The 408,317-nt window shown below is 42.9% G+C and overlaps 7 protein-coding genes across 22 annotated transcripts; 4 read left to right on the top strand and 3 right to left on the bottom strand.

Moving 5' to 3' along the window:
- The first annotated feature begins 22,921 nt into the window (after positions 1 to 22,921).
- Positions 22,922 to 23,343, top strand: LOC101842058 (cytochrome c, somatic-like). The gene is made up of 2 exons (XM_005068527.3): positions 22,922 to 23,090; positions 23,198 to 23,343. The coding sequence occupies exons 1-2, from the start codon at positions 22,922 to 22,924 to the stop codon at positions 23,341 to 23,343; spliced, it is 315 nt and encodes a 104-aa protein (XP_005068584.1).
- Positions 23,344 to 57,969: 34,626 nt separating this feature from the next.
- Positions 57,970 to 333,065, top strand: Frmd5 (FERM domain containing 5). Of its 8 annotated transcripts, none has more exons than XM_021226284.2 (15): positions 57,972 to 58,272; positions 286,598 to 286,702; positions 291,666 to 291,708; positions 292,168 to 292,246; positions 301,334 to 301,431; positions 303,495 to 303,618; positions 307,698 to 307,785; positions 315,892 to 315,980; positions 320,992 to 321,055; positions 321,464 to 321,555; positions 323,129 to 323,203; positions 324,426 to 324,494; positions 325,247 to 325,353; positions 329,703 to 330,046; positions 330,226 to 333,065. In XM_021226284.2, exons 1-15 carry the CDS (start codon positions 58,171 to 58,173, stop codon positions 330,271 to 330,273), a joined length of 1,527 nt encoding a protein of 508 aa, XP_021081943.1. In that variant the 5' UTR covers positions 57,972 to 58,170; the 3' UTR covers positions 330,274 to 333,065. The 8 variants fall into 8 exon arrangements, with proteins under 8 accessions (XP_005068582.1, XP_021081943.1, XP_040602096.1 ...); XM_040746162.1 differs by adding an exon at positions 145,943 to 146,229 and having other exon boundaries at positions 58,177 to 58,272; positions 329,703 to 333,065; XM_021226283.2 differs by lacking the exon at positions 57,972 to 58,272 and adding an exon at positions 145,943 to 146,229 and having other exon boundaries at positions 320,992 to 321,040.
- Positions 333,066 to 334,414: 1,349 nt separating this feature from the next.
- On the bottom strand, positions 334,415 to 375,255 carry Wdr76 (WD repeat domain 76). 7 transcript variants are annotated; one of them, XM_040746160.1, is made up of 13 exons: positions 375,176 to 375,255; positions 366,035 to 366,412; positions 360,602 to 360,694; positions 358,562 to 358,617; positions 357,608 to 357,734; positions 356,050 to 356,151; positions 355,911 to 355,954; positions 353,104 to 353,257; positions 350,561 to 350,716; positions 347,139 to 347,356; positions 345,152 to 345,304; positions 342,671 to 342,724; positions 334,415 to 336,161 (listed from the first exon to the last, which is right to left on the bottom strand). In XM_040746160.1, exons 2-13 carry the CDS (start codon positions 366,179 to 366,181, stop codon positions 335,897 to 335,899), a joined length of 1,569 nt encoding a protein of 522 aa, XP_040602094.1. In that variant the 5' UTR covers positions 366,182 to 366,412; positions 375,176 to 375,255; the 3' UTR covers positions 334,415 to 335,896. The 7 variants fall into 7 exon arrangements, with proteins under 7 accessions (XP_040602094.1, XP_012967860.1, XP_021081937.1 ...); XM_013112406.3 differs by having other exon boundaries at positions 375,102 to 375,204; XM_021226278.2 differs by having other exon boundaries at positions 366,035 to 366,302; positions 375,176 to 375,190.
- Positions 375,256 to 375,275: 20 nt separating this feature from the next.
- On the top strand, positions 375,276 to 391,130 carry Mfap1 (microfibril associated protein 1). Its single transcript, XM_005068524.4, has 9 exons — positions 375,276 to 375,489; positions 376,808 to 377,027; positions 381,253 to 381,382; positions 381,732 to 381,919; positions 384,417 to 384,525; positions 384,616 to 384,776; positions 386,908 to 387,067; positions 390,325 to 390,414; positions 390,501 to 391,130. Exons 1-9 carry the CDS (start codon positions 375,411 to 375,413, stop codon positions 390,681 to 390,683), a joined length of 1,320 nt encoding a protein of 439 aa, XP_005068581.1. The 5' UTR covers positions 375,276 to 375,410; the 3' UTR covers positions 390,684 to 391,130.
- A 3,302-nt stretch (positions 391,131 to 394,432) lies between these two features.
- Positions 394,433 to 395,943, bottom strand: Hypk (huntingtin interacting protein K). Of its 2 annotated transcripts, XM_005068523.4 has the most exons (4): positions 395,459 to 395,873; positions 395,054 to 395,109; positions 394,727 to 394,778; positions 394,433 to 394,590 (listed from the first exon to the last, which is right to left on the bottom strand). In XM_005068523.4, the coding sequence occupies exons 1-4, from the start codon at positions 395,642 to 395,644 to the stop codon at positions 394,495 to 394,497; spliced, it is 390 nt and encodes a 129-aa protein (XP_005068580.1). In that variant the 5' UTR covers positions 395,645 to 395,873; the 3' UTR covers positions 394,433 to 394,494. The 2 variants fall into 2 exon arrangements, with proteins under 2 accessions (XP_005068580.1, XP_005068579.1); XM_005068522.4 differs by lacking the exons at positions 394,433 to 394,590; positions 395,054 to 395,109 and having other exon boundaries at positions 394,719 to 394,778; positions 395,459 to 395,943.
- A 26-nt stretch (positions 395,944 to 395,969) lies between these two features.
- On the top strand, positions 395,970 to 402,502 carry Serinc4 (serine incorporator 4). The gene is given in 13 exon segments (XM_013112380.3): positions 395,970 to 396,404; positions 396,735 to 396,887; positions 397,039 to 397,217; positions 397,548 to 397,627; positions 397,873 to 397,966; positions 399,046 to 399,257; positions 399,462 to 399,557; positions 399,643 to 399,769; positions 400,117 to 400,189; positions 400,603 to 400,651; positions 400,760 to 400,910; positions 401,216 to 401,333; positions 401,336 to 402,502. Coding segments are annotated over 13 exon segments (1,509 nt in total). The 5' UTR covers positions 395,970 to 396,302; the 3' UTR covers positions 401,411 to 402,502.
- Serf2 (small EDRK-rich factor 2) lies at positions 402,480 to 404,126 on the bottom strand. Of its 2 annotated transcripts, none has more exons than XM_005068521.4 (3): positions 403,991 to 404,126; positions 403,344 to 403,452; positions 402,480 to 402,706 (listed from the first exon to the last, which is right to left on the bottom strand). In XM_005068521.4, the coding sequence occupies exons 1-3, from the start codon at positions 403,995 to 403,997 to the stop codon at positions 402,643 to 402,645; spliced, it is 180 nt and encodes a 59-aa protein (XP_005068578.1). In that variant the 5' UTR covers positions 403,998 to 404,126; the 3' UTR covers positions 402,480 to 402,642. The 2 variants fall into 2 exon arrangements, with proteins under 2 accessions (XP_005068578.1, XP_040602091.1); XM_040746157.1 differs by lacking the exon at positions 403,991 to 404,126 and adding an exon at positions 403,761 to 403,779.
- Between the last annotated feature and the right edge of the window lie 4,191 nt (positions 404,127 to 408,317).

Genomic DNA, 408,317 nt, shown 5'->3' with positions numbered 1-408,317 from the left:
CTGCCCCTGGCGACTAAACTAACCAATCCCTGAGCAGGAAAACTAACCAATCCCTAAGCAGAACTCCTCCCCGTCCCCCCCAATACTCTGACCCTAAGAAGGCCTATGTAAGCCCCTCTGCCTGCTCAGTTTGGGCTGTTCTTTCCCACCCTGGTAAGGCAGCTACTCTCCTGGACTCCTCCTTCCCAAACAAATCTCTTTCTCAAAGGAGTCTTGGGTGAAGATCTTCATTCCCTGGTGCATAATAGAAGAACCTTGCTGAGACATACCTTTGGGGAGGAGGCTAAGCAAGTCTGAACAGAAGAACATTGCTGAGATGTTCCCTTAGGAAGGCTGAGCAAGGCTGAGCAGAAAAAGTAACAACTTTTCTGATGGGGCAAGTCCTTCTGTATATATGTTTGTCTGATTGGCATAAATAGGTGGGACTAGGAGTCTAGGAGGATTCTGGGAAATGTAGTGAAGACATGTGTTGCCATGTGATCTCATGGGAGGAAAGAACAAGTCAGTGGGGCGTCCTCAAAAAGATAAGTACTTATGCCGGGCGGTGGTGGCACACGCCTTTAATCCCAGCACTCGGGAGGCAGAGGCAGGCGGATCTCTGTGAGTTAGAGGCCGGGCTGGACCGATAGCATCCAAAACAATACAGAGAAACCCTGTCTTGTAAAAACAAAAAACAAAACAAAACAAAAAAGATAAGTACTTATAAAAATATATATTAATAATTATGAGTTAATAATTAAGTCAGAGCTGGCTGATTAGAAATCATGACAAACAGCCAACAGCTTCATAATTAGTGTCTCATGTGTTATTTGGGGGACTAAAGCAGTGACAGGACCCAGGCTGGAATCCCGTTACAACTTTTCCCTGGAACTGGAGGAGATCGCTACATTTCTGTATGGGCTTCCCCTTTAGCAAACACCCTGGGCTGAGGAAGAAGTGGATAGCTCTGCTAGAATTATCTCTTAGGGGGAACTGTAGGAGGAAAACAATGCCGCCATTAACCATGTGACTTACTAGAGGCGCATACAGATGAGGTAATAAAAGAGCAGTTTACCACACCGCTAACCACACCCACATTAGGCATGACTAAAGACGTATATGGACGGACGTAAAGACGTATACGGACGTGGGCATGGCTAGGGGCGATACGGGGGGAAGGTATAAAAGACTGAACAACGGAAGTCTTGGTCTCTTTTTCCAGCTTTCGGCTTCCAGTTTGGCGGCGGAAAACTACTCGGCTCATCTGGGTTACTTGTTTGGTATCTTGTGAGTAATTTCTACAATAAATACTTAGTTTTACTTTTAGTAAGTGTGCCGTTTATCGTTACAGCATCAGGGAACAGAGCAGAGCTCAACTGTACAGCTCTCTAGGAAAGGAGCAATATTGCTGTATCCTGTGGGGAGACCATTCCCCACCACACCTCAGTTTCAGGTAGTCTGGCTTCCTGACAAGTCAGGACACCTTTCCCTCCAGGGCTGAGCTGATCTAGCTTCACAGAAAACTCTAGTCAAGATTTAACAGTTATCCTGATTTTCTCCAGGTTCCCCCAAAGATACCAGCACCCCCACAGAACAGAAGTAGTCTAGAGAATGACCCATATTCCCAAGAGTTGGGGTATGTGTGTGTTTTGGTTATTCAGTGGATTATGAATGTTTGTCATTGTCTGTGAGGGGTTGTTGGTTACAAGTTGTTATTGATCATAGAAAAAAAAACCCCTAAACGAAAGAGTTAAATTCAAAGATCTCTTTCTAAAGGAAAAAGGGGGATATTATATAAAAATGATAGGAATAAAGGGTAGACTATTGAATCTAATTTAATTTAAAAAAACAACTATTAATCTCAAAATATTTTACATTGGTAAGGATTTTGGTTTATATGTACAAATTTAAAGTTAATTTTGTTATAGTGTATATATGTTTCTATTCTTGTTTAAGATATTTTTGTAAGCCAGGCAGTGGTGGCACACACCTTTAATCCCAGTATTTGGGAGGCAGAGGCAGAGTCCAGCCTGGTCTAAAAAGCTACACAGAAAAACCCTGTCTCCAAAAACAAAAACAAAAGATATTTTTGTATGTTGATACAAATTTAAGGTTATTTTTGTTAAATGGTGTACACATTTAATCCCAACATTTGGGAGGCAGAGGCAGGCAGATCTGTGAGTTCGAGGCCAGCCTGATCTACACAGTGAGTTCTGGGACAGGCTCCAAAGTTACACACAGAAACCCTGTCTCAAAAAAAAAGAAAAGACAAAGAAAAGGAAAAAAGAAAGGAAGGAAGGAAGAAAGTAAAAATAAAAATAATGGTCTCTGTTCCTTAACGTTTGCTTCTATTCCTTTACAGTTTTAAAAAACCAGACTTAGGTTCTTGGCAACCAATGAAAAGACAGCCATGCCTCTGCACAGGCGGCTGCAATGTATTTTTTCTGGACTTGGCAGAAAACCCAAGGTTTCTGCCCTATTTTTTGTTCTCTGCACTGCAGTTCATCTAATCTTCTCCTGGTGGCTTTCTCTGTGAGACATTGTTCTGTAGAGTGACCCAATTAAACATGCTCCCGTTTAATGCAATGAGACTTTACATGGACTTAATTCCAAACAATTAGCCTATAAGTGTCCAAACTACTTTGATTTACCCTCTTTATTCCCTCTTAGCATGCTTGCTACAAAAGCTAACCTGACCTCACATTAAATCCTCCCCCATTAACTTTCAGGTGGCAGAAACAGCTGTGAGCAGAGCTGTGCATGTGTCACACTGTGCCTCATAAGCAGAGCCTCACTTACCCATTGTCTGAGCTTTAAGTAGAAGCTAAAGGCTTTTATTTAACCTACATAGTATTCCACTAAATCTGTGAGTTTCAGCATGCAGCTTTCAACCATGAGATCCCCTGATATACAGCAGGTAGACACGATGATGGATTGAGTCCATTTCATTGTTTCTGTTCAGGTGCTTCATTTTGATTTGTCACATCCCATCTCAAGGCAGAGCATCAACCAGAGATTAGGAAGAAGGCTCTTGTACCCGTGTGATAACAGTGTCTTTGCAATAGTCATCCTTATTCACATTATGTTGGAACACACATTCTTCTTCCTTTTGTTATCTGGACCCCACCGGGAGTTATTTAACATCTGTGTTAACAATTAGTGGTATTTTAGCCGGGCGTTGGTGGCGCACGCCTTTAATCCCAGCACTCGGGAGGCAGAGGCAGGCGGATCTCTGTGAGTTCGAGGCTGGGCTAGACCGATAGTCTCCAAAACAATACAGAGAAGCCCTGTCTTGAAAAAACAAAAAAAAACAAAAAAAAAACAAAAACAAAAAAAACAACTAGTGGTATTTTAAAGTAGTCCTTTCCGTATACACAGCCAAATAAGTTGGGTCCAACTATATATGACTAGATGCCTCAGTATACTGTTTCTTTCCTGTAGACTACATTCCTTTTGCATTATCTAAATCCTTTCACTCACATTTAAATGCCTCTCCTAGATTCATTTTCCATGTGGGACACTCCACATTTTTAGCCAGAACAGAGCTATAATTTGCATACTTATCCTGGTTATACACTATGAGCGTCTTAAAGACAAACTTTGTTCTTCTTATCTTTCCATCATTTAGCACTGTAGCTGGCAGTTTATTATGTTTCACACAGATGATGTACCCCTTTTGGATGCTAATTACTCATCCTTGATCTTCCTACCACATAGGAAAATCCTGTCGAGATTAATTTTTTCTGTGTGTGTGTGGTTTTTTTTAAATAGAAACAATTCTATAGCTTCTGAAAATAATAAATACTCGACTAAAGAATCACTGCTGGCCCAGTCCCAACTGGTTTATCTACAACACAACTCTTGCACCTAAGACTCAGGGATCATTGCAGAAGAGAGGCCAGAAAGATTGTAAGAGCCAGAGGATCAGGAAGTAGTCCACTGTGAGCTTGGGTCTCTTAGGGATGTCTGAAGCTACACCCATAAAGTCTTCCCATTGTGACTATCTAAACACGAGTCGAGCAAGACACCACCAACAGGCAAGCGAATGTGATGGGGGAAGTTCAGAAGGCCTCAACTCTACACATAGAACTGCAGGCAATCAAGGAATTCTGAGAGCAGGAGAAATAATAGTCTTCCTCAGGGGAGAGCCTCCTGATTGGATATCCAATAGCAAACAGTCAGCCATAAAAACATATATAGACAAGTAACATTACATAGACAGAGCAGGCAGTATTTAGTTATATGTATGTATGTGAGCATGTAACAACAATTAATGATAAAAGAGGCCATGAATTTGAAAGACAGCAAGGAGAGATATGTAGGGAGGAAAGGAAAGGGGGAAATGGTGTAATCATGTATAAGTTTAAAAAGTAGCAATAAAAAATAGCAATAAAATAAAAAAAAACTTTGGTGACTTTTCTCTCAGCCTTCTAGTTCTAGTTCACACCTACTCTTGGGTGTGCTTTTCTTTTCTTAACAAATGTCTCTATTTCTAATTCTAAAAAACCAACCCAACTAAGGGGATAATTCCATTGCAAGCATGCAGACCTGAATTCAATACCTAGAACCCATGTTAAATGCTGGGAGTAGGGGTGCATGTCTGTAATCCTAGCATGGGAGGCAGAGAAAGACAGGAGGTTCCCTGTGGTTCACTGGTCAGCCAGGCTAGCCTAATTGGTGAGTTCAGGACAGTAAGAGGTCAATGCCCTTCCAGTGGATGACACCTAAGGTTGCCTCTGTCCTCTAAATGCATATGCACACACATGTACCTGCATATACATATACACATACATGCCCATTAAAAAAAAGATTTATTATAGTGTTCTGCCTGCATGTACACTGTATGCCAGAAGAGGGCACCATCTCTCACTGCAGATGGTTGTGAGTCACCATGTGGTTGCTGGGACTCAAGACCTCTGGAAGAGCAGCCAGTGCTCTTAACTGCTAAGCCATCTCTCCAGCCCCAGCATACACATCCATTTAAAAAACTGGATAATGTGAAAGGGAAAACAACAACTGAAAATCACAATACACTCACAGTATAAAATACACATAACCTCTGCTTACATTTTGGTATAGATCTTTCCAAACTTTTTTTCCTACCTACTCTCCTGCAAATGAATACGTTCATATGCATACCATAACATTGTTTTATGAATACTAAAAATACTATGCCTATTTTTCTAACTTTTCCATTTAATCTCTTATTGGTAACATCTATGTCAACAAATTTAAGCACTACATAGATCACATTTTTGGTTAGTGGATTAAAGAATATGCTATATTTAAACAACCCCTTACAGATAGACACTAAGTCTTTTTAGATACTTTTTTTGGAGGTAATGACGGTACTAGGTAACCTAGACCCTTCTGCCTGCTAGGCAAGTACTTGACCTCTGAGCTATATCCTCAGCCCATTAGATAGATTTTTATGGCATCAGGAAATAAAAACAACTCTCAAAATGCTTTAAAAATGAAAAAAAGATGGTATTTGGTGGGATATGCTTTAATTTTTGCATCTGAGAGACAAAGGCAGGAAGAACTCTGAGTTCAAGGCCAGCCTGGTCTACATAGAAAGCTCCAGTCCAGTTAGAGCTACTTAGTGAGACCCTGTCTCATAAGAAAACAAAACAAAACTAAACTAAAAAACCATGAAAATCCATTCAGATTGACTCAAGGAAAAGGAGCATATATTATACAAATGGCTATAGGATGACACTTGATGCAGGAATCTATCTATCATGATCAAAGTTCCACAAACAGTTTCTTCTTTCCTCTTTCTCCATATTACTCTAATCCCCTTCCCCCTCCAAGTTCTTGCCTCTTTTTAGCTTTTGCTAGCTTACTCCAGGCTATTTAATATTCTTTCTGCTTGTCTCTTACTCTTGGTTAGTAGAAGTTTACATCTATATTCACACCCAGAGGGTGATCTTGTGCATACTGCTTGAGATCCCTGGCCTACATTCAAGAACCCAGACTCATTTTTTTGTGTCTGGACTTTTGCTCAAGAGTAATAAGAGACCACAGCAGATCTTAAGAAGGGGATAGTATAATCAGACTTACACTTTCAGAATATTTTTTTCTGGATATGTGTGATTACATCTAAAGTATTAGGAGACTGCTGCAATTCAGATTAAAATGAAAGAGTTGAAGAAAAAGTTTCTATCTCAGACAACTGGATCCATGCTGGGCTACTCACCACAACACAGAACCTCGGAGAGTTCAGCAATTGCAACGAACTTTGTCATTTCTCCTTTTTTAAATAGGGTTCTCTTTGTAGCTACCTCTTTCTTGGCTTGGAGAGGGCGATATAAATGTCTGACTATTCTCTGCCAATTTCAGTGATGGCTCCACGTCCAGCAAGGAACCAAAGGCTCGTATCTCCATTTCTAGAACACAGCTGTTGGAATATCTTTCTGTTATCTCTCTTACTACAAAACACAAGAGAGGAGATGAACAACAACAACAACAACAACAACAACAAAACCACCCATCAGGAATCTGAAAAATATCCAAATGTACAAGATCTGTAGTGAAAACCTATGATTGGAACCACAAACCAGGAGAGCATTTTATCTGGTGCACCATTCGATTAGTCAATAGTTGCCTCTCCACTGGACATCACTACCCATTCCCCTCTCTGTCCACGGAACTGTGTGCCACATCCAGCTCAGGGGATCTGTGCCACCCCGTGTGTTTTCTTGGGCACCTTGGCAGTGTTGGAGGGCTCTGGGAATTAGGAAGTCTTCAGAAATGGGATTCGGGCTGAGTCCTCTATCTTGGGACAGAGAACCCAGATATTTATCTGTCCTAAGCCTGCTTTTGCCAGCAGAGAACACAGTCTGAAAAGAGAAACAAACTTCGGGCCTTGATTCCTGGACCCAGGGCCTCTCAGCTCATATGTAATGAAGGACATGCCAACCCCTGTCCTGCACACACGGGGTAGATGGGACTTTCTCTGGCAATGGCTGTCTAGGATGAGAACATTGCCGTGTGGCCCTAAGGTGAGCAGAGCAGGTAGCATGTCCATAGTACTTGGTTGCAAAAATTTGCACTACATCCACTTTAGTTACTTGATGAGCTGGCTGCGGCTGGTGTGGCCCACGTGCCCTTTTCTGTTTCTTTTGTGCGAGTGCTCCCTGCCATGCCCAGGTGGCTCACCCAAGTGGTTGAAATATAGGTTTGTACCAGGTATGTACCCAAGCCTGGTTCCCACTGCTGTTCTGGGAATCAGCCTTCAAGGTCACCTGTGTCTCTTGGCCCAACCTGGTTGACAGGGCTGCATGTTTCCATCTTGTTTGCCTCTTTTATTTAATGCCAAACTGTTAGCCAATGACACCTTCCTCCTTCTGTTGCACCACAGCATTCTATTGTGCACTGTGGGCCAGCTCCCTTGTTCCACTTCTCATTTCTCAGCTGAATAAAGTACTCTTGGTCTTAATTCTCCTCAGCATCTTTAGTAGCAACTTCTATCATTACAAGAGCTAGCTCCCAGGGAGGGCAAATTTTGGGCCCAGTCCTAGTTTTATTTCTCCAAGTTGGGCAGCTAAAATTTGCAACTTCTTCAGCAATAGGATCTTCCCATTTAGTTCTTGAATGCAATCAGCAATGGTGGCAATAGGCTAACAGCTCCTCCTCCTGGAACTCTCAATTAGCCACGCATGGCTTCAGGGAGCAACTTTTTTTGTTTTTTGTTTTTGTTAATCTACACATTTACGGCACAGGCTATTGCAAACATTCCCCCCTTTATCCTGTGGGTACCACTTGTACCTTACCTGACCACAAAGCTCCCCAAATTCCACACCAATACCTGGCCTTTGCATCCTTTGAACTAACTCCCCATGCTTGCTCCTTCAGGCGCACACACATGTGCTTTGCACTATCTGTGTAGAGCATAACTGTTATACAGAAGATGGGTAGAACAATGATGCAGAGTCCTGAGCCGCCATCTCATAAAGAATACTGGGACTGGAGAGAAAACCTTGGCAAAGCACTTTGAAAGTCTGTTGTGTCAGATGATCACAGAAGTTCACAACGAAGTCAAATATAATCAAGGTCTATCACTGTAGGAGGAAGCCTGTACGTCACCATTAACCATGTGACTTACTAGAGGCGTATACAGATGAGGTAATAAAAGAGTGGTTTACCACACCGCTAACCACACCCACTTTAGGCATGACTAAAGATGTATACGGACGGATGTAAAGACATATACGTACGTAGGCGGTGAACTACGTCACTAGCCAGGCCCACTTTTGGGCATAGCTAGGGGGCGTTACGGGGGAAGGCATAAAAGACCGAAGAACGGAAGTCTTGGTCTCTTTTCCGGATTTCGGCTTCCAGTTCGGCAGCGGAAAACTACTTGGCTCATCTGAGTTACTTGTTTGGTATCTTGTGAGTAATTTCTACAATAAATACTTACTTTTACTCTCAGTAAGTGTGCCGTTTATCGTTACAGCGTCATTTGGAGCGTCATACCACCAACCAGGAAGATTCTATCCGTTAGCATCAACTGCTTCCTCCACAGATTAATGCTGGGTACAGCAACATGAGAGGAAGCATTAATACAGAGCTTCATAAACCTCAGTCACTCTCTGAGTCATTCCACGTCCCTACCAGAGCTCTTCCATGGAGTTTCCCTCATTTTCCCACCCATGATGAACTCGGTGGTGGGGCTGGCCCATGCTGCTCAGTCCTGCCCAGGTCCAAAGAGAAATAATTCTCGCTCTCCCCCACTCTGTCCTGCAGCTCAGGTATGTTCCCTGGGTCAGGGAAGCTCTAGGTTGGCACTTTGGCAGCAGCTGCAGATGTTGTCTCTCCATTCACCATACCTGGCTGCTTGAGGCAGCTCTGACTGGGCAGTTTCCACATTCTTTCACAGGAGAGGAAGTGTCCTGCTTGGTCACTTCTGGGACAGGCTTCATCTCCTGCACCTGTATTACTTTAGCATTGATGCTTTGTGCGAACTTCCAGATGTTCATTAGCACAAGGCTTTGCTTTCTTTAAATTTTTTTCCTGAGGAACTCAGACTTGATGCAAATCATGTCACATTTGCTTTTAGTAATCCAGATAGGCCTTTGCCTCTAATCTCTAGGTTGAGGTCCCACTCTAAGGGCACTGTTCTTTAGACATGCTGGTCTAAATCACTTAGAGCCCCAAAGACCTTCTGACTCCATAAAGATTGCCCCACTAAAGGCCAGCAAAGCCGCAGAATCCCAATGACAAGGGCTTTTGCGGTTCTTGCTGAATCCTTCTGTCTCTAGTGAAACCACTCCCTCAGACTCCTTCATTGCTTCCTTCAGATCTAGTTCCCTCAATAGTGCCTGTCCCTCCTCTATTGTCCACCAGCCCCTGATATTCATGGGACTTCTACTAATGAAGACCAAGGGTCTCTAATGACTCCAGTGAGCCTCTCCATCCAGGACTGCTACCCCTCATAGAGCGTCAGGCCGTGTAGCTTGCGTCTCAAGGGTGGATGTGTAGTTATATTGCTTGCTCGGTTTCTCTGCCTTTGTAGTGCTCAGACTGGTCCCATCTGCTCCCATATTCCACAGCCTCACAAGCCAGGCTATGGGAGATTCTTCCATTGCTTGTTTAAAGCTTTCCCCTAAATCCAGCAATTGCAGTGCAGAATATTCTTCGATTACCATGGTCTCTCACACTGCACCTTTGATAGATCATGGATTTTCCCTTTCTCTGTGTCAAGGGTCAGACTCATAGGGTATTTTTTGTTGCTTAAAGGATACTCCCTTCCTCATCCACCCTGGACTCTTTCCACAGGTTCCAGGTTTTGGGGTCCCAGAAGGGCTCTTTATTACTGGCCTAATCTGGGACCTCTTTCCCCTTTGGCTCCATAGCCACATTTCTCCTCTTTTGTCTAATTAACTTCTAAGTCAAAGGCCAATAGAGAAGCCTCACTTCATAACCCTTTCTTGCTACAATTCCTCACCCATATCTAAAATCTCCCTCCAGGATGCCACCCTAGACTTGGATAGATAGATCTCTTATTACCTGTAGCAGTGTCCTGGACAACTCTGCAGCTTTTTGGTGATACCTCTGTCCCTGATGTGCTACTCCTAAGGCTTGTAAAGACTTGCTAGACTTTTGGCTATTCTCAAAGTATCTATACTCCCAGGGTAGACCCTCCCCATCAAGCATGCATGTCACTCCATACCACCTAGAAGAAGACTGCCATCTTGAGATTTCTCCTACATAGAGCCAATGTTCAGGTGGCCTCACTACCTTCTGCACTATCCAAGTCCCTGCTATCACCCCCACACGCTATAGATAACAAGCTGCCATGTCTTCAAATACCCTTGCCTCACGCAGCTGCCCTTCAGACATTTGTATTCCCATATCAGAGACAACACTGTTGCTCTTCCCAAACTCGTCCTTGGCTTTGTTGTGTCCTACTGACTATGACAAGTGATGTTAAAAGTCCCTCTCTGGGGAAGATGTTTCTTTTGAGACAGGGTGTCACTGTGTGTCCCTGGCCAGCCTGGAACTTACTGTGTAGGCCAGGCTTGTCATAAACTAACATTGATCCACCTGTCTCTGCCTCCTGAGTGCTGGGATTAAAAGTTTGCACCATCATACCTGGTTATCTGATCAGTTTTATGAAAACAAGGTAGCTAATTTCCATAAATTCACTTGTATAACGATAATAAAAACATCCACTTTATGGGAAATAAACTTTTGTAAATAGGCTAAGCATAGAAGAGAAATTAGATGATAATCTCCCTCCTGCCCTTCTTCTTCTTCCTGTTTCCTTCCTTCCTTCCTTCCTTCCTTCCTTCCTCCCTTCCTGTGTGGATGGTCCAACATGCTCTCCTATGCTTTTCTTAGGTATCTGAGGCAGGGCAGGTCTGAGACACCATCAGTTTTGCAGAGTCTGGTGTGGTGCTGCTCTTCAGAATGTTTGGGAGGCAGACACAAAGGGGTCGCACGCAAGTTTAAGGTTACTTGGTGAGTTCCAGGAAAACCGAGAAGACAGAGCAAGGGCTGGGGAGATGGGCCAGTCAATGAAGTTCAGATTTCCAGTACCCACGGAAGCTGCTGGTGCACATCTGTCAGCCCCGTGCTGGAGAGGCGGAGAGGCAGGTCTCCAGAGCTTCTGGACACTCAGCCTAGCTGAATTGCTAAGCTCCAGGCAGTGGGAAGCCCCGGCTCCAAAAGTAAGATTGAGAAGTGATCAAGCAAGACTCCTGATGTCAACCCCTTTATAAACACGCGCACACACACACGCGCGCGCGCACACACACACACACACACACACACACACACACACACACACACACACACACACACACACAAGCTTTGAGCCTGCGAACCTCCTGTTCGGCCTTCTGAGTGATTGAGACTACAGGTGTGGAGTACCACATCTGTCTTAGGAACATATATTTTGAAACTTACAAAAGATACATGATGTCTCTAACCCTAAGGTCATAATAAATACCCACAAATCTAAGGTCTGACCTCCAAAGTGCATTTCCTTTCTCTTCTCATGCTTGCTGGATTTTTATTTAAGCATTTTGGAAAATTTGACATCCTCAGTTTATATTATTTGCTTAATATTCAACTAAACCATTTTCAAACGTAGTATAGACAGCTGTATTCAGCTTCAATGTGTGGTTATTTTGCAGTTCATTAATGCTATGAAATTTGTGAACATACATATTTAGGAAAACTGGCAAGCAGGCATTTTTGTCTCAATGCTATCATCACTTCTGCAGATAACTGTCTGAGTATATCTGTAAGAGGCAGATGGTCTCTTACACACATTGAGAAATGAATTTCAGTCTCTCCCTCTGTCTCTCTATACACAGGCTTACACATAAGGAAGAGGGTACAGGTAAAGACAACTCCCATAGGATTCCTCCCATTTGTCCTTTCCTGTCTGTCATTCTGCAAATGTGAGAAAAATCACACTGTCTGGCATTCATTTCTCTCCCATTCCCTATTCATGAAGCGGGTGTGTGAAAGCCAGGTTGCTATTTCCTGCTACACCACTTCCCTTTTCGTCACTCCAGGCTGCTGTCAGCTTACATGAGCCATCCGATGGATGCTCTTTTAGGGGTACGAGAGGAACTCTGATGGAATACTTGGGGGCAGGTGCAACACGGAAGGGAAGTGAACGTCTGCCAACCACTGCTGCTACCTCAGTCCTGTCACCAGGTGGCAGAGACAGACGTTCTCTGTCAAATGGCCCGAAGTTCATCAGAGAAGAAAGAAATGGAAGGTTTTTACAGCATTTGAGCTCATATAACACGCTCATTTCATCTATGAAATGTGTCATTTCTGTATTTGGCACTGCAGTTTTAGGAACATGTATGCCTGTATGATTATAGTCCTTTGCTCCACTATTCAGAACATATGTGTGTATATAAATATGTGTATATGTAATAGATATGCATGTACCATAGGGAACTCGATAGACATTTGCTTGTATTTATTTGCCATGCATAAAGAACACAAAGACGAATTAGACACGGATCTTGCTCTCAAGGAGTATTTGTCTTTCTGAAGTGACAATTTTATTTTTATTTTATTTTTTTTTGAAATAGTATCTCAGAAGGTAGCACATGGTGACCTTGAACTTGCTATGTGACTAAGGCTGGTCCAGAACTCTGATATCCTGACTTCACCTCCCAAGTGCTGGGATTACAGTTATGTACCGTCATGCCTGGTTATTAAAGTGACAATTTTATTGTATTAAATTGCATATATGTGAGCATATGAGTTCAGGTGCCCACAGAGGTCTTCTGAAACTAGAGTTACAGGTGGTTGTGAGCCGCATGATGTGGGTGCTGGGAATTAAACCCAGGTTCTCTGGTCAAAACCCCCTGGTCCTGCCTGTGCCCTGACCAGTAGGGCACAACGGGAATTGAGCCCATGGGAACCTGGAATGGTGGAACAAGAGACAAGAGAAGGTGACAGTAAGACAACATGGCTGATCTAGCTGCATTTAATGAGAATTCTGTACAGGCTAATATTGGGGAAATGAGGTAGGCGGATGGGGCAGAGGAATGTGGGACAGTGAGGGAGGGGTCGTTGCCTAGTAACCAGGCCACTGAAGGTAAGCAGGTAACAGGTGTTGGCAAGGTTAAAAGGTGGCAGAGGGAGGGGGTTAAGCAATCTAATTGTGGAATGTTTCCTTTTTGCCATCCGTTATTTCCTATGAGCCCAAGTTCTATTCATTAGGAAGCTGGGGAGGGGATGGACTATTCTTAAAAAAGACTGACAATATTTACAAGAGGTTCTAAATAACAATGATTGCTCCCAATGTGCCTGAAAATGACAATTTTAAGCACAGGATTTGTCTCAGAGTTTTTGTTGCTGTGAACAGACACCTTGACTACAGCACCTCCTACAAAGGAAAGAACATTTAATTGTGGTGGCTTGCTTATAGTTCAGAGATTTAGTCCATCATCATCATCACCACCACCACTGTGGGGCATTGTGGCCAGGAGCATGGCAGTGTGCAGGCAGACATGTTGCTGGAGAAGTAGCTGAAAGTCCTTCATCTTGCAGGTGACAGGAAGTAGTCTGAGACACTAGGAAGTATCTTGGGCATAAATGAGACCTTAAAGCCCACCTTCACAGTGACACAATTCCTCTAACAAGATCACAACTACTCCACAAGGACACACCTTCTAATCGTGCCACTTCCTTTGGAGACCATTTTCTTTCAAACCACCACACTCCATTCCTTGGCCCCCAAAGACTTGTACCCATATAATAATGCAAAAATGCATTCAGTCCAACTTCAAAAGTCTTCATCATCTGTAACAGTTTCAAACTTACTTAAAAGTCTAAAATTCAAAGTCTCTTCTGAGATTCATGCAATCTCTTAACTGTAATCACCTGTAAAATGAAAATAAAAAGCATATGACATACTTCCAACATATAATGGCACAGAATATATATTACCATTCCAAAACATAGGGAAGAGAGCATAGTGAGGAAATACTGGACCAAAGCAAGACCAAAGACCAGCTGGGCAATCTCCAAACACTGCATCTCCATGTCTGATGTCAGATCTCCAACTCCTCTCAACTTTGTTGACTGCTACACACTTCTCTCTCTTGGGCTGGTTCCACTCCTTCTTAGCAGTTCTCCTCAGCAGGTATCCCATGGCTCTGGCATCTCTAACATCTTTAGGTCTTCAAGGCAACCCAGGCTTCAGCTTCATAACTTCACAGCTTCACACAATGGCCTCTCTAGGCCTCCATTCAGAGACACATGCCTGGTCTCAGCAGCTTTCCTTAGTCTCAGAGGCAAATTCCATAATTCTTTTCTTCTATCCTTAACTCTAAAGCTGGAACCATATGGCTGAAGCTGCCAAGTCCTGCTCCTTCCTGGGGCTGGAACATGGCTCCTTATTCAATTACATTTTCACCAGAAAGCTTTCTGTTTTCAATATTTCCTTCACTGCCTAAGCTTGACTGATCTGGAACTTACAGACTAGGCTGGCCTCAAACTCAGAGATCCACAAGCCTCTGCCTTCTCAGTGCAGGGATTAAAGATGTGCTCTACCACACTTGGTTCTAAGCTTTTATTTAATTCCTTTTCACAAATTGCAAATTTAGCTGGATGGGATCTTGCTCTAATGTGACCACTCCCTTTATTCCATTTTTTGGGGATGGGGGTTGGTTTTTCAAGACAGGGTTTTTCTGTGTCTTTGGAGGCTGTCCTAGAACTAGCTCTTGTAGTCCAGGCTGGTCTCGACCTCACAGAGATCAGACTGCCTCTGCCTCCCGAGTGCTGGGATTAAAGGCATGCGCCACCATGCCTGATTTATTCCATGTCTTAATCTATTTCCTTGAATAGATTTAGCTCCATTCCACTTTCTGGTGCTCCCTTTCTCCTTAAATACTTTCCCTTGTTTAACTTGTTGCTTTTCATTATATATCTTTATTAGAGTTAACACTAGTAAACACACAACAGAGTCTATAGTAGGCTGTTTTGAGATTTTCTCTGCCAATGGAATTAATCCAAAATTCTTCATTTTAGCCTTAGGCAAACTAATCAGACAAGGGTAAAAAGTAGCCACATTCTACACCAAAATATCACAAGAACAATCTCTAGGCAGCATACTAAAATTCTTCTCTTCTGAAGCCTCTTGGGTCAGCCCCCCACAGTTCAAATCACTCTTCACACCACTGCCTTCCATGCTCCTACTAGTATGGCCTATTAAGCAGAACTTAAAGCATACCACTGCTTTCCTAACCCAAACTCCTAAAGTCCAAATTCCTCCAACAAAGCATGGTCAGGCCCTTCACAGCAACACCATTCCTGGTACCAACTGCTGTCTTAGTTAGGGTCTCTATTTCTATGAAGAGACAACAGGGCCACTCTTATAGAGGAAAAATATTTAATTGTGGTGGCTTGCTTACAGTTCAGAATTCTAGTCCATTTTCTTTATGGTGGGAAGCATAGCAGTGTGCAGGCAGATGTGGTGCTTGAGAAATAGCTGAGAGTCCTGTATCTTGCAGGTAGCAGAAAGTGAACTGAGATACTGGTGGCATCTTGAGCATATATGAAACCTTAAAGTCTGCCTCCACAGTGACATACTTCCTCCAAATAAGACCACACCTACTCCACAAGGCCATACCTCCTAAGATTGCCACTCCCTTCAGAGGTCATTTTCTTTCAAACCACCACAGGGTCTATGAATACTAAAATCTGATAGGGGACTGGAGAGATGGCTCACTGGTTAAGAGTACTGACTCTTTTTTCAGAGGACCTAGGTTCAATTCTCAGCATCTACATGGCAGCTCACAGCCATCTGTAGCAACACAGCCAGGGGATCCAAAGACTTCTGTTCTGCTTGAGTACCAGGAACACAAGTGGTACACAGATACAATTGCAAGCTAAATAAGTGATTTTTAAACAATAGAATTTTCTAGAAGGCACAGTTCAGACTTAGAAAATAGAAGCATAATTTTTGTATTATTTACATAAAATTTTAATTTTTAATTAATTCTATTGCTTTAAAAATAATTTTATAATTATGAAACAGTTGCAAACATAAGACTTCTTACATATTCTTTACCTAGGTTACCCCAATGTTAATGTCATGCTTGATAAACCATAGTACACTTAGCAAAACTAGGAAATTAACATTAGTGAAACACTATTACTAAGACACACACTTGATCTATCACTAATATTATTGTGTTGTAGGATTTGAGGTAGGATATTACCTTATGTTCGGTTTTTTTGTTTCTTCTGTTTGTTTTATAATTAGCTGCTTAATTTGGGCAGGTGTGCACGTCACAGATATCAGAGGATAACTCACAGGAGTTGGTTGTCTCATTCCACCATGTAGACTCTGGGGATTGAACTAACTTTATCAGGTTTGGCAGCAAGCTCACTTACCCACTAAGCCATCTCACTGACCCTTTTTTAATTTTAAAGATTTATTTTATTTTATGTGTCTGTGTAAATGAGTGTTTTCCATGTGTGTGTGGGTGACTGAGGAGGCCAAGTCTCTTGGCACTGGAGTTGTAAGCCACCTGATGAGGCTGCTGGGAACTAACTTTAGGTTCTCTGGAAGAGCATCAAGTATTCTTTCTGCTGAGCCATCTCTCCAGCTCCCTGGGTTTTTGTTTATTTTGTTTTTTGTTGCTTTAAGGGGGGGATGATAAGTAGCCTGGAGCTGGAACTCACTTTGCAGACATCAGTGACCCTGAACTTTCTCTGAATCTCCCTCCCGTGTTCCGTATCTGCTAGTTTTCGTGTGTCTTTAGGCTCCTGTAGTCTCTGACAGTTCTTCAGTTATGCTTTGCCTTTCACAACGCTGGCACTTTTCAATTACAGTAACTAGAAATCTAGCAGGATGCATAGATCAGTGTGGGCTTATCTGTCTTTTCATTATTAGACTGAAATTACAGATTTACTTTCTGGTATTTTACCTAAAAATAAAGGAAGTGTGTGCCTTTCTCATTGCTTCCAATCAGAGGAACATGATGTTGACAGGTCTAATTTCTAATGATTGTTAGCCATGATCATTTGGTTAATTTGGTATTCTTTTTTTTTTTTTTTTTTTTTTTTTTTTGGTTTTTTCGAGACAGGGTTTCTCTGTGGCTTTGGAGGCTGTCCTGGAACTCGCTTGGTAGTCCAGCCTGGTCTCGAACTCACAGAGATCCGCCTGCCTCTGCCTCCCGAGTGCTGGGATTTAAGGCGTGTGCCACCAACGCCCGGCTAATTTGGTATTCTTACAAATGTATTAGGACTCTGACAGCCCTAAAAGCTGGGATTGTTCTTATTACTAATTGCAATTCTTCTGTAAGTAATAAATGCCCCTTCCCTCCCATTTCTTTATTTCTGAATAAATGCATGAATATTTATTATATGCCTTGGGTTGATATAACATTGTCTGTACTTATTTGTAGACCAGATTATTACAGGTTATATAATATTATCCTTACATATTTGCAGACCAGAATATTACTGCTTTCCCCATTGTGTGCCCTTTCAGGCCAACCTCTGGCTTAAATACTGGCCGAAAAAGGACCATGTGGTTGCTGGGAATTAAACTCAGGACCTCTGGAAGAGCAGCCAGTGCTCTTAACCCCTGAGTCATCTCTCCAGCCCCATTGACAGGTAGTTTTAGCTTTGGTTTCTGATCAGTTATAGAAGTAGTCATTTCATATGGCATGCACTTGTTTTATGGTCTCTCCTGAAAATTTTGTTTTTAATCTATTGAAGCTGTTCTGTCATCCCAGAGCATTTCACTTTGATTTTTAACAACAGCCATTAGGTCCTTTAGTTGCTCTATGGAGGAGTTTCGCCCATGTTGACAGGGAATGATTTAACCAAATTTTACACTGGGGACCCCAAGGTGTTTACCAATGGCAAAGGGTTACCTTGTCTGTCTCTTGTTGATCTGCAGTTGTTATTCCCATGTTGGCCTTTGCCACACTTTAGGAATACTCCAGAAGGCTGGGGCCTTCTGTTTGTATTATCCTCAGAAAAACATTGCTTTCTAGGAATGCCTTGTAGAATAATCCTGTTCCCAGGTTGTCCATGAATTTGCCAGCTGCTTCACAAAAGGTGAGTGCATGCCATATGAAATGACTACTTCCTTAAATCTCTTCAAATTTAACATTTCTATTGGATCCCAGTTAACTTCTGCATCTGGTGGTCACTCTTGTATGGTAACTGGATAAATTAAGGTTAAGTTTTCTAATGACCTTAGGCTGTTCCTCTTCAGTTTCATCATGTAATGGTGAGGTAGGTTCTGCTCTAAATTCCTCTGTGTCTTAGTATTTTTCTTATTTTCATTAGTAGGTCTTTCTAAGGCTTTACCTTACCAGTAGTAAGTTTTTCTAAAGCTTGTATCTTATCGGTAGTAAGTTCTTCTAAGGCTTGTATGTTATCGGTCAAATTTTTCTTATTTTCATTAGTTTTTCTAAGGCTTGAATCTTATCAGTAGCAAATCTTTCTAAAGCTTGTATCTTATCAATAGCAAGTTTTTCTAAGGCTTATGTCTTATTAATAGTAAGTCTTTTTAAGGCTTATATATTGTCAGTCAAACTATCATATTTGGCACAGTTATCAAATCATTTTTAAGGATAAAATATGAGTTACCAAACTGATAATAATTATGTCCAACATTATGTTAATTCCAGATAAATTGTTTATCCCCTCATTTATTTTTCTCCATTTGTAAACTATTCATAGTAGCACTAAACAGGGTCCTAACTCCTGCATTGTGATATTCCTGATTATTAACATGGAAAAGGTTCCCCCCACCCCCTTTTTAATATCCTAATTCCCCATTTAAAAATTCCCAAGTGTCTCAGCACATTTAACAGGCATGGGAAAATGCATGAGGGTAGGGAGGTGGGGGTGGGTAGCCAGCTGTAGTGGCAGCACTCTGGGGAGGGCGTTGGGGGTGCTACAAGCTGTGCTAATTCCACACTTGGGCTGGGGGTCGATGTGGTTTCTCATGTACCATGTATGGAGGGACTGAGCTATCTGAAGAGCTAATGCATGGAAGCCGGTAGGAGAAATCCATGTGTATGGGACACCACATGTGAAGGACCACCTGCCTGCCACTAGCAGTGGTGGGGTGGCTGACCGGGAGTATACTCCTGTGGTAGCTGCTGCTGCCAGGCCACTTTGAAGTCTGTGGTGGTGGCAGCAGCAGTAAGAGTCTAAGCCCAAAGCAGGTCTAAAGGAAGCTGAGCTGGCCTATGTTGGTGGCTCAGGGAGTAAGGCTTTTGTGGCAGGAAATAAGGGCAGAGCCCGGTGGTGGGGTGGGTAGCCCCAGTAGAGTTTTGGGGGCCAGGGGCAAGCAACAGCTGAAGGCTGCTGTAGAAAAGCTTCAATGGAAAAAAAAACCACAGATGCAGAAAAACAAACATGGCGGTCCTGTGGGGAGGGAAACAAAGCTGGTTGCTGCAGCATTGGTGTGGTGGATTCATTGACTTGGTATGGTTTGATAATGCCACGTGTTAGCTTCCACATGAGGCTGCCAGACGTAATGATTACCTAATTTGTTCTAGGATAATGAAAACTTGGGAGTCAGAAATTGAGATAAAAACCTGAAAAAAAATCCAAGAAAAGCAGAGGAATTGGCTGACCCTCTCTCCACATTTTTCTCCAACCCCATTTGCAGCAGAAAATCTCTGAAACTCCTCCTGTCCACTCTTTCCCTGTCCTAAGTCCTCCAAGAACTCTATGGCTAATTCTGGTCAGCAAATTGTTGACTCCCTCCTTTGATTCAAGATTGCTTTATTGACACATTGGATTGGCTGTACAGACAATTCTGCAACACATATGCGTATTTCCTGGCTAAATTTTTTTTCTATGAAATTTTAACAGTTAAGGCACTTTCCCAGAGGGCTCACAACTGTCTGTAACTCACACACTTCTGGCTTCTTGGGTACCCACATGCACATGCTAACACACACACACACACATACACACACACACACAAATAAATAAATAGAAAATAAAGCTTTTTAAAGGGGGAGAGAGCAGAGGCATGTCTCAGCAATTAAGAACATATATTCCTTCTGCATAGGACCTGAATTTGGTTTGCAGTACCCACATCAGGTGGCTTACAACTGCCTATAACTGGCTCCAAGGGATTCCCACATCTTTGGCCTCTATACCCAGGTATACATCCACAACCACACACACACACACACACACACACACACACACACACACACAATTTTTAAAATCTAAAAAGAAAAAAAGAAGCAGCAGGATTATAAATCTAAGATACCCCCAACATAACCTCTGAGTTCTCCTGTACTCTTATTCATTTCCCTTTCTTTTTTACTCTTTTTCCTTCATCCCGCCATTCCTCCTTTCTCCTTCCCTCTTTCCCTCCCTCTTTCCATTTCTTTTTTTCCTCTAGCATTTCTTTACTTTCTAAGTTTACGACATAGACACTGCCGTCACAGAGACTTCTAGTTAAATGCTTATTGGTTATTCAGTTGACATTTGCACTTTTTTCTTTCATTACTATTATGTAAGCACTGAAATTTTCCATAATTACCCTGAAAGATCAAAGCATGACAAATCTAGGAGGAAAGGAAGAGAAGAGGAACTAAGCAGATGATACTTATTTTCTGGTTCCTTGCGTTTGTGTTGTTAAAGTTTAGGGCAAATTACCCAAGCTTTCTAAATCTGTTTACTGTCCTGAAAGTGGTAACATTTACATGATGGAGTCATGAAGACTAGATGAGCATTTAACAAAAGAAGAGTATGGTTGTTTGAATGTCTTTGGTCCCCATTAGCTCATAGGGAGTGGCACTATTACTACTTTGGCAGAGTAGGTAAGACCTTGTTGGAGGAAGTGTGTCACTGTGGGGGGTCTTATGCAGGTTCCCCATTTGTCAGACCAGAGTCAGTGATGTCTCACTAGCTTGGGTCAGCTGATTCTGTGGGTTTCCCCATCATGGTCTTGACTTCTTTGTTCATATTGTCATTTCTCCCTCACTTCAATTGTACTCCAGAAGCTTGCCCAATAGTTAGTTGTGGATTTCTGCATTTGCTCCCATCTGTTTCTGGAAGAGGGTTCTAACTTCTCTGGGGTTGTGGATTGTAGATTGGGTATCTTTTGCTTTATGTCTGGTATCCACTTGTGAGTGGCATACAATATTTGTCTTTCTGGGTCTGGGTTACCTCACTCAGGATAGCTTTTTCTAGTTCTATTCATTTGCCTGCAAATTTTAGGATGCCATTGTTTCTTACTGCTGAGTAGTACTCCATTGAGTAAATATACCACATTTTCTTTATCCATTCTTCAGTTGAGGGGCATCTAGGTTTTTTTCCAAGATCTGGCTATTACAAATAATGTTGCTATGAGCATAGTTGAGCAAATGTCCTTGTGGTGTGACTGTGCCTCCTTTGGGTATATGCCCAAAAGTGATATTGCATGGTCTTGAGGGTTAATCCCTAATTTTCTGAAAAATCACCATACTGATTTCCACAGCAGCTGTACAAGTTTGTACTCCCACCAGCAATGGAGGAGTGTTCCCCTTTCTCCTCATCCTCTCCAGCATAAGCTATCATTGGTACTTTTGATCTGAGTCATTTTGATCAGTGTAAGATGGAATCTCAAAGTGATTTTGATTTGCATTACCCAGATGACTAAGGATGTTAAGCATTTCCTTAACTGTCTTTGAGATTGTTCTGTTGAGAATTATCTGTTTAGATCTGTACCCCATTTTAAAAATTGGTTTATTTGGTATTTTGATGTCTAATTTCTTGAGTTGTAGGAGCTCTCTGGTAGAATTTTTGGGGTCACTTATGTAAATTATCATATCATTAGCAAACAGTAGATAGCTTAACTTCTTCTTTTCCAATTTTTATCCCCTTGATCTCCTTTTGTTGTTGTGTTGTTCTAGCTAGAACTTTGAGTATTATGTTGAATAGGCATGGAGAAAGTGGACAACCTTGCCTTGTTCCTGACTTCAGTGGATTGCTTTGAGTTTCTCTCCATTTAGTTCGATGTTGGCAGTTGGGTTACTGTATATTGCCTTTATTATGATTAAGTATGTTCCTTGTATCCCTGTTCTTTCCAAGACCTTTATCATGAAGGGGTGTTGAATTTTGTCAAAGACTTTTTCAGCACCCAATGAGATGATCATGTGTTTTTTTTTCTTTCCGTTTGTTTATATAATGGATTACATTGATGAATTTTTGTATGTTGAGCCATCCTTGCATCTTTGGGATGATAGCTTCCTTTTTAATAGAATCCTTGCTTCCCTTTGAAACCTCATGAATGAGGTTCCCACAGTGTGTATTACTCTTATACTACTATTCTTCAGACCCTGTTAATACCAGGTGAGAATAAGACCACTACCATAATTTGTGCCAAATTTGAAGCAAGCTTTCGTTAAATACTGGTGAGGACTCTGGCCAGAACCATTCTGGGGTTCCCAATGGCAATGAGTCACATTTTGCAAAGGCTTATAAAGGCAAATTCATAAGGCTGTGTATTTCCCACCAGGTCCAATCAGGGTCAAGTATACATCCTGATGTATTTCCTGCTTTTGTATTTCCTACCTACATGTAATCAACACAATCAACGCATTTGAGTCATACAAGCTGGTTTAGGGAACCAAAGTCTTGTGGCTTGTTATCTTACAGAAACAATAGTCTCCAGCATTTCAGAAAGTATCTATCCTTGGGCAAGGGGCTTACAGGTTAGAGCCATTTTTTGTTTTATGGATCTCTTAGGCACAACCATTAGAACTTAAAACACAACTTGGGCTCTCAAAGCTCCTCCAAGAACAGCCTATCCACAGACTGTTAAGAGCTTACAGCAAGAAGGGTGGTTGCACCGACACCGGTACATAGGTGCCGCCTGCGTGTCTAGGGTCTAGGTCTAGGGCGTGTCCTTGGTCTAGAGAGCAGGATGTCTGACTTCCGGTTGCAGTGACTGTGGTGCTGATCACCTGCGATCGAATTAAAAATGGGCGATGTTGAGAAAGGCAAGAAGATTTTTGTTCAGAAGTGTGCCCAGTGCCACACCGTGGGAAAGGGAGGCGAGCACAAGACTGGACCAAATCCCCACGGTCTGTTTGGGAGGAAGGCAGGCCAGGCTGCTGGATTCTCGTACACAGATGCCAACAAGAACAAAGGTAAGTGGGGACACAGCATAGATTGCATCTGTGATTGCATGGGTGTAACCAATGGCAGACTTACCAGGAATATAAAACACTTAACCACTGCACCCCTTTCTGTTCAGGCATCACCTGGGGAGAGGATACCCTGATGGAGTATTTGGAGAATCCCAAAAAATACTTCCCTGGAACAACAATGATCTTCGCTGGAATTAAGAAGGAAGAGAGGACAGGCCTAATAGCTTATCTTAAAAAAGCTACTCATGAGTAATTCCGCAGCCTTATTTATTTATTTATTTATTTTGGTTTTTCGAGACAGGGTTTCTCTGTATTGTCTCGGAGGCTGTCCTGGAACTCGCTTTGTAGACCAGGCTGGCCACGAACTCACAGAGATCCACCTGCTTCTGCCTCCCGAGTGCTGGGATTAAAGGCGTGTGCCACCAATGCCCGGCCGCTGCCTTATTTATTACAAAACAAATGTCTCATGACTTTTAATGTGTACCATAATTTAATTCATACACCAAAATTCAGATCATGAATAGCTAACAATGTTTTCGTTGGACAGTCCTGATTTAAGTAAAAATGACTTGTAGTAAAGTGGGTATGATCTTTTTTAAAATAACAATTCCAGCTGCATAAATACTATCTCTGCTCTCCTTTTCTCAATATAGGATTGAACTTAATTATCAAAGTTCTACTTTCCACAAAAGTGGGGGTGTCACCTCAAACCTATTGGATGGCTTTATACTTAAATTTATATGACTGGGCATATGAGTATGTTTAAACACTGGGGAAAAAAACTGTCACTGTCTTGGAAATGAGAAGACTCACCTGTGTTTCAGTTTATATTCACTGGTCTGTTACAGGCAATCATCAGGAACTTACTGTCTATTCTTGACTTGATGATGTCATTTTAAATAGAATTCCCTAAGTCAAAGGATGCTGCCTTTTACCACTGAAAGGCACTTACTGTGGTCTATGTATAATATCAAATAAAGAGTATAACAGTATTTAGAACTTCAAAAAAAAAAGAGCTTACAGCAGCCAGTTTTTATTAAGGATTTATTTATTTGTTTTATGTGTATGAGTGCTCTATCTGTACATACAACTTTATGTGAGAAACAGGCACCAGATCTCATTATAGATGGTTATGAGTCACCATGTAGTTGCTGGGAATTGAACTCAGAACCTCTGGAAGAGCAACCAGTGCTCTTAACCACTGAGCCATCTCTCCAGCCCCTGCCTATGGTTTTCTTTTTTTTCCAGTTTAAATTTAGATAAGAAACGAGGTTGCTTCACAAGTCAGTTCCAGGTCCCTCTCCCATTCCCTCCTGCCTATGGTTTTTTAAGTTCAAAAGTTCCTAAGTCATCTTCTAAAACCCAACATGGTTACTTTCTTCACAACAACCCCACACTTCTGGTATCAACTTCTGAATTAGTTACTTTTCAGTTCCTGTGACACAATACTATGACCAACTAGGAGGGCTTACAGTGCCTAAGAGGGAGTTCATAATGGTGAGGAAGGCATGGCAACAAGCAGGCATCATGGGAAGAACAAAAGGCTTACTAATCATGTCTTACTACACACAGGAAGCAGAAGAAGCAGAAAGGAAGTGAGGTGAGGCAGTCAACCCTCAAACCCCAAGTGACATACTTCCCCCAGCAAGGCTATAGCTCCTAAAGGTTCTATAGTCTTGCAAAACACCACCACCCACTGGGGACCAAGTGTTTAACCATGTGAACATTTCTCATTCAAACGGCCACAGTGTCACACAATGAAAAAGATTTCAGTTATTAATGAAGTTGTGTGTAAATGGAAGAGAGCCATCTCTGCATCATAGCATGTATCCTGTATCCTTCCCTTTTATTTATAATGGTTTTTAAGAAATGTTTTTATGACTACATAGAAAGGCCTATGCAGAGAAGAGCAATGAATAATTGAATTGTACAAGTCAAAAAAGATTAACTTACAGCCAGATTAATGAATTCCCTTGGATGTGTTCTCATTTCTAAAACTATTCATTCAGGAAACACAAGGATTGTATTGGTAGTAAGCATGCCTCTCTGTTTTGTTTTTCTGCCACAAAATGAAAGCTCTATTTCTATTATAACTAAAATTTGGCAGAGTCAGATTATTTTTCTTGAAAACCATGCAATGTTTCCTAAACTGCCATAAACTATCGTGCAGCAACAATTTAAGTTGCAGAGTCTGCTGGTTAGTTCGAGGGGATATTTGCCTTTTTGTCAATGGGATTAGTAAACTTTTTCATCAATGGGATTAAGAGACTCATCTGCCCTGCGTCAGGTAATTTGTCTCATCATTTCAGAAAACTATTTCTTCCTAAAGAAGGGAATAAGTTTTAAAATGACTTCAAGTCCACCTGAAATCTAAAGGTTTTGTTGTTGTTGTTGTTGTTGTTGTTGTTTTGTATCTCTGTGGCTTTGGAGGCTGAAATCTAAAGTTTAAGTGAAACATATAATATTAAAGAAAAAACTGTCTCTTGGGCCCAGTGAAGGAACGCAGGTCCTTGGAGGAGCAGTCAGTGCGGTGAATGGCTAAGCCATCTCTCCAGCTCCTCATTCATGAATTTCTTATCTACAAATGCTCACTGAGTTCTATCAATTCTGAGTTTTCCTGGGATTGGAGCATAGTATATGGCAGCCACTTAACAAATGTGAAATAATGCATGAAACAAAATAAGAGTTATGGGTTTGGGGATAGTCCAGTGGTAGAGCATGTGTTAGCATATGTGAGGTCTAAGAATTTGTTCCTCTTAAAAATCCTACGAGAATGATCGCTCTACCACTTAGAGCATCCAGAGCGCCTTTCCAAGATCATCCACAGTTTGGTCTCTACTTATCCAATATTTCTTCAAAGTAATACTTCACAGAAACTCTATATTCCACTCAAATTTCTTACATATCTTCTCTCACATATACTTCTGCTATGATTGTAAGTCCTGTTTTAATCATATTCTCAATCATCTCAGAGTGCTCCCAGCATAAACCATCTCTGATGTATGCTTTTAGTTGTCTTCTTTTATAGCTTTACACAGATTTTTACACGTATAAAACCTTAGCATTTCAGTGAGTATGTGTCTTAGCTAGGTTTCTATTGCTGTGATGAAATAACACTAACCGAAAGCGATGTGGGTTTACTTCAATTCCCAGTTAGTTGCCATCTATCACGGAGGGGGCAGTGTGTACCTGAAGCAGAGATCAGCCATGGAGGAGTGCTGCTTACTGACTTGCTCCTCATTGCTTGCTCTACCTTTCGGGGGGGGGGGGTGGCAGTTTCGAGACTGGGTTTCTCTGTGGCTTTGGAGGCTGTCCTGGAACTAGCTCTTGTAGACCAGGCTGGTCTGGAACTCACCTGCCTCTGCCTCCCGAGTGCTGGGATTAAAGGCGTGCTCCACCACTGCCTGGTTGCTCTCCCTACTTTTTTACGGTGCCCACAGCCATCTCCAGGGATGGCACTGACCCCAGTGGGTTGGGTACCCATCTACCAGTTAGCAATCATGAAAATGTCTCTACAGGTTTGCCTACAGCCATCTGATGGAGGCATTTCCTCAACTGAGCTTCTTCTTTGACTCTAGCGGTGTCAAGCTGACAAAAATTAACTGGGACAGTGTGTATTAACTTCAGTCATGATGTCTAATTATCTTACATGAGTTTATTAGTGTATTTCTCTAGTGTATGAGTTGCAATCCTTTGCATACCATTCAGTATGTGAGCTAAGTACACAGTAGAAAGTGAAGACAACTGTTTGACCTTGTAACTTTAAATTATGCTCCAAGGGTTCTGATGTCCTCTTCTGGTCTCCATGGGTACCAGGCATGCAAGAGATACACAGACATATGTTCAGGCAAACCACCCATCACACATATAATTTTTAAAAATCTATTGATAAAATGTAACGATGGGGTGAGAATGATCCTACCTTACCTTTTAGAAATATTGCTATGATTTTTATAGAATTTTATACAATTTATTTTGATCATATTCACCCTTGACTCCTCCCTACAACTCTTCCCAGCTCTGCCTCCCACCCCACCCCATTTCTCCTTCTCCTCCTCTTCTTTTAAATAACCCATTGAGTCCAGTTTGGGCTGATCTTATACTCTTGTGTGTGGAGTCAACCACTGGGACATAATTAACCTCCTGGGGACTACACCATTAAGGAAATTTGTTCTCTCTTCTCCGGGAGGTCCCTAATTATCAATAGCTCCATAGTTAGGGGTGGGATGCATGAACCCTTTTCCTCTCCATACTACAGGGTTGACTGGCTTGCTCTTGGGCAGGTCTTTAATTTTTTAAAAACTAGATTTATTTTTTTAATTTTATGTATGTTTCACCTACATATATGTCTGTGCACCATGTGTGTGGCTGGTGCCTCCATAGCAGTCAGAGAAGCCTTTGCAATCCTTGGAACTGGACTTATATTGGTTTGTGATGGAAATAGACCTGAGAACTAGTGCTCTTAATGGCTGAGCCATTTTTCCAACCTGTGTACAGGCAACAACATGTGTGCCATGAGTTTGTAAATGCAGCGGTTTTGTCATGATCAAAGATAGTGCTTCCCTCAGGAGCCCCATCTCAGTTTAAACCTCACTGCTAAAATCTTCCATTTGTTTTCTGTTGTGTAGTTACCTGTAGGAGAGATAAGAGTTCCTATGTCTGATAAAGAAGGTAGGGTAAAATTTAATGGAAGGACAATAGAGAAATAATTATCATTTAAATGTCACCACAGCCCACATTTTACTAACAAGGAAACAAATTTGAATTATGAAAACTATATAGCTAATTCCAGGCAGAGCCAGGACTTAACTTAGATATCTTTAAAACCCTGAGTGTGTGTGTGAGGGGTTCTCTTTGAAATTTCATTTATTTATTAATGTAATAAATTTAATTTTAAAGTGAGATTCACTCATAAAAGTGACAGAAAGTTAAACCATACAAGTTACAAAATAAGTAAATTTCTGGGCACTCTGAAGTTCTTTTTTTGTTATCTTTGTTAGCCATTTCTGCCTCAAAGAATGTGACTATTGCGTTCCACAAGGTGGCAGCATTGCTTATCCCTCAACCACTTTTCCCCCAGGCTTGCACTGTCCTGATCATTCAGAGTCACTGATGAAAATTTAAGTTTTCATCTTGGTGTCACAATCAGTTCCTGACACTGAAATGCCAGGTCAAAGCCAGATGCCTAACTCATGAAGAGAAACAGGTCGACAGAGCTGTCTGTGGAGAGAGACTTTAGGAAATAGGTCAGGGACAGAGTAAAGGAAACAGACATACACACACACACAGAGACAAACATACAGACAGTCAGACAGACAGACACAAAGACAGAGGGAAAATACAACCTGGAGTTCTAGGAAGTTGGGAGTTACCCTCTTTGGGGGCTGAACACCCTTTCACTGGGGCATCTAAGACCACCCACATAGCAGATATTTACATTATGATTCATAACAGTAGCAAAATTACAGCTATGAAGTAGCAACAAAAATAACTTTATGGTTGGAGTCACCACAAGATGAGGAACTGTGTAAGGGGCTGCAGCATAGGAAGTTGAGAACCACTGCTCTAGAAGGTCATGCCCATCTTATTAAGCTCTGTGACTTGCCTTGTTCTTTGAAAAATGGCTAGCACCTCTGGAGGGTCCAGAGGCAAAAGCTTTGAGAGAAAGTGCTCTTCCATGTTTTCTTTTTGTTTGTTTGTTTTTGAGACAACGCTGTGCTGCATACACCAAGCCTGCACTCGTCATCCCTCTGCTTTAGTGTCCTGAGTGCTGGGACTCCTGTTCCCTTTTCCTTCTGCTCTAACAGCCTAGTGATGACCCAGCAGTCTAGAAGGCAACTCAGAATAACTCTGCTGATCAGAGCACATGCTGTGCAGGTGAAATGTAAACCTTGTCTTCTAAACTGCTGATGTGAGGGTTGTCGCTGCAGTTCAAACACACATGCACTACAAGTGGGCTCAACATCACTCCCGTGAGGGATAATTGCTTCTTAGAGGGCAAACGCCATATCTTTATATGTCTAAAACATGGATATATGTACACTCCACAACCAGGTACTTATCTGCAATCAACTCTTGGGGTGGGGGAGATGAAGGTCAAAAGTCTAAACAGGCTCCTTTAAGAGATGATAGTGAAATAAGGTTCAGAAGCATTGACCTATGAGCAGGTTATTAAATCTAGTGGTTCGTTAAAATCTCCTGGGGTGTTTTTAAAAACAGTGATATCCAACCCTACTTCTCAGATTCTAAGTTAATTGGTGGAATCTACATGTCTTTTGTTTTTGTTTTTGTTTTTTTTTGTTTTACGAGACAGGGTTTCTCTGTATTGTTTTGGAGGCTGTCGGTCCAGTCTGGCCTCAAACTCACAGAGATCTGCCTGCCTCTGCCTCCCGAGTGCTGGGATTAAAGGTGTGCACCACCACCGCCCGGCTCTACATGTCTTTTTTAAAAAAAGATTTATTTATCATAGGTCTGGAAAGATGGTTCAGTGTTTAAGAGCATTTGCTGCTCTTCAAGAGAATCCAACTTTAGTTCCCAGCATCCATATCAGGTGACTCCCAGCCCTCTGTAACACCAGTTCTGGGGGATCAAAGCCCTTCCTCTGGTTTCTGTGGGTACCCATATGTATGTGGTTTATATACTCACAAACACACACACACACACACACACACACACACACACACACACACGGCACGGCACGGCACGGCACGGCACGGCACGGCACGGCACGGCATGCACGCATGCACGCACGCACAGACACATAAAATATAAACAAGGAAAGATTTATATATATATGTATTTCATGAGATTTTGAGATTATGGGCATCATGTGTGCAGGAGCCTTGCAGAGGCCAGAAGACGCTATTGGATCTCCTGGAACTGGAGTTATAGGCAGTTGTGAGCCACCATGTGGTTGCTGGGAAATGAAACCTGGAGCCTTTGCAAGAGTAGTAAGTACTCTTAACTGGTGAGCCAACTCTCCAGCCCCAACACACATTTTGTTTTTTAAAGCCACCAGGGGCTTCTAATCTACAGGCAGGGCTAAGAAGCACTGTATCCGATGTTCGATGTTCTCAACAGCCAGCAATAGTGTTTTGGCAAGGTTGAGGATCCACATGAGGAGAAGAGACATAGCACAGAGCTCTCAGAGTGCCTGGCATGTAGTAGACTCATTTCTTCTTTCTGTGGGTTGTTCTGCCCTCACAAAAGATGCTAAAGAGCTGGCTTCATCAAGAAGAGACAGCAATGTCCACTTTCCATCTTTCATCACTCCCATTTCATGACACACTATTGGAATGCATAGCATCTTTTATGACTCATTTGGAAAACATAAGAAGGGAAAAATAAATGACTGTGGCTATTCCTGGCCTAGATCCTACAGTCAGCATTTTCTGCACAGATGCAATTTGGGAGTCATCTCTATCTTCAGCTGCTAAGCTCTGAATTCTGATTGGATGAGTTTAAGAGCTATTCAGCAGCATCCTTTATGTTCTGTATCCAGAGACTCTTGAGATCCCAGAGGGAGACTGTCATGTGCATTGTAAAGCCATAAAACTGGAGAGTTGGCTCAGTAGTTAAGAGCATTAGGTGTATTTTCACAGGTCCAGGGTTCAGCTCCTAGCACCCACATGATGGCTTATGACCATCAGTTACTCCAGTCCCAAGGAATGGGATGCCCTCTTCTGGCCTCTGAAGGCACCAGGTATATAAGTAGTGCACATATGTACATGCAGGCAAAACACCCATACACATAAAATAATTTTTTTTTCTGAGACAGGGTCTCTCTGTATAGCAGTCCTGGCTGTTCTGGAACTCACTTTGTAAACCAGGCATGTGTCACCATTGCCCGGCTAAAATTTGTTTTTGGAAAGTTAAGAATTAAACATTAAGAACCATTAATAGATCATTTTTCTCCTGGACAAATCACATTAACATGAGTTTATCATGGCTGATGCTGGTATTGAATGCATCACTTTTTTTCCTCCTTGAAATGGACAGTGACATGGCCGTATTTTAATGAAGTGACTCCATTTTCAGTTAGTATGTCAAAACTATAATGTGCTAATTAACCAAGATATCACTCTTGATTTGTCTCTTGTATGTGTTCACAGTAGAACAGCATGGAGAGTGGCTCGTTGTCTTGAAGACACTTAAAGGTGCAGATCAGGTCTCCTGATGTTATTTTTGGTCGCTAAGCACTGAATTTAAGGGCAAGTGTGGAGGTATTTGTAGACAAGGTGTGAAATTTCTTGAAGCAATGATGAGAAAATTTCCAGGAAATTCTCTCCATGAAGTAGAGAGTCAATGTCAGCTGTACAAGCTGACAGTTGCTCACAACTAGCCCGTTCACTGTGCTGATGATTTTTGGCAGATAAAATAATTAAAAAGTGTTTAACCTTATTAGCAGAGACAAGGGTAGATTTGAGAAGCAGAGATGCACAAAATGTGGTGTGAGTATCTGTGGCTCATTATCTCTAATTTCTTTTTCTATTTAATTGACAAGTAAAAAGTATGGATTTACCATGTGTGACCTGCTTTGTGGGTTGGCTCAGTTGATATAAAGTGTCTCTCATTTGGAAGAACGACAACAAAATGCTGAGAACCCTTCTCAGGTTGATTGGGAGCCAGTTTCTTACCTGGGGAGAATTACCCAGTGTTCATATAACTGACTAAGAGGAAGATGTACCTCTGACTGAAGCTAAGTTAATTACATTTTCTTTCCTGGGAATTTAGCACCAGGATGTGGAGTCCTCTGCTAGTTTCTGTTAGGCAGGGGAGTCAGAGTGTGAAGGGTTGGGCGGGGTTACCATTTTCCACCCAGGAGATGCAGAAGTCAATCTTCAGAGAAGTCAGAAGACATCACAGAGCCCAGGCGAGATGAAAACAGCATTTTCAGTCTTGACTTTAATCCCATGTCATGTCTCTTGTGAAACCTGGCTGTCCTGCCAGCTTTGTTTTCTCAGACACACCCATCTTTTAAACAAGAGCACAGTCCCTCCGTGCTCATGCAAGTTTGTGTGGGTTTATTTTGTTCTTTGCAAGTGACTGTCCCTGATTAAGAGAGTTGCTCCTGACGTGGCTAAACTCCAAAGGTTGTAGGCCATACTTTCTGTAGGGGTCTGGCTTCTAGAAAATTTGCTAGAATTCTCTAGATCAGTCTTCCAGTAGACGGACTGGGTGTTTAGTTCAACAGATTCACAGGTTTTGTGGGCTAATGATTCTTTAAAGAGGTGCTGAACAGCATGAAAACTTTGTAGCAATGGCACCCCTGTTTACAACAAAAAGGTCTAAACATGTAAAAACTCGTGGGATTTTCTGCTTAACCGAAATCAGCCCCTCTAGCATAGGTAGGCTTAGAGCAGGTAGGCACACCAAGGAAATACCCCATCCTAAAAGGACATGAAGATGGACAGAATAATCACACCCATCAAGCTCTAACCCCCTTTGCTTCTGCTTTAGAACCCTGACACCAATTATGTAAATGTGCTCACTCAGTACTGGGTAGCTTTTGCATTATAATTTAAATGTGGATGCCACGTGAAAACAAAGGAAATGCTCTGTCCCTTTCAGAATTTAAAATGTGAACTGATTTGCTGAATTGTTTTTCTGGAATTACCAGGCAGCTGGAGAAAACAGCTGGACCAGTTTCGGAACATCATCAACAAGGTAAAAAAATCCCTCCAGTTTGAATTACAATAAGGGTTTTCATCCGAATTTTATAGTATTGTTTAATAAATACAAAACATGATTTACTGGAAATTGGCAGCTTTCCTGTTTACATTATCAAATGTCTCATGAAGCCAAATGAGTCAGAAGTTTCTGGATTCACTGAGAGTGATCAGTTTGGATTTTATTTTAAGGACTACAAAATCCAGTTTAAAGGAGCAGAAGATTAGAGGCTGAATATACATAGTGTATCCCTAGGTTGTTCAAGACCCAGTCGTTTTTGTTCTTGTTCTTCTTGTTTTTATTTTTCACACAAGGTTTCTCTGTGCCACCCTGGCTGTCCTGGAGCTCACTCTGTAGACTAGGCTGGTCTCGAACTCACAGAGATCCGCCTGCCTCTGCCTCTCAAGTGCTGAGACTGAAGGTATGTGCCCCCACCACCTGGCATGGCCCAGCTATTATTATTACATCCTGAGACACGGTTGGCTGTGTAGCCCAGACTGGCCTCCTGCTCATCTCTTGATTACTAAGATATCAGGTATTTGTCACCATAATTGGAAAGACCCAGTTTTTCTGGTGGGCTGATCCCTGGTAAATTACTCGACCTTACTATGTTTTAATGGCAATATTGCTTCACTGGATAGTGATGAGGATTGAATGGGTTCATTTGTGTGAAGTATTTAAAACAGTGCCTGGCATATTGTAAGTGATATTAGTTACTATTATAGCCCAAATGTAAAGCCATGTTTTTGTTTTGTTTATTTAATTTCCACCCATGGGACAAATCATTTCATTGGTACACTATCCTTTCAAATCCAAACAGTAAATCAAAGGGGTGGAATTGATATTTGCCTTATTATAGATGCAAGCAGTGTGGTCTGTATAAAGGATTGTAAGCTGCTGCCGAAACCAGGAGCTAATATCGAGATGTTGCAGGTTAAAAGTTTACTAACGGCCAGGCCATATTTTCAGTCTCCCATAGTAGGAGAATGAAAATGGCCCAGATTAAAGGCAGAGTATATATATATATTAAACAAGCAAGTAATTAAAAGAGGAATTACAATGTGTAATTCACAAGATTATTGAGGAAGAACAAATAAAAAAAAACACCAAGATGACCTCTAGCGCGCGCGCGTGTGTGTGTGTGTGTGTGTGTGTGTGTGTGTATGTGTGTGTGTGTGTGTGTGTGATACAATGACTTCGTATGTACTCAATCTCAAGCTTCAAACCTCCTGCTTCTTTACTGGATCTACATCCTGCCTGGGAAGTTGCTTGAATCATTGACTTACGACAGGCCAGGATTCTCTGATTAACTGTAGGTAGATAGTGTGATAAGGTCAAGAGAAGCATTATGTGGACCCAGCAGCAAGTCCTAGGTGGAGGTGCAGTCTCCTCCTTTTGGGATGCACCAAAAGTGAAGACAGGATAGCCTGGGAAAACTGTTAACAAGGAGAGGCTTGACTTGGGGTTTTCTCACTTCTGGGTAAAATCCAGGAGGAGGAATGTTCAAAAGCCCAAACAGACCACCTGAATCAAGGATGTCAGCAGATAGCAGTGTCTAGCCTGGGCACTAATGAGTGCATGCTAAGCACCTACTCAGAGGGCAATAGTCTCATGTTATGTCAAGAAAAGGGTGCCAATCAAGGGAATCAGAAAGGAACTCAGATACTAGAAATGGGGCAGAGTGTCAGTTCTGAACTCTTCTAGAAGTGCAAAGTGAGACTAAAACAGCACCATGATGACAAGTTTACAAGTTTCCTAGATATGGTCTGGGTAGACAGTGTACATCCAAGAGCCCAGCACTATGGATAAGAAGGACTGGAAAAGTTGGGAGTAAAGGAACAAATGAATACCAGCATGTCTACTAGGAAGGGAAGTGGTTTTTCTGGCAACTTCTTTTGTCTAACATTAATCACAGAAACCACATTGAACTCCATTCTCTCAATGAACAAACAGGGGTCTTAAATGCTTCATATCAATCCTAGAGGCACATCTGAGTCATGGGAGGAAAGAAAAAAATGTTTACCCCTGTTTATAAACTCTGAGACAGTGAATATTTTCTCTCTCTAATCTGTGTCCTTAAATACTTTTCTCCCTACAGGGACAGAAAAATCTGGCTTTATTACCATGAAGTTTTATAATCCAAGGTTTAATCCCAGTTTAAAACCTTATAACACAAGGTTTTTAATCCCTAAACTATTAGGGAAGCTCAAGGTAGACCTTGTGTAGCATTCACAAGGTCTGGGTTCTGATAGATTTTGGAGCACAGAATAGAGACAAAAGGCAGGACACAGAGCAGAGTGTGACCTCAACAGATGAGACTGTTCACTTCAAACACCTTCCTGCAGGAATGGAGGGAAAAAGCTGGGGACTTTTATAGAGGAGGATGATGGGCTTGGGACGAGCAAACTGACACAGCTTTGGGGGTCTACATGTGGATTTGTAGGCTCTCCTTTCTGATAGTGTTTTCCCTAGCCAGATAAATTACCTGGGAGACAGGTTGTCTCAGCAGACTTTCCTCTCTGGGTTGACCAATAAAGGTTGAGCAAGGCTAGTTACAACTTCATAGATTCTGTTTTTACAACTGAGACACTCGATCAGGTTCAGTGTCTAGCATTAAAAAAAAAAAGACAATTTGAAAAAAAATCAAATGATTGTTTTAGATGGAGAACTATGTGTTTGTTATCAGAATTGTTCTAGTTGTAAGAAACAGTCTTCTTTTGTGAGATGCTGTGAGCCCTCCAGGGTATCTGAGGCTGTTCTCAGGCTGTTTAGTCTCTTTACCTAGCACTGCTCACAACTCCAAGTGAAAACTCCTTTTGTTTTCTAGTCTTAATCTGTTGTCTAAGTCATGTAGGTGGGTCAGGTGAGCACACAGGAACCAGAGACTAAAAGAATTGCGTTAGTTAGTTTGTATTTGCTGAATTGATGAGATACTTAGGATGCATGGAAATGATATTGACGGGGCTGGAGAGATGGCACAGCAGTTAAGAGTGAGTTTAACTCTTCCAGAGGACCTGGGTTCAATTCTCAGTACCCACATCAGGTGGCTCACAATTGCTTCTACCTCTAGCTCCACGGGATCCAATACCTCTGGACTCCATCGGCACTGGCATTCATATTCACATACCTACACATATTTAAAAGAATTAAAGTAAAGCTGAACTATCCTACTGACAGTGATAGTTAAGATGAAGGCAAGAAAGGAAAGAAAATAGAACAAAGAAGGGAAGAAGCAGCTGAATGTTGTGGGATGTTTGTATACTGTGTGAGGATGTATTACTGTGGTTGGTTTAATAAAGAGCTAAATGGTCAATAACTAGGTAGGAGGTACAGGCAGAGAGAGAGAGAGAGAGAGAGAGAGAGAGAGAGAGAGAGAGAGAGAGAGAGAGAGAGAGAGAGAGAGAGATGAATCTAGGCGCACATCAGACGCCAAGGAGACATGGAGGTAGTCAAACTTACAGAATGAAAGAAAGGTAAAAATCCATGAGGTAAAACGTAAATTAATATAAATGGCTTGGGAGTAAAAAAAAATACATAAATGGGTTAATTTGCTTAAGAGCTAGTGGGACAAGCCTAAGCTAAGGTTGAGCTGTCATAGTTAATTAGAAGTGTCCTTGTGTTTTCTTGTGAGCTGGAATCTGACAACAAAGCTTGCTACAGTTGAAGCCCTAGGCAATGGCTTACAGACTCTAGCTGCTCAGGTGGCTGTAGCTACAGTGAGGTTTTAATTACAGAGGTCAAGAATGGGGAGTCTGTTTAGTGACAGTGCTTGCTGAAGGCCTATATTTGATCTCCTGGACTGAAGAAAAAAGAAAATTATTTACAATCTGGATTTCCAGTTTGTATATTAACCTGGATTTTTTTCTTTAGCTTCACCCCCTTCTTTTTTCAGTCATCTGTTAACCTAACAGGGAAGAGGAGAAGATAAAACTAATAGTTGAGGTTTTATGAACACCCTTTTCTTTGTGCAAACACTTGTCTATCTAAGTGCATTCTCACAACTTGTGGAAGTCTATTATTGCAAAGAAGGAAATCAGGTCTGAGAGATGACTCAGTGGGTGAGAATATTGATTGTTCTCCCAGAGGACTTTGGTCCCATTCCTGGTAGCTAATGACTGTAACTCTAGTTACTGGGGATCTGATGCCCTCCTCTAGTCTCTGTGAGCAATAGGCAAACCCACGGTGCACAGTCGTACATGCAGGCAAAATACCCAGATATAAAAATAAAAACAAAGCAAATTGCCTGCAGTGGTGGTGCATACTTTTAATTCCAGCACTTGGGGAAGCAGAGGCAGGTAGGTGGATCTCTGAGTTTGAGGCCAGTCTGTTCCACAGAGTTCCAGGACAGCCAGGACTACAGAGAAAAATCAGTCTTGAAAAAGAAAAGAAAAACTTTAAAATTGACAAGAAAGTCAAGGCCTAGCAATAGGCCTGAAGTCACAGTGCTGGCACAGCTCACAGTGAGAGGGAAAACTATGGGCCATTTGAACCTGGAGTCTGGGCTTGGACCCAATATATTCTCTTGTTTCCGTGCTTCTCTTAACTTGTAAACAGAAGTGTAGGTTTTTTGTTTTTGTTTTTTGTCTCAACCACCAAGAGCAAATAATCACTTAGAAGCTTATATTAATTACAAATGCTCAGCCAATAGCTGAGGCTTATTACTAGCTAGCTCTTACACTTAAATGAACCCATTTCTATTGATCCATGTATTGCCATGTGGCTCGTGGCTTTTCCTGTCCTCTAGCATCTTGCTTTCCCAGCTGTTGGCTTGAGTTTCTCTCCACTCTGCCCTTCTTCATCCCCTTCCTTAGTTTGGTTTTTCTGCCTAACCTCATCCTGCCTGGCTATTGGTCAGTCCTCTTATTTATTAACCAATGAGAAATGCATATTTACAGCATACAGCATTAACTTGCACCTAGTGTCCTATAGCCTACAAAGTCCTTTCAACTCCCTCTTCTTTTGGGTTGTAGAAAGCTATCCTGCTTTGCTTTATTATATTGTTCTTTTTGTACTTTTCCTATCAAATTTTTTAGATTGAATTTCTATTTATTGTGTGTATGTATACATATATGGAGGTCAAAGGACAACATGTAAACGTCACTTCTCTCTTGGGGATTGAACTCAGGTACTCAGACTTGTTAGCAAGCTCCTTTGTCTGCTAAGCCATCTCATCGGCTCATCTTTTCAATTCCTGTCACTGGCTGCTCCTGTGCTGCAATGTTTTATTTATGTATTTATTTCTCTGTTTATGGCACTAAGGGTGTAGCCTGGGCCTCATGTATGTCGGGCAAGCAGTAAGGGTTCCTGTTTTTTTATGTTTGCTTCTGTGTGACTCTGTGTGTGTGTGTGTGTGTGTGTGTGTGTGTATGATCACTCACAGGCATGCACCATGAATGGTATGTTATTTCTTTCAGCTAACCCAACTGACAGTCTAGTTCAACCGCACATGTATACAAGATTACACCCATCTTCCCCAAACCGGTATTAAGTTTACTAAATCACTAATATTTGTGTTATTATGGCTATGTAGATGATAACAGACTATGACTATTTCTTTTCTGTCTGAGGTGAGTTTGTTTTTCCTGGAGTTATTGAAGCTTTGTTTTTGTTTTTAACTTACTTTGTTTTAATAGCATCACTGTTAACTCGTGACAGAATCTGCCCCTCCTTTCAGGGACATTCAGACTTGTTAGGAGGTCATCCAGTTTCTTCTGCTGGGAAACTCCCAAGAGCCATCTGATCTTCTCCATCCTGACTCTGCTTCTTCTTCACACTAGCATGCGACGGCATTTGTTCTGCGCTAAGTGTCCCATTGGAGGCTTTGCATCACTCCACTCTGGGTTGGGTCCTATTTCTAGGGTCCTGTGTGTTAGTCTGTTTTTGATTCCCGCTTCCCCAGTAATGACTCCAAAATACCAGTGACTCTCAACAAAAATTATTCATTTCTTACTTTTAAACAATCTGTGAGTTGCTACTCAGATTCATTTTGTCTTTTTTCTAGAACATGGAAGTGATCCTCTGAGACATATTGGACTGTTGGTTAAGAAAAGAACAGTACAGTGGCCCCTGTTTGTCATCTTTGCAACAGAGAGTCTATGCTAAGTGGTTTGTATAACAAGTTCAAGACCAGCTGGGTCTATAAAATGAGTACCAGACCAGCAGGACTATAGAGCAAGATCCTGTCAAAACAAACAAAACCAAATAAACAAAACAAAACATAAACAGCCAAAACCCTAAACTAAAACAAAGGGGCTGGAGATGACTTTGTGGTAAGAATACTTGCTCCATGGGGACATGTTGAACATTCAGGGGTGTCTCTTCAATGGAGCAGATAAAATGCCTATGTTCCTGCCCAGAAAGTTGGGAGTGGATGTTGTTAAGGGCCTGGTGACCTTTTCCTCTCTGTAGGGTCAGACCTCTCCCAGATTCTCCTTCCCTAGACCTTCACATTTACCCAGTTCAGAGGATCCATCCTGAGGGGACATGTCACATGTACATTATGGCCCGCTGACTTCTATGGTATCCTGGTCAGAGACTACACCAGATTCTGTAGAACTCGTCTTCATGGTCACATGTACTTTGCAAAGGAGTAGTCATGCCTTAAACTTTACTGTGTACCTGGAACTGGAATGATTGTTGCCTGGGAATCTTTCCCCACATTTTATTGTGTTTAAATATGACTACAATGAGCTGCCTGGCATCAGACTCCCCAGAGTTTGATCCAGGTTGACAAAGTTGATCTGAACCGAGTTTTCGTTCTCACCTCTTTGTTTCCCCGCCTACTGTGACACCTGCAGGGTCCCTCTCAGCTTCACAGCATGGGGTTCTGAGTTCAGATTCCAGCACCTATGTAAAAATCTGGGTGTGGCTGCCCTCACAACTACAAGCCTTTGTATGCTGGGGAAACTGGAGACAGGTAGATGGCTGGGATTTGCTCCGGTTTCAGTGAGAGACCCTGGTCAGGGGAATAAGGTGGAGAGTTGATTTAACAGGATGCCTGGTGCTCTCTCTTGGCCTGTGCATAGGAACACACCTCTGCACATAGAAGTGATTGTGCAACACACACACACACACACACACACACACACACACACACCTATAACATGAGGTCTTAATAATAATACAAGCCCAGAGTCAGATGTAGGGAAAAATGCTGAGAGACCAGAGAGAAGAAGGAGCAGATCAAACCCACCTTTACCTCACTAGCTTCCAGCAGAAAAGAGACTGAGTTCCTGTTTCCTCCTGCCTATACTCCTGTCTCTGCTCAGCCATCTCACTTCCTGTCTGTCTGTACAGACCTCCAGACTTCTATGGTTAGCTAGTGGCAAATTCCATCCACAAACAAGATATCACCACACACAACAAAAACAATAGAAGCTGGGACATAACTAAGCAAGCATGAAGCCCTAGGTTCAATTCCCAGTACTATTATCCAAAAAGAAAGGAAAAAGAAAAAAGACTACAGGAAAGAAAAAGATATCTACCATTTCTGTTTTTATTCTGTTGTTCAAAACAAGTAGCCACACTTGATGTTATTGGAGGAAAAGAAGTAAAACTCTAGCTCTGAGAGGAAGGGACGGTAAATATCTGAAGACATAAAATAATCTACTGTGCATTATTATTTTTATTATTTTTTAGTTTGCTCTGACAATTTTGGTAAGCTCACCACTCAAATATTTCCCGGGGAAGGAAGGATACATACATGTGAGTTAATTTACTTTCGACATCTTGCATGTTTAAATTCGTTTATGCTTGTGGGCAAAGCATTTTGGAAGGAACTTTCTCTCCTCAGAGCCTGTAGATGCTGCTTCCTTCCCCACAGTGATGCCCTTGAGAAGTCCGAAACTTCAATCCTGGTTCCTGATATTGTTTTCATTCTGGAGAAAAGTGTTGGGTTTGTTCCCAGGACTCCGAAATTTCCAGTGTTGTCAGGGTGTAGAGTTGTTTCCATCCATTGTGCAGGACACTTGGCAGGCTTCATAAGTTTGAAAATTCACGTGCTTCACTTGGGACCTTTTCATGAATTATGCCTTTGATAATTTCTTGCACTCTGTTTTCCTCCTACTTTTACCCAGTATTACTCACCACTTCCCTTATCTTATTTTTGTTAGGTCCTTTTTATTTTCTAGGTAGGGTCTCAAGTAGGCCACATTGTCCTTGAATTCATGATCCACCTGTCTCAGCTTCCTGAGTGCCGAGATTATAGGTATGTTCTGCTATGTCCAGTTCTGAATACTTACTAATCAATTGTTCCCTTCTGGGAATAAGATACTGGTCCTTATACTTACTATGTATGTTACCTAGGATCTCTGGAACATACTTGAAAGAGTGAATATATATCAAAGAGGGTTTTATTTGTTTCGTTTATTCGATGTGATCTGGGTAGTCCAAAAATTGCTGTCTTCACACTACAAAGTCTGTGTGTGGAATATTCCTTTACACTGTGTGACTATATGCCACTGACTGGCCAAATAGCTGAACAGAATGAGGTTAGGCAGGAGAGTCAAACTGAGAAATCTGGGAGGAAGGAGGGCGGAGACTGAGCTGCTGACCCAGCACTTATAATTAATATTAAGACTCTGAATGAATGGTTATTCAAGAGTGACTGCTGACATAGGAAAACTTTGCCTATAAATCTGAGAACCTGATAGCCCTTCAGTCCATGAGGCTGTGTACCTCAGCAGTCCCAGCGTAGTGCTGAAGACCTGGACACTTCCTGGAGAGTCACTTTTGTCCACATTGGAAGGCTGAAGAAGCTAAGATCTGATGTTGGCGAGTGATGGCAGCAACCGGATGGATGAACTTATGAGCAGAGTGGATGAGGTCAACAGCAAGATGACAACAGACGCGAGCTTGCTGTCGGAGTTAGGAAGTCAACCAGGCAAAGAGCAACGTTTCCTGCCAGGAACTTCCTTCTTGTTGGCCCCATTGAAAGGTGCTGCCACACTTAGGATGGGTCCTGTCTCTTCAAACAACGTGATCAGTACCATCCCTTACTCATATGCCCAGTTGCTTTATCTCTTAGTTACTTCCAGATCTAGTTAAATTGACAACCAAGACTAACCACTATACTAGATACCAGGTAAGCACTCAGCCACATCCCAACACCCAGATTTATTGTTTGAAAATTGTTTTCTGGCCTAGTGTCTGTTTTCATTTTGCTTTTGCCTCTATACTTTTTTTTTTGAATACAGTGTTTTGCTACATATTTTGTGTAGAGAACATTAATTATCCTTAGAGGTGTTTATTTTTTAAACTTTAAAAATTCATTTTTTAACACAGTTTTATACAATATGTAATGTAGTTTTATCACATCCACCCCAACTCCTCCCTCACTTTCCTCAGACCTCCTTGGATTGTGTTCATCCAACCTTCGTGCCTTCATGAATTCATGTTTCCTCTTCTTCCTCCTTCTCTTCTTCCGTTAACCCACCGAGTTCAATTAGTTCTACCTGAATGAATGTGGGCAACTCACCAGTAGACACACCTCTGAAGAAAAATGGCTCCCCTTCTCCCAGCAGCCATCAGTTGCTAATGGTGTCTCATTAGGAGGGGGACTCATGAGCCCCTCCCCACTTCTGTGCTGGAATTATCCACTAGTTTAATCTAGTGCAGGTAAACGTGGCTGTGAAGTCATGAGTGCAACAGTCATGCCATGTCCTGTAGACATCATTCCACAGTTCCCCTCCCCATCCTACTCCTCTTACAGTCTTCCTGCCTTGTCTTCTGCAATGTTCGCTGTGCCTCTTGGGAGTTTTCCCATTTAGGGCTGGACACTCAGCAGTTGCTTATTCTGGGGGCTTTGACCAGTTACGAGTCTTCATGGACTGCCTCTTCCTGCAAAGAGCAGCTTTCTCAGAGGTGGTTTTTTATTTGTTTATTTATTTACTGGGTGCACCCGTGTCTCGTGGAGCACAGTTGGGATCAGAAGGCAACTTTGCTGAGTTACTGCACTCAACCCACCTTTCTTTGCATTCCAGGGATTGAACACAGATTACCAGTTTTGTGCAACAAGTGCCATTTACCTGCTGAGTAATCTCACTGGCCCAAAGGAATCATCAAACGTATGGTGACTCCACCTTGTGTTCAGAAGTCTGGCTTTATTTTTTCCAGAGACTTACCCTGCAGTCTAACCACTGAAAGAAGCAACTTCATTTGCTGTGTGGAGTCTGGGGGATGGGGAGCTGCTGCTCAAGTGGACTTTAAGCAACGCCCCCATTTCAGTTCTGCTTCCATTTGTAAAAGCAGCGTGCATCTCATTTTCTAAGTACTTTGAGGGCTCTACCATATTGTCTTAGTTAGGGTTTCTATTGCTATGGTGAAACACCTCGACCAAAGCAACTTGGGGAGGAAAGTGTTTATTTGGTTTACATTTCCGGAGTCACAGTCCACTGAAGGAAACCAAGACAGGAACTGGGCAGGAAACCAGGCATGAACTGATGGAGAGGCCATGGAGAGGTGCTGCTTACTGCCTGGCTCCTTATGGTTTGCTCAGCCTGCTTTCTTATGGAACCCAGGACCACCAGTCCAGGCAGTACCACTTTCCCCATTAATCACTAATTAAGAAAATGTCCTGTAGGTTTGCCTATAGCCTGAGCTTCTGCAGGCATTTTCTCAGTTGAGGCTCTGTCCTCTCAGATGACTGGAGCTCATGTCAAGCTGACATAAAACTAGCCAGCACAAGTACGCACCAGGCTGATTCTCAGCTTTCTACCTTTCTGGGTTTGGATTTAGTTTTCCTGATTCTGTTTAATCCAAGCTATTTATTTGTATGTATCTGGGATTCCCACGACTTTCCCTCTTACAAGGTCTTGCTGTGTATCCCATGCTGGCCTCAAACAGTGGTCCTCCCTCCTCAGCCTCCTGAGCACAGGATCACTGGTGTGCACCCAGTTCCAGTATATTTTTCTTCTCTAGTCACTCTGGGCTTTAAGACCATCAGGATTCTAAAACTCATCTCGCTGACCTGGGCATAGCGGTGCTCACCTGTAATCACAGTCAGGGAGAAATCTCTATGGTTTTTGAGGCCAACATGGTCTATAGAGTGAGTTCCAAGCCACCCAGGGCCACATAATGAGACATTTAAAAAAAAAAAGACTTTATTGTTGTTTTAGTGAATTTAGTAAAATATTAGAAGTAGGTGTTCGAAGGGCAGTGGTGGTACATGCCTTTAATCAGAGCAGATGATTTCTATGAGCTCGAGACCAGCCTGATTTACAAAGTGAGTTCCAGGACAGTCAGGGCTGTCTTGAAAAACCAAAAGGGGGGAGAAAAAAGAAATAGATACTCAATCTGCTTCTCTCTTCTTTTTATACTTTTGGTTGTGAGCCTAGCCTTTAATGGCTGAGCCATCTCTCCAGCCCCTCCCTCTTCTTTTTTCCAGGTACTTGAGCACTTTACCACTTAATTTACACCCCTGCCTTTAGATTCTGCTCTTTCCCTTATAGCTGGGGTGGCAGATACATGTGGTCACACCTGACTTTAACATTGGTGTTGGGGACCCTGTCTCAGGTCCTCATGCTGTGTTCTTACCCTCTAAGTCAGAAGTTCTCAAACCGTGGGTCAAAGCCTCTTTGGCAAACCTCTATCTCCAAAAATATTTACACTGCAATTCACAACAGTAGCAAAATTACAGTTGTGAAGAAACAACAAAAATAATTTTGTTATTATTACCTCAACATGAAGAACTGTATCAAAGGGTCACAGTATTAGGAAGGTTGAGAACCACTGCTCTAAGCCCTCTCCCCCCCTAAACCTACAGTTTTAAACAAGAGTCTTACAACACTCAGAACAATCCAGGAAGTCATTAACCCACCAATTTTACAAGTGATCAATAGAATTCAATTACTTTCAAGGCTGCCTACTACATAATGCTGAAGCCAGGACTTATAGTCATACTTTTTGCCTACAAGTTCACTATACTTTCTATTAAATTCTTGAAAAAGAAGGCTCTTTAATTTAGCTGTTAAAATGCCACCCATGCTAGCTAGTTTAATATCAACTTGTCACAAGCTGGAGTCATCTGGGAAGACAAGAGTGCAGTAGCACCCCTACCAGGTGGTTCTGGAGTATATAAGAAAGCAGACTGAGCAAGCCATGGGAGCAAGCCAGTAAAAAGAACTCCTCCATGACCACTTCATGAGTTTCTGCCTCTAGGTTTCTGCCATGACCTTCCTGAATGATGGACTACAAGCCGTAAGATGAAATAAAAACCCATTTTTACCCAACTTGCTTTTGGTCATGTGTTTTATCACAGCAATAGAAACCCTAAGACACCATCTTTGGTACTAGAGTCTAGGTTTTACCTCCTGAGAGCTGTAGTCTTTTGATAAGTTGTTTCGTCTTGTTATGTTGAAAGTTCTTCATCTGTAGAAGGGGAATGGTGGGTAATGGGCATAGTTTAGTGGCAGAGTACTCTTCTAACATGTGGAGGCCCTGCATATGATCCCGGAATCACAGAAAGAAGGAGGGTCACAACAGTACAATAGTGCTACAATATTATAGGAATTAAATTTGGTAATGTGTGTGAAGCACTCAGCCCATGATCTGGCATTAGTGAGTGCTCTCTTATTACTATAATGGAAAAATTGAAATGATAAGATGTAATAACAACTTACAATTTTAATTAACTGAATCATGTCGAGGGAAACTTTCAAATTAATTTTGTAGACATTTACTGAATAATTAGTATGTACAGTGTGGAATGCTTATTCTTCCTTTCTCTGCTGTTTAAACCTCTTTATGAAAATATCTTTGATAAACAACTACAGCATTTCAAATTTAGTTGAGTTGAGTGGAGTGACTTGTAAGTATGGATAGAAGACTTAGACCAGGTTCCAGCCACTCTATCCACTGATAGAGTGTGAAATGCACAACAAGGCTGCTTGACAAAACCAAAAATTCACCAGTAGCTGCAGCAAGGTTTTAAAGCAAAACTAGCCAGGTGTGTTGGTATGAACCTGTGAGTCCAGGCTGTAGAGGCAGGGTGATTGCTGCAAGTTTGAGACTAACTTGGCCTACAGGATGAAATCCAAGTCACCCAGGACATAAAAATTATATACATTGATTATGGGGTACCATATGATTCTTTTTTTTTTTTTTTGGTTTTTCGAGACAGGGTTTCTCTGTATTGTTTTGGAGGCTGTCAGTCCAGCCTGGCCTCGAACTCACAGAGATCCACCTGCCTCTGCCTCCTGAGTGCTGGGATTAAAGGCATGCGCCACCACCGCCGGGCCCATATGATTCTTTTATTGTGTGTTTGGGCACACATGTATGGGTGAACATGAAGGTATGTATGCATGTGGGTGGAGTCCTGGAGTCTTGAAGTTGCTGTTAGGTATCTCCCTCAATTGTTCTATATTTTAATTATTTTTAAAGGTCTTTTAGTTTTTTATGTGTATTAATGTTTTGCCTCCATGTACATGCACCACACATGTGTCTGGAGCCTACATAGGCAAGAAGAGGGGGTCAGATCTCCTGCAGCTGGTTATGGGTGGCTGTGAGGCACCATGTGGGGGTGGGAACTGAACCTGTGTCCTCTGTAAGGGCAAGTGCTCTCCAACCATGGAGCCATCTCTCTAGCCCAATTCCATTTTATTTTTAAGCAGGGTCTCTCATTGAACTTGGACCTTACCAATTGCAGTTAGTCTAACTTGACAAGTTAACCAAGGGATTCACTGTCTTTGCCTCTTGAGAGCTAGGGTTATAGGCAGCTGCCACACCCACCCAGATTTTTATGTCTTTTCTGGGGATCTGATCTCTAATCTCCATGCTTGCAAAACATGTACTTCATTGATGCATATATCATGTAACATTTAAGTTATATCAAATGTATCTAGCTCCTCAAACAGTATTTAGCATTCATTTATTTTTATTTAATTTGTATAAGTGTTTTGCCTGCATGTATGTCTGTGCACCACATGGGTCCCTGGGTCCTTTGGAGGCAGGAAGAGGGTGTCAGATCTCCTGGGACTGGAGCTACCTGGGTTCTCTGGAAGAGCAACCAGTGCTCTCTCTACCATATTTAGCATTTTTCCCTTCCCTTCCCTTCCCTTCCCTTCCCTTCCCTTCCCTTCCCTTCCCTTTCTTTCTCTCTCTCTCTCTCTCTCTCTCTCTCTCTCTCTCTCTCTCTCTCTCTCTCTCTCTCTCTCTCTCTCTCTCTCTCTCTCTCTCGTCTTTCTACATAGCCCTGGCTGCCCTGGAACTCATTCTGTAGACGAGGCTGTCCTTAGATTCACAGAGATCCACCTGCTTCTGCTTTGAGTACTGAAATCCAATGCATATATCACCTGCAAGACTGTGAGCAACTCTGCCATCTGGGGCCAGATCCAGTATTTTCAGTTGATTCACCCCAACATTTACTCCATTCACGAACTGCTGAAGGGCTTGCCGGAGCCAGCCCTGAAGAACTAGATGTTGTCACTGAATGGGGGCTAGTTCTGGGCCTGCTGTAGGTCCCCAGTTGGATCTGTTGCTGTTTCAGCCCAAGGAGCTGCTGGCTCTGCTGGGAAATGGAGGTGGGGGTGGGTAAGGATATTGCCTGCAGGCTACAATCACAAGGGTAGAGCATGGCAAGCCTCAGGATGGAGGCCAGCATTGAGGGAGAGGTGTGCAGCAGCCTGGAGCTCACATGGGACCTGACCAGGATGCCCTGCCTAGCAGCAACATCACCCTGACTCTGGGCATCAGCAGGATATCCAAGATGAGTTCTGACAATGGTGTCAAGTATTTATGGTGCATCAGAAACCAGAGACCTTGAACCAGACCAATTATTCATTGCAGTGAATATTTGCACACAAAGCTGTTTGGGTAAAAGGATGTATTATAGGTTACACTGCCGTTTCCAATGCCACTACGATGAATGAATATGAGACACAGATGTGGAAAAGAAGGAGGAATGGAGAGATGTGTGCACAGTGGAGAGAGGCAGATCTAGAGACTCAAAGGCAATGACAGGTTTGAGAGAAAGCTGCATGTTACCATCAAAGGCCATGTGGATTTCAGGCTGCCATCTGAAGCTATGTTGATGTCCATGGCCTGTGTCACCACTGCAGGTCATGTGGATGTTCAGATGTTTGTGGTCTATGCTGCTGCCTGAAGCCATGTTGATATGAATGGTCTGTGGATGTTTATGTCCATGGTCAGGGATGCTGCTGAGGGCCATGTGTGGGTGATCCTGCTGCAGTCAGTGGCTGTGTTGGTGTTCATGGTCTGTACTTCTGCAGGAGTCCATGCTGAGGTCTAAGACACTTGCTGATTCCCAAGGCCATGTGATGTCCATGGTCTGTGCTGTCACCAGAAACCATATGCAAGCCCATGATCCAAGCTCCCACTGACTATACAGGGCAAGGAAGCTACTTTGCAGCAGCATTGATGACTTCAGACTCACAGTTGGGAAAGAGGGACAAAGAAGGATTTGGTGACAACCCCTACCCGCACTCCACCCCTTAGCCCCCTTCCCCCCAGCAATTAACAGCTTAGACAGGAAACCATCAAAGAGAACTCTTAAAGATTGTGACAAGGATCTGGGTGATGGTGGCACATACCTCTAATCCCAGAACTTTGGGAGGCAGAGGCAGGTAGATCTCTGAGTTTGAGGACAGTCTGGTCTACAGAGAAAGTTCCATGACAACCAGGGCTATACAGAGAAATCCTGTCTTGAAAAACACAAACAAAACAAAACAATATTCTGACAAGGATGCTGACACGTATCTTTCCACATCTGAGGACTTCTGGCTGGGATGTAGGTGGGAAAGACTCGGTTTTCTTTAAGGGTCTGGCTATTGGGAATGTGGCCATGCTCCAGTGACTATATAGGCATCACAAATTGGACTTGTGCTTCTTCTTCTTCTCCCTTCTTCTTTGAAGCAGAGGTCACGAGGGTTGGGGGCAGACCTGGGAGGACTGGGAAGTGAGTGTGATTGGGTGCATGATGTGAAATTTCCCAATAGTCAATAAAAGTATTATGTTGGAAAAAAAAGCACGCACCACTATATGTGGCAAAAGATTTATTTTTATGTGTATGTATATCTGCCTGTGTGAGTTTATGTGTGCCACATTCATGCAGGTGCCCATGAAGTTCAGAGGGCAGCCATTGGATCCCTTGAACTAGAGTTGCAGATAGTTTTGGGTCACCAGATGTGGCTGCTGGGAAGTGAACCAGGGTCCTCTGTAAGAGTGGGGGATGCTTTTAACTGCTCAACCATCTTTCCTGCCAGAATTCTGGATGAAGGCACTCAGATCCCTCCCCCTTTTGAAGCACTCCTCCTTTTCTGCCTCTTCTTTCTATTTTTCCTTGTCTCCTCCCCCTTCTCCCTTCTTCCTCCCCCTCCTTTTCACCTGTGGCCATCCTACTGCACAATTGCACACCAGAACTTCTTGCTTCTGTAGAGCTGTCTCTTGCTGCCTGTGGATCCGTGGTTCTCCATCCCTCCTTGACCACAGCCTCCTCAGCCCCTGGGATCACCATTTTATTCTCAACATCTAGGAGATCAGCTCTAAATGCTTTACATGAGTGAGATCTTGTGGTGCTTGTCTTTCTGTGCCTTATTCATTTCAGTTAATGTAGAGATCTCCATTCCTGGGTGATAGGATTTTGTTCTGTTATGGCTAAATAGCTTATTGAGTCTATGCTCCACATTTCCTGTATCCATTGATCTACTGATAGTCATTTCAGTAATCTCCATTTCTCAACGACTATGCATAGGGCTGCAGTGAGTACAGGGGTGCAATTGTCTTTTTAACACATGGATTTCACTCCCTTTGTGTATACAGAAGGTGTGAGGATTGCTGGATCATATGGTCATTCTAGTTTTGACTTTTCGGAAACTCTCCATACATATCATTCTGGTTTATGTATACTGGCTCTCTCCATGTATACTGGCTGTGCTAATTTACATTTCAACCAACAGTGTTCTCTTTTTTCCACATCCCCACCAACTTCTATTTTTGTTAATTTGATAATAGTCATTCTTACTAGAATTAGATTCACTGTAGTTTTGATTTTTAGTTTGCTGATGATTAGTGATATTGAATATTTTTCATACACCTGCTGACCATTTGTTTATCTTTTTAGTAAAAGTCTATTTAAATCTAGAATTATCTATCTGTCCATTGTCTGTCCACCTGTCTGTCCATCCATATCTATCATCTATCTATCTATCTATCTATCTATCTATCTATCTATCTATCTATCTATCTATCTGATCATTTATCTGCCAGAGCTATGGATAAAAATCCATGAGCTTCTACATGCTGGCAGATGTTACCCCTCCAGCAGCTTCTCCAACCCTAGTCTCATTTTCTGTGGGATTATTTGTTTTTCTGTTGTTAGGTTCTTATAAATTTTGGATATTAGCCCTTGTCAGCTATATAGTTTACAAATATTTCCTCCTATTCTGTAGGTTGATTTCTACTCTGATTTACATTGTCTTTACCATGCAGAAGGTTTTATGTAGAAGCTTTTTAGTTTAATGCAATTCGACTTACTGATTTTTTCCTTAGTTTCCTGTGGTTTTAAGGTCTTTTTCTTTTAATCTTTGCTCATTATAATGGATTGAGGAATTTTTCTTATTTTTTTCTCCTGGTAACTTTATTGTTTTGGGTCTTATATTAGTCTTCAGTCCATTTTGATTTGAGTTTTGTAATTGGTGTACATTAGTCATTTTTGAACAAACTGCATTTGGACATGGATAAAAAATCCAGAGATGATGATGATGTAGCAACAGAAAGTTGACTGTAAGCACTGAATCCATTTGAATATCAGTAATACTGAACAACAAAAGGAAATATTGTTGTTGAAAGCTACAGGTATTGCAAGCTCCAGAGAAAAACATGTTGCAAGAAACTTGAGAAATGGAGTGTGGAAAGGGTGAGGTGTGTTTTCAGTTGATGGTATGAACCAGGAAATATACACTGCTCCAATTTCCTTCATTTTCAGCATATTTCTTTACCCACATTCTTTCTTACTTCTCTGCTGTCCTTTCTTTTTATTCCTTTTATAAAACTAATGAATACTGACTGCTCCTCTACATTAACAGGATACCCACTAAATGCTATTGAAGTGATTTTGCCGGTTGTATGTGATGGCAAATTATCTGAGAATTAGGGATGATGTAATTCATATTTGCAATTTCTCAGCACCTGGCAGATATAACTTGAACACAGTCAACCATTAGTAACTTTTTATTTTTATTATTTTTGAGTCAAGGTCTCACTATGCAGCCCAAGATGGTCTTGAACTTGTGATCCTCAACCTCAGCCTCCAGAGTATTGAACTTATTACCACACCTAGATCAGTAGATTTTTTAAATAAGTGAATTATTTTCCTTTACTTTCTGTTTGTTTTGTTGTTAGAATAATAACTGAAGACAAACTGGAAATATAAGAAGAATGTTCCATCATTTGAGAATAAACAAAGACTATATCACACAAACTAGAGAGCTGGTGTAGATGTTTCTGGAGCCTCATTAAAAATATCCTATTGCTTTTATAACTCATTTTCCTGAAGTAAATACTTTTTTCATATTCTAGCTTTATTATTTACACTGCCCTAAAAATGACCATTAACAAATACTTCTCTGTTAAAATAGCCTTCCAGTCTTGAATCCCTTCATGCTGATTGACCGCCTCCTGACTATTCAAAGCTGAAGGCCTTAGTGATCCAGCCTCAGTCCATGTCCTGCTAGCCGCGGCACTCCCCACACTGTCAGGTCTACTTGTGGTTTGGGAATGTGCATACACATTTGTGCTTTTATGTATTTTCCCATTCAGTTTCTCAGATGTCACACCAGGTGCATCGACAAACACCTGTTCCAGCTACTTGGAATCCCAAGAGAAGATTGTCTAAGCCAAGGACTGGCCTGGACAACATAATGAGAACCACACAAGCAGACTAACAAAGATCTGCCACTCCTGACTTATCCATCTCTTGTTTTCCATCAAGACACTCCATCCTTCAGGGTCCAACTCAAATCCTTTTTCTGCAAGACTTTACTCTCTCTCTTAAGTTTAAATCACTGTATGATTTTTTTCCCTACTTAAATAGTTAGGATTTTCTTCAGAAGAGGCTATTTTTCCGTTCTCTGTGTATTCCAGGTAATTGTACATAGAAAATAAACTAATATCATCTGATGGAATTACAGGAATTCATGTGGTGGATCATTGATATAATGTAACATGCTCTACTATACTGAGAACTTACTGATTTATGTTTTCTGTTTTCATATTTGAACTATGTCTTCTATACTAGATCTAGAACTATGTTCCTATGTACTAGAAAGTTATCACAGTGCCTAACATTAAATGTTCAGCAAATATACTTTTGAATAAAAAGGCACAATGGTGCTTGCATCTTCATGTAAAGGAAGAAATTCTCAGTGTGAGAGAGGCTGCATGAAACCTGAAAGCCATAAGGGTTTGGAAAAGGTGAAAACTCTGTCTCTTAAGTAGTAGGTGGTAATCTGTCCTGACAACAGAGAATACTATTCAACGAAAATGATATCAATTGTTTAACAACTCACTTTAAAGCAATTCTCCATCTAACACACTCAGGAAATATGAAGCAGCCATTATTCTGAGTCTAGATGTTTTAGATAGAAAAATGATCCATTTGAGTGGCTAAATCTCTGTGTGGGGCAGGAACCCTTCTCCTTTAGACACTGATGGGGAAGACAGGAGCACAAGAGTTCGCATCTTTCTTCTTAGTTGATTTAGAGCATGAAGAGATGTGAATGCCCTTGTTGGAGCACTTGTTCCTACGGGAGCAGAACTGATCTGAGGGGAACAAGAAACCAAAGATCCATGTACTTGCTGGGGAAATGACTGAATCCACCCAGGGACTGGGCTGGCTCTGATGAAGTCCTTCAAGACCTGTGAATAAAGACCGAATGGCTCAGTCTTTGTAGGGAGTGTTTGTGTGGATGCACGTGTGTGCACATGATGTCAGAGGACAACCTCAGGCATCATCTCCAGGAGCTTTGCCTACTTCCTTTGAGGCAGGGCCTCTCATTAGGCTGGAACTCATCACTTAGTCTGGACCAGCTGGCCGTTGAATCCTGGGGATCCTTCTGTCTCTACCTTGTCAGTTCTGGATTTATAAGGGTGTGTCACTTTGAACTTGATACAGTCTTCCTGCCTTTGTGAGCTACTAGGATCAGTTAAACTATTAGTGTAGAAAGTGTTTTTTTTCTGTGTGTGCTAGCACATTCTTGTAATGTATTTCCAAAGTCTTTAAACTATTCTTTTTATTTTCTTTTGTATTTTATTACGTTTTTATTGTGTGGGGCAAATGCCATAGCATGTGTGTGGATGTTAGAGGACAATTGTGGGGAGTTGGGCTTCTCCTTTCATGTGGGTTTGAACTCAGGTTTTCAGGTTTGGCAGCAGGTATCTTTACCCACTGAGTCATCTGCTCTGCCAGTTTTCCTTTTGAGTCAGGGTTTCACTCTGTAGCACAAGCTCACCTTGAAATTTCTATGTAGCCAAGGATGGTCTTGAACTTGCAGCAGTCTTGCTGTTTGCATGAGCTACCACACTTAGGCTATTATTTTGAGAGGTATCTTAATCTTGCAGTGATGGCACATACTTGTAATATAGCAGTAACTAAGTATAGGCAGGAAGTTGGCCATGACCTCAAAGTCAACCTCAACTACATAGCAAGTTGAAGGTCAATTTGAGCTACATGAGGTCCTGTGTCAAGAAAAAGAAATTCAATTGTATCATTGAATCAGAGGTCTAGGTCACCCCTTGGGCATGGAGATTGCATTCCAGTTCAGTCAATCTAGGAAGAGATAGTATCTGGGACAGAAAATGAGACTTTAAAAGTGAACTCTAACCTAAGAAGAGCTGTTGGACTAGGATGTCCTAAACATGGTGGGGGATTTTTTGCTGGGGACAGGGACCTATCTTTAGGCACATAGAACAGTCTGAGAACTTAGGGCATTTAGGCTTTAGTTTACAAAGGCTTGGAGGATAGCCATGTTATATCTTTCAAAATACTGTTAGAAGTTATAGTCCATTTTTTCTTTTGTTTTCTTCTAGGGCTGGGGATAGAACCCAGGGTTTCACTTGTGCCAGGCAGGAACACTACTAATGAGTCACATCTCCAGTCCCTGAAATCAGAGCTTGGTCTTAGCTGTGCTGTAGGTAGACTTTGATGAGAAGTACTGTGTTAGTGACCTTCCAGTTAAGGAAAGGCAATCTTGCCAGGTGTGATGGCATATGCCTTGGAAGCAGAGGCAGGTGGATCTCTGTGAGTTCAAGGCTAGCCTGAATTCCAGGACAGGCAGGGCTGTGTAGAAAGACTCTGCATCAAAAAGCAAGAGGGTAAACAAACAACAACAAAAGAAGGAAAGAAAGAGAAGATGAAAAAGAGAGAAAGAAAAAGAAAAGGCAATCCTCATTCCTGCCAAAACCTAGGGCAATGATGTTGAGAGACCAGCAGGGTATGGGTGGTGGTGGGGCATCTGAAGTAAAGGCATCCAGATATTTCAGGCATATCTGGGAGGTGGTACCTCTCCTGGTATCAACTTGATGCAATCTAGACTCACCTGACAAGAAGGTCTCAAAAAGGAACTGACTAGGTCTGCTTGGCTGTGAGCACATCTGTGGATCTGTGGGTATTGCTCGGTTACATTAATAGAAGTGGAGAGGCCTACACATCAGTGAGAGGTATGAGGTAAATTCCTTGGCTTTGTGTCTTGGACTGTACCTACACATCAGTGAGAGGTATGAGGTAAATTCCTTGGCTTTGTGTCTTGGACTGTACCTACACATCTGTGAGAGGTATGAGGTAAATTCCTTCGCTTTGTGTCTTGGACTGTATAAAAGTGGAGAAGGTGAGCTGAGTACAAGCATCTATGCACTCATTCTCTCTCTGCTTGACTGTGGCTGTGAGTAGCTGCTTCCAAGTTCCTGATGCTTTGACTTCCTCACCATGATGGATTGTAAGCAGGAATTAAAATTGAACCCTTTCCCCCTACATGGCTTTTGTCAGGAAACAGGAAATGAAACTGAGGTACCTGGGGACTCCTTCACAATAGAGCAGGGAGCCAGCACACTGATAACTTGGAAGGTGGGGTTCACAACCATTGTAATTTGCAATTTTGTTTTAAATGCAGCTTCCTTATACAGACATGAAAGGTGGACATTGTGGTTCTAAAAGGCACAAGAAGCCTTGTTATTTTTTCTTTTTTTTTTTTTGAGACATGGTCTTAGCATAGGTTGACTTGGAATTCACTTTATATCCAAAGGGTGACCTTGAACTTTCTGATCCTTTTGCCTCTACCTCCTGAGTGCTGGGATCATAGTTGCACACTAACACACCCTATTGTATGTGGTTCTGGAATAGGACCCAGAGTTTTGTGCAAGCCAGGCAGTCCCTCTACCAACTGAACTATATCCTCAGCCCCAAGTGCAGCCTTTTAATGAACTAACCTTCAAACTGGGCTCAATAAACTTGAGAGAAAAATAAGCGATGCACTTACTTGACTTTAGTGGAACCCCATATTTCCAGCTTCCCGCAAACTTCTGCCCATGATCTTTCTTTAGAGGCATATACTAGATTCTTTGCTTTCCACGGTCTGTTCTGCATCAGAGAAGAAAGGGCAGTTTGTAGACGCATCTTACGCACAAACATGGGTGAATCTTGAACTGCGGAGCTTCCAGGCAGGCGTAACTTTCTTAGACTAAGCAGTGGATGCTGCATTGGCACAACAGCCATCACCTCACCCTTCTTGATTGAGTCTATGGTCCTATTTGAAGACAGCATTCAGTTCTGTACAGCTTTTCTAGCTTCATGGTGCTCTTCCTTTTTATTCTAACAGCTGCTTATTTGCATAACCTGCTAAAGACATGTCCCCATCATCACACTAACTTCTTGGACGTTTTTCCTTCCTCTTTTAGATTTTATAACAAATAACAACTTTTGCCTTCAACAAAAGTGCTTCCTGCTTGAAAATTTCCATTCTCTCCCAGTTATACAAGGCTGGACTATCCTTTTAATACAGTAGTGATTATTTTTATACTTGTCCACAAGCCCTTCCTGAAGGTTCTTGTTTCATTGTGGGTCTCCTTTGGAGTTGTAGGTATACTAGAATACCTGTCAGCTCATCATTTTTTTTTTTTGGTTTTATGAGACAGGGTTTCTCTGTTTTGGAGGCTGTCGGTCCAGCCTGGCCTCAAACTCACAGAGATCCGCCTGCCTCTGCCTCCCAAGTGCTGGGATTAAAGGCGTGCGCCACCAACGCCCGGCTTCAGCTCATCATTTATAGAATGCCTATGTCTGTATTCCAGGCCCCTAGCTACTTTCTAGGCTATAAAGTAGACAGCATTTGGCTTTAGTCTTGTAAATATGTCAGGATTGCTCGAAAAGAGGAACCTCTTCCTACGGCTATTAAATGCAGCCAGGGAGTAGTCCACATTACTAAGTGATGGGGATGGGTGGCTGGTACTGGAATCCTAAGACAGTAATGAAGTATGCTGTAAAGGTCAAGGACCAGCTAGATGCCATATGCTTCTAATCCAAACACTGGAGAATTTGAAGGGGGGATCCATTTTGGGGACATCTGAGCTACATAGTGAAACCTGTCTCAAAATCACAAAGATTGGGGATGTAGTTCAATTTTAGAGCTACCTCCAAACCCTTAACTAGTAAATGCAAGGTCCTGGATTTGATCCCCAAGGTCCAGGCAAACAAGTAGACAAAGTTAAGTAATTGAAATTAAATTAGGTCAGATTTTTTTCTAGTCTACCATAGGGGGTTTTATTTTATCATTTATTTTTTTTGGGGGGGGTTCCGAGACAGGGTTTCTCTGTGGCTTTGGAGGCTGTTCCAGAACTAGCTCTTGTAAACCAGGCTGGCCTCGAACTCAGAGATCTGCCTGCCTCTGCCTCACGAGTGCTGAGATTAAAGGTGTGTTCCAGCACCGCCCGGCTTAAAGGGGGGTTTTGATGTTGTTGTGTAAGAGTATACAGGTAATAGGAAATTATTAATAATTCATTATTTTAAATGAATATATTTCTCACAGCACTAACGTTTTGCTTTGACATTGTTTCAGAGCTGGATCTTGTCGCATGCTAGGCCAGGGCTCTACCACTGAATTACACCTCTATTCCTTTATAGCATTTCCTTCCATTGAAATCTTAGAGGGTAGAGCCAGTGGGATGGTTCGGCGGGTAAAGGCGCTGTGCCTGGCAAGTCTGGCGACGCGAGTTTAATCACTGGAAACCACATAGAAGTGGAGGGAGAGAACTGTATGATACCACGAAGTTCATGACCTCCACACTAGTGCGTGGCTCCTGAATGTTCATATCCACACACGCGTACACACTAATATTAATAATAACATCTTTGAGGCTGTGCTATGTCTCTTAGTGAAGTTCTGGAAAGGCACTTTAAGTCTGTAGGTGCGGAGAACACAAAGGAAAAGAGACATGTTCCCCTTTCCTTTGTGTGCTGTACAGCTCCTGACCTATTGTGTTTTGTTGAAGAAGTCTGAAGATGTAATACTTCTTTCTAAAAGTGCAAGGAAAGGTCCATCACTTCCTGTTCCCTACCCAGCTCTAGAGCACACCTCAGGCTCCTTTTGTCTTCTGAAAATAAAAGGAGGGTTAGAGCGCAGGGTTTTCTAGGCACTAAACCCGGGGCGCTTACAAGCTTCTGTGGTCGCAGCAGTATAAGCAGCTTTTGTAAAACAGATGTTCACCAAAATAAGGGTGCGCGAGAACAGGGACCCATGGAGCAGACTCAGGGCAGCGCACAGGTGGGGGCAGCTGCTGGTCTGGAGTCGTGGGTGCCTGTTTTCTGCAGGTGCCGCCTCCTCGCCTTGGTTTCCAAGAGGGCAGGAACCGCGCGTTGCGGGGTGTAGGACTTGACTCCTGGAACACCTCAAATGTTATTCCAGGTAGCAGACACCGATCTTGTCAAGTGTCTACACATGGCCCAGCCGAAGACAAGCAGCATTGATACCAACCACCGCCCGCGAAGGGAGCAAGAGAGGGCTTGGGACGCTAGAGGGTTGGCCCGACTGGGTTCGGTCCTGCTGTTTTACAATGATTGCTTCCTCAGCCCGCTCATCATCCATGTTCCCTATTGTGATTGGGTCTTCTTCATGCCAATCGGTTCCGCCGCGCTGACCTCCATTGGCCCTCTACCTAGGCCCCGCCCCATGAGCTGGGCACGGGCAGTGGGGCGCCCGGGAGAAAACCCAGCTTGCTTGGGTTTGCGGGGGGAGGCGGTGGTGGCTCTGGAGAAGGAAGAGGAGTGGGGCGGGAGGAGGCAGCGACGGCGATCTGGCCAGGGTGATGGTACAGGTGCCAGGGCCCGGCGCGGAGCTGCCGCGCTGAAGGGCGACGGGTCCGGAGTCCGCAGCGCCGCCGCGTCGCTCCCGGGGACGGGCGAGCGGGCGGGAAGATGCTGAGCAGGTTGATGAGCGGCAGCAGCAGGAGTCTGGAGCGCGAGTACAGCTGCACCGTGCGGCTGCTGGACGACAGCGAGTACACCTGCACCATCCAGGTCAGCGCCGCGCCGCCCGCCCGCCCGCTCGCGGGATCCCGCTCCCCAGACTCGGCCAAGTTGGCGGGGGTCGCCGCCCGGGGTCGCCCAGCTCAAGCCCCGGCGCTGCGCTTTGTCCGCCCAGCAGCCGCACCGCCCAGCGTGCGGCAGGCATCCCTGCCCGAGCTCAGCCGGGGGCTGGTACCACGCGCTGCGTGCCCCTGCGGGGTCCCGCACCCACAACTCCTCTGCTCGGCGCCCTCCCGGCGGAGGACCCCAGGTCTTGGCTCCTCCAGCCCGCGGATAGGCAGCACCTTGGGCGGACGTCCGGAGCTAGGCGGGCAGGGCTGGAGATGCCTGCCCGGATCGCGCCGTCGGGACGCGGGCTGAGGTTCTCGGGCCCCGCCAGGCCCTCCAGCTAGCCTTTATCTCCCTGGTTAGAAGGATAAAGGTGTATGTCATAATTTCTCTTGAGCGTTTGTGAGTCAGACGGGAACGCGTAGCCCATGCAGAGTGGCCTATTGAAGGCGCCCAGCCCTCTGTGATTTGAGGGTTTAGCTCCCTTTCTCGTCTTTTGATCCCCAAATCTCAACGTGTTGGTTATTTCTGGGGGTGGGGGGACGTGAGGCAAAGATTTAGCAACAAGTCCCAGCGATTTGGAGGTTGGCAGTGGCTGGAAAGAACCGGAGACTTACGGAAAAGCCAACAATGCAATAATGCCGCACAGAATTTCTTTCAGAACCTGGCGTTTTGAAAGGTTTTTGTTTGTTTGTTTGTTTTTGCAAACCCTGGCTTTTGTCCCTTCACTACTGCTGTGTGGTGCGTCAGGAGTCATATAGTGTTTTCCCCAGGAATGCAGTCTCTCCTTTATAAAGTCAGAGACTGAAAGCGCCGACAATGGTCTCGTGTTTAATTCTTCTACCAGAGGACCAACCCTGCGCTTACTGCCAGAAACTGTTCTTTGTGGAGAAGCAAATTGAGTTGGACCCGGGAGGGTCTCACCTGATCCCTTTCATTTCCCATAAGTATCTGGAGGATACTTCTAGGCTCAGATGTGACAGAAACTACCTGCCTAGACCCTAACCCCAGAATGTCCGTCCGTCCATCCATCCATCATCCATCTATCTTGCTGACAGTGCCCAATAGCATAAAACAGACGAGTGAGAAAGGCGCTCCAGTGTCTGAGAGCAGCTGCTTAATGCTGACTATGCTCAGCCTGCCCCCCCAGCTCCCCCTCCCCACCCCTGAGCTTAAGTGCTGACTTCTGCCAAAGATCCACGAGAGTAGAGAGAGAGCACAGACTACTTAATACAGATTAAACGCCCATAAAGATGCTAGCCATTAAGTGAAAGGGTTTTTGTAATTGACTATGGTGGAGGGAGGGTATGTATTATTTCCCAACTCGATGGCGTGCTACTTTTTGTTTCTATGGTGCCATTGTGTCTATGTACAGCTTTCTCCTTGTTTTGTTTTAATGGAGGAGGAGAAAACATGGAATTGACACCTTCGCAGTTTGAGTACATTGTCAAGAGCTTTTAAAGTCTTTATCCTTTTGTTTAAAAATTTAACAAATGTGTACAATAGCCTGCCGATGGCAGTGTGAGGTTTAGACTTCATAAATCTTAAGAATACTTTTGTGGTATATAGTGACAAAATTTCTCCAGTAGATCATTAACTTTTGCCAAGGTATAGAGTACAAAGGAAACATCACTGCTCTAAAAATGTTTATAACCTTCTGGTTTTAGGTATCAGGAAAGGCAGCTTTTGATTCTCCCTTGCCCTCAGAACTGTAGCTGTGGATGGTTCTTATTGTCATAGAGAAAAAATATTTTAAAGTTAAACTGGACTTATTGGAGTAATGTTTACTATAGTCTGTTTGTGTTTACTTTTTGTTGTTCTTATTTTATAATTTAATGTTATAAAAATTAGTCCTGGCTCCCATACACAGTCTAGATGTGTTAATCTATGTACATAGTGATTTCTGATGTAGACTCTAAAACAGAGGAATTGTAGTATATTTGTCATTTTTTACATCATTATGTAGATAGTGTTTTGCTTTTGTGTTTGTCCATATGAGAAAAGGTTTTAAAAAAGCAATTATCTATTTTTTATTAATAGCTTTTTAAACAAAGCATTTGGAGATTGAACTTTTCTTACCAACTTTCCTGTTTTATATTCTGTGTGTGTGTGTGTGTGTGTGTGTATGCATGTGTGTCTCTGTGTGTGCACATGTGCTTACTTGTTAAACATTTGGCACAGTTTTAGCATGGAAAGGAGGGTTAGATTTCTTACTTAGCTAAGCATTATTTCCAATACTTTAAGAATGGCAGTATTGCATATTTTAAATCTTTAGGTGATGATTTGAACCCCTTTTTTTCTTGAAGTGTTATATTTTTTCATTTTGATACGGTGTCTATTTTAGAAATATTCTTATGGCTTTTAAAATAGCCAGAGACCATGTGGGGCAATACAGAATTAGAAATATAGCAGTGGGTTGGTGTCATGAAAGCCATGTTTGGTAAATTCCAGTTGTACGGCAGTTCTGTCAAGGTACTGGTTTAGCGGTATTTCATAATGCAGTTCTGGTGAGCTGGTCTTCAGGATGTGATTATTAAGGTAACCAAAATGTATTTTTGCAAAGAAGGTTCTGCCAGTCTCATTCTTTTATCCTTTCTGATATGGAAATGCATCTGAGGACCAGGAGAAATGAAAGTATACATAGGAGGAGTGTAGTGTAATTGCTCCCCTGTGAAGACTGTTGTTAGCAGCCAGTTTTGAAGGTCATTGCCTCATACATCCGGATCTGATCCACATTTTTGACTCTTCTGTTTTTATATATGCAAATTTGTATTCACTTATCACATTTACTACCTGACTTTTTATTTGGGAGAAAATAGAGAGAGAGAGAGAGAAAAAGAAAAATGAAAAGAACAACCAGTATCTTTGAAGTCAACCTGGATTTAAATGTCTAGACATGTTTTGTCCTAAGGAATACACTTTTAATAGTTAATGTATTGTTTGGGACATTTTTCAGACATTTTAGTAGCAATATCTGTTGGACAAATAAGTATTTTGAAAGAGGTATAATATTTTGGGGGTGATAACTGAAAGATAAAACCACCTCAGAAATGAGTTAGGTTTTATTTGGGACACATAAAATCACAGATTAAGCAGTCAGGCTAAGCAGATTTTTCAGTTAGTGTTATAAATAAGCTGTGTGTGCAGAGGCAGCTCTATAGAGGGGCCAGTATTTGGATTTGATTGTGGCTCGACTATCTAGTCATTTTGATACCTAGAGGGAAGGAGGGAGCAAATCAGTGGAGCCCTGACTTGCCAGGGATCTCTGCATTCACTGTAGCTCATTTCCCTCACAAATGGCGTTATGGATTGATTATACACCCATTGTACTAAATGATGAAAATGGGATGGTGGATTGGGGGGTGGACCCTGTGCTGAATGACTGATTACATGCTGGACATTCTGTTAGACACTTGGTTTGAGCCTTACAGGAAAGAGGTGGGCATTGTTGTTTCTGTTTTGTAGATGAAAAGATAGGTCCCAGAGGTCAAAGGAATTTACTTACTGTTAGTAGGTGACCGACCTTACTGTATTTAAACCAGAGTCTTTCTAATTCTTAATCTTTTTGACTCCTATTTTGACTCCTTAATTTGCTTCCTATTTTCTTACCTTAATTTTCTCATCTATACAATGGAAATATTAATGCTTATTTCATAGCAAAAAGAAAATTACTTGGGAATATTACAAACAAATGAGGAACATTTAAACACAAAGTAGAATTGGGAAATCCTTTTTTTCAAGGGAAAAATAACTCAGATCATAAGTCACCTTAAAATGATTTCTAGTTAGTCTCAATGAAGTTGTGAAATTGCAGCCTGGGGTAGTGTAACTTCTTATGAGAGCCTTTCTTTAAAATTTAGGAATGTGGGCTGATGAGCTGGCTCAGCAGGCACAGGTGCTTCCTGCCAAGGCTGATGACCTGAGTTTGAGCCCAGGAGTCCCCACGGTAGAGGGAGAGAGCCAGCTCCTACACATTGTTCTTTGATTACCCCCCATATTAATAAAATAAAGTGTACGAGTTCCCACTTCTCTCCCTCTGTCTTTGGCTTTAGGAGAATACTCATTCTCGGACTATGGATTGCATTTTCTAAGAATTTCTGCTTCCCATTTTGTAAGTGGAACCCTTGGGTTCATTAATGCAGGAGGAATGTTGGTAGAAAATTAGGATAATTTTATTCACAGAGAAAAATACAAAGCTGTTGTATTTTCATGAATATTGATTTTTAAAAAAATTACTTAACAGGTAATTATGCTGTCTCAGGATCTCTGTTACAATAGCAAGTCAGTTAGTCTCTAGCTCTTGAAATTAAGGTAACTATAAAATTAGCCTTTTGGAATTCTAAAATTACTTGTATTGCTTCTTAACTTCAGTATTAAATATTGTATAAAACTAATTAGATATTGTATAAAATATACTTGGCACAGAAGATAAATTCTGGATCTTTGACTGTCTCCTCATTCTTTCTGTTTATGGGGTGTCAGTGGCACTCGGGGGAATCCAGAGACATTCCCCACGACAGATTGCACTTATGGGTATTTGTATGAATTTGCATTCTGTTAGATGCTTGGCATGGATGTGCTAGATGAGGCAATTCAGCAAACCATGTAATAAAAGAACATGAAATTTTGACTTAACTTTATAACCCAGAGACTCATTTATTTTAGCTGTGCTATCATCATCACCACACATTAAAAATAGACTTTTGTTTGTGTGTTTGAGGTAGAGTCTTTCTGTTGTGTAGTTCCGGCTGTCCTGGAACTCACTATACAGACCAGACTGGCATTGACTTCCCAGAGATCCACCTGCCTCTACCTCCCAAGTACTAGTATTTTAGACAGGCAGCCACCACACCAGGAAAACAGACTTTTTTGTTTCAGATTTGCAGTGGTTTATGCACAGGTTTGAAATTTGTAATGCATCAGAAGCAAGACATTAATTTTTAGAAGAACTTTTCTGATAATAGAATAATTGCCCTACTAAAATGATGAAAAAGGTTTTTTTTTTGGTGGAGAATTATGCTTTGGAACCTATAAAGGATGAAATAAGAGCAAGCAGTACGTCATGAACCTAAAAATTACAGCACCTAGCTTAAGGCCTATACAGTTCTAGATTAAAAAAAAAAACCAAAACCAAAACCTAAAACATTTATTTTGAGTTGTGCTGTATGATTGCGGTGGGGATACCCCAGATTCCATGTACCTGAAAACAATAAGCAACTCCTAACTTTATAACTCATTTTAACCCATCTCTCTCAAATCAGTTTTCTGTGAAGGTCAAGTGTGTAAATGTGTTTATAGGATCTCTGATAACGCTGCTCTGTCCTTTGTTGAGTTTATGGAGCCCAGTCAGTAAGCACCTTTTGATTTTTGTCTTGTTCTTCAGCCCCCCCCATCCCTTTAGGTATAAAGAGTCATAGCAAACAAATACTATGCCAGTGAAGTGCTTCATGGGACCTTAGTGACCATTAGTGTTTTGAATGCAGCAACCCTCATAGCTGCATAAAGCTCTTTAACTCCTATCCCCCAAATCATTAATACATAGAGTAGGATGTAGACCTCCAAGTGAACCAGGCTGCCCAGCTGTCTCTAGGTGAGGGCCAATTCAAGGTGAATTCATCTTTGACAGACAGCCTAGTCTATAGCATGCTGTCTGGACTAGCAGACCCTGCTTCATGGAGCAGCTCCCTATGGGTCACCCTTCCCTTATGTGTGCCCTGCCAGGGCTCCTACAACACAGGTGAATTTGCAGAGGAATGACAACACTTAGCAAATTTCCTATTTGCGTGGTGCTCAGAGAGTAGTAGTGGTGATCATCTGGTGACTTGGTAGTCATGGTCCCTCCAGGTTTCCAGCTTTGATCCTTCAAGCTCAGGTCATCTTCATGTGTTTATTGTTATTTTATTTTATTTTATTTTATTTTTATGCAGCTGAGCAAGCTAAGGAGTTCTAAACCATTTTTATTACCATGTTGCTGGGTGAGTGTTTTCCCTTAGGTCAAAATACCGAGTCATATGTCCATTCTAGCATTGAAACAGGTCTTTTATTCCTTTAATATTCTGGACATTGGTGATCAATACTACTACCTTAAATATAGGGAGAGTAAAAGATGGACTTTGGAGAACAGAATCTAAGAGTACTTACCTCTCCAACTCCATGCTCCACCTCCCTACCCCCCCTGCGTGCGTGCGTGCATGTGTGCGTGTGTGTGTGTGTGTGTGTGTGTGTGTGTGTGTGTGGTGTGTGTGTGTGTGTGTGTGCTTAGATTGAATTTAGATTCCTTCATTATTCTCCACTTTATTTTTTGACAGAGGGTCACTCTTTAACTCCAGAGCTCACCAATTTAGCTAGACTGATCAGACAATGAGATTTGGGAAAACTGTCTCTGCCTCCCCAGTCTCCTGCTGCCATGCCTGGCTTTTTATGTGAGTGCTAGCAGTCCAAACTCAGGTCCTCGTGTGTGCATAGCAAGCTCCTTGCTGACTCGGCTGTCTCACCAAGTCTCTCCAACTACAGTTTTTCTTAGACCGATCCCTGGATGTAAATCATGGACGTTTTCCTGGGCTGCTATGTGGTTGACTTTCACTGATGTCAGTATTCCGACTGCCGTAGACCAGTGTGTTTGTCTTTCACCAGCTGAAATTGTTTTTCTTTATTTCTGCAGATGGTGTTTATGATCTTTCCAACTTACTGTGTTCTAGGTTTGAAAGGCAGGAACTTGGTGAAGACTCTAAGGGTGAAAATCTCTAGGCTTTTGCCTGTGGATACAAGACAAAACACAAACGTGAATCAAGTTCTCTAAGGAGGCCCTTCCGTGCCATGCTCATACAGGCAAATAATTGGGCCACATGCTTGGCATCCATTGAGTTTTTGTACAATAGTTCCATTCACTTGTCTGCAGAAAACACCCCTTTGACAGTGATTGTAGCTGTCAACCCCCTACCCCCTGTAACTACTTGCATGATCATGACCTCATCTGCTGATTTGTATTGAGAAGTGCTCTGGACCACTCTAGAAGTGCTTTAAGATTTACCGTGAGTATCAGTGATCATTTCAAAGCCCCAGAAAACTATTGCCTACTAAGGGAACCCATTCAAGAGCAGAACAGATTTAGCTGTCTCATGCATCATTCAGAGCATCTTCTATTTTATAACCCACAGCTCCCACTCCTTTTGTAGAAACCGTGAGCCCTGTCAAAAGCATGGAAGATGGAGTAAAGTAAGGAATGGATAAGCCAGTGGTTTTCAAAGTATGGTTGCTGGATCACGGAATTACCATGTACCCATTTGGGTACTCAGCAGAAATGTAAATTCTTGGCTCTGCCTCATCCCTAGTGAATCAGAAACTGGAGATCAAGGTCCAAAATCTGTATGTATGTATGCATGCATGCTCATATGTGTTGGGAGTGTGCATACATGTGTGTGATCATGCATGTGGAGGCCAGGGCAACAACCTCTGATGTCCTTTAGGCACCATCTACGTTTTGAGGCACAGTCTCTCATTGGCCTGGAGGTCACCAAGTAGTAGGCCAAGCCAGGCATCTGCTTTCCCAATGCTGAGATGACAAGTGTGTGCCATCATGCCAGGCATTTCTTTTATCAGAGGGATCCTGTGGACCAAGCTCTTTGTGCTTGAAAGGAAGGCACATGGCCAACTGAGCCATCTTTCTACTTCTGAAACCATTTAGAACAAGATTTCCAGGTGTTCTTATGCTGCCTAGGTTTGAGAGGCTTTACCTGATTACAGAGATCTCACAGGCAAGATTAGCAAGTCATGTTTATTGAATATAGAAAATAAGAGAGGAGAAGCAAAGACTGAGCCTCGCGTATCTAATTTTTATTTTTGGACTGATCTTACTCTCTTATTATTTTTTCTGCATGTATGTAGACCTATGTTCAGGTTGTTGGGATTCTAAAGATCTTGTTCATCGTACCATTTTGATGTTGCATTTATCAGTTTCATGGTCTTCATCTCCTCACTTAAAAACAATTTGATCGTTGCATATGTATTTATTTTATATGGATGTTTTACCTATGTGCTTGTGCACCATATGCATGCAGTGTCCATGGAGGCTAGAAGAGGGCATCAGATTCCCTGGAACTGGAGTTATAGATGGGAGCCACCATGTGGATGCTGGGAATCAAACCTAGGTCCTTTGGAAGAGCAGCCAGTGCTCTTAACCACTGAGCCTTCAGCCCTTGATCCTTGCATACTTATGTATTGTTTTTCAAATACATATTTTCCGTAACTTAGGGCATAGGGAGAAAGAAATAGCTCCTTTGTTATTTAAGAATTTACAATTTATAAAGTATAAACACTGTGGTTTGGGGGCTAAGGCGGCTGATATACTTTGACAGTGCTAGTGGTAGAGGGGGGTGAGAGGGGGGAGGGATTCCTAGTTAATAAATAGTTCCCAGTGGAGGTGAAACTTGATCTAGGTTATGAAAGATTGCCAAAGCAGAAAATGGAACTTGGCAATGGATAGAGGGCATTCCAGGCTGAGTTAAGAAGCTGCTTTGGATAGAAAAGCTGAAAATGTAAAGTCTTTAGTTTTCCTTTTAGTGTGTTTATCTCATTCACTCTGGTATAGTTGAGCCAAACAACAGAAATATACTTGCTGAGAGAGAATTACTGTCAGCAAAATTTCAATCATATTTGACAGACTGAGAGGAATCAGCCCAAACTAAAAATAAATGCATAAAGCTGGTGGTAAATGATGTCTAATTCTAAGACTGTATAACACAAATTAAGATTCCTCCCAAAATGATGGTAGTGTGTTTCAATCTTAATCCTGTAGCTGTAGCAACTACCTATGAATTTTATTTCCAAGAATCCTCTTTCCTTGGGCATCAATGTAATGATCAAATTCCAACTTTTAGCTGATGTTTAAAAAAAAACTCCCGATGGACACAGCTCCACCTCAGTTGTGCAGTAGCAGTTAAGAAAGGTGACGCATGAAGCCCTAAAAAAGCCACATTTGAGCATCTTCTGTCCCTAAACCTGTGCCCACCAAAAATAGCTTCTGTAGATCACCAGGACATGCTTCCTTGGATTCCTCAGGGAAGCCCTCCCTGCCAACTCTGAAGTCGCCAGCCTACCCAGGGTGCACTTTTAGTGCTGAAAACAGTGCCAGGCCACAGCTTTGGAGATGGGAACCTCCAAGAAAGGAGTGCCTGGCATTTGGGCAATCAGTGTTTGGCAGATTGCCAATGCTAATAGGTTATTTTGCTCTGGACAAAGAAGGGATCTCCTAAAGTCCGATGGCTGGGGGATAGCTGACAGTAGGAACACTCCTTTGTTGGGAAGATTAAGGGAGGCAAAACAATTTAGCAAAGTTCCTTAGACCCAAGGCTTGAAAAAAAAACAAACTGATAGTGGTATATCAAAATGGCATGCCCCAGGGCACAAGCAAATGTCTGGCTACTTTTATTGAACTTGTAGTGGGAGTAAGTCAAAACACTCAGGAACTCACACAGTAGGCTAGGGTAGGGGCTCCCCTGCCTTTGCACCTGATCTAAGTGTAAAGCTCCCTCTGCTTGCACTGGATTTAAGTGTAGAGCCACCCCCCCTTGTACCTGATCCAAGTGTAGAGCCTCCCTGCACCCTGCACCTGATCTAACTTACAAGCTTCTAATCTGGGTTCCTTCCTCATTGTGAGGATACCTATGTGGAGGAGCTGCCTTCAGCGTTCCCTGAGGGTTTGCAATGCTCTAGGCAGGTGCCATTCAGACTCATATTTTGTTATACATGAGCCAGGCAGATAAGAACATTGATCAGAATACTAGAGAGCAGAAGTAATCAATTCACTGGAGGATGTGGTGTACTTCAGGGATAATTTGGCAGGTGGAAGCACCCACCCAGCCTGCTTTCTATCATATTTTTGTCTCTAGAGACATCCAAACCACTAAAGTTAACATGGATTGGAGTTCTGTAGGTCAGAAGGACTCAATGGGCTGGCAAAGATGCTTAGAGTGTTTTATGGAACAGTGAGCCTGCTGTTTCGTGGTACACAACCTATGCAACAGCATAGCCCACCAGTTCTTTGGGATGCTGCTTAGAAGTCAGTCTATGAAAGGATCTTGGTTGCTCAGCTTCAGATTCTAGTATATGTAGACTGTGTTGGAAAAAAAAACAGTTTGCTTGGTATCACTGCACAACTATGGCAGTGCCAGATTTTGTAGGCAGTGGAGATGCCTTGGAAATCTAACACTCTCTTTGCTTACCATTTTATGTTTACAAGTGTTTTGTCTGGATCTATGTATGTGCACTACATGTGTGCCTGGGCCTGTGGAGGTGAAAAGGGAGCACTGGATCTTGTGAAACTGGAGTTACTGATGGTTGTGAGCCACCATGCAGGCGCTGGGAACCGAACCTACATCCTCTGCAAGATAGCAAATGCTCTTAACTATTGAACCATCTCTCCAGCCCTGCTTACTTTTTAATACATATGGAGTGATTAGACAAGCTTGTTTAAATGAATAGCCATATTACAGAAATCACATCTAAGAACTGTTTTCTAATAATTCCTATGGTAAAGAAGATATTACTCATATCCTAATTTTATATTGGCTACACTTGACAGTTTGATTATTTTAAGAGACAGATATAATGATATACTGTCTTGCTTCAAATTAGATCTCCCAGCATGTCATTATAAAATATTATGGACTATTTTTATTAATAATATATCTTACATTGGATACCTTTCTGGTTGAAAGAACATGGCAAAAGAAGTAACAAGGAAAGCTGTTTTCCCTTCCTCAGATTCTCATCCTCATCCCCCTGTGTTGAGGTCTAGCCAAGGGTTTTGTGCAAGCTAGGTCAGCAATTCCCCTCTGCGTTGTACTTGCAGATACCCCAGCCTTGTTTTGTATGCTCTTTCCTGGTGTGGTGGTGTTTCTGCTCATCCCTTATCATTCTCTTTGCTCTATACTAATTTGGACTTTCAGCCACTCATTTAATATAACCTCTCACATTTATTTGGTTCTGGAGAGTAAACCTAAGTAAGGCCTTGTTTATGCTAGCCTCATGCACAGCAGACTATGCAACGCCCACATCACCATCTCTAATTTCAGACACGGCTTAGGTTAGCCTTTGCCTATGTCATGTGTGTGACTGTGCCTTCTTTTGCTGGAGGTGGGGAGGAACTGAAAAACAGTAAGCCTGGCAAGATGGTTCAGTGAGTAAAGGTGTTTGCTTTCAAACCTGGTGACCCCAGTTTTATCCCTGGAACTAACATGATAGGAAAGAACCAACTCCCCAAAGATGTCCTTTAACATCCGCACATGTGCCGTGGCGCCCCCCCCAACTCCCCAAGGTAGGTTAATATACAAAAACACAGAACATGATGTATGGTGATATGTGCTCTTAAAGTTCATTATTAAACGTAAAAGTCTTACATATTTTAGTTAACTGGAACTTGAGACAGTACTAATAGAAATCTGTCCGGAATAAATTGACACACTGAGGTTCCAATCTAAAAACTTTTAAAATGTTTGGCTTTGGCTAGATTAGGTGTTAAGTGGATAATTTTCTATTAACTCTTTTTATTCCTTTCCCAACATTACCCTGTGTCTGCTGTTGAATCTGAACTCGGGTCTTCGTGAGTTCACAGCTGTTCTCATGGCTTTCTGACGAAATAAGCAAGTAGTTCAATAGTTTATGGTTAAAACTTGATATGTGTGTTAAGTGTGTAACTCGTGAATGATTTTAAGAGCTGGGCAGGCAACCTGACCTTCAAGATGCAGTGTGAGTCTTCAACTGCAAAAGAGAAGGCTCGGATTGAAGGTCCCCTTAGTGCCTGCACATTCTGTAGTTCACAAGAGATTTGTTCCCAGCCCAGGGTTTTCTCTCGCTCTTTTTTTCTTCCTCATTGAAGGCTTTCCCCCAGTGATGGCTCTTCTTTAGAGCTGCCTTTAGACTAGGGTGTCAGGAAGAGCCTGGTGCCTCCCCTGTCTGTGATCTGATCTTAGTTTTGTAAAAGACAAAATATAATTTTTTTTTACTGCCCAACACGGTTTACATATTGGGGGACTGATTCATGTTAGTCAAAAATCATAAGAGATCTTTTTAAAATGAATGCAAAATCTGCATTGGTTATATTTGGACTAATGACTACTAGGTTCTGGTATTGTAGGCAATGATTTTAGGATCAAAGGTGTTGGACTAACAAATTAGAAAGTTGTTTGGAATTAAAAAGGTTTTGCGGGATAGTCTTGCAATTGTGTAATGTTCTTATAAGTGGGCCCTTTCCATAGCAGTGGTTTGTAATTACCTACCCATGAGACTAAAGGTGTTTCTCCCTGCAAGCATATTAGTGAATACTGAGAGGTCTGTAGCTCTTTCCTTTCCACTTTATAATAAAAACTCGTATTCTGACTGATTAATTAATTCTGACTGATTAATGTAAATGTGTTTGTGCTTTTCCCCAAATAGGTTAATTTTTCTGTTTCTTTTCCTTTTTAAAAAAAGATCTAGACAAGCTGGTTAGATGACTCAGTGGATTAAAAAACCCTGCCTCAAAGCTCCAAGGACCTCAGTTGGGGCCCCATAAAGGTGGAAGCAATGTAAAGGTGATTTCCACACACATACCATGGTATACACATTAACACATACATACATACACACACACACACACACACACAGAGACAGGGGGGGGGAGAGACAGGGGGAGAGAGAGAGGAGAGAGAGAGACAGAGAGAGAGACAGGGGGAGAGAGAGAGACAGGGAGAGAGAGAGAGAGAGAGAGAGAGAGAGAGAGAGAGAGAGAGAGAGAGAGAGAGAGAGAGAGAGAGAGAGACAGGGGAGAGACAGGGGGCCAGGGAGGGAGGGAGGCAGGGAGGGGGAGAGAAAGAGAAAGAAACATACACACAGAGAGAAAATAAAATAAAAAATATTTCTAATGTCTAGACAGAGGATGTGATTTGTTTAGTTTAACTAGGTGACTAGGTTTGTGAGTTGCTTAGGACTTATTTGTCAATATAGTTTCCCCCTTAAATTAATGAACTTAGCTAGATAACTTAATTTTTATGTTGACTTTTACTAGTTTATATCTTACAAGGAGATTTTTTCTTTTTTAACTAATTAGTTTATTTTTTAAAATTTTGTGTATTGGTGTTTTGTCTGATGTGTGTCTGAGTGAGGGTGTTGGATCTCCTACAGTTGCAGACAGTTGTGAGCTACCATTTGGGTGCTAGGAATTGAACCTGCCTAGGTCCTCTGGAAGAGCAACCAGTGCTCTTAACCACTGAGCTGTCTCTCCAGACTCAGGAGAATGTTTTCTAACTTTGATTTGAAATCTCAAAGGAGAGTTTTCTGACCTGGTCCTCACAGTTATATTATTAACAATGTCATAGGTAATATTTCCCTCCCCCTCCCTTTCTTCCTTGACAGGTTCCTACTCTAGTCCAGGCTATCCTGGGGTTCACTAGGTAGCCCTTGCAGGGCTTGAACTCATGGTGATTCTCCTGTCATAGGCTTGGCACTGGGATTGCAGACATGAGCATCCCATCTGGCGATCATCAGCAATAGTACAGTCTCTCCAGTCCTGTGATTTCTTGGTTTGTTTCTCAGTACTGGGGATTGAACCTAGGGCACTCTGCATGTCAGGCCAATGCTCTGTCACTGAGCTACCAACTTGCTCCTCATGTTGGTGATATACATGGAGGTATTCTGCATATGCTGTAGAACTCGGCGAGAATGACTTATGGACTGCTTTAAAGGTGGTCATTCTTTTGCTTTTGAGCTTCCAAATTCTGTTTTGTTTTCACCTAGATAGTGAATTAACTTGGTATAGACAGCTCCTTGGGAGGCTGAGGCAGGAGGCTACTTGAGCCCAGGCTATCCTGGGCAAGACAGTATAACCTTGTCTGGAAAAAAAATGTCAGTTTTTTTCTTTTCTGTGGGGGGAGATTCACATTTACTTAGAATAAAATTGGTGCCCTGAAGGGAGAGGTCCTTCTGTATGGTGTTTCTCTTATTGGTTTAATGAAATGCCGATTGGCAAGTAGCCAGGCAAGAAGTGTAGGTGGAGCTACCAGACGAGTTGAATGCTGGGAAGAGGAGATGCATGCAGCTGCCAGGAAGATAAGACTCTGGGCATTCTCCTGTAAGCCAAGACCACGTGGAAATACTTAGATTAATAGAAATAGGTTAATAATTAAGAGCGAGCTAGCCAATAAGAAGCCTGAGCCTTCAGCCAAACAGTTTATAATTAATATAAGCCTCTGTTAGTTTATTTGGGACTAAACTGCTTCCGGATTGGGCTGAACAGAAACTCCGTCTACAGTGCCCTTTTCAGAATTCTGACAAATGAATACATGTAGCAATTGTGTGGTTTCCTGGGCTCCCGAGAGATGATTGTGTGGTTTCCTGGGCTCCCGCGAGGTCTGTCTTTTCCTCCTTCTGCAGCATCTGGCAACTGTGAATCTGATCTGTCTCCTTAGAGTTTTGCCTTTTCAATAGTGTCATAACTGCGCTTATGCAGTATGAGTCTGGTTTCTTGCACTTAGTATAATGCTTTTTTTTAAAACAGTTTGTATCCCGTAAAGTTATGTTTAAGGTGAGTGGTTTAACAGTTCTTGGTGTACTACAGAGCTGTGCAATGCCAGTATCACTCCCCAAAAGAAGACCCCTAGTGGTTACTCCTGGTTCCCCACTCCCCTTCCTTAAACTCTGTCCTAGGCACATGCTGATCTGTTTCCTATCCCTGGAGGTTTTGTTTTTATGGATATTTCTTTTTCTTTCTTTCTTTCTTTTTATCTTATTTTATTTATTTTTCGAGACAGGGTTTCTCTGTGTAGCTTTGGAGCCTATCCTGGCACTCTCTGTAGACCAGGCTGGCCTTGAACTCATAAAGATCTGCCTGCCTCTGCCTCCCGAGTGCACCACCACTGCCTGACCTGGGTATTTCTTATAATGGTATGATAGTATATGTAGTCTTTTATAAGTTCTTTCATGTGGTGTGCATGTGTGCATGTGGCTATGTCCATGTCTCTGTGTGTGTTTATATGTTTGTATTTTTTTCCTTGTTATTAGGGATTGAGTCCAGGTCCTGTGCAAGCATAATATTTTTGAGGTTTATTCATGTAGTCATTTTTTTCTTTGAGATAGGATATTGTTATGTAGCCCAGACTGGTCCCAAACTTGTAATCTTCTTACTTCGCCTCCAGAGTGCTAGGATGATGGCCGTATCTCACCATGCTTGGCTTAGTACTTTATTACTTTTTGTTTTCTAATAATGTTTCATTGTATGAATGTGCCCCATCTTATTTAGTTATTCATCAGTTGTTAAGACTTTCAGGGTGTTTCTATATTTTTTACTGTTATGGATAATATTACAAACATATGGAAATATGTTTTTACTTTTTTTGGGGTCCATACCTAGAAGTGGTATTGCTGGGTCATTTGCTATCTGCTTAGCTTTATTTTGCTTTAAAAATTGTTTTTCATTGATTGCTTGATTACTATTTTGTGTGTGTGTGTGTGTGTGTGTGTGTGTGTGTGTGTGTGTGTGTGTGTGTGCCTGCCCCCCACCCTCCATGGTATGGAGGTAAGAAGACAACTCACTGGAGTCTGTTCTCTCCTTCCATCTGTGGGTTCTGGGAAGTAAACTCAGGCTATTAGGTTTGCTTGCAGTAGCCATTACTCACTGAGCTACCTCACCAGTCCCCCTTTTTTCTTGAGATAATATTGCCATTTAGTCCCAGCTGACCTTACAGTCAGTGTGCAGTGCAGGGTAGTCTTGAACTCATGGGATTCTGCTTTAGTTTTCTGAGTGCTGGAACTAAAGGTGTGTGTTTTAAAAACAATTCCTTCTCTCATTGAATTGTCTTGGTCCATTTTTTTTGAAGATCAACTGATCATAAATGGACTTATTTCTGACTCTTAGTGTTGTTTCATTCATCTTTCTACCCTCATTCTAGTACCAAATTCAGGAAGTTTTGCAATGAGGTCTCCTGGAGCTGAAGTTACAGGCTGTTGTGAGTTGTCTGACATGGGGGAACTGAACTCAGGTCTCCTGCAAGAGTAGGATGTGCTCTTAACCACTGGGCCATCTCCCTGGCTCCCTAACTTTGTCCTTTTCTTTTTTTTTTGGTTTTTACGAGACAGGGTTTCTCTGTATTGTTTTGGAGGCTGTCGGTCCAGCCCAGCCTCGACTCACAGCGATCCGCCTGTCTCTGCCTCCCGAGTGCTGGGATTAAAGGCGTGCGCCACCACCGCCCGGCTAACTTTGTCCTTTTAAAGATGTGTTTTTATTTATGTACATGTGTGTCTGTGTAAGTAAATGCCATATGGGTGCAGGAGCCTGTGGATCTGAGAAGACGGTGTCTGTTATCTTGGAGCTGGAGTTACAGGCAGCTGTGATCTGCCTGTGTGGGTGCTGGGAACTGAATTTAGGTCCTCTGGAAGAGCAGCAAGTGCTCTTAACCATTGATCCATCTCTCCAGCCCCGAACTTTGTGCATTTCTAAGGTTCTTTTAGGGATATTTTTGCTGTTGCATTCCCAAATGGATTTTAGGGACTCAGGTGTAGCTAGGTGGTAAATACTTGCCTAGCATGCATAAAGTCCTGGTTTGATCCCTAGATGCAGAGTGGGGGGAGGGGAAGAGAGGAGGTAGAGGAGACGACATTGCCTTGCCCCCAGCTCTGAGCTCAGTGTTCCTTGCTCTTGATGTGGTGTTTTGTGTCATGCCCAGTTTTATTTAGTTGGTTACTGAAGAATGATATTGAAAAGCCCACTGATATTTGTTAAATTCAGAAATATTAAAAACTTCCTTGATAGTAAAAGGTAGTAATAGAAATTAAGTCATCTTCCATGCTGTGAAAAGTGAGGGTTATCTTTCCTTAGGAAACCGATTTCTAGTACAAAGCCTTCCAAAATGACTGCATTGGGTTTTTAAGTAGTGAGTAGAAGATGTGGCACAACTGTCAGAGGTTATAAATGACAGTGCATTAGGAAAGCAGGTGAGGGAACAAGCAGGGATTTGCTGTGGGGAAACAGACATACTTGTGATCAGTTTTGACAAACACCGGCAGTAGCCTGTCAGTGCGGAAAGGGTAAAATTGAATTCATTAACTGTCATCATAATGGCTAAAGTAAGTTTTTTTTTGTAAGAAGGAAGTGTTTTTGAAATCTTTACTGGGGTTTTCACTTCTTCACTGATGACTCTGAGGTTGGCTGGAGCCATATGTGCTTAGGCTGAGAAGGTTTAATTAGCTGCCTGTGGTAGGTTTCAGTAGTTTTATGTAATAATGGTATAGTGAGGAGACCATCATCTTTGTATTTAGAAAACATGAAGTCAGTCTTGGGTTTGCTTCATATCACCTATGCCACCTTGAATGAGAATGAGTGTCATAAATTGAGTGCCCTTATGTATGTGCTTTCCCCAAAGTAAGAAAAGATAGTAGGTATATCTACCTAATCTATTTGGATGAAGATGAAGGCAGAGAGAGACAGACACAGAGACAGAGAGACACAGAAAGACAGAAGGAGATGGGGGAGGAGATGTGATAGCATTTTCTAAATTTTTAAAAATTTAAAACAACATTTTAAGTGTTATTCAGTAATAGTTTGATTCTTTTAAATTACTTTATTTTTAAATGTTTTTATTTATTCTTTGATAATTCATATACCTGTATAATGCATTTGATCATTTTCACTCCCTTACCCTTGCCCTTCCCTTTCCCAGGCTTTGTCCCAACAGGTTCACCTCCTCTTGTTGTCCTAAAAGGAGATTTGTTTACCCCTAACCCTTATCTGTGTATGTACCGGTGCCTGGATGGGTTAAGAGTCAGGAGAAGGAGAAGTAAATGCATGCAGTCCTGCTTGCTTGATTCTTTCTCCTTTCTCATACAAGTGCTGACCACTGGCATTATCCACAGTGTTCTGGGCCCTCCCACATCAACTATTACTCAACACCATCCCCAAGGTGTGCCCATAGGTCAAGCTAATTAGACAGTTTCTCAGTTAAGACTCTTCCCAGGTTGGGTCAAGTTGACAGGTCAGCATTAACCATGGCACTCATTTCATGGCTGTAATTTCCTTGTAATCTTTTTTGTTGTTGTTGTTGTTGTTGTTTTACGAGACAGGGTTTCTCTGTATTGTTTTGGAGGCTATTGGTCCAGCTGGCCTCGAACTCACAGAGATCCACCTGCCTCTGCCTCCCGAGTGCTGGGATTAAAGGCGTGGGCCACCACCGCCCGGCTTCCTTGTAATCTTTGGCATCTGTCCACCATCTCTACTTGGGAAACCTTTGCTCTGACTTGGGTCCCCTCCTCTTCTTCAGGTAACTGATCCTTTGATATTTGTTGCCAGCCCCACCCCCTCCCCAAAACAAAAACAAAACAAAACAACAACAACAACAACAACAACAACAAAAACCAAACCAAAGAGATATGAATACTTGAGGTTTCCTCTACGGAAAAGATGGAGCGATTTAATTTTGGATAGATGTTTAGTAGAATGAGCACGGCGGAAGTACTAAACCTGTACATAGCTTTTCTTCAGTCTTCCCTTTTCTACCGTTTTCTCACGGCCTCTTCCCTAGCGTCTTGCTTCTTTAAGACGTGTTTGAAATCTAATGCTCTCCAGCCCTGTCCAGACTCACTTGTTGGTCTGGAATAGATTTCACGACACCTTATCACTGCACGCATTGCTGGCAGGAATGGCCACGTCACGTGTTTCAACTCCCGCAGTTCTGACAAGAAGAGATTTCATTCGCTGATCCGATGCCTCCATTCTAGAGGGAGTGAAGTTGTCAGTCCTCTGTAGCTGCAGCACTGGAGGCGACTTTCTCCTCATGGGTGAAATGGAAGCAGCTTCCTGTTCTGATCCCTGAACTGATAGGGTGTCACTTTTGAGTGTGACTCCTTTTCTTGTTTGTTGAGGGAAAACATTTTTTCTGTGTGTTTTCAGAGTCCTTTTGAGTGTCTATCTTATCAGTTTCTTCTTCTCTCTCTCTCTCTCCCATTTTGCTTTTCTGTGATTTTTTTTTTTGAGACAGGTTCTCACTATGTAGTTCCTGACTGGCCTAGACATTGTTATATAGACCAGGCCGTACTCACTCACAGAACTCCATCTGTCTCTGAGATGCACAGCTATATCCAGCCTTTTCAACTTCTTTTAAATATATTCATTCATTCGTTCATTTATTTATTCGGTATACGTGTGTCTGTGTGCATATATGTGTATGTGTGAGTGAGTATGCAGAGGACACCAGAGGGTGTCAGGCATCTCCTGATATCACTTTTCACCTACTTCCTTGAGCCTGGGATTTCCCTGAACCAGGGCTTGTGTCCCAGCCACTCCGGAATCCAGCAACACCCAGTGTGATCCTCTGTCTTGCCTCACTAGGACCTGGGGTTACAGACCTCTGCTGGGACACTTGGCTTCTTATGTGGGGTCTGAACTCTAGTCTTCAGGATTGCCAACTTAATGCTTATAATTATTGCGCTGCCTCTCCAGCTCCTCAATGTCTTTTTATTCAAGTTTATTTTAAAACTGAAATTATATATTCTGAGTACTGATATGAATGTGTATTTTAGAGAATAATTCTATGTAGCATAAAATATCATTGCATCTTACAAGATTTATTTAACTTTTTGTTCTATCTGCCTTCATTGTTTGGAGCAATATTTGAAAAACAGCATGTCCCTTATGTTTTGAAATTATAGGCTACTTTTCAAAATGTCATTGAGTTTAATTTTAAATTAAAATAAAGGAAATAGAAATTCTGATGTGTTTGTAATTTGCTTACAATCAGTTTTGAGATATATGTTTTATTTTAGAAGCAGATTGTGTAGCTGAATAAAAATGACACACACTGATACTGCATTAAAAGCTCGAATGCAGTTCCCCAGTAGGGACAGCAGCCCTCCTGAGGCTGGGAAAATGGATCCTAGCATGCAGAAGGCTTTGGTGTCAGTGCCTGCTGAGTTACTCATTGACATTTAAAATATTTCAAAAGCTCTTACTTTGTTTCTGATTATAGGGAGGAAGGGCATGCCATATTGCTGGTATGAGGTCACAGACAACTTTGTGGAGTTGATCCTCTCCTTCCATCTTCATGTGGGTTCTGGGGATTGAACCTAGGTCTTTAGGCTTGCCCAGCAAGTGCTTGTGTTCCCTGAGCCATTTCATTGGCTCTGGATTCAAATTCTTGGGTGCATAGACTTTAATCACTCACACCCAGGGGAAAATAATATCTTTACTTAAAAATATCACTTGTACTCTAAAGACACTACTGGGAAAGTGTTCTCAGTATACATTGTTGCATGCTTCATATTATACTGAAGATAAACAAAAAAACCCAAGTTCTAAGTATGGCCTTGAAATAATAACCCAAAGCCCATAGTGTATATGAATACTCAGTAGACCAGAGAGACTCTTTACCAGTGAACTGGGCAATCTGATCAGTTTGATGAATGATTTGACTGGAAATAGAATGGCTTCCCTGAAATACCACCTGGGCTGGCTTGATTATGGCAGCAATTATAATTTGTCTCTTACTCAGTATTCTTTTCTCCTTCAGTGATGAAAACTCTGCCGAGGGTCTCAAATATGCTCAGCAAGTGTCCCACTCCTGAGATACCTTTCTGGTACCAGCTCATATATTTTAATATTATGTGCATTAAGTCATGTTTTAAACTCACTGCCAACCTAATAACAGTGTAGTTTCTGCTTAGAATGTTGTTACATTGAAAATGTGTACCATTGTAGACTTTAAACAGAGTTTCCTCAACTCAGCATCCTTGGATTCCTTTGGGGCCTTCAAAATGTTTGCTTATGTGTACACATCTGGTTACCAAATATTAATTGTTTTAGGTGTGTGTGTGTGTGTGTGTGTGTGTGTGTGTGTGCATATGTGTGTGTATCTTTGGTTTTTATGTTTTTTGAGACAGGGTCTCACTATGTTACCCTGTCCTGGAGCTTGTTATGTAGATCAAACTGACCTTGAACTCACAGATATACCTGCTCTGTCTCCTGAGTACTGAGATTAAAGATGTGCACCACCATGCCCAGCATGAGTATACATTTTTAAACATAGCAAAAGGAATAGATTATGTGAAAACATAGTGAGCTGGAGTAATACAGGTCTATCTTCTAGATGACTCTCTAAAATGTTATTGTAAGTAGAAGTATTTTAAATGATATGTTTAAAAAAGTGTATTATTTTAAAATAAAAATATCAAACAAAAGAAATATGTAGCTTCATCTTGAGTTTTCAAGTTAATAGGGATTATATAATCAGTTAGATGTTGGCAGACTTGTAGAAGAAAGCTAGTGGCCAAGCTCCATCGGACTAATCAACTTTATGAACAATAACATATTGTATGTTTCAAAAAATCTAGAGTGTAGATGTTCTTACCACACAAAGATATGATAAGTGCCTAAGATGATGGACTTGCCAATTACTGATTTGATCATTATTCTGTGTTGTGTACTTATGTGTCAGACTGTTACGCTATAACATGTAAATACATAGAATTATTGGGTGCAGAAAATTTTAAACAGTGGTTATCAAACACTAGAGCCTCGGTTTGCTTTGTCTCCATGAGATTCATGGCCTAGGAATGTGTGGGGTCTAATAATAGGAAACTAAAAGTAAGTATAGGTAAGTTCATAACTGTACTCAATAGGGAAACAAACATCTTGGGAAAAGGGGATTTCATTCCATCTACATAGTAGTATGTGAAACATTGGATGTATTTTTAATTTTTTTATGTGTATGACTGTCAGTACACATGCCTGCCTCTTACCCTTGGAAGCCAGAAGAGGGTGTCAGATACCCCAGAGCTGGGGTTACAGATCATTGTGTGCCATCCTCTGGGCGCTGGGAATTGAACTCAAGTCCTCTAGAAGAACAGTCAGTACTTTTAACCCCTGAGCCATCTCTCTCTCCAGCCTCCACTGAAAGTATATTTAAGAGACCATCCAGGTACTTAACAGCAGCAACAACAAAGCAACAAACAAAACCAAAACTGGGGAACAAAAACTAGGGAAATGGATATTTGACAGAAAAACTTCAGACACTGTGTTTAAAATCCAGGTGTGGTGGTACACTACTGGAATCCCAGCACTCTGGGAGACTGTAGCTTGGGCTACATTGAGAGTTTGAAGCAAGCCTGGGCTGTCTTTTTTTTTTTTAATCATTTTTTATTTTAATTTTAAATAGCTTGTTTTACATGACAATCCCAGTTCCCTCTCCCTCCCCTCTCCCACACTCCCCTTCCCCCCCACCCTCCCACCCTATTGCCAAATCCTTCCACATAGGGGATATCTAGAGTCTGTCATTTCACTCTGGGTAGGGTCCAGGCACTCCCCTAAGAGTCCAGGCTGAGAGAGCATCCCTCTTTGTGCTATAGGCACACGAAGACTGTATACCAGGGATAGACACTGATCCACAGCTCAGGGCCCCATAGGTTGCCCAGGCCTTCTCGCTGACACTCACATTTTGGGGGTCCAGATCAGTCCCATGCTGGCCTCCCCACTGTCGGTCTGGGGTTCAAGAGCTCTCCCCTGTTCAGATCAGCTGTCTCTGCTGGTTTTGCCAGCCCATTCTTTGCCAATTTGCTCATCACTCCTCTCTCTCTGTCACTGGGTTCCTTGGGTTCAGTTCAGTGATTAATTGTGTGTTTGCCTCTGCTTCCATCAGTCACAGGATGAAGGCTCCCGGATGGTTAAAGACATCAAGTTCATTATCAGGAATGGGCATTCGAGGTGGTCTCTCCACTATTGCTTAGCTTGCCAATTGGTGTTATCCCTTTAGATCACTCGAGGTCACTCTGGTGCCTGATCTGTATTCGATCCTATGATTCCCTCTTCCCCCTATTCTACCCCCACCCCCTCAACTTCCTGTTCCCCCATGACCAACTCTCTTCCTCTTCACCCCCTCTCTTCTTCCCAGATCCCACTCCCCCCCACCCCTCGCCGTGTTCCCCATCCATTCAGAGGATCTTGTCTCAATCCTCTTCTCTTGGGTACTATGCATATATGCATATCTTTTAGGTTCTTTCCTGTTTCCCAGACTCTCTATCAGTGGAAGTGCAGACTGGCACTATCCTGATGCATGTCTAAAATCCATATATGAGTGAGTACATACCATGTTTGTCTTTTTGCGACTGGGTTACTGTTGGCTTTACGGGCGCTGTAACGATACACGACACACAATTACTGAAAATAAGGCTAAGTATTTTATATAGAAAATTACTCACAAGATACCAAACCCCGAGAAGCCCAGCAGATCTCCGCTAGCGACTGGACCGGAAGCCGAACTCCAGGAAAAGAGAGCGAGACTTCCTGTGCGCTGTCTTTTATGCCTTCCCCCGTAACGCCCCTAGCCATGCCCAAAAGTGGGCCTGGCTAGTGACGTAGTTCCGCCTACGTACGTATACGTCTTTACGTCCAGCCGTATACGTCTTTAGTCCTGCCTAAAGTGGGTGTGGTTAGCGGTGTGGTAAACCGCCCTTTTATTACCTCATCTGTATGCGCCTCTAGTAAGTCACATGTTTAATGGCGGCATCAGACTTCCTCCTACAGGTTACCTCACTCAGGATGATTTCTTCCAGTGCTATCCATTTCCCTGCGAATTTCAAGATTCCATTGTTTTTTTCTGCTGAGTAATACTCCATTGTGTAAATGTACCACATTTTCTCTATCCACTGTTCAGTTGAGGGGCATCTAGGTTGCTTCCAGGTTCTGGCTATTACAAATAATGCTGCTATGAACATAGTGGAGCAGATGCCCTTGTTGTATGAACTTGCCTCATTTGGATATATGCCTAAGAGTGGAATTGCTGGGTCTAGTGGTAGATGAATTCCCATTTTCCTGAGGAATCTCCATACTGATTTCCAAAGAGGCTGTATGAGTCGGCACTCCCACCAGCAGTGGAGGAGTGTTCCTCTCTCTCCACATCCTCTCCAGCATAAATTGTCTTTGGTGTTTTTGATTTTAGCCATTCTGATAGGAGTAAGATGGTATCTCAGAGTTGTTTTGATTTGCATTTCCCTGATGGCTAAGGATGTTGAGCACTTTCTTAAGTGTCTCTTAGCCATTTTAGCCTCCTCTGAGAATTCTCTATTTAGCTCTGTACCCCACCTTTTAATTGGATCCTTTGGTGTTTTGGAGACTTGTTTCTTGAGTTCTTTGTAAATTTTGGAGATTAGCCCTCTGTCAGATGTAGGGTTAGTGAATATCTTTTCCCATTCTGTGGCCTGCCTTTTTGTCTTTTTGACTGTGTCCTTTGCCTTACAGAAGCTTTTTAGTTTCAGAAGGTTCCATTTGTTAATTGTTGATCTCAGTGCCTATACCACTGGTGTTATGTTTAGGAAGTGGTCTCCTGGGCTGTCTTAAACAAACAAACAAGCTAGCTAACTAGCTAGCTAGCTAGCTAGCTAACTAACTGACTAACTAACTAACTAACTAACAAACCATGTCACATTTAAGAATCAGATGGATGGGATAGGGTAGTGCATGCCTGTGATCCCAGATTTGCATGGCTGAGTCAGGAGGATTGCAAGTTCAGCACCTGCCTGAATTTTAGAGTTCAAGGCCAGCTGCTGGCAGTTCAATGAGGCCCTGTTTAAAAATAGTGAAAACTGGAGATGTAGCTCAGTCATATAGTAGAGCCCAGTGTCCCAGTGCCCCAGAATAAGAGAAAAACTATCCCCTAAACATTTTACGTACTGATGTCATCTCACTTAAAGCTCAGAACGCAAGACAATATTCAAAGACTGAATATTATATCCTATCTCTGAATAGATATCTAAGAATTGAAGTTAACAATAATTGTCTTTGTCTAGATAGAGAGTACCTTTCTCTACTATATTGAAAGGAATTTTAGTAGTACAATATTCAAACATGGAAGTCATCATAATTTTATCACAATTTAAAAGTTATATTCAGATAGCTTAACAGAGTTTGAGATTCTCAGAAATTATATGTAAATAGGTAGCATATTGAAATCTTTGTTTTGTCTGTGTTATATTGAAACTCCCGTTTTCTAATGAGTGATGAAACAAGGGGACCCCAGAAGTCTACACAGTTGAGTAAATATGCAACCTTGTGAAGCAACCACTGGCATTTACAGGGAAAGAGAAGTGTGCATGCTTGGATATTTCCAAAGGAGTCTATGGTCTCTGCTTGTGTTTCTCTAACTCCCTCCCCCCACTATGGAATTTCCCTTCTCTCCCCTTTTTACTGGTGATATGCATCCCACCCCCAACCCTGGAATTTTTTTTCTTCTTTTAAAAGCTCTTCTCAAAGTTATTTTTGGAATACCAGTTTCAAAGGACTCATTTGGTTGAGGCTAAGCCTAAGAATCTGGGGTCTGCTTTATGTTTTCCTGGTGGAAGACAAAAGGTATGGTGGGCCTTGAAGAGTTATGTGTTAGGTGGAAGGTGATCAGACCCTTCCAGGAAGCCAGAAATAAATGGGGGAGGGGAAGAGAGCAAACCCAAGTGTGGTACACTAAGAGGTGTGTAATAACAGAGTCAGCTTTTTCAGAGCTGAGGGCAGTAGCCCATTGGAAGCCTGAGTACGTGTCTATAGTATGGTGTACATATTTCAAACTGCCAAATTCTGGGAAGTGAAATACATCCATTTGCAAAAGTTCATTTCTGTGAACACCTTTAGGATTACAACCTGCTGGTAATGGAGTTTGAGTGTACAATGAGCAACTGGGACAATTTCTTACTATTTCTTTGGCTTGTTGCCAGGTGATAGAAAAATCCTTCTTTAAACCTTTGCTGTTAACATGGTGTTTCTTATGAAATTCTGAAGCTTCCAACACATTACCTACTAATAAACGATCAATTTCATCATTGCCTTGTGCCAGAGGACCTGGCAGACCTGTATGGGATCTGATGTGTGTTATATATATAGGATGAGTCCTGTTTCTGATGATTTCCTGCAATTGTAAAAACAATGAGGTTAATTCTGTATTATCAGGAACAAATTCTGCAGTCTCAATGTGCAGGACAACTCTTTCTGCATACTGAGAATCCGTGACTATATTGAGAGGCTCTGTAAAGTCTTTAAGTACCATGAGAATGGCATATAACTCTGCCTTTTGTACGGAGTTGTAAGGGCTTTGAACTACTTTACTTATATTTCCTGATTTATACCCTGCCTTACCTGATTTGTTTGCATCCGTGTAGAAGGTAAGAACTCCAGAAATAGGTGTTTGCCTCACGATACGTGGAAGAATCCAAATTGTTTTCTTTATGAATTTGATTCTCTCTGTTTTGGGATAGTTATTACTAATACTTCCCAAAAAGTCACTGCAAGCTATTTGCCAATACTCATTATCCTTCCATAAGGAGGAAATTTCCTCATTCGTTAAAGGTACAATAATTTCAGCTGGGTCTTTCCCAGTCAGTTGACGAAGCCTTAATTTACCTTTTAATATCAAATCTGAGACCTTTTCTATATAGGTTTTCAATTTTTTATTCTGTTTATGTGGCAGAAATACCCATTCTAGAATGATGTCGTCCCTCTGCATTAATATTCCTGAGGGGTATTCTCTAGATGGTAAAATAACCAGAATACAGTCCAGATTTGGATCCACACGGTCCACATGTGCTTCTAATATTCTCTTTTCTACCCATTCTAATTCTTTTTCAGCCTCAGCTGATAGTACTCATGGGCTGTTTAGGTCTTTATCTCCTTTTAAAGCCATTTTCAGGTGTTTTAAATCATGCCCTTCTACACCAATAATCGTCTGTAATTGAGAGATTTCTCCTAATAGTTTTTGAAGATCATTAAGAGTCCGGTAACGATCTCTTCTGATCTGTACTTTCTGTGGTCTAATTTTCTGAGCATCTATTTTATAACCTAAATAGTTAATAGAATCTCCTCTTTGTATTTTTTCTGGGGCAATTTGTAATCCCCAGCGAGGCAAAATTTCCTTTACTGCCTCAAACATCTTTTCCAAAGTATCCTTATTTGAATCAGACAATAATATGTCATCCATATAATGATATATTAACGAATGTGGAAATTTTTTACGAATTATTTCTAGAGGTTTATTCACAAAATATTGACACAAAGTTGGACTGTTTAACATACCTTGAGGTAGTACCTTCCACTGGAATCTCTGTACCGGACGGGAATTATTATAGGTAGGTACTGTGAAGGCAAACTTTTCTCTGTCGTTTTCTTGTAACGGTATGGTGAAGAAACAATCTTTTAAGTCTATAACTATAATTGGCCAATCCTTAGGAATTAGAGAAGGTAACGGCATCCCAGGTTGTAGAGACCCCATAGGCTGAATTACCTTGTTGATGGCTCTAAGATCAGTAACCATTCTCCACTTACCAGACTTCTTCTTGACAACAAAAACAGGCGAATTCCACGCACTAGTTGATTCCTCAATATGTCCAGCATCTAGCTGTTCCTGAACTAACTTCTCCAAAGCCTCTAACTTCTCAGATGTCATAGGCCATTGACCCACCCAGACGGGTTCATCTGTCAGCCATTTTAATGGTAGAGCTTTTGGTTGCTCTGTAGGTTTGGCACTAGCATCTTGCTTCTGCACAGCCTGTACATTTGGCATCTGTTTTCTGTACTGTCTTACTATATTCTTACTACCACTAAGAGCTTGTCTATAATTCCTAGCTGATACAGGAGGAATTTTAATCTGCGTATTCCATTGCTGGAGTAGATCACGACCCCAGAGGTTTATAGCAATATCTGCAACATATGGCTTTAACCTTCCTCTCTGTCCTTCTGGCCCAATAAAGTCAATCCATCTAACGCTCTGTTTAACTTCAGATAGGGTTCCGATCCCTAAGAATTGAACATTAACCTCTTTTAAAGCCCAGTTTTGTGGCCAGGACTGCTGATTAAGGATAGTGACGTCACTTCCGGTGTCCAGTAATCCGTAAATCACCCTATTATTTACCTTAACCGGAAGTTTGGGTCTATGATATTGTATAGAAGTTTGCCAAAATATATGTTTTGTATCTCCTCCTGATGTAATTGATTCATCCTCTGGAGCTAATGTATTATCCAGTGCCGTATTATTTACAATGGGCAGTGGATCTTCTAATTGTCCTGGGAGAGGCTGTCCTCCACTGTCACTGGGAATGACCGGATAATCTTCCTCTTCGGGGCTCCATGGAGCCCCGGAAGCCCGTTTCCCTGCTGTAAAGATCTACCTTGTCTGTCTATTGTGGAAAAGCATTCATCAGTCCAATGGCGCCCCTTCCCACACCTCCTGCATAGACCAGGAGGCTTAGGCCTTCTGTTTGATACATTCCTGGTAAAAGCATTATTTCTAGGAATGCGTTGTCTACAGTTCCTACTAAGATGTCCTATTCTACCACAGTTAAAGCATTTTGCATCTTTACGCCTATTTAAATTCTTTGAGATTGCCTTCCCTACCCATGCCTCTATATCATCACAGGTAGGGTATTTGGCATCCTGGTGCCTCCTCAAACCTGTAGAAATAGCTTCACCTACCCAAGCTCCTGTATCCTGACTTTTACATTCCAGGTTCGCTGTATGCAGAACCCATTCCTCCAATGGCGCTGATCTTATTTTTAATGGCCAAATTACCTGCCTGCATTGAGGATTCGCGTTCTCATACGCCAAAGATTCTATAAGAAGACGCCTGGATTCTGGGTTCGCTACCTGTACCTCTACTGCTCTGGATAATCTCTCTAAAAATTCAGTGAACCTTTCCCTTGGGCCCTGTAATACCTTGGTGTAGGGTTGCATTATCTCTCCTGTTTCACAAACCTTATCCAAGGCATTTAAAGCAGCTGTACGGCACAAAGACAACATGTGCTCGTCATATGCAGATTGAACCTGCGTGTCAGCGTAAGGACCCTCCCCAAGAATCTTGTCTTGGGGTACTTCATGACCGTTCTGCAATTCCTGAATCTCAATTGCTTTTGCTTCTTGCCTCCACAAAGCTCTCCATTGAATTTGGCAAGAATTTTCGAGTACTGCAGAGGCTAATTGGGCCCAGTCTTTTGGGGTTACTTTATTTACAGTAGCCCATGAGGTTAGGAGCTCTCTGACAAAGGGAGAATGAAGACCATACATGACAATGGCCTCCTTAATATTTTTTAGATCCTTCATCTGTATAGGCTCCCAGTGATAAGCAATGGGACCATTTGATTGTTTTTTCGTTGCTGGTTTTTCTGATACAGATACTGGAAAAACCATAGGGGAACGCATAGCAACCTTAGGGAAATCATTCCGGCATTTGAGAAGCTTTGGGAAACTCCTGTCCTGACCTGTTGCCTGTATTTCTGATTCTGAAGTATCAGATTGAGCGTCTTCTAAATCCTGCAGTCTATTCATCATTGTTTCTCTGAGCTCTTGAAGTTCTTGGGACAAATGATTTTCTAAGGATGTCATGGAATCTTTCATTTTTTTACATTCATCATTTACATGTGATTCCAAATTTCTAATATTCTCATCCTTAGCAAGTACCTCAATAGCATGTAAACTGCCTTCAACAAATGATATTCTATCAGTTAGTTTACCATTGCTCTCAGACATGGAACAATTCTTTTCTGCTAGCATTTCAATTTTATGTTCCAGTCTTTGTAATTTGCTAGTGAAATCATCAAACATGGAACCGTGTTTGTCGTTAAATGTTTCCACATTATGTTCCAATTTTTCAATTCTATCTATGGAACACATTTTTCCTGAAAATAATTCAATTTTGTGTTCCGTCTCTTTAAACCTGTTCGTCAGACCTACATTATCATTTTTAATATCCTGAATATTTTCTACCAACCCTTTCTTACTCTCCTGCAATGAATTTTGCATTTCCTGAATCCTTTGTATTAAGATTTCAAAACTATCCTGCGATGACTGCATGACCTGTATAAGTTTATTCCTATTTTTGAGCCATTTCATTAACAAAATTATATTGATTATGAAGCTAATAATCACCATCATGGGTAGGAAGCACCTTTCAGGTAGGTCCTCAACCCTTTCTAAAATCCCATCCATACAAAAAACAAGAAAATTCTTAACATCCTGCATCATAGTGTTAGCTGTTGACATTGTATAAAGCAGTTACGTTTGTTACCAATGGAGTAATTCAGGCCGAAATCAACAGGCTGCCAGCGAAAGAGCACGTGGCCGGAGTCAGCTGGCCGCCAGTAAAACAGCACGTGGCCGCGAGAGAAACCTTGGAATACCTAACCTTACCGGCAGGTAGAAGGTGCTGGTTCCTGGCGGCAGGAATCGTGCCTTGCCGAGCGAAGTAGTGAGGAACTTAGCGAAAGGAGAGTCCACGTGTGCCTGGTCGGGCCGAGAGAAGCCCTGGGTCCCGATTCCAATCCCACTTCTGACACCAAACTGTTGGCTTTACGGGCGCTGTAACGATACACGACACACAATTACTGAAAATAAGGCTAAGTATTTTATATAGAAAATTACTCACAAGATACCAAACCCCGAGAAGCCCAGCAGATCTCCGCTAGCGACTGGACCGGAAGCCGAACTCCAGGAAAAGAGAGCGAGACTTCCTGTGCGCTGTCTTTTATGCCTTCCCCCGTAACGCCCCTAGCCATGCCCAAAAGTGGGCCTGGCTAGTGACGTAGTTCCGCCTACGTACGTATACGTCTTTACGTCCAGCCGTATACGTCTTTAGTCCTGCCTAAAGTGGGTGTGGTTAGCGGTGTGGTAAACCGCCCTTTTATTACCTCATCTGTATGCGCCTCTAGTAAGTCACATGTTTAATGGCGGCATCAGACTTCCTCCTACAGGTTACCTCACTCAGGATGATTTCTTCCAGTGCTATCCATTTCCCTGCGAATTTCAAGATTCCATTGTTTTTTTCTGCTGAGTAATACTCCATTGTGTAAATGTACCACATTTTCTCTATCCACTGTTCAGTTGAGGGGCATCTAGGTTGCTTCCAGGTTCTGGCTATTACAAATAATGCTGCTATGAACATAGTGGAGCAGATGCCCTTGTTGTATGAACTTGCCTCATTTGGATATATGCCTAAGAGTGGAATTGCTGGGTCTAGTGGTAGATGAATTCCCATTTTCCTGAGGAATCTCCATACTGATTTCCAAAGAGGCTGTATGAGTCGGCACTCCCACCAGCAGTGGAGGAGTGTTCCTCTCTCTCCACATCCTCTCCAGCATAAATTGTCTTTGGTGTTTTTGATTTTAGCCATTCTGATAGGAGTAAGATGGTATCTCAGAGTTGTTTTGATTTGCATTTCCCTGATGGCTAAGGATGTTGAGCACTTTCTTAAGTGTCTCTTAGCCATTTTAGCCTCCTCTGAGAATTCTCTATTTAGCTCTGTACCCCACCTTTTAATTGGATCCTTTGGTGTTTTGGAGACTTGTTTCTTGAGTTCTTTGTAAATTTTGGAGATTAGCCCTCTGTCAGATGTAGGGTTAGTGAATATCTTTTCCCATTCTGTGGCCTGCCTTTTTGTCTTTTTGACTGTGTCCTTTGCCTTACAGAAGCTTTTTAGTTTCAGAAGGTTCCATTTGTTAATTGTTGATCTCAGTGCCTATACCACTGGTGTTATGTTTAGGAAGTGGTCTCCTGGGCTGTCTTAAACAAACAAACAAGCTAGCTAACTAGCTAGCTAGCTAGCTAGCTAACTAACTGACTAACTAACTAACTAACTAACAAACCATGTCACATTTAAGAATCAGATGGATGGGATAGGGTAGTGCATGCCTGTGATCCCAGATTTGCATGGCTGAGTCAGGAGGATTGCAAGTTCAGCACCTGCCTGAATTTTAGAGTTCAAGGCCAGCTGCTGGCAGTTCAATGAGGCCCTGTTTAAAAATAGTGAAAACTGGAGATGTAGCTCAGTCATATAGTAGAGCCCAGTGTCCCAGTGCCCCAGAATAAGAGAAAAACTATCCCCTAAACATTTTACGTACTGATGTCATCTCACTTAAAGCTCAGAACGCAAGACAATATTCAAAGACTGAATATTATATCCTATCTCTGAATAGATATCTAAGAATTGAAGTTAACAATAATTGTCTTTGTCTAGATAGAGAGTACCTTTCTCTACTATATTGAAAGGAATTTTAGTAGTACAATATTCAAACATGGAAGTCATCATAATTTTATCACAATTTAAAAGTTATATTCAGATAGCTTAACAGAGTTTGAGATTCTCAGAAATTATATGTAAATAGGTAGCATATTGAAATCTTTGTTTTGTCTGTGTTATATTGAAACTCCCGTTTTCTAATGAGTGATGAAACAAGGGGACCCCAGAAGTCTACACAGTTGAGTAAATATGCAACCTTGTGAAGCAACCACTGGCATTTACAGGGAAAGAGAAGTGTGCATGCTTGGATATTTCCAAAGGAGTCTATGGTCTCTGCTTGTGTTTCTCTAACTCCCTCCCCCCACTATGGAATTTCCCTTCTCTCCCCTTTTTACTGGTGATATGCATCCCACCCCCAACCCTGGAATTTTTTTTCTTCTTTTAAAAGCTCTTCTCAAAGTTATTTTTGGAATACCAGTTTCAAAGGACTCATTTGGTTGAGGCTAAGCCTAAGAATCTGGGGTCTGCTTTATGTTTTCCTGGTGGAAGACAAAAGGTATGGTGGGCCTTGAAGAGTTATGTGTTAGGTGGAAGGTGATCAGACCCTTCCAGGAAGCCAGAAATAAATGGGGGAGGGGAAGAGAGCAAACCCAAGTGTGGTGCACAAGCCAGAAACATGTGATTTATTCTTTCAGAGTGATGGGGGATGTCCTTCTGTATATATGTTTCTCTTATTGGTTGATGAATAAAACACTGACCAATAGAGGCAGGAAGATAGGCAGGACTAGGAGACAAGGAGGATTCTGGGAAAAATTGGCAGAGAGAGACCTCAAAGAGATGCCATGTAGAGACTTGGAGGATAGGATGTGTCAGGCGTTCTTTGGTAAGATAAGGCCAAGTAAAAAATACATAGATTAGTAGTTATGGGTTAATAATTAAGACAGAACTAGCCAATAAGAAGCCCTAGACATCCGCCAATGGTTTTAATATTAATGTAAGTCTTTGTGTGCTTATTTGGGGCTGAAGTGGCAGCGGGACCTGGTGGGACAAGAAACCTCCACAACATCAGAGGATCCAGGTTTGATCCCTAGCACCCACATGACAGCTCATAACCATTTGTAATTCCAGTGACAGGGGATCCAATTCCCTCTTCTGTCCTCCACAGGTACCAGGCACATACATATATGCAGGGAAAATATACACATAAAATAAATTTAAACAAAACAAACACACCCAAAGCATGCCCAAAGGTTAACAAAATAAACCACATGTTAAAAGATCATGTACATGTGGGAGGAACTGTATTAGTGAATTGTCATATCAGAAGGGCACATGAGAAAGTCCCTGGCATGCCTTGTTGACATGTACTGGTATGACTGTGTGTGGTTAAGTTTAAGTAGGGTGTTCAAGGAAACTGAGCTGATAGGATGGGGTGTAGATACTCTCTGGGTAGGAGTGAAGGAAAGGCAGGGAGGAGCTGGGTGGGGGCATGAACTCCCAGAAGCCGGTGGGCAGCTTGTCTCTCTGCTGCTTGTCCTGCTTTCTCAAGTCTTCAGAGCTGCCTAGGAGAGCAGGAACTTGGAGCTCAGCTTTGTAAGACTTCTCTTCTTGGACAGTTCATGTCTACCAACATTTAATCTGGCTCCCAGCACCACTGGAGGCACTTACCTAGGGTGCTACTCAGTAACACATGCTACCAGGTGGTGGGAGAAGTGGCCTAGTAAAAAGCCCAGCACAACATCAATGAGAGGGGAACAGAGGCACACAGACAACAGCTGTTTACCTTTGCTCAAGACGTCCTGCTTTTCTCCAGCCCGCCGTCTCCCTTCGTGTGTGTGTGTGTGTGTGTGTGTGTGTGTGTGTGTGTGTGTATGTATGTATGTATGATGAAGAATAGTGAGAGCTGGGATATTTCGTTTCCTCTGGACTTAGTTAGCACTCTAACAAATGATAGCACGCCCAGATCTTCAGCTCAGTTTTGATAATCTCCTGAGGATGGTGGATAATTGATAGACTCCAGAGATGTTATCAACTTGATATCAGTGGAGGGAAATTTGATATGAAGTGATCAAAAGAAACACTATAATGAATCTGTTAGATTCATGTGTTAGGATCACAATCTGTATTTATTCAGTGTCCTTTCAAAAGTATTGTCGAGTGTTTGCCGGCGTTGCTCCAGGGTACATGGAGAAGGCATGTGGAGCTGTTTCCTGCCCTTGAGGTGTTTATGGTCTGTTGGAGAGGTAGCTGAACTGAATGAGCTTCTCAACATCTTCCTAAAATCCTGAGAGTCAAGCTTAATATAAAAAGCTTTTGAAGACGGGGAGTTGAGGAAGGCCATAGGTATCTTAAGACAGAGAGATAATTAACTTCTTAGCCTGAAGGTAGGGAATCACATAGCTCTAGAGGAAATAGCAATTCCAAAGTCTGTTCTCTGATAAAAAGAAAGCTAGCTGAGAGAAATCAAGTGTTAGGCAAATGTTAAGAGAGGAGGAGGAGAAGGGATATGTCTATGATGTGGACACTAATTTATAGTTAGGAGTACAGCTAAGAGACCGGTGTGAGATGCACAGCAGGGCAATGGTAATAATGAGAATTGATGATACTTGTAAAATCAAAGAATTTTCAATCCTTTTACCATCAAGAGATTGTAAATATTATGAATGTTTCAGTAGATAGATTTGCTTAACTCATTTTTAGGTTATATTCTATTGATTATTTTCGAATCTCACATCATGCACCCTGATCAGGATCACCTCCCAGTCTTCCCATGTGTGTGCCAGCACCCCCCCCCCGTGTGACTTCCCCACCCAAAAAGAGATAAGTCCATTTTGTGTTGTCCATATGTTCACTGGGGCATAGTCAAATTCCTTTGCCCATCCTTTCCCCCAAGGGAGGATGAGTCTTTCTCACTGCGTCTGTGCCTAGTCATCTGCTGAGGAAAGCTACACGGTGGCTGGAATGGGACGGGACTAGCTCTCCCACGTCCACACTACCACCTGCACCCCAGTGCTTTGGGCTGGTGCTGAGGTGATGGGTGCAACCAGCTCTCCTGTGCACTTACATGGCTTCAGGCATCACCTTCAACCAGGGGCATCTGCCTGGGCTTCGGTGGTAACACAGGTCGTAGACATCAACACAGACCTTGACTGTATCAGCACTTCTGACTTACTCATGGCTATCAACAGCTGAAAAGACTTCGAGCTTCAACAAAGCCTCAGGTTGTTACACATGTCACTCACATCAGCATGGTTCTCTGAGGCAACAAAGCAGCATAGATGACATGTGTCCACATGGGTCTTAGGCTTCATCCTGGTCTGGGGCAGCAGCATGGACCACCGACATCAACATGGCCTCCTGCGCTATTACAGACCACGGTGGTACTTTGAGGGGGTTCAGTCCAGAAAGTGAAACTTTTCCTCATCTCCAGCCTCCATCGTTGCCCAGAGCCAGGGGAATCCTGTGGTCAGGCAGCAAGTTCAGGGGCTGAACTTGCATCTGCATAAGCTCCAGGCTACTGTATCCCATTTCACAGACCCTAGTGGGAAATAACAGCATGTAGACCTCAGCCCCCTTTCTCCAGTTCTGCCTCTGTCCCTAACTCACACACGGCTCTGTTTTTCTGTCTCTCTCATCTGCACATCACATTTTAGTTCTTTGTAGTAGAATGTCCCAGCCTCCTGCTGCTTGGGACCACGGGCACAGGCAGTAGTGCTTGCTTGGGTGGCTTCAATGTAACTCATTTCTAAACATCATAGCATGTATACATTTATACATTTATCAAAGCATCACGTGTATCCCATAAGAAATTTTCATGTCAATCAAAAATTAATTTAAGAATTTTGGGCTTTACCTAACCTTTATGGGGCCCTGGGTTCAGTCCCAGACATGGAAAAATAAATAAATAAATAAATAAATAAATAAATAGCATAAAGGGGGCTACAGAGATGGCTCAGTAGTTGAGAACACTTGCTGCTTTTCCACAGGACGTGAGATTGGTTCTCAGCACCCATTAAGGTGGCACACAATTGCCTGTAACCCCAGCTACAGATCAGAAACCCTCTTCTGGCCTCCATGGGCACCTGTGCTCTCTCTCTCTCTCTCTCTCTCTCTCTCTCTCTCTCTCTCTCTCTCTCTCTCTCTCTCTCCTGTCTGTCTTTCTCTCTCATATACAATGACTCTTTAAAAAGGTATAAAAATAAATAGTTAAATATAACCAAGAATGTAAAATGCTAGGAAAAAGAAATGTTAGAATACGCGGGACTTTATTTTGTTTTATTTGTTTTTTGAGACAGGGTCTCATTATCTATCTCTGGCTCACCTGAAATTCACTCTGTAGACCAGGATGGCCTCAAACTCAGAGATCCACCTGCCTCTGCCTCCTGAGTGCTGGGATTAAGGGTGTAAACCACCACCCCCTGGCTAATTCTCCCATCTCTTTATTTTATTTTGTTTTGTTTTTGTAGGCTTTAGAAGAAAGGAAAAGGGAAGTCTGAGGTTTATAATCCTTTAAGGAAGTAGTTCTCCCTGAGACCTCTTGGGAGGAAAGCAGAACATAAGGCTCATAAAGGTGACAGACAGTTCACATGAAAGTGGAGAGAGAAGTCGTTCAGCTGAACCCATTTCCTGTGAAAGTGATTTTAGGGGAGTATTCCTGGTAGGAGAGAAAGGCGATGGTGGAGTTGAGGCTATTTTGGAACTTGGAACATTTATATAAATGGAGACAGGTAGATGAAGCCGGTCCCACTACTGATGGAGCAGACATTGGTTGCCATACAGCACCCCCTGAGTTCCCAGGAATTACCACAGTAGCAATGAATTCAAATCAGTTATTAATTATGTATCACTCATCACATTAGTGATTACAATGGCACTGTGGGGGCACAAAAGATTAAATGCATCTGCTAACGGGGAGCCATGTGCTCTCTGTCAACAGGAACAGCCGTGTTGCATTGTATCTGTGGACACTAACTGGTTTCTCCTTTGAGTTTGCTGTGGATGTAAACAAAGAAGCCATATTCTGCCTGTCTCATGCTATTCTTTCCAGCCCGGTGTCCCTCACCTTTCTCCCTCAGTTTAGTTCAACCACCTCCTTCTTGTCATTCATGAAGGTTCGTGTGTTACTTCTTTCTGAAGCCTTCTGAATTGTAGCCACTCTGAGTCAAGCATTCCCAGTGTGTGTGACTTGTCGTCCCCACTCCCCCAGTAGAACATACAGTTCATGGAAATGGTGCTTGGTATTTACCCACCAAATTGAAAGCCTTTTCATGGGTACAAGCCTGTTCATGGCGTTTTCACTTATATGTTACTAATTCAAGGAAAGAGCAGTGAGCATCCATGAGCATAACACAGTACAGTTGATCCTGCTGCCCAGAGCATGTGGTTCATTCTTAGGAGATGCATGCAACCTTCTGTGCCACCACAGTGATATTTAGTGAATTGCCTGCTTCTTCTATATGGCATGCTTGGCTTGGTAAAACTATCGTAACCTCAACTAGTGAGTAATGTATTTTCTTCCTATAAAATCAGGACCGGTAAGTTTGCTGTGATTCTTTCAATTGGTTATGACTGGTGTTTTATGACAAGCACTCTTCAAATGAAATATATAGGTGTCCCAGATGTCACCATGAAAATGTGGCTATTTTGTGATAATGAACTTAATGCTTAAAATAGCTTGAAGCTGAGCATAGTGTATATGTCTGTAATCTAGTACTTGGAGAGTGGAGGAAAGAAGGATTCAAGTTTGAGATCATCCTAGATTACACTGAAGGATCTGTCTCAGAAAAAAAATTCCGCATTGTTGTGGTGTGCTAATTCTCATGGACTCATTGGGGTGTTATATGATAACCAATCTACTTGTCTCCATTTATCTAAATGTTCCAAGTTCTAAAACAGCCTGCCTGAATTATATCAAATGTTTATGGAAGAGCTAACATCAATACTTCTCAAACTGTTTCACAGTACAGAAAGGGAAAGGACACTATTAAACACATTCTATGAAACTATAAACTAATAATTTTGTAAACTAATTTTATGAAGTATTACTGATACCAAATTCATATAAAAAGAGAAAACTAAAAACCAGTTTCTCTGATGATCATAGTTGTAGAAATTCTCAGCAAAATAGTTGTAAACTGAATTCAAGAATACATCATACACCATAGTCAAGTTGCTTTTCATCCCAGGGATGCAACATGGGTTCAGTATATGCAAATCAACAAACATACTATACCATAAGAGTAGTTTTAAGGACAGGAATTACAGGATCATCTCAAAAGATGGCATTTGACAAATTCCAAAATGTTCTTCCTGGAGAAGTATATCCAGACTTCCTTTTCATAGTGATTTAAGTGTTGGGCTTTTTTCAAAGACGGAAAATATGTATTTCTCCTTGGATCCATTCTTTGCTTTGGGGATCCCAAAGTAGCACTGAGTCAACAGACCTACTCCAGAAATCACCCGTTAGCTGATCATCTTTGTCCTCTATCCACAAATAGTCAAACTTGGCAGGTCAAAGCAGAAGCCAAATGCTTTTGGGGTACCCAGCGCTTCTGAAGTCAGGGAGTGGCTCTCTCATGAGCCCATCTCAGGCATCTCGGGCTCTCCCCACCCTTCACAGTCAAGCTCTAGTCTTGGCTTCTGTTTCTGTGGTAAACACCGTGGCCAAAGGCAAATTGGTGAGGAAAGGGCTTATTTTGACTGACTCGTTACAGCTCACCACTAAGGAACTGTCACCAGTCCAGGAACTCAAGTGTGGAAGCAGGAACTGAAGCAGAGGCTTATTGACTTGCTCCTCCTGGCTTGCCCAGCTAGTTTTCTAGCTAGTGCCTAGGGATGGCACTGCCCACAGTGGACTGGGCCAGCCTATGTCAATTAGCAAGTAAGAAAATGCTTCACAGACATGGCCACAGGCCAGTCTATCAAGGCAGTTCTTTGAGGTTCCCTCTTCCTAGGTGACTCCAGGTTTGTTGTTGAGTTGACAGCTGAAGCTAATGATGACAGGCTCCTTTGTTCTGATTTCTTGTTACCTTAGAACTCTGTTCCTTCTTTTCATTGGCACTGTCTCTCAGAATTCAGATCATCACCTCCCATCTGAATTATATTAATACTCATCTAATCACTCCTGCCCCTTCCAGGCTTTCTTCCCTGTGGTTTATCTTCCACAATCCTCGAACATGGAATGTAGATCCCTTTATTTTCTAGCTTGAGGCAACTCTTCTTGCTATTCAAGTTTTTTCATACATACTCTAGTGAGGTTTTTGCTCTCATACACATCTATATGTGTGTGTGGTAAAATATATATAGCATCAAGCTTACCATTTAAATCGCATAATTTGTTGCTTTTAATAAAAGCTTAAGCATTGCTGCTGTGTTTCCCGAACATTTCCACGGTCACAGGCAGGACATCCATGCCTTTGACATGCTACCTCCTGTGTGGAATGCTCTGTCCCTCCACTCCCACCCCAGCCATTTCTCCTAAGGCTCTCTCCAGACTTGATCTGATGCTTGTCTGAGAAGCCATCCCTCGTCTTTTCAGATTTGAGTTAGACGTATCCCTTTCTCTTCCCATGTCAGTCTAGGCTCATTCCTGCCCAAGCCAGTGTGGTTGTAGGTTTTTGGGGCTCTGTCTTCCTGTGGACTTTGAGGTTTTTGAATGAAAAGTCTGACTTCATCTTTTATCTCTGTATCTTTAGCTTCCAGTACTGTGTCTGCTGTGAGTAAATGATTGGACGCAGCTCCCTATCAGCTATGCAAATTAACACTTGCTCACATGCTAGCCTTGAATGAAAACCAGGTAGCAGGTAGAAAGAAATTTCATAAATATAGGCTCTTTCCTCCTTGCACTAGATATTCATGGAAATTTGTTTTTGCAGACTGCTTTGAGTCCGTAATTTCTCAGGCCGTTGCATACAATTCCCTGTGTTCATATTTTAGTGGGCAATAGGTTGAGTCAGAAGTATACAGTAACTGGAGAAGGGACAAGGATTAAGGAGAGTAAAAATTTTTAATGAATTATTGAAAGCCTATCCAGTCTTAAATATCCACCACAGTTTCTGAGACTGCTTCATTTTTTAGGCTATGCGGCATGACCCAAGGAATGGAAGTCCTATTATTTTGGTGCTGTTGGAGGGAGCAATGGTGAAAAGATATTGTTGTCAACATTGGGCAGGGAGTAAGGGCGTCATCATTTTTTTCCTTTCTTGAGGACAGGAAAATAAATGGGAACAGTTCTTATAAAACAGAACCAATACTCAGTCTGTTGTAGAGCCACTGACTTTCCACAGTAATCCAGTGTTTCACTGCCGATATTTCTCAGCTTGGCTTGAGATGGTGAATTTGGTAAAGGGTGGGACAAAGGCCAGTGAGATGGTTCAGCCAGTAAAGGTGCTTGTCGCCAGGGTTGGTGACCTGAGTTTGATCCCTGACATTCACATGTTGGAAGGAGAGAACTCCCGGAAGTTGTCCTCTGACCTCTCTAGATGTGCTCTGTGTCACAGGTGTGTGACTGCACCATCGAAACTCTGACGTCTATAGATGTGCTCTGTGTCACAGGTGTGAGTGTGACTGCACCATTGAAGCAAATGCTTCTCCTTTTGCTCACTCATGAACTTTTATATTGCTTCCTTTTGCCTTAAATCAAGTGAAGTAAAATCCTAAGCATACTATTTAAAATCCTGCTCAGCCAGCAGCTCAGCTAAAAAGGTCAGGCTTCATGACTCCATTTACACTGAACAAACAGATTTGCCGCCGGAAGAGACAAGATCTGGATAAGGGGATATAGCCCAGTTAAGTGATTCACTGATCAGTATCTGACACAAACTTAATCTGAAGGGTCATTGAGTTTTGTTTGTTTCTTTCTTTCCTTCTGTTTTTTTTTTTTTAAGGTTTGAAATAAAACATTTCCAGCTGCCACAACGTGAGTCATATGGATTTGATTGAAGTTGTTAGGTTTTTTTTTTATGTCTCAACTTCTGAATTCAGCTTCTGAATTGTCCTCTTTAGTGTTCTTTTCTATTTGGAGTCTGATAAAGAAATGGGAAGAATTTATCTGAAATTAGATTGTCCATTTGCATATGGTAGAGATAGTGGTATTTTGGATTATAATTTTTGATATAAATAACTTAGCAAGAGTCAGTTTTAATTAAAAATTATATTTATTTGTGTGTGTGTGTGTGTGTGTGTGTGTGTGTGTGTGTGTGTGTGTGTGATTGGTTTGTAAATTCAGACCTATGGAAGTCAGAGGACAACTTTCATGAGTTGATGCTCTTCTGTTGGTTCCACTTGTGGAATGCGGGTTATCAGACTTGCATGGTGGGTGTTTTTCCTCACCAAGTCATCCCACCAGCTTAATGGTTTTCACAGCACATTTAGAAATTTCTGTTTCAATATGCTTCACAAATAGTGGCTTGGGATGCGATTTACCTGACCATGGCTTTCTAAGTCATCTCTGTAATTTCAATTTCAAATGAAAACTGAGATACTGGTAAAACAGTGTGATTGCCATTTACAAACACTTGCTAGCTTTAGCCCCTTTGCACTGATGTAGGGCAACATTGCTTTGCTTCTGAGAATGTGTCACTTAAAAAAAAAGCTGGTCACGGTGGCTCATGCTTATTATAAACCAAGCATTTGAAAGACTGAGGCAGGAGAACTCCTATGAGTTAAAAGTCAGCTTATATTACATTGTGATACTTTGTTTAAAAAAAATTAAGCAGTACTTAATAGAAGGTTGTTCAACATGGAGGGTTTTTTTTTCTACCATGTTTAGCAACAACATTTAGTTTAAGGACATTCTTTTTTTTTTTACATTTATTTATTTTCATCTTATGTGTGTGAGTGTTTGCCTACATGTATGCCTGTGCACCATATGCATGCCTGATGCCGAGGGAGGCCAGGAGAGGACATTGTATCCCCTGGAACTGGAGTTACAGATGGTTGTGAGCTGCCATGTGAGTACTGGGAATCAAACCCCAGGCCTCTGGAAGAGCAGCCTGTGCTTTTAACCACTGAGCCATCTCTCCAGTCAGTTGCACTAAATCCACTTTTTAAAAAGATTTATTTATTATGAAAACACTGTTCTGCCTGCATGTCAGAAGAGGGCACCAGGTCTCATTACAGATGGTTGTGAGCCATCATGTGGTTGCTGGGAATTGAACTCAGGACCTCTGGAAGAGCAGTCAGTGCCCTTAAGCTCTGAGCCATCTCTCTAGCCTGCACTAAATCCATTTTTAACAGACGTTTGAGATGTTTTTAGTCTAGTACTATTTCAAAAAATCCCAGTGTATTCATTCTAGGACATGGTTTTCATGAGTACCTATATGGTGCATGTACACACACACACACACACACACACACACACACACACACACACACACACAAATAAGAGTTTGCTTGAAGTAGGGTTTTAGTAAATATGCCAGGCTGGTCTCAAACTCATAATCCTGCCTAGGTTTATAGGCCTATGTTACTATTCCTGGCTTATATTCAACTTTAATAAATATTACCAAAAAGCTTTCCAAAGTAACCATACATCTTTTGTTTTTATTAATACTGTATGAACACTATATTATATCCTTACCACATGTTATTATCACTTTTTCAGATTTTAGCTGTCTTGGTGGCCATATGATAGTATCTCATTTTGACATTAAGTTAAATTTCTCTGACACCTAACAGAGTTAGATCACTCATATATGTATATATGAGTGTATGTATATATGTATGTATGTATATATCTGTCACTTCCAGTGAAGTACTTGTTTTAATACCTATTTTTGTTTTAAAAATAAGTTTCTTGAGAAATAATTCACATTCTACATGGTTCATACATAGAGTGTAAGATTCATTGGCTTTTATATATCCAGAGAGCTGTGTATCTAACTCTGCAATCAATTTAATAACATTTTCATTATACTCGGTTGAGACCTTGAACCCTGTAGCCACCATCTCCTAACTTCTCTCCTTCTCATTTACCTTTTGTGTTTATAGATTTTCCTATTTTGGAAACTTCGCCTAAATAGGATTACATAGTGAAGTTTTTTTTGTGTGTGTGTCTGTCCAGGTATGAAAGACATTATATAGGGATTGCAATATGTTTTTACCCATAAAATGTTCCCTGTTTTGCCATGAAAACATTTGCTAAAACCTGTTTTTAACAGGCAGTTTTCACTTCAAGTATCTTATAAAAGTCTGCTGATAATTAATAAATAATAACGAATGGTTTTAAATAATTAAGTATGATTAAAAACCAAATTAATGTCAAAGAGAAATCTTTGGTTCCCTTAGCAACCAAAGGTATAAGCATATACGTTAACATGGAGATTAATAGCAAATAGTACTTGTGTCTTTTTATATTGGTAACTGCTTCATTTCTTTAAAATATTAAAAAATTAATTGTACTTTTAGAAAGTGAACATAACAACATTTACAATCTAAAGGCTGGAGATGGCTCAGTGATCTAGAATGCTTAATGTTCTAGAGGACCAGGGTTTGGGTTCCAGCACCTGCACTAGGCTGCCCATAAATGCTTGTACTTCAGCAAGCACTGTGTCTCCAGGGCCCTCCACTCTACCTTTTCTTCTATTTCCTTAATAACAGTGTTTTGCACTGCCCTCTTTTCAAATGTTGAACCATTCTTGCCCTGCAGGGAAAAAAATACCTCACTTGCTCTTGGATAGAAACCTATAAGAAAGTTTGCTAGTATTTCGTTAAAAATTTTGCTTCAGTGTTCATGTTGCTCTGTGTAGTCTATATAGCTTAGTTTGTAGGTTTTGTGTGTGATTGTGTTTATGTCTGTATTTTTTTGCATTGGTTGGCCTCATAGAATAAGACAGGAGAGTTATTTCAAGTCTGTCAGTTTTGCTTCATATATTCATATATTAAATGTACAAATGTTCATAATTATATGTTTCTGTAATACTGGAACATTTGAAAGTATATACTGTCATTTCTTTTTGTTTCTTGGACCTTTTTTTATTTAGAGTTTATTTGCTCTTGACATTAATTTAACCACCTTTGCTATACTTTTTTAAATATGGCTTTTTTGATACATCTTTTGATGGCATTTTTAAATTTTTAATATTTTCTCTTTCAATCAACCTGTGTCTTAGGATTTAGTCTGAGTCTCTTGTAGACAGCATATAGTTGGATAATATGTTTTAATATATTCTGATAATCTCCGTCTTTTGAGTATACAGTGTAATATGTAAAGTAATTTGTTCAGGCTGGTGAAATGACTCGGTGGTTACAGGCACTTGTCACCAAGCCTGACAACCTGTGTTGGATCCCTAGGATTCACACTGCAGAAGAAAATTGTTTCCCACAAGCAAGCTGTTTTGACTTTGATAAGTATTTTGTGGCATGTGGGCACACACACCCAAGCACATGCGTGTGCACGCGCGCGCACACACACACACACACACACACACACACACACACAGAGAGAGAGAGAGAGAGAGAGAGAGAGAGAGAGAGAGAGAGAGAGAGAAATGTAATAAGCAAATGTAACAAAGTTTTAAGTTCCCTACCTTCTGTGAGGCAAGCACTCTACCTGTAGGCTGTATTTCCAGTCCTATGACTGTTTCTTTGTGTTCCTAAGCTTTCTGGTTGTTGATATCATGGAATCACATCCTTATATATTATATTCCCTAAAATGTAAACTAACAAATGCTTTTAAATACATTAGTCTCTTTGCTTAAAATAATGCATGTCTTTTTTTTTTTTTTTTTTGGTTTTATGAGACAGGGTTTCTCTGTATTGTTTTCGAGGCTGTCGGTTCAGCCCAGCCTCGAACTCACAGAGATCTGCCTGCCTCTGCCTCCTGAGTGCTGGGATTAAAGGCGTGTGCCACCACCACAGGCAAATGCATGTCTCTTAAGCTACATGGAAAGTTACAAACTGTCATTACAGTAACACTATTATAGTCACCAGTGGTTCTGCCTTCATGAGGATCTTTTTTTTCTTCATTCTGTCTGGGGTTACTGTCTCTGTCTCTCTGAGTTACTGTCTGGATGTCCTTTCCTCTCACCTGCAGGACTCTCTTAAGCCTATCCTGCAGGGCAGATCTAATGGTAATGCACACCCAAGCTTTTATTTACCTGGACTGTCAGTATCTCCTGTACCTCTGAACAACAGTTTGGCCAGACATAGGGGTTTTTTGTTTGTTTGTTTGTTTGTTTTAAAGAAACAGGTTGTAAAGATTAAGCCTGGTCTCTTATGTGTGTGTGCTGGGTGAGCATTCTTCCATCAAGTTAATATATCATCATCCCTCTTTTTTTTTGGCATTTTGAATATAAGAGCTCTGTTTGTTTAGACCCATGAAGCTATCATGAAAAAAATAATACCTGATAATCTGATTGAAGATCCCTTGTATATGACAAGTCATTTGTTCTTGTTTTCAAGACTTTTTCTATCTTCAGCTTCTAAGGTTTGGTGACAATGTCTTGGAATGTGTCTCTGAGTTCATCTCCCCTGAGCTTCTTGGAGGTTTATATTCATGTATTTGACCAAATTTGGGAGTTTTGGTCATTATTTTGACAAGTGTTCTCCCCCCTCTTTTTTTCATTGGGGTCTCTGCAATGGAAGTTGATTCATATGATAGTGTCTCACATGCCTTTGGTCTGTTTTCTTTCTCTTTTGTTCCTAAAGATTTGTTTTTACTGCATGTGTATGAGCATTTGACTGCATGTATGTCTATGCATGTGTCTGTGCCTGATGTGTGTACAGGCCGGAAAAGGGCATCATTCCCCCTGGATTTATAGTTGCAGATGTCATTGAGTGGGCATGTGGGTGCTGGGATCAAACTTAGGTACTTTGCAAGAATAGCCAGTAATCTTAACCACTGAGACATCTCTATAACCACTTGGTGACTTTTTCTTAACTTTTAGGTTGTTTTTTGTCCTCAGACTTGAAAATTTCCACCTTTTACAGATTTTTTTTTTGGTACTGGAAATTGAGCCCAGGGCTTTGTAGCACTGAGTTACACCCCCAGCTCTGATGTCAGTTTCACCTATTACTTTCATATCTGCATTTGAATCTCTCCAGTGAATTAAAAACTTGTCAGTAATTATACATTTGGGGTTTTTAGAATTTCTGTTACTTTGTTCTTGTTTCTTAGTGTATTTTGTACTTTTTTTCTTGAAAACTAGACATTTGACTATAACACTGTAACATCTCCTTTTCAGAAATTCTCTCCGTCTCCAGCACTTGCTGTTTGATATTGTTTTTGCTTTAAGTTCTAGAAGCTGTTTATTTCCCAGGGGTCAGCCTGAGTGGTCTTCCCAGGTCTTTTTAAAGACACGCCCCTTTCTACCAGGGTGTCTGGTCACATTATAATTGGTTCTCTGTGAGCAGTTGTTTTTGAGTGTTGTAATCTTTAATGTTTGGCTTCTGAAAAGGGAGTAAGTGAAGAGAAAGGGGAACTAAAAACGGTGTTGGCTCCTTTAAGTCCTTTGAGAATCCCTTCAGATGTAAGAGGAGTGGTGCAGGTAACAATAGTGGCTCCAGGCCTGCCCATTGGTCTGCACCTTTGTCTCCAGAAGCCACAGCCTATGATCCTGTTTTTGGTGGAGCTGGTTCCTTTTGCCTACCCTGGCTTCTGAAAACTGTATGTCAGCTGCTCCCAGAGCAGGTGCACAGCTGTCTGCCCTCGGGCTGACAGGTGGGAATGGGTAGCTGTTACTATGCAAGGAAGTGAAACTGACTAAAATTAGCCACATTTTACCATGCACACTTTCCTATGGAAGTTGGGAGCCTTTAATAGACTCCAGTTTCACAGTTACAGCAGACAGACTTTGCAGATATAGCAGTGGTGTAGGTGAGGCAGTAGGTACCCAGCGCTTCTTCCCAGACGGCCTGTTCTAGCAAGCAGCCTGTTCTGCATAACCATTTTCTAAGTCACATGGAAAGGCTTTCAATGTACTCTTACCCCAGAGTGAAAGTTCTGCTGTCTGCATGCAAAGCCACAGGTGTTGATTTCCTGCATAGCAATAGAACATGTGATTTTAAGTTGCAGCTTTCAAAATGGGAAACTTTTTTGGTATGCAATATTTTTTCTTCTAATAAAGATGATTAAAATGAAAGGCAAGGGGCCAATTATATTTTATCAGTGGCCAAATGTGCTCACTAAATTGCATCTTTTAAATCTTGAACTTTCTCATTCAGTTTGGCAGAATTATCCCTGGTAACCATGTGTCCCTGCTGCTTATTAAACATAATTGGAAGCTAGAGTGCTATCACAATTGTGTCTGAGAGTTATCTACTAACACATTCCAGATTCTAGGCAACAGTCACTGCAATGGGAGTTTTGAGTTAGAGTTCTGCTCAAAATCAGTTTTCCATTGAAGTGGATCTGTCTCTCAGATACTCTGTTTTGAAATAAGTATTTTATATAAGCTTTCATTTATGTGTCTTGTCAAACCTGGTTTTCAGAACCCTAAATCCCCAAGTATTCCCTCTTAGTTTTCACTCAGACACCAGCAGTTAATTGCTGTGTATGTGTCTGTATGTACATGTGTGTATTGTTGTGTAATTGTGTGTATTTGTGAGAACACTTCCTTTATGAAGCAGTGTACTGCAGATATAGTAGTGAGTAGTAAGATGTCACTTGAAATGGGGACTTTGAAAGATGCTGGGTTTACAGAGTTAAATGTTGACTGCTCAGGGGATGGTGTCACAACAGATGATGGCTTCCCACTCTTGTTTGGCCTAGCGTGGGAGGCTGGTGCATTTGGTTTTGTGTTGCTTTGCTATCTGCCAGCTCCCTAATGGCCCGGAGCACAAGGACCTTGGGACAAATGCTTGCAGGAGGCCTTTAAAGGCTGGCCTGTCGAGCACAATCAGCAGAGAAAGAGCAAAGCCAGAGCGATAGACCTACTGCAAGTTATTCAGTCCCCCTGGGATTCTACTCCAGAGAACTATATTTTAAATCTTGGTAAACTGAAAAGGAAAACTGTTTTCCCTCTTATAACACTTTATCAAGATCAGGCCAGTAATAATGCTGGGTCTCCAGGTGAGTTCCAACCATGACCCTTTCCTCCTCTGCCTGCATACCTAAGAAAGGGAATTAACTCGCTATTAGTTGTTGATAACCTATGGACTTCTAGAAAGATGTCATTTGGAGGAAATGAATGGAAAGTCTTAAGTAGCATAATGACAGTGATGAGTTACAGGAACGTGCATTTGGAGTGTTTGGCTGATTACCATAAGGTGCACTTGAATAACATTTTTAAGCAGCTGACGAGATCTATGGGATTCATTTGGCTCAGGGCTCCTTGCAAAGAGAAGTGGTTGTAGTTGGGATCTCTTGGGGGCTCTGAACCTGAAAGTCCTTTGTGGGTCCAAGACAGCAAAACCTCCCACCACGTGGAGTGGGTGAAGTGAACAGAGGCTCTTCCCCTTAGTAACTCACCGCCAGGGTTTTGCTCTCCTGGGTCCTTCATCCTGCTCACCATCTATGCCCTGATACCCAGGGAGTAAGAGAAAGACACAGACAGCCATGGGTTAATAGAATCAGGTGCTGAGGAGGCCTTAATTATTTACAAGCTTTTTCCAGAGTGAGTCACAAATGCAATGATAAAGGAAAATTTATCAAAGTAATATGTCCTTCAATTTATAACGCTCTTGGTTTTAAGCCAAAGCTATTGTTATGCTGGGGAAAAGAAAAGAGATGGTAATAAAGTGAAAGACTCAATTCTTCTCTCCCTCCTTTCTTCTGGTCCTGGGAATTGAACTCCAGGGCTTATATAGACAGTTCTTTTTTAAAAAATAGTTTTAAAGATTTACTTATTATTATGTATACAGTGTTCTGCCTCCATGCTAGAGGAGGGCACCAGATCTCATTACAGATGATGGTAAGCCACTATGTGGGTGCTGGGAATTGAACTCAGGACCTCTGAGAGCAGCCAGTGCTCTTAACCACTGAGCCATCTCTCCAGCTCCTATATATATATATATATTTCTTAATTCTGACTTTGTACTTCACATTGGGAGTTTGTGCAAACCTCTCAGAAGTCTCTCACATTTAAGAGGCAGTGTTATAGAGGGGAAGTGTGCTGGCTAGTTTTTGTCATCTCGAAATAGGTTAGTCATTTGGGAAGAGGAGAAACACCATTAAGAAAATGCCTCCCAGATTGGACCCTGGGCAAGCCTGGGTTACATTTTCTTAATTAATGATTTATGTGGGAGGGTCCAGCCCACTGTGGGTGGTGCCACCTCTAGGCTGGCGGTCCTGGATTATGTAAAAGCAGCTAAGTAAGCCACAAGGAGCAAGCCAATAAGCAGCACTCTTCCATATCTTCAGCTTCATTTCCTGCCTGCAGGTTCTTGCTCTGAGTTCCTGACTTTCCTCAGTGATGGACTGTGGTGTGGAACTGTAAGCTGAAGCAAACCTTTTTCCCGCAAGTTGCTTCTCTTTGTGGTGATTTATCACAGCAATGGAAAGTCCAGGGCAGACGGTATCAAAGACTTCCAATTCCACATCCTGTGCCTGTAGGAGTCCAGTGCATCTTTAATCTTGTTGCAGCTGTAAGGCTTTGTAAGATGCCATTTTGGTGTCTGATGATGGTCAGGGGTCTAAAATGATTAAGAAAAACAAAACAAAATGAAAAGAACAAGTCCCACTTGGGAGATCGATCCCAGTGAAAAAAACGGAGACTTGTGGCCTAGGTTCTGGCTCTGTCTTGGCTAGGCTGAAGTCTTGGCTTCTCTATGGGCCTGCCTTTCTCTCTGGACAGCTTAGGTGTTTGCTTATCCTTCAGTTTTCCAACTCTACTCAGGATTTTTGGAAGATAGCACAGATGGAAACATAGCACATACATGACTTACTCATCTTTGCTTAGTTCTTCATGCAGAGTGGCGGAGAGGAACACGTGCTGTGTCACACACTAAAGTGCTTCTGGACTTTCTTTTTTAATATAAGTTAGAAACAAGCTTGTTTCACATGTCAATCCCAGCTCCCTCTCCCGCTTCTGGCCTTTCATAGTCACCCACAATAGCTTCTCACTGTTTTTAGCTTTTAATTTCATATCCCAGTTTCTCACTTGTGATTGGAAATGCTTAGGACAGGAGTGTAGCCCTGTGACCACATACCCACTTGTCCAGCATGTACAAGGCCCTGTGTTTGATCCCAGAATCTTAAAAAAAAGTAAAAAGAGACTCAAAGTTACCATCTACTATCCAGTAATATATTTAATAATGTGTTCTGATCCCTCTACTGTATTTTATTGTGAAACAAAATGCTTCTTTTGTCTCTGAATTAAATTATGATGATAACTGAGTCATAAAGACTATTTTGTGATCAAATACTTACAAATTGACTTCTTAATAGGAAAGTAGATTATCCTTTAATTTTTTGTGGCCAATGAAAAATTTTATCTGTGAGCTCATCCTTGTAATCTACAGGCAGCTGACTCCTTCCTTCCTTCCTTCCTCCCTTCTTCCCTTTCTTTCTTCCTTCCTCCCTCACTCCTTCCCTTCCTCCTTCTTTCCTTCCTCCCCTTCCTCCCTCCTTCTTTCCTCCCTCCCTCCTTCCTTCTTCCTCCTCCCTCCTTCCTCCTTTCTTCCTTCCTCTCTCCTTCTTTCTTCCTTCCTCCCTTCCTCCTGCCTCCTCCCTCCTCCCTCCTTCCTTCTTTCTTTCCTTCAACATATATGGGTGTTTTATCTGAACATCTGTGTATCATGTGTGGGCCTGGTGTCTGTGAAGGCCAGAAGGGCATCAGAGGGAGGGTATCAGATCTCCTGGGACTGGAATTGTGAGCTGCCATGTGGACGCTGGAAATCGAACCAGTGTCCTCTTGAAAAGCAGCAGCCATCAAGCCATTTCTCCAGCCCTAGTAGCTGATTTTGTAGTTCCAGGGTAAACAATTCATATTTATGGAACAATGAGAATAGATAGCAGTAAATCCTGGGCCAGTAGGAGGTGGTTCAGCAAGTAGAGGCACCTGTCACCACCATGTTTGATAACTTGAGTTCAGTCTGTAGGGCCTGTGTGAGCCAACTCATTCCTACCTGTTGTCCCCTGTCTTCCCCAAGTGTCCTATATGCCCCAAGTGCCACCCTCTCCCTAAATAAAAGTTATAGTTAAAAATAAGAAGTCTGTCTTATATTGCTGGCAAATTCAACAGGAATGTCAAACAGATTAGCTTTATGAAGATGGCGGAATATTTTCTACCCTCCAGTATTAGGGCTTGAGTGTACTATGTGAGGAACACCCCTTGTAGCCAGGCAGGTATCTCATCATCTTTGGAGCCGAGTATTAGAACTCCACCAGTATTTAGAACACATTGTTTACCTCCTTTTATGAAGCATCCTAATCTACCTTCTTTTATTCTTAACTGTCAAAGTAAAAAACAAATTTTTTCACCCCTGGAAGTTAAAGACAGGGATCAATGAGCCACATTCCTAACCCTTACATTTTATTTTGAGACAAAATGTCTCAGAGTTGCACAGGCTGGCCTTGAACTTGGGATTCTCCTGCACTAACTCCATAAGTAGCTGGTATTATAGGGTTTTAGCAACCTTATTTTTTTCTTTTTTTCTGGAGGTGGGGCAGGCCAGAGGCTCACTATGTAGTCCTGGCTGGCCTGGAACTCCCTAGCTAGGCTAGACTAGTCTCAAACTCATAGAGATCCACCTACCTCTGCCTTCTGAGTGCTGAAATTAAAGGTGTGTGCTACCAAACCTGGTTTCATTTATTTCCCTCGGATTTTTTCTTTTACCCCAGAGGAGGCCACCTCCTCCTTGCATCAAGATTGAGCAAGGCATCCCACCAAAGGGAATGGATTCCAAAAAGCCAGCTCATGTAACAGGGACAGATCCTTGTCCTACTGCTAGGGTGCCCACAAACAGACCAAGCTACACAATTGTCACCCACATGCCATACTGATTTCCAAAGTGGCTGTACAAATTTGCTCTCCCACCACCAGTGGAGGAGTGTTCCCCTTACTCCACATCCTCTCCAACATAAGCTGGTTTCTGATCATTTTTAACCAATTCTTCAGATGATCCTTTGATAGGAGGCATGCTTATTGATTTTGTGAATGACTCAGTGTAAGGAAATACAGTTGATAACATAGTGATAACGGGAAAAGCCACTGCAAACAAGGACAACAGCCCAACTTAACGGAGAAGTGAATACATTGGAAGACTGAAGACCTTCCTTACGCATGGAGGAGGTAAAAAGACCAGGATGTGAGAGGCCTGACATGTATGTAATGGGTATAAAAGTGATTTGGCTCTTTTGAAAATAGATTTTGTTTATTTAGTGTGTTGGAGGTGGGTCTGTGTGTGGCATGGCATGCTTGTGGAGCTCAGAGGACAGCTTTTGGGAGCTGGCTCTCACCTTCCACCTTGTTGAGGTGGGGTCTTTCTTGTTTTTGCTGTCACATTGAGTACTTCTGGGTAGCTGGCTCTAAGCTTCTGGCTGGTTCTCCTGTCTCCACCTCCTATGACACTACAGGAGTCCTAGGATTTCAGAGTTTGCACCAGCTTTTTACCTGGGTACCAGGAATTTGGTGCCTTTACCAGTGATGCCATCTCCCTGATACCAATAAAGCTCCGTACAGCGAGTGCAGTGGTTATTGGTTCAATTTTGATCTTAGGCAGGCTGTGTTACCAGAAGTCTAATAACAAGGTAGAAAGTGATGTTCCCACTCTATTCTACAGCTTCCCAATTACAAGGAGAATTTGGTGCTGGGAACAGGATGCCCTTGATGAGAACAAGGAGGGTTGTTGAGAATCAAGAAATTGTATCTAGAAAAAAAATGCCAAAGCAACTACAGTGTTTTTAGTTCTTTTACAAAAATTTTCTTTCTTCTATCACTTTTATTTCATTCTGGGATAGAGATCTCTTTGCTTTGTGTGTAGCCAGTTGTCCTGGGTCCTTTTATTGAGCAGTTAACTTGTCCTGCAACTCTACAACGTCAGACTTCTGCGTAACTTGATTGTTCTAATCCTCTTTCTGTTCCATTGGTCTGTTCATCTTCCCTTATGCTGGAACCACACCATTTAAATTATTGTACTATATTCTTCACAACTGTCTGTTTGTGATTCTTTATTTATCTGTGTGGGCTTTAGAATGACCTTATCAAGTTTCATATTCACTGTACCATTTTTATTGTTGACAACGTTTCTCATGGTAATTTGAGAACTGACAGTATTCTATCAAGTATTTCTATTTATTAACAATAAGATGTTATACTTTTGTCTGGCAGCTACATGTACAGATGTTGTTTTGCCCTTGGTTACTCTGTAATGTTTATAGCTATTGTAATTAGTTTCTTTAAGAAAAAACCCTTCATTTTCCTATTGATTGGACACAGTGACACATGCTTGTAATTGCAGCACTTGAGAGGCTGAGGCTTGGTGATTATGAGTTTGGGTTTGCTGATTTATTTGGTGGTGGTAGAAACTGAACCCAAGACCACAGAGCTACAACTCAGCCATCTTTAATTTTTTTCCCTCTGTATAGCAGCCCTAGCTGACCTGGAACTCGCTCTGTAGACCAGGCTAGTCTCAAACTCTGCCTCCCGAGTGCTGGGACTAAAGGTGTGCGCCACCACCACCCCTGGGCTTATTTAAATTTGTGTTGCCCAGGCCGGCCTTGAACCTTCCCTTTGCTTCCTGAGTACTCGGATTATAGGTGTGTACCACCATGCCTATCTCTCTCTTGGATTTTAAAAATAAGATTAGTGATGACATGCGAATAACAACAACTTTAATATTTCCTTTTAATTCTTATGCCTTGTGTTTCAACTGCAGATATTTTTATTACATTTTCACTATTCTCTTTTGTCACTTTAGTTGTGTGTTCGCAATGCTTGTTATATGATACTTTATTGTTCAATTTTAATATTTCATAATATTTAGTTTTATTCTCACTTATTTTGAGTACATTATTTTTTAAACACATGGCTGCCTTTATTTACTTTTTATTACTGGTTTTTAATTCTTTGCAGGGTACATAAAGAATGACTGGTATGTTTATCTTAGATTAGTTGATACTACCCCTGAGAGCTAGTATATAGTAAATTTTTATACATGTCTTATGTGTGCTTAAACATCTTTGTTTAGTAACAGGCTTTTATATCTATCCATGTATGCCTTAGATATGCGTATGTGCGTATAGATTTGAGCTGCCTAAGAACTTATGGTTAGTGATGGTGACCTCATGAGCTTATAATAGAGCTTAAAAGTTCTTATTCCTTAGTGATACACTGTCACAATGTCAGAGTGAGAGACATTACTTGTATTTGTGGCAATGCTGCCTTAAACAGATCTGACTGCCAGTTGTAGAAAAGCATAGCATATGCATTCATATGCAGTCTCTAACACGCGATACCAAATGGCTACCTGAATTGGCTCGTGCTTTGAGCTTGCTGTCCCCTTTACACTCCTTTTTACTAAACGCTTTGCTGTGGAGCAGTGTGGATGTTGTATAGCAACAGACGCTTATGTCTTGTGTTTTAATTGTCCAATGGTTGAATCATTTATGTGTGTTGTTTGGTTCAATCTCATGTTGTTTTGCTCATCATGGCCCCAAAGTATATACAATCTACTCTTAACATTGCCTTAAGAGGCCATGTTGAGTGAACTGGGCAAGGAAATTAGAAGAGATTAAGGACCAGGATCCTGGAAATCAGAGCTAGCTATTGGTGGCTAGCCAGACATGTCCTGTTCTATCCTACCTGTGAGCTTCAGGAAGAACAGAGTGCTGGCATCTGGAGAGGTTCTGCTTCACTGAACACAGTGAGCCCAGTGAAAACTCAAGAAGGCAAGAAGGCCCTATCTCTGATCCTGAGAAACTTCAGATAACCTTAGGATTAGACACCAAAGCACCCACGTTTCAGCACAGAGAGGACCACAGCCAGAACAAAAAGGCTGTGATGTTGCAAGAAAAGATGGACCTAACTACATTGTTGAATGAATGGCTAGCTCTGGGTGATCTAATGATTTGAGGTCCATCATTCATTACATAATGTGAAAGGGAGCCGAGTCTGTGAGGGCTGCTGTTAAGGGTTTTGGAAACTCTACATATGCTGATAGTGGAGGAACGTTTCTTGCCAGAGTAAATCTTCAGTGTGGATGAAAACTCTATAGACAGGGACATTTGAAATGACCGGAATCTATAAGGAAACCATGTTAATGTCAGGTCTCAAGGCTTTTTGACAGAACAGCAGTCTTGCTTAGAGGTAGTATTGCAAGCTATAAAGTCCTTCATGAGTTGGCTCATCAAGAATCCGGGCCTTGACACATCAGTAACCACGAACTGTCTGATGCAAGAGCAATAAGAAACTGCACAAGATCTAGATTCTCTGCCAAGAGGCTGCCCTGAATATCTGTGCTGACAGAACTGAGGACTCCTTATCTGAGAGTAACATACCTTTTCAGATTTGATTATTGGTAATACTCTGCAGTCTTCCTTTTATTGGTCATCCTAGGAGCAAAGCAGCATTACTTCTCCAGTGCCATCTCTTTGATACAACCAGATGTGAAGGAATTACAGTAGTGTCTAGGAGCTGCTGCTGAGGAGACCTTTACCCAGGTGCTGCGTCAGAGCTGGGGAAGACACTGAGATGACAGGGGAAAGATTACACCATGTGTGACTGCATTGAAGACATACTTGTTCCTGAAGTGATTTCATCAGGGAACATATGAATGACGTCTGGAAAAGGATATTTAAGATGCTCACCCAGGACTTCACAGCATTTGCCAGCAGTGAGGAGGCTGCAAAAATCAAGGCTGTGTTTGGGATGATGAACAACTTCGAGCTCGGTGTGGATGAGAATGACAAGGCTGAGGGACTGAGGAGGAGCCAGAGCAGTGCCTGCTTGTGTTATAGTTAGGGTAGGAATGCATAGCTGGAGACGAGGTCAGAGAAAGGAACCCACAGGTGGACAGGAAAGAAGACCGTCTGAGGAATGTCATACAAAAGTCAGAGGCCGCTACAGACCTCAGAATGCTTGAACCCATGGGTGCCAGCACTAACGTTCTCCTTTAGAGTTCTGTTCCTTGTGCATTACCTGTAACTAGTGACTCTATATGAGAGAAGAAAGAGCCTCTGAGAGCACACTTCTCACGAGTGACACCTCTTCAGAAGCCTTGGGGAGTGATTCCAGAGAGGGCCACTTGTTACCAAAGGCCACACACAGCTCCTGCCCTGATGCCTCATTCCTTAAGGTCTAGCATCTGCCAGCACTATGTGAATGGTTCAGGACTGTGCATATGTAGAGTGTGGCCTTCCCATTGGGAGTCTTCTGTGTGAGCAAGGTGCTGCATGTGTAGTTCCATGACTGGCATTGTAAAACCAACACCAAGGACCTTGGTTGGCCTTTCCAAATCTGTTGTTCTCTGGAGAACAACTTTATGGAAGTTTGCTGAATATCTTACTCTGCTCTTGGGTCATTTGCTGCTTCTAGAAGTTGGTCACTGGAAGGGTCCTGGTTATTAGACATCAATTCTGCAGACCAAAGCCACGAGTGACTTGTGCTGGAGGAAGCATGGTATTGGATAAGAAAAGGCCCTTGCTTCTGCTGTGGGCTCTCATTCAGTCAATTTCATGGCATGGATTGGTGTGCACAGCGTCACTCTCCTATAGCTTCTCTTGCTACTCTTGGAAATGGCTTTAAGGTGTCTTTCCTTGTTTGGAGTTAATGGGACATTGGATCAGAAACTGAGTTATAATAGTGTCTGAGCACTTCAGGGGATCTCAAAGGATTGCTTTTAGATTTTGTTTATTTTAAGTAAAAGAAAAGCCTTTGAGGTATGAATGACAGAGGAAAGACACAGGCGGAGCAAGTGCTGCCGCTTCTCATGGATTCTCCAGAAATGGAACAAAGCTGTTGCTCTAACTCAGTGGCCCCGTGGAGGACAGAGGGATTCATTTGCTCACTGCCTTTTCCAGATGACTCTTCTTTTACCTGTGGGGTTGACTTACAGTGAATCAAAATGGGCAGGCTTCAGGTTTTGAGATTTTCATGAATTGTGTAAAAATTGGGCGTTGAGTTTAGAGCAAAGTTCTTTTTTTTCCCTTTACCAGATTCTCTCTCCTTTCCTCCCTTCTTTTAAGGAGGTGGGTGCTGTGGATAGAACTCAGGACCTCGCACACACTTAGTAAAAGCTACTCCCTCCCAGTCCAGTGGCACTTATTATTAACCTTTCACATGGCCCATGGGAAAGGACCTCCTTGTTGACTTCAATTTCTTTCTTCTTCCTTTCCTTTCCTTTCCTTTCCTTTCCTTTCCTTTCCTTTCCTTTCCTTTCCTTTCCTTTCCTTTCCCTCTCTCTCTCTCTCTCTCTCTCTCTCTCTCTCTCTCTCTCTCTCTCTCTCCTTCCTCCCTCCATCCCTCCCTCAGTCCTTTCTCTTTCTCTCCTCTCTCTGCTTCCTTCCTTCTTTTCTTCCTTCCTTCCTTTTTCTTTCCATCCTTCCACCCTTCCCTCCTTCTTTCTCTCTGTCTTTCCTAGTTATGTTTATTTGAGAACATGTGTGTGCATGATGTATGTGTGAGGCATGTGTGCTATGACTTGCATGTAGCAGTCACTTTGTGAAGCTGGTTCTCTCCTTCTACCTTTGCATGGGTTCTAGAGATTAAACTTGGATTTCCAGGATTGCCTGGCAAGCATCTTTACCTTGTTAGCCAACTTGCCAGCCCTCGTTGTTCATTTTTAGTTGGGAAAGGACAGAGCATCTCATACATATTCCCAATATAGTTAGCCAGGATGCTTGAGGGCTACTTGGATTAAAGTGAGTTTGTCTTGGTCTCTTCAAAGTAGGGCTTACCTGGGCTTCTAAGAGTAGAAGTGCTGTATAGTCAGCACTGTTGACTTGGTCCAGAGTGTCAGAGCTCCGCTGTCCTGCTCCTCCCTCATGTGTGGTTAACACTGTCTCCTTTCTCCTAAGACAACCCTTGGTTAAGACGCTTGGAGAGTCTCCACCACTTTACCCTGTTCATGTTGAGCCTTTTCTTGGTCAAGTCGCTCCCTTTTCTCCACTCTTGACACATCTTAAAAACAGTCAGCTGTAAGTCAGTTCCATTTGATTCCTATCAAGTAATGTTGGCGATGGTGGAAGAGGTCCGGAGGCAGTCATGCCACCTATCATACAGCTACTTCTCGGCTCTTGTTGAGTGAAGATAACAGTTTGCTTAAGTGTGCACACTCAGGAGTACACCTCAGCTCCTCAGTGAGTGGCTCTGTTGAAATCCTATTGATAGACCCAGGCTGTGCTAGGGTGCATCATAACCCCAATTTTTTTGTTGATTCTTCTTTTTGAAGCTTAATTTCTTAAAAATCTGAACACTAAAGAATAAGATAAAAATAATTGTTCATACTGTTTTCTCTGAAGATTGTCTTTCCTTTTGCATAATAATCACTGGAATGAACAGTCATGGTTCCATCCTTAGAACAGGGGTACCATTTGACCTTTCTCTGCCTTTGCATAGCTGTTAGACAAGTTCAATAATTGTGATGGAAGTGTACAAAAGCTAAATTACTTTATTAATGAGAATGGCAGCCAACAATAATCAAATTGAGATTATTCAGTAGTCATGGCTAAGTAGTGGTGACCATGTTTTTGTGATTCAAAGTGAACACTGAGGACTCCATCTTGAAATCTGGGTGTATGTCTCCTGTGATCTCATAATGAAGAACCTTTATTAAAGGGACTTGTTCTGTCCTATACTGTATTTGTGTGTGTGTGTGTGTGTGTGTGTGTGTGTGTGTGTGTGTGTGTAGGGTTGATGGGTGTGTTCCCTCTCAGTGTTTGCTATTTAAGATGAACAATCACAGAATGAATGTTTATTAGAACCAAATAGGTACTTACAGTATATGTTACATGAATGCAGCAGGACACAATGCCTGGTATGAAAAGATATATTAGCTTTATTATTAACTCATTTTAAAATTCTTATTTATTTTTTATGTGTATTTGTGTGCTTGCAAGTATGTGCACCATGTGTGCAAAACCAGAGGCCATAAGAGGGCATCAGGTCCCCTGGAAACAGACTTATAGATGTATGTGAGCTGCCACGTGGGTGCCAGGAACCGAACCTGGGTTCTGCTCAAGAGTGTCCAGTTCTCTTAGATGCTGAGCCATCTGTCCCACCCCATTATTAGCTCACTTCTGCAGCTAGACTGTCCCATGTATGTTATTACTTAGGAAAGATTTATGAAGAAGACTGACATGAAAGTAATTTAAATGATGGCAGTATGGAAGACTGGTCAGCTGAGAATTTGAGAAAGGCAAAAAGCAGCAACCCCAAGGACCTAAGAAAGGACAGGTGTGTGTGGATGCAACAGGGATAAATGGCAAGGTAGGGAAAACAGAAAGAAAGAGTTGGTTACATCTATCAAGGAAATTGGTTGTGGGAGAAGAGAGGGAGATGGGAAAAGGGATTTTTGTGAAGTGGGAAGGACCACTGCATACATATTGCCTTGGAGGTGCTGAAATTCTGTCTCCAGCCAGGGACCACTGGCCCATGTGTGCCATGAAGTGAGAGTCCTCAATGGATGGACAGTCCCACTACCAAACCATCAAGATGCCTGTAAAAAACAACAAAGAACTCCCCATTCCTTCCTTTTTACCCTCCCTCTAGAGTCTTCCTCAGGGAGTTCTTTAGTTTGATGTCTCTTTCACACATAGCCACAGGTGTAAGGGGGAAATTTTAAAAAACACTCCTGCACAAAGATTGTAAGGGCCAGAGGAACAGAAAGTCCTAGACGGTACCCGGAACTACACCCAGGAACTCTCACCAACATGGCTGCCTCAACAAAACCTGAACAAGGATGACACCAATAGATGTGTTAACATTGTAGAGGGAAATCTCATGAGCACCCCTCCCTCAATCCTAGACAAGAGCTAAGCAATGCTAGTATGGAAGAAATGGTCTTCCCCAGGGAAGAGCACATCAGTTGTTATCCAATAACAAGTAGTCAGCCCTGAAATCAATAATATATAGATTGAGCAACTTGTACACACACACACACACACACACACACACACACACACACACACAAAATGAAGAGCTGCAAATTGAGTGGGTAAGGGGAAATACATTAAGCCGTCTCCTCCTTTCCCTGGGTTGGTGCAATCAAACTTTAGTAAAGTTGGTCATGGTTACATAAGGTTGCTCTGAGGAGCCAAGAATTCTATTTCCTTGGCTCAGAGGAGGAAGAACGTACACAAAAGAGATCAGTAGCATCACTTGAGAGGGAGGTACAAAGACAAGCTCTTATCTTTCTCCCTGTCTTCCAAACCTCACAAGCAGCTGGCTGCTTCTTTAACCTTTATCCTGGCTGTGAGAATGTGTTGTTCTGGCAACCACATGCCCATCTGCCATCGTAGTATGTCCTTGACGGTTTTTAAAAGCAGCCTCGCAGCCGCAATAGGTACAGGCTCTGCCTGATGAAGGACTACATCCTAAAACATCCTTTCACCTCCCCTAGTTATCTCCTCTTCTCCATCCTCCCATTTCTAAGGAGCACACACCCCTGTCACAGTGGGGTGGGGTGGGGATCAAATAGGGTGAACCTGGCGGGGTTAGTCTCTGTAAGCACAAGCTTGAGGACAACCCCCCCCCCCCAGTAGCTGTTCTGAGGAGAGAAGACCCTGCCCCTCTGTGGCTGGCTTTGTTTTTAGTCCTGCTGGTTTCCAGAGAACCCTCATCTGCACCTCATCCTGCTGCATTTGGGGCTCAGGAAACTGCACTTCCTGTCGTGGAAGGTTTTTTTTTTTTTTTTTTGTCAGAAGTGTTTAGTGCTCAGGTCTCTCATTTTTCTCTCAGATCTGATCTCACCTGCCCTTTCTTCCTTTGATAAATTCTAAGGTTTTGTGATCTGCTTGGCATTCATCTTTGTTTTCACTGAAATTTGAATATGAATTACTTCCTTTGATTCCATCTGGGACAGGAAAAGATTGGGGTATGTGCAGTCTGTCTCAATTCCAGCTTAGCTTTTATTACTTTATGTATATTGTATGTCTCTCTTCTGTATAGGGTTGAACCAAAATGTTATTAAAGATCTGAACACGTTGGCAGAGTAAGCATATAAAGAAATGCAGTATGTTAAGTTGATTTTCAGTCAGCCCTAGATTTAAAAGAATGAAATTTATTTTAGACGACTACTGTTTCTGGGTGTTGGTAACAAAATTTATTCCTGGGTTACATTACACAAAACACACCTGGATAGTTTTGATCTGTCTCTGTGAGAAGAATCTATCGTGTTTATATAATTTACTTGCATTGAGGTTTTAATGTCTTTGAATATAATAAGCATTTTCAAATTGCATCCCAGAGTTTAAACTGGTAAGTTTCACATTAAATTTAAGCTATAGACACCTTTTGTTTGGCTAATTAGCATTAGTTTATTCTATCTTCACTTTTTATTAAAAATAGATTTTTTTTTCCAGTGCTGGCCACCACCTCTGGGCCGATCTGTTTAAATTTTTATTTAGGCATCCAAAGTGTTAGGATTCCTTGTGACACCTTCAGACAGTACCTGCTTGCTCTCCCTCGTCTTCCTAACCCCTTGCACTCCTTCCACTTTCACGCCATGTGTTGCCCTTCTCCCTTCCTCAACGCCGCCCTTCCCTCCTCTTGTATTCTCCTTACTGAAGGGATCAGACCCTTACCTAGCCCCCTGCTTTAGCAGCCAATGACAGGCTGCAGAAAAGGCCCCTGACTCAGCAACGTGTGTTTGCCTGACCTTGCCCGACCTCCCAGTCACTAGGAAGTCAGATACCCTCCCTGTGACAAGGAACCAATCAGAAGTTAGCTGGTGGGCTCTGGGCATGCTTTACAGTAAAAGTGGCTTAACAGTGACTTGCAGAGCATAGCAACTGCCCTGGGGGGGCCAATAGGCCATAACAACCAGTTGACCAATCAACATAGGACTGGTAGCCCAGGTCCAGAAGTGCACCAATCCTGAGACTTTTGCATACCCCTAGACACTCCCCTTGCACACCCCAATAAATTCCCTGCCTTGGGGTTCCCCCAGGGTCCTTCTCACTACACCCACCATGATGAACGGTTGAGGAGCCCCAAGTTAAAACAGTTAACTCGTTAAACAATAAAAGACTCTTTGCTTTTGCATTGGAATGGGTCTCTTGGTGATTTTGGGTGTTCAGAATTTGGGCACAACATTACTAGTTTCAAATCTGTATCCACATCAATTCCCACGGATATGTGTCTATATCAGCATTATAAACTAGGATACTTTCCAACTCCATCTTGTGGAAGTCCTGTTTTCACTTTTTGAGAAACTTGCATCCTGATTTCCATAAAGCTGTGGTAGTCTTACCAGCAGTGAATAAAGGGTTGTTCTTTCTCTACATCCTCAACAGTGCTTGCTGGTTGTTCTTGATGATAGCTATTTTTTTTGGGATGAGATAGAAACTCAAATGTAGTTTTAGCTTGCGTTTCCCTGATGGCTCACAGTGTTAAATATTTTTTAGATGTATTTGTTATTTGGGTTTCTTCTTTTTAGAATGGTATGCTTATTTCATTAACCCATTTGTTGTCTGATAGTTTTACTTTCTTCTTTAGTTTTTTTAATTCTTTGTATTTTCTAGATATTAGCCTTATTTCTGAAGCATAGCTGACAAAGAATTTCTCCCATTCTGTAAGTTATCACTCTTCTAATAATTTCATTTGCTGTGTAATATTTTTCTTAATTTCTTTCTCAACAATTTTGTTATCAGTTGTATGTAAAGGCTATGATTTTTTTATGTGTTGATTTTGTATCTTTACTGAAAATGTTTATTAAATCTAAGAGTTTTCTTGTAGAATATATGGAGTCTTTTAAGTATAGAATCATGTCATCTGCAAGCAGGGTTATTGACTTCCTTTTTGTTTTTATGCCTTTGATATTCTTTTCTTATATCTTACTGCTCTATTGAGCACTCTGCTGAATAAAGGTGGAGAGGGTAGGCATCCTTGTCTCCTTCATGATTTTAGAGGAAATGTTCTAAGTTTTCTTCACTTAGTAACATGTTGGATAGACATTTGTTGTATATAACCTTTATTATTTTGAGGTATGATCCATTTGTGTTAGTTACTGCTCTATTCCTATGAAAGACATATCAACTTTTGTTTAAAAAAGTGTTATTTGGGGACTTGTTTACAGTTTTGGATGGTTAATCCGTTATCATCATACTGGGAAGCAACAGGCATGGTGCTGAGGGCTTTATCCTGATCCAAAGGCAGAGAGAGACACACTGGGCAGGGTGTGGGCTTTTGAAACCTCAAAGCCCACCCTCTGTGACATAGCTTCTCCAAGGTCACAACTACTCTAATAAGGCCACTTCTAATCCTTCCCAAACTGTTCCACTAATGGGACCAACATATTCAAACATTTGAGCCTCTGAGGGCCATTATCATTCAAACTATTATACCATCTTTTCCTAATTTGTTCAAGACTTTTGTTATGAAGTCATGTTGAACTTTGTCAAATGTATTTTCTGCATCTATTGAAGTGATCATATGATTTCTGTCCTTAAGATTATTTATATTATTTCCTTGGTTTGTATATGTTGGTTTATTCCCCTGTGATAAAGCCTACCTGGCCAGGATGTGTGATCTTCTTAATATTCTCTTGAATTCAGTTTTCAACATTTTTGTTGAGAATTTTTGAATCTGCATTCAGCAGGGAAACTAGTCTGTAGTTTTCATTTTTTGGTCATATTTTTAGTTATCTGGATAATTAATATCAGCTTCATAATGTTTTCAGTAGTGTTCCTTCCTTTTGTGATTTGGGAAGCAGTTTGAGAAGTGTTGGTATTAGGCCTTCCTTCAAAGTTTGATAGAATTAAGCAGTGGATCCATCTGGTTCTGGGCTTTTGTTTGTGGGGAGACTTTTAATTATCAGTGCAGTCTCATTGCTTATAATGGGTCTATTTAAGTTATTTTCATTAAAAAATTTAAAATGGAATATAATTGTTAATATTTAAATGTCAAGATATTTCACAAGATGGTATGAATTATAGCTTCTCTTGAAACTTTGGATCTAGATTCCTCTGTGGCTGGAGCTCTGTAGTGCTGTCATTGCACCCAGTCTCCATCATTTCCCGATGCCACATGAGTTGATCTGCTTTTCGTAGTGGCTTCTTTCCTGATCCTGAAGCCGCCTGAGTTCATGATCTACATTATGTAGCTTTATTTTCAATTATAACAGTATTCTATCAGCTTTAGTTGAGAAGGATATATGTAATTTTGTGTTTTTTTCAATTTTGTAAATATATCCACCTATATTGATATGGTAACCCAGATGTGAGTTGAAACATGAGAATAATACCTGGCCCTTGGTGAATATGCCAAGCATTTTCTCAGTAGCTAATGCTGAAGTTAGACAAGAGCCCAGAGAAACCAGAAGAAACATGACTTTCTGTCTTGGGTGTCTTACAGTGTCTCCGTGCGGGTCCATCAGTTTAGGTCTGCCTTTTGTTTTTGCTGATCTTATTAGTAGTTATAAAGTGTGCTAATTACCAGGGAATCAGAGTAGATGCAGCAAGGACATTAAAGGAGATTGATGTCATCTTAACCTCAGTGAGAACAGATGTATCAAACTACCTTTCTAATGGAGAACCTGTACCTCTGACCATCATCATGCCTATGCATCAATATCCATTTTCCTGACACTGCTGAGTAACTGTTGCCAAATTCTCTGTAACATCCTCCCTCCATCTAGATGGTCCACTCATGCTGTTGTCTCCTTTGCATATTCTCTGATATTTCATTAAGTTGTAGCTTTGAGTAAATCATTCTTACTGAGATCCTAATCAATCACCTTACTGGGTATGATGTAACCCATGTGGTCTTTTTAGTTGGAAAACTTATAAAGGTACATTTTTAAGTGTTGTATGTTTATCTTTTCCAGATTTGTGTTTAGTTTTATCTTCCATACTCCAGTTATACTTCATTCTCATGTGTTGATTGGACTGGCATTTAACATGTCACAATTCCTCAAATAAAAGAACACAAAAAATCATGCTATTTTATCCCATTTAGTTCCTGTATTTGTCACTTGAAAAGGTATCATGATTGTCTGATTTTTAAAAGTGAAATTCCTTTTAGAAATGATTAGAATGTGGAAATGATTTAAGGTCAAAATCTAAGTAGTAGAGTTGGGTTCTCTGAATTCAGAGGCTCTCTCAATTCAAAGTTCACATTCCTATGTTCTGTAGTTGTCTGGAATCCAGGAAGTCAGGGAGAGGCAGTGTGCTCTCAGTGAATAGCGACTGGAAGGGGGTGTGACCCTGAGGCACCTGTGACTTCTGTCATGCTCCCACTGGGAATGTAGGGTTGCCTAATTAGGCATTACTGGTACAGAATCTTTGAAAAGGCCTTCTTCAGGATGTAGCTGTAGCCTTTCTTGCTAATGAATCTTGCAAATTGGATACCCTCTGGACCTGTCTGAGGAAACTGCAAAAGGTGTGGGGAAAGATTAGAAGCCGGGTCTTATCATTCTGCTTCTTCAAAGGACTAAGAGCAACTCTAAATGTTTTGGAATTGAAATTGAAATCTAACTCTTCCAAGTTCAATGACATTGATATTCATAGAGGTTGAAAGGAACCACAGATGCCTTTATTTGGGCATCTATTTGTAATCTTAAGAGGTGTTGGTGCATTTTAGCTGAGTTAATATATATTCTCTGATGGAAGATGTCATTCTGTAAATCTGTCTCTTATTGGTTGTTGAATAAAGCCAATAGGGAAGCAAGATAGGTGGGACTAAGAGTTGAAGAGGATCCTGGGAAAGAGAGACAGAGAGAGACACCATGTGGGTGGCCAGAGGAGTAAGAGGCCCGGACCCTTTTCTCTGGTAAGAGAAATACTTAGATGATCAATTGTGGGTTAAATACTTAAGTCAGAGATAGCCAGTAAGAAACCAAGCAAACGGCCAACAGCTTCATAATTAATATAGTGTCTTGTGTGTTATTTGGGGTTCAGACAGCGTGGCAGGGCCTAAGGCGACTGGCAAGGAAAACTGTACTCTACAATTCTCTCTCTCTCTCTCTCTCTCTCTCTCTCCCTCTCCCCCTCCCTCTCTCTGTCTGTCTGTCTGTCTCTGTGTGTGTAATTAGAACTTCATTAATCTCTGTTACAGAAAATTTAGCAGTCTCATTTAAATGATTTAAAACAGTTTAGGGAGGGAAAGTGTTTCCTGTGAAGCCTAAAATGAGTACTGTATTTGTACAGTTTGTGCATTAGTGAGCACTAATATATGGTAGTAACTATCCTAAAACTTGACTTTGCCTTTCAAAACTATTGAGAGTAGCATCTAACATGTGGTTATCTAAATGCTGTTGGACACATAGACTTGTCTTCATGTGGAAGAAGTGTCCTATGGGTGTTAAAAATGGTCCATGCCTTTTGATCCAAAACCATCTTTGTCTTGTTTTCCCTGGTGATTACTTTAACAAAAGGATGCATATCCTATCAGCATCCCAAAAATATTGATAATTGCTGTACTAGGATATTCTCTGGGCTTGTGTTTATAGACAGGGTGAAGTCTGAAGATCAAGAGAAATAAAATGATTAAGCCCTTGTAGAAGCAATTTATCACTGTGGAATAACTTTGGCAATTGCTGAAAGTGCATGCTGGCAGGAAGTTTTTTAATTACCCAAACCATCAGATCGTTTGCTTGGTTCTTTTAGAGTTAGGGAAATATATGAGTGGGTAATGGAGTCTCTCCAAGAAAAAAAAAATGAGCTAAGCATTATGCCTGGCATTGTCCCTGCTGCAGATGGAAGGCCAGATGTGCTGACGTAGTCACCAATCATGATTCTCATATATGTGTGTGTGTGTGTGTGTGTGTGTGTGTGTGTGTATCTCACATAGACATGCATGCATATGTATTCTACATAAATATGTGCACATGAAAATTAAAATAGAAAAGAAAATATATTTTTTAGTGTATGGGAGGACCTAAAAATTACACCCAGCTTTATTCCTGGAAAAGGTATTTTGAGTGGAAATAATTTTAAGTTTAAATTGGTTTTCCTTTAGAAGTAACATTATAGTGGAGGTTATATGCTTGACTAGGAAACTGATACTCAAGTCTTTGTATAACTGACTATAAATATAATATTAAATCGGCTATTAATGATACAAAATGACAATGATAGCCAAGCACTTTTCAATGATAATACATTTCCACTTAATTTCTCACACTATTATTTTCACTTTGCAAATGGGGATATTGAAGTTAGAGATAGTCCATAATCCAAAGGAGACCAGATGGCCAGAGAGAGCTGAGAATGCCTTTGAGAAAGGTATTAGTGCTAACCTTCAAGTGTCAGGGTTAGGAATACAAGAAGAAATAAAAACATGGAGTCTAGAGGAGAATAATAGAAGAGGTGTTTGTGCCCACAGTGTTGGTGCATGCCTTTAGTCCCAGCACTCAGAAGACAGAGGCAGGTGGATCTATAATTTTGAGGCCAACCTTGTCTACAGGGCTTGTAGAATGCATGAAATCCTATATAAAGGTATGGTTAATAATGTGTTTGAGTACTCCCATGGAGGGCCTTACCTTCCCTGGGGGTACTGGGGGGGGTTGGTGGGAGGGATATTGGAGGGGTTGGTGGGAGGGAAAGGGAGGAGGGGAGGGAAAGGGAGAAGGGACCTGGAATTGACATGTGAAGCAATGTTGTTTCTAATTTAAATTTAAATAAAAAAATTTTTAAAAACTGAAAAAAAATAATGTGTCTGAGTAACAATGGTAGCAACATCAAAATAACTTGGGACATCATAATAGATAAATACATGCTTATTAGGATATATACTCCAAAGTCTAAACTTGTTCTTTATGCATGATAGCATTGGGTATAAAAATCTCTAAAACAGATGGGAAGAGCACAGGAAATTTTGGTGATATCTTGCTTGTATAAATAAAGCCTGTCTGAAGGTCAGAGAATGGAGCTTGCCACTAGCTAACCATAGAGGTCTGGAGGTCTGTACAGACAGGAAGTGAGGTAGCTGGGTAGAAACAGGATGTAAGCAGGGAGAAATAGTAACTCACTCTCTTGTCTGCAGAGATGCTAAGGAGGTAAGGTGTGGCGGTGGTTTTCTCCTTCTCTCTGATCTCTCACCATTTTCCTCTATATCTGACTCTGAGTTTTTATTACTTAGATCAATTAAGAACTCAATTTGCAGGAAATTATATAATGTATATGAAATATTAACATCTACATTATTCAGAAATAGTCAAGTCAGGACACATTTACTCCTGGGCTGAGGAAACCTGGAAGAAATGTTCTCTAATATCATGAACTAGAAAAAGTCAGATGTTAGTGGACCTATAAGAGCTGAGGATTCAGGGCAATCAACTAGACAAAAGTCCAGAAAAATAGAGTTATTTCCAACAACTATAGGGAGCTAACACTCACTCATCAGTGACAGAACATGGTATTTAGGAGAGAACATACAAACAAGAATAATTTACCTAAAACTTTAAAAAAAGAAAAAATTTCTTCATTTTATGTCTTGTGTATGTATGTATTTTGCCCACATATATATCTGTGCACTATGTGTGTGCAGTGCCCATGAAGAAGGCATTGTACATTGCCTGCCCCCCAACATCTGGAGTTATGGATGTTTGCAAGCCTACATGTGGAATGCTGGAATCAAACCTGGATCCTTTGGAAGAGCAGCAAGCACTCTTGATTGCTGGGCCATATCTCCAGCCCCCAGATAGAACTTTTAACATATTTTTAGAGGTTGAATTGATCTGAGAATACAGGATATGTTGGAGATTAAGACACAATGGAAGATTATACCTACTTACAGTCTTATATTCAATAACTTGTGCATGAGAAAGACTGGGTGCAGGGTGGGAATTCAGAGAACTCATTCCTTGGTTCTGCACCTTGGAAGAGGAAGCAAATGCTGCTGTTGTGAAGAACTTTCTACCTGTACGTTGCCTTAATGGAAAAGACCTTAAACTATTAGTAGTATGGCAGCCAACCTTGATGAAATCAGTTGGTGCAAACCCGTTATGGTTAGATGAAGAGGAAATAAAATACTTGTTTCTCATAAACATGAGACTGGAAACCACTCGGGGCCTAGGTCATTGGAAGTTTCCTATGTGATGTCCATTATTCAATATAAAAGTGCTGTGATACACACAAAAAAAAAATCAAGGGAAAATTCTACCAGAGGACATTACAATTCTTAACATCCATACATCAAACACAAGGGCACCCAAACTTGTGAAAGAATCACTACTATCACTTAAATTACATTGTGACCCTCACACACTGATAGTGGGAGACTTTAATATCCTACCATGACCAATGGAGAGGTCATCCAGACAAAAACTAAACAAAGAAATGCTGAAGTGAACTGACATTATAAACCAAATAAACTTAATAGATATTTACAGAACATTTCACCCAAGCACAAAGACTATACTTTCTCTACAACTCATGGAATTTTCTCCAAAATTGACCACATATTTGGATACCAAGCAAGTCTCCACAGAAAATTGAAATAACACCCTGATCCTATCTGACCACCATGTATTAAAACTGGATGTCAACAACAATAACAATAACAGAAAGCTTACAAACTCATAGAAACTGAACAACTCATTACTGAATGAAAAATGGATCAAAACAGAAATTAGAAACTTTCTAGACTTGAATGAGAATGAAAACACATCACACCCAAACTCATGGGACACAATGAAGATGATTCTAAGAGGCAAGTTCATGGCACTAAGGGCCTACATAAAAATAATTGGAGAGATCTCATACTAGTAACTCAACAGCACACCTGAAAGCTCTAGAACAAAAAGAAGAAATAAAACTCTAAAGGGGTAGATAGCAGGAAATAACTAAACTAAAGGCTGAAATCAATAAAATAGAAATAAATAAACAAACAAGGAAAGAAATACAAAGAATGGACCTAAGAGTTGGTTTGTTGAGAAAAATCAATAAAATTTACAACCCATGTCCAAATTAACCAAAAGTCATAGAGAGACTATCCAAATCAATAAAGTTGGAAATAAAAAGGGAATATAACAACAGACAATGAGGCAATCCAGAAAAATCATAAGAACATATTCTAAAAACATGGACTCCATCATATTGGAAAATTTAAAATAAATGTATAATTTTCTCAATACATACCATTTATCAAAGTTAAATCAAGATTAGATGAGCAATTTAAATCCAGGGTAGCTAAGACAATAAAAGAACTGTTTTGAAGGTATCCCCCAATTTTAAGTTGTACTGTAGACCTATAGTAATAAAAACAGCATGGTATTGGTACAAAGACAGACATGTTGTCCAGTGGAATTGAATTGAAGACCCAGACATAAATCCACACACCTACAGACACCTGATTTTTTGATAAAGAAACTAGAAATGCACACTGGAAAAAAGACAGGATCTTCAGCAAATGGTGGTGGTCAAACTGGACAGCTATATGTAGAAGAATCCAAATAGACACATATTTACCACCCTGCACAAAACTCAACTCCAGTTGAATCAAAGAACTCTACAGAAGGCCAGATACAGTGAAGCCAATAGAAGAGAGAGAGGGGGAATAACCTTGAACTCAGTGGCACAGGAAGACTTTCTGAACAGAACACTATTAGCACAGGCATTAAGGTCAACAATTAATAATTGGGACCTTGTGAAACTGAAAAGTTTCTGTATGGCAAAGGACATTATCATTCAGACAAAGTGGAACCCCGCAGAATAGGAAAATATTTTTGCCAACTACACATCTGACAGAGGGCTAATATCCAAAACGTGTGAAAAATTCAAGAAATGAAACATTAAGAAAACAAATAAACCAATAAAAACAAGGTACAGATCTAAACAGAATCCTCAACAGAAGAAACTCAAATGGCTGAGAAACATTTAAAGAAATGTCCAACCTCCTTAGCCATCAAGGAAATGCAAGTCAAAACTATTTTGAGATTTCATCTTATAACAGCCAGAATTGCTAAGATCAATAAAACAAGTGACAGCTCATGCTGGTGAGGATCCATCCTTATCACCCTACACCTTAGCCTGTGGAGTAAAGTAAGGGGGTCACTCATCCATTGCCAGTGGGAGTACAATCACTATGGAAATCAGTGTCTCAGGAAGATGGGAATCAGTCTACCTCCAAATCCAGCTGTACCACTCGAGCATATACCCAAAAGATGCTTCATCCTGTCACAGAGACACTTGTTCAACCTTGTTTACTGCTGCTCTCTTAATAATAGCCAGAAACTGGAAACAACCCAGATGTCCCTCAGCTGGAGAATGGATAAAGTAATACACAATGGAGTGTATTACTTAGCCATTAAAAACAATGACATCATGAAATTTGCAGGCAAGTGGATGAACCTACAAAAAAAAATCAGAGCCAGAAAGATAAATATGGTATGTATTCACTTATATATGTATGTTAGCTGTTAAGTCAATGATAACCAAGCTACAATCCATAAAACCACAAAGGTTAGGTATAGAGTAAAGGACAAGGCAGGACAGATAGATCTCATTAGGAGGGAAATAGAATAGATAGTCATGGATGGCTTGAGGGCTGGAACAAAGGAAGAGGGGGACAAGGGAGAGAATATGGGGAGAGGTAGCTATAATTAAAGGCCATTTGAGGTATAGATTGCAAAACCAATAAATCAGAAACTTCCTAAAATATATATGAAGGCGATCCAACTGAAATCATCAAGTAATGGGGGAAACAGAACACCAAATGAAGTTTCCAGTCCCAAAATTGGATTACATCTAATTGTGTTGTTAGCCAAAAGGGCCCCATGGGAATTCCCCAACAACCCAAGACTGTAGATTGTTCTCCACAAACTAACAGCAAGGTCCTTTGCTGAAGACAATACCTACACAGTTCTTTGAACATGGAAAAGTCATTCTGGTGTCTGTTTAGAGACTTCACCCCTATGTTCTTGCATCCTTGGTACATAAAGGTACTCTCCACACTACCAAAAGAGGAACATAAACACCAAGCCAGCCACAAACCCTTGAATTGGCCTTGGTGTCCTGCCTGGTAGAAAGCTTGTGGGAGTAACCAACCCACTAATATTTGATTTGACTTTAGGCCCACTTCACAAGATTGGACTCATACCCAACACTTCTTGGGTGACCAAAAACCTGAGACTAGTTATACCAGGGACCTAGGGTGAAACCAAATATTATAGTTCTTAAAAAAAAAGTACCAATAAAATGACTCCTAGTGATATTTGCTACACTCATAGATCAGTGCCTTGCTCAGCCACCATTATCAGAGGCTTCCTCCTGCAGCAGATGGGGACAAATACAGAGGGCCACAGCCAGACTTTATGCAGAGAGTGAGAAACCTTAGAACACTAAGCTCTAAATGGGATGTCTCTGTCAAATCCTTCCCCTCAGGGCTCAGGAAACCCTGAAGAGGAGACAGAAAGTGGATAAGGAGGAGGCCAGAGGGAATGGAGGACACCTCCCCCCCCCAAAAAAAAACAAACAAAAAAATCTAAGTCCTCCTTATCAACATGATCAAAGTACAAATGAACTCACATAGGCTCAGGCAGCATGCAGAGGTCCTGCATGTGTCTACACCAGGTCCTTTGGGTATATTATGGCTTCTAGTTTAGTTTTTATGGGATTCATGAGTGTGTCAATGAGTGAGTCTCTCTGTTTCTTGTGCCTTTTAGAAGGTTTTTAAAAATTTATTATGCATACAGTGTTCTGTCTGCATGTATGCCTGCAGGCCAGAAGAAGGCACCAGATCTCATTATAGGTGGTGATGAGCTACCATATGGTTTCTGGAAATTGAACTCAGGACCTCTGGAAGAACAGCCAGTGCTCTTAACCTCTGAGCCACCTCTCCAGTCCCTTGTGCCTTTTTTAAAAAAGATTCTTTTTAAAAGTGTTTTTAAATTTAAATTTAAAAAAGATCTCATTTTACATACCAATCCCAGTTTCTTTTCTCTCTAGTCTTCCCACTTCCCCCCACCAACTCCCCTCCCACCCCCCATCCACTCCTCTGAGAAGATGAGGCCTCCCATGGGGGATAATTAAAGCCTGCCACATCATTTGGGGCAGGACCAAGGCCCTCTCCTCTGTATTTACAGTGAGAAAGTATCCCTCCATAGGAAATGGGCTCCAAAAAGCCAGTCAATGCACTAGGGATAAATACTGGCTCCACTTCCAGGGGTTGCATAGACTGCCCAAGCCCCCCACATTCAGGAGGCCTACTTTGGAGTTACGCAGGTTTCCTAGCTGTCAGTCTGGTGTCCGTGAACTCAGGTCAGCTGTTTCTGTGGGTTTCCCCAGCATGATCTTGGCCCCTTTGCTCATCACACCTCCTTCTCTACAACTGGATTCCAGGAGTTTGGCTCAGTGCTTAGCTGTGAATGTCTGCTTCTGCTTCCATCAGCTATTGGATCAAGGCTCTATGATGGCATTTAAGATCAGTCTAGTGGCTGATGGAAGCAGAATGTACCCTGTCCACTATTGCTTAGATTCTTAGTTGAGGTCATCCTTGTGAATTCCTGGGAATTTTCCTAGCACTAGATTTCTCATTAACCCCATAATGGCTCCCTCTATCAAGGTATCTCTTTCCTTGCTCGCCTCTGTCCCTCCCCAGCTTGGCCTTCCTGGTCCCTTGTGCCTTTTCTTGGGCTCCTTTTCTTCTGTTTATTTTGTCCAGTCACAATGTGTTAGTTCTCATTTTATTTTATTTTTTTTATTTATCCCTTAGAAGCCTGTTTGTTTTCTAGTGAGAGACAGGAGGGGAGTAGATCTGGATGGAGAGGAGTGGGAAGGGAATAGGAGGAGCTAAGGGAGCAGAAATGGAACAGGATATATTATATGAGGGGGAAATCTATTTTCAATAAAAGGAAAAAAGAAATTTGGAAAGAAATAATATCTGGGAGTTTATAAAGCAAATGACAAGATAAAGAATATAGATATAATGGAATACTGTTTAAATATAAAGAAAAATGATGTCATTTGCAGGGAGATGCATGGACCTGAAGATCACCAGAGTAAGCAAAACAAAGCAGTCGCAGAAAGTCAGTTTCAAGTTTTCTTGCATATGTGGAAGTGACAGAAAATAGGGAAGGAGACAGAAAGATATGAAAATATAAAAAGAATTTATTACAGAGGGGAAAGAGTATCAGGAGAGGGGAGAAGCCCTGGACAGGGCAAAGGGCAAGATGGCCATAATCCATAATCAAAGAGTAATATTGACATGTGTGGAAACACTAAGTGAAACCATCAGTCTGTATGGTTAATGTGTGTTAATCATAATGAAACACGAGATAACAAATCACAGATCTAAGAGGTTCAGAAAATCTCAATACATAGCCCCAGCTCCTACCCCTACCTAGTGATGTCATACTCAAATTTCTGAAAGCCAAAGATAAAGTGAAAAATCTTGAACACAGTCAATGAAATGTTGACATTTCACATACACTAGTGCAAAGACATGACTTACAGTAGAATTCTCATCAGAAACCTTGCAAGCTAGAAGATGCTGATTGTCTTGTTTACGATCACTTCACTGTGACAGAATGGATGACAGAAGCAACAGAGGTTCATTTTGGATAGCAGTTTCAGTGTCTGATGGGAAGTCAGAGGAGATCAATTCAGTTAAGGGTGATGGGAGTGTGTGGAGGGGCTGTTCACACATCACACTGGACAAGGAAGCAGACAGCACCATAGAAACCAGGGGCCAGTCTTCAAGTCTCACTTCTAGCGACCTGCTTCTGACCGCCAGATGCCATCTCCTACCTACAGGTTCCATAGTCTTAGAAAATAGCACCACCAGCTGAGGGACAAGCCCTCACAGCATGACTCTGTCAAAGACATCTCAGATTCAAACCATACCAGTGAGTGGCAGTTTTAAAGTCATGGGGAAAAAAGCCATCATACCCAGCATTCTATGAGCAGGGAAAATGCTTTTCAAAAGTAAACAAAGCAGGAGAGCCCTGTTCATTGCTTTGGTGAAGCCTACATACTCAAAGGCTCTGGCCAAACCTATTTGTTCCCAGTAAGCACGATGCCAGCCAGGGAGGCTTCAGTCCCTCCCACTCATCTTGCCAATGAATTCAGTAGGGTCAAAAGGCTCCAGCCCATCCGTTGTCCTAATAAGGACTGCATGCTCAGAAGAGCTCCAGTCTCTGGTAGCCCCTGATGAGCACAGCGTTTCCCACAGGGTCCAGTCCCACCCATTGTCCCCATGAGATCTGCAAGCCAGGGAGGCTCCAGCCCTGCCTATCCCTCTGTGAGCATAATGTGCCTAGGAGGCTTTGTCGTTGCACATTGTACCATTGATAGCTGCACAGTAAGAAGTTGTTTGTGTAAAGAAAGAATTGCAATGGAAAAAGGGTAGCATCCTCTATATTAGCCTGCAAATTGGCAGGGAATTTTAGTAAAAGGGAGAGTGAGACGGAGGTGTTGGCTTACTCCTTCTCATGGTGTGGAGCCAAGGGGTAGAGAGAACATGAATCAGATCTGTATCAAAGAGGCCTTCCTGGAACACCCCCAAACGGAAACTCATGAGAGGAATTGGATAGAGAAGAGGAACAGAGATGAAAGTGACGGGAGACACCCCTTGGGACAGACCTTTAATACATAGAAATGGAAAATCTGTGAGTCACCATGTAGGTGGGTCTCAACAGTGATCTGTTGGAGAGACTTTGGTAATCAGAGGACATTCAGTGTCTGAGCTGCCTGAATTGGGGAAAACCTTTAAACAGTGGAAGAAGCTCTCAATGACTTATTCTAAGGCTGTAGGAGCTGTGGGCAGATGGAATCGGTCTGAGTGCGGCAGAGGCAGGAAAATTAATTAATAAACTGCCCATCCGTCCTTAGGACAAAAGCTGAACAACATGATGGCTGGCTTATATGAGCCATTACAGACAGTTACTGCCTACTAAGGCCCCCATGAAGAATGGACAGGCACTATTGAGAGAATGAGGTAGAAGCAGTGTATGGCGTCCAGTTATCTGGGCTGGGTAAGTCTGTGTCCACCATGGAGTAAAGGAAGATCTTAATTTAGCAGGGACCTTAAGATTCATATAAAGCGCCAATGGCTTTTCTGAGCTCCTTGATTGGGCAGGATCTTTATGAAGTAGAAAAGGCTTTGGTGGATCTAAGTGACTTTGACCAGCATATAAATCATGTCTGTAGAGTGGAAAGGAGATAAGAGAAAGGCAAAGCAGAGAAAGAGATATGTCCGGGTTATTTGAACACAGATATGGCAAGATTTGTATGAAGCCCAAGTTCCTAAGGAAAAAGGTGACAGATTCAGATTCTGTGCTAATCCATTTCTGGACATCTTTAAGGCCTAAAGACCAGTTCACAGGAGCATCAATGATGGAACAATACAGGTGAAGAAGACAAAGTCTGTCCCTAGGGAGAGTAGTTATCCCCAGAGTAAGCAGAATACCTTCTCCCTTGAGGGAAGAAAGATCTGTTGGGATGTGAACTATTTGCCCATCCAGAGACTGCCCCTTGGCAGTCAGGTGTGGTGGATAGTTGTCACAGTGCCAACTCAGGGGATCCCAGACCCAGGAAACCAATTTATTCATCAGATGCCCAGGGAAGAGCAGGACTTCCTTTCCCTTTGGCTATTGTACTGACTAATTTTATGTAAATTTGACAACAAGCCAGAGTCGTCTGAGAGAAGGGAACCCCAATTGAGAAAATGCCTCCTTAAGATTGAGCTGTAGACAAGTCTTGGAGACCATTGTCTTAGTGATTGATGGGAGGGCCCAGCCCATTGTGGGTGGTGCCATCCCTGAACTGGTGATCCTGGCTTCCATAGAAAGCAGGCTGCACAGTGCACGAGGAGCAAGCCAGTAAGCAGCGCCTGTCCATGTTTTTTGCATCAGCTCTTGCTTCCAGGTTCGAGTTCCTGCCCTGACTTCCTTCAGTGATAGACTGTTATGCTACCTAGAAATGTAAGCCAAAATAAACCCTTTCCTCCCCAAGTTGCTTTACTCAGGTATGTGTCATCATAGCAATAGTAGCCCTAGCTAGGGCACCTATGAATGGAGCCAAGCTGCTTGAGTCAGACCTACTGAGTTCATGAAGGGTGGGAAAATGCATGGAGGCCTCCATGAAAACGCTGCTGGATAAGGAAGTGGCGTGGATCATAGAGAAAGATGGAGGGTTGTGGAGAGCTGTCAGTGCCTGCCATCTCTGTCACTGTACCCAACATCTTGCTGATTCACCTACACTTGCTTAGAATGGGCAACAGTGGAATTGCAGAGCCCTTTCTCAAGGTTATTTTTTCAGCCTCATGGTTTGTCATGGGAAAGTAGCCTGGGACCTGGCTTTGTTATCATCCCCGTCCTCTGTAAAATTTTTGTTATATAGATCACACAATGCTGCCCACTAGATTTGGGAAACCACTTAACGAGGCTGACAAGTGAAAGGATGGGAAATCAGTTTACAAAGCATGAAAGGGCCGGACACAGCTGTGAAATTCCTTGTGAGTGTTATGGTTGGGTAGGGTACAGATGATCACCACCAAAGAGATTGGGAAAAGTCTACAATAGTCCTTGTAGATATTAAATATGGTTGAAGAGTGAATAAAAATACTCTGCATTCCCAGAGGATATCAAGTAATTGATTATAAATCCCAGTGTTAGGTGTGAGCTGTCTCCCTTTGAGTTGTTTGGCAAAGAGTCCCTAGAGCCCCCACAAAACCATGAAGGATATTGCTGTTGCTCTTGGTTTCATGCCAGAATTAGATAGTAAGACCCATACATTGAAAATATTGCATGATATGGTTGCAGGAATTGGAGGAAGGAAGCTAGGAAGGAGCTGGAAGCATTTTCTCCCACCAGAGAGCTTCTATAGTGCTGGAAGGTGCTGGAAGCTGCTGGGAAGAATGATGAGTAAGCTGTATTCAGCTGTGAGACCTGAACTCTGTACTGTGGAAGTACCAGGCAGGATGTGCTGACTACTGCAGTAGTGGCACAAACTGTTAAGGCTACAACCAACCTTTTTTATTGGACTTAAGGCCCACTCCACATAGAGAATTCACATCTGCTACTGTGAGCTCAGACAAACGTCTATGATTTTGTAAGTCAGGTGTTATATGGATATCCTATGCTGGCTATGGAACCTTCCTGATGTTTGTGTTTATATCCAGTGTTATTACTGAAGTCAGCTTCCATTCAGATTTTTTTCCATTCTTGTTTCCTTTGGCACTGCTCCTACTTGTATTTTGTAGTAGAATGACTTTCTCTGAGAATCGGCACCATCCCTACTCCAGAGGTAGAAGGATGGCAGAGAGAGCATAAGGGTTTACTACTGTCTTGGTCAGTGTTCAATTGCTGTGAAGAGACACCAGGACCACAGCAACTCTTATAAAGGAAGACATTTAGTTGGGACTTGCTTACGGTTTCAGAAGTTTGTTCCATTGTCATCACAGTGGGGAGCATGGCAGTATGCAGGCAGACATGGTTCTGGGGAAGTAGCTGAGAGTTCTATATCCAGATCCACAGGCAGCAGGAAGAGAGACAGACACTGGGCCTAGCTTGGGTTTCTGAAAACCCCAAAGCCCACCCCCAGTGACACACTTCCTCCAACAAGGCTACACTTACTCAAACAAGGTCACATATCCTAATCTCTCTCAAGTGTTAACACTCCCCAATGATTAATTATTCAAATACATGAGCCTATGGGGACAATTCTTATTCAGCTACCACAAGTGCCTCACAGAGTTGAGGGAGAATAATCAGACATCTATGTTACTTCCTCCAGATGTCAGGAAGCATTGCAGAAGAGGGTGTCAGAAGATAGTAGGGTTAGCTTGGTCACGGTGGCAGGGATTACAGGGCGGGGACCAGGAAGAAGAGAACCCTGTTTGGGACAGAAGTGGGGGCCAGTTTCAGGACCCTCTTCCAGGGACCCACTTCTTTCAGCAATACTCCACAACCTCCCCAAATGGTGCCACCAGCTGAAGACCAGGTGCAAAGCACGTGAGGCTGTGGCAGTTTCACATTCCAACCACACATTCCTGGCGGCATATTAATAGTTTGTACTGTTGTGTTGATAATGTAACTATTGAATTCACTGTGACATATTATTGACTAGGGACTAAGGTACGTGCTCTGTCTCTGGCATCAGTAAATTTTAAAGAAAATAAATGATAGGATAGGGTTTTGTCATTGTTGTGTTGTCTTGCAGGCTAAATACAATTTCTTTTTATTTCCCCTCGTATTTCTATGACTTTTATTCCTGAAAAAAATGACATAAAATTAGTGAAATAATTTAAACCCTCTCTATTTCTACCATCCCTGCATAGTAGTCAGATCCACATTAATGCCCTGTTCTGCTCATAAATCATATTTTAAAGGCATTAATTTTAAATGTATTCCCAGCATATAAAAATAACTTCAGTGTTCCTATTTTAAAATCTCATTAACATTTTTATACTCTAATCGAGTGTTGAAAAATGTATCATTTGAATTCAGTCACAGCTTCATCAGAAGTACCTTCTCCCTCCCTCCCTCCCTCCCTCCCTCCCTCTCTCTCTCTCTCTCTGTCTGTCTGTCTGTCTCTCTCTCTGTCTCTCTCTCTCTCATCACATCATATTGTGTAGCTTTGCTGCCAATGCCTGCAAAGCCAGAAGGAATGGAGATCCAGGTGAGGAAGAAGAGGCTGGAATGGGAAAAGATGTGTGGCGAATGGCAAGGAATCATCAGTGTGGCACATTTCATATCAAAGATCAGTTTCTATTCCACATTTGCTTTAAATTTTTGGCCCCTGTGTCATTCTTGGCTTTCTTTTTGGGTGTGTCTATTGCTTTAAGAAACTGCATTACGTGTGTGTGTGTGTGTGTGTGTGTGTGTGTGTGTGTGTGTGTGTGTGTGTGTGTAGGTGTGCCTGCACATTACCACAGAGGCATGTGGAGGCCAGAGTACAGATTCAGGAGTTGGCCTCTCAAACTCAAGCCATCAGGCCTGGCTACAGGCGCTTCACCCACTTTGCCGTGTCGTCTGCCCTCATTCTTGGTTTTAGTTTTGTTTGAACAGAATTGCTTTTGGCTTTTTTATTATTTTCTCAGGATGGTGATTTTTTTCCCTCTTTCTTTTCTGTTCCTCCTTGTACCTAGCAGTCTTCCTTACCTGTGACTAAACTCACTTTTCTTTCCTTCTTAGATCTTTTCATTTGCCCAGCAATTTCATCAGATGTGCTAGCTTTGCAAATGAATGCAAGTGCATTTGGTAATTTTTCAGAAAAGCGGACAAGTTCCCACTTATGTCATTATGCTGTGGGGTCCTTGTAGATCCTGAGATGTGTTGGGTTCCTAAATTGTGGTTGCTTATTTTCTTAAGGCTTATTGTACAGTTTTCTCAATTTAGCATTTTAATGGTAAATACTAAAATGAAACAAAAATCATTTAATCCACAGAAACAGGACATTTTAACTTCTCTCTCTCTCTCTCTCTCTCTCTCTCTCTCTGTGTGTGTGTGTGTGTGTGTGTGTGTGTGTGTGTACGAACAGGGTGCACTTGCGCTGTGGAAGTCAGAGAGCACTTTCAGGAGTCCGTTCTTTTTGTCCACCTTGTCTCTGCTACTCTGCACGTGCCTCGCTAGCTGACCCTCAGGCTTCTGTGTGATTCTAATGTCTTTGCCTCGCGTCTCACATGGGGAGCTCTGGAATTACAGACAGGAGTCACACTGCACACAGCTTTTTAAGAAGCCCAGGTTCTGGGATTCAGACTTAGGTTGTTGGGCCTGCATGACAGGTACTTTTACCTGCTGAGCCCTCTCACTGGTCCATAAATAGAAACTGCTAAAGTCCTTGTTGTTAGGACTTCTGGGACCAAAGTGTTTGAGGATGGCTGATGTGTCCACCAATAAACAAACGACATTCATGGAGGATCTTTGTATTCTCAGACATGGTACTGGTGGCAGAACCTCCCCTCACAGTTTAGAGGGGAAGGCATACTCCTTTAAGTATTTGAAGTCATAGCAGAGATGTCATGAGGTCTAGAGGAAAAATACCCAACTGGTTGTGGTCACAGTGCTGGTGATAGAAGGGGTAAGTGAGGGTAAGCCTTCACAGAGAGACAGCCACAGAGCCAATGGCTGTAAAGATCAGGGTGAGTTGGCCAGGTGACTGACTGCGGTGAGAGGCGTTCTGTACCGGGGAAGCAAGGCATGTAGGCAAAGAATGCTGCATGTCCCAGAAGCAGAAGCAGAAGCCAAGGGAGTCTCTGCTTCTCAGGCAGGCAGGCTGTTGGACGCGGTGTGTGGAAGGAGTGGATGTAGGCTGCTTATTGATTCTCTATATGAAAAATTTGACTTACTAAAAAACATGGAGTATCTAATACTTTCAGACATTTGACATGTGCCAACACTTTGCATACATCCTTATTTTGGGTATGAGACAATGAAAGCTCAACGAGGTTTAGGTGAGACGGTGCTGGGGTCTAAAGAGCGTTGCTTCAGTATCAATGCTGACGTGACATCGTGCCTGCCCTGACAGAAGGGAAGGAACTACAGCGGAAAGATAGATGGAGTGAGTTACTGAAAACGTCACAAAAGGGGAGACATCTCTATGTATAGGCTAAAAGCTATTGAGCTGTGTGTTTTAAAACATTATCCTTTTATTTAGTGTGTTTGAGTGATTTGCTTTCACGTGTCTGCACACCGCTTGTGGACCTGGTGCTGGGGAAACCAGGAGAGGGTGTTGTATCCGTAGAACTGGAGTCACAGTCACAGACAGTTGTAAGCCACCATGTGGGTGCTGGGAATCAAACCCTGGTTCTCTAGAAAAGGGGCTACTGCTCTTAACTGTGGAACCATCTCTCCAGCACCGCCTGAGCTCTACATTTTAAAGAGTCAGAAATCCCTGGTGTTAGTTATGTCTCAATAAAGCTGTGCATTTTAGGAGAAATCACATAACTGTAGGATCCTATGATGCCATGCTTTATGTAAGTCAGGTGAAGGTGGGCCTCTGACTGACTGTCAGTAGTAGAGCCTGTGATAGCCTTGTTGATGGACTGTTAGCGAATGGGCTCCAAATAGACTTCTGTGAGTACCCTCCTGAGAGCTTCTATGAGGCACATGTGGAAGTTAGGTCAAAGCCCTTTCCTTGGCTATAGGTAGAAATGCAAAGATTGTTTTCAGTGAATATGTGGAAAATAAGTTTCATTTTGTAACAGGACTTTCACCTTCTATCTACTTTTTACCGCTACATTCTCCCCCTTTAAAAAACAATATGTGTCCATCAATAAAAAAGGTTTAAGTATGTAAAAAAAACAGTATGTACCCATCAATAAAAAAGGTTTAAGTATGTAAAAAAACAGTATGTGCCTATCAATAAAAAAGGTGTAAGTATGTAAAAAAAACCAGTATCTGTCCATAAATAAAAAAGGTTTAAGTATGCAAGAAAAAACAGTATGTGGAGCTGTATTTTTGCTTTACAAAGGATTTTTTTAAATGTGTGAATATAAATATCACCTTTTCTGCTCCTAATGGGCTTTGTGATATCATGAAATATAGAGATGAAAGAAACAAACTTTTCACATTGTTTCTTACTTTTGGTTGAGAAACATTTTGCAACTTCACAATCTGCTTAGGAAGACAGTTAACTTTATTTTTCTATGAAACGGAATGTGACAGTTTTTTTCCAGCCATAACGCTAAGCTTAATAGCAACGGTATGGTAAAAACTCACCATCCATTTAGTGCTAATGGATGGTAATGATTATGGGTTCTCTTGTTAAAGCTAATGATGTAAAAAATGTTTTCATATTTTGAATGGCTCAATTGAAAATGATAGAACTAAAAGCACATAGCAAAGAAAAGAAGAATGACAGGAGATAAACAATAGAAAGACAAATCCTAAGCCTCACTTCTCTATTCAGTCATGAGTGACACAGCATGTTACCAAATCCGCACGTTTTGGCAGCCATTTAAATCTGACTGACAGTTCCTTACAACTGGCTCAACAGCTTTTAAGAAATTTTGCTTTCCAGACTTTTGGAATAATTTTGATAGGATCTTTACTACTATGTATGAATGTTTATTAGCATTGTTTATAATGTTATTTATAATTGCCCCCAAGTGGAAGCAAGTGTTTGAGAAACAACAAATAAAATGGCAATAAACCCATATGTAAAATGGACTATTACTCATTATTAAGAGGTAAATGTAGTAGTACAAATGAGCATTAAGCATTGTGTTAAATAAAATGAATCCGTACAAACAACTAAATGTTATGTCAGTCTGTTTATATGAACCGTCTAGGTAAGCAAATCCACGGCACAGTAAGTTCATGGTCGTCTAGAGCTGAAGGAAGTTGTGAGGTGGGAAGGACATTTAATGACTGGGGGAATTCATTCAGTGATAGTGAAAAGTTCTGAAATTAGTTGTGACAGAGTTTAATGTATATATTGTATGCTTATGTGCACACATATACATATATATATAATAATACTGTACTCTTTATGTGGGTAAATTGTATGGCCTGTGACTTAGGCATCACTAGAGCCATTTGAACTATTTATATCACCAGAGGCAGTAATAACCTGAATGCTTAAAGCTTGAAAATGTATGTTGTGCGGGAGGTAAAAAGCCAAAGGTGTATTCTATAATGTATATCCAAATGAGAGCATTCCATGAAAAACTGTCACAATTTGAGCGCAATGAATGTCTTCATCAGGAGACAAGATTGCCCTGTGTCTTCTGCCACTCTTGTTGCTATATCGCTTCTGCCGTTGCCTTTCTGGAGAATTTTGGACTTGGGTAGAGCTCCGTCTGTACTGACCTGACAGGGTCTTGGAGTTCAGTCCTGTGATAGCTGAGTCCAGAGATGCCCTTGCTGGCCAGCTCCCAAGGCTGCTCTCACAGAATCAGGTGTCCCGAGGACAGCACATGCAGTGTGAGGGACTCAGGGGTCATTCTTCCTTGTTGCCATGGGTGTCTCAGCTGTCTGTCTTCCTCTAGAAAGGAAATCTCCCAGCCTGTACAGCTGAAGTCCTCCTTTTCCTGCATTAATGGCTTGGGTGACGAGTGTAGGCGAGACTGTTCCGTTGCACAGGCACCTGCTTCTTATCTGCTTTGTTTTTCATTCTTGTTAGGCCTTCAAGACTCATAGCAAAAAGTAGGACCTGACTTTCCTGATGACTCAGGCACCATAGGGGACAACAAGGAGTACAGCATGTTTCTTTGTTCTGCTGTTTATTTAAGGGACCCACCCTCAAGGGAGTCAGGGACACTTCAGGTGAACTGTTGGCCATCTTTGGCTAATGGGGTGGAAGGTAGATAGACTGGGAAATCTGCTGAGTTATGTTTCTGTTCTGCAGGCCAGAAAGGGCTCTTAACTACAGAGAAACAAACATACTGCATTTAATTCCAAATTAGGTTAGTTGTTTTTCTTATTTTCTGTTAAAAATAGTGTGTTTATGACATCTTTATTTCTCTTACATTATTTCTGCCTGGCCCTTTTATTTTCTCTAATTTTATTTCCATAACTTAACAGGTGTGTTTATCTGAAATATATTAAAGATTGAAGATCTCCTTCATGCCAGAAGCTTCAGTTATTCTGCATTTTGTTGTTTTGCTTTTGTCTCTTTTTTCCCTATTTCTGTGACAATATTCATGATAACGCCTTCTTTCTCAGAACCTCATTCTCTTGGATTTGAACTCTGCTGATGTGGGATTCGTTAGTAGTTGCTCACATTAGTTGCATGCAGGCTCACTTCTTCCCTTACCATCTTTGTTCTCACAGCAAAATGTGTGTCTCCCCACCCTCTAACTGGAGTGTTCTCACAAGGCTCTGCAGGCCAGTGCCTGACCGAACATTGCATCTTGTTTGTGGTCCAGGGAGGTGAATGGGTCCAAGGGATTCAATCACTATAGAGAATCAATAATGGTGTCTTTGAGTGTGATAAGGTGATCATCATAAAAATCAGTCATGGCTCTTTCTTCTTTCTGTGTTTTGAGACAGGATTTCTCTGTATTCTCATGGCTGTCCTAAACCTCACTCTGTAGACCAGAGATCTGCCTGCCTCTCCCTCCTGAGTGCTGGGACTAAAGGAGTGTGCCCCCGCACCAGGCAGATATGTCTCACTGTCAGTGCTCCTAAGGTTTTCAGGTTTTCAGTCACACATTTCCTTAAGCAGGTGCTTCTAGAGTTCAGAATCACTAAGGGTGATGATTTGAAGTAAGTTTTTGAACTCCTCCTCCATATCCGTAATTTAGACTCTTGAAAAATGACTCAAGGTCTCTATTTTTTATTCATAATTTTTTACTTATTTTCCCTCCCTCCTCTCCTCCCATCCCCTCCCTGTACCTCCCTTTTACCTACCCCCATCTAGTCCTCCTTCATCTCCATTCAGAAGGGGTAAGGCTTCCCATGGCAAACAACAAAGCCTGGCAAAATCAAGTAGAGGGAGGACTAAGTTCCTCTCCCCTGCATCAAGTCTGAACAAGGCATCCCAACATAGAGAATAGGTTCCAAAGAACCAGCTCATGCATCAGGGTCAGGTTCTGGTCCCACTGCAGGGGCCCCACAAAAGCTCAGCTACACAACTGTCACCCAGATGCAGAGGGCCTAGTTCAGTGCCATGCCAACTTCCTAGCTGTCAAGCACCCAAGTGTTTCCAATGTATTTTGTTGTGGCTCCATTCTTACAGGAAGCAAAGACTTCCTTTTATTACACATGACAAACCTAAAAAATTAGGATGAACCCATTGTAATTTGCAAACACACAGTATTGCCTACGATGGGAATGTGTCTCCTCCTGGGATCACAACAGCATCTTGTTATTCATCAACATCCCTGGAACAAACAAGTTTCTTTGAAAGGAAGCAGGCTCATCAGTTCTCACCATCAGTCTAATTTCATTTCCAGAAAGGTTTCAAGTCATTTGAGAGACCTGGAATCCAAAGACACTCAGGGGAATTAGTGAGAAGAAATACATAGTAAGTAGGTTAGCTAATGAGGTTATAATATTAATTTTTTTACATTGTTTAAGCTACTCCATTATGTCCTTGGGGGGCAGGAAACAGTGCCTTGAAATACTTTAGCTGCTTTGGGTTGGATTTCCTACACCCTCCACAGCTTTCTTCTTGCTCCCCTAGAGGGGGGCAACCTACAGACTCACTTGAGTAGCTGTTGGCACACCTTGCTGGCTTCTTCCTCTTGGCATTGTCATAGGAGAGAGTTCTCTCGTCCAGGCCCTTTAATCTAATGTTTAAAAAAAGAATCCAGAAAAAATGGAGTCTTTCCATACAGCAACTTTTTTTGGGCAGAGAAAAAGAATCTTGGCTCAGAAGTCAGGCTGTTGGTGGTTCATGTGTAGCTCAAGAGGAGTGGTACCACTGTCTCATTGATGGTTGTGGCTGTCTGTTGTTACCATAGCTTTGTGGGATCAGAGGCACAGCAAAGTAGTAGAACCATGTTTCTTGTGTTTTCGAAGCCTGGGGCTCAATCCCTAGTACTGACGGGGAAGAGAGAAAGATAAAATTTAAAAAGTTTGGATCTGGTATAATGTCACTAATTTTACTAATGTGGAGTCGATTTTAGTTCTGAGAATCAACTCATGAACCGCACAGTCGTAAAAATGTTGTTCTGGAAGGAAGTATATTGTATTTATTAAACGTGTGCTTCTTTACTGGTGACTACAATGCATCTGTGGGTGGCTTGATGTGCCCTAATTACTTCTAGTGTACAGATTCCATTTGCTGCTAGGTGACAGTGTAGGTGATTTGGATGCAATATTATGATCTAGGCATTACCGGATATGATCTGGCTGAGTAGGCTTCAGCTCTAGTGAATACAATTTAAACCGTTCCCTGCTGTTCTCCATCTTTCAATAGGAAAACCTTTTGAATATGCCATGACACCGTTCCTGCTGTGGGTCGGCTCCCAGTTCAGAGTGTTCCTTAGGATGTTCCCTAAATGCTCTAAGCCAGGGAGAAAAGGCAGGAAAAAATAATAGTTTAGTTAAACTCAGACAAGATTATCTCTTAAGATGTTGTGGAACCCTTGAATCCAGTATTATTTAGATGTATTTTTAATGCCAGAGACAACCTTGCAGCCGCCTCTGCAGGAGGCCTGAAACTCTCCTTAGGCTGACTTCTGGGAGGCAGTCGCATTAGATGATAAAAGATGATGCCTTTGTACCTTGGATACTGCTGGATCTTGGCAACAAGCAGTCTGTGTCTCCCTTGAGGGAGTCAGGATGCCAAGTCAGTTTTGAGGAAAGGCAAGCAGAATGATGGTGCAAGTTAAAACTGGGACCAAGATTCTCGAACTTGTATTTTCCTTCTATTCTCCAGAAGGGAAGACAGCAATCCCCTTGCATTTTTTTGTGTTTTCTTTTAACAATGTCTGCTTTCTTCATGTGATGGAAAGGTAATTTTATGTGACAGAGTACTTTGGACTCCCAGCAGAGGTCATGGTAGGTGGTCTGGATATGAAAATGGAGTCCACAAACACCAGCATCATCTGGGAGCTTGTTAGGGTATCGTAGTCTCAGGCCCTAGCCAAGAACTACGGAATCCAAGTTTTAATGAGACCCCAAGGTGTTTGTATGCATGTTAAATTTTGAGCATGCCTGGCTTAAGAATTGTGGCTATTCATTTTACTGGTCATAAGCACATTAATTTCCCTGTGTTTCTGTTTGTTTGTTTGTTTGTGTTTTCAATGCAGACCCAGAGCCTTGCACATACAATGCAACCTCTGAGTTGCATTGCCAACCCTCTCAACGTCATTACAATGGCTGTGCATTTGCCAGAATTATGACATGCTGGTGTGAAGAGGTGTTGACGTGTGGGGGTGACTGGCTTTCATGCAGCAGCCATCAATATCGGGATAAATGGTTTCTGATGGTGCTTTCCTTGCCCTGGGAGCTGGAGGACAGTGTGATCGTAGTCATGCAGTGCTGCTGTCCTGATGAATACTTCACTGCTCTGCATTTGCAAGGCAAGCGTCTTACTGTAAGTAGTAAACACTTGACTCTAGAAAAACTCCATAGGTGCTAGAAAAAGGTGGCTCTAATTACGCCTGATATACCCAGCTATTTTTTTTTATGCTGAGTTTTGTTATGCTTCTCAGCCTGATTACTTCTGGGCTCAAGTGATCCTCAGACATGTCCCACCCTGTGACAACAGTCATGCCACACCCTACCCAGTGATGTATCTGACTATTCTAATACACGATGCTTAAAAGACATGAATGAGTGTTGAAACAGATGGTGGCGTGTAGAGTCTACTAGTCTAGCTGGGACAGAGACTCTGGCGGGCATTAAAGGGTCAGATAACTACTGGTGAGGAAGCTGTACCTTGTGGTCCGTGTTCATAGCTGTCCAACTCTATGGGTAAAGAAAGATAATCAAGACTACCTCCTATTTAATGCAGGGTTAAGTGGGCCATGGAAGCACTGTTTATTTTGCTTGGTTATTTTTTCTTTTTTTCCCCCCTATGAACATTGGGGAATATGGCATTTCTTTTTTGGCTTCTTGAAGAACCTGGCTCCTGCTGATGCACACACCACAGGGTCAGGTCAGGTCTGCTGCTGATGCACACACCACAGGGTCAGGTCAGGTCTGCTGCTGATGCACACACCACAGGGTCAGGTCAGGTCTGCTGCTGTACTGGTCCTCTATTCTGTACTTTCAGATGACATTTTACATTACACTTCACGTGACACTCAATGGTCTTTCTGTAGCTCTTGGCACACAAGAATGTGCCGAGTTTGCCATGACTGCATACCAATTTCTGAAAAGTCAAATTCATGTAATAAAACAGTTTGTCAAGCTGGTGTGTTGGTGGAAAACAAGAACAAGTGAAATCATTTGTTTGGGAGGAATATTTTGGCATGACTTCTCTGAAGTTGGGTAAACATAATTTTCCCATGTACCCATCTGGGCACACAGTAGCAGTCCTTCTGCCCACAGAAGGAGTTTGCACACATTAGTCAAGTTACTAGTCTGAATTCCTAGGGCGTAGATAGATGGTTCCCATGTGTGTGTATTGTATGTATACATCATTATGTATTATATCTATGCATAGCATTGAAGGCACAGTCTCCCTCTGGGATGCTGCATTCTTTAGAGCCTCCCTGTATCTGCTTACTCCAAGGCCAGTACAGGCATCAGGCTGATAGGTATTATGTTAATACCTTCCTGACTCCTGTCATCATAGGGGGAGACCAGGTCTTCTCTGGGTAAATCTTATGGACCAAACTGCTCTCTCAAAGTCTCCCAAGGGCACAGTTATACAACAAGAGTAAAACCCTGCTGGAGGCCTTTTGCTGTGTTTGTCGCCTATTATAGTTCCTATGGGGGGGGGGACAGCTGTCTTCTCACCCTTAGTTCTCTATTTTCAACCTTCAACCCTGCTAGGTTGTAACTATCAGATGCATTGGTTTGTTTATTTCAGAAAACAAAGTGGTGTTTATCTTTTGACCCTGAGAGAGAAACACACATTATGTATGTCCTATTAAAATACTAGTGTTATAATTCTGTATCCTTACATCATGAGGTATGGTGAGGGTCAATGGCCGCTTTCGTTTCTTCTCCCGCCCTTGTTCTTGTTTCTAGTGTTTCCCAGGGAGCGTGAGAGCTGGAATACCCAGGGGAGCCTGTCTGCACATTAACCTTAGCAACACATCTGTGGTTTATGGAATGGGCTGGCCAAGGACTGCCCCATTGTAAATTCTTTTCTCCAGGATATATTTCAAAGATGCACACTACTAGATCTAGCCCTTAGCAATATTATGGGGAGTTTGTGTCAGATTGTGAAATGGATAGTATTATGCCACTTCAGTTGTGGTTTAAGCAGCAAAAGTACTTCATTTGTTATCAACTCAATCACCCTGAGTTAGAATCATGGGCCAGCCATGGTGACATGCACCTTCAACCCCAGCACTCAGTAGCCAGAGACTTGGGGATTTCTGTGAGTTCAAGGCTAGCTTGGTCTACATAACCTGTTTCAGAACAGCCATGGCTACACAGAGAGATGCTGTCTCAGTAAATAAAACAAACAAAAACAAGGCATGTGCATAATTTACTCTGGAACTTCTGGACGATGTCTGGGCCAGCCTTTCTAAAAAAAAAAAGTCTGTTTTGGATTGAGGTGGGCCATGAAGATCAAGCAATACCATCAGGGATGCCTTTGAGTACATTCGTCAGTTAGAAGTTCTAGGGCAAGAATCAGGAGAAGATATACATGTATGTGTTCTATCATTGAGCCTCTACTTGGCTCAGGGGGGTATATCTGAAGAGGAACCAGGTAGTTTAATGGAAATCATAAAACACAAACCAGAGAGAAGAGGTGCAGAACAAAACCCCATCAGCAGTTGACATGTACTCTCTGGGTGTGAAACTCAAGGTCATTCTTTAGATTCTTGCTAAATAGGGACTGAATCTCCTGGGGATGATTGTCACACATACAGAGTCACGAGGCTTGTTCCTTAGATTCTGATTCATTAGGTGAACTCTTGACTTGAGAACATTTCCAAGTGCTGCAGGTGAGTCTTATGCAGGGTAATGCAGTTAGCATAATTAATTTGTTAGGTGGTACCTTGGAGGTCTCATGAGTAATACGAGTAAAGCATAGCATCATGGTAGTTGTCTTATGGTTATATCTGCTGATGCTTTCCAATGAGGCCATTTTAATGGACCCTAGTACATTTTCCTAGGACTTTTTTTTATCAATACAGTCGGGATTAGTTGGATGATCCGAGTCTGAGATTAAACAAGCTCTCTGAACTCACTGCCTCTGTCTTCCCATGTGCCTTTCAGAACACTGGTGTATGTTTATTAGAAATTCACAGAGTAAATATGGGCCACAAAATGAACAGGAAGCACAGGCTTGGATTTACATTACAGGCATACAGTTTTTAAATATATGAGGTCTAAATTGGGCAATGGTGGTACACACCTTTAATCCCAGCACTTAGGACGAGGAGACAGAGGCAGGCAGATCTCTGAGTTTGAGGCCAGTCTGGCCTATAGAGCAAGTTCTAAGCTACATAAAGAAACCCTGTCTTGGGGCATGGGAAATATGTAGAGTCTAAAATAATTTGTTCTGTGATCAAAAGAAGTTATGTGGAAAATAAAATTCTTAGACAAGATCAACAGTAATTTGTGCATAGCAGGGTCTTGGTAAACACTTGAGGTTTTCCAACATACTGCTAAGTGGGAATTTTTGTCACCCAGAGCTAGAACTAACTAGTTTGAGGTGTTAGAGAGGAACTTGGACTAGCCTGAGCAGAACGGAGGTTTACTCATGACTTGTCTCATTGCTGAAACAACCTAAGTGACAACATGGGGAAGTGGGACCCTGGTCCAGGGAATACGATGGAGGCAGAGAGAGTTTGGTAGGAGGTAGCTGCGCACATCGTATGTCCAGGTTCAAGAAGCCGATAGCAACAGATGCTTGTGCTCATCAGTTTCCTTCTTTTCATTTCTCTAATCCTGATTATCCCTCACAGACACGCCTAGAGATGTTTCCATGATGCTCCCAAAACCCACCTAGTTGACACTCAAGATTAACCATGACAGGAGGGCTCGTCATGATATAAATGTTGCCAGATCCAAGAACAAGAGAGCATGCATGCCCAGTTCCTGTCCTAGGAAAGAACCAGACTGATCAGACTCCTCTGTCCCTCCGTTTGCTATAGAGTGACAACCCTGCAGTACCTGGGTAGCTCATGCATTCACTCCCTTGGCAGATGTCACAGTTTCAATTCCAGACTCTTAGAGGAGGAAATGTGACCTGCCTGACTGAGTCAGTGTGCACACTGGGCTTCAAGGCTAGCTAGAAGGTCCCCTGTGCATCTGGAGGAAATGCAATGCAATGTGGATTTGAACTGTTGAGAAGGACCCTTGTAAGATGGTTCCCTTACCCCAAAACGTGATGACTGTAAGGAAAATTCCTTTTTTTTTTTTGGTTTTTCAAGACAGGGTTTTTCTGTGGCTCTACTTTTGTGATTTTTTTCAGTGCTTAGGTGGTATTTCTCCATAAATGTATTAACATAGTTACAATGACTTATAAAAATATTGCATCTTTTCTGTGTGTTTCTGTAAGCTAGAGATTTAGTTGCCCTTACCCGTTGTTGCCTGAGAAACCCCTGATCGTGTTGACGTTTTAGATTGTCCTCTACAGAAGGGGAACTCATTGGTCCCCCTCCTTGTTTGTTCACATCCTTCCTTTCTATATCTAATGGCATTAAGGGAATATTTTCTTTTTTGGCTTGAACGAGGGAGACTTTAGAAATGAGCTATAATCATGTACTCCTTACCTAATTTCTGTATGTTTCAGTGCCAGTTCTTGAAAAAAAATAAAAAGAGAGCACAATGGAGAATAGAACAAAAACGTAATTACTATAACACAAAGTAAAATGGAAGTTCTGTATGAACAGAGATAATATTAGGGTGTGAGTTAACTAAGAGTTTTTGGAAAACATTTCTTCTGCAGAAGCCTTAAAATAGAAACCAAGGCCAGGGATCTTGCTCGGTTGGTAAAGTGCTTGCCTTGCAAACATGAGGATCTGAGTTGACCTGCAGAGACTATGTTAAAAAGAGGGAAAGAAAGAAGACGGCACATGGTGGCAAGTGCTCGTAATACCTGTGCTGGGGAGACAGGCGCGTCAGAGCTGCAGTCAGACCAGCCTATGTGGTGAGCTCTAGAGCAACAAGAGACATGTCCCCAAAGTCAAGGTGAGCAGTGCCTGAGGGGCAATATCTGACATGGTTCCCTGGCCTCTGCACGCAGTCAAACAGACAGACAGACAGACAGACAGACAGACGCACGCACACACACACACACACACACGCACGCACACAGACACATGCGCACAGGCACGCAGTTGCATACATACACATGAACAGGAGCATACACTTGCAGGTGCCTCAGCTTTATCCTAAATTTATTTATTGAATTATTTCTACATGGGCACTCTGTACTTTCTCTTTCCTCTCTGGACTGTGGAAGAAAAAGCAAATGCTTCTAAAGAAAAACATAACAGTAACAGTAACTATCAGTTTTAAAAAAGTAGATCCCAACTTCCTGTCGAGTGAAGATTGCATTTAGCACTGGTCTACAGTATCAATAAAAAAAAGAAAAAGAAAAAGATTTTGGGCCTAGAGAGATGGCTTGGAGGTTAAGAGCACTGGCTGCTCGTGGAGAGAACCTGGTTTGGTTTCCAGCACCCACAAGGCTGCTCACAGCTGTCTGAACTCTAGTTCCAGGGGAATCCCACACTCCCTTCTAGTCTTCATTGACACATACAGTGCACATACATATACAAATAAAGCAAACAAATCGTTTTAGAAAGCTTGTGAAAAGTGAGCATTTAATGAAGTAGCCATCATATTCATGAAAGTATTGCTTGGGTGTCTCTTCTGGAACTTGGCAGTGTTGGACTCTTTTGTCACTGGTTTCCCTATTTTTTTTCATCACAAATCTTGTTCACATTAATGGTCTGCAATTTATCTTTCTCCAAAGTCTCTCGTGCTTAGGAGACCAGAGCTAAATCAGGAAAGATTTCATTAAAGACACTATCATGAGCACTCCACTGGGCACTGGGGACAAGGAGCCTTACAGATTATTGGTATTTCTTGCTTTTGAAGAATTTATAATCTTGGTTGAAAAACCTGGCCATATAAATTCACACGCACACACACACACACACACACACATATTTGTATACATATATATGTGTATATGTTTGAAATAATATGAACATATGCCAAGTGCCAAATAAGCCTGATTTTATACTGTTTGTTTCATGAATGATTAAATGCACCAGCCAAGTGCAATGGTTTAATTAGATTTATCATTTTCTTCTCCTGGGGAAAAACACTTAAGGATTTCCTAATATCTCACTGAGAGAGAAAAATCATGTTTACAAATTAAATATAACAGTTATTAAGAGTTGCTATAAATTGATCTCCATTGTCAGGCATTGAGTTCTTTGATTTGTGTTGTGTCTCCATTTTCAAGTGTTTTCATAACCACACTGCTCTTTGTGTTTGTCCCCAAGCAATCTCAGGTTGCCCATTTTAGTGTAAATATTGGGATTTTAATTTCAGTTGTATTTAGAAATTTTTGGCCCAGAACGCTACCATTTTATTTCTAAATATCATTTAGTCTTTATTCAGGGTCTGTAACAATCCTGATGGTAGCTTTTTTGCCTCCTAGTTTTGTGTCAACTCTACTCAAGTTAGAGTCATCATAGAGGAGGGGACCTCAATTGAGGAACTACCCCATAGTCAGGCTGTGGACCAATGTGTAGGACGTTCTCTTAATTAGCAACTGATGGGGGAGAGCCTCGCCCATTGTGTGTGGTGCCACCCCTGAGCTAGTTTCCTGGGTTCTATAAGAAAGCAGGCTGAGCAAGCCAGTAAGCAGCACCCCTCCATGGCCTCTATATCTGCTCCTGCCTCCAGGTTCCTGCCCTGACCTCCCTTAGTGAGGAACTGACCTGAAAGTGTAAACAAAAGCAACTTCATCTTTCCTAAGTTGCCTTTTGGTCACAGTGTTTCATCTCAGCAATAATAACCCCAACTAGGACAAGCTTATACGTAGTATGTTCTACATCTCAGAACCAAATCTAAACATTCTATATGTTTGGAATGGAATATTGGGGTATATTCCAGTCTTCTAGTCTTAGCCTCCTGAGTTCCACCGTGGCTCATTTAAATGTCTGTTAATGCAATCTTCTCAACAACTCTGGGATAAGCTGTATAATTCTTAATTTTCAGAGGAAGAAATGGAAATGGAAGAAAAGTAACTTGTAGAGGGTAGAAAGTGGCAGAGCCAGAGTGCAAGATCACTCCATAGCACACACTAACTAACATCACTCTACAGCACACACTAACTAACATCACCCCATAGCACACACTAACTAACATCACCCCATAGTACACACTAACATCACCCCATAGCACACACTAACTAACATCACCCCATAGCACACACTAACATCACTCCATAGCACACACTAACTAACATCACTCCATAGCACACACTAACTAACATCACTCCATAGCACACACTAACATCACTCCATAGCACACACTAACTAACATCACCCCATAGCACACACTAACTAACATCACTCTACAGCACACACTAACATCACTCCATAGCACACACTAACTAACATCACTCCATAGCACACACTAACTAACATCACTCCATAGCACACACTAACTAACATCACCCCATAGCACACAGTAACATCACCCCATAGCACACACTAACTAACATCACCCCATAGCACACACTAACTAACATCACTCGACAGCACACACTAACTAACATCACCCCATAGCACACACTAACATCACCCCATAGCACACACTAACATCACCCCATAGCACACACTAACATCACTCCATAGCACACACTAACATCACTCCATAGCACACACTAACATCACTCCATAGCACACACTAACTAACATCACCCCATAGCACACACTAACATCACTCTACAGCACACACTAACATCACTCCATAGCACACACTAACATCACTCCATAGCACACACTAACTAACATCACTCCATAGCACACACTAACATCACCCCATAGCACACACTAACATCACTCCATAGCAAACATCACTCCATAGCACACACTAACATCACTCCATAGCACACACTAACTAACATTACCCCATAGCACACACTAACTAACATCACTCTACAGCACACACTAACTAACATCACCCCATAGCACACACTAACTAACATCACTCCATAGCACACACTAACATCACTCCATAGCACACACTAACATCACTCCATAGCACACACTAACGTCACTCCATAGCACACACTAACTAACATCACCCCATAGCACACACTAACATCACTCCACAGCACACACTAACTAACATCACTCTACAGCACACACTAACATCACCCCATAGCACACACTAACATCACCCCATAGCACACACTAACATCACCCCATAGCACACACTAACATCACTCCATAGCACACACTAACTAACATCACTCCATAGCACACACTAACTAACATCACCCCATAGCACACACTAACATCACCCCATAGCACACACTAACATCACTCCATAGCACACACTAACTGACATCACTCCATAGCACACACTAACATCACTCCATAGCACACACTAACTGACATCACTCCATAGCACACACTAACTAACATCACTCTACAGCACTAACTAACATCACCCCATAGCACACACTAACTAACATCACTCTACAGCACTAACTAACATCACCCCATAGCACACACTAACATCACCCAATAGCACACACTAACATCACCCCATAGCACACACTAACATCACCCCATAGCACACACTAACATCACTCCATAGCACACACTAACTAACATCACTCCATAGTACACACTAACTAACATCACTCTACAGCACTAACTAACATCACTCCACAGCACACACTAACTAACATCACTCCATAGCACACACTAACTAACATCACTCCATAGCACACACTAACTAACATCACTCCATAGCACACACTAACTAACATCACTCTACAGCACACACTAACTAACATCACCCCATAGTACACACTAACATCACCCCATAGCACACACTAACATCACCCCATAGCACACACTAACATCACTCCATAGCACACACTAACTAACATCACTCCATAGCACACACTAACTAACATCACTCCATAGCACACACTAACTAACATCACCCCATAGCACACACTAACTAACATCACCCCATAGCACACAGTAACATCACCCCATAGCACACACTAACTAACATCACCCCATAGCACACACTAACTAACATCACTCTACAGCACACACTAACTAACATCACCCCATAGCACACACTAACATCACCCCATAGCACACACTAACATCACCCCATAGCACACACTAACATCACTCCATAGCACACACTAACATCACTCCATAGCACACACTAACATCACTCCATAGCACACACTAACTAACATCACCCCATAGCACACACTAACTAACATCACTCTACAGCACACACTAACATCACTCCATAGCACACACTAACTAACATCACTCCATAGCACACACTAACTAACATCACCCCATAGCACACAGTAACATCACCCCATAGCACACACTAACTAACATCACCCCATAGCACACACTAACTAACATCACTCGACAGCACACACTAACTAACATCACCCCATAGCACACACTAACATCACCCCATAGCACACACTAACATCACCCCATAGCACACACTAACATCACTCCATAGCACACACTAACATCACTCCATAGCACACACTAACATCACTCCATAGCACACACTAACTAACATCACCCCATAGCACACACTAACTAACATCACTCTACAGCACACACTAACATCACTCCATAGCACACACTAACATCACTCCATAGCACACACTAACTAACATCACTCCATAGCACACACTAACTAACATCACTCTACAGCACACACTAACTAACATCACTCCATAGCACACACTAACATCACCCCATAGCACACACTAACATCACTCCATAGCAAACATCACTCCATAGCACACACTAACATCACTCCATAGCACACACTAACTAACATTACCCCATAGCACACACTAACTAACATCACTCTACAGCACACACTAACTAACATCACCCCATAGCACACACTAACTAACATCACTCCATAGCACACACTAACATCACTCCATAGCACACACTAACATCACTCCATAGCACACACTAACGTCACTCCATAGCACACACTAACTAACATCACCCCATAGCACACACTAACATCACTCCACAGCACACACTAACTAACATCACTCTACAGCACACACTAACATCACCCCATAGCACACACTAACATCACCCCATAGCACACACTAACATCACCCCATAGCACACACTAACATCACTCCATAGCACACACTAACTAACATCACTCCATAGCACACACTAACTAACATCACCCCATAGCACACACTAACATCACCCCATAGCACACACTAACATCACTCCATAGCACACACTAACTGACATCACTCCATAGCACACACTAACTAACATCACTCTACAGCACTAACTAACATCACCCCATAGCACACACTAACTAACATCACTCTACAGCACTAACTAACATCACCCCATAGCACACACTAACATCACCCAATAGCACACACTAACATCACCCCATAGCACACACTAACATCACCCCATAGCACACACTAACATCACTCCATAGCACACACTAACTAACATCACTCCATAGTACACACTAACTAACATCACTCTACAGCACTAACTAACATCACTCCACAGCACACACTAACTAACATCACCCCATAGCACACACTAACTAACATCACCCCACAGCACACACTAACTAACATCACTCCACAGCACACACTAACTAGCATCACTCTACAGCACACACTAACATCACCCCATAGCACACACTAACTAACATCACCCCATAGCACACACTAACTAACATCACTCTACAGCACTAACTAACATCACTCCATAGCACACACTAACTAACATCACTCCATAGCACACACTAACTAACATCACTCCATAGCACACACTAACTAACATCACTCCATAGCACACACTAACTAACATCACTCCATAGCACACACTAACATCACTCTACAGCACTAACTAACATTACCCCATAGCACACACTAACTAACATCACTCTACAGCACACACTAACTAACATCACCCCATAGCACACACTAACATCACCCCACAGCACACACTAACTAACATCACTCCACAGCACACACTAACTAGCATCACTCTACAGCACACACTAACATCACCCCATAGCACACACTAACTAACATCACCCCATAGCACACACTAACTAACATCACCCCATAGCACACACTAACATCACTCCACAGCACACACTAACTAACATCACTCTACAGCACACACTAACATCACTCCATAGCACACACTAACATCACCCCATAGCACACACTAACTAACATCACCCCATAGCACACACTAACATCACTCCATAGCACACACTAACTAACATCACCCCATAGCACACACTAACATCACTCCATAGCACACACTAACATCACCCCATAGCACACACTAACTAACATCACTCTACAGCACACACTAACTAACATCACCCCATAGCACACACTAACTAACATCACTCCACAGCACACACTAACATCACTCCATAGCACACACTAACATCACCCCATAGCACACACTAACTAACATCACCCCATAGCACACACTAACATCACCCCATAGCACACACTAACTAACATCACCCCATAGCACACACTAACATCACTCCATAGCACACACTAACTAACATCACCCCATAGCACACACTAACATCACTCTACAGCACACACTAACTAACATCACCCCATAGCACACACTAACTAACATCACCCCATAGCACACAGTAACATCACCCCATAGCACACACTAACTAACATCACTCTACAGCACACACTAACTAACATCACCCCATAGCACACACTAACTAACTACTGTACATGTTGCCTTGCTTATGTTTCATTGTTTCTAGGGAATCTGCCCTGATTGCTCTTTTTATCCTAAATTTTTATCTTATACTATTATGTTATTGGGCTTCTTTTGTGTTCTATTTACTCCTCTTATTATATAAATATCTTATAAAAGATAGAATTGGTGCTTTTTTATGATAAAGGAAGTTCTACCCGTATCTCTGTAAAAATGTTCTGTGAATAGGCCAATACCCATCTTAAAAAACAGGGGGAAAAGGCTGGAGAGATGACTCAGCAGTTAAGAGCACTGGCTGCTCTTCCAGAGGACCCGTATGGCAACTCACGACTGTCTGTAACTTCACTTCCAGGGAATCCAGTACCCTCACAACAAAACACCAATGCTCATAAAAAATAAATCAATAAAAATTTTAGAAACACATTGTTAAAAATTTGTGGAGAAACACATGTAACATAAAATGCCGTTGTAGCCACTTTAAATCAGATAATTCGTGGACAAATACATTCATAATCATAGCTATTACCACTAATCTAAATCCAGGACATTTTCATTACCTCATCAGGAAATCTATTAGGGGAGCTGGAGAAATGGCTCAGTGATTAAAAGCATTGTGGCAGAAGCCTGATCCAAGTTCCACCCCTGGCACCCAGGTAAAGATGGAAGGAGAGGACCAGCTCTACCCTTGTTCTCTGGCCTCACAGGCACACTGTAGCATGTGTCGTGCATGTGTGTTCACACACATGAACACACATGTGCATATTGTGCACTAATAATAGTAATAATAAAACAAGTTGTTAAAGAAAGCTCATCTGGACTGATGTGCCATCAAGAAGCTCTGAGTTTGGCCCTAAAAACCACATATGGCAACAACATACCTGCACTCCTAGCCCTGAGGACAGGAGCAGAAGGAAGATCCTAAAGCTCAGTGACCAGATTGTCTAGCTAAATTCATGTTCTTCAGGTTCATTGAGAAACCCTGTAACATGAAAAATAAAAGACCCGGAGACAGATATTGGGGTTCAACCTGCAAGCTGAAAGCAGGACAAGCAACATAGCTGGCCCTTAGCTCTCACCTCAAGGCCAGACTGAAAGGGCTGAGTTCTTCACCAAGCCTCAAATTGCTGCCTCTCCTCAGCATGGCTAGAGAATCCCCAGACTTCAATGTCTTCCTATCCTCCTTGATACTGAGCCTTCCTATCTTCAGTGTGACTGGAGAATCAGTGCCCCATACTGACTCCTTCCTCTCATGAGTCCTGGGATTAAAGGTGTAAACTATAATTCTCTTTTAGACTGATTCAATATTGTGTAAGTCTGGGTGGCCTTGGACTCACAGAGACCCATCTACCTCTTAATCCCAAGCCCTACAATTAAAGGTGTGTACCTCCACCCCCTAGCTTCTGGCTGCTGGGATTAAAGTTGTGTGCCTGACTTCAATGGCTTGTGCCTGACTTTGCTTTCTGAATCCTCAGGCAAGCTTTAATAAATCATAAATAATATATCACTACAAAACTTTGCATTACTGGGCATTGGTGGTGCATGCCTTTAATTCCAGCACTCAGGAGGCAGATGCAGGCGGTTCCCTGTAAGTTTGAGGCCAGCCTGGTCTACAGAGAGAGTTCCAGAACAGCCTCCAAAACAATACAGAGAAACCCTGTCTCGAAAAACCAAAACCAACCAAACAAACAAAAACCCAAAAATCCTCTGCATCAAAAAACAAAGAAAGTTAAGGTGGAGAGCAGCTGAAGAAGGTACCGATTAATGTCTGCCTCTGGCCTCTACACTCAGTGCGCACACTCGGGTGAACATATACATACACCACACACACACACACACACACACACACACACACACACACACACACACACTGTACAACTCATGTGTACAAAAGAAAGTCCCCTAAACCATCATTCCTAATTCTTTTTACCATGCCCCCTGGCAACCACTAACTTGCCTTCTGTCTTTGCCTATTTGGAATGTTTCATATAAATGGAGCCACATAATATACGGCCTTTAGAGCCTGGCATCTTTCACTTAGCATTATTTGTCACGACTCATCCAAATTGTATACCACATCAGTGTTTTATTCTTTTTTATTTTTCAGTGACATTCCTCTGTATGAATATATTGCATTTTGATTCTCCACTTCATTTGTTGATAGATGTTTGGATACTTTCTTCGCGTTGGCTGTTGTTGATGGTGCTGCTATGAAAATTCATGTGCAAGTAGATATTTTAACTCTTTTTAATTCTTTTGCATTTATTCCTAGGTGTGAAATTGCAGTGTCATGTAGTAAGTCTGCATTTAGATTAAGGGAACTCCAATATCTTTTATCATGCTATTCATGTTGTATGACACATTATTCTCCCCTTTCTGCCTTTCCTGGAGCTAACTGCTCAGCTGGTTTTGTAAGATTGAACTTCTAAGACGTGATCCCTTTCCCCAGCTCTCAAGTCAACTAGCAGACTCTCAGTATCTGACCTAACCCAAGTCAACAATTTAGCCTATCAGAGTCTTTGTTTCATTACTGAAAAGAATTACAGCCATGGCTGTGTTGAGCTGTACTAACGGTGAGAGCAAGGTGATGCATGTAAAGCTCTCAGGGCGGTAGACCTCAAAAGTGGTTTTGTTTGTTTGTTTGGTCTTTGGTTTTTGTTTGTTTTGGTGCTGGGATGTGAACCTAGGGCTTTGTACATGTAAAGCCCATGCTTTTGCCATGGGGCTGCATACCAACATGATTGACTATTACTTACCATTTTCTAACCTCTCAGCTGCCTCATGTTTGGATATCTTAAATCCACCATGCTACAGAATAACTTGTAAAATGCAAATCTAACCCTACTGTTTCCCTCCTTTATATCCATGTTATGTGTCTCCATGACTACAGGGTGAAGGCTGAATTCCTTAGCTTGGTTTGCGGCCTCTTTCTTTGGCTTCTGCTGACCTGTAAGGTCTCTTACAAGATAGATACCTGTTCATACAGGCACATGCTTGTGTGCTCATGCTCACATATGTGTGTACGTATGTGCAGGCACACCACCACCACTAGAAAATCACAGCTTCAAGTCACTTGATGAACCTCCTGACTTCCATAAACACTTAGCTGTACGTTTAACGAAGTTTTTTTTTCTCTCAAGTTTTGTTGAGGCAGGCCTTTTAAAGTTATTGCCAGAAATAGAAAGATTTCTATTTCTTTTCTTATCTCTGGTCTATTACTTGACTTATGTCCTGTATTTTCTTGTTGCCTCTCAGACAACTCTCTTGGAGGGCTAGTATTGGGTCTAATTCATCTTTGTATTAGTAGGCTGTATGAGATAGTATTTTGTATAATATCCACTTAATGAATATTCTCCAAGTCATGTATTTATTTGGAATATTTGTTCACCTTAAAAATTCACAACAAACTAATTGCTGTAGTTATTAAATAAGAATCTATGCAGATGCCAGCTGCTGAGTAATGCTGGTGCATATGGGAATTTTTCCTGAAGGCTATGTTTATGTTTCCATGGATACAGCCCCCTGTGCTCAGATCACAAGTGTCTTTGTGTCCTGTCCCTACATGTGCTTTATGCATGCTGCTTCCCCAGATTGTAGTCATAAGCTTTCAGCAGAATTATGAGCATAATTTCCTATGAGAATGGTGGCCTCTGGCTTTTATTTTTGTTGTTATTATTTTGCTCTTTTGAGGCCGAGTCTCATGTATCCCAGACTGGCCTCAAACTCTCTGGTTAGCCTAGGATGGTCTTGAACTTCTGATGCTTTTGCCTCTACCTCCCTAGTGCTAGAATTATAGACTTGAGTCACTATGCCCAGTTTATTTTTTTAATTGCTTTTGCCCCTGCCACTTTCCCAAACTGAGGATTGAACCCAGAACTTCATACACACTAGGCAAGCACCTTACCACTAAGCTATAAGCAATGAGTCCATCAGTGAGCTATAAGCACTAAGTCCCTCTAGCAAATGAACACAAAGAGAGCATCTGTTTTTGTAACTCCAGAGAGTATTTTTAGGGTTGCTATCATTTCTTCATTATGGACATAGCCATTTAAATGCCTTACATTTCTATATAAAATTCCTAAAAAAAACAAACAAACAAAAAAGAAAAACACTTTGACATGTAGCACATACCAAAATTCACCCATTTGTAGTACATAGATCAATTGGGGGGGGAGGCTAAAGAATAATTAACATAGCAAAAAAGGAAACTTCCTGGAATTTGATGGCTTTTGAGAGCCGTCTATGATGTGATCATGGAGGAAAAGGTCCAGATCTGTGTTACACTGCATGATAGGGAAGTTGTGGGGAGCTGGATGGGAGGACTGATTTTTTTCCTATCAGAAGAATTTTAGACAGTTGGTGTTAACTGAAAACCAACTGGGCTGTCTTAGGAGTTCCTGAACCTTTCCTGCTAGCCAGGAGTTCTATAGCGATGCCTCAACATCCACTGGGTGGTTGATGTTTTTCTTTCCCACCTCATCAAAGTTTATTCATAGGAGCAAATGCACGCATCCCTTAGAGTTGCTTGGATTTCATTCCGTTTGAGAACACAGCCCACCAAAGCAGAGAGAGGGTGGTGGGAGGTGCCCGGGGCAGCTGATTACCTTGTTTTTGCAGTCAGGAAGCGGGAGGTGGATACTGGTGCTCCCTCTGGGTTGTTTTCAATTAATTTTGGGTTTTCTTTCAATGGTGAGAAACAGGTTTAGACAGGGCAAAGGTAGAGGGCGTTAGCATATGGCTATATGTGTAAGGTTACTTTGTTTAAATGTGGTGGTCACACTGTCAGATTTTAGAGCATCAAGAGATGTCAGATCTCTTCGCTTGTGTCACACATTATATCAGTGGTGACATTCAGATGCAAGAGGTTATTTGTGTCACTCCAGATCAAGTAGTCTGTTAGAGGCAGAATTAGAATGAGAAGCCATGTTATTTTAAAACAAATGAATTACTCGTTTTAACAGTTCCTACTGGGTTCTCTGGCCCAGCCTTGATGTGAGGGTTTGTGCTTGGACTTATTGTATCTTGTGCCATGTTTAGTTGATGTTCCTGGGAAGCCTGCTCTTTTGGGAGGGAATTTGCGGGGAGGCAGTGGATCTGGGGGAGAGGGGAGGTGGGGAGAACTGGGAGGAGTAGGGAGAGGGGAAGCTATGGACAGGATGTATTGTATAAGAGAAGAATAAATAATAAACAAAATGAATTACTCACTTTAACAACTAAGAAAATAAAAACAGCTCATTGGACAAAATAATGACAGACGCAAGACTAGGTCATTTCTAGACCCTTATGTTTTATTAGTAAAAGCTGGGTAGCTCAGGACACTTAAGGGCCCAATAGGCCCGGGAGTTCCTGAAATTCTTCATGAATAATAGCATCCAAACATCTGCCAAGTGCTAATTATGATGGGAATTATTCTTGTTCCAAGGAGAAGCTATCCATTTCACTGCTTCTGCTTTATTCCAAGTCTGGGTTTGTCTCAGTGTCTTGAATGATTAACACAAACAACAAATGCATCAAAACAGCAAAGCACTCAGAACTCCTGACCCCAGCAGCGTTAAAAACAGTGGAAGAGTCAAGGAGAATGAAGTGAATCCATGGGATAAAGGATGCTGGGTTCAGCTGGCTAGCAACAGACCAGGTGGCTAAGCCCTGGGTGGAACTACCGAGGTGATCGTACTGGGTTTCATGTGGACTAACAACAGCTCTGCTCTTCAAATAACTGCATGACTGACTTGAGCAAATAAGATCTACTCTTGACCATCCCTGTGGTAATGTGTATGCACGTGATTCTGGGGGCTGAACCCAATGCCTGTTCGTACTAGGAAGACACTACCATCGAGCTACACTCCTAGTCCCCATTTCTAATATTTTAAAATTTCATGAGCTCAGTTTCCTTGCATAAATAAAATGGATGCACTTGTTTTGATTGGAGCATCTGAATTTGCCTCTACTTTGTAAGCTTGACTGTCTCAATCTTCCAGAGAGCATCCTGAGGAAGGTAAGATATTTTGTGTGACTGCCACTTCTGTTCCCTCTGTTTTATTATTATATAAAATATCCTGTTTGTATATGTCCACTGAGGCCCAAAGGTAAAAGAAGGGCATTTTATTCTGTCATTTGTAGCACACAGAACATTTTTGAGAATCCTGTCGTGAAGTATGAATAGTTTCAGTAAATCTTTTACAGAGTGTCTTCAGCCACAAAATCCTGTGAAATGTAGTTCCATAATTGCATCACACTCCTTTGGTGCCACCATGGAGTCAGAATTCACTTGGGAAAATACTAACTTAATTGCCAAACTTTATCTCTCCTTCCCTCAGTACACCTGCAAAGTGCTTATCATAGTGGGAATTATGCTTGTTCCAAGGAGAAGCTATCCTTGCGAATTACCCAATTAGCCAGTGTTCCATAGCTTATCTTTCATTTCAAGCCTATGAATTTTTCCTCTAACTACTGACACTTACTTGTAAGCCTGCAAATTGAAATGTAGGTGTTCCTTTGCTTCACATCTAGACTCTGCATAATATGACCTTCAGCTATGCTTTTGGGAAATGATTTATATATGTCTGGTTTTTTTTAACCCTACGTATTGTATGTGGAAACTGGCTTAAAATTTTGTGTTATTTTGCTTTTTGTTCTTGATTTTAGTTTTTTTGAGACAGGGTTTGTCTGTGTAGCTTTGTAGACCAGGCTGGCCTCAAGCTCACAGAGATCCGCCTGTATCTGCCTCCCTAGTGCTTGGATCAAAGGCATGCACCACCACTGCCTGAATCTGATTTAAACTTTTTAAAGAACTCTATCTTATAGTGATTTTTTTTGTTTTTGATTTTTTGGCATTTGAAGCAACATAGTTGTCAGCAGATACAAAAGAACAATGGAAAGATAGCTCTGCAGAGTTCCACACAATTACCTGTCAATTATGGATAAAGTCTTTCTGAAGAGGAGCAATGATTGTCACACAGCTGACCTGGTGTAGTTCAGTGTGTGGGGAAAGTGATGCTGTAAAGTCTACTCCTGTGATTTGACACTGCAGACTTATTCTTGACCACCGATGAGAGTACAGGTACAGGGGATCTGTTGTCATCGTGAGCCTTATTGTTTCTGCCTGTGTCTGATGTGTGCTCTTTCTGAGTGAGATGGTGAAGGAAGAGGCCTTTCTCTACTCTGCAGAGGTGATATGATATGTTGATTACACTTTGTATTGCCCAGGAAAGCAACCTAAAAGGAAGACGTCTATCTTTGGGCTCATGGTTTTAGAGGGTTCAGACCATTATGGGGGTTCACTGGCATGGTTGCAGAACAGCTCCTATCATTGTGGGCAGGAAGCAGAGAATGCCTGAATTCTTGGGCCTTCCCCTCTATTCTTCTGCTCAGCTTCCCAGCACACGGAATAGTTCTGCCTGCAGTCTGGGCAGGTCTCCCTGCTTTGGTTTCCTCCCTAAAAACACTGCGACAGACACCTCACGGTGTGCCTTGTAACCTAGGTACTTCTCAATCCAGTCAAATTACTATACATGTGAATGGAAGACAATCTGTGTGGATCTGAAAAGCTTTAAGAATAGCAGTTCTTTAAAAATAAATTGTTGCAGTCTCCCCAAAGTACCAAGGAAATTTAAAAACTGGTTTCCAAACAGTTTCAAAGCCTATTGCTGCTTGTTGGATCATAAAAGGTCTCAGGAGATTGGTGTTGGCATTTTGGGTTCACGCTCCTCCGGCATTGTCTCAGAGCTGTCTATATGTAGCAGATGGGCCTGACTGTGGCACAGATGACCTGTTCATTTTCATTGCTTCCATTATTAGAAACCTTCATTGGTGACTCGGCAATTCACATCAGTCACAACATGGTCAAAATTAATGGATTTTAAAATTGCCTTATAAGCCATTTATTTATGGTTCTAACACTTGAACAGAATGTCAGTTTAGTGTTTCATTTGGATGGGAGATTGGCTTGAGCAATAATTTTTAAATACAGGCTAATAATTCTCTTTATTAATGCTCTGAGTTTCCGAGTGCACAGACTCTTATGGGATCTCAGTAAATATGAAATGCATGGTAAGAAAAGGGATGGCTCTTAGTTCATTTCTAGTGCATGAAGGAAAGTGACTAGGGCTTTGGTGGTATTTTATTATCTGCTTCTTCCTGGACTCCACACCATAGTCTTAGATAATCCCAAATTACTTTGAGAATCACAGTATTTCTGCAGGGGGATGGGCTGTGTATGTATGGGTGGACTACAGTGAGCTCTGTAGTAACACATAAACATTTCCAAGTTCATAGTTGAGGATTGTATGCAGTCAGGAAAGACACAAAATTAAAGGAGAGAAAAATCCAGAGCAGGCTGTTTAAAACTAATCAGTAGGAAATTATGTAAACTCAATTAACTAGGGCATCAAGAAAAGGAAGGGCTATGGAGTGGAATGAAATGTTGCAGAGACAAGGCAAAGCCGCCACAGAGTTTTCAAGACCCGTAATCTTTTGGCTGTTAAGCTCTACACCAGGAAGCTCAGAGGGCAGGCATGCCAGGGGAGTCTGCAGCTAAATGAATTATCAGGGTTCTTTTATTTTTGAACTTAGGCATGTTGAATTTTTCCTTATTTTTAACCTCTCAGTTATTTATCTAAGCATTTATTTGTAGTATATACAAGTTCTTTGCATCCACTCCGATAAACAGAGTCATATTTGTGCAGGTCAATGGGCACTTGCAGCATCTTTACTATTTCTGTTGGATCTGAGATTCTCTTTTCCTGTCAGGTCACAGCGTCCTCCTCCTCCTCTGGATTAAGCCTCACCAAGCAAAGCACACATCCCATTATTAAACAGTTTAGTGGGAAGTGTAGATCTGGTCATCTTGCCTTCAGAAGTTAGTCACCAGTACACTGTACAATATCGTTGTGAGCACATTCACAGATGTTGTCTTCTTGACATATCTAAGATAGGTTGCCAATGATGCTTAATTCAGTTAAATATTCAAAGTGAGCTCCCCTCTTCTTTGTCTACTCTGGTGTTATTAACAGTAGTTAAACGCTTTAAAAATTCATGAGAAAGAGTTAATTTGCCATGTTACAAAGGTATGAACTCAGCACAAGAAACAGGATTTTTTAAAAATAAAAGTACTTGTTTAAATACTTACTGTTGCTTAATTTTTGAGACAGGGTCTTTTAAAATAATGTTTTTATTCCTTGTGAATTTCATACATTCATACCATGTGTTTTGGTGATATTTACTCCTAAATTTTCCAGGCAATACCTCCTCCCCAAATTTCATATCGTTTTCTTTTCTTTTTTTTAATAACTCACTGAGTCTAGTTTGTGCTGCCCGTGTCCACATGGGTATAGACTACCCACTGGAGCATGGTCAGCCTGCTAGGGGTCAAACCCCTAAAGAAAACCCACTCTCCTTCCCCTGGCAGCTATCAGTAGCTGTCAGTTACTCCTTAGTTAGGGCTGAGGGGGCTCCTTACCCCTTCCCATTTCAAAATGAAGCCAGTCTAGCATGGGATGGGAAGGGGTGCATGAGCCCCGGGAAACACAGTTCATGTCCAGCAGGCACTGCTTCTCTCTGCTCCCCCCTGACCTCTGGTTGTCACAGTCTCTCCACCCCCTCTCCTATAATGATCCCGAGCCTTACTGAGGAGATGCTGTGGTATTCGTACCATTTGTGTTTGAGTAACTCCGTAGACACTTGAGACGGGATCTTACTACTTTTATAGCCCAGTCTGGCCTCAGACTTGTGAGCCTCAGCTTCGTGAGTCCTGGGATTAGAAGGGTAAATTGCCATACTTGGACTTATATAAATTTATTTATCTATTTGTAAAGAATGCTTTGTTCTAGCACAGAGTGACTCCAAGCTCTATCTGCTACTTTTCTATTTCTCGGTGAGACTCTTGCATGTAATCCTGGTTCTTGGGAAACTTGTTTCTAGGAAATAACTTGGAACTTTGATGTGTCTTAGTGACCAAGAGTGATTGAGGGCCACCAAATCTCTGGAAGTACACCTATAGTCGAGTCCCAGCTCTGCCACTCCTTGTCTAAAGTGAGCATTTTCAGAGCACCCAGCTCCACAAGAATACAGTGAAAATTAAATGAGAAATAGCCTCCATAGTGCTCATTCGTTGAGTGCAACACAAAGCAATTACTTGTTAAACTTTGCAGTTATTATTACAAATGTTATGTGCACAGAGTTAAGTACTCACTGCGAATTGTTGAGTGATAAAATGAGTCATAGCATTCTTTCATGGACACACAAGGTTATTTAGGCAAGTCCATGTGGTTTTATTTGTCTATAAAAATTCATTTTTCTCGGGACTGGGAAGGTGGCTCAGTGAAGCATAAATCTAATTAATCTTATCAATAAAAACCCGGAGTCAGATATTAGGATAATAACCTGAAAGATCAGAGAAACAGGAACAGCCACCGGTGACCCCTTATCTCTCAGGATCCTCCAACCAAAAGCTGAGATCCTGCCTGAACCCTACCTTATCACTTCCTGTCTCCACCTCTCAACTGATGGAATTAAAGGAATCAGCCACCACTGTCCAGCTTCTATGGTTGACTAGTGGCTGGTTTCACCCTCTGACCTTCAGGCAAGCTTTATTTGTCAGAACACAAACAATCACACAAAGCCCACTGGGTAAAGTGCTTACCACACAAGCAGGGAGACCTGAGTTTAGATCTCCAGCACACATGGAAAAAGATGAATATGGTAGCACATGCCTGTAACCTTAGTGCTGGAAGACAGACACATGTGTATACTACGTGTTCACTGGCCGGTCAGTCTGGCAGAATCACACACACACACACACACACACACACACACACACACAGAAATAAAGACATTTGTATACACAGACATACACATGGGGGATTTTTTTCTATTTTGGATAAATTTGACATGCATATTTATATTTTATAAATATTAGTGTTTTATTGCTTCTTTAAAATAAATGTCCTTAAATAGAATTACCAAGTTAGAGGTGTCGGCATTGTATGAAGTTCTGGCATGCTGTCAGCCCAATATAAAAGCATGCCTGATAAAGTATTATTGCCTTTTTGAACTTCACCAACTTAACAAATTGGACATTGTCTTTTATGGTTTCTTTCTGTAGCTTTTTAAAATTTGGATTCACAGCACTTGGGAGCTGGAGGCAAAGGAATCAAGGATTTGAGGCCTGCCTCGTTTATACAGTAAGACTGTATATCAAATAAAATAATTTGTTTTTTTGTTTGTTTAATAACCTCCCCCAACTCCTAACATGCTTGGAACATTACTGTGTAAACCAGGCTGGCTTCAAACTCACAGAGATCTGCCTGCTTCTGCCTCCCAAAATCTGGGATTAAAGGAGAGTGCCACTACACCTAGCTTATAAAATATTTTTGACCACTAATGCAGTTGAATATTTCTGCCATATATTTAAGAATATGTTAAATAAATACATATCTCTTTGTAATGATTCTTCCCACAAGCAAAACCTGAAGTTAACTTCTAATATTTCTATAAAGCAGTAGCCATCATAGTTCATGAGAAATACAGATAGCTCTTATGCATAAGTGGATGGTGGTTTCTTTGATTTACATAAACATTAATAGGCCTGGTTGGTAGTAACAGTTAATTTCTAAAATGTGTTCAGTTTCCCATTTACATGGATCCACCATAATCTGTTATTCTTGGCTTCAAGATCTCTCCAGGAAAAATGTTCTACGAGATTAGACGGAAGAAATTATTTCTGGGTGCAGTTATTAGGGCCAGACCTCACATTTCTCCATGGCACTCGATGTCTGTGCAAATCTGTGCCAGTCAAATAGATGCATCTGGCTCTCCTGAAGCCACAAGAGATGGCTGCATCACGACTTCTGGCAACAACTGTGGGCGACTCTGTGATGCCCCTTTCTAGACATCTCAGCTGAGAGGAGCCTGTAAGAGGGGTCAGGTTGATATCTCTTATCCGCGTAGACTTTCAGTGTCTCTTGTGTTTCCTCTGTCTGTCAAGACTTGTGTTTTTACATAGTCCTGCTTCCACAACAGGAGAATAATTGAATTTGGATATGTTTTATGGGGAAGGAGAAGAGGAATCAAACCATATAAAACTTTGTTCAAGAAATGGGTCAAATAGAGTGAATAACCTGGGGACATGGGAGGAAAGTCTGGAGGCTTCTGTGGATACAGGCACATTTGTGGTTTTGATATGCTGGATTATAAGAAAAGAAAAGTGCTGTTTAATAAGGAGATGCCTTCTATATTTGTCCCATCTTTGAGTATCTGTATGAAGTGATTCTTATATATAAATGAGGTCAAGATGGTACACCCTTAAATTAAGATGGGAACTTGTGCTCCTCGAGTAGAAATAGAGGCTTAAGAAATGAGTCCTTCTTTAATAACTGGAATGAACTGTGACCAATCAGTAGGTCAGGATCCTCTTGCTGGCAACAGTTTGTTTGTTTTCCATTAAAATTGACACCACTTTAGAATTTGCAATTGAGGTCTATTTGGCTAAAATCTCATTTCCTAGCTAGCACTGTCTGTGAGTCGGGGGAAATGGCTTATTTGTGATGGCTTTTTCTCAGACCTGCAATGTCTAGGAACCCTCAAAGCCTGCCTGCATCTTTTACATTTGTTTGGTAGAAATCTACACATAGACGGAAGAAGCAAACATTCATTTTATACCATTGAAGTCAAAGAATCTCCTTGTCTTTTCAGGAGCCACATGTGGTGAGATGGCCTGGGACAAGCACAGACTCTGTGGTGGCTGCTTAACCACTCTAAGCCTCCAGCCCTGGACTTAGCCTGAGGTTGGAAGGACCCTGTGATCCATTTCCTAGAATGTGTCATTTATTAGATGTCTGTGAATTGCCAATGATGGTACCGGGTGAAGGCATCATGCCCCATGAGGAAGTTTTAAACAATTCCTATGTTAACAAGAATTGTCAGCAATTCTCATTAACAAAGAAAAAGAGATCTCCCAGGTACCATCTAGAAGGTACCTATGAGACCATTCCCTTGAGTAGGCAGTGACCAGTGTCCTTGCCACCCTCAAGTCTTTTGAAGATCAGGTACATTCACAGTATTCAGTAGCTGAAAGAACAATGGCTTAGTTCTGTGATTTTCTTTTGTCTCCTACCAAAGAGCTTGCTAATTTTTTGTTTTCATGTCCTTGGTATTTTGAAAGATTTACAGTTTTTCATTGATTAAATAATAATTCATTGTTTCCTAATTTTATTGATAAAAGCTAGCTAGGGTAACTGATCAATATAGGAAAATCATGACTGATTAGTGCTGTAATTCCAGCTTAGGGAGGAAAATCTTTTTGCTTGGGTTGTATAGCAAAAGAATGAGAGCCTTCCAGGCTTTTTGAGGTGCTCAACCACTACTATTTAAGGGATTCCTTTGACTCTGAGCACTGTACTAAAAACGAATGACCTTGTATAAACTGCTCATTGTGCTAATGATTAAGAGTGGAATGGTTTAACTGTAAAGCCAAAACAATTGACTCCCATTTCCCATCTAGCCACTAGTGAATTTGGGTATGTGGGAAAGGGTTCGGATCCTTTTAAAGACTAGATAGTGTTTGAATTAGTACTGACTGGGTTTTATAAGTAGATTCACATCCTAACAAATACTTTATCTCACATATAATTATATATAGGATCACTGTATATTTCCCATGATCTAGATTGGTTTAGTTCTACTGGATTTAAATTTTTCAAATGGATAGATGTCTTAGACGACCTGTTTTTCTCTAGGAGGGCTGCCCCAGGAGAGGGAATGTCTGCAAAGGGCGCATGTCATCACTCTGAGACCTGGCCAGTGGCAGTTTTCAAAAGGTGACCTCTGTGCACCCAGCCTTGTGAGACCTCTAAGAAAAAAACAAAAACAAAAACAAAAACACCAAAAAAAAAAAACAGGGCTAGATCTGTGGAGTAAGAGCAAGCAAGGATTTGAAGTGGATTCAAATTCATATCTGTGATGCTGTCCACTGTTGAACATTGTATCAGCATAGTAATAGGTGCTTCATGGAATATGATTGCTCCAAAAGGAGTCAGTCTGGTGTGTACATTCAGCAGACATTGTGATCGATAGCATTACTCGGACACTTCCATCACTGGTTATGATTAAGGTGTTTGGCAGAACACTAGTTATTTTTTGTTTCTGTTGTTTTGAAACAAGTTCTCACTATGTAGCCCAACCTAGCCTCAAATTCGAGATCTTCGTGGCTCTGCCTCCCAAGTACCAGATATGCACCATCACACCGAGATTGCGTTTGCTTTTCATGCAGATGTTTTTGAAACTTTGGAACAGGCAGAGATGAGGAAATCATGCATTGGGGAGGTAAATAGTGTGATTTATCTAAAAGATGAACCTTTTATTGAAAATTTCTGAGGTATGTTTTATAGAAGATCAAATTTTTCCATAGCAGATGTTGAGAAAAAAATGTTATCTTCAAGAGAGATGGTTTCTACCATCTGGAATCAAAGTCTAGTTAATGGGATGAACTGCTCTCAATCAGGATGCGGTCTTCATGTGGACACCGATGCAGTGTGAAACAACATAGCATTGCAAATTCTGATATCCAGATTTTATTTTTTTAAACATATAATGTATATGGGCACATATATACAACAAGCTTCCATCATCATCTTTAATTTTTCTTTTATCCTGATAGGGAAAGAATAGTTTGGCTGTGTTTCAAAATCTCTTAATTAACAAGATAAATCATCAGTCACCATTGTGAGAGGTGGCAGAAAGGTGTGAACATTTCCAGGTGGTGTGAAGGCTCTTCCATGCAGACAGCCCCAGAACACCCACAGCTGTATCTTGTTCTCTCTCTTCACTGTGTTACGTCACACTGAGAACTTTAAAATACTACTGATGAGGAAATACATTTTCTGTCTGTGCAATTAGAACACTCAAGGAAACCTTTAAAGTTAAAAACAAACCAGTAATATAAGGAAGCATTTCTTTCCATATAATCCACATGTGCATCAGTAGGACAGTGTGCTATTAAAAAAAAAGTCTTATGATTAAAAAAATATGACCAATGTGTCTTGACTAATACAAGGCATGAAAGTTGTAGATTCATAGACTGAAACACTGGAACAGAGCTAAAAGATGGCATTAAACCTAAATAAATATGAAGTAGTGAACTCATTTCTAAAAGTCAACTCTGGGTAATATAGATGAGGAAGAGGGCTCAGAGTAATATAGATGAGGAAGAGGGCTCAGAGTAATGTAGATGATGAGGAAGAGGGCTCAGGGTCATGTAGATGAGGAAGAGGACTCAGGGTAATGCAGATGAGGAAGAGGGCTCAGGGTAATGCAGATGAGGAAGAGGGCTCAGGGTCATGTAGATGAGGAAGAGGGCTCAGGGTCATGTAGATGAGGAAGAGGGCTCAGGGTCATGTAGATGAGGAAGAGGGCTCAGAGTAATGTAGATGATGAGGAAGAGGGCTCAGGGTAATGTAGATGAGGAAGAGGGCTCAGGGTCATGCAGATGAGGAAGAGGGCTCAGGGTAATGCAGATGAGGGAGAGGGCTCAGGGTAATGTAGATGATGAGGAAGAGGGCTCAGGGTCATGCAGATGAGGAAGAGGGCTCAGGGTAATGCAGATGAGGAGAGGGCTCAGGGTAATGTAGATGATGAGGAAGAGGGCTCAGGGTCATGCAGATGAGGAAGAGGGCTCAGGGTAATGCAGATGAGGGAGAGGGCTCAGGGTAATGTAGATGATGAGGAAGAGGGCTCAGGGTCATGCAGATGAGGAAGAGGGCTCAGGGTAATGCAGATGAGGGAGAGGGCTCAGGGTAATGTAGATGATGAGGAAGAGGGCTCAGGGTCATGCAGATGAGGAAGAGGGCTCAGGGTAATGTAGATGAGGGAGAGGGCTCAGGGTCTAGCTCAGTGGCAGAGGACTTGGCCCGAAGGCACACAACTCTGGGTCCAAGCCCATCATTGCAAAAACAAACAATAAAAAAATCAAATCGGAGAATTAAACAAAACCCACAGCAAAATCTAGGATGAACCAATACCCAGATGGAACAAGCTATAAGCTTACAGTCAAGCAAGGTTTTAAAATCTCAGTCTCGAATGCTTCATTAAATTAAAATTAAAACACCAAAAGTGTTTAAAAAAGAAATGCAAATATTAAAACTGCATCATACAGAAACACCATCCATCAGTTTGTTTTAAAAAATGAAATACAAATGTTAAAAGGATTTCATACAAAAAGAAACCAATAAATAAATAAGTAAAGCCATGTACATAACAAAAGTTAAAAAAATTAAAAACAAAAAGGAGGGCTCAGAATATAGCTTAGCATAAACTACTTGACTAGTGTTGGTGGATAGACAAAAAATTTTAAAAAAGAGATCAAGATGAAGTCTAAGCAACAGCCAACTCAGTTTATAAATCCAGAAACTTCTACCTATGTTGGGCTTGCAGATTTTCCCAATGAAGTGTGACAAATTCAGTGAAAGGGGATTGGCGTTCACTCCTGCTGGTGCTTGGTGACTTGGGTCTCGGAAAATGAACTCTGTACAGCCTGTTCCCGGCTGATCTTCACTCAGAATCAAACCTGGAGCCACAGAGAACGTGGAGAGAACTGGCCAAGCTAAAGATGAGGCTGCTGAGATTGCGGGGCCTGGGGGGCCAGACTGATGCGGACAGTAGTGGACACGCGGTGTTACGCGGAAGACGTCCCCTGCGAGGACCGCTTTAATCGGTGTCTTCTGCCATGCTGAGCAGAGTGAATGCTACCCACACGATGAAAGGGCACTGAGCGGGCGGTGCATCCCTGATGACAGCGCAATGCTCCTTCTTCATTGCACCGTTGGACGTGGATAGAAGCCCTTGGTTGTTTCGTTTGTGAAAGAGACACACGGTGAGGTGAATGATGTGTCTGTCCTTGTGAAAGCCAACATTCTCACTCTGCGGGAACATGAGCAGCTGGAGAATAGGACTTGGGATGAAACTGAAGCACATAACATCAAAATCTGTTACCTGATGCGGAACCAGATGAAGATTTCATGAGCAGACTGGACTCCTCAAGGCCAGCGTCCCATTCTTTCTGGGTTGGATCAAACCAGTTGACTAAAACCAAAGCAAAGTCAGAAGTCACCTTTGCCCACGAGATGTTGTGGATGCTGGGACCCCAGAAACTGTCCCTCTGAATTGTGGTGCCCACCATTCACAGTTAGAACCTCCAGGCAGTAACCCAGGACCTTCTCCTAGGATGACAGAGGTTCCAGAACGCTGAAGAGAGGCGGTGGGGGAGTGGAGAACCAAGGCTACGGGTAAAGTCTAGGTCTTGCTGAAGGATGGCAGATGGTCTCCAGGATGCAGGTGCAGAGTGGTGACAGTGACTGGGAACCCTCAGGCATCATGTGCATTTGCATGTTAAAAGAACTCTTGAATAAAAAGAAATCATTCTGGATGAATGTCACAGCTTTTCTTAAGTTTGCATGTTTTCCCACCCATATTTAAATAACTGTGTCTGAGAAGATGATCTAAAAAAACTTTTGTTTTGTGGGTGTGTGTATTTATGAAGTACTTTTAACATTTATGTGTCTTTGCTATGTAACAGTTTGTATTTTGTAAGGTAAACTATCATTTTTTTCCTCCTTAATCACTAATGTTGGAATTTATTTCTAAGAGTCAGTCAACATGTCCGCTTAGTAGTCAATAACCTTGATTTAACTGGCCTAGCTGACTAATCATTGAGGGGCATTCTGGTTTATATCTAGGACAATTTGAATTGCTCAGAGTTGTTCCTGTGTGGTGGCCTTGTACCTGTGACAGAGAGAGCTGTGCATACTTGGTGCAGGATATTTGCTCATTATAACAAAGTCACAGTTTGAAGACTCCTAACTTTATAATTGTGCAGACCACCTAAAACCAATTTTGCTGCTGGAGTTAGTACAGTCAATTATCCGCACATTCACTGTTAACAAGGTAAGCAGGGGAGACCTAGCTGATCAGATACGTATTTACATTTAGGCAGCTTTTAATAGCAGGCTCAGGTTGAATTTCAAGGCCTCCGGAGTCTATTGCTAAATCAACTTCAGATCTTTGTGTCGAGAACTCAGCACAAGGACATTTATAATGCGGCTGCTGATTATGCTGTGCTGTGGAGAATGTCAAAGCAACTTCACACTAACGAGACTCTTTATACAATAAGAGTCAATGAACTATTTTTACTCAACTAAAAAGGCAATTATTTTGTAAAAAACAAAAAACCAACCTTTTGTGTTTTATTCTGCACCTTGATGCACATTCTATAACTGTAGGTACAATGATCTGCTGTGGTATCGAGAATCATGGTCCTTAGCTTGCATAGCCGAAACCCAGGCTTGTCACTGGGCATTGCTTCTGCACAGACAGTCCCATGAAGCCCAAATGCCTGCCAGATTTTCCTCTGTTCCTTTTTTGAATGATTTTCTATTGGGAAGGAAAGACGGGGCTAATGTTTTTATGCGCAGCCATTGCCTCTCCTTGAGCGTGTGCAGTCTAAATGTCTTCATGTGTCCTGGAAGAATGTAAGAGGCTTCAGAGTGTACCACAGGAAGCGATCAGAGCCACACCGGGTCCATATTCTGGCCTCCTCGCCCCCTGTCCTGCCGTCTTCCTGTCATGATCTCCTAATGTCAGTAATGTCTACAAAAGGGAACCAGGTGGGGAAGACAGAGGCATGGGGAGCAGGAGCCATTCTGTGCTTTCATATCACTGTAGCTAAGGAGTTCAGCAGAAAAGTGTGCTTGGTTTATGACAAAACAGGGATTTAGTTGTTGCCTTTTTTCCCCAATTTAGGCCAAAAAGTAATAGTATTAATAAAGTGAAATTTTAAAAGTGTTAGTTATAACGATGTACAATTCTGTGTGTAGTCTGTATTTTGTCTCCCTATCCTTTTTTTGTGACTGTGAGTAATGCTGTTATTCATTTGTGTCCAGGGTTATTTCTTGATGTTTGTTTGGGGTTTTTGTGGTGCTAGGTATCAAACCCAGTACTGTGGGCATGGTAGGAAAATGTTCTTTCTTCCACTGAGCGGCTCTCCATCCCTTAGATACAGTTTAGTTTTGCTTTGGTTTTGTTTTTCTTGGTGCATGTGTTTCCATTCGCCTTAGGCATGCACTAGGAATGGAATTAGTTGCTGGGTGAGATGTTAACGGGCAAGCCATCTCCTAAAACCACTGTACATTTTATATCCCAATAGCAATGTGCGGGAGTTCCAACCTCCACATCCACACAGCGCTTGGTATTTTACATTATGGCTACTTGTGATTTGCTTGGTATTTTACATTGTGGCTACATGTGATTTTATTTTGAGCATCCTAGAGAAATAGCACATCTCTTGTTTTGATTCCTAATGCTACTGATTGATGGTGTTGAGGGTTGTTATATATGCCTACTGACTGGCCACTTTAATTTCTCTGGAGAAACAGCTACTTAAATCCCTTGCCTATTTTTAGATTGGATAGTCTTTTGGTTGTTGAGTTGTAGTATTTCTTTGTATGTTCTGGATGCTAGACTGTTCTCAGATATATAACATGCCTGTGCTTTCACTTTCTTAATGATGTCTACTATGGTATGAACATTGGTGTTCCTCCATGGTTCTTATGTTAGAAATAATTATTTAATTAATGATTAATTTAATTAACAATTTAATTTCTAGTGTTGCCGTGTCAGAAAGTGGGGACTTTGGAGTGTGATGAAGTATTGAGGTTACGCCTTCATGCTAGACACTCAGGGACACTCATGGAGAGTAAAGGTGCCAAGAACAAAGACTGTCTGCAAAGAACTACTCTGCTGGTGCTGTGATCCTGGACCTCTCAGCCTTCGGAAGTGCAGAGTATATTTATTCTGTTAGAAATTGCCCAGCCTTTGGTATCTTTGTAGCAGCTCAGCCAGAGTAAGATAGTGTCTTTTGAAGCACAAATGTTTGCCACATTTTTTAATCTGACCCTATACATTTTCTAAGCTTTTCCTATGAAGGAATACCTAGTCTCTCCCCTAGTTCCCCTAGTCTGTACAGATGAATGAATGTGCCCTGTTTCCTGGGAAAGTTGAGGTTCTTTATTATAAATTCCTTAACTTGTCTCAGCCTGCTGAGTTTCTGGGTATTTTTAATTTCCTTTCTGAACCGTACTCTGAAACAAGGAGGATGAGGAGAAGAAAGAAGGAGGGAGGAAGTAGGAGGAAGAAGAAGAAGGAGGAGGAGGAGGAGGAGGAGAAGAAGAAGAGGAAGAAGAAGAAGAAAAAGAGGAGGAGGAGGAGGAGGAGGAGGAGGAAGAAGAAGAAGAAGAAGAAGAAGAAGAAGAAGAAGAAGAAGAAGAAGAAGAAGAAGCAGCAGCAGCAGCAGCAGCAGCAGCAGCAGCAGCAGCAGCACCCACCCTTCTGGAGGCTGAAGCCAGGGGACTGTTGGGTTTGGGACCAGTCTGAAATACACAACAAGATTCTTCTTAGAACAACAAAGAAGTAAACCTAGTGTTTTGCTTCTATCTGGTTTCTCCCACCCCTTCTTGCACTTTAATGCCAGGATTGATTTATCTCCTCCTGCACAGTCCCCATTCTTTCCCACTATTCTTCTCTTCTGGCCTCCACATAACCCCAAGCCTATGTTGCCTGTTAAAGAAAGGGCAGGCACTTTGCCCAACTTTATTTTTGCTTATCCTATCAAATGCTTTTGGTGGCTTCTCTTTGCTGTCACCTTTCAGGGAGCTGTTTTACTCCATATACGTTATCTCAACGCTCTCAATGGTCTTCAAACCCCTAGACTCCCACTTTAAACCGGTTACACATGTTTTCTTCGTGGTGAAGTCTTGTCATCTAACTCACCTGTCCAAAAACACCTGGTGACTGTCCATAGTACTTTCCGCCCTAATATCCAAAGCCTCTTCTGACATGTGTCCCCAGCTTTGGACACCTGTTCCCTGGCTTCTTACCAAACTAGTGCTTATCTTCCTATAGAATTCTCCCTCCCCTTCCACCAGAGGGCGCTCTTCAATCTCTAAATTCTATTTGTGACCCCAATTAGTCTGTGTGGCTTGTGTTACTTTATCCTAAGTTGTATCTATTTAAAATAGATTTTCATATAGACATGAGGCTTATCCATCCCTGGACCCTCTCCAGCAAATGACCCAAGGCTTTAGATATCAAATGTTTCTTGATTTTTTTAAAGCAGTGTTATTGATTTTTCATGGACTTAAAAACAAGAACCTAGACACCCATACCCTCAGGAAAAAATCTGGAAAAGATTAGGCAGAAAACATGGGTAGGCTATAGAAGGTGAGTCAGAGAAAGTACTTTCATGCCATAGCTATGAGGTGAGCCAGAGCGCCTGGGGTTTAAAACTTCGGTTTTGGAATGTCAGTTTCGCCTTTGAAAAGTAACCAGTGAGTAGCGGATCTATTGCGGAGTGTTAAAATGCTAAGGGTTAAAAATGCAGACGGAGTGGAGCAAAAAGCAAAGTGACCTTAGCTGCCAGGCCGAATCACCTCTTCTGAAGGCTGGCCCAGAATCGCTGTGAAGGGTGTCGCGCCTGCCTTCGGGGTGCAGAGCAGGAGAGGCGAACTGCTGGAATTTGTAAACTAGAAAACACCACATGTGAGTTGACCTTTACGGTTTAAAAATATTTCCAAATGTAGGCCGGTCTGCAGTTTACATCCTATTGACACTGCCCAGGTGGACTTTTCCATGACTTTTATGCTGCCCACCCAGGTCATGAAAATCTGTCATTTACTGGAGAGATGGCTCAGTAGTTAAAGAGCACATGCTACTCTTGCAAAGGACCTGGGTTCAGTTCCCAGAAGCCACACAGTGGCTCACTACCATCATTAACTCCAGCTCCAGGTAACTCAGTGTCCTCTTCAGACCTCCCTGGGCACCAGGCAGTGGTGCACATACATTCACACAAGCAAGACACATAATAAATTACATAAATCTGAAGAACACATATAAATCAGTATCATGATCAAAATCCAAGTAGGCTTAAGGGTAGATACAGTTATGAATTTGTATTAAAAAACCTAAGTCCACCTGTTTATGAAGTTTTATTCATTTGTATGCTTTGTATTCTTAACTCTATTGGGTATTCAAATAAGGGAAATAATTTAAATATTTACCTGTTTGGGCTGAGTGACTGAGGAATAATTTTGCTTTATTACTTCTTCAGTCTGAGCAGGAATATCATATTCTTTATTATTTTATCTTTCCTTTTGAGTCATTTGGATTGACTTCGAAATATGAGCTGTTGAAAATGGGCACATCATTATGTATTTCTATAACTTTATATACACATGAATACTTAATACATCATATAGACATATCTTCATGTATGTATACACATATTTTAAACTCTAGTTCTAATAGGACCCCTTTATTTGTAATGATAATTGCTCACTGTCGCTAGTACTAATAGTTCCTGTGCATTGCCCTAAACACTGTATATTCACCACTTCTTTTAACTGCCATGGAAACTTTGTGGTACATATTAAAGAAGAGGAGACTTTACTGGTTTGCTCAAGGCACATATAGGTAGCTGAGCCAAGGCTGGACTCCAGGTGGTCTGCCTTCAAGGCCTGCCTCTTACCCACTCACCACCATCGTCAATAATAATGTGTCTTCAGCAGTGCCGATTAGAACCAAGCTGTATACATGGTGTACGTGCAGTGACATCCTGTCCCTGTTTTTATTGTGTAATGTGCCCAGAATGCTGTAACCCACAGCTGGTGTCCATTAATTATCTTGGTGTGGGAATTCAAAAACCATTCCCAGAGCCTCCTGTGTTCGAGGATTACATAACTTTCATCACTTGGTAATCTTTAAGTTCTGGGACTTAAAGAGGATTTGTTATTTGGGTATTCAACCTGGTTTTTTGTTATTCTGAAAGTTAGACCTGGAATAGAAGCAATGGTAGACTACAGTATATTTTCTGATATTATTTCAGGACCATTTCTTCCATATTTAATTCTTCCAAGTTTTATGACGCTCTAAAAAGAGGCAAGGAAGCAGTATTGTTTCCTTTAAGCTTTTCTTCACGTGGAAACACAGTCAGATTTATTGGTGAGAAAAATAAATATGGATTTAAAGACTGTCTAGGAAAACTTTTATTTTCATGTTTTAAAATTTATCATATTTGTTTAGAGAGAGTTGTGTATATGTGAGTGTGTGTGTGTGTGTGTGTGCCATGCTCACTCATGCATTTGTGCTGTGACACTATTGTGGAGGTCAGAGGACAACTTGTTGGAGCTGATTCTCTCCTTCCATCTTGTGAGTCCCTAGGATTAAACTCTACCTGCTGAACCATCTTGCCAGCCCCTATTTTCATTTTTCCAGTATCTCAGATACATTATTGTACCTGTGCAGTGGAATACCATGTAGCTACTAACAGGAATGAGTAGACAAATATATTCCAGCTTGGAGAGATGTCCACAATGTGTTATCAAATTAGAAGAGTATCAGAAACATGTTCCGGACTCAATTTTTTTTCAAGACCTGTTTGCAGGAGTTATCTCTGAACCAATAGGAAAACGTTTGCAGTAAGCCTATTGTCTTGACTAGCCCAGTCTTTCCTGGCCTATTTGAAATGCCAAGGACTTGATCTGTCACTCACTTCCAGGATTATCTGATGACTTTTCTATATCTCATTAATATTTAATGTCACAATAATGATTTTTATTACATCTTCGTACAGATATATCATTGTACTTGCCTTATATTTGCTGCCTCATTCCTCTCCCTGTTCCTCCTTAACATGACTTTCAAAGTCAATAAAGTCATAGGAAGATCTACAGGTTAGCCTGCTCTGAGGGAGTGGGCTGTACCTACATCAAGGATATAGTTTATCATCTTTTCACTTTTAACAAGTTGGATATTTATTTCATTTTATTTCTGGAGTACTAAGGAGAGAAGCCAGGTCTTTGAGTATTCTAGGTAGGCAAGTACTCTACTGCTGAACTCTGCCCCCAGCTGACCTTTCACTTTTAAAAGCAAAATTATTCTCTAAATAATTAACATTATTTAACTTCCAGGTATTCCTGGCCGAAAATAGCTTTTATACATTTTTGGGGCTTTCCAATAGGCTGCTTTTTGGTGTTACAATATATGAATATATCAGTAAGTTTTGATAACCTAAATGCAGTTACTCTGAGAGACTATATAAGCAGTGCTCACTTGGGAAGAAAAACATAAGTGGAGTGGTCACATATCGTTTTTAAATGTTTATATTTTTATACTAGCCACTACTACAGCAGTATGAAATGATAGTTCATTGTGTATTGATTTACAATGATGGATGGCGTTTCACATTTTTTTCATCTATGTCTTAACTGGTTTTACATTTCTAAAGAAATGTCTCTTGAGGTCAGGCCCCTTAGCCATTTTAGAATTGGTTGTGTCTTGCTGTTGTGTTGTTTAAGGTGTACTCAGGACTTTAATCTATTATGAGACGCATGCTCTGCACCCTGCCCTGTGCATTGAAGCTTTCTGTATAGCTTAGTCCTGTTTGCCCAGACTGATAGCATGGCAGTTCCTCCTGCGTGTTCCTAATTGTTTTACAGTTTGATGTCTGAAGTTTAAGTCTTACAAATACTTTGAGTTCATCATTCAATATGGTGGTAAAATTCTGACATCTTTGGCTCCACTCCAATACCTCAGGGGTCATTCTAGCCCCTGATTTTCCTTTAACAGTAATAGGGCTCTTGTCACCCACCAGCCATTTCTTATTTGCTTGAACCCCCTCTAGATGTGGCCAATACCTTTCGGAGTAGACATTCTCCCTCTTCAGAAACATTGCATCTTCCAGTTTTAATGTGGACAGCGATGCCTCCGTGTTCCCCAGGGTGTATAGAAATTGTGAACAAAAATACCTTGTGTAGTCTACATGTTTCTAATTAACTTCTTAGAAGAAAATTTGGGGTTTTCTTTAGGCATGTACATGTTAAGCATGTTGATCGATATCCAATAGTCTTCTTGAAAAATGAAAAAGAATTTGCAAACAAGAAAATAATCTTTATCTGCACCAATAAAATCAACAACAAATTCACTACAGCAATAGCACAATGACTCCTGTTTGGATGTTTCATAGTAGGACTACATGAACCCTCTATATATCCCATTCTTCTATACTTCCCATGGGCCCTACAATCTGGCGTCCTGGCAGCTGTGTCCCTAGACACTTATGTTCATACACATGTCACTTTATCAGTGAGTGATTTGCATGCTGCTTTTGAAATGGGGATATCAATTATTTGTATCAGAAGTAGGGTTGGGGGGTGCTTGCAGGATACAAACATATCTTTCCATCAGAAAAAACCTTGGCAAAGGCTGGAAGTCAAAAGCAAAGCCCTCAACATCTGTCTCAGCTTATTCTAATACAACAAATAATAGTACTTTTGGAAAAGCAAAGAATATAGTTCAAGCATCAAACTTCATGGAATCCCCCATTGGCGGATGTGACTGTATTAATATTGTAGGCTGAGATGACCGTGTATCATGACCTACAAGAAGCCCTAAATAATTCAGAATACAAGTGTAAATGATAATAGTTGGCCTAAACAGTCAGACCAATAATGACAAAAGTTAGACTTTTACTGCCTTTTATTTTGGTGAAGCCTGGGGCCACCCTACAGCATTTTTAAGAATGGGCCTCTAGGACCACCTGTGGATATTTGGGTGCTTTTAAGCCTATACTCAACCCACAGTGGCTTCCAAGTGATTTGAAACTTGTCACACAAATCTGCCCTGGGACTTGTCTGTAAGGGAGTGGGAGTGTAGTAACCAATAACAAGATAATATCAATGGCATGCCTAGGTTGTAAATGAAGCAAACAGTAAACTCACATCTGTAAATCACAAGAAGTACAGAGTAGAAAGGACACAATCTGTGTCCTTTGGTGTCTTTGTCAAGAGCTGAAAGATGTAGAAGGACACCACTATTGGACTCTTCTGAGCTCGTCAAAAGCACTTGCTAGTACCTAGTGACAGATTTAGTTATGAAATGCGGAAGGAGCATTGCAGTTTGAAAGTTTATACTGTAGACTCTTTGCCTTAAGTACCCTGAAGCACGAAGTAGTTCCTTTCCGAGCATTATATATGTTTTTAAAATTTATTGTTTTTCCTCCAAATCTTCCTCCTCTTTTTTGTTTGTGAACCACTACAATTAATTTGGGGTTGCCTGCAGGAGCATGGGTTGGGGGTTATATACTTGAACTGGGGCAGCGTACCAGTGGCTACACCAATGTGGAATGTGCCCCCCATAGCCCTGAGCTACCTATAACTCCTCAGGGTGGGGGTGTCTTATGAGACCCTCCCCATCGATGGTGGGGTGCTCGTGGGCCCAGCCCTGTGCAGGTGGCACTGCTGCTGTGAACTCACAGGGACAACAGCCATGTCATATCCAGGAAGCCGCATTTCACAGCATTCTCCCCTACCCTTCAGCTCTGATATTCTTCCTAAAAGCCCTTCTGTGAGGTCCCCTGAGTCTTGGAGGGCTAATGTAATTGTCTGATTTGGCTCTCAATGGTCACTTTTTTCCAGCCCTTTGACCAGTTGTGAGTCTCTTCGTTAACCATCACCCACTACAAACAGAAGCTTCTCTGAGAGCTGACAGCACTAATCTGGTGTAATATCCAGAGGGCGGTTTGACGCCGTTTCCATTTAGCAATACAGCAATAAGGAGTGACACCCCCCAAACACTAATATAAGCTCTCATGTCCTTTGTTTTGCCTGCCCTCTCCCTTGCATAACTAGATGCTACCCTATTGCAGCAGACAGTACAGTTGGTTGCAATATATAGAGAAATAAAGCTGAGCTATAAGCATTCTGTCCCTTAGCCAGCTTTCATGGCGGTGCTAAGAAGCACATCTTGGGCACAAAGTCATCGCAGCCTCAGCCAGCTGTGAACCCTGTGAACTGTGATACCAACCTGCCAGGCAATAGGTGTCCACTGCTGAGGTGGGGAGGGGTAGCCAGCTGCTTTCTCGTATTTTAGACCCATTCCATAGGAGAAACCCAAATCTTGTCAAAGCCCATGGTTGTTGAGATCTCAGGCCCTGCAGGTAACCCGCCTCTCTTGTGCTGTGTTTTTAAAGAGTTTCTGTTCCCTCTCAGCTCTGGCTCTACCAAAGTCTCCTCAAAGTCAGATCTGGAGAGAAGGCTTATTATATGTTAAGGGTGATGGTGCTCTCCTTCCTGCTCTGCTCCTCCTCCTTTTTCTTCATTCTTTCATGCAACTAAATGACTTCTGATTTTGTTCTCCTTGGGTTGCCCTCATAGAATTGACATTTCTACCTTTGAGTCACCCTTTTGTTCCATCATGGAATGAAATTGCTAATGCTGTAGACCACTTTTTGGTCAAATAAAATGTAGTTGTGATATTATGATTTAAATTTTTAAGATGAATATGTTTGTGTAGCTACAGACTTGATAGTTTATGCCCTTGTATATTTTAACTTAAAGTTTAAAAGACATTTAAAACCGGAAGCATTTATCCTAGTTTGATCTTTTCTTAATCCAAGGCCGTGTTTAGGAACATCACTGTTCAGTATTGTAAGTATATACGTGTAGGGCAGGAAGCTGACTGATTTAGTTTGTCACTGTGGAGTCCCACACTGTCACCACCCCTTCTCTCCTAGACTCTTGCATGTCTTATTTGATGAGCTTTTGAGTCAAGTGTCCTTAGGCATTCCTATGTGCTCCCTCCCCCACCTCTTCTCACTCTCTCTCTACCTGCCTCTCTCCTGCTGTGAAGAGCTATGTTAACTCTTTGTAGACTGTAGAATGAGTTTATTTCCTATTTTGTAACTGGCTTTCTTCTGTACCAGTGTCCACCACTTGGAACCTGGCTTGTTTATCTTGTCATGGTTTCCAATCGGCTTCTGTATCCCGCCTCTCTTGCTGCCTGACAGGTCTGTCTATTTACATCCATGTGTTTTCCTTCTTTCTCCTCTCCTGTGTGCATATAGATATTGTCATCAAGTCAGTGTGTGCTGGTTAGTCTTTTGTCAACTTGACATGAGCTTGAGTCATTTGGGAAGAGAGAATCTTAGTTGAAAAAAATTTATGTCTAAGACTGCCTATAGGCAAGTCTGTAGGGCATTTTCTTGATTGGTAATTAATGTGGGAGGGCCCAACTCACTACAGAGAGTGCTACCCAGACAGGTTGTCCTGTATAAGGTTGTATAAGAAAGGTTTTCCTGAGCTGGGCGGTGGTGGTGCACGCCTTTGATCCCAGCACTTGGGAGGCAGAGGCAGGCAGATCTCTGTGAGTTCGGGGCCAGCCTGGTCTACAAAGCTACACAGAGAAACACTGTCTTGAAAAAAATCCAAAAGAGAAGAAAGAAAGGGAGGAAGGAAGAAAGGTTGTCCTTTATAAAGGTTTTATAAGAAAGCAGGCTGAGCAAGCCATGGGAAGCAAGCCAGTAAGTCACACTCCTCCATGACTTGTGTGCATCAGCTCCTGCCTCGAGGATCCTACCCTGCTTGAGATCCTGTTCTGGCTTCGCTCAGTGATGGAGAGGGATGTGGAACTGTAAGCTGAAACAAACCCTATCTTTCTGGCTTGCTTTTGGTGATGCTTTATCATAGCACTAGAAATCATAACTAAGACAGAAATTGGTACCAGGTCACGGAGCTCCACCGTGACAGACCTGACCATGCTGTTTTGGGAGAACAGTGAAAGGGCTTGGGACCTTTGGGCCAGAAAATCACTGAGTATTGAGAGCTCAGTGGGATGTTCTGTAGGTAGTGAAAGATGAGAATTTTGAGAGCAGTGTAGATGTAGATGATGAGGCCTGGCTTGTGATGCTTCAGAGGAAAGTTTGAGAGCCCCTTGAAGAATCTATGGGGGCTGCTTAACATTTTGATTTAAGATTCTGCTGTGTGTGGTCAGCTGGGGCTAAAGAAGAATCTGCTGTAATTAACCAGAGACCAGCACCACTGAAGAAAAAACCCTTCATTTTACTGAGATGACCGTTGCTGGCTAGCTGGAACTGAGAAACTAGCCACGATTTAAGAGACCAGCATCAGGGGGAGGGATGGAGTGGGAGAGCAATGAAAGAGATATTTTGGGAGAGAAAGCCACTAGCACACACTGACTTGATGACAATTTACCTAGCAGAACCTGGTGCTAGGTAAATTCCCAGGAATTCACAAGGATGACCCAATCTAAGATTTCTAGCAATAGTGGAGAGTGTGCTTGAACTGGCCTTCTCCTGTAATCAGACTGGTGAATACCCCAACTATCATCGTAGAGCCTTCATCCAGTAATTGATGGAACCAGATAAAGAGATCCACAACCAAGCACACACCAGGCTGAGCTCTGAGAATCCAGTCAAAGAGAGGAAGGGGGAACCCATGAGCAAGGGAGGTCAAGATCACGATGGAGAAATCTACAGAGACAGCTGAACCAAGCTCATGGAAACTCATGATCTCTAGACCAACAGCTGTGGAGCAACTGAACTTGATAATGTGTCAAGAGTCACCAAGGTGGTGCCAGTTTTGAATGCATAAAGTCATGAAGAGGAGCTGAGGCTCCACACTGTGGGGTAGAATTCTAGTCCCCCAGGAGACTCCATGGGTGAAGGCACAGCTTCAGTAGTAGTAGAAGGAACGGATTGAGGGAATCATGGAGGGAAGCTGAGGTTGGGCACCAGGTGGCAGGGTCAGAGTTCCTGAAAAGAGCCTAGAAGAAGCTGGTGGTCAATGTGCAGCCCAGTTGTAGCAGAGACAGCCACATTTTGGAGATTCCAGTGCCATGGGATGACCACCAAGGCAAGCAGCATGTATGGAAGGGAGCTAGTCTGCACCTAGAAGATTAGCTGTGTGTGCTAACAATAGCAGAGCCAGAGAAACAGAGCCTTTTGGCGGAGCCAGTAGACGGTGAGTAAATCCTGGAGGACTGACACAGAGCCCTTTGCTTGAGTTTTGCTTTGAGACTTTCTGTGTCTACCAACGCTGAACATTTCTTGTAAATGGAATCATTCTGTATGATTTTTGAAAATGTCTTCCTTCACTCAATACTACTGATGTTTAAATAGTGGTGCTTATAGAACCCCTCAGAATAGATCCAGCTTATAGCTCTCACATTCCTCTGTGACCCAGTTTTATTGTAATATTTGGTTAAGTTGCAAAAGATATGGTCACATGTCAAATAACATTAGCTACCAGTAAGAATGCATATGGCCCTGTTTCAGGATTGAGACTTTTGTCCAAGATATGGCAATAGTTTTATAGTCCATAATGCTGACCAAAATGTGGCCAAATAAATTGGGATAGAACAGAATTTCAGGGTATTCACACTGTCTAATATTGGGATATTCGAGGCTTTGGGCTGTTTAACTCCTAAAGTGGTCATGTAGTTCATCTTTCTTCCTCTACTGTCCCTTTTGCAGGTTGTAGAATGTTAGTTGCTCAAGGTCAAATGGCTAGTTTATGACTGAGCCAGTTATACCAAGATGAGAGTCTCTATTCTTATCCCTGGTTGTTGTAGTTGCCTGAGTTCCTTAAACAGAGACAGGGACTAAGTTAACTTTTATGGAGGAGAAAACTCCAGAAGAGTGAAAATGAAAGAAAGCAGTTCTAAGAAGAGGGGTGGAATACCATGCCAGCATGAGGAACAGGTATGCATGCTTCGACAGGTGTAATATCTTCAATGGGAGAGAGGAAGGCCCTCCGGAGAGCAAGTTTGCTTATTTGGCACTCTTCTCCCCATTATCAATAAGCAGCCATATTGGAGCGTTAACACATGGTTCTGACTTGTATCATCATGCTTCACTCTTGGAGAGTTCAGAGAGACTGATCCCAAGCCCTGAGAGAGTTCACCCAAACGTGGAAGTAGTAGGAGAGAATCCAGAACGTTTCAGAGTATAAGTAATTTACAATTGATAGGCAAGATCTTTCACTCCCTCTGTGATGTTTCTTCTGATTTCAGCCATGATACATTAGTTAAGTAAACAACAAAAAAAGAAGAAAAGAAATAGGTACATTTGCTAACTCTATAAAGACGTACATATGGATATGCTAACTCTGTTCTTTGGAGAACCTTTGAAAATAGCATCTAATTGGTGACCATAATTGATTAAATGATAGATCATATTTTGTGTCTTACCATTGTTATTTTTTGTAATGAAGATGTTACTTTGTCATTTAATTAGTTGGTGTGCATTTGAAGATTCTGTAAAATCTGGTAGTGTTTTTCCCTACAGTTAATGCTTTGGATTTTTGTGGTTGTGAAGACTTGTTCTACTTGGCTTGGGGGGTGGACTAGGCAATTGCAAGAACAGAATTTCAATGGAAGATGGGTGCCTCGTATCTACCAACGATTGGAAGAGTGAGGCAGCAGCAAGGGAGTGTGGTGTTTCATCTCACTTGTGGCTCTTAGTCCTTTTGTAATACCATGGTTTCCTAGCTTTGTGAGTAGTATACAGTCGTGTCTAGACTGTTGTGTTAAATGGTTGAATATAAGAATACAATCAATCATGACCATATTTCACAGGCATTTTATAAATGCACATTTAGTAATAACCCACAGATTTGGTGCCGACAGTTTGCCATTTGCTTTTGCGTATGTGATGCTTTGTTCTGACCAAGGTTTCAATCAAATAGCTTGACTTGCACAGCCTTCTTCCCCCTCCGTTTTGTGTTCTTTTCTAAACTGTATTACTTGTGAGCGTGGCTTCCATTATTGCCTTTAAAGCCAATAAATGTATCAAATGTGTGTGCCACCGAGCTCTAGATTTTTAGTGGTGGAGTACAAGGGTGTGTGTGTGTGTGTGTGTGTGTGTGTGTGTGTGTGTGTGTGTGTGTGTAGAACCTCAGGTGTCACTCCTTAGGAGTTTTCCATCAGCCCAAAGCTTGCTGATTTGGCTTGGCTAGCTGGCCAGGGAACCCCAGAGATCCTTCTGTCTTGGTGAATGAGTTATAAGTGTATACCAGTCCACCTGATTTTTTTCCTTAATGTTCTGGGGATCAAACTCAGGCCCTCGTGTTTACATAGGAAGCAGTTTATGAACTGGGCTAGCTCCCAGTCACCAATCTCTAGATTTTTATAACTAATGATTTTATTGACTTTTCAATTTGGATATCTGAGAAATCAAAATCAATAAAACCAAAACTGCTCACATGGCCTTTCTGATCAAGCCTGGTTCTCATCCAATGCTCTCTTAATTAGTGAAAGATTTTGTCTTCCAGCATCCATCTGCTGTGCAAAACCAAAAGCCTGGGTCTTGCCCTTAAGCTATCCTTCCCCTTCCCCCATAAGAAATACGACAGCATCATCTCAATTTTGCTTCTTACATAGCTCTGAGTTCATCTGCTTCTGTCTTCCTTGCCACCACTCCAGTACAAGCTTTCTGGCATCATCCGTTCATCCTGTTCCAGGACAAGCGTGCACACAAGCATGCAAGTTAATATGAAAGCCAAAAGATAATGATTAAGAGTTGTCCAGTACCAATGAGCACTGGAAGAGATCACTACTTCCTGAAGGACCTCAGGAAGGCATCCTGGGAAGAAGAAGTTGAATGTTCCTTTTCCGAATGCTTACTACTAGAAATGTTCTAAGTTTCCTACATGTACCTGTGCTCACATGTGTAAACACACATACACACATACACATAGGCAGCCTACACCACACATGTACACATGCAAAACATTTTTCTGTAGGGTCATTGGAATATTTGCATAGACTGGAGAGTTCTCAAACAGTTGTAAATATGGGGATATTTTAGATCTCAGGGTTTTTTATTTTAAACATAATCCTTTTTTGATTCTTTGGAAATTTCACATCATGCACATCAATCCCGCTCACCTCCCAGTCCCTCCATGCCCCCAAATTAATTAAAAACAAACAGAAACCCATCTCGCTCCTCCGTTACCCCTTTACCTCTTCATCCATCCTAGTGGCACACGAGCTGCAGTGTGTCTGTCACACAATACATCCTTTTGTCCAATCAGCCCACCTGAAAAATCTTCATTGCAGTGAGCCATTTGTCTGGTGCAAGCCCTGTGTTTCTGGCACACTATCATCATTGTGTCCACATCAAAACTCCTCTCAGATATCCTGTTGTTGCCCCAAGTCGTGGAGCTCCACAGGACCAGTCCCTTCGAGTATTCCAGCAGGTCATAGATGGGGAAGCTGTGAGGGTGGACCAGCCCATGATGTGGGTCTGTGTAGTAGCTGAACTGGTCTATCTTGGACCATTGGGACCACCACCTCAACTGAGTTCAGATTTTTATTAACTGGAGTGTTCAACTTGTAATTCATTGATCTGGTTTTAAATAACAAACTAAAGTCATAGTCCAGTAATTATTGATCTCTGTACCCCTAGCACATAGTAGGTTTTAACATGTGTTGAATGACTCAAGGATCTGCCAGTGTAAAGATGGGAAGAAAGACATTTTAATCTTGGGTTTTTTAAACATGATTTTTTAATTTTAAAATAATCTTTTCTCATTCACATGCCAATCCCAGTTCCCACTCCCTTTCCTCCTGCTCTTCCTACCTTCCCCCCACCACACCTGATCCACTCCTCAGAGAAGGTAGGACTTCCCGTGGGGAGTCAGTGACGTCTGGCACATCTCTTTGAGGCAGGACCAAGGCCCTCCCCCATATATATAAGCTGAACAAGTTACCACTCCAAAGAGGATAGGCTCCAAAAAGCCAGTTCAAGCACTAGGGATAAGTCCTGGTCCCAGCGACAGTGGCCGCACAGACTGCCCAAACCACACAACTGTCACCCACATTCAGAGGACTACGTTCGATCCCATGCAGGGTCCCCAACTGTCAGTCCAGAGTCAGTGAGCTCCCACTAGCTCAGGTCAGCTGTCTCTGTGGGTGTCCCCAAAATGATCTTGACCCCTTTGCTCATATTATCTCTCCTCCCACTCTTTGACTGGACTCTGGGAGCTCAGGCCAGTGCTTAGATGTGGATCTCTGCATCTGCCTCCATCAGTTGCTGGAAGGTTCTATAGTGATAATTCAGATAGTCATCAATCTGATTATAGGGGAAGACATGTTCAGACACCCTCTCCACTAATGCTTAGGGTCTTAGTTGGGCTGGTATAAACTAATGCCTGTTTCCTCTTTCTTTAGTTGACTCCTCAGTTGGAGGAATTAATTTGATCATGTCACTTTCTACTATTGCAACTCAGAAACTGTTATTTATAAATACAAAGGCTTTACCTGGCCTCTCCAATACTGAAATAGGCAGTGGGAGCACAGAGCCAGCTCTTTCTTCACGAGGGATACTCAGACTGTTTTAGAAGCCTACTAACCAGCTTGGGGTTTGCTGGAGCTACTTGTATTTTCTTTTTAGCTAATTCTGTAATTGTGAACCTCTCCACAAATTGGGAGAAGTAATCTCATATAAATATACAAGCTGCTTCTGAGCAACTCTGCAAAAGATATGGTTAGGAAGATTAAAATTGTGTTAAGAAAAGAAAAGGAGCCCGGTGGTAGCACGCGCCTTTGATCCCAGCACTCAAGAGGCAGAGGCAGGCGGATCTCTGTGAGTTTGAGGCCAGCCTGGTCTACAAAACTACACAGAGAAACTCTGACTTGAAAAATAAAAGAGAGAGAGAGAGAGACAGAGATGGAGACAGAGACACAGAGAGACAGAGACAGAGAGAGAGAGAGAAGAGAAGAGAAGAGAAGAGAAGAGAAGGGAAGGGAAGAGAAGAGAAGGGAAGGGAAGGGAAGAGAAGAGAAGAGAAGAGAAGAGAAGAGAAGAGAAGAGAAGAGAAGAGAAGAGAAGAGAAGAGAAGGGAGAAAAGACAGGAAGTATGCATTGGGTGCAGGGATGCCTCAACAGTGAAGACTCTTACTGCTCTTCTTGCAAAGGATCTGATTTTGGTTCCCAGCACCATGTCTGGTGACTCACAAGTGCCTGTAATTCCAGTCCTAAGGAATCTGATGCCGTCTTCTGGGCTCTACAGGTATTTATACTCATGTGCACAAACCCAAGCCGACACACACACACAAATTCACATAGGTTTTTAAAAAAAAAATCTAAAATAGATAATTAAACAGATGAATTTTCCCCTGTGGATTTAAGGATTCAGTAGTATGAGTTCTTGCCCTCATTTCCACAGATAATTTAGGGGTGGCTGATAGCATTTGTCAGCCATTTTAGGTGTTTTCCTAAGTTACAGTCTTGTAATTTGTTTTTAAAATAACCCATGTTTTAAATCTATGGGCGTATTACTGTTTTATCACCAGACTTCTAAAGAAAAGGAAGTTTGTGTGGTTCATAATTTTGGAAGTTCAGATTGAATGACCTGTTTGACTTCTGGTGAAGGCAGTGGAGGGGGACACAAATGCTAGGTATGTGTGGCATCTCCAAAGGCCTGAGAGCCCCCTGCTAGGCCAGCTTTCTTAGTTTCCAGTACCTCTCAAAAGTGCCCCCAAGAAACAAACTTTTAACTCATCCCTCATATATCACATCCCAACCCCAATTTCCCTCCCTCCAATCCTCCAGCCCCTTCCTCATCGCTGCTCTCCCTCAGATCCATTGCTCCTCCCGTGAAATAAGAAGACACGCAAGATATATTATCCTTATTCTGCAAGTTGGAGAATAACAGAATGAAAGGGCTAAAAGCTCATTTTTATAGAAGACTCGTTATGCCTAAACGCAAATATTCCTTAATGTAAGAGAATAAATGTGACTCCTCTAATTGAGGCCCTTTGAGGAAAGGGAAAGTGGTTTTGGCCTCAGGAAGGTCTGAGAGATTAGGCCTGGGTCATTGAAAGGGCAAAGATGGTTCTTCCACACATTTGGCCTTTGAATCCTGTGGTAAACTGGCTGTAAGGTAAATCTATCATGTTTAAACCTTAGGGAAGAGAACAAAGTGGTTGTCTTATTTCTGATTTTTTTTTATTTTTAGCCAAGAGATTTATGTCAACCAAAGTTCTTTTGTTATTTCTTCTTTTTTGTTTTTTGTTTTTTTTTTCATTTTTCAAGACAGGGTTTCTCAGTGTAGCTTTGTAGATTGGGCTGGTCTCAAACTCACAGAGATCCACCTGCCTCTGACTCCCGAGTGCTGGGATCAAAGGCGTGCGCCACCACCACCCTGCTTTCTTCTTTCTTTCTTCTCACATACCATATATCCTGACCTCAACCTCCTCTCCCTCCACTTCTCCCAGTCACCCACACACACACCTCTCCTCTCCCCCAGATCTACTGCTCTTCTGTTTCCCTTCAGAAGAGAGCCGGCCTCCCAGGGATATCAACCAAACAAAGTGTAACAAGGTGCAAAGAGACTAAGCACCTCCCCTCATATTAAAGCTGTTAAAGCAACCCCTTGGGAGGAAAAGGTTCCCAAAGGCAGGCAAAAGAGTCAGAGAGATGCCCGACTCCCACTGTCAGATGTCTCACAAGAACACCGAGCTACACAGCCATAACATATGCAGAGGAGCTAGCACAGGCCTGTTGCAGGCTCTGTGGTTGTCACTTCAGTCTCTCTGAGCCACTATGAGCCCTGCTTAGTTGATGACTGTAGACTGTGTTCTCATGATGTCCTTGACCCCTCTGGCTCCTACAATCCTTCCTTCTTCTCTTCCGCAGGGTCCTGGAGCAAAACTTTTAAACATACGAATCCTTAGGAAATACAAGCCACATTGAAACCGTACCAACATGCAGTAGTCATAACACATTAGGAGTAGGTTCCTAGTGATGTGACTATATTAAAAACTAACATAAACATGAGACAAAGATCCCAAGTAGTGAAGATAATCTGGGCTTCATCAAAATATTGCAATATTTTTATTATAAATTATATCATGAGGAAAGAAAAAAAGCCCATATAAGTGTGAGAAAATACTCACTAATCATGTAACTGATAAGGGACCTGTGTCCAGAATATATAAGAAATCTTGGGCCAGTTCACTAGCTCAGCAGGTAAAGGCAAGTTCATGGCAGCATTGTTCCTTATAGCTTAAAAGTGGAAACAGCTCAAATTGCTTATCCACCAAGATATGGATACACAACATTGCAAATCCACTTTATAGAATTGTATTTGGCAATAAAGTATCAATACATACTGTAATACGGATGAAGCCTGAAAACATTATGGTAAATGAACGAGACAACATAATACTTTATGGTATTGTTCCACTCATATAAAATGTTAAGAATAGAAAAATTTATAGACGCAAAATGTAGATTGACTGCCAAGAGCTGGTGAGGGTGAGAAGCTAAAGTTAGGAGGAATTGGAATTAGCTCCTATCAATAATGGACTTTCTTCTTAGGAGGGACAAAATGTTCAGGATTAAGTGGTTATGACAGTTGTTCAGCCTGGGAGTATTAAAAAAGTCACTGAGGCATCTATTTAAGAGGTAAATTTTATGCTGTATCTCAGTAAAGCTATTTAGGTTTTGTTTGTTTTTTGAAACATGGTCTTACTATGAAGCTCTGATTGACACAGGACTTTGCTGTGTAGACCAGTCTGTCCTCGAACTCAGAGATCTTCTTGCTTCTGCCCTCCCTCTCTGGTAGTGGAATTAAAGGCCTGTGCCATCACATCCAGCTGAATAAAACTTTGTTGTTGTTTTTTTAAGTAATAGATGTGTGATCTAGACTGTGTCCCCAAGCCCCTGAGTTAAAAGCCTAGTCCCCACTTTGTTGCTTTGGAAAGGCAGTGGAAACTTTAAGAGGTGAGGTTTGGGTCATTGGGGACTTGCCACGGGAGTTATGGACCTTTGTTATCTTTCATGTTCCCATTCTCTGTCTTTTTGTCCACCAGGCGTTTGTTTTGCCTGGTGCTTCCTCCATGGTGTACTGCCACTCAGCAGGTTCAAAGGCAAGACCAGTTGAGCATGGCCCGAGCTGCTGAAATGCTGAGCCAAAATTAACCTTCTTTTAGTAGGTTGATTATCTCAGTTACCTAATAACAAAAAGCTGTCTAACAGACTTTAATCTAAAGGGGTTACAGATCAGGCTAATGATTATCCATATCTGGATCTGGTGATTATAGTGTTTGTATATGTGTGTGTTGTGCTGGGGTAATCTAGTGGTTAAAATGGTGCCAGCAAGTTAGACATCAGTGGTAAATATAAACATCTCCTATGATATCCCAGCTGGTATTGCTGTGGAAAGCAATAGGATAACCTTTTCATGGGATATGTGGATACTCCCCAGTCCTTGGTATTTTAGAATTAATGAAAATTGAACTTGGCTAACCTTAATATAACTTCCAGATGTATTAAATTCATCTGCCTTGTTGTTTCCAAGAATTTGCAAAGACTAAAATTGTTAAAGGTTTGGAACCGCTAAGAAAAACTGTAATGACCATTGCTATTCTTAGAAAAATAATCACACTGACATTATATTTCAGTTCAAGTGCCAACAGTGACTATGGGAGTGACCAGCCTACACTAGGAGGCTGCTTCTATAGAGGGAGACCGGACATTTAATTTCAGAATGACCTCTTGCATCAGTGTTTTTGTCTGTGGACCAAATAATATAAATGCCTTAATTAGCATTGGTAATTAGATGCTAAATTAGCATTAAAGAAATATGTTATATGGAAATATCTAGTTAGCAAGGGAACTTGATGCACTCCATCATTTTTCTTCAGTTATTTTTTGCAGACTGTGATTTATCTACTTTTTATTTTCCTATGACTTCTTTCCTATTCGTTCTCCATTTGGAGCTCAACCAAAGATCCCAATTTTTATTTTCTTTGTGGAACATTTAGGAATGGGAGAGTGAGCCATCTTCCCTTCTTCAGGAAAAGGAGAGCCCATTCATTCATCCCGTAGGTTGTGTTTCCTCTGCCAGGCATCAGGCCAGGCATTCCTCTGCCATGCTAGGTGTTAGTGTTTCACTAATTAAGGAGGTGGCTGAAAGGCTGATCTGTGAGTACAGTGAGGTGTGACATTTCGGTACTTTAATGATGCCAGCAGAGCCTATGCTGTTGTAGATAAGAAGAAATACAGTAACTCTATTGACCCCTCTGTGACAGGATGACAAATGACAACAGACTTGTTCAACTCTGATGCTAAGCTGAAGGAAGAGCTGTATTTCCCATTAGTAAGACGCTGCTTTGACCTGATACTAAAGTCAGCTGTTCTCTTCCGTATATAACAACACTGTGTGTACCTACTTGAGGGGGTGACAACCTGTATGATCTCCTTTGTAGTCTGTTCACTCTTTGTAACTCCAAATGTCTTCCTAATCATCACTGTCCCCCATGGAATTTCTTCTCACTCTCAGAACGTGACTGTTGGCTGAAGAAGAGTGGATATGGGGACTGGGTTTACAGCCAGATGGTATGGTACTTTAAGTATGCATTGAGCACTGGATTTGATTATCCAGCACTTCATAAGCCAGGCATGGATGTTCACACCTGTAATCCTAGTGGGAGTGGGGGCTAAAGATAAGAGAATCACAAATTTAAGGTCATTCTTAGCTACATAGCAAGTTTGAGGTCAGCCTGGGCTACATAAGGTCCTGTCTCAAAAACAACAACAACAACAAAATATCATTGCTAGTTTCGTTGCCACTGATGTTGAGCTTTAAAGGTGTGTCTACTGTACATGTACATAGGCACTGCAAACTTTCAATTCCATATTCTCCACTTTAAATGAGCGGGCTGCTGTTGATATAGCTTGATAAGTCATCTGAGTCATTTAAGGATGATCAGGAATATAAGATAAACCAGAGGGGTAAATATACATCATAACTTATTATTTCTCTCATTAGAAAAGACAGCATGGCGAAGAAATGAATCCTTGCTATCAATGCCATATCCCAAACACTAAGGTTAAACATTTAGGATGAATAAAAATTTATGGAGTGTTCAACCAAGTCATTGCATTTGGGAGCAACTGTTAGGTAGACAGGAGTTTGTATATTGCTAAGCCCACACTTTGCAGTAGAGCAGACCTTAGTTATTTTTTTCTTGCTACCAGTGGGTATGAGCTTAGAAGAGAATTGGATTGCTTCTAACAAATACAACAGAATTTCCCCCCATATCTGAGTTTAATTTTGTGCTAGAGAAATATTTAGCGGACCCTCAGTGGAAGTATAGTCCTCAAAAGAGCCAGAGACAGAATGTTGAGACAAATGGATAAACACAGTGAATATGGAGTGGGGGGCATTGGGGAAGTGTAAGGGATGGGAACTTCAAAAGGAGTGGCCATGAGATCCCATGTTCGGCACTGCCTGTGTGCCAGCTGGGGTTGACTGAGGAAGGAAAAAGCTTCTTTTGCCTCCTAGTTTTAGGGGTCCATGTCCATGATGAACTGGTCCTTTTGCTTTGGGCCTGTGGCATCTCAATGGTAGGAAGCATGTGGGTTAGCTGAAGTGTTCACCTCATGGCCAGAAGAGGCTACATCACAGATTCCAAGTTCACATATTCAGTGACCTAAGATTCAACCCCTGAGCCCTACTTCTTGAAGTTTCTACTACCTCACAGTAGCCCCAACCTTGGAACTAAGTCTTTAACACATAGGGCTTTGGGGGATAGTCCAAATCCAGACTAGAGCACTGCCAGACAACCCGTCCCCCACCCCCCAAAAGAGGATTGAAATGAATTGATCGGATTTACCTAGAATGTCACTAGTGGGTTTTGCTACAGTCACCCATTGACATATTTAGGGAGAAGGGATGATGGAAATAGAAGAGTGAATGCGAGAGTCAGGAAGAAGACAAGGACAGTCCCCAACACTGTTTCTGTCACCATTACCCTGGAAGCTCAAGCATAGAGCCAAACACGGAAGATAGAGGCTAATGATAAACATGTCATTGTATGCCTTACAATTTTCTGTTAGGAAAGCCCAAAAGCTCTGCCCAGCTGTTGGCACTGGAATATTTAAAACTCAGAATTTGGTTATTTTTCCGAGTACTTGAAACATGACCTAACATCTGGCTCTTAGCTATGATGAGGTTGTCATCCCTATTTTATTGGTTAAGTAACAAAGTCACAAAGCTGTCTGGATAGTAATTCAATGACTTGAAGCCAGACAGTGCAGCTGTAAAGGGCCCATTCTCAACCTCTGCTCTTCACTGTCTTCAAAGACCAGGGAGAAAGAGAGTATAGAAAACCAAGGATACAAGACATATGTTTTGTGTCTCCATTTTTCCCTTTTCCCTTCCTTCCTTCCTTCCTTCCTTCCTTCCTTCCTTCCTTCCTTCCTTCCTATCTGTCTGTCTCCTTCCCTCCCTTCCTTTCTTTTTCTTTCAGCTAGGAGGATGTTGACCAGGGAAATGAGTGATGGGGAAGAGAATGACTAATTGATGGAATTTCTCTCTGAAAAAGGCAAAAGGAAAGGAAATCAGAACTTTACAGGAACTCAATCTTAGCTGTGAGGAATGACCCCTTTTCCTATGACATTAGCTTCGGGGTAGTTACATCTGAAATGAGCCTCAGAGTTCAGGAGAGGCGTGTCTGCTGGCGTTCTGTTTCTGTTAGCAAGTGCCCCTGACTACATGTTACAAGCAATGCTGCGTTAGTAGCTGTTCCTTTCATTTTTGTGACATGTGATGCAGCTTCTCTGGCCAGAGGATTCTTTTTAGTCAGCATACATTTTTCACTTAGTTCATCCAAGTGGTGCCCTTATGTGGATGGGGGAGAATATTGGGGAGATTTGTCAGGTGCATACGTGTAGCATTTTTGAGTCCTTCTACATAACTATAGGACAGAATAAAAATGAACCTCTCAGCTAATGAAGAAAAAGTGCTTGGCTGACTTCATCAATTGCCTTAGAACAGCCACAGGGCTGCTCATGTTCAATGATGTAAACATAGAAAAGATAAGATGCTATGTATAAGATGAACAGCATCAAAACTGTTCAACTGGCAGTAGGTATGGAGAAAACATAGGTACCAAACTCTAGTAAGATAAGCACCCATATAATTGTACCTCAGTGACAAATCCGTAGCTGCCACCAAATTTCACTACTCCTTTAGCACCTAACAATGCTGGTAGGCATATCATAATCAACAGACACTTCTTGGACAAGAAAATCAAATATTCTTTGGGGTGCAAAACACATTTGATGCCTTTAAACAAATTCCAGAAGGATTTGGCAAAAGACTGTCTAGTAAACGCCAAAGTAGCAGCCAGCTAGTGTACTGTGTACTAGGCTCACAGCCAGCCAGGGATGTGCTAGATCTTTCCGTCTCTGCTCTAGATAGGAAACAAGCTCACAACTTGAATTCAGGGCAGGAGAAGTTTGTAAGTCTACAACTTCTTCCAAGAGTTATTTAATTCCCTAGTGGTTACGGATTGTTTAAGAGTCGCGACAGCCTTTGTTGGGGTGGGTTTGTGAGTCAACACAAGCCCTAAAAGCATGTTGCTATGCAGAACAAAACGTTCTTTACAGATCCAACAGTGGAACAGTCAGCTCTCATGGCATGGTTGCAGGACCTCTGGGGTCCATACTGCACCAGAAACCCCCCTGCAATCTCAGCACTCAGGAAGCAGAGACAGGAGACCCTCAACAAGTTTATAGCTAGAGTGGGCTACAGAGCGAGCCCAGAACCAGCCTGCGCTATGTAGAAGATCTTGTCTCAAAACAAAGCTAAAATCAAACAAAAGAAACTCTAGATGTAGGACAAGGTCATCACAGATACAGAAATGGCCAAAAGTGAGAGTATAACAAGAATTAGACCAATAAAAATTGAGACTCCTAGAAGCAAAGGGCATTCTGTGTTTCATGAAGTCAGCTTAGGGAAGGTAGAGATACACAGTCCTCTAGCCTGGGAAGGAAATAGATCCCAAATAAAAGCCAATGCCCATTGTAGCAGACTTTCCTTGTGGCCTTCACCCAGTTGCCAAATCATGACACAGAGACTTATTAGTTGGAATGCTCAGCCTTAGGTTATGCTCGTTTATGGCTAACTTTTTTTCTTTAATTTAAACTAACCTGTTTCTCTTCATCTATGTTTTGCCTCAGGGCTTTTATTCTTTCTTTCTGTATGTCCTACTCAGTGTCTGCTGACTGGCATCTCTCTTTCTTTCTCCCTCATTCTCTCTTCTCCTTTGCTCTCCTCCTGTTTACTCTCTCTGCCTGCCAGCCCTGCCTATCCCTCTTCTGCCTAGCTATTGGCCATTCAGCTCTTTATTGGAGCAGTCAGGTGCCTTGGGCAGTCAAGGTGAAAAAGCAACACATCTTTACATAATTAAATAAATGCAGCATAAACAAATATACCACATCTTTACATTGTTAACAAAGACAGCAGAAACAAATGTAATACACCTTTACATAGTTAAAATAATATTCCATAACAGCCCATTGCTAAATTAGAGCTGACTGGATACAGCCAGATACAGAACTCGATAGTATTTGAGAAAGACTTTTTCATTCTTCCTCTGTCCCCAAGTTTCAGACCATTCCAAAGCCTTCAGGAAATGCTAAATCTAAAGTTAGCTAATGTAGACTGGAATTCAACATGGATTAGAGCTAAGAAGTAGGCAAACCTCATATCTCCCTGCTTCAGGCAAAACAAGGAGGGAAGTGTTTTCCGAGAATAGATAGGCACATAAGCCCATTAACCCCAACCAACTGGTTTCTCCCCTGAACCTCCTACTGTAAAATTAACTGACGCAGAAATGTGCTTGAATGTCAGTGGCCAATGAAAGTAACACGACACAATTTCCTGGTCTTTAGAAGTCTGTCAGGTTGACTTCAAGTTCAGGAAAAATGCATAGTCATTGTTTCATTATGATAACAAACCATATATGCAAGTAATGGATAATTCTAACTAACTAGATGCCTGAAAAAAATTATGACTTCTGAGAACAGACACTGAATAAACAGTAATCATTCCTCAGGATGGGTCACCTTTTGAGGTCCTTTCATAATAAATTATATCAGTGTGCTTTGCAGGCAGACAAGATCAATCAGATACCTGCCAGGAGAGCATATTTTCGCTTTGACTTTTGATTGTCAAATATGAGATCCTTTTCACTTACAGACTATTGACAGCAAGAATGAAGACTGTCAGCTCTGGAGTCCGGCTAGTTTTCAGAACCCCATGTGATCAGGCACAGTTCCTGACTGTCTGTATTAGATGTGCTATGGCTGTGACTTAATATGCTTTCCTGTATAAGCATTTCATGGGAAAACTTATGCCCTAGGTCAGATAGTTAAGAATGACTGAAAAGCATTGTTTCATGGGTACTTGATGAGCATCAGGCATTTTCAAGGTTCCAGACATAAGTGATCATATTTAATATTTCATTTTCATAAATCTTAATGAAAAAGTCTTCATACATATCTTATAGGAGCAACTAGGCCTAGGGAATTCAAACAAGTTGTCCAAAGTCATCCAATGAGTGCTAGAGCCCAAGATTTGAACTCTTATGAATTTAATTATGATACTATCATTTCTACTGCTTCTTACACTCTATTTTGAAAACTTACTCATACCTAAATTTTTTTGAAATTTTAGCATAAATGATAGAATAAATGAGAGTCTCAGTTGAATGTATACAATGATAATTACATGAATATATCAAGCAGAGCTCCTCCTTGCCATATCAAGAAAGAGAAGATGATATATAGATAGACAAGATAGGTACCAATATTACAACATCAATTTGAAGAGACTTAATGTTCTAATTCTGTCCTGCTTGAATATCAGTGTAGCTTCCAAGAATGCTGATCAATAAAGATTCACATCTGGTTATCCATTCTGTAGAGTTAGTTGTGGTAGAGTAAGAATTTGTTGGTTAGAGAGAGAAAAAAAGTTCACGTCTCTACTGTTTCTAATATCTTTGAAACATTCATGTAGTATCATAGAAATTGCCACCTATTTCTGGAGTACATGAAGCCAGGCAAAAGAACATTGACACTGCTATGGGACACTGTTTTATGGATGCTAACATTGTTATAGTGAAGCCTAGCTCCCTCTGTGCTGGCATTAGGAGATGGGGTCTTCAGGAATGATCTGGTATTGAGATGGAGCTGTCATGCATGGGTTCACAGCTTTCTAAGGCCTAAGGAGACCAGCTTTCTCCCCTACCACCGTTTGATGTCACAATGAGATGCCACCTGCAAAGAGCACCGGTGTCAATGTTTGCCCTCCTTCCTGGTGTATTGTCAAGGTCTCGGCACTTCCCAGCCTCCAGAACTATGAGACATATGCTTCTTATTGATAATAACCCACCAGATTGTGATATTTTATTGTAATAAGTCCCCCATGGTTATTGGCTTTTTTTTTTAACTGTAGAAGATGATCATGACAAGAACCTTATATACTTGCTTTTTTCAAGTTCTGAGTGTCCTTTTTTATGTGACCTAGTAATTGCTTTTTATCATCCAAGGCAGGTGGTTAAGTGCCGGTGCCATTCATACAAGCAGGCTGGAGTCAGTGCTCTCCTCACTGGGGCTGCTGAGCTTGCAAGCAGTGATCATGCTGCCATAGTCTTGGATTAGGAGACTCACTCTCACTAAATACCTCCTGCACTGCTTCGGGCTTCTCCTTTCTTCGTTTCCATCCTGGTCTCATTAAGAAAACTTGCTTTAGTGACCTCTTCCAGCTTTAGTGGAGAATAGATTTCTTCTCCCTATTTAGTTCCAAGCCATTCTTCCTCTCTCCCCTGCCTCTCACTGTACACTCTTGTTCAGTGTCTCTCAAGCAGCTTTCGCTCTGCCTCTAACTTTCACTCTTTCATCCAACTTTAAGTGCCAGTGGGATGCAGTCCCTCCATCTGTCACTCTCCTCCACCACCTTCTCTTTGTGAGTGGCACCAGTGTCACTGAGCTCTGCTCAGAGGTGGAGTTGACTTTGATTGTAGCGTTTAAGTGAGAAGACTTAGAAAATGGAGTATACTTGCTTTTTCTTAGCTCAGGAATCTGTTTTCGTGCTTAGGAATAAAGCTCGTGGGCTGGTGGTTGAGACGGCTCAGCAGGTGAAAACACCTGATGATCTCTGGACCCACGTGGTGGCAGGATAGAACTGTCTCCCACAAGTTGTCCTGACTCTCACATGCACACTGTGGTGTATGCACACGCATGTGCACATACTCTCCAATAAATCTTATCTTATTGCTCATCCTAGACTTTTCCAAGCATAGCTCCTCAAGCAAAAGTAAATATAAAATGAACAGAGACTGGTGAGCATGTGCCTAGCATGCGAGAGGATCTGGGTTCAATCCTTGCCACTCACTCATTCCAGAACAGTCAAACCCCACATGGAATTGGGATTTTTAAATGGGTAGTTTATATTTCTGCTCTTTTTGACCTATAATATGGGTTTTTATTGTATAACTCTTACTAGAACACCAGTTTTTCTCTTCTGTCTTCTGTCTCCCACCACAGTTAAAAAAATAATTTTACTTAATTTTTTAAAAATCAGTGTTGTAATGATAACATATGTTCACTTTTTAAATTTTTATTTATTTAGTATGCCTACATGTATCTCTGCATGCCAGAAGAGGGCACCAAATCTCATTACAGATGGTTGTGAGCCACCATGTGGTTGCTGGGACTTGAACTCAGGACCTTTGGAACAACAGCCAGTGCTCTTAACTTCTGAGCCATCTCTCCAGCCCACATATGTTCATTTTTATGTAACCTACCTAAAGTTATGCTAGGAATTCTTTAAGGAAGTACAGACCTAAAGCTACTATTACCTATCAATATGTTCAGGTCTCTTCAGAGCAATCAGCTCCTGAAGCATACTATTTCCAGTTCATTAATGATTTATTATTTATTTTTATTCATTAAAATAATTATATAAAATATAAACTAACTGTGGCATTTAGTGACGACTTGATCTTTATCTGCCTTAGGATAACTTCAGTGTTGATGATGTTGAATCTGTAGGTTATTATATGTTATATATTATTATATAAATATATATTATTATTCATTCATTCATTATAAGAAGTTTAGAAGCTTAAGTGCAAAAATGAGTAAAACAGTCTGCGTACCCAAACAGCCTGTGGTCCAGAGGAACCTTTCCCTTCATTAATTCCCTCAGTATTTACCGAGTGTGCTCTCCAGGGCCTCTCAGAATGGGCTGCCTCCACATTTGAATTCTTTGTCCAGCATTTCAAAAAGAGCATTGCTCAGGCCTCCCCAGACCTCCTGAATTAGACTCTCCAAGCGTCTGTCTATTGTAAACTGTCACGTTGGGCCTGGCATAGTGCTGGGGTGTGGAGAAGCAGTTATTTTGTGACAGGTGCAATGATTCAGTCAGCGGATGTCTCTGCCTCGATCCTGTGTACCTGACGCTCATTTCATTTTTGTGGTACTGGTTGTTAAACCTAGGACCTCACTCCTGGGAGGCAAGCACTGTACCATTATGAAAACCCCCCTTCTTAAGTCTGTTTTCACCGTTTCCTGTGGCCTTCTGTTTACTAATCCTAGCCAATTGTAAGGCCTACAGCTTCAAGATCATCAACACTGAAGTTATCCTAGGGCAGATAAAGATCAGGTTGCCACTAAATGCCACAGTTAGTTTATTGGTTCAAACATCATCCATTCTGGTTCCATAACTCTTGTTGCTTTCCTATTGCGACTACAATGTTGAAATTCTGAACAGCTATTTATATTTTTCCCCTTGAGGCAAAGGGATCCAGCAATATTATCTCAAGGAACTTTAAAACAGAACCAAATGTAAGTGAGGTTCGGCGATGGGAGTCATTTCATAAAGGTTACAGGCTTGACTCATAGGTGAAGTGGGGGCTGTGCTGGCATCATGCCAGTAAGAAAGTGGCGTCTTCTGTCTACCTGCTGCTTCCGTCACAGCTGGACCCGTCGATCTGCTCTTCCTGTTATGACCTCTCACTCATTTTCCACTCGGGAAACTTCCCTGCAGGAGTTGTGGGTCATTTGAAATAGAATGGTTCCGTTTATTCTCTAAGGCTCCCTTAAAGACATGCAGCACCTATGTTCTGTCAGCATCTTAATGACCTTCTTCATCCTCTTCCATTCCACTGGTCACCTAAATACCCAATTTAAAATTTAACTGAGGGTAGGAGAGATGGCTCAGTGGTTAAGAGCATTTGCTGCTCAGTGACAGGGACCTGCGTTCCTTTCCCAACACCATGTTAAGTGACTTCCAAATGCCTGTAACTCCAGCACCAAGGATCTGAGGGCCTCTTCTGTCTTCTGGGGGAATTATACACACACACACACACACAGAGAGAGAGAGAGAGAGAGAGAGAGAGAGAGAGAGAGAGAGAGAGCGCACATACATAAAGCAAATCTTTAAACTTTTTAAATTAATTCAACTCAAGTAACCAACTTATAGTCAGCTCCAAGAGAATGTACACCACTGAGATTTGAGGTGGTCACTACAACAAAGGAGAAAGTCATGGTTGATGGACCTTGGTATGTCCTAGTCTTGGGGGTAGTATCTCTCATCCATAAGTGTCCACACTTTATGGAAACTTGGTGGCACAGGTAACCCAAATGCAGACTCTTCTGTAGCAGCCTTGCTATAATGCCACGCCACTGTGTCTGTGCCCTATGTTGTGGTTTAAGGTCCCAAAACTTGTTTCTGTCTGGAGTTCAAACTTAGCCTTTGAATTGATTCTCCTTCCAGTATGAGGAAATGGGGATTGCCCTGCTGTATATACGTCCATCGTCTTCTGGGGTCTAGAAGAGCTGGGCTTTGACCTCCCTTTCTGTGTCTTCCTCCTTTTGGAGTCCTAGCCTGGCTCTCATGGTGGGGTGGGGTAGCTATGCTCCCGTTTATAATGTGTGTTTGCTCTATATTCTCATTGGTTGATAAAGCAAAGTAAAGGATTTTGGAAACCGCATCCCCCACCCTGCAAGAAAACAACTTAGTTTGCAAACTCTCTTCTTCTGCTGTCAGTGTTGTCTGCAGTCATTCATTTCCCATTGTGACTTGCAATGCCTCCTGTCATAGGAGCACACATTCTTATTAACATAATTTTTTATTGATTCTTTGGGAATTTCACATCATTCATCCCAATCCCACTTGTTTCCCAGTCCTTCCATGTCTGCCTTCCACCCTTGCAGCCTCCCCCCCAAAAGAAAATTTAAAACATAAAGTAAAAATGCATTTGACAAACAAAACACCAATCCTCTGTTTTCCCACCTCTCTATCGTATACCCATTTGTCATAGTGGCCTTGGGCGCTGTGGTGTGTCATGTAGTAGACCCTTCTGTCCAAAAAGCTTTACTTGCAAATGTTCATTGCAGTGAGTTGTTGGTCTGGTTCAAGGCCTCTGGCTTTTGCTACATCTTCAATACTGGGTCCTCACCAAAACTTCTCTCAGATATCCTGCTGTTGCCCAGAGTCATGGAGATCCTGCTGCTAGGGTTCCACAGGACCAGTCCCCTCACATGCTCCATGAGGTCATAGATTGGGTAGAGGTTGGGGTGAGCCAACCCAAAGCCCAAGATACAGATGGGCCTGGAAGGTAGCTGAATTGTCACTCCCAGACTCCATCAAGGCTGCCCCCTCAGGCAAGGGTCAGGGCCAGCTCTGCCACATGCATGGTAAGGGATGGGGCCAGTTCTCTCAAGGCCATCGAGGGTCAGGCCTGCTCTCCCCGCACCCTCAGCACTAGGGCCAGTTCTCCCAGGAGTGGCTGTGGGAGGGGGTGTGCTTTTCTGGGGGGGGGGGCAGAACCAGCTCTCCAGTACCCAAGCCACCCGAGCCAGCTCTCCTATGGCCCCTGGTGGTAACATGGGACACAAGCAGCTCAGATCAGTATGGCCCAGCAACAACATGGCCCTCAGACACCAACTTGACTTCAAGAGGTGGCCCAGGTTCTGGGCATCCACATTGCCTTCCATGGTAATACAGACCGCAGACATGGCCTTCGGCTGCAGAGAAGCACACATCTTTGCTCTATTATGCTTTGGACTTAGATATGCAACTCTCTTTGGCTGGTGTTGTGTGGAAAGGTATAATAGAGGCTGTGCATGAGCCCAAGTTTTTAGCATCAACTGACTTCTACCAACCCTCTTGCTCTGTTCCTTCTTTCATGAATGCTATACCTGATATAAGGGCTGTTTCTTCAGCATGGGACACAGAATGAGAAGATGTGGGCAGCAGCCAGGCTGCCACTGACCTGCAGTCAAGCTGTACCCTGAGAAATAAAATTTTCTTACTGTAGACCGCTGACATCAGAGGTCATTTGTTACTGCAGCAGATGGATGCCCTTGGCCAAATAGTTTACTCATTCAGAAAAGCAAAAGAGTGAAGCATCTTGATTGTTTTGCCAAACATTGCCATGTTGTATAACAACATGGAAAATATTTTAATCTCTGGCTTTTGTTTTGGTGTATGTGTGAGAATGTGTATGACTGTGTGTGTGTGTGTGAGAGAGAGAGAGAGAGAGAGAGAGAGAGAGAGTGTGTATGACTGAGTGTATGTGTGTGAGAGGGTGTGAGTGTATATATATGTGTGAGTGTGTATGTGAGTGTTTGTATTTAAGATTTGCTCTAAAGTCATTTTGTGAGTATGTGATGGTGTTTGCTTTGCATATAGCACATCTGGGTAAAATTTAGGAAGTGGCCATGAAGGGATAGAAAATATTATTTTAAGATCTTGACCACTATTATAGAACCATTAGAAAAGAAACACTAGCATTGTTCAGTAGCAGGCACATTCTGAGTTGTGAACCTAGGGTTGGAGTCCAATGTTTTTGTGTAGTTGTAGGATCCTCCCTGTCTTTAGTTTTGGATGTAAGATTCCAACAAACACCCTAAGGATTCTTTTCTGCAGTGTTTTCCTCTGTTATATTCTAGGAATTTGCAAACGTGTAAGACTAATTTGGTGGTGAATACACCTGCTGTTTGTTTACTTGTGCCAGAGGCACACAAAAGAACTGTTAGACAATGAGGAAGGAACTGTTGGCCCTGCAGCAACCATGTTAGCTACATCTGTGCACACATGGCAATCATCATAAGCAGAATAAATTTGGAAACAAAAAGCTATGGAAGCTTTCCCCCCACTTTCAAAACGCTTACGTTTCCTGTGGGTTGTGGATGGTTGAAATTTCCTGGCTGATAATAGCTAATTTTGTTTTTGATGCATAGAACTCTTCTGTTGAGAAAAGCAACCCAGGCTCAAACCTGGGATTTATTAAGAAAAAAAATGACACTTCTAACTTCAGATACTTGATTATGATGGGCAAGGTTTGCAACTGGGTCTAATAACAGATTTCTAACTCAAATCATGAGCAAATAAATCATAGGCTACTAAAAACAATAGCACTAGCTCTAATAATTTTTAAAGTAATTGATCATATGCAATTGCATGTGTCATAAGAAAAGACCTTGCTAAAATATGAGAAAATTGGTAATATATAATAACAAATGCAATTTTAACATTTCTATTTATAAAATTTTATTATGTATGTGTGTCCACATGAGTTTATGTGCAATATGTACTTGCAGAGACTAGAAGGCATCTGGTCCCCTTGGAGATGGAATTAAAGACACTTGTGAGCTACTATGTGGGTGCTGGAAACCAAAGCCAGGTCCTTGGGAAGAACAGCAAGTGCCCTTAACCGCTGAGCCATCTCTCCAGTCCCTTACATGCAATTTTAAATTATTGAAATAACAGGGTAGAAAATGAATGAAATAAATTCCATGGAACGGTTTTTGATTTAGATGTTACACTGTAAATGAAATCTGTGTTTTTCAGAACTGGGAGGCGGGGAATAAGAAATTATGCTGGCCAAGGTTGCTTCTGGGAGCCATGTATGTGGTCAAGGCCAGTGAGAAAAGGTGTGCTTGTAGGGGTCAGCTTCCAGAACCAATCCTGTTTAACACAGAAAGCCACACCTCTCCGATTCTGGGAAAGGCAGGAAATGAGCATTCAGCCTCACCAGCTCTGCAGAGAAGCAGACCCTCACCTCTCCCTTCTACCTGCGTCTGCATCCTCTGTGCTAGTCATATGCAATATCTTCTGTTCTCTCAACACACTCCTAGCTCTGTATAATTCTTCCATTGATCCTCCTGCACAATAGTCCATGTTTACATATAGAGTACTAATTAGGTCAGGAGCTAATTAGTGTGTTGAATACTCTGTTAACATAAGCAAAACAATAGAGTGCATGCTTTTAATTCTAGGGGTTTTATATTTAGTTTTCTTAATGTGATTTTTTTCTCTTTAATTGACATAGTAATTGTACATATTTGTGGGGTACAGAGATAATTCAGTACATGTGTACAATGTATAATTATCAAAACAGTATAATTAGCATTTATATCTCATCATTTCATTGTGTTTGGAGCATTTAAAGATACTCTTTCCTTCCTTCATAAAATACATAATAGGCTTTTGTAAACTGTAGTCACACCAGTAGGTTACCAAAAAAAGGAACTTATTTCTTCTGGTTAACTGTAGTTCAGTACTCACTATCTAATAGCTTCTGTTCTTCTCCCCCCCCCCATCCTCCCTAGCATCTCGTGATCACTGCTCTGCCCTCCTCCCTCCTCCTCGTCTCTTTATTCCCCTTTCTTTCTCCTTTTGCAGTGGCGCTAAGGAGGGCCTGGAGCTGCGTCAGCTCTCTATTGCCAAGCCACATCACCAGCAGAGCTAACGTCACAAGCCTGGCTTGTCACACAAATGAGGGCACATAACCAGTGCCTTGGTTTTTCATCTGTCAGTTGAGGGCAGTAGATAGCCCTGAGCTGCTGCTGTGCAAATCAAAAGCCATAGGTAGAAACAATGAGGAAATGTAAGGTGTGCTTACTAAGATACATTATGGTGTAATACAACCACAAGTGTTGATTGACGTTTTTTCCCTAAGATTTTTTTCTGATTTAGATTATTTTTTACTCTAAGAAAACAAATTCAAAGCATATTCTGTTCATAATGATAATTTAAAATAATTGGAGAATAGAAAATACTACTGAGTTGATATTTAGTGTTAGACAGTGTCAAGGATTTTGTTCCCTTTTTTCTCTCTAATAGGCTGTGGACATATTTTGCCTAGCCTTTCTGATTATTTAAATAATCGGACATCAACATGGCCTCAGGTGACAGCCCAGACCCTGACCATCCACACTGCCCTAGGCAGTGATATAGACCATAGACCCCAGCTGTAGTAGGGCCACGGGCCCATACGTGGCCCTCAAATGCAAAGGAGCACAGATCTTTGCCCTATTATGCTTTGGGCTTAGATATGTAAGTCTCTTTGGCTGGTCCTGGGGACCATTCTGATGCCTTTAAAACACCTGAGATTGTTTCCCCAGGATATCTCTGATGGCCTTAGATCAGCATCAGTAAGTACACAGTAGATGTCAGTTGCATGCAATAGCTATGCTAATATCCATTCTAGAACCTTCACATTTGGGTGAAATATAGCCTATCCTGGAGCAAGGTGGTGGTGATACATCGCAATGAGGTCCATATGAGCTCTCAGCCAGCCCTGGCTCTCAGGGATCTGCCTTAAAGTGCCAGTGTCCCCTGCAGAGAAACTGTATTAGTAAGACCCAAAGATGAAAGACCGGTGCAGAATGCTAACTTGGGATTTCAAGAGCAATGCCCAGGCTGGTCTCTAGCTCTCTCTACAGCCAAGGATGGCCTTAAACTTCTCATCTCCTTCCTATTTCCCAAGATGTGTACTACCGTGCTTGCTTTAAGCAAAAAGTTTTATTGATCTGTGTGAGAAAAAAGAAAGGATTTTGGAGGCCTGACCTTTCTTCCTCTCACTGCCCCACCTGTATCTTTGAGGCAGACTATAATTCTTTTTAAATTATTGCACTGGGGGAGATGAATGCCACACAGCCTGGGTGGAGGTCTGGAGGCAGCTTGCAGATTTCTGTTTTCTTGCTCCACCATGTGGCTCCTAGGGCTCAAACCCAGATCATGTGTCTTGGGGGCAAATGCCTTTACCCACTAAACTATCTCCAAGCTTGTCAGACTGGCATTCTTAAAGTTTTAGTCACTAATGTGTGCCTGTACACATCAAATTAAACAGTACCTGGCAGGCTATTTTAAATCCATATGCTACAAAGTGGTGTTTGTTTTTCTTTTTTTTCCCAGAGCTCCATATGCCCCTGTCAGATTCCCTTGCTTCAGGTTAAATTATGTACATACCCAAGCTTAGCCAGCTTCCTTCTCATCACTTTACCAGTGCTTTATTAAGAGTATGTTCTCCCTCTTTAGTGCCTAGACCCCACTGAGACCTAGGAATCCATGTCTGCTGCTTAAGGGCTTCTCTGACACAACTGCTGGCATGAAAATCTGCATGAGTGTGTTGGATCCCCTGGAACTGAAGTTAGACAGTTGTGAATTGCCGTATGGGTGCTGGGAATTGAACCCAGGTCCTCTGGAAAAGCAGCCAGTGCTCTTAACTACTGAGCCATATCTCCAGCCCTTATATATATTTTAAATTGTATATATATGGGTCTTTTGTCTACATGTATGTGTCTGTTCACCATGTGTGCGCCTGGTGCCTCCAGTGGACAGAGAAGGGTGTTAGATCCCCTGGAATTGGAGTTACAAACAGTTGTAAACTATTAATGGGTGCTGGGAATTGAACCCAGGTCTTCCGGAAGAGCAGTCAGGGCTCTTAACCACTGAACCATCTCTCGCCAGTCCCTATACTTTATATTTACATATCCCACTTACAGTAACATTTGTCAAAGGCAACTTTTGAAGTTTATTCCCATTAAACTTCAAAGTCTAATCCTTTGATTTAAACAATATTAAATACTTTGATGCCAGCCTGCACTTTGTTATCTACTGGAAATATGTGTTCAATCTAAATAACCCTGCTGCATAACATATTCTTAAAATACCGATTTTGATGCTAATACAGCTATGTCATGGTTCTACTTACTTCTCTTTCCTTATACACATAAACAGATAAGCATTTAGTCATTGACGGATAGTGGACCTTGTCTTCCAGGCCTTGGAAGCCATATTTAACTTCCCTAGAACTGTATGTGATTTGGATAGATGAGTTATCCCACAGTAACATAGCACATGTGTAATTGATTCATTAGTATACTCTGTTTTAAGACCATGATGAATGATGTACCAAACAGTAAATGAATGATGTCATGATACTACAAGACAGAAGCTGGGCTGGAGAGATAGCTCAGTGGTTAAGGGCACTGTCTGCTCCCCAGAGGAGCCAGGTTCAGTTTTCAACACCCACTTAACAGCTCTCAACCACCTGTAACTCTAGTTCCAGGAAACCTGATGCCCTCTTTTGGTCTGTGTAGGCACCGTGTGCACATGGTACATAGGACACACATGCAGGCAAAACACCCATGCACATGAAATAAAAATAAATGTTTTTAAATTTTTTTAAATCCTGAAGTTAGGTATGCTGACATACATACAGTCCCAGCTACTTGGGAGTCTGGGGCAGGAGCATCACTTGAGGTTAGGAGTTTGGGGTCAGCATGAACAACATAGTGAGATTCTGTAACAGCAATAATAATACTTTTAAAAATAGAATCTAGAAGGACATTATAGTTTATAGAACATAATTCTATATGTTTGTAATTCACGAACTTATTTGATCCTTTCAGAATCTCTGTAAAATAAAACATATTAACAAGACTCCTTGTTTTGATTTGTAAAATAACAGAGCTGGATTTGAGCCCAGGGGCTTGTATTGTAGAGTCTGCAATACCATGGGTTTATGGCCTGTGCATAATGAAGAAGTGCATAATTTGCATGTATAAATAGTAACTGTGCTTTAAGGACTCCTGTGGCTTCTTGGAAACACTTCAGGAATGTAACATTCCTGCTGGATTTTTCCTTCTCTACCCCAAACATTCTGGTACTTTTAGTAGATGTTAGTAGTTTTCCACTCTCTGGCCCAATCTAACACATTTGTCACCTCTTAGAGTTTGCAGATGCTACTGTTTAATTAGATGGCTCTGCAGAGCATGTGAGAACCAGGAAGCTCATTAGCATAGCCAATAAGCCACTTGGTTTAGAAGCCAGAGAGAACAATTGGCTTCAGATCCTGTGATTGATGAGAAACCAAAATGTTAGTCTTTTCTACAAACAGGCCTTCTGCACATCACTCTCTAGATCTGGATTCTGTATTCCAGGCCTTACTCTGGACTCCAGCAAGATAATAAGTGTAATGCACATATTGATCAGTCTTTCATTTTCTTAATAATCCTGCGGCAAAGAAGGAAATGACAGCTACTTGGTCTTGAATCCTGGGGCCAAGGCTAACCGTCTCTCGGCACAAGTCCTTCAATATGATGTAGCCTTTCTCATTTAACAAATGTTTTCCCTGAGTAGCTCTTTGTGCTGGCAAATCATGAAAGGAATCGTGTAGACTTGGCAGCTTAGCCCTGAAGTTTGTGTCTAAAAAAAATTGCAATTTATGCACCAAAGGTCCACATGACATTTGTCATTTGTCTGGGCAAAGACATCTCTGAAATTAAAAAGGGTGACCTTGTCTCACTTAGTGAAATGACACGTACTCTTTAATGGAACTCATTCTGAATAGTTTTTAGGGCAGTGCTGTTTAAAAAAAGATGTATTTTACATTTTCATTGCCAGCAAATATGTATGTGTGTGTGTGTGTGTGTGTATTCTTAAAATATGTTCAGTAAGACTTGCCTGTTCCTTGTAGTCCCATTTAAGAATTCCTATTGCTAGGTGGTGATTTAGCACAAACATTAGGAATAATTTTTCTTCCTTAGAAGTAAAAAGTGGTCACAGGATAATTGAAGACAGAACTTTGGTTTTTATTTATTATTTTATATGTATGAGTATTTTGTCTGCATGTGTGTCTGTGTACCACATGCATGGCTGGTGCCCACAGAGGGCAGAAGAGGGTGTCAGATTCCCCTGGAACTGGACTTAATTGTGAGGTACCTTGTGAGTGCTGGGAATTGAACTCAGGACCTCTGGAAGAGTAGCCAGTTCTCTTAATCACTGAACTGTCTCTCTCCAGCCCAGAACTCTGCCTTTTATTGATACTTAGTAAACAACCACCCATCTTATTCTTTAGTTCTTACAAAAATCTGTGGTTTTCAAAGTTAAACCTAATTGTATTCATCACATACATAATATGTAATAGGCAATGTACATGCATCTAATGTATTTAGTTAACACTTATATATTCCTAGCACTGTTAAATTATTTAAGCTTGCTAACTTGTTTTGCAGAGTTGAAGGTGGTTTAGACCAGAGTTCTACAATGTAGCTCAGACTGACCTCAAGTTTTCAGTTTCTTTGGCCCAGCCTCCTGAGTGCTGGGGTTATAGGCATGCACCACCATGCCCAGTGCGAGGCAGACATTTTTGTGATCCCCATTTCGCTGGGCTACAGGGAGGTTAAATACCTAGGCCAACATCACATTGCTCATAAGTGAGGTTTCTAGGGCTTGGACTCTCAGTTTACATTTAGGTGAATAGCAACCTTGTATAAAGTTGCCCAGAAAAACTCCCCTCTGTAATAGAGGACTGCCCTATTGACCTACTCCTAGACCCTTCCCTTCTCCAATTTCCACTTCCAACTTATTCCATCAGGCCAGCTCTGACATATGATGACAGGAGTGACTGCACCAACCCTAATGATGGTCTCTGTTGATGGTATCCCAAGATCCCTGCCTCACTCCTCCATCACTGTCCCCCAGACCTTCTTTATGAAGGCCTCCCAGTGGAAGTAAGAAAATATCAATGACTGTTGATACTTTATTGGACAGTTCTTTCACAGTTGATGAAGTGTTCCCATTCCGACACCAAAGCTAAGAGGATGACCCATAAGATTGTTCCTGCCAACCAAGCTAAAATTCAGAAGGCATTCTCCATTTAAAATGAGAGAGAAACTTTATGTATGCTAGTTACATTTTCATTACTGATTTACTCTCAGGATAGCATAAGCTAATATGTGGCTTATTTATTTTTATATGGCTAACGTTTAAAGGCTACAAATAGCTACCACAGACCTCAGAAACATATACTAAATGGATTTCTGGGCACATAAGTTATTGGAGAACTTAGAAAATATGTCTTTTTAATGGCTTTGGTGTTGATATTCTTGTTTGACTTTGTTTTCTAGTGTTAGGGATTGAACCCTGGGTCCCCCACATATACCAGACGAACACTTGACCGTTGAGCAACATCCTCAGCCCCTGGCACTGCTATTCTTGACTTCTGAGATCTGAAACAAAGTTTAGAGGTTAGATAAGCAAACTAAATACAGTCTTGAAAATACTGATGTTTAAATATCCTTGTGTGCTTTTATCATGAAAATGAGCTGTTAGCAAATATAATAACTTGCCTGCAGTCAGTAGTATTTTAGGTAAACCCAAAAGATTATTATGTTAAACCTGGATTATACTTATATGCCCTGCAAATATATCCTATTAATTGAGTTCAGCAAATGAGAGAAGGCACATCCTGTGATCCAGCCCAGTATTTCTCAATGTCCTATCTGTCTAGAACAGATGTTTGTGGTGTTGGTCACCAGCTTTTAAAGAGGCATATTAAATGTGTTTTTCCTTTCATCTGTGAATAGAATGGTTTGAGTCATTTAATTTGGCAGAGGAACTTTATCACTTAATGCCATATTTTGCCACTGACTTGAAATGGCTGAATACACTCAAGTTTTAAGAAGACTTCTCACTAAATGCAATTAGACTATGTAATTCTGCAAAGTATAGAGGTGTCAAAGGAATGATGCTATCTGAGGGTGTTTAGGACAGTTCAGACTCTGCAGTCCCCAGGAAGAGGTTGCAAGTGTCACTCACTCACTTGTGCACATGTATGCTCCTGATGCATGACTGACCCCTGCCTGTGCTATTTCTGCTCCAGTCCCCATGATGCTCTGTTTTATCTAAATGTCAAGATCCAGACCAGGAGCTAATTAGGATCAAGTCACCTGGGCGGGCCTTCTTTCAATCCTTGTTGGCATTCGTTAAGTCTTTTGGACTTTGGGCAATATATGTGTATGCATATAATAAAGAATATATAATATCATATATTGGTCTACAGTGTGAGATCCAGGACATCCAAGATTATGTAGAAGCCAAGTCTCAAACAAACAAACAAACAAAAAGATGCTTTTTACGGGATAAAGAAGGGCTGGAGGCAGACAGTAGATACTTCAGAAGTTGGCCAAGACTCTTAAACAGAAATGCCTGAACAAGTGGGGGGCAATTTATAAAATCAGCTTCCTAATAGTGGAGAGTATGTGACACAGAGTAACTGCCTACATCATTTGGAGTCATGTGGAGACTTGTGTTTAGGGGCTCTGTGCATTAACAGCTCTAGGTGTTGGGTGGGGTTGGGGTTGGGAAATCACAAGAGTCTAAGGAGGTATGAGACCACCAGGGCAGGAGGACAGACTGACTTCACATGGCTGAGTGCAAAAGGCCAAATGGAGTCTGACGCTAATTGGGGATTCTCTCTCTCTCTCTCTCTCTCTCTCTCTCTCTCTCTCTCTCTCTCTCTCTCTCTCTCTCTCTCTGTGTGTGTGTGTGTGTGTGTGTGTGTGTGTGCGTGGGCGTGTGCATGCACACACGCACGCGAACACACACACTATGTGGAGGTCAAAGGACCACTTTGGGTGTCAGTTCTCACCTCCTAACTTGAGACTGGATCTCTTGTTGTTTGCCACTGTGTGCACCATAAAATCTGACCTATAAGATTCTGGGTTTCCCCTGCCTCAGCCTCAAACTTCACCCTGTAGGAGCACTAAGATTATAGATATGTGTTACCATGCTGATCTTTACATGGGTTGTGGGGATCTGAACTCAGGCCCTCGCGCTTGTATAGCAAGGTCTTTACCCATCAAGACATCTCCCCAACCCAATAATAAACTTTTTAACGTAGTAACCCTTGACAGTAATATCCTAGCATGGCAACTTTAGAAGGTACAATTTCTTGAGCCCTTGTTGTATTCTAGACACTAAGTACCTTATTCTGGTTAGTCCTCACAATAACACTGTGGCATGGTATCTATATTGTTCCCCCTTTGTAGTCGATACAGAAATGCCACAGCTGGAAGGGCAAAGGGTTCTGAATTACTTGCTTCATGAAGACAAGCCACACATTTCACTGTGTCAATACAGCTTTTATTTGGGGAACAAAATCTAAATAAGCAATAACTTTGAGGAGCCTGGATTTTCTTGGGGAGCTTGTTCATGGCTTTCATCAATGTTTGTCGGTATCTGCTGAATCTTTAAGAGGGCTTATCAACTCACTCACAACAAACTGGGGAGTTTGAGAAAGAAGAACAAGGGACAGGTGATTTTTTTAAAGACGTATGGATGGTCACAAGTAAGAATTGAATAGTGTAGAATTCATCCTTTCTTTGCTCTCAAACCTCTGGTTTCTATGCCAACCAGGATTCCAGTGAATCCTTAAGGTTCTTTGATGTCTTTATGTCCTATCCTCTGGGGCCTGTGTGGTATGACCTCTTGTGACCTCATGCACTCTTGTAGGCCTCTTTTTTGCTTGTTTGTTTGTTATGGTCGTCTTATTCTCTGGTCACTTCCCTAACTAGTCACCTTGTAGTGTGGGGCTTTATCTTGCACTAAAAGCAAGCATTCCCATGGGTTCTACCCTTGACATTCCTCTCTCCTGTCTTCATTCTTGCACTTCATTCTTGCTCATAGTGGCATTTCTCATTTGCATGCTAAATATTCTTACATCAATGACTTTGGAAATCCAGGCCTCTTCCATGACTTCCTTCCCATGGTTCCCACAGGCTCTTGGGTAGTGTGTCTGAACTCCAAGTCATAGGTCTCTTCATACCTCCTCCTCCTCTTGTCCTCTTCTCAAATGGCATCAGTCTTCTTCCAGTAACCCTTGACTCATCCTCCTGCTGATCCCAACAGCAGTCCAAAGTTGTCTGGCCCTGTTGCTCTTTGATCTGAAAATCTGCTGGTTCTGTCTCTCAGTTCCCATTGCCACATTTTCACTAGAAGGTAAGAAGGAAGGAGGGGAAATGGGGGAAAGATGTCCTGTGCAGGACATCCAAGGCTCCAACCGTGGTACCCTGTTCAGTGTAGCACCCCACTGTATCGGACCAGCATTATTCTTAACATCGTGTATCTCCATGGCATTATTTCTTTAGTGTTGAATAATGAGATGTGAACTTAGCAGCTCCTTTCCATAGCTGGTAGAGAGCTCCCTCTGCATTCATGTCTGTCTGGATTCCTTTGCTCCTATTTCTGTCTCAGGTATCTTTCACCTTATGTCAGGAATGAGTTGTGAGGTGTGGTTTAAGGAAGAGGCTCCTGCAGGGCCCCATCTCTGAAGCTAATCATTACCTTGGCCTTCTGGAACTTCTGCGTGCTGGCAGTTTCTGGGCAACTCACCATATCCTGTGATGACTTGGTTCTTTGCAGAGTGGGGACAGAAGGCAGCTTGCTGCTCTCTTGAGTATTTCTGGTAATTCACAGCCAAGCCATCCATGGCAGAACGTTCCCCCAGCAGAACAGATGTAGCCACTTTCAGAGATGGAATCTGTCCTCAACCATAGCCTGATCAGTCTTAGTGGATAGTTCCCGTATAAATAGAAATGATCCTTTATGGCTGACAGTGCAGAGATTGAGTGATAAAATTTCCAAGATCCCTGTGAGGTTCGGGGTGTGCTGCTAGGAACAGGGTGCCTCTGCACTTTTTAATGTACTCAGGTTCCAGGAGTCAAATAAACTGACACTATTCCTAGACAGGATTCTCATGTCAATTTCTTCTGTTTCTTCTTCTTTTTAACTATGAAGTTATTGCCATCCTGAAACTTGCTGTGCAGACCACCCTGCCCTTGAATTTGTTCCTCCTTCCTCCCAGACTCCTGAGTCCAGGACTGCAGGCATGCACCACCATGCCCAGCCGTCATGTGAATTTCTGTCTCATTTCCTTGTCCTGTTGAGTTAACTTGGAAAACTAAAAAGGGAGCCCAAAGGCATTGTTACTTCTCTCATAAACACAGAGCGAGAGCCTGCACTCTGGAACCCTCCACTGGTACCCAGAAACATAAAGCCTCAAAGACACACCTCAGACATTCTATAAAGAGAGGCTGGGAGATACCTCCATTGATGAAGGGATTACCACACAAATGTAAAGGCCTGAGTTTGGATCACCCCTGTTTTTTCAAAATGAGAACCTGTAATCCTGGTGCTGGGATATGTAGGCAAGGATCCGGCAGTTTGCTGGCCAGCCAGTCTAGCTGAATCAGTGAGCTCCAGGTTCAGTGAGATGTGTTTTACAAAATGAGGTGGAGAGCAGTTGAGGAAGATATTCGGTGTTGAGCGTGTACACACACACAGAAGCAGAAACACATACACACACTAAAAAGATAGACGTTTTGCTTAGTTTTGAGCTAGGATCTAACTGCATTATCCAGGCTAGCCTTTGACTCCTGGATTCAGCTGATGCTCTCACATCAGATTCCACGTTGGGACATAATGACAGACGGTGTGCAGAAAGTCTCTTTCCCACTCATACAAAGGTGACTTGGCTCACCTTTGTCCAGTGATAATTTTGTTAAACAATCCCTACTCCCCCTCTGAATTATCAGTTACATTTATTACTGTAGCCCACCCCTCTGAAAGTCTGAGGACACTGAGATAGAAATAAACTCACATGTAGATGGCTAAGTAATCTGACAGGACACCAAGAATATACAGTAGGTTGAAGGACAGTATTTTCCATAAGTGATGTTGGGAAAGGCAGGTAGCCACTGGGAAACAAATGACACTGGGTTTCTCTCTTCTGCCTAACTCAAACATGGGTTAAAGATTTAAAATTAAGGCTTGAAATGACATCTCACCTCAAAGAACACAGGAAAAACTCCATGACATTGATCTTGGCGTTTGTCAGATGTGACATACCCAAAGCACCTGATCCAAAAGCAAAAATGAACAAACAGGACACGATCAGATTAAAGAGCAAAGGAAGTAGTTATCAAAATGAAAAGGCATCCCAGGGGGTGGCAGAAAATATGTAATCCATAATATAATAAGGTGGTAAGCCCCAAATATATAAGAAGCTCATGAATTTAACAAAAAACACACAAAAGAAGGAGAATGAGGGAGGGGGTAAGGAAAAGGGAGGGAAAGAAAGGGAAAGGGAGGGAAGTGAAGAGAAAGGAAGAAAAGGAAGGGGGAGGGAGGGGAGGGAAAGGGAGGGAATAGGAATAGAAGGGAAGGAGAGGAGAGAGAAAGGGGGGATGGGAGGGAAGATATGGGGAGGGAAGAAAAGAGGAGGGGAGGGAAGAGAAGGGGAGGGGAGGGAAGGGAAGAGTGAAGAGAGAAACAGAAATATTTTTAAAGATGAATCAAGGAGCTATAGACATTTTCCCAGAGTAAATGTAAAAATGGCCAACAGATAAGTGTAAAGGTCTTCAACATTGCTCCTTATCAGGGAAGTAGAAACCAAAGCCATAATGAGATAACCCCATGTGTGCTGACATAACTGCTATCCAAGGAGCAAAAGATAAATTCTGGTGAAGATATGAGGTAAAAGGAATCCTTATATATTGTTAATGGGAATTTATTATAGCTGTTATAAAAACAAGTACAGTGGCTCCCCTAAAAACCTAAAATAGATGTACCATATGATCCAGGAACCCTCTCTGAGTCTGTATCCAAGGAAGTGAGGCCAGTGGGTTGATGTCTACACTCCTGTGCCCAGTGCACTATTTTTCACAAGTCAAGATAGGCAAACAACCTAAGTGTCCATCTACAAGTGGTGGGTGGATGAAGAAATGGTGACATATCCAATGGACTGTTTCTCAGTCTTTGAGTAGAAGGAATCCTGTACTGCATCAAGGATGAATGAGGAAGACATTATTTTGGGTGGATGATCTAGGCAAATACTTCATGACAAATACTGAACCTAAAAATGTCCAATTCATAGGAACAAAATTGTAGGCATCTTGTCTGTGAATGTGTAACAGTGGCCACACCCCCTTTGGGTGTGGTTTCAGGCAACTGGAATGGGAAAGAGGGGAGTCTGAGGCATGGATTCTGTTTGCAAGCTCTTTCTTGGTGGGTCAGTCAATCTGGTAGGAAGGGCAGAGAAACGCTCCCACGGTTCTTTGTATTTTTTGTGTTCCCCAATAAACACCCATTTATCATTTCCCTGGGTCTAGGGAAGTCACTACATCCTCACCTTCATTTTGGTGCCCAACGTGGGGCATGAACCCATGACCCTGAGATTAAGAGTCTTATGCTCTACCAACTGAGCTAGCGGAAATGATGCACTTTCTTATAACACTCTGGCCAGAACTTCAAATAAGAACTTCAGTCAAGTATCACCTGCCACTCAGAGAATAGCTACAAATGTTACAGCTAATCCTCTCAAGACTTTACCATTGCCTTACTTTTTTCCCTTACAGGATTCCATAGAGTCAGTGTCTCCCCAATGTAGCAGGAAGTAATTCTAAGAAAACAATGCCCCCTTTCCCTACAGTTGGTATTAAGGGTATTTTGGTTTTTTTTCTCTCATCATTAAAAGGGATAATTATCAACCTGATTAGGGTTGGTTTTAAGTGTGAAGGGTTGGGTATGGAAGATGGTCAGACTCAGGTATCTTTTTTAGAAAAGTTTAAGGGTATAAATGGGAAGGGTGTGGTTAGGATGGGATATAGATAGATTACCATACCTTCTTGTGAACTAATTGTAGCAACCATTAGCTATAGATAACTTAAATGGTTAGATTCTTGTATGTTGACTAAGTAGAGTCTTCTTTCTGTTTATGATGTTTTGTACACAAATATAAAACTATCTTTATGTATATATTTTGTATATTGATGCAACTTAGGATATTTTATCATATTGTACTTTACAGTTCTAGTCAAGACATTTCAGCTCTATCTGATATTGAGATTTAGGTGTATGTGTATGTGTGTGTGTGTGTGTGTGTGTGTGTGTGTGTGTGTGTGTAGTTACATCTTTGAAGTCATTGTCCTTGCTAAATTATTTTGGGAAGCTTCAGCCATTGAGCAACTATGTTTCTGAGAATTATAGATTATAGTTACCCATGCTTCTTATACATATGAGGTTAGTCAGACATAGATATTTGATCTTCAAATGCTTCAAAGACCTGCAGAATATGGCATCTAAATGTTTTAATATTAGTACTCCATTGACATGAGACACAGTTGCTTCTGACAGCACAGAGCTATTCCCGAGAGTATGGTGGGCACTGATGACACTCCATCTGGAATTCATTCTCTCCTCTTGGGCAAAGAACTGCCCCCACCTCGACTGCTGGCCTTGGACATGCTGACCTAACTGAGTTTGCAGGAGATACACTTATAGAAGACTACTGAACCCTGCCAAGTCAGAGTAAGACAGTTTTTCAATTTCCCTGCCTCTGAGACAGTTTGTCTGATACTTTAGACCTTAGCCAAAGTTGGTCGCCCCAACATTTCTGTGTGACCTTGGGTGAATGTCCAGGTAACCTGCTGTTTCTGTCTTCGCTGCACCTTTGGGAAGTCGCACACTTGCACTTCCTGCCTAGTCTCATCTTTTTGATGAAGACTAGACAGTCATAGCAACATCCTCTCTTATCTTAGATAGACAAGATTTAGACTTTCCAGATTAGGACTACTATCAGAGTAATCTCTGTCATGCCTTTACCTGGATACTGGACATGTAGTAAATATCTATTGCTCAATGTTGTTCTTGCTGATAATAGGTTTTAATTTGTGTATGTTCACCTTTCCTTTTTCTGAAATATACTTGATATTTGTTAACATTGTTTGTAGTTTTTGCATCAGGCTTAAAACCTCCTTCTTTGGACTAAAAGGAGAATTGCAGGTGTCTTGTCTGTGAACCTATAACCATGGTCACACCTTTGGGTGTGGCTTCAAGCAACTGGAATCTGAAACAGGGAAGCTTGAGGCGGGCTTTCTGTTTGCAAGATCTTTCTGGTGGGTCAGCTGATCTGGTAGGAAGGGCAGAGAAACACTCCTGTGGTTCTTTGTATTTTTGTATGTGTGTAAGTGTTCCTCAATAAACACCCATTTATTATTTATCTTGGGTGTAGTGAAGTCATTACATCTTTACCTTTACAGAATAGAAGGGTGGTTGCCACAAGTCGGCCAGATAGGTGTGGAGTAAATGTGAAAATGTTGGTCAAAGGATAGTATAAACTTACAGTTCTAAAATTAGTAAATTCTAGTGAGTACAGTTAATAATACAGAGAAATAACATAATCTCTGGGTGTATACAGAACCACTAAAGACCCTGAATTGAAACAATGCTGAGTATAAATATAGCTGAAGCAGCTACTGGCAAAAAGGAAAGTAGTTGCTGGACATAGTTTCTGGTTTGCTGATTAAAAGGGGGTCCTAGAGCCGGGCAGTAGTGGCGCACGCCTTTAATCCCAGCACTCGGGAGGCAGAGGCAGGTGGATCTCTGTGAGTTCGAGGCCGGGCTGGATCGATAGCCTCCAAAACAATACAGAGAAACCCTGTCTCATAAAAACCAAAAAAAAAAAGGGGGGTCCTAGAAACTGGTTACACAGAAGTGTGTTTTAATTTATCCTTATTTTACAACAATTGTATGTATGTATATATGTGTGGGACACTCTACAAAACATCTTGGAGCTGGAGAGATGGCTTAGTGGGCTTAGTGATTAGTGATTAAGAGCACTGATTGCATTTTCCCAGGACCTGGGTTTGATTCCCAGCACTTACACAGCTCCTCACAACTTTCTGTAACTCCCTAATCCCATGGGATCTGACCCCAGCCTCTTTCTGGCATCTATGGGTACTGCATGCATGTGGTGTACAGACACTCAAAGGCAAAACACCCATACACATAAAAATGTTGAAAATAAAACATATTTTGATGTCATGAAAATGTCTCCAAGTCGTGAAAGACAAAGACAGTGTGGGGTTGTTAGGACTGAGGAGACCTGACTCTTAAATACAACTTGTGATTCTGGACAGTCTGGCCCCCTGAGTCAGAAAGGTTAATAGGTTTGTCCCTGTAAAGCAGAGCCAGTGGACAATCGGCTTAAATCTAGTGACAGTGTTGAATCAGTTATACCTAGTTATGCTAGAGAGTGGGACTGTCCTTTTGGTATACAAGTGTCTGGGAAATGAAGGGCTGTCATATGACAATGCGCTACAAATGGCCCAGAAGCCATGTGTGTCTGTGTATATGCACTCCTATGGGAAGAGACTGATTAGGCAAGAATAAGGAAATGCTACAATTAAGGAATGGAGTGGGGAGATGGCCTAGTGAGAAAGGCACTTCCCAAGTTGAAGACCTGAGTCTGAAATCTGGAACCCACAAGGTGGTGAGAGAGAACCAGCTCCCACAAACGTCCTCTGACCTCTGTACACAGACAGAAGCCAGGTAAGGAGTGAGGGAGGGAAAGGAAAAGAGAGGGAGATGATAAATGCAATTTTAAAAACAAGGAGTCTAGGCAGAGGGAATACAGAGGTTTTGTGCCTTTTTTCATTTATTTCATTTGAATTGTCAATACTAGCACAGCAAAACTAACTCTTAGAGACAAGCAAATTGTGAAGAAAGAAAATTATCCATCGCTGAGCAGTAGAAGAGTGTTTCCTGTGTCAGCATTCCATGACTCTAGCTCGTTTTATTTTTCTAGAAGTTTTTATGTCCATTTGCCAACAATCACAGAGACTAGAAAGTGAAGTCATCTTGCATGGCAGATAGCAGCTGGACAGAAACAAGTCTGCTTGTATCCAGTTAGGACAGAACCTGAGATACAAGGTTTTCCTCTCAAATCAGAGCCCTCAGATCACAAGCTCATCTCACCAGCTTCCTCGTAGAAAGCAGGTTTCTGCCAGGGCTAGAAATCTTGGGCAGCCACCTTTAGATTCGCAAGGATATGCTCTTCTTTTCCAGCTAATGTTCATACCTTACTGTCTCCCAGCATGAATGGCAGTGGGGTTCACCCCTAAGGTAAGCAGGGTGAAGAGTCTAACAGCTATGACAAAATGGCGGAGCTCCTTCCCACGGAATGGTGAAGTTTATTGTGATGCCGCTGCTTGGGCTGCTTTGTCTAAAGCTGATGTCCGAGTCAACACATAGTGTTGGTTTTTGTCTTTACTAAGAAAACACATCTAGAACCCATGTTCCTCTTTTACAGTTTGACATCAGAGGATTCCATCTCTCGTCGGTACCTTCACTGTGCCGGGGAAATGGTTTCTTTACTCTGCTTATAAGAAACTGAATACTTTCTACCAACAAATAACAAACATATCTAGGTCTTGTAGCACACTTGTATATGTTATCTCATTTAATGTTGACCATAGGAAGGGAACATGATCTAAGATCCTATACTTCCAGTGAATAGCTGTGTGGGACTTGGCTTTGCCCTGATGAATTTGTGTGGTTAGTATTTGATTCCCACACTGAACCAGCAGAAGAAATGAAGCTTTAATAATTATACCATCTTTATTAGTCAGGATTCTCTAGAGGAACAGAACCAATAGGATGGGTGGAAAATATATATATAATTTAAGGGGATTTCATAGAGTGGCTTACAGGTCTGGCTTGCCCTACAATGGTTGTTTCTGGCTGGAAAGGCCAAGAATGGTCCATGAGGCTAGATGTTGCAGCTGGTCTTCAGTCTGCACTGAACTCTCAAAGAAGTAGGTTCTAGCATCAGGAATGCCTCAGTGGCAGGACAGATGAACTTTCCAGAAAGAGTGAGGACAAGCAGGCAAAAGGCAAAAGCTCCCTTCTTCCGTGTCCTTTTATGTGGGCTGCCCCCAGAAGGCACGACCCAGACCTAGGGGAAGACTTTCCACCTCAAAAGATCCAGTTTCAGGGTGGGTCTTCTCACCTCAAACGATCTAATCACCAAGTCCCTCGTGGGTGTGCCAGCTGCTTAGGTTTTGGTGGATTCCAGATGTGGTCAAGTTGACAACCAAAATCAGCCATCAAACAAAATGTTTTCAGTGTCTTAAAGACCTCACACACAAAAGACAGAGGAGGAAAATTGTAAAGCCCTACAAGATGTAGATGACAGTCTAAATTTCAATAGCTTTAAAGGACAATTCCTTATGTTGTTGTCATAGCTGTGATGGTGTATGTAATTTGGTGTTTGTAATTGTTTAAAAACAAGTTGTGTAGACCCAAACTGTTACCTGCTATGTTTGTTCTGGTATTTCCGTAAAGAGGAGAGAAAAAGGGTTGTTTTCCTTGTCTTTGCTGGTAAACATCTAATCTTAGATTATGGGAAGGAACTGTCGCTTAAGACTTCAATAGTGTAAAGACTTAACCAAGGAATGAATTTTGCCATGAGAATCACAGCAAGAAAGCTCAGGGGAAAGCTGTAATAGGCAAGGAGACAGTTTCTTAGATGGAAAAAGACTAGATTCTGTCAATTCTGACTTCTGAGTTCTGTGCCACCAGGCTCCCTGCAGGGAATATGAGGAAACAAATACACTGGCTGTTCCTACCTTTGCAACTTTACTGCCGGCTGGGCAATTTCTCTTGGGCTTCATCTGTCCTTCCCTAGAACCAGTAGTGTGTATTCTTGAGGAGTCAAGGGTAGAATCTTTGGGTCTAGGAAGAAGAGTAACAAAGAAGATAACAACAAAGGCTAGCTTTAGCAACTGAAAGCACAGATGCTGTAAGACCTAGCAGTTGGAGTGAAGTAAAAGCCAGATAAAGTGTAAGAGACCCTTTGAGGCTTTGTCATCATAGTGTCACTTTCCTTTGGATGCCAGTAGCAGTCTCCTCCGTCCCTTCAAAACTTAAACTTCAGCCTTTGTCTTTTCAGACTTGTCACACCCAGAGTATTCCTGAGCAGTTATGTAGGTCTGTGGATTCTTGTTGAGTGATTTTTATGTTGGCTCTACACTGGACTCAATGGGAAACCTTACTTGATGCATCTAAAAGTTTGGTTTTTAAGTTTTTCATGTGCTTCTCATATAACCAAGATTGATGATGTTTAAGAATGGTGTTTCTCAATCTTTCATGTGCTAATAAGTCATCTGGGAGCTTGGTAAAAGATAGATTCTGGTTTCAGTAGGTCAGGATGGAACCCAAGGGTCTGCATTTTCAACATGTGGAATGCTGTATAGAAAAAGTATTAGAAAACAGTGTTTCTCAAGTTTTTATAGTAAAAATAAATCACCTGGGGAGGTAAAACAAACAAAAATACATTGGTGGTCTCATGAAAAAAGTCCAGGACCACACTAAGTAGTGTTAGTCTCCAAGCTAGTCTATTTCCCTATGGACCCAGAACCCAGGCTTGCCATGGGAGATTCAGCCTCAGGGTCCATCCCAATACCAAGTCAGCTCCTGAGGACCTACATACACTTCTAGCCATCACTTATAGATACAGAATGAACCCCACTCCTGTGAACTCAGGCATTGGTCCTGCCCACTTGATAACCCAGGCACTAGTTCAACCTACCTAATGGCCTTAGCAACAAGCCACCCATGGACCATACCAGAAACTCTGTCCACAATCTCCAGATAGGATGGCTGGTAAAGGGCTCTTCCACATAAAGCTAGTCTACAGACTAAAATAAAAAGTTCCTACTTCTTCAAATGAACAGTCACCAATGCCTGTCCACAAGGAATAAGAATAATGAAAGGGAAATGAGAAAATAAAAAAAAAAACTAATCAACCACTAGTAACCAGTCCTAAAGAAATGGAGTTTATGAACTTCTGACAAGGAATTCAAAGTAATTCTTTTAAAGAGGCTGAGTTAACCTCAAGAAACTACACAGGACAATCACAGAAAAATCAAGAAAACTAAGAATGACCAAAATGAGAAACTTATCAAAGAGATTGAAATTACTTTTTAAAACCAAACACAAGCTCAGCTGATAAATACAGTACATGAAATGAAGAGTACATGGACAGCATCAGAACCAACCCAGCAGAAGTTAGAATCTTTGGACTCAAAGATAGGCCAATTAAAAATAAGCAATCATTGGGGCTGGAGAGATGGCTCAGAGGTTAAGAGCACTGGCTTTTCTTTCCAGAGGTCAGGAGTTAAAATCCCAGCAACCACGTGGTATCTCACAACCATCTATAATGTGTTCCAGTGCCCTCTTGTGACCTGCATTGCAGGCATACATGCAGGCAGAACACTATACAAAATAAATAAGTAAATCTTTTTTTAAAAAAGCAGTCATTGAATGAAGGAACCAGAAATGAATAAGGAAGTCGGCTAGGATGTGTGAACTAGCATCCACAAGCAGTATTTGAGTAGCAGTATACATAGAAGAAGAGAGAAACAAAGGGGTCTGAAGTTTCTTTGAAAAAAATACTGGAAAATAGTTTCAAAATTTAGATCAAGATAAGCATTCAGGTATAGGAAGGCCGCATATCTCCAAGAAGACGCACCAAGAGTGGTGGTGCATGCCTTTAATCTCAGCAGAGGCAGGCAGATCTCTGTGAGCTCAAGGGCCAGCCTGGTCTACAGAGCGAGTTCTAGGACAGGTTTCAAAGCTACAGAGAAACCCTGTCTCAAAAAAACAATAACCAAAAAAAAATCATTCACTACAATCAGGCTTATTCCAGGGAGGTAAGACATGGTTATTCTTGTTTTTAAAAAAATGTTTTTATTCTTTTTGGAAATTATATCACTATATTTCCTCCCTCCAAACCCTCCCAAATGCCCCTTCTTACTTTCAAATTCATGGCCTCTTTGTTTAATAGGTGTGTGTGTGTGTGTGTGTGTGTGTGTGTGTGTGTGTGTGTTCCTAAATATATAAATACAGCCAGCTCCGTCTGTATAATGTTACTTCTATGGATATGTTTTCAGGGTTGATCATTTGGTATTGATAACTAATTGGTATGTTCTTCCCTGGAGAAGACCATTTCTTCCATTCTCAGCATTCCTTGACATGGCTGTTCTTGAGGTCCCTATGGTGGTTCTATTCTATAGCTAAGTGTAGAGACCTTTGATCTCTGTCTGTACTCTGCCTACTAGCCACATGTGTATATTTAAATTAAAACAAGACTGAGCTGGGGAGATGGCTGAGCAGTTAAAGAGTGTATACCACTGTTGCAGAGGAACTGAGTTTGTTCCCAGCTCCTACTGGAAGCTCACACTGCTACAATTTCAGTTCCTGGAGATCCATGCCTCTGGCCTCTGAGGGCATTAGCATTAAAGGAGGCTAAAAATTCAGCTTTTTCATTGTGTTAGCAGCATTTCAAGTGAGATGAAGGTAGTTAACAGCTTTCCAATGAAACAATGAAGATGAGGAATATTTCATTAACAGGAAATATTGTCAGCCAACCTGGTAAGATCCAGAGAAACTGTATACAAGAAAAAGCATGCTTTTTAATACTTCTTGGTATCTTTCATGCTTGATCTTATTGGGAATCATAGGCAGTCAATGTTTGGGACAGGTTAGAAGCTAGAGACCACACTGTTCGGAGATTAGAGATTAGAACATTAAGTCCATTCAGATATGGGGCTGAGCTCCATGTTCAGCAGAGCTCATTCATAGCTAGAGATGAGGGATGAGCAGAGGGGAGTATGGGCCAATGCCCTGTTTAGAAATATCAAGTAGTTCCTCTTGTGCTAGACCCAATGAGAGAGAGAGAGAGAGAGAGAGAGTGTGTGTGTGTGTGTGCGCGCGTGTGCGTGTAAAGAATTGTCAGTACTGGAGAAAAGCTCAAAAGGCCCATGTTTGCCCTTCCTGTTACTACCTTTTCTGGGGGCTTTTAACAAGCCTGGATTGGCAGCATGGATTTTCTAAATACAAATGTATAATTGCTAAAAAAACAAAACAAAACACTATTTGATCATAGACTACTAAGATCTTCCCTTAGGCCCCTAAGTGGTAGTCATACTTCACAGTAGGTGTGTGGGTAAGATGAGACCACTGATGTCCACGTCCCAAGTGAGACTTTTTAACATGATTATCAGTATTTCAAACCCAAGCGGTTACTTTGAAGCAGTGGTCTGACACTGCAGCCCCAGGTACCTGGCCTCGTTTGTATGGCCGCACGGGGACTGTGGGAGCCGCATACATCAAAATCACTGCAGTTCCCTTTGGGGCTCATTTGTATGGCCGCATGGGCACTAGGGGGGCCGCATACATCAAAGTCCCTGCTGGCCCCAACACAGTTTGCCTAGAAGCAAGATGGTTCTGTGGCTTTGCTTCTTCATCACAGCTCCAGTCCATACCCTAATGCCCTTTAACTGAAGAGGGCTGGGGAGAGAGGGTGCCCGATGCACAAAGCAAAGAACCATCTAAGTACAGTACTCAGGAACAATTGGCAGCTTAGAGTAAAATAAAATTTAATACAGATAAAAGATCGTACAGCATCTTTGCTCTGGCAGAGAACTTGACGGGTCACACAGTCTATCTTCCCTCGCCAGTTTTCAAAACTTAAAAACTCAAACTATTCCTGGTAGATGAGTACTGATTCAACATTTTTGGACAGCCAGGGGAAAAATAATTACACGGCTTTCTTTAAAAGCTGTTCTGATGTGCCTTCCAGACCCCAAACTATGGAGAGCCCAGCTTCAGGTGAGCTTGGGTCTGGGGAGTGGGGGGGGGACGACGACACTCCCCATCCTCCGTCCAACACCCATCCCCTCGATCTTCTGGGTGCTCAATGCCATCCAGAAGACCCGCCCACACAGGAAAGACATCAGCCCTTCCAGGTCCCAAACTCCGGCAAGCCCAGCTTCAGCCCTTCCAGGCTGGAACCTCCAGCGACCCCAGCATCACCTTAAGCTTCAATGTCAGCATCCCCAGCTTCAGCTGCAGTAAGGAAGGAGACCAGTGGAGACGGAAACACCCCACCAGCACCCACTGGAAGAAGAGATGGGAAGAAGATAGAATAAGAGCTCACTCAGCAATAGAAAGACCAACATGACTCCACCAGAATCTAGGGAACCAACATCAGCAAGACCTCAAAAGCACTACATAGACGAAGCAGAGGAGACGGACCTTAAAAATTATTTTATGAATATGATAGAGACCCTCAAAGAAGAAATGAGGAAATCTCTTAAAGAAATAGAAGAAAAGCCGGGCGTTGGTGGCACATGCCTTTAATCCCAGCACTCGGGAGGCAGAGGCAGGCGGATCTCTGTGAGTTCGAGGCCAGCCTGGTCTACAAAATGAGTTCCAGGACAACCTCCAAAGCCACAGAGAAACCCTGTCTCGAAAAACCAAAAAAAACAAAAAAAAGAAATATAAGAAAAAACAAAAAAAATCCATGAAATAGGGGAAAATTTCAAGAAATAAACAAATCTCTCAAAGAATCTAAAGAGTACCAAGAAAAAACAACCAAACAAATGAAGGAAACAACTCAAACAGTTCAAGGATTGAAAGCTGAAATAGAAACGATAAAGAAAAGAAAACACAGAACAAGGGGATTCTGGAAATAGAAAAGCTGGGTAAACGATCAGGAACTACAGATGCAAGTATCACCAATAGAATACAAGAGATAGAAGAGAGAATCTCAGGTGTTGAAGACTCATTAAAGGATATACAGTCGTCAACCAAAGAAAATCTCAAAACCAACAAATCTCTAACACAAAATATCCAGGAAATATGGGACACCGTGAAGAAGCCAAACCTGAGAATAATAGGTATAGAAGAAGGCGAAGAAATACAGCTCAAAGGTACAGAAAACATATTCAACAAAATCATAGAAGAAAACTTCCCTAACCTAAAGAAGGATATGCCTATGAAAATACGAGAATCTTACAGAACACCAAATAGGCTGGACCAGAAAAAGAAGTCACCTCACCATATAATAATCAAAACATCAAACCTACAGAATAAAGAGAAAATATTAAGAGCAGCTAAAGAAAAAGGCCAAGTAACATATAAAGGCAGACCTATCCGAATTACACCTGATTTCTCTATGGAGACGATGAACGCCAGAAGATCCTAGACAGATGTCCTACAAATGCTAAGGGAACAAGGATGCCAGCCAGACTACTATATCCAGCAAAGCTTTCAATTACCGTAGAGGGAGAAAACAAAATATTCCATGACAAAGCCAGATTTAAACAATACGTATCCATGAATCCAGCTCTACAGAAAGTGCCAGAAGGAAAACCTAGATCCAAGGAAGATAACTACACTCACAAAAACACAGGCAATATATAATCCCACTTTACAAAACACCAAAAGAAAAAGGGAGGAGAAGCTACACAAAATAACTTCACTACCAATAAATCAAGCACAAACAAGAATCATCAATCAATGGTCATTAATATCCCTCAATATCAACGGCCTCAACTTGCCTATAAAAAGACACAGACTAGCAGAATAGATACAAAGACAGAACCCATCCTTCTGCTGCATACAAGAAACACATCTCAACATCAAAGACAGACGTTATCTCAGAGAAAAGGGTTGGGAAAAGATTTTCCAATCAAACGGACCCAAGAAACAAGCGGGTGTAGCAATCCTAATAGCTAACAAACTAGACTTCAAATTAAAATCAATCAAAAGAGATGAAGAAGGATATTTCATATTCATCAAAGGAAAAGTCAATAAAGATAGAGTCTCAATTTTAAACATCTATGCCCCAAATACAAAGGCACCTACATTCGTGAAAGAAACATTACTAAAGCTCGAATTGCATATAAAATCTCACACACTAATAGTAGGAGATGTCAACAATCCACTGTCACCACTAGACAGGACCTCCAGACAGAAACTTAACAAAGAAACAAAAGAACTAATAGAAGTTATGACCCAACTGGGTTTAACAGACATCTATAGAACATTCCACCCAAACACAAAAGGATATACCTTCTTCTCAGAGCCACATGGAACCTTCTCTAAAATTGACCACATAATAGGAAACATAGCAAATCTCTACAGATACAAAAAAAAAAATGGAATAACCCCCTGTATCTTATCAGACCACCATGCATTAAAATTAGAATTCAACAATAACACAAATAGCAGAAACCCTACAAACTCATGGAAATTGAACAATGCACAATTGCACCATCCCTGGGTAAAGGAAGAAATAAAAAAAGAAATTAAAGACTTCCTGGAATTCAATGAGAATGAGGACACAACATACGCAAACTTATGGGACACTTTGAAAGCAGTGCTGAGAGGAAAGTTCATAGTACTAAGTGCCCACATGAAGAAACTGGAGAACAGTCATACTAGAGAATTAATAGCACAGCTGAATGTTCTAGAACAAAAAGAAGCAAACTCCCCCAGGAGGAGCAGACGCCAGGAAATAATCAAATTGAGGGCTGAAATCAATCAAGTAGAAACCAGGAAAACATTGAAAAGAATCAATGAAACAAAGAGTTGGTTCTTTGAGAAAATCAACGAAATAGACAAACCTCTGTCCAAACTAACCAAAAGACAGAGAGAGAGCATGCTAATTAACATTTCGTTTCATTTCAGAAATGAAAAAGGGGACATAACAACGGACTCTGAGGAAATCCAGAGAATCATCAGGGCATACTTTGAAAATCTGTACTCCACAAAATTAGAAAATTTAAAGGAAATGGACAATTTCCTGAATAGATATCACTTGCCAAAACTAAATCAAGAGAAGATAAACAATCTGAACAGACCTATAACCCCTAATGAAATAGAAGCAGTCATCAAAATTCTCCCAAACAAAAAAAGCCCAGGCCCAGACGGCTTCAGTGCAGAATTCTACCAGAAATTCAAAGAAGAGCTAATTTCCAATACTCCTCAAAGTATTCCACACAATAGAAGCAGGAGGCTCACTGCCAAACTCTTTTTACGAGGCTACAATTACCTTGATACCCAAGCCACACAAAGACACAACTAAGAAAGAGAACTATAGACCAATTTCCCTCATGAACATCGATGCAAAAATACTTAATAAAATACTAGCAAACCGGATTCAAGAACACATCAGAAAAATCATCCACCATGATCAAGTAGGCTTCATCCCAGGAATGCAGGGATGGTTCAACATTAGAAAATCTATCAATGTAATCCACCATATAAACAAACTGCAAAAGAAAAATCACATCATCATCTCACTAGATGCTGAAAAAGCCTTTGACGAAATCCAGCACCCCTTCATGATAAAGGTCCTAGAGATCAGGGATAACAGGAACATACCTGAATATAATAAAAGCAATATACAGTAAACCAACAGCTAACATCAAACTAAATGAAGAGAAACTCAACACAATTCCTCTAAAATCAGGAACAAGACGAGGCTGTCCGCTCTCTCCATATCTCTTCAATATTGTACTTGAAGTTCTAGCTACAGCAATAAAACAACAAAAGGAGATCAAGGGGATACAAATAGGAAAAGAAGAAGTCAAACTTTCACTATTTGCAGATGATATGATAGTTTACATAAGTGACCCGAAAAACTCCGCAAGGGAACTCCTAGAGCTGATAAACACCTTCAGCAATGTGGCAGGATACAAGGTAAACTCAAAAAAATCAGTGGCCTTATTATATACAGATGATGAAGTGACTGAGAAATCAGAGAAACATCACCCTTTACAATAGTCATAAACAGCATCAAATATCTGGGGATAATGTTAACCAAGGAAGTGAAAGACCTGTATATCAAGAACTTTGAGTCTTTAAAGAAAGAAATCAAAGAGGATACCAGAAAATGGAAAGATCTCCCACGCTCTTGGATTGGTAGGATCAACATAATAAAAATGGCAATCTTGCCAAAAGCAGTCTACAGGTTCAATGCAATCCCTACCAAAATTCCATCACAATTCTTCAAGGACCTGGAAAGAACAATAATCAACTTTATATGGAAAAACAAAAGGCCCAGGATAGCCAAAACAACCCTATACAATAAAGGAACTTCAGGAGGCATCACCATACCTGACTTCAAGCTCTATTATAGAGCTATAGTCCTGAAAACAGCTTGGTATTGGCACAAAAATAGGCAGGTAGACCAATGGAACCAAATTGAAAACCCTGATTTTAACCCACACCCTGATTTTAACCCACACACCTATGAACACTTGATTTTTGACAAAGAAGCTAAAACTATACAATGGAAAAAAAGAAAGCATCTTTAACAAATGGTGCTGACATAAGTGGGTACTGGTATGCAGAAGACTGCAGATAGATCCATGTTTATCACCTTGTACAAAACTTAAGTCCAAATGGATCAAAGATCTCAACATAAATCCAACCACACTGAAACTTTTAGAAGAGAAAGTGGGAGATACTCTTCAACGAGTTGGTACAGGAGACCACTTCCTGAACATAACACCAGTGACACAGGCACTGAAATCGACAATTAACAAATGGGACCTCCTGAAACTAAAAAGCTTCTGTAAGGCAAAGGACACAGTCAACAAGACAAAAAGACAGTCCACAGAATGGGAAAAGGTATTCGCTAACCCCACATCTGACAGAGGGCTAATCTCCAAAATTTACAAAGAGCTCAAGAAGCAAGTCTCCAAAACACCAAAGGATCCAATTAAAAGGGGAGGTACAGAACTAAACAGAGAATTCTCAATAGAGGAGGCTAAAATGGCCAAGAGACACTTAAGAAAGTGCTCAACATCCTTAGCCATCAGGGAAATGCAAATCAAACAACTTTCAGGTACCATCTTACTCCTGTCAGAATGGCTAAAATCAAAAACACCGAAGACAATTTATGCTGGAGAGGATGTGGAGAGAGGGGAACACTCCTCCACTGCTGGTGGGAGTGCCAACTCGTACAGCCACTTTGGAAATCAGTATGGAGATTCCTTAGGAAAATGGGAATCAATCTACCACAAGACCCAGCAATTCCCCTCTTAGGCATATATCCAAATGAGGCAAATTCATACAAGGGCATCTGCTCCACTATGTTCATAGCAGCATTATTTGTAATAGCCAGAACCTGGAAGCAACCTAGATGCCCCTCAACTGAAGAGTGGATAGAGAAAATGTGATACATTTACACAATGGAGTATTACTCAGCAGAAAGAAACAATGGAATCTTGAAATTCGCAGGTAAATGGATAGCACTGGAAGAAACCATCCTGAGTGAGGTAACCCAGTCACAAAAAGACAAACATGGTATGTACTCACTCATATATGGATTTTAGACATGGATCAGGATAGTGCCAGTCTGCACTTCTACTGACAGAGAGTCTGGGAAACAGGAAAGAACCTAAAAGATATGCATGGTACCTAAGAGAAGAGGAATGAGGCTAGATCCCCTGAACAGATGGGGAACACGGCAAGGGGTGGGGGGGGAGTGGGAGCTGGGAAGAAGAGAGAGGGGAGAAGAGGAAGAGAGAGTAGGTCATGGGGGAACAGGAAGGTTGAGTAGGGGGTAGAATAGAGGGAAGAGGGAACATAGGTTAGAAGACAGATCAGGCACCAGTGTGACCTCTAGTGACCTAAAGGGATGACACTGATTGGCAAGCTAAGCAATAGTGGAGAGACCACCCCGAATGCCCATTCCTGATAATGAACTTGATGTCTATAACCATCCTGGAGCCTTCATCCAGTGACTGATGGAAGCAGAGGCAAACACCTACAGTTAAACACTGAACTGAACCCAAGGAACCCAGTGACAGAGAGAGAGGGGAGCGATGAGCAAATTGGCAAAGAATGGGCTGGCAAAACCAGCAGAGACAGCTGATCTGAACAGGGGAGAGCTCTTGGACCCCAGACCAACAACTGGGAGGCCAGCATGGGACTGATCCAGACCTCCTGAGTGTGAGAGTCAGTTAGGAGGCCTGGGTAACCTATGGGGCCCTGAGCAGTGGACCAGTGTTTATCCCTGGAATACAAACAGACATCGTGTGTCCATAACACAAAGAGGGATGCTCTCTCAGCCTGGTCTCTTAGGGGAGTGCCTGGACCCTACCCTGAGTGAAATGACAGACTCTAGATATCCTCTATGTGGAAGGAATTGGCAATAGGGTGGGTGGCTGGGGGCGTGGGGGGGATGGTAGGGGGAGTACGGGATGAGGGGAGGGAGAGGGAACTGGGATTGACATGTAAAACAAGCTATTTAAAATTAAAAGAAAAAAAGCTGTTCTGATGTATAATTCCTCTTACCCTGTAAGCTTAATTTTTTTTACATTTTACTGTGTGTGTGTGTGTGTGTACATGTGTGCACATGCATACTCAAATGTCACAGCATGCATGTGGCAGTCAGAGGACAACTTGTGGGCCCTGGTTCTCTCCTCCACATGGGTTCTGAAGATTGCACTGAGGTCAGTAGTATCAGTAGCAAGCACCTTTACTTTCAAGCTGTCTTGCTAGCCTTGGAAGTTTATTTTAAAATTAGTTCATATACAGCCAGAAATGGTGGCTAATGCCTTTAGTCCCAATACTAGGGCAGCAGATTTCTGTGAATTAGAGGCCAGCCTGGTCTAAATAGAAACTTTCAAGCCATCTTGAGTTACATAATGAGACATTGTCCAAAAAAAAATTTCAGATTAATCTTGTTGCAGTTAAAACTGACTTTTTAATAAATGTGTATACAAGCTAATCAGCATACCATATGTAAAAGTCATGGGAGATCAGCCATAATTACCACCTCATTTTTTCACAGACTAAAATCTGTTTCCCCAGACACCTTTTCCCTGACCAGATATTTTAGCCTTTGACTTGTTTATGCTGCTTCTGCTTCCAGGTCTCTGTCAATCTTCAGTTATAAAGCATCAGCAGTTGAGTACTTTGCACAGTGAGCTTGCCTTATACACCTAAATACCAGACATTTCTGGTTTCCACAGTGGTGTGAGGCTACAGAGCCCCTGTAAACATAGTTTGTAATATGATCTTAGAAATCAGTAGGGTCACCATTGCTGTATAAATGTGTGCCCACCATGGAAGCCTCCAAAACTGTTGGTTATAAATGTGCAATGAAAAAGGCATATCAAAACTAATATTAGTGTGCTAGCTTTAAAATGGTGCAAATATTGAGGACTGGGTAACACGGGTTCTAATAGGTCTTAATAAAAGCCCGGAGTCAGATGTAGGGGAAAATGCTGAGAGATCAGAGAGGAGGAGCAAGCCAAGACCACCTTTACCTCACTAGCTTCCCAGTGGGGAAGAGACAGAGTTCCCATTGCCTGCCCAGACATCTCACTTCCTGTCTGTCTGTACAGACCTCCAGACCTCTATAGTTAGCCAGTGGCTAGCTCCACCCTCTGATCTTCAGATGTGCTTTATTTATACAAACAAGAAATTACCACAGAACTGGAGTTTTGTTTCTTTGTGGGAAAGCTCATCCAGAGGATGTGAACAGTGCTGTCTTCTGTCAGATAATATGATCCTGAACAAGCATTTTCTCCCATGCCTTGGTGACTTGCGACTGTAGCTTCTAAGTTTGGGTCGTTTCCACACCACGCTCTTTACTTCAGTGCTACCATGGCTTCCTGAGACTCTTCATACTTCTTGCCACAGTCATTCCCTTGTTTTCATTGGTCAGTTTACTTCACTAGTTTCTCTCCTGTCTGGGACTCTTGGCTTTTTTCTTTTCACTTTAAAAAGATACAAGGTCTTGGAATGATGCTAGGCTTAAGCAGTCCTTCAAAGTAGCTGGACCTACAGATACATGCCACTGCAGCCAGCTACTGTTTCTTCTAGAGCTGTATACATAAGCAAAGAGCTCACTTTGGGGGCTGTTGTTGCAGTTTCCATCTTTGTTGGCCAGTTACCCATTTTGAAGTTTTGTCTTCTAGACACAAGGAAGCAAGCGTGTATGCACAATGAATTGTCTGGATGTGCACTGAGGCTTATGACCGATGTCTGACACTGTGAATGGGTGTGCACTGAGGCTTATGACCAATCTCTGACACTGTGAAGCAGCACTTTGATTTGGTGCTGGTCCTGGCGCACATCTGGTATTTACATTGTGATTTTTCAACTGAAGAGCTGGCCCAGACGTTTATGTAATTATGGTTAATAAACCACAGAAACTGAAATGCCAGCCCTGTTGAGATCTTGCATTATAGACTTTGCAAAGTAGGGACAGCCTTATTCGATTTCTGCATCTGGGGCTGAGTCTGGCTCCTGGTCGGTTTGTTAGCTGCTCTAAGGTGTGGGTCTCCCCAGGCTTTAGTACCCTGGATCTCTCCTCATTGACCTTTGTGGTGTTGGTTTCTGACCACTACTTCAGTCTCTAAAAATAGTAACAGATAATCTACCGGTTTGTTATCAATTCTTAATTAGGTAAACAGTTTCCTGTTCATTTACCAAATGTCACTTACTGACTGCCACCACATGCAAATCTTTAGCCTTTTGTGATCCAGCTAGTTGGGCTCGCCTAACATTAGTAGTTCCTACTTCTGGGTGATCATCAGAATATTCTGAGGAGTTATACAGCTTCCCAAGTTTTGTAAGAATCCTGAGGTACAGCATCAGAATCCCCATATTTGAATGCTCCCCATATGATAGCTAGGTTTGCTTTATACTGCAACCATGTTTTCCTAGTTGTTGGTATTCTTACCAGTATAATCCCAGAACTGAAAAAGACATTAGAGAGTTTTTGTCAAACCTCTTCACTTTATAAATTCAATAACTAAGGCCCAGTCTTGGTCCGGTGACACGCCCATGGCCTCACAGTTAGATGCAGGAAGGGCAGGCACTAAGAGTCTATGTTTTCAAACCCCTATTCTGCCTGATTTCCATCATATGGACATAAACTCATTGACTGGCATCTTTAAACTCTCTGTGGGTATGTGTGTGAGTCCATGTGAGGAGAGATGCTCAAATAGGGTCCCCTGTCATGAGTAGGAATTTTTGATGATTTATTCCTATTTTATGTGCATAGGTGTTTTGCCTGCATATGTGTCTGTGTAAGGGTGTTGGATCCCTGAAGCTGAACTTATGAATTGCCATGTATGTGTTGGGAATTGAACCCAGGTCCTCTGGAAAAGCAGCCAGTGCTCTTAACCACTGAACCATCTCTCTAGACCCCTATAGTGTTTGTTTTGGTTTGTTTTTATATAGGGTGGAGCTTTGAGCCCTGAGCAACTGTGGGAGCCTCAGTCCCATCCAGCTCTAGTGTTTGCCCACTGACACCCAGGTTAATGTCTGTTATGCTTTGATGTGTTTGACTTTCACACATGGCATTATTGCCAAAGGTGAGGTGTGTAGTCACACACTACACACGCTTCTCTTCAGTCAAGAAGAGAGGGAGGTAAGGAGGGTGTGTTGTCCTATAAAGTCTTTTCTATTACCCTGAGATATTCATTTAACTAAAGACTCAAGCCTTCAGGTTTGCTGACAGAGTGAAATGAGTCTGTCTGCAGTTCTGAAGAAGTGTAAGGAGTAGAGCATCCCTCCCATTGATACATTGTGTGAGTCCATGAAAAATGAATGGGAATGTTGAATAATATGTACTAACAGTTAATGTTTACATACTGAGCCTGGCTTGAAGCAGGGGGAGGGGGAAGGGGGATATGCAACATTTTGTTCCCTTCATCTCTAAGTTCACCTGTCACAGGCAGTTTTTGAAATGCTCATGTGCTTGTAGCTATTTTAAAAGTGAAAAGCTTCATCATGAAGGGAGACTGGGATCAAGGGATTTTCTTATGAATTGTTTTCACTGTCTCTCAAGCACACAAGGGCCCTGCCCCTGGTTCCTACTAGGCCGCTGAAAATAGAGAACAGTATTTCAGCCAGCTGTGGTGACAGCTGCCTGTCATTCCAGCCAGCCAGGGCTGCCCAGTGAGATCCTGTCTCAAGAGACTAAGGGCTGGAAATGTAGGAATGGTAGAATACTTGAAGCACATGTGGGGCCTTGCATCAATCCCATGGACTCTTCCCCCATAGAACTGGGGCATTTTCAAACTTGAAAAGACTGTGCTTCTTTTCCATTTTCTCCTCTAAAACCCACTGAGTTGAACAAAACTAGCTTGGAGTATAATTCAGCTAAAGCACAGGTTTCCTGGCTCCCAGGCCTCAGCTTTGACTCCCCGGTATTAGACATGGCAACATTTAAATGAAATACAAAGTCCTTGTGATTTGGCAGCTGTAAGTCTTGCTAGTTGGACAGACTTTCAGAGAAGATAAAACTACATTCTTGTAGCTGGAGAACCCAGATCAATGCTTCATTACTAACAGGGAGGTGGGAATTACGAATGTGTCCTCCCTGGTGACAGTGAAGTAGCTCCTGTAAGCTGCTTAATGATGACCTGAACTCCTTGCCTTTAGTCAGTGGGTAGAAAGTGACCACCTAGTCTCACAAGGGGCTGCCTGCTTTCAAGGAAACAGGAAAACAGTTAGGTAACATGTGTGGGAAGGGATTAAAGAAGAGTAATCATTGAAAACCTCCACGAGTCCCAGGTTGAGCCACACCTGGGCTGGAGTTCAGACTTATGGCTTGTAAATCCAGACACCTCAAAGTCACCAGATGTTGTGGCTTATGTCATCTCAACACTTAAAAGGCTGATGCAGGAGGATTGCCATGAACTTGAAATCAGCCCAGGCTAGAGAGTGAGATCCTGTCTCTAAAACAAACAAACCCAAAAAAGATTCCCCAAGCCAAGGAAACTGGGCAGACAGAAGAGCCTAGGCCTTTGAAAACGTATCCTTTGTGCCTGGAGGGCTCTTCTCTCTGCCCAGTCCCCTTCTGTTTGGATTACAGGGAGCCTCCCATAACCCAGATCTGGCCCTTGCTTTTTTCTTCATGCACTCCCATGGGTGTGTAGAGATTCAGAAAGCAGAGACTGCACCATTCTGTGTCCTCCTGTCTAGTCAAAGGTGCTCAATAACTACTTTTAATAAATGAGCTGGTGGTCCTAACATGGAGTATGTAAAGAATATGAGAAAATGAACAGAGTCCACAGCCCTGGGTGTGTAACGGGGATACATCCCAGCTTTAATGTCACATAAACTCTACTAAAGCAATGAACATACTCAGCCTCAACATGCTTCTAATTGGGCAACTTTAAGATTTTTTAAAAATATGGTTTCAGATGTATGGTTTTGGGTTTCTTTCTTAAAAAATAATAAACTTATTTTTTTATTTGCATTGGTGTCTTGCCTGCATGTATGTCTGTGTGAGGATGTCAGTTCTTGGAGTTACAGACAGGTGTGAGTTGCCATGTGGGTGCTGGGAATTGAACCAGTGTCCTCTAGAAAGAGCAATCAGTGCTCTTAACCACTGGGCCATCTCTCCAGCCTGGTTTTGAGTTTCTTATATGCAGAGAAAGTAGTCAAAAGACCAAGAGGTGTCGGAATAGAAAGATGACTAGCATAATCCAGGGACTGGGTTTAAAGCCAAAGGCAAGGAAGCATTTTTAAATGACCAATGAATTCAGTGTAGCCTAAAAGACAGGAGGTAATCGGGAAGTCTCCTTCTGAACACTTGCTGAAGTATGCTGTTACAGAAACTATTCTCCTTGACACTAATAGGAGGAGTGTTTGCTTTTATAATAGCACTGATGCTCTCTCACACACCAGCCAGTGTTGTCAGTCGTCTGGACTTCTGTAGGAGTTGGAGGAAAACCCTGGTAGTACAGGGGCAGAGGGTAGTTAAGGTTTGTCTGTACCAGGCAGAGGTGGGAGGTACTGACGTGTTCAATGTAGTGAGTTCGCTTTTGATTTTTGGAAGAATATTTTGTAGAGCCTGGCGTCTTATTAAAACCAATATGATGCTACAGTGAAAGAGTAAACAAGCATCTTGGGAGTTTATACTCATAACCAATTAAATTTATGGACTAGGATTTTCGAAGTGGCATCTGGAGGAATCCAAATGGACTGTGTGGGATTCTGAGCAGTGTAGTGGGTATAGATCAACTGTAGTCCATTCTGCACTTGTTCTAGAAGTACCTCAATACTCCAGGCTCCAGCTGGAGACTGCGCTTGTTCTCTAAGGCCCAGAGTCTATGTTACTTTTTCATTATTCCTAAATAAGAAATATTCTGCCTCATCTCATTCTTTGGCCATTCCAGGGTACTTCACAGCTTTATCTACTATTTGAGGGGGAAATTAGTAAGTTTGGATTCGTGGTACAGTCCGGAGTTCAAGAATTCAGGAGATTGGGGTTTAGAGGATTTGGAGTTCAAGGTTAGATAGGGCTGCATAGTATGTTTGAGGCAGTGTGGGCTGTATAGCAAAATCGAGACTCAGGATAGTAGGTAAAGGCTAAAGAAGTTATCCAATACTTTGTGACCTTCCTGCGTTTCTTATTTTTAATTAAAAAGTACATGCGCACATATAATGCAATAAAATTCAACCCTATCCCATCTCTTTTAATTCTTCCTTTATCTTCCCACTCTCCCCCAACACACACACACACACACACACACACACACACACACACACACAATGTACCATCACCTATTGGTGTCTCCTGGCTTCTTTGTGCTGTAACCCTCACCACCCAATCTGGGGGGAGGGTTGTAAAATATTTTGCATCTCAGAAAAGATTGGCACCTTTATGCCTGGCTCCTCTACTGAACACCTGGCTCTGGTGGTCTTGCTCTACCTCCGAGTAATTATGTGTGAACATTTACCTTCAAGAGTCTCTGGACATCACAGCCCAACGTATCCTGGGAAGCAAACAAAACCCTCCGCACAAATGAGCAGCTTCTACACTGCCAGTTATGAAGCATATTTCCCCAACGGTAAAGGCTTATTCACTGTAGATTTAGGGGACGGTACTCCGTCAGCGCAGCTACATTTGTAATGCAAACTTAGCTTGCAAAGCTTATATTCATATGAGGGCCAAACAGTGTTTTCTTGTTAAAAGCTGATGAAGTATGTTCCATTTAAAAACCAAACTTGCTGGTGGTTTTTTCTTTTAATCTTTAAAATGCTATTATTAAGACACACTTGGAGATAGAAAAGTATACAAACCAAATATATAGTTTAATCATTAAAGGGTAAACACTACCATAAAATAGGGTGCTTCCACCCTTCCTGGGAGTCCAGTTCGTGTGCCCCAATTCAGCTCACCCCTTTCCCTCTGCTCACTCTGGCTTTCAGTTGTGTCTGAGAGCTCTAACATCCACACGACCTGCACTTTTCCTTGTAGCCTGCCTAATAGGGGCGTCTCCTTTGTGTCTGTGGCAGGGTGCCAGGTGCCTGGTTTTGTCCTTTTTTGGGGGGCTGGGAGGGGGCACAGATCATAGAATTCTAAGAAGCTTTGTTTTTTGTTTTTTGAACCTGGAGGCAAATCAGAGAAATGCTTTACATTTTTAAAGACTACTCCATAGTTTGTCTTATTTTCATGCTAAATATTTTTCAAAACTCGAAAGTTTAAATTCTGATGTCATTCAGTGTATCTGCTCATTTTATGAGTAGGTTTTTCTCCTTGCTGGAGATAGACCCCTGCCCTTACACACGATAGGCAAAAGGCTCTACCAGTTCCTCCCGTATAAAAGACTTCCTTTCTCTGCTGTGCCTTTATACCTTTTTGAAAATGAACATGTGTGGGTCTATTTATAAGTGCTTTATTCTGCTCTTGATCTGACTGTCTTTCTTTGTATGATCCCACACTATACTGTCTGGGTTACTACAGCTTTATAATAAATCATAAAAATAGTCAGCATCCGTGCTCCAGATTTATTCTTTTGCAAAGTCGTTTTGCTCGTTGTACTTCCTTTGTATTGCCATGTGGATTTTGGAATCCATTTGTTAATTTCTGCCAAAATAAAAATCCTTGGAATTTAATTTTGATTGTGTTGGATCCATAGATAAATTGTATGAGATTGACAACATTATTGAATTTTGAAACCCATGAAAACAGCTTAGCCCCACATCTGTCTCAGCAACATTTTAAAGTTGTCATCATAATTGTCAGACTTCTTATTTGCTAATCACTTGCGTGTACAATAGTATTTCTCTGTGGTTTAGTGCAGGTCCCTGACCCTCAGTGAGGCTCTTACCAGCCCTTGAGGTTTCTCCTCATCCTGACCCCACATTTAATTTGCCAGCCATATTACTGTTGCGGTGCTATTAAAGTCTGTTGCTTTCTGTTTTACTTGTGTTTATTCAGAGTTCTCTTCAATCTCTCTGCTCTGTTCATATCTAAGGTGGAAATTTAAATACTGAAGCAAATACCTCTTCATATCACTTCATTCCTTGTCAATTTAGCCTCTCTGCCTTCTCCCCATGGGGAGTTGTGGTCTCTGTGGTGTGCCCTGACGTGTTCTGACTTGGATGAATTTTGAGAACATGGATTTGAGAGCAAAGCATGAGGTCACCTCACTTCTCAGTGTCCCCTGGGCTATGCCCAGCTTATCTCTGTGTTCATCTAATGTGCTCCTGTTCCTCATGGTTCACTGCCCTGCTCGTTCTGCAGTGCTCTTCCAGCTGAGCACACTGGGAGGGAGAGACACCTGCACATCACAGCAGAGCTTTGAGGGGCCTGGGGTTCTCAACTATGAACCAGTGAGCACCTGGGCAAAATGTTCTGCAATGCCTGGGCATGGTTATCTGAAGACCCAGAGCCTTGGTGGCTGTGTATGATAGGAACCGGCTTTGGAAAGTAAGAAGGATCCAGTTATAATAAATTCTCAAGAAGAAAATAGATTTTGATTGAAAAGTAAGCCTTTGGCTATGGTGCAGGCGCTCTGAGATTTCTAAGTCAGAGCTACACTAGTCTATAAGACATTACAACATAGTCTTTATTCATATTAGAATTTGTGAACAGTCAGATTTTGCTTTGAAGTACTTCACCTCTTTGTTGAACAGCAACTGCGTAGCAAATGTCATGTCAGGAACATGCAGTATAAAGATGGCTACAGCATGGCCAGGAAGAATAGAGGTAGAGAATTGAGTACCTATCGTCCTTCCTCAGTGACTTAATAGGAAACCTCCATCCTCCCTATAAAAATTGCTGTTCTGAGAGTTTTCATACCCCAACCCTCGTTCTTGTCAGTCTTCCTAGAATGCTTCATGGCCAGCCCATCTGTCTCCCTGTCTGTGTCTGTTTCTGTCCCTCTGTCTCTCTGTCTCTGTCTCTCTAACTCTCTCCCCCTCCCTCCCTTTCTCCTCTCTCCCTTTCCTTCCTTCCCTCCCTCCTTTATGTATGTGTATTTGTGCCATATACATCTGGAGACAAGAAGTCAACATCAGGATCTTCTGTTGCTCTCCGCTTTTATTTTTGAGACAGGGTTTCTCTTGAACTGGAGCTTACTGGTTCTGCTTAACTGACTGGCTAAGGAGCTCTAGAGGTCTGCCCTACTCTACCTCCTTAGTATTGGGACTAGAGATGGTTCAACAGGTAAGAGCATATGCTGCTCTTACGGAGGACCGGGGTTCAGTTCCTAGCACCCATGTTGGTTAGCTCACTACTACCTATAGCTCCCATGCGGTAGGATTTGTTGTTTTTTACTTTTTGCTTTTTTTTCTTTGTTGGGGCCTGCCACCCAGATCCCAGATAAATCACACAAAGGCTTATACTTTCTTATAAACGCCAGGCCTTAGTGTGTCTTGTGTCTTTCCAGCTTTTCTTAAATTATCCCCGACTACCCTTTGCCTCGGGACTTTTTCCTTTTCTTCTGTATATCTTACTTTCACTCTTTCTCTGTGAATGGCTGGGTGCTGGTCCCTGACACCCTCCTCCCTTTGTTCTCTCGTTGCTTCTCCCTTTTCTCATCTCCCCTTCTAGTTACACTCCCTGCCTATCCTTGCTTCTGCCTCGCTATTGGCCATTCAGCTCTTTATTAGACCAATCAGGTGTTTTAGACAGGCACAGTAACACAGCTTCACAGAGCTAAACAAATGCAGCGTAAACAAAAGACACACATCTTAAAATAATATTCCCCAACAGGGATCCCATGCCCTCTGGCCTTTGTGGGCACCTGCACTCACATACACATACCCCCACACAGACTCATACACGCATCACATATTTTTAAATAAATATTTTTTAAAACACCTGAGGAATAAGTAGTGAATTACCAGATAACTTAGTGGAAAAGGAATAAGCTAACTGAGATGGGATTTGTCAAAAGAAATAAGAGCTTGGCTGAAGGCTCTGAGACTTCGTGGAAAAATAAATGCCTCTCAGAGAGGAAGAAGCTGTAACTGGAAGAGCATCATGCATCTGTACTACTGACTGTTGTCTGCCTATCTCCTCAAGCTAGCAAAAGAGCTACAGAAATTATTCAAAAGTGATCATGTTCCTAGTTGTATTCTAGGTGTTCTGGGAATTATGGTCTACACCCACAGACCACAGAGGATCAGTCTGCTTTATTGCAGTTGTCTAAGTGTCAGGACAGACTCCCTTCTCCACTGAATTGCTCAATTAAGCAGCACCCTTCTGAAATAGTTGTTCAAAGTCACACTCACCCAAGCAGTGATTCTTCATCTAAGGGAAATGACTTTCTCTGGAGTGACCTAATTTTTTTTAATTTGATGCATTTCAGCAGGATCCTAACACACAAACAAGGGGCTAAAATCAACAAAATAAAGTATACCAGGCATAAGGAATCTTGCATTTCTCTCCAGTGGTTTCATGGACAAAGGAAGCCTGACTTTGGAGAATATTTAAGGTGGGCTCTAGTTATTACACCTTAAATAAAGCCAGCAATATAAATTTTTCAAAGACTAAATGTATTTAGGTTTATGTTTTATTAGGAAAATACTGAATTCAAATCAGGATTTGATAGCTTTGCTATGTGATAAAACTGTGCTCAAAGTGACCAAGTTAAAAAAATGTTAGCAAATAAAAGAATAACATGGAGCATTGACCAAACCTAGAAATAAGACACATTAAGAAGATCTAGTTGTAGGCAGTAGGTGTTCAGCCTGAGGAAGGAAAGACTTGAGAGATAAGGACTAAGTGGTACTACTTTATCTGAAGGACAGGCATGTAGAAACCTGTGTAGAAATCACCCACCATGAGTTACCTGGAAGACATTTCCTCTTGTTATTCTAAACAGCTGTGCAGAGATGGAATGAACTCCTGTAGTGAGCTCTGCCACTCAGGAGGCTGGAAAGCCATGGCCATAAGGCATAACTATACAGTTACAGCATTTGATTATTGTGTCAGGTTGCCTGGCCCAGGGGCAACTAGAGCTGAAATCTAACCAGTGCTGCAGTGGTGTGTCATAGATTCTAGCACTGGATGCCTGGACAGGAGTGATTTCTTAGGAGTTTAGGAAGCCTGAGGACTAGTAGGTTAGAGAGATCAGGTAAGAAATCAGATGGATGAGTGCTAACTTCCCACGGTGCTTACAACACGTTAGGCTGTGGGCACAGCTGTACTTAGTTAAAGCAAGGCAAGGGGAAAGGTTGCACTCGGCAAGGGGAAAGGTTGCACTCGGCAAGGGGAAAGGTTGCACTCGGCAAGGGGAAAGGTTGCACTCGGCAAGGGGAAAGGTTGCACTTGGCAAGGGGAAAGGTTGCATGCACATTTCAGGGTACTGATGCATTTTGAAGGTCTCTCCAGCTCTGTCCCCAACAATTGTTCTGTGATGCAGCCACAGGAGTGAACGCTGCGTAAATAGTCCTCTGTGCTTTTTTTTTATTTTGGGTTTTTTTGTTTGTTTGTTTTTAAGAGAGGGTCTCGCTGTATGGCCCTGACTGCATGCCTGGGACTTGCTCTGTAGACCAGGCTGGCCTTGAATTAACAGAGATTCCCAGTCTCTGCCTCCTGAGTGCTGGGATTAGAGGCTTCTATGATTGATCTTAATGATAGCTCTAATAACAAAGCAGGAGCCCCGCTAGCCTGATGCAGTCAGTGTCTGTCATAGCTTCCTTCCAGACAAGACATCAAAACAGCATGGAGAGAAATGTGGATGAATTATGCATTTTTATAAATAGAAAATATTTTTAAACAATCATCTTTTCACCTTGAAATACACACATTTTGAAAGTTTAATCTTATGTTTATGTCTACATGTAATACAGGGAGAAAAAAGAAAGTTTGGTTTTTTACTTTGCAAGAACTGAGCATGCCTCTAATGCTGAGTGAATGGTAGTTTCTGGAGTTGTCCCTGGTGTGTCCAGGCTCTTGGTTAAAGTACTGTAGCATCCCAGAGAGGAACCGGAACTTCTAAAGGACCAGATTTTGTCCTCTGCCTGGACACCAGCTCATTTGCTGATGAAATACTCTCATTCCCCATGCTCACTTACCACACTGTTCTGCTATGCTGCCAACTGAAGGCAAGTAAATTCTTCTTAGGGAGAAGAGACCTCATTTACTGAAAATGTATTCCTGGAAGTGAACTTCAGGAATGGGGGTGAGGTTCTGCACCCAAAAAGTCTGGGCTTCCCTAGGCTTCACTCCTCTGGACACGGGAGACAGCCAGGCCACAGGCAAGCATCTGAGGCACACTGCTCTCAACTTGAATGAGCTCTGGAGTGGGGCATTCCAAACTGGACGATAGATGTGATTAGAGAGAGTTTGTAGGTCACCAGGGTCAGACAAGACAGCACCCTGAGGTATCCTGATGTTTCTGGATACAGAGATTATCCTAGGTTTCTAGGCTTGGTGTGGTAATTCGAACCTTTAATTCCAGCGCTGGGGAAGCAGAGGTATGTGGACCTCTGAGTTCAAGGCCAACCTGGTCTACATGGTGAGTTCACAACAGCTAGGGCCATGTGTAGAGGCTCTGTCTCAAAAGAAAAAAAAATCTACCTGGTTCCAGTTTTAATTTTAGAACTCTCTTTATTTAGTCAGTCACATCACAATATAGTAATCTTTTAAATTAAGCACAGAACTTAATCTCCCCCACCCTCTTGTAATTTCTAATTTGTTGGGTTCAGTTTGTGGCTCAGCCAGGGTACCTTTGTGCCTCTCTGTGTATGCAGTCTGCTTTTACTTCACTTTTCCGTGGCGTATGATCAGGAACCTCACCAGCTGAAGGGAATTTTGCAGTTGCTAAGACACTGCCAGTACAAAATTTTGCCACCAATTCTCACAGGCTTCCACTGAAAAAAGATCCCTCACTAGAGAGAGGACATAAAAATGGCAATAATTGCAGACTGAAGGAAGAAGATTTTGCTTTAAAATTTTAATGATAGTGTGCGAGAGAGAGAGAGTTTATAATGTGTATATGTGTGACTGTATGTGTGAGAATGTATATGTGTGAGTGTATGTGAGTATGTGTGTGTGAGGATGCATGTGTGAATGTGCGTGTGCGTGTGTGTGTGTGTGTGTGTGTGTGTGTGTGTGTGTGTGTGTGTGTACACTCAACACATACGCCATGACACACATGTGGAGATCAGAGGACCACTTTCAGGAGCCAGTTCTCTCCTTCTTCCATGAGATCCCAGGGATCAAACTCAGTTCATCAGGCTTGGCAGCAAGTGTGCTCCCCGCCCAGCCATCTCTCCAGGCCCAGAGAAGATGATCCTTACGCAAGAAAGCAGAAGAAATACAATTATATAGCTCCAGCACATAGTTAGGCATAGTGATGCGTGTCCATCATCTCAGCTAGAGAAAGCTGAGGCAAAAGGATCACGTAAGTTAGAGACCAATTTGAGCAACATAGTGAAATTTCCATCTCTAAAACATAAGTATATTTGTTAACATGGGTATTGCCTCTTAATCTCATTTCTCTTTTCCTCCCTCCATCCCTACCTCCTCTTTCTCTCTTTGTTACACGGGACTTACAATGTAGCCCTGGGTAGCCTGCAACTTGGCTATGTAGACTAGGCTGCCCTCCAATTCACAGCCTTCCTTTGCATCCCAGGTGTTGAAAATGAGTGTCTCCCTCCACACCCAGGAAACCTCCCTGAATCGTGTATGACTGTCTGGGAACATGGGATCCTCTGAGGGTTGTTATTTATTGGCTGAAAGGTTTGAAATGAGTCTTATTTTACTTTCCACTGTTTTTGAATGGTGACAATTTTGAGGAATAAGAAGATGACACTGTCTACATAGCAAAGTTCCACTTGTAGGAGTGGGACCATATTTGCCTTGTTCATCATTGTATCCTCAGAATAACTGGGGATAGCTGGTGTTGAGTAAATATTTGCTAAATGAGTCATCAAATGAATGAATCTGTGTGGTTAAAAAATTCTTAATGCAACTAAAGAATCATGAAGTCTCTTTTGGATCAAACTGTATTCTTTCTCCTGAGCATATATCAGAGCTTCTGGAAGTAATCCATCCTCAGTCACAAAATCTTGCCTGGGACTATGAAACAAAACTTTTATATGTAGATACAAGCTTAGAACCAAAAAATGAAAGGATCTTGATGAAAACAAAGATTTTTCACTATCAGTATTAACTTTACAACTGTAGTTTGTGTCCCTATGAACAGTTAAGGATAAATGATTATGAAATAACAGTGTTCTTAGTAAAGAGGTGTTTTATGGTGAAGGAAATGCTTGGTAAATACATGAACATCTCTCCCTCAGTGTGCCGGCTAGTTTTAAGTCAACCTTACACAGCTCCCATCATCTAGAGGAGGAAACTTCAACTGAGAAAATGCCAGAAGATCAGGTTGTAGGCAGACAAGCCTGCAGGCTGTTTTCTTAATTAGTGATGGATACGTGTAGGGCCACCCCTATGCTGGTGGTCTTGGTCTATAAGAAAGCAAGCTGAGCAAGCCAGTAAGCAGCATCCTCCATGGCCTCTGCATCAGCTCCTGCCTCCAGGTTCCTGCCCTGTTTGAGTTCCTACCCTGACTTCCTTCGAAGATGAACAATGATATGAAGTGTAAGCCAAACAAACCCTTCCCTACCCAAGCTGCTTTTGATGTGTTTCATCACAGCAATAGTAACACTAAGACACTCAGAATGCATACTAGCCACTGGTGTCACCCTACATGTTCCACACACATTCATACTTAAGAGAATCAGGCAGACAGCTCTGAGCCATTCCATTAAAACCACATTTGGGGAATCTACTCGTGCCTCAAGTGCAATAAATAACTGTAAGTCTTCCAGCTTGAAAAATAAATGTAGAACAGGAATTCAGAGAACAAAAGAAATGTGTATTTAGTTTGTCATATACCAAAGGTAGCTTTTTAAAAAATGTGTTTCTCAGGAAAGTCTTATGGGAAAGGGGTCAATTGTTTTTGTTTCATTTCCCCACATCTTGGCAAGAAAAGAAGTGATCTTCAGGCCAGCATCCATCCTCCTCAGTTTTCCAATTAAAGCTAAAGATAGGACGTAGCACTTGTGAAGGGCAAAGACAATTTTATGTTCTGAAAAAGATCATCTTGGCCTTAAACTTCTAAGAGCCAGTATATGATTTAAGGGAGTTACTTCAATAATTGGGTTGGGGGGATGAAACAGTATTGGTTGTAGGGTTATTGTTTTTGAAACTGAGTGATATTGATACGAGAATTTCTTAAACTGTTTTCTCTGTTTTTGTGTGTATGTTTGGAATTTTCCACACGTACAAAATGATGATTAAATAAAAGTGATGCCCCCTCTTTTCTGAGATTGGTGTAGATAGCAAATGTGTGGAACATGGAATCAGAAACCCATTTTCTATGTTCAGGGCTCAGTTCTAAAAATATAGTAACCTGTTAGTTACTACAGGTCTTTAACCCTGTTTTAACATTTGAGAAGTGGAAGCACTGTGGGCAGGTGGTTCTGGGTTGTATAACAAAGCAGGATGAGCAAGCCAAAAAGCACCACCCCTCCATGGACTGCATCAGCTCCTGAATCCAGGCACTGACTTCCCTCACCTATAAGGTGAATTAAACCCTTTTCTCTCCAGGTTGGCCTTTTAGTGTTTGCCACAGTAGAAGACAGCTGACGGAGACAGTGAGTGTTATGAGGATAAATGAATGAATGTTTATATAAGTAGAACATAGCCTGTAAAATTGCACAAACACATAAAAATAGATAATTTAGTTGACCCGTAAACCAGAATTCTTTATGCTCTATTTTCCCCAAATTTGTACTTAAATAAAACTGTTCCAAGCATAAGCAAGTCATATTATGTGGCTAGTTTTAAGTTAGAGTTACTTTGGAAAAGGAAACTCAACTGAGAAGCTTCCCCCACTAGATCGGCCTGTGGGAAGCCTGTGGTCATTTTCTTGATGAATGATTGATGTAGGAGGTCTTGGATGGTGTAAGAAAGCAGGGGGAGCCACCCGTGAGGAGCTAGCTATAGAGTATCACCCCTCTGTTTGACCTAAAGCAATGGGATAGAAGGATTTCAGTTGCTAAGGACATAAAACCAAGCAGAATGCAAAAGTGAGGGGATTATCATGGTGTGGAGTTAGCATTTAGGTAATATCTTCCCTCTTTGGGTTAGATCTAATTGAAGGGGCAAGCACTAAATAGATGCAAGTACTAAGAAGTTTTTATGTGCAAATCTGAACCACTGTACGTGGTAACATTTATATGGAGCTTTTGTGACTAAGCTTAAACTTGATCTATTACTAATGAGTTCTTGTTATTAAGACAGACTCTCACTGTGTAGTTCTGACTGGCCTGGAACTCACTATATAGACCAAGCTAGTCTTGAACTGGCATAGATCCTTCTGCCTCTGCCTCTGCCTCCTCAGTCCCGGAATGACTAGACGTCTGTCTTAATCTATGGCTATAATAAAAGTTACACCCACAAATGCTTTTACATTTTTTAAAGGAGCATGGGGGAGAGAGGGAATGTTTGCAAGCACAAGTGTGGGAGTCAGAAGGCCATTTGCGGGCAGTTGTCACCTTCCAGCTCCTTAGGGTGGGGTCTCTAGTGTTTCTGGTGATTTCTGTTCCTGCCTCCCATCTTGCTTGAGGAAGTCTGAGATCACAAATTGTACAATTGAAACTTTGAATTCAGGTTCTAGGTGTTAAACTCAGGTCATCAGACTCATGTGGCCAGTGATTTTACCCACTGAGCTCGTTCCCCAGCCCCATAAATGCTTCAAAAACTACATTTCTCTACAGGTTAGGTTTTGTTTGTACACATGATATGAGATTTTACCTAATTTTGCTACTCAGCCTAAAGTCATGAAAGAGACTCATTTAAATTGCATTTGTTTTTCCATTTTTCATTATTGCCAAGTTATTTCTTTTTTATCTTTTAATGATTATGAAACAGACTTAAGGAGAGCTGTTGGTTTCCATTATGTGGTCAGATTCTAAAACTAATCATTCCATAGGGTAAGTTTTGTGAACGTCCATAGGCCTCACAATAGATAAGGGAAGAGAAGAGAGCATGTACCCAGTCCATTGTCCATTAACAAACAAGATGTCCAGGAAAAAATATCTCAGAGATACCATGAATCTCAACCCAGAAAACACTCTTCAGTGATGTCCTCCTGAAACCGGAAAGGCTCCGTGTGTGAGGTCTGAACCACATCCTCACCTGGCCTAACGTTCACTTCCTGCTATCAGCGCCTGTGTCTCGTCTCCCACCGTTGTTCACTACTCTATTTACCGAGTCTCCTCCATCGACTCTTCAGACCAATAGCAATTATTCTGAGCACATGATGTAAGCTTTGCCGACAGCCTCAGTTCCGTTTGACGTTTTTGGAACTACCGGGACTGTGTTTGGTTTCTTTTTAAAGGCAAGCAGTTTTCTAAAGCTTAAAATATTTCAATTTTGAAAGCTAAAAGACTCTTTCTTTAGTCCGTGATGAATATTTGAGTAGTGTTAAATTTACCATTCTGGCAGTACTCACATTGTACTTGTCATTAATTGTGACTCATCAAAGAATGTTTTGCTGGTGAGTCCATGGGTAGCAGATGGTTCTGTTTAGGGGAATGGAGGCAGCAGGCTCTGAGGCCCAAAGAGAGAGACTTCTTACATAGTCACTAGAGGCTCACATGTGAGAAAGCTCAGAAACGGGGCAGGGACAAGACTGGGCTTGTGTGGAGGTCAACAAGGCTCTTAGGTTTGGATTGTGGGTCGAAGAGTTGACGTCAGTGTGGCTGGCATGCCGGGTGTGATGTGAAAAGAAGCAATGGCCAGAAGAGGCACAAGGTGGGAAACAGAACGTGTCTGCTTCTATGGAGCCCGTCGTCCTGGTAACTATAGTGACGAAGACCACCACACAGGAAGAGGGGCATCCAGCAATGGTGGTATCAATAGGAACTCCAGTGCACCCAATGCACCCTCCTTACAGAAGCTGCGGCCTCAGAGGCAGGGAAAATGACTCCCCTTTCACTTCTTTTCTTCTCCTTTTTCTTTCCTCCCTCCATCTCTCCCTCCCTGCTTTTCTGGTACTTTCCACTCTTCCTGAATTCTGTTTTCCCAACCTTTAAACATATCACATGCATGGCACATGAAGTACGGTACTCAGGCATGAGCGAGCCTGCAGGACTATTCCACACCGTCTGTCATTGGCTTTGTTACCTGTCAACCCAGCCATATGAATGTTTTTCTGAGAGTCTGGGTCCTAGTGTGGACACCAGTGAATCATTCTTTGGCAAGACATTCAGTGATTTTTTTTTTAAATTAAGACAAGAGGGCCACACTTGTGTCATTGACAGAGAAACCCGAAAGACAAAAATTCTCTTCGGTATACTCCATAAATAATCACAAATGGTTTCATAGACAACATGTGCTTAGCATTTCCAAACCCCGGAGTCTTCATTTGTATAATAGACTCCCAACCATGTGTAGTTTCTGGAGTAGAGGAGAATGAGATGAGCTGAGACCAGCACGGGGTGTCTCTGTTAGAAAGAGAAGTAAAGGAGGCAAGATGTGATGATGTGTTCACCAAAACAAGGAAACTGGGGGCGGGGGAGGGAAGCTCCTGGGGATCAAAGACATGTGATTATTGAATTAGTAATTAAGGGGAAGTGTTTTATTGTTACCATTATTGTGTGAGAGACCTTCGACTCAAGGCCTTATGCATGTGCTTCACCATGGAAGCATAAACTCCACCAAGAAAGCCTGTAAAAAGCCATTTTCAAGAGCATAGTTCTCCAACTGGGTGTTGGTGGTCACACACGCCTTTAATATCAGGAGGCAGAGGCAGGCGGATCTCTGTGAGTTCGAGGCCACCCTGGTCTACATAGTAAATTCCAGGGCAGCCTAAGTTGCCTAGTGAGATCCTGTCTTGGAAAGGGCTGGGGAACACAGTGCTCAAGACTATAGTGACAGGCATTAGGTCTTGCACTGGAGATATTTCATTTGTGGGTATCTTTTGTGGGTTACTATTGTGTTATACTTCCATATCACAGCTCATCATCAAAAGAATTCAGACAGGAACTCAAGCAGGGCAGGAACCTGGAGGCAGGAACTGAAGCAGAGGCCATGGAGAATTGCTGCTTACTGACTTGCTCTCCCCATGGCCTCCTTGGCCTTCCTTTCTTAGAGAACCCAGGAACACCAGCCCAGGGTTAGCACCACCCACAAATGGGCTGGACCCTCCCTAACCAATCACTAAGAAAAAGTCCTGCAGGCTTCCTACAGCCTGATTTTAAGGAGGCATTTTCTCAAGGGAGGCTCTCTCTACTCATGACTCTAGCCTGTGTCAAGTTGACATAAAACTAGTCAGCACAGGTTATATGGCTTTGAAGCACTGAAAGAAAACCCAAACTAATATAATAGTGTAACTGAATGCCTCCTTGATGACGGTGGAGAGAAGCAAGGATTTGGAATGGAGAAGGTGGGATTAAGCATGAGCTTATCATCTTCTGATCACTTTGCTAGAATGATCAGATTGCATTTTCACATTGCTAGATGTCTAAATTTTTGTGGAATATGCACTTTACAAATTACAAACTATCGCCAGGCGGTGGTGGTGCACGCCTTTAATCCCAGCACTCGGGAGGCAGAGGCAGGCGGATCTCTGTGAGTTTGAGGCTGGGCTGGACCGACAGCCTCCAAAACAATACAGAGAAACCCTGTCTCGTAAAACCAAAAAAAAAAAAAAAACCAAAAACAAATTACAAACTATCACATGAATCATCTTCTGAAGAGAAAGCTATTTACTACCCTCAAAAGACTAAGTGCCTCCCGTTATTATAGATAAAGGGATAAATAAAGGAAGTGACAATAATTCTTCACTTCTGCAGAATTAGAGATAGAAGATAGAGATAGAGTTAGAAAAATGGGAGGTACGGTGCATCAGTGTTGTGGAGACTAAAGCCTAAGCATTAAGTTGTATAAACAATAGGTGAGCTCTAGGGCCAGGAGATGACTCCGTCAATAATGTATGAAAACCTGAGTTTGAATCATTAGCACCTATGTAAAAAGCCAGATGTTAGAGAAATAGAGACAAGAGACTCCGTAGTCACCTGAGACCCTTTCTGAAAACATAAGGTGGAGAGCGATTAAAAAAAAGGTATGCGGTGTCAGCCCCTGGCCTCCACATGCATGTGTGTGCACATACACCCTCACACACATGTTCATACACGCAAACATGTACACATATATGCCATACATGCACAAACTAAAATAAATTCATCAAAATATATTTTTAAAACTCTAGTTGGCTTCTAGTGAACATTAGTCATCCCCACCTTGCTTGTTCCTTTTCTGAAATTCATACCCATGATTTCTAGCCTTTCTGGGCAGAGACACCCACATAAGGAAAGGGCCGTGTGGCATCCTTCATAGACAAAAGCAAATCTAAACAGGGCATGGTGGCTCAGGCCTCTACCTCCAACACTCAGGACACAGAAGGGCTTTTACAAGTTCAAGGCCAGCCTGCTCTGTATAGGGATTTCCAGGCTACAGAGTGATTGACCCTATCTTTAAATTTTTTTTAATTCATTTTGCTTGATGATACTGGGTGTTCCAAAGCAGAGGTGAGGGAACATGCATATAGGCAATTACGTTTGGGAGGTGTTTTGGGCACATGTCCCAAGCAGCACCAGAGTCTTTGCAGATTTCTCTGTTCTGTGTCTTTTTCTTGTCAAACAGATGTTTATAAGTAACTAAGATGTTGAAAACTTTGGAACACAAAAAAGATGGCATCTTATTCCACGTGTGTTTTATTTAAAATTTAATTAATTGATTGATTTTAATTTTATTCTATTTTTGATATCTTCCTACAGAAGGTGACTTGAAGAAAGGCAGGAGGGAGCTTACTGCTTCCCTTGTGGTGAGCTGATTTATACCTTTGATGCTTGAAGGGATTTAAGGGGGGAAAATGTGTCTGGATTAAAACATTAAAAATAGAACCATAAATTCCAAGATTAACTCCCTTGAGTTCCTTGACATTTGAAGTAATTTCCCCAAAGTAACTTCCTTTGTAAAAGCTCATAAATTTCTGAGAAAGTTCCCTGGTAGTGTAGTGGTTAGAATACATTTATGAGAAATAAAACCTTATCTGCTCTAGAGATTATTGTGTCAATAAAAAAAATGGATTAGACAAAACCAAGCATTTGTTGGAAAATGGATCTGTTCTACGTGTGATGAAGTCATATTCAGATTAGTCTGTGGAGTAGTGAAGGGGGTCCTCACATCCAGGGCCGAATGAATGCAGCCGCGAATAATTTTCCGAATGATCCCATTTGCATGTATTTACCATTACAGCTTTGACTTATCCATAGGCCACATCCCACCAAGACCTGAACCCCCAAAGGATTCTCAGCCCCCCATATAAAATACTGAAAACTGGTTCCCTTGGCCACCAAGGACTATGCCTGGAAGGAACTGGTCTCCAAAACTGTTGGCTTATTCTTAATTATAATCAGAGACTTTGTTCCTTTATTAGAAGATTTATTTCCTTCAGAGACAGACTGTTCATGAAAATGTATTAAGAGGTTGTGTATTAGCCAAACATGGTGGTGCAGGCCAGGAAACCGAGGCAGGAGGGTTGAAACCAGTCTTGAGGTAGCAAGCACCTGACTCAAAAAGAAATGTATTTGCAAAAACAACTTCATTCAGGTGTGAAAAGTGATGATACACGTGCCATCTTCCAGCCCTTCACCCCCACGCCCCAAAAAAGGTCTTTTTCCACAAAGCAGGTCATCTCTCATACGTTTCTAACACATTCATTCTCACAAACCAAACTTTCAGATGCTCACTGTTGAGACCTACAAAATCAATAAGAAATTTCCCATAGTAACTGAATCTCCATTGGCTGTCTTTTCTTGGTCAAATGCTGAGTATTTTTGGTTTGTGATGATAACTTCATTTCAAGCCTGAGAGAGCAGTTGACCTGCCCTTGGTCTAATGATACCTAACAGCTGCCAAAACCTATTTCACATCAGGGAAAAGAGTGTCCCTGGAGAAGGGACATATAACCATGCATGTTTCTTTCAAGATGCCTCCTTGGATAACAAAACGGGAAACATTCTTCCAATAGTGGTGGGGGGGGGTGTATTGACATTTTTATTATATGTCTATGCACAAAAGAGGATCAGTGTCAAAGAGCTGAGACTGTAGGGAAAACTCTTGTTGTTTAATTTGCATCTGCAGGACACCTAAAGCTGAAGAAATTTTTTTTTAGGTTTTGAGACATGGTTTCTCTGTGTGGCGTTGGTTGTCCTGAAACTCATTGTGTAGACCAGGCTTACCTTGAACTCACAGAGATTTGCCTGACTCTGCCTCCCAAGTGCTTGGATTAAAGGTGTGTGCCACCAATGCCTGGCAAAGCTGAGGAAATTTTTTATTTAGTTTTGCTTTTGCAAAATATGCTAAGAGCAAGTATATATTCACATGTGTAGTAAAACACCATTGCTTTTGCTAAGATCTAGAATCCAAAGAGGCCTGGTTTACAGTAGAGGATGTAGGAACAGGAGATGGCCTTTAGATGATAATTATACTAGCTTCCACTCTATGGCTCTTTACTGTGTGAAACACGTGCTTTATTATCTAGTGCACAGAAGCCCTCGGTAAGCAGCAGTTACAGGGAGAGAGCTGTATACTATAAAATCATCTTGTATGATTTACCTCATTTAATCTCACATGAAGGTGCTTGTCTGATGTCACACAGCTAGTAAGCATGACCCCAGCGGTACAGAGTAACCATACTAACACCCTCACCCCCATTCCAGAACCTGAATGTTGAGTTTACATTCACTCTTACACAGAGGAACAGGGCTGAGAGATGGCTCAGCAGTTATGAACACTGGCTGCTCATGTCAAAGGCCTGGGTTCAGCTCACAGCACTCACACAATGCTCACAACTGTCTATAGCTAGAGTGGGGGGGGGGTCTAATGTCCTCTTCTGACCTCTGTGGGCAGCAGGTGCTCACACAGTGCTCACAACTGTCTATAGCTAGAGTTGGGGGCAGGGTCTAATGTCCTTTCTGACCTCTGTTGGTAGCAGGCACACACATGTACACAGACATACACACAGGCAAAACACTCATATAGATTTTTTTAATTAACTACAAAAAAACATAAAGGAACCTTAGGCTCACTATCTCTTCAGGTTAGCAATATTTCAGGCTGTCTCGTTGTACTATTTTCTTATGTCAGATTTACTCAACAGTGTATTCACTTGGTCGGGACACTCCTTCAATATCACCCTATCGTCATAAAGGTATACCAATTCATCTGGGATGTCTTAGGACATCTTAAGTTACAGCATCCCCAGAAAGCCTCCCTGAATATTTTCTCTGAAACTACACACACCCAACTGGCTTATCATTTATTCACTATTTCAATATTATTCTCCTTCCACATTCTCTAACCTCTTATTTTCATTTCACCATATATTCTGGAATTAGGTGACACCTAGACAACTTGGTTTCCTAGCCAGTTTGCCCAACTTCCTTGCTACCATACTTTTGAGAGTTGACAGCATTGAGATGGATACTCACTGTAATTAAGAGAATGCCAAGGATGCCCTGCAAGAGACCTAACATAGCACACAGAAGGAAGTATCTGAGATCTGTTTAGCCAGGGTTTATGGAGCACTGAGTAACCAGGTTTATTGGCAGGGCTTGAATGGATAAACATGAACATGGAAGGTTCCCCTAAGGAACATACTCTGAAACCCTGGAAGAATGAACCAACTACACAATTATCTGTTCCCAAGGAAGTTCTACATGTGATAGCTCATTCCTCTAGTCTAGAAGACAGAGCAGGAGATCACAGCAGTTCCAGGCTTGTCAGATCTACATAGCAAGTTCTGGGCCAACTTGGGTTTTAGTATGAGCATCTGGTGGATGGAGGGAGGCTGGGGAGACAAGTAGATCCCCATAGCTCACTGACTAGCCAACCTAACTCAATTTGTGAGCTCCCAGATTTGGTGAGAAACCTTGTCTAAAAAAATAAAGTGGAAAGCAATTGAAAAAACACCCAATGAGGGCTGGAAAGATGGCTCAGTGGTTAAGAACACTGACTGCTCCTCCAGAGGTCCTGAGTTCAATTCTCAACCAACCACTTGGTGGCTCACAACCATCTATAATGGGATCCAATCCCCTCTTCTGGCATAAAGGTGTATATGCAGCTAGAGCATTCATATACATAAAATAAATCTTTAAAGGAAAAAAAAACAATGAGTGGCCTCTGGTCTTCAGGCATGGACACATATGTATATGTGCATCCATGTGTACATGTGTACACATACACACAAGCATGAGCTTGGAGAAGAATGTTTTGAGAACTTAGAGGAAAGAAATAAAACTAGTTGGAAAGAATTTTAAAAAGTGGATCAGCAAGAACCTGTCTCAAAAAATAAAAGAAAAAAGACTTTATGAAAAAAAGTCATCTTTCTCTTGGTCCTAGCCTCATAGGATGATGGGAATAGTCTCATTAAGGACATGGAATGTCCTCTCTCATCCCCCATTAGACAAGACTATTTCGAGAGAAGGTAGATGTGGCGAGTGCCAAGCGATATAGAAGGAGTTGCTACAAAAGTGCTAAGTGAAATGTCATAGCAGTTGTTCAGATGTGGCAAACCGGGATGAGTCAGCCCCTTCCCCTACACACCCTACACACTTGGGGATGGTGTCAGCGTGCGGAGAGAGCAACCCCATCCACCTCTGTTGAGTCATCCTTATGCCTAATCTTGACATCTCTCGTCTGACCGACATCCCCCACTTCTCACTGGGCCTTCTCGGTCCTTACTGTTGGGGTAGGGAACCACATAGAGGCAACTGAATAGTTTGAGAATATATAACCAGTCACTATCTTGTGGCATCTCCTGGCCAGGGACAGGAGCAAGTGCACTAAAGAGCTTGAGATGTGCTTCCACTGTCAGTCCCACAGAGACTTCCACCTTCAGGTAACTTACAGGCAGAGGCGTCTGGTCTGGATCACAGCCTTATGACTCTGGGCCAGTTCCCAGTGACAGCCAGCAAGCTGAAAGGAATGCGAAGGTCACAAACTGAATCGCCCTTTTCTTGATATTTCACTGATTTGGGACACTGGCGGGGATCAATGGAATAGCTGTCATGGTGTCACATACCCACCCTCAACCCTACCCCACTCCTCCCTGCCACATTCCCTCTTAATGACCATTCTACCCAGGTAGCCCAGAATTTTTTCATAGATAGAAACTTCCATCTAACATCTGTGAGTTATATAACAGGAAGAGGGAGACTAGGGAGATGAGCCATGAAGTAAAGTATTGTGATGAGCAAGCCCGAGGACCTGAGTTCTGATGCCCTGCACCCACATCCAAAGCCAGGCACGATGGCCTGTGTTTCCAGTCTCAGCGAGAAGCCCTAGAACTCACTGGGCAGCCAATCAGTGAGTCCAATTCAGTGAGAACCCCTGTCTCAAAACATGAAGTGGAGAACAACTGTGGAAGACAGAGTGTCACCCTCTGGGCTCCACACTCTGTGCACTCGTGTACATGCACCCTGAGGCACACATGCACACACCCATGTGAACAATACACTCATATACCACATACTACACAACAGTAATTACCATAATAAGTAAAAGAGGAAGACCATGTCCCACTAGTCTGGATTTTTTTTTTTGGTCTGTGGCTGTAAAAATCATAGAAGAGTCCAGTATATCCTTTGAAGGGTTAAAATGTGTTGAATACCATTATTACTGGGATTTTACTGCTCACATACCTAGGTGCAAATAGCACCCATGGAGCTAACAAATGAAAAGTATAATGTAGAGCACTTAGTGCTCCATTTACACAAAGAGTGTAAATTACAGCTGTGGTGTCAGGTTGTGAGAGGGAGAGGTATGTGGGCCAGGTGCAGTAAGGCAAAGAAAGAGGCTGCAGGCTTCACAATCAACGCGTCTGTGGAAGTCCACAGACCCCTGTCCTCCACTTGGGTTTTCCTGACCAAACTTCCTTCTCTTTGTTTGGTTACAGTATAGGAGTGACACTTCTCTTTAATTCTGCTCCCCACACCTGCCTCTGCCACCATGGGTTAGGCCATGCTTGAAGGATGGCTTCTTAGTTTTTAAAAAAAGCTTAATTTAGTTCATTCCGAAGTTCGTGTATGAGCACCTCATGCTGCTGTGTGTTTGATGGGAAAGCCTCCAGAGGATGTGTGTGTGTTATAGAAGTACTCTATGAGACACTGAAGGTAGTTGTCTTAGTCACTGTTCTATTGCTGTGGACTCCGTGACCCTGGCAACTCTTGGAAAGGAACGCATTCAATTGGGGCTGGCTTACAGTTTCAGAGGTTTAGACCATTGTTGTCATAAAGGAGAGCATGGCAGCATGCAGGCAGACATGGTACTGGAGGAGCTGAGAGTTCTACATCTAGATCTGCAGGAAGAGAGAGACACTGGGCCTGGCTTGAGCATTTGAAACCTCAAAGCCCACCCCCAGTGACACACTTCCTCCAACAAGGCCATGCCTCCTAATAGCTCCACTCCCTGGTGACCAAGAATTCAAATCTGTAGGGGCCATTCTTACTCAAAACACCACATTCCACTCCCTGGCCCTCATAGGCTTATAGCCATATCATAATGCAAAACTGTATTCAGTCCAACTTCAAAAGTCCCCATAGTCTATAACAGTTGCAACACTGTTTTTTTATAGTTTTATTTGCATTGGTGTTTTGCCTCTATGTGAGGGTATCAGAACTTGGAGTTACAGACAGTTGTTAGCTGCCATGTGGGTGCTGGGAATTGAATCTGGGTTCTCTGGAAGTACAGATACCAACATCTGTCCTAGTCAATATTCTATTGCTGTCAATAGACTCTGTATTGTATTGCTATGAAGAGACTCCATGACCACTGTAACTCTTAGAAAGGAAAGCATTTAATTGGGGCTTGCTTACAGATTCAGGGGTTTAGTTCATTGTTGTCTTGTCAGGGAGCATGGCCACTTGCAGGCAGACACGGTGCTGGAGCGGAGGCTGAGAGTTCTACATCCAAATCTGCAGGCAGCAGGAAGAGAGACAGACATGGCTTGGCTTGAGCATTTGAAACCCCAAAGCCCACCCCCAGTGATAGACTTCCTCCACCAAGGCCACACATCCTAATAGTGTTACACCTTGGTGACCAAGCATTCGAATCTGAGCCTGGGGTTAATTTATTCAGACCACCACACAGTAGGCTTACCTACGGTGTATCCATACTGTAGCAGACGGGTGTATCCACACTGTTGCAGACGGGTGTGCTTCCACAGGGAACTCCCGAGAAGTAGCCAGTAAGGGCTCTGTGGTGTGTGGTCCTTCCTCAAGCTCTGCCTGGCAGGTTCTGTGCAGTTAAGCTTCCTTTGGAAAGCCCTGGAGACTCCTTATAAGCACAGCAAAGCCATGCAGTGGTGTCCTCCCAGCTCTTTCCTCTCATGGGCCTGGTAGGAAAGGCCTTGGGCTATGGTTTTAAATTTCATAGCCCCTGGAGACAGGTAAGAGCATCTTCCTCTCAAAGTCTAAAACAAAGTTGCTGGTAGAGAAGAAAGTCGTTCTTAGAAAACTACAGGAGGAATGACCCACAACAGGAAGGCAGAGCCCCTTCCTAATGGTACAGCTTCTCAGGCCCAGACTTCACCTTTCTCTGCTGTGGATTTTTTTCTTTATTTTAATTTCTGCTGACGGTACAAAACTATTCTACCTCCATTCCTCTTCTCCGGCTCACTTTCCTTCCTGGATGAACTATTCAGAGGCTGCTGCTAGGTCGCCCTTCAGCAACCCATGGCAGGTTACAGCCAGCTGGCCACGTGGCTGCACACCAGCCATCCCAGCTAAAGGGGACCCAACTCAGAAGCTGCAGGCTCCCTTCTTTTCATGTGGCACTTTCCGGATCTCAGGACACTATAATTCTCATCCCTGAAAGCCAGTGTGCAGTATCAAAGATCTGTTGCCCCAGCCAACGCTTGCGTGATGGCTGTGCTCCCAGATTCTCCAAAGCACAGCGGTGCACCAAGGGAGACGAACTGCCGAGGTGCTGCCGGTCTGCAATGCTTGGACAAGGAGGTTGCATTCCCTCCTTGCTGGCGGAGTTATGCAGGGTAATTACATCAGTGCCCCTGTGTGACACTGGGCGGAATCTCATTAAAATGGTATAAGAGAAAATTGGGTTGTGGTAGAGAATAATCATTTCATTAGAGGTGAACTGTAATCCACACAAAGAACACCGGCGTGAGCATAAATGCCGTGGTTGCTCTGTCTCCCTGATAACAGTGCGTGTGGGATATATATTTAGTGTGGCATTTGCTTATGTGGGGCACGGTGAAAAGTCAGTATGGAGCTGCTCCAGATTTCCCCTCCTGGTGAGGAGGTTGATGGCTGTGCAGAGCAGGTTGCTGTTTGATTTGTACCCATCGTGGGAAAGCTGCACGGCTACCTTTGATATTGCCCTCTGGCACTTGGAAGCACACAGGTGCCTGTACAGACAGGAGCCCAAAAGAATGTGCTGCATGGGATCAATTTAGGTTAGTCTCCACCCAAGATGGAGACAGGCCTGAGCAAAGTAGATGTCATGGCTGTCATTCCTTGATTTTCAGAGAGGTGGCAGACATCTGGTAGATGGGCATTCAGAAATCTACTTTTAATTATCCACAGCATGAGCTGTTTAATATTTGAGGTTTAAGAGCATCATGAATGATTTTCTGCGTGACATATTTTCACTCTGAAAAAATATCACACTGACCAATAAGATAGCACAGTAAGTAGGTAAAGGCATTTGGAAGACTCTTCCAAGGGCTGCCCTGACCCTGGAGGAGGTGAGAACCCCACCCCCACCTCCAGGCTTGGAACCTGCATTTGTAGCCAGACCCTACCAGGCACAGTGCAGAAGTCCAGCCTTCCTATGTACTAAGGAGGAAAAGGAACACAGGTAAACACAGCTGAAAAAACTGAGGGATGCTTGTGTTGGGCAGCTCATCCATCGTGATGACTAGTAAAGTCCAAAGCTACTTGCTGGCTGCCTAGCAAGTGATCCTCCTAAGCCCTGGAACCTATGGAGCATGCAAATGCCTTTTTTTTATTCTTCCATCCTCTTTTTTTTTTTAACTAAGTGTAGCTCCCTGGAGTGCACTTACTTTCCAAATATGTACACAGACAGGACATGAGAGATCACTTTTGTCTGTAAGGGATGCCTTGTGTCCAAGATATTTTCCTGAGCATTGTGCTATTCATCCTAAGACTTGTAATGCATGATTAATGTGTGTTTAAACAGTCATTGCCTAATCGGACTGCTTCACCTTAGGGATGCTAGTGACTTACACAAAAACACCATCACATACACAGTGCCATCTGACAACTCCAGTGGTGTGCAGGGAATGAACCACCCAGGCTCACGTGTTCCACTGAGCCGCAGACAGCTTCCAGAGACCCCATTCTGGAAACGCTTCAAGGCTTTTATGTGAGCATCTGCCCACAAGGCTCCAGGAGGACTGGGTGTTCGCTCTACCTGAAGGGAGCTTTCAATTTAGTAGGAATAATGAAAGTTAAGAGTGCCTGGAGACTGGTTTAGAAAAGTGAGGGGTTATCTGGGCCACTGATAAGGGGCCGCTGTGAACCCTGAGTGGGAGTGGGAGGAGGAACAGGAGGAAGCAAAGAGTTTGCAGTTACCATGGAGCCTTGGGGAGCCTTTCCCAGGCATCCACACAGGACCCCCAAGTGGCAAACTTAGATGTCTGTGACATACCTGTGCGAGCCCTGCTGAGCTCACTGCTTGTGGGTAGCTGACCCCTTACTCCTATATGCTACTGCTTCTGGCCTGGCTGGCTATAAATAAAGTGTCCCATGAAAAGGTTCCAAAATTCTAGATTTTTACTCACCTACCCCAGTGTGTTTTGAGCCAAGAGACTAAGGTAGCAGACTGTGGACATTCTTAGTATTTTCCCCTCGTCCACTGTTTGCAGCCCATCCGGGTCCTTGGAAGATCTGCCTGTGACTCATATGGAACCTGAACCTTTAAAGTGGGTCATACCTGAAAAACAGATGAGAACTTTTACTCCACAGGACATTAGTTGGGGGACAGTGGGCCCCTCTTTTTCTGAGAAGTTTTAGAGCTGGTTGCATATAAACCGACCCTAAAAATGGGAGCCTGGCTTGGAGTATCTATATGGAGAGCATTGCTGCGTATGTGTATTTATACATACTTCAAAAAAAATCCCTTTCCTTCTGGAAACTGCTTTAAAAGTTACACTCATAATTGCTACATGATTCAGCCACCAAGTTACTGAAATGTTCCCCTCAAGGAGTCTTTGACATTCAGTGGAAATTTTAATATAATAAAGTGAACATGTCAGAAATCCAAATAGATTTTTAACTCTTTGACTTGTTCATCTTGTAATATTTGAAAGGATAACTTCCAGTATGTTTTTTTCCTCTCCATGGCTTAAAAATTAAGGGTGAGTGGTGAGACTAACATTGATGCCTGTCAGGGCTTCTTCTGATATATATATCCTAACACATTTCCCAGGCAGCAGCCGGCTATGCGTATAGTACCCTTTCAGCCTCCTTAACTCTGTCGACTTTGGAAAATGCCTTATAACACAGTGATGATATATTCATGTCTGTGGTTATCCAGCTCAGTCACTTATTGTGAAAGTCACCCATCTTTTCTCTTCCTTCTCATCCATCAAGTAGTCCTGACGATAGCACCTACCTCATAAGGATGCTGTCACGGTTAAGTACCGCGTGCACCACACTGGACATGGTACTCATCCAACAAGAGATCAGCTCTTTTCCATTCCCAGCCCCTCTCCAGCATGTCCACTTGCAGGAGGAGAAGCCTGAGGATAGATAGCTATTTTTAAAATGTTAGCCCAATCATTTGTTAGCTGTTGCCGTCTAGGATAGAAAGTTTTCCATACTGGGGGAGTTTTAGGTGGAGAAAGGCTAGAGTTACCTGTTAATTTTCATGTGTTTCAGCTGCCTCTGCCTCGGTAATAAGTGAAACTGACTTTCTGAAAAGCAAAGCTTTCCCTGGACTCTGTTCTATCTCTAAATGTGCAACTGTGCTCCCTTCCCGAGTGGCCGTCCTCCCTCCTGGTTGTCAGTGATGCAAATTCCTCATTCCCTCCCTCTTTTTTCCTCATTCCTCTGTCTCTTTTTGTTGTTGTTGTTGTTTCCTGGGGCGGGGGGGGAGGGGGTTGGAGATGTTTCAAGACAGAGTTTCTCTTTGTAACAGCCTTGGCTTCCTAGAACTCTCTCTATCCACCAGGCTGGCCTCAAACTCAGAGATCTACCTGCCTCTGTCTCCCAAGTGCTGGGATTAAAGGAGTGCTTCCTTTCTGTTTTTAATACCTCTCTATTCCTTGAAATTTCCTTAAAGGCGGTGTCTTAATTAAGATTTCTATTTCTGTGAAGAGACACCATGACCATAGCAACTCTTACAAAGGAAAACATTTCATTGGGACTCACTTACAGGTCAGAGATTTAGTCTGTTTCACCCTGGTGGGAAGCACGGAGCCGTGCTGGCAGACATAGTGCTGGAGAGGTAGCTGAGAGTTCTACATCTTCATCTGCAGGCAGCAGGAAGTGAACTGGCATTTGAGCTTCTAAGACCTCAAAGCCCACCCACTAGTGACTCATCTCCTCCAACAAAGCCACGCCTACTCCCACAAGGCCACACCTCCTAAAAGTGCCACTTCCTGTGGGCCTGTAGGGGCCATTTTATTTCAAACCACCACAGCCAGAGATCACAAGATCCATGCCTTTAAAATCAAATTTAGAGCTAGGTGTGGTAGCACACCTCTTTAATCCCAGCACTCTGGAGGCAGAGGCAGGTGGATCTCTGTGAGTTCATGGTTTCATAGTAAGTTCACACAGAGAGACAATGTCTTTAAAAAAAACTAATTAAAATAAAAATTAGAATTCCAAATGGATTTTTCTTTTATAAGTTGTTTTTTTCTATAAACAATTTACAATGTATTAACGATATAGAAAGACAGTTTCAGATGTTAGGTTTTCATCTAACTTAAATGTACCAGAGTGAAATTTTGATCATAGCTTCTAAATATGTGGAGTTGGAAACAAAGTATACACAAAAAATTTGAATCCATGCATGGGTTTTTGTAATCTTCCAAAAGTATCCTTCATAACTAGTATTCTTCACATACATTCTCAGATCCAGTGTAAATACCCACCAGCCAGACCTAGGTAATGTTAACTAAAAGTAAGCCATTTAAGATTTCATGCTTTAGGGCTGTCATAAAATGAAACCAGTTACTTAAATATATTTGTTAAATTGTCATGTCCTAGTTAGTTTTAACTATCAACTTGACACAGCCTAGAGTCACCGAAAAGGGAGACATGATTGAAAGTTGCCCAGATCAGACTGGCCTGTGGGCGTGTCTGTGGGAAATTGTCTTGATTATTAATTGATGTAAGAGGGCCCAGGCTACCATTGGCAGCACTATTCCCCAGGCAGGTGTCCTAGGCTGTATTAAAAAGCTAGCTGAGCATGAACTATCTAGTGATAGCAGCACTCCTCTGTGGTTTCTGCTGCAAGTTCCTGCTTGAGTTCCTGCCCTGATGTCCTTCAATGATGGACCGTGACCTGAAAGTATAAGCTGAAATAAACCCTCCCCGCACCCCACTAAGTTGCTTTTGGTCATGGTGTTTGTCATAACAATATGAGGCAAGTTAGAACAAGTAGTAAATTTAAATGGAGTCACTTCTTCAGATGTAATAAGGGTTTCTTTTCCCATTGGACCAAATGGACAAGATATTCGGGGATTTTAAAAGCTTTCTCAAAGTTTAAAGACTGAATTGGAAAAAAAGCTGTCTTGATTAACTTTAGTAAATGAATTAACCAAGCCAGCATTTGGAGTGTGTTTATCTTTAAAATGAGCTTGGGATGTTTGAAAACCAGACAGGATGCTGTGGGTCTAGACTGTAGGAAAAGGGGGTTAAGAGAGCAAGATGAAGTCTGAGGTCACATCTCTCTGTAGATTCCCTCAAGCCACCTGCTGCACTTAGCAGGACTCTCCCTTTAAACCCCTTCCTTCAACCACTACATCCCCAAAGCCTCCTCTTCCGAGTACGCAGCACGATCCAGCTTCCTCAGACCTCTTTGTCATGGTTTTTAAAGCAGTTTGCACTAGAATGTTAGAAGTGCCACAGAAGCCGTGTGTTGGGGTGAAGACGGAACAAGCAATGACTCTGAACCTGAGCATCCTCATCTGAAAAGTGGAGCTACTTAGATGTGTGTAAATAAGGTGCCTGGCACATAAGAGCTCAGGTTCTGCCATCTTTGAGCACACTTCCCTTCCTGTATTATTTCCACATGTATGTGAAGTCATGAACGTGACAGGAGAAATGGTCAGATCATAGGCACTCACAGTCATGCTGCACATGAGGACACACACTCAGTACTGAGAGGAGGAAGAAAGATGCCAGGGAGGCATGCTCTATAAGGCTGCCCTTGTCATAAGAAGCAGAAACAGATCCACAGGCATGTCTCCAGCAGTCACAAACAGACTTTAAGAAAGAGACCAGGGTGGGCAAGAATGCTTAAGGTAAGACACTACTGCCTGTTTAACCTGAGTTCAATCCCCAGAACCCACATGGTGGAGGCAAGACAAAAACTGTTCTCTGGCCTTCACATGGGTGCCACAGCATACATGCATACATACACACACTTAAAAATAAATGTAAGAAAGAAAACCTTTAAAAAGAGCAGCCTTGTGTGGTAGTATATACATATAATTCCATCCATGGGATGTGGAAGCAGGAAGATCAGAAGTTCAAGGTCATCCTCAACTACATGCCAGGCCAGCCTGGGCTACATGAAGACCTCTCTCAAAAAGCCATTGATGATGAAGAAGAGGAGGAAGAGGAGAACTGGAGAGCTTTGAGAGAGCTAGAGAAGGAGTCAGTCAGAGGAAAGGTGATCATCTTGGGATAGATTCTGAAGAGGAGGAAGCTGTGCTGTGTCTGCAGTGACCCACCCGATTCTTTTTTATTTTTATTTTTATTTTTAAATTTAGATTAGAAACAAGGTTGCTTTACATATCAATTCCAGGTCCCTTGCCCTTTCCCTCCATTCCTCCCACGCCCTCCCACCAACCCCTCAAATATCCCCTCATTTCCCCAGGGAGGGTGAGGCCCTCCATGGGGGTATCCATAGTCTGTCATTTCATCCAAGGCAGGGCCTAGACCTTCCCCTGGGAGTTCAAGGTGAGAGTGCTTCTCTCATTGTTGGATGGGAACCCAAAGTCCATTTGTATACCCGGGATAAATACTGACATCCAACATTATAACAAAGGCAGTTTCTACTTTCTGTAATGACAAAGCGTTTCGTGTTGAAACCAACTTACCCACCGATGATGATAAATACTGAAAAAATACAAAAAGCACATCATACAGATCCATCTCACAGCTCTGGGGTTTAGTAAAAGCAGGCAGACGCTGAAGTTGGTCTATCCTTGGAAGAAAGAGGTGGCAGGGGCCAGTTTCCCATTTGTAGCTACTGGCTTAAAGACATACTGTATCTGGTGTCATGGAGGGAAGGAAAGAAGATGCAGTTTCTGTACCCATAGAGGCCAAACATAGCTAAGAAGTGGAGGAGAATCCTGCCGGGGGAGAGGCAGGCAGAGGACCCTCGAGTATTGTGTATAAATTCTACCTGACCCCTGATAACACAGTTGTGATGAGCTCTGACCTTAGCTGTATGAAGAATTTAAATATTAATGGAGTTAATGCACACATATATGAAACCGTTAAATAACACAAGGCCACATTCAATGTCAAAAGGACTCTATACATAGTACACACCATAGGAATTAAGTCAAGATATATATTTAGGGACTACTAAAATAACAAGAGAAAATAGTCCTTGCCCTTAAGGCATTTATAGGGTTTAAGAGCTCAGATTGTGACCTAGAACAAAATGGGACATTGCAAATGATAGAATAAAATAATTCTTGTTGGAGTCAGTACCATTTTGCCTAAGTGTGTGTGTCTGGCTATAATTTGAACAAATAGAAGCAAGAAGAGACTATTCCAGGCATGTCCAAAGGTGCAGAGGTGGGACAATAGGGAGACCATTTTGATAATATCAAGAATCAGGTTTGTTTAAAACAATGAGTGTCTGGCTGCTTGGGAATGGGAAGCAAAGTGACCAATGGGACATGGTGTTGAAAAATAAAGACATGTTGCCAGGTGGTGATGGTGTATATTTTTAATCCCAGCACTTGGGAGGCATAAGCAGGTAGATCTCTGTGTTCAAGGCTAGCATGGTCTACAGAGTTAGTTCCAGGACATCCAGGGAAACACAGAAAAACTCTGTCTTGAAAAAACAAAAGAAGAAGGAGGAAAAGGAAAGAAAGAGAGAAAAATAAGGACATGTCAATCATGGAGAAAGAAGAAAGAGGAGGAAGAAAGAAAAACAAAGAAGCACCTGTCAATCATGGAGAACCCCAGTGCAGTATAACGTCTGAGCCTGGCATGATGGCCTCGCTTGTAATCCTAGCAATCCCAGGAGGAAGAGGCTATTGTAAAGAGACCCTGACTCAAAAGAAGAGGAGGGAAAGGTAGTAGTCTGTACTTTGCTGTAGGAAAGAAAGAAACGCAGTGGCCAGGTCTGGGGAGAAATTTTTTCAAACAAAGCAGAACATTTTTAACACTTTTTTATTATATATTTAAGTTAGAAACAAGCTTACTTCCCATGTCAGTCCCAGCTCCCTCTCCCTCCCCCTCCACACCCACCCTCCTACCAGCCCCTCCAACCCCCTCCCAATCCCCACTCCATTCCCCAGGGAGGGTAAGGCCCTCCATGAGGGATCTCTAAAGTCTGTTCTGTTCCAGGGAGGGCCCAGGCCCTCCCCCAAGTGTCCAGATTGAGAGAGCATCCCTCATTGTGGGATGGGCACCCAAAGTCCATTTGTGTGCCAGGGATAAATACTGATCTACTACCCAAAGCCCCATAGGTTGCCTAGGTCTCCTCACTGACACCCATATTCCAGGAGTCTGGATCAGTCCCATGCTGACCTCTCAGCCATCAGTCTGGGGTCCAAGATCTCCCCCCCTTGTTCAGGTCAGCTGTTTCTCTGGGTTTCACCAGCCCAGTCTTGACCCCTTTGCTCATCACTCCTCCCTTTCTGTCACTGGGTTCCAGGAGTTCAGTTCAGTGCTTAGCTTTGGGTGTCTGCCTCTGCTTCCATCAGTCACTGGATGGAGGTTCTAGGATGGTATATAAGATGGTTGTCAAGCTAGGTGGTGGTGGCGCACGCCTTTAATCCCAGCACTTGGGAGGCAGAGGCAGGCAGATGGCTGTGAGTTCGAGGCTGGGCAGGACCGACAGCCTCCAAAACAATACAGAGAAACCCTGTCTCGTTAAAAAAAAAAAAAAGATGGTTGTCAAAATCATTATCAGGGAGGGCATTAACTTTTTCTTTTTTAATGTGTATGTGTACTTTGCCTGCATGTATTCTTGTGTACTACATATGTATGTAGTGCCCATGGGGGCCAGAAAGAGGGCTTAGATTCCCTGGAACTGAGATTACACATGGTTGTGAGCTTCCTTGTGGGTGCTGGAAATCAAACACCAAGTCCTCTGGAAGAGCAGCTATTGGTTTAGTCAGCAAAGAACTTTTGACCTGAAGGAAAGAGCACACTTGTTTCCTAGACCTGCCGTGCAAACTAAATAGACACTCAAAATCAAGATGCCAGCATAACCAAGGTCCCTCTGAAGGAAGTGATGTCTTTCCATGGTTTGTCTCTACCTATCTTCATGTTACTATATGTCTTCTGTCCATGCCTGTACTCCATGTAGCTTTCTTTGAAGAACACAAATTGGAATCAGGGTCTACCCTAGCCCTGTATGACCTCATTTGACCTAATATTTGTAAAAGCCTCATTTCCAAATAAGTGAATATTCTGAAGGTCTCCCTGGGTATGAACTTGGGAGGATGCTAATTCACTCAATACAGAGATACATTGAAAATGTGACAACTGGTTCCTATAACCTTGGGAAGCTAAGGCAGGAGAATCACTGCTGGTTCAAAGCCAGCCTAGACTAAATAGTGAGTTCCAGATCAAACTGGGCTACAGTATGAGACCCTATGGTAAATGTTTTATTAAACAAAGCTACTCCATTAAGCAAGCCTACATATAAATTGTCAAAGCCCCATGAACTCTGGAAAGCAAAAAAAAAACAGATTCTGAAATTATCTATGGTCTTAATATTCTGGGTCTACTTAATACATGCACACACAAATTTTTTCATGGTACTGAGAATCAAACCTAGAGCTTCACATATACTAGGCAAACACCCTAGCATTCAGTTATATCCCTATCCCCAATCCTTAATATTAAGGTGCTCTCTTTTGTGGAGCACTGTTATTCATAATATGTATTATATTTCTTCATTAATGCCTATTACTCATGACTACATATATAAATTCATGATATATAGTTCATTTCATGATAAATAGTTAAGACATACTAAGTAATCCTGGTCCCTCTGCTCCATTGTTCCAGATGAGTAAAGTATTTGAGGGAGAAATGCATCTCAGATTTCCAATGAAAATGTTTTCTCAAGCAAAGCCACTCTATTAAGCAAGCCTAAATTTAGGTTATCAAAGCCCCATGGACTCTGGAAAGCAAGCTGTTGGATCTCATAACGAGTCTTGAGTCAGTGCAGCTGGAAATGCCTACGTCGAAGTCTTTGTATGAGATTGCTGTATGGGAGGGAGGGGCTTTGTCTAGAGACTCTGGTCTTTAAGGCTGTCCATTCAAATTTTAGTTGGAATTCCATATTCTTGACCTTCACACATTCTTAAATCATGAATTCCTAGCAGCAGAAATTTGTAAAACTCAATCAGTGAGTAAATATGTGTGAACACATTTCCCAATGTCCTTTAGCTAATGAAAACATAAATGAATTGGGGAGAATTCAAAAACAATTTTCAGCTTCTGTGGCTAATTTGGCAATGCATGAACACTGGCAATTCTCTTTAATATACTTCTTTTTTGTGTTACGTTATGTCAAGACAGAGTGTCGCTCTCTGTGGAGCCCAGTCAGGCCTTGACCTTCATTTTCCTTGCTGGGTCCTGAGTGCTGGAGTTCAGGTGTGTACCACCACATCTTCTTAATCCAGCTTCTTAACCTAGTCCCTACCCGCCAAGCTTCTGGTGAAAACCCTGATTACACCGCTCCTGGTAGGCTGAACCCTCAGAGGCATGCTTCCTGCACAGAGTTCTCTTTAGTGTAAAAATATCACTAACCCACAGAAGGTTATCATTGAGACTCCGACTCAGTTCCAGTCCTGTTGATCATTCTGGGGAAAGGGAACTTAGAATTGCGTTAGATAGAATTCATTACCTACCACGCGCGTGAGCATGCATGTGTGTGTGTGTGTGTGTGTGTGTGTGCATGTGTGTGTATGTGTTATGTTACTCAGAACCAGTGTGTGTGTGTGTGTGTGTGTTGTGTTACTCAGAATTTGTGTGTGTGTTTTACTCAAAATCAGTGTGTGTGTGTGTGTGTGTGTGTGTGTGTGTGTGTGTGTGTGTGTGTGTTACTCAGAATCAGACCCAGGGCCTTGTAAATGCAAGGTAAGTACTCCTCCACTGAGCTGCAATCTTCAATTTACTACATTTTAAAAACTGAGCTGGACATGGTAGTGCATGTCTTTAATCCCAGCACTTGAGAGGCAGAGACAGGTGGATCTCTGTGAGTTTGAGGCCAGCCTAGTCTACACAGTGAGTTCCAGGTCAACCAGTGCTAAATAGTGAGACCTTACTCTGGTCTATAGAAATGTCGAGGTTCTCTGTTTACATAAGCATGGTTTCTATGCTTTGATAATTAGCTACATTATTAGTAACTTCAAGAAGGAAATGTGTTCTAGCAAACACTTTTCAAAGATAGGACTTGGCAAAACAGTGTGCTCTAAAAATAAGTCAGTGATCTAAGAAATCTTAATTATTTCCTTAATTAAGTCAATATTCAATGACCCATTCATCAAAGTCTTTGTGCTAATGCTCAATTTAAAGGCAGTTTCTCAACCTATTCTCCCAGTTCTGTGACTCCCTTTCTCAGTAAATACTGTATATTCTGCTACCTGGATATTTCTTTACCCATACTACTCATAGCCTCCGTGAAAGTACCCTACTGTCTATAATTCACATAAATCTGTACAAGTGACTTCCCTGATTAAAACTCCTTCCGCATATTATCGCCATTTGCAATGCTGTGACCACGGCACTCATCATCCGCCCTCCACAACCTCACTCCTGTCTACCCCTTTCAAACTGATCTGCCAAACTGATCTTACAATCTCTAACATTTACCTTAAATTCTTAGAACAAATCCTGCTCTTGGTGTACTATTTCCGGGGATGTTCATCCCCTCTTAAGCCATCAGACCTCTGTGCCTCCTTGATGCTCAAGCCTAGGAATCACTTCCTTCATGAGTCCTTTTAGGTGGCACCACTCCCCCACCATACTTCTGGTATGGCAACTTCCATCCCACTGGAATTTGAAAGAGATTCTTCCTTTGCTCGAAAATAAGATTAATCCTCTATTGGGTGGAAAACTGAGGGAATGGTCCCATTAGCCCTCGTCTCTAGTCTATCTGGCAGAAAGACAGAATTCTTTCCTGGAGTCTGATGGTGCCTATGGAACACTTCGGAGGCTGCCCCAGATCCAAGTCTGTTAACTGGACATCTTACTTGTTTGATGTTACTGCTTTTTCTAAAAACAGCACACCCGAGAACAACATAGAAGACACTCCTGGGCAGGAACTTGTCCCTAGACAACTCAGCAATGCAACGCTCTGCTAAGGCAGCGGCCTTTCTTGTCTTGAGCTGATAACTACCTTTGGCCTATACAGGCAGCACGGAAGGTGTGAAAAAGAAGGTTAAAAACAACTCTTGGTGTGTGGGGGAAGGATTGTGTATAGCTCCATGTTAATCTGCCTCCTTGACTCCCCAGACTAGGGGATGTGGTACTGGTTACCAGCTAATATCTATTCTCCATAATTTAAGATTTTTTGTTTGAAAAACATCTCCCCACAGGAAAAGCTGGAGAGAAGCCTCCGCAGTTAAAGATGTGTGTGTGTGTGTGTGTGTGTGTGTGTGTGTGTGAATGTATACATATAGTTTTCTCAGATGACCTCAGTTTGGTCATGGCATCTACATTGGAAAGCTCACAGCCACCAATAACTCCAGCTCCAGGGGATCCAGTGCCCTTTTCTGGCCTCCACAAGCATATATCCTCACACATGCACATACTCCACACAATCAGCATCCCTCCCCCCTCCCTCTCTCTCAAACACAAAGACACACACACACACACACACACACACACACGTCTTTAAAAAGTAAGCAATTTGACTTCAGATGCTATACATTACATTTCTTAGTTGAAAATCCTCAAACACTTTTGCCTGAATACCTTGTTGTTGTTGTTATTGTTTGGGGTTAGGTTTTGAAGGCTTCTCTATTGTGCAATTGTGGTGGTTAATATTGACTATCAACTTGGCAGGGCCTAGAATTCTGGACTCACCAAAGAGAATGTCTTTGGGAAACGTTCTAAATTACATAATTGAAGTGGGAAGGCCTACCCTAGATATGGGGACTGCCAGTCTACGGGGTGAGAGTCTGACCAGATAAGATGTGCCAGCATTCATCTGTTTCCTGCCGAGGATACAGTGTGCCCGGCAGCCTATACCTGTGCCACCACGCTTGCCTTTCCTTGCTTATGTTGTTGACTGGTATGTAACTAATATAGTGCATTCACAGAGAAGCTCAGTGCCTTAATGCTTCCAGCAAAAATGGTTCTCCTGTTGACATGAGTCAGTAGTGCCCAGGTCAAAAGAGTCAACAGGTTCAGAAAAGAATTCAATAAATGGCTGTGTATGTGTGTGTGGCTATATGTTTAGAGACACAGTCAGAGAACTGTAACACCAGCTCAAGCTGCATGGACAGATGGAGCCATGGCTTGCTCCTGTGTGCCATATGAAGAACTTACAGGATGTGTGTTCACTGTTTGAGATGAGTGTGTGCCTTGGAACAATGCAGACTCAAATTTGAGGCCCATGTGTTGGTTGTATACTTAGGCTTTGCTAAGCCTCCGTTTCCCCTATATAAAGTGGGATTAGTAGAAACCTTCCTTGTGAAACTGTTAGCATTGAAAATAACACTTACAGAGTAATAAGGCTTGCAGAACACTCTTCACACGTTTGGCTCCTATGATACGTTAGTGACAACAGGTTTTCTGGGATGAGTGACAGGATGGACTTTGTTTCACCCACATGCCCCCAGTTACTGCACAAGGAGACTGTGTAAAAGGCCTGCTGTCTTGACTTAAAGCAAAGCAACCAAAGGGCCACCCCAGGTTCATGACTCTCCAAGACGCAGCCAGGTCAGTGGAAGAGTAACACAGCAGCTTAGCATTTCCCTCTGGTCCCTACCATCCTTTCTCTCCCTGCCATGGGCACGGACCATGAGAACACTTCTTTCATGCTGCACTGGGTCTCACAGAGTCTCTTTCCAAAGCAACCTGGCTGAAGCGGTAACAGTGCAGGTATATAGTGCTGGTTGTCATTCATCAGCTGACCTGTAACCAGTAACAGTGCAGGTAACAGTGCTGGGTTGTCGTTTACTGTCTGTTGATCTGAGTATAGCACTCCAAGAGCCTGTGTACTTTGGTCAGGTGTCAGGAATAGCTTGAGAAAGTTGGATAAAACATCAGATAAAAGAGAAGTCCCAAGATACATGTGCAACTTGTCCATTAAAAGGCATTTGACTGGTGGTACACTCCTTTAATCCAGCACTCAGGAGACAGAGGCGAGGATCTCTGTGAGTTCAAAGACAGCCTGGTCTACAGAGTGATTCCAGGACAGCCAGGGTGGTTACATGGAGAATCCCTGTTTCAAAAAAAGCAAAAAGAAAAGGTAACATTTAACTGTCTCTGGGAGTTATAGGCCTGTCCACATGAGCCTAGAAGCACAGAAGTGTTTTTGCCATTCTTCCGAAAGTAGCTTGGCTATAAGGTTTGCATCAATGTAATTAAGCAAATGTAGTGATTAATCTTTTCCAATATTGAGCTTTTAATAACTTCTCAATGGCAAGGGCCCAGATACAGGCCTTTCTGGAAGCAAAACGGCTCTCCTTGCCTGTGTCTGTGCATTGGAGGCATTAAGCAGTTATTGTGGAGCTCAGCTTGCATTCCAGGCATCTTTTGAGGAACTCAATGGCATTTAGGCTGAACCCCCTGTTGTACTCAACCCCTCCCCCCAGCATATTCCATAGAGTTAAAGCAAATTAGACAAGGGTTTATAGCCATGAGACGAATCTTGTGAGTGGTGGTTTGGATGAGAATGGCCCCCATAGACTCGAGTGTTTCAATGCTTTGTCCCCAGTTACTGGGGCTAGTTGAGAAGGATTAGGAGTTGCCTTGGCCATGGTGTTTCATCACAATAGAACAGTAACCAAGACACTGGGCTGATTTCTAGGGTTAAGTGTCAGACTTGGATTTGTACAGGGAGAGCATCGCCCAAAACAGCCCTACCCCAGCTTGTCCCTTTTCCCTCCTTCCCTGCACTGATTTCACCAGGTAATAGAGTTGAAGACCCAGGAGGAGGTAGCTCATCCAGAAAGGTCAGCGATCACAAATTAACCTGATCCAGTTCACTTATTAACTAATCAAAAATACTTCCTGAAGACCATGTACAAAGGCCTAGACTGTAACCTATGCTGGCACCCACTGGATACCCGGCTTCATGTCTGGCAGAGAAAGGTGGACACAATAAGGCCAACAGCAGGACAGTGGTACACCGAGTGTCATGAGACCAAAGAGAAATTCACTTTCCCTAAGTCACTTTTGCGCATATCAAAGCCCTGTATCTGTGTAACCTTATGTTCACTTTAGAGCCTTGCGGAGGGAAGCCCCGAAGTCAACAGTTGGGCGTTTTCCCACCACTTTATGACTTTGAAGTAATGTTATGTTCAGTTGGCAGCAGGCAGTGGCAGCCATCTTCATCAGGGATGTCTCAGCCAGACCTGGGTCACAGTTTGTAGATGTGCTGGGCAGCTGCGCAGAGACGACATGAATGTACAAGTGACTGTGCTGGGCAGGGGCTCTTGCGCTCACCCCAGGCCCAGACCGAGCGTGAGGAGCAGCCACACGTGCGGAAGCCAGGCTCCTCGACGTGCTTTCTGCTTCCCGCCGTGAAGGCTGGGCCATGGATACACCTGGAGCACCGAACACCAAGCCATCCTGCCCGCTCCTCTAATGTGTATTAGGAGATACATTCTCAGGCCCAAGAATTATTTATGCTCCGAGAGACACCTCGACTCTTCACAGGATAGGAGCTTCACATGAGAGTGCTCACTGCCTTAGGCCTGCTATAGAGACAGTTTCTAGAACTGAAGAAATTTTAACTGCTCTTTCTGTTTACTTTGAGCAATGGCCCCAAGGTTTTTTGTTTTCAATTACATAACCTAGCAATAAATATCTAAAACATCTACATTGTTAAGGCTACTTTATCACCCTTTTAAAATAATTAAAAGTCAAGCATGACATCTCATGCCTGGAGCTGGAGGCAGGATGATCAGGAGTTTGAGTCCAGCCTCTGCTATAAAGGGAATTTGAGGTCAGCTGAGCTACATAAAACCCTACTGGCAAAAAAACTAATTAATTAAAATTAACTTTAAAATAAGCTTTTTAAAGTCCTGTTTTAGTAGATGAACAAAGATAATGATAACTGCTACCACCTAATAAAATCAGAGGTTTTAGGCATGTTTGTGGGACATGAGATCATTTAGGTGATGGGAAATGAGGGCACAGAGGGAAAATGACCTATACAACATACCGCCTCTCCCTATATCACCTGGGCTTTGTCCCACACTTGCCCGATGTTGAACTCAGAGGATTTGCTTCCCTGCTGTGGAAGTTTCCTACCCTTCCACAAGGGGGTGTAGTTTGAATGCTGTCCCAGGAACTGGGTGGGGAAAGAAAGGCTGGACATAATGCTAAGATAACAGTGTCACTGGGAAGCCTTGAGGAGTCTGATGCAGGCAGGAGGCAGAGGGTTGGGCCCACCTCCATCTCCACCTCCTAGAACCCAGTCTAGAGACCAGGACAAGTGTTCTGGAACAGACACCCTACCCTGCTAGAGCAGGACTGGGTTTGTGAATTGGGTTTGATGATACCTGCAGCCTTTGCTCTCTGGCAGAGGGTTCATAGCAAACATGTAATGAGTTAAATGGGTTCACAAGGTGCGTGCACATGTTCTGCACCCACCTAAGCCAGTTCTCTGTCCTGAGCAAGGATTGCCAACAGGGCTTCTGCGGCACGAACCTAGCATATGAACCTACCTAGATCAGTGTACCATAGTGAAAATCACCCCAGCTCTCGGCATTTCCACATAGAGTGGTGATGTCTGCGTTTGTTGAGGATGAGTGAGGACAATGTCTCACGGAGTACCATCTTCTCTCCCTGTGAACTCTTGATTTCCCTTCACACCAGACTTTCCACTCTGCCAGGGGCTGCATGGTCACCTGACCCTATGACAGCCAGCGTGAGACACTGTATCCCCACAGATGGCCCTCAGGGGCTCTCCCCTGCCATGAGCTTCCTGAACCAGTTGCTTTTCTAGCTGCAGCCTCAGCAGGTCCTGAACAGATCCCGTTGGTTGATACCAAAGCAAAAAAAGTGAGCTCCTAGGTCGGGAGCTCAGCAAGAGTTCCCTGCTTCAAAGAAAATGTGTAAGAGTTTAGCAAGTGCTAAGGTTAGGGGATCTGTGGCCCTGCTATCAGCACGTATGGCCCTCAAGCTCCCTTTGCCTCAGAAAGCTGGGCTGGACGCAGGGTGGACTACACGCAGAAAGCAGAAAATGCCCCAGGAATTGTCACTCTTTCTGCTTCACTCGTATGTGCCTGAGTCTGAGAAGATGAGCTAATGTGTTGGTTCCTCTGTGACATCCATGCACGCCTGAACCCCGGATACACGGGCCCTGGCACTGACCAGGAAACTGGGGACTGGGGAAGCCTCCGTCTGCAGTAAATTTAAATTTAAGCTGGAATAGTGGCCAAAAACTGTCCTGTCCCTGGCGCCTATCCTTTCCCAGCCTGGCCTCCAAGAACAACTTGTTCAGCTCTTGCCTTTCCCATGAAGCCCTTCAGTCTTAGTGTGGATTTGCCTGTTCCTGGATGCTGGTATTTTAGAATCACAGGGCCCTCTTTCTATAAACCCTCCACCTTACCCTTGCCTCCTCCTCCCCTCCATCTTTCCCCTGCCTCCTCCTCCCCTCCATCTTACCCCTGCCTCCTCCGCCCCTCCATCTTTCCCCTGCCTCCTCCTCCCCTCCATCTTTCCCCTGCCTCCTCCTCCCCTCCATCTTACCCCTGCCTCTTCCGCCCCTCCATCTTACCCCTTCCCTAAGATCCCGTAAAAGCTCTCCTGTAACCCATGCAGCCCAGAATGGAGGAAGCCATGATTATTCATTCTCATGCAGCCTCTTTTAGTTTGGACTTCACATCTCTGTGCCCCTCAGCTTGGCAGGCTGGGGAAAGTGGAGGTTAGCGAGTGGGGCTTTCTCCATGCTGCGTCCCCGCCAGGGTGCACCATGCCTGACTCCACCCGGGATAGGTTAATATTCTCCTGCCCAAGGCTGTTTATTATGAGGCAGAAAATGCAATTAACCTTAAGTGGTTTGGGTCACTGACCCAAACTTGCTTTCTCCTTGCTGCCTCTGCCCCCTTGTGAAAGAATAGTCAAAACAGAGACCCGGAATCAGATACACCAAGGAGCAGAAACATAAATGTTCCCATCTTCGGCTGTAGAGTGATGCTCAGAGGCTCATGAGTCACTCTGCACCACACAGAGAATAAATGCCTTCACTTACATGTTTTCAACGCGTATGTACTGTTGTGACTCATAAAACACAGAGTCACTTTAAAACTTTAATAAGCTACTATGACCCGATAACGTCTTTGGGAAGAGAATACCTCCAAGTTTAGCTGGGGATAAGGGCTTTGGGTCCTCTGCCTCTGCTTCCTTGTCAGAAGACAAACAGGCTCAGGCTTGGAGCTCTGACTTTGTGGCTGAACGGCTAATAGCACGGATGCCTGTTTCTCCAGGGTAACCAATGGCAGTATTTGTCTCATACCTTCCCTATGTCGGTTTCTGTATGGTTGGAAATTAGCTTCTTTTGCCACCAAAACTGATGCTCTCAGCTATGTGGTGGTGGCGCATGCCTTTAATCCCAGCACTTGGGAGGCAGAGGCAGGAAGATCTCTGTGAGTTTAAGGCCAGCCTGGTCTATAGAGTTAGTTCCAGGATAGCTACAGCTACACAGAGAAACCCTGTCTTGAAAAAAAAAAAAAACCAACTCATGCTATCTTCTTAAAAGGCAGTAACTACCATGGTGTGAATAATGTTTGAAAACACCACACCCTGCCAGTGTCTTCTACTCTTGCATTCCAGCTGCTCTGAGGGAAGTACTAGCCTAGAACATGCTGCACAGACTGAGCTGAACACACTTCCTCCCCTCCCAGAGGACTCTAATTAGGAATGTAAGTTCATATTCTACGGTAGCAACAAGGAAGGAGTGGACAGACCCTGCCCCAAGAGACAACTGCTGCTAGTAGAGTCCTTTTAAAGACCTGGCTTGTGGCCCACCAGCCAGAAGTCTCACCGTGACAGGAGACCAAAGAGTGTAGGGTTGGGGCTGCTGCTTCAAGAATGTGCTGTAAGAGGGAGCATCAGCCCGCACACGTGGAAGAAGGGGCTCCTTCCTTTAACTGAGCTGTATGGCACTCACCTTTCAGCCTCTGCAGGAGTAAGCTCCTTAAGATATTTGCTAAAAGTTTGCGCATCCTGCCTAGTTCTCCTGTAGTATAGGGTGAGCTGGCGGAGGAGATTGGTAAAGGATGAGCCTTTCATGAAAATCTTAATACTGTACCTGTTGTTGGGGTAGGGCCATGCCCTTCTTTGACTGTCCATGGACCAGGCCACTTCACTGGGTAAGTTCGTTGGCTCCTATACGACACTGACAATTGGACAAAAAGTTAAACATAAACTTGCAGACCAGAGGGCGGCTGAGCCGAGCTGCAGAGCAACTTGGGACATCTGTAAAAACAGAACTCTGCAGGGCTCCAGTTGTTCTGACAGGTCCCTGTAGGTCCTTCTCCTGGCTCACCAAGGGTACCCAGCCAGGCCTGGGAAGTAGAAGGTCTGAGTTATATTCTATGTGACCTTTCAGCCAACCTACCTTCTGTTTATTGAGTGGTTTATTCAACTGTTACAATGAAGCCCTGCCTGCCATGTGTAAGACCAAGCAGGTAGAGAACCAAGGGAAGAAGTTGGCAAGATAAGTATTGTAAGTGTCGTGAGGGACATAGACAGGGAATTGAGATGCAGAGTTGGGGGCAGCCAGCCATTCTGTAGACCTCTGCAGAGGGGCTTTGGCACCAGGACCTCAGAGTAGCAGGGCGAGAGGAGCTACGGAATCGTGTTCCAGGCAGGAAGGCAGAAACATAGCCTGTGGCGTGTTCAGGGCAAAAGAGCTGTTGCTGGAGTGGAGGACAGAGAGTGATTTGGGACGAGCTCAGACAGAGGCAACAGTTAAGCTAAGGTAGGACATTAGAGACCCTGGCAAGAGCTAGGACTTTATTCTGAGAACATGGGACGACACTGACCGTGTTAAGCAGAAGTGAGTAGTGTAATTAAAGATCACTGCCATGTTGCTTGTAATAGATTAGGAGCAGTTTCCTGGGCAAATAACATCAGGTTCGCTTGACTGTACACAGTGGCATGGACTGAGACATAGCTGTGTGCTACTATAGAAGGATTTGCAAAATAACTCCAGAAGAAGACAAAAAAAACAAAACAAAACCAAGAAACTGTATGTATAATTGTGGAGGTGTAGAGAGAAGCTCAGGGAAGAGCGCTTGTAAGCCCCTGGATCCCCAATACTAGGGTAAAATGTGTTATCAATGTGTTGTAAGGGCTAGCAAATGGCCCAACAGATACAGGGGCCTGCCACCAAGCCTAACTGAATAATACAAGTTTCAATCCCTGGGTTCATATGGTGGGAAAAAGATAACTGACTCCTGGAAATTGTCCTCTGACTTTCACAAACTCACCATGGTATACACACACACACACATAGTGTGTACTATATATATGCATATATGTATATATAGTGTGTATGTATAAATATATAATGTATTTTTAAAAAGAGGCAACATCCATGCCTATAGATGCACCTACATATAGACTATTACATAATATTCTGTTTGCAGGCTGCCCCTAGGAAGACCATGGAGCGGGGGACTAGGAGGGGATGGGAACTAACTTTATAGCACATTCCTTTGTACACTTGAGTAGCTTGTACTGTGCTTGTCTTACTTATTCGGCAAACAAAAGACATGATGTCTAAGTTGTGATCACTTTGGTTACTGTGTGGAGAAAGACCAAGCAGGGTGAGCGTGAAATGTACTAGAAGGCTCAGGAAATAGACCAGCTGCAAGATAGGTATGGTTTGACCTGTGGAGTTGGCAATGGAGATAAAGAACAGTGGATGAATTTAAGAATTCTCATCTCTCTGTGGTGTGAAGTTGTTGAGTTTCTCCCAGGTGCTAGAAGTCTCCAAATGCCAGAGACTGTGAAACATCACGCTGTGGAAGACAGCTATGCATGTACACTGCCTTCATATCCACATGCAACTCATAAATCATCTTTATATCATTTTATAAACAAAATCAAAAGTCAGGCACCACAGTGCTGGAGAAGCTTGCTGTCTAGTCAGTCTGGTCAAGTCAGTGAGCTTCAAATTCAGTGAGAGCTCTCGTTTCAGAAGGAAGACAGTGACATTGACCTCTAGCTTTCATGTGTGCATGTGAGCACACACATGCACATAATACACGGATACACTCATACATGCATGCACGCGCACACACATAAACACACAATCACCCTAAAGAGTTACACACTAATACATATGCACACACACACACACACACACATGCATACACCTCTTATGCCACACATTTACAAGTCACCTTGAAGAATACACATTTCTCAATGGAGCTTGTTTTCTTTGCAGAGAGATGCCAAAGGCCAGTACCTGTTTGACCTCCTTTGCCACCACCTGAACCTACTTGAGAAAGACTACTTTGGGATTCGATTTGTGGACCCAGATAAACAACGGGTAAGTCAAAATTGAGAGCACAAATGGAGCACAGGGTTAGCTAACAGGCCTGAATCTTTGGATGCATGTGACTCATATTCAAAGTTTAGCCTCGGGAGTCAGGGACCAGCCAGACCCTGTAGTTGGTGTTATCACTTCAGATAGTAGCACTCAACCTGAAAGTCACCTGAGCCAGAGAACAACTGAGGAAACCTGGCATTTCACAGATGCCATGAAGGTAGCCTCAAGCGCTTAAGCAATTTGCCCATGGATGCCCACTGGCGGCATGACTGGAGGGCAAGTGTTGAGGTCCTGGAGCCTGGCTTACAAAGCGGGTATCTCTTGCTTCCTTTCTAGTGCATGGACTGACCTGTGTTTCAGGCAATGCCAGCCTGGCCTTGGCAGGACAGAGTGAGCCAGGCAGATGTAAGCCTTGAGCACCTTGCAAAGCCTGTAGTTCTTCCTCCACCCTGTGCAGTAAAGACAGCTGCAGACTGCAGGCCTCAGCAAAGGCCGGTGTTCAGACAGGAGCCAGTCCGTTTCCCTGGGCCCTGCAGCGTCTCCAGCATCGCCTCCCCAACCCGCCCCCTCCCTTCTGTGGTCTCGCCATATATTGTGACGCCCAGAATTCTATGTCCCTTTTCAGACCCCAGTCTCTCAGTTTCCCTGCCTGGAGCATGTGTCTCCTTTTCCTCACATTCCACACTCCCTAGTTTTCTCCTGACCACCCCCTTTTCTTTTTCTTTTGTATTTTGTTTTTTGTTTTTTGAGACAAGAGTTTTTTCTGTATAACAGCTCTGTCTATCCTGGATCTCACTTTGCAAAACAGACTGGCCTCCAACTCACAGAGATCCACCTGCCTCTTTTTGAAGATGTATTTTTATTTTATTAATGTGTGTATGTGTGTGTGTGTGTGTGTGTGTGTGTTTGTCTCTGTGTGTGTGCGCATGCCACGTGTACACCAGTGCCCTCGGGTCCAGAAGAGCATGTTGGATTCCCTGGAGTTGGAGTTACAGGCAGTTGTGAGTTTCCTGACAGGGATGCTAGAAACTGAACCTGGGTCCTCTACAGGAGCAACAAGCACTTATAACCACTGAGCCGCCTCTCCAGCCCCAAGGCTACCTTCTTGTCATACTTAAGGTCTTCCCTGACCCTGCTGTGTATTCCTCTCTGGCCCCCTATGTCCTCTGATACCTATCCATCATAGCACTTCTTACGCTGTGTTATGAAAGCTTTGCTCCAAGGGGGAACACACAGACTGTATCTCATCCATCATTGTCTCCCATGGAACCAGTGCAGGGCCTAGAATGCAGCTTGCACTCAGTAAGCATTTGCTGAAGCAATGCGTTTGATGATTTGCAGTGCCTTGATGCTCACCCTCATCTTCCCAGCCTGCAGACACCTGCATTTCTGCAGCTTTGATTCATCATGCCTTTGGCGACTGTGAGGATATGCTATTTGTCATCCCTAGAAAGTGGGAAAATACGCAGACACGTGCAGGCTGTATGCTCCTGCTCCCTCGCCACCCATGCTCATCTGCCACTCTCCAAAGATATCGTCACAAACCCTACAGAGCTTCATAACTCTGGTAGAGCCCTCCTTCCTAGGTCCAGGATTTCCTTGACCACTCCCAACAGGACTGTCTCTACTATTATTGGGGTCTTGGAAAACTAACAAGATACAGCATCCCTGCACTACCCAAAACGACATGTGTAGAGTGGATATGCCCTTTACCGTGCCTCCATCAAATGCTGCCTGTTGGTTGTCTGAGGCACTTTGTCCTCCAAGTCATGTTTAGGGTTGTGTGCTAAAGATGTGAGTTTTAGAAAAGACTCTAAGATACCTACCTCTCGGGTTTCCTCTCACTAGCCCTGCCCCCACTCTTAATGTACTTGACTCTTCCCTCCCAGCCTAGCAGAGCTGTGAGCAGCATCAATGTTTGGAGATTTACCCTCAATGTTTGTCACTTGCTCCACTCAGTTGACAAGCTGTCCTTAGCTCTGGACCTTAGTGTGACGCCACAAAGTGCCTGGACAGCAAGAAACTGTCCTCGCTGCTGTATGTGCCCATTCTCTAGGAAGTGGTGGGAATTTTCTGGCAGAATTTGTTCAAGCTAAGTGTTCTCTCCTTAAAAAGGGAGGGGTTCTTACACACTCAGATCACTTCATCTCCCCCAAACCTAGTGATATATAAAGTAAAGGGGCAAAATGCATCCTGTTGATCATTTTTTTAGTTAAGTCAGAATGTTCTTGAGGGGAAAAGGCATGTATGTGGAGTTAAGATTAAGGAAGGATGAACAAGAGAAGATTGGGAAACATGGCCTTTTATGGAAAGTAAGCTCCGCTGCAGGTTCATGTAGACTGAGTGAGCCTGGTGCTAAGCCAAGAGCTCCACTCATGTTCTGTCATGTAATCCTTAAAGCAAGTGGTGTGAGACTCCAGACAGCTTGTCCAGCCAAGGTAAGTGGTGAGGCCAGTCCGGAGCCCAGGAGTGGCAGGTTCTATAGACTGTGGTTTCCGAGGAGTCATGCTGAAGTCACATACGGTAGCCCAAGAGTGGAGTGATCCTGTGCCTCAGAAAAGAAACATAGGGCCTCAAATGACCTGTGATGATTTTATTCTAAACCCAATAGTTCATGATAGAGGTAGAGCAAGTGAATACCTCACTCCCCATCCTTCTCTTCCGGGGGAGCTGCTTCATACCACACCCTGCTGTTTCAACTCAGCCTGAGCCTCCGCCCTTCTTCGATTTTTTTCTGTCTTTCAAGCCTCAGGGTATGAAGATGGTCCACTTTGACCTGTTTCCCTCTGACTCTTGCCTCTTTCCCTGATCCTACCTCATGAGATTTACTATTAGTTCTGAGACTCAGTCTACAAGAGACTGTCACCATATTGCTGGGACAATCCCAAGCATTTTCCACTGGATCCCTAAAATCCCTCAGACAAGCTGTGGCAGCTTTCCAACTCTTCTAAGGTTCTCCAGCTTCAGTCATCTCCTAAGCTCTCAGCCACTGTCCAGACGAAAGCTGTCTCTTGCTACTGCCGAGGGAAGGAGCCTCTTTATAACTCTCATCTTCCCTTTGCTGGCCACATGCCGTGGACATTCATTATCATTTCTATCTTATTTTGTTTTTCTTACCTGTCAGTCTAGGGGTGCTCTGTTTACTGTATCCCTGACATTTGCTGTGTTCTCCTGACTCTACAGCCCTAGTTTGCTTTGAACCAGACAGGCCTCCTGCACCTTCCCAGGCAAGTCTGCAAGCCCCAGCTGCTTCCGTGCATTCACCCCTCTTGCCTCTGCTTCCCTGTGAAGCAGAGCTGCGGTGGGCCGTGTAATGTGAGAAGGGCCTCTTAACCACGCTGAGTGGCTGTAATAAGTTGCCAGCCTCGTGGGAGGCCGGATCAGAGGAAGCAAGAGAGCAGAATGTCAGCCCAGATTATCCAAGTGGAGCTGACAGAACTAGCTCTTAGTGGGTCCATTAACTACATGACCCACAGCCCTGCCCAGGAGCTGAGAGCTGGGAACCGAGGGAGGCCAGGATGCTGTCTGCATGGGCTTGGCTACTTTCCTGCAGAAGAAGGTCTCTGCCAAGACTAAGTGGAAGTAGCCAGGAAAGATGGCACCGAGGAACCCATCCCTTTGTCCATTCCACAAGTACAAGTTGCCCGCATGCTAGGCCCTAGTAATTATCTTGTAAGCAAATCAGTTCCTATCCTCAGGGAACTTACAGCTAGCATCTTTAAGCCGCCTCCAAGCATTCAACTCCCCCAAATAATAGCAGTTTTAGCTATCTACCAATCGGCAAGTTACTTGCTTAATATAAAAGCAACAAACAGCCGGGCGTTGGTGGCGCATGCCTTTAATCCCAGCACTCGGGAGGCAGAGGCAGGTGGATCTCTGTGAGTTTGAGGCCAGCCTGGTCTACAGAGCGAGCTCCAGGACAGCCTCCAAAACAATACAGAGAAACCCTGTCTCGAAAAACCAAAAAAAAAAAAGCAACAAACATCAGTAATGAATTTTATATTGAGAAACTGATCTATAACGAGCTCAAGCTGGGGAGAGATGCTCAGCCATTAAGAGCGCTTTCTGATCTTCCAGAGGACCCAAGTTCAGTTCAGCTGGGCGGCTCACAACCACCACTAACTCTAGCTTTCAGGTTTCTGACGCCCTCTTCTGGCCTCCATGGACACATGCACTCATATGTCTGTCACACACACACACACACACACACACACACAAATAAATAAATATCTTTAAAAGAGAGAGAAAGATTGGAATGGTCTCATTGCTGCCTTCCCCCAAGCTCGGGTGACATGAGGAAAAATGAAAAATGTAGTGTTACTATATTCTAGCTGTAAAAATCTGTGAGAGACAAGATATGATTCTAGACATTGGTTACAGATAATTATCCCAAGAAACTAAGATTTTAAATAGCCTAGTGTGCCAGGAGAGCCTGAGTTACAAAAGGACTGACTACCTATGCTACTCAGAAAAAAAAACGGAAGTATATACCAGCCATCTCTAGGTTCTCTTCTCTCTGAAATCTCTTCTTGACAATACATTTTACAGTTGCCACCAACACCCTCCTCCCCACTCCTCTGCCAAAAGAAGTTGGCATTTAGCACAATGCACACCCAACATTGGGCCCAGCGTCTCTCTACTCAAGCCAAGCCCACTATACATACACGCATAGTTATCTGTGCCTGTGAGCCTCAAAGCTTTGCCGCCCTGCTTTGGGAGGTGTCTCCGGGAAGTCTGGGAATGGCACCTGAAGCAGAGATGATTTTCTGCTTGATAGCTGGTCCATCGTGGATGCTTATTACAGAACACCACTTCCCTCTCCAAACCTCTATTCATAATGAGCTTTGGGGCTGCTTTTACTCCAGGAAGGTTGCTCTCTGTCTCGCCATTTCAACTGGATAAAAGAGTTTTCACATGACACCGCTTCTCACGGGGTTGCCTTGTCTTGTGTTCTCTGTTTCAGCATTGGTTGGAGTTTACAAAGTCAGTGGTGAAGCAACTGAGATGTGAGTATTCATGAAGAATCTAAGCTTTACCATTGGGAGGAGGGGAGAAAACCCCCAAGGGTAGTGAGACTTGTTCTGCATATGTAACTTTCCACAGTTCTAGTATATTGTGGCCCTACCACAAAAGGTTTTTTTAGTTTAGCCTACATGTATGTATGAATGTATGTATGTATATATGTATGTATTGCATCCTATGTGTGCCTGGTATCCTGGAAGCCAGAAGAGGACATCAGGTCCCCTGGCCCTGGAGTTACAGAAGGTTGCAAGCCACCATGTGGGTGCTAGGAATTGAACTGGGGTCCTCGATAGCACTCCCACTGCTGAACCTTCTGTCTAGCCCCGCACAGGGATTATTTTTCTTATAGTTCAAGGGGGAACTCCGGGGAGAACCTTATACGAGGAGAGGAACCCAGCCACCTCCTTGAGAGGGTCTCTCCTAACAGGTACCTTTTCCCGCAGCCCAACCTCCATTCACCATGTGCTTCCGTGTGAAGTTCTACCCTGCAGACCCTGCTGCCCTGAAAGAAGAAATAACCAGGTGAGGCTGGCACGCGGCTCCCAGCCACTGTGGCCTGTGGGGGAGGGTGGGGCCTTGGATTTGAAGTGCCCGCTCTCTTTGGAGGAATGCTTCCTAGATAGAGCCTGTGCTGTGTATTCCTGCCTCCTGCTTTCTCTGCTCCCTGCCTCTGGAGGTGGAGCAGCAGGAACTCCCCTCTTCTGAGTCGCTAATTGCTTACTCTGCAAGGGATCTAGAGTAACTAATTGCTCAATGGCATTTTTTTCTCTTGCCTATAATGTGGCTCTGTTGATGGTTTTGGAGATGGCTATGTTGCTGCTTGATTTCAAGCTTGGAAATAGACCCCAGTGGCCCAAAGGATATACTTGGTAAATACCAAGGTGTGACACGGGAAGGCAGGGTGGAAAACATTGAGATTCTAGATCCAAACCAGTAGATCCTAGCATGCTGTTTGACCAGGTGCATGAAGCTCTTTTCATTGTGGGAATGGTGTTCTAGGGCAGGCATGCTATGAGCCCTGTCTCTTCCACTGGACAAAGAGAACAAGCCTCTAGCCCACAGCCACTCTGCAAGGGGGTTGGTGAATAAGATCTGCCCAGATCCCCAGGGCTTTGTGCATCTCAACCAGACTCATCCTAAGCCTTGCCTCTGAGATTCAGAACTTCTGTGTTGCTGGGGTTCCTTTTTTTGTCACCAGCAAAACCCTGATGTTGACCTGTGGCAGATGGGACCATTGAGGAAGAAATGGCACTGACAACTCTAATTCCCTCCCCCCTGCCTTGGAGAAAGCAAAGTCAGAAAAGAGGTGACTGCCATCATAGAGACAACTTGTCCCACCCATATAGTCTTAAGATCTGGTTTGGATCATGAACTACTTTTAAAAATCCTAAGAAACAGAAGAAGAAGGAATGCAAAATTCTTTTCATTACTGTGGAAGAGCATGCTGCTGGCTTTATAGCACATGAAAGGGATGGAGAGTTCTCTCAGAAGAGAAATCAGGAAAGGGAGAGAGGATGAGAAACAGGAAGTAGTGTAGAGGAAACAAGGAAGGCATCAGGGAGGGCAAGGAGCTTCACATGGACACCAGTGCGGGTCAAGGAGAATCTTCTGGACTCAAGACCAGAAAGGTTGCCTCCTGCACATGCACAGAGCTGTGTGCAGCCACCAACGATAAAGCTCAGAGGACAGCAGTGTGAATGTTAGAACTGTGGGTTCTGCTCATCCTCATGGGATTGAGAGAGACTGCCACTATCTTAATGAGCAGCCCTGTAGCTTCAGACAGGTCCATGGGGACAGGACCACTGTGTTTACCAACTTGAGCAGACAAGTGTTTTGTGAAAGCACTACTGCCTCTCGAGACCTGAGCCGCCTTCTCCTGCTGAGAGTGCTAGAGCACACCCTGTCCACTCTTGTCCAGGTCAGGCCAAACGTAACACCTTGATTTTGGTTTGTTTTTTGTTTGTTTGTTTGTTTGTTTGTTTGTTTGGTTGGTTGGTTGGTTGGTTGGTTGGTTGGTTTGGTTTTTCAAGACAGGGTTTCTCTGTGTAACCTGGATTCGTAGACCAGGCTAGCCTCAAACTCACAGAGATCCGCCTGCCTCTGCCTTCGGAGTGCTGGATTAAAAGCGTGCGCCACCACCGCCCGGCCTAACTTAACACTTTGGTTAAAAGCCTGCTCCTGGCCTCCTTCCACCTCCAGCATTGCCTGTTCTCCCTGTCATTCACCCCACAGCAGGACTAAAAGGAATTATTCTAGCAATTTTGTGACTGCCCTTAGACACCGGGCTTTCTAATGGTTTTTCTTGACTAGTAGGAGTTCATAAAATCCAATTTTTAAAAATCAAATGTAACTATATTGTCTTAACATACTGGCCCTCATATCAAGAAGCCACATAGACCCGGTAGCTCAAATCCACTTACTTAGTTCAAGTCACATTACTTCCTGACTGCAGGACTAGGTCATACATTATTCAACCACATTGACCTTTGGACAACTCACAGAATGAGAATAGTATTATCTAATTCTGCAAATTACTGGGATAATTGACCAGTTTACTAGCTTCTTTTTGTTTGTTTTAATTAGTTAGGGAGAGAGAGAGTGTGTGTGTGCGTGCATGTGCACACATGAGTGTGTGTGTGTGTGTGTGTGTGTGTGTATATATATATATATATATATATATATATATATATATATATATATATATGGGTGGGTACATGGCCTGCTCACATGCTGAGGCCAGAAGAGATCACCAGATCTTTCAGTGCTAAAGTTACAAGCATGCTGGCTTGTAATATGGGTGCTGGGATGTAAATGCCAGCTTTCATGATTGTGTAACTTGTACTTTTAACCATCCAGTCATCTCTTCCACCCTCTTCCTCCTCCATTTTGTCATCATCATAGTCACCTCCTTATTCTTTGTTTCTAAAAAAGAATGGACTGAAGAGGTGCTCAGTGGTTAAGAGAACTGACTGCTCTTCCAGTGCACCTGGGTTCAATTCCCAGCACCCACATGGCAGCTCACAGCCGTCTGTAACTCCAGAATCCAACACCCTCACACGAGCATACAAAACACCAATAAAATATAATTTAAAAAATTTCAGGCCAGGTGTAGTAACCCATGCCGATAATCCCAGCAGTTAGGAGATGGAGACAAAAGGATGGGAGTCATCCTGTCTACGTAGAAAACTTGAGGCCAGGGCTAAAGAGACAGTGCAAAGGTGAAGAGCACACATTGCTCTTGCAGGCACCTGCATTTGGTTTCCAGCATCCACATCAGGTGGTTCACAACCATCTGTAACTCTAGCTCCAGGAGATCTGATGATATATGGGCAAAACACTTGTACACATAAAAACTTTTTAAATAATAAAATAAATAGCTGGGTAGTGGTGCACGCCTTTAATCCCAATACGTGGAAGGCAGAGGCAGGCAGATCTCTGTGACTTCAAGGTCAGCCTGGTCTAGACAGCGAATTCCAGAACAGCCACAGCTGTTACACAGAGAAACCCTATCTCAAAAAAAAATTTTTGAGGCCAATCACATGTATGTAAGACTGTGTTTTGAATGGGGGCACAGGGGAGTTGGAAGGATGTAGTCATGGGTGGATATGATCAATATATACATTTATGAAACATTTAAACTTTAATTAAGACTCCTGGCTCACAAAACCAAATAATTAAACTTATAAAATAAGCATTTATTATCACAGATTCTGTGGATCATAAATCCAGACAAGGCTCGCTTTGGGCTTAGGTTTTTTTGTTGTTGTTGTTGTTGTTGTTTTTGTTTTTGGTTTTTTGTTTTTGTTTTTGTTTTTTTGAGAGTGTCACTATGTAGCCTAAGCTGGCCTTGAACCCAGGATTCTCCACCTCTACCTCCTTAGTGCTGAGATTACAGCCTGTGTCGCCATGCCCAGCGGAGGGTCTTAAACTTCCTCCTACACTTCTAGCCCTCAGGGAGCCTTGCCCTGAGTCAGCATGGCACTGGGATCGTGGCCAGGCCTCTTACCAAGTTGGCAAACTTCAAGGACAGTGACGAGTGTGCCAGCGCCTCTGTCATCTGCATGTGTCCTCCTGAGCCACCTCAGACAATTCCCCTCCATCCTCACCTCACCAGCCTTCTTTCCCCAAAGTGCAATTTGCTCACGTTGTCGGAACTATGATCTGTGGGGTGCCCGGCCTGATTGACCAGGTTTTTGTCCCTCCCTGGAACACTCTGTGAAGCCTTGGAATTAGCTCTGTGTTTCCCACTCACATCCCTATTGCTCTTGAGAGAGCGGGTACCTGCCCCAGCCTCACCCGGTACCCATAATTCATCGCTGGCTCTGAGCCCTTCATCTCAGTATCCCACGTTGCTGCCAAACTAATTTAGCTGTCAGTGTCATTTGTCACCCCCCTGGCAATCTTGATCCTCAATTTCACTGCCATCTCAGCCTTTCCTACTGAGCTATGCTGAGGAGATGAGCTTAAGAGTAAAGACCTCTGCTTCAGGGGCTGGAGACATGGCTCAGTGGTTAAGAGCACTGACTGCTCTTTCATAGGACCTGGGTTCAATTCCCAGCACCCGATGGTGGTTCATAGCCATCTGTAACTCCAATTCTAGAGGATCTAACACCCTCCTCTGTGAGCACTGCACATTCATGGCTCACGTTGATCCAGGCAGGCAAAACACTCATACACATAAAGATAAATATTAACTAGAGAAACCGAGCATCAGTTAAAAGAAAAAGAAAAAAGGAACTCTGCTTCATGTTACCCATCGGGTCCTTCCCACAGGACAAATTTAGTTGCCAAATCCTGATTAATTTCCTTTGTCTTTTTTGTCTTTAAATAATAAATAGATTTTCTTGTCTAGACTGGTGATGGGACCAAGAAAATGGAGAGTTGGGTACCAGACTTAGCTTTTACCAGGCACTGCAGGCGCACGAACTCTTTGAGAGATCAAGTTCGGAAGGAAACCGACACAGCTGCACCTTACCAGGCTGCAGAGGGCCTGGCACCCGGTAGGAGTTGGAGGAGGGCAACAGAGTGAATGAATGCGTGCGTCAGCACGTGGCGTCCCCGGTCATTTATTCTTTCAGTAGATGTTATCTGAGCCCCGGCAGGCTACCGTGGATTGCCAAACCACTCTGGAGGGGACAGAAAGTAAGTGTTTGGGCTTTTGGAACCATATGGTCTCTGTCAGAACCGCTCGGTTCTGTCGGTGCCATTCGGAAGCAGCCATAGATGATGCATGAATGGTGAGCAAGGCCACGTTCCAGCAAATCTTGATTCCATTAGAAAGTGCGGCAGTGGGGCCTGCGTGCCAGCCCCTGGCTAAGACATTGGGGAGACCTGGATTCAAATCTCAGGTTATTTTTAGCTATGAGACAGGGCTAGCAGCAGTACCTCTCCACACTTCATATGTGAAAATGGGACAGAAATGGCAGCTACTCGTGGAGCTACTGGAGGCTTGAACGAGGAAGTGTGTGTGCGGCAGGGGAGTGCACTCGTGATAGGGGGGAGCTGCCGGCATAGTGTTTTGTTTCATGCTGTCATCTGTCTCCCCTTCCTTTATATGTAACTGTGAGGAGAGTGACTGCATTCCCGAGTACCTGTGAAGTGTGTGGCCTTGGGAAGGACAGAAAGAGATAAGCAAAACTTTAAAAATAAAGCAAACAAAAACCAAGGGCCAGGGAGATGGATGAGTGGGTAACCATGCTTGCTGAGCCACCCTGACAACCTGAACTCCTGCCATCTGAAACCCTGTGCTCAGCACGCCTCACCTGAGGGGTGGGGTGGGGGTGGGGGCACCACTGGACCTCAACACACATATACACATGAATAAAAAATAAAATACTTTTTAAAAATTAGTGTGTGTAGCCAGGCTATAGTGGTACCTGTCTTTAATCCCGGTACTCAGGAGGCAGAGGCAGGTGGATCACTATGAGTTCGTGGTCAGTCTGGAACAGAGCAAGTTCCAGGACAGCCAAGGTTACCCAGAAAAACCCTGTCTCCCCCCCAGAAAAATAATAAAATAAAAATTAGTATGTATGTGTACCCACAGAGACCAGAAGTGGGTATTGAATCCTCACAACTGAAGTTTCAGTCAGTAATTAGCAGCCTTGTGGGAAATGAACTAAGATCCTCTGGAAGAGCAGCAAGTGTTCTTAACCACTGAGCCATCTCTCCAGTCCATCCATGTGTGTTTGTGTGTGTGTGTGTGTGTGTGTGTGTGTGTAGGGGTGTGTGTGTGTAGGGGGTGAGAGAGAGAGAGAGAGAGAGAGAGAGAGAGAGAGAGAGAGAGAGAGAGAGAGTTTAAGGTAAATCTCTCTCATCTGATAGCTAAATGAATTACCACAGGGTAGACAAGCCCGAATCAAAGGCCTGAACTGTTAACTGATGGGTAATACTAGACAAGTCATGCCACATCTCTGGACATCTGTCTCCTTGGCTGTGAGTTGAGGGAATTCTGTTCCTTAACTCTGGACCTGAGGAACAATAGCACTTGGCTGTTCTGGGCAGGCCTGGCAGGCTGATCCCTCATCTGATAACACAATTGCCTTGATGACAGAGCTTCACACGACAAGATAGCGCCCAGAGGCCTTGTGCAGTGAGAGTGCACTGGAGTCTTGTTGCGGTAATGGGTCTAACAATACTGTGGTCATGTGGGGTACAGCACCAAGTCAACCAAAACATTCTAGACACCACTGTGGCAGAATCAGGGGACCTTGTGAAGACGTTGGAGAGTCTTTTAGTGAGATTTCTTCCCGCTCCCTAGTGACTTGTTTTCCTTAAGGTATAATTTGTCATCCTTCCCTCACCCCCCCCCATTTGCCACAGCACTGCTTAAGAGTTTCTATAACCTTCCCCTTGAGCTCCCTACAGCTGTCCTATAATCAGAAGTCCAAAAGACGGCCAGCCTCACCTCACCCAGGACATCTGCCATGGGCCCATTCGGAGCAATGCCTTGCAAAGCAGCAGTCTTCTCAGTGAGGAAGGCTGGCAGCTTGCGTACAGCGAGGATCAGAAACTCTAGAGAATCCACAGGAGCACCTCTGACATGCTTCCCTAGGGGGATGTTCTCAGTCTGTGGCAGAGAATCGCCATCCAGATCTGTGGCTACTGTTTGAAACATCTCCTTTTGTCCAGGGTCCCTGTCCCAGATTTTCAGTCATAGATGAGAGAGCATCAAGGAAGGAAGGAAGTGAGCAATGAGTTTGGGGCAAAGGTTGTATCTTCATCCTGCCAAAACCTGTGGAAGGTGGGAGTTGGAACAGTGAGAGGAGGGAAGTGCTCGCTCGTCTCTCCCACACACCGTGTGGCATTTCGCTGTGGGAAGCAGAGTGCAGACAAGCTGGATTTCATAGACCCATCTTAATTATTCACTCTGCACCATGCCAGCTTTTCTTGGTGAATGTTAGGGCCAAGTGGGTTTGGCGGAGGAGAGGAAGGGCTCTTACAAACTCCCAGGCGGAAGTCCTCACCTTCCTTTTGGTTTGAGGGTGGTACCATGTATTGATGTGGTCATGGAGATACTTTGGCATTTCTCAGGACTCTCCCTCTTATATGCAAGTCATATGAGGAGCTTGGTAAAAATGGCAAGGCTCCAAATAATGCCAATATTGCTGGCGTGGGGGCTATACTTGGAGTAGCAAGACCCCAGGAGAAGTTAGAAAGCTCCTTAACTGATTCTCCATTCTCTAAGCCCAGAACTCACTCCCCTACTTCCTCCAAAAGTTGCCCTATCGATGACTCTCTTCCTTTCCAGGCATTTTTACATAACTAACCGGACCTGTAATTCAGACTGAATGCAAAACAGAGGGAACAATTTATCCGAGGAGGTCCTAAATTCTGGTGGAAATTAGTGGAACTGAAGGGATTTGTGCTATAGTTTCATTACTCCCTGCTCCCCCGAGGATGCTGTAGTCATGTATGGCTGTCTAACAAAGAACCGTCAACCCTTAGCTTAAAGCGGCAGGCCATCTCAGAACTTCTGTGGGTGAGTCCAGGGGTGACTTAGCTGTCTCAGGATCAGTCATGGACCAGCTGGAACTTTATTCATCTGAGGGTATTCATGTGACCGTTGGCAGAAAGTGTCCCTCCTCCCCATGGGCCTTTCTGTAGGACAGTGTAAGCATCCTCAGGTAGAGTAAATGGTCCAAGAGATAGAGCACAGCAGCTGTGGTGACTGATGAGACTGTTTTGTTCTGTTACTGACAGCAAATCACTAAGGCCAGCCCCTACAAGGGGTGAGAATTCAGCAGTATCTCACGAAATGAAGTGTGAAGGATCAGTGGATGTGTTTTTAAACCACCACAGGTGCCTCCTGGCCACGAAGCCAGTGGGGGAAAGGGCCCACTCGTGAACAGATGCTCCTCGTAGCCTTAGGTCTGCTGCTGTTGGTTGACTTGTGAGAATATGCTCATCTCTCAGCACTCTGGTAAAAACACTTCCAAATGGAAAGCTATCATCTCCATCCCAAGAAACTACCGAGCAGTTGCAGTCTCAGAGTGCATTATAATGAACGTGGTATTAAAGAGCCGGGCCAGGAGTCCCAAAGCTGTGAATTTGGATCTGGCTCTTACCATTTAGTTGTATGTCTGTGGAGAAAACCACTAAAGCCTCAGCTTTATTTGGAAAAAGTGAAGGTAATGACAGTGCCTATTTCAAAGTGTAGTGTAAGAATGGAATGAGACATTAGCTGTGAATCATACAGTGTCTGCCCCAGCAGACGGGCACTCGGTGCAGGTCCCAGCTCCTGTCTTGATACCTTGTCTTCACCTCACATGCATATTCTGTTTTAAAAGACGTTGGCCACAAGCGCCTACTTTTCTGCTCCTACATGAGGGCCACTTCTCACATTTGTTTAATACTTGGGAGCATGCATGCACACACACACACACACACACACACACACACACACACACACATGCACATGTGAGTGCAGGTACCTGCAGTATCCAGAAGAGGGCGTCAAGATGTCAGATGCTCCGGAACTGGAGTTACCAATGGTTGTGTGAGCCATCCAACATGGGTGCTGGGAACCAAACTCCGGTCCTCCTCATGAACAGTATGTAGTCTTAACCACAAGCCGTCTCTCCAGCCCCTCACTTATCCCTTTTTATTTGGATTTGAAGAGATCTTATTGACCTCTGCCAATAATCTACAGAGGGACAGATTCTAATCCAAGCCCAGGCTGAACCCTTTCCTTGACATTCCTTCACCCACCATTCCACTCTAAGGCCAAGGCACAGTTTTTCTTGATTGTATCAGACTGGCAGGGGCCGGTTCCGTCCAGATCCCAGCACTTTGTTGGTAGTGGAGAGAGGGAATAAGAGTGAGGAGAGTCAGGGGAAAGGGGTGGTGCTTTTGCCAGGGAGTGATGTGTCTATGTTGAGCTTTAGAGGAAACAGGTTGTTTTGATCTGAACCTTAAACAACTAATAGTTCAGAGTGAAGTATCTAAAAAGCCTGCAAGGAAAATGGAAAATGTATTTGTTCTGTGGTCTGAAAAAAAGTTTAATGTAGGAAAAATGCCCTGACAAAGATTTTGATAGGCTTATATTACATATTTATGACTTTACAGCAATCAAAGCAACCCTTTCTAGTTCGCTCTCTGTTTTCTCTGCAGGTACTTAGTCTTCCTGCAGATCAAAAGGGATCTCTACCACGGCCGACTCCTCTGTAAAACGTCAGACGCCGCCTTGTTAGCAGCTTATATCCTTCAAGGTAATGACTTTGGACAGGATAAATTTGCTTTTCATGCTAAGGCCTGATTACATTATTCCATTTACCACAGATGACAACTTCTTAGATCAAAACAGCTTCTAACTCGAAGCAAGTTAAAGGATTTTTCCTGGGTTGTCTGGAGCCAAAAAGCCTAGAGCCCTCCTGCACCCGAGGTCTCACTGCTTAACCCCCTTGAGTCATCATTTTAACCTTCGGAGACTTGTCCTGTCCTTGCATGCTGTGAGGCTGAAGAGTAATCAGTCACTTGTTCCGGCCCTCTCATGCAGATTGCCAAGGTATAAGGCATGATGGGATTCTGATGTCTATTTTGTAGACATCTCAGCTGAGAGTGCTCAGTGTAGCACATATTCTCAAGTGAGAAGTCCTTTCCCGAGGAAGAGGTGAGCTTCTTGCTGCTGATTCCCAGACTGGCTGTGGGTATCTGTCTTGAGATGTGGAGACATGCCATGCCCTTCTCTCATGCAATGCTGAGGCCATTCAAGTGCCACTCCTTGGAATTTTCGTAGTCCTCCAGCCTGAAACTTTCATTAACAGCAGGATCATTCAGACCTAAAACCATAAAGTTTCATTAAAAACACGAACCCTTGATTGTGACTCAGGGAACTCTCAGACGCAACTTAAGGAGGAGCTGTAATGAGCTTGCTGGCCGGGGAAGTGCAGACTCGTGGTACCAGGAGGAAAGTGAGCCCACTCGGGGCTCTGGCTCTGAGAGCTGGAGGGAAGGGGAGCAGGTGCTTGTGTGCCCAGAGGTATCAAGGAAGCCCCTCTTCCTTTTTTAAAGAGGAAGCTGGCCTGCTCTGATTGCAGTGTCAAACTCTAGTCTTTTCCTCACATCCACCCTGGTAATTATATCAAGTTTTCTTTTTTCCAAAAAGTATTTAGTCACCAGCACCAATATCTTCCCCTTGAAGCTTTTCAAATAAAATCAAAGTAAATGATCTCAAGGTTCAAGGTCACTCATACCTCAAGGAACAAGATCTCTTGTTAAATGACAAAAAATTTCCATGGAATTTGGAGTTTGGTTAGGTTTTTATTTGTTTGTTTTAGACATATGGTTCCACTATGTTGTCCAGGCTGGTCTTGAACTCTTGGGCTCAAGTGAGCCTTCTGTCTCAGACTCCCCAATCCTTGAGGCTACAAGACATTTACCACCACCACATTCAGCCCTGAGTAACTTGGAAGGAGCCATAATTGGCAGTGGGACACCCAAGCCCAGAGCACTGTGTTCAGCTGTGACAGGGACCTTGTTTTCCTCCCAGCATTGACTCTGCCTCAGCTGAAGAGCATGTGGCTCTCCCAGAGAAGGAACAGAGACAGCCAGCAAGCTGCCAGAAGTTTCTCTTACCTTTGTTGGGCTACCCTTTAGTGGGGGAGCTGCGTATGGAGAAAGCTGGCTTCTGACTGGGAGAGCACCGGGAAAGATGGTGTTCCTAAGAGCTCCCCGAGACTCCTCAGCCTTAGAGGTGACATTTGTAAGCATGGCCCTGGGCACAGCATTGGAAAACCAGCCTTAGAATCTGGTGTTCCTGCACTGAGCTGTAGCCATGTTCCCAGCGGCAGGCCTACCTGGTGTGAGCCCACCATGAACACTGAATGTACTCATCTGGTTCCATGTGTGAGGGATGAGTCCTGAACTGGGATCAAGGCTCGGTCAGCAACTTCTCTTGTCCCTACTAAAATCTTTGGGGTGGGATTTAGGTCTCTAACCTGGGGCACAGGAGATCCTGTCTTCCTGACCAAGCTCACTGTTTGCTGCTACCATACAGAGCATGGCTCCCAAGCCTTCCCATGTGGCTGAATGACTGAGGTCCATATTGCAAATTTACTTGTGAACTCAGAGTGCAGGGCCAGCCCTACTGACTTTGCCGTCACTTGAATATCAGCCGACAGCAGGGAAAGATGGCACACAGCCGCTCCCTGTGGACCCGTCCTCTTGCCAGCCAAGGGCCAAGCTCAGTGTCTGCTTCCTTCCGTGGCCACCAAGCCATGTGTTAATCTTGTTCTTTTGTTTTTTGTTTTTTCTCTTTCCTACCGTTGAAAAGCGGAGATAGGGGATTACGACCCAGGAAAGCACCCTGAAGGCTACAGCTCCAAGTTCCAGTTTTTCCCAAAACATTCAGAGAAACTGGAAAAGAAAATTGCCGAGATTCACAAGACTGAACTCAGGTATGTGACACTCGCTTGGGGCCCAGGCCACTGAGCACACGGCTCCTGGCTGCATCCTCGGCTCTCAAGACTACTTGCTCGAACAGAGTGATGCTCCCAGAACCATTTCCAGGGATCCACTGACAGCACAGCCTCCTCTCAGTGCGGCCAAATGCCTCACCTAGAGCAGTCTACAGCCACGGCTTTCTGAATGAGCCCTATCTTGTGTGATCTGGGAAGCCGAGCAGCTAAGCGGCACGGGAGATGAATGACACAGGGCCCAGCTGACTTACAGCCAGGGCTTTGGCTTAGAGACTGTAGCCTCAGCACGCTGTGGGACACCTGCACCCGGGATGCAGCGGCCGATGCCCATGGAGCCCTGCATTCCTCAGCTTGGTTTAGCCTACCCAGCTCATGCAGAACCATATACAGCACTGGTGCAGCCTTTCACCCACGTTAAGCGGGCTTTTCTGCAGTAGGTGACTTTAAAGAGCAATGGTAGAGTGGGTTCCAATTCATGTGTCATGCTAGAACACAGGTTTCCCAGACGGATAGGCTACTTGAAGCAAAGGTATGTGTGCTAGAATGCTGTAAACTAACCAGAAACTGGATTACCATTTTAATATGTTGAATTTCATTCAACTTTTAGGAATTTGGATTTATTAAGACAATTAGGCGATAATCAAAAAAATGTTTTAACCAACATATAAAAGATAGATTAAATTTAAACCACTTTAAAATAAGGAATTTTGTTTATTTTTTATTTCTGTTTATTTTGAGTATATTAGTTAGATAAAACCACGGGTTTCCTTGTAGGTTTTGCTCATTTTTTAAGACCCTTTAAGAAGAAGCAAAGAGAGGAAAGCCACAAATTGTAGTCACAACATGAATCATCCATGGAAGAGTATTATGGGAGGGACTAAACCAGAGAATTCTGTGTGTCTGTAAGAGAACTGGAAATTGGGCAGTGGATAAGAATGGGATTATAGCCAGGCAATAGTGGTGCACACCTTTAATCTCAGCACTCAAGAGGCAGAAGCAGGCGGATCTCTGTGAGTTCGAGGCCAGCCTGATCTACAGAGTGAGTTCCAGGACAGCCTCCAAAACAATATAGAGAAACCCTGTCTCAAAAAATCCAAAATAAATAAATAAATAAAAGAATAGGATTATATTCACTACGAATATTTAATTTCCTGCTCTGCGGAAGGATCGTGCTGGAGTGGGAGCTGGTGCTGTTAGTAACCCTGAACTTAAACCAGAGCCTACCGCACCATGACCTTGCCCCCAAAGCCTTCATCTTCACTCAAAGCTTCCATGAATGAACGCAACCCAAAGCCACCTCAGCATTTGCGAACAGACTGCCGGTGTCTGGTGTGACCAGGCAGGCTCCTATCGGGGCAATCTTAGATTTTTCCAATCTTCTCAGTGCAGAGCCCAGTGGTTGGCCCTGTCACTGTTAGGGAAATGGTGACCCCTTGTGGTTAAAAATCGGGATGACAGATGCTTGTGAGCTCCCATTCAGAGATGAAGGATTTATGCTACCCCAGAGGGTAAGATGTCAGAGGAGTGGGGACATTTCTGCACAAAGGTAGTCCAAGGCAAGGGATTCCTCAAGAAATGAAGCTTCTGTGAGGATCCTGGAGATCTGAGCAAACTCCTGAGGTTAATGGATTTCAAGGGGCGGATTCCTTTAGACGTGGAATGAAGATGCCCCTGGAAGGCATTGTCCAAGTTTCTCCTTGAGTCTCAGGTCTGTTGGTAGATGTAGGGGTCCGCCTTCACTCTCTACCTACAGACACAGGTTCTGCCTTGCTCCTGTAATTAAAAACGTCTGTGTTTTCTTCATCTCTGCAAATTTGACAGTTCCTTTGGCCTCGAACTCTGGACTTGTTTCTTTTTTCTTTTTTTTTTTTTTTTTTTTTTTTTTTTTTTTTTTTTTTTTTTTTACAAGACAGGGCTTCTCTGTATTGTCTGGACTTGTTTCTTGATCTGCTTCCCAGAAGTAACACAGAGGCTGGCACGTCACAGCACAAGGGATAGTGGTGGCCTCTTCAGGGGGTACCGCAGGGAGCCTGGCCTGCTTCTCTCTTGGGTGGGCTTACTTCCTGCTCTGTCATGCAACTTTAGGCAAACGATTAATGTAGTAACGGACAACTTTTGCTCCTTCCCGCCAGCCATCAGCGCTGCTGACTTCACAAGCTGTCCTCCTCTCTCACACTTGGTCTGCTTTTCCAGGGCTCTGCGTGCAGAGGAGCTCAGAGCTAGTGCCACCGCCACTGACTCCGACGCGGTTTCATCTATGCGTTCCAGGAGGCAGGCAGGCAGGAGAGTCGAGCCAGGGCCTCTTCAGATAGCTGGAAGCAGGCTTGTTTGCATTCATAGTGTCACCCTGTGCACACAGAGCTGTAGAGTGGAGAAGCACGGCCGCATCTCCTACCACAGTCAACCTTGGGGTCGCACAACCCTTTCACATAGGTCGCATAATAGATATTTACATTACCATCGGTAACAGTAGCAAAGTTACAGTTATGATGTATCAGTGAAAATAATTCCCTGTGTGGGAGTCACATGAGTTGCAGGCTTAGGAAGGTTGAGAATCGCTATTCTACTGCTTCTCCTAGCCCTGTGCTCTCTTCTGGCCAAGAGAAAGGGTTGAGTGGTACCGGCAGGAATACTGAACCATTTGTATGTCAGTCCATGTCAACTCACCGACAAAACTGTGGCCAGTAGCCAGCCTGCAGATGTATTTCCCTTTCTCCACAGTACTACATGTGTGAAATATCACAAAAATCAGTATCTCTGACTTGTTTAGAATCACAGCCTCAGCTGGGCATAGTGATGCATACCTTTAATCCCAGCACTCGGGAGGCAGAGGCAGAGGCAGAGGCAGGCAGATCTCTGTGTATTTGAGGCCAGCCTGGGACATCATGAGACCCTGTCTCCAAAAAAAAAATTTCCCAATAATATCTGGCCAGTGAGAGGGTTCAGTACCTGTGTCTTCCATGCCCAAAGCCCACGTGGTGACAGGAAAGAACCAGTTCTGGCAAGTTGTCCCCTGAGCTCAGACACAGTGAGATGAAAATCTAAACCTCACGGCAGCCAGCACTGTTTGGCCTGTGTTTTCTTTTGCTTATTTGTTTTGATCCGATTTTGACTTTTGTTTTTTTTGAGGCAGGATCTCATGTAGTCCAGGTTGGCCTTAAACTCCGGACTCCCTTCCTCTACCTCCCAAGTGCTGAGGCTATGGATATCACACTCTACCATACCTGGCTTCATATGTATTTCAGGAAGTCTGTAACATCAGAGCTGTCCCCACTACCCCCTGCTCTTGACTCATTATGTAGCCTGTTTCACATTGAGTTTTGTTTTTAATTCTTTATTTTCATTTGTGCATATGGATGTTCTGGCTGCATGTATGTCTATGCACCATGTGTGTGCAGGGCACTCTTGAGGCCAGAAGAGGGCAATAGAGGCCCTGGGATTAGAGTTGCTGAAGGTTGTAGGCAGCCATGTGGGTACTGGGGATCAAACCCAGATCCTCTGGAAAAGCAATCAGTGTTCTTAAGCACTGAGTCATCCCTCCAGCCCTCACTCTGAGTTTTGACCTTAGACTTGAGACTGTGAAGTTTGTTCTACAACCAAGTAGGAGAATGCTATGGAAAAATGGAAGTTTGGGGCCTACTCTGATCACATCTTTTTCTTTTTTTTAATGCCTCTTCCCCATGAGAGTAGCAAAGCCTCCCCCACCCAGGCTGAGGCTCAAAGAGATGGCAGAGCCTTCCTCAGGGTCCAAGTATTGACAGTGTACCCAAGAAAATGCCGTCCATAGCTTTCCTTCCCCGGACATTAGCAACCTGAAGATGGCTCACCTACAGAGGTTGCTCCTAGCAAACAAGCTAAGCCTGGCTCCTCGATTCAGCTGCCTGTAATAACCCTACGTGACTAATCAACTGTGTATAATAAGCAGGCTGAGCTTCCAGGGTACTGCAACTACTCCACCAGAGAGCCCAGTCTGCCCAGCTGACCCCTTCTTACCAGGGAGCTCACACCTGGGGAACTTGTGGGACGGGAGCCCTGAGACCATCTCCTCTTCATTCCAGTGGTCAAACACCAGCAACATCAGAGCTGAATTTCTTAAGAAAGGCCCAGACATTAGAGACCTATGGCGTGGACCCTCATCCATGTAAGGTAAGGCACCCCCACGGGGGACTTCACTGGCTATGCCCCCCTAGCAAGGCATGGGGTGCTTTTGCCCACAGGCCCTTAAGTGTACAGGAGCCACGACCATGCCATGTGGAAAGCTCCTCTGGATCAGACTCTGCCACATCACTGTCAGAGGACCTCAGGCAAAGGCAATCTAAATAACAAATCCAAACCCGGTGTCCTGCTTTGGCAGCTGGGGGTAATTTGGTGGAAATGAATCGAAGGGACATGTGGAGAGTTCCCCACAGGCAGCAATCAGCAATCACTCAGCAACTGTCCACCCTTTACTGACCCATAATCTAGTTTCTTCCCAAGAGTGGGTTTTATTGACTATAGTGGCATGAGTCACCACATGGGACTGCAATGGAATCACATTTGATTCCATTATGTACCTGGGAGGGTGAAGCAGGAACACACCAGGGACACTGTGCCTGGGAAACCTCTGTAATTACTCACGTGCTCCTAGCATTTCAGAGATGAGTTTGGTGAGCCCTAGCATTTCAGAGATGAGTTTGGTGAGCCCACCCGTGAGAACAGCGAGACCCACGGCATCGCCTGGCTCTGGGCACTTCCTCCCACCACAGCTCATGTCCCTGTTGCTTTGACATGCTGTCACTGCCTGTTTTACCTCATCTATGTAACCATTTCCTTCCTTCTGGAGAGGCTGCCATTCCAGCAGCCCTAAAACTGAGAGCAAGATCAGCATCTTCTTGCTCATAGGTGAAGCGATGCTGTAACAAGAGTTGATGCGTTCTTTCCGGCTACTGTAACAGCGTTCCAAACTGGGTGGCTTAAACCATGCAGATGTGTTGCCTCTGTGCTTTGGTGCTGATGGGGTTGGTGCCTTCTGAGGGCCCGTTTCAGCTCGATGACCACCACCTTCATCTTGGGTCTTCCCATCAACTCCCCTCTGCTGTGTCCGTGTCTAAATCTCCCCCATTGTATAAGGATGCCAGTTAAACTGGAGTTGGGCACTATCTCACAGCCTCAACTTAATTTTAATTTCTATAAAGACCCTATCTCCAAAGAAGATCCCATTCCCAGTACTTGGAACTAAAACTTCAACATCTGAATTTGTAGGGAGGGGATATAATCCAGTGTATAGCAAGCAATGAAAACTAAGGGGCACAGGGGAAAAGCCCTGGTGAGGTGATTTCATTTTGCCTATGAAGTAATAAAATCCTAGAGGACATTCTGGAACACAATCTCCTCCCTCCACCTAATTCCCTGTCCACTGTGTAACTTACTGCCTGACAGGCCTGTTCTCAGCAGACATGGAGCATATCTACACACTTAGGCAAACTTTATAGGTGATATAAGAATTAGTGCCAGGTGGTGGTGGTGCACGCCTTTAATCCCAGCACTCGGGAGGCAGAGGCAGGCAGATCTTTGAGTTCAACACCAGCCTGGTCTACAGAGCCAGTTCCAGGACTCTACACAGAGAAATCTTGTCTCAGGGAGAAAAAACAAAGAATTAGCAAGGCTTCCTAAATGTGTCCTGTGAGTAACAAAAGTGGTTTAGGTTGCTCGTGATGGTGCTTACTGGAAGGATTTGCTGAAGATGCAGAGGCAGGAGGATCAGTAGTTTGAGACCAGCCTGGTTCTCACACACACTTCGCCAAGCTTGTGGCTCCCCTCTAATCCCAGCACTCAGGAGGAAGAAGCAGGTGAGTCTTGGTGAGTGTGAAGCCAGTCTGGTTTCCATAGTGAGTTCCAGGGCAGTCAGGGCTACACAGTGAGACACTGTCTGGAGAAAAAAAAATCATTTAGCAATTCTGTCAATTGCTTAGACACTCTAGCAGGCAGGAGGGGACCTCATAGGAGAGAAGTGTTTGGGGACATCTGGCTTTAAGCTCCAATCCTCATCAACTATTGGGACCTTGCTAGCTTCTGATCCCCGCTCTTCAAATCTATGAGTAAGAAAGCAATAGGTGTGTAGGAACTTATTCCTGAGCTGGTAAGTCATTCTAAGACCTCAAGAAAACATAGGTGCCACAGAAGTGCAGCCTTCCCTATTACATAAAAAAGTCCTGAAGTTCATACACACAGAGAAAGAGAGAGAGAGAGAGAGAGAGAGAGAGAGAGAGAGAGAGAGAGAGAGAGAGAGAGAGAGAGAGAGGTCATTAGGTGCCAGATCACCTCAGTGTTAAACTCCAGTCCCCTTAAGGCCCACATGAGAGGGTTAGGGTTAGTCACAGCATACAGAGATAGGCAGGCAGTGTCCCTGAGCTTGACAGCTGGCATAACGTGGATAGGATTTTTGTTATTGCCCACAGAAGCTGTTGTCTGAAAGCCAAACTGGTGTCCATCCTAAATCCATGTGCACAGCAGGACCTTGGACTCCTGACTCAGCCTTGACTTTGACAAGTCTGTCCATCATGGGCACCCAGAGGTTGAAGAGGCTGCAAGAAGAAACCAGCCTCTGTTCTGTGTGTGTGGCCCTCCTCCTGGAACTGAGGGAGGAGAGACTGAGTGTAGTCCACTTCCCGTTTGGAGCTACTGGGTCCTTTCATGTTATTTTTCACTGACTCTTCAGCCAGCCTTAGGGTGGGTGCTAGTCTCCCTACTTTATAGATAAGAAAGCTGATGCAGCTAGGCGCTGATGGCACACAACTTTAATCCCAGCACTCAGGAGACAGAGGCAGGCACATCTCTGAGTTCAAGGCCAGCCTGGTCTACAGGGTGAGCTCCAGGACAGCCAAGGCTACACAGAGAAATCCTGTCTCGAAAAACCAAAAAAGAAAGTTACTGTAGTATAAAGTCACAGTTCACAAGGACCTGGGAGGCAGAGCAAAAATTTGAACTTGGATCATTTCCATTGCAGCTATATAATAAGAGAGACCCCTGAGAGATTCTGTGGAAAGGGGAAGGGCAGCTACCTCACTGGACTTTTATCCCACATTCCCAGACCTCCTGCTCATCTGGGTCATGTCAGGGCCCTGCTGCAGACTCCACACATGACCCTCAGATCCTCTTATTCGGCCTTGGCCGTGTTTCCTCAGTCCTCCGAGGCAGAGAGCAATTCAGGAGTCTTCACTCTTACCATTAAGTAGCCTCACTTGAGTGATGTGCTACCAAACACTCTCCTTAATGTTGCTACAAGGAGCACTGGAAGAAGCTGGCACACTCAGGGTAATAAATACTGATGATTTCTATTAACAGGGAGGCAATTACTGGGCCCAGGGAATCTGGGGCATGCAGCCCCAGGGAGGACAGAAGAGGAATCATTTTGATAATTAAATGAGAGCAGAGTGCTCCGGCTCAGCTCTCGTCTCCTGGACTGATTAAGAAGTTGGTCCTGTGCATGTTGGTGGTTTCCTTCTGCCAGAGTGTCCTCGTCTGGTCCTAGGACCAGAAGGAGGGACTCCTACAGACCCTGGCTGGGGAGCCAGAGCACCCAAGCCCCAAATTTGCACAGAGTCATCTTCTACTGTGCTACACCCTGCACCACCCAGGTCCTGGCAGGATCCCCAGAAGCCCAAGACTAGAGCTGCTGGGAAAGAGAAGGGCCTGGGATGGTATCTATTCTCTGGCTCCTCTCCAAACTCAGGAGTCACCATCTTGTTCCATTCAAACTATCCCTGGGGCCGGTTGTTTGCCCTGGGTCTTTCAAAACCCAGTTCTGTGGGTTCTGATGGGGCTGCCCTGCTAAGGCATTAGGGGAGGGCGTAGCTCCATCGTGGATGCCCAGCCTTTTTATTCCCAGGCCTGTTGGTGCCACTTCCTGAGAGCCCACATGTGTCAGGTACTCAGATTATCTGCCAAGAGCCTATCTCACCCTCACATTGAAACGGAGACACCAAACCTTTGAGTGCATATTTAGAAGAGAGTAAGAGGGATTGGGAGCTGCCAAGGAGGTTCTTACTAACGTGCCCAAAGCTCCCAGTGAGGACAGCACCGAGACTGGAAGCCAGCCTTGTCTGGTCTCAAGGCTATGCTTTTGCAACCCCTGCCTGCAGGCTTCCTTCTACAGAGATTAATGTTGAGAGCTAAGCACGGCCAGGTGGTGGTGGCACACGCCTTTAATCCCAGCACTCGGGAGGCAGAGGCAGGCGGATCTCTGTGAGTTCGAGGCCAGGCTGGACCGACAGCCTCCAAAACAATACAGAGAAACCCTGTCTCATAAAACCAAAAAAAAAAAAAAAAAAAGCTAAGCACGGCTCACCATCCGTTCCCATACTTAAGTGATTTCTGAAATAATCATATAAAAATTAATGTAAACCCAGGCATGGGTGATGATGCCTATAATCCCAGCTACTCTGGGGGCCAGAAGCAGGAAGATGGCAAGACAGCCTCTAAAAGTAGATAGAGAGAGAGAGAGAGAGAGAGAGAGAGAGAGATAATAGGCTGTGATCCTAGCACTCCTCAGCGGAGGCAAAGGAGCAGAAGGTCAAGGCCACCCTCAGCTACACATGGATTCAGGACAAGCCTGGACCACATGAGGCCCTGTCTGGAGCAGAGGAAATGAACAAAAGTTTGTCTCCTCTCCAAGAGCACTGTTGGCCATGCCACAGCACTAAGACAGCAGGACTGTTGGCCATGCCACAGCACTAAGACAGCAGGACTGTTGGCCATGCCACAGCACTAAGACAGCAGGACTGTTGGCCATGCCACAGCACTAAGACAGCAGGACTGTTGGCCATGCCACAGCACTAAGACAGCAGGACTGCCTCTGAAACGAGCTGGCCGTGTTCTTCTAGGTCTATGTCACTGTCCCGCTTTCACAAGTGGAGCAGCTGCGGTGTGAAATCAGGTCCAGAGCAAACGAGAAACAGATCCAGGGTCCTAAACCAAGATTGAAAATTCTTTTCCAAAAGAGTGAAGGCGTGTAAGCTTTCTTATCCCACGGCGGCAGAAAAGAACTACGTCTTTCTGTCAGGAGATGCAGAGTGGCCTACGAACTGTAAAGATGTCAGGATCCATTTCCTCTCCTCCTAGATGCAGGAAAGGCTTGGTCCTGTGGGCCCTGATTCCCTGCGATGGGAAGGGACAGGCAGAGGTGGAAGACTGTGGGGAAATAACCAGGCACTTCTCTCCTTGTCTTCATTCCTTTCTCCGCCATGCAAAGTGTTACCTGGGCAGGGCGGTGGTGGCGCACGCCTTTAATCCCAGCACTCGGGAGGCAGAGGCAGGCAGATCTCTGTGAGTTCGAGGCCAGCCTAGTCTACAGAGTGAGTGCCAGGATAGGCTCCAAGACTTCCTTTTTGGTCTGACTAGAAAATCTTAAACTGTCAGCAAGAGAAAGTCAAATGTTAGGGTTTTGCCTGAAGTTCAACAGCCTTAGAAACTATGCTTATATTGATACGCAGAACTTCTGAGGTAAAAGCTCTAGCTAAGATGTGGAGAAATCAAAGGACTTGGCTACAGCCATGCAGTGCAACTAGACCTGGACCTAACAGGCCTGTGCCGCAGGTACCTTTCTGTCAATTGCTGACACACTGGCAAGGGTGGAGGTAGCAGAGGCCTCAGCCACCCTCATTCCCTCACTGCTCCTCTGTTACATGCCCTCAACCCAATCTAGGACTGACCCTCCTGTCCCTCTAGCTGCCCTTCCTTCTAGGCCCTTCTCTGTGTCTCAGAAGGCTTTATGAGACACCCTTCCTACCTCTGCCTATCCATGCCTTCTCTCATCCCTGTAAACATGTATTTCCTCCATCATAGCCTTATGTCCCCTCTGACCCACGTCACTGTCTTACACTGTATCTGCTAAACCTATCCTATACCACTGCAAACACAATTAGGTTTCTACCCTTGCATCTCTTGTCCTTGGGCCCACCCTGCACAGGGGCAGAAAGCTTCCCAATGCCCACACTCTACTGAGATTGGCCACCTCCTTCAGGCATTCTCCCCACAAATGCCATTTGCCTTGACCCATGTTTATGCCGAGTTAGCCAAATTAGACCTTCTGGCAGGAACCATGTCTGTGTGCCATGCCTGGTATTTGTGTCGCCAAGCACTGGTAATAGGGATATGACTGCAGAAGGAACCAGGCTTGTGTCTTCTTTTAAAAGCCACTCTCTATACCCATGGGTTAAATGACACCATGATTACAGTCAAGTGTCTGGATGTCCCCAGTCCTGAGGAAAGGATGGTCACATATTAGTCAAAAGGTCTGGAAAACAGTTTATACCTGGGCCCAGGTGCTCATACTTGCAAACCCAACTCCATGAGGCAGCTTTAAGGCAAATTCATTTCTCCCTGAGGCCAGTCTCACTGGCCCTGCAGAGGATCCATTGTCTCAAATGCTAGTCAAGCTAAGTATCTCTTCCAGTGTGGCGAGCTCCCAAGGTGAGAGAAACCAGAACCCCCCCCCCCAAGCTTTCTAGCCATCTCCATCATCACTCGTGTATCCTGAGAGCAAGTCAATGCCTTGTGGTCCAAAGGAAACTGAGGTGTCCCCCCCCTTAGTCAGCCTCTTCCCCCTGGAACTCCTCCACTTGAGGGCACCCAGCCCCATGCAAAATCCCAAGCCTGGTGCTGATAGATGGTGACCTGCAGTCCCACCCAGCCAGTTGCTGCTTCTCACCCTCCCTGAGGCATCAACTCCATTGATTACAGGTACCAAGAATGGTAACCTGCCTCTGTTGGCAGATTGTTGTTTTGTCTTGTTTCAGCAGTAGTCAGGATTGGGCCTAGGGGTTTGCACACATAGGCAAGTATTCTACTACTGAGTCACATCCCAACCCTCTTTTCTAATTTACTAAGTTACCCAGACTGACCTTGAACTTAACTCTGTAAGCTAAGCAGACCTTTAATTTAGGATTTTCCAGCCTCAGCCTTGGGAGTAGCTAGGATTACAGACCTGATTAGTAACAGTTAGCAATACACACATACACACACAGACACACAGACACACACACACACACACACACATACACTTTTCACCTATCATAAAATTACCCTTTTAAGTGTGCAGTCCAAGCCAGGCGGTGGTAGCGCACACCTTTAATCCCAGCACTTGGGAGGCAGAGACAGGCAGATCTCTGTGAGTTCGAGGCCAGCTTGGTCTACAGAGTGAGTTCCAAGACAACGTCTAACACTACAGAAAAACCCCGTCTTGGGAATGGGGGTGGGGGGTAGGGGATGCAGTCCAGGGGTTTTTAGTATATTCACAGTTACCACCACCATCTAATTTTAGAGTATTTTTATGACCCCTTCCCCTGCCCAAAGGAAACTTCATGTCCCCTCTTGGTCAGTACCCCACTTCCCTTTCCCTCCAGCCCTTGGCAACCGATGCACTTTCTGTTCGTGGGTTTACCTGTTGTAAACACTATGTGTAAATAGAACCATTCAGCATGATTTTTTTTATGACTGGCTGCTTTCGATTGACGTGGTGTTTGAAGGTTCAGTCCTGTTGTGTATATGGGTCCCTCCTTCCTCTCTACTGCTGAATAACATTCCAGTGTACCACCATCTACCACTTGCTTTTTTACCTATCAAGTGAACATTTTACTCTTCAAGCTGGATTGGATTGCTCACATTGTTTGGCTACTATAAATAGCTACACTATTAACATTCATACACCTACAGACATGTTCCAGTTCTCTTGGGCATATACCTAAAAGGGGAATTGTTGGGTTATGAGGTAACTCTATATTTAACCGTTCGAGAAAACTACCCAACTATTTCCCAAAGTGACCATACCATTTTAAATCCCACCAGCAATACACAAAGTCTTAACATCGTCTTTGGCCTGCTGAGACTGGTGTCATCACCGAGTCCGTTGTCCAGATACAGAACTCTGAGGCTCATCTGGCAAATAACAAGGCTGGAACTCAAACCATGGTCTTGTGCTCTTAAGTGCCCTGCACATTCCACTGAGGTCTACTAAAAGTTGCCCTTCTTCTCCTATGAATAGCCTGGGTGTCTGAATGTGATTGTTGAGAAAAAATTCTCATGCGGCCTAGCCTGATCTTGAACTCACTATATAGATAAAGGTGACCTTGAACCTCTGATATTCCTGCCTCCACCTCCTGAGTGCTGGGATTAAAGTTTTTTGCTACCACCCTAGAATTAGAACAATGTGTTTCTACCCTTTCTGCTCTATACCTACATCTCTATGCCCTGGTGAGAAGTCTTTCTCTATTGCAGGATGTGTCAGGAAATGCTGCGTTTCTGGCCTTCACTCCTTTCGGGTTCGTTGTTCTTCAAGGAAACAAGAGGGTCCACTTTATTAAGTGGTGAGTATCTGTCTTCATCTCCAAAACAGGTTCATTATGCATCACTAACTGGGGAGGAGCTATGGTACCCATGTCCTTTGTCTGTGATGGGCAGTTAACGGTTTGCAGCCTTCTCCAAAGCCTTGAGTTGAGAATGGTAACTGACCAAGGTAGTGATCTCTTCCTAGGGATCCTGTTCTTTCAAAAGAGTGTCCCTGAGAGCCAACAGAAAGGGTATTGGGGTTGATATCTAGGGAAGCCTGCAACTGTACCCAACATAAGGGAAGTTCCCAAGTGAACTAAGTTTTTGGGTTCATCACCTGCTGAGGGCCACTGCCAGCATAGTTAAGGTCATTTAGGAACATCTCAATAGATGACCCAAAGTCCTCACTCCCCTAACAAGGAAGAGGTTCATAGACAATTACCCTGGAACAAATGTCACCTATGATACACAAAACACCCTCCTCAATAGCCCTCTGTGGGCACTTAGTCTACAAGAGTTCAGATGCGTCTCCATCTTTAGGGCTGAGTGTCCTCAGCCTCGAGAGTCACATCCTCACCTTTCCCCTACCCTCTCCCCTGACTCATCCAGCATGAGGAGCCACTGCCTTGGTTACAGCTACATTGCTTCCCCTCCTTGTTTTGTTTGGGCTTCCGTGATTGGCATTTGGCTATCTTAGGACATATTTGCTGCCCCATCCTTACACACATCTGTCAGTCTCACCAAAATACTCTGATAATTGAGAGCCTGTAATTTTTTCTTAAAAGTTTTTTTATTCGGGGCTGGAGAGATGGCTCAGCGGTTAAGAGCACTGGTTGCTCTTCCAAAGGACCTGGGTTCAAAACCCAGCACCCACATGGCTGCTCACAACAGTCTATAATGAGATCTGATGCCCTTGTTTGGCCTGCAGCCATGCATGCAGACAGAATACTGTACACATAATAAATAAATAAATCTTAAATATTTTTATTCTTTGACAATTTTGCAGTTTTGTACATACATACAATGTACCTTGAAATCTTGATAATATAAACCCCAACCTCTCCCACCACTCCCTAAGACCAACACCCACATCTCTTCCCCCTTCCTGTCCTTTTTTGGTTTTGGTTTTTTTTCTGTTTTTTGGGGTTTTTTGTTTGTTGTGTTTCATTTTGTTTTGTTTTGAGACAGCATCTATCTACATAGCCCTGGATGCCCTTGAACTTACTATGTAAACCAGGCTGGCCTCCAACTCAGATCTGCCTGCCTCTGCCTCCTAAGTACAGGGGATAAAGGCATGTACCATCACTGCCCGGCTAATGGATTTTTTATTTCATTTATTTATTTTGTATGTAGTGGGCACATATGCCATAGCACACATGTGATGGTCCAAGGACAGTTTTTCAGAGTCTGTCTCTCCTTCCCCAACGTGGGCCCTGGAATTGAACTCAGGTCATCAGGATCGGCATCATTTCTCATTGAACCATCTCACCAGCAGCCTCCCTCCCCCATCCTAAATATAGCCCAGAGTCCAACTAGTGCTGCCTGCACGTGCAGCCTACCCAGTAGCCACACCTCCCCAAAGAAAAATGGCCACACACACACACACACACACACACACACACACAGAAGCCATCGGTGGCCAGAGGTCCTCAGCTAGTGTCGGATCCTCACGTGCCCCTCCCCCGTTTGTGCTGAATGTACTGGCCAGTTTGCTCTTGTGCAGGTCTTGTGCTGTGCATACAGGAGTGCATGGCTTCACAGCACTCCTCCCCGTCCTCTGGCTCTTACGTACTCCCCACCTCTTCCATTATGTACCCTGAGCCTTGCAGGGTGGACACAGATGAGCACTGAAAGCTGAGCACTCACAGTCCCTTAGTCTCTGCATCTGACCAGTCATGAGTCTCTGCAGTAACCACTGCTCACTGCAGAAAGCAGCTCCACAGACCAAGACTGAACACCGACCTAAGGGTACAAACATAAATATTCAGAAAAGTCTGACAGCATGTTTGTCCAGCAAAACAGCAGCAGCAGAGCCTGTGACCTCATCCGCCATGGGCTGTTGACTGGGTTTACAGCACCAGGCATGCATTTCTATAGAACAGGCCTCAACTCCAATCAGAAGGCAGTTGGCTTTGTCCTAACAGTCATGCCGCTGTTGGGCACCAGTGGGCACATCCTGCCTGGCAGGCTAGTATTACAGCTGCAGGGTCCATCATCACTGCCTAAGTCCATTAGTAACTCTCTTCCCCCCTTTGGCACTACCAAAGCTACCCAGAAGGAAGTTTCTGGGTCAATTCCAACTTGAATTCTGTCCTGCAACCAAAGTGTGCTGTATCTTGAGCAATAGGGTCTTACCATATGATTATTGAGGACAACCAAGAGCAATGGCAGTAATAATAATAATAATAATAATAGCCTTTGTTGTTTTGATGCTTCTGGAAGCTTCCCTAATCTAATCTATCCCACACTGGCACTAAGATTTTCATTTAATAGCCTGTGTCTTTGGGGAAAGAATTATCCACCCATACAAGATACCTCTGTTCAAACTCTTTTAACAAAAAAGGTATATTTTAAAATTCCTTTACAAAGTGGTGGTGTTCCATAAGGTCTTTTCCATACATGCTTAGTTTTAGTTAACCTACTGTATCCCCTCTTCCCTCTCTACTCCCTCCCCCATTCTCACCCTAACTTCTAGAGCTCCCCCAGACACACTTTCATATCATACATGGTCTACTAGCCACCCCAAGGCCTCCTTCCCTCCCCTCTATCATAGGCCCTTTCTGGCTCCCTAACTTATACAGGAACTCCATATTAAACACACAAATCTAAAAATCCAAAGCTAGGGTGGACGTAAAAGAGAGCACAGTTTGAGCCCCAGTGATTTCAGTTCTGTATTGGGCCTCTCCCTGCCGTGTCTACATGAGCTAGTTCTTCTGACAAAGAGGTTGGATACACGGCTTCCCTTGGTCCAAGAGGGTTTGGTTAGGGAAACCTGGTCCTTCTAATGCATCCTTTACCTTCTCTTCAAGAGTATTGTCTGAGTAGAGTTGTTTTCTCATGAGTTTTCTTCTCAGGATGCTGTAGTCATCTCTTCCTGCACTACCCTACTCAAGTGATGCAGACCCCAGACACCTTCCTAGCCCAGAGAGCTCCTGTGGAGGATGGCAGTGTGATTAACGGACCCTCAGGAAACTACTCAGACAGTGGCGCTCTCCCACTCACAAAGCAGTTGGTATTATGGAGTCCTAGGCTCCCCCAAGTCGGCTCCCTTCACTGTACTTTCTGTGTGACGATGTGAGGATTTAACGTCTCCTAGCCAACATAGTGCTTCTCAGAAAAGGCTGGGAACAGGATTGGGCCACAGTCGCCCTTGTGTGGGTCCTTGGCTGCCTAAGTCTCTGAGCTATGTGGTGTTCCTTGAAAGGGTTTCCCCACCAGAGCGGTCGTCTCATATCTAGAAACAAGGTCATCCTTAGACACTCGAAGTCCCTGAGTGATCCCCGCCTCCCCACTTTTCATTCTCACATGTACCTCTCTCCCCAGAAAGTCTCCTCCTGTCCCAACTTCAGAATCATAGATGTAAACCCAGCCTCACATTCAAAAGGAAAAAAAAAAAACAAAACCTCATAGGCCAGATGTGATGACACACACCTGTAATCTCAGTTCTCAGGAATCAGAGGCAGGAGAATCACCTACATGTCAAGGCCAGCCTGGTCTACACAGAGTTCCAGGACAGCCAGGGCTACACAATGAAACCCTGTCTCAAAAAAAAAAAAAAAAAAAAAAAAAGAAGAAGAAGAAAGCAAAACTCTTTCTTTACCATACTTGTTAGAGGCTATATGCTCATTGAATTCTACCTGAGTATAAGATTGATGGTGGGTTGGCCAAACGAGAGAGGTGATAGAAAGAGGCTTGTACTAGCTCAAATCTGTAGTGGGAAGTTGTAAGCTTCGCTCTGATGCAGCCATGACTTTTCAGTGCAAACAAGTCATATCCCTCTGCACCCGTGTGGTATAGTCATAAACCAGGTATCTGGTTATTTCTGCATTTTTACTACTTCCCAGAATCCTGAGGAAATTGCCCTAGAGGTGACAGGAAGTAGACTGCTGATGGCAGATGTGCGTCACCTCCTTAGGGGTCTCAGGCAGCAAAACAAAAACTGCAACGGGATATCAGTCCCTGGGTTGGGCACACGGAGTGGTCAGTAGGGAGGCCTAGTCTTGTGGCTCTCAGGGACATCCAAATAAGTCTCAGGTAGTTCTCCCACTCTGTAAATGTAACCAAGGCTGAGAGCAGTTTGTGGAGGTGAGGTGTAGGCTGTGCCATGTACAGTAACCATGTCACTTCTGATTTGTGTCTGTCCCACGGGTGACGTACCCCAGTATCCTGTTTGCCTCTTTTACTGCAGCCATTCACTGGGCTGGTGGCTTCAAGGATTTTTCTACAATAACCCCTAAGCCCCTTTCCTGGTCAGTACGCTGCATGACTGTTCCATGTAATCTGTTCTCTTCTTGGTATGTTGCCCCACCCTTCCTTGAGATTGTTTGACATTTGTCTGCATTAAACTGCATTTTCCATCCAGTGGCACCGTCACCTGAAAGACTCGGCTCCCTCAGAACCCGGATGCATTGTATTTCATTATTTGCTGTTATCTTCAACTTTGGCCTCATCAGCTACTTGTGGCATCTTATATTCGACAGTCCCATCAGATAATGCACCCGTACTATGAGTCAAATCCGGAAATGACCCCACTCTCCTGCACTCACTTCCCATGCAAATGTTTCCCTTTTCCAGCCACTGTTGATGAGCCCGAAACCCTCCTATCACCCTGATTACAGTGTGGTTGACTGGAAAACTGTGGGTTGAACTGTCCCAATGACTGTTCTCTGAGGCCACTGCGCTACTGTCTTGTTTTCAGTTCTAATTTTGGCTAAGATTGTGTCTGTGCCTGGAGCCTCTTCCAGTCGGGTGGGCTGTGCATCTACGACTTACTTAGCTGTGGACAAGCAGCCCTCAGTCAGGTGACAGTTCCTCTCTTTGTGCTTCTAGGAATGAGGTGACCAAGCTGAAATTTGAAGGAAAGACTTTCTATTTATATGTAAGTCAGAAAGAGGTGAGTGCTGGCTTCCTTCTCTTCAGGGAGGGCACTGTGACAGTCCCTCTTTGCTGGAGCCAAGAGTAAGGAGTCTGGACAATGGAGGGGGGGGGATATGATCTGCCTCCTTGGCTAAAGCAAAGATCAGGGTATACAGGGGTGGGAAGGCCTGGAGATGGGTACCCAAAGATCCACTCAAGAGGCCTACCTCAAGGAAGCAGTCAAATGAGGTTCTCTTTCCCAGAGAATGCCCAGGGACTCTCTGCTTCTCACCAAGGGCTCTGTCAGGTTTGCCAGGTGTGAGGTGGTCATCAATGTGAACCCCTCTTCTAACTAGCCAGCTTCTCAAGGGTCCCAGCAGCACAGGACATAGGATCCTGGCCTTTTCCACACACCTCAACTGTTTCTCTATGGAATTTTTTACAGGAAAAGAAAATTATTCTCACATATTTCGCTCCAACTCCAGAAGCCTGTAAGCACCTCTGGAAATGTGGGATTGAGAATCAAGCCTTCTACAAGTGAGTGGAACACGTGATAGGGACTGTCTTTATCAAGGGTGGGGCCACTAGGCTACCTTCAGAGGAGAGGTAGGCCAATCATGAGAAGCAGGAAACCAGCAGAGTAATTCTTGTGTTGTGGCGGTGGTAGAGCCCAAGCTGGGAAAACCCAGTGGGTATATTGACTTGAATCACTGCCTCTGTGGTGCCTAGGAAGGCCTAGAAGACAGAAGTTCCATGAAAGACCCTGCACAGCCACAGCAGCATCCTGACCTCAGACCTCAGCCTTGGGGAGATGCTGGGGTCCCCTCCTGGTGGGTAGCCTAGCTGAAGAGCTGAAGATGGTGGCCACTTGGCTTGCTCCTGAGAAGCTAGGCTTGGGCTAGAGATAACTTTGCTTGCCAGAGAGTTTGGAGGAGTCTGGGAGGCTTCTGTATCTACTTTTCTCTGATTAAGAAAGTGGTGGCAAAAGCATCAGTTCACAAAGATATGGACCAGAGATGCTGAGGTGATGCCAAGGAAACAATTCACCAAACCCCTTGATCTTGTTTAAAAACAAACATATGACCTGTGTTTTAATAGATGTTCTGGGCTGGGGATTTAGTTCATTTGTTGGAGTGCTTGCCTTGTAAGCATGTGGTATGAGGTTCAGGACTCTGCATTGCATCAGCAGGACATGGTAACAAATGCCTGCTATCCCAACTCTCAGGAGCTGGGGGCATAAGGATCAGCTAAAAGTTATCCTCAGCTACAAAGTGAGATGCAAGATAGCCTGGGCTACAGGGGACCCTGTGTCAAAGAAACAGTGTATTGTAACAATGCCGGTGTTATAGACTCCAGTTGCGACCCTTACTATCACCAAATGCCCTCCTGAAGGAGTTTGGGGAAATCAGGACTGCTCTCTGCAGAGATAATGAGCGAACTCCAGCCAATAGAACTGATCTCCTGCAGTTGCCAGGGCCACAGCCCCAGAGCTGTGTCTTGGGAAGACGTTCTCAGTCCTGGATACTCACTGTGCACTTGATAGTAGCACCAGGGTGAACTGAATAGACAGGGTGCATTCTACCCTGATTAGGCTTCCTTCCCAGTGGGGCACGAGGGAGACACTTTAGCAAGCTTGAATCTCCCTGCTATTGAGACAGCCAAGGAGACTGGGGGGCGGGCGGGTGCTGGAGGTTTGGATACCATCTCCCCTGCACCTGTGAGGACAATGCCTAGCTTCACTCAGCTACATGAACCTAGAGAGAAGCAAATTCGAGAGACAAACTCTTGCTGGTGGGGCTTAGGAGCAGCCCAGGATGGGGTGGGGCTGGCTCCCACTAAGCTCCTGTTGCCCTGGGGATTCCGAAGCATCCCCATTCTCTCTCACACAAAAGGAAGCAGCTGCTGCCCTGTGCTTCTGTTTTTGATCTGTGTCCTGGAAATAAACACTGGTTCCTGCTGGTGGGCAGCATCCAGTGCAGACCACCGAGGGCTTTTTCTTGCACCTAAAATGAAAGTTCGCATAGCCTTTGCAGGGAGCTGCCTGCCCATCTTCTGTCGGCCCATCAGGTGATTTGAGCCATGTGTCACCATGAACTCTGCTTTGCTATAGGCTGGAGAAGTCAAGTCAAGTCCGTACCGTGTCCAGCAGCAATCTATTCTTTAAAGGGAGCCGGTTCCGATACAGGTAAATAGTGACAGTAAGTAGCCATTCTAGATCTCTTTCCAGACCCTTCTCTAGAGAACAGTCTCCATGTGCCTTATCCTCAAGAACAGAGAGATCAGAGCTCTCTGCAGAGCCTGGGGTTTCTCCCAATTTCTGAGCCTTTTACCCTTTTCTTCTCTAGCTGCTGGTCTCTTCTTCCCTCATGGTGTTAATCCCACTGGGAAAGAACAAGACCACTCCCACAAGTTTTGAGCCAAATTTGAAGCAAGCTTTATTAAATACTGGGCAGGATGATGGACATTGGCCAGGTTCTTACCCATGATTCCCAGAGTACAGTATCAAATTACATCATTCAGGGGCTTCTAAAGGCAAAACCCAGAAGGCTACACACTACCCACCAGCGATCAATCAGGGGCGAGCATACATCCTGACACACTTCCTGCCTATGCACCTCTCACCTACATGTGATCAAGCGCATCCTGTGTCGTTGGGGGCAACCAAACTTGCTTAGAGAAGCAAAATGCATGAACAGCCCCCAGCATCCCAGCAAGTTATCTGGGCAAGTGGGGCTTACAGGTTAGAGGCATTGCTTTCTAGATCTCTTAAGCACAGTAATCTAAAGTTAAAACATAACTTAGGATGTCTAACGGCTCAAAGCCTCTTGGGAGGGTATAGTATGAGCTGAGCTAGGGCTTTTTAATTTTGTGACTGGGGAACCTCTCTTTCACACATTCACCAATTCGAACTGCAACAAAATCTAGGAGTTAGCCACCACAGTAGCCGTAGCAAAACAAGAACCATGACAGTTGTTCTTTGTGTGTCCCCTCCCTGAGGGGCTTGGGGCTTTTTCCTGGTGATTCACGAGACCAGAGGAATTCTTCCTAATTAAGAATGCAGTTGGGCATGTGTGGCACACGCCTTTAATTCCAGCAATGGCAGAGGCAGGAGGATATCTGTGAGTTCAAGGCCAGCCTGATCTACACAGCAAGTTCCAGGACAGCCAAGGCTACACAGAGAGACTATCTCAAAAAAGTGGGGGGAGAGGGACCCCAGAGACTCTAGCGATGAAGAGATAAGCTAAGCCATCATGGTGTGCTAGAAGTCTTTGTCGCATCAGCATCAAGAAAGCCTTCTGTGGTGACTGAAGCCTTGGGGGATGATGAGGCAGATGCCAGAGCACCTGAGATCTTGGAGCCTAGTCCTGATCACTGTCTCCTTTCTTGTCTATTTTATCATTTAACAGCGGCCGGGTTGCAAAGGAAGTAATGGAGTCAAGTGCCAAGATCAAACGGGAGCCACCAGAAATACACAGGTAGGCTGACGGCACTCCTGAACCAAATCCAAATCGGATCCCAGAATCTCAAAAGACCTAGCAAGCAGAGCTCTGTGAAGCTTCTGGCCAAAACAGATACCAAAAGAGAGGAGACAGAGGCCGAAGAGGGAAGGACACAGGGATGGGCATGCAACCTTTAACACAAGGGGAGAGAGCCACTGCCAACAGCACATCAGCAGGGGGCACCTCACTCAGCACTTCTGCTCAACCCTCCCCAGCCTTAACATGGACCACAGACATGAAAATGCGGCAAAGCATTGACACCTAGCTGTCCTGAAATTACTCCATTACAGAAAATCTCATGTAACCTCATGACCCATGTCACATGTGTTCATAAATTGCATTTCTAAAAAGTCTGCCTTCCTCTAGCCCAATACAAAGACTGGCCAAGAGGGCTAGGATTTGCCCACCAGCCTGTACTTCTGGGAACGGGACAACACCTGCCCTTGACACAGCCTATTGAAAACTAAGGAAACTGCCAGTACTGTCTCCAGACACATTTCAGGAGCATGTCTCATGCTAGGGCTCTATTCCCTGACAGTCCTGTCCCTCAAAACCCTGGCACTTGTGGCCACACAACAGAAAGACTGTGTAACCAGTGAAAAGAAGTGAGGGATTCTAAAGCAGGATGTTTGAGACTCAGGGGCCAAAAGTCTAGAGCATTTGTTAATATCTAGACACCCCATCTGTCTGTGCCCTGGTAAAGTGGTTCTCTTTCCATTCAATCTCAGAGCAGGGATGGTTCCGAGCCGCAGCTGTCCCTCCATAACCCATGGCCCAAGGCTGAGCAGCGTCCCCAGGACACGAAGAAGAGCTGTTCACATCTCCATCATGGAAGGTGAGTCTGGGCTCCTGGAGGTGACTCTGGTGTCTATACACTGTAACACAGCCACGTTCTTCTTCCGGACCTGGACTAGTTACTTTCTGTTGCTGTGATAAAATGCCACAACCAAAACAACACATATGAGCTTATTCGCCCTTATGGTTCCATCAGGGTAAGAGTGCAGCATGGCAGGGAGACAAGGCCGGGACAGCAAGCCGAGCGCTCACATCTTCAACAAACACAGGGCAGAGAACTGGAAGTGGGGTGAAGCTTCTATCAATGCCAAAACCCCACCCCCGTGGCACACTTCCTCCAACAGGCCACACCTCCTAAGCCTCAACATCACCAACCAAGTGTTCAAATACCCAAGACTGTAGTGGGCATTTTTGCCAAACCACCAGGGACCTTGAAAAGAAACTGCAGCCGGGTGTTGGTGGCATACACCTTTAATCCCAACACTCAAGAGGCACAGACAGATGATCTCTGTGAGTTCAAGGCCAGCCTGGTCTACAAAGTGAGTTTCATTTCAGCCAGGACTGTTAGAGAAACCCTGTTGCAGAAAGAAAAGAGATTTGCTTTAGAAACAACATCAGACTCTTGGGGGAAGAGCCCATGGCAGGTAGGTAGAAGGTTCTACACAAAGGGTGGGAATGCATGTTCAGTCCCCAGCATGAAACCTGACGTGATCAGGTAAAGGTAAGAGGATCGTGAAAGTGCATGCCCATAATGCCAGCATTCGGGAAGCTGAGGCAGGAGGATCACCCTGAGTTCAAGGCCAGGATGAAGTACATAGCAAGACCTTACCTCAAAAGCAAACTTCTCAGGTAAGAATGTACCTCAGAGGGGGTCTCTGGTTTGTATTAGACTTTAGATTGTGATTCGTGAACCTCACCTAGAAGAAGCCTGGAGAGGCAGCGACCATCAAAGCAGTTGCTTCATTTGCAGACTGGCGCATCCCCTGCCTGCTGTGAATGCAGGGAATCTAACATACATGAAACACTTTTTGTCATTTGTTTGTGACAAACTTTTACTCTGTAGCCCAGGCTAGCCTCAGACTTTCAACAGTCCTCCTGTCTCTGCCTCCCAACAGCTTGGATTATAAATGTGAGCTGTGTAAAGCACTTTGGAGAGAAGTCCCCCTCCCCATGGCATTTTGCAAGCCTGGAGCCGGAATCTGCTAATACATACGGCTGACTGGGATGTGACCAGGACCATCAAAGGACACAAACAGAAGTCCAAGGAATGTACTTTTTGGCTGTGTGAAGTTAGTTCATATTCCTCCCAAGGCAGCCTTCTCTAGAGGGCACACCATCACAGAAGCCCTCTGGCTTTTCTAGAAAAGCTGTATTTGCTATCTCTAAAGACAGGAGGGAAATTACAAAATTCCATTAACATGGCATCACAGTTCGAATGAAGCATAAAATCCCCACAAACGGGGCTACTTTAAAAACAGACTATGAGATCAGGTTGAGGTGGGGCACACCTTTAACCCCAGCACTTGGGAGGTGGAGGCAGGTGAATTTCTGTGAGTTGGAGGCCAGCCAGGTCTACAGAGTGAGTTCCAGGACAGCCAGGGATCCAGACAGAGAAACCCTGTCTTGTAAAACCATTTTTAAAGAAAGACTATGGCTTGTTTCATCCTATAATTTACTATGGAGGATGCCCAGACTAACAGGCCTGGGCCCAGGAGGATGCTCAGGAATAGTGGTGTCCTTCACCCAGTGTCTAGGGAGGGGCAGAATGTGGAGATCAGCTGTGTGTGTTGAGGGGTGGACAGATACAGCTCAGTCCCAGAGCCACCTCTACCTCAGTTCCTGTGACTTGACTGTACCACAGATGGCCTGTGTGTGACTTCATAGCCTGTTTTCTGGGACAATTTTAGTTGGTCCATTTCCCTTTACCCCTGAGAGCCTGAGCCGTACAGGGGCCTCAGAGAACAAGCTGCAGGCTGGCGAGCATTGCTTTTTATGGATGTAAGCACTTCTGACTGAACCCAGTCCCCTGATAAGGATGGCCTCTCCTCTCCAAGCTTCTCCCTCCTTGCAGCTCAGCCTGACCCGAGGCTCCCAGAGCCAGCAGCCTACCCAGGTGAAGGCACTGCTACAGACAGGGGGCTGCCATGGCATGGAACCGGTGAAGTCTTTGTCCCTAGCTGGCTGGCTGTTTCCCCTGAAGAAGGAAAGCCTTCCTGGACTGCCATGGGAAAGAGTCTCATTAAGATTCATACCAGAGTCCATGTCCAGCTCCGGTTCACTAACCACTGCCTTCGACCCCTAAGCATACGCATCCTGAGGATGGGACCCCGGCTTCAGGGTAGGGTCCTAACAGCTGTCCCCCCAGGCCCACTGGGAGCCACCTCTGGACAGAGGCATCAGCTAGAGCACCTCCAAGGTAATTATACTGTCTTGCTGTGCCACTTAGCCCACCCTTCCCCAGCACCAACCCCAGCACCCCCCACCACCCAGACTAATGGGTCTGATGAAGGGCAGAGTGAATGGTCGCTCCTATAGCAGCAAAAGATGCATTTTTTGAAATCATGAAACTTGCAGAAAATGGGTAGATCTGGAAATTATTAAGGGAGGTCACCCAAAGTACTGCATATTTTCTCCTAGGCTGATTCTAGCTTTTAATCTTTACACATGTGGGTATGGGTGTAGGTTGTGAAACCAGAAAGGGGACCATGGTGGGGGGGGGTGTTGAGGGTCAGAGTCATAGCTTGGGTAGCACAAGGCTCTGCTTTCAATCCCCAGCACTGCATAGACCAAGCATGGTGGCACACGCCTGTATCCCAGCATTTGGACGGTAGGGGCAGGAGGATGAACGTTCAAGGTCAACTTGGACTACACAGTGAGTTTGAAGCCAGACTAGGATAGCAGAGATGGTAGCTCTGAAAAAAGATTAACGGTTTTGGGGAACTAGAACAAATGTGCCTCGGAAGTGCAAAGGGGGACACAGTTGGGGGTGCAGACAGTGGGAGCAGGGCGTAGGGCAAAAGAGAGAGGAGGGGCTACAAAAACAGATTGTTTGAAAATGCCATAATGGAACCTAATACTCTATATGCTGATTTACAATAGAAACAAAAAAGTATGTATTTCATTTAAAAGGACAAATTGTTTAAAGTGGGACGTTATTCCATAATCAATGCTAAGTTTATGGTAATGTTTCTGGATAATTTAAATGCATACAATAACATTTTGAATGAGACACAACACTTAATATGCAAAACACACACAAAAAAAGATAAGTTTGGAAGGGAGGGAGGGAGTGTTGGCTGAATTTTCTTGTTCAGACCAGCCTGATATGGAATGAGCTTACAGGCGAGGGTTTCTGAACACTGAGGTGTTTGGCAAGCCAACTGTAGTAGCCAGGCATTCTACTTGAAATGGATAGCTACCCATATCTTGCTTGCTGAAGTGCCAACAATGTAGCACACCATGGCTTCTGACTGCTGTCCTCTGATGTCAGCGTCTTGCCTCTCCTCCCCCAGCCAGCTTAGGGATTAATCACAAGCCAAAATGCATCTGCACTGAAGTGGCCTCGACAACCAAGCTGGTCATACCTCAGGAGATCTGGCTGTCAGAGATGTCCTTGAGAGGGGACAGGCTTTTCAGAGGGTGTCATGTGCTGTGCTGAGGGCACAGGAAGGAAGTGGGGCAGAGGCCAGGATCACGCTCCAGCCAGGGCCTTTTAAGGGTTGTTTCATCAGTGATGCAGAGAGCATTCCCATCACATGTGCCGGCAGAGGGAGAGCTCGGGAAATTCAGAGAAATCAAGAGTGCTGGCTCAAGGGACAGGTACTCTTAATGTCAAGTCATGTCACGGGGTTGTTTGGTGATTCAGACTCAGGGCAGGTGCAGGCCACAGAACGAATGCACCCTGCATTCCATCAGCAACACTATAATCACAGGCTTCGAGGTTCCATCCACAGCCAGTATGTGACTCAGAACAGGTCCTGTGACTGCCCACCCCATCACCTTATGGAGTTGTTGAAAGACATACAAATGAAATTTTTAGCCAGGCGGTGGCGGCCCATGTCACTCACACGTCTTTAATCCCAACACTCAACAGGCAGAGGCAGGCGGATTTCTGTGAGTTCAAGGCCAGCCTGGTCGGTCTACAGAGTGAGTTCCAGGACAGCCAGGAATACACAGAGAAACCCTGCCTCAAAAAAACCAACCAGCCAGTAAATACATAATTTTAGACATTTAAAAATGCCCATCGGGTACTTCTTTTGTGCTGCTCTTGATGTCTAAATATGGAGTCGACAGCTACTGCTGCAGTATCATGGATCAGAGAGGCACCTCACAAACCGAATGGATGCCACCGGACGTTAAAGCTTATTCCTGTGCTTTCTACCTTTCCAGGCCTGGAGTCCCTACGAGACAGTGCCCATTCCACACCAGTGCGGTCCTCTTCCCATGGGGACACCTTCTTGCCTCATGTGAGAAGCAGCCGGGCAGACAGCAATGAACGAGTAGCTGTGATCGCAGATGAGGCCTACAGCCCCGCAGACAGCGTGTTACCTACACCTGTGGCCGAGCACAGCTTGGAGCTGATGCTGCTTTCGCGGCAGATCAACGGAGCTACGTGCAGCATTGAGGAGGAGAAGGAGTCTGAGGCCAGCACCCCAACAGCGGCAGAGGTGGAGGCCCTCGGAGGAGAGCTGAGGGCCCTGTGTCAGGGGCACAGCGGGCCAGAGCAAGAACAGGTGAATAAGTTTGTTTTAAGTGTCCTCCGTTTGCTCCTTGTGACCGTGGGGCTCCTCTTTGTTTTGCTCCTCCTCCTGATCATCCTCACTGAGTCTGACCTTGACATTGCCTTTTTCCGAGATATCCGCCAGACCCCTGAGTTTGAACAATTCCACTATCAATACTTTTGTCCCCTCAGGCGATGGTTTGCCTGCAAAATCCGCTCAGTGGTGAGCCTGCTCATTGACACCTGAGAAGGCATGACTCCTCCCAATAACTAGCCAGGTGGACCAAGGAACCCGGCTACCCATTCCCAGCAATGGGACCCATCGCGGAACCATCGGCACACACACCAAGTCCTCCTCTCATGACTCAAAGTCCACTGCAGCCTAGGAGGGTTGTTTCCCAGAAGAAAGGGGCATAGGCTAATGCTGTAAAGAAGCTGGCAAAACTCAATTTCTCCAGAGGCTCTTTCAAGAAAGGCTCAGCAACCCTGTTTCTCAAGCTTCAATATGCAGGATAACTTTTGGGTTCAAATTTTAATTTTTCATAGATGTGTTTTATTTTGAAAGTATCCAAATAAAAATAATTTATTTTACTACACTGATTATTGCAGCAGTGTCACCTGGTAGATGGGACACTAGTGAAGACTTAAGAGAGCTGTTGTCCTCTGTACCCCACAGCTTTCTCACTGGTGCCACTGGGTTCCGGGAGACCCAGCAAGGCAGGCCAGGGCTGTGGACAGCCAGGATTGTTGAGGTTTACTTGCCAGACAGAAGGGTTAACAAAGTAAACACCTGTGTAGAATAATTAAATAGAAAGTTGCTTCTTACGATGGCCTGAGTTGGATTTTCTTTTCCTTTTGTTTTCTTAAACCTGAGCACAGTGGGCATCTGAAGGGACCACGGCTACAGCAGCAGCAACAGCAGGGGTGGGGTAAGTCTGTCCCCTTAGACTAGAGCCTAGTGGACATCACTGAGTTTTATTGATGACTTTCTTTCTGAAGAACCTCAAGGCTCTTCTAGTGCTTCTGGGGCGTCACCGAAGTCAGTGGCAGCAGAGTGACTGTCCCGGAATGTCCTGCCGTGTAGTTACCAGAGACCTGTGCTAAGTCGACTGCCTGAGTGCCTGTGGGCATAGAGAGCAGTGCTTGTTTTGTAGTGTGCCCTTCCTAAAAGGACTATTTCAAGCTCTATTTTAACAGCAAATATTATTTTCTTATCTACTCATTTTTTGTTTTTACTTTACGGATTAACAAAGTAGGACCTGATGAACTTTAGATGCAAGAGAGAAACAGATCTGAGGAAACATCAAGAACCAGCAGCAGCCTTGGAAGGGACCAGGAGACATTCTAAACAGACTCCCTAAGTGATGCCTACAAGAGACAGAATTTGACCATGGCAGAGACCAACACTTACCATAGAAATGCCACCCATAGGGTCAGTGCCTCTGCTCCTGGAAATAAGGCCCAGGAGAATCCTTGGAGGGCGTCACTCACTGCAGCACTGGACCACAAAGGTGAGCAGGAGTCCCCAGGCCCTTACACTTAAAAACAGTCACACACAAGACCTTGTTTTCGTCTCAGGGAGAGGTTGCTAAGTCATCTGAGGCCCAAGGACTTATTTAAAGGACCATCAAGGGGCATACTCCTGGGACCCAGACAACAGCAGAGCTAAACAGCCCCAAATGTAGAACAATTGGACTGTAGCACATTTGAGCTCTTCTTGGTTTTTGTTTTTGTTTTGTTTTGGTTTTTGCCTGGGATGGTAAAAACCATGTCCGTGTTCTGAATATGGCAGCCACAGAAAAACCAACAGCATTTACGTAATTTTGAAGATACCATCCTTATCTAGACAAAGGTGAGCAAACTTCTTTTAATAAACTTTGGTTTGTGGACCATACTCTGACACCCTAGCACACCTCTGACAATGTATGCATAAAGGAACATGGCTTGTTCCAAGAAAACATTATTTTTAAAAAGATGTAGGGCTGACAATGTAGCTCAGTGGGTATTTGCCTAGCATTCATAAGGCCCTGATTTCATCATTAACACTATATAAAACCAGGTGTGGTGGCATACACCTGTGGTCCCAGCATCCAGGTGGAGATAGGATCAGAAATTTAAGATCATCCTCAGTTACATAGTAGTTCAAGGCCAACCGAGGATTCATGAGAACCTGTCTCAGACCACTGGCCTCCCACTTCCCAAAACAAAACAACACAGCCTAAAATTTCAATATGCTGAAGTTGGCCCACAGCCATTAAGACACAGACCCTGACCTACACAATACAACTGTCACACATTAACAAGAGGGCCACCTTTGATTTCTGTCTCATGTAAAGCCCGGAATCATTTCCCCATGGAGGCTTTGCCAGCAGTGATGTCAAATCTGACACCAAGATCAAGTACTGCCACTCTGAACAGCGGTGACTCTTAAGAATGGACACAGGCCTATCTGATCATTTCCATACCAGCAACAGTTTAGGTAAAACCTAAAACATACTGAGGGGATCCTAGTAAACACTAGAGATCACTTCAAAGCAATGAGCCACTGCCACTCGTCACCTGCATAGCAAGGGTTTACTTAGCACAGGACTCACATGAAAAAGCCCCCCAGAGATGCAAACATTGGGAAACAGGGCTGGTGTGAACCGGAATTTCTATTCTTATGCAACATAGCAGATTGCCTTCTAGTGTAGTGCTCCTACCTCAGTTTGTAGAACACAGCGTCTATGCAGTGAGTGGTAGCCTCGCCTCTGACCCTTCGTAGCCAAGAGAGGGAGGCAGCCTGCCATTGCCTGATGTGTTTCTTGTGTCTAGAGTCCTAACAAACAGTGCAGCGGTCCTTGCCATTTCCAACATCTGACCCGGAACCTTCAGCTTCTTTTTTCCAAGGCTTATCCCAGAAAATAAGGACAGAAAAGGCCTCCTTCAATTTGGTTCCCAAATAGTTTTCAGTAGTTCAACGACAAACCCCCGTTACTGGTGACTAGTGTCTTTTCAGTATTTTCCCATCATTAAAAACGTTCTGGTTTTGAGTCTGGTTTTGCTGTGTCTCTTATTTCCTTTCAGAATTAGTTGATCTCACTGTAGAAAAGCAGACTTGCATGCACAGTCAGTCAGAGGCTGATGCCTCCTGAGCAGCGGGCTGCGCCTGTAAGCAGTAGAGGGTAAACCACCTACAAATGTGAATTCTTAGTTTCATTTAACAATAGATAGTTGTTAACCTTTCGTGTGCCAAAATCTCTTACGTTACATTTTCCTTCAAAGCAATGTACTTTTTTTCTACATATGCAGTATGTAGTTAGCATAAAATCATTGGTGCCATGAAGATTATTTTTAAACTTAAATAAATATTTAAAATACCGTAAAAGAATGTTTGGTCTTTGTAACCTGTCTCACTTTATCAAAAGTTACCACTACATGGAGGGGACCCAGTTCAGATCCCAGCATTCATGTAGCAGCTCACACCTGGTTAGAACTTCAGTTCCAAGGGATCTGACACCCTTTTCTGACCTCCTCGGGCAACACACACATGCAGGGCACAAACATATAATAAAAATCAATAAAATCAAAAGATCTTTATCAGCTATAAAACAGAACTACCATTATAAATATCCATGATAATTAATAAACTAAGCCTCCAACCTTAGTTTTAGTGTTTTTGTTTGAGATAGGTTTTCACTGGCTGGCCTGGAATTCACTAGGTAGGTGAAGCTGCCTTTGAACTCAGACCTGCCTATCTGCCTCTCAGGTGATGGAGTTTAAGCCACACTCCACCACACTTGGCTCGTAAGATTCTTTTTTTCTTTTTTGGTTTTTCTTTTCTTTTCTTTTTTTTTTTTGGTTTTTCGAGACAGGGTTTCTCTGAATTGTTTTGGAGGCTATCGGTCCAGCCCAGCCTCGAACTCACAGAGATCCGCCTGCCTCTGCCTCCCGAGTGCTAGGATTAAAGGCGTGCGCCACCACCGCCCGGCTTCTTTTTTGGTTTTTCAAGACAGGGTTTCTCTGTGTAGCTTTGGAGGCTGTCCTGACACTCGCTCTGTAGACCAGGCTGGTCTTAAACTCACAAGAGCTATGCCGGTCTCTGCCTCCTGAGTGCTGGGATTAAAGGCGTGCGCCACCACCATCCGGCTTTAAGATTCTTTTTTTAACCTTAGTATTATCTTATGTGTGTAAGTGTTCTGCTTGTATGTATGTCTATATCCTGTATGCAGTACCCAGAAGCCAGATGAAAGCACTGGATCCCTTAAAACTGGAGTTACACTTGGCTGTGAAAACCATGTGAGTGCTGGGGATCGAACCTGGGTCATTTGGAAGAGCACCAGTGCTCCTAATTGCTGAGCCATCTCTAGTGTCCAGATTTATAAAGATTACTCAAAGAAAATTCATACTTTCATACTTTATTTCTGTGACATATGAGTATTCCCTCTTGCAATCCAAACACATGGCCTAAGCTATTTATAGGTCTTTCAGTAGTAACTTTGGCAAGTAACATAGGAAAGGTTGGATACATGTTACACTGTGACACCAAGCCACTGATTTAGCAGAATATACATAAACATACACCATATGAAACTAAGTTTTATTTTAAAATATTCTATTAAAAAATCCCAATTCTGCTTTCTGTGCTTTACTAATTGGGGGTGAAGGAAGGAGAGCCAGGTGTAGCCTGGAGTCCTGACTCTCCTGCTGGGATTACGAATTTCATGTGAAAAGCTACCACAGTTAGCAGTACACAGTTATACACTTGAATATAGGATAATGGTGCAAGTTCAAACACTGCAGTCCCAGCTCATTGCTGGAGCTGCCCAGAGGAAGAAGGCAGACAAGACTCCAGGCATGCAGACGCAGGCCTTCATCACAGAAACCAACTTTCCCAAAGAAAACTGTGGGATTTCATGTAACTGAGATACAAGAACCCCAAAAAAGGCTCTTAGCTTCTCCACCTTAGAAGTGAGGTCATCACAGATCCACATCACTAACCCTCTGTCTGCCTATTTCTGTGTCTGTCTGATTTGTCTCTTTTGTGTGGTCTTTAACCCCTTTAACCTCATTTCTAAGTTACATTACTTTGAAGACTAAAGTTTCTTAATTTCAAACTCAAATTCAAAAAAAAAAAAAAAGGCTCTTAGCTTACAAAACTAAGTTCTGGCTGGGTAGTACACACCAGTAGTCCTAGAATTTGGAAAAGTGAGGCAGGAGAACTAAAGCTCAAACCTGAGCTACAGAGCAAAACACAGTCCCAAAAACGACAAAGCAAAACAACTAAGGTTTAAAGGTGGGGTGTGGGTCAATAATGGAATACATGCCTAACATGTGACAGTCCCTGGGGTCTAGTCATATTTCATAATTAGACTTAGATGATCTTTTGGGACCTATCCCAGTGTGAAAAATAAGTATCCATCCCAAACTATAAAATAAATCATATCTATAGATCACTATTGAATCAAAATGGTCTCATTACATAAAAGTTAATACTGACCACGCAAAGCTTTATAATTTGATAGAATTTCTCAAAATACAGCCTAATTAAAAGTGTTGAAAGACGCTGAGTGGAGTGGTGCATGCCTGTAATCTTAGCACTTAGGTGGTGGAGGCAAGAGGCTCCAGAGACTGAGGCCAGCCTGGGCTACACAAGGCCCTGGCTCAAAGTGCTAAGAGCATCCCAGGTTCTGCTTCAGGTCCCTCCAGTGATGGCCTTCAAGTTCCTCCTGTGCTAATACTACCTCCTGTGCTAATACTCAGTCTCACTGAGAAAGCAATGTTGCAGTTACTGCATTAGCAAACAGATGCACTAAGCCGAGAGAACCACGAGGTTCCTTTGCCACACAACAATTTGAGCAAATTGTTGAACCTACCCTATAGCTCAGAAGCTTTCTTGACGCATAAAAACATGTAACCTCCCACTGGAATTACCTCCAGCCAGAACATAGCGGGTAGGGTGCATAACATTGAGGGAACACACAGATACAAGACATTCTCCCAAAAGAGAACGCACACTCTTTCCCGTCTCATGGAGGATTTCCACCCGCCGTGGGTGGGCCATACTGCCAACTATGAAGCAATCTTCTTGTTTAGGGTCCCACACAGCTTGGAACCTCGTTAGCCATCTCCCAGTGATAGTGTTATGCCTAGTAGGGAAAAACAAAGACAAAACAGTATTTACTTTGAAATGTTAAATAATTCAAGGCAGCACAGAACAGAAGGTCAAAACCAAAACCCAGTGTAGAAACCATCATCCATATCTGCTTCACCTTCCAGCCTTCAGCTTGTGCTCAGAGGGACTATAGAAATGTTACCTTTTCTGGGGCTGGAGAGAGAGCTCCGTGGTCAAGAGCACTTTTTGGTCTGATTCCCAGCACCCATATGATAGCTTACCACCATCCATAACTCTGGTTCCAAAGTACCCAACGCCCCTCTCTTCTGACTCAGCAGGCACCAGACGCACATGGTGCACACACATACATACAGGCAGAAGACTCACACACGTTAATTTTTTTTAAATAAAAGATAACTTGTCATTTTTTCCCTCTTTTTTTAAAACCAGGGTCTTAGGAAGCCCGGCTGACTTTGAACTCCCCAAGTATCAGCAAATGGCCTTAAAGTTTTGATCCCCCTGCATCTACCTCCCGGGTAACGAAATTACACCACACCTCACCTCCCTTATACAGTACTGGGAATCAAACCCAGGGTCTCATGCTTGTTAGGCAAGTGCTCTAGCGACTGTACTGCATCCACAGCCCTGTACCTTTCCTGCTCACTGTTCTATACACACAAGAAAAAGAACTTAAGACATGCTGTGAACCGTTATATACCAACAGACTGAGTAGCCTACAAGAAACAGACGAATTCCTAGGAACACAGTTGCCAACAGTAACCCTAAAGAATTAAAAACTATAAATTCATTCATAACTAGTTAAGGGGGTTCACACACACATGTACTCACACATAGAGGGAGGAGGTAGAGGGAGAGAGATGAGAATAAGTTTCTGTAGTATTACTTTTCCTTTTTGTTTGATACAGAATCTCATTCTGTAGCCCAGAAATTACTATGTAGCTCAGTCTCACCCCCAACCTGTGGCAATTCTGCTGCCTTACCCTTCAAGCAAAGGCATTACCTGTGTGCACCTTTGTATTCAGCTTTCTTAATGAACACTGATACAAAAATCCTCAACCTGGAGGTGTGGCTCTGTATCTATCATACACAAAGCCCTGAGTCCAATCCCCGGCACCACATAAACTAGGTATGGTTTGCACACACTTGTAATCAAGAACTGGGAAGGCAGAGGCAAGAAGGTTAAGATTTCAAGGTCATTCTCAGGTACAACAAATTCCAGCCCAACCTAGGATAAAGAGACGCCTACCTCAAAAAAGGAAAAAAAATATATACATACATACATACATATATACACATATATGTAATAATAATAATAAACAAACTGAATTAAACAGCATAGGAAAAGAATTACACACTATGGTTAAGTAGGAGACAAACAGTGTAACATACCATGTTAACAAAGTGAAGGACAGGCACTTGGTTGTCACAACTGATGCTGAAAATGAGTTCATAATGCACTCACTCAACAAACTGGGAGCTGAGGGAGACAATCACAACACAATGAAGTCCACATATGAGAAGCCCATGACGCACCACACCCATTGAAGACTGAAAGCTTTCCCTCTGGGATCAAGAGTAAGGTAAGGATGCCCCCTCACCACTAACATGGTATCAGCTATCAAAACCTGATCATTTACATGGGGGGGGGGATTGTGTCTGCAGATGCCATGATCACATTCATAAAAACAAAATATGATAAAAGATTCCACACATTTAAAAATCTACCTGAATAATTTCAAGAAGAGTTACAGGATACAGGGACTGGGGAGACGATAAGCTAATAAAGTTCTTACCACACAAACATAAGAAATGGAGTTCAAGCCCAAGAATCTACTTAAAAAGCTGGTTATTACGGTACCATCAGCACACTTGTAATTCCAGTGCTAAGAATACAGAGACGGGGATTACTGGCCAGCCAGCCTCGCCAAAACTGTGAGCCCCAGATACCACTGAGAAACCCTGTCTCAAAATTTAAAGTAGCCAGTTCCCAACAGGACACCACCTAAGGTTGAGCTCAGGCTTCCACACAACGCAGGAGTGCTCACACACACAATTTTTAAAACATAGGATACAAAAATCAACAAACATAAAAATATGTTATATTTAATCCAGGCAGTGGTCTCTGCTGTTGAGAGGAAGATTACTTTCATCCAGGAGTTTGGGCTATCTTGGGCAAACAGCAAGACCCCCATCACTTAAAGGAAAAAACAAAACAACAACAAAACAAAAAATTCTTCAGACTGAAAGGACTTACTGTCTAAAAGTCTAACAGGAAGAGAATTCCTGAGAACAGTTATATTCAGGAAACCAGGGTCTTATGTCAAGATACATATCTACTTCTCAATGGTGATGTGTCACTGCCATTGGTGACATCTGGTGGGATATTATGGTCTAGATGTAGAATGCACCACAGGCTCCTGTGCTTTGCACACTTGGTTCCCAGCTGGTGTTACTACTGTGGGCAGCTGTGGACCCTGTAGGAAGTGCCGCCTCACTGGAAGAAGTGGTTAACCCTGTCCTTTTAGAAAACTGCTTCTGCATTCACTGAGATGTGAGGACATAAGAACCTCAGCTGCAAGCTGTCACCACAGAGCCACCTGTCACCTCGGCGCTGTTAACACATTCATATGCACATATCCACAGATACAACAGCCTAAAATTCCAGCTCCAGGGGATCCAACACAGACATCACAGACAGAAACACACATAAAAAATTTAAAATAAAAGTCAACCTTTAATTTTAAAGAAAAGGAAATTGGTCTCAGCTACATAATGAGTTAGAAGCTAGCCTGGGCCATATAAACCTCAGCCTCAAAAACACAGCAACACACACACACACACACACACACACACACACACACACACACACACACACACACACAGACACACACCACGCAAATGACTATAGTCAATTTTAAAAATTAAAAGACTGAAAAAGAATTAGGCACTGGTAGTGCATGATTTAAATCTCAGCACTTGGAAGGCAAAGGCAGGTGGATCTTTGTCAGTTCAAAGCCAGCCTGGTCACAAAATGAGTTTCAGGACAGCCAGAGCTGTTGTACCGAAAAACCCTGTCTCAGAAAACCAAAAGGAAAAAAAAAACAAAACTGAAAAATTAATACTAACAACTAAGTCTTACTTTGGGAAATGTAATTATAATGAATGAACATATGGGTTTTATCCTTTGATGTGGGATGTCCCTCTATATGCTGTGAAGATGTTTTATTACCATTGGTTAATAAAGAAGTTGATCTGGTCAATAGCCACGCAAAATAGTCAGTCGGGAAATCCAAGCAGAGATACAGAAGAAGGGCAGCGTCTGAGAGATGCCAGCCAGCTACCAAAGAAACAAGACATGTAGAAAATGAGGTAATGCCACAGTAACATGCCAATACATAGATTAATAGAAATGGGTTAATTAAAGTTGTAAGAGCTGGTTAGTAAGAAGCTGAGCCAATGGAAAAACAATTAATATTAAGCCTCTGAGTGATTATTTTAAAAGCAGCTGCAGAACTGGGTGGGACTGAGAAACATCCATTTATATTTAGCACTCAACATGGGGCATGAGCCCACAACCCATGTTCTACCAACAGAAAAAGTCTGTCAGATATGTTAGGCCTCTATGGTTAACTAGTGGCTAGCTCCACTCTCTGATCTTCTGGCAAGCTTTATCTGTTAGAGTACTGATGGAGGAAGCCTTCTGTATATATGTTTGTCTTATTGGTGGATAAAGAAAGCACTGTTGGCCAATAGGGAAGAAGACAGGTGGGACTAGGAGTCCAGAAGGATTTGGGGAAATGTAGTAAAGAGTAGGGAGTCACCATGTGATCCTGGGAAGAGAGGACACATGAGGCTTGCGTCCTCGGTAAAATAAGACCTTATAGAAATAAATATATTAGTAGTCATTGGTTAATACTTAAGACAGAACTAACCAATAAGAAGCCCTGGATATTGGCTGACAGCATTGTAACTAATAGAGTCTCTGTGTGTTATTTGGGGTTGATGCGGCTCTGGGACCAGGCTAGCCAGAAGAAATGCTCGGTACAGAGTAAAAACAAGGTATCACCACAATCTCTGAACAGGATGGAGTCTGCCATCTTGGAATTGGTTATAATTGTGCCTCTCTGGACCAGTAATTTTTTAATTTTTTTTTCAGCAGTTAGTCAAGATCAAGAACAACCATTATATAAGTAGTATTACCTACAAAAAGTTAATTATTACAACACATTCATCGTACCTAATCCAAAAACAAAATTAAGAAAGAGTCCTGGCTGGTTGGTGGTGGCACACTCCTTTAATCCCAGCACTCAGAAGGCAGGCTGACCTCTGAGTTCAAGGTCAGCCTGGTCTACATAGTGAGTCCCAGGACAGCCAGGGCTACACAGAGAAACCCTGTCTCAAAAAAACAAACAAAAAACAAAAAAGTAAAATAGAATGTGAATTTAAAAATCTATACAGCACTCAAAAAACTAGACAGAAAAATTCTCAAATTTAAAAATGAGCATATTATATCTGCCTACAATTTAAAAAAAAAAAGGATGTTTTGCTGGGCAACAGTGGTGTACACCTTTAATACCAGCACTCAGGAGGCAGAGGCAGGTCAATGTCTATGAGTTCAAAGCCAGCCTGGTCTACAAAGAGTTCCAGGACAGCCAGAGCTTTTTTACACAGAGAAACACAGTCTTTTAAAAAACTAATTAAAAAAAAAAAAAAACATGTTTTGTCTTTATTTTGAACATTGCACTCAGGAATCAGTATGTAAAGAAATCATGAAAGAATTTCAACTAATTTAAAATAACTCATCAGGAAAAGCCACTAATGTGTGCATTTTTAGTAAAATTATTTTTCACAGTTCTCTATTTTTGCAACAAGGTCACTAGCTCATGACACTAGCAAACAGTGTCTCTGAACTCACCATTGAATATTAACACTGGAAATTAAAACCATCTGGTAAAGAAAAAACACTATGATAGACCCAGTTCAAAACAACCTGACAAGTTACCTGGAGACACTTTTCCAAAGATAAACATGGTCCTACTGAGCCCCAGCCCATCCTCCTGCCTCCACCAACAGTGCTAGGGTTAAAGACACATGGAAATCCACACATGGCTCTTTTGCAAACATGGTTGTTGGGATTTGAATTCAGGTTCTCATACAGCAAACAGCAATCTTAACTGCTGAGACTACTTTTAAGTATTTATTGGCCATTTTGTGAACTGACTGTTCATTCATTAGACCATTTATTGACTGGCAGACTTGTTTTATTTGGGTGTTCAACTTTACAGTCCTTTAATTTTTATATTCTAGATTAACCCTACCTGGCAAGGAGTTTTCTCTCATTTTACAGATTGACTCCTTATTTTGCCAATAGTTTACATTGCTATGAGAGTATTTTTTAATTTCATGAAGTCACATTAGTCAATTCTTAGGGCTTTAGTGGGTACTACTGTAGTCCATTCACAAAGTTCCTGTCTGTCTCTTGAAATGTTTTCCTCTACTAGTTCAGTGTTTCCAGTCCAGTTTTCAAGTCTTTGATTTATTTTAAATTCTTCTCCAGTGAGAAATAAAGATCTAATTCCATTCTTCAGTGGGCAAAAAAACAGTTTGCAATCATCATCTGTTGAGAAGAATGGCTTCCCCCATCCCCTGTGCATATTTTTAACACCTTTGTCAAACATTAGAGGGCTACATCTGTAGCTCACACCTTTAATCCCAGCACTCAGGAGACAGGAGCATGAGTTCAAGGAGTTCCAAGCCAGGCTAGAAGTGTTTTTTTGTTTTGTTTTGTTACTTTTTTAAGATTTATCTTTTTTTTGGGGGGGGGGTGTCGAGTCTCTCTGTGGTTTTGGGGGCTGTCTTGGAACTAGCTCTTGTCTCCACAGGGAGTTCTAGAACAGTTATGGTTGCATATTGAAATCCTGTCTCAAAAACACAAACAAAAACAAAGACACTGATAAACTGAAACATAACATCTGAAAAATAAAATGAAATGGGCAAAGCCAATTAAAAAGGAAACAAAATATGCTTAAATAGAGCCTCTGAAAACTGACACTAGCAAAGCCCAGCACACACCCAACATCAAACATGATAAAAACAGTCTCTAGAGAGAAGGCATGGGATATGGAAGAGTTGGACATTAAGTTAGCACACTTCCAAAGTGTGTGTTCAACAGGGCAATAGGAAACACTAGGTAGACCACATGTGGAAGCAACTTAAGCCCAGAACAGGTAGCCCCATCAAGTATTCCCAGTCTTCTTGAATAAGGTACTGAATATAACTCAAGTCACAATAAAGACCTCAGCTTTGACCGAAAGGAACCTGCAGAGAAAACATGCCAACTAAGAGCTGGGCCAACTGAGGTCTGCAAGCAAGACTCCACCGGACAGAGCTGGAAAGCAAGGATGCTTACACAGCACAGAACTACAGGCTCTCTTTGACAGTCACATATCTAACATGGCCTTCCACACGCTGCTGCTGCTCACAGCAGCCCAGGAGCTAGGGTATTTGGTGCACGGAGCCTACCTGATGGTGGTAAGGAGAGGAATCTGGGTCGATATAGAGCTGCTGTCAAACACTCTGCAAATAAAGAATGAAAACAGTTACACGGCCTTGTTTCTTAGATTCTCCTGTTTTTCTCAAATAGTAACAGTGTATCTCACTATGTATGTCTAGAACTGTCCACCTTCCTATTTGGCCTCATGAGTGCTGAAGTTACAGGCAGGCACCATACCAGCTTGGCATGTACATTCTAAAGTGACAATCTGGCAGCTAAAACTATATTCAGATTCACACACATACATAAGGGTTGTGGAATGAAAACCCACAAATACTCTAGGAGTACACGAATGCATAAAAAGGCAATTTTCCACTGGGCATTGGTGGCACACGCCTTTAATCCCAGTACTCAGGAGGCAGAGGCAGGCAGATCTCTGTGAGTTCAAGGCCAGCCTGGTCTACAGAGTGAGTCCAGGACAGCCTCCAAAACAATACAGAGAAACCCTGTCTCAAAAAAACCAAAAAAAAAAAAAAAAAAAAAAAAAAAGGCAATCTTCCGGGGCTGGAGAGATGGCTCAATGGTTAAGAGCATTGACTATTCTTTCAGAGGACCTGGGTTCAATTCCCAGCACCCACATGGCAGCTCACAACTGTCTGTAACTTCAGTTCTAGGGGACCCAACTCCCTCACACAAACACACATGCAGGCAAAATACCAATGCATATAAAATAAAAATACTATTTTTAAAAAAGCAATCTTCCTCTGACTCTTTAGTTGACAGCCTGATGTGTCATTTTCAAACTGCTGAAGAGACTAAATGGCCAACAGGAAAGTGGGGACCATGATAGAAAGAAGCCGGTCTCAATAGCACACCCCACCTTCTGTGCCCAGCTGATCCAGGGCAAACTCTTGGCACTAGAACTACTGCCTAGTTTGATTACTGAAAGCTTAATTACTAGAGGTTAATGTAATAAGCATAAACTCTAGAGTGTAAATGAATAAAAATGGATAAAAAAGGTAATGAAACTATGTGGGTAGAAAAGGGACAGGGGCTGCCATGATAAACATCACATCATCTCCTGGTAATGCTCACAAACTTTGTTAGACATTAGCTGGGTGCCTGCAGATCATGTGCTTGCCTTCATGAGCCTGGCCCATGGGATACATACAATAGAATACAATTCTATTGTATAGATACTTGCTGAAGGATGAATTCAACTCTTTTTTTTTTTTTTTTTTTTTTTTTTGGTTTTTACGAGACGGGGTTTCTCTGTTTTGGAGGCTGTCGGTCCAGCCTGGCCTCGAACTCACAGAGATCCGCCTGCCTCTGCCTCCCGAGTGCTGAGATTAAAGGCGTGCGCCACCAACGCCCGGCCAACTCTTTTTTTTTTTTTTAAAGGATTTTATTAATACATATACAGTGTTCTGCCTGCATGTATGTCTGCATGCCAGAAGAGGGCACCAGATCTCATAACAGATGGTTGTGAGCCATCATGTGGTTGCTGGGAATTGAACTCAGGACCTCTGGAAGAACAGGCAGTGTTCTTAACCCCTGAGCCATCTCTCCAGCCCCCGAATTCCAACTGCAAATTTGAAACAAAATCAAGGGGTTTTGGGGGGGGGGTTGTTTGTTTGTTTGGTTTGGTTTTTTGAGACAGGGTCTCTCTGTATTGCTTTGGAGGTTTTCCTGGACTTGCTCTGTAGACTAGGCTGGCCTCAAATTCACAGAGATCCACCTGCCTCTGCTTCCCGGGTGCTGGGATTAAAGGCGTGCACCACCAACACCCTGCATAAAAATCAAGTATCTGAATAAGAACAGAATCATTTTCCCTGTAGTTGTACTGTCTTCACATCTTTTCTCTAGAGATGGGGATCTCACTATGTTGTCCATCTGTGCTCTTGATCTGACTACCTCAACCTGCCAAGAAACTAGGACTACAAAAGTCTTTTCATGTTTCTTTAACTTGACATTTTTTTTCAGTTAAGCTCAACTGATTTAAATCAATTTTGGGGAAGCAGCTATAGAAAAGTACCAAAGTTAAAATCCTAAAACAACACCTATTAGCTTGTGCAGAAGCATGATTTTTTGCAGTTTTCTAGATGCCTGAAGTCTGGGACTCTGCAATTTCCATTTAACACACTTTTAAGGTAGAGCACACTTTCCCCAGAAAGCAAGCTTCTAACTGGCATGGTGGAACACACCTGTAATCCCAGTACTCAGAAGGCCAAAACAGGAAGATGGCAAATTCAAGGTCACTTAGAATATAAATATTCTAAGTGGGAGAGGGAGGGATAAGTGGTGGGACACAGACAGATGGAATGGGAGAAAGAAAGGAGATAAAAAAGTAAAGAGGAAGAAAAGATGGAGAGAGAGAGGGAGGAACGATAATACAGTAACATGAGTGATTTCATAGCAACAACAGTAAACACAACTTCTAGTTTATGAACACCATAGCTGCAGTCTCTAAACAGATTCCCTAAAAACATGGTTCTGTCTTCTTAGTTTACCTCAGCTTACAGTCGGCACATGTGGTCACCACTCTGTTACCAGTAACAGGTGAAAAATATGCAGAGGCAATGCTCTTCGAATGCTCAGCCAAAGAGATCAAAGGCTGGCTTCCCCTCAAATTCAGGCACCTCACATCATAAATATGAACATCCCTAAGACAGAAAGAGAAATTATCAGTACAGTCCACACAGTGAAGCCCACAGAGTAGGGCTAAACACACTCAGACACCTACTAACATTAAGAGCATTTAAGACAAAACCCTCTAATCTATAATTTACAGTGACTGGCATAGAATAAATAAAATACTAGAAAAATTCCAAGATACAGAACACCCATGTTACTTCAGGCACAGAGACTAGTTTCTACAAGGTTTTCAATATCTCTAAGTGCTGACACATGTCTTTATCCTTGCACTCAGGAGGCAGAGGTTGAGGCCAGCCTGGCCTACCGAGTGAGTTCTAGGATAGTCAGAGCTACCATAGTAAGACCCTGTCTCAAAAAAAAAAAAAAAAAAAAAAAAAAAAAAAACAGGAAAGAAAAAGAAAAAGAAAAAAATCAGTTATATCCAAGTAACAAAATAACATGAGTCAAGCTACAAGTTTTCTGTTTATTACAATTTTAAGTTTCATAAAAGTAGAAACAGGGGGCTGGAGAGATGGCTCAGAGGTTAAGAGCACTGACTGCTCTTCTAGAGGTCCTGAGTTCAATTCCCAGTCATGGTGGCTCACAACAATCTACAATTCAATCTGGTGCCCTCTTCTGGCATGTAGGCAGAACACTATGTAATAAATAAAATAAAAATCTTTAAAAAAAAAAAAAAAGCAGAAACAAATACCTACAGTGCCACAGTGCCAAAGGGACAAGTGTGCTTCTTTGAACAGTTTCTCTATTTATTAAACCAAAAGAATGCCTATTTAAAAAGTAATTACACGCTGGGCAGTGGTGGCATATGCCTTTAATTCCAGCATTCGGGAGGCAGAGGTAAGCAGATCTCCATGAGTTCGAGACCAGCAGGGTCTACAGAGTGAGTTCCAGGACAGTCTCTAAAGCCACAGAGAAACCCTGTCTCAAAAACCAACAAAAAAAGAAAGAAAGAAAAAAGAAAAAAAGCAAGTACACTTGTAACATTTCTTGCAGTGTGAAGAGGAAAATTACTTGGTTTCTGTGTAGCACACAAGTCAGAATCAGAATGTGTGTTAAATATGGTGGCACACACTTTTAATCCCAGCACTTAGAAGGCAAGAGGCAGGTGGATCTCCAAATTCCAGGCCAGCCAGGACTAAGAGTGAGACCCTGTAGGTAGGCAGGTGTTGGGGGAAGTCCTGTGCATTTGTCAATAAAGTACTGTTGAGCCTATAGGGAACCAAGATAGGAGGGACTAGGAGTCCAGGAGAACTCTGGGAAGGAGAAACACAGGGAGTCGAGATGTAACGCCATTGGGGGAGGAAGCCCGGAAACCTCTCCAGTAAGAGACATACTTAGATTAACAATTATGAGGTAATTACTTAAGTCAGAGATAGCCAGTAAGAAACAAACAAGGCCAACAGCTTCATAATTAATACAGCGTCTTGTGTGTTTATTTGGGACTGATGCGGATCTGGAACCAGGCGGGCGGGAAGGCTCCTCTCAAGAAAAGCTCCCCTTAACAGGCAGGCAGTTGGTGGGAGGGCAGAAGGGGGGGAGGGGAAGGAAGAAGAGGAAGCAAGGAAAGAAGGGAAGGTCAAATGTCTGAGAAACTAAACTAAATCACGTACTTCTGACATTAAAAGGCTTAAATCCTAACATCTGAGAGCATAACTCAAGCCTGGCTCGGTAACAAGCATCTATAATCCCAGTCCTTAGAAAGGTAAAGCAGGAAAACCAACACAATTTCAAACCAACCTGGGATAGCAAATGGGAACCCATCTCACAAAAAAAAAAAAGACAAAAACAAAAAACAAACAAACAAACAAACAAAAAAACAGAAAAAGAAGAAAACAGGCATACCTTAATCCTGCTGTGATAAAATACTGCCTGGATACTGGATGGACATGAACAGTTCTTATTTTTCCCAAAGATGAATTAAAAAATTTCTCATATGAAGTTCCAGGTGTCCGTCTATCTACCAGTGACAAATGTCCATCCCAGTGTCCCACTAGCAAAGTAGAAGCATCTTCTGCCAAGAAGTCAAAGGAGGAGGGGCTGCTTCCTTCGTTTCTGTACACCTAGAGGAGAATCAACAATTTGGTTAAAGCCCCTAGGTTGGGGAGGTGGCTCAGTGGGTCAAAACACTAACCACACAAGATGGCAATCTGAGTTCAATCCCTGGAACCCCCAGAATAAGACGAATGAGGTGTGGCACATCTGGACTTTCAGCAGCCTGCCATCTTGAAGTGATGGGGAATGTCCTTCTGTATTCTTTTATTGGTTGAGGAATAAAACACTGTTTGTCCAATAGAGGCAGGAAGATAGGGGGCTAGGAGACGAGGAGGATGCTGGGGAGAGACGCAGAGAGGCGCTGGAAGGAGATGCCATGTAGCTGAGGGAGGAGTAACAGGTCCACACCCTTCTCCGATAAGATAAAAACATGTGGAAATACATAGGTTTATAGAAATGGGTTAATAAGACAGAGCTAGCCAATAAGAAGCCCTAGATATCGGCCAACAGTTTTATAAGTAGTATGGCGTCTCTGTGTGCCTTTGGGCTTAAAGATAGGTGGGACCTGGAGGGAAAGAAACTCAGTAACATTGGAGTGTCAGCACAGCAGCACAAAAGTGGGACAGCAATGACTGGCTCCCCAACGTTGTCCTCACCTCTACATGTAGCCAAGGTTGGTCTTGAACTAATGATCCCCCTGCATTCTCTTGCCAAGTGCTGAGATTATATAAAAACATTCTTTTAAGGAAAACCAATGCTTACATTCCTAGCGAAGGAGTTATGGAATGCTTTCCAAATGATGTCATTTACCCTTCTTTCATCCACACAGGAATACAAAGCAAAATGAAAACACTGGGACGGCTTGCCTAAATCAAATGGTCCGTGAATCCACATCAGAGCTACATCTCAAACCTGAAAACCTACAGTTCCAAATCTACTCTGGGAAACTTACCAGCTCTGAATTCTAGCTAACTAAACTTATCTCTCTCTCTTTTTTTTTTCCTTTTTCTTTTAGAAATAGGGTTTCTCAGGGCTGGATCGATAGCTCAGCGGTGAGGAGCACTGGCTGCTCTTCCAGAGGACCTGGGTTCAATTCCCAGCACCCACATGGCAGCTCACAACTGTCTGTAACTGCAGTTCTAGGAGATCTGACACCCTCACACAGAATATATACAGGAAAAATGCCAGAGTTCATTAAATAAATAAGTCTTTAAAAAAAAAAAAAGAAATAGGGTTTCTCTGTGTATCCCCTGGCTGTCCTAGAATTTTCTCTGTACACCAGGCTGGCCTTGAACTCAGAGATCCTCCTGCCTCTGCCTCCCGAGTACAGGGATTAAAGATGTTCATCACCACTGCCCAGCCTAAAATTATATCTTAACAGAAGTAGTTTTGTATCCAAGTGAAGTCTAAGGTATAACTGAATGTTCAATTATAACTATTACTGATAGAAGAATAAACAGATCAAATTTCTTTTGTCTGTTTTCTGAAACATGGTACCTCAGTAGCCCAGGCTGGACTCAAACTCAAGGTATACAGCTAAGGAGGACTTTGAATTTCTGATCCTCCTGCCTCCTCCTCCCAGGTGCTAAGATTACAAGCCTGTGCCAGCATACCAATTTGTGTGGTGCTGAGGACTAAACCCAAGGCCTTGTACCTGCTAGGCAGGCACTCTAATAACTGAACTTATTCTCTAGCACAGATCAAAATGTTTAATTTAATTTTCAAAGTTGGATGTGGTAGCTCATATCTCTTGGGAGGCAGAAGCAGGTGGATCTCTGTTGAGTCTGGCCAGCTTGGCCTACATAGTGAGTTCCAGGACAGCCAGAGTTACAAAAACCAAAAAGGAAAAAAAAATAATTTGTTTTAATTCTGATTTCACTAAAGGGTAAGTTGTTTGCTACAATCATAGTTGTGATGGCAAGCTGGGCCTAGCACTTGAAGGCTGAGAAGGAAAAAGTCCAGGTCAACCTATGTTACACGACAAGGCTCTACCTCAAAAAACAAATCTGAACTTATCTTTGTTCTTTAATTAAAAGAAAAAAAAAAAAAAGAACAGAGAGAAAAGCCTCCCCAGTTTGTAAAAAAAGATAATTTAGGGATTCAATGAAAAATTAGCCAGAAGCAGCAGTCCGTACTATGGTAGCTATTAGAATAAATGTTTTAAAACCCCTTTTTAAACTGGTGTGTTTGCATACAGTGTGTGCATGTGCATTTGGAGGCAGAGGTCATTCCTCACACAGTTGCTCATTGGCCTGGAGCTCCTTAAAAAAGGTTGGGCTAGCTGGGCACTGAGGGCCAGGGATCTATGTGCCTAGGCTCTGCCTCTCTGGCACTGAGATTGTAAGTGCATGTCATCATGAATAGAGAGGTTTGGTTTTGTTTTTCAAAGATTTATCTATTTTACCTCAAAAAATAAAATAAAACAAGGGAAAAAAACAGGCACCATGGTGCATACCAGCATAATCACAGCATTTAGGAGATAGAAATAAGAGGATTAGAAGTTCAAGGTTAGTCTTGGCCACATAAGAAGTTTCAGGTCAGCTAGTGTATGAGACTTCTTTAAAAGTAGGGTATGGTACAGCAGTAGAACTCTTACCTAGCATGCTCCTTAGCTCTGGATTCAATCTCTAGCACACATATATACAAAAAAAGCTAAATCTTAGCTGAAAGACTATAGAAAAATCCTATTCTATTTTATGTGGTTTATACACTGTGGTACAGACCAAAGGTTTGTAGATTACATGATGTAATTAATGAATGTCCATAAACAAAAATATATTCTAATATTTTTCCCAAAATGAAATGCACAAAGCTCAAGCCTAGAAACAGCACAGTACTTTTATGCAAAAGCTTTTTTCACAAATAAAACAATTATATAACAAGAGTATGGTGGCATGGGCCCATACTAGTCTCAGATAATTCTGGAGGCAGAGGCAGGAGGATCACCAACCAGTTCAAAGCCAGCCTGGGCTTCTTAGTGAGACTTTATCACAAAAAACAAAACAATTTATTCACACGAATTCACTAATTCAATTTAATTTTCATGACAACTCTGTAAGACTATTCCATTTCTTAGCTAAGGAAATGGAGGCACAGGTGTTAAGTAACTCATGGAGGTCACACAACTGATAATAGACAGTCTGAGACTTGAACTTAGTCCCTAAACTGTACCACAGACTTCTCAACCTGACTGATACAGAAATCAAGTGTACCATCTAATAAATGATCCAGAACATCACCCGAAGTCAGCATGTAAACACATGAACATTTACCTCTTCAAAAACAGCACTGGAGAAATCCCCACATCGCAATGTGCCATCATAGCTCAGTGACAGAAGGTGGGCTGGATTGGCGGGTGAGAAGTAAAGACAGCTAACCGGCTGACTGTGGGGATAAAAAGCATATACCCCATCTTCACACTGCCTGGTCTGGAAGAAAGTTGGGGATGAGAAAAAAGACAAAACAAGTGAAAAGTAGTAATGGTTACTATGTCTTTATATCATTGAAGTATTTACACAGGAATTACATTGTGTCTTTGCTTAGTCTAACTCTGCTCACTCTCCCAGACAAACAGAAGCAGTAACCTTTTTTTTTTTTTTTTGGTTTTTCGAGACAGGGTTTCTCTGTGGCTTTGGAGGCTGTCCTGGAACTCACTTTGTAGACCAGGCTGGCCTCGAACTCACAGAGATTCGCCTGCCTCTGCCTCCCGAGTGCTGGGATTAAAGGCGTGCGCCACCAACGCCCGGCTCAGAAGCAGTAACCTTTTAAAAACATGTGTATGTGTGTACCACATGCCCACACAGAAGCCATGACACACATGTGTAAGTCAGAGGACACCTTGCCAGAGTCATTTCTCTTTTTACTATGAATTCTAAGGTTAAACTCAGGTCATCAAGCAAGTACCCTCTGAGCATCTCATAGGCCCAGAATCAACAACTTTACACTGGAATCCTTTGTTTCTTGATACTTAGTTTAACGATACCCAGCAACATTAATTTCACATGTCCATTTTTGCGCAACTATCAAACTAGTTTCTTCTTAACAGAAGCAACAAAAACCATGCTTCTGCCAATGGAGATGGCATGCACATATGATCACAGCTACTCAGGAGGTTGAGATAGGAGGATCCCTTGAACCAGGGATAATAAGGGTGGGATTTAAGGCTTGTCCAGGCAACACAAAACCTCACCTTAAAAACAAACAAACAAAACAAAACAACAACAACAACAAACAAAAAAAACAGCTGGAAAGTTGTCTCAGCAATTAAAATCATTTGCTGCTCTTGCAGAGAACCTGAGTTTGAGTCCCAGCACCTACATGATGCCACACAACTAACTAACTGTAACTCTAATACCAGGGAATCTGTTACCCTCGTTCAATCTCAGAGGACATCAGGGATGCACCTGATGCACATACATACATGCAGGCAAAACACCCATACATGTAAAACAAAAATAAATTTAAGAATTTAATATAAAAATATGGGTTAAATAGTATCAAGTAGTCATCTGGAACTGAGAAAATTTTTTTTGTTTTGTTTTGTTTTTGTTTTTTGAGACAGGGTTTCTCTGTGGCTTTGGAGGCTGTCCTGGAACTCACTTGGTAGTCCAGGCTGGTCTCGAACTCACAGAGATCCACCTGCCTCTGCCTCCCGAGTGCTGGGATTAAAGGCCAGCCTAAACAACATAGCCAAATTCCAGACTTCCAAGGACTGACTATATAGAGACCCTGTCTTTAAAAATAATAATAATAAAAATAAAATTACTTATTTCATTTTATGGACACATGAATGTATGGCACTTGAAGAGGCCCCTGGAACTAGAATACCAGATAGTTGTGAGCTGACATGTAGTACTAGAAATAGAACCTGGGTCCTCTGAAAGGACAAGAATTCTAAACAGCTGAGCCAAGATCCAGCCCCACAATCACCAATTCTTTTGTCAAGGGTATGCAGTCCTTAGGATCAAACCCAGGGATTTATGCGCACACACACACACACACACACACACACACACACACAAATTAAAAAGATGACTCAGTAATTAACAGCTCTTTCAGAGAATTCAGGTCAATTTCCAGCACCCACATGTCAGGTCACAACAGTCTGTAACTCTAGTCCCAGGTGCTTCTGGCTTCTTTGGGCATCAGGCATGTAATATAGTGCACAGAAATACATACAAAAACAAAATAAGCCTGGTCTACAAGAGCTAGTTCCAGGACAGCCTCCAAAGCCATAGAGAAACCCTGTCCCAAAAAAAAACCAAAAACAAAATAAAGCAAAAACATAAATTTTTAAATGAAAAATAAATAACATAAGTGTAAAAAACAAAACAAAACAAAACAAAAACAGCTTGGTGTCACACCTTTAATCCTAGAACTTGGAAAGGTTACTCAGGCAGAGCTCTCTGTGATTTTTCAAGACCTGCCTGGACTACATAACTATCTCAGAAAACAACAGCATCTTAAAAAAATAATACAACATGAATATGGAGGAAGATATAACATTCAAGTCATAGCAGATCCTATTTTGAACATAATTTAAAAACTAAGACTTTCCATATGCAATTTTTTTTCAAATACACATTTAAGGTCTCCTGCCAGATAATTTATGTCCAGATGGCTAAAGATATTCAAGCTGAAAATGCTAAAGTTCTATAAAACAAATTTAAATTCTGCCAGATTTCTAAAAGTGGAATCAAAGTACAAACTACAAACTTCAAGCAACATTTATAAATAAATGTTCCAGGCTATTCTCTTTAAGACATTTCCTTCAGACAGACTTTAGATAATCTCCCAAAAGGTGGTATCAACTTACCAAATCCCAAAGTCCGATTTGCCCAGACTTGGCCCCAGCTGCTACCAAGGTTCTCACTTCTGATGGATGGAGAGCTACAGAGGTGATCGCACCTCTTGTCACTTTACGAACAGTAGCTTCACTGATAACCATGTCACTTAAATTGGCTTTGTAGCTACAAAAATCGTTAAGTTTAAAATAAAAATCTCAATAGCCCAAATATGTACAAAATAACTCAAAAAATAAAGAGCACAACTAGTAAACTCTGGCAAATATCCAACTTCCTGATGTCAAAAGAAACCAAGGTTATTATTTTCTGATTATAAAATTACTTTTGCCAATTTTAATGATGACATCAAAACTTAGGAGGTTACAGTTAAAACAACATGGCGGGCTGGGGATATGGTTTAGCAGAGAAAGCCACAGAAGAGTACGCTCTCTAAGTACACATACTGCTAGTGACATGTGCTGCAAGTTCATAGATTTTTAGAAGAAAAGGTTTTAAAGAAACAATCCAATAGTATATAATATAAACAATAAGGATGTCTCCAATGTTTGAATTATTAGCCCCATGTTTAGAAATCTAAGAAAAGACTCTACTATTATGTATGCACTTATATACATACATCTAAACAGAAATTAACTCCAAATACCAAAAGGATGAGAAGTATGCTCTAGTAATGTTCAAATACCAAGAAAAAAGGCACAATGTGAAACCATATATACATTAGAACGTAAGTAAAATATGAATTCATTTATTCAACGCTGAATATATACTATATGCCAAGCAATGTTAGGGTTGAGATAAAGTCTCTGCCTTCATAAAGATTCCACCTAGGTCAGGCCAGGCCTACTACTGAAGGCCTATAATCTTTAGCAACTGAAAAATGAGGGTTGTAAAGTCAAGGACTGATTGCACGCAGGCTTGAATTCTAATTTTCAACGTCACACAATCTAGAATCAGTTGTGTCTCTCCGCCATCTCTCTCTACCTACCTTTCCCAGAATTCTCATCTCCTAGTCCCAGCTATCTTCCTGCCCCTTGGCCAAACAGTGTTTTATTCATCAACCAATTAGAGAAGCATATATACAGAAGGACATCCCCTATCAAAGAATGAAGAGGCAACATACTTTTCTTAAATGCCTAAAAGAAAGCTGGGCTGTGGTGGCACAGGCCTTTAATCCCAGCACTCAGGAGGCAAAGGCAGGTGGATCTCGGAGTACCAGGTCAGCCTGATCTACAGAGTGAGTTCCAGGACAGTCAGGGAAACACAGAGAAACCCTGTCTAGTAAAACCTAAAAAGAATGGGGAAATCGAGCTGCACACAAGCATGCGTGCATTTAAGTGTTTTCTGCTCTTGACTGTGAATGTGTGACTAGCTGTTTCACACTCCTGCCACAATGAAAGACTGTAACCTGCAATTGTGAGCCAAATAAACCTTGTCTTCCTTGAATTACCATTGTCAGGTATTTTGCACAGCAATGGGAAATCAAACTAAAACACTAGGCTACAGAATGAGTTCAAAGTGGCCTGGGCAACTTGGCAATACTTTATCTCAAAAATATAAAATAGTGGGCTGAAGAAATGACAACAGTTAAGAACACTTGCAACTATTCCAGAGGACCCAGGTTCAGTTCCAAGCACTCACATGGCAGCATACAATCAGTTCCATGGGATTCAGTGCCCTCTTCTTGCCTCTGTAGGCACCCTCATGCCTCAGGCAGTGCCCTCATGTACATGTAGGCCAAACATTCATACACACAAAAACAAGTATATTGAAATACATAGAGCCAGGTGTGGTGGTGCACATCTTTAATTGCAGCACTCAGGAAGCACAGGCAGGTGGATCTCTGTGAGTTCAAGGCCAGTCAGAATATAGTGAGACCCTGTCTCAAAAAAGTAAATAAATAAATAAAATTATGTATGTATGTATGTATGTATGTATGTATGTATGACTGTTGGCTTTACGGACGCTGTAACGATACGCGACACACAGTTACTGAAAGGGAAGCTAAGTATTTAATTTAGAAAATTACTCACACGATACCAAACCCCGAGAAGCCCAGCAGATCTCAGCTAGCGACTGGACCGGAAGCCGAACTCCAGGAAAAGAGAGCGAGACTTCCTGTGCGCTGTCTTTTATGCCTTCCCCAGTAACGCCCCTAGCCATGCCCAAAAGTGGGCTTGGCTAGTGACGTAGTTCTGCCTACATACGTATACGTCTTTATGTCCAGCCGTATACGTCTTTAGTCCTGCCTAAAGTGGGTGTGGTTAGCGGTGTGGTAAACCGCCCTTTTATTACCTCATCTGTATGCGCCTCTAGTAAGTCACATGTTTCATGGCGGCATAGACTTCCTCCTACATGTATGTATGTATAAAAAACAGGGCTAGTAGCTCAGTGATAGAGCACTGGCCTAGCACACTCAAGCTTTAGTTTAATCCCTTCCTATGAAAGAAGGAAGGAAGCAAACAAAGAAGGAAGCATAGAGATAGTATGGATGGATTTTTTTTTCAATTACTTTCAGGGTTTCCTATAATAGGATACATTATTAAAGCTTTTTTTTAAAGTCCTATACAACATTTATTCATGTATTTTCTGTGTGTGAGTATTCTGTCTTCATGGACACCAGAAGAGGGCATCAGATCCCATTACAGATGGTTGTGAGCCACTATGTGATTGCTGGGAACTCAGGACCTCTGGAAGGGCAGTGCTATTAACTGCTGAGCCATCTCTCTAGTCGGTATATTAGAGCTTTTATACTGCAAGCATCTCAAAGAGTATAAAACAGAGGTCAAAAGTAAAACAAAGGCAAGGAATTTTAACATACCTTTTAATGCTAGACAGCCTCTCCGCGGTTCTCTCATTATTTGTCTGCAACATTGGAAAACACCAAGGACTAAGTTCATATATACACATGGAAATTTCCTTAGATGACTCTAAAAGCCGAAAGCCTTCCCAAGCGATACCTTGCTCATCTCTGCCCATGTCTTCAAAGAAGCTTTGAACAGTTCATTGCTGTCATCTTGGTTTTCAGGAATCATTTCTAAGGGTCCAGGAGGTAACAAAGGCTATTAAAAAGAAAAGGAAAAGGTTGTTTGTCCTAGAATATAAACTGAGGAAGGGCCAAGGTTTTTGTTTCCATTTTCACTTCTTTCCTGTCAACATCACAGGCATTTAAAAATGGTTGGTTGCTCAAACAGTGCACAGTGGTACCCACCTATAATTCCAGCACTCACGAGGCTGAAGCAGGGGGGCCATGAGTTTCTATCCTAGAAAAAAAGTCTTTCAAAATTATGTCAAAGCCTGAGATGTATCTCACTTGGCAGAATGCTTGCCTAGTTAGCAAGCATGACACAAAACAGTTGCTGTGAATTATACCTCTAATCCCAACACTGGGAAGGCGGAAGCAGGATCAGAAATTCAAGGTCACCCTGAACTACATAGTAAGTTCAAGGCCAGCCTAGGCCACTGAGTACCTGGGGTTTTTTCTTGGTTTTTTTGTTTTTTGTTTTTTGTTTTTTTTGGGGGGGGGGTTTTCAAGACAGGGTGTATCTGTAGCTTTGGAGCCTGTCCTGGAAACTGGCTCTGTAGACCAGGCTGGCTTGGAACTCACAGAGATTCACCTGTCTCTGCCTCCAGAGTTTTGGGATTAAAGGCGCGTACCACCACTGCCCAGCTTTGGTTTTTATTTTGTGTATGTGTGATGTGTGTACGTACATAACATTTGTGCTCATGTGAATGTGGACGGACATACACATCACACATGTACAAGTCAGAACAGCCTCTGGTGTTGGTGGTCCTTACCTTCTATCGTATTTTAAAACAAAGTCTCTATTGCTTACTGCTATATACACCAGGACAGTTGCCCACCTGTTTCTGGAGTTCTCTAGTCTCAGCTGCCCATCTCACTATGGAATTAAATGTGTGGTGCCCTACCTAGTTTTACATGGGTTCTGGGAATTCAAACTCAGGTACTATCTGTACAGCAAGCATTTCACTCACTGGGCCAGCTGCCAAGCCCAATCGTCACCAGTTTAATCATATATTACACAGTATTAATTGCTACCACTTATTAATTACTTTCTAAACCCGTAATATACAGAATTTTATGGATTCTATTTAATCTCATCCTACACATTCTTTTGATATTTCCTTTTCTTTTTATTCTAGGCACACTCTTTCTTAGCCTCGAACTGTGTGACCCAGCTTTCCTCAAACTGCGCCAATTCTCCTGTCTTAGCCTCCCAAACACTGGAATTACACATGTGATCCACCACACCATTTTTTTAAATGTTGAGACTGAAATGCACAAAGAGCAAATAATTTGCCCACACACTACTTCCTGCAGAGATACAGAATATTATCTAATGTTAGCAACAACTCTGAAGACTTATTAAATCATACGATATCTAAGTATTAAATTAATAAAATTGAAACAAAACAAAAAATAAATCTAATTTCAAATACTTTAAATTTCTCAATATTTGATTAAGCTAAATGTACTGTATTTGCACTTTTTCTTACATTTTCTTCTTCTTCTAACGTTGGCTGTGTTGGAGCTTCCGGCAATGAAACTCCCGAAGGGTCTACTTTTAATAATCGCATGGATCTTCGACACCCAATCTCATTTTCTTTCTTCTTAGGCCTCTTTCTAAAGGAGTAAAGGAAATATTCATGCTTTTCTCACCGATAGTAAAATGTATTCAGTAACTTGTTGAAGATTTATTTATTTGTTTGTTTGTTTATTTTTATGTCTATGTATATACATGGGCCAGCAAGATGGCTCAGTGGACAAAAGGGCCTACAGCCAAGCCTGGGACCTACATAATGGAAGGAAAATTAATTCCCACTAATTGTCCTCTGACTGCCATACTCATGCTGTAGATGCATATACCCATACCCATACACACACACACACAAAATAAAATGTAATTAAATTTTCCAAGAAAAATCTCAGACAAATATGAAAATAGTACATTATAAGCAACAGAACACTAGGTATGATAGCTAGGTGAGGGCTGAGGTGGAAGATCTCTGGTTCATTAGTTCAAGGCAGCCCCTGTTACACAGTGCATTTCATGCCAATGTACTAAATCATAGGCAGTTAGAAACTGTCATGTGAGTGTTGGGAACCCAACCCAGATCTTCCGAAAGTACTGTTAACCACTGAGTCATTGCTCCAGCCCAAAATTTGTCCAATTTCAAAGGCTGTGTTCTCTTTTTTATATAACCAACAAACTATCAACTTGATTCGACGCCTCTACAAACACTAAGTGCCAGACTCCAGTGACTTCAGAATAAACCACCAATCTTTGCTAACAAACACACAAACTAGGCATGGCAGCATACGCCATAATTCCAGCACTAGAGGTGGAGGCTCGGAAGATAAGGCCAGCCTGGGCTACAAGTCGAAGTCTCAAATTTAAAATCCCAAATCAAAATATCCTGGTCTAGCCAAGCACTACGCACACCTTTTACCTTTTTGATTCAGGAGGCTGTCTCTTCTTTATCATTCCACGGAGCCTTGCAGCTGACTGAAAAGCACACAAAATACACTTTCACATAAAAACACTACCATGTAACTACACTGTTTACCCATTAAAATACTAAGCATTTGGTACTATATCCAGGTTTACTTAGGAAATATAGATTTTTAAGATTGGAAACTTTTTCTTGGTAATAGAATGAGATAAATACACCATCAATAATAAAAGCAAGGGACTGGAGAGATGGCTCAGAGGTTACGAGCATGGACTGCTCTTCCTGAGGTCCTGAGTGAGTTCAATTCCCAGCAACTACATGGTGGCTTACAACCATCCAGTGCCCTCTTCTGGAATGGAGGCAGAACACTAAATGCATAATAAATAAATCTTAAAAATATAATAATAATAATAAAAGCAGGTATATAACACTATCTAATATGCTGGCATTCTGGTACCTTGAGCCGAGGGCTTCTGAGTTCACATGATTTAATCAAACATACTATTACATGGCTGGCAGGATGGCTCAGTAGCATAGAACTTGCCTAGAATGCACAGGCTTGGTTTTAATCACAGCATTGTAAAAACAAATTTAAAAAACTAATAAGCAAAGATAGATAGGTGGCTCACACCTGCCTATAATCCCAACCTTCAGGAGGCTGAAGTGAGACAAATGTAGCAAGTTCAAGGCCAGCTTGGCTACATAGTGAGATGGCTCCATCCGTAAGAACCCTGGCTGTCAAGTCTGATGACCTGAGTTCAGTCATCAGCACCCACATGGGGGGGACAGAACTGACTGCCGAAAGTTGTCCCCTGACCTCCACACGTGTGCCATAGCGTGCAGCACATCCATGCCCTCTGCCTTTCTCTACCTCTCTCTCTCAAAACTAAGAAAATTAAAAAATAATAAAACATGGGTCTGATGCAGCACAGCCAAAGAAGTAGAAAATACATAAATCAGAATATGATTCTTTGGATTTATCCCACACCATCTTCTTTCAACAAATTATATATTAAGGGTCTAGAGAGATGGTTTAGCAGTTAAGAGCACTGGATGCTCTTCCAGAGGTCCTGAGTTCAATTCCCAGCAACCACACCTCACAACCATCAATACTGGGGATCTGATGCCCTCTTCTGGCATAAAGGTGTACATGCAGATAAAGCACTATTCATAAAGCTAATCATTTTTTTAAAAAAGAATTAAATATTAAGTCCAACTGGAAACCTTTTAGTTAATGTTGGGTTTTTTGTTTGTTTGTTTGTTTGTTTTTTTAGATAGTTTCATGTAGCCCAGACTGACCTCAAACTTACTATGTATGACCTAGAAATACTATTGTTCAGAGGCTGGGGAGATGACTCAGTGGTTAAGAGTACTGGCTGCTCTTCCAGAAAACCCGGAATTAATTCCCAGCACCCACATGGTAACTCACGACTGACTATAACTCTAGTTCCAAGGAATCTGACACCCTCACACAGACATACATGTAGGTAAAACACCAATAAAACAGGAAAATTTAAAAAAAGAAAGAAATACTATTATCTAGTTTCCTTCTACCTCTCAAGTTCCGAGAGTTCAGCATACATACAACACCCACCAGCAGGCTCACAAAAGTGTCTTAGCAGGGCACACAAAGAAAAACAAGCGCATGCCTTTAATCCTAGAATTTAGGAGACACAGGCAGGCAGATCTCTTGAGTTCAAGGCCAGACTGGTCTACAGAGTAAACTACAGGATAGCCAGGGATACACAGACACCCTGTCTTTAAATAAACAAAAGGATGGATGGATGGATGGATGAAGAAGGAAAGCCAAGCTGGATGTGGTGGTGCACCCCTTTAATCTCAGCACTCAGAAGTTGGGAGCAGACATGTCACTGTAAATTCAAGGCTAGCCTGGTTTACACAGTGAGGTCCAGGGAGACTCTGTCTCAAAACAGTAGGAGAAAGACAATAACCACAAAACCAACTAACCTTATACCACTATGGAAAATCATTACCTAATTATCTCATCTTGGTTTTCATTACAAACTCCATACATACCTCAGATAACTGAAGGGAAGCAAAAAAGTTTGCATTCTCTCTGATGTTCTTCAATCTCTTCCTTTCATAAGGTGACAATCCTGAAAACTCATCCTAGAAAATACACCCCCCCAAAAAAATCACACATTAATAGCAAAAATAACACACAAAACCAAATTCTTCAATCTCTACCCAGATATTTCCTTTCAAACTGCACAGAACCTCTAATTATTTCATGTTATCTAACAAACAGCTCATAATCTTTGCTGGAGAGGACATTAAAAGAATCTGAACCCACATGGTTATAAGATTGTGGTGGTGCACATCTTTGACCCCAGCACTAGGGAGGCAGAAGCAGACAGATCTCTATGAGTTTGAAGTCAGCTTGATCTCTATAATGAATTCCAGGACAGCCAAGGGCTATGTAGAAAGACTCAGCCTCCCAAAAAAAAAAAAAAAAAGTAATCTAGAATCAGCAGCCAAATGCCATGCCCTTATAGCAAACTATTTCCCTAGCAGCCAAAAGCTATCTTTATTAAGAAATAATAATAGCCAGGCAGTGGTGGCGTATGCCTTTAATCCCAGCATTCAGGAGTCAGAGGCAAGTGGATCTCTGGGTTTGAGCCCAGCCTGCTTTACAGAGTGCGGTCCATAACAGCCAGAGCCATTACACAAAGAAACCCCGTCTCGAATAATAACAAAAGATGGAGGAGGAGGAGGAGGAGGAGGAGGAGGAGGAGGAGGAGGAGAAATTAATAATAATAAAAATAAAACCTCCATTTTAAAAAAAGTTAATAAATGGATGTATGGGTGGTTCACACCTGCAATCTTAGCACTGGATGGCAAAGACAGGAGGTTCTTTGGGTTCATGACAGCCAGTGTAGACATCAATGAACTCTATGTTCAGTAAGAGACCTTGTCTCAAAAAGTAAGGTGAAGATCTATAGAGAAAGCCACTGAATGTCAACTTCTGATCTCCATACATACACATACAGAACCTGTACACACACATGTATGAGCCTCGCACAAAACATTCTGAGTTAGCTGTAATAATATATACCTGTGATCTCAACTCTTCAAGAGCTAGAGGCCAACACAGGGGCTGAAGAGCTGTTTGTTTACAACTTTGCCTAAAACATACAAAGCCTTGGGTTCAGTCCCAAGCACTGGAAAACACTATGCATAAGCACAGCATTTGGGAAGTAGAGATAAAGACCAGAAGTTTAAGGTTACCCTTGGCCACATTCCAGGTTCACGCCCAACCTAGGACAAAGAGACCTGTCTCCAAAAACAACAAAAAGGACAAATTTTTAAAGAAAATTTAGGGCCTAGGGATTAGCCCAGTGGGAAAGCAAGTATTTAGCATATTCAAGCCCTGGGTCCAATCCAAGCACCACAGGAAAACCAGGCATAGTGGCACATGCCTGTGATCCTAGTAAGAGAATCAGGAGTTCAAAGCCAGCCTGGACTTCATGAAATTTGCTCTCAAAAACCAAACACCAGGAAGACTAGATAGCTCAGCAGTCAAAAGCACATGTCACCAAGTCTGAGGACCTGAGTTCAATTCTTGGGACCCACATGGTGAAAGAACCTTCTCCAGCAAGTATGTACAACCACTCTGCCCACACTCTGTGTGTGTGTGTGTGTGTGTGTGTGTGTGTGTGTGTGTGTGTGTGTGTGTGTGTGTGTGTGTGTGTGTGTGCTGGTTATGAGGTCCTCTCAAAGATCACTAAGAATTGTTAACTATTCTTGCAGAGCACCCGAGTTCAGTTCTCGGCAGCCATATTGGAAAGCTCATAGCTACCTATATTTCTAGCTCTGGACTCCTCAAAAACTCAAAACTCACTCTCTCTGTCTCTCTCTGTCTCTGTCTGTCTGTCTGTCTCTGTCTCTGTCTCTCTCGCGCTCTCTCTCTCTCTCTCATAATGAAAAGTTTTCAAAAAAATTAAAATAGCCTGAGCGTGGTAAGAATCCAAAAGATTCCTCAGACTGTACATAAGTGTGCACACACAATATCTAAAACAATAAAAAATAAATCTTCAAAAGAAATAGCCTGAGCATGGTAGCACAAGTCTTTATGCCAGCACACAGGAGGCAGAAGCAGGCAGATCTCTCTGAATTTTAGACTAGCCTAATCTACACATGGAGCTCCAGGGCAGCCAAGGCTACAAACACTCCACCTCAAAAGAAAAAAGAAGTGGCCAGTCAGCGGTGGAGCAACGGTTTCAAAGCTACACTGAGAAACCCTGTCTTGAAAAGCAAACAAACTGATCTTTACACAGTGTTGTTTACTAACACACAGCACTATTAGAATTCCAACAGTTTTCAGACCAGAATTAGGTCTTTGCCATCTCCTCTGATCCGTGACAGTCCCTCAGTCTTTCATGTCCTTAACACTTTTAAGAATGGATGGCACTTTGGATATTTCTCAATTTGGGTTGTCTGGTATTTTTTCGTGGTTAGATTATGTTTTGTTTTGCTTTTTTTTCTTTGTTGCTACAGTGTCTTGGGACTGTAGGCCTGCATGACTACTACTGGTTCTGTTTTTTTGGTTAGACTATCTCCAATTTTTTGTTTGTTTTTGAAGCAAGATTTCTCTCTGTAATCCTGGCTGTCCTAGAACTCAGTCTGTATACCAGGCTGGCCTGAAATTGAGAGATTCACTTGCCTCTGCCTCCCTAGTATCCAGCTTAAATTTTTTTTTGTTTGTTTAAAAAAAAATGTCAGGTGTGGTGGCTCGTGGCTTTAATCCCAGTACTCAGAAGGCAGAGGCAGGTGGATCTCTGAGTTCAAGGCCAGCCTAGTCTACAAAGCTGAGTTCCAGGACAGGCAGGGCAATACAGAGAAAACCTGTCTCAAAAAAGAAAAAAAACAAAACCAGAAACCAGGAATGTAGTTCTAGTGGTAGAGTGCTTACCTAGCATGAGCCCTGGGTTCAATCCCCAGAACATACAGCCGGTGTGATGACATTCACAGCATGTACCTACCTGTACTCTCAGCCCTGAGAGCTAAAGTCAGAGGATGAGAGCAGGCTACGGTTTTTGTTGTTGTTGTTGTTTTGGGGGGCTTTATAATACAGGGTTTCTCTGTGTAGTTCTGTAGACCAGGCTGGTCTGGAACTCATAGAGATCTGCCTGCCTCTACCTCCCGAGAGCCATTACTAAAGGCGCATGCCACCACCTCGAAAGCAGGCTGTCTTATGGTTGTGAGCCACCATGTGGTTGCTGGGAATTAACTTAGAACTTCTGGAAGAGTAGCCAATGCACTTAACCTCTGAGACATCTCTCCAGCACCCAAGAAATTCTTTTTATTAAATTTATCTATTTATTTATTTGTATGTATATGTGTGGGCATACATTCAAAGGTCTCAGAGTATAGTTTTCAGGAGTCTGTTTTCTTTCCACCATGAAAGCCCTGGGAATCAAACTCAGTCTTCAGCCTTGGCAGAAAATACCCTCACTCCCTGAACAATCTCACCAGCTACAAGAACTGTTTTTGAGGTTGATCTTTTTTGTTTTTCAGATGATCTCACTTGTAGCACTGATTGGTCTAGGACTCACTATGTAGACCAGGCTGGCACTGAACTTGCATCTATCTTGAAAGTGCTGGGATGAAAATATGCACCATTATACCAAACTTAGCTATTATTTTGCTTGTTGGCTGTGGTAATATATGTTGAACCTGAGGCCTCTCATTTGCTAGGCAAGACTGAGGCAAGAGAATCAAGAGTTTGAGAATAACCTGGGCTACATTGTGAGTTCCAGGCCAGCTTGAGCTACTAAATGAAACCGTGCTGGAAGAGGGGGCCATCAATTCTTTGTTAAAAAAAAAAAAAACTAGTAGAAAGATTGAGAGATATAAATTCACAAATGTTCTCAGAAAATAAAATAATTCTATACTTTCTGTCCAAGGCTCTTACATAATGGGAGGGGGGTATAAGACTAAACACTACTCCTAAAGCGCAGCAAAACCTTAGTCACTCTACTCCAAAGAGAGGCTGCTCAAGGGCAGTGCTTGTGTAGCATGCACAAACCCTGTGCTCAATCCTCCAGCACTTTAATGAAAAATAACGGTGACAATAACAAGAGAACAAGCTAGAGAGCCACGTGATTACAAGTTATCTTAGCCAGGCATGGTATGGTGGTGCAGCAATCCCAGATAATATATAGGCTGACACAAAAGGACCTAAGGTTCCATGGCCAACCTGGCCACTTGTAAGACCCTGCTTCAAAACAGTATCTCACTGGTACATTGCTTCCCTAGTGGTAAATTAACATTGTATCTTAGTTTGTCTTTAAACAAAGAAGAAAAATGTATCTTAAGTCACTAGAACCACTTAAACATCTCTATTGCTATAGTTTCTATTCCTTATATCCAAACAAAAATAAGCATTATGTTAACCTCATATCCAGTAGTCTTAGTTTAAAACATAATTTAATCCAGCGGTTCTCCAAGTACAATCCCAGACCAATAGTATTTATCAGTGCCTGTAAGAAACTAAGGCAAACGGGTGGTGGTTGTGCATGCCTTTAATCCTGTTACTTGGGAGGTAGAGGCAGGAGGATCCCTGTGAGTTGAAGGCCATTCAGGTCTACAAAGTGAATTCCAGAACAGCCATGACACAGAGAAACCCTTTCTCAGAAAATGAAAAGGAAACTATAAAAACAACCAAGCAAGGTGGTACACACTTTAATTCCAGCATTTAGAACATCTTTAATCCCAGCAGTTGGGAGGAAGAGGCCAATGTGATCCACATTGCAAGTTCCAGGCCAGCCTTTGCTACATAGTAAAAAAAAAAAAAAAAAAACAAAAACACACACACAAACAAACAAAAACCCATTTAATTAATTATATTTAATTTCCAGGATGGCACACACCTGTAATCCCAGCACTTAAAAGGGAAAGGCAAGGAGATTGCAAGTTGGAGGTTAACCTGGGTTATGTAACAAGATTCAGTCTCAAAAACTAAAAATTAAACTGAGCACTGGTAGCCTGTCTTTAATCCAGTACTAAAGAGGCAGAGGCAGGGGCAGGTGGATCTCCATTAAGTTTAAGGCCAGCCTGGTCTACAGAGCTAGTTCTAAGACAGTCAAGGCTACAGAGAAACCCTGTCTTGAAAAACAAAATAATGATAACAAAAAAATTTAATTAAAATTAAACACAAGAAAATTTACATTACATTAAAAGGCTTACAAGATGGTTCATCGGGCAAAAGTTCTCATGTTCGTGCCTGAGAACCTTCTTTTTATTCCTATAACCGCTATACCGGGACACATACATGCACACTCCTATGCAGACACACACAAGCACATGCATACTACACGGAACACTTTTTTAAATGTACATTAGATAGTAAAACAGATTTTGCTGGGGATCCTTCGCCACCTTAGCTTTCAGAACTTCTCATTTCAAAATGAGAAGACAATCAGCACATCAGCACTCAGTAACACTTACCAGGCCGGGTGCACTGTCTTCACCACTGCTCCCCATGTCTACACAGAGAGCCGCCGACTCTGCTGTGCTCCTGGGTCTCGGCTCCCGTTCGGCATCCACAGGTGGCTTCAGCAGAAGGGACTCTGTCTTGGAAGATACAGCCTTCATCTTTGACGTTAAAGCCTCTCTACAAGTTTTCTTCCCGTCAGTCTTCTCGCGAGCCACCGCATTGTTAGAATTACTTTCAAACGGAGATGTGGACAACTTAAATAGTGCTAGCTTGGAATTGCTGAGTGAAAATGGAGAGAGATAAACCTCAGCTGTTTTCCCTGAAGTTGTAGTATGTATTGGTCTCAAAGAAGTATAAGCACTATTTCCATTTTCTTTATATTCATTCACCTAGTGGGGCGATAAAGGAAAGGAGTATTAGAAATCCCAGATCCTATGTTCCTCCTTACAAAACACTAAGCAAATCTGCAAAAGCAAATCTAACTCCTACTTCAAAGTGACATGATTCAAACTGGTGACGTTAGGAAATTTTTCCCTCCTCCAAAATCTGGATATTTAATTCTCTAACCTGAATGGAATCACTGAAGGCATACTTCTTAATCCTAAGTCTGTAACTGAGATAATTACTAGGAATTACTTAAAGCTGGCAGTAACTGCTACAAAGTAAAGGCAGGGAACAAGAGGAAAGGGCCCCAAGACCCATCCTAAGGTTTCGGAATTGTTTTTGTTGTTGTTGTCGTTAGGGAAAGCGTGGGAGGTCTGACCTAGCCCTGGCTGGCCTAGAGCTCTCTGTGTAGACCAGGCTGGCCTCAGACTCTGAGTACCACCTGCCTCTGCCTCCAGAGTGATGGGATTAAAGGCAAACCTACCGTTATTTCTGGAGTTGGTAGGAAACTTTCCTCAACTCTTTAACGACCTAATTTTCTCTTTGAAGGAAAAAAAAACAACAAGAATCACAGCATTTCCTTGGCGTCAGGTGCCAGTGTGTAGCAGATCCCTCCCGGGCCGAATCAGGTCTCACCTGCACCTGGGGACACTGTTTGGAGCCCGCCTTTTTCTCAGCTTCTGCGTCGCACCCAGACATCTTTCTGCCCCTGAGCAGCTGGGCTCTTCCCGAGAGAACGTAGGCGGGATTGGGCGGGGCCTCGCCTGACACGTGCAGCCCCGGGGGAGGAGCCTCCGCGGTCTGGGAGGAAGTGCAATCGGGACTACCTGGGCCAAAAGGCCCTTAGGCGCTTTTTTTGTTTTGTATCCTTGATTGCTACCTGCTCTGCCCATGCAGATAGTCTACCGCTAATCCTGCAGCTCACCTTTCGGGTTGGACTGGCTGACAGCAAACTCCAAGAATCCACCTGTTTCCACCCCCTCAATCCAGGGCTCCCCTCCCCCCAGGGTGCCACAGGCACGAAAAAAAAACGCTCTAGCGCTAGCTAGCCTCCTAATCCTACTGCCTCAGCTCCCTGAATGTGGGATCCAGGATCCCAATTAGGTTCTGTAATATTGAGACTAGTAGTTCCCAGAGATCCTCCTTTGAAAAATACTGGCTCGTTAGCTTAGAAAAACACCAGACCTCTGATTTGCATCATGACCCTGAAAAAGATCCATAGCCTCATAAATGCCATAAGGACTGGAAAACAAATGAACATAAAAATCAATAAGCAGCCTGGAAAAAATGACAGTCGGTAAAGCGCTTGCGTTAGGACCTCACTTTGATTCCCAGCATCGCATCTAAAAAGCTGGGGTTATAATTCCAGTAGAGGTGAGGCCAGAAAAGTGGAGTTTTGAGGCTTCGTGGCTACTAACCAGACTAACCTAAACACAGAGCCCCGGGTCACAAAACCAACAGGGGCCAGAGAGATGACTCAACAGGTAAGGATACCCTGCTATGCAAGCTAGTGGTTTTACTTTGATTCCCAGAGCCCACATATAAAGACGATTTTTCATTGCTCTTCTGTTATCTTCATAGGACCATCAAGGCACACACCATACATACCAATAATCATAAAAATAAGAATTTTTTAAGATGGATAGCTCCTGAGGAAGGATATCCTTGTGCATGCTGCAACACCAATGCACAACCCCTTCGCCCGCCCACCCAGATGTTCACACACCATACACACAATGTCAACATTCAACCTTTACTTCTGCCAACTTCCTTGCAATATCACTACCAGGAAATTACCCGACTGCTACTGTATTTTTTAAACTGTAATAAGGGGAGCAGCTAAGCATCATAGCCCATGTCTATCATCCCTAATTTGAGATGTGGATGCAGGAGGATCAGGAATTCAAAGTTGTCATCAGCTATATAGGCAGTTCAAGGGAGGCCTGAGTTACATGAACCCCATCTCAAAATAAGAAGGGGAATAAAGATAAAAAAAAAAGAGCCAGGCGTTGGTGGCCCACACCTTTAATCCCAGCACTCAGGAGGCAGAGGCAGGCGGATCTCAGTGAGATTGAGGCCAGCCTGGTCTACAGAGGGAGTTCCAGGACAGCCTCCAAAACAATACAGAGAAACCCTGTCTTGAAAAACCAAAAAAAAAAAAAAAAGGGGGGGGGGACACATATATGGTGGTTGTTTCTAATAACTGATAACGTTGGTTTAAATTGCACTTGGTGGTTTTCTGGCCCACCTTCCAGTGCCCTGCTCGGAACCTCCTGAGGCCTGGGGAACCCATCCCACGGGTCCAGCCCATCCAGAGACTGCCAGCGACCTGACCCTGCCTCTACCCACTGGAAGAGGTAAGGTTGGACCTGTTTGCAACCAGCCTTCCAGTACCCTGCTCAGAGCCTCCTGAGGCTTGGGGCCTGCACAAACGTGGAACCTATCCAGGGGGAATAGCCCATCCAGGATCTGCCAACATCCTGCCTCCACCCTAGGTAAGAGGAGAGCCATCTGAGAATTGGACTGGTTTGCACCCACCAGGAGAAGAGGAGACTCCTGCATCCACTGTAAGAAGGGATGGGAAGAAGAAAATATAAAAACACATTCAACAGAAAAACCAATATGACACCACCAGTCTTGGGACTCTACACCAGCAAGACCTGAACATCCCAATGCAGATGAAACAGAAGAGAATGATCTTAAAAACAACTTCATGAAAATGACAGAGGCCCTCAAAGAGGATATGAGAAAATCCCTTAAAGAAATGGAAGAAAAAGCAAACCAAAAAATACAAGAAATCAATAAATCTCTTAAAGAAAGCAAAGAAAAAACAAACAGATGAAGGAAACAATTCAAACAGTTCAAGACATGGAAACTGAAAGAGACAATAAATAAAACACAAACTGAGGAAATGCTAGAAATAGAAAAGCTGGGTAAATGATCAGGAAGAACAGATGCAAGCATAACCAACAGAATACAAGAGATGGAAGAGAGATTCTCAGGCACTGAAGACACACTAGGAGAAATAGATTCATTGACCAAAGAAAATCTTAAGTCCAAAGAATCCCAGACCAAAGAAAATCTTAAGTCCAAAGAATCCCTAACACAAAATATCCAGGAAATATGGGACACTGTGAAAACACCAAACCTAAGAATAATAGGCATAGAAAAAGGTGAAGAAACCCACCTCAAAGGGGCAGAAAACATATTCAACAAAATCATAGAAGAACACTTTCCCAACCTAAAGAAAGACATGCCAATGAAAGTACAAGAAGCTTACAGAACACCAAATAGAGTGGGCCACAAAAAAAAAGTCCCCTTGACACATAATAAAACCCCAAACATACAGAATAAAGAAACACTATTAAGAGAGTGAAAGGAAAAAGACCAAGTAACATATAAAGGTAAACCTATCAGAATTACATGCGACTTCTCTGAAACTCTGAAAGCCAGAAGGTCCTGGGTAGATATTCTAGGAACATTAAAAAGACCAGCCCATATACCCAGCAAAGCTTTCAATCACTGTAGATGGAGAAAGCAAGATATTCCATGACAAAACCAGATTTAAAGAATACATATTCACTAATCCAGCTCTACAGAAAGTTCTGGAAGGAAAACTCCAACCAAAGGAACTTAAATACACGCACAAAAACATAGGCAATAGATAATCCCACTTTACCAACAGCCAAAAGACAAAGGGGGTAGAAATCCACACACAATACCAACAACAACAACAAATCCAAAACAAACAAACAAGAATGAACAATCAATGGTCATTAATATCCCTCAATATTAATGGTCTTAACTCACCTATAAAAAGACACAGGCTAACAGAATGGATATGAAGACAGAATCCATCTTTCTACTGTATAAAAGAAACACACCTCAACTTTAAAGACAGATGATGCCTCAGAGTTAAGGGTTGGGAAAAGATTTTCCAATCAAATGGACCCAAGAAACAAGCGGGTGTAGCAATCCTAATATCTAACAAATTAGACTTTAAACTAAAAGTAGTCAAAAGAGATGAAGAAGGCCAGGCGTTGATGGCACACACCTTACATAAGTGACCCGAAAATTCTACCTACAGCTGACAAACACCTTCAGCAAAATGGCAGGATACAAGATTAACTCAAAAAAATCAGTAGCCCTATTATATACAGATGATAAACGGGCTGAGAAAGAAATCAGAGAAACATCACCCTTTACAATTGCCACAAAAAAACATAAAATACCTAACTAACCAAACAAGTGAAAGACCTGTATAACAAGAACTTTGAGTCTTTAAAGAAAGAAATCAAAGAAGATACCAGAAAATGGAAAGATCTCCCATGCTTTTGGATAGGTAGGATCAACATAGTAAAAATGGCAATCTTGCCAAAAGCAATATACAGATTCAATGCAATCCCCACCAAAATCCCAGCACAATTCTTCAAAGAACTTGAAAGAACAATTCTCAACTTTATATGGAAAAACAAAAGACCCAGGATAGCCAAAACAACCCTGTACAATAAGGAACGTCCAGAGGCATCACCATCCCTGACTTCAAGCTCTATTATAAAGCTATAGTCCTGAAAACAGCTTGGTATTAGCACAAAAATAGACACGTAGACCAATGGAATCGAATTGAACACCCTGATATTAACCCACACACCTACAGGCACCTGATTTTTGACAAAGAAACTAAAATTATACAATGGAAAAAAGATAGCATCGTCAACAAATGGTGCTGGCATAACTGGAGGCTGGCATGTAGAAGACTGCAGATAGATCCATGTCTATCGCCATGCACAAAACTTAAGCCCAAATGGATCAAAGACCTCAAAATAAATCCAGTCACACTGAACCTCTTAGAAGAGAAAATGGGAGGTACCCTTGAATGAACTGTTACAGGAACCACTTCCTGAACATAACATGAGTAGCACAGACACTGAGATCAACAATTAATAAATGGGACCTCCTGAAACTAAGAAGCTTCTGTAAGGCGAAGTACATAGTCAACAAGACAAAACAGCAGTCCACAGAATGGGAAAAGAGGTTTCTCTGTATTGTTTTGGAGGCTGTCCTGGAACTCACTCTGTAGACCAGGCTGGCCTCGAACTCACAGAGATCCGCCTGCCTCTGCCTCCCCAGTGCTGGGATTACAGGCGTGCGCCACCAACGCCCGGCTTAGAACAAATCTTAAAAGAAAAAAATGGTGATCATAACCAGGAATGGTAGCTCACAGCTTTAATTCCAACACTTGGGTGGTAGGGATAGGTGGATCTGTTAGTTCAAGTCCAGCCTGGTCTACCTACTTACTGAGTTCCAGCTCAGCCAGGGTTGTATAGTGAGATCCTGTTTTAAAATAACCAAAAAGCAACAACAAAAGAATTGCTGATCAGAACTGAAGTATCTTTTTTATAATTTTATGTGTATGGGTGTTTTGCCTGCATGTATGTCTTAGTGACAAGCACCTTTACCTGCTGAACCTACTTCGTATTTTTACATTTTAAAAAAAAATAATAATTTTCTCCCTTCTCTTTCCTCCCTCCAACCTTTCCTGCCCCTCAAATTCATGACCGCTGTTTCATGTATATAATATAAATATAATTTTCTCGGCCGGGCAGTGGTGGTGCACGCCTTTAATCCCAGCACTCGGGAGGCAGAGGCAGGTGGATCTCTGTGAGTTCGAGGCCGGGCTGGACCGATAGCCTCCAAAACAATACAGAGAAACCCTGTCTCGTAAAAACCAAAAAAAAAAAAAAGTGGGGTACAGAGCTAGAGAATTCTCAATAGAGGAGTCTAAAATGGCTGTAAGACACTTAAGAAAGTGTTCAACATCCTTAACCATCAGAGAAATGCAAATCAAAACAATTCTGAGATACCATCTTGCTCCTGTCAGAATGGCTAAAATCAAAAACACCAATGACAGTTTATGCTGGAGAGGATATGGAGAAAGGGGAACACTCCTCCACTGCTGGTGGGAAGCCACTTGGAGATCAGTATGGCGGTTCTTCAGGAAATTGGGAATCAGTCTACCACTCTTAGGCATATACCCAAACAATACGCATTCATACAACAAGGACACCTGTTCAATTATGTTCATAGCAGCATTATTTGAAACAGTCAGAACCTGGAAGCAACCTAGATGCCCCTCAACCAAAGAACGGATAAAGAAAATGTGGTACATTTACACAATGGAGTACTACTCAGGGGAAAAAAAAAAACAATTGAATCTTGAAATTGGCAGGCAAATGGATGGAACTAGAAGAAACCATCCTGAGTGAAGTAACCCAGTCACAAAAAGACAAAACATGGTATGTACTCACTCATATATGGATTTTAGACATACAGCAAAGAATTACCAGCCTACAATCCACACTGCCAGAGAAGCTAGGAAACAAGGAGGACCCTAAGAGAGACATACATGGTCGCCCCCCCCAACCGAAGGGAAAAGGACAAGATCTCCTGAGCTAATTGGGAGTAAGGGGGAGGGGAGAGGGAGTTAGGAGAATGAGAAGGGGAGAAGAGAAAGGAGAGGAGGACATGAGGGAGCAGGAAGGATAGAGCAGAGCAAGAAAAGAGACACCATAATAGAGGGAGCCATTATAGGTTAAAGAGAGATCTGGCACTAGCGAAATGTCCAGAGATCTACAATGATGACCCCCAACTAACAATTTAAGCAATGGTAGAGAGGCTACCTTAAATGCCCTTCCCCGAAATGAATGAGATTGATGACTACCTTATATACCATCCTAGAGCCTTCATCCAGTAGCTGATGGAAGTAGAAGCAGACACCCACAGTTAAACACTGAGCTGAACTCTTGGAATCCAGCTGCAGACAGGGAGGAGTGATGAGCAAAGGGGTCAAGACCAGGCTGGGGAAACCCACAGAGACAGCAGACATGAACAAGGGGGAGCTCATGGACCCCAAACTGATAGCTGGGAAACAAGCATAGGACTGATCCAGACCCCTTGAATGTGTATGTCAGTTTGGAAGTCTGGGCAATCTATGGGCCTCTGGTAGTGGATCAGTATTTATCCCTAGTACACGAATGGAATTTGGGAGCCCACTCTACATAGAGGGTTACTCTCTCAGCCTAGACACACGGGGGGGGGGGTCTAGGCCTTGCTCCATATGATATGACAAACTTTGAAGATTCCCCATGGAAGGCCTCACCCTCCCTGACAAACAGAAAGGGAAATGGCTTTAAAAACTTGCTGTAATTTCTGCTCGGGGTTCACTCCTTCCCAAGGCTGCTGAACCCCTGCGCCTCGGCTTAATAAAAATCGTCTTGCATTTTGCAACGAACTTCGGCTCCCTGGTGGTCTTTGTGGTGAGGGTCCTGAGAGAAAGACTGAAGGGTCTTTCAATCTCAGCTCTAGGCAAATGAACAAAGGAGGATCAGAACTTCAAGGTCATCCTCCACTATTTTGAGAGAGGCCAGATCTGAATATATAATGTCTGAAGTTTAAAAAAAAAAGTCATAGTGGTGACACACGCCTTTAATCCCAGCACTGGGGGGGGGCCGAGGATCTCTGTGAGTTCTGGTTTACAGAGTGAGTTCCAGGACATGCTCCAAAGCTACAGAGAAGCCCTGTCTTGAAAAACCAAAAAAAAAAAAAAAAAGAGGGGGGGTGGCTAAACACATCAGAATGTGAGCATTACCAAAAAAGATTTCTATACACTGTCTTTCATAAAGTCAGGGCCTTATTAAGTCTTTTTCTTGGATTCCCCTGAGTTGCCATGAACCAACCAGCTCCCTATGTAATTCCCTACTCCAAGCTGAGTCTCACTCAGAACAGTCAAGTGCTATACTGCTGAGCTGCACATCCAGCTCAGAAACATAAACTTTGGGACTAATAAGTTCATAATGTAAAATTTCTCTTTTTTTTTTTTGTTTTGTTTTGTTTTTTGAAACAGGGTTCCTCTGTGTAACAGCCCTAGCTGTCCTGAAACTAGCTCTGTAGACCAGGCTGGCCCCGAATTCACAGAGATCCACCTGCCTCTGCCTCTAGAGTGCTGGGATTAAAGGTGTGCACCACCAACGCACGGTTTCATAATATAAAATTTCTATATTCAGTGAAGTGACACAACTGTGTGTATAACCCTAGCAACTCCGAAATCGAGGATGGAAAACATGCCAAAAACAAAACAAAACACCTGCCTGGGCAACACAGCAAAACACAGTCTCAAAAGTAAAAGAATAAAGATTTCCTTTTAAAGCTTTTCTAGTGCTTAGGCTTCGTCCTTGTTTGTTAATTGTAAGCCCTCACTAATTTAAAGTTTGCCAATTTCCTGTCTTCAACCAGCAAGAGCCCAAGTGAAATAATTTGACAATTATATTAGTAGCACCTTCAAAATCCTCTGTAATATAGTACTCCCAGATTGTTCACTTTGTAGACCAGACTAGCTTCAATCTCTCGGAGATCCGCCCGCTTCAGCCTCCCGAGTGTGCTCCAACCAACAGATGGCCCCTAAGGGATTTTTTTTTTTAAGGCAAGGTCTCATTCTGATGCCCAGACTGGCCTCCAAAACGCGGCAATCCTGTTTCAGCCTACCAGATGCTAGGATGACAAACATGACCCACATACCCGGTTCAAACCCTACACTTCTGAAGTTTCAACAATATGCAAACAGCCCCTCACTATCTGCTCCGTTTCCCCAAAGAATAACAAATGAAACCTTTAAGGGAGAACCTTTCTGGGCCTTACCAAAAACCCCAAAGAAGCAACTGCTTGCCAAAAGGAGCTTCCAAATCTTGAGTGGTTAAAGGCGGGAAACCTACCTAGGAAGAAGCGTAAATTTCAGCCTAGCCCTTTAAGCAGTCCGCGCTCAGCGTTCCTCCGAAATCCCACAATCCTCTGCTGGCATATTTCCGGTTCCTCTAGCTCTGCCGGAAGTCGTTTCTGTCAGTCGCGCAGCCGTGTCTGGCGGCGCTAGGTGGGAAGCGTTATTGTGTTTCTTGGACTTCGTTGTTAGGATTTAACCAAATTTTGGGAGTCTCCACCGCAGCCGTCACCATGTCGGTCCCAAGCGCACTCATGAAGCAACCGCCCATTCAGTCTACGGCTGGGGCCGTCCCAGTTCGCAATGAGAAAGGTACTGGTTCCCCTCCCCTCCTGTCTGATCTTACCTTTTGCAGCGTCTGTATCCCTCCAACCTGCCTTAGGTTGGCCATATCAGCCCCATTGACTCTGAAGACCTAGCCTCACCTTCTCCCTCCGTCCCACCTAAATTCGCACCTTGTCATGCACCCTAGAGATTGGGGGAGGCGGGATCCACTTGCATCTATCTGATCGACCTAGTGAGATCACCTCTCAAAGTAAAAAGTAAAGGAGGCTGGAGAGGTGGTGGCTCTGCCTTTACAGAGGACCCGAGTTCAGCTGCCAGCACACACATCAGGCGACTCAATAACTACTTGTAACCCCAAATCCCGGGAGACCTGAACCTCTAGCCTCTGCTGGTACCTGCACGTATCCACACACAGCGTCGTTAAAAATAGTGAAAATAGGACTACGGAGATGGCTCAGCCGCTAAAGGCTAGACTCACAACCAAAACAATAACAAAAATAAAATTACAAGGAAAAAGGGAGCGGGAGGTTTTTGTGTGTATGTTATATCTAAAGCTACCTTTGATTTTCCCAGTTTGGTTATAAGGATTTCCTCATGTTATTAGTATAATTTCATTTGTTTTTATTCTCTTTCTGGTCACTGGAATTGTTTGTTTTGTCTATTTGTTTATTATATGTGTATGGATGTTCTGCTTGCGTGTATGTGTGCCAGCCACCATGTGGGTTCATTACTCAGAGAGGCCGGAAGAGGGCGTGAGACCCTCAGAACTGGAGTATCAGACTGTTACAGACTGCCATGTAGATGCTGGAATGTGAATCCAGGTCCTTGCATGAACAGAGGTACTCTTGGCTGCTGAGCCATGTCTCCAGCTCCAACTTGTTTGTGTTTTAGAGGAGAACGTCTGGTTCAGCATCAGAAGGTAGAAATTGATAAAAATTAGAATATTAAATGATGTTGTAAAGGCTATAATAGCATCGCAAAGGGAGGAGCTGGGAACCAAGTGTCCAAACATCTGATCCTATGGGAGATGTTCTCATTCAAATCACCACTAAGGGCTGAGATGACAAAGCATGAATTTGGGGTGGGTCTACAGTTTCACTCTTCACAGTCTTCTACTTTGTTGTCCCCAAGGTACCTCTTGATGACTTAGTGTTGGTATTTATAAAATGCCTTCCCATGCCATAGTCTTTATAAGAGAGCACTGATAGATGAATATATACTTGGATAATAGCTGCCATATCCGATCTAGACTCCGGTCCATCAAGAACTTAGGTTCTGTCTGCAAAGGCCAAGAGTTGTAGGGAATTGGGAAAGGTTACTGAAACAAATTATCTTTCTTGTCCAGGTGAGATTTCAATGGAAAAAGTGAAGGTAAAGCGTTATGTGTCCGGAAAGAGGCCAGATTATGCCCCTATGGAGTCCTCAGATGAAGAGGATGAAGAATTTCAGTTCATTAAGAAAGCTAAGGAACAAGAAGCAGAACCTGAGGAACAGGAGGAGGATTCATCCAGTGACCCCCGACTTCGGCGTTTACAGAATCGAATTAGTGAAGATGTGGAAGAAAGGTATGACTAGAGTTACATTTTCTGAACTGAGAGCTCTCATGGAGATGATAGTTGATAATATTGTGCTTACTGTGTGCCATATATAGTATCCCAAATAAGTTACATTTGCTAATTCTTGCAATCTGTAGACGTTCTTACAAAATTGGTACTACTGTACCTATATCACAAGTGAGGAACTAAGGCAGCAAAGGGTTAGGGAAGTGGCATGACCAAAGCTACATAGCTAAAAAGTAGCAACTTCAGAAGACACCTCCATACTTCTAGGCCTAGTGACTCTAATTAGCTGATAAAGAGAAAACAGCACTAGTTGATCTGTTGCAGGAAGTCTTTTCACTATAAAAATATTTTTATAGTAAATATTTGGGAAACTGATTTTATTCATATAGGGTTTTGGTTTTTTTGTTTTATTTTTTGGTTGGGAGGGTTGGGTTTTTTGTTTTTGTTTTTTCAAAACAGGGTTTTTCTGTTTATCCCTGACCATCCTTGAACTCACTATGTGGACCAGGCTGGAACCAAACTCAAGAGATTTGCCTGCTTCTGCCTCCCAAGTTTTGTATTGTAGCCCAGAATGACCTGGAACTTAGCAATGATCCTCCTGTCTCAGTCTTCTCAGCATTGACATTACAGGTGTGAACCACCACACTGTGCTCTTGTACTTGTTCTAAAGACCAATAAGTAAGAATGCCAATTAGAGCCCAGCAGTGATGGCTCACACATTTAATCCCATGCACCTGGGAGGCAGAGGCAAGTGGATCTTTGTGAGTTCAAGGCCAGCCTAGTCTACAGAGCGGGTTCCAGGACAGGCTTCAAAGCTATACAGAGAAACCCTATCTCAGGGGAAAAAATTAAGACAAGTAGGAGGAAAGACATGGTGTGGTATGTGGACTCATGTTGGAAAGAGAACTCCCAGTTAGGGATCAGAACAGGTAAGATATCCTGAACTATCACAGTTCATAGTGTTTCAATTTGGGAAGACTGGCAGGGAGTTTCAGTATGTAAAATTGTTTGTCATGTAGGCCTGACAACCTGAGGTCCATCATTCCTGAAACAAACTCCTGAAATTTGTCCTCTGATTTCAACAAACATACTGTGACATGCTGTGGTACATGCATTTCTGCATTCATTCTTCTCTCTCTCTCTCTCTCTCTCTCTCTCTCTCTCTCTCTCTCTCTCTCTCTCTATACATATATGTATGTGTGTATATGTGTATATAAATATGACACATCATGAATACAATAATAAAATTTTAAATAACTTTTCACAGACAACATGAATCAATACAGTTCCAATTATTTATTAGCTTATTTGTTTTTGTATTTACCTTTGGGTTTCTTTTGGTTTTCCGAGACAGGGTTTCTCTGTGTATCTTTGGAGCCTGTCCTGGGACTCACTCTGTAGACCAGCCTGGCTTTGAACTCACAGAACTCCACCTGCCTCTGCCTCCCAAGTTTTGGGATTAAAGGTGTGCGCCACCACCGCCCAGCTAGCTACCTTTGGGTTTTTGAGAATCTAATGTGACCAGGCTGGCCTTGAACTCAATATGTGATCAGCTCCTGATCCCCCTGCCTTCACTTCCAAAGTACTGAGCATATAATACAATGCCTAGCCATTTATTTTATTGAATAGATACATCCAACAACTAACAACTAAACCACTTGAAAATTGTATGCCTACAATTTTCACTCTTACAAACCATTTACTAGTAACTCACTAGAAATTATTGGATACTGCCAACTTCTCAGACCTTTGAATCAGCCTGTTTAATTTCATGTTTAATTGCCTTTTGTTACAGCAACCACCAAGTCCCAGTTTCACAAAAGTACTGTGTTGAGGTGAATGTAATATGACCTAATGAAACTGTAAGCTACTTGATCCCTAGTGTTCCCCAACATCACACCTAAACTAATATTTTAGGCCCAACTTAGCTATGTGCTCTCTATTCTGTTTTAGTTTGTTGAGCTGTATGTATAATTTTTAATTTTTTTTAATTTAAAACATAATTACATCATTTCCCCCTTTCCTCTTTCTAACTCTCCCCTTGCTGCCTCAGATTCATAACTTTTTCTTTCCTTTGTTGTTTTTGTTGCTGCTGCTGTTTTTCTCTGTCTGGTAGCCCTGGCTGTCCTGGAACTCCCTTTGTAGGCCAGGCTGGCCTGGAACTTACAGAGATACTCCTGCTTCTACCTCCAGAGTGCTGAGATTAGAGGCATGTACCACCACCTGCTAGCTGGCCTCTTTTTCTTAAGTTGTTAATTCATACACACACGTACCTAAATAAATAAATTCAAGCCGGGCGTTGGTGGCGCACGCCTTTAATCCCAGCACTCGGGAGGCAGAGGCAGGCGGTTCTCTGTGAGTTCGAGGCCAGCCTGGTCTACAGAGCGAGTTCCAGGACAGCCTCCAAAGCCACAGAGAAACCCTGTCTCGAAAAACCAAATAAATAAATAAATAAATTCAACAGTCTGTATGTGTTACTTGTGTATATGATTTCAGGACTGGCCATTTGGTATAGGATAACTAATTGGGGGCAGGGACTTTTCCCTGGGAAAATCTATTTCTTCTAAGGTCAGCATTCCTTAGTAGCCTCAAGTTCTTTGAATGGGGCTGGGGCCCTATGAAATTTCACACTTCTAAGTTAGTATGTCTATTGGTGTAGTACTTGTTCATGTCTTGTTTAGATAGCCATGTTGCTCAGAATTCATGGGTCTGTAGCTTCCCTGAGATATAGGGCATGTTCTTTCACAGAAGATTTTATGTTCTTCTGACTCTTAAATCTCTCTTCCCCCTCTTCTACGATATTCCCCAGGCCTCAAGTGTAGGAGTTATGTTATAGAAATTAGTTGGGACTGGATACCACATCATCACTTGTTTTTTGAATTTTGATTGGTTGTAATTTTCTGTAATAGTCTCCTTCTGTTGCAAAGAAAGATTTCTTTGATGAGGGATGAGCACTACATTTATCTGTAGGTATAAATATAAATAATTTAGAATGCACTTAGGAATTAAGAGGGTCTAGTAAGGGGCTGGAGAGATGAATGAGCAGTTAAGAGAATTGGCTGTTCTACCAGAGGACTGGAGTTCAGTTCCCAGCACCTATATGGCAGTTCACAACTGTCTGTAACTCCAGTTCCAGGGGATCTGATACCTTCACACCAACACATAAAGTTAAATAAAGAGGTTTTAGTAAAGTGGCAGTTATAGGTACTCCTCCAAAATTCCTGATCTCAGTAGCTGTGGGTAGTTGACTAGGTTTCCAGTACCAGGCATGATTTCCTTTTTGCTGAACAAGCCTTAAGTCCAATTAGAGAGCTCTTGGTTACCACTAAGATAGGTGTGTCATTACTGCACCCATAAAGTTATCATGCCTTACTGTAGTTCAGAGGTGTCATAGATGGTGAGGGCTTTAGTTGCCTCCCTCTCTTGGAAACTACCATGGTGTCTTCTAGTACTGTGAAAACTAATCCTCATGGAGGGGCCTTTCAAATCAGATACAACTTGGATTCTCCATAGCCTGTGTCCAAAGTGCATGGTGTGTTAGACAATAGTCACTTGCCTTCAACCTCTGGGAAGCTACCAAGAGCAACAGTAATAGCCTATAATGTTTTAGGAGTCCTTTCCCCGTCCAACAATTTGAAAGGGAGGTTTCTCATATCTGATTAAGGGTTTTTTATTAGATGGTCTGTGGCTGTTGGGGAGGGGAATGTTGTCAACCCAGGTAGAAAATTATTTAAATTATTTGGGTATACACATAGACTTAAATGTATTATATCTAATTTTAGATAGACATCAGTATGACTCCTTATGTTGTTTTCAGACGTTCTTACTGTTTTAGTTTCTTGAATCTGAACTTTAGTTTTTCCGTCTTAAGACTTCAATATTGGGCAAGTGGATCTCTGAGTTTGAGGCCAGCCTGGTCTACAGAGCAGTCAGCCAGAGCAACACTGAGAAATCCTGACTCAAAGAGAGAGGAAAAACAAGAAAAAGGTTCACTATTGCTATGTGTGGTGACTGCACTGTTACCCCAGGACTAAAGAGGCTGCAGCGGGAGGACTACTGTGTTTGAACAGGCCAGCCTGGGCTTAAGAGTAAAACTCTTGGAGAGAGGGGAAGGGAGAGAAGGAGGAGAAAGGAGAAAGAAAGCAAGGACTCTGCAGCCAAACAAATGTGGTTGGTGTTCCCTTATTTTTTTGATATTAATAGTACACTTGGAAATTCTGCTTCTCAGATTGGCTCGACACCGGAAAATAGTGGAGCCTGAAGTGGTAGGAGAAAGTGATTCAGAAGTAGAAGGAGATGCCTGGCGCATGGAACGAGAAGATAGCAGTGAAGAAGAGGAGGAAGAAATTGATGATGAAGTAAGAGGAATAATACGGAATTTTTTCCTCCAAGGCACAAAAAAAAAAGTTGGGGCAGTGCTCATTTGTTGAGGCTATAAAGGCACAAAATTTGCTACTTCTAGCTGAACTCTGATTGTGATTCCTGTCTGTTGGGGTTAAGACTGAAAATGAAATCATGCTGAATTATGGTTAATCATATCAGAATCTCTTGAACCTGTTGAAGACAAAATCAAAGCTATGTTAAGGGTTCAGTAGTAGGACTGAATTTGGTGTGCACAAAGCCCCAAGATTGGTCATTAGCACCAAGAAAACAGGCTTGAAGCACAGGCCATTTGAATAACTGGCTAAGCTGTATGTCTTGATATAGGAAATAGAGCGGCGCCGTGGCATGATGCGTCAGCGAGCACAGGAGAGGAAAAATGAAGAGATGGAAGTCATGGAATTAGAAGACGAAGGGCGCTCTGGGGAAGAGTCGGAGTCAGAGTCTGAGTATGAGGAGTACACAGACAGTGAAGATGAAATGGAGCCTCGACTTAAGCCTGTCTTCATTCGAAAGTAAGTGTCTGCCACACCTGCCAAGCCAGGCCTGTGTTCCCAGCTACTCAGTAGACTGACGTAGGAGTATTGCTAGTTCAAGACCACTCTGAGCTACAAAATTAGCTAATTCTCACAAAAGAGACAAGGGATATTGGTCAGTGATAAATGCCTGCTTAGTAGTATGCACAAGGGCCTAGGTTCAATCCCCAGAAGAGGAAAAGGGAAAAAATAGTCAAACCAGGACAGAATCCACATGATTAAGTTACATGTCTGACAATAGAAGGCTCTGAATCCCACATTTTCCTGTAAAGAAAGTCGTCTTCTCAGTGCCCTGTCCCTGTAGCCAAAGTGCTGAGAAGAAGCCAGATGTTAGCAGATCTACTGAAGGTATTGTTTTTAACTAAGTCTCTATTGTTCTATTTTATCAGTAAAGACTTGGGAGCCAAATGCTAGAGTGAAAACCCGCTAGCTCAGAGAGGCAGAGAAAGTGGCCAGCTGAATATCCCTCCTTCTACTTTTTTTTCTTTTTTAGATTTATTTATTTATTTAGTATGCAGTGTTCTGTCTGCATACCTGAAGAGGGCACCAGATCTCATTATATATGGTTGTGAGCCACCATGTGGTTGCTGGGAATTGAACTCAGGATCTCCGGAAGAGTAGCCAGTGTTCTTAATCTTTGAGCCATCTCTCCAGTCCCGGAAAATCATGTTTTAAACACAAAATTAAGCTTATAAAACAAATTTCTTTCCTAATGCTTAGGAATCCTACTATTTACAGTCAACCCAGTGGGATTCTTGTTAAATAGTCATTGACCAACTATTAAGGGAAGCTTGGTGCTGTGAAGACCTGAGATGAAGCTAGACATTAGGGCACAGGCCTGTAATCCACATATTTGAGAAGTAGTAATGAAAATACTATCTCAAACATCCAGTGTTCAATGCCAGCCTGACTACATAGCAAAGTTCAAGGCCTGCTTTGGTGGATGAAAAGATGGCTGTGTGAGGCTTGTGTGAGCTACATAAGACTCTGTATCAAAACAGCAAAAAGATCTAGTATCAACTGGTGATACAGCCCTGTAGCCCCAGCTATGCAAGAGGCTGAGGCCAGGTTGGACAATATAGTGCCATCTTGTGTCAAAAAAATAAAAACAGTGGGACCAGCCAGATGATTCAGTAGGTAAAAGTACGTGGTACCAAGCCTGATGCCTGAGTTTAATCTCCAGTTCCCATATAGTGAAGTAGAAAACCAATTTCCAAAAGTGCTCTGAGCTTCACCATCATGTATACATATCATACACTCATATATATATATATATATATATATATATATATGTACATATATATATAATACACTTAAAATAATAATATGAGAGATGGCTCAGAGATTAATAGTTCTACCAGGCAGTGGTGGCACATGCCTGTAATCCCAGCACTCAGGAGGCAGAGGCAGGTGGATTTCTGTGAGTTCAAGGCCAGCCTGATCTACAGAGCGAGTTCCAGGACAGTGAGAGAAACTGTCTCAAAAAAAGAGAGATTAATAGTTCTTGCTGCTCTTCCAAAAGCTATACAGTAGCTCATAACTGTGTGTGACTTCACCTTCATGGGTTTTAGTGTCCTCTTCCAGCCTTCATGGGTATCAGACATGCACTCAGTATACAGACATACATGTAGACAAGACATCCAAACACATGATTTTTTTTTTTTTTGATGGGGGATTGCATGGTTTCAAGACTGCTTCTCTGTGTAACAGTCCTGGCTGTCCTATAATTTACTCTGTAGACCAGGCTGGCATTGAACTCACTATTTAAAGATTTTTGATAATGATAATAATAAAATAAAACAGCAGAAGATATGGCTAAGTAGTAAAGCCAATTCAAATCCCATCACCAGAAGAGGGAAAAGAAATCATGCTGTATTTAGGGATAGAAATAAAAGCTCAGTTGGTAGATGACTTACCTAGCTAGGCATTATGGTAAATTGTTTTTAATCCTAACATTCTGGGAGGCTAAGGCAGGAGGATTGCCATGAGTTTGAGGCTAAGCAGCACTCCATAAAAGTCTTGTCAAACAGACAAGGTGCTTAGAAAGATGTATCAGCAGTTAAGATCATTAGTTAGTTGTCTTCAGAGCACCCAGGTTCAGTTCCCAGCACCCACATGGTAACTAACAACCATCTGTAACTCCAGTTCCTGGGCATCCAGTGCCACACCTTTAATACACGCACGCAGGAGGCAGAGGCAAGTGGGTCACTGTCTCAAAAAGTGAACAAAAATGAAAATTTTTTTAAATTTAAGGAAAGTATTAAAAAACCAGGAATAGAACATGTCTCTCTCCCTCTCTCTGACACACACACACACACACACACACACACACACGTCTTATTCAGTCTCTACTGGGGGAGATAGAGCTGAATTGCTTCCTGGTTTGGGCTTTGTCTGATTTGAACAGGACTAGATCTAGAGGGATACAGTTCCACTCTAAGGACTTTGGGCAATTAACAGGACTTCTGTGATGCAGGAAGGACCGAGTGACAGTTCAAGAACGGGAAGCTGAAGCTTTGAAGCAGAAGGAACTGGAGCAGGAAGCAAAACGCATGGCTGAGGAGCGGCGCAAGTACACACTAAAGGTGCTGGGAGCGGCCGTGGAGTGGGTGCAAGGGTCTGCATAATGAGGTCATAGACATGGGTCCAGTGGCTGAGTTGTTTTCCTTACGCAGATTGTAGAAGAAGAGACCAAGAAAGAACTGGAGGAGAACAAGCGCTCTCTCGCTGCACTGGATGCACTCAACACCGATGATGAAAACGATGAGGAGGAATATGAGGCATGGAAAGTCCGAGAGCTCAAAAGAATCAAGAGGGACAGAGAAGACCGAGAAGCGTGAGTACTGGGAAGGCCATTGATGGCTTGAATGGCAGTGGCTCGTCTGTGGAGGCTGACAAAGCAGCTCTTCGTGTAGTCTCAGTGGGCCACCTGTATGATGCCTGCAGCTGGAGGACTGACTGGGCCAGAACGTGTGTCTGACAACTGGTGCTGGCTTTCGGGCCAGATACCTCGTTTCTCCTTAGTCCTGGTTTGCTCACGTTGCACCTCCAGGCATAATGGAAACTAGCAAGGTCTCCTGAGTTTTAGAGCTCATATGTCACTTCTGTGCTATTTTTTTATTATTCAGATGGAGCCAAGGGCAGCCCAGGAGAAAGGGGTAGAGGAGCAGATTCTACATCTAAGAGTGCAGAGCAGTAAGCACCTTGAAGAGCAAGTTCATGTCTGAACTGCTAACCCACAAAGTAAAGCCTCCCTGCATAACTGTCTTCATTTTGTAGTTTCTGATGTTCTTTTTTTTTTTTAATGTACATAGGTGTTTTGCCTATGTAAGGGTGTTGGGTCCCATAAAACTATAGATACAGACAATTGTGGGCTACCATGTGGGTGCTGAGAACTGAACCTGGGTCCTCTGGAAGAGCAATCAGTGCTTTTAACCACTGAACCATCTCTCCAGCCCCTCTAATGTTCTTATAGTTGGCTTTTTTTTTTTTTTTTTCCCCCTTTGAGACAGGGTCCTTGACTGTTCTGGAACTCACTGTGTAGTCCAGGCTGCCTCAAACTCAAACATCCACCTGTCTCTGCCTCCGGGGCTGGGATTAAAGGTGTGCACCACCATGCCAGACTTGAGGTTTTTTTTTTTTTTTTTTTTTTTTGGTTTGTTTGTTTGTATTTCGAGACAGGGTTTCTCTGTATTGTTTTGGAGGCTGTCCTGGAACTTGCTCTGTAGACCAGGCTGGCCTTGAACTCACAGAGATCAGCCTACCTCTGCCTCTGCCTCCCAAGTGCTGGGATTAAAGGAGTGAGCCATCAATACCTGACTGAGATTTTTTTTTCAGGATTTATTTATTTATGGATTATATGTACACGAATGCTCTGTCTTAATGCACACCAAAAGAGGTCACCAGATCCCATTACAGATGGTTGTGAGCCACCATGTGGGAATTGAATTCAGGACCTCTGGAAAAGCAGCCAGTGCTCCTAACTGCTGAGCCTTCTCTCCAGCCTGAGATTTTTTTAATTATGTGTATAAGTGTGTGGATATATATCTGTGAGTATAGGTGCCTATGGAATCCAGAGCAGGGGGAGGGCATCACCTCCCCTATAGCTGGAGTTGAGTTATTCTTGGACATTTTTCTTGTTTTTTAAGACGGTGTGTATGTAGTCAATGGTGACCTTGAGTTTCTGCTCCTCTGACTTTGCTTCCTGAGTGCTAGTTACAAGCATGTGGCCCCATGCCCAGTTTCTATAGTGCTAGGGGTAGGAATCAGGCTTTGTGCACCCTCTGTAAGCACTCTACCACTGAGTCACATCCCCAGCCCTTGCATTAGACTTCCATGTTAAATTATACACACACATATATTCGTCAGAGAAAGAGGATATAACCTCCCTTTCTCCCCAGAATAAGATTTAAATCTATTGTACTTAACATTGGTAATCCTTAATTTGTGACAGGTAATATATGGATTACATTATGCTTCTGAAAGATTATGAGCTGTGTTAGCAATTTTTTTTTAATTCACTTAGTTTTTTTTTAAAAGCTAAAGTATTTGAGGGAAGACAGAATTAGTGTTGTAAAATCAAACATTGTATGTCTGAACCTCAGAAAAGCTAGAATCAACTTTGTAATGTTTACAATCCTGTTCTGGTAAACAAGATAATGAAGACCAACTCATGTTTTTGTACACTGAACTCCCAATCTTGACTTCTAACAAGCAGTAGTAACCAGAACTAAAAATGTAGCTGGGTGCAGCAGCATGAGCCTATCTATAATACTAGCAGTTGATGAGTCTGAAGTTGAGAGTTCCAGGCTAGCTATATAGCAGACCTGCTGGGAATGAGTGAATGAATGAATGAATGAATGAAATGTGAAAAGATAAATAATGGCGGAAAGAAGATGAGACCATTATCTTCAGATATTTGGGCTTTCTGGATTTGGAAAGTACTAACACTTTTGCTCTCTGAATAGACTTGAAAAGGAGAAAGCAGAAATTGAGCGAATGAGAAACCTGACTGAGGAGGAAAGGCGAGCTGAACTTCGGGCAAATGGCAAAGTCATTACCAACAAAGCCGTTAAGGGAAAATACAAGTTTTTACAAAAGTATTATCACCGGGGTGCCTTCTTCATGGTAAGTGAAAAGGGAGTCAAAAAGCTGGGCAATAGGATTAATTTACAGGCATGTTGAACCTTTTGACATTGTGACATGATATTGCCATCTGTACACTAAAAAGAAGTTTCATTAAGACAGACTGACTCATAGCGGTGCACACCTTTAATCCCAACACTCAGGAGACAGAGCCAGGCAGATCTCTCTGACTCTACAGAGAGAGTTCCAAGACAGCCAGAGCTACACAGAAACCCTGTATCAGAGGTAGGGGATGATACATAAAATAGTAGATTTACAGTTTTGTAGGTGTGTTGGTGCAGAGTCAGTCCATGAGGTTGGATAAACCCAAAACACTTTCAGGTCTTTTACCCAAGAATGTAAATACACTCCTTAACAAAAGGAAGCAACAAGAACCAACAACTTCGCCGGGCGGTGGTGGCACACGCCTTTAATCCCAGCACTCGGGAGGCAGAGGCAGGCGGATCTCTGTGAGTTCAAGACCAGCCTGGTCTACCAAGCGAGTTCCAGGACGTGGTCCAAAAAACAATACAGAGAAACCCTGTCTTGAAAAACCAAAAAAAAAAAAAGAACCAACAACTTCTTTCTTATAGTTAGCTCTCACAGATGATGAATAGCATTAAGGAAATGAGACTATGAGCTATATACTCCACTAATTAGGTTCTCAAACCCCTTAGAAATCATTTCATGGCCAAATGAACTTAATTTATATAAAAACCAAACTCTTCATCTGGATAAATAACTTGTGAGATTAAATGATTTTTAAGAAAGAGAAAGGTAATAATACAAAAACTACAGAGGTAGGCCAGGTGTTGTGGTGGTAGTGTATACTTGTAGTCCCACCAGAGGCAGAAGCAGGTAGGTCTCTGAGTTTGAGGCCTGCCTGGTCTACAGAGTGAGCTACATAGTGACACCCTGTCTCAAAACAAACAAAAGCCCTGTTAAATGTTTACATTGAGGTGCCCAGTTTTTTTTTTTTTTTTTTTTTTTTTTTGGTTTTTCGAGACAGGGTTTCTCTGTATTGTCTTGGAGGCTGTCCTGGAACTCGCTCTGTAGACCAGGCTGGTCTCGAACTCACAGAGATCCGCCTGCCTCTGCCTCCCGAGTGCTGGGATTAAAGGCGTGCGCCACCAACGCCCGGCGCCCAGTTATTTTTTTAGACAGGGTTTCTCTGTGTAGCTTTGGAGCCTGTCCTGGCACTCACTCTGTAGACCAGGCTGGCTTCAAACTCACAGAGATCCGCCTGCCTCTTCTTCCTGAGTGCTGGGATTGAAGGCGTGCACCACCAACGCCCAGCTAGTCCTGACTTTTTCTGTCTTTTTTTTTTTTTTCCCCCTTTTTTTGGAGATAGGATCTCACTGTGTAACTGGCTAATCTTAAACTTATTATGTGGACCAAGCTACTCTTGAACAACTGGAGATCCATCTGCCTCTGCCTTTAGACAAGAACGGAGCACAGAAAGCTCTCTTTGGTGGCACATACCTGTAATCAGCACTCAGGATGCAGTTAGAAATAACACAAGTTCCAAATGAGGGTGGGCCAAGAATATCAATGCCCTATCTTGGAAAAAAGCCAGGAAAAAGAATAGAACTAATGACATTTTTTAGAAAGACAGAAATACAAGAGTTGTATTTTAGAAACATTAATGTGGTGGTGGGACTTGTACAGTGCAGGGACTAGAGAGATGGCTCAGTGGTTAGAACACTGACTGCTCTTCCAGAGGACCCACATGGCCCTCCTCAACTCAACAGTAACTCCAGTTCCAGGGAATCCTATACCGTCTTCTGGCCTCAACAGGTACCAGACACACACATGGTACACAGACATATATACAGATACCCATACACATAGAATCATTTTTTTCTTATTTCTTTTAATTTTTTGTGTCATTTAACCCTTCCTAAAACAACTGCTCATCTTCCTCTTTATTGGATTTTTTCAAACCCAATTTTAAAACTTGGGTTGTAATTTTAAAAAGGCGGCATGAGATAGAAAGATGCCATTGGAAAGAGTTCAAGTGAAGGGGTGTTTTATTAGGGAAGGGATGGGGAAACTGGCCTCTGGGGACAGGAGCAGCAGGAGAGAGGAGCGGGGCAGGACAGACAGACAGATGGAGGGAGGGAAAGAAAGGAAGAGAAGAGGCTATAAAATAATCTTTTAAGGAAAAAAAAAGAGGGGGCTGAAAAGATGGCTAAGAGGTTAAGAGCACTGCCTGCTCTTCCAGAGGTCCTGAGTTCAATTCCCAGCAACCACATGGTGGCTCACAACCATCTGTAACGAGATCTGGTGCCCTCTTCTGGTGTGCAGGCTTACATGCAGACAGAACACTGTATGAATAATAATTAAATAAACCTTTAATTTAAAAAAGTCCTTTAAATATATATATATATTTAACATATATATATATATTTAACATATATATATATATGTTAAAAACAAAATAAACAAACAAAAAAAGCTGGCCGTTGATGGCTCACCCCTTTAATCCCAGCATTAGGGAGGCAGAGGCAGGCAGATCTCTGTGAGTTTGAAGCTAGCCTGGTCTACAGAGCGAGTGCCAGGATAGACTCCAAAGCTACACAGAGAAACCCTGTCTTGAAACACAAACAAAAAAAGAGGGACTGGAGAGATGACTTAGCAGTTAAGAGTACTGACTGCTCTTGCAGAAGACCCAATTCACTTCCCAGCACCCACATGGCAGCTTATAACTTTCTATAACTCCAGTTCCAGGGAATCCAACACCCTTACAGACATACGTGCAGGCAAACCATGATTCACATGAAATAAAAATAAATAATAATAATAAGATTCTACTGCTCATGTGAATAGTTCACAGGATATAATAAAAACATACAGGAGATACTCAATTTTTGATTATAGATCATTGAGAGAGTGATGTTCCTACTTATAAAAAAGTAAAGTCAGGAAAGGAGTCTGACTTGGGAACATCAGGAATGCTTTTCCCTCACTGTATTTCAGTTTCTAGTACGGTGTCCAAGGAAAAGTTATACACATACCAAGAGATTGGAGATTTAGGAGCTTACAGAGCTGAATCTGCATGAAACACACATTAAATGCAGGGAACAGAACAAGCTTCTAGGAAGCATAACAGTACGAGAAAACACTGTCTCCCCCCTCAGCTACAAGCTCTTAAAGAAAGTCTCAGTCACCCCTGATTGATTGGTTGTTGTGTTTAATAAATGTGTGGTTTGCATATGTGGAAAGTAAGAGCCACAGACTAATAAGATTCTCTTCCACAGGATGAGGATGAAGAGGTCTACAAGAGAGATTTTAGTGCACCTACTCTTGAGGACCATTTCAACAAAACCATTCTTCCAAAAGTCATGCAGGTATGGGGATTCTCAGTAACAGAAAACAGGGTGCTGCTGAGCAGGGCATGCTTGTCTGGTGCTATAATCATCCCTTCTTCTTTCAGGTCAAGAATTTTGGACGATCTGGTCGTACCAAGTACACCCACCTTGTAGATCAAGATACCACTTCCTTTGACTCTGCATGGGGCCAAGAGAGTGCCCAGAACACAAAGTTCTTTAAACAGAAGGCAGCTGGGGTACGTGATGTATTTGAGCGACCGTCTGCCAAGAAGAGGAAAACCACCTAGGTTTCAAATTACTTATTCCAACTCTGGGACACAAGGGCATCTGGTCCTCAGTTTTCTTTACCCATTATTTACATAGTTCTTGTATAGAGCCTTCTGGACTTCCTTCCGTAACGTGTGTTTGAAGGTGCTTTGTAAGAGGTTTGGACTCATTCTGAGAAACCCACAGAAAAGCACTAGCCAGGTAACATTAGAGGGTTCCCACTTAAAAAATTTTCTGAGAAATCTTAGGTTTCTCTACCATGGCTTCCCATATTGACTTGGGACTGTTCTGAGTTTACTTTTCCAACATCTTAGCCTGGATCAGCTTATGTGGGCATGTGAATGGATGACGCAGTCCTTCTTCCTTAGGGTCAGGAGCAGGGTATCAGGGAATCTAAACTCAATCCAACATGTTTTTACATTTGGGGTGTTGAATCTACTTTTCTAAGTAAACATACTTTTTAATCAGTGTGTGTGTGTGTGTGTGTGTGTGTGTGTGTGTGTGTGGAGGGAGAAAGTGTGTGTGTGTGTGTGTGTGTGTGTGTGTGTGTGGAGGGAGAGAGAAAGAGAATTACCATGCACCAGAAATATTTTTACCATAATATTGGAAACAAAATGTATAATCTGACAACTCTTAACCCACTAAAAAGAGGCTGAATATGGTGGCACATGCCTTTAATCTCAGCACTGGAAGGTAGAGACCCATAAAGATCTGTTCTTGTTCAAGGCCAGCCAGAGCTACCCAGCACCCTGAAGGCAGGGGCAGGTAAATTTGTAGATTTCTGAGTTGAGGCCAGCCTGGTTTTCATGAAACCCAGGGCTACAAAGAGAGACCCTGACTCAAAGAAAAAAAAAAAAAAAAGTCATCCTAACCTACATAATTCAGGGTTTACCTGAACTACATGAGACTTAGTCTCAAAAATAAAACATTAAATGTATAAAATATAGCAGTGAAGTGGACAAAGGGTCTTTTCTCTCCCTCACAGAAGAATTTGAATCAAGGGCCTGGTATATGCTAGTCAACTGTTCTGTCATTTTGCTATATCATATGTGTGTGTGTGTGTGTGTTTTAAAAGGGTCTCACTAAGCTACTTGGGCGGCCTTGAACTTGAGATACTGGGCCTGCAAGATGTTTTATTTGGTTAGACCCCTGCCAACAGGTCTTTTTTTTTTTTTTTTTTTTTTTTTTGGTTTTTCGAGACAGGGTTTCTCTGTAGTTTTGGAACCTGTCCTGGAACTCACTCGGTAGACCAGGCTGGTCTCGAACTCACAGTGATCCGCCTGTCTCTGCCTCCCGAGTGCTGGGATTAAAGGCGTGTGCCACCAACGCCTGGCCTGCCAACAGGTCTTAGCAACCTGAATTTGATCCCTAGCCCCACATAGTGGTAGAAAACCCAGTGTGGCAACCAGCAAAGCAATCATCTGACTTCCATTCATGCACTTTGGAATGTATGTATTTGTGTGCACAGGAGATGTACTTTAAAAAAAAAATGCTGAACATAATCTCAGTACACAGGAAGCATGGCAGGTAGGCGAGCAGATCTCTTGAGTTGAAGCTCAGTCTACATAGCAGAGTTAATCTGTCTCAAAAAAGATAAAGAAAGGATGTAATGAATTTGAGACTCTTTTTACCTCAGCCTCTCAAGTGACTGAGATTACAGACATGAATCACCATGCTTAAAACATTTGCACCCTGCCACCCTGCTAGAAACCAAGTCCAGGACCTTGCATATGCTAGACAAAGTACTCAACCAGACTATATGCCCAGCCCTAGCCAATTCATATTCTGATCATCCTTTGATCTCAGAAACAAACTCAAATAGATAGACAGCAATTAAATAGCACCCAAATCTGTTCTAAGAGCAAATTCAGATGTATTTGGTTGCCCTTGTTTTCTACATGGTAGCATTGTATAGATCAATGATATAAAATAGGACATGACTCATTGAGTCCAGTTCCTACTAATCTTTCTTATGCAGCTCATGAATTGGGTGAAGCGAAAACCAATGCTCTAAGTAGCAACCTACAGCTGTAACTACTAGAGCTAAGTCTACTTGCCCATGTAATATTTACTGTGTAACCAACCGCCATGCACAGAATGAATTTCATCCACTGAATAACTTTCCTTGGTTACAAAAAAAATGAGAAAAAGAAGGGAAATGAGAAGAGAGATGAAGAGGTGGCTCAGTGATTAAGGGCACTTCCTATTCCAGAAGACCAGCACCCTTATCAGACAACTCACAAACTGCCTATATCCCTAGCTGAGATCTGAAGCCTCTGGCCTTTGAGGGCACCTCCAGTCATTTAGAGATGAACACATAATTAAAAAGGTTTTTTTTTTTTAAGACTAGACCAGGTGGTCTCAACTCCTAAAGTAGAGAGGCAAAAGGGGGATCACCTGACCCCAAGTTCAGGACAAGATGAAACTTGATCTCAAAATAAAAAATAAAAATAACCCACAGGTTAGAGGTGTAGTTCATTAGAGTACTTGCCATAGAATGGTTAAGGGCCCCAAGTTTTATTCTCAGCACCACGTTCTTAAAATAACCCCTACAAGACCCATTCATAAGCTGTTGATAAAGTTGCTTATATCTTACATAAAATTAAAAGTGTGATTACTAAGAAATAAGAAAGGAGACGCCTTTAATCCCAGCACTCGGGAGGCAGAGGCAGGCGGATCTCTGTGAGTTCGAGGCCGGGCTGGAACGACAGCCTCCAAAATACAGAGAAACCCTGTCTCGTAAAAAAAAAAAAAACAAAAAAAAAAAAGGAGAGCACTGAGCCAGATGGTGGCACACAGAAGTAGAGACAGAAGGGTCACAAGTCCCAGTACAGCTTCATCTACACTGCAGATGTGGATGTATATATACATGTATATCTAGTTGCTGCACTACTTAGTGTGAGTATGTGAACACATTTTGGCATGTGTAACTCAGAGGACATAACTGTCCTTCTGACAGTCACCTTAGTGTTTTGGGACATGGTCTCACAAAGCCTGAAGTTCCTAGCTAGGCCGTGGTAACAAATGCCTTAAATCCCAGCACTCAGGAGGCAAGAGGATCTGAGTTCAAGGCCAACCTGGCCTACAGTGAGTTTCAGGACAGTCAAGGCTACCCAGAGAAACCCTGTCTAGAAAAAAAAAAGACTGTGGTGGCGCACGCCTTTAATCCCAGCACTCGGGAGGCAGAGACAGGCGGATCTCTGTGAGTTCGAGACCAGCCTGGTCTACAGAGCGAGTTCCAGGACAGCCTCCAAAGCCACAGAGAAACCCTGTCTCGAAAAACCAAAAAAAAGAAAAAGAAAAAAAAAGACTGAAGTTGGTGATTAATCTAGGCTGACTGGGCAATGAGTTGTGAGATGTGCCTGTCATAGCACAAATCCTAGTGCTGGGGTTACAGTATCATGTCACCACTTTTGAAGTTTTTTGGTTTTTTTTTTTTTTGTGGTTTTTTTCAAGGCAGGGTTTCTCTTGGTAACCCTGGCTGTCCTGGAACTAGCCCTATAGACCAGGCTACCACCTAGAATGTGTTATTCAGGGCTGGTGAAAGCTCTGTGGAAAGGGGCACTTGGTGGAAGCAGAGTTGTCTCCACATCAAGCACTATGGCAGAAGAATGCCCAGACACACACACAAAGTAAGTATAATAAAACAGCCTGTATGTGAACATTAGGTACGTCTTTGTATTGACTGCTCATAATTTCATGAAGGTCCAACACAGAAAATGACAAGAGATATAATGCATCTGATCCGAGATAAAACTGGAAAAAAAAAAACAGCATAACAAAACACTTTATTTCAGTCACTCAGTCCACAATGTCCGAAAAAGCACATCATCAGTTGGTTAAGGCAATAAGAGCCTCCACAACGTTGCCCATGTGTTCCCGCAAGCTCCTTTCTGCTGCTGCTCGAGAGATCTCCATCTCTGTCATCTGCAAGGAAAGGGTAAATCATGTCACCAAAGCCTCCTCTCAGGCATACATCTGTCAACTAATTTCTAACTCCGTTTGTTAGGAGTGCATATAAGTAGAACTTCTCTTGGGCATCCATTAAAGCATTACTACTCACTATCAACTCCAGATCTTCCTTCTTGATAGTCACCTTTGCCAGCTCCTTCTCCCTGTGAATATATATGTGTATATATGCATCTGTCTTCATTCTCTACCTCTGCCATAAACTCCCAGAAGTAACACTCCCAATTTCACACTGCAAATAGGTCGAACAAGGTTGACTGTAAATATTAAATAGACGTGCCCATTGGAGGCTTTCCTTCCCCTAAAAACAGTGCCACTAACAACAAAGTTGTAAACCCTAGATCTACAGGAATTGGTTAAAAAACGTTTGTTTTTCTGGAGAATGAGGACCCCTTACGCTGACAGTGCGCTTTAAACTTACCGCTCCTGTTTTGCCTTTTGCTCCCTGGACCGTCTGTCTCCAATGACGGACATAGCCTGTAGAAAACACGAGTCTAGTTACCTACCACCGTGTGACCCAAAATTTCCTATCTAAAACGCAATACCAAAAATAATAACCACGTGATTCTTCAAGCATTCACAATGACCAGTGTTCTCGGGACCAAAGGACTACACTTAATTCCGTGCACCTGAGATCCATTTAGGCCCAATCAAATTCTTAAGCAAACCTCAGACTGGGTGAGTGTTGTCGCTTATCCCCATCCTGCCTACTCCCACTATCGCGATCTGCGGTTCCTGAGCCACTGCTAAGTAGCAAACGGGTCAGTCTCAACTCACCCCTACCCCATTCTCAAGCCCGCTCATACAAGCTTCCGGTCAACCTCACCGTCTCTAGATTCGAACTCTGGATCTCCTTCTCCTCCGCGTAGTCAGTGACCCGCTCCAGGTCAGCAGCACCACTGTCATGCTTCCGTGGCTTTTCGGGAGGCCGCTCCGGGCCGCTGGTTTCGGTCTCTAACTCTAGCTCCACATCTCCCTCGGTCGCCATTTCGATCTCACCGCGCCGCCGCATGAGCTGCCGCCGCTTCACAACTTCCGGCAAACCTCAGCTTCCGCCCAGATAGGGGCGGGGCAGGCTCTGAACCACACCTTTGTGCCTGTCTTGAGAAGTTTATGCTAGGAAGGCAGGCGGTTGGTTCGCTTTTGACCTCCTCTCCAGTTGTGTTTTCTGCAGGCTCCTTCGACTAATCTGTTCACTACCCACACCACCTAAATGCACAACCTCACTTCTTCTCCTAAGAACAATCCCTTCACACACAAAAAACAATCCCTTGAGTTCCTCCCTTACACACACACACACACACACACACACACACACACACACACACACACACACACAAGGAATTCTGACCAACGAAGGCGGCCTATGGCTAATCCTAAACCAATTAAAAAAACCTAATCCCCAGACCAGATAGGCCAGCTGCTCCTAATCTCAGAAAACAGTCCAAATGATCTGGAATAGGAAGCCCAGTGAAGGCATCTTCACAAAAGTATTTGCATTTACTACTTGAGAATGATCTGTATTCATTTTCTAACATGCCCATTCTACTGCCTTAAGACTGAGTGATTAGCCCAGCACAGCGACTGCCCAATGGGTGAAAATCTTGAGAAACTGCTGTTCCTCATCATCCTTTCCAATAGCGGATCTACGTCTAATCTCTGGACCAAAAATGATAGGAGCAAAAGCCGTGACAGCCCAGACCACCACCCAGGGCCTTGCACAGCAGTACAGTGGAATCGACGATGTCATAGTGAAAACCCCCTTTTATCAGGTGAGAGGGCATTTAAGGGGTCAGACTTGAAGATGCCCTTAGCTGGAAAAGAGTTGGGGAGGCAAACCCAGTTCTTTGCCTCGATAATCAATAAACCTCTCATCCCACATTCCCAGGCATAGAGCATTGGGGAAAAGTAGGTGGTTCAAGCCTATACTAAATTTCTTGCAATGAAAATCTTGCTAGTGCTTAGTAGAGGCAATCCTATGTAGCTCATCACAAGACGGTAGGATGAAGGGTTTTGGAATTTTACCTTAGATTAACCCCACTCAGTATATACCACCCCTTGCAAAGCTCCACCTTTGCATCCTGCATCTGCTCTATCCTCAGGTGACCTGCTGTTGCCCATCTAGGAGGCCCTCTCTCACTGAGTCTTCTTGTAGCCGACTGCTCTATATCCTTCTCCATTTGGGGACCTCAGCAATCTGCTGCCTCCTGCTGTCTAGGACAGTAATAGAGAGAGTCTGGGGCAAAGCACATGGGGTAAGTTGGCAGGGGTTGCAAAGTGAGGAAAAGAAACCAGTAACATTTGGATTGAGAACAGGAAGCGAGTGTCAATCTACAAGTGAGAAGTTGAGACCTGTTCATGCATTGTGACTTGTCCTAACTTTTCTCACAACCAAACTCTCTGCAGATCCAGATGCCCTCGGTGCTATGTGCCCACCTATTTGGCAACTCAGACTGTCCAGTGCTCAGTGGCTCTGGGGCTGTGTATCGAGTATGTGCAGGAACTGCCACTTTCCACCTGCTGCAGGCTGTCCTGTTAGGCCGCCTCCACTCCCCCACCAGTCCTCGTGCACAGCTGCATCACAGGTTTGTATATATTTTTGGATGGGGATGGGACAGAGGAAGTAGACACGAGTTCACTAAGGAAACTCCAGGATGAAGAAAGAGCACTGTAAAAGGACAGAAAACAGGTTTATAAATCCCTGGGCTCTAAACTGAATGAAGCAATGGTTATACGCAAACCTTCCTTAAAGTGTTGCTCAGGTGTGACTTTTGGCATTTGAGTTAGAACTTGGACTATGGGATTTGGGGCTGGTTCCATGGCTCTTCTACTTGTTTCCTCTGCCCACCTGTCATACCTTTTTTCTTCTTCCCCCATTGCCTTTTCTCAATCTGGTTTTCTCTCTACCCCACTAGCTTCTGGAGCTTCAAGTTGGTGTTCCTGTTAGGTCTCTGTACTGTTGCCTTCTGCATCCCTGATGAGCACCTCTTCCCAGGTAATTGTCATCTTACACCCTCATTACCAAGAGTAGGCTACGGCTTCCTACTGAATGACAGGAAGCTGGAAATAACAACATACATCTGTGATCCCAGCACACAGGAGACTGGAGCAGGATTGAGAGTTTGAGACCTGCCTAGGCTACTTACTACACAGGCTCCTAATCTAAAAGGGGGTGGGGGGATACACTGACACAGTGAGACCAGCTAGAGCTAACAGTTCCCAATGGTGCCTGTCTTGCAGCCTGGCATTACATTGGCATCTGTGGAGGCTTCACATTCATCCTATTACAGCTGGTGCTAATCACAGCCTTTGCCCACTCTTGGAACAAGAATTGGTAAGGAGCACCTATCCCTAAAGCCTCATCCCAAGGAGATTGACAAGCATTACTGGATAAATACAGAAAGGCTGGGCAAAAGCCTCCCAATGAACAGTACCAAGATGCTCAAGAAACCAGATGTGATAACATTCACTTGTGATCCCAGCACTGGGGAGGTGGCAATGGGAGGGTCAAAAGTTCAAGGCCAGAACAGGATACACGTTATCAAAAAAGAAAAAGAAAAAAAAAAATACAAGCTAGGTAGGGAGTTCCTAGTCTTTTTAAAACAAAACAAAAACAGGTAGTCAAGAACGGTGATGCACATTGGGCGGTGGTGGCACACACCTTTAATGCCAGCACTGAGGAGGCAGATGCAGGCGGAGCTCTGTGAGTTCAAGACCAGCCTGGTCTACATGAGCTAGTTCCAGGACAGCCTCCAAAGCCACAGAGAATCCCTGTCTCAAGGAACTCCCCCCACCCCCCCAAAAAAAGAATGGTGATGCATTTCAGCTGGGCATTAGTGGTGCACCCCTTTAATCCCAGCACTGAGGAGGCAGAGATAGGTGGATCTCTGTGAGTTTGAGGCCAGCCTGGTCTACAAAGTGAGTTCCAAGACAGTTGGGGCTACAGACAGAAACCCTGGCTCAAAAAAGAAAAAAAAAAGTGACAAACACCCATATCTCAACACTCAGAGTACTGAGGCAGGAGGACTGCCAATTCACTCTGAAATACATAGTGAGTTCAAGGACTGTCTGGAGTCTATATAAAGATCCTATCTCAAAACAACAACAACAACAACAACAACAAAAAATACTCAAGGGCCAGGCAGTAGTGGCACACGCCTTTAATCCCAACACTCAGGAGGCAGAGGCAGTCGGATCTCTTTGAGTTCCAGGCCAGCCTGGTCTACAGAGCGTGTTCCAGGACAGCCTCCAAAACAATGCAGAGAAACCCTGTCTCGAAAAACCAAAAAAAAAAAAGAAAAAAAAGCTCAAGAATGTACTGTGTGGACCAGCAGTCTAATCAGTCTGCTGAGAGATAGGGAATAGTCAGTCCATATGGGCTGGAGTTAGAAACCATTACCCACTTCTCTGTAGGCAGACTGGCGCAGCCCAAGACTGTAACTGGTTTCTAGCCGTGTTACTGGCCACCCTCGGATTCTACGGTCTGGCAGGCGTGGGAACTGTGCTACTGTTCCACCACTACACACACTCTGATGGTTGTCTGCTCAATAAGATGTTACTCAGCCTGCACCTTTGCTTCTGTGGCCTCCTCTCTTTCCTCTCCATCGCACCTTGCATCCGCCTCAGTGAGTATTTGTGATTTAATGTTCCAGATTTTGGGGTGGGCTGTGTTCCTTTTTGAGTATTATAGCAAACTTTATTAGCCTTCTCTGCTGTTACACACACACACACACACACACACACACACACACACAAAGATGGGGGAAAATTCAAGTGCAAAGTAGAGTAAGTAGAGAGTAAATTGACTGTCAACACCTGTTCTTCCCTAGAGCGCCCAAGTTCTGGCCTTCTACAAGCTTCTATCATCAGCTGCTATATCATGTATCTGACCTTCTCTGCACTGTCCAGCCGTCCCCCAGAGACAAGTGAGAACCCAAGTGCTGAAGACTTTTTCTGTTAATGCTAAATACCCAGCTTTGTTCTTAACCCCTTTTCCTTGCCCCTCAGCAGTAACCTTTCAAGGACAGAATCACACCTTGTGCCTGCCTGGCAAGAATAAAATGGGACCACAAATACCAGACACCTCAGTAGCAGTGTTGAGTGCTGGCATCATGTACACTTGTGTGCTTTTTGCTTGGTATGTAAAGGTGTCAAAGGGAAGTGTCAGAGGATGCCCAGGTCTCAGTGAAGGAGAATGTTGAGGGCTGTGGTTATTTGAACTGTAGAGCAAGACTAGAACCAGAAAAGCTCCCCATGAACAGGGACAATTTCTAAGAATAGCACACTTTGTCAGATGATCTGTATGAGATGGAGGGGGCAGGGGAAAAGTATCTTGAGTTTAAAATTTGTAGACTTTATGGGCCTCTGAGAACACAATACCACCCCCCATCCCCCCACCCCAGAAGAACACCACCATGGACTAGTTGGCAGTAAACGCCCCTAATCTTTCTTACTTGACCCAAAGTTAATAACTTCCTTTCACAGCAACGAAGCTTCCTACCTGGCTGAGTTATTTGGACCCCTGTGGATCATCAAGGTTTACAATTACGAGTTCCAGGTGAGCATCAAGAGCTCAATAATCCCAACATCCCTCCCCCAAACACAGAGACACACATCCTACCAACCTCTACCCAGAATGCTCAGGTTCTAGCTATTTCCTTTTATTGAGTACCCACAATGTGCTAGGCACTGTGCTAGATACTTTACATACATAATCTCATTTCATTTAATCCTCACAACAACCCTGTGAGGTAGGTATTTGCTCCATTTCACAAATGGAGGAATTGAGGCACAAAAGATTAAACATCTTACCAAAGTTTGCATAGCCACTTATATGCTGGAGCAAGAATTTGAACCCAGGTGTGCCTCCACTTCTTACACCAGGCCAATCTTTTCAAAGGGAAAATTTTCTAAATTAGTACCCTCACATTGTCTTGAAGCTATTTCAACACATGTTGATTTGTTTTACAGAAGCCCTCCCTCTGTTTCTGCTGCCCCCAAACAGTGGAACCAGAGGATGGTGAGTCGTGAGCAATCTCCAGGGAAGTGCCAAAGAGCCCTCGAGAGCTGCTGGGAGAGGGGAGTTCCAGCAACACTGCTTCCCACCAGCACTTCTCTCTCTCTCCAGGTCAAAGCAGCAGAGTCAGGCCAGCTGACCAGGAGACCCCACAAGCTGCTCAGGTGCAAAGGCAGCATCTTCCCTACAGCTACTCTGCCTTCCACTTCACCTTCTTCCTTGCCTCGCTCTACGTTATGGTTACCCTTACCAACTGGTTCAGGTAGGATAAAAGCAGACGTTAAGAAAACCTAGCTATTTTGAGCCAGGATTTGGTGGCACACGCCTTTAATCCCAGCACTCGGGAGGCAGAGGCAGGCGGATCTCTGTGAGTTCAAGGCCAGCCTGGTCTACAAGAGCTAATTCCAGGACAGGCTCCGAAACAATACAGAGACCCTGTCTCAAAAAACCAAGAAAAAAAAAAAAAAAAACCTAGCTATTTTAAAGAAAAATTTGGCTACGGGGGGAAGCAGGGCAGCCCAAAAGCTAAGGCCCTGAAGAATCTCTAATTAGCCTTTGGTTTCACAGCTATGAGGGAGCAGAACTGGAGAAGACCTTCACTAAAGGTAGTTGGGCTACCTTCTGGGTCAAAGTTGCCTCATGCTGGGCATGTGTACTCCTCTATCTGGGGTTGCTCCTGGCACCACTCTGTTGGCTTCCGACTCAGAATCACCACCACCCGGGTGGTGGCAACACTGCCATCTCATCAGTACTGCCAGGTAAAAACTAGCTCCCCATCTATATGACCAAAATGGGGTACCCTTTAGATTACAAGTCACCTAGCTGAGCTCAGTAGTCAAGGACAAATGAGTGGTTACCACACATAAGCTCTCAATATTCCATCTAAGTATCTAAATTGGAAGTGGCCAAACACACACCCTAGTTTCTTGATTCACTAAAACTAGTGTTTTCATTTATGCTCAAGAGTCTAACTCCCAAATCAGTAAACTCAGAAGCTTTGGCTGGTCCTAGCATGTGGCACCAGCCCCTTCCTAGTTCCTGAGCTGGAGATAAGGAGCAGGGAAAGAGCAACAGAGACTGAAGATTTGGGTTTGCTCTTGGCAATCAAAAGAAAACAAGTGGTCCAGCCCTGGGCACAGGGATGTAAGAAGCCCAGAACCACAGAACAAACCAGGGCACAGAAGAATGGAGCAGAGGCTACCACAGTTTTAATCTCGATCCTGATCTTGAGGTCAAAGAAAATGGAAGATAAAAACCACCTTCATTCCATGAGGAATGACAGAAGAGAATGTGAGCACTTGAGAGCAGCTGACCACTGGAAGTTGGTGAACAGGATTTGTTGGGGTTTTTTTGTTTTTTTCCTTTTGATTTTTTTCTTTTTTTGGCCAGCTTTCAAGCAAACAAAGAATGAGGAAGAGACATACTTAGATCCTTCCCCTCTTAGGGCCCTCAATACCATCATGGAGATGGTGTTCAAGGTCTGAGTGGGGCATAAAAATCACAGAAAAGAAGTCTCCATAGTTCTTACAGGATTCCTCTACCACAGAACTAGAGTGCTTTTCTGGTTGCCATAGTAAAATAAAGGCTTCTTCTGTGATGTTTCCCTTATGAAGTTTACAAATCTCGCTTAGGTGCCTAAAAGAACTCTCCCCTTTTAGTGGGAAAGGGCAGTCACTTCTCCATCCCCATCCCCCCAATCCCCAGTCAAACCAGGCGCTCAAGGAATTACAAAGCTACTTTTAATACTTTGGGGTGTGCCCCACAGGAATAAAAAACACTGGGAAGGGGTAACCCCCTCACCCCCAGGAGTGGCCCAGGGGGAGAGAGGCTCCCTGAGGGGAAGGAAGCACAAAAGGAACCCGCTGCAGACTCAGGGCAAAGGGAATGCCGTCGGTGCTGGGACCTGTGAGCGCTACAGGAAGAAACTCGAGCATGGTGGACTGACTCCAGGCACACAGGCGTAGGGCAAGAGGGTTGGACACGAAGCCACAAAGCTACTTGGGTTCCTCCTTCTTCTCGTTTGCCTTTTTCTGCTTCTGCTGCATGATCTCCGAGTCCCTGGGGGTAGAGATGATGGGGCACTGGGAGGTACCAGAGGGCAAAAAGGACAAGATGCAGGGGGATGAAGGGTACAGAGGATAAGATGGAAGTGGGTGGGACAAAGTTCAGCATACGGCTGCTATATTCCCACCCTAGGGGAGCAAGTGGAATAGAGCTAAGGCTCAAAAGGCAACCAGTCTCCATCTGGATGTTGCCCAAGGGGTCAGAAGTCTGGCCACTCAGGCCCAAGGCTCTCTATTCTGTACTGAGTACCACACCCAACAACACTAGTGAGAAAGTCGGGAGAAGGGAGGAGGAGATACAAGCAGCAAGGAGGGCCAAAAGTACGAGGCTGTCAAAACAACTGTACTTGATATATGAAGCTCCCTGCCCTTGCCCTTAAGGTCACAACCCGGGCACTCAGAAATCAGCCTGCGGACCGGGACCCGCCCCAGTCCCTTCCTGTAGAGCTGTGACCTAACAATTTGGAGTGGGGAGGAAATAAAACCCTAGAGGAAGCAATGCACTCTTCCTCTCACACCTAGTCCAGACTCGAGCCCTGAAATAGTTCTCTTTCCTGATACACCCCTCGGTCTAACCCAGGTCTCCCCGTCCAGTCCTGACCCGTCCCGTCCTTTCCCCTCCCTGGGGCTACCTCTGCTTGCGGGCGGCAGCAGAAAGCCCATCATCTCGACGCTTTCCCTTAACGGAGTCGCTCTGCTTCTTCATGTTCTTCTGGCGGGCGAGCTCTCGCTGGTTACCGCCTAAGGAGGGAAGGCAGAAAGTCAGATGCCGGGGCCGGTCCACACACACACACACCAGCGCCCCTCCTCCCGCAACTGGGACCCGACTATGCCCCGCCGCGGCGCCGACCCCATCGCCGAGCTTCAGCTGCCGGGGTGTGGCAGCCGCCACGGGGCAGGTTAACTTGGGGTGCGAGAGGACGATGCGGCCGAAGCCGCTGGCGGCGCGAGACAAGTTTGGGGTGCCGCGGGGGCCCAGACAGCTGGTACAGCGTGTGGGGAGCCCCGGGGCCTCCGGGACACGCGCTGGGGCCCACCGCCCAGGGTACCCGGCTTCCCCAGCGCGGAAAGCCGCCGGCGGCCCGCGCCCAACACAGGGGGCTAGACAAGTAGCAGCCGTGCAGAGGGCTGTGTTTCCGGCCGGCCGGGAGGCAGCTGGAGAGCGCTCCCTGAAGAGCCTCCCGCCGGAGAAGCTGAAGGGACCAACACGCCGGCGCCCGGCCGTGCCGTTAGCGAGAGCCGAAAGAAAAGAGCGAGGGGAAGGGATCCCAGCACTCACGGGTCATGGCGACGGCAGCGGTTCCGACCTGCCTCCGTTGCGTCCCCTCGTTCGGGCCGACGTTGCAGGCCCCGCCCCCTTCGCGCGACGCCACCAAGTCGTCTCCTTCCTCCCGCCCCTTCACGCCCCGACGCCGACTCTCATTGGGCAGAGCAAAACACGTGGAGCGCGGTGCCACGCGCCAGTCCCCGAGGGCAAAGAGCCGAGCTTCGCGGGCGGAGCGCCTGGCGAGGGGCGGGGCTTCCCGGGAGCGCAGGGTCCCGCACAGGGGAAACTAGGCCGGGTCACGTGGGCGGTGGGGTGGAGGGGTGCGGCTGGCGATGTGGCGCCCCGGCGGTGCCGAGCACGTGACCGGGCAAAGTGACCTCATGTGGGACACTTTAGGGTGCTGACAAAGTCGCCCTGAAGGAACGCGGTGGCGGGGTGGGGAGGGTGTGAGGGCGGGATTTCCTAGGTGGCTCATCCGGTTGTGTGCCATCTGTCTCTCTGGAGCTAAACTTTGAGCTGTTAACTTAGGACACCCATCCCCCAGCCTCTTGGCGGAACACTTGCCACAGCTCGTCTGAAAACGTACACAAATAATTGGGAAACTCCTTTCCACTTTCATCGCCCCCAATTGTAGCCTCTTCCAGTGTCGTGAAGTGATCCTGCAACCGTTTCCCAAGCACTTGAGCCCAGGTGCTCAAGTGCATGCTCTTCTCTACAGCCAACTTCCAGACTGCCCACGGAAACTCTGTGCCTTGGGAGTGATGGAGCACACCCAAACACGTAGGGTTACTTCAAGAACTGAGATTAGGGAGTGCTCATAGTGTCTGCATCACTCTTAGACCGTTTCTATATTGGATCATCTCCCCCAACAATGCATCTGGTTTGTAAGACAAATCATACTGGTAAATGGGGGTTAGTTAAACCTTCTCTCCCATGGGTCTAAAATAACCTGAGTTCGACTATCATGAAACAACTCATCATCGGTCAGAATAGTAGGATTAGCTTTCTGCCACCCAATCCCAAAACAACCTTAGTCAAGGTCTTTTATCTAGCATCTTCGCTAAGCAACTGAATTCAGGAAGCCCTCTCTCTAAAGCAGTAGTTCGTAATTTTTGGGTAGCGACCCTTCCAAAGGGGTCACCTAAAACCATCAGAAAACACAGATATTTAAATTATGATTCATAACTAGCAATAACAGTTGAAGTAGCAACGGAAAAAAATTTATAGTTGAAGGTCACCACAACAAGAGAAACTGTGTTAAAGGGTCAAAGCATTAGGAAGATTGAAAACAAGGGCTCTAAAGTCTATAAAAGTCAAGCGTTTCCTTTGTTCTGTGAGTTGCTATTGGATCTATTATCCCAGCTTCTCCAACACAGCAGGTGGCCAGAATTTCTAAAGGATAGCTTTCCCATAATCCTCAAAGCATTCTAAAAAGAATCTTCTGGTAAACTGGGCAGTGATGCCACACACCCACCCTTAATCCCAGCACTTGGGAGGCAGAGACAGATGGATCTCTGTGAGTTCAAGGCCAGCCTGGGCTGCCCCATGAGTGCCAGGACAGGCTCCAAAGCTACACAGAGAAACCTTATCTTGAAAAAAACACAAAAAATGACAAGGTTTTTCTGTGTAACCTTGGCTGTCCTGAAACTCACTCTGTAGACCAGGATGGCCTCAAATTCAAAGATCTTCCTGACTCTGCCTCCTGAGAGCTGAGATTAAAGGCAAGTACCACCACCCAGTTTTGCTCCCCGACAGCCACCCACCCACCCACATAGTGGGAACTGAACCTATGGCCTCATGCATGCTAGTAGACAAGCATTCTACCACAGAGCTACATATCAAGTCCTCTTTCCACTCTTTTATTTCAAGACAGGTCTCACTAAATTGTCTTGGATGACTTGACTACATGTAGACTTTGAGCTTTCAATATCCTTACCTCTGCCTCCTAAGTTCCTTGGAATACATGCTTGACTGATTACTATGGTGGTTGTGTTTTGTTTTTAGCTTTTGTGTGTTTTTAAAAATATATGTTAGAGCTAGGCGTTGGTGGCACATGCCTTTAATCCCAGCACTTGGAAGGCAGAGGCAGAAGGATCAGAAGTTCAAGGCTAGTTTGGGCCACAAGAGACTGTTACAGGCAATCTAGAAAATCCTGACTTACTTTTCTTCTTCTTTTTTTTTTTTTTTGGTTTGGCTTTTTTTTTTTTCAAAATAGGGCAATAGGGCCTCTCTGTGTAGCCCTGACGGTCCTGGAACCCTCTCTGTAGACCAGGCTGGCCTTTAACTCACAAAGATCTGCCTGCCTTTGCCTCCCCAGTGCCAGGACTAAAGGCATGCGTCACCACCCAGTTTATTTTATTTCTTGTGTGTATGAATGTTTTGCTGCACTTCTGTATGTGTGCCGTGTGTGTACCTGGTGCCTTTGGAGATCAGAAGAGGGCATTGGGTCCCCTGGAACTGGAGTTACACAGATGGCTGTGAGTCACCATGTGGGTTCTGGGAACTGACTCTGGGTCCTTTGCAAAGACAACAAGTGCTCTAAACAGTTAAACCTTTCCTCCAGCCTCCATAGTTCACTCATATTTAAAAAACAAAGAGAAAAGAAGCTGGGCTTTGGTGGCGCACGCCTTTAATTCCAGCACTCGGGAGGCAGAGGCAGGCGGATCTCTGTGAGTTCCAGGCCAGCCTGGCCTGCAGAGCAAGTTCCAGGACAGCCTCCAAAGCTACACAGACAAACCCTGTCTCAAAAACAAACAAAACAAAAAACACTAAACAGATGATAAACTAGAAGAGGGGCTGGGGTGGCAGCTCAGAGGTGATGTGCTTGCCTTGCACGCTTGTATGCTCAAGGCCCTAAGCTCCACACCAAGTACAAAGACAAAAGTGGATAAGCAAACTCAATGCAGAGTAGAAAGCTGGAGAATACATTGAAATGATTTAGGGCTGAAAGCTCTGAAGCAAAGAGATGAAGAGACCCCCAAAATGAAGGGGGAAGAGCAAAGCAGAGTAGAAGGAAAGGCTACGGGCACCATCAGCAACACCTGTTCATAACTCAGAAAAACCGGCCTATGGAGCCTTCCCAACTCTGACTTCCATGGGGACAAGCTGCTTTGGGTACCCCTGTTAGAAAGAGACGACAGAATCTGCACTATGTACAGAACTGAATGATGAGTAAAATAGTGTGGGAGACAAGGGAACAATTTTTTTTTTTGGCACATGCTTGCTTATTACTTTCAGCAGTTTAGGTGAGTAAAGGAACAGAATGACAAAGCAAACAGTCCCCTCCTACCAACCACACCACCTACGTACTTTGCCCAAGACTATTATCAATCCTGGCAAAACCTAGCCTCATAGCTTTATCTACAGTCCAGCTTCAGCAGGGAGTGCCATAGCAGATTCACTTATTCTGTTCAATAAATATGCATTGTCCACTAGCTATGTATTAACTACCTTATGAGGTGTTGCATATACAGTGATGAGCAAAATATATCTCTGGGGGCTGATGAGACAGCTAAGCAGGTTAAGGCACTAGCTGGCAAACATGATGACCTAAATTCAATCCCCAGGAGCAACATGACAGAAGTAGAGAACCAATGTCTGAAAATTGACCTTGGACCTCCACACAAATGCCATGGTACACGCTCATCCACACAATAAGTAAATGTAATTTTAAATATGCTTAGAAGGTGCAGCAATGGTGGTTCTTGCCTTTAATCCCAGCACTTGTGAGGCAGAGGCAGGCAGATCTCTGTGAGTTCGAGGCCAGCCTGGTCTACAGAGTGAGTTCCAGGACAGCCTTCAAAGCTATAGAGAAACCCTATCTTGAAAAACCAAAACAAGAAAAAAAAAGGGGGGGTGGCTAGAGAGATGGCTCAGTGGTTAAGAGCACTGACTGTTCTTCCAGAGGTCCTGAGTTCAATTTCCCACAACCACATGGTGGCTCATAACCACCTTCAATAAGATCTGGTGCCCTCCGCTGGCATACAGGCAGAAGACTGTATACACAATAAATAAATAAAATATTTAAAAAAGAAAAATGCTATAGAAAGGGAAAAGGTGATCTCCCTCTCCTTCACACTATATGTGTTAGTATAGATTTATGCGAATTGTGACAATTGCTATAAAGAAAAACCAGGTTCTATGCAAGGGTGATATTCAAAATATTTCTCAGGGTGCACATCGTAAGCACTGACCCATCAAAACAGATGTCAATATAATTTGAATGAAGACTGTGGACAATTTTACTTGTCTCACTATGAAGTAACTGACTAGAACTGCTGCTTTTATGCAGGGAGTAAACTTGTAGGCTCCATGGCAACTGATCTGGGCCAGTGAGGTC

Source organism: Mesocricetus auratus, unplaced genomic scaffold (assembly GCF_017639785.1).
Source record: "Mesocricetus auratus isolate SY011 unplaced genomic scaffold, BCM_Maur_2.0 Super-Scaffold_100004, whole genome shotgun sequence".
NCBI classification, from domain to species: domain Eukaryota; kingdom Metazoa; phylum Chordata; class Mammalia; order Rodentia; family Cricetidae; genus Mesocricetus; species Mesocricetus auratus.
The sequence above is the reverse complement of the archived record's forward strand: the minus strand, read 5'-3'. Positions and strand labels throughout refer to the sequence as shown.

Bases quoted from the DNA above. Each gene is read 5' to 3' on its own strand.
- Hypk (XM_005068523.4), bottom strand. From the start codon at position 395,644: ATGCGGCGGCGCGGTGAGATCGAAATGGCGACCGAGGGAGATGTGGAG. The intron at 395,110-395,458 runs GTGAGGTTGACC...TGTTTTCTACAG, and splicing joins AGAGTTCGAATCTAGAGACG to GCTATGTCCGTCATTGGAGA. The intron at 394,591-394,726 runs GTGAGTAGTAAT...CTTTCCTTGCAG, and splicing joins AGGAAGATCTGGAGTTGATA to ATGACAGAGATGGAGATCTC.
- Mfap1 (XM_005068524.4), top strand. From the start codon at position 375,411: ATGTCGGTCCCAAGCGCACTCATGAAGCAACCGCCCATTCAGTCTACG. The intron at 377,028-381,252 runs GTATGACTAGAG...TCTGCTTCTCAG, and splicing joins AGTGAAGATGTGGAAGAAAG to ATTGGCTCGACACCGGAAAA. The intron at 390,415-390,500 runs GTATGGGGATTC...TTCTTCTTTCAG, and splicing joins TTCTTCCAAAAGTCATGCAG to GTCAAGAATTTTGGACGATC.
- Frmd5 (XM_040746162.1), top strand. From the start codon at position 146,032: ATGACATGCTGGTGTGAAGAGGTGTTGACGTGTGGGGGTGACTGGCTT. The intron at 286,703-291,665 runs GTAAGTCAAAAT...TCTCTGTTTCAG, and splicing joins TGGACCCAGATAAACAACGG to CATTGGTTGGAGTTTACAAA. The intron at 325,354-329,702 runs GTGAGTCTGGGC...CTACCTTTCCAG, and splicing joins TCACATCTCCATCATGGAAG to GCCTGGAGTCCCTACGAGAC.
- LOC101842058 (XM_005068527.3), top strand. From the start codon at position 22,922: ATGGGCGATGTTGAGAAAGGCAAGAAGATTTTTGTTCAGAAGTGTGCC. The intron at 23,091-23,197 runs GTAAGTGGGGAC...CTTTCTGTTCAG, and splicing joins AGATGCCAACAAGAACAAAG to GCATCACCTGGGGAGAGGAT.
- Serf2 (XM_005068521.4), bottom strand. The intron at 402,707-403,343 runs GTAGCCCCAGGG...CTCTACCCCCAG, and splicing joins GCTGCCGCCCGCAAGCAGAG to GGACTCGGAGATCATGCAGC.
- Wdr76 (XM_005068446.4), bottom strand. From the start codon at position 367,106: ATGTCTGGGTGCGACGCAGAAGCTGAGAAAAAGGCGGGCTCCAAACAG. The intron at 360,695-366,034 runs GTAAGTGTTACT...TGTATTTTCTAG, and splicing joins AAGACAGTGCACCCGGCCTG to GATGAGTTTTCAGGATTGTC. The intron at 350,717-353,103 runs GTAAGTTGATAC...ACTTTCTTCCAG, and splicing joins AAATCGGACTTTGGGATTTG to ACCAGGCAGTGTGAAGATGG.